Genomic DNA, 544,564 nt, shown 5'->3' on the forward strand with positions numbered 1-544,564 from the left:
AATTCACTTTGCTGAATTCAGTAGCAGCTTCCTGCTGTGCTGTGTGAAGGTGCAATGGTGATGTACCTGGAGAAGGGAGAGGGACTGGAAAAAATGTCCCATTTTTCCATGGGTGATTTCTATCCTAGGAGTATTCTCCATGTTAAATGCAGGATCTTTTTCTGAATTTACTCCCTGTTGATTACAATCTCTCACCCAGTATTTTTTTTTTTTTGGTGGCTTAATATTGAATATAATTCAAATGTAGTTATTTAGAGAGTGACATTGGAACACAGAAGAGAATTCAGTATTGAGAATAATTCTAGACTTCTGAGGCAATGGGAGGAAGATAAACTTGTGTTCTTTTTGACTAACGCATGTCAGAGCAGTAATGACATTGACTGGAAGATGTTTCACTTTTCAGTGACATATGCCATATGTCATTACATGAAGCACAAAGAGCAGCAAAATGCAATAAATGAAAATAAATGCTCTGTACTTATGGCCAGTTGTAAAATTAAGCCCTTAAAATGTGCAAGATAGGGAATATGTCCTACAGAGCTAAACTTGACCATGTGAGGAGACATGAGGAAAGCATGTATACCAACTGATTTCCCTTTAAAATGGGTAGACTGTTTATCAATTTTCATTAAAAGGCTCGAATCCCTCTGACACCATGCTAGCTGAAAATTGTGCCTGTAAACTTTGTTTAATGTGAAGAGTTCAATTCAGGAATGTAGGAACTTTCTGGATTTTTTTGTCCTACTCAGTATCTCACTTCAATGTGTGTTCCAGCTCCTTTCACTTGAATAGACCTTGCTTAAACCTAATAATATGCAATACTGAATATCTCAGTAAATATGGGCAAAAAGGCTTGACTAATATTAAAATCAAGTCTGTAAACAACATCCATTAGGACAACATGAAGAAGACTCATACAGGATGAGAGAGTCAAATATAAATTTTCTCTGTATGTTGCAGTCTTGGTATCAAAAGGGAGTAGGGCTATTTTAAACACAGGTCTGATTTAAGAGATCAGAGAGATGTGAATCTCACAGCCAGATGCCCACGCACAGAGCCTCTGAAGTCAACGCAGCTGGACAGTATTATTTGTGTGCCCTTATCAAGCTCTGACAGACATTTTTACCTCAAAAGGTTCATTACTGAGAGATCAGAATCACAGTTCCTTATGCAATAACGAAGTTGCACTAGAAGAGAGGGCACAGCACTGGCAATGTGCAAGCCAGAAAAAAGTGCGAGAGGCCAGACTGTGTAAAGCATCTAAACTGCAAAAAAAAGTCCAATTCCTAGCAGGTGGCTGTGAAGTTGTCTGAAAGTGCAGTCTCTTGATTCTCTGCTGCTCTTTGCCTGGCCACTCTCCAAGAGATGATTTGGAGAGGTGCAAAAGCTGCTTGAAATTAGCTGAGAGCACTGGGCTCAGAGCAGCCAGCTGGAGGCTGCCATGCCCTGGCACCCTGCAGCCACCCACGCCTCTGCCCACCCCTGCTCATCCTCCCCTGGTGCTCCACAGCCAGGAAGGGGACTGGGGACACGCAGACCTGAGCCTCTTACAGGAACATAGAGCCTGAAGAGCTGTGAAACACTGAGAACTGACACTGTGCCCATGGCAGCTTTGTCTGATTTGGTAAAAAGCCTGCATCACTCCCAACAGAAAATTGTACATTGATTTTACTCACAAATGTATGACAGCAGTTACTTTCCAATGCTGGCATTAACAAATGTGGGCACAACAAAACATTCAAAGGAAGTCATAGCAAAACAATAAACAATCAGAAAGCAGTGGCTAAATACAATTCATAACTGTTAGGCACGGCTACAGCAATGCTCTTAGACTGGTACCTTATTTTACACTGAGATTACACAGACAAGTTCAGAAGTATTTTGAATTTAGACCCTTGTAATTACATCATAATTACAGTGTCCTGGGTAACAAACTAATACTTTGTAAAGCAGGTATCTTATTCATCTGAAAAGGAATGCCTCCTTTATCTGACACAGCCAGTTGGTTTTATCTTTGCTGGTATAGATGGTTTGTTTGATGGAAAACATTTGTTTGTAAAAATGTAAACGTAACTGATCCTGAAAGGGAAAAATATCATAAACCACCAGTAAAAATAAACTGCACTGCCCTTTAAAATGGCACCATTTTTTATGTTCATTGTGAACGTATTTCATGCTGGTTTGACCAGTCTCTTCTTGCAGTGTAGAAGTGTTTTTGCATGAAATGTATTAATTGATGTACAGCCCTCTCCCCTCGTTCTGCAGCAAGTTGTGTCTATCAAAACACTGGCTGAGTCCAATGAAATGAGTTGATTCTACCTCACCCCACGATTTGAACTTGTTGTGTTTTGTTACAGAAACTTTTAAAGGGTTTTCTTGTTTAGCTCAAGAGATGAATACAAATATTCGCCAACCAATTCCCAAATCCCAACCCTTGATTTTTCAGAGGTTTCTGTTTAGCAAAATTATGCCATTTAGCAACAACAAATAGCTCCCTGGGTGAATTATTGCATACTTGCCTCCTGTGGGGTTTCTGCAGCTCCCTCTGCTGCAGCTGAACATCGGGCCAGCAAGATCACCACTAAAATCTTTTCCAGAACAGACCTCAGAGACACACCTGGCTCTGGCTGATCAGGTTCCCTCTCTGCAGGTGAGAAAAATCTGAAAACTCCAAACTGCACAGCTGACATCTGGCAGGACTGGAGCCCAGCCCTGAAACCTCATGCACAGGAATCCTGATGGACACTTTCAGTGCCTGAATGATGACTGAGCCCTGTCAGTGAGAGAACACTAAATCAGCAGTCAGGCTGACAACATCAGACAGGGATGGCTCCAGTGAACCAGAGTGCTTGGTGGGGCAGGTGGGGAGTGTGAGCATCCGGGGTACATTTCTGTTTGTGCACTGAGAGCTCCTCTCTGACTCAGCCATCAGTGCAGGATTCTCTAAGAGTGCCAGGCATTAGAGAGTCCTTCCACTGCACAAAAGATGGGACCTGCACACCTCTGCAGGTAAAACAGCACTTGTCCAAAGGGCACCAAAAATGAATACAAGAAGCAGCATTTTTAATTATGGTTCCATAGACTGATGCAGCTCACAAACCCTGGAAAACACAGGACAGCCATTTAAATACTTGTGGGAAAACTGATTTTCACTAACTGGACTGGGAAGTACTCCTTAGGGATATTTATATCCTTACCATTGTGAAAAATCAGAGTTAAAATATAAAATACTTGATGTTAATGTATCTTCTCAATTTTATTTCCTGGTTTCAATATTACAACTGAATTATCTGTTAGAAAATTTAGCTGCTGCCACTTTAGAGATGCTGCCTTTGCAGCTGGGTACATCCACAGTTCTGATCATACCTTTATGTCGTAAATATGATCTAGGAACCAAAACTGGGAATGAAACTCAAGCCCCACCTTTGCAAACATAATTAGACATGTTCACTGATACTGTCTGGAAGTGTGCAAGCGTAATGAGCCTTTGTTCTCTTATTGTCTGCTTGTTCTGCACTACTGTCACCTCCTGTGTGGTGGTACCCAGCAGTAATCCTGGCCCATGGCACCTTCTTTGAGTCAGGCTTCCATAACCAAAGTTGCCAATAAATTGCCTGAAGCTGGTTAGTGAGACATGGGGCTCTTCTTTTGAGTAATCTCAGTGACTGGGTAACACCAAGTATCAAAGAGATGTTTTACAAAAACCAAAGGCAAGTGTTTTACATTAAATCTTACAAAACTGTACATAAGAATAGTCTACAACATGAAAATGGCCATTAAATGGTTGTAATAGTTATGAAATGTAGTAAATATAACAATTCTAATGTTTCATATATTTATCATATTAATCACTGTATTCATACAGTTGTGTTTGTATACATATATTCAATGGCACTGTAAACAGTTGTTGGAAAACACACATTAACTCTTAACCCATTAGAAGTTATATAGTACTTTTTCATCCAAAAAGTTAAAATGCATCAATGTAACATTGACTTAAAAAAAATAGCCTTGTAATATAATGCACATTTGACATTTTCTAGGGTAGGAATCAAGACGAGCATAACAGAGAAGTCCTAAATTTCAGAATGTTTTACATTTACACCTAACGTGATACAAAATTTTAAACATTAAATGTAATTAAATAATACAGTTTATGAAACAGTTGATTTCAGAGATCCATAATACACAAAATCTAGTTAGTGTCTAATGGGAGTTTCCAATAATTTATATCTCTGGGACCTTTATGGAAAACTTAAGTTGGTTTCTATGTAATAGGCAAAGTAAGTTTGAACTGAATTATCTTTTTTTTATTTTTTTTATTTTTCTTTTTCTGTACAGAGCTGCATTTAGGTGGATAAAACATTATTATGTTTATTTATGTTTCCCTTTGCTGGACATTCATCCAATAAGCCTTGAGCATATGCTTAAGCATCTGGTAATGACATTTTGTGGGGCAGGGAAACTTACTATCTATGTCTCTCAGTAAACAAAGTGGTTCTATTTTTTTCCACAGTTAAGGCAACTATACTGATATATTAGACACACCATATGTTTTTATGTTGCTTCCTACAATCTAAACAATAAGAGTGAAAAGAAGTTTCAAACATGCTTTGATCTTCTTGACCACTCAGGAATTTCATCAAGCTGGTAGAGAGCACTTCACACTACAGGGCAGCAACCTGGTACCTGGGCTGGTGGGAGGTGTCCCTGCCATGGCAGGGGGCTGGGACTCCATAATCTTTAAGGTCCATCCCAACCCCATAACATCCTACCATTCTGTGAACTGTAGCACAGCTTGTTAGCTGCTCACTTAAAAAAACAAAGTATGGATTGCCTTGAATTTGAAGACTGACCATTCATATAACTTACCAGAAAAATGAAACAAATAATAAACAGCCAGTCAGATTCTAGCAAATGAATTGATAAAAACAGTAACACACACATACAGAATTTCTGGGTTTTCAGTTATTTCTACCCCATAACTTAAGCTATGCAGACCCTTGTGATCATCCTCGCTGTACCTTGGGTGAGCTTTGCCAAAAGCTATCTTCAGACACTGAAAGTGATGACACTTGGTATCTGCCAACTCCAGCATTTCACTTTGTATTTATCCTAACAAATCACATCAACTAGAGAGCCATTTCCACTTGTTTCCAGTCGGGTAAGGCTGCAGGTATCAATGACAGTGAAGAGGAGCACAGCAGCTGCAGGGCAGTGCAGCTACAGGGGACAGAGCCACAGAGCTGCAAGTGCTGCCAGAACAGCAAGGCAGGGACTCAGGGCTGGGCTGCTCCCACTGCCAGTTGCACTGTGCTTGGAGGATGACTTGACAGTGCTTGTGGTGGTTGTGGTGTCAATCCTTTTCACGGTTGGTTTTGGTTCATTTCTGCTTTCTGGATGGGTTTTCTTGTCCTTGAGAATATCTGGAAACATGAAAGTGAACATGAGATTAATCACATATCTTTTAAATAGTGCTTGAACATATTTAAATATTGCTGGAACATGGTGTACACTCGTTCTGAATAACTGAAACATGGATGAAGACTGATGGGGCACTTGCCCTCATGTTTTAGTTGGGCTCAGTGGGGCTGCTCTCCTCAGCACCCACAGTTTTGCTTGTTGAGCAAAAGGCAGTCTCCTGTGCCTGCCTGGGGGTTACTCACAGACACAGCCTGAGCAGAATAACAGGCATTCTGCATTGCAGTGGCTGGGCTCAGAACCTCTTCCCTCACAGAAAGCACCTTCAGTTTCACCTGGGCTGGGAACTAGCCCATGCTTTAAAACGTGGTTAGGGTTGAGTGGATTTGTAGCAGGGTGCAGTGAAACACCCTCCAGGCTGGTGGGGTGCTGCAGGAGACTGGATATTGACTCAACACAATCCCAGAATGGTTTGGGTTGGAAGAGACCTTAAAGATCACCTCGTTCCACCCCCTGCCATGGGCAGGGACACCTTGCACTATCCCAGGTTGCTCCAAGCCCATCCAACCTGGCCTGGGACACTTCCAGGGATCCAGGGGCATCCACAGCCTCTCTGGGCACCCTGTGCCAGGGCCTCAGCACCCCCTGAGTACTGAACTTCTTCCCAGAATCTAACCAAAATCTCTCCTCTTTTCATTACAAATCACTACCCCTCGTCCTTTTCTGCCTGTGCCAAGGGTCACTCTCCCCCCTTTCTGTGAGTCTCCTTTAAGCACTGGAAGGCTTCTCCCTCCAGATGCATTTTGAGGCAATGCCATGTATTTTTATATAAAGAATTGGATTCAGAAGAAAGTGGAAGTGGCCCTTTATTGCAAAAACATGGATTTGTTTTTTTATAGGGAGAAAATAATAAATCTTTGGTTATGAAGACATTTCCAAGCTATTTGCAAATATTACTGAGACCATATTGCCCTTAAAACCCTCTCATTGACATTGTGGAGAAAAAAACAAACAAACAAACAAAAAGACTATTTCATCTGCTGAAGGGATGATGATTTTATAGTCAATCTGTAAAAGCATACCTGAGTGCTCAGAAAGAACAAAAGCTTACCTGGAAGAATTTATAATTAACAATAAATGTTCAGGTCCAAGTTTAAAGGATTTGTGTTACTAATGAATGCAGTGCACATACAAAAGAAAGCAAAAGGCATGGATTTGTAATGCAGATGAAACAGCAGTCCAATCTTAAAATGAAAACTCTGAATCACAGAAGCAAGTTCCTGGCAGAAACTGAAAAGATGGAAAGTATTCCAGAAATGTAAATGCAATCTGAGATCATTGTCTGCATGTCAGTAGCTCTGAACAACCATCAATAAATTCACTTGATACTAAAAATGAGCTATTGTATTGGGAAAGCACACATTGTTCTTTTGCCAGAATAAACTGTAAAAGAAATGCAATGAATTCCTCCATTTTACCATAATATCAACATTAATCCCAGAGGAATGTGTGATTCCTACACCTGACTCAAGAGGGACTGCAGTGAAGGGACAGCAGCTGGCAAGGCATACTTTGGGAAAAGGGTATTCTGACATTGTGCTTGAGATTCCTTATGGCAAAGTGCAGGCAGAGCTCTCTGTGATTGCAACTTGCAGTGGAGCTCACAGAAAGGAGGGGGAGAAAAGGCACGCTCGAAATGTTTAGAAAATATCAGTATTCTGAGGACATTTAAAGAAAAATGGACAACCTTCAGACTGTCATTAAAGTAAATTAAGAATAAATCATGGAAATAGGTGTGCTCTGACACTGCCTCGAGTCCTTTCCATCACTGTCACTCTCCTTTGCAACTGCAGTAAAGGCACTATTTCTCTGCTGCCTCTTATATCATCCCAGCCTGCTGACTTCAGCTCTCTGGGGCCAGCTGATTAAATTAAGACCTCACTCAGGTAAATCCATTCCCCTCTTTCAGCTGGCCATGTCCAGCATTGTAACTTGATTGGCGTCTATAAATTGGGCAGACTGAAATGTATTAATTCGTTTATTTTCTTACTATTGACTTTAACAAAAATCTAGGGTAAGATTTAATGCTATCAGAGAGACTGTTGGTTTTTAAAAGCTTTCCTCTCAGTCACTGCTTAATGCACTACATAACAAGCGTTAAATAATACATTAGAAAATTCAGCCTTTATCCTTTCCAGGGGAAGGACTCCATTCTGAATTCTCTCTCTGTCTTCATGGCAGAGGATCTTCCGATGCTATTCATGGCCAATTCTAATTTGGGATCTAATTGTGCAAAATTGGCATTTTATTTATAATGCTCTGTTTTCTGCTTTCTTAAAAATAAATAAAAATAGCTTAACTTTCAATTCAGTTCAAAATCTATTTCAATCCTCTATTTGGTTTTTAAGGCACAAATTTCAGCAGCATAAAGATTTCCCATTTTATTCCAGTTTCCTCAGAGTTCCTGTTGCTTACTCACTCCATGATTTTGGCTGAGACTCTGAGTTAAATGAGTTTTTCCTCTTAAATCTTTTCCTCTGAGTCAGAGATGGTTATGTTCAGTCTACTACTGACATTCAAAAGGCAAAAAAGTACTGATCATGCTAGGAAAGAAAAAAGTGCTAGTGTGAAGACTAGCACAGAAATGAAACTTCAGTCTCAACAGAGCAAACCCCAGATGTTCAGCACCCATGAATTCAGCCCCCGGAGTATGACTTCATAAAACCAAACCCACAGCTTTGGTTGGTTCTCCTGTTTACCTTCTGAATTTTAAAGGCCTTATGGTTGCCCATTAGAAGCTTTCTCTATTGCTACAAACTTCCTTCCACCATCAGTCCCTCTCTGTGTTGCAGGAATGGAGTGGTTGAACTCTCTGAAGGGTCCAGCTGCCCTCAGCCTGACCAGGGGATGTCCTTTGGACATGAACATTGTTCTGTGCTGTTTATTGCCACTGCACCGTGGTGGTGACACAGCCACTGCAGTGGCGGCTGCGCGTTCCCTCATCCAGCTCTCAGTGAGGATATTCAAATCCTGCCAAAAAGGGTGCTTAGTGACGGCAGCTGGCTGCCAAAGCAGCCTTTCTGAGCAGCCTTTCGGGACTCCTGCCCAGGACAGGGGCTGCTGGGGTCACTGAGGATGGCTCAGAGCTCCTCCAGGCCCCGTGATTACAGCTCAGCTACTCCAGGGGATTGAGTCCACTTCCTCAGCTGAACTCTCATCTCTGTTACCTGCTGCTGAACTCACATCTCGACAGTATAAACAAAGCACAGAATGAAAATGACTTGACCTTGCTGTTGAGTGCTCAGGATTATCTTCACCTCCGAGCTGTAACCACAGATTGCTGCCCAGGAATGCATGTGCTGCTCCGGCGGCACCGAGCTACTCACAAATACCTCATGGATCAATACTATTCCTCAGAGAGACCAGCTTAGCATGACAGGAGAACCAAAACTGCCACTGACATCTAATTTAGGAACAGGAAACCTCCGCTATAGTGAGGGCTGATTATACTTTTCAAATGCATTCAGTGAGTACACCTGAAGCAGAGGCAGTAAAGATTCTAGGGCAAAACAATGCCATTATAATTTTTTTAGGTTATTACCAGGTCATCAGACAGAAGTTCAAGTCATATTCACAGCCAAGCTGTCTGCTCCCCCTTCCTAGGCCAAATGATTTTCAGTTTGCTACTGCTAGGGATTACCAAAGATGTAACTATTTACTGGTGTTCTTGCATGCTATTGCTCTCCAGTGAGCGGTATCAGCAGGGCCTGCTTTAATCTGTTCATTTTTCCTACTGTCCTGCCAAGGGATGAACAAGTTCAGCTACTTAACAGAAACCTCCTTCCATTTTTGTCCTTCTCTTGATCTGATTTGAGCTCAGTCCTTTCTCTGTGATGGCAAATGACGACCTCTGCTCGTCAGGCACTGCCAACAGCCTGCGTGCCTCTGAGGCTGCAGATTCTCTCACCAGACAGGGGTACTGAGAGAGGAGGCAGAATAAAAACAAACCAGAGAGATTTGCCAGAGCAGTCCTGTAAATGTTAATTACAGCAGCCTGGTTTCTAATGGAGCGGGGCACTGACAGCAGAGAATCCATGCTCATCAATCCACTGTGGGGATTCTGGACATATTTCCATCAGTTTTAACCTGGAGCTGCTAGAGAGAACTTTCAACCCAGCTATTTGGGGAGACAAAAGAAGCAGAGATTGTTTATTTCTGCTTTCCCCATCTTAATTACATCAAGTCAGACCATATATATACTCTTATTTTCTTGTCCATGTCTTTCTAGACTTTCATGCAAACACTGTGCTTTGAAAAGACAGACTGTCAGCATCTACAATAGCAAATTAATGCCTTGGTCTTGAATGCCTCATCAGGGGTGTAATGACACTCATAATACAGGTCTGAAGTGAACTGGTCAGCAGCTGCAGTTACTCTCCACGTTGGAGCTCAGTTGCTTGATAAATTTCCCTTCGATCACAGGCTTGGGTTTGGCTGACAGCTTCATAAGAAATTAAAGCTAGGTGCAACTTGGTGGAACAGGCTCTTAAATTACAGTAGATGCTGCAGTGTTATTATTAGCTTTTTATCACCTCGGGTAGCAAAAGCTGAAATTACTTTTACATATTCAAAGGAAGAAGCTCTGAAATTGCAAAACAATGTTGTCGCCATAAAATGTACCAACAATTTCCAAATAATCCATTATCTTGACATTAAGACCAGCAGTAATTATTTCCAGTTACAGCTGCAGCAGACAAATGGAAACAGGAATGCTGTGGAAATGGGAATGTGAGAACTCCTAAAGTGTGATAACTCGTGATGCAATTCCCCAAATTCTGGAGTCTGTTATTTTGGTGTGTGTAATACCAGTCAGTAAAAGGTGGGTGTAATGTGTGCTTGGTGGAGCCAGAAGAAGGGAGCAATGAACAGCTCTGTATGTACTGTTCTACCATTTTCTATTTCAGCCTGAGAACGTGCTGTCCAGAGAAGCCTTTTCCCCACATACCTTTTAATGGAAACCTGGTGTTAGGAGGAAAAAAACCATCTTTAATCAAAAAAAGGAAGAAGTCCAGGAGTTTTAAGTGCCTAGACCACTCTCCCCACTGAATTCCTGAGTGGCATTTTTTCAGCTCAGCCTTTCCAGAAGACCTGTGGGACAAGATTATGGGGGTAAGCTGATGTGTCCTAGTTCAATTCTGAGATCTTTCCATTTCTCTCTTTAGGAACTTTCTCTTTTCTAAAAGAATGAGTGAGGGGATAATCATAAATTGGGACCAGGATTATCTATTTCCAGGTTTTAGTTCTATATTAAGCTTTATGTGATCTTTGGCAGATTGCCATTCCCTGTGGACCAGTGAGAGAACTACTTTATTTCCTGCACATTTTGCACATTCTGGATGCAAATTCTTCCGTCTGAGAGCCATACCCACCCTCAGAAAGCAATAACTTTGGCTGGAACTGTCAGGAACTAATTCAAATGCAATAAAGAAAAGGCAGGAGCAGCCATGAGACAGTTTGAGATGTCAGGTGCCTGGAAGCCACACTTACATGAAATGGCAGCTCCTTCCCCTTTTCCCAAGCAACTTTTTAGTCCATACACATCTGAGTGTAATGTACATGTGTACAGAGAGAGCAGGACATTATCTCAGCTGTCCTGCTCTAAGGACAGCTGTCACTGTATGTGTCTGGCTTCTGATATACAGTGGCCATAGCAAACCCTGCAGGATTTTGAGGAGCCACAATACAACTATATTAGTTCTGGGTTTAAAAGTAAACCTGCATGTAGAACTGCTCCTGCCATGGTAAATGTCAAGCAGGAACAATCCATCTTTTCCTTAGGAAGAAATAATCCAACCTAACAAACCTCATGTGATTCAGCAGTACTTCCATTAATCAATCAGTCATTTGCAAGAAAAGGTTTTGTCATTTTGTTTCTATTAATATGGGACTTACTCAAATGCAGACAAGCTGAATATAAGCTTAAAACATGCCAAACATATTTTACATTTCCTGGAAACATGTGTTTTTAGTCTAGTCCTAGGCACATGTTTGTGGTTGCATGTTTATGCTTGTTTAGTTTGCCAGATACCTCGTATGTAGTGCACAGCTGACATGATATCCTGAAACACAGCATGGAAGTATCTGTAAAACATGATGTTCCCAGTAAATCTGTGGAACATTTGTTGTAACTTTCTTGTAATAAAAGAAACAATCCAAAAGCCGTGTGACAGCCTTCTGCCTTCACTGTATGGTGCAATTAATTAGCTAAGTTTGGAAATTGTGTACATGCCTCATTGGTGCTATCAGGAAGACTGAGAGCGATCCCGATCCTGCATGCCTCGCATGCTCCAAACTCCTGTTAAACTTAATGGCAGTTTGGGGGGATGCAGGAATGCAGGGCTGACCTCTATGGTTAAAGACGAATGTGAGCTCCAGACTTCAAAGATTAGGTGCCCCTGCCAGTCTGGAGTGTGCAAGTGATCAGCACGCCAAGTGCTGAAGGCATCTGCTAAATATCACGCCACAGCTCAAAGCTGTAATTAAGAAAAATATAAACTGGCTCGAGGAAGAAAAATATTAGTAATAATTGAAAATGCTTTGGCTCTTGCTTTTGTCCTGATGATCTCATTAGTTTTGGTTACAGAAACAGTTCTCACACTGCCTGACGTGGGGCATGCTTTGTTTGTGCTCTCCTTCTACCCACATCTTTCCCAGTTAACTTTTATTGCTCAATACAAAGGTCAAATCTAAGGCTTAATTAAATTGTATGTGGGGAAACTATAAACTTACTTTGGAAGGGAGTACAAAAATATTTAAAGCCATCCCAACTCCTCTCCTCCAGACACTCCTTAATTTCTTGTGAAGAAAAGGAGCATGTGTTTTTGGCACTCTTTCCCTTAAGGAGAAACTGCACCTTTTCTGGCTTCAAATTTTACATTTTACGGATATCAAACCCTTTTCATAACCTGCTAATTGTATTTGTAATTGACATTTGTAATGAGGATTTTAATTTAGCTCTGCTGCTCCAAACACAGAGAGCTCTATTTTGTGACAGGCCTGGATATGATCTTATACTTCAGCAGTGTAAGTTCAACTTACAACCAGGATTGGAAGTTCCCTTAAACTTTGCTTAACTTTAAACAGAACCAAGATAAATACTATTACCCACCTGCTTAAGCTAGGCATGCCTCTCAGGTCTAAAACTGAAAAGTAGTTCTGAAAACACTGGCAGGTCTACCTAAGCAGCATTTACAGTTTCTTCATGCCATGAGAAGACAAGCACATAGCTTGAGAGCAAGGTCAGGTGTGAGCAGGCTACAGCCTGTGTACAGCAAGGCAAATCCCAAGGGATTTCAGGCTGCCTTGTGCCAGGCTGCTGCCCAGGCTGTGTTCACGCACCAGTGAGGTTCTCAACACCCAGTCAGCTGTTGCCCAGCCCTAGGGGCAGAAGGATTCTCTGGATCCTTCTCCATCTCCAACAGCCCTCCATGGTTTGTGTTTGTGCACGTGGGCGCACACGAGCCCTGGGAGCTGTGCTGGGGGTGGAGGATGCCCTGCAGGTCTGCTCTCCTCAGCCAGACCTGGCCAGGACAGGCCTGTGGGATCACACCGAGTGCAGGGCAGCAGAGAGGAATCTGCCAGCAGAGAGGAATCTGCCAGCTGGGGCAGCAGTGACAGATGGTACCAGGGCTCAGACCCCGCCTGTGAGTGATTTACAAGGGGTGCTTGCAGCCAGGTCTCTTGTGCACTGTCCAGTCACAAGAGTTGTGCAGGGAAGGACATCTCAGCCTGAAGCAGGCTCTGCTTGGGCTGCCTGGGTCTACCCTGGAAGCAAACTGGAAAGAGCTAATCAATTAACTAAGACGGTGTCAGCCAAAAGAGAAGTGACAATAGGAACTACTCTGTGTCCTTACATATGTTCACATCTCCCCACGGGGATGGCAGCAAGGGAAGGAGCATGGACTGCTCTCTGCTCAGGAGGCCATCCTCTCACATTTTAGCAGAAGCAGATCCCCTATCTGCAAGGAGTGAGCAGGAGAAAATCAGCCACTGCAGAACTCCCTTCTCACCAAAGTGCTGGGACTCAGGGCAGAGCCCTTTTAGCCCAGCAGCCTTTAAAGAGAGGCAGGAGAATTCAACACAGGCACTGCAGGCAGCTCGGCAAAACCGCGAGTGAATGGCCACAACTCACAGCAACTCCAGGAAAACAATCACAAGCATCTCTAGAAGATATCTGAAAGGGTCTTTTCACCCTGCAAGCAGGCTGCTCTCATCATTCCTCATTCATGAAAAGCCAGTCAAATTCCTCCAGTTATTCCCATTGTTCCCTAGAAACTTGGGCAGATACAATTCCTGCTTTAAGATTCTGAAGTCACCAGATTTCAGTGGCAACAGAGAGGGTTTAAGATGCTTCCTGCACTTCTGTTATTTTTGAGCAGCCACAGAACCTTATACTAAAGATCTCTTAAAGAGGTTCAAATAGGATATAATAATAATAATAATTGATGTTTAATTACAGAATAAACATTGAAATCACCTCAATTTACATAGCATCTGATTGCTTTTAATCTAGATGATAAAAATGATTAGTTGTAATGCCAAAAAATACTTCTAGTCCTTATATCAATCAGTAGGAATTTTATTTTTATTGAATCTTTCCAGTATTTCATTTCACTCAGAACTGAAATCAAAAGGAACTGTGGCAAGATATTATCCTGGATTAATCATTTGAGCCTGAACATCAGGAGTAGTACAGAAAAACATCGTGGCATTAGGCTTGCTACAGCTCTGGTATGGGAAGCTTTAATTAGTCTTTTCTCCTGCAACTGGCAACTCCTCAGCACTGCACATCCTGTATCTCACACTGCTGGTTTATCCGGCCGGCCAGAGCCCAGCTCCATCACAGCTGACAGTTATTGACAGGGAGGATGATTAGAGCCATCACTCTGCCGAGGAGCTGCAGCAGCAAGAACATGTTTCATGTGAAAATACCAAAGGGCTTAAAGCATTATCTTATTAGTAGCATGCAGTGAAACTGATGAACCCTTATCACAGTCAGCAGGATGATGAATATCCAAATCAACACAAACGGAAAGGAAATATACAACCAGCGTAAAAAATAAACTTTTCTAATAGAAACTCTTACAAAAAGAAGCCCCATCCATTAGCGTATGCATAAGGCTATGTTCTGGCAGTGTTCAGGCTGTGGGGCAAATTAAAGGAAGGAAATTCTTGTCTGGCAATGGTCCCTTTCCCTGCTCTGTTTTTGTAAGGATCTGAACTGCTCCCTCCAATTTTCATGGAGTCACCTACAGAAAAAGCACCAGACTGAGTTGAACAAGTCTGCCAACATTGGTACATAACAGACTGAGAGCTGCAAATCATCCCCTTTTTTGGGTAACAACACTGCTCAACTTTACCTTGGCCAGGGTTCTCTCACTTGGCCAAGAAGAAAAACATTACTGCCATTAGTCCTCATGGGCTAAACCCCCCTCAAGGCAGTATCTCCATCATGAGCATGCTTAAACACACCATTTTGAGAGTGGTAAACCCTGCACTGGAACCCAAAGGTCTGGCTTCTCTGCACTGATGTGCTCAAGCTTGACTGCCCGGGTGACACCAGTGACAAAGCCCAAGGTCCTTCTGCAGGAACCTGTGCATGGATCCAGGAGATCACACCAAGGGGCTTAGGGTGGGTGGTGGTGACAAAAACTGTTTGTTTTTAAGGACAAGGAAGCTGCAGAGCATGCAAGTGTCAGGGTGTGCCTGGAAACGTGGGCAGAGCAGTGAGGACCCCAGAGGAGGGAATTCAGTGGGCTCTGATGAACATGAAGGACCATCTTTGCTGCTTCCATGCACAGGACTGGCAGGAACATACACAGAGCAGGTGGTTCGACCTCTGTGTGTTTCCTGCAGGCCAAGGAAGCTTTGACAGGCCCTCAGTCTGCTCTGGGATCTATCAGTTATATATAGTTTCTTTACTGCCACTTCCTGCCACAGGAGCTCCAATAAAGGGAACACCCCACTGGAAGTTCATGAGAGCTGACACCGTGTGCTGCGAGGGATCTGTTGGCACTGCTGTGGTCTGTTATGCAAATACACATCAGTGGACTTTGTACAACATAAATTATGTACATATCCATGCAGAGACTCTTCAAAATGCAGATTACTTGCCTGATGTTTGGAGACAATAATTAAGATCTCTGATGTGAACCTGTACTTGGGATTGCTGTACAACTTGGGCCAGCCTGTGTCTAGGCCTAGCAAACCTCATTTCACATGCAGATTCCATCTTGGTAAGAAGAAATTTGCAGTCAAAGTTGACTGTGTCGTAATCTACTTAAGCCACATATCACTGACACCACAGGTTATAAGAGATCGTTGAATTTACAGCTGCAGATGGGCTCCATAAGATCCTACCTGGAATTTAGGTATACATTTGTTCATTCAGGATTATGAAGGGTTTTCCTTTTTAATTAAGAATTTGAATTTTACTTTGACACATGTCAGATATCCACACACCTGCATGAGGGCAGGGGGCTCATCCTTCTGTGGGGGCAAGGGCGGGCTGGAGTTCTCCAGGGGGTTCTCCCCCCTGCAGTCTGCTCCTGGCCTTGGCTGAGACCTGAGGCACAACCAGCACAGACAAACTGGACCTGGGCTGGACCATGAGCTCAGGGCACCAGTTTGACACAGCAGGCAGGGCCCTGCTCCTCAGGGCTCCCACTCAGGAACCAGCTCAAGCAGCGTGGTGGTTTAACCCCAGCTGGCAGCTGAGTGCCACACAGCTGCTGCCTCAGTCGCCTGTCACTATCTCTGAGGGCAGGAGAATTAAAAAAAAGTACAAAAGTAAACATACCAATAACTGTAATGAAAAGGAGAGAGGAACAAAACCCAAGAGAAGTCAGTGGTGCTCACAACCTGCTGGCCACACCCAGCCTGTCCCCAAGCAGTGACCAGTGCCTCCTGGCCAGCTCCTCCCAGTTTGTATATTGGGAATGGGGATTGGAATGTCCCTTTGGCCAGCTCAGGTCAGGTGTCCTGGTCATGCTCCCCCCAGCTCCCTCTGCACTTCCTCAAGGCAGGGCATGGGAAACAGAAGGCCTTGACTCAGGGTAAGCTCTGCTTAACAACAATCAAAACATCAGGGTCTTATCAACATTATTCTCATCCTGAATTCAAAACACAGCACTGTACTAAGATAAAAATTAACCCTATCCTATCTGAAAACTGGATAAACAGTTAGATTTTTTTTTTTTTTTACAGAGAACACTAAACATCTCAGGTTGGGCTCAGTAGGCCCATTCCTGCCATCTGACATCTTACAAAAATCTAGGCCAAGAAATATATCCTTTCTGGAAAAGAAAAACATCACAGACTGTCTACTTGGGTAAAGAATTTGGAGAAACTAGGTTTTCAGGAATAGTAAACTGAGCATCTGTTGGACTTCATTAAATTCTTATTTAACTTGAGTTGAGATCAGTGAAATTAACCTTTATACCTCAACTGTGCTCTTCCTGCTTGAAGCAGCTGAATCAAAGCAGCTTACGAAGGGCATCCTTCTGCTTTGTAACTTCAAAGAACATTTATTCAGAGGTAGCATGTGAAGATCACAGAACTGGAGCCAGATGATAGAGAAATCACTGCAAACTGAGGCAGGCAGGAAAAATACCTAATTTAAAGATAGACTAGAGATCTGAAACAAAGGTTCATAAAGACTGGTGTGTTACAAAGCAGAGGTAACAATTTGCCAGACAGGCAGACACAGTGCAAGGGGAATGGAAGAGTCTTTCTAACCACTGCTGCTTAGTGTTCCCTGAACCACAAACTATAAAAAGAAAAGGAGCTCAGAAGATTATTTGCAACCATGCAGTTTTCTCTACTGGCCTGTGCAGGCTCTTCAGGACATGGACAGTAATTTCTGTGCACCTACAGCAGCCAAGGTTGTGATCTTGACTGGGGCATTCATGCCCTACTGTCAAATCAAAAATGGGAAGAGATAAACAGTGGTAATTAAAGGGCAACAAAGAACAACATTCAATTAAACTCCAACATTTACTGGTATCCAGAACAGTTACCAGGTTCCAGCCATCCATAAGGTTGCAATCAAACCCTAAACTAGAAACCCCAGAGATCTACAGCCCTCTAGTTACAAACTTATATTAGAACCATTAAAATAATTAGAAGGGATAGAACTGATAATTTCACTGGATTTTGTCCAACTGACCACGAGTGTATCCAAGTCTGGGATATGCACTGAGACCTCCCTCTATCACTAACCTGGTACACTCAAGCACTACAGGCTCCTGACATCTCTCAGCTTTGGAGATGTCAAGGAAACAGAAATACTCCTGTGATGTGTCACCCAGCCATAAGAGCCCCTCAGTTCTACCATGGACATTCCAAAGAGCAGAAGGTATTGTGAGATGAGGCCTTGCAACACTCAGAGCATTTATTTCTAGCTCCAGAGTGGGAGAAGGCAGGAGAAGATAGGATCTTGTATCTCTTTCTCTGCAGCAAATTGTTGCACCTCACTGAATATCAAAAGGCAGTTTAGTTCTGCCATTGACAGTAAATGAAAAAAATTGCTGTGGAGTGACAGTGGTCATGCAGCTCTGTGCAACTTTAATGGAACTAATAACTTAGTTCCCTTGTAAAATACCAAGCCTTGTTTGTGCAAGGATTACTGTAGTAACATCCCTTAGGAGCAAAACAATTCCTTGTACATGGGCTGGTGCACAATCTCTTTCCCACAGCACACTTCCACCAGCTTCCAATAAAAAATCAGAAGCAAATAGCTTGACTTGTGAGTTACAAGCCTTACATCAATGTGCCTTTCAAAGTGGACTGGGAGAAATGCCTGAAGCTTGCTCTGGACTTTACTCTCACTACCCAGTTACACAGGGATGCTTTTTGGTAATAGGTTTTGCTTAAAACTGACACCTCTCAGAGAGAAATCATTTTACTAAACTGTCTCCAATTAGTGTGGCAGAGCATGGGCAGGCAGAGAAGTGGTGGCCCCACAGAGCTCCATCTGGTGTCCCCCTGTTCAACCAGACAGGAAAAGGAAGAGGATGGTGGCATGGGGCACATGGTGACAAACAGGAGAGCAAAACCTCCAATTGCACTGGCAGTGGCATGGGTGTGAAGAGCCACAGGAAAGGCCCATCACCAGTGAAAGGGAGACCAGGAGAAATGTGATAAACAGTTCAGGGTGACAGAGGACACTCAAAAATGGAGGTATTAAATGCCTTCTCTGCCCTGGCTTTGTCAACAAGGTGATTGCTCAGGTTCCCATGGCTCAGTCTGGGCATTGAAGATCCCAGGGCAGAGGAATATCGAATTATGTGTTGGCAGTGGGATGAGGAGCAGCACTAGGGCTGTGCAGGAGCTGCCTATGGGGTGCTGTGAAAGCCCTCTTGGTGAAGGTTTTAAAACCCAGATGAGGCACAAAGGGATGGGTTTGTCAGAGCTGACTCTGGCCTGGGACACTAATCCATCCTAGAGAAGCTTCTCCATCACTATTTTCAATCTTCCAATGATCCGCTCATTTTGATGAATCTACTCCATGTGAAAAGCAAATGAAAACAAAGTATTCAATCAGTTTGTGACTAAATTTGTAACTATCTATAAAAACCAAGGGTGAACACCTTGTAAAAAGAATATACACTGGCAGCTATTGCTGATGAAGTGCTATCGATAGGCATTAAAGCTGCAAATGGCAAGGTGTTGGCAAAGTGAGAGGAATTGCTGCAGAAAGTAAAAAGCCAATCTGTATGATGAACAGAGTGTACATAAAGTACAGCAAATTACCAGACACACTGCCATGGGAGTACAGAGGCATGGGAGCTGATTAAGGAGTCCTTGTGAAGAAATCTTGAAGGCTGGCCAGTTCCCCCTAATTCTCTGGCAGGCGCGGCAGCCGCACAGCCAGTGAAAAGAGCACTGTCTGTGATGTGAGCACACGCAGCCCTGCATTACAGGAGATGATGGATGTGCCATACCACAGCAAATGGCTGCTTGGAACTGCCACCCCCCTGCAGAACAATCCTGCTTTTCAAAGCCTCAGTGCTCTTGGCTAAGGGCCAGAGAGGGAGACTTGCAAGGCGCAGCTCCCGGTTCCTCCGTCAGGAATACGCCGGGCGCGTGGCGGGACCGGCCGGGCGTCACCGGCACCTCGCCAGGGTGACACTGGGGGCTCTGCTTGCTGAACACCTCACCCTGCACATTTCTAACCTGAGAGGGACATGATGGCCATAAGTCCTCAGGAGCCCAACAGCTGCTGATCTTCTCTAAACCCAGGAGCCTGATTTTTATTTATTTTTTCACTTCCTGGGTTTTCTCAAGACATTCCTTCTTCCTATTTCCTTCTAATTAAATACAATGGAGCCTTGCTCTTTAACCTGCTAACTAGAGAAAAAAATTAATGACTTTCTGGTCATTTTAAGAGCCATCAAATTGTTTAGACTGGAGAAAACCTTTAACATCATGAAGTCCAACCTCTAACCCAGTACTGCCAAATCCAACACTAAACCCTGTCCCAAGGCACTGGGCAGGAGCTTGGACTAGATGACCTTTAACAAAGGTCCCTTCCAACCCAAGCTATTCTATGATTTTATGAAAATATGAATTATTTGAGTACTGTTAATAATGACTTGTGCCAAGGAAAAATTAACTGGACTGAATTTGATGTAACTGAAAGATGAGTTTGGCTTAGAGTCACAAAAGGACTGATTAAACTCAGGTTTTGTACTGAAAGACTATTCTCTGCTTTACCAGCTCTCCAGGAAAACTTCAAGGCAGCAAAATCACAAACACGACTAAATTTAGTCTGATTTACCTGTCCATTTGAAAATTACCAGTGCTTTAATTCTTCCTGTTCCTGAGACATTCTGCTTTAAATAAAAGCTGAGTAGGCAGAGGTAGCCTGGTAAAAAATTCATTACTGTCTTTTTGCTTACCTATTGAAAAGGAAAGACTCCCCCAAATTACAAACATAACTGCTTTAATTGGGGATTCTGGGTGCAGCAGCAATGGAAATAATAAAGCATGCATGAGATTATGATTGTTGAACTTTCATCAGCTTACTTCATCGCTCTACAGCCAAAAATAATCGGAAATAGGCAACTGCAAACATCAGCCAAATGCTATTCCAAGGGCGTGTCTAAGCAATTTGTCTTGTTTTCAGACAAACCAAGTATCTGTAACTCCCATTAGAAACTCCCAATTAGAACGAAGACCTTGAAATGTATCTCCAGGAAAATCCCCCTGCGGTGCTGTGGCAGGGCCAGGGAGCACAGCCGAGCAGCTTTCACTGCTGTGCACCCCCAAAGCAAAGCAGCAGCTGCTCCGTGCCCAGAAACACTGCCAGGAGTGTTCCTCTGCCCCTCTAACGGGGCACACACAGCAGCACGTGAGCACCACTTGTTTCAGGCAGCTCAGCACCTGGGACAGCTTTCCCTGGGGAGCTGCCCCCATCCCACCCCATCCCATCCCATCCCATCCCATCCCATCCCATCCCATCCCATCCCATCCCATCCCATCCCATCCCATCCCATCCCATCCCATCCCACCCACAGGATGCAGCACAGATCAACATCAGGGCAGGTGGAAATGGCAATGGTTCTGCTCCTCCTGTGTGGAGTGGAGGAGGAGGGGGATTGTGGAAGAGTGTGGGGTGGCACTGGGATGGGAGGCAAGGTACAGCTGTTTCCTGCACCTTCCAATGTGCTTTGGCTAAGCCAGCAGGGCATGCTGAGTTGTGTTTTTCTTTTCAAAACTGCATCTTGCACATGAGCTGGGGGACTCTTCCACTTCTTTACATCCTCCTGCATCACGCCTGCCAGGCTGCGAAGCACTGCTCAGCACTGTGTGTACCAGGAGAGCTGGGCTTGTTCTGGCACAGCTCTGAGTCACAAAGGTCAAAACATTTACAGGTATAAAATACTTTTGACTCAGGTGTTATCGTGCCCTTATGTAGCCTTTAAAACCACTAAATTAAACCCCTGTTTTTTCCAATAGCTCTGAAGCTGTGCTGCAAGTATATGATGTGACTTCTGAAGGAACTGCCTGTAAAATGTGACAGAAAATGAATGCAACTAAACCCAAACAAACCCCTGCCTCACTCCCAGAAACACCACATCTTTTACATCCTGGAATTCTTCAGTAGTTAAAGTCATACTTCAGCTGAATTTCCACTGTTTAGGTAAAATTTATGATGCAACAGCCAAGTAATTTATATTCTTGTTTGTTATGAGATTTCTAAATTCTGCTTTACTACAGATGTCAGCCACTATACTATATTCTATCATTTGCCAGTGAAAGCTTTTCTTTGGAGTTAAGACATTCAGATGAATCACGTTTTCTTTGCATCTTTTTTAAATGAAAGGTTTCCTTGTCTCTGTAATTCCCACTCCCCATCCTCCAGCTTCTGTTGCTCTCACTCTACAGAGACAGACTGAGATATTTATTCCCTTACTTAACAATGAATAGTACAACATATCAGTGACAGCCTTTCTGAAATCAATGAGACTTTTTATGGAGTGTGCTGCTGCTCATTGTGAGCAGGAGTGTTTCAGTTTGGCCCGAAGAAAGACCCAGGATGACATAAGCTGGAATGAATAGAGTTAGTCAGCACTACAATACACGTGTCAAAGAGACCTGAGCAGATGGAAAACCATTTCAGCAGCTGCCAAGTGTTCTGACCCCCTAAAGCAGGTAACAAGAGACCCTGGCAGTTCTTAAATCAAAGCATGACCGTCTTGACAGTAATTTCAGAATAATCAATGGAAGAAGTAACTTTTTACATTCCTAAAAAGTCTTTAGTTCAAGTCTTAACAGACATTACAAACAGCAAGTATGGCAGCACTTCTGGGAAGTATCATTCCCATTTTTCAGATGAAATAACAGACATGAAGTGGCTAAAATGATCCAGGTGGTGTCACAGCAGAAACCTGCAATGGCCTTCAGAGTCAGCACTTCCATCTTCAGTCCAGAAACCAATGCAGCCAAATGTCATTTCATTCCAAATGTATTAATTTACTAAAAGCTAATTTACTGTACATCCCAATCAAGATCAAACTGTAGGTGGTGATACACTGGCTTTCCAGACTGTAGCTCACATGTAGCTCTCATGGTTCTTAGCCCACAATATCTGATGAGGGATTGGATTGTCTTTGTTCTGTTCGTACAGTCTGATCTAACACCAGGGCTCCAGGAATATCTGGATAATTCATTTATTGTAATTAGCTAGGGTGTACCATAACTGAATGCCTGTCCTCGCTAAAAACAGGACAAAAAAAAAGTGGAATGAAAAATAAACAGTAATAATCAGATGTGATGACAGAAGTACACAACAGCTGCTGCTCTTGTCTTCACTTCTGCTGTGAAGTCCAAGCTGGAAGTATCAAAGCAGAGTTACAGTGGAGAAAGCTGTCAGCAAACAGACATGAAACAGTGCAAGATGAAATAGCCTTCCCCAAATTATGCAGGCTGGGACAAGTTTCACATGTGATGTGACACAGGTTATCACATGTGATACAGTGAAGGTCCAGTAAGTTCAGTATTTCTGTGTGGGTGTGTGATTTGGAGTTTTTAATACTTCCTCCAGTGGAAATGAACGGTACCATGTCCTGAAGCACAATTTGATAGACTTGCTACAAACATCCATTTAATTCAGACATTCTCAGCACCTGTGAGAACTTATAAAGCCATTCAACCTACCTCTAAAAAAATAAAGGTATCCAATGAAAACATATGCCTCAGCATCTGGAGATCACCATGAGCACACCCATCAAACCTTGCTTGCACAGGCCGAGACAGGCAGGAGTTTTCTTTTTATCTCACCGGCTACACTGTTAGATTGTTACCCCTGAAATACACCGAATGATTATGCAAAGAGAACTTCATGCCTGACCAAGTACACAATACAATTAACATTTTAAAGCCACTCTGCCATGTCTAATTTTCCTGCTGTCCTCATCTTCATCCCTGTTCCTGTGGTGACCAATACTCATTTACCTGTGTCTCAGTTTGAGACACTTGCCCAAAGTTTCTGGAAGGAAATGAAGATTCTTTCCTCAGGTATCTCTAAGCAATTTGCTTTTTCCTCTGACATTTCTGGCTTTCTGCACATCCTGGTTGCTTCCCCTAGTCAAAGTACTATTGCTCCTGTTTGCTTCAAGTGTTTTTGGGGTCCCTGTGTGCTGAAGGGAGCAGCACAAGTTCTCTGACAGGGAGGGCACAGCCTGACACTGTCAACAGTATTACCTGTGTAGAAACAGAGCTCAGCCTTTTTCTGGGACTCTGTGTATCTGTATCTGTGTAGGGAGCTCTGCTGGAGGGCACTGTCCTGGCACAAAGGGACCCTCATGGACTGCTGCCATGGAAAACCCTCACACCTGCCTTGCATCACAACAGGACAGAACACTGATTAATACACAAAATACTGAGTATCATCTGTTCTAAAAGACCAAAGATGTTAAGCTTTAGAGGGAGTGAACCCAAAGCTCCCATTCACATCCCCTGTCTGGAAGTGGATGGAATGAACTGCCCATACCCACACACTGCAGGAGGGACTGCCACCCTGCACAGGCACAGGCTCTTCCAGGCAGCAACCAGCCACTGGAAGTGAAGGAATTCATTTGTACACGTAGAAATGCAGCATTAGGAATGTGCAGCGGCACGCAGAGCAGTCATTTCAATTTTACTTGTTTATGTACCTCTTGTAAAAATAATCATTTATGGTCATTATAAACCTGCTCTAATGTAAATCAAATGAACAAACCAGTGCATTACTGCTGTCTGCTTTGCTCAGGTTTATTTGGCAGCTGGGTCTGTCAGCACTGTCAGAACCCAGGTAATCAGTCACCCACAAATGAGGTGGGGGTGAAGAAGAGGTGGGTGCCAGGCTGAGGATGGAGAGTGAGGGGCTGCTCGTCCCTCTCTGTGCAGGAGGCACAGTGGGGCTGCTCCTATGATACCTTAGGAGTTCAGGATTTCTATACTTTTCATAGATTTGTAATCCTGCAGTTTTTTAGTGTGCAACTCTAAAGCTCCATAACCTGCCAGCTACTGTTCTCCCATTTTATTCAGACAACACAATTCTCTCCAGGCCTGGCAATCAAGAACACCTCACTGCCTCGGGCCCCAAAAAGTACAAACAAAAGTGAATTGGGGGGAGCAAACTGGGGGTAAATGACTTAATTACCTGAAGCTGTGATTGGAAGATTAATCCTCAATATGCAAATGGCCCAAACTTATAAAAGTGTGAAAACCTGTGAGCCATGGTCCATTTTTGGGTGTAGCCCCTGGGGAGCTTTGTCTGCCCCTCTGAAATGTACCTGAAGGCCCTTCCATAAATAGAAATGCTTTTTATTCCCTTAATTTTGTCTGGCCTCTGTTTCTAGGTAAACCTAAAATAGGCTTACACCAGTTTTGTGCTTCTTTGCACTCTGAAAGCAAAGGAATTACAGAACTTCATGTGCTACCAGCCCCATCCCTTGATAATCTTCTCATTATTCCCTCCTAGGTGACTTCATTCAGTGACAAAGTGGCAAACCAAAGAGAGAGAGCAATGCCTAAATCAAAAGAAAGGCTGCATGGAAAAATCTTTCCCTTGAGACTTCTGGCATCTCAAAATATGAATTACTTATTTTTACTGGAGAGCTGCCTGGAATAATCTGGGGAGAAATAAGGGCCTGTGACTTGCTCCAAGTTAAAAATATTGTTGAGAGGAAAGCTGAGGGCACTTTTTGCTTGTACCCAGCAACTTTTCTATGCAATCTGATAGGTCTCACATTGTGTTATGCATGAGCACAAAAGAGAGCACAGAGGAGCCCACTCCTTTAACAGAACCTCAAAAATAAAAGAGATTTGAAAGGAGATTTTTTCCCTCTCTTGAAGAAGTCACTTATCAGCCCAAAAGAGTCCCTGTGGGGAAATAAACCTTCAGAATCCTCCAGTAAAAAGCTCTGATGCATTTAATCCTTCTTGAAATATAACCTAGGGTGCCAAGCAGGAAAAGAACAGGGATAATGGGGAGGAGAAGTGCATATACCAAAATATCCCTTACAACATCCTGGGCTGTGCCCCAGAGTGAGGAGCTGACAAACCTTGGTGGGCTTCAGTTTCCTATGGGAATGTGCCAGCAGGCAGAAAATCCTCAAATCAACCATATTCAGAACCTCTATTGCTCATTTATCTGTATCAGAAAAATAATTTGCATCTTGGTCTGGCTCAGAAATGAACACATTTGTAAAACAGACAGAGCACCTCTGAGTTCTACAGCCTTTAAGGAAAGATGTTATGAAATTCTGTGGTTCTCTGTATTCCCTGGGCAACATCCTGCACAGTGTTACCTGCTCAGCATGCAGCTCAAAATGAGTACAGACAGGTATTTGCTCTCATAATTACCATTTGATAGCAGGGATTATGTTCTGTCCTGAAACTGCCATCTGCCCTAGAGCAAACCTGCCTGGGTGACGAGCATTCCTCAGAAACGAACTGATCAGGAGCTGGACATCGATGGTTCCCTCCCTGTACTCACATGTCCCTTTCCATGTGTGGGATCCAGTAACTCACACTGGCACAGTGTCCCCAGGGCTCAGGGGTTAATGGGAGGAGATCTGTGAGTGCAGAACACAGCACACACAGCTCAGAGCTGGCACTGTCACCCTGCACAGTTCCACACACCACGGCAGCACTGCCAGCCCCAGTGAGCCATGCCAGGGGGCTGCAGCTGCAGCTGAGAGGCCCCACTGCTCCCTTCCCTGCTTGCTGCCATCCCTGCTGGGATTTATCTGTAATTCCCCATGAAGGGCAGCACTCTGGTTGTTCCCTCGAAGTCTTTGCGTGAAGAGGTGATGAGAAAAGAATAAATTCATGTAAACTGGAATAGCATCATCTCTGAGTGATGTCCTCTTCTGAAAAGCCAGGCTGTGAAGGATCTAAAGGGTGCTGTGTGATAGACCTGCTTCCAAAGATGACACCTCTGGTGGAAGGAAGCTGTCACCCAGCATGGACACGTCACCAACAAGGCCACAGAACACATGCAAAAGGACTGGAACTTGTTCTCCCTAGAAACATTTCCTGTACCCCTAACACTGCCCTAGAAAATCAGGCTTCAAGTGAAAGCAATTCCCCAAACATCCCCAAGTGGCACCTACTAAGAAAATCAGCCTTGCAAATCACAGAATTCACAGAATCACTGGGTTGGGAGAGATCTTCAAGATCATTGAGTCCAACCCAGCCCCAACCCCTCAGCTAAACCCTGGCACCCAGTGCCACATCCAGGCTTTGTTAAACACACCCAGGGATGGTGACTCCACCACCTCCCTGGGCAGCCATTCCAGAACTTTATCACTCTTTCAGTAAAAAACTTTTCCCTAATATCCAACCTGTATTTCCCTTGGCACAGCTGCAGGCTGTGTGCTCTGGCTGTGTCAGTGCTGCTGCAGACAGAGCCCAGTCCCAGCTGAGCACAGGCACCTTTCAGGAGCTGTGCAGAGTGATGAGGGCACCCCTGGGTCTCCTTTTCTCCAGGAGAGCACCCCCAGCTCCCTCAGGGCTCCCAGCCCCTCCCCAGCCTCGCTACCCCCTCTGGATGTGCTCAGTGTCCCAAGGTCCTTCCCAAACTGAGGCCCAGAGCTCTGGAGCTGAGGCCTTTACAGTGACAAATCTGGCAAATCTGATCCCTTCTGGATCCCACCTCCAGCACTGTGGAAGGGATTTATCTTCTTCACAAGGTTGGCGAGGGAATAAAATTACTGTGTAAGTGTAGATGCTACAGTGACAAGTCAACCCAGTTCTTTAAGTATGTCCTACATCCTTCTGCATAGGAAACAGATTAATCCTGAGGGACTGACACTGAAAGGTTTCTATGCTTCTTCCTCTAAAAAATAGAACAAAAAAAGCACAACTGAGATTCTTGGTGTTTGATGATAACTGATGAAGTTCTTACTGAATCTCCCTCCAGATTTTTCATGTTAGCATTTGATCAAAAGGTTACTTTTCTATACTAAAAGGGGATAAATTCTGTATTTTTTTTAAAGGCAACTCCTTGTGTAGGGAGGTGGGATTCTTCAATGCTTGTATCAATCATGTAAGAGGAAAATCACATTTTCTAGCAATTTCATAATCCTCATGGAAATTTTGAAAGTTTGATACCTTAAAACTCCTGTGGTTTTTTAAAAAATACTTAGCCTTGACAGGAAAATGCTGCAGCATATTTACTATATGCAAATAGACCTGCCAGCTGAGAAATCTTAATTACCTTTCAACTGGAAGTAAACATTCATCAATACACCAAAAAATCTCATGGATTTGATTCTTTGTTGTAAAAGACATCAAAGTGATGATAAACATGAATGAATGAATGAATGCAATAGAAAACTCATCCATTTTTTTCCAGAGATTTGCTAATGTAGTGGAAACAAGAAAATAAATTAATGAAGTTCCACTTCATGTTTACAAACATTGTGGAAAACATTTCTTTAGTGAAGTTGTCCAAGAGTTTGATTTTACCTAAGCCACATTACTGAAGAAAGCGTATTTTAATTAAAATTCTTACTGCACTGAACACCTCAAGTCAATATTTACATCCTATTAACATTAACACTTCAGAGCCCTGCTGAATGGGGACACTCTGGTCATTTTGGGACATTTCTACCCAAATTAGCTTCTGTCAGCTCCAGAGGAATCTCCTGACAGCTTGTCCCAGTGCTGGAGAGCCATTCAGAGACACCAGCAGAGACATCAGCTCCTATGTCTGAAGTTTCAGGAAGATACTCTTAATGAAACAGAAGAATTAAAGAAAAAAAAAAGGAGGTGCACAAAGAAAGTCTGAATTCCACAGAAAGTGCAAAACAACTGATAAAATATTGCAGTTGCAAATATTTGCATGGACAAGATGAACTTCTGCATATTAATAAAAACCATTTGCACTCCCTGCAAATGTTAGTGCCTGTGTTGTATGAGGAAAGGAAAAGAAGAATTGGACAGTTCTAGGCTGAATCACCTCTTATTTAAGCCAGCTTTACTGGCTTCAGTGAAGACTCTTACCACTTAGCTTTGAATCAAAGATGTTAGGATTCTCTTGGGTGTGAATATACAATTCCTAGGACTTCTGCATGCTTTCTTTTCAGGCAGCCAACTTTTCCCTCCCTTGTCACTGAGGAGTTGGCTGATCTCTGCCACTCTGAGCTTGTCACCAGTGTGTGTGCCCACGATGGGCTGGGCATCACTGTGAGAGCAGCAGACCCTCAGAGCAGCAGAGCACATCTCCAAGGGGCTGAACAGCACCCCTGTGTGTGCCTGAGGCTTCCACACATGTTCCTGAGTGGGAACTCAACACATCGCTCTGGATGTCCAGAGTCGCCGAGAGAACCCTTGGGGGGCTCGGAGATCTTGGAATGTTGCCAAAAGTGTCTGGTGGCTTGACTTTGATCCATCTAGAGATGAAACATCTGTGTATGAGGAAATAGGAAGTTTTAGGGTGTGAATAGTGTGTTTGCAAGGTGAAGTATAAATTTTAGAATTTAGGTACAGGGGGGTCATGAAGACAAGATGGAGGATTCAGGGCGTGGTCCTGGGTTCTTCTTTCTTCTTCATGTCTTCCATTTTCTGTGGTGATGTTGGCACTTTTGGAATGGTTCATGGTGAAGGTACACTTGTCAATAAGGGTGAAAAGTACTGGGAATTAAAAGTAAAGATGTAATTTTCACTATAAAAGACACAACCGTCCCATGGGTGGGAGAGAGTGCACTTGGCTGTCCTGCTGAGCAGACCTCGGCTGGGCAGAGAGAAAGTACTGTAGATAAGGATTAATAAACAAGATTGAAGACCGAAAACTTGAGAGTCCAGACTCGTCCTTCAAGGTGCAGCCACCCAGAACCACCTATTCCTGTATCGGGGCAGAGACAAATGACAGTGAACCCTGATAGCCAGGGCCTGCAGGCTGGAAGCAGACAGACTGTCCTTAGAGGCATCGGCTCCAGCAGGGCCTCAGCACCTGCCAGGATTGTGCCCATCCATTTCTGAAGCCTGGCCTGCCAACAGAGTGTCTGTAACACCCCGCTCCTGCCTCACTGCTGCTCTCCATGCCCTAGAAAGCAGTGGTTCAGAGTTCAGACACAAATCTGGCACAGAAGCAGCAGCTGACTCAACAAGCTGCCTGGGGAAATAGTGCCCTTTTGCAAGCCCATGCTGGCAGTTTCTGAGGTGTCTGGCTCCAGCAAGGCAACTGCTGTTTGCTTTTACCATCACAAATACAGAGAAATGCAACTTTGCTTGAAGAATCTGCAGAAAACATTCAGCACAATTTTCATAGTGTCCACTTGAGCTCTACGTGTGCCCTTTTCCTTTCAGCAGCACTGCAATGGGAAGCAATGGTCTGTGACTGCAGAAGCTCTCAGGTAAGCTGGAGCTCTCTCAAGTTCACAGACATCCTCAAAAGGTCGATTTTGTGTATGTCTTGCTCCAACAAAACATTTGGAAGAACAGTTTTAGAGATTAATCAATTTTTTCATGAGGTGGAATTTTTCACTGTGTGGATTCTCCTGTCATTTAGTCCTACAGAGAAGACACTGCTCTGATAAACAGACTGACTTGGTGTACTTCATCAGGAATTTCAACAAACACTCTGAAACTTCTAATTCCTTTCTCTTAAACCCTGTACTGTGGAAATCCAAGACCAGATTTTGCTTCACCAAGCTCTAATAAAGTGTCTCTGTACAACATTTATATACAAATCCTAAACCAGACCCAAGTATGTGCTTTTAATGGTCTGAGGTCATATTACTGTAGGTGCACAGCTCACAGTTTACATGACCTGCAGGCTGCCTTGTTTATCAAAACGGGTGATGGTGGCTAATTCTGTTTTATATGTCTGGGCTGGGCTGGGCTGAAGGTCAGCTGGAGGAGACAGCCTGGGGCCGGTGGCGGTCACTGAGGGAGGGACAGACAGACAGACAGCAGCCTGCAGACACACAGCCGTGGGAAAAGGGCAGAGGAGAAGCTGGACAGAGCATAAATGTGGCACATGGGTGAAGGCACAGGAAGCCTAAAGCCCAGACAAGGAGAGATGTGCTTTCCAAACCCACCTCCTGCAGCAGGAACCACGGCAGAGAGAATTCCAGCAAAGAAACCAGTGGCAGAGGCAGAAGCAAGAACTGAGCAAGAAAACCCTGGGAAAGCACGTGGGGCAGCACAGGGGTGAGAGGAGAAAACCCAGAAGGCAAATGGAGGGGACAAAAATGGAGGGAGGCAAAAAGAAAAGGGCGACGAGAGTGTGGCCAACAATGGCACAGCTGTTGCCAAAGAGGGGTGGGTGGCTGTGACAGAAACATTTCAGCCTTTTGATGCAGTCAGCAGCATTCAGAGTGGCCTTGTGCAGCCAGAGCTGGGCACGGGGCCAGGGCAGACACACAGGGCTTGAACTGGAACCTGCTCCACGCCTGTGCTGGGAACGGCGGCTCTGGAAGCGGGATGGATCCCACAGCCTGCCAGGCTCGCTGCTGTCACCACAGGGGTGTCATTGGCACTGACTCCATGATGCAAGGGACTGAACCATTGCTTTATCCTGCTATATTATATTATTACTGTATTCTTAAGAAACCCCTAACCCCTTCCAGCCTGTCCGATACAGCTTTGACCTCACTGGTCAACCAACCAAAACACCACCACCCTTTGGTAAACAAATCTTCATAACACATTCCACATTTGCCTAGCAACAGGTGCAGCAAGTGGAGATAAGAATTGTTATAATTCTTTCTCTGGGCTTTCTTACACCTTCTTTCAGCCTTCTCCAGGGAAAATGCCTGTTCCTGCTCTCTGTGGCAAGGGAGCTGCTGCCACAGCTGCCAATGCGGGACCCCAGCACTCGGAAAGAACCAGGGCTGAAATGACCCATGGGTGGATCTTCCTTGGTGATTTTATCATTGCTGCAAAAAGCCTGCTGTGGATTTGCTTGGGTACTCCTGAAAACCCGGTGTGGAGTTAGAAAGTTCCTTTGAAAATTTGCCCCAAACTCAGATTTGTATGGCTGCATTCTGGTATCGAGGTTTGGAAGCACTGACAGAGCTGCCCAGGATAGGGCTGGGAGAGCAGCTTAGCTTCAGTCTGTCGAGTAATGCTGGCTTAATTCTGCTAAGAACCTTTAGAGCCAGGATTTAAAAAAAAAAAAAACAACTACCTCTAGCTCCCTGTATGACATATGTTGAGCTACTTTATACCAAAAACTTTTTCAGGGTAATTCGGGAAGGATAACCCAGTTCAAAGATACACCACATGTTGGTGCTGTCATTTCCCAGATTACCCTGTTCCACTTCAGCTCAAAATAAGAGAAAAAGTTAATAAATTAGAGAAAAACTACATCCTTATGCATTTGTCTGCTGAGAACCAAAGAATGGAGTTTTGTTAGTTTCCTATAAAAGAATTTGAGTAAGATCCATTAAAGCCAATCTTTTAAACCCCACAGAATGCACTGCACAGGATTACATACCCAATACTATAAATGTCTTGTACAAGCCCAAGTACACGAGCACAGGTACACATGCACAAAGAAAAAAATGTTTATCTTCATCAGCTGCAAGTTAACACATCCCTAAAAGGGAGAAGACTTGTACTCAGCAAGTGGATACTCTGGGTTTTCCATTTAATATCTGTAAAGATTTCCTGCAGAATCCCTTTTTTCTTTCCAAAAATCTTCATGCAAAGCACATTCGAGCCGCCCATTTAAAGAGAAACTGTCTACTTGAGATAAGCTGCTCCCTACACATTTCTGCATTTATAAAATATGACTTAACTGAGAAAACAAAATGAAAATCTATTAGCTGCAATTCTGAGCTGTGACTGCAGTGTAATGGCTTCATTATGAGCGGGATGATAAACATTCCCAACTGCAGGCTGTTTCAGCAGCAGCCACCCAACGGGAGCTACACTTGAGCTCAGTGACACAGCACACAGTGCCCAGCCCTGCTGCAGGGCAGGGACCTCAGCCTGCACTTCCCACGAGGTGCATTCCATCCCCTGCCCTCCAAGATGTCCCTGCAGCCTTTGGAAAATGAACCGTTTGCTGTGTCTCCTCATTCCCAGCCTGCACATGGCAGAACAACTGCAGAGGAGCCCAGTTTTATTACAGCAACTGGCCACAAAAACATCTTCACAGTGTGTCACACTCATATTTTCCAGAAAAATCCCTTCACCAGGATTTCTCTCCTGGGAAGCCGAGAAGCCTCAGAGAACAAGGAAAACAATATTATCTCATTTGCTTCTGTGTTTTGCTGCTTTGCAATGTGGTTTAGACATTGTTTACCAACAGGTGATTGTTTCATTGGTTTCATGTGAATTGCTTTTATTGGCCAATCAAAGGCCAAGCTGTGTTAGACTCTGGAGGAGAAAGTAATAGGGTTTGAGTAGTATTCTTTCTAGCTATATATTTTCTCTATTCTTTAGTATAGTTTAGTATTATTTAATATAATATAGATAATAAAACAATAAATTAGCCTTCTAAGAACATGGAGTCAGATTCATCATTTCCTCCCTTTGACGAGGGTCTCAGAAAATCCACAAGAGTGTAAAGGATTTATGCCATACTATAACAGCAACCTTGGTTTTCTAAGAATTTTCATTGAGCCCCCCATAAGGGCCTGAGGAGATATTGCCATGTTTGGGGAAGTGGGGCTTTTTGCTGGGGAGTCTTGAGAAATGGGAGTGCTGGGCTTTGTTAGACCCTGCCGTGGCCCTGTGCAGAGAGGATCTAAAGCCAACCCCCTCTCCCTGTGGCACACTGTTCACACCCCCAAACACACAGCTCGGGGCCAGAGCCTGCTTTGTGTGAGTGATCAGCTCCCCCATCCCACAGCAGCAGCTGCAGGCATTGCCCCTTTGGAGAATCTGTTCAGTGAGAGGTGCAAAAGCACACGTAGAGTTCAGCTGCCTCCGTGCCCTCCCTTTGTGCTCAGCTTGAATTAATTGCTTAAAAATCCAAATATGAATCACTCACATATTTGCCTATAAATTAGAAGCTTTCACAGCAAACATGGGCAAGTTATTTACTACCCACACAGAGCTCAAAGCAACCTTTAATAGTAGTAGCCACAAGGCCAAGTCCTGATCTAAAAAAGCATCAAGCTTATGAGCTTTACAAACACAGAGTTAAAAAACCTGCTCCTAATCTGAAGAACAAATAGGGGATTTATTCAGAGAATGCCAGAGGGACTGTGGTAATGCCAGCAGACTGCAGCAGCCAGACTCGTGGAAGGTGAGCAAAGTTCAGACTTGGTACACTAAAGCTTTTAGAATAAGTCAGGACAAGAAAAGGACACGAAAAAAGACAGAAACTGCAGAAGGAACTTGAAGCAGCATGGTTAGAGCTGATCAGGGAACAGATCAGGCTGCTTTAGGTAAGCACAGCACAGAAGGAAGCCAAGTTCAGATGCAGTCTCCCAAAAACAGAATGACAAATCCAGAAAAACCCCATTCCCTCTTTGTAAAGCTGTGGGTTTATGGTGTTTGTTAGGTGATACCCTGGTTTGCCCCAGGGCTGTGTTCCCCTGGCACTGAACTCAGGCTCACACTCCAGCTCCCACCTACAGATGTAGAGGCACCCTTCCTTCCTTCCTTCCAGCAGAACTCCTGACACATGGGGCAAGGTGTGGTGCTCATGGGATGGCCTCTCCCTGACCTTTCTCAACAGCTCAGAAATTATGAGAGTTTTTAGACAAAGATTTTTATCCTCCTTAGACTAAAAAAAAACAAAACAAAACCAAAACAACACAACCAAAACTCACACAAATTTTTATTTATTTTGTGTTTACAAAGTATGTAATATTTTAATTAATTTGCTTCTACACTTCCCATGACTGGTATTTGTGGAATATCCCATTTTTTTCTGGAATTGATTCCTCCAAGTGGGTTACCTTTCCCTAAGCTTCCTGTCCCCAGTGCTTGGTGAAGAGGAACAGGGCGAGTCTCACTCACTAGGGAAAGCTGATGTTTCACCCTTGTAATTATCTTTATACAATAATGCAACTGAAGTTTGAGAAATGGAGCATTCAGGGATCAGAAAATGCAGACAGAAGGTGGAAAATTCACTGTGCTCAATTTTAGGCTTTTGCCATACAGTCTGATTTCTGTCCAAGAGGGAGAAAAATTTAAAATAAAGTTTCTCACAACACAGAAGCAGTCCTAGGAAGTCCCTAGGATACAGACTGATGGAATACACCAAGGGAATTGTCACTTTTACATTTGCAAGGGTTTTTTTGTCACAGACAGATCTCTGGCAAAATTAAACTACCCTTTCACCCATATATTCTGATTCTAAATTTTAAAGTAAATTCCCATGTTTACCTTAAAAATAGATAACAAAAAAATCTCTTACAAAAATTTATTTTATGAAATTGAACAATTTAGCCAGCTCTCCCTGAGTTAAGCCCACCAAACTGCAGCTGCACAATTGACAGAGGACTCCTGAATGCTCTGGACAACACAGACACCTTCAGGTAGTGTAAGATGAACTCTCAGAATTTCAGTTCTATTAAACACCTCTTAATTACTTGGCACTATCAGAATTTATTTCCAGTAAACTTAATTGATGTTAATTAAGTATTGCTTAACACCATTCTGTATCATTAGGCAAAATCAGTTTTCTGAGAAAGTCATAATCTGGAGGCAACTTCATTTCAGAGTGTTCCAACTCTGAGCAGCGTGCTGTAATAAAGTTCATTTCTGGAGCACCTCAGCAGCACCATTTCACCAATATTCTGCATGCAGCCAGAGCACCAGGGAATGGAGCAGCCCTTTCTGAAGGGCCAGGGGACACCAGCACCACAGAGCCTGGCTGTGGCATCCACAATCTCTGAAAAAATCCCTTTGCCCAGGATTTTTCTCCTGGGAAGCTGAGGAGCCTCAGAGAAAAGGAAAACAATTCTTATCTCATTTGCTTCTCCTGTGTTGTGCTCATGTGGAATGTGTTGGAGATTGTTTACCCACAGGTGATTGTTCCATTGGATTCTGCTGGGAGTTGTTTTCACTCTTTGGCCAGTCAGGGCCAGGCTATGTCAGGACTCCGGAGAGAGTCACAAGTTTTCATTATTATCTTTTTAGCATTCTAGCATATTCATTTTAGCATTCTATAAATATCCTTTCTGTATTCTTTAGTATAGTTTAGTATTTATTATAACATAGTACCATAAAGTAATAAAGTAGCCTTCTGAGAAGATGGAGTCAGATTCATCATTCCTCCCTGCCATGGGGATCCCTGCAAATGCAATACCTGGCTGTGCCACAGAAAGCACAAACAGCACTTTGGTTACCTGGGCACAGCTTCCCCTGAGGGGTAGCTGAGGACAGCAAGTGACAAAGGACAAGGAGAGCAGAGTGTCCCAGGTGTGCCTGCAGATGTGGCAGGAGGCTGCTCTGGAGCTGCCACTGGGGGTGAAAGGCAAGAGAATTGGGAAATTGGGGAGGAGAGGAGAGGAGAGGAGAGGAGAGGAGAGGAGAGGAGAGGAGAGGAGAGGAGAGGAGAGGAGAGGAGAGGAGAGGAGAGGAGAGGAGAGGAGAGGAGAGGAGAGGAGAGGAGAGGAGAGGAGAGGAGAGGAGAGGAGAGGAGAGGAGAGGAGAGGAGAGGAGAGGAGAGGAGAGGAGAGGAGAGGAGAGGAGAGGAGAGGAGAGGAGAGGAGAGGAGAGGAGAGGAGAGGAGAGGAGAGGAGAGGAGGCCTTAGACTGAGATTTGTTAAACTGGGATCAGTGAGGAGAATGAGATTCCCAGTCTGATACTGGTCTGAACTGGGGAGGAAGGTTTGTGGGCTACCATCCCATAGCAGCACTTGTGTTTGCCCACGTGGGTGGGATTCCTGCTGCTTTTGTGGGAGCTCAGCTCCACCCGAGTGCCTGGGAAATCCTGCCCATGCTGCTTCAGACCACCAGCACAGGACACTGCAGTCATTACTTCTCATTAAAACTCAGTGTCCTGTGGAACAGCTGTGATGCTCTTTAGAGTAAATTTCTGCCTTTCCATGAGTGACTTAGAAGGCCTTTAAGAGTTTTTTGTATATACACTTACTAATTGGTTCCTGTAACTTTAAAATGCAAGTGTCCCAGCAGCTGCCTTGTCCCAGCCTCTGTAAGCATGTGGTCATCCTGGTGATCCAGAGAATGCAGCAATACAATATTCCAACTCATTGTCCAGTCAATAAAGTGAAAAATGCCATTCCTGTTTTAGCAGATGGCAGCAGAAACGCAATACAAGGAGCAAGAACACTAATATAGAAATCAATATCTATTACAGTTTAAATCACATTGCAGTCCTGAAATGATAATAGCAATCCTTTAAAAGCTAATGCTGATCCTGTTTGTATTAGAAATCGGTTCAATGTATTTCAGGTTTTAATTCTGTTACAAAAATAATTACCTTTTAACCTAGACCCTCCAGCCCCAGCCCCCTCCTCCTTCCCCAGCCCCTGATCCCACATAAGAAAAACAAACCAACCAGCAAAAAAAGCCCCCAAACAAACAAACTTAATCACTTCCTTCCTTCCAGTCTATGACTAGGGAAGGGATTTTTATGATGGGAATTCCCACAGCAGCATGGCACGGTCAGTGCAGAGGGATTGTTCAGGCAGCCCAGTCCACTGATGTGCACAGCCCTTCTGGACAGCTACAGAGCAGCATGAAGAAGGAAGAAAAGAAGCCTTTGCAAACTGCTGACAGAGCAAACACTTCCTTCTTTGAGTTAAACTAGTGTTTTGTTGCTAGAACAGCATCTTTTGATCTAATCAGAAGAGCTACTTGCACAGCAATGCTGGCAAACCCCATCTCTGCTGGTTAATGGTCTGCCATGATCAGCAGGTGAGAACTGTCTGAGGCACCATTTCCACGACAAATTGCCAAGAACAGACACTGGGAAACACCCTCCAGGCCCTGGGTGTGCAGGGTCACCTGAGGAGCCTGGCTGCAGCACCCCTCAGCCCCTGACCCGAGCAGCTTTATGGCTACAGGGACCACAGTGGCTCAGGCACAGAGCAGGGGAAAACCAAATCAATTCTGTTACCACTGCAGCCAGCAAAATCCCACATTCAGCACTGGTGTTCACACATCAGGGGAGAGCGTGATAAATTCCCAATGGCTCTAAGTCCTGAGACTGATTAAGGATGGGAAAACACATCTTACAGTGACAGTCTCAAGGAGTTCAATTTATTTAGCTTATCAAAGATTAGGTTAAGGCATGTCTGATCACCAAGTAAATACTTACTTGGGGAAAGGGAAACTGATAAGAAGAGGCTTTTCATCCTAGCAGAGATGCAGCAGTCCCAGAGGCAGAACATGAAACCAGACAAATTTAGGCAGGCAGAAGCCACGTACTTTTAATAATAGAGGAATAAACCACTGGACAAATTCCTGATAATTTTAGAATTATAAATGGGTATTTCTTTAAAAGATACACAATACCACAGAGTAACATTTTGGCTAGCTCCCAAAATTGAAGAAAGCCTAGAACAAAAGGTAATTTTATTAGCTTTTTGATTTTTCATTTCCTCTCTCTGTAGCATTCAACAAATGTTGTTTGATTCAATAAAAAAGCCTCAATGTCATAGATGTTGTTTCTAGCTCATTTTACCACCCCAAAACCTACTCCTTTCTACTTTTGAGTACAAAACTACTCAAAAGCTTCATTTGCTTCCTTCTTCGAGTAAAACAGAAGTCTTTTTATGCCAGACACAATCTTTTTCACTTCATTTAGAAGAATTTCTATCTGTGTCCTTAACGGTACATATGTGTATGCACACACACTTTACCTGACAGGGCACAGGGACTGCAAGTCAGCTCCTTTACAGCACGTGCCTTTCAATGCCTTGCTGTCCTTCATCCACATGCCCAGTTTCCCAAGAAGTTGTCTCTCATTCCTGATGATTTCCAGTGAGCAGAGGTGCAGGGTTGCCCCTGGTTCCCTCTTGCTGGGCTGGGGCAGAGGAACCCTGCACTTCCCTTCAGCTTCACTGCAGTCTTTCTGGAGTGCACTGAGCCCAGCAGTGGCTGCAGGGGTCCTGCCTTCTCCTGGGGGATTTTGGGAAGATCTAACACCCTGACTCAGCCAATTTTCCCCTTCCACTTGCCAAAAACCAGTGCCTCTTTTGCATTCAGACTGGCAGAGCTGGCACTTCCCTCTGACCCAGGGCTTCTCCTGCTGCTTTCCTCCTCCGTTCCCACCGCTCCATCCCACACACAGGGCAGCACTCTGTCTCACTGCTCCTGCTGGTCAAGAATGAACCTCCAGCACCTGCCACACAAAGAGGGACCTACAAAGAGCAAACCTTTGAGATCAGCCTCCCAAACACACAGGCAGGCAGGTCCCAAATCCCCATTCCTTGGAAAAGCCACTCTGCCTGTGCCAAGCCACTCTCTGCAGCAGCCAGGAGCAGTGAGCACAGGACACAAGGGCTTGATAAGCACTTCTGAGCAAAGGGGGATTTGAAGGAAAAAAGGCCAGGCTGGAGGGACTGCCACCATGTCCTGCCTTGGCCCACATCTCTGGGACTCCCCCAACAGCTGTTTGCTCATGTGAGATGCAGCACACTTATTCAGTCTACCCTGGTTGCTGCTGAGTGGATGGCCAGTGCCTGTTTGCCCAGGGAACAAAGCCAGGGAGGATCCCCTGCCCAGGGCACAGCTGAGTCCAGCAGCGTGGGTCAGACTGCTGCCAAGAGCTGCTGCCATGGACACGTCCTCACCCTCTGCCTCTCCTGCTCCAGCCACGTTTGCTGGATTTTACTTGAGTAAAAACTTTTGGTTTTTGCAGGGAGGGATCAGGGTTTGTCCAGCACTGTGATCCTTGACAACGGCTCCTGCATTTTGCAGTGACAGGAATGACACCAGAGCCACTTGCCCAAATGGTTTTGTCCACAGCACTCCTGACACCAGAGATCTGAGCAACAAAATTGGAGCTTTTATATTCACTGATTTGAGAAAAACTAACCAAGCCTCATTGTTAAGAAAATCCAAACTTATTTTCTGTAGTCTTAGCACAGCTGAAGTCTCTGGAAATTCTGGGTTTAACTTAATTTTTAAAAATTTTTCTTTATCATCAGTCTCATTTCTGAGCAGCCAAGATCAGTCAGCTTACACAGCAATGTACACACCAACCTTTGGATCAGGACCACAAACGAAGATTTTGAAGAAATCTTGACAAATACTGAACAGTTAAACACAATAGCTAATAGGTTACATACATCACTTAGTATAATAAACCTCTGCTGATTTATTATGTTTTTAATTCTTGCAATATGCAAAACACTTAAATTAATCATTTCTGTAGAGGCATAATAATATTGGGCTCCAATGTCATATCTCTGCAGTGCAGTTTGCCTGGAGGACTAATAAAAACTGATCATTAAAATGACCGGATTTGGCTTTGATTAGAATCACCAAAGAATAAAGGAAATAAAAGGAATTACAAAGAAAAATGAGAAAAGTAAATGAAACAGACAGATACTAGTGAATACTGTACATTAATATTTACTAAGGAATTAGGATAAAAACTTTTAATATGGCCAGCAATTATGTGTGAAATACACCATATTAACAGGTTACTGACTGCTGCACCAGAATATAAACCAACAGTGTAAGGTGCAATCAGAGGTCATTTCCATCCTTCTGCACTAAATTACCCTCTACCCCATTTGGAAACACAAACAAAGCTTTGAAACAGAACCACAAACCCCCCTGCATATACACGTATGAAAAGTAAATTACTTTGTTAATCATGTTAGACTGGAGATCAGATTTCACCCTGCTCCCACCACGACTGCTCCTGTCACCATCTCTGTACATTTCGCAGGCAAATGTGTTTTTCCTCTGCAAAGTGGCAACTTTCTACTTGAAAAACTACCAACTGTTTCTTTAGCACAAGTGGCAAAATATTTAATAGAAGATCAAACACTGATTGCTCTTTTTAAAATTTCACTTAAGTTAGCAGTTCCCACATCTCCCTTTCAAATTAGTCCCACTAATATCTAGAGGTAGAGCATATTGAAATTTACACTTAATAGGTTTTTGGCAAGGACATGTTTCTGGTTTGCACATTCCATCCTGTCTTCATTTATTATGAGGAAGAGAGGGTGCAAAACCAGCTGCCTTGCTGAGATACCCGTGCTGCTCCTGCCTGCCCTGAACTGGCCTTGCAGTTCCTCAGCCCAATGTGGACCCGGTCACATTCATATTTTCTGAAAAATCCCTTCACCCAGGATTTTTCTCCTGGGAAGCTGAGAAGCCTCAGAGAAAAAGGAAAACAATTCTTATCTCATTTGCTTCTCCTGTGTTGTGCTCATGTGGAATGTGGTTGGAGATTGTTTACCCACAGGTGATTGTTCCATTGGATTCTGCTGGGAGTTGTTTTCACTCTTTGGCCAATCAGGGCCAGGCTGTGTCAGGACTCTGGAGAGAGCCACAAGTCTTCATTATTATCTTTATTATTCATTATTATTATTTTTAGCATTCAGTAAGTATCCTTTCTGTATTGTTTAGTATAGTATAGTATTCTTTAATATACTATAGTACCATAAAGTAATAAATTAGCCTTCTGAGAGCATGGAGTCAGGTGCATCATTCCTCCCTGCCACGGGGATCCCTGCAAATACAATAGGGCCCCATTCTGCAGTCTGCAGAAGTCACCACTCACAGGCAGCAGTTTTGATGATTTCAGTGTAACGAAACCTCAGAGGAGGGGACACCTTGCATCATGGAATATTTACAGCACTGGGGGACAGGTTCTCTCTGTCAGTTTAAAAATGGGCAGTGAGAACAAGTCTTTAATGTGTCAATATGGAACATAAGGGATTACACGTTTGACTATATGCTGGTAACTCTCTGGACAATGCTTTTAGGTGAAAATCTCAGTGCCTGAACGCTCTCCATATGAAAAAGCATTTGGATCAGGCTCTGAAGACAGTGGTACTTCTTTTTTGACTTCCTGAGCCTTGAACCTGTACATTAAGTTTCTGAAACACAAATGTAACTTAGCTTCACCCTGGATCTAGGACAGAAAAAAAGGACAAATGCCTTTTCCCTAAGGCAGATGATTTTCATCAGGCACTGGCTGAAAGCCTCAGGTATGGTGCTGGTAGCAGGGATGGGGCTGAAGTGTGAACAATATTGGCAGTATCACCTTCCCATCAACATCACTACCAGTGCCCCAGCACGAATAAATGAAGTCATGCCTTGTTTTCCACACTCTTCTCGTGGAAAGATACCTTTAACAGCTCATCAAGGGGGATCAAAACTAGCAGTGGTAAATTTTCCAGGAGAAAACCCATGCAGAATCAATGTAATAAGCATAACTCCTATTGTCAGTGCTACCACAGCCCCATCGATCAGCCCCAGCCTCTGCAGCCACCTGGGGACAGGGCTGAGCTGCACAGTGTCACCCAGGCTGAGGGACCTGTGACCACTCCAGGTGAGCACTAGAAATAACTGCAAGACAAAGAGGTAACTATTGCTTAGCTAAACAAAGGAAAATGCACTCGAGAACCTGATTTCTTTCAGAAGGTTCCCTTAGGAAATACTGGAACTAGAATCCACATCCCTATTTTATACTGTTCCTCAAGATACAGCCTTGAAACCCATTCCCAAACCTGCCACAACAAAAGGCCTCAGCACAGCTGAAGTGGTGGCTTCCCAAAGGTGTCTCTTGGACAGAAGTGGCAGATTTGAAAGCTCCTGGGGGCAAAGACAGACTGAGTGTCCCCTGTGCCCTAGGGTTGTGCCCCATGGACAATCCCTGTCCATCACAGTGCACCTGCCTGTGGGCCATTGTGATATGTGGGATGGGAGAATGATCAAGTTTTCAGCCCAGATCAGTTCTTCAGACTTCATCATGTGTGCACAGGCAGAGTTATCTGCAAATAATGGAAAGGGAGGAGTGGGACAGGAGTAAACAGGGAGGCAGTAATGCAAACTGCCTTTTCAAAACCCTCTCACTCTTCATGCCTTGCTCCTGTTAGGGAAACCAATACAGAAATGTGCCTGGGTCACTACAGGCTTTGTTGGAGTGTGGATTCCCAAAACTCAGTTACATCTCCAGGGTGGCAGAACTGAGACAAAGGAAGGAGGACTGTTGTGGTTTTTGGTTTTTTTTTTTTTTTTTTTTTTTTTTGGGTTTTTTTTGAGGACTTTCAACAAAGGCAGGGTCCCAAGAACGGCAGAACAGTGCAACACATGCAGCCCAGGCAAAGCCAGCACAGGGAGCCCAAAAGATGCAGACGAGCAGCTGCCCCTGAGCCATGGACAGGAGTGAAACCATCTGGAAAATGTATTTGACAACATTTAATTGCTCAAGGTACGAGTCACAGATTGGTTTTTACTGCTCTTGTATTTTGTTTCCCATTCAGGAAAGAAGACAACACAGAGCAGGAGATGCACACAGCAACCAGAGCAGAAATTAGAGATTGTGAGAGAAAACACAGAGAATAGGGAGTGTCACTGAGGGACCTCTTGCTTCCTGTGATACCCACAGATAACATGAAACATTTGTATTTTCCACAGCAAATGAAGACTTGCTTTGACATGAATAATCTACACAGCACATCCTTCTAGTGGCACAGCACTGCCTCAGCTCTCAGACCATGGGGACAAGTGTTCCTTTTACACTGCAAGCAACCTGCAAGACTGAGGTAATGCACAGGATGAAGCTGTGGAGTAGATAAGCACAATTAAAGTCAGCTAATATTTTTATGCAGAATAGGTGTTGTCAATAACAAATCAAAAAGAAAGAAAATTCCCTGGTTACACTCCACAAGAGCATGTTTGATTAATAATGATCATTTCATCATTGTGATAAGGTTTTTATGTGGGGTTTGATTTAGTGCAGCATAATATTCTGGTTAAAAACAAATTATAACAAGTCAGCTGAAAAAATTAAAGTGCTAGCTTGCCAAAGGATCATCATTAAAAGAGCTTTCTAATGGGGCTTCCTAATGAATTGTTACTGGTCTCCCTGTATTTCCCAACACTTCCACCCAAGCTCCAGATGGGAATAAATGACACCTACTACCAAAAACCTGGGGGTAACATAGGTAAAGAAAAAAATAAGGGTGTCTGTACAAAGGAATACTGATCACCCATCTCAATTACAGAAATTAAAATTGAACAGAATCAAATGTGACGTGGTAAACACGTCTGAACATGTTAATCCTGCTGCTGTGCATTTTACACTGCCTGCAGTTCACTTCTTCCTCTGGCCTTCAAACAACTTCAGACATGACAGCTACTGGGAGGAGAGGCCCAGTAAAGCCAAGTTTATGTCTGCCTTTTGAAGTTTACAGTTTACTATTCCAACGTCATGCACACTGAGCCACTGAGATACGTAATCCCCAATACCCAAGGCACTGTTGGGGAAAGCAATCTGAGCAATGAAAAACATTATTGCACATTTTGTACAGTGCACTGCTGTGCTCCCAGTGTAAATGGCTGCAGCAATGCCTGACAAAGGAAATTCTCCTGCCTCTCACCATTTGTTTCTGCTTTCTCACGTGCCTTCTGCTCTTTCCTGCTGCTGCCAGCAGCGAGCCTTTGTCACCTGCTGCCCCACGGGAGTGTCTTTGTGAGCCCCTCTCCAGTTCAATGTGCAACTTGGAGATCTCTTTCCCACTCCTTTAATTGTTCTAACCCTCTAACTACATGAGTCGTCACTGTTAGAGTTCATCACTTGTTCTCTGCTGCCTGAAAGCTGTATAATTAGGAGCAGCATGTGGCCTGACTTGTTTGGGGATATGACTGCTATGGAAATTGTTAAACACAATCAGATTTTGATTGTGTTGCCTTCTTTTCCTCCATTAACCCGTGTCTCAAATCTCTCCCAATCCATCTTCCTTATCCCTTATCCTGCACTCCCCCATGCTGTACCCTCAGGACAGCCTGAGTTATCTGCTGTACATTTTAGCTCTAAAGCAGGCCATGCACACAGAAGCCTGTGAACAAAGAACCACACACACTCACGTGAGCTGGGGGTAGCCCAGGTCCCCAGGGGGAATTCACACACACACACATTTCCCTGATTCCACCATCTCATTTGCTCTGCTGGAAAACGTTAAGCATGAGGAATTATGCAGAGCACAGAATGCTGTGTGAATGGAGGTCTGAGCAGGGAAAGCTTGGGTGTTCCTAATGAGCACCTGCTGCAAGAGATGCTGCCAATATCCTGTGCAGATGACACCGGCGAGAGCAGGGCAGGTATTGATTGGTGCCTCCAGGGTGCAGGAGGAATTGTTAAGGGTCTCCTGAAAGCACAAGGCACAGCAGCTCCTCGGAGATGTGTGAGTTGCTGGTAATAACATTATCCCTGCCATCCCAGCTCCCGGATCAGCAACGCGCCGCGGAGCAGAACCAGCAAGAGGCTTTCTAGAAATAGAGATGCAAACGAGCAGCCCATTTACCAACCCTGTCACTTTAAAGGAACTATAGATTAAATAAAGTCCAACTTGCTGTTTCTGAGTAGGCAGATTGTTGTGGGTAAGACACTTCCTACTGTGTTGACTTCTTAAATCTAGCAGAGCCTGCTCGAAGAGGGCTGAAACCGATTAGACCCAATGTGCTAAATGTCACTTAGTCATGATATGTGAGGTTTCTTCCCGCCTCCTGTGGACTGGGAGAAAACAGGCTGAGCTATAATTTTGTACCAGTGAGAGAAAGTTCGGTCAGCAAAGGGCCAAGGAAACGTTGCCAAGCTGGTGAGGGTGGCAGGAGGTGGAAAGAATGGGGAAAGAAGAAATAATAAATACGTGAACTGTCGTGAAAGCTTTAAGGAGCTACAATTGAAAAACTGGGGAGATATTTTAGGGAGATGAAACACTTGCTAATGTGATGCTTATATTAAAATTGTAACCAGATTGGATAGTGGTATAAAACATGTCACTGGAACCAGCATTTCCATATTGTATGTTATGAATTTTGCCTTCAGGGCAGAAAAAGCAGCAAATGAAACAGGAGATTTCCACCCCACCACCCCAGCTGAGTTTCACGTAGTTATTTCAGCAGGCTTACTTAGCAGGAGGCATACTGCAAAGAAGTATTTTTAACAGAAACGATCAGGATCAGACAATTCAGCCCTTTTTTTGACTCTTCAGTGATAAGATCTTAACCTGAGGAAGGTGGTTTTAATTTCATTTGAGTACTTTTTTATCTTGGTAAAATGGGGCACTTCAAGTAGCTCACTTCCAAAATGACAGCAGTATTTTTTTATTTGTTGCAATGGGTCTCTGGGAGAAGCAGCTATGAGGGACAGAGAATGGCAAGGAAAGAAAGGCCAGAGGATTTCTTTGGGATGAACCCAAGTCATTCCCACCCAGTGGAGACAGGATGCTACGCTGGCATTCCTGCTATTGCCAGGCACGTGTAGAGACCCTCCTGAAGGGAAGGAAATCCCCTTTTGGGGACTTCTCAGTCCAAATGGGAGAGTACCTCCCAGCACGGTGGGGGCTCACTGCTGAAGCAGTTTCCTTTGTCTAAAGGTTTGTGACTGGAAGGAAATGATGAATCACCCAGACAAAACGATGCTGTCAGCACAAATCGAAGGCTGGGCAGAAGAGAGCTCGGGGAACCTTCACTGTAAGAGATGCTGCCAGTGCCTCGTGCAGCCCAACAGCAACAACAGCAAGGCTGAAGCACCTTTCACCTCTGGCTGTATCCACCCAGATACAAATATCCCCAAAGGGGGCACATTCTGGAAAATACTGGACTTCTATTATACCTCAGCATGGAGGAAAAAAAAAAAAAAAGGCAGCCAAAAGACTATAAACAAACTTCTCTGGATTAAGTTGACAGAATTTGAAAACAGCTAGTAATAAAATGCATAGATACTCCAGCCTGTTTTCCATGCCATTTATTGCACTTGGAGAGAAGGAACAAACACTGGGCTGATTCTTCATGGGTGGGGAAGGAGGGTATTTAGGATGACAGGAATTACAGTAAAATTGTACTGAAGACTAATGGATAAGGCAGCCCCCCTCCATGTGGAAAGTCCCAAAGCTGGGCAGTGACTAGTAAAATAGCTTATTTAAGCTTCAGACCCTCTGTAAATTTATAGAAATGTGGATAGCAATGATAAGGCAGTCAGTATGGAACTGAGAAGAAGTTCTGGCAGCCCTTGATTCCTCTCTGAAATCTGAATTTTGGCTGCTTCTTAAGTGATTCAGTGTCTGCTAAATGTTTGACTCCCCCTCCAACTTACAAAATATGTTTGGCAGAACATTGCTTATTTCTATGCTAGCCTTGGGTTAAATACCCCTGCACCTCCCAAAAACCATGCCCAGCCCCAACACCCAACCCACACTCTCACAGTTGGACTCCTGTGCTGCACACAGTCTATCTGGTGGCTGAAGTTGCCCTGAAGTTCACCCCAGCACTGCAGGGCCCAGCAGGCAGAGGTGGCCCAGAGGAAGGATGGGTCATCCCTCTGGGAAACACTTCTGCTCACTGCAGTCAGATCTCTGCATGCCTTCACTGCAGCAGAGGCTGGGCTTTCCTCTTCACCCAGCTCAGAAGATAGCCAGGGTTCTGAATTGGACAGGAAAACCTTGGCCACACTGGAGGGAGTCTCCCCATTTACTCAGGCATCATCTTTAAAATCTCTCACCTTTCAGTGATCAAAACCCACTCGAAGCGTTTTTTTCCAACACAGAACTGAAATCCCTGTGGGTTTTTGGTTTGAGATGCGAGTTCCCAAGGCAGTGCTTCCCACAGGCCTTGCTGTGGGATGGTGTGTTCTGGCCTCCAGCAGCCCGAGACCCTTTGCTCACTGCTCACTCCTTAGAGCCCCTGATCCAGGCACTACTGACACCCTTGGCATGGCCCCAGGCATCTTCCAACAAGCTTCAAGAGGGATTCTGTGGATGCAGGTTCATAAATATCAGCAGCCCACCTGAAGCAAGGCCACCTGGGTAATTATCACTGAATTATTAACCTGGAAGCAAAGTGTGACCCCTCTGGCACAAGCGTGGGGGCAGTTTGGCACAGCAGTTCCCTTGGACCTAGGTGTCCCCTGCTGCCTTCCTTCCCCAGAGCTCTGACAGCCTTTCCTTGGGGTGACAACACCACCAGATCCTTGGGAGCCCTTGGAATCCCACCAAAACACACCAAGACTTGGCATTTCACTCATGTCAGAAGAAACACTGCTCCTGAACAAATGTGCTCAATATCAGAATTTCCCTTATAGCCCAGGTCCACTCCTAAGAATTCATTAAGAGAAGCACACACTTATCTCTAGTAACCATTTGCCTTGCTCTATCCTAAATTCAGATCCTTTTCACTTTCCTTCAAAAGATATTTATCACGGTAAATTTCTCCATTTTACATCTCATCCCTTTAAAGGTCAGGGTACAATGCTGTATTTATAGAAAAATCATAGTTATCAACAGCTAACATATGGGCTGCACTGAATAGCAGAAGTCATGGTATTTATATCATATTTACTGAAAATGTGTTTGCAGCCTCATCCCTCCTATACTGCTGGGTGATGCACTAACTTACAAATTAAACATTAACAGTGATGGCAGCTGATTTACTAAATAGAAATAATAATGATTCACTAAATCACAGCAGCACCCGCTGTTACATATTGGCATTTATGAGCATTGATGAATTTGAACACTACAAAGTGTTAGAGATATCAACTAATACACTCTCCACTCAGATCAATAGGGCTCATGGAAATTGGTACCAATTACTCTGTTCCCACTGGTTCCAAGGTTTGCCTTCATGTTCAAGGTTGTACAATCTGCTAAATTCCAACCACAAGAGGCAACAGAACAATCTGTTATTGTGGTATTTTTTGAAAAATCTTTTTCCCAGGATTTTCTCCTAGGAAGCTGAGAAGCCTCAGCTTCTCTTGTATTTTATTGCTTTAGAATGTGGTTTGGAGATTGTTTATCTAACATGTGAATTGTTTTAACTTCATGGCCAATCACGGCCAGCTGTATTGGACTCTGAGGAGTCAGTCACAAATTATCATTTTTGTTAAGCCTTCTGTCTTCCTTTCTCTATTCTCTAGTATAGTTTTAATATAGCATTCTTTAATATAATATAATATCATAATACAATAAATTAACCTTCTAAAAACATAAAATCCAATTAATTCCATTTCTCCTTTATCCTAGCAACCCCAACAAATACCACAACAATCCAAATGAATTCTGCTGTGAGAGCAAAGCTCAGCAGTGAAACCATGTTCTCCCCTGACTTACACCTCCTGTGACATCTCCAGCTCACCCTCACCTTCCTCTGGGTGGACAGGACAGCAACTGCAAACCCCAAGCCACTCTGATGCTTGATTTATGGCAGTGGAGCTGCCTCTGCTGCAACCTGTCGTGTCTTGGTGGGAAATGAAGGTCTTTTAGAGCTGAGCTGCTCTTTAGAGAGTGATTTATGTCCTGAGATGTGCAAGCACAGCTCCTGTGCCACCTGTGCTGCCAGCAGTGACCTCCTGGAGCTCCCCACTGCTGCCCAGGTGAGCCAGCTGCTGCCAGAATGTGCCTGCTGCAGGGACACGAGGACAGGAAACATGTGAGACTCCAAAACAAACTCACTTTGGGGCTTTAGTGTTTGTTTGGCTTTTTCAAAGCTTGGCTTCCCCCAAGGAAACACTTATTATGGGTTCGGTGTTGCATTGTAAGGACAGGTTTCTCCCTTTCAGCCTGTCTCCTGTGCCCTGTGCCCCATCTCTGGAAAACCAGGGAACACCTGAATGAGTGCCAACAGCAGAGTGGCAGCAGGGCACATTCTGCCTCTAATCTGACCACAGCCACTGGCCTGGGTTATCAACTATTGATATACTGGGTTATCAAATGTTTATATATTGGGTTATCAAGTATTTAATGTGTTCTTCTGGCTGGTGGTTCTGCAGGGCCTCCAGCAAATGGACTGGGGCTCTGAACCCAAACACTTGTGTCAGCCTGAAGGACAGCAACTGCTTTTTCCTCCTCCTGCATGCAAGCTCACCTAGCTCAGAGGAGAGGTTTGATGGTTTGCAGAGTGAGGACTCAGTGCTGCTGAGGGCAGAACAAATGCCTCACCTCTCTGATTTAATAGAAATTCTTTTGGTCAGCTTGTGTTACTGTGTCAGCCTCCACAGATGCTGGGAATCAGACCTGAATGTTCTCAGTAGTTACAGGACTGCTTCTTAATTGTTATGCACTGGCCTCTTAATCTATTAGAAAGGAGAGATAAACCTGGTTGTTTTGCAGCCCTTGAAAATAAACATTTGATCCCACTTAGAGTATATATGCATATATATATATATATATACACACACATATATACATATATACTTATATACATATATATATATAAAATAAATGGGTATATAATGTGAAGAAGCTGCTTAACATGTCCACAGAGACAGTATTATGAGAAGCAAAGGATGCAGTTCTCCCTGCAAAGCTGACAGTCATCACATGGAAATTTCACTGCAAATCCTCTGTGCTGCCACCCTCCAAGCGTGGCAGCCAGTGCTGCTGGGAAGAGCTCAGGATGGCAGGCCCACCTCATAACAATCACCTGATTAAACTATCATCTGTCATCATAATTTCATTACCTGGTGCCTAGGCCATTCCTGCTCAGGATTGTTTTTCAACACCTGTGGTAGTAGATCATTTACACAGATGACATTTTATTTCATTTTTACAGTTTTAATCTAATCTGTGAGCTAACAGAATTGTTTTAGCTGTTGTGAACTCAGAAGCACACAAAGAGCTTCATTATACATCAACCTCTTTATTTTGCTGATGCTTTAAGAAAAATTTACCAAAACTAAGCTTTCCTCTCATTTCAGTATAAACTCTCCAATTCTCTTCAATTCTCTTCAGGTTAGACTGAAGAGTACAGCACTCCATTATCACAGTACATTTAAAATATGCATTAAACACAAAACTACACCTAATCTTGTTTAATGCCAACATAAAACCAAATCTGTATCAACTTGAAATGCTAGATGAACTCTCAAATTACTTAGTGTTTGAATTAAAGAAAGCTGTTGTTTTCCTATGAAGTACCTGATCATGCAAACAACACATGCCAAGCCCTCCTCACACAGGTTGGGGAATGATGGAGACCTCACTTTTCCCCCTCAAACACCTGATTTCTGCCTGCTGTGCCCTGCACAGGGAATCCAGGAATTCCCCAAGCCTTTACAAATCAGACTTCAGTCCCTGGGGAGCTGCAGAGCCTGTCAGAATCTGTGGGGAACTGGCACAGCCTTTTTGGAAGAACACTTCTTTTATTAACCAGGCAGATTACAGTGAGTTGAAGCCTTTGGGCAGCAAGGGAAGGAGATGTACCCAGGGATGTGGGGATGCTGGCAGCCAGGACAAAATCAAAACTCTGACCCGAAGTGCCTGGCACCCTGTGCGGTACCCCTTGGGAGATGGCATTGAATTCCCTGGGTGAAATTTTCAGACAATTGAGTGACTGTGCTCTTTCCAAGCCCTGGCCATGCTTCTCTCAGCTGAAGGTTATAATACAATGGCCTCTCCCTGCTCCACACAGGAGCTGCTGTGCCAGGCTCCCAGCCAGACAAACACCCCTCCAAACTCCACACAGCCTCCTCTCTGACAAAGTCAGGGCCACACATCATCTGCCCTCCAGGGCTCCTCTGGTATCAGCACTTTCCTACACGCAGTGCAATGCACACCTCTGATCTTCCAGAACAGAAACTGGTGCCTTGGGAGTTTAGCTTGTATATTTTTCATGTGTTTGTATTTTTTAAGGAGTGCAGCTTCTATCTCTTCCCACTGCAATTCTTCAGTGTATAACTCTAAACCCCATACACAGTGTGAGCTGCTGCTTTCCCATTTGGGGCAGACACAACAATTCCTCTCCAGGCCTGGCAGTCAAGGACACCTCACTGCCTCAGGCCCCAGAGATGGAAACAAAAGTGAGTTGGGGGAGCAAACTGAGGGTACATGACTTCATTACCTGAAGCTGTAATTGGAAGATTAACCCCCAATATGCAAATGGCCCAAACTTATAAAAGTGTGAAAACCTGTGAGCCATGGTCCATTTTTGAGTGTAGCCCCTGGGGGGCTTTGTCTGCCCTAAATGTACCTGAAGGCCCTTCCATAAATAGAACTGCTTTTTATTCTCTTAATTTTGTCTAACCTCTGTTCTTAGGTAGCCTTGGAAAAGGTATCAAAAGACTTCAGCAGAACCACAAAACCAGGACTTGTGCTCCTCTCCCAGGGCTTTCCCAGCTGCAAGGGCTCAGGAGACCACGGATATATCCCCATGGATGTGCTGCGGAGTTGGAGCAGATGCTAAACTTCTTAAACTGAAAAAAATCTACTTTATGGATCTGCCATATCAAATAAAAAATATGGTTTGTTAATCTTAAGTAACAAGAATCCACATTAAGGTAAAAAAACCCCAACAACAACAACAACAAAAAAGAAAAAAAACCTCCCCCAACAAAAACAACAACCAAAAAAAAAAAAAAAAGCCAAACTGTCTAGGACAGCACAGGTACACTTGTTTAGAAAAGTCACAAAAACATGCCCTGAGACACGGAGTGGACCCTTCCATCCTATCCAAGGCCTTTCCTCTGCCCCAGGAGGCATCTGCCCTCCTGTTGAATCATTGTTAAATTCCAGTTTCCCCCTTGTTACCTGTTGGTGGGGGGCTCCTGGCAAAGCCATTTGGGCAGGGTTAAGTAATTTGTGATCCCTCCCCAGGGCTGCTTCCTGCAGCCAGCATTAATCACTGCTGCCAGCCCAGTTCCCACAGGCCTGCAAGGCAGCTTTATGAATTAATTGTTCCAGCAGGGATCTCACTTCCAGGGAATGATTAAACGTACTTTTACTTACTTTTTTATTTATTTTTAAGGAGTGCAGGATCCAGCTTCTATCTCAGGTGATAAAACTCTGGCACACATTTACCTCTCTGGCTGATTTGTCCTTACTACTCTCTTTTTTTTAGGCAAAGTTCAAAGATTTTTCCTAAGATATGGTTATTCACAGCTTTTCTGTCATCTCAGTATAGCAGTTTGATACTCCACAGGAGCTCTCTAATCACCTCTGGGTTACAGAGAAGGGATGAAGGATACAGACTTTTATTTTAGAAAAGAAAAGAACCCACAAAAAACCCCACCAAACCTCAACACAAAAACACAAAGAAAAATCTCAAGTTCACAAAAACCTCGTTGATCTTTCAGGATCTGAAACCTCCTGAACTTTCAGGATCCCTGAGTTACTGTTCTCCCAGAAGAGACTTCATATTTGAAATTATGAAGGGTTTGTGCCACTCTTGAATTTCCTTTTCAAGCAATGATCTCTTTTACTTTCCTTTAATGATATTTTTCAGAGCTCAGGGAACCCAGAGGTACTTTTGTCTGCAGTGCATTTGAAGCTGCACAGACTCACGGGTTCTATCCCAATTCTGAGGGGTTTTGTTTTGAAATATTTTCCCACTGGTTTCAGATAATCTTCATCTTCTTTTGATGAGATGTATTTTCTTCTCTGAAACCCAAAGGCATTGAGCTGGGAAGTGAAGATTCCTGTCCTGGCAGGTGCAGCACTGCCAGCACAGACACTGGATTGTGCCTGTCTTCCCAGGGAACCTGTCCCAACCTCCTCTTCCTCCTCTTCCTCCTCTGTACATTAGTGTAGCAAATGGGATGGAGCCAGAAGGGAACAAGGACTACAAATAAACTTCACAGCTGGGAAAAGATGAGTCTTAGCACTTTTTCATTCCCTCCCTACCACCCCCAAACCATTCATGAAATATTTTTTCTTATTTGTTACTTGTGCACATCGGAGTCAGTGAACAGCAAATACACTTGGGATGGCATCTTCCAAAAAGGAAACTGCAAATGGACCTGCTGAGGCACATGGAAAGATCTGGCATCCAGATCACAAATGAATTCCCCTGCAACCACCAACCAGGACAACTGTGTACCTTTTCCCACAAAACCTTGGTTTTTGCTTCTTCTTCAGAAAGAAAGCAAGAGCTTTACTTGCCAGCTGAAGTTTGGGGACCCCAGATTTTTCTTTCTGAAAACCTACTCTCTAGCTGCATCACATTAAAATGAGAAGGCACTTAAGAGAAGCCCATTTTGCTCTAAAGCAAGAACCAAGCACTGCAGTGATTTATATCACCTGCTCCCTTCCAGCATCAATATCACTTACATGTGACTGAGAAAAATATTCCATCATTTTGGTGGATCAGGGAAGATAATTAGCAGATGCATAGGCTAGTCTGTATCTGTGCATAATAATCTCTAACTGTTATGTGTCCAAAAGTAAGAGATTGCCCGTGGTTTCTTGAAAACTCCCTTTTGTCTTGCAGAACTGGACCTGCTCCAGGTGATAGATGACAAGAGCCACAGGAGAGCTCAGCACAAACATCAGCCTGATGGCTACAAGATCTTCAGAGAGCTGTGCCAGAAAATCTCCCCCCAAAAGCTGCTCTATTGGCAAACACAGTTATTCAGGAGAAATTCCCTTCTGTGCATGAATAGGGTATCAGCACAGCTCAGGATCCAGTTCATTTCTGTGCACAGAGAAGCTTAAAGTTATCCTGAGGACACTTGGGTCTCTCCTTCTGGAAGCATTCAGAAAACTTCAGCTTCATCTGTCAGCAGACTAGAACAGACTGAAAATAATCCATATTGTAAAATACCAAACTTCACTGATTGATTACATCCTCATTTTCTCTAGCCATCATCAATGTGCATGTGAAGAGAAGAAATCCTTTTGCCTATAAGAACCAAGGTGACTTCTTGACATCCCATGAGGGAACACAGAAGGAACTCAGCAGCAGGAAAAGGACAAGCACATCTGATTTGTGACTTTCCCACGTGTCTGATTCCCACACTCAATGGCAGCTCCTGCAGCCTGGCAGCCACTGCCCTCCCCTGCCCTGGGCCATTCCAGCTTCCCTCACACCCATGAAACCTGTCACAAGCTTGACTTGATGCACCTGCCTTTCAAAATATCCTCTGACTGCAGATAAATATGGTATGACAGATAACTTACACAAATGTTTGCAGACAAGTTATTTGTAAAAACAATAAATAAATGTAGGCACAGGAAAGGGACCGTCCCTTAAGCCAGGAGGGAGGAGATGCCCCTGTCAGGGAACCCTTCTGAGCAGAGCAGCCTGCACACTGGCACATCTTTGATGCCTCAGGATTTTAGCTTTTCTATTTTTCATGTATTTGTAATCCTGTAATTTCTTTAGTGCATAACTCTAAACTCCATACACAGTGTGAGCTGCTGCTTTCTCATTTTGGGCAGACACAACAATTCCTCTCCAGGCCTGGCAATCAAGGACACCTCACTGCCTCAGGCCCCAGAGATGGAAACAAAAGTGAGTTGGGGGGAGAAAACTTGGGGTACATGACTTCATTACCTGAAGCTGTAATTGGAAGATTAACCCCCAACATGCAAATGGCACAAACTTATAAAAGTGTGAAAACCCTTGATCCATCATCCATTTCTAGGTATAGCCCCTGGGGGGGCTTCATCTGCCCTGAATGTACCTGAAGGCCCTTCATTAAATACATCCACTTTTTATTCCCTTAATTTTGTCTGGCCTCTGTTTTTAGGTCCCCTCAAAAGGCACCACCTTGCTCCTGCTGGATTTCTGGCCAGCTGTTATTCTCACACAGAGAGCTCCTGCCCCACCACTCATCCCCAGCCTGATCAGCTGATCTGTTCTTGCCTCTGTAACCAGCCAGTGATTCACCCAGAGGGAAAAGCTCTGTTTAATTACACACACCAGGGTGGGCTGCAGTCACACAGAATCCACCTGGCACAGCACTGACAGCCTGGGAAGATCTGAGGTGAGCCCTGGCAGGAGCAGCCAGTGCCCCCAGCACAGCACCAGGAGCCTCAGGGAGTGGTGCTGGGCAATGTGTGCAACAGGATGAACTGTGTTCATTATTTTCAAAGTTAGCATCAGAAAACAAAAGTCTTGAGTTTCAATCCTGATTTATTTCCTCATTTAAATATCACCTACTTTTCCTGAATGAAGCCTGCAATATTTTGATTTAAATTACAGTCATCAGTTAAATCACTCATTTCAGGTATGACAGTAAAAGTGATGTGTTGTAAAATTCATTCCTCAGCTAACTTGATTTTCATGTGTGTGACTAAAACAGCTGCTGCTTTCTGTACATTTGCTTTTGAAAACACCTCCAGAAATAGTGAGGCTGGAGAAATGCTGTGGTAAATAAAAATTGCTTTCTCTGGACTGGTTTCTGGCAGCCTTGGATGTGTAAAGAGAAAGACATTGGCTTTAGGAACTATCCATGTTTATGAGAAGGCTAAATATATTCATGAAAAGGCACACTGTTCATGGACAAGGAAAGCAAGCTGTTTTCAGGAACAATTTGCATGAGATCTTACCCACTAACCTAGAAAAATAAATGGTGCATTCTAACACACTGGAGGAAAAGAGCACAAAACCAAAACCAACAATTCCTCCAAAACAGCAACATACCCTTGTCAGAGAGAGAAACCAAACGTAGAACATAAACTGGCACCCTCTCCTGCCTTGACATCTCTTCATCATTTTCACACTTATCAAAACATTCAGGAAAGTCCTGACTCACCAGTGGGCAGCACGCATAGGGGTAGAAAGTCCAACATTCCCACCTTGCTTCCAGAGTGCTGTAAGGAGGGAGGAAATACCCAGGTTTGACAGGAGCCACCAGCCAACTGAGGTGGGGATGTGCAAGCCCAGATGGATTAATGCTCAATAAATCCTTCCCTGACAATCACAGAAACATTCAGAAGCCAGTAAAAAAGGCAACAGCACAGAATGAAGTCTGTGGAGGTGACTGATTTGGTGAGTGAGCACAAAGAGGATACACAACAGCTGCAGGAACTGCAGGAAAAATGCAGCTTCCCATGAGAGGTAATGAGGTTGTGGAAACCCAGGGCACTGGGAATATTTCTCTGTCTGCTCTGGGCTGCCCTGACCCCCGGGGGAGCTCTGACTTTGACCCTCATTCATGGAGAAAGTTTCCTAGGCTTCAAGATAGACTGGAATCCACAAAAGTGTGAAACAGATTACAGAGAGTAGTGTAGGTATATCAGCTGGTGAGAAATTTAGGGTTTGGGATTTTTAGTATGTTGTGATGGAAGCAAGATGGAGGGCACAGGGTGTTGTCCTGGGTTTCTTCTTCATGCTTCTTCTTCCTTCTTCTTCATGGGTTTGGGTGGCATTTTGTAATTGGGCAGAAAAGTCTGCATTGTGGGCTCTTTGGGATCAGTTATTAGGTTTAAAGGGAAAATAACCTAGGTGTCAGTTCTTAATTGGATAGTTTAGTCTTAAAAGACCTTGTAACAAGAGATTGTTAGCCAGTCTGTGCCTGCTAATGAAAAGCTGCCAAACTCATGGTTGTGAGGCTGTTTTACTGATAAGAAATAATAAACACCTGAGTCCCAACATGAACTAGAGTCTCCAGTGCCTTCAATCCAGACCCAGAGAAAGCGATATGAGGAATTTAGAGAAATCAAACGAAGCGCTTGTTCTCTGAACAGGCTCAGCATGAAGGAGGGAGCAGCTCCCACACAAGCTTCCTTCCACAGCCCCAGCTCCCCTGGGGACTCCAGGCAGGCAGCACGGCCTCAGGGTCACGGGCACAGATCTGGCTGGGCTGCCAGGACTGTGTCCCCATCACCAGCACCCTGAAAATGAGCCCTCAGGCACGGGACACGGCCACTGCACTGATGGACAGCCATGACACTGAGATGTCATGTGAGGACAGCTTGTGCAGGGCACAAACAGCACGGGACAGGGCCTGGCCCACCTGAGAGAAAAGCTGGGCCAGGCCTTGTTATCTGCTCCCAAACCAGAAATAAAAGAGAAAGTTCCTACTTTTATTTCATTTTTAACATGTGTTTTCCACAGAAACATGTATAGTTTTCCAGTAGCTGAAATTTCACATCGCTTCTGTAAACACCTCCCACAGAAAACCAGGACACACAGCCACACCTGTAAGCTGGGAAGTGTTTCCACAGCCTTCAGCACATCCCTGTGTGACAGATGAGTAATGCCACGGCTGACTCTCACAATTAAAAGGCAAATATCATGTATATATGTTAAGAGAAGTTTTATAGACTTACAGTTATGTTTTACCCCCTTGTGTTGCTTTCAGGGGGTGGTCTGGGTTTGGGACATTTGGGAGGGTGGGATTGTTACTGAGGCAGCACCTGACCTCCAGTCAAGATGTCAGGAAGTGATCTCCACCACTGGACAGTGAAGAAGGAGATGGACAGAACACTGGGGGAGCTAAAGGGTTAAAAGGCCAAACCTCCATTGTGTGGGTGAGCACACGGTGGGACAGATCCTCTGCTCCCGGTGCTGTAATATTTTCTCTATTAAGTCCTCCATTGTATTTTTGATAAGGTTTTAATAAACCTTTTACATTTTTGGAAGTGAGTATCATTTCTCACACCTATTTCCCTAAACACAGTCCAGTCCTGCCACAGACACAGCAGCTCTGACTCCATGTCCCCACCCTGATGTGATGGGAGAGGCTGGCACAGTGTCTGAGCAGAGCTCCTCTGTGCACAGGCCTCAGAGCTGTCCCAGGCACTGTCACCAATGTGAGAAACGACCATTCACTTTCAAAAAATTTTATTAATCTTTAACAAAAACCACAACAAAAGACTAAATAAGGAAAAATTACAGCACTGAGAGCCCCCCCTGTGGCTGCCTGCTACGTGGCTCATCTACAAAATGGATGTTCTGCTTTTATGTCCTTCACCTCTCTGAAAGTTTTGTCAGCCAACTCTTTCTCTGCTGTCCATTGGTGGAGGTTACTTTTTACACCTTGACTGGAGGGCAGGTATTGTTTTGCCACATTTCCTGCTACCAAGCCAGCCTCCTCTAAATGTCCTGACTACTAAGGCTATTACAAGGGGGGGAGGGAAAGAGGACTATGGAATGACATCTTACAATAACATTACTATACATCTATATCATACCTATCTCTTAATTGTGAGAGCCAGCTGTTACATTGCTTATCTATAGCACTGAGAACAAGGCACAGCCCTGAGGTGCTCAGTGCCAACTGCCTGGGGACTGTGAACACCTTTTCTCCTCTGGACCTGCATGCTTAAAAACAGATATTGTGCTTGTAACTGTGTGATGTGCCTACACTGAACATCAACCCCTTATTGTATTTGCAGGGATCCCCGTGGCAGGGAGGATGATGAATCTGACTCCATGTTCTCAGAAGGCTAATTTATTACTTTATGGTACTATATTATATTAAAGAATTCTATACTATACCAAAGAATACAGAAAGGATACTTACTGAATGCTAAAAAGATAATAATGAAAACTTGTGACTCTTTCCAGAGTCCTGACACAGCCTGGCCCTGATTGGCCAAAGAGTGAAAACAGCTCCCAGCAGAATCCAGTGGAACAATCACCTGTGGGTAAACAATCTCCAAACACATTCCACATGAGCACAGCACAGGAGAAGCAAATGAGATAAGAATTGTTTTCCTTTTCTCTGAGGCTTCTCAGCTTCCCAGGAGAAAATTCTGGGCAAAGGAACTTTTCCAGAGAATGTGAATGCCACATCCCCTCCCCTCATGCCTTACGGGTGATGTTGCAGATGTCCCCACCCTGCTGCAGACAGTTCATTGGCAACTCATGGTGAGTGGAGATTCTTGGAATGGTGGCTCAGAAGCTGCAGCAAGTTTTTCACTGAGTGCAGAGACCACCACAGACCCCAAAGCAGCAACACCTGATGCTTCCCCACAGCCACACACACAGAGCCCACCTTGCCCCTGCCCTGACGTGACACACGAGGTGGCAGAGCCCTTGGCACAGAAACCACAGCCCCTTTTGCCATGCTGATCCTATCCAGGTTCTAACAATACCCGTATTCTTTAGCCACCTTTTCCTCTGCTCTCCACTTTGCCATCCTCCCTCCCTCCCTCCATGCTCCTGCCCACCCCACCCCGCTGAGCCCCAGGACAGAGAGGAAGGTGGCAGCAGCAGGACCTGCATCCACAAGGACCAGAGCTGGGCAGCAGCAGCTGTGCAGGAAAGGGTTATGCTGCCCTGCCGTGTCACACAGACACAATCTCAGTTCCAAAGAGCAGGTGAAATGCACCTTGGATTTTTTTTCCATGGTGAAATGCACCTTGGAAAGCTCCAGTAGTTCCAAGTTCATCTTCCCACGCACCCAGTCACTCATTTGAAAATTTAAAGGCACTTTACACAGCTTGTCCTCACTTAGAGCCTCTCCTGCCATGTATATATTTCCTTCCCCCCACCTTGCTTTCATTGTTACACTGCCACCACCACTGTCAAAAGTAATTTTATTTCAATTTCATGGCTTGATTGGGCTGAATGTAATGGAACCAGATGCTGTGAATGAATGAAAGTCCCTTCTGTGAAGACCCATCATATTTTTGAGCTAAGTGGGCCATGTTCAGCTGCATATAGGTGCTTCATGTGCTTTCAGAGCATTAATCTGTCTGTATCAGGTATGAAGCCAGTCCAGTGAGCTGAAACTAAAGTAAAAGCACTAAACTAGCCTTTGTTGTTCCATAAAGAAAAATATTATACAGCTTTAATTGCTAGGTAATCAACATACTCCAAAATAAATTAATCATACTATTTTCCTTGGTGCTTACATGGTTTAAAATAGCTAGAAAATTACACTCTCGTTTTCCCCCAAGGGGAAACAGTTGCAAACTGTTTCAAAGATGAGACAATTTACCCAGAACATTTTATTTCAATAAAATCATGAGGCTACTGCTGAATAAGGCTGCATAAAACTCAGAATTGGAGAGTGCTAGTGGCTGGTGTGCTGAGTATTTCCTTCAGAAACATGATTTTCCTGAAATCCTCTTTTATGCTCCCATCCAGTGGAATGACAGGGTTGAACTGTGCCAGTGAGAGAAGCCAGCCTGCATGGGCAATACTTTGGAGACTACTAAAACAATGCTTGAAGTTATTTGAAGGGTTCCAAAGCAGCATTTCTTCTGACTTTTCCTAGTGGCTGTCCAGTGGCAGAGTTCAGGGAACTTGGTCCAAAGATATTCACAGGATTCCCTTTCAGGTAACTTCAGCAGCAATAAAACATGGAATCCAACAAATGAATGAAACATAATGGAACAAACCCACTGCTTTATAGAGCTATTTAGTATAATATTTCCAAAATCCATCAATGAACAGGAGTATTAATCTTGAACATATCAATTTTTTAAAAAGTCTCAGGTAGTGAAATTCCAGCCTGTTGGAGGCAGATCTTGCCCAAGCTTCAAAATTTTATTGGTGGGGGAAAATGAGTCTCCTTGGTTGTGTGAGTGGTAGCCTGAGCACAAGCAGGGCTGAGGTGTCAGAGGGCCATCAGGACTGAGCCCTTCCTTTCCTAATGGCTACTACAGGACTATTCATCAATATCCACTGGCAGACCTAAATGCCTATAAAGCATCTTAATGTGCACTAAAAAGCTCTTCTGAAGTCTGCTAGCCTTATTACAGTCCTTGTGCCTTCTGGGTATGCACTTTAGGTGCTCTGCAGGGCAGGAAAAGCTTCCTGCTCTGTGCCCAGTGTCCAGCACATGGAGGTAACAGGGACTCCTGGGCTCTCCAAGGCCTCCAGGCTCGTGCCCTCTATACAGTTTGGCTGCTAAATCCTTGCAGGAAGTTCTGTAGATTACCAGAATAAGCACCCAAATTTAGGTGTAGTTTCACAGAAATGGGAATCTTGATGTGAGGAAGCCCTGGATGTGCAGCAGTGTTACTGACAGCAGCTCTGGAACATGCTTTAAACAGAAACTGGTATGGGGCATCTAAGGGCATTTTCTACTGCTGATCCTTTCTTTGTCCAGAGTGGCAAAGAGCACAGAGCATCAGCAATAAAGTTGTTTTTTCCTGAGGGCCTCCTTTCCTCAGGTTCCCCACAAGGGCATCTGGGCATGACCCTGCTCCCAGGTGCACAGGTGGGATTTTGGGCGTTTCTTAGCCTGTGTGGGTCACAGCACACACTGTAAGGAACAGGTGACCCTGTGGATGAGGGGCTGAGCCCTGTGGATGGGGACCATCACCACCTTAGGATTTCAGCTTTTACATTTTCCAAATCCTGAACTGCTTTGGGGTACAGCTCTAAAGGTCCATAACCTCTCAGCTACTGTTCTCCTGGTTTATTCAGACACAACAATTCCTCTCCAGGCCTGAAACCCAAGGACACCTCACTGCCCCAGGCCCCAAAAATAAACAGAAGTGAATTGGAGGGGAGCAAACTGGGGGTAAATGACTTCATTACCTGAAGCTGTAATTGGTGGATAGTATGTAAATGGACCAAACTTATAATTGTGTGAAAAACTCATGACCATTGTCCATCTTGGGTGCAGCCTCTGTGAGGCTTCATCTGCCCTTAATGTACCTGAAGGGCCTTCATTAAATATATCTGCTTTTATCCATGTAATTTTGTCTGGCCTCTGTTTCTAGGTAAGCCCAAAAAAGGCATCACCTGGACAGTGATGCCTCAGCTGGACACTGCATCCACAAACACACAGGGGCTGCTATCAGCACAGGCTATCAATGAACCCAACCAATAAACACTAAAATGGGATTTTAATTCAAATAACACTTATTATGGGAGGGTGGGGGGTGGTAAGTATTTGAGCTGCTAATGTAAGCTTGAAATTCAGAGAGCTGCCTATATTAACTCATCCACTCTTAATTTCCACATTTAATTGCAATACCAGCTCATTTTCTAAATTTTAAAAAAATCTTTCTGAGGTTAAGTTCCCTATTTCAACAGCATCCCAACTGTGTTTCAAAAAAATTTTTAGATGGCCAACAGACAATTTTCCCCTCAATATTTTTGGTAGATGGCTCATTATGGAAAATCAATTATGTTGTTTCTCATTAAATGGTCCAACAGTATCATGAATGTTAAACATAATAAATTTCACACTGCAAGACAATTTCCATAGTTGAAATCATGAGGTTAGTGACATTATTAGCCTTTTCCCTAGATAAAGCTCTAATATTACTTCTGATTTTCTTCCTCCTAGGAAGATATAATTTATGAGGGCAACCTAGTCTAAGCTGGGTTACTACTTGAATTCTTGCTATTGAGAAGCAGTCTTATCTACTAAAATAACAGAATAAAACTACTTAAATATTTCTAGAATATAGATGAATTTTCCTGTTGAAAAGTGATGAATTTCATACTACAGGAATAGGCACAAATTTGACTTAATTAATACACCAGGCAAAGAGAGGAAAAACTGCTTCTCATGCAAAGGAATTGACATTAATGGTTCTTGTGTTGGGCATGGAAACCTCAGCCAGGAACTAAAATTATGAACAGAATGTTCTCAACACTGAACACAACCTTTCCTTCCTCCCCTGTGAGCACATCCACCACAGCCTGAATCCATAAACAACCCCCATGGTGAGCATTAATGGATTTCACTGCCCCAAAGTGCAGAAACCCCTGACCATGGGGGGGGTCCCTTGTACAGAGGCTCTGCCTGTGGTCTCAAGCTGCCACTCCTCTGACAGAAGGTGCTTGGTGGGGTCACAGGCTCCCTGTCCAACAAGCAAAGGTTCCATGGGAAGCCACACCACCAGTGCCATTTATGTTTTCTAAAACAAACAACATAACCAATATAAAGTTATTTTACTCGATATGGAAAGCATGACATGGTCTGTGAAGGATCCAGAACAGCTTCTGGAGTGTGTCATCTCTGAGCAGGCAGAACCAGCAAACACACAGAGCTGGGAGGATGCTCTGGAAACCACTTCCCACAGCCAGCACCAAATCCTGCACTCCCAGCACAGCCTGGCAGCCAGGGCAGCTGAGGAACCCCTCTCCAGAAAGCACACACATCACAGACACACCAAAGGAATGAGCAATCCTGGAGCACAAATATCCCTGGGCAGGGCTGGCACTGCTGGACTTTGCCAGAGGGCTGGCAGCCCCCAGAGGAGCTGAGTAAGTCTCAGCTGGAGCATTGTTTTCCTGCTACCTTAGGGCAGCTTCTGCAAGAAGGATTTGTGTGACACTTCAGCAAGTCACACTCGATGTTTCTGGCACTTCAAACCTGTGACGTTAAAATGTGGAGTTAAAATTGGCCAGCCTGGGATTAGGATTGAAGGTGAGTTCTGATCCCAGCAGCACTGCCCAACGCATTCCTGCAGCTGCTGCTCAGAAAATATCCTTCTGCCCTCTGCAGAACCTTGTTTGGCTGCGGGAAGGAAACACTGAGTTTGCTTGAGCCCTCAACGACTTAACACGAACACTGGGATTTTCCCCCTCCTCTTTTTTTCTTCCTTAGGTGTTTTTCAGCTATGGATGAGTGGATGAAAACATGCTGTGGCTGAAACCATGCTTCAGGCTGAGGAAGGTGTCTGTGGCTTGCAAAAACACAAAGGCATAAACCTCAACCTTTCTATTAATAACTGAAGGAAAGACATTTCTTTGCACATCATATCCTTGTAATAGCTTCTGTGATTCTATTTTTATAGCACCATGGATTGCCTACGATCTCTGTCATCTAATAAACTTCCAAAACGCCTCACACAGGTGAACAAGCATTTTCTAATGTATTCCTGACTGTAAATATAGTACTACAGAACACAAAATTAACTAAAATTGCAAGCAAGACCAGGTATGGAAAGCAAACCAGCTTTGACACTTCCTCCAGAAGAGAGAACAAAGTCTGCTGTTCTTCAGTCACAGTCAGCCTACATCACCTACATGAGAGAAGAGCAGTGCTTCACTTCCAGGTTAAATCCTGCTTCTCCAGGGTGTTACAACCCGAACTGTCACTTCCACAGACTGAAATTCTGGGGCTAGAACATGCTTCAGCCTGTAGCTAACCCAGGTGCCTAACACAGGATTTCAGCACAAGCATCTGGCTGCCTGTGTCCTTAGGTTTACCCTCTGAACTGCAACACCACACACACACAACACACACTCAAAGAATGATTTATCAGAATAAGGAATTCAAACTGCATGTTTTATCATCCACATAAAGTGAGAGAAAGTTTACAAAAAGGCAATGAACAAACCCATGTGACATTTGCTCAGGCAGTTTGCAGCACCTGAAAGTCCCCAGGCAAGAACCTGGCACACACATCAATCCCAGCAGGGGAGCTGCCATCCTCTCCAGGGAGAAGAAGGCTTCAGGGAAAGTCAAGTGGGAACCTGAAAGCAGCAGGAGCCCTGAAAGGTGTGGGGACAAGGAGCAGCATTCCAGGCAGAGGGATACACAGGAATCCTTCTGGCTCAAGAGCTGGGGCACTGAATGCTGCTGGAGCCTCTGATGTCTGGCTGGTGTGGCTAGGCTGAGAAGAATAAGTACTGAAGCCCTCATCAGCTGTACCAAAAACATGGAGTTTACATGGGTGGTCAGACTCAGCTGTGACTCAGCCATGGTGGTTCCACACATTCCTCACAGGACAGGCTGAGGCAGCTTGGCTTTGGGGGGCTCACTTACAGACCAGGTCCTGAAGAGGGAGGAAGGGTTTTAAAATAGTGGTTAGTGCAAGGGAGGAAGAGGCAGTGAAAGTAACAGGCTCAGGGAAGGATCCTGAGCAATGTTGTTTCAGAAGATTGTGAAAATTACCGAAGGAAACTGAATTTCTCAGATAGCACAATCTGGTGCCACTTCCACCAAGCAGGAATCTGGCCCAGCTTGTTGTCTCTGCACTGCCTCTCTGCTCAGGAACAGCCACACTAAGATCTGGGAATGTAGGGCAGAACCCCAATCTGTTCTGCTCAGCTCAGCACAGGTAGCATATAAATAAAACATTCACCATGTGGGCTCTGCCCCTCATGACTTGTTTCACCCTCCCTCACTCGAGGCATGGATCTGATCTCTCCATTCACCCATCACCCACAGCTGCACAGCACTGGGAGGACCTGGCTCACCCACCTGAGAAACTCTGTGCTGCTCCAACCCCCTGGCCAAATGTTAAGGAGTGTGGGGAAAAGTCTGAATTGCAGGGGGATTATATTGGATTCCCTGGAAGTTTTCAGGGAACCCCAGCTTCTTTACAGGAAACATTATACAAATTCACCATCAAAGGCTCCCTCCCCAACAAGCAGCAAAAGCTCGTGGAAAACAGTGTCAAATGCAATATGCCCTGAGACTCAATAAACCTGAAAAAATCTCTTTCCTGGTTGTGTGAACTGTCCGTGACCCAAGTGGTGGGTCAGGAACATCAGGGAAGAGAGCAGAGCAGGCAGCAGAAAAGGTCACGAGATGGAGACCATTGCACTGCAGCCTCAAAGAGCTGCTTCTTACCCAGCTTAACACCTCCCTGGCACAGCATCCTCTGAGAGTTATGCATGGTGGAAGAAAATTCTAGGGGTTTAACTGTGCAGTCATTAAGAAAATACGACATTGAGAGTGAGGATAAAAAATGTGGAGTTGTTAGAAAATACAGGGTTTGAATAAATGACTGGTAATCTGAAGATACTGCAAGATACTTATTTGGAAGAATCTTCCCTTTTTAGGGCTGCAGAGACAGGACTGCTCATGGTGGGTAAAGTGCAAGATCCAGACAATCTGCTGCAGCAGGTAATCAGCTGGATAATTTAATATGACTTAAGGAAGAACAATTAGACATCTAATGGCTAACAGGAAAGCAAAATACATCATGGTTAAGGTTTTGCTGGAGGAAATGGGAAAGGCTAGAATACTCTAGGAATTCCACTGTAGAGAAGAATGATTAGAATGATTAGCACTTCAGCTCGGTACAGATGACTTCTTGCACAGGGAGATACAACAGAAAAAAGCTTGCTGCTGCTCTAACCCTCCTTCCTAACAGAGAATAGTGTACCTGCAGGCTCACCTGTGGTGAGTGTATGTGCACTGCTAATTTCAGTTTTAAGATACTCTTTCATATTAATAAAAGTACAAAAAACTTCAAGCCACAACACCAAATCAGGGACCTATAAAAATATTTTCAGTAATTACAAACAACACTATTGTATTTGTGGGGTTCCCAGACAAAGGCAGGAATGATGAATCTGACTCCATGTTCTCAGAAGGCTAATTTATTACTTTATGATACTATATTATATTAAAGAACACTATACTATACCAAAGAATCCAGAAAGAATACTTACAGAAGCTAAAAAAGTTAATAATAAAAACTTGTGACTCTTTCCAGAGTCTGACACAGCTTGGCCCTGATTGGCCATTGAGTAAAACAATTCACATGAAACCAATGGAACAATCACCTGTGGGTAAACAATCTCCAACCACATTCCAAAGCAGCAAAACACAGGAGAAGCAATGAGATAATTATTGTTTTCATTTTCTCTGAGGCTCCTCAGCTTCCCAGGGGAAGAATCCTGGGCAAAGGGATTTTTCCAGGAAATATGAATGTGACACGACACACTTGGATGAACAAGGCAAATAGATGATACTTCTTGAAAGCTCATCACTGTACATTCAGGAAGCCATCCACATCTTCCATAAAAATAATCATTTTGCATAAGATGCTGCTTTTACTCAAAGCCTTTTTTGATTAGTTTTTTTTAAAACTCTCTACAGAAAAGAATTGGCATCCTGGATGTGGGAGAATCCAGACCAGGTGCCACTTGACAGAGGTAAGTGCATATGATATCACTCCTGAGGCATCATGGAACATCTGCTATAGAAAGTTTTTGATTTTGACTTCCAGGGTTTTGCTTATTCATTTGCTTATTTGCTGATTTTATGGGGGTCAGTTAAAGCCTGAAAGCAATGCATCTGCCAGCCTGTCAGAGGTATGAAACAAACTCTGCATCTAAAAAGAAGAATATGAAGTTTAAAGGAGGTACCTGCAGGAAAGACCAGCAAATGTCTTTAATTATATTAAATACATATTAAAAGAGTAATTATTTTGGGCACTTGCCCAAAGCTGAGGCTGCAAGTTTTTGTGAGTAACTGCACTCTGCAGCAGGCACTCATGCTGGAGTCAGAAAGGCCAGAGCCTCTTGCCACAGCCCCTGTGCCCTGAGGGGGCAACCAAAACCTGCAGGAGAGGCAGGAGAAGCCCAGTAATGAGGGATGCAGATGGAGGACCTGGGATCTCTGCACAATTAGATTTGTGAGAACTGAAAGCCACTGTGCCTCACTCCCCTCATCTACAGAAGGGAGATTATCACCCTTATCTCTGCTGAAGTAGTTTGGCAATTATGGATATAGTGGAAGTTGAGCAGTCAATCTTTCCTTTTTTGAGCAATTAAAAAAAATAAATATGTGCTGCTATTTTAGCACCTCTTCTGTTTTTCCACATGCAGAGAACATCCTGGAGCTTTCTACTCCTCCAGTCCACTGTTTCCCTGACTTTAGTTTCTTAAATACACCAAAACAAGAAGGCAGAAAGCAAAAATAACAGTCATTTCACAAAAAGTAGAAATCTAACTCTGGGTGTTAAAATAGCCCACAAAATTGGTATATTTTCAGTAAATGGCTGTACATGAACAGTTTAATTTTCTTAACCATAAGATTTATATAACAGCATTTTTTACACATTCAACGCCTCTCAATGTTTACTGGTTCATTGCAGGATATTTAAAACCAGGATCTGCAAAAGAAAAATATCCCGTAGAAAACAGAACAGGACTTTTAGTGCTGTACTTGTGTCCAAATAACAAGGCAGATTCATTTTTGAACACTCTACCACATACACTCCTTCTCCCTTTCATTTAAAAGCATTAGGGCTGTTAAACCTGTAAATGGCAGCTCCAGAGCCAGGCAATAAAAATGCACTTAGAGCTATTTTAGCCCCACATGTAAGTAATTCAACCCTTCAGGTTATTAGAAAAGACACCAATTGTGACAAAACTGAGAGGCTTTTCCCACCATTCATACACCAGGCAGAGAAAGACAGATGCTATTTCTCCAATCTGCTCCATCCCCACCTTTGTGCTGCAGACCCTCTGCTGGCCAGGGTGTCAATCTGTAATAAATCACCCAGTGTGAGGGCACAGCTCTGCCCTGGCCTGACAGACACACCTGGAATGCACAGACACACCTGGAATGCACAGACACAAGTGCTCATGGAGAGGTGTCTGTGCCTGGCTAGCAGGGCAGCCTCCAGGATGGGCTCACCCTGCTGGGATTTTGTCCCTGTGTGCCCACAGCCTGGGCCAGACACCACTGCAGGATCCTGCACTTGTTGCCAAGGTCATATCCTGGAAAAAAGCCTGGAGAAAAGGAGGCTCAGGGGTGATCTTATCACTCTGCACAGCTCCCTGAAAGGAGGCTGTAGTTTTGGGGGTGGTCTCTTCTCCCAGGCAACCAGTGACAGAATGAGAGGACACAGCCTTAAGCTGCACCAAGGGAAATTAGACAAGGGTTAGACATTAGAAATTAGAGCAAGGGTTAGACACTAGGAAAAAAATTCTTCACTGAAAGAGTGACTGGACACTGGAATTGTCTGCCCAGGGAGGGGGTGGAGTCACCATCCCTGGATATGTTAAAAAAACCCTGGATGTGGCACTCAGTGCCATGGTTTGGTTTGGTTGACAAGGAGGTGTTAGGGCAGGGTTGGACTAAATGGCCTCAAAAGGTCTTTTCCAACCTCATTAATTCTGTGATCCTTAACTGTGAGAGTCACAGCCAGCCCCCAGCCCTGCCCCTGGAGCTGGGTCACATTCACAGGGGGCTCTCCCTGGCACGGCTGGCAGAATAAAACCCACCCTGAGGAAAGCCTGACTCCACACACAGCACTACAGCAACCGTGCTTTCCCACCAGTTAACAGCACTCATCAGGTATCCTTGCTGGAACAGCCCTGATGTTGAATTTGCCTGGTAACATCTGCTGGATACTTGAGTGTATTTAAAGAGTTGAATTGCAGGAAGCAATTTAATGCCTTGCAAATAACCTGGACTAAGACACATCATAATGCACAATTTCAGCTAGTAGAGCTAAGCTGGTGAAACCAAATGCTTTCTCAGGCAGTAATTGAATTTCTTAGGTACAAAAGGCTAAACAAGGGCAGTATTACTGTCACTGTGAAGGTATAACCCGTTTCTGTCAAACCCCTTTCCCTCACTCAGAACTCCAGCTCTGCTGGAATGAGACGTGGGTTTGCCACTGGTCAATGCACTGGAATAATCTCCTTCCAACAGTAACCTGTGCTGGCCTCAGAATCATCCCTACACAACAGAACTTTTCCTCCCTCCTCTGGGCACATCTTGGAAAAATAAAAGTACTGTTTGTTCATCTGGCTTTGTTCGGAGCCCAGCCAAGTTAAGGATGGGTTTCACTCTTCTCCTGTTGTGGTTGTGAGGTCCCAGGATGAGGGAAGAGATGAATCTGACTCCAAGTTCTCAAAAGGCTGATTTATTATATTATTGATATTATATTATCTTAAAATAAATTATATACTAAAACTACACTAAACTATAGAGAAAGGAAGGATAGAAAAGAATGAATGATAAAGCAACCTCCACACCACATTCCAAAGCAGCAAACACAGGAGAAGAGAATCAGATAATTATTATTTACATTTTTCTCTGAGGCTTCTCAACTTCCTAGGAGAAGAAATCCTGGCGAAAGGATTTTTCAGAAAATATCATGGTGACATTCTCCCAACAACCAGCAAATGAAGTCAAGAGGGTCCCTGTTTCTCCTTGGAGGGAGGCATTCCAGGGTAAGCTCTGCACTGCTCCATAGCCAAAGGGCAGGGGACATCTCCTCAGGTAATTTCTCCTATGGAGTGAGGAATAAATTACACACATTGGCCCTCAAGGGGAGCACAGATGGTCAGCTGCAAGAAGAAGCAGTCCCAGCTCCCATTCAGGGAGCTCAACCAGCACCTCCTGCTCCCCCGGCCACCCCAAGCCCAGGCACAGCTCAGGCCAGGGCTGCCACACCACTTCTGCCAGCACTGCACACAGGGACACCAATCCCACTCAAAATGCCTCTGCTTGTTTCATTTCAACTGGCATAAGGATGCCATCAGAAACATTCACTGTCCCTAATTAAAAGAACATGCATCATAAAAAACAAGTGCAACTCTTTATTCTTCATTCCTAGGACTGAAAAGGGTTCTGGCACTGAAAGGCTACTCAGCAGTGCTCTCTGAGCCAACACCCTTTAGTTTTTTAACCATTACAAAGTGGTTTTCTTTGCTTTGGTGTTATTTTTTTTGTTTGTTTGATGCTTTTTTGTTTGTTTTGCTTTTTTTGTTTGGGTACCGGAGAAGTTTAGTCCAAAACGGTGGCATCCATTTAACAGAGAACCTGGCTGGAGATCCAGAATCCTTTTATTTCCAGGTTCCTAGACCTCCTCCTCCACAGTGGAAAGCACAAGCCTGCTCACACCTGCAGGGTCTCAGACACCAGGGAAGCTCCCTACTCCCCTCACACTTCTGAGAGGGCAAATCTAGCACTTAAACTGCAGCCAGCTCTCCCTGGGCTGGTGGCAAGGGGTCTGAGGGCCAGGCACCACATTTTGGACACTCTGGCTTAGAGTACACAGGATTTCACTGGGGCTTCTCATCTATGCTGTTACTGTGGTATCATTACACCCCAGGGGCAATGAAAAACATCACAGCTTCTAACCAGGCTGTGATGGTTAGAACCACCCCATCCTAAAGGTGTCCTGAAGGCTCTGCATTTAGGAATTCAGAAGAGCAAGAGCAGTATTGTTGGCTTCCACTCCTGATTTGTGCTTTAAGTTCAGCCTTTTTTCCTTTGGGCTTTGACTTCCAGTGTGCTCCCTCTGAAGCAGCAGAGCTGCCTGTGTGGTTTGGCCAGAAAGGAGCCTGGGACACATCAGCAACCCCTTCCTGCTCCCAGCACCTGGGACTGCCTGCAGGGAGGGCAAGGGCAGCCTGCTTTGCTGCCAGGGCCAGAGATAAGGAAACAGGCCCTGAATAGCTGTGCTCAGGCCTTGGCCACAGCTTCCATCACAGAATCACATCCCCTCCTGAGCTGAGAGAGTACCCAGGAAAAACCCTGCACTGTAAACCAAGCAAGAGGATAAATGTTCTCAGAAGGAAGCTAAAGAACTCCTAACACATTCACAGATGCTTAAAAAACCTGATGAAGTCCCAAAATAGTAACCAGTAAAAACAGCTTTCAAAGCTACTAGCTTTGTGGATACAAATATCAACAATCTTCACCATCAACACTCTTCCCAAATATCAAGTATCTTCCCAATACAGTAATGTTTACTCATTTCTGAGGAAATCATTATTTCTTAAACTGAATCTCCACAGAGAGCTTTTACTGATAGCTGAAATGGGTGGATGCTCAGGAATTGAGCTGGTCTGAGTGCAAGAAGATCTGCAACAACAACAAAAGACAGGCTTATACAACACTCACATTATCTCTGCATCTCTCTGATATCAATTCATTATCATAATAAGAAAGTAAGAACCTTCCTTCAGATGCCAGAACTTATCCAAAGCTAGAAGAAATAATACTTATTAGAGTTTAGCCCTGTTGCTTTAGAGCAGCTGGGTCCTGGAAGCAATGCTGTGAAGCAGCCCCCATGCCAAGAGATGTATTGCACAGGCTGTTTTCATAAACCATCCTCAAACCAAAGACCACATTTCTTCACGCTGGCAATCGGTAAACCTAATTAAGGAAGAGAAACATTGCAAATGAATGCACTTAATTTTGAAGAAAATGTGCAACGTATGCAAACTTGTAGCACACTGAAAAAATGGCTGGGCATCCTTTTTCCTCTCCTCGGGCCTCAGGAGCTCTCCAAGAAAAACAGCTGCTGAGTCAAAGCAGGGGAAATGCACCAATTCTTGCCACCCAGGTGTCACAAATCACCCCGGCTTCCTCTGCACACTCCCTTCCAAAGTCATGGAATCACAGACTAGTTTGGCTTGGAAGGAACCTTTAGAGGTTCCAACCCCCCAGAGTAAATCATTCATCTCCAGAGGCCTGCACACAAAAATTCTGCTCTGGATAAAGAACCCTCAACAAGCAAGCCCCAGTGCCAGGGGCTGATTGAGTGTGGCCAGAGAGGATGGGAGGAAGGAGCAGGGTACCATCCACAGACAGGCACAGGAATCATGAGTTCTCTGAAGATTACTCCTCTGGTACTCACAGACTCAGAATTTCCTCCCAAGAGCAGCAGTGAGGGAACAGCATGGCCCTGGGCCTGAGCAGGGCAGGGCTCAGCTCCAAACTCACTGAGTACATGCAGTGTCACACGTGGAGCTCGTGTCACTGCCAAAACTTTTGACCACAACCTGTTTAAACGTGTTGTATTTTTAAAAGCTTCCTCCTAAAGAACAACAACAAACAGTGACTGGTAATAATAGAGGTTGTATATAAAGGAAATGGGGAATTGTTTAGGCTAATCTTTAGAAGGATCCTTAAATAAGGTAACGTTGCTTACAACACACGGGGCCAAAGATTAACATTATTTTAGGCTGATTTTGTACTGTGGTTTTTGTTTTTTAAACCACTGCAGCAAAGGAACAAACTCCTGTTTATTAATGTTAGCTTGACTTAGACAAAAAAACCCCAAGTAATTTGGCAGTACAAAACTCAGAGGGGAAGGGATGGGCCTAAAACCTGAAATCATGTGGATTTCAGCATTTGCAATCACCTACAGGACAGGTAAGGATTCAAATGCATCCTTAAGCATGGACTACCATAGTCTGTGGAATCTACATTTCTGTTGAGATGGTTTCTAGTCCTTTCAGGCACGTTGCAGGATGTCTGTTAATCAGCCTCTAGTTCTAATAAAATGAGGGTTATGTTATTTGCTCACTGAATTATGGCCTGCAAAACCTTAGATGGTCTATTTTACATACCTGATTTCAGCAGCACAATGATCTCTTTAACATGACAGGGCTCTGCAGCACTCCATGGCACAGCTGTCAGCCACAGAAAGGTCTCAAATGATGATGAAGAGTAAGGACTGCTCACCCCTGCACCCACCAGAGAGGCATGGCTGGTCTGCTAACTGGCAACAATCAAATTACACTTTCTAATACTACAAACAGTGGAAAAGGCTGCTCCAGATGAACACACTGCAGCAGATGACTTCTTCACTCATCCAAGTTCTGTTACCTAAAGCAGCAGCAAGGGAGAAACATTGCAAGGAGTGAAGTGCTTGATGTAGTGTCAGAGAGCCCCAGGATTGCTGGGACATGCTTCATGCCTTGGAACCCCAAAAGTGACAGCCACACCATGGAACATATCTGGAAGGGACACTGCTGGTTTTGTCCCATTTGTTTTGCCTGGCAAAACAGATTTCCTGTCAGCTCCAGACAGGTTATTTAAAATATGATGGAGCCTCTGAAGGGCATCAATATTTGCAGCAGCCCCATATATCAGACGTTCCAGACATTTTTTCTATGCCCAGATCCGAACCAAAAGCAGATAGATTGTGACAGATTCTCTGTCTTGAAGCTCAGAGAAAAAGGCCTATGGAGAAGGAAAAAAAAATCCCAAAAAATCTACAGAAGTAAAGTCTCTGCTTGTTTTTCCCTTCCCTTTTCCAGGGGGAAACAATCCTTCACTCAGAACAAATGAGGCTACAACTCTTGACTTGCAGCTGGCACACAGAACATTGAAGTAGATTATGTAAGCCACAGAATGCAACACAAAGCAGTTGTTTCCCCAGAAGCCTCAGAAGCATGGAGTCATACATCTGATACATTCCCTGAACTCCAAGGCCTGGCCCAGATTTGTATCTGGCTGTGTGAGTGCTGCCAATGAGCATCACTCAAAACTTGGCCCGAGTTGTGTATTTCCGTGGAAGTTGATTGTGTGGAACTGAAACCAATGCACATGGACTCACAGAGCACTGCAAACACTGCACAGCCCTGCTGCTTCTCTGCATTTGTGAAGCCTGTAACTCCAGGAATGCCATGCACAGGTGGGCAAAGCCGCTGGCTCACACCCACAGAGGCTCCTCTCCACCCGGAGCTCCCCAGGACCAAACACACATTTAAATCCCTGGGTCCCCTTCCCAGTTTGTTTCAGTCCTCATCCCCTGTCGGGCTCTGAAGTGGGTGCAGCTGGTCATTTGTCACCTGTCAGGCTCTGAAGTGGGTGCAGGTGGTCATTCTGCTCCCTTTACCACCTTCCCTCCTGTGCCCTCCCCTTCAGTGAGCAGCAGCACGGTGGGGTGGCAGCCAGGGATCAGGAGACCCTGCCTCTGTTGCCAGTCCTGGTGCTGGGAGATGGCAGCACAAATCTCAGCCCTGCTCTGTCCCCATTCCTGCTCCCCATCCCCTCAGCCTGGCACACCAGGGGCACAGCCAGCTCCCCCAGGTGAAACTGCACTTCCTCATGCCACAATACCCTGGCATGGATGCATCTTCTAGACAGAAAAGCAATGCAGCTTTTAAAAAGCTGGAAAGATTTCAGAGAGTCAACATCTGGCAGCAGTTGCCAAAACAAACACAGCATAGAAATATTTGTAAAATAGCTGAGGAGCACTATGGATAATGTGGCATTATACTAGAAACAGAGCAGCATATTAATCGGGGAACAATAAAGCTTTTAATTATATTTTAAAGAGTCTCACTTAAAACCAATGCAAAACATAACTCATGTGGAATGACTGGCCTATTTCCCATTGGCTCCCTATGCCAGTTCTCCAGCTGTAAAATTAAGAAAACAAGTCTTGGGGGCATAATGAGGAAAAAAAGATGAAAGCCCAAGGAGCTCCAATAGAGCTGTAATTGATACCATATAAGTAGGTGGGCTAGAGATCACTATCCAAGTACTACAAAATTGTGTTTGTTTGGAAGGAAATACCACAAATATTAGAAGAGGACTTGTGGCCATCGAGTACACAAGTGCAGATTCACTGGGGAAGTTGAACACCCTTCAGCTGTGACACACAGAGCTCACAGCAAACCTTCTGTGGAACACTGACACTGCCTGCCCACAGCCACGGGGCCATGTCACCCACCCACTGCATCCTGTGAGAGCTGCCCTGCCAAAATGCTCCTGCTTCTTGAACTCTGAGCAGGCAGAACGAGATAAGGCTGTGACATGCTCCTAAGCTGCACCAGACAGGGTATTTTACACCAAATATCTGGAGCAGACATGAATCAAAAGAACTTTCAGACATAAAGGAGAAAAGATTGACAATATCTGCTGGTTTGAGGTGCTGAGAGAGAGGCTGTCATCGTTTACTGTCAGCTACACAAGGTCTCTATGGCCCTCTGCAGCACTCACCTCATCCTCAGCTTCCACCAGGAGAAGTGTCAGATTGATGGGAAGCCCTGCATGAGCAAGGTGCATCTCCATGGAAATCCACTGTGATGAAAGAATCTGCCACAGGAGATGGAGAACAGAACAGCTGGGGCTCAGTGACACTGAGTGACACAGCTGATGAAATGGCAGCACTGGCCACAAGCACTTGGTGAGGTTTTTGTGCCTTAAAACCCACTCAAACCCACTCTGTTCAAAATGACCTTTCATCTTAAAATTTCTGGAGAACTATAGTTAGAAAACATCAGTGCAGTAAAAGCTGTAACAACTCATTTAGATGAGCTGTACCAAAAAGAGTGCTCTGTGTGAACTCTTCCCCAGGCCCCCACTCCCAGGGTTTTTCCTATTCCTATTAAAGGGACCTAAGCATTCTCTCCTCCACACAGCTCTGAATGTTGTATTTCCTCATCACTGCACACATCCAAAGAAGCAGGAGTGTACTTTGCAGTGTGGGTTTAACACACAGAACTCACGGGAAGTGTTCATGGCACTGCACAAACTCACAGTCTGGTGTCACTTGAGGGCCTCTGGCAGCACTAATGAAAAACATCACCCCAGCTGAACACCCAGAAAAAGTGGGATATTGCAAAGAATGGAAAAAGGGATGATTGAGTAGATTCTAGTGACTAAGCAGTGTAAGGGCAGAGTGTAAGATACCAAAAGTCAGCCTGAGACTCAGTGACAGATGTGAAAGCCCATGGCACAGATGTTCTGCAGCTGGATTTGTTAAAAGAGAACAGTAAAGCAGAAGAGGAGCTGCCTCACTGTTCACCATGTGGCTACACAGTCCCTCAGCTTTGGGATTATTTGTGATTATGCCAGTGAATGTGCACAACTGGAAACAGAGACTGGAATGTCTTAGCAAGAAATGGATTGGAAAGGGCCTGATGTGCCATGTTCTGCCTGGGAGAGGCATTAGAAAACAGAGATTCACCAAATACAGCCATCCATGGTGATGTCTCTGATGGAAAACCACAACAGTCACAACTCCAGGCCTAACTGTGATCACATCAAAGTCTGTAACAAACCCTGGCTGAGGGCAGAAAGTGTCTGTAGGGGAATAAGGATGGAAACCCACAGGACTGATTTGTGCTCTGTCCTTCCAAACCTTTGAGAGCAGGAGACAGACTGTATTGCTGAAGGCTTCTCTGGTACCAACCATGCCAGCAAGGGCCTGAAGTTATTTTCTGCAAACATGGGAAAAGTGAATCAAATTTCCAGCACTGGACAATGAACATTTCAGCTCAAAGTAAGCAGCAGAGATTCTCCTCTTTCCAACCTGGCCTTAACTGCATGAATCCCTCAAAGAGAAGGCTAAGTGGTAATTTATATTTAAAAAGATACAGACACCATCTCATGAGTAAGAAGGTATTTTAATTACAGGTTAGCAGCACTGTAAACAAGCCAGGTCAGGCCCAGGAGCTCTCCTGAGGATGGAGTCCAAGCTTTGAGCAGTGCTCCAGGACACTCAACCAGGCAAAGGTTACCCTGCTTTGGGCACGTTTATTTTTAACTCTTCAACTTAACCCAGCAGCCACCTGTTGCAAAAACACTTAGGATGATACAGGCTGACTCCAGGATCATGCTCTGTAAATCACCCATGCTGGACTTGAACAGAATGAAGGCAGAAAATAGCTGTTGCCCAGGTAAAAGGCAGGAGAAGAACACTCTAATGCTGGGACAGCAGATAAGCTCGATGGAGAGAACCTGAATAAATTTTACTGTATTGCACAGGAGACTACCCAAGGGATGCTATTATACAAGAGAATTATTCCTTATCTAATTTCTGCACGCCCAGAGGAATGTGTCCAGTGCCTGCAGACAATACATCCAGGTAGAATATTAGCACACTATCCAAGAAGCAGGCTGAGAGGCAGTACATTTTCACTAGGGCCATAATTCCACAAGAGAGTATATTTTTATGGAAAAATCCATTTTTCACTTCCACAGTGATGTTTAAGTATTGCAATACATTTTACAATAATTTCCTCAACATTAAAAATACAGCTTCAAATAATACAGAGCTATAAATGTGACACTTATGAATATGATGGCAAATGAAGCAGGGATGAGTTCTGGGTTCAGATCTTTAAGGTGGATTGATATATTGGGCTGACATACCTGTAAATGCCACTTTTCTTTGGCTTTTTTTGTTTTCTAGGCTTTATATTGCCAATTTCTTCTTGATTATTTTAGGTGCTGGTTATTTTAGAGAGGAGAGAAGAAAATAAATGAGGTGCAGGATGATTCCAGTTGTTGCATCTGGCACTCCGGTGACAGTTTGAAAATTACTTTTAATTAAACAAGTGTTGATTTTTAAAGTCAAGAGTAATCTGAGCCTGCAACATGCAGCTGGGAAAGCAAACAGACATGAGTTCAGCTGATAAGCTGAAGAGAAGGCAAAGGAGGATATTGCCTGGGATCCCACATGGTCAGACCCTCAGAGTGGTGGGGCTGAGCTTGCACACGTGTGTGAGCACATGTGCACCAGCAAGGCCTGGCCCAGCCAGGCTGAGCCCAGAGCTTCAGCTCAGTCAGAGGCTCTCCTCAGAATGGCACCTGCTCAGAAAAGCAGGTGGTTTGCAAGGATAATCTGACTTGTGATGTGACATCACCAGACACCACAGCAGACTGAGTGTAAACCTGCCTGAGAGTTACCAGTCAACAAAAACAGCCCCCCAGTCCCTGTCCACCACCTCTCTCACTTCAGATCACAGGAAGGGGCAGCAGAAGCAGACCCTGGCACACAACAGCTCTGCAGAGCAGGGAGCTGCAGGGCAGGCAGTGGGGAAATTCCCTCGTGATCCCACTGCAACAGAGGGAAACACTATGGAAACCTGGCGTGCTGCAAGAGAAAGCTCAGAAGGAACAAAGCTTGTTCTTGTCTGCTCTAGAGCCAACAATCAGCTGAAATCAGGCACATGAATGGCCCTGGCTGTAAAGGAGAGAGATGGAAGCATCTGCAGTAGCTTTTCTGTGGGTTAGAGCCTCTGGAAGGCAAAGAGCCAGCCCTGCCCCTGCTACCCCCACTCCCGGGCACTGCACAATGGTAACATCAGCACCGTGTGCTCCCTCCACTCCACTGAGATCTCCTGTCTCCTCTCATCCAAAATCACAATCAAACCAAGACAATGCCCCTGAGGATGCTCCTGTTGGCAAGGCAGAGTCCTCAGGAGTTCAGGGCTCCTGCCCTGATCAGCTGCTGCTGCCCATGCTCCACATTTGGCCAGTCTGGCTGCAGCTGGAGCCAGCAGGGAGCTGGGAGAGGGATTTCCCACGGGGATTCCAGGCTGCAGAAACTGGAATCTCTCAAGCTGAGAGGAAGGGAAAAAAGAGATGATTAAGTAGATTCTAGTGACCAAGGAGTGTAAGAGCAGAATGTGAGATACCAAAAGTCAACCTGAGACTGAGCCAGAGGAGCTGGGAGAGGGATTTCCTTTGTGGATTCCAGGCTGCAGAACCTGGAATTCCCCAAGCTGAGAGAAAGGACGGTGTCTGGAGGATGTTGGAAAGATATTTCTGATAGGCACTGAAAGCTTGCAAAGAATTAGCAGAGAATTAGGCTGAAATGGAGTTAGGGTGCTCAGATGGGTGTGATCAGGCTGCAGTACTTCCAGGAAGGAATGTTTAGGGGAGCCAAGCCATGGAGCTCAGCCTGGGCACAGCTGCAGAAAAGGCAACACATGACAGCAGAGCCCAGGAAACCAGGAGCTTGGAGAGGGACACCAAGGGGGCTGGGAAAATGAGGAGCAGGGACAGCTGGCTCTGTGAACCTCCAGAGCTGTGTGGGCAGCAAAGGCACTCTGCTGATACACTGAATGTGTTCTTTTCTGCCCATAAAAATGCCAATACCTGAATCCAAAGGCAAAGACAGCTTCTGAGATAGCACCAGAAAATTAGAATTTAACTTTTTACCCATCAGCAACACCAAGGGAATGTTAATAAAGAATAGAAAGAGAACTATGGGTTCACAGCTCACAGGCACAAGAAGAGCCTGGCCCTTTGAAATGTCCAGCTGCTCCCCATGCCCCAGCACTCTGCAACAAAGGCTGTCCTGGCTCCTTCCCTCGGCTCAGCCAGGAGGGCTGTCCTCCCAGGGAACCTGTCCAGCACCCAGGCATTCCCCTCGTGTCCCTCAAAGAAAGTCACATTTGACACTGCTGAGATCTTCAGACATATTCATCTGACAAAAGCGCCCAGGAATTTCAGATAAAAATATGAGATTTTGAATACTGCATGAATTCTTGCTATCTGTTGGGAAAATTGATCGTTGTACTAAGTTTTCTGTGAGAAAGAACCTAAAAAGAAATAATAATAATAGTAATGAAAAAAGCCCCAAATCCTCAGGCTGAGATACTGACCTCTAGAGAGGTCAGAAGAGATGAGATCTGAGAAAATGAAAACTATGCTGCTATTTATTCACATGGCACAATTAAGGTAGTTTGAGAAAATGCACTGAAATTTCAACACTTCTTGTAAGCTGTTACACTTTAAAATCAAGGCTGTTCACAGATTGTCTTCTTTTAAAACCAAGCCTTTTTTTTTTTTAAATTTCAGTAAGTCAGAATGTTTCATTTCTCAGTCATAATTGCTAATCAGGAAGATGTGATACAATCTGCTAAATCTCAAGAGTGCTAAGATATGAAGGGCCTTTAGCAGTGGTACAGGTAATTAAGTTTGTTATGATTTTCTATATATTCTGCAGCAGAAAATCTGATTGTTCTTTTGGCAGGGGGCCATGCCTGTTCATCTTCAAAGATGACCTGCTTTAAGTTTTAAAATAAATATTATTTAAAGTTGAAGGTAATTTTGTTTTAATAGAGCACACAACACCAATGTTGGTTTTCCATTACATACAGCAATTATTATTTTTTGCTAATAAACCATTGCACTGAAAATTTGTCTGATTTTTTTAATACATATTCAAAAGATGGAAACACTAAAGGCAGGTGATGTTAACTAAGATGACAGATCCTGTGGAGTTGTATTAACATACTGCATACTAAGAGTCTGGAGTTTTATGTCTGGCTGTAGTAAAGGGGAAGATTCGAAGAAGAGGCTTTGAAAAAGAGGAGAACTTAGCACAACTTCTTCCTAATTATTGGTATTTCTCAGCAATTTCCATGAGACATTATGAGAAACAACGTCTGTGGGAGATCTCCAGGGCTTTTGCTAGTTGACAGCAGAAGGAGAATGTTTTTTTGGAAGGATCATGGGGTTAAAGGCTCCCATTTCTCTGGACTGGAGGGAATACAAACCCTTTGTGCCACTGCTTGGGAGTTCCACATGGAATCAGAACTACCCCGACACCTGAAAAATGCCATGGGTGTTTAATACCTGCAGCAGAGCTACTCTAAACTCTCATTAGAGTCATCTCAAAGGTGATTTATTTCATTGAACAGAAATTTGCATACATCCTGATCTTAACCCTTGATGTTTCAGCCAGTGTTCCAAGTTCTCAGTGCCATTAATGCACACATGCTTCCACATCTGCTTCCAGCCAGCACATCCAATTCATTTTCTTCCTCAAGAAACTGCCTCAAGTGAAGCCCCCAAGAAAGCCCTAACCACATGAATCTCACCACTTCCTGAGATTTACTCCCAAAACTATTTGACAAGCTATTAGACTGAACTGGGAAAAAAAAAAAAAAAAAGAGATGAGTGCAAGCATGTAGCTGCTTTCCTGTACAGACAACTGCTTTAGCAGCTAAATAAAACTAATAGTACCTGACCAGTTCTCATGTAGAGGCTTTGCTAATTTACAGGCACAATTTGGATTTCTGGAAAATGCTTCCTGTTGTCCATTTTGAAATTATACTTTTGCTTTGGTAAATTATATTACTGAAGTCTCCAACTCTAACAAATATGTTAAAAATAAGCCAAACTTGGTGCACAGTATTATTAATCAGCAGTCATTTAACTTCATCAGGGTCGTGTATTTTTCCTAAAAAGTATTCACTTAAGGCAATAATCTAAATAAATTTATCTACACCCTGTAACAACCAGATTTCCTTAGCACAGACTAACACAATTGCACTACCTTAGCCAAATGAAGAATTAAAAAGAAGCATTAATGCAGCATTTTCAAGAAAAAGGTGTGAGCTTGCCAGGGGTGCATCAATTATTACATTACCACCTACTGCCTGTGAGTTTAGCCATGGTGCTTTTGATGATGGGCATTTTAAGGTATTAATGCTGGGCAATTTTCTCAAAATTCCTTTCAGGACAAATCTCCTTAAGCTCATAACATCTTAATGCTCTCCAAGAACAAAAGCCTTCAGTTCCACGAGAGCAGCGCTAATGCAGGATGCAGTTGTGAGGAGGGACTGGCACCAGACCCCTGAGAAAACAGATTACACAGCTGCTGCTTCTGTGGGGGCAGCTGGGGAGGCCAGGCAGGCAGAGAGTGCCTCATCTGCCACGGCCACACAGCCCTGCCATGGTCACACAGGTGTGGCCCTGCCATGGTCACACAGCCCTGCCATGGTCACACAGCTCTGCCATGGCCACACAGCCCTGCCTAGTCACACAGCTCTGCCAGCTGTGGCTCTGCCATGGCCACACAGCCCTGCCATGGCCACACAGCCCTGCCATGGCCACACAGCTCTGCCAGGTGTGGCTCTGCCATGGTCACACAGCTCTGCCATGGCCACACAGCCCTGCCATGGTCACACAGCTCTGCCAGGTGTGGCTCTGCCATGGTCACACAGCTCTGCCATGGCCACACAGCTCTGCCAGGATCACACAGCTCTGCCAGGTGTGGCTCTGCCATGGTCACACAGCTCTGCCATGGCCACACAGCTCTGCCAGCTGTGGCTCTGCCATGGTCACACAGCTCTGCCAGCTGTGGCTCTGCCATGGTCACACAGCCCTGCCATGGTCACACAGCTCTGCCATGGCCACACAGCTCTGCCAGCTGTGGCTCTGCCATGCTCACACAGCCCTGCCATGCTCACACAGCCCTGCCATGCTCACACAGCCCTGCCATGGTCACACAGCTCTGCCAGGTGTGACTCTGCCATGGTCACACAGCCCTGCCATGGTCACACAGCTCTGCCATGGTCACACAGCCCTGCCATAGTGACACAGCTCTGCCAGGTGTTGTTCTGCCATGGTCACACAGCCCTGCCATGGTCACACAGCTCTGCCAGCTGTGGCTCTGCCATGGTCACACAGCTCTGCCAGCTGTGCTGTGCCAGCTGTGGCTCTGCCATGGCCACCCAGCTCCACAGGCACTGCCAGGACTCTGTGTGGCCCTGCAGAGAGTCCCAAAGAGGAGATTGGCCCGGGAATGGGAAACCCTTCTGTCTCGGAAGGGGATTTATGAGCACGTCCCAAATCCAGGTACCACTGACATGTGTGACATGGGTGAAGGGAAAAGAGCAGAGGACCTGAACGCTGGCCAGGGGAGGATTTTTGACTATTTACTTTCTAAACTTGCTGCCATTTACCCAGCAGCTGTGAGCAGTGGGGCGAAGGACCATTGCAAAAACTTAAGGCTCTTTCAGGGGAACAGAGCAACCACAAAAAAGTCACCTGCACCAAAAACCAAGGCACCTATCTGCAAAATGGGGGAAAGAGCCCTTAAGTAAAGACACACCTGTGCCAGTGTTCTTCTTTGTAACAGGAGGGAACAAATAAAGAAGGATCTCTGTTTTATAATAGGCTTCTGCTTCTAAAAAATTACATTATTAAGGTGTATAATCCAAGCTAAAAAGAATGCACGAGAAAGGGATGGTGTTTGATTATGTAAGTGGTGGTGGATTACATTGCACTCCAGTGTCAGCAGAACATAAAGGAGTTGAAAACAATGATTTGATTTTTAACCAGATGCAGAGAGTTTGTCCATGGTTAGTCAGAAGCATTGTACTTTACATAAATGCCTCACAAATGGTGACACAGTAATTACAGCACCAGGAAATGGCCACTATCTGTCTGCTCTGCACTTTGCAGACTAAATAGAGATTTCATGCATAATGAATACACTTGTGTTAGCCCAATTCACTTTTTCAATATTATTTTATAAGGTGAGAATAATATAAATTTTAAATCGTTATTCAAGTGTTACATCTATTTTATCACGAGTTACATTTTTAATAAAATGCAACTTTATTTGAAGCACACATAATGTTTGCATAATCTGTGGAAGAAAATTGGCACTCTAGGAATTTATAATTTGCTTATTTCTTATAAAGCCTTTTGATGTATCCTGCAGATTGATAGGGTTTCAGTGTATTTATACAGATAGAAAAATATTTTCTGTGGTTGGGTATTTGCTCCTTTGAATAGACTTCTTTACAGTTTGCAATGCATTTTCATATAGTTTGCAAAAATAAGTTTATGATTTATCTGTAGTTTAAAAAATTCATTTCAAATCTTCTTTGATACAACACACTTCCAATTTTTGTTGTGACACAGATTATGCAAATATGCTTGACAAAGAGGATGCAAAGTGATTTTAAAGCAGCAACTCAGCTGACAGTGCCCAGGCTGCTGTGAGAGCTCAAAAGGATTGGGGGTTTACAGCCCCATGGATGGACATTGATTACTTGGGGCTTTTCTTGCATTAATGGGGAGGCTCCCACTGGGCATTTCCCAGTGATGCATTTGGGGGTGATACTGAACCACTGCTGTGTCCCCATTAGTGTCACACATCTTTTTCATTTCCTGACAAGCTGTCAGGGACCTGCTAACATGTCAGGACTCTGGAACGTGATTAAAGTGTTTTTTTCTTTTTTGGTTTTTTTTGATAAAGCTCTTTTCAGTTCATGATATCCATGTGGAGTTTATGTTGAGGCTTAAAGCAGCTTGGAGACAGCCAGTGAGTGCCTTCCTAGTCAAGTGTGGAGGACTGCACATGCAGCAGTCCTGGAGCAGGGCAGAACCTCATGGGGATGCTGCATGCAGAGGAATCTCACATGCTGCTCACCAGGGCAGGAATCCCCTCTCAGCACCCAGGGACCTGAGCAGGGAACACTGCAGATGAAAATCTGCATTCCCAACCCCACAGGATCAGGAGGCCACAGGGAACAACACACACCAATGGAGAGAGAGAGGAGGGAGTTCTTTCTTGTGCAGCCACTGAAACTGTGGAGGCAATGACTGGACTGCCTCAGGATTTCAGCTTTTCTAATTTTTCAGATCCTGCACTGCATTAGTGCACAACTCCAAACTCCATACACAGTGTTAGTTACTGCCTTCACATTTTGCTCACACAAAACAATTCCTCTGGGCCTGGGAACCCAAGGACACCCTACAGCCTCAGGACCCAAAAGTACAAACAAAAGTGAATTGGGGAGAGTAAACTGGAGGTAAATGACTTCATTAGCTGAAGCTGTAATTGGAGGATTAACCCCTGATATGTAAATGGACCAAACTTATAATTCTCTGAAAAGCTGGTGCCCATTGTCCAGCTTGGGTGCAGCCTCTGGGAGGCTGTGACTGCCCAAGGTGTGGCTGTGGAAGGCCTTGAATAAAGACCCACTTTATGCTCTGAACCTTGTCTAGCCTGTGTTCCAGGGAGCCACCCCAAGGCATCAGAGGAGGCGAGGCTGCTGAGAAGCTGTCTGGCTCTCTTACAGGCCATATTCCACCCTGTCTGAAGGGGAAACATATAAACGTGTGACAGTGCCAAGCACAGAACTGCTCTGCACTACAAGAAAAGCCTCCAAATGTGGGGCTTTGAGTACAACACAGCCTCATGACCCAGTGCCTCTGCTGATGCTCAGGGCTTTTCTTCTGCTTTGGAAAAGCAAAACCCAGGCAGCACCTGGCTGGGTCCATGCTCCAGTGCAGCCCTTGGAGGGAATGAAATCTGCAAGGACAGTGGTTGGAGAGACCCTGGCAGGCAGGGATAAGGCAAAGAACTACCAAGAAAAATCCCCTGAGGTCCATGGAATGAACACAAGTGCAGCAGGTGGTGGTCAGACTGCTGGAACACAGAGATGTTTCTCACACCAAGGACTCAACAAAATGAATGATGTTCCCATGGCTTTAATAAAAAAATTTAGAGCTCCATGAAGGGAGAAAAACTTACTTCCAGTGAACATGAGTAGTTGGTCATTTTCAAAAATAGTTATTTTTTAATGTGTGAATATAACATGAATATTTCAATTCCCAGGACTGTTCTGCAAGTACGTTTTATGATAAGTGATGAAATGTTCCTGCCTGGATGCAATTGTACTAAACTACTGTAATAGATTCTCTGCTTGAACTTGATGTATCCCAGCTTTGGGGCTGCATCCCAGTTTTGAGAGGATACTTTATTATCAATAGCTGAGTTTCAAAAGGGGCCAAGACCTGTGCAAATTAGATAAATCAGGATATCAAAAAAAGACAGTGTCACAGTTGTTTAACCTGAACCAAAGGAATTTCTGTGCTTTGGCACAGCCCAAGCTCACTGCTGCAGGGCACCATGGGCAGCACCTTTGCAGCAGCCTTAGGGTTACCACTCTGCACAGGAGGGAGAAGGGCAGCAGAATCCAATCCTTTTTTCCTTGGCTCAAACTGTTGTCTCATTAAGTCAAAAGCAAAATCCCCAGTGATAATTATTGGGTCAGGCCAAACTCTCCCATCTTGTTTTTTTTCTGGCCTTTATATTCTTTCTTGTGAATTTTAGAATGTAATACCTTTAAATCAAGAACTTTCTGGCTAAAAATATCAAGCTTACTATACATAATCATTATTATTATTATTATAAAAGCTATGTATTATTTGCAGGGGGTAAAATATTCCAGCTTGAATCAATATTTTCTCTTTTGTGTTCAAAACCTACAAAAAATATCCTCTGAAATTAACATTCTTCCAATTGCATATGTACAACAAATGTTTCCATTTTTCAAAATGAAACCTTTTCGATAGAGAAACAAATTTGTGGGTTTTTGAACAGGAAGAAAACTGCTTTCCCCCCCATCAGTTCTACTGTTTTTCTATTGTGTAAGAGATTTATCCTGATGGAGTTTAGCCCAGGGCACTGTGCTTGCCCCTCCACGTTCAGGTTACTGCAAATGTTCTTTGTGCTGTTGGAGCAGTGTCCTGCGTGTGCTGCAGCTCCATACATATTTAACCAGGCTGTTGCTTTACAAGCACATGTTCAAAAGATTTTATCTAATCAAATTTTAAATAGGAAATTACTTGTCTGACTTCACATCAGAAAGCCATTCCTTTCCCTGCTGCTGCAGATTGGGTTATTAGGACTTCACTACCAAATGGTCAGCAGTGTGTCTGAGTCACCACTCTTAATTCTGGGTATAAATATCAGATGATGATTTATTCCCAGGATGTTGCAATGCTGCAGGAGCAAATTCTCTTTAATCTCTTTAATATGGAGAGGAATGGCAAATAGTTTGAAAAGCTGAGAATTTCTAAGGTTTGCAGTTCTATCAGCTGATTTCAATGTCTCTCTCCACTTTCTGGTGATTCCAAGAGGTTTTCATGCCCACACTGACCCAGCCCTGCTCCTCTCTGTGAATTAACTGCTAACTGTGGGCAGCAATTCCATGGTAAGTGGGCTAAAGCTGTGATGGTGAGAACGTTCAATGACTTTCACAAGTAAATGGAATAAACTTTGAAGGAGTAGTTGTTCCCTCGTGTGCTTCCTGCCTCACCACTGTTCAACATTCCTACCCCATCTGGACCTCAGGTGAGAGTTCATGGTCTGCACAGTGACAGAAATGGTACTGCCTGCATATTCAAAGGTTGGAGTTTGCTCCCTAGAATACCCCCTTACAGCTTTCAGCTCTTCCAAAATGTTCATTCTGTTTCTCCTAACCAATGTGTCTCAGCCTTTTTGGGCAATGGAGCTGCCCAGACAGGTTGTTGATGCAAGGGAGGCTTGCTTGTGCAAATCACACCTGGATCAAAAATGTGCATCATTTCAGAAAGCACTAAAGCAGGAAATGGACTTAAATCTCACTGAAATGAAGACTAACCTGCAAACTTAGCAGGATTGCTTATTTAGAAGATGGACAAACTAATGTGACACAAGATACCTCAAGAGATTGAAAAAAAACCCAAACCAAAACAATTTTCTTAATTTCAAAATACCTTTTTGTCATATTCAAAGTTTGTTTGGTTCTTTATAGTTTTTTTTAATTTCAGAAATAATTCAAATTTGGCTTGACAAACTATTAGGCATTCAGAGAAGAACAAGTACAATAGGGAGATTAAAGAAGACAACCTAAAGAATGTCAGACAATCTGTCTAAATTCTAAAAGACAGGAAGACAAGGAAAAAAAAACATTTTCTGATTGTGATATTTAGGAGCCTGAAGTAGGAATAGAATGCAATTTAGAAAAATAAAGGCTTCTGATACAAGTAAACATGAGGGACAATTATTGGAGCCAATAGAGGAAACCAGACTAACAGCAGTAGGATCTTGTACCCAGCTGACTTTTCCATCACTGAGAACTATGACAATGACCCTCAGTCATCCATAATTTAGGGACTTCACCCTGTTTGTACAGCTTGAGGCTCCACTCTTCAGCACCTCATATAAACCCAGAAAGATTTCTAAATTCCCTCTTTTGCAAGTTAAATCTGGTTCCTGAGTTTAGGGCTACTGGATGATGTTACAGCCCAACACACCCTAAAAGGCCTCTGAAAGGTGTCAGCTGTTCTGTCCAAACTGGAGATTTCAGGGAAATCTTACTTGGCTGCTTTCAGGATCAAAGAACAGAAATAAACACTCCTAAAAACCAGCAGACAGGAGACACTGTGGGATAAACCAGATGCAAAATCACCTGCTGAGGAATAATGTGCTTAATCTTTGAACACTTTTCAAAAAGGTATTTAAGTACATGCAAGATCATCAGCTGGTTTAAGTTATTTTAAAGTACCTTGATCTCAAGGCAGCCAGATCCAGCCCTATAAATTCTTGATCCTGTTGATATGTCACATACTTTAGCCTGAAGTTCTGTTCTTTTTGTAGTAAATCGAGTCTAGAGCACAGAGCAGTTGTGCTGTGCTCTCTGTTACTGTAAAACTAAACTGTGCTTTCTTTCAGGGTATTGTTTTGATCCTAAATTTCTCAGCTGAGACATTCTGATGGCATATCTGCTGGCTTCAGGCACAACAGAACTCTTTTAAGGAGTCTTATTTTACCTTAAAATGGACAATCAAGGAATAGAAATCCTCTAAATGTGCACCTGGTGTACTCAAGGCAGCTTCTCCCTGAAAGCAAAGACAAAGCACCCCCACAAAACATCAGTTCAAGAGAGGGAGGGAAAACAAACCAGAGCAGTTCTTTTCCTCCTCCAGAAGAACAACAACTGCTTACGCTTTCCTTCTGAACCATAAAACAAGGGAAGCTGTCAGCAGGGAAAAACAGAAAGTGTATTTTCATTTGTCAGTAACTTTCAGCTCTATTTCCACTGCCAAGCAGCTGCACCACCTGCCTTCCACTTGTTGTGTGCAATGAGAGATGACAGAGGGCTTCTTAAAGCCTTTAAGGTTGCAGTAATTCATAACCTTACCTTAATTAACCTGGCAGAATTTACCTTTGGAAGAAAAAGGCCCAGGGATGATTTTAGTCTCTTCCTTCCCTGGAGAAAGGTGAGGAGGGAAGGTGGCAGAGGTGCAGCACAAGGACAGGAAACAATGTCCCTGTCACCTGGCTCTGGCCAGGTAAGTGCTCCTCCCTTGTGTGGCACCAAAACCAATAGGCAGGTGAACATTTGCCTTGGGCTTGCAGGATTGTTTTGATAACTTATAATTCAATGGCTTTAATATTTTAAAGGGAGTTCCATTAAATGATATGAGTTATCTCTTTTGGAGCAATTTGAAGGATCTTTCATTGTTAACTCCTCTTAATTAATTGTGGCTTTATGGCATTCTGGGGGCAGATTGCTCAGCCTTCACATTTACCCTATCACTGTGTGGCATGACTGGAGCTCTCAGGTGAATTCCTTGTCAGAAGGATGCAAACCACACATCTCACAAGGGCTCCATGTGAAGGGCTGGTTTTACTCTCTGCCTGTGAGCTCTGGGTGCCAGCCTGCTCCTGCAAAAGACATTTTCAGAAAAAAGCACCATGACTGTGGGGTCAGAGTATCTACCTGCAGAGAGCTCCCACAGCCTGAATCAAGATATCCTGCTTAATGAGTTTAACAGTGCAATTTTTCTTAGAAACCTGTCTTTCTCATATTTAACCATCAAACACCAAGGTGCTAACTTTTTGTTCCAGCTCTCTGTGGTTCAACTATGGTCCTTTTAGGACATTCAGCTTTGTGACACTTCTGTTTAAAAGAAGTCCTTTTTATTAATACCTGTGAGAAATGCTGCTGAGTGGGAACTCACTGGAAAATGAGATCAATGAGTTTTCAGTTTAGGGCTGTTTTTAAAACCCATCTCAGAAATAGATGTACACATGGAATTACTCCTGTGGAAAGTAACCAGATAAAATACTGCTGACAAGGGCAGTGAAAAATTGTTCTGCTGTAAAAAGTGTGTTCAAGGGACAGAGATTACTGGTAATATTTTTAGTATGAAGCTGGTAAAAGCTCATTACCCTTCAGTGATCTCCAGTGCAGTCCCTGATGGCTGCTTATACAGAACTCCTGCAAACACTTGAGCCCCAAATGTCTTTATTTTGATCTCTCCAATGTTTAATTTCCTCCTACAGAACATGCATTGGAAGGCTTAGGGTACCTTAAGCAACTAAAATGCTTTACCTTTTAATTTTCTCTAAATGCTGCTAAGATGAACAGAAATGTGCAGTAATTTACATTTCTCTGGTGAAATGGTAAAACTGCATTTCCCCAGTTACATTTTGCCTCTTTGAAGGCACCAGAGATAGCACCAAAGCTGTTGAGAGAGTCACAGAGCTGGCACACAGTCTGTTGTTCCTCCAGCTACTGCTCTGCTCAGCATTAGGAGAAATTCCTGCAGGGGATGAGTTTATCTGGTCGTGCAGAAAGTAATTTCTACAGCTTGGCAAAAACTCCTGTCTTGAGTGGATCTAAGCAGGAGCCCTGGTGCTGCTGGGAACTCTCACCTCAGGTCTGGGAGTGAGAATCTGAAGGAACTGAAATCCCATTCCTTTACACCTCCAATTGTCACATCAGTGCTGAGGCTGAGGAAGGTTGAGGAATGATTCTAAGCTTCTTCTTCTGTTCATTCCAAGTTAAAATTATACTAAATGACAAAAAATAACTTAACCCTGTACTGGCAGATTATAAAATAGATTTATCCAGGGACAGAGATGAGGAAACATCCTTCTATTTCTCTCTCTTTTTTTCTTCTCTTCTTCTTTCCCTTTTCAACACTACCTTCCCTTCTCTCTCAGCTGCCCTCTGATCCCAACAGCACAGAGCAGAGCCTGCAGGAAATGCCACAGCCACCCAGACAATCCCTCAGCCAGGTGAACCCAGGAGGGAATGGTGGGACACCACTGTGATATCAAAGTCACTCACCTCAGGACCAGACCTTCCAAGTTCAAATAAATAATCAAAAATCTGTATTTTTAATTGGAATTTTTCGGTTTCTCCGGTTTTCTCTGCTCCCATGTCTCCTCCCAAACTGTATCCTAAAACAGAAGCCGCAGCCTGAAATTTGCCAGCTGTGGAGCTACCACTCACTCCCCCCACACATGCTGAAGACCCTGGCAGGGTTTGCTTCTGCTCCTCTTGACAGAGGCTCATGTCTCTCTACCACCCCAAATGGCAAGCATAAGGCGGAGTTTGCCTGAAAAATCAAACTTCTGTAAGGGTTTAACCTGCTACTGTGCTGTTCTGAGGACAGAATGAGGCATTTATGCTGAGGGCAATCTAGGAATTTATAGGCTTTCTAAAAACAGAGTTGGAGATAAAATGTCTTGAGCAACAAAGGATGTGGAAAAATGGCTATGCAAGGCAGCAGGATGGGGAGGAGGTGTGATGGAGAGGTTTCTCTAGGCAGGAAGATAGAAGAGACTGAAAATGCAGCATTTCTGTGAGCCAGGATCATCTGTGAGGATGTGTGGCAATGAGAAGCTGATGAGCATGGCTGACTGCCAGCAGATATTATGATCTCAGAATATTGATGTTTTGTACTAATAATTACAAAATCAGCAGCTGTACAACTGCGTATTTGGATAAATACAAGTGTGAGAGCAGCCTGTGACACGGCGAATGGAAATGAAGTATGATTAAAATGACAGGTCACACAGTAATACTGATGCCAAGAAAAGACTGACAGGCTGGGAGAATGATAACATAATAAAGCATTAAAGAATCTTGCTATTCAAAAGGAAAAAACTGATAATGGAAACATTCATAAGCAGTCAGAGAAACGCATTAACTTTCCATTGCTTTTGAGAGCAGATACAGATCAGACAGAAGGCAGTAAGAAAAAAGAAAATTTACTTGTCTGCACTTGTAAAGGCATATTGGGGCAAAAATGCATCCTTCTCATAAACCCTAAATAATAAATCTACAAGCAGGACAATCTCTTCAGATAGTCTGAAAGATAAGCAGAAAGCTGGGGATTGTCTACACAGCCAAGAAGAAAGTCAAGAGTTGGAATCATGTCATCTGAATTCTCCAAGTAGATTTGTTATAGATTCCCACCCAGGCAATGATCTGTGACAATAATGCAGGATATTCAACTGGGATGTCCAAAATTTGAATGTTCTTGTTCAAGGGAGGGAGCTTCATGAAGGAATTAGGAAGGAATTAGGAAGAAGTACAAAATAAAACTGTTACTGGGATTAGGTAAGCACTTGGCAAAAATCACAGTAATAAAACACATTTAGGTCACAGTCATGGTCAGAGTCTGGCTGGGATGTCCCAAGATGTGTTTTTATTGAATGCCTGCACTGACAGACACAATTGAAAGTATTATAAAGTGCCTGAGGGCCAGGCACTTGTTATTCCATGGACATCCCCTGCTTTTGGGATGGGGACACAGCAGAAGCCCTTCTCTGTGGGGAACAAGGCAGTGAGCCAGGCCAAAGGAAAGCTCCGTATTTCCATTTCCCAATGATCTCAAGTTTCAAGGCATGTCAGAAGGAGTGAACACCTGTCCCACCTGAGGGCTGAGCTTGTTGAGCCACACACAGATTCTAACCTCAGAGAGGTGAATCTGGTGCAAAGAGTCAAGTTCAAGTACACACACACTTGGGGCTGTCCATTGTGTTCAGTGGAGGAGGGCCCAAGGATGGACTACACTGTATTTTCCTTCACCAGAGGACAGCTCCACTCCCTGGGACTTGGCACAATGCTGCATCAGGCTGCTCAAGACAGAAGCTGGGAAGAATTTCTGCCTTGCACAGGCTGTGTGGAACACCCAGCCTCAGACACAGGGCTCCAGGAGCACCTGGGTGTCCCCTGCAGGTGCTCGTGGACTCGTGCCCACAGTGGTGTCAGCACAGCCTTGTCACCACAGTGCTCCACAACTTCCACACAGCTGCCTTGGCCTTGCACTAAACACAGGTTTAAGCCTTCCTAAACATTTCCTCACCTTTGTTTCAGAGTGAATCACCTGATGATTTCCCTGAGCTGACCCCTAATGTTGGTTGTCATTGCTTGGGTGGGACCTCATCACAACACAGAGCTGGGAATTGGCATTCCTGGCACAGGCTTCCTTCCCACTTCTCACCAAACATTTTTCTCCTCTGAAAAGAAGGCAGCAGAGGCAGGACCCAATGTGAACCTGTTACTGCTGTCTTTTCATGAGCAGCAGGACACTCATTCCTCTCCCTCAATCCTGCAGGGCACTGAGCAATCCTTGCTCTCTCCACCACCTCCATGTAAGGGCTAAAGAACAAGGACTGACACCCTTGTGTGGACTCACATTGTGATCGGATCCACGTAAGACAATGGCTCTGTGAGCAGGCTGGGCTCAGCAAGGCTCAGCCTAAGATGCTGCTTTGCCCTTCTGCCTAGAAACCTGCAGGACTGCAGCAGGGCAAACCACAGAGCAACTTCCCCATCCACGCTCCAGATTTATACGGCTGGCTTTCCTCTTCTTCAATCTCTCCCAACAAAGCTTTGTTCCAAGATGATTCACAGATGTTGTCATTAAGAAGTTGGGACTTGCCAACAAATAACACATGGGCCTGCTTGAGAAACTGCTGTTCCCACAGCTTTCCCCAGGAAGAGATACTCAGGGTAATTGGTAAGGCCTGTGAGAGCAGCAATTATAAAGCATCTTCCACCATCCATAATTTCTGAAGAGAATCCTGGTTTCCTGAGAATTTATCTTGTTCATTTAAAAATCACGTGGATAAACACACATGATATAGAATAGTCAAGCCCATTATCATGAAAGAAGTGTTGATCTTTTCAGGTAATAGTGAATGGGTCAAGCAAAGACTTATTTGCAACAAACAAAATCCCAGCATTAGCTAATAGACAGCCATGTATCTTAATTAGAGACATAAAATAAAATGATTAATTGATATGCAGGCATGAGTCTCAAAGGCCAGGAGGTGACAAACAAAAGGACAGGACTGTACTGTGCATTGCAGGATAAGCTGAACTGCAGAGAGCAAACCCCAACCAAAAGGGAATAAAAACCAACAGAGAGACAAGGGTGTTCCAGTGACCTGGCTGGAATCATTTCTGTGCTCACCCACTCAGGACATGCTGAAATCCAAAACCCAGGAGCCCAGCCCTCTGTTAGCAGCTTGGAAAAGCAACATGGGCAGTCAGCAGGGGACCCTGTCTGGGGAGATCGCTATCAATGGCCAAGAACAGAAATGTTTCATGATGATAACCCATATATTGATTAAATTCTTGGTCGTTTAGCAGTAAGGAAAGGGCTTTTTTTTTTTTTTCAGGGAGGTGAAAAGAAATAAGCATTCGGTAGGTTTTCAAAAACTAAAAGCAATCTCAGTCTTTTGCAATGCTCTCAACACATAGAGCAGTAAATATAATTTTCATATAGTTTTGAATAAATGACAGATGTAGTACATATTTACTACACTCTCAATTCTGCAATTTAGAGGCTGACATTAACATATTTTCCTCTGTTTTTCATGGGCCTGTTGTTAAAAGCACGACTGCTTTGCCAGAAAGCTGGTGTTTGGAAAGGCTTTTATTCCTTTTTCACTCCTTTTGTCCTGCTGTGTGACTCCATGCTCTGACATGCCCCAAAGAGCTCAGTGGCATTTCACAGCTCTCCTTGTGTCTCACTGACACCTGTGAGGACATTCCCACTGACTTCACCACCCTTCAAACCAGAGATTTGGGATTTGGCTTTAGAGCCAATTCACCACCCAATTTCCAGGCAAGCAGGGAACAGGCAATGCTGTCATGTTCCACTTCCACAAAACCATGGGTAGATAGACTGGATGAGTTTAAAGCTTAGGAAATACAAGTTCACAGGCTGTGCAACTGCCAACATCATCTCACAGACATGCAGCAAGGGGAAATTCAACTAATCTGATGTTTGTTTTTCTTTAACATTCTATTAAAGCAAAGCAGCTCCATAATGAGATTACTGCATTTTATCTCTTAATTGTATCCAGATATGGAAAAGAGATTTACTGCTAGTGGCTTGTATACAGTACAATATTTTAAAGCTAATTATGATAGAGCATTACTATTGTCACACAATGAAATACTTATTCTTCTGTTATGAATCAATACCATTTTCTAAAATTTATTGTCACTACCTTTTTAATTGGATATACACCCTGCTAAATTCTGAAACAGACAGTTATATAAATATAATTCTTTTAAATCCAGGATGATATCAGCATAAAATATTTTAATTAAATAGACTGCAAAAGAGGAGAAAAAGTAATATTAAGTAGCTTTCCATTATTAAAGCCAGATGAAAGTCAAGTCTTGAAAGCATTCAAGTTTTTATTTTTTAACTCCACTACTGTCCATGGAAGCATGGATACATATCCTCCCCAAAGGGTGTACTAACAGTTTGATTGTTCATTGAAGACTACCAAGCACCTGGCTTTTGTTTCTATTACTCCACACAGAGAGGAAATCATATTACAGTATTTATCTTCCTAAATCCCTGGGGTCTAAAACCTCTACAAGTATTTTCTTTACTTATGGATGAAATACAGTAAACAATTAAAAAGTTAAGCAAAGAGTTTTAAAATAGCATTGTATCCAAGTTCCTTTGTTCAAAAATATTGGTGAGTAGATGGTGAAAACCTCTGCTTGATCTGTCAGTTGTAATTACTTAACAATTTTTAAAACCAGTGTCCCTATATGATTATACCCTCATCACACAGGTCATCAATGCAGACTAAAATTCAGGTATTTATAAGCTGGTACTGCAATTACCTATAACACATTGCACACAGTCCAAAGTACATCTTTAAGGTTGATTTTCTTGAACAAATATTCACAACAGGGACAGCTGAAGTCTTGACCACAAGCTGATCACAGCATGTTTGCAAATCTTATCTGAGTATGAGACACCTCCTCCCCCTCTCCACTCAGTGGCAGAGGGACAAGGAAAAGGCATTTGTTGATCTCAGCAGAACCAAACAGCAGTTTTAAACCTACCTGAGCTCCAGCCATCCCAATGACCATTGTTTTCAGCACTCTCATACCTGTATTTCCTGTATTTACACATCCAACCCACATTATATTTACAGTATGGTAAATTAAACCACTTACATTTTGATGAGGTAAAATGAATCAGAACTTAGAGATGAGGTAAATCAATAATATCAAGTATTTAGAAACATCTAACTTTTTATTAAGTTACTGAAAGAATTTAACTACATATTATATTGCCAGCATGTTGGTGGAAGTTGGTAAGATATTGAAGCTGATTCTACACTTGATGACATATTATCCAAGTAATTTAATGAATAAATATTGCAGAATGCAATGTCTGAGACTATCAAGAAATTTCATTTAACCAGCAGCTCACCACTAAGGAAAAACCCCACAGTATTCCTTATGTTTTTTTTTTTAAGAATATATACATTGAGCCAACTCTGGGTTATCCTTCAGTATGGTTTTGCAATAAATAAATGTTTATGTTAACACTTAGCATACTCTATAAGGTTACCAATTTTCTATTTATCTGAAGGGCCCACATTATATAGGAAGACTCTTCAGCATTCCTGTGATCCAGATTTCACTGCAGACATTATTCACTCTATATAAAGTCTTTTATCTGTATGCCAAGTGTTAAATTATATTGGGTTACTCTCTGTATCATTCTAACTGCAGCTCTTCACAGATTAAGATTCAAATCCTTTGAATTTAGTAGGATTTTGACAGCAATTCAAGCAGTGTCTTAGCTCTGTCCACCTAATTGTGACACAGGAATTTCAAAGCTCTCCAAGTGCCTAGAGAAGCTGTGTTTACCTGCCGTGTGCATCCTGTCCCCGGATCCTTGGCAGCCATCCTCATCATCACAGTCTCCACTTGACTCCATGTCCTCACTCCTTCCAGCCCCACTGCCAGCATCCCGGGGACCCCATCTCTCCAGCTTCAACTTTGCCTTCTCAGCATCCAGCTGAAATGGAAGAGTGACAAAGCAACCATGGTCAGAGTGTTCACACAGCTCCCACCCCTGGCATCCATCTGGTTTATACAGCAACAAACACTCTCTCATGCACTTTCAAGAGCAGCTCCTCAAGTTGGGGGCTGTTTCTGGCAATGGCATTCAAATATTCTGCAATAACAGAGTATGCAACCAAATGTTCTGCAGTGTAGATGTCCAGGGGCACTTATCAAACTTTTAATTGAAAACATCACATCTACCAGCACCACCACAGGGAGTGCTGTTCCTACAGCTGGGGAGTCTTTGCTTCTTTTCTGCCAGAGTCAGGATTAAATGTGTGAGATGGAATTTATTGTTTGGACTCAGATGTTTATTAGTTCTTATCCATGTTACAGTTTCACAAACCCTGAGTTCTGCAGCACTTCACTCTAGTAAACTAAAAATGGAGCCCCATCTCTCTCTCTAGAAGTCCTTTTAAGGATAAACTGTCCAATTAAGAAATGACACCTACATTATTTTTACTTTTCACCCAATAACCAACCAGCCTTGACTCACAATGGGGACTTTTTTATCCAGTTACACACAACCACCCAAACTCATGGAGAAGAAGTGAAGAAGAAGGACCAGACTCTGCCCTAAAACCTCCATCTTGCTTTATAGATATTACTATATTCTAAAACCTTAAACTCTAAATTTTCCACCCTGTGATATCACACACTTCTATTCAAACCATACACCCACAATCCCAGTGCTGTCATTCAATTTTGGAAGCCTTCTCCATGGCCTCAGGTCAATGCAGTGTTCTCTTGGGGGTCACTGCCTGTCAGCACAGAAAGTCTGAAATTCTCAGCAACCAGGGTTCCCACATACAGCTTTTCCTTTGCCAAGCACAGTTTGGGGAACACTTGTTAACAATCTGCTAGCTGTCCAAGTACTCGTTTTGAGGGATTTATAGTTGAAGACCATGACAAACTTCACAGCTGAGGGCATTTGCTACTTTTCATGATGGGCTCGGTCACCTTAAAACCTTGCCCCTGGATGTAACTTTTAAGATGCTGCCATTTAAGATGTCTGTTCAACTGCAAGTTGTTCATCAGATTTCACTTGAAATATTTCCAGGACTGAGCATAGAATAAGAAAACCTTTTCTAAAATAAATCTGAATCTATCACACCAGGTCATGCTTGTTCTAACAACATATTTAACCCCCAACACTCAGCTTTTTGATGTTTAGATAACTCTTTCTCCTGCTGTCATAATGAACAGCTGCCTACTAGTAGCACTGTGGAAATAAATGACTTTTCAGCTCACTGGTTGTTCCAAAAAAATAAAAAATCCCATTTCCTTGTGAGTGAATCTAAACCCAGCCCATGCAGATCACACCAAGAGCAGCACTACCTGGGGGAAAGAAAAAAACCAAACCCAAATGGCTTAGACTAATCAATTATGTTATGAGGCAAATATTCATCAAGCAAGGATGGTCCAGCAGAAGCCTGAACCTCTCCCCCACACCTGAGGAGCTCTGACCAAATGGAAAGACTGTACTGCTCTCAAAGCCTCTGCAGTGGATCTATCCAACACCCTTCAGAACAAGTATCTCCCTCCCGAAGTACTCCTAAAGTACTCCAGACCCATTTCAGGCTTTGTGATCTGCTTCATCCCAGAGGACTGATTGTTCTTGGTACTGAGCAAAATGCACCTGGAAATGTAAAACTCTGGAGATTCAAACACTACAAAGGAGCTGTTCTGGGAGCTGTGGGTGAACTGGAGCACAGGGCTAACACAACTGTATTAACTGGGCTGAAAGGATGGTGGTGGGTGCAGCAGTTTCTGTGTAGTGGGAAGCTTTGTGTCACAATCTCCTTCTTCAGGTGCTGGAGCTGCCATCCTCCACTCCGGGGCAGACGAACGCTTGGAGCAGAGATCTGGTTCTGTGGAACAACAGATGCCATCTTGTACAAGGCAGAACTCAGGAAATTCTGCACCCTTTCACTGAAGAGCTCAGTTTGCTCCTTCTGAAGACACAAATAACTGCAGAGTGCAGTGGGAAGATCAGTAAGTGGGAGGAGAGGGTATGGACTTGAGTGGGGAGGCACGTTGAACACTCTCTAATTGTTACTGCATGTCTGGTTTTTATAAACAAGTTGCTTAATGTTGAGCCTTGGTATTCACAGCCATAAAGACTGATGTCACAGCAACACAAAACAGCATTTTTGTTAAACAATTGGAAAATTTTGCCTATGAGGGAGAAAGATAACTCAGTTCTTTTACAAATTTATTGTGTCCTGGTCATATTAGAAAAGACTCATCCATTCTTAGTTATAATTCTTCAGAATGAAAAGAAATGGCTAAGTGGCAAACAGAACAGACGCAGAATTTAATAAAGGCTTTTAATGACTGTTTGCAAGTCAGAGCAGAAATGTTTACTGCCTGTTAAGGCACTCTTCCTTTGCAAAGATCTGATTTCATTCATTGCCCGTGGCTCAAATCCTGACCTCTGCTCAAGACAAGCAATACTTGAACTAAATGGGCCTCAGCTCCAAGGAGGAAGCTGAGCTTTCCAGCATGGTGCACTGCAGCATTTCTGGGTTCTGGTGCCTTCACTGCAGCAAGAGAGGAGCTGGAGTATTGTAAATGCAAGGCCACTGAAGAAGGAAGAAATTATGAGGAGGACTCCATCTTATCAGAAGGTTAATTTATTACTTTATTATACTATATTATATTAAAGAATACTATACTATACTTAAGAATACAGAAAGGATACTTACTGAATGCTAAAAAGATAATAATAAAGACTTGTGACTCTCTCCAGAGTCCTGACACAGCCTGGCCCTGACTGGCCAAAGAGTGAAAACAACTCCCAGCAGAATCCAATGGAACAATCACCTGTGGGTAAACAATCTCCAACCACATTCCACATGAGCACAACACAGGAGAAGCAAATGAGGTAAGAATGGTTTTCCTCTTCTCTGAGGCCTCTCACTGCCTTTCAGCTTCCCAGGAGAAAAACCCTGGGCGAAGGAATCATGTTCAGAGAATGTGAATGGCACACTGGAGCTGAGTCTCCTCTGTATCTCTGAAGGTGCATCCAGCCCTTCCTTGGCTTGCTAGCAGAGAGGGGCCACCAAATTACCCTGAGAACTGATATCTATGTTCACCATTATCACTTTACATCAGCTCAGGTGTGACCTACCAACCCTTTTCACCTTGGATACCCTTTCCCAGCCTCTTCACAACAGGGCTTTTATGTCCTGTGGCTCACCCAGAGCAATGGACCAGAGCCTGACTGTACATCAGTAATGCTTTATCTATGAACAACTCATTCCAGGAGATGAGGTAATGTAGCCATTTTAGCTCCAGACACACCAAGCATCCCTGCAGAAAGGCAATGTCACCTTTTCTCAGTGACTTGTGACCCAGAATCCTTAACTTTTCCACATTCTGAAGGCACAGCTCTCCTTTGGCTACTGCCACAGGACTCCAGTGAGATCAGTGTTTCAGGGCAATAGCAAAGCTTATGGCAGCATGTTCCAGCCTCCTTTTTCACAGTGTAACAGAAACCTGTCTCAAAGGCCTGAGACTGCACCCTGGAGGTGTTTAAAAAAGCCTGGACATGGCACTCAGTGCTATGGTTTAGTTGGTGAGGCGGTCTTAGGGCATAGGTTGGACTAGATGACCTTAAAGGTCTTTTCCAACCTAGATCATTCTGTGATTCTGTGAAAATAGCACTGACTGCATCAGGATGGACTGGGATGGTGGAGCTTTAGAAGACCATAATGGAAAACATTAGCCACCACTTTTTCCTCTCTGGTCCCAGGGGTTGGCTGTGGGCAGGGAATGCCTGCTGCTCTGTGGCTGTGGAACTGCAAGGTCTCCAGCAGAGAAGCTGGAGGTCACCTGAAGGTTCAAGGTCATCTTCAGAGACAGCCTGGCAGACACAGATCGGTTAGAAACCTTGAACAATTCTCCAGGCTGCTGCCACCAAGCACAAATCCTCCTGCTTCCCTGGATGGCTGTGGGGAGAACCAGAGTGCCTTGTCCCTATTTAACACTGGGGAGTACAGATTGGACTCAGATGGGGCATTTCTATCACTGCTTAAGAGCCACTCTTAAAAGGCCTTATTTTGGTGGCTCTTTCCCTGCCAGCTGACAAATGGTGCCATCCAGCCACTCTGGCAACTCTGCACAACAGCTCCTGCCTGGCAGTGCCCTGTTCTGAGAATTGATGCCTCAGTTAAATAATTGCAATGAATTTCAGGCTGGGCCCTGGAGCTTGTGCCTTTACCTTCAAAAAGCACAAGATACCTGCTGCCTAAGATTCCAGGGAATACTGCAATCTTAACGGCTTAAAAATTAAGTCTTCAAGTTTTCGCTATATGTGAAAGAATTTTTTTCCCTCTTGAAAAGGTTATATAAATAGATCAATAAGATTTGTACAGTCCAACTGGAAACTAACTCAAATCAGGAATTTTCCCATCTGCAATAAGCTTTGGATCAGGTACATAAACCTCTGAAGGGCTTCTGAGAAACTATATACTGCTTCTGTGGGGAAGTTTTAGTGTCTGTATCTGACTCAGCTGAAAGCAAAAATCACATATTACCATTCAGCTGTGAGTCAGACACAGATGACTCTGCTGCATGGATTTTATTTATTCCAGCAAAGGTCCCAACCTTAAATGACATTAAAAAAACCCCATGTTCCGCTGACATAAGGTTTTCTGGAGAAGAAAGAATTCATAGGAGAGTGGCTCCTGTCTTTCTCCCCTATTAATACTTCATGATGTAGCACACACATTCCCAGTCACATGAAAGAGTCCTTCAGACTTCAGAGGCTTCAAAGAGCCCCTGACACACAACCCCTGAGCTCTCCACAAGTCTAACCCTAATTCTCCCACTCAACACAGGTGTGGCAGAGTACAAATTCATTATCAAGGTTTTTCATGAAGCCATGCTCCACTTGAATACTTCCACACCTTAATGAAATAGTAACTGCTTCACTCCATGAAAGCCATTGTAGAAAAAGGTGCCAATTTCTATCTGTTTCATTGATCAGTCTATTTGCATCATATATGTATGTGTATGACTTCAAGCTGTAGGATAATAACCCCATTTTATCAGAAAATAGGTTTTAAAAGTTTATTTTACACCACAGTTTCAGACTTCTCAGGTCAGTGAACACACAACAATGAAAATATTCTCTTTGAATAAAGCCACTTAGAAGTTGTGTGCTTGGAATATTCAGAGAGAAATTCCATAGAATAATTGTTCCAGAGGGATTTGGTAATTAGTTTTCTACATGACAGATTGCACTGTGAATGCTTTTTCCTTCTGAGGAGCCAGCTCTGAGGTGAAATGTGACTTGTGTCCACTCGCCATGTGAGCACACCTATCATTCTCTGGTGTTTCCAGTGGGAGGAAAAAACAGCTGATTGTACACTGCATTTAAAAACTGTAAGCTTAGCATATTTTTTTCTCAAGGTACTTATAAGTAGCTGCCTTTTTAAAAGTGCTTTAGTGACATAAATATGATTTGCAGAGACAAAGGTTTTGCCAGCTTATGCACAAATAATACACAAAGCCTCATCTTGAAAAGAGCCATAAATGACTCAATCCTCCCATTCATTTCTTTAAAAATAAAAATAAAAAATCCTTTCTAAACCATTATTAGGTCAGAAATGACTACAACTGGAAGAGACAATGTGCCTTTGTTTTTGGCCTGTTATATACATTTTTTGTTAGGAACTGACATACTGCTTTAGGCATAAAGCTGCATTTTACTGGTGCCTTGTGACTGAACAGATGTTCTGTCATTTCACAAAACAATAGCAACATAACAAATTTTAGACATAACTGCCATATATATGCTTATTCCAAGAGGGACCTCTCTGAGATAACATTTATGGCTCATTTTCCTCCACATATGCCCTTATCTCCTTTATAAAAGCATTTGGCAGTTGCTTTCTTTTCTTCTTTTCATATTATCTAGCACTCATCTATTACAACTTAAGTAAGGAAAATAAACTTATTTAGCTTCAATTTTGTCAGACATTTTCCTTGGTTCATTCTTCCTTTGTCTCTATTTCACAGAAACCCAAAGAGGCCTGATGAATTATCCCCTTCTAGTTTCTTCAGGAAGTAGTACAGCTCAAGGAGGTTTCTCCTGCTGTCACCATGAACAGCTGCCTACTAGCAGCACTGTGGAAATAAACGATTTTTCAGCTCACTGGTAGTTCCAAAAAAGCTCCAAAATCCCCTTTTTAACAGAAGGGAACAGACATCCAACCTTCTGCAGCAACCAACACCCCCAGCCCTCCTTCTGCTGTTTATTCAGATCCTTCCAATAACCTTTCATTACATCCTGTTTCACTAGTCACCTGGACACATTACAATAATTAAAATGAACAGCTATACATAATTTGTGGGGCACACTTACGGGCTGACAATGGCTTTGGAATTTTATCCACTTCCCTCCAGAGCAGACCTTTTCAGCTCAGGAACTGGACCAACACTGGTAAATTCCTTTGTTCTGTGGTTTTCTCCCCAGCCTAAGCACCTCACATTTACATACACTGATATTTGTAGTTATTGTCTGTGCCTATGCTCCTAGAATAGTACACATTTTATATGCACTGAAGGGAAGGCTCTCTTGAGGCACATGGAAACATGCTAAGTGCAAGTCTCAGAAAGTGGGGCCCTGGTGTATTTGTGGGGTGCCCTCGTGGCAGGGAGGAATGATGAATTGACCCCATGCTCTCAGAAGGCTAATTTATTACTCTATGGTACTATATTATATTAAAGAATACTATACTAAAGAATGCAGAAAGGATACTTACAGAAGGCTAAAAAGTTAATAATGAAAACTCGTGACTCTCTCCAGAGTCCTGACACAGCCTGGCCCTGATTGGCCAAAGAGTGAAAACAACTCCCAGCAGAATCCAATGGAACAATCACCTGTGGGTAAACAATCTCCAAACACATTCCACATGAGCACAACACAGGAGAAGCAAATGAGATAAGAATTGTTTTCCTTTTTCTCTGAGGCTTTTCACGTCCCAGGAGTGAAATCCTGGGCAAAGGGATTTTTCAGAAAATGTGAATGCCAGAGGGGCCAACACCTTCTTTTGCCCTCTGCCTTAGTGTATCTCCACAGAAATTTCGAAGTTCTTTTTCCATTTTTAGCAATTTTTTCCCCCAGGTTTTTCTTATTTGTTCTCCCATCAAGTTTCTCAGAATAATCCTACCCTCTCTGTATTGGTTTGGGACATTGCAGCTCCCCATAGAGCCACCTTTTGGATAAACTGCACCAGTTTCTGGTTGAGCAGGACAGGCTTACAGGTCCTGCAGCAGGAGGGACACAGGGACAGAAAGTTTCTTTGGGACCACTGCATGTGGTAGGGCAAATGACACAGCTGCTTCTAATATCTTTTCCATGTTGTTTTTCATCTTCTGCTTCATTCTAGGATTATTTTGTTCCAAGTATTTTGATTATTTGACCAACCTTCCCACAGTTTCTGAGCATCTCCAGTAGGAGCTGTACATTTTCTGGGAAGGTCAGGACTTGTTTTCTGATTTTATCCATCTTTTTAAGCCAAAAAGATGTTGGAATTGGTGTTTTGATTTGTTTTGACTTGCTTTTATTCACATCAAATCACTAAATTACTGCTTTCAGAAACAGCATCTGTATTCCTACAATGGCTTTAGATTCTTATGGTTTCACTGGAAGTTTCTTGCAAACATTCCTTTATTTTCTCTATGTTTCCCTCCTAATTTTATAGCCCTAGCTTCTCCACACATACTTTCCATCCTCTGTCATTGAGGCTTTGTATTTGCCCACATCTGTCTCTACCTGTGATTCCTTTTTACTCTCCTGGTTTATGCAGATTGACTCATTAACCTCTTCCTGATGTTTTTATTGCCAGGTGACACACTGGATACCTACAAATCCACACTTTCACTTATCTTTGACTACTTTTCATTTCTTCTGAGTCCTTCCTCCAGCCTGGCTGAGTCTCTCTGATTTCCTGGACATTCAACTGCAGATCCATACTCCAGAGCAGAGGAGCAAAAAGCATTTCTTTCTTCCTGGTTGGATTACAAATGTTTCAGCAGGAATCTAAAGATGGTTTTTAGAGATTCACTTTGTTACGCTGCCCTATTAATGCTTCTACTTTTGCAGTTTAAGGTTTCTGTTTTCCAGCTGCTTATCCAAGGTGAGCCAGGAGACTGCTAGCACCAGAAGCAGCTCAATATTCACTGAATTAAATTACACCAGCTACAAATGTTCTCATATTTACTGATTTCACTGTGAAGGAGCAACAAGAATGTGCACTCACAGAATTTTACACTATTAGCAAGAGCTTCATAGTAGCAGTTTGGGTAAAATGTCACCCAAAAAGCACTAATTGTGACTGATTGCAAAATGAGCACAAGTTAAAAAAAATACTTATTCCGGTTAATAATGTGCTTAAACAGATGTCTAAAGAAAAGAAAGAAAATCTGATTTAAATTCAGCAAGTCAATTGGAGCAAGGAAGCAGCAGACACCTCTCCTTGATGTCTGGTCTTGGTGTTGGGCTGTAACTTTTTGGTATTTTGTGATGCATCAAAGAAGATCCTTCTGATCTGGTACCTAACATGCCTAACTCAGATGTAGATATTGGGTTAGTCCCTGCCACAGGTGTGAATTTCACCTTCAGACAGAAAATGTAGCCCAGTGTTGCCCAAAAACGTAACTGGCTTTTTAAGCTGCAGTACATGTTGTTTGAAAATAGAGCATATGGCAAAAAAATCTGTCATGTTACACTGAAGACTGTCTGCATCTTGTTAAGGTAAAAAAAGAGGTAAACAATTGCAATAAAATTGTAATATTTGCTAATAAAAATGTAACATAAACATAATTACTGGTGAGGAATAGGCAGTAGTTGCTTACAAAAGACTTTGGATTCTTCAAAGTAGTTCACTTCGGGGAAAAAAACCTCTTTAGATGGCATAGTGTGCTTTTTTCCAAAAATACAACCTGCTTACAAAAGACCTTTTACCCTTCAAAATAGTTCATTACTTGGGAGAGGGTCTGTTTGATGCAACAGTTTCAGAGGCAGAGGGCTGCTGCGAGTGCCCACAAGGTAGCGAGAATTATATAAAAACCCCAGAAGTTAGGTTTAAAGATTAAGAAATTGTAGGTATGTCTGGCTTTTTTCAGTGGGCTCTTGCTTCCCTCTCAGATCTCTGTGCACGATATTCACTACAGCACGGCCCAAATTCCAAGTGTTGTATAGATAAAATATACTAAGATATACTACTTATATAAAATATACTATATATTATATAAAATGTTTTAATATAAAATATTATACAAAAATATACTATATTAACTATATATACACTATATTATACTATTTTAAATATATAAAATATTATATATATATAAACTATCCTATATTTTAGTTAGTAAAATACACAAAGAGCCTGAGAAGACCATGCAGAAAGATGACTGGGAGAATCTGGTTATTGCTGGTAAAAGGTATTATGCCTTTCCCTTAAACGCAGACATCTCTGAGAATAAAAGAAGTACAGAAAAAAACAGGTGGAAACAAGCATTTTAACTACCAGAGTGATGAGTTCTGGGAGCAGCCTCCCATGAGGAAGGTGGGGACAAAAATTCTCAAGCATTTGCAAGCCCTGGCTGCACCAGGGGAGTTGCCTGTGATGCCAGTGAGCTGCATGTGGTATTTTAGGAGGTCTCTTCCACACTTTTATCCTGTAGCTCTACACTCCACTGGTTTCTAATATTAGAAAATTGATTTGTAAAATCCCAAACCAGAACTACCCCCATTAGCAATTAGGAGTGGGGTTTTTTCCTTGCTTCTCTGATTTCTACGTGGGAAAATGGTGTCTACCTAGCAAATTATGTCCATTCTTTCTTCTAGGCTAAGAATGAAGCCTCTTAATTGTGCCTGAAGTCAAAATGTGGTTCAAAAAATGTATTAATTATTACTGGGGCTTAACGTGGTTTACAAATGAGCTCTGACTCATCAGGGTTTAGATGTCTAATAATAGCCAAGGACCTTGTGTCTGATCAGACTTGGGAAGTGTGAAACGAGAAGCGCCTGCAATCAGCAGGCTGGTCACACTCCATCAGCCCTGGAATGGCACCCTTCTGCTAGGCTGCATGTTTTTATGGGCTAAGTGAGTAAACAGTGGCCAATCTCAATTGTCTGAGGAACAGAGGCAACCTTTCTCCTTGCTTTGTACTCTGACAGCAATTACCTTTGTTATTTGCTGAGGGAAATGTTCATGACATGCTCCAGTGCATGTTAATTCTGTTTCATGTTCTTGGATAATTATCTGTTTTCAAGCTCTATGTTGGAGAACATCATTTTTATACTATGAAAAGTTTGACATTTCATTGGAAAGACTTGTGAACAATCAAAGTCTCTCATTTCTTGGTAGTGCTCAACAGACCCAGGCTTCAAATTTGACATTTCGTGTTAAAACATGACAGAAGCAAGGATCTGCTTAGGCTCCTCCACACTAAATCACAGCAACGAAGCACTAAAATACAACATGGAATGAAGTATGGAAAATATGGAAAGAAGATGGGTAATGATGTTTGTTATCCATTTAGCATGCATCAATGCTGGGAGCTAAATCACCAATTATTCATTACACAAGCTAACCAGCTTTAATGACATTGCAACCCAAAGCCACATATAAAAATAATCCCACTGTCTCAGGGCCACCACGCTTCTCTGAAATCCTAAATAGCATAAATATATTGTATTATTTAGAAAGTGCCACATGTACAGGAAAAGAAAGAGAAAATAAAGGATTGGAGCCTGTGCTGCTATGAATCAGCAAACTGAATTCTGTGGAGCTGCTCCAGTTTATTCCACATGAAGGGCCAGCTCAGATTTTTTCTGTTTGGGAAAGCATAGTGTTGTAACAGAACAGACAAATGCATTTCATGTTGCATAAGCCTGACAGAAGAAAAGACTCTCTTTCCAGATGTTGTACTCCCATGGTTTCATGGTAACATCTGAGGACATGATTGAATGCTTTTGCTAAATCATTTTTATTTAAAAAGGGAAGAGGGAAGAAAATATACTTCTGCAAGATGCAGCTGTCACTGAAGCACTTTTCTTACAGTTTTTCCTATGGCTTTTCATTGATAGCTTCCATGGAGGTTCTCTGCCCTCACAAAGACTGAGTTCACAATCCTGTGTTTTTTACCAGCAAGTCTCTCTCCCCACAGAAGTCAGGATCTGTTAAATTTGATTAAAATTGGCTAAAGAGTGGGAAAGGTCCAGCAGCAGTGGCAAGGCTGAGAGGCAGGGACACAGCAGAGCACATTACATAACTGTGTTTGTTTATGAAACCAGGTTCAAACACAACGAGAGGGCAAACCACCAACTGCCCTCGGCAGCCCAGCAGTGAAATTTCTGGAGTGCAGGAAGAGCTCTTTGTCTGATGCAGCTTTGCTTTTTCCCTCCCAGGTTTAAATTCTGTTCAGGCTCAGAACATGCAGAGTAAGTGGAAAAAGGTCAATGCATTGGTCTTCACGGAATATCATCTGCTCCTGCTGCCTTTTGAGAGCCACTAACAAGATAATCTGATCACAAAGATCAAAAGCTCTCTCGTGGTGCACTGGGGAAACTGATAACTGCATTCTCCTGTGCTGGATATCCTATAATTCAGAGCTGGGAACTGGCCCACATTTACCAGAGATGTAAAGTGGCTTTGAAAGTCTGTCTTTATCTCTCATTCACACTATATAAAGGAACTGATATTTCCTGGGAGAGAACAGGAATGTTCAGAACAGGGCTGCACACTTGTGCTACCAGCACTTTACTGCAGGACTCATTTAAACCATTTCAGCACATCCAAGCAACCATCACTTGCCCTGATGTTTTACACTTCTATTTTATACTTATTAATTCAGAATGTTTTCTTGACAAGTGACTAAGCACCCACTTAATCAAATAGAATAATTTTCACTGATGTATCTTCTGAGATTTCTGAATTTCTCCACTCCATTTTTTATTTCACCAAAAATGTAATTCTTTATTTAATTAAAACAATCATCCTATTTTCTCCATTGATGGGTCTAAATTAGATTCTGCTCTTTTACAGCTCCGTAGATCTTACCTAATTTCCAGCAGTGTTCAAAAGGAGCAAAGAAAATATGTCAGCTCTGCTAAAGACCAGAGAGAATTCTGGACTGCAGCTGGCTTCTATTATTGTTAAGACCTAGTTTGGAATAGGTGAAAACCCAGGAAAATGACCTGAGAATTACCAGTGCAAGACTGTCAGTGGAAAACAAAACATTCTACTGATCTTGTTTTCCCCCTTCCCAGCAAGATGCCCTCCATTTCATTTGTATTTCATCTTTCTTGCCAGTTCCTCTTCACTGCTTACTCATGACCCACCCCTCTTCTTTTTGCCTTCTCATGGAACATCATCCTCTTTCCTGCCTAAATGCAGTCATCATCCAGCTGAGCACAAGGGCTCTTGGTCCCTTCTGCCTGAATGCTTCACTAGGTTTTACATGTGGAAGCTCTTCTCCTGGAGAGCAGTCCCTGGTGGGCTGCAGCAGCTCTGCCCAGCAGACACTGAAGGCTGTGAGGACCCTTCAATCCTCCTGCCTGTGTCTCTTCCCTGCCTCAGATCTCTGCAGAGCAAGGCTGGCCTTTCTTTTCATTTTGCTCTCTCACAGCTACTGTACTGTTGGAACCCTGGCTGCTGAGAATTTCAGACTTTCTGTGCTGACCCCCAAGAGAGCACTGCATTGACCTGAGGCCATGGAGAAAACTTCCAAAATTGAATGACAGAACTGAGATTATGGGTGTGTGGTTTGAATAGAAGTGTGTAATACTACATGGTGGAAAACTTAAAGAGTGTAAGGTTTTAGAATATAGTAATATATATAAAGCAAAATAGAAGTTTTGGGGTGAAGGGTAGTCCTTCTTTACTTCTTCATCTTCTTCTTCCAAGGTTTAGGTAGTATTGTGTAATTAGATAAAGAAATCTGCAATGCGAGGCACGAGTAGTTCTTTATTGAGTTAAAAGTAGAAATAATTTAGGTGTAATTTCTTAATTAGACATCCTTAAAAAGACCTTGTAGAGAAAGAGATACAACTCTATTACGTAGTTTGTTAGCAAAGTGCTACAAAACTGACAGCTTGTAAGACTATAATATAAATAAGAACTAATAAACATCTGAGTCCAAACAAGAAATACCATCTCACGATTTAATCCTGACCTCAACAGAAAAAAGAAACAAAAAAATTCACACTGAACCACTCAGAATCTTCCTTTCTGCAGGAATTCTCAGTGGAAACAAGAAGGACTCAACCCCAGGGATCTCACCACTGACCACTGGCAAGTTTCCCCACAGTCTGGGAACTCCCAGACGAGTTTGTTATAGATGGATAATGAGGTGATTGGCTCTCGCAATTAAGGGATGACTACTGTGTGAATATTAAGAGAAGCTTTAGTGATGTATGGTTATGTTATTGTAGTTTAGATGTCCTCTGTTCTCCCCATGGTCCCATTCCCCCCTGCACTGCTGCCATCAGACAGCCTGGGCTGTCCAGGACAGGTACAAGGTGTGCACGTGTGCCCCTTGCATGGGGAGCTGGGAATGGAAAAGCTTGGTGCTTAGGGGTGAGGCATGGCAACCCCTGACCTCCAATCAAGATACAAGAAAGCAATCCCCACCGATAAATGGCAAAGAAGAGCTGACTGACAGACTCTGGGAGGGGCCAGGGCTGGCTGATGCAACCCCCAGGGGTATAAAGGACTGAGCTTCCATCTTGAAGATGAACTGGCCATGTGGTACTCCTGTTGTGAATTTTTCCTTATGTAGTCCTTTGTTGTATTTTTGTCAAGGTTTAATAAACCTTTTTAAATTTTCAAAGTGAGCAGTGGTTTCTCACAAGCTTGTCAGCAATGCAGTGCTGTAGGGGAGAAGTGTGGGCTGGGCAAGCTCATACATTTCCATGGACATGGTCCCATGAAAGACCAGATTCACGCCTAATTTGGATCAGATGACCAAATACACAGCGGGCTTCTTGCTAGACTTCATGCTACGTTTCAGCAGGCATGAAATGACCAGACCCATGGTCTGGGTCTTTGAAATATTTCTGAGGTAATACAGCTATATTTAGCTGCTGAAACTAACATGAAGTATAGCAAGAAGCCTGCTGTGTATTTGGTAACATAAACATTTTCATGTTCTTCAAGGTAAGATGATTTTAATCAAAGTGCCCTAATGAAGGCAGGAATGATGCATCTGACCCTATCTTATCAGAAGGCTAATTTATTACTTTATTATACTATATTATATTAAAGAATACTATAGTATACTGAATACAGAAAAGATACTTTACTGAATGCTAAAAAGATAATAATGAAAACTTGTGACTCTTTCCAGAGTTCTGACACAGCCTGGCCCTGATTGGCCAAAGAGTGAAAACAACAGAATCCAATGGAGCAATCACCTGTGGGTGAACAATCTCCAACACATTCCACATGAGCACAACACAGGAGAAGCAAATGAGATAAGAATTGTTTTCATTTTCTCTGAGGCCTCTCTCGCTGCCTTTCAGCTTCCCAGGAGAAAAACCCTGGGCGAAGGGATTTTTCAGAGAATGTGAGTGCCACATCAGATGGCTCTAGGACAGCTGACACTGTGCTGGCTGAACACCCCATGTGGGGTTCGTGCCCTGCTGCCTGCCCTGAGGCAGAGCTGAGGGGTGAGTGCACCCAGGCCTGGTTCTGCCCCAAAGTCCTGCTCTGCTCCCCCTGAGCCGCGCCTGAGAGGCAGCAACAGGAAAAAACACAGCCTGGGATAAGCTGTGGCTTCCAAACAAAGAGCTGAGGGTGAGAGGCCCCAGATTTCAGAGCTGGCAGCAAACACTGAGCCTGTCAGTCTTCCTTCCCAGCAAGGCCCCGGCACTGCAGTGAAGGACGAGCTGTGGCACTGTCGCCTCACAGCGCACGGCAGCCTGCTCCCGGCACCTCTGACCCAGGGCGGGTGTGCACACAGCTCTGGGAGGAACCATTGCTTGGGATGGCAAAAAGGATGATCTGAGCAAACAGTGACACACTTTTAGCCCTTGTCTTCTCACCTGATGCCTGAGCAATCATATTACGGAGCCCTGATTCTGCCGTGGGCGTTTTCCTAACCATGAATCACAAAAGGCAGAGATGGCATGAAGAGACCATGAAGAAGTTACCCTTCTGGCGCTGTGGCTTCCCCTCCTTCCCTGGCGCTCAGACACGGCTGTGCTGAGCCCTGCCTGCTCTGGCAGCAGCCACACGAACCAGTGCTGGCTCTGACCCAACTGGAAGGGAGCAGCAGTCCCCAAAGAACCCCAGCACCGCTGCTCTATCTGGGGGAGTTGTTTGGTCTGGGTCTTTGAAGTATTTCTGAGGTAATACAGCTATATTTAGCTGCTGAAACATAACGTGAAGTCTAGCAAGAAGCGCGCTGTGTATTTGGTCATCTGATCCAAATTAGGCATGAAAAAGAAGGGATCTATCTTCAGTTAACTTCAAAGGCGAGGCCAGGGCTGCTGCTGTCAGGCAGGTAGTGATAGCTGTGATTACAACCACGGGCCGACACCCGCAGGGCAGCCGCGGGCAGCTGGAAAGGCTCAGCATCACCAATGCTCCCTCTGCCTCTATTCCCTGTGTAAGTTATGGGGCAGGCCGGGGCTATTCATTCCCATTACTCTGATGTCCTCAATGACTGACTACCAAATCACTGATTTTACTCAAGGTGATCCCTCAAAAAATTTCCCCTCCCCAGTGCCCAGCCCTCCCCGTGCTGTCGCGGGGCTCAACACAGAGACACAGCCTCTAGCACTCACAGGGACACAAAGAGAATGGTGCTACAAGCCTTTTCATAGAGCAAAGTGGGCAAAAAGCCACGGTGGGAATTGTGTTAAGATCCACCTCCACCATAAAGCTCTCTGTTGTGCTCTCTGTCACCCTCCCCAGAGCTTTACCTGGCCTCCTGTATTTGCAAGCTCTGCAGGGACTGCCTAGTCTTTTGGATTTATTACCAGCTTAGAGGGCTGTTCTTAGCTGGTCCCTTATTCCGTCTGTAATAAACATGATTAATCATAATAATTAAACAGATATCCCCCCTGCTTTTTGTTCTTTTATTGCTATACAGATGGTAGGTGGTTTTTTCCTGTTTTCTATGCTGTGTTTTTCCTTTCAAATCTGATCTCTTCACCTCTCCACTGCAATGTATGTATACATCACACAAGTAAGTGCAATTTTAATAAGGGGAATGGTGCTTAATTGTGCCAATTTTTATAAATCATGTTTCCTCTTACCCCTCTTCATTTGACACATTACACTCCAGGTAATGTGGGCTTACACCAGTTATGCCATGACAACACACATTGCAAGTTTTGTTGTGATTATTTAAATACATGGTGTCCTGATTCTTATTCATTTCATCTGGATTTTGTTAAAAGAGATGGCAATATGGAACCATAATGAAGGACCTTCTTGTCAAATTTAATCTTCAAGGAGGATGGATTAATGTGAAGCACACAGCTGAGGTATCTGTGTTTTGAAGGGCCTGAGAGACTGTTTAATTGCTGCAATCTGCTGTGCCTCTCAGATCTATTTGTGAAGGTGTTCAGCACGGTGTGTGCTTTGCTGATCAGCTATTCTTTGTCTCCTAATGAAGAAATGTTTTGTCTTCTGTCAGATTTAGAGCCACTGATATTTAAATGTTTAAGAATGGGAAATGGAAGAATGAATATTAACAAAAGAATGAAAACAGTTATGATGACGGTTGATAAAACATTGTAAGGTGGTGTTTTACTATTTTATTATGTTTTATCTTTCTTCTGTTCCTTAGCCAGAAGCCCAGGAGTTTTCTTTCAACAGATCCTCTACTCTAATGCTTTCTAGAAAAAGGCAGTTTATTACCTCCAAATAAACTGTTACTATGGGCTACATACATATGTTTTCAGTATCCTTTCTTTGGGTCTACAGTGGATGTTTTACATTAGTGGTCTCTCTCAGAAGTTCCCATTTTTAAGATGTGTCTAAATTGTCTTGATACAGGGAAATACACAGCAATAGTTGATTATACCCCTAATTCTCCTTAGTATTCTATCAAAAATGGGAATTTATGTCACAACATGGGTGGGACTACCATTGGAGCAGAAGACTTTCATAAATGTCGATTTAATACTAGTAATAAATCATGCCTATATTATCTCCATAGTCATTTAATACTTAAAATAAACAGCCAATATAGAGCAGACCAAGTCACTGCTCACTTGCAAGGAAAGGGAAACTGACTGAAGCAACCACATTTTGCTATAATTTTCATGAAGTCTCCCTTCTCCCTGTTGTATTTCTCCCACACCCTTCTCATGAGTAATACAAATCCCAGATAAACACCCTAGGGCTTCTCCTCATCTATCCCATCCCTGCTGTGCTCCCACAAGCAAATGTCTCCATTCCCCTCTCCCACCACCCTGGGGTTATTTCTTCCCCCTTTACCTGAGCCCACATACTTTATTCTGCCTCCTCTCGCTGCCTGCACAGCCTCCATCACTGCAGTTTGCTTCTCACATCTACTCCAAGTCCCTTTATTCAGTTAGGAAAGAGTGGAAGTACTCGGGGTGCTGATCTGGAGTTGCTGCCTTTGTTAACTTTTTTTTGTACTACAATTCCCTCTGTACAGTGTCTTCTAAATTGTGGTGTACCTGATACTGGGGGCATGATTTAATCTTGTTTAACTCTTTGGAAGTTAGTGCAGCCTGCAAGATCAGAACTAACCACTCTCAGGCTACTCATTTTCACAGATCATATTAGTCAAGAGTTTTTTCATTTCTCGTTCAAGTGACAGAACTGCCAATGGAAGGTGAGGAAAAATGATGTACCTCTAGAACAGAGCTTAATATTTAATGGTCCATGATCACTATTTAATTTGGACCAATCCCATACTGTATGCCATAGAGGTCTCTCTATTGTTCCACATCTGTTAAATATTTTAGATATTTTAGCTTTATATTTATGTAGTTGAGTTGCAGTATAATAAAGTCTGTTAAAATCAAGAGTGTATGAGGTTATATTGGGTATTCTGAGAAAGACAGATTTAGCAAGCTTAATGGAAACCATTCACTCCTCTGTGGAGACGTCACATTTGTTTCTCACAGTTTAGCACACTATGTTTAACTCAGTTTTTTCCATCAAAGGCAACTGATGTCTTCTAGCAACACATTCAGACATGGTTTCCTTGTTAGCTCCAGCTTCTCCAGAATAAATTAATACGACAGACAGTGGCATGCATGTGAAGAAGATCATTCCGTATGCAAAATGACGTCTCCATAAAAACATGGAGGAGCACAACTTACTGTCTACATCTATGGAATCCTTCCTTCTAAGTTTCTACTGGGCTTCTTGTTAACATTTGGGCAGCACATTCCCATTATAGCTAAGAACTCTTGCTCTGATTTTCCTAAGCTTTAATCAGCCAGGAATGTCAGGCTAACACCACAGCAATTCCACCTCATTTCCAGCAAACTGTTCCACAGAGCTTGAGTGTCATTAGGTGGATGGAGCATTACAGATGTGTCTCTGCCATCAGGCTCCTGTCCACAACCCTCTGCTGTCAGTATTTTTGCTAAAGTCAAAGCTTTTATCCTCAGGAAAGACTCCTACCCTGAAGCAGGACATCTATCTTGACCAAAGGCCAAATTCCCTATTGATATTACGGCAGGTTTAGATGAGTGAAGACAGAAGTACCCTCAGATCATGTCCTCACTGTTAAAATTGTGGACACCACAGTTTTGGAAGCAACTGAAATGCAGACGTGACCAAAAAAATGTGGGAACAACTCCCACTCTCACTCCTCACTAAAGTGCTTTAAAGTGATCTCACTGGGCAGGGGTACTGGGCAAGGCCTAATGATTAAAATGGATGACATAAACTTGGAATTTGAGCCGTACCAGAACAAATATCATGACAACTGAGGGGGAAACAAGAACCCACTAAAAAGAAAGAGACTGGCAGACATATCTACTGTTTCCTATCGTTTACATCCTTAATCTTTAAACCAAACTTCTACTTTATTTATTTGTGCAATTAAGCAGATTATTTCATCACTGGCTGTGCACAGAGCTTGGAGGATTTAGTTAAGCTCTTAAGCAATTCTAAAACGTACTGTGAATACTTGTCCAAAAACGTGCCCATACCGTATAGCATGGACAGGTAAGAGAGTTAATCAGAGAAGAAAAAAAATGATGTTAAGGAGGAAATGCTCTCAGGGGACACTGACACAAAGCAAAAGACACATTATGGCTTGTGTGAATTACTTACAGAGCATTTGCTCTCTTATTGCAGCATTAATCTTTGCAGTGGTGGGGTTTATCCTCACCCCTGTCGTGCGGCAGGCAGGGAGCTGCAGTCACCACTGCCTCCTGCCCCCTTCAGCACTGACAGCACTGACCTCCTGCAGTTTGTGTAGGTCACAGTGCCTGTGGCAGAGGGAAGAGGATTTTTTCCATCTCTCTTACAAGTACCAATCAGACAATGCAGAAAGTTTCATGGGCTTCTCCCCCATGCCCCAAAGTTTCCTCTCCTCTCCCCTTCCTTCCATAAGCAGAGACCACACTTGGCCACCCTGAGTGCCACAGCCCAGACCCTTGCACTCTCCTCCCATTCACATCAAGGTCCACGAGGACCTCTCTGCCCTCTGTACTCCTGCAGAAGGAAGGGCTGGATCAAGAAAATGTGGAACTACACAGGCACAGCCACAAAATCTGCCCCCTGACAATCCCCCATATCGCTGTCTAGAAGTGCAAGGCCACCTTTGCAGGGCTAGGTTTTTGTCCCAAGTAGAAAATTAAAAAAACCCTTCTGAATCATGGAGGTGTCAAGCACAAAAAGGAGATAAACAACATCTGCTCTTCATAAAATAATAAACACACCAAACTTTTCAAGATAGAGGCTTCCTGAACGCAAAGCACAGCCCCACGTAACGTGACCTTCCAAAAGAGAATTATCACCTCCTGATTTATATTTGCAATATCACATCTTTTCTGCATGAATTTCAAAGTGTATGATAATGTACTACAAGTCCTCAGAGCCAGAGTGAATTGCTGAATAGCTGGCTCAGGATCAAAATGATCAGTATGCCATAAAAATGGCCCTCCAGGTTGAGAGGAGTTCATCCAGCCCAGTATCCTGCTCCTGATGGTGGCACAAACCTGATACTGCTCTGTGCCCCTTGAGGCAAAGCGTGTTCATCATCCTGGTGACAACAGGCAAAGGAATTAGCTGACTCCCTCCTGGAGGAGATGAACTGCAGCTGGTGGTGAGCACTGTGGTGTAGCCATGATATTTTATGAAAAATCCTTTCCTAGGATTTTTCCCGTCCTGAGGAGCTGAGAGCCTCAGGAAGGAAATGTAAACAATAACTGTGTGCTGCTGTGGAATGCAACAGGTGCATCTTCCATTGGTCCATGTGGATTGTTTTCAATTGGTGACCAATCACAGCCACCTGTGCCAAGGCTGTGAGCAGTCACAGGATTTTGTTATGCATTCTATTCTATTCTATTCTATTCTATTCTATTCTATTCTATTCTATTCTATTCTATTCTATTCTATTCTAGTTCTTTGTGGCCTTCTGATCCTTCTTCTCTCTCTGTTCTTTTAGTATAGTATTAATGTAGTATTTTAATATAATATATAAAAGAATAAATCAGCCTTCTGAGAAAAATGGAGTTAAGCCTCGTGTCCCCACACTTGGAGCATCCACCGCAACACTGTGGGACATGGGCCAGAGCAGGAGCTGTGACAGCCTCAGGGGCTCTCGAGGGACAGGTGACAGCAAGGCTTCAGGAGCCTGAGCCAGACTGCCTCTTCCTCCTCATGAACCTGCTGCTCTCCCAGCATTTAGGTCTGCCTGAGGGATTCCTCCCCACTTGGGGACTCTGAAGACCAGGATGGGCTGGACTTGCTGGGTAGAGCTGAGAGCCATGAGGGAACTGCAGCTTGGAGCCCAACACCTCCAATGAAGTTTATAACAATGCAGCTCTTGGAACACTGAACATGTGTACCTGTGCCTGTCACATTCCTGAGTCTTCCCGTGGGCACTGCTCCCAGTGGGCACATTTAGCATGGCAGGGAACTGATGCCTTGGGATTTTAGCTTTTATATTTTTCATGTATCTGTAATCCTGCAATTCTTTAGTGAAAACTCTAAAGTCCATACACAGTGTGAGCTGCTGCTTTCCCATTTTGGGCAGACACAACAATTCCTCTCCAGGCCTGGCAATCAAGGACACCTCACTGCCTCAGCCCTCGAGAGATGGAAACAAAAGTGAGTTGGGGAGGGCAAACTTGGGGTACATGGCTTCATTACCTGAAGCTGTACTTGGAAGATTAACCCCAATATGCAAATGGACCAAGTTTATAAACGTGTGAAAACCTGTGAGCCATGGTCCATTTTTGGGTGTAGCCCCCAGAGGGCTTTGTCTGCCCAGAATATACCTGAAGGCCCTTCAATAAATATACCTGCTTTTTATTCCCTTAATTTTGTCTGGCTTCTGTTTTTAGGTAACCCCAAAAGCCATCAGCAGAGCTCCATGAGGGCTGTGCTGCAGGCTCCTGCAGAGCTCCTGAGAGGCTTTAAACACCACAGCTGCAGATCTGGTCCTGCTGACCCTGCAAAGAGCCCCCACCCAAGGGCACACACCAAGACAGGAGAGAGCCTGGATGTGCCGGAGTCCTGCTCCAGCACACGCCTGGGAGCTGGGAGGAAATGCAACGTAAAGTGTCCATTTGTAATCCCTGATAGCTCCCATGAAATAAAACCAGGGGCGTAGAGGAAATGCCTGACTGATAGTGTAAGCACTCATGTAAATGTGTGCAGGCTGGCAGGCTGATTTTCATCACTCAGGCTGCTCTATTCTTTGAAGATATGTCACTTGCCTGGATCCTGCAGCTGTGTGTTTGAAGCTCACACTAGCTGGACAACATGATTTGTTCATGATCTTCATGTTTAGCCCTTTCACGGAAAAAAATTCCAGCACTTCAAGCTTTTGTGAGTCTGAAAGGCTCATTGAGTTTTTACGGAATCTGCCTTAGCTTTTCTATTTCAATTATTTATTTGAAGGCTGAGCAGGCAATTTGATGAATGAAAGAGAGAGAGAGGGTGGACAAGAAAGCACACAAATATCATACTGTACATAATTTTGCCAATTATCACGCAACAGTCCTCAACCAGTTGAGAAGATTTAGTATTTTTGGTATGCTACAACACGGGGCTTCTTTCATTTTCCTGTTGCTTTCCTCTTTCCTTATTATTAATTAATCTATTAAATCAAGAGAGAATTTAATTTTAGAAAGCGATCCTGATGTTTCTGCCTACACAGAGCAGTAGTTATGCTCTGTTATCTCCAGGAAACCAATGTCCTGATCCAAGAAAATCAAAGCACTGGATTCCAGAGCTGGAGGGATATTCACTTCATTCAAGGCTCTTATGCAAAGATGCTGAATTTCTCACGCCTGCTTCTACTGTGCATATTTTTATAATTTTAACCCTCTGCATACACACATGGCTGATTTCCTCCCTTGAATCTCAACCAATACACAGAAATTTTAATGGAAGATGCTGTTATTTCAGGAGTGTCACTAGTGCCAGCCCCATCCTGGGAAAGGTGAGTGTGGTGTCTCTCAGTGAGGCAGGTAAAGCACAAAACATCCCCTCCATGTAGTTGATTCTTCATTTGACTCACTGTGGGGCTTCATTCTTTCTGAAGTGACAGATTAATCTGGAAGTGAGACCCAGTGCAACTCCTCCTTTCTTGATGTGAGTCTGGCTATATTGCTTCCCTGAAAGGATCTGCCCCTACACATCTACAAACCTGTTGGCTTCCCCATATGAAAAAAAGGCATTTTTAGAGTACTCCTTGCACAAAAAAAAAAAACCAAAAAAAACCCCAAAAAAACAAAACAAAAAAAAAAAAAAAAAAAAAACAAAAAAAAGACCAAAAAAAAAAAAAAAAAACAAAAAACCCCAAAAAACCAAAACAAACCCAAAACAACCCTGAGGGAATCATTTAATAAAGAATGGTAAATTAATGGCAACCTATTTCCCAGCAAAGATATTCATTCAACATTTTGCTGAATTTCTTGTTTTGCTCATCAGGACAATCTCTACACACAGTGCCATGCTATTTCTTTTAATTCTATATTTTCCAGAGGACTACTCTACTGGGGAGTGTGAAATTTAGGCCTGAAAGCATTGACTATTTTTTGAAGCTAACCCTAAGCCTCTGAACTACTAAATTATTTCTTAAGCAGAACCAGCACACTCTTCCTTTAAGATCATTCAGCATCCTCTTGATTACAGTCTGTCGTTACTTAAACTGCTGGAAAACTTTAGCTAGTCAGTAAGTTTTACACTGATCGTATTTTGCCAGTAAAATTTTAACTATGACATAGTTAAAGAGACATCTTTCATAGCTGCTGACTGAATATTAATCTGATTTTTTATTTCCACCAGACTCCATTAGAATGTAACTAAATATTAAAAATGAGCACTGGATTTGGTGACTCTTATTCCCCCATTGCCCATCATTATGTGACTTCTGAGTCCTGTTTCTCTTCATCCCATTTGAGGTCCCATCCATCTGATTTATGGAGCAGGCTGTGGCAGGAAGTGGAAAGGAATTCTAAATCAGCACTCACTTGTCAGACTTCAATACTAAGTGCAAAATATGGTATTAAAGCAAGACTGAAAGCTTTCTTAGGAGAAAATACCTCCTTGCTCAGGGCTGCATGGAACAGCAGAGGTAATGGGATAAGTGGTCAGGAATTTTCCAGGACTCAGCTGCTCTGCACCTGTGTGCACCAGCCAGGGGAGAGCTGGAGGCAGGCTCAAACATGCAGAGCACATTCCAGTTTATGACTTAATTGTGCTGAGAACCAGCACTGTTAGGTTGGATCAATGGTGCTGAGAGGAGCATTTCCACATCTGGGAGCTTCCCACACTGATCTGCAATTACCCTGCAAACTGTCCACTTACTGCACTTGTCCTGCTGGATGATGCCTTCTCCAAGAGACATTAAGAGGTTTCATTTCTGCTGCTCAGCTTTCTTTTCCATCTTAAACTTCCAAAGGATTCATGCTATCTGACATATGGTGCTTATACTATCTGCACTGCTGAATTACTGCTTCAAAAATGATACAAGCCTATTTTAATTAGATTTATGGGAAATCTTCCTAAGGCAAATTCTTCCCAGCTGCAATTACAGAGCACACCTGAGATAAAGGGACGGCAGCGGAAGGAATTATCTTTCTTTCAACATGAAATATAGTTTATTTGGCTATTTTCATTATCAAAAGAGGTAATAATATTTTCAAAAGAAGCCAAGTGGCTCATCTTTATGAATCATTAACCGTCTATCCATAAATATGCACAAAGCTGCAAGAAAGAAAGGAAATGAGGTTTCCTGCCCTAGAGAGTGTACAAAATGATGCTACAGACAAACTTGCTGTGGCAGCAAAGCACTGGGGAACACCTATCACTTGAACTGTGTGTGCAGAATGAGCAAAGACTCAAAATTACCACAGCAAAATTTCCCTAAGATCTTTCAAGCCAAGCAGATGCCTCCAGACTTTGGGTGCCGAGCCCTGGGAGTGCAGAACTGCCTCCCTTTGGGATGAATGCAACGTGATGCCTCAGGTTTAGCTTTTATATTTTTCAGATTCTGTGCTGCTTTAGTGTGTGGGTCTGGGATTCACATCAGGGGATGGTGAGCTCTGTGCACAGAGCAGGGAGACAAAACAATTCCTGCTCCAGCTGGGGACCAAGGACAAATGATCCAAATCTCAGGCCCAAGAGCACAAACAACGTGGGCTGAAGAGAGAAAAACAAGAGGGATGGGACTGCATGGGCTGAAGCTGGAATTGGACAATTAACTCCAATATGCAAATGAAACAGAACTGATCAAAGTGAGAGACCCCGGGAGCACTCATGCATTTTGTGACCATTTTGGTTCATCTTGGGTGCAGCCCTGGCTGGGCTCTTGTGCTGCCCAAGGTGGATCCACTGAGGCCTTTTAATAAATCCCTGCTTTATTCTTTAGCTCTGCCTGGTATCTGTTCTAGGTCAGCCTTCACAAGTCACCAGTGCACCCTCCCAAGCCCTGAGCAGGGCCAGGAGCAGCAGTCCTCTGTGAGCCTGTCTCTTCCCGTGCAGCTGACACTGTCCAGCACAGCCCCACCTCAGCTGTGCAGAAGGCAGCTCTCACACACACGAGAACAGGGCAGTACAGACAGTGGGAGAAGATAGGGTCAGGAAATAGGAGAAAACATGTGAACCATTGCCTTTTGCTCTCTTGATTACCCAGAACTGAGCAGCGCCCATCACCATAAAAAGTTTGCCCAAAATAAGGCAGACATTGAAAGGAACCTCCCCAGTGGTGACTTCAGGACACCCTGCACTGACTTTGCAAGGCTTACAAGAAACAGCACTTGCTTTTATCACTATATGCAGAAATGAAAATTGTATTTCATGCAAAAAGCTGCTCTGCTTAAATAGAACAGCTGATGAGAAGTAACCCCCTCAAATTGTGTTAACACCTGGTCCATTTAGCTTCTGCTTTGAATGAGATTTTCCAGTTGAATTCTGAGTTGCTCAGGGAGCGAGGCTGGGAGGGAAGTGCTGACATCCCCTTCCCACGGCTGTGCTGGGAAAGGTACAGCAGTGGCACATTTGGGATGCGAGCTAAATGGGAAGTCAGATGTTGTCACTAATATAAACCACAATTTTCAGCACAAAAATTATGTCACATTTTTGGAAATGCAGTAGCAGTAATGTTAAATTTAACAAAATGCAGGCAATGTAACCTTCATGCAGACTAAGCACAGTGAGGACTATATATGCAGATCCATGGCCTAAATTGCATTTTGTTAGGTAAAACCCCATGATATCTACATCATTACTCCATAAATGCAGCTTTTTTCTAAACATAATACATGTTAATTGTGGCAGATTTGATGTCACCAGGGCAATGACCTGAACAGAACATTGCAACAAACTGCAGAACAAAAATCTACAGCAGACAAAAAAACCCAAAACCCAAATCAAGACTGAGATGACCTTTAAGGTCCCTTTCAACCCAAAACACTCTGTGATAATATCTCTATTATACATCACCAGGATATTAGACATATCTGACAGAACAAGAACCCTTGAATTCAGCATCTGAGACAGGCAGAGCTACATAACATGATGCAGGATCTAATGAAGTCCTTGTGCTTTCCCTGCAAGGAAATATTTTAAAGTATTCATGTAAGAGCTGCACACGAGCTTCTTATGTGGAACTCTGGACCAGCTCTCTCTCATTAGCAATACTAAATCCCTGGAAAAACCAAATTAAAAATATTCCTGTCTTTTCAAACAGTGTTTTAAAATGTTTTTCAGGAACATGCAATTATCCTAGCTGGGAATGGAATGAAAACTAAATAGAAACACGTGTAATCATTTCCTTAATAATGTTCTAATTTACTAGATGGATAAGCCCAACATCCATTCCATGCAGGAGAGATGATTTTAGCTCCTTGCAGCTATGGAAGTTCTGGCACCATCTTCTACACCCAGCACACAGCAGTGCTTGATGAGCATTCATGACATCCTGGCTTCCTCCACATTGTCACACCCCGTGGGGCAGCAGGGGTGTCCCAAAGGATGGATCTGAGATCTCCAAATCTGAGCATTGCTCCATCCCACACAAAAATGAAAAGATTTTCCATCTTGGGAGAGATGGCTAAAAGGGTCTCTTTTTGTGCTCACTATTATCACATTGACAACTTTTTTGCACACCAGTGACTGCTGTACTTCTGTTCCTCCTAGCTCCTGACTTTCTCTTCTTGAAAAGCTCTTATTTTTTACATATTACATACATGTATATATATATTTTATATATATATATAATATACACACATATATATAACACATATATACATATAGATATAAAATACACACACATATAATATATATAAAATATATTATAAATACACACATATGTACACACATATATTTTATAATATTAAAAAATATAAAAATAGAGAGAGATGTATAGATATAGATATATAGATATATTAAAAATATATAAAATTCTGCCCTGAGTGTGTTCTTTGGATGCTTAAATGAAGATACCCAAAATGGAAGCAGCAACACACGTACCAAATGTAAGAGTGGTCAAATGGTGACTTGTACAAGCATTAGCTTGCTTTTGCAACATTCAGTATTTAACTCTTGGCTCAATAATCCTGATGCACTCCTCAATGCCAGTCAATATCCATTTAATATTTCATGCTCAAGCTAACCAGTGAGCACCAAATCAATCTGCCTCCCTGAGCTCTGGGAAGCACACAGGAGCTGCATGCAGCCCAGGGAGCCAGGGATGCTCCCCCCTGCTCTTGGGAATGTCCCCCACTGCTGCCACCCCTCCCTCTGCAGGTCCCCCTGGCCTGTCCTCCGTGGGAAGCAGATGACAAATCTTCACTGCTTGGCTCTGTGCTCCCTCTGCTCCGAGAGCTCCGAGCACTCAGCCTTGGCTGAGCAGAACAGGGGAGCCTCAGGAAGCTCAGGGCTGTGACCCTGATGGCAGAGCTGCTGCTGGGAGCTGTCAGCTGAGGATGGATCACTTCTCTTCAGTGCATCTTCTCCTGCTAATGGCTGTGCCTTCCAGCTCCGTGGGGCTCAGGGCTTTGCTTGGGTTGTTTAAGGAGCACAAGAAAGCAAAGGTTTTCATTCCTTGTCACTCTGCTTTGCCTGGCTGTCCTGCAGAGAATGGGTAATGTCCTCAGAGCTGCTGGCCAGGAAGGCACTGGAGCAGCAGGAGGAAGCGTTTGGGCTTTGCCTGTCCCCCACATCCTCCATTATTCCTAAGAGGAATAACTGGGTTTATGCAGGGGAACAACTTTGCTCTCAGTGGGGGAGATGTAACCTCCCCAAAGCAGAGGGAATTGTGTTTTACTGTTGGTGTAGTTTAGGTGCTGAGAACACAACTAGCATTACAGCCTCTCTGAGGTGATGGCACAGCTCCACCACTGCTGTGGAATCACCTCTTCATCACTCCTGTAAGGTTTGTCCTCATAATGCCCCTATGAGATAAGAGATGCTACGTTTCATCTGAAAGCCTGAGAGCAGGTGACTTGTCCAAGCACAACAATGGTGGCAAGACTGAGCCTAATTTTGGGAAAATACAAAATTCTGTCCTTCTCACTCACAGTGCTTCCAACCAAAACTGAGCAGATGATTTGATTTTCAGGACATGTAGAGGGAACTCCACTCATTAGCCAGCTGAGTGAGCACAAGCTAAACAAGAATGCTGACATCCAGGACCACACTTCAGCTGCTCACATTCTTTTTAAATTTTCAATTTAGCAATGACATGCCAAAAGTTTGTATGTCACAAAACAAACAAACAAGAAAGAAAAAGGTGAGATAAAATCAAAATATGAAGAGAAAGGACAAAACCAACCCAGCAACAAGCATCACTTGCAGGACTAAAGGCAGCAGCAGCAGCAGCAGCAGCACGTGTCTCGAGGGCTCTGGAGCAAGTGGCAGGAGGTGGGAGCAGCAGGGACACACTGGGACAGACACTGGGCCCCTCCAGACCCAGCCTGCAGCTCCTGCTTCTAATTACTGTGCTTGCTGTGCAGTACTGTTCCTCAGGAAACTTCTCATTTCCAGAGCTGAACTCTGGAGATCAGATCCTTCCTAGTTACGGATTGATCCTTTTGAACCCAGATGCCTCCAGGGATGTTTAAATTGCACATTTTGTAGTAGTGACAGAGACCTGTGCTCCTCTTACAGCGTGTGATTGTGCCTGTAAAGTTGTGGGATAGACAGAAACTTCACAATTTATTTTGGGGTGAAAGTCTGAACTTGTAAGCTTTTAGGAAAAGCAGAATTGTTTCAAATTTAATTTCTCTTTTATGTTACTGCTTCAAGTTTTGGCATTCAGAAACCTCATATGCAGGCGAACAAAATAAAAAGGGAACTCAATTAAATTAGTGGCTCCCAAAGTTGTGTCTATAGCACTGGCTTGCCTCCTGATCTCCAGCTGAAATAAAACAGATGTGAGGGGAAATTAAGGGAGCAGCCAAAGTAAACGGTGTGACTTGGTCAAAAGAAACTCCCTCTCCCCCGCCAGATTTCAGGACTCCCCCTGCACCAGAGCCAGCTGAAGGGATAGAAATACTTTGCCATTTACACCTGGTTGAAGCTTTCTGGATTTCATTTCCCCTCTCCTATTTTCCCTTTTCCTTTCATCTCCCGCTTATTCCAGCCATCCTCTGCACAGGTATACATGCACCTAGGGAAACACACCAAGACAGAAATGCTCAACACATTTTGGGCTGAATTAAAAAACCCCATGATTTGCAGGTTAATGCATTCTGAAATGTGAAATGCTATCTAAATACTGTGTAGAAAATTGCAAAGTGAGTCATTAAGACAATTTTTGGAGACACAGTTCGGTGTTGGAGCTCCAGCATTAGATGTTAGTTAGCATTTGGTGCAGTGTGGCTTTAAGTTAACACTAATTAGCATCAGCCCTGCCACAAAAACAACTATTTCCTCTCACATTGCTTGCACTTTACTAGTGGCACTTTCTTTCAAACATAAATTGTGCAAAGCATGTAAACAGCTACAGTGTTTTCATTAAGCACTATTGATATCTCAGTTCATTGTTTCATCTTGTTCTGCCTGTAAACTGCTCTGAAGTTCGGGAGAGCAGAACAGATGCTCAGCACCACCTGGGCTGGGCCTGCCAGGGTGAGGAAAACCATTCTGCCAACTCAGTGGAAAACACCCCTGACGTGCACAGTGGAGGCTCATCTGACAGCAGAGCTGATTTATGGAAGAAAAAATTCTTTAATGGGAAATCTGAGAGAGGGACAGAGCCAGGATGGAGGTGAAGAGCAAAATGCAGGGCAAACTTTGTCATGTCCAGCTGTCAGGGCTCACCCAGCTGCTGGCTGTGAGAGAAAGGGGTGATGCTCCTGTTTGATGAAAAAACCACCAACTGCACAATGAGCTGATCTAATCCCAAAGTGAGAAAAATGTGTAGGCACCTGTTATTGAGTCTAAATCTACTCGTTTGTTGTGCAAAGATAATTCAGCAGTGTTTGAGGGGTTTGGGGTCCATTTGGAGGCTCCAGGCTCCCATCCTGCTCTCCCAGTTTCTCTGGATGGTGGTAGCAGAGAGAAGGAGAGCCCTGGGGAGCAATCCATGCTCTGTCTGCTCCTCGCATGCCTCGTGTACTCTGGGTTCACTAAAAAGCCTGTCACCGCCCTCCTGCTCAATTAAACCCGGGAAAAATCCACACCAACCATTTGTTGAAGTGTCGTGAATACCCCCACAAAATAAACTTAAAGCCAACATGAATTGGCAGGGCTTCATTTTCCCTCATGAATATGCATAACTAATATAGAAAATGCTAATCTTGCCCTCCTCCACTTCCTTTCTGCCTTCTCCGTCTGCCCCTTTTGGAATTAAGCACTTATCTCCTATGGAGTGAATAGGGCTCCATTATGTGGAGGGCTGCAGAATTTTAATGAATTGCAAAATATAGTTAATTATGGAAAAAAGACATCTTCTGCACTTTTTCATGTAAATTAGACAAATTAATTGGTGTTCGGTATTTTTTTAAACACATGCAGCCCTGGGAGGGAAGGGAAAAAAGCCACTTGACAATTCAGGATTGGAATGGTGACAGAGAAAGGAAAACTGAGGGGGCATTTCTGATCATGCACTAATCCAGCCCCCAAAGTGACGACCATAATTCCAGGCAGAATCGTGAGAAAGCCAGGGAAGGCTGTTTCCACAAACTGAGTTATTAATTTTTGGAGTTTTCACCTCTTTGAGCTCCCAGATCTCAGGAACACATATCAATAGCTGGGTCTGAGCACAGCTCAGGGTGGGAATTGTGTGGGATTTCCCCAGCACTGCTGGTGCCACCTCCATGCCCATTTCCCACCAAGTGACACTGGTGGCACCTGGATGGCAACATGTGTGCTGCTGGGGCTGCAGTGACTCTGCTGGTTTTGGTTACACTCCACCAGCATTTTCAAAATGGTAACAAGCTGTTCTGCTTGAAACCCTGTCCACGAAGAAAGCACTGCAAATTGCACAGGCTGTAGCAGTGAACGGTAAAAAATATTAAATATACTCCAGGAGAGTCTGAGTCCTTCAAAACACGACGTAAATCTGCACTGCTGACCTAAACAAAGCACCTACATCCTGCCTTGGCTGCCCAAATCAATACTCATGTGTGGAAGGAGACACTATTTGTTGCAGGTGGGTTAAAGGAGTTCTGTTTAACTGGAGCTCAGAACAGAGCACTCTGTCAGCTGCAATAAAAGGAATGGGTTTATTTCTCAGAATGTAAAATTGACTCTGGATAGTTTCAGAGAAGGTTACTGTCACAAAACAACACAGCAGCAGCAATAACAGCATCTATTAAAATGACTATATAAAAGATGCCATGGTGTATTAGGACTGTTCTTTATAAATAATATTGCACTCTTACATTGCAACTGGCATCTGTAACAGAAGCATTCAGGCTGATTTATTTCAGTGCAGCAAGGCAGCATTACCACACTGTATTATTTTTTTAATCTGGCTGGAGAAGTGCCCCATTTGGAACAACTGAACCCAGAATGGGCTGACATGGAGCACAATTTCATGTCCTGAGAACCTCTACAGCAGCACACTGTAGGGATATGGGGTATGAGCATCTGGGAGTGCTGTTTGCCCCCACACACCCTGTGGTCCAGCACATTGCTCCTCTATTTCATACATGAAGTCTGTGTGTCTTTATTGGCATGTGGAGAAAAAAAACTCCCCCTTTGTCAATATATCACAACTGGTATGGCTTCTACCTGTTTAGGATGCTTTAATACCTAATGATAGTAAAAGCTTCAGTGAAGATTTGAGTCTTTGGGTGCTCCACAAGCCCAAGAGACAGGAGATGCTCATGAAGATGAAGGTGCTGATGCAGCCAAGGGAGAGAGGAGCTCCTCCCTCACAGGGAGATGCTAAAGCAGGAACCTAACTCAAAGGGGTCTGAATCTCTTCTAGTATTTCTTTTCCTCTACCCTAAACAGAGAAGGTTCTTGTGGACACTAAAAAGGACTAACATTAGCCTTTAACAGCATTCCTGTATCTCCTCATCAAAGAGATTAGATTAAGACATCTAAAGCAATTCCAAGTTCAAGATTTATTACCAATATTAACAAAACGAACTTTATAACTTTATTAATATGAGGTAAACACAAGAAAATTTTCTTTCTTGTACTACACATGGAGTAATTTACATTATTTAGATTGATCTTAACATTTAAATAATATTTAAAAAATCCCAATTAAAAAGTAACTTGACTCTGATGGAAGAATGATAAATGCTGAATGCAATTTTATCCAAGTGAGAGTTCAAAGCCCCACAAAGCGCGGCTGATCCTCGCTGACATGAAGAGAGCATGCCTCAGAGATATCAGGGCTTGTTTCAGGAACTGATTTATTTGAAACATGAAACACTTCTTAGAAAAAAGCTGCTGATTAGACCTTTTTAAGAGGCAGCCAGTAAGTCACTCAGTGAGCTGGGCAGGGGATGAACTTTGTTGTGGGTCATCTGCAGACAAGTTGAGACGTGGAAGTGCTGAAAGCGTTAGGAAGCATTAGCAACAAACTCCAACCTGATTAAATTCTTGCAGGAAAACCTGCCTGCTCCCAGGAAACATTCGTGCCTTGTTAGGAACTTTAGAAGATTAGAAAGGGTTTACCATCACAATTTTAAACACTGGAAGGAAATTCCACTAACCTTTCTATGTTTCCTTTTACTAACCATGATTTTAACTTTAAAAACCCCTCCACACAGTGTTCTTTTGCATCCCCAATCTCTTTGAACCCAGCTACAACAGCTGGCTTACATTTTGTTGTCAGATAACACACCTAGGATCAGACATCCCTGGAAATCCATGTAGGTTTTTAGGGCTACCTGGATCAGGCCCTGAATTAGCATTGAAGCACTTCAGCATCTCCCTAACTGTTAAGCCAATGCTACAACCATCTCTAGCCACTGATGAAAATTAAGATTATTTTAAGTCCTTTTGATGCCTCAGGTTTAGCTTTTATATTTTTCAGATTCTGTGCTGCTTTAGTGTGTGGGTCTGAGCTTCACATCAGGGGATGATGAGCTCTGTGCACAGAGCAGGGAGACAAAACAATTCCTGCTCTAGCTGGGGACCAAGGACAAATGATCCAAATCTCAGGCCCAAGAGCACAAACAACATGGGCTGAAGAGAGAAGAAGAAGAAGGATGGGACTGCATGGGCTGAAGCTGGAACTGGACAATGAACTGCAATCTGCAAATGGAGCAGAACTGATCAAAGTGAGAGACCCCGTGAGTGCTCGTGCATTTTGTGACCATTTTGGTTCATCTTGGGTGCAGCCCTGGCTGGGCTCTTGTGCTGCCCAAGGTGGATCCACTGAGGCCTTTTAATAAATCCCTGCTTTATTCTTTAACTCCATCTAATCTCTGTTCTAGGTCAGCCCTCTCAAGGCATCACTTTGCTGGAAAGAATGCAGTGAAGCACCTTCCTCCCAAGCAGGCCTAGAAAACAACAGAACCAATGAGCAGAGCCCTTTGTACAGAGACTTGAAATGGGAAATGCAATTACCTTAGACAGATGTATCTGACAGAACATTAGAAATCACCTAAGCAAGATCACATAGATCAGCTCTGCTCTGCATTTCCTTCCAGCCAGACTTGTCTGGGCTCCTGTTTTCTTAGGGTACTTCATGGAACACAATCACAACTGAAGCCTGTGAGGATGCAACATGTGTGAACACAGTTTCTGAGCTTAAGCTTCTACACTAGTGATACCACTAGTGGTAATTTAAATCTTAAGTGACTCAGGTTGTGCTGTGAACAGGGAGAGTGACAACCCTGAGCAGCACAAGCTGATAAAACCCCTTCAGCAGGTCCTCCACAGCTGGAACACCCCACGAATTAACAGGCTCTGCTGCTGAAGGGTAAATCAGCCTATTTCAAGTACCACCAGTTTGCTCTACACTGCAATTTCATCTGTCAGCTAAAACATCCTGAATGTTGCATTACCAGTTGCAGTGTGTTGATTTGAAAAGGGTATGAAATTCCAGGCTCTGTGTTTCCTGCACTGCAATCAGGAGCAGCTTCAGCAGCTCTCCTGTGAGGAGCAGGATGTGCCTGCCTGGGCACAGCTGTGCAAAGCTGAGCCTCCTCACACAGGAGCCATTAGCATGGAAGCAGCCTTGATTAAAGGGAGCAGAGAGAGCACCAATTTCCCTGCCACGCTGAAGTCTCTGCAGAAGCAAAGGACTTCCAGCTGGAATTAACCTCTGACCCTGAGACAGCTGTCAGTGCAAGGTCCCCATCCAAAGAGGCATTAAAGGGCTGCAGCAGAGCTCTGAGCACTGCAGGGCAGCCCCAGAGGGCTCCAGAGAGCTCCTGCTCCTCCCTGCAGGCTGAGCTCACCACCTGGGCAGCTGCTGGACTGCTCACAAAAATTCTGTAAATCTTATTACCATTCCTGAAGCTCCTTAAGAAAACTGAGCTGAGAAAAGTAAATCAAAAGTACATTTTAAAGAACAGATTCTGTGTAATAATGAATTCAGTTCCCATTATCAAGCTTCATTTATATTTGTCTAGATAATGAATGAGATCTATCTTCCTGATGCTAACAAAATTTATTTGCAAACAGATACTCCCATTGTCAAAGCAATAGGAGGAGATGCTTCTACCTGATAAACAGACATTGTACAAAATAAATAGCTTTGAATGGCATTTCAAAGATATGCTTCATTTATTTCTACTTTATCTGCCTGGAACAAAAAAGGAGATCATGATGTTTTTGCTTGAATTCCTCATCTTAGCCTGTTTCTTGCAACAAGAATTAATTATGACCATCTATCCATTATATTATCCTGACAGATGCCCTTCAGTTTTTTCAGGTATAGACAGCAGAGAAGAATCTCAGTGTGTCCTTTTAAATAAATATTCTAGTGCTAAATATATGATGTGTACACAGAATAGCCATTGTACAGCATTGTTCTCCATGTACCATTAAAAAAATCTGTTCTACCTTTAATTGTTGCTGAACTGATCATTGTTATGAGGAAAGTAAGATGAAATGTTTTGAACTGGTGGAAAGTTTGCTTAATTTTCAGGGGACAGTTTTCTCTAAATAAATCTGTATTTTGAAATAAATGTTCTTAAAAATAAACATTTTTAAACAATGGCATTACAAAATGCTGCAAGACAGGCTAATTAGTACAAACAGTCCCCTCCCTCAAAGGGTCCAGAAGGAATCACAGTGCCCTGTAAATGAGGAAGTTGAAGTTACTCCTCCAATTCCCAGTTTTCCAGGAAGGAAATGTTGGCAAAGAAAAGGTGATTTCTATAAAACGTTCTCCCATCCTTCCAGTCCTGTGTTCCTCCTCCACCACAATGCCCACTATTGCCTTCTAAGCCACAAATAAAGGCACTGGTTTTCCAAGGACCACGTTATCCCTCACTTCAACAGCATTTCCAACAAACAATCTAATGATCCTCCAGTGAAAAATGATGATTCTTAATTCTCTATTTAATCTCCATTTTTTTCTTTCTGATCATAGCTTTTTGTCCAACTTAGTTTTTTTCAAAAGCCTTCATTAAGACTGAATTGATGTGTATTTGATGAGCCTCTAGATAAATTTTAGAAAAACCCCATTTTGCCTGAGCAGAGCTACTCAAACTGCCATGAAATCTGGTTTTCCTTTCAGTATGGCTCAGGCTTGAGCCTTACAAATCCCTATTGCCTTGTTAGAATATTCTGCCCATGAACACTGAAAGGAAAGGGAAAGGAATGGAATGGAAAGGGAGAAAGGGAAAGGGAGGGAAGGGAATGGAATGGGAAGAGGAAAGGAAAAAGGGAAGGGGGGGAAAGGAAAAGGGGGACAGAAAAGGGGGAAGGAAAAGGGGGGAAGGGAAGGGAAGGGAAGGGAAGGGAAGGGAAGGGAAGGGAAGGGAAGGGAAGGGAAGGGAAGGGAAGGGAAGGGAAGGGAAGGGAAGGGAAGGGAAGGGAAGGGAAGGGAAGGTTCAATTTCTACCCACTCCCAGCAAGGCTGTGCCATGCCCAGCCCAATGCCAGTGTGGTGGGAGGTGCTGAGGTGGCAGGAAGGAGCCCTGTGCCCAGTCCCCAGCCCTGCTCACTGTCTGATCTCACAGCTGGTGCTCTGAGCAGCCCCACCAGCAGCACAGCCTGAGCATCTCCAGCTCTTCTTCCATGCAACAGCTGGTCTTGCACGATCACTGACCCTCAGAACACCACAGGAGGAAGGGACTGTATCCACTCTTAAAAGTTCTCCATCTCTGACAGATAATCCTCCTTGGCTTCCATTTAACTTCCCCAGCTCCTGCAAGGCTGCCTCCCTCCAGCTGAATGCTGAGGGAGATGCTCATGATGAAATAAAAGCCTTTTATAAAAAAAAAAACAGTCAGGATATTGAGTTCCCAGCCTTATTTGATCACCTTGCTAGTAAATGGGCTGTTAGCAGTTCAGCCTCAGCGTGGCAATTTTTGCAATAATTATTATTTTGCAACAATAATCATGAGTTGTGGTGATGAGAACTCTCACTACTAACCTATTCAGCCTTTCTCAGGGACTGGGGAAGATCAACTATTTCTGTCTGGATGAGCAAAATTAAAATTAGAGAGCCTGCTTTGTTTACATTTAGCAGCATTTACCATTGACAGCACAATCTTGGAAGTGTGAAACTGCTTCAACTGAGGCTTTGCATTTCCTCCTCCTCCCTTTCCACACCAGTTTACACCTCCCATACAATACATTTAAAAACACCTTGTAGAAGTTCATGTAAGACGTGTCTCTCCTGAGGCAAGGCCAGTAGGGAGTTCCTGCCCCTCACCCCTCTCCCACAGAACACAGAGCTGGAAGAAAACACCATTTCAGTGCCATGGCTTTTCTCCTCTCTGTGGGACAGGGACAGACACTTCAGGCTCCTTCCACTCCCACGTGGGAATGGGAGCTGGCACCCAATGCTCTGGCAAAGGCTGGGCACTGAATGATGAATGAAACAATAGCTACCTGAAAATTAGGAAGGAACCCCCTTTGTAACAGAATACATATTTCTCTGAAGCACTTCCTTTTCCTAGCACAAACAATGAATACAATCTTTGATACAGGTTTAAGGCTTCAATAGCACTGCACCCTGGAAAGAACCCCTGTTCCACTGGCAAGTGCCAAATGATTCCCAAAAATGTAAAGGAAACTGAAAATCTTGGGAGGACCAAGCACAGAGGTGCAGATAAAACATGTTCCCATTGCTTCCTTGGCCTTTCCCCTGCTGGAAAACTGCCAGAGACAGAGGTATTGGCACACCAGGAGGGAAATTGTTTTCACAAGATTCCTACCAGAGGGCTGTGGATGCAAACACAGAGAGCTGTTCCTATGACATTCCCAACCCAGGCATGCTCAGCAATGGGAACTCCTGGAACTTTGGCAGTTCATTCATCAAAACTCAGAGCTTTTCCCCTCCTTGGAAAGGTTTTTTTTTTTTTTTTTTTTTTTTTTTTTTTTTTTTTTTAAATTTTTTTTTATTTTCTTGATTTTTTATGGGTAACCTTTTGCCTCCTTTTGTGACGCAGTTTTCTATTCCTTTTTCATCTCCTCTTCTCTGACTCTTTACCTTTGCCATTAATCTGCAATAGGCAAACTTGTCAAATGTCAGCAACACCCAAAATGTCCTTACAGGCTTGAAATTTCTTTTTCTTTCTTTCTTTCTTTCTTTCTTTCTTTCTTTCTTTCTTTCTTTCTTTCTTTCTTTCTTTCTTTCTTTCTTTCTTTCTTTCTTTCTTTCTTTCTTTCTTTCTTTCTTTCTTTCTTTCTTTCCTTTCTTTTCTTTCTTTTTCCTCTCTCTCTTTTTCTTTCTCTCTTTTTCTCTCTTTTCTCGCCTTCTTTCTCTCCGTCTTTCTCTTTCTATCCTAATTTTCCTTTCCTTTCCTTTCCTTTCCTTTCCTTTCCTTTCCTTTCCTTTCCTTTCCTTTCCTTTCCTTTCCTTTCCTTTCCTTTCCTTTCCTTTCCTTTCCTTTCCTTTCCTTTCCTTTCCTTTCCTTTCCTTTTCCTTTTCCTTTTCCTTTTCCTTTCTTTCCATCAAATACATGGCTCTAACTATCAGCATGACTCAAAACAACTCTTTTCTAAAGAAATGCTATTTTAAACCCAAGGGAGTTCAAACTACCAGTATTTGGTTTGGAGTTCCAGCATCCACATGTCCCAAGTCTCTATTTAAGTATGCAGAGGCATGTTCAAATAAATGGTAAAAGTGCAAATTTTGTGAATTCTGAATTTTTCAATATAACTTGTTATGAAGCAACATGTCATGTACATACAGCTTCCAGTAAAATTGTAATTACAATGGGTATCTTGATATCTCCTATTAATTGTGTAGCAAGGACGCACTTTTTGAGCTGTTTCCTGGAACCAAAATTTTTCTGATGTCCTGATCTTATTCCTAATCTAGCCCTGAGCTACTTCTAGCCCTGCTTCATGGAAATCTGGCTGCTGCCACAGATTCCTGTGTTAGGGAGACATGAGAGAGCAAGTGATGATTTCCTCCAAACAGAGACAGAGTTTCCCAGAGCCCATCCCAGCCTGGGCTGTGGATACCCCACACCACTGAATCCCCAGCAGAGAGCAAACTGCCCCACTGCCCTGGGGCCAGCCTGCAAGGAGGGAGGACTGGAGGCTCAGCAATTGTGTTCCCCACCCCAGGCTTGCTCTGGCTCTATAGTGACAAACTCCCTCAGCAAAGCCTTCAGAAAGAAGCCAATAAATCAGATTTTAGGTGGATGGCTATCTACACACCAGGCACATGAACTTACAGAAACAACCACATCGTGACTGGCAAACACAGAAATGTTTGCTTGGACTTTGAAGGCTGCTTCAGACACATTCCCCTTCTCCCCATATTTGGCTTCTTCAAAAATGTGTGATTTTGCACATTTTTTGCACAAATCTGCCCCAAAAGTTACAGGCTGCAGTAACTGGTTTCTTGAGCAGAAGCTGAGAGCTGCAGCATCACAAGCTGTAAGTCAGGGGGATTTCTGCTGGGTTCCTTTGGTGGTTTTCCTGCCTGCCTGAACACCTCAGCTTTCCTTTGAGTTGGGAACTGCACTTACACGGGCTTGGTTTTCTGAAGATCATTTTCAGTGTGTAATCATCTGTCACTGCTAATTACTGCCACGTTGTTGGTCTATGTGAAAAACAACAACTAGATTTTTGAGAGTTTTCTAACAAAGCTCTTTTGCATTTGTAGCATTAAAGAGGCTCTGTGGCATCTGAAACATTAATAATTCAGAGTTGTTCAATACAAAAAGCACAATATGTGACTGACAGCTGTCAAATGTATGACATCACCCCTCAGTTATACAATGTAATAATTTATGGTCTAATGTCTTCAATAAAATGAACAATGCACAGAAACTTAAAGGTGACGTTCAGGGGAGAGTTCCTTTCTGAGCTGCTAATTTAGATTTTCTGGAAACAGTGGGAATGAGCAGTTCTTAGCACAGCAAGGCCTTTCTGAAACGAAATCAACTTTCAGCATGGAACCATTACCTCACAATGGTCCAAGATCACACATTACGCTGCTGTACACTACGTGAGAAACTCAAATTCTGCTCTGAAAAATACACAGAGAACGTTTTCCTTTCAATGAAGTGAAGCTTTTAACAATTCTTACTCATTACTGTGTTAATTATGCAAATACAAACCCAACACACAAATCTTCAATATTTTGGGTTGCAGATCAATTTACACTTCCCCAGAAGAGACAGCAGAAAGCAAAGGGTAAGAAGAGGCACATGGAGTCACTTATTTGGCAGTGAGGAGTTTAACTGTTCTCACTCTCCAGCCCAGGAAACAGCCACGTTCAAGCACATTTTTGTTCACCAGACTGCTGAGTGTAACAGGGAAAGCACAACTGAACACAGGCACAAACTAATGAGATGTTCTGTGGGAAGCAGAACACAGCCTGAGCACCTTTGGCTTTCTGTTCATGGCTGGATGATCTCACCTGTACTAAAAGCAGGAGACCTGACTGAGGCTCTTCTCACAGCTGAGCCACGTGGAGACTTCTCATTCCTTCCCCTAAATGTGGATTCTTTGGGATATAGAACACAGCCCAGCCTTTCTGTCAGTGGGGCATGAGCAGGATCTCTCTCTCCAAACACCTCTTCTCCCTCAACCTCTACAGTCTCATTTTATTTTATTTTTTGAGGCTGAAACAGTGGCTGAAATGACCGACAGGTTCAGGAGTTTCTGGCAGGATGAGGAGTGCACCAAGCTGTTCCCCCCTGATGCTGAGCAGGGCGTGCTGCCCGTCCCTGCCCCTGAGTGCCAGTCCCACAGACTGCAGCCCCTGCCCTGGTCAGGCTTCACCCACTGCTCACAAGGCATGCCAAGGACTGCAGGGAAGCTCCCCAACACTCTGCTCCACTCTGGGCATCTGCTGCAACACTTCCAGGCCTATGCCCTGGTTTCCAGAAGAAGCACTCGAGCTTCTGACACGTGGAAATGCCATGGGAGCAGCATTTGCACCAGTGAACTTTCCCTGTTATTTCTGCTGCAACCATTTCCCCTCTTCCCAGCTTTTTCAATTGTTATTAAAAGAACACAAAGAACTTGCAGCTATAGGAAAAGATGATCTGCTTTCTAAGAGCAACAACAATTTGACATTTTCTGCAATGGTGAGAGGATAAAACCCAACAAAACAACCCAATCACCCAACCCTTTGAAAGGCCTGCAGTTATACCCTTCCAATTGGAGGAGAGATGCAAGGGAACCTTTATCTTCAAAGAAAATAATGAGTTGCAAGATGCCTGTATTTAAAGATACCACACAAAATTAGCCACATAATTCTCATTTTTGGAGAGGAACCAGCTCCAGGGATGCTGCAGAGATCCAAATTTAAATAGTACAATCTTACTGCACAATGAATATCGGATAGGGCAGGCCAACAGAGAATTAATGGGCAGCCCTCTACACGTTTTTAATTAAAAGAATCCAGAACAATAAGTGTGTCTAAAAACCTCCCAAAAGACCTGAGAAAGACAGATCTCAAGGACAGAAAATCCTTTTCAGATCTGCACCCTTGTAAAGGTCATACTTTGCAAGGGTAAAGTGCAAAAAAAATTACAGAAGTGTGTAGAAACTTGGCACCCCAAAACACTCAACAACATCAATTCTTGCTTGTAGATTGAAAATTTCCACTGAATTGTATTAGAAGGCCATAGTTTTGGTTATACTGGGTCATTCTACTGGGATGTGCAGGGCACTTGGTGTATCAATTCCAAAGTATTCACAAGAAACACCCAGATCTCAGCGGCTGCTTCAGAGGAGCTGGAGGGATTTGCCCTCTCCTAATCCATGTACAAAGGACAGCTTGGATCCAGAACCTGCCACAGTCATTGCAGTCCTGTGTCCCCTGCAGATGTAGTTCTACATAACCATGGCACATTTAGATTTGGGAAGTCACATTTTAATCTAAAAACACGAATAGGCATTTCTGACCTCTGCCTTAGTCAGGAGCTCCAATACCCTGACAAGAAATGGACCTGAGCAACACCTTCAGATGCTGCTGAGACTTTTGTCTCATGTTAGAGCAGTGCTAAAAGAAGGGTCACCTGGCCTAAACACTCAGTGAGCTTAGAAGCCCTCAAGAGAGGATGTTGTCTTGGCTAGAATTTGAAATAATAGTTATTGAATGATGCCTTAGGAATGATGCCACAACTCCCAACTCCATACAGATTGTTAGTTACTGCCTTCACATTTTGGTCAGACAAAACAATTCCTCTGGGCCTGGAACCCAAGGACACCCTACAGCCTCAGGCTGTGAAAAGTATTTTAACAAAGTGAATTGGGGGGAGCAAACTGGGGGTAAATGATTTCATTACCTGAAGCTGTAATTGGAGGATTAACACCTGATATGTAAATTGACCAAACTCTGAAAAACTGGTGCCCGTTGTCCAGCTTGGGTGCAGCCTCTGGGAGCTGTGACTGCCCAAGGTGTGGCTGTTGAAGGGCTTTAATAAATACCCACTTTATTCTCTGAATCTTGTGTAGCCTCTGCTCTAGGCAGCCCCTCCAAGGCACCAATAAACTACACGTGCAGGTGAGCAGAGGGCAGGGTGGAAAGGATGAGAGGCTTTTTAAGGATCGAGCAACAACCATGGAACTGCAGTGGGCCTGGAGGATTCATAGTGGGAGATGGGAGATGCTGCTCTCCAGAGAGACCCCTCTGTGTGGGAAATGAGCACAGCAGATGGCAGAAAAAGGTATTTTGTGGACAACCAGCCACTTCTCTTCTTTCAGAGACAGAGGGAGAAAAATCTCCTGTCAGTGTGACAGCCACAGGTAACCACCTACTGACAAAGCTTGCAGTGGCATGTGAGCATCCAGCTGAGCAAGCAGCTTTTGATTCTGCTGTTTTCAGTCTGTGATGCTCAAAACTATTTCCACACACATACACATTTCCACAGATGCCAACCCAGCAGATTACAGCTGACAGCTCTCTGAAAGCCACCAAAGTCCAGATATGATGGAAGCCTGCTCAAGCTGTTGGAGATATTTCAGCTCATTTCTGTCTCATCCAAAACTCTGTATAAAGCCACAGTGAGGAACAGCATCCTTAAACCACAGACTGAGCTGCCACCAAGCACTGTGGACTTGCAGGTGCTAATGAGCACTTTAGGGTGAGGGAGGGGCTCAGAAGGAAAAAGACAAAATTCTTCCTCAGTCCCTCATGTTGTCAGGACTCATGTTGCAATTTTCTGTTCAGTCCTAGGCTGGAAAATTAAAATACAGCACGTTTGAATTTTCAGGATTTTGTGTTAAGAAATCAATGTCATTTTTTTCTGCAGGAGCCAGACTAACCCTGCCTTCTCCCACTTCTCTTATGGGGCTTCCAAAATGGTGGGAGAAACTTGGCTGATTTAACTGCAGCAATGGAACTGTTCTGTGCTTGTAGCTGTGCTTGTCAAGGCTTTAACCCACATCCAAGGCAGAAGCCAGGGACTAACTGTGAATTTGCTAAATCTTCTTCTTACTGCTCTTCCCTCTGACAGACACCGAGGTTCTAGCTTTGCTAAATTCATATTATTGAGCACTTTGAATGGCTGATGCAACCAGAACAGAGGGATGCTGAGACTGACCTGAATTCTGGGGTTTGCAGTGAATTGCCACATCCCCAAACTGCATCTCCACCCACCTGACTCTTCCTGGGAGAAGCATGGCCAAGGCTCCCCCACAGCCCCACAGGCAGATGGGCTGCTTCACACACGTGGGGCCTCTGCTCCACCCTGCTCCTGTCACCCACTAACACAGGCAAAATTAAACATTTCATTTACAGCAGGGATGAGAGCAAGGGAGAGCGAAAAAATGAGAGTAGGAGAGAACCAGTGCCTTCCCTTATCCTCTAGAGTCTGTCCACAGCCATTTTCACTCCACCCTGGGAACATCCTCTGACACCCAGACCCACAATATTAATAGAGACCAGACCAGACTTGCTCTTTTTAGATACTTTCTAATCCCCCATAAAAAAAAAAAAATGTTGTTGAAATCTGCCCTGGGATGCAACCAATCTCCTCAGGTTTTCTCCACAGACCAAAATTTCCTTAGATTTGAGGTTCTAGCAAATGATCTTGTTGTTTCTCTGTGTACCAGCCAGAAGAACAAATGTATTGATCATATGAACTCTCTGAAACTGCCAGAGCCTGACAGCAGGCAGCACAGCAACTGCACACACTTCAGCTCCTTTTCACCAGTTTAACTCCAGCTTGACAGTTCATATGGAACTATTTTAGCTCACCCCAGATTACAGTCATTCAAATTTTGCCCTGCCTGAACTGATAAAAAAAAGCATCCACACTCAAACCTGCTCTCAGTTAATCAGAACAGCACCAGGCCAGAGCTGATGGTGTGCACAGGCAGTTCCCAGGCTGAACACAAAGCCCTGCATCCCCTGCCCTCCTCACATGCTCAGAGTGCATCATTCCTTCCATGAATCTTTCCCAGGAGTCAAGCTGCCATATGTGCTAACCTGTCAGTGTAGCCCAAAACCCCCTGAAACAGGAGGAATGGGCAAGGAGAGAAAGCTCCTGCACAGCTGAACAGGCTGAGGAAAAGTGCTTGGGCTCCATCACCTCCTCAGGTGCTGGAGGAGCAGCCAGCCAGGACAGCCTGGGCTGCCTCAAAGAACACAGCCCAGAAATGTCAGAGCCTTTACTGGAACTGAAATGTTGCTCAGAGCTACTTTTGCCTCCTTATTAAATAAGGCACTTTCTTATTTTCCTGGGCCCTACCTGTCACAGGTTTTACTTTGCACCATTTAGCTCTTCTAATTGACTTTTACATGTCATAATTTCTCCTTCATTCACTTCAGTATTTTTCTTTTCTTACTTCTGCTACCTTTGAAATTGCAAAGTGTTTTTTCTGACCTGAGATGGTTTATGACCAGCTAATCCCATTTCCTGAGTGTGCACTCATGACTTTTTTGCTTTTATCATTACACTTCGAAGTTAAAGAGAAACTTCTTATTTCCAAAAGAAATTATTCACATTTTCAGAGTAATGGAATATATTTAGTTCTGCTTGACCATCTCAGAATTAAGTAGCAATTTATTATATTTTGTTTGGATTATTAGTTAATATATCATATTACCAACACAGAAAGTATTCTGTATGGCTGGTTACTGGTGTGCAATTTGTAGTCTACCAAGTGCTTGGAAGTGATCAGCAAAGCTAGACAAAAAAACCCCTCAAAAATATTTTAACCAATAACTAAAATAATCTTTATAATCAGGAAGTATAATATTGCTTCATATGGTTCATAAACACTCTAACTGAAGTCCAAAATTGAACTTTAATACTCAAAGTGATTAATTTTATACACCTCAGTTGGAACTTCTGTATGGTGCTGCATGACTCAGAATTACCCTTGAGACCAGAACTTCATGCAACACAGCTCCTTAACATTAAACTTTTATTGGAGGGACTGGCACAAATGGTCAGCTTCATCAGGGGGCTCAAAGTGCCTGCAGCTCACCACAGCCCCTGGCCCCTTTATGACTTCATCCAGCCCCAATTATAAGGCCTAAGACAAACCTCAAGCTTTCCATTTACCCTTCTGAAAGCCATTTGATATTGTTAGATTCTCTTATTTCAAATGCCACATCAAACATGGCTCAGCTTCATTTTCCTGCAGTGAAGCACGAGTCATATTTCATTATGTTCCCCAATAATGACATTGTTTGTCTCCAGTTCCCTCCCATGAACATGTCACTTTGAAAAACTGCTGGGAGAGGCTCCTCTTATAGGTCCTGAAAGCAAACAAGACATAGCCCTGGAACGATGTTGAGCACTTTCTCATTCTGTTTGCCAGGCTGATCACTTGTATCTGGACATATGGCAGCATTCAAAACACTCCCTGCTTCCTTATCAGCAGGCTACATTCTGCTTATTTGCTTCTGGCTATTAAAAGCCCTGCTCAAATTTGACTATCACTTGAATCCACTTCAATTAGTTATTAGACATACTTTTATAACTGTGAAAAAGTCCTCATCACATAGAAAAATAATCTTCCATATCAGAATTATTAATAAATTAGAGCTGGAAACCTTTCCTAAATGTTGGAAACAACAGATTGCGTGCATCAAGGTATTTTTCTTTTAGTTACACACGTTAAAATCATGTAGAGGGCAACCTAAATTCATCTTCAGATGTGCCTGAACTGTGTAAGACTGAGGACACATTGTGGCTGCTTCTAAACAATTCAAGGCTGTTACCTGTCCCTCTGGGGGTGTCTGTGTGTGCTGGGTTTGCACAGCCTGGCACACACAGACACCTGGGCAGGAGCACATGGGGGAAAACTGGGGGGCTAAAGGAGAGTGGGCTGGCAGAGGTGACTGAGCCTCACCACAGGACCCTTCCTGATTCCCTTTTTTGTCAATGCAGAAGGGTAATGGAGTAAAAGCCTCAAGATTTTGATTTATCCTCTCAAAGAAGGCAACAAATACACCAAGAGCTCAGCTTCAGAAGGCTCACAGGCCCTGCGTGCACACAGCTGTAATTCCACACAGTGTGAACAGCCAGAGGAATTACTTACATCTTTCATGTCAGGGACACAGGTACAGATGGATTCTGGGCTTGAGCACGTTACTCATGCTGGCTCTTGTTCGCTTTACTGGACCAATGTTCCCTTTTGCAAGCACTCCCCAAGGCTGCTGTATTAACCTCCCGAGAGCTCTGAGCTGCTGTGGGAGGCAGAGCGCTGCACTGCTGCCCTGCACCACTGCAGGCATCTCTGCACTGTCTGGGAGGCTCCTGAGCACCAACCCCAAACCTCTGGGCTGGGGGAAGCCCCTGGCTGAGCCTGGGGAGAACAGACTGCCCAAAGGATGGCTCTCCTCCAGAGCAATGCCTGGGCTCTGCACAGCCTGGGGGAGCTGTGATGGGAGTGTGCAATTCCCACACACGAATCACTGCCTCTCATCCCTCACTTTGCTGTCGGTGTTGAGGCAACACCAAGGCTCCCCACTCCTGAAGGGACTCAGAGTGGTCTCCTGGGCCACTGTTCTGCATAGTGACAAGTTCATCCATGACATCTGGGACTGGGAATACTCTGCTCCAAGAAGAGCCACTCCCACATAACTGTGCTGAGGCACAGGCTCATTTCAGATGCAGCAAAAAGGCAAGTGAAATAAATGTATTATCTCATTTAAAATGCATACAGTCCCAGGAAGCAGGATAGATTGGAGGTGTCACTGAACAGTGCATAGTAAATAAATCATATTTGCAATGCAAGACACTCCAGCCAGCCAAAGCCTGCGGTGGTTAGGGGCATAGAAACTGAGGGCCTGGACGTTTTCAGGTCTACAGAGCTCCAATCTTTAAGCAGCATTTTCCACCATGAAATCACAATTAAAGGTAGAAATCCCATCTGTGCTCAGGAGGCAGAGCTGTCTGCAAACCCACCAGAGCTGTGGCACACAGGCTCTTACACACTGTGCCTCATTGCTATTCAAAATAATGAGCAAATGGCTCCTCGCTGTAACACCCCAGGCTTTCCAGCACCATGTGCACAGTAAATTCTCCTCCAGCCCGCCGGAGTATGCAAATCCTGTGCTCTGAAAATGAGGTGCCTGCTGCTTAATCAGTACTCTCCATTTATTTATGTCCACCTGTCTGCTGGGAATCCAGGTCCCAACAGGAATCAGCTTCACACAAGATATGGAGACACTCTGTCTGCCCTGGCTGTCATTTCCTTTGCATGTTTTCCTATAGGAAGCAGGAACTTCCAGGTGTCTCACTACTGAGCCACATAAATGCTCCTGCTCTATACACTACACCATACTTCAGTGTATAAAGGTATAAAGTGCCTATTCTGTGCCCAGGACTTACTGTCCTTGAACTCAAGCTGGACCCTAAGAACACAATAAACAGGAAGAAGTGAGGCATTTAAGAGTAGTATACTTATTTTCATAGAGATAAGCAAGCAAGCTAACACAAAGCAGAGGGGCACCAGGGAAGAGATGGAATCTCTCCCTCTGGAATGATGCAGGACCTGGTTTTACAGGGCCCTGGATAACCTAATCTAAAGCCCTGCTTTCAACGGAAGGCTGGATTGTCTCCAGACTGTCCCTTCCAATCTCAAATTATCCACTACTCTGTAGTAACTTTACAGTCTAGTAAATGCTGGTACAAGATGCTAGAAGACTCAAAATTAAAATATATGCCTCTAAAAATACTTTTATTGCTAATGCACTCTGAAAAAAAAAAAAAAAGCCTTTAATCTCAGCTGACTATGAGATGACAGCCATTCCCTTCAGTGCCCTGTGGGGTTCTCTCCGCATTTGTCATTTAAGCACCATGTAAGTCAGCACACACAATGCTGGACCTAGACTTGCACAGAAGGATTTTACCATTCCTAACTATCTAGATACAGATAGCACAATGTGTTGGAACCCTGGCTGCTGAGAATTTTAAACTTTCTGTGCTGCCAGGCACTGACCCCCAGCAGAACACTGCATTGACCTGAGGCTGTGGAGAAGCTTCCAAAATGGAATGACAGAACTGAGATTGTGGGTGTGTGGTTTGAAGAGAAGTGTGTGATATCACAGGGTGGAAAACTTAAAGAGTTTAAGGGTTTAGAATGTAGTAATATACATAAAGCAAGATGGAGGTTCAAGGGTGGAGGCTGCTCCTTCTTCTTCACTTCTTTTCCATGGGTTTGGGTGGTTTGATGTAATTGGACAGAAAAGTCCACATTGCAGGACACAAGGGATTAGTTATTGGGTTAAAAGTGAAAATAATGTAGGTGTCATTTCTTAATTGGATAGTTTAGCCTTAAAAGACCTCAGAGAAAAAGATAGTTAGCCATTTTGTAGCTTGTCAGTAGAATGCTGTAGAACTCAGGACTTGTGAGACTGTAACATAGATAAGAACTAATAAACATCTGAGTCTGAAGATGAAATATCGTCTAGAGTGCCTTCAATCCCGACCTTGGCAGAAACAGAGAAAATAAGCAAAAAACCCAGAAAACAAAAAACCAACCAAAGAAGAAAAAAAACAGCAAAAAACCCCAAAACAAACAAACAAAACCCCAAAAACAAACAAACAAACCAAAACAACCAAAAAAAAAAAAAAACCAACACCAAAAAAACCCAAAAACCAACCCAAAACCAAAAAAAACCCAAAAAACCCCACCACAATAACCCCGAAAAACCAGCAACAATGTTTATGGAAAACTGTGCCAAAGTCTCCTAGGACCAAAGCCATTCCTTGGAGGTTTTCCTCCTCAGCCCACGTGCTGCCCTTGTACCTGCACAGGGCTGAATTGAGTTAGGAGCAAACTGCACAGACTGTCTGGAGTGGAATGAAATCAGCTGATGCACTCAGTTTGTCGTGCCTTTAAATAATACAACTAACTCAATTGTTGTAAAATTGACTCAAATGGGGCTCATTTTCAGAAACAAAACATTTCAATGTGGGTAAGAAAAGCCAGTAAAAAAAGAAGGGTAAAGATTAATCTATATGCTTTTAAAAGTCACAGATGGTAAAAATGAGAGTGTGGTAGGGTTTGTAAAATTCCCACTAAACCTTTTCACATCAGCTGAACTCACGTTCTTTGCAAATCTCCAAGTCTTGACACAAAAGCAAGGAGACAAAAATTAAGAAGCAAACAATTATAAACAGAAGTGATACTCCCTATGAGACGGTTATCTCACACCTCACATGTTGGAGTTCTGGTTACTGAGAATTTTAGACTTTCTGTGCTGACAGACTCTGACCCCCAGGAGAGCACTGCATTGACCTGAAGCTGTAGAAAAGACTTCCAAAATTGATTGATAACACTGAGATTATGGGTGTGTCGTTTAATTGCAATTGTGTAATATCACATAGTAGAAAACTTAGGAGTTTGGAGTTTTAGAGTACAGCAATATATATAAGGCAAGATAGAGGTTTTAGAATGGTAGCTAGTTGTTCTTCTTTACCTTTTTCCTTCTTCTTCATAGGTTTAGGTAATTCTTTATAATTAGACAGAAAAGTTGCCATTGCAGACTTCAAGTGATTAGTTATTAGGTTAAAAGTGAAAATAATCTAAGTGTCATTTCTTAATTAGACATTTTAACTTTAAAAACCTTATAACAAGAAATAGTTAAGCATTTTGTACCTTATTAATAAAAGACTAGAAGACTCACTGCTGTGCTCACTACAGGCTCACTCGTGTCAGCCAGCAGGCAGTAAGGCTGGCAGGTAATTCTCAGCCTCTGGTGTCTGATGGGAAGCTCTTTGTGGGAATTCTGATCAGTGATATCAACGTGCAGCACTGAGCTCTACAAGGAGAAAACAGGCTGGCAGCCACACAGAATTAATGCTGCTGGGGGAGAAGTGTTTCCCTGGAGAAGCAGGAAAAGCTGCACTTGAGGAGAGGTGGGTCAGGGTCAGGATGGCAGAAAGAAGGCTCCTGTGGAAACCCAGAGCACTGGGAATATTTCTCTGTCTGCTCTGGGGTACTCTGACCCCCAGGGGAGCACAGACTTCGACCCTCATCCATGGAGAAACTTTCCTAGAAAGTTTCCTTCAGGATAGACTGGAATCCACAAAAGTGTGAAATAGATTACAGAGAGTAGTGTAGGTGTATCACCTGGAGAGAAATTTAGGTTTTGGGATTTTTAGTATGTTGTGATGGAAGCAAGATGGAGGGCACAGGGTATTGTCCTGGGTTTCTTCTTCATGCTTCTTCTTGGGTTTGGGTGATGCTCTGTAACTGGGCAGAAAAGTCCACACTGAGGGCTCTTTGGGATCAGTTATTGGGTTAAAACGCAAAATAACCTAGGTGCCAGTTCTTAATTGGAGAGTTTAGTCTTAAAAGACCTTGTAACAAGAGATTGTTAGCCATTCTGTGCCTGCTAATGAAAGGCTGCCAAACTCAGACAGTTTTGGCAGACTGTTTTACTGGTAAGAAATAATAAACACCTGAGTCCCAACAGGAGCTGCCATCTCAAGTGCCTTCGATCCAGACCCAGAGAAACACACAAGTGGTACCCTGGCAGGCTCCCAGCTCTGTGGTGGGGCAGAGGGCAGGAGGGCACCTCCCTGCACCTGGGGAGCCCAGCCCAGCCACGCTCAGCTCCCACAGCTCTGAGATCCCCCTGCTTTGGGGAACAGGCTGCAGTGAAGCTCCAGGAGGTCCCTGGGCATTTCAGAGCTGCATCCTGCCTTGGATGAAAGAGCAGGAGCAACAGTGACCCTGTCTGACTGGCGCTTTTTGATTTGAATAATTAGGTTGAGCCTACACACATCTTGCTTTTTTGATTCCAACTCGGTAGAGGATCTTGGGAAGAGGTGAGGAGAACCAGCCTGATACCCTGATAATCAGTTCTGCGTTTGGGGAACTCTCAGCCTGGCTCAGGGCTGTGTGAGATGTAAGATACCCAAACCTTTACAAATACTATGCACAACACCAAAACAGTGCCAGAGTGTCAGAAGTAAAACAGGCCTATTTTAAGACTGAACTTCTTTAAAGTGACCAAAAATGCTGTTTCACAGCAGTGGTTCTGCCTGAAACAGGAGGATTGTTTCCTTCAGTCCTCCTATTTACTAATTACTGGTAAATGTTTCCCTAAATAGAAGAGAAAGCCCCTCCTGGAATGGCCTCTCTCCAGCACTCAGCCTTGCTCTCTAAATTCCAAAGTGTAAGGCAACAGACACTGACAGAAGAGCAGGGTAGAGCAAGAATTCCTCTGCCTTACTCATGGCCCTGTTCTCTCCTTCAGAGACCACACTGGGAAGTTTGGACAATCTCACCTCACACCCACCATCAGCTCTTCTGCTCTCCCAGAAGGACATGACTGCTCACATGAGCACACATGGCACAAACATTCACAGGCTTTAACTCCCCACACCCTGCAGTTCCACTGAGAACACAGATTCAAAGGGTGCTTGCCTGGGCAGACAGGTCAGAACCATCTCACATGAAGCTGTCACAGCTAAATAATCCAAATCTGTGGCTGCAGGTGCTGTCCAGGACCTCCTCCCCAGCTGCTGCCTTGTGCAGGGAGCTCCTGGGGCTGGCACTGGGCAGCCAAACTGGGCATCCAGGGAAGGGAAGCCTCTCACAGGGACACCTGAGCTGGCCTCCAGCCCAGGTCTGATTCCTCAAGCTGTGCTGCAGCACAACCCAAATTACTGCTGGAGCCATGAGGTTTGCTGCAGCTGGGAAGCTGCTGCAATGGATTTGTACAGGTTAGGCCATGATGTGCACCAGCCAGCCTGCTTCTGAGTTTGGTATCAAAGCCTCAGGAACTCCTCAAGGCTACTGACATATAAATTGTGCTAAATTAAGAAAGAAGAGGCTGAGAAACTGAATACCAAGACTGCAGGAACTGGAGAGGACTGTGGAAGACCTGGACTGTAACCAGTCACACACTGTGAGAAATGCAGGCAGCAAACAAGTGAACAAGACAAAGGCACCAATCAAGAAGTGTGTGCTTAGGAGTTTGTAGAATCTATAAATATGTGTGTAATGTAACAATAAAGGGCTTCTGCTTGAAGACATTGGTCAGTTGTTCAGGAGCCCTGGATTTCCCACAGGAAGTGGCTGAACCCCTCAGCACATGAATCCACTCATCACCAGCAGTGCAGCTCCACTCAGGCTCTGCAGAGCAAGGCTGGGATTTACATGGCCCCAGTCCTACCCCCCTCCCCTGCTTTTTCTGCCTGGCTGTTCAGAACAGAAAGAGAGGAAAATGACCCTGCTCTTGCTTCTGGACAATGATCAATTAATTGTTTAAAGACCTTTACTCTACCTAAAGAAAACAATGATTAGCCCATAAAGCTCTGGTTTCTTTTCCTATTATGCTAAACTTACCACCTCCAAAAATAAGCATGTTATTGTACCTCAGGAATTAGATCAAAAGTGAATACCATGATCTCACTTCTAATGGTAATTACTTAAACAATGCATGCAATTCAGAATTACTGGAGTGATCAGAAAAATATAGGTAAAAGAAGAAAATAAGTATTTACATAAAAGAGAATTTGTAATTTGACTTAATTCAGTGATGACTGCTGATTTTCTGACTATAAAAAAACAATTACCATCAAAACAAATAGGCCAGAGTGCCCCTCCCATGTGAGACCCCCAGAAAGGGGAGTGCAGCCTTGGGTGCTCACTGCAGCCCTGGAGTTCCCACCCTGCCCTGCTCAGCTCACAGCAGATCCCTCCCCATCCTCAGCAATTCCACCAGAGCACCCAAAACACTCCCAGGGCTCAGCTTTCACTGAGCAGCTGCAGGAACTGGGCACCCACCCCAAGGGACAGACCCATATTTGTTTTTTCTTTGGGTAAGACTCCCAGCTATGTTTTCCTGTGTGTGAAATGCTCTGGCTCAGTTCTAGATTGGAACAGTAGCTCTGCCCTCCTCTCCCCCACTTGGCTCAAGTCACTTCTGAGATTCAAGATGTGATTTTGATTTATTAAGACTAATTTCCCACAATGAGCAAAACAAAACACATACAATGGTCCATCTGGGCAAATAATTTCTGAGAAGGCTTGCAAGACAAATAGCACAGCACACTCTGAGACACAACACATGAATAATAAAAGGCCATTTTAGCATTATATATTTGCTAGCATATAATAAGATATGGTGGATTTACACTGAGGTTTAGATTTGTCTTGTTTTAAAATGCTAAATTCTACTTCAGTGGAGCCAGTATTTCACATTACTGGTTTCTACTGAAATCCTGATGCTGGTTCTAGTACTAAAAGGTAATTTCTCAATTCTAATTAAAAATATTTAATTCTATCTCAAGTCACTATGTTTAACAAAACCAAACAAATAACCTGCAGCCCTCAGACCAGCAGAAGTTCACTGATTTCAGCCAGGGATGATGTATATCTCCATTAGCACCAAATTACAATTTTAACATAAGCTGCCCATAAAACAATGTTCCAGTGGTGTTTTTTCAGTGCACTGGACTAGAAAGAATTCTGTTCTGATTCATGGACAAACCTCTGGCTTTGACAGGAGTTTTAGTGCCACAACAGAACCAAGGTCAGAGCTTCCAAACTACCTTTCTTTTTAAAATCTAAGAGAGAAGAAAACCCCTGCCCACAGCCTGGAGCTGCCCAGCCCTGGACGAGGAGATCCCACATCTCCAGATGACCAGCCCAGTGACTAAATCACTGTCAGCTGCTCTGCTTTTACAAATATATATATATATATATATATATATATATATATATATATATATATATATATATATGTATTTCCCAGGAAATAGAAGAGACCACAAAGAGGAAGATCATTCTTAGTCTTTGAGTAAATTGGATTGTTTCAAGCATTGGGATGAATTGTTTCATTGCATATGGATTGTGAAAAAGATCATAACTTATCTCAGAGCTGAACATTCAGTGTCTAGATCTGGAAGCAGAGACATGTTTGACTTAGCAGGGGAGAAGAAAAACTGCTCATGAATCCAACAGGGGCAAACATATTGAAAAAAAAAACCAGGATGAGAAACAAACTTTGTGTAACTGATGAAGTAATCTGAGATTATAGTTTATTTGACTGTAAGGGTGAACAATTTCTATACAGCAGGGCAGGAAATAAAAACCAAAACAATACAGTTCATTTGGTCTTTCCTGGTCTTCACAAGATCCTAAACATAATTGTTTCAGGTTTCATTAATTCTGTCTCTGTTGTCCTCTAGTATGTGCACGTCTTGGTGCTATCCATTAATCAGCCAATGAATGTGGTATTAATTCAATTATCTCTGCTGTTTGCTTTGGGAGACAAAGGTGCTGAGGGCTGTTAATGCCTTCCCAGAGAGGTGAATCAAAAAGGACCAGCACAGCTGCAGAGGTGCTTCCTCCAATGAGAAAGTGCCTTTTACCTGACTGCAGCCAAGCTGAGGCAAGATCCACCTCTGGTCTGCCCCAGAGCCTGGCACAGCTGCCCTGGAGAGCTGACACCTCTGCTGTGCCCTGGGAGGGGAAGTGCCATTTCTGTGACAGTGACAGCTCTGGGCAGGGATGTGGGGGACAAGCAGTGGTACCTGCTCAAAGCCTGTGGGGGCTTTCAAATACCAGGGGACAGAAGCAGGAAAGCAACAACCTTTCTCAGGTGATGCCTTTCCTCCCTGCTTTCACTGGATGAAAGAAGAACAGAAAATTCTGAATCCTTGTCCAAGTCAGCTACAACTTTGGCTAAAAATCAAACCAACTTGTCTCCACTCATATCTCATATAAAAACTCTACAACGTAATAAATTTTATAGATGTCTCAAAAAATACACACTTTTAAATTAAGTACTACTTAAATTATTTATTGTATTATTCCCTATTGTATAACTCAACTAAATTCACTTTCAAGATTAAATTATGGCTGGCTCATATTATTGGAATGAAACATCTCAGTGCTGCTACTTTGAACTCTGCTCTAACAGAATCCTGTGTATAGAAGTCTGAAAGGAATTAAGTTACATGCATTTCTTAGTTCAGCTGGCAGATCCAGGAGACTTTGGCAGAGAGGAAAAAAATAAAATACATGAGTCCACATTCAGAAAGATTTGCTTTGACATTACTCTCATTTTCTGCACTAGGTTATTGCACTGCCTTGAACTCCAGCCATGCCCCGAGAATTCATCTCTGACAAGAGCAAAACACAGATTCACAAAACCTGTCAAGAGTAGATTTAGGCTGACAAAAACCAAATAAGTCAAAGTCACCTGTATAATACTTATTATATTATAATCCCTTGAGCATGCTGATACCTCCCTGCTAGTAAAGCTAAAGTCACAGCTTTTTCACTTTTCCCAGCATTCTCATTTCTTCTCAGGGCAATTGATCCTTGAGGATTTTTAACCTTGGCCTGAGAACCAGTTTAGTCTGAACTATGAAAAGCATTAGGCTGAAGAAACACATTGAAACATTTAAGTGTGATTTTGTGGCAAGAAGCAGCACTCAAAAAAGGTGCAATGGGGGATTATTGTGTTTAACATCAGTTGTGGTTCACACCTGCTCTATTCACAAAAAAGAGAGAGGAAAAGATGTTATTCCTGCTGCTTTTTTCCCAATCGACCTGGGACTTCACTTGATCTGTTTTTGCCTTACTAGAAGTTACTGTAAATTGTAGCTCAGTAATTCTATTGATATGTGAATCAGCCACTAACAATAAACCCTTCAACCACCTTATCTGTCAGGGATGCAAATAACAGTAATTGTTGAATAATATTCTCTAAATTTCACTTTACTTCCAGCTTTGCCAAGTGGATATAAAATAGCCTGCTATTTGCATAATCATTTTGGGAAAAAAACAACAACGATGTGCTGTGGATTTAAGTCCCAGATGAAAAAAAAAAAAAAAAACCCAGAAAGAGGAGCTTCTATAATCTCCAACAAAGTGGCATTTCAGCCTAAATGACAGCAGAAATGGAAGATGCCTTGCATACAGATTATTTGTAACATGCTGGGGCTGGGATGCAGCAACTAGAACAGCAGCAGGACAAGAGTTTTGTTCACATCCACAGGATTTAGGGTCAGTGAAGTTATTGGTTCTTTTACCTTTGTGGCCATAACATAGAAAGGGCAAATCCAGTCAGGGTGGGATTGGAATGAGGCAATTTTTGGCTGCTCCTGCCTGGCCAGTGGCCAAGCCCTGCTGGCCTGGCAGGGGCTGCTCAGGGAGGAGGAGGAGTGGAAGAAGAAGGTGGAAGAGAAACCATCACAGGCAGCAGGGATTGATTTACTCCAGAAATCATTAGGACCTGCTGAGCTAAGGCAGAACTTTTATGAAAATTAATCCTGTTGATTTGAACATAGCTCTCCCCAGCCTCAGCAAAGTGATCCAGCAGCAGGTTATTCTGATTTCAAACACCTCTGAAAACCAGAGAGAAAGTGAAATCCAACAGGTCCCGGCTCCCTGAGGGACAGACCCAGCACGGCTGGCGCTCGTTTCCTTGAGACAGAAATGTTATTCCTTTACAAATCTCATCACACCTTTCTCTTACCCAAGGATATGCTTTCCTCTGGGTAGTTTAGGAACATCATTGAAGTGGTAGGAGGTTGCTGGGGCCCAGGCACACCAAATTCCAGGCACATTGTGGGCATGGCTTTGCTCTCTGCTCCCCAGGTTCCTGCCCTCTGGGAGTGCTTCTGTGTGCAACCACTGCTCCAAACAGTGCTGCAAATGTGAAGTGCTTCAGAAGATACACAGACAACACCTCATTTGAGCAGTGTTTACATTTCACCCTACACATCACTTCAAAAAAAATTAAAAATGTATTCTTATGAAAAAGTTCAATTTGTCCATAAAATTAGGACTAGAATTCTGTATAACTCTACAGTCTACACACACTATTGATGACACTTTAGACTCCTGATTTAATTGGCTTTTCAGTGTCAGTTTTTATTTGTACAATGATATCACAACTGAAACAAAAATCCAAGAAGTAGAAAACAGCTACATGTGTTTGATGTTGTATGTGAGAGCCTCAGATATTTAGCAACTTCTTTGATGCTTTGATCTCCAAAGAAATCTTACTAAAATTATGATCAAAGGATTTTATATTATTCTAAGTACTTAAGAACAAACCATCTTAGGGCAATAATCAGTATTCTGTTTAATCCTTCACCCTTGGAATCCATTATTGGCTAAGCACCTCAATCTGATGGGAGTTACATTTACTCAACCAAGATATTCTCCTGAAACTGTTACAAGTACCAAAAAGCAACACTTCCAACTCACAGACAAAGCCAAGAGCTGCATTTTATTCTGCTGGCTAAAAAGTGCTGAGACTGTTTTTAAAATGTATGTAACTTAAGAAAATTGGTATGCAGCTCAGACCAGGCAGATTTTTATTTTTCTACAGCAGACAAAGAAACAGAATTTCCAATACACAACTACTTTTGATTTAATCTATTTCTAACTATTTCCTATATTCAGTGTTTATAGAGCACTATTACACAGATGGATATATCTAATATTTATAAAGTAAATTAACACTCTACTTTATAACATGCAAAGACAGATAAATTATGAATTATCCTTTTCATCAATCTGACCACATAATGCCTATTTCAGTGCAATATTAAGTACTGCACCAGACTGGTTGTTGTAATCCCCCATGGTGAGTTCAGTCAAACAGAGTGATACAAAGCATCCCTAAACTGCAGCCTTCAGAACAGGAGAATATTAGAGACCAGCAAGATTTAACAAAAACCCTAATTACAACTTGGATTGTGGATTTATAGATTTGGTTGATGAGAAGTAAGGAGCATTTTTTTAGGAGCAAGCAGAGGAATTCCTGACTCCCAGTCCAAGCCTTAAGAACCTCCCAGCTCCTGCCTGAGGACTCCCCCTCATTTTTACCTGTGCAGATTATTCTTCCTCCTGCACACCCCCCCACCAGGCTGGGTTTCTCACCATTTCTATCCCTCTGCTCTTTAATGGTGGAAGGTGATGAGCAGACTGATGTGCACACACCTCTGCTGGGAGCATCCCTGCAGGCTGGCAGCAGAGCATCCTGCTCTAAATGAAAATCAATCCTGTTAGAGCTGCTGGCTGCAGCTCAGGAGGAGCACAGGGAGCCACACTCAGCCTGGGATGGCAGCAGCACCAGCAGGGCCATGGGTGTGCTTACTGACAATTGCCCAAAGAGAGGCAGATAAACTTTCCCAGGCATTGCTCTGTGAAGCTTTGGGGAAGTCCAGAGAAGGAATTAAAGCAGTTCTCAATCTTTGCAGCTGGTGTTATTTTCTCCTAAGGAGGTTTACAAGAGAGTGGCGTGTCTAATGAGCCACTGGTGTGAGGGATATTGACAGAGCACCAGTCAGCTCCACCTGTATCACAACTGTCTATAAAGTGTGGTTTTTAATAAACTCAGCTTTTCCACCATGAAGAAAAAGGAGTCCCATGTGATTTATTCCAGTGCCATCTGCATCTGTGGGACCCACACAGAAAGCAGAGGCAGGCACAGCTTAATCACATCTCTGACAAACCTGAAGGGTACCTGGCCTTTTGGGCAGAAGAAGGAAATGGTTTTTTAGGGGAAAGGTGAATTCATCTTGGAGCACCTTCTGTCCTAACTTCAGCATTTACAGTATGGCTGTCACACCCTCACAGGCTCATTTTGGGTTTGATCTGTTGCTATCTACACCCCTGAGTGTGGGAAATGGATTTGTATAGAATTTTTAAAGCTTTGTATGTGTATGCAAACCTTGAAGTAAGAAATGCTGACTTAGAAATGCCATGGACTAGGACACTGTTGAGAGACAAAGGGAACTAGAAATAATTTTCAAAGGATGGCCTTGCAAATAAGACTAGACTTTAGAGAACTAGAACTATGAAAAATGTATTGTAGTAGGATCCACAAAGAGTAATTTTAGATGACTGGCTTTAAGACATTTACAGCATGGTGTAGCTAAAGCTGATAGGCCAAGAAATGTTTATAATTTATTGTAATTAGGAAATAGTTGGCTTCTGATAATGATGATGTGAATTATAACACCTGAATTGTCTCACCGTTCTTATGAGACTGAAAATGGAATCAAAGTTTGTAAAACACCTCTCAGCTGCCCCATCTCTGGGTCAGTAAAAGGGCTCAATCCCACCCTGAGGAGCAGGAAGCTGCACAAACAGAGGACAGTGCCCAGCCCAGGAGTATCCCACAGGAGCAGCTGCAGGGAATTCTGTCTCACTGGAGCTCACAAACCAGCTGGGACAATCTTCAGGTGCCTCAGCACAACCCCACACCACAGCTAGCTCAGTCCTGTACGGTGGAATGTGATGATGGAATATGAATCTCCACCTGGAGATCTTACCTTCAGCTCCACGATAAAATGGTTTTGTCTTGGAAATTACTTACTTGGTTAAAGTGCTGAAGTTTATCAATTAAATTTTTGATGAGTGGGTCCAATCCTCTGACTTTCAGTTCTGGATTATTGATTTGTGCCTTCAGTCCATTGGAAACAACTCTGCTGGTGTAACTGAAAACCAGAAGAAATGACACATCAGTGAGTGGAACCACATCCATCAGAATCATGAATTGTATTACAGGTGACTTACAAAAAGAAAATGTTTTGCAAATGGGAATGATATTTATTATAAATATTTATGTTTTAAAATACACCAACCAGAACAAAAATCACAGTTTCTTGCAGTATCATTTACCACTTTAAACTATTCAAGTCATGAACCAACAGCAATTTCATAAACCATGGAGAGGTTTGTTTCATTCATAATTTAATATTTGAACCTCTGTAACTAACATTCTCAAGTTCTTCCATGCAGCAGTCAAAGCTGATTGCTTCCAAAAATTTACTCTATTGTTACTGCAGAAACTCGGGGCATTTAAGACAGAAATTCTTTTTTATGAGATTGAAGGAAATTCCAACAAAAGTGGGGTGTGATTTGAAAAAGATTCATAATCAAAGTGTGAACTGGAGAACTCTTGCCAGAGCAGCTGGGGACACTGGGGACAAACTCTCTGGGGACACTGCATAGCAGCAGCTGCTGCTCTCCAGAGCTCCCAGGAACCTCACCTGTGTTAGACCTCCCCTGGACAGGACACACACAGCAATCCCTCTGAGGAACAGCAGGTTCTCTCTCTGCCTGGTGGCTGAGCAGCTCCTGCCAGCCCTTTCTGGAACACCCCACAAAGGTATTCTCCAGTCCTGCTCGGGCTGGGGCTGCACCAGGGCACCCTCATGGGGAAAATCTGGGGTTGTGCCCATTTGGTCTCTGTTTCTCTGTCTGTAGCACAGGTCAGGAGCTGAATCCATCAGTGTTTGCTGAGCCCACTGCTGCTTGGACACATCCAGACTCCTTCAGATTTGCTCCAGCATCTATCTGGGTACAATTTAAGCTCCACAGAGCTACAGAGCAGCCTTTTTTGGAGAGTTATGGCTTTAGGGTTGTATGAACCCCTGAGTTCAGCACTCACTGGTAACAAAGGACATCAGGGATGTTCTGCATGACCAGCTTTGAACTGGACAAGCGTTCACAAACCAAACTCTCCCAGACTCTCACACACCAGGGAGGATCTCATTGAAGACTCAAATTGGCATCTCTGTGAGTGAGGGAGCACTGGCTCTGCTCCTCTGGACTGAAATGTGGAGAGGAACATCCTGCTTTCCCTTTGATCATCCCCACACACCTGGCTATGCCAGATGTTCTCCTATCAGTGAGTTCTTCACTGTGAACCAATTTGTGCTGAAGCTGAGGACAGCACTTCTGAGTAGCAAACAAGGCCCAAATCCTATTGTAGAAAGGCAACAGAATGAACTGGGGGGAGACCTAGCTCTCCAGATATATTTGTCCTATCTTAGTCTCATTTAGCATGAACAACAAATTTATGCAAACTGCTGGCAGAACACACTGCAGGACACTGCTGCTAAAGGTGTGCCTTAGAAAAAGAAATGACTGAGAGTGGCCTGCTTTTTCAGTAAACTCAATAAATGTCACTTCTCAGGAAAAAAAAAATAAAATTGTTTAAAACAGAGAATTGAGAAAAATCATGTTTTGCCTTAATAGCCAGATAGTATTTAGAGGACAAATGGTAAGGAAAACCTTTTGCACTGAGATGGTATTTTTTTTGTTCACTGAGCCTTTTAAAGACAATGTTCTATTTTTTCTTGATAAGTAACTCATAGATGTGTAAATAATGTGTAAACAATGCAATGGCACATCCAAAATGATGGTAGGGCTCAGATCTTAGAAGTAGACACAGCTGGACTTGTGTCCCCAGGAAAAACCCAGCTAAAGTATTACTCTGAAGCCAAGGGTGGTAGGGATTGTAAAAATCTACATCAATGCATCTGGACAATATGACAACATTGCTGCATCTCACCTGCCTTTACCTTTATCCACTAATCATATTATTTGCTGAATGCTCAAATGATCATCCTATGAAAATAAACACATGGTGACCCACCGGAGAAGTACAGGGACATGTGATACAGCTTCCTGAGATCATCTAGTTGCAAAACAGGAGAAATCTAATTTAATGGGTCAGCTGCTGGCCTCCACCAGTCTGTTTGGGGATTCCCTGTGTGTGCTGCTCTGTCTGATCAGAAACTCATCCACAGCAGCAAAATGCAAGGGGTTTCCTTTTCACTGCTCTGCATTCACCCCCTGGTTAGAGCTGTTGGAATGTCTCTGGAGGCTTAAATCACTATAACCCAGGATAAAGAAACCTGTGGGTTGGCTGGGGTGTTTTTTAGCAAATGACATTGTATTTTTTCCCCATGAATCACCTGCCTCCATTAACGGCCCCTAAGTGCAAATACAAACCCACAGCAGTGCATGGAGTTTGCACAAACAGGGCCAGCTCAGAGGCAGCAGCAGCACCAATGGCAGAGCCCCCAGAGGGACCCAGAATGGGCAAAGCCAGGCTCAGCACTCATACCTGCTGCTGCTGCTAAATCCTCCCTTCCACACATCACCACCAGGAGAACAGGGCCACTGGAGTGAGTGAGTGAGTGAGTGAGTGAGTGAGTGAGTGAGTGAGTGAGTGAGTGAGTGAGTGAGTGAGTGAGTGAGTTCCCAGCCCAGGCAGACAGAGGGGACTCCTGCACCCTTCAAGTTCAACCTGTGATTCAGGACTCCCTCTTTGAAGCTCTGCAGATATGCACAGATATTTCTGTTGTCCAGATTGTTCACAACTAGATTTATCACACAGCTTAACTAAATTCCACGTGTCAGGGAGTGCATGGAGTTTGTGTGAATCCTGCTTCAGCTCCTTCCCCTCCCTGGTGCCACCAGCAGCACATCACAAGTGGCCCAGCTCTGGTCTGCACTGTGACCTGCCCAAGTGGAAAAGGCCAGAAAAGCAACTGGAGTGGGGAAACAGATGGGATCTGCCCTGTGAATGGGGTAAAAAGCTGCTGGAAAAGGAGGCAGAAGACTTGCAGAGCACAAAGGCAGCTCTTGGGTTTTCCCATAATAATGTGTTGATCATAGTGGAGTGGTTCAACCACTAGTACCAACAGAAACAACGAAAAAAATGCATGGCAGATGACAAAATATTTCTGCTTAGATGCTGCTGTCTCGATGATGTATAACATGTAATTCATGTTATAAAAATAAGAATACAAGCTGTGCTGTCCTGTGTGCTCTCCCGGGGAGATCCCTGCTAGAACAACCCCGAGCCTGGGGAGGCTCAGAGCAATCAGGAGATGGGGATTTCAGAGAAATCAACCCTTGAGGAGGAGGAGACAGGGCACAGAACTGCAGGAGACCTGCACACCCAGCAGGAAGGGAGCCATTCCCCAGCCCAGCCCGGAGCCACAGCCTGCCCTAGAACAGACCTTTGTCCATCTGACCCAAAGCACCACCCTGCAGACTGCAGAGCCTTCTCCTACCTCTGCACCACCTTCAAATCCTTTGGAATAAACACTGTACATTTCCTGAAAGATAATCTGATTACTTTACTTCTTTGCACTATCTAAACCATTTTTTTCGGTTGACATCAGATCCTGAATTACTGGAAATGTACATTAAGTAACATCAGGAATTGGCTTGCTTTATTTAATAACCTGCAATTTAACTGAAATATTGTAGTACAGAATTGTTAACTCTGGTTACAGCTCCAGTACTTTATTCCAACTAAACCCAAAAATGTCAGCAGGAATATCCAGGAAAGCTGTATTAAAATACTGTCATTGGAGCAATCCTGAAAGTAACTGTTACCCTGGAGCCCAGTGAACAGCTTGTGCAGACAGAATTTTAACCAGACCTCAAGCCTCAGGCCAATGTTATTCCATTGATTGATCAGGCTAAGCTATGATACTTTAAAAAAACAAAAAACAAAAGCAAATTATAAAAAACAAAAACAAAACAGCCTCCCAAACCCAGCTTTTCATTATTTCAGAAGAACAGTATCAATTTTTTGGATCTTAGGCAAGGCTCATCTCAAATTTAAAAAAAGATAAAAAGTGAAATGCTGTTTACATATGGGATTGCATTTCAACTGAAGGCAGATGTTTTTATTTCATCAATAAATAAAGATAAATTAAGATATCTGAGTAAAAAAGCCTATTTCAAGAAGCCAGATGTTGTTCTGAATGTGTCTTTTTTAATTTCTAATACGAAAAGAAAGCAAGGCACAGAGTTTTCTTAAAGTCAAATATGCCTTTAAAATAAAAAAAGCAAGCATATAAAATAGAAATAACTTTGTATAATAAAATTATTTTCTAATAAAACATAAGTAACTTTGAATTCCAGGGAAATTACTGCAGGAGCTGTATTAGGGACAGCTATATTATATATATATATGTGTGTATGTATATATATATATCTGTATATATATTATAAATATGTGTACATATATCTGTATATAATATATATTATATATAAGATACATATAACATTAATAGATACTAAAGTATAATAAAATGTAAATATAATATAATATAATATAATATAATATAATATAATATAATATAATATAATATAATATAATATAATATAATATAATATAATATAATATAATATAATATAATATAATATAATATAATATAATATAATATAATATAATATAATATAATATAATCAGCAGTGATATTTAGCCACAAAAGCCCAAGGGACAGGGTGCTGTCCTTGCTGTTTTCACAGCCCTTCCCTGCACAGAGCCCAGCAGCCAGGATGCTGTGGGCAGCTTTTCCAAGTATTACCCAGGGATTATGGAGCAGGACCCCAGCACATCCCACCCAGCTGGGAACAGGCACTGAGCATTTCAGGATGGTCTGTGTTGGAAATTCAGGGTACCTGGAACATGAACTTCATCTCAAGGCACTTCTCTTCATTTTAATTTTCTGATCTCTGCTTGAGTATTTGACCCAACACTGCTGAGCTAGATGCATCAAAATTTTTATTTAATTTTTATTGTATTATGGCATGAATGAGATAGGAAACATCACATGGCAAAGCTGAAAATCTGAGCCTTAGTTCATAGGAATCCAGGAAGTGCAGCAAGCATCTCTATGGGACAAAATCTGCTTTTGATGAAATCATTTGTCATACAACCTTAAGAGCTGCCATATATGTAGAGGAAGGATAAAATTCACTGTTCAGAAAATTTTATATATATTTGCTGAGATGTTTCTAATTTTGTGATCACATAAAAAAAAGAATTACACACTATACATCAAGACAGCAGTATCTAAGCAGAAATATTTTGTCATCTGCCATGCGTTTTTTCATCATTTTTGTTGGTACTGGTTGAATAATTCCACTGTGATCAGCAAGGGCCAAAGCAGCAACACCTTTCTGAGACACACGGGGAAGTACAAACTCTTCCTGAGACTCGAAAAATCACATCTCACCATTTATTTCTTTGGTGTTATAAAAATGTGACTGTCCTATTTTCTGTACAAATGTAAAAAAAAACATTCAGTAAGAGAAGAACACACTGGAAATCTGCAGACTGGAACACCTAAAAGAAAATACATGCTTTCTCAGCCTTCTCAAACTCAACCTGCTAAAGCCAGAGAGTTCTAGAGTAATTTTCTATTTTTTTCCCAGTAATTTTCTAGTAAAATCACAAAGTGTTGAGACAAAGGGAGACTTTACAGCAATCATTTCATACCATCTCTGCTTCCTTCATCTGGGCACAACTTACTAAGCAGGAAACCATCCCAGGGATCTGTGTTGCCTGCAAAGCCCCAGGAGCAGAGGGCACTGTGCAGCCAGCACCAGAGGGAACTGAAATGCTGAATTTGAACCCCGTGTTTGCTCCAGCCAAAGCCTCAGCCCAGTGCCAGAGCAGCCACCACCCACCCCGAGTGACTCAGAGGTTAAAGGGTGATGGGGACAGGCAAGGGAAGAGCTCTCAATGTGCCATTCAGAAAGGAGCAATGAGAAATGTGGAGAAGCCACTTAACCAGCCTTGAAAAAACAAATCCAGTTACATCAGGCATGGTTCACCAGATAGTGTGTTTTGTCTTATATTTATTCATCATTTGACCCTTGGGCTGGAATGGTTTGCCTGAAATTCAATTGTGTGAATCCACTGATAATCTACAGCAGTCTGTGGTGTCCCCAAATTAATAATTTTTGGACATTTCCCTTGCAGTTTTCAGATGCAGCCCCTGGAGCATGTGACCTTCTGACCTACAAGGCTCTGTAATCCTTGTTTTTTTCCCAATTCAGGGAACACAGAAACGTGCACCAGCTAGTAAAAGCAGTGGCACAAACTGCAGAGCTGCAGAATGTGACATAATTCATCAGGACTATCAGCTTTGATCTGACTGACCCCTCTACCCACTCCTCCACACAGGGGCAGGAACAAGCAGAGCACATGGCAAACAAATTCCTCCCTGGTTTCACAGCTGCTTGCCACTCATGGAGAACTCCAAGGAAGGAAAGAAAACGCTGTTTCCCTGGGCTGTTTGAGTTTGGACACAACTCTCCATGAGGAAAACCCAGGCAGGGCAGGACTCCCCTCAAACCCAGCTTCCCCTGAGCTGCTGCACACAAGGAACTGCAGAGGGGTGAGCCCCCAGCTCTCCTGAGCCTCGGCACTAAAAGTGACCAGCACACAGGCTGGGCTTCATCTGAGCAGCTCCCACAATGGCACTGCTCACAAAAACGTCTCCAATCACACATTCTGTCACTTCTGAACCAGCTTAAATCTGGTTACACTCACTGAGCATCACGTGGCTGAGAGATCTCCAAAAAGGGATGATCAGCCCATGACCAGCACTGTTCTCTGAGGAACTAAGCTGCCAAAATAAACACTTCACTTAAAAAAAGGAAAAAAAATAATCTTGATAAGTTTACTGGCACATAATCAGCAACCATGGCTTGTTTTGGAATAAAGAACCATGGCATTTATGCCAGGGTACAAATCTGCTGGAGGAGCTGGAGTCACCAGGGTAAAATCTGGATGCACAAAGGAAAATGATTTCATGTACTCTAAACAATCAGCTGAGCACAACTGCTGCAACATTCTCTGAGATAAAGGTTTCTCTTTTGAAAAATACCTATTCAAAGAGTTCATTTTGAAATATTAAGTAAGTGCCAACAGACTACAAGAAAGTTCAAGTCTGGCACATAATGAGTTTAGCTGCCCTGAAGATTTTGTGAAGCAGAACTGACACGATGAGAACTCCATCTCTGCCAGAAGTATTCTAATGGGCTCCAGTGGAAGTTTCACAAATAATCTTATTTATTAGCAATTATGGAAAACGATGAGACAAATGCAGTGTGCTAATGAGATAATTAGAAAAGGAAAATCACAAAGCCAAATAGCATTTATAATGGTCTTTCTCCACTTCTACAGGGCTGAAAAAGAGCTCCTGTAGTCTAGATTATAAAGACAGTTTTAAGACTGCAGCTAAAAAACCAAGTTACCAGATGGCTTCGAGTGACTGGATGATGCCAGCCCATGAACACCCTGAAAATCAGTGAAAATCAACGAGAGAGTCTATATGCAAGAGATGTCAGCCTCCAAAATGATGTGTTCGTCAGTTTGTCCAAAATCATGCTGCAATTGTACTGACTGGAGCTTCACAGAATATTGTAAATGCTTGACGAGTGTTGCAAAAAAATATTCCAGATTGTTGGTGGAACAACCTTCATTCTTTTCCTAGCTGTATTAAAAGTTACCTCAAGGCACACCACAGAAATCTGTAGAAGTTAATTGGAGAATCTTTATTATGTCAAGGGAAAGAATGTACTTGCCTGGAATACCATCAGGTAGGAAAGCTCTTTAGCTGCAAGTGAAATAAACTCTTCAGGACACACAAATAGTACCTCTATACCCATCACACAGAATAGAATGAGCAATAAAAATGATACAAACCCAAAAGCTGATAACCTAACTGGGAACTGGAGGCATAAAGAGCATTCCCCATTATAATGACTGGAGAAACAGAACAGAAAATAGAATAGTAAACAAAAAATATATACTTATCAAACTAACATCTGTGGCCATTCCTAAAGGAAAAGTAAAGCTCATCTGAAACACCTTTTCCTCAGCAATTCCCAGGCCAGGAGGGAGCCTTCCCTGAGTACAAACAGAACAGAGGCAGCTTAAATCCTGAGGGAGAAAGGGATGCTGCCCCTCTTGGAGGCTGGCAGCCTTCACTCTGTTCTGCTGGGCACAGCAAATGCAAACAGGGGATGCCCAACTTCTGAACCTGCCAGAGGGAAAGCAGTGCTGGAAAACAGCACTGACTCAGCAGAAAGTACACTCTCAGGAGAGGAGAGGACTTGAACTCTTACAAGAAAAAAATAAAAGCAGAAAGCAAATAAAAACAAAAACTAAACTTAGCAGAGAGAGAATGAGCACGGAGCAAGGGTTCACATTATTTGCTTGACAGGATTTTAGACAGGCCAAGGCAGCAAGAATCCAATTGCCTTTCTGAAAACCCTGGTTGCAGACACTTAACAATTAGCCTTGACAGATGACCGTAGCTGTACGAAAGGATATTCTGTGATCCCAGCATAGGAATTTTTATGAAGCAAAATGGAAAATGTCCTAATTTGCACACTCTCCACATATGTCACAGGGAAAAGACCTTGCCTGTGGCTCATTAAAAGCAAAACAAAACAAAACAGAAATAGATTAATACTGAGGTCAAAATTCCAGCTTTCCTCAGAAGCCAGTTTCTCCAAATGCACGTAGATACACGTGGGAGATTAGAGAACAGCTGTCAGTAATGAGTACATGAAGTGAGCTCTGTGTGAACTCAGCTCAGGGGCTGAACTCTGCCCTCCAAGCCCTTGCTGATCCCCTGGCTCTGGCCAGATTTCATTCCTTTATACAGCTTTTCCAATATATTTGTGCAATACATTCACTGCAATTCTTATCTGCTACAGTGTTTCTGCTTCTGCCCACACCTTAACACCTCAGAGCAGGGGTTTGGTCCTTGAGTCCCAGATGGAAAAGTTATTTGCCTTTCTGGGCTGCACTAGTGCAAGGTACACAGCTCCAGTTTATTCCTATTTCCAGGTTAAAAACTTCATCACAAAGATGGTGGTGCTCAATTCTACAGAAGTATAAAGTAAACAGGAGATCTTAGTGTTGTACAGAAAGAGCTCAGACATTAAGACTTCCAAGTCTCCTTACTCAGGGTTCTCAAACTCCTTCCCTTTTGCTTCATCTTTCTCACCAGCCAGACAGGTGGCTGAAATCATCATTCCAAAGCACCCAAGTTTTAATCTTGATAGAGGAATCTGTATTTTACTGCAGAAGATACCTGTTCATCTCCAGCAGACCTACACAAATTTAATTCAATTTGTTCCATTTGCAACTGCCTGACATGGAGCAGGACAACACTTATTGTCCCCCTAAGAGTAAAAGAAGAGCCCAGCTGCACTCAGCAAATCCTGAGCCACTGGTGGTGGCTGAATGTGGGGAATGGATTTCCCACAGCTACATGCATGGACTGGGCTCAGCCTGGAGCCATCCTCACTGCTACAACTCCTACAGGCACCCCAAAGCCTCTAACACCCTGCACCACAGGGCATTGCTCACCAGACCTCTCCAGGGCCAGCTTCATGGCTTAGAAGCACTGCTAAAGCAGCACTTTGAATTTGTTCTAGCTTCTACCCAACTCAATATTTGGTGCAGTATTTCAGTATGTAGCAAAAATCACTGTACTCCTCACTCCTGAAAACACTGCAGAAAATGTCAGTAGTAGTAAAGGGCAAGTAGGGTCCACTTATGGAGACCAGAATGTCTTTGCACTTGTCCAAGACAAATGTTTACCCAGGTCAAGGTTGAAGAGCTTTAGAGAAATGTGGGAAACTGAGCAGCCTCTATTCATGTTTTTGTCATTAAACACAAAGCATTGTTTTCCCTGCTCCAGTGCTTGGTACTTCTCACAAAATAAATGCACTAGAAGAGAGGTCAAATGTAGAAAGATTTTCCTGTCATCACAAATCTGGAACAGAAAATATTTATACAAAAATCTATTTATTTGACCTATACTGTTCAATTTTTCTGCTAATACTGCTGGAGATTTATGTCTGGTTAAAACTGTTCCCTTCTGCAATTTAGCACCTCTCCCGCTTGATTTTGCAGGAAGGTCACAATCCCGAGTTCATAATTTTATAGATTGCTGCCACAGAGACAAACAGCAACACAAATTCACACAAGTTCACTGCAGGATTAACAACAGCAAAACCACATTGTTGAGGGAAACACATTTAATGCACACAAATGCACGCACCACAAAATATTGTGCAGAAGAAGAGCTAAGAAGAATAACAGGGGCAGGGAATCCCTTTCCCCATGCTACACATTCCTCTTCTTGAAAACCCAAGCTGCCAGTTCAGTCATGGGATGCACAATCTTATTTTTGACAGCTACTTTTCAGGCAGACCATAGAAAATCAGAAAAGGAACCACTTCTGACATAGTTGCAAGTTAGTGGCTTGTTTCCTCTAAAGTTTTCATTTCTGCTGCAAATATTCCCTTCCCTCAAACCCCTGCAAGAGCTGCAGCCCTCTGTGTGGGATGCAGACAAAATCAGAACCCTCAGTATAAAACCCCCAAGCAAGCAAACACAGGGCAGACCAGGAGGCTCACCAAGGCCAGCTAAACTCAATCAATCTGCCCATCACACGTGTCCTGCAGCACACTCACCAACATGCATGTTTTACTTGGTAGCTAAAAGGTGTAGACAGCTGAAAAGAGAAAAAGAAATAGAATGAATGACATGTTATAGAAAAACCCAAACCTGGCAGGACACTGTGCTGCACACAAGAGAAAAGGTCATGTTGCAGTGATGGCCCTACAGCCCTCCCCTAGACAAAGCCCTTTTCTTGGCATGTAAGCATGATCACAAAAATCTGTTTAGCAATAACATTCTGCTCTTCCCAGCTTATATTCAGGGGATGAAGTTACGGTGCCTTAAGCAGAGATCCTAAAAGGACCCTGTTCCATCCCATTCCCACTGATCATCTGGGCCTAAAAATGTAAGTTCATACTTGGAAGACTCCGATGAGCAAGGAACCAAACTTTCTCCCACGTGCCAGGGAGAGGCACAGAGGTCAGGAGCCATCCAGCAGCTCCTGATCTTCTCTGAGGACCTCAGGTGCAACAGGAAGCACTTGAGAGCCTGAGTGGGACCACCCCTGGCTCAAAAAGGGGCTGAGAGCTTCAAGTGGTTGCCACTGGCTGGGCAGACAGAGAGCTCATTCCTCAAGCTGAGCAGTGCCCTGACCTGTGTGTTTCTCAAGTGTCTGCTGAGATGCTGAGGGTTTTTGCCCACCACACACAGTGGAGCTGACACCCCTCAGCATGGGAAGTACAAACTCAGCCACAAGGAAAGGCCTGCAGACACCAGGGAGACAAAAAAAGCACAACAAGAGAACTGGCTTTGCTCTTCTGCCAAAAAATCAGGGGAAAAAAGGAGGAAAAAAATAGACAGGAAGTCTCTTTTTTCCTTTTTCTTTTTTAAGATATGTACAGTATTAGAGAACACAGAGAACCAAAGTAATTTTGAACACAAGACAAAAGGAATGAGAGAATAGCAGGCAGTTTGTTGTGGCACAGCTATGGGCTACAAAGCACCACTTGTTATCTGTGTGCTAAAAATACTGCCATGATTAACAGCAAGGACCAAGGAGAAAACAAATAATAGAAGAATAAATGATGTAACGATGGTAAAAAAAAAAGGAAAGCATGTGACATTTCAACATTTACAATAGAATCTGAACAGACTTCTGTTGTCTGCAGATCATCCATGCTGGAGGTATCTGAAGGACTTACAGAGGGTGGGATGGGCTGGTACTACTGAAGGCAGTAACTGGAATTAGTCACTGTGAACAGCACACAAATGTTACAGCTGCTTTTCAGGGTGGGAAAAACCCTGCAAGTCTGCACAGCTAATGCTGATGGATACTGAATTCCTCTTCTGGATGTGATGGCCAGCATAGCACAGGGACACTGGTGATGGACAATGATGTCTGAAGCTGTTCTGCAGAGATTTACAGGGAAAAATCACTGCATGCACAAACCCACTGGCTTTGGAATGATGCTGGACAAAGGCAAGAGGAGCAAGAGAAGGAGGAAGCATTGACTGTCATGTCCTACCAGTGCACAGAAAATCTTTCAACAGAACAACCAGGTTAACAAGCTAGGAACCAAGTTGGTTTAAAGTCATTAAAACAAGACAAGTGTTCCCTGTAGGGGATGGCACAGTATTTTCTGCAGATGTTTGTTAGACTTGTCAATCCTCTACTTTGAGATGGCATTTAAAGAACAATTCATGATAAAAGGTTTTTTAATTAGATTAAAATTCAAAAGAGGTCCAGGGTGTGAGTAAGTAGCTTACTGCTCGCATTTTAGATGAATCATCTCTTTTTACCATGGCAAAAAATTAATCCAAAAATAAGGATCAATTTGGCAAAAAGTAAATTATTTCACCTGATTTTCTCTCTTAGTGTCTAAACTAAGAGTTCATTAATCCCTGAGGTGTACAGGATATTCCAATGTGCCTGTCTAGTTTTACATACACTTACAAGTTTCTGTTTGGATCTTGCCTTGGCATGAGACTAAATACTACCAAAAATGACTTGCCTCCATGTAGACAGTAATGCTCAGCAATAATGGTCTCTCATTTATTTTGGAAAAGCATCTGAAACTCTAATGACAGCTCTCCCCCGGCAAGTGGTGCAAATACAGCAAATTGCGTGAGGAAAAAACCATTTAATCAGTGTTTTACTGGTTTTCATCTTGAATAGAGCAATATATGATCCACATAAAAAGATAAGGTAAAATTATTACAAATTATTGGATGATTAGCCCAGCACGGGCCAAATTTGTTAGGCAATCAAAGCCTGTGGCTTAATGCCACTGCTCTACAAGGGACAAGCCTGGAACTTGTAGAAGCAGAACTAAGAGCCACTTGTGATGATGCCTCAGGTTCAGCTTTTCTATTTTTCAGATTCTGTGCTGCTTTAGTGTGTGGGTCTGAGCTTCACATGAGGGGATGGTGAGCTCTGTGCACAGAGCAGGGAGACAAAACAATTCCTGCTCTAGCTGGGGACAAAGGACAAATGATCCCAATCTCAGGCCCAAGAGCACAAACAACGTGGGCTGGAGAGAGAAGAACAAGCAGGATGGGACTGCATGGGGTAGAGATGGAATTAGACAATGAACTCCAATATGCAAATGGAGAAGAAGTGATAAAAGTGAGAGACCCCGGGAGTGCTCGTGCATTTTGTGACCATTTTGGTTCATCTTGGGTGCAGCCCTGGCTGGGTCTTGTGCTGCCCAAGGTGCATCCATGGAGGCCTATTAATAAATCCCTACTTTATTCTTGAATTCTGTCCAGTCTCTGCTCTAGGCCAGCCTTCTCAAGGCATCAGTGAGAGCACACCTGAGGGTCACACCAGCCTCCAGCCCCAATGGATCCAGAGGAGCTGCAGCTCTGAGCAGAGCTGTGACCAGCATTCCTTTGCCCTTGTGCCACCTCAGTGCCAGGGAATGGTCTCCCAGCTGACACCTTCCCCTTCACCAAGCTCTCTGCTCCTGCACAGCTGGGTTCCCACACTCAGTTCTGGCCTTGTGTGTGCACAGATCCACGGGGAACACGCCTGGATGTAAGCTGGACAGTGTTTGCAGCATGCAGACAGACACACCAGATCCATGTGTACAACCAGCTCCTGATGCAGAGCCCACCCAGAGAGGCTGGAGGAGGATGTTGTGATGCTCACAGCTCCCCAAGCAGGTTAGTGAGGAACAGAGGCGCCTGTTCTGTGTTTCTGAGAGGCATCACTCACCTTTAACACCCCACTCAGGAGCAGCCCAGGCTCTGCTGGATGCTGGAAGCTCTGCCCAAAGCCCTGGCAGGTGTGCCAGCCCAGCCCTCCAGCAGCCAGCTCAGCCTGGCACCAGGGCACAGCGGGGAGCAATGGCAGCACTGCCTTGCTGAGGAGGCACAGCAAATTTCTGTACGTTTTCCATCCTGGTTTTTCACTTTACTCAGCACATAGAGGCCTTAGAAGGGAAGGAGAATCCCATGTCTTATTCCTCTCTTAAACTTCTAAGATCTCTGTGAATCAAAGGAGAAAAAAAGACTAAAAAGAAAGTAACTAGTGTAAGGAAACAGCTGAAAGCCAACAGGTAAGTCCTGCTTACTTCACCTACCCCACAGAAAGCTGCTTAATTCCTGTACCATTACAATCTGAAGGTCAGCTTGGGCAGAGCAGCACGGCTGGAGCCTGTGACAAGCCTGCAGTGACACTGCCACAGCCAGAGAGCCCCTCCAGCCCAGGGCAGTGCCAGCACTTTGCTGTGTTTCAGGGACTCCCAGGTTTATGGAGCTGGTGGGAAACTGCTTGTCACTGCTGAAAACAAACCTTTGCAAGAGATGGAAATTTAAAAAGCAGCTCTTAGCAGCAGCAGTTGTCCCTGCAGGGAAAGAGCAGCATCTGTCACACACATGGATGGCACAGCAGGGACAGTGTCTCAGAGTTTTGGTGGCTCCAGGACACAACAAAGGCTGAGAATGCCTTGCAGGGTCTCTGTGACTCAGAGCAGCTCCTGGAGACCACAGCATCTCTGTCTCTGTACCTGCTCCATGCAGGCTTTTTTTTAGGGTTTTTTGGTTGGTTTTTTTTTAATGAGGGGAAGTATTTTAACCATAAAACCCGTTTCCACTTGCCTCACTGAAAACCTGCCCTGTGTTTCCTTTGGATTAGCCAGAGCAGCAATCAGAGGCTGCCAGCACAGCACTGCCATGGAAATACAGCTCCAAGCTGTGCCAGGGCAGGGGAGCTCAGGGTCCCACTGGGACCATGGCCCAGCCCAGCCCAGCCCAGCCCATGTCCCTGAAAGGCTCTGGGAACCCCAGAAGTGCCCTGGGCTCTCAAGCAGGAGCTCAGGAGCACCAGGGCTGCACCTCCAGTGAGAAGCAGTGATTAATCACACAGCTGTATGCTGTGGGAGTGGAAATGAAAAGCCTTTTATTGGCAACCTCATTATTTAGTGATAATTAGAGCCCAGTGTGCCATAAACTGCCCCCAGATTTTATTTTTACAAAGAAAAGGTAAATTCACTGCTCCTTCCACGGATCTCTTCAGTTAGCCCCCAAGTACAGAGGAAATTGGAAATGCAATGGCAGAGTTAAATCCAATACAGAATTAAACAAACCTTTCCCCACTCTCTGCTTTTCAGGGAGATGGGAAAGGCAGAACTGCTGCTTAAATTATTCCTGCAGCTTTACTTACTTAGTCTCCAGCAGCTCTAATCTGTCTCATTTGTAATTTCTCCCAACTGCAGGAGGCACATTGGAATTGCCAGAGAAGATCAGCTCACCAGCACATTTAGCCCTGAATTCCTGCCTCTGGCAACTGCCTGGCCTTTAACTTGCACTGTAAAGCTAACAAAAGGTATTTTTCTGAGCCAGGATGCCAGCTTGTAGCCCTAAGCTTTCAATTCACACCTTGCCCCCACCTTCCCTCCCTAAGATATATATTGTCCTTTACACTCTGGTTATGCTGGTGAACCTTTCACTGGCTTTCCCAAAAACAAGACACAGAAGGAATTTCTTCCCCAACAAGAAATGTCATGAGGCAGATCCCAGTGTTCAGAAGGCTGGGATGTGTTCTAGGAGTTACAGAAGAGAGACCCAAAGCACCTGGTCACTGAAATTACACCTACAGCTGTAATTCTCTAGCAAACTCCTGGCCTTGGCTATGGTTTTGTATCAAAGGAGTGTATTACCACATTTCCTTACAAAGCAAACAAGCAGCAATTTCTGATTTAAACAAAAAGAACAAAACTTTAAGCTTGGCAATATCCAAAAAAGGCCACTTCTAGCTTTTGTGGCAGGGCATCAGTCCCACTCCCAAGGTGCCCAAGGCACCTGAGAAGGACAGGGGTGGTGTGTCCCATGGATGCCTGTGACATTGCTACAGCCAGCACAAACACACTGCAGTGAGGGAAACACTCACACTGAGAATCAGACAGCACTGAGCACAGATTTGGGGCAGGAAAGAAGCTCAAGACTTCTCAGTTCTAATTTGAAAGGCAGTGCAGTAATTTTCTGTCACTTCCTCGTGCTCATTTGACATGCCAATCACAACAGGTGAGGAAGCACACTTCCATTTTCATGTAATTTCCAGTAACAACAGCACATTATTGCTGCAGTGATTAGTACCAGCACTTCCATCACAAGCTGTGGCACAGGTTTACTGCTGAAGTTCAGCTCTCTGCTGAAGCTCGTGGAGTGATCATTCCTGCAGAATCTCTGAAGTTCTTACCCTGCATTCAGTGGGGAGTGACTGTACATCACTGCTAGAGCTGAGCGGGTTTATAAAAAAGCAGCTCTTTGTGAATTACTGTATTAACTCAGCAGAGAGGAAAAAGGCAGTTTGCATGATTCTAATGGAAAAAAATCAAGTAGTTTCAGTTCCATTAAACTATTACATTCTTGAAATTGTAATTTTATAGTTAAGTCTAATACACTGAGCAATTTAAAACAGAACCTGGCTGGGGATGTTCTGTACAATCTATGAATATTCAGCAGCAATTTGAACCTTGAGCTCCCCCTTGTGCCACGCAGCCAAATTACCAACAGAATAATTGGGGTTTCCTTTCCAGCCTCGGCTGGTGGGGATTTTGGGAGAGTGGATCCAAGAATGCTGGAGCAGCCCCTGGCGAGCCCAACCCCACACGAGGGGTTAACATCCCACACAGCCCTGACTGGGAAAAAACACCGAGGGAAGGTGAGAACAAGGGGTTTGTACCTGTGCTCAGCTCACAAAAGGATGAATATTTCATAATGCCACTGACACATCAAAATGCAGCTGCAGCCCAATGCATGTGATCCATGTTGGATGCAAAATGCAGGATCCAGATTCACTCTTTCATGGATTTCTTCCTCCTGACCAAAACACTGTTTGTGACACGTTGTTCAATGCATATTTCCTCCCTGAATCCACATCATCCGAGGCATGTAATGCTACAAGAAATAGCCTCTGCAAACCAAGTGCCACCTCCAGCCTGAGCCAATCTGGTATTTCAAAGACAGAGAACACCACAGACAGTAACAGTGTAAACAAGAAATCAGACTGCTTCAAGGAGAGTCTTTCTAACCCCTCATTTTCCACATCTATTCTTTTACTCTGGAGTAATAGCTCATCTATGAATTGATAAGGAAAATACTGGTTGGTTACATTAGCTGCACTGTGGGTAACCAATGCTGACACCTGAGAGCTCCAAGAATTACAATCACAATTTCACCAACAGGAAAATGATTCTTCAAGCAAAGTTCCCTGCTTTGAAGTATTTCTGTTTTTCTCATAAGGAAAATGAGTGCCTGTAACTGAGTTTAGCTTATAAACCACACACAAATAAAAACCACTTAAAGGTGACAGTGCTTAAAAACCAAACTAATGCACATATAAGATACATCTTAAGAATGTGTATCCAGAATTTCCCTTGCACCAGAGATTATATCAAGATGAAATGCTGCTCACCTTACAACCAAAGAGGAATTAGGCTTTAGCAACTGCATTTATATTGAAATATGTGTTTATTAGAAGTCTGTGGTCTGATGTTTTTCTGGGCTTTCAAGCACAGCTCTGCTGTAAATCTATTTTTCCTGAGATTGATTCCATTCTCCTGCCCTGCTTTCTGAATCAGGGGTTCCCAGCATAATGACAAGGAGCTGACATGAGTAGCATTCAAATATTCTCCTAGGTTTTGAGGTTTTGGTTGTTTTGTTTTGTTTTAAGAATTCCCCTAATTTTCCCATCATTTTCTATGACAATGATTTTAGCTTTTTTTCCCCAGTTACAGGTACTGATTTGCACTGGGCTGAATACAGATCCCCAAGGAATGAGCACAAATTAAACAGCTTCATTAGATGAGTATTCCTCATTTCCAGTTTGGAGGTTTTTGGTGATCTTTCAGGCAGTCTTAATCCAGTGGATATGGGCAATATGGATTTAATAACCACACATGGTTTTACTCACAGTGTTGCCTGGCACCATGTCAAATGCCTTACAGAAATCTAAATGTACTAACTGAGTTAACTTTATCAAACTTCTGTGAGTGCCAACAAAAACCCAGCACCAAGACTGCCTGATAAAATCCTGTTTATAAACCAGTGCTGCCTGGAATTCTGTTTCTACCTCGAGGCCCCATATGGCTTTTCCTAACTGCAATTATCATCTGCATGAGCACACCACTCACTGACTCTGGAACAGGGACACCCCCTGAGCTTTTCCTCCCAGGTTCCCCACAAAGTTTGATAATTTCTGTGACTCAGGGTGGAATTTGTCCCCACACAGCAGTCCCTGGAGAGACACAGCCCCCCCCAGGGTCACACCCTGCTCCACCCCTCAGCAATTCCAGGTGTATTTGTACTTAAGCTGTGCATGTGGCAGCACATTTTGTGTACAGAAACAATGAAAAAGAGTAAAAGCAACCCCCTGTCATGGCACTCAAGGCTGCCTTCTATTTGCAGAATTGGGTTCCCTCCCACCCATCTTCCACAGCCTCAGCAACCACAGCAGCTTCTGTCAGGACCAGATCTACTGCACATGAAACTGCTGTTTCCCTTTGTCTTTTAAACCAAATTTGTTGTGTTTCTTCAAGGTAATTTAATTCCAGCCTAATTCTGCTGCTGTAAAAACCCAGGCAGTCAGGTTTGCATTGTTCAGGAGGGCACCTGGCTAAACCTGATTGATTGTACCTTTTTCTCCACTCTTCCCTTACTGGGTTTCTGTGTTGAGATGACCCCAAGGTGTTAGAAAGTCTTTTTTTTCCCAGCCCCATGACCGAAGAAGCCAAGATTCATCGGTTCTGCTCTTCAGGGTCGTTTATTTTGACTTATCTCTTACATTCTTTCCCTGACCAGCTGAGGTCTGTCCTGCAGGTTGGTTCATGGCACACTCCCCACCCTTGGGGCAGTGTTAACATTTTATACCTGTACTTTATTTACAATAATTTTCCAATACCTATCACCTATGTTGGACAGTCTGTCTCTAAGCCAATCAAAAAGTGTCACCATCCCAGCAGAAGATGGAGGACAAGAAGAAGGAGAAGGAAGGATGGGACATGCTCAGATTCCTCCATCTTGCCTCTTGAACCCCCATCCTAAAACCCCAGAACTCTACTTTTCCACCCTGTGACAAATTAACTTGCATTCTACTCAAACTCTTGTGGCGTGTAAATCCTCACACAAAGTTGGTCATTTTCCCCTTGGGTTAAAATCAAAGGCAGAGGTATTTTTGACTCTGAGCCAAGGTCTCTGAACCCCCTGACAGGATCTCGAGCCACACAGGGCAGCCAGAGGAATGTCCTGGATCCTGACATTCCCTGGGATGTGTGACCTGAGCCTCTGGTCCTCAGTGGGAAACACCTGGAATGTGAATGTCTCTGTGCTCCCACATGCTGCCCCAGGAAGGATCAGGAGCAGGCAGCCCCAGGTCCTAAGCACAACCATTCTTTGGGGGATTTGGTCAGCAGACACTGCAAAAATAGCCTGATGCATCCTCACTGCTACAAGCTTCAAAAAATCTGGTGAGTGTGCAGATTTGAGTATTTAAATATTTAAATATAACCAGCAACATAAGGAAGAATGTCTTAGCTGCCAGTGCCACCACTCTCTCTTCCCACAGCTCATTCTGCCCTCACAACTGGAGTGTATTTTTTACACTCATTTTATACATTTTTTACACATTTTACTGTTTACAGCATGAAAAGATCAGGAGGATGTATTTTGAAAATTTATGAGTTTTTAGATTAAAAAAAGAATTCTTCTTCCTTATTTTCCACAGCAAAGTAGAGAAGGAGAAGAAAACAGAAGTGCTGCAAACCTAAAGAAAAATAAAGTTACATAAAGTAATTGTTTAAAATTTTCTGTCTTCCCTCTTGTTCAATGCTAAATGAACAAAAAAACCTCATCATGAAGAACCCCAAAACTGGGATTTTTTAAATTTTGCTAGTGCTGTTTTTGATTGAGCTTGAACATCTGTGAATTAAAAAAAAAATACCACTTGGGGAGCAGGTTTCTCTCTTCTGCTGAAGATGTGTGCCAGTTTTCAAACATTTGTTTTTTGATAAAAAATTAAGAAACGTGATCAAGTGCCTGTGCTTTCTAAGAAGAGCACAGCAAAAGGCTGACCATTAGATGGCCTGGACACACAAACTGAAATTAAACTTGTGAAACTTCAGCTCCAGAGCGTGTGTTTCTGGGAGATAAACATGTAATACATTCTAACAAATCAAAGTTAATCTATTGTTATCTCTCTTTTATTTCATCAGCTCTTTGGATTAGACTACACAGCTCCACTACTGTGCACCAGGAACTGAGCAGATGGAAAAATCTTTTTTATTCTTCTTACTTTAAAGAATACATGTTTCAAAGCCTGATTATAAATCCTTGGCTGGCAGGAATTACTACCATAAGTATTGTGTAAGAAATATATTCTCAGCACAATGCAAAAGCCTTTCATGGTGGATTTGAAGAAAGTAATGAAAATTAACATTAAACCTGAAACTGGGCAGCCACTGCACCTTTCCACACCAAGTCTAATAGCTTACCTTCAGATTTGCATACTGGCCCTTATTTGATATTTTTAGCTACAGAGCAGGTGCTTTTAGACATTTTTAACTCGTCTGCACTTTTCTGCCTGTCACTGCACTGCAGTGCCTTAAGTCTGAAAAGGAAAATGGCACCAACCCCACATGGAAGAGTTTTTACAGGGACTTCTGTGAGCCAGACAGAAGTTTGATAAGAGGATCCATGTTCACCCCTGAAAGAATTTTCCACCAAGGCAGAGAATCCTCTACTGAGGTCATTGACACAGAAACCAAGAAAGAAAGAAGGATAAATAAGAGAAACCTGCAATGCCTATTCCAATGAGCACTTTGTCTTTCCTGACCAATGAGTGAAGCGTAAACTTATGAGTTTTATAGGAATGTATAAAAAGCATGCATGCTAGACTAAAACCAGTTTGAAGCCTTCTGAAAATGGAGTGTGTTGCTTTGTACTGTCTCCATCTCAACTATGACAAGCCTACACCAAATCACTGCCTGTGGAACGTACCAGCAGTGACTGTTTCCCCTTCCTGTACCAGAAAACAGGTTTAAGCAGCACGTGTGGTTCCCTTGTGCCCAGAAAGGTGCCCCACACCTTGTGGGTGAGGGGGGCTGCCCTCCGCTCACCCCGTCGCTCAGGGCTCTGCCATGACCAGCAAAGATCAAACACACCGTGTGGGGCTGTGGGGCTGACAACACCTCTGGCAGAACCCCAGCAAGGCAGATTGCCCATCCCATGCTTCAGGGCAGTGGGGAACAGGGAGAACCCCAAACCCAGCCCTGTGTGCTGGGACAGGCACCAGGGATGCCTCAGTGGTGTCACTCTGTGCTTCGTGTCCTGCTGCTCTACACTGGCAGTGGCAGAGCCACAAACTGACAAAGAGTTACAGAAACAGGGAATAAAAAGCACCAGGATCACCAGGAAACTGCCACCAAATGGAATTTTTTGCTCTCATTGAATAATTTTCTTCAGCCATCTCTCCTGTTATTCTTGGCCCTTTTATGAGCTCCTCTGTTACTTTTTTTGCTTTCTGCTGATAATTGCATGCAGTGATGAAGTGGAGAACTGCTAGCAACTGGTCTGCTGGCTCAATAATGCAATCTCACATATGGACAAACCCTAAAAAGCAATCTATCAAAAGAAGAATAAGCCTCCCCTTTGTCCCAGGGGCAGAGACAAGGTTTTATTAAAAAAGAAGGAGGGGGTTTATGGGTGAATGTCTTTGTTGAGAATTTTTACTATTATATTTCAGTTTTCCTCTCAACACTGAACTGTCACTTGCTCCCACATCTCCTGGGTGTTTTGCCTGTGTAGAACAACAAAATGCAAATGGGCCAGTTTTAATTTAAAAGCAGACCAAATAAAGAACGACCCTTAGGCTGTAACCTATGCAATCATTAAGCAATTTCAGGCTATTCTAAAAGGAGCTTTTCCACTGAAAAATTTTCCAATGAACTCTCAAGCCCATCCTCCAGTCTTGCTGAACTCTTCAAGTTTAGCAGGAAACCACCACACTAAATGCCCCACAGTAACAACATTAAATTCTCTGGATGTTGGGTATTTTTTCTGCATGTAGTGTATTACATCCAGTGCATCAAATGCTATCTTAGCAAGTAAACAACCTCTCTTCACCAAAATGAGCTCACTCAGATTCTTAATAACAGACAAAACCCCAGATGCCCATGGGAGAATATAATTCACTAAAAATCTGACCTCTCACCCCTTATGAGGGATCTTCAAGAACAGATCTAAAACACAAGCTTCAGAACTAAAATTCATAACTCTGCTGGATATTAAAACATCCCAATACATGAGACTCAGTTTACGCAGAGAGGTTCCAAAGAATGTTCTATTTCCCCATCTTTGTGAACTGCAGAGTATGAAGGACCTGCCTCCTCTTTTTTTTCTCTCTCTCTGCCTGTGGAAGCCCCCTCCACCTGCCCCCATCTCAGAGCTCCATCCTCCCTGCCAGCAGTTCAGCTGATTTCCATACCAGAGTGATTGTGGGTGACATTGTGGCCTTTGCTCTGTTTCAGGCACCCACCCAGGAGCAGCAGTCAGTGCCCATCAAATTACTGCATGGAATGATGCCTTTATCTCAGCACAGCTCACACTGCATCCCTTTGTTTCTCTCAGCCCTTCCTGATGAGCTCTGGCTCCCAGCAGGTAAAACACAGCCTCGTGTCCTCTGTGTCCCCTGGCCAGATACACACAGCAGGTGAGAGGGACCACGAGGGAGCTCAGCTTCAGACACATTCTGCTCAAGCCATCAAGCTGCATCTGGGGCCATGCTCAGCTCTGCTGCTGGCTAAACAGATCTGTGAATGGGCACTCTGTGGTGCTGCTCCCAAAGTGCTCAAATAATGAGAATAGACGCATAGTCCCAGAGATCTCAGCAGCACAAAGCCTCTGTATTTGGCCCCATATAACCTTACATTTCCACCTGCTCTCTGTGACCCTGAGCAGTTTTTCCCACTCTCAGGGTTAGCTGACCTCTCTCATTCTGCCTTATTTTCCTGAGAAACAATTTCTCCCTGTCCTGTCTTGCCCATGCTGCTGACTGGCAGAGCAGGACAGCTCAGCACCAGAGACATGAGCAGCAGCTGCCTTTTCACACCTGCACCAGCAACCACAGGCAAAAGGCAGCTACTGTGCAAAAGGACTTCCTCTGATTGCTGGTAATGACCCCATTAATTGCATAATTAATTAATTAATCCCAACTGAGTAAGGCAGGAGACTGATACAGCCAGGTGATGGCAGGGGATGACAGCCTGCTTTGATTTCTGCTGCCCTTCTCACACGAAATTCCATGAAATCACCAGCTGAGATGATTTCCTTCTCCAGGTGTGTTCTTACAACACTTCTCCAGGTGTGTTCTTACAAATAGTCAGACTCTGTGGGACATCAATAACATTTCTTCCTGAAATTTGCAGTCATAGGCTAAAACTGAAATAATCTTGTGAATGTGAGCCCCAGTTCTGTGTAAAGGAAGCACTGAAAGCATTGAGGACACAAATCCAATCAAGGGGTCTCTAAAGGAGTGATGGGTTTTCAACTCCATTACATCCTCCCCTGGAAAACTAAAAAAAAAAAAAAAAGCAGGACTTGTGAAGTGGGGAAATGCTATATTCCACTCCTCCTCTCCTTCTGGACTGCCAAAGTTGAGAGAAAAATGGTCTAAGGTATAGAGAGCTTAAAGGAGTAATTATTTTCCTGGTCCATTCAAAACTCAGGAAAGAAAAGCCAGAAGGCTGCCAAGTGCTCAGGATAGCAAACAGCCTCTTTGCACCCAGGGGACCAGGTTTGTTCAAGGAGCCCCAGTGCTGGGCTGCCTTCTGTGCCAGCTCTCAGCTCCCTCCCCTGGGACTCCCAAATTCACACCACTGGAATCCAAATGGGATTCAGTCCCTCTCTCAGTAAACCTGTCTTCTGTTTGTTTCCTTTGCTGGGCCTATCAGGTCAAGACAGAATTTACTGCCATGAACCATTGTTTAGCATCTGTTCAGCTATAAATTAATCACTGCCAGATAGAAATAAAGATAATTAGTTTCCTGGAGTGCATCTTTTTCTTTAGTTGTTAATTACCTACACAGGGACCTGCACCTTTCATGGAGTCAGCACAATCACACCATTGAAATGCCATTACTCAAACTCCTGAGAAAATATTCACCATCTTTATACCTCAGCAGCATGGAAATATCTACATTTTTTGTCAGATGAAGACATTATTATATTCACCATTTAAGCAAAATGAAATAAATAAGCTATCAAAATGTTTAAAGTTAAATTTCTTTGCTACTGGATTGTAATACAATAAAAATGTGCCACTGCAGGCACACCACAGTCAGGACACCTGGATTCTCCTTACAGTGGCCATTTTATATGGCTGCCCCTGTATTTCAAACACCTCCTTCCAAATTCAGGTGACACCCAATGCTGCAGCCTTTTGTCCAGAACCTGCATCTGCTATGTAAGAAGGACAGGGTTTTGAATTGCCTTCTTTCTTAGCATAAAAAAATTCTAAAGTAGTGTAGAAATTGACTATTTACAGAGATGTCTGATCAAAAAATGAACATGTATTTCTGTAAGGCTGTCCAGAGCAGAAAGCATAAAAACCAACAATATATAAATTTAACTTCTTGTATTGTTATACAAGAAAAGTTTTTCAGGGGGGAAAAAAAAACCCAAAAACACAGAAGAAACCCTCAGTTCCAAACAAATATACAACACATACCAATTTCTCCCCATGAAACAAGAACTGCCAGCTGTGAATTTTTATGTGAATCCAGTAAATAAACTTCTCTCTGGCCACAGGATCAAAACCTGAGACACAGCAATCCTCCCCTTTCCTGAAGCTTGATTATCCAATACTTTTGTATTTCAGACTGAAATAAATGACCAAAGGGGAAGAATTTCTCCCACTGTCTCACAGAGCAGAGAGGTGCAGCTCTGCCAGGACAATCCAGCAGAGGATTCCAGCTGTTCCCCAGGCCCCTGTGGAGGAAGAGAGCCTCGTGTCTGTCCCAAAGCCCCTGCAGGAAGAGCAGCATTGTTATATTTGCAGAGAAATGCCCTGACGAGGGCAGGAATGATGAATCTGACTCCATGCTCTCAGAAGGTTAATTTATTACTTTATTATACTATATTATATTAAAGAATACTATACCATACTGAAGAATACAGAAAGGATACTTACTGAATGCTAAAAAGATAATAATGAAAACTCATGACTCTCTCCAGAGTCCCGACACAGCCTGGCCCTGATTGGCCAAAGAGTGAAAACAACTCACAGCAGAATCCAATGGAACAATCACCTGTGGGTAAACAATCTCCAACCACATTCTACATGAGCACAACACAGGAGAAGCAAATGAGATAAGAATTGTTTTGTTTTTTTTTTCCTCTGAGGCTTCTCAACTTCCCAGGAGAAAATCCTGGGCAAAGGAATTTTTTCAGAGAATGTGAATGCCATACAGCACCTTTTGGGAATCTACTGGATGCACGTGCACAAGGAGAACATCTCCCATTTCCTTCTGCACTGCAAACAAATGCAATCCCAACAAATGGCTGAGTCTCTGAGCTGTCAGACACACACTGAGGATCCACTCAAGGGAGCTACACCACAGTTTAAACTACCAAAAACGAAACTGCTAGCCTCAAAGGTGCATAAAAAAAGTTAGATTAATTCCTGTTAATGCTTTGTTCAGCTTATATTTTAAAAAAAATTATATGCCAACACTGGAGGGGGCAATGGAAAAATGGGTGTATGGAAGGAACAGCTCTTCCCAATGACAGCAGTGAAACAAATGTCTGAGCTGGAAGGTTAGGGAGAACAAGCACATTACATTTTCCCTGACTGAACACACTGGAAATCCAGATCAATAAGCCTTTTAGAGCAGAACTCCTGAAGAAAATTACCTCAGGAGAGGTTTAGGCTGGATATCGGGAAAAGATTCTTCACCCAGAGGGTGGTTGGGTACTGGAACAGGCTCCCCAGGGCAATGGGCACAGCACCAAACCTGTCTGAGTGCAAGAAGTGTTTGGACAACGCTCTCAGACACGTGGTGTGACCTGGGGTGACCTGTGCAGGGCCAGGAGTTGGACTCGGTGATCCTTGTGGGTCCCTTCCGACTCAAAATATTCTATGATTCAGCGATGGAATGTAAAATTCAAAGTTAACACCGGAATCAAAATTCAAAATAAAATTCAAAGTTAACACCAGTACATCTCCTTGTAACACAGGACATTGTAATGTTTTCCACTAAGAAATGGTCTGAATATCCTCTCCTCCAGCTGCCAGAAGGTGGTAGTATTTCAAAATATTAATATTATTTATGAGGAAACACACTCCCTGGTTCCTGAAGGCTGGCTGCCTGCCAGGGCTGTATTTATTGCATCCACAAGAGTCACAGGCCAAGCTCTGCAAGGGCCTTGATCCGGAGCCCTGGTGTCAGAGGGACCAGAAAACAAAACTGCAGAGCCCTGGCGTTCCACACTGGCTGCTGCAGGGGGAAATGCAGTAATACCTGCTTGTCAGTGGGGCGGGCTGACACAGTATCAAACATCAATGGTAACTCCTGGAAACTGCAAAGGAACTGAGTGGAACAGTCCCGGGCTGAGATCAGAGTCTCACAAGGATCACTCAAGGCCAAGTCTCACCCTGGAAATGAACACCTCTTTACAATGTCATTAAATCCTCCAGAGCTTCTTCTGCTACCTCCAGAAATGACTTCTCCAGTGAGGACAAAGCAAGTTTCAGGATGGATCTGTAATTAAATAAGGCTGCCAAAGAACAAGTCTGACTCATGTTAAAAGCCAGTTCTTGGCATACGGTGTCTGAGTGTCTATCAAGGTAACCTCAGCAAAAGCCATTCCACAGGAGTGCTAGAAAAGAATTCTGAGCATTTGTTCTTAAATGAACAAAATTCTGCAACCTTAGAACTAGGGTGAAATTGCTGCAGCCACATAAATATAGTGCATGTTGCTTAGACCAGATGTGGTTAGTCACAGGAACTGGTTACAGGAGACAAAAAGCAGATGTCCTAACCAAATAAAGTAAATGCAGTGTATTTTTGCAGGATACCATGGGCAGAAAGGGCACTGCTGGCAGATCCCCATTAGTGATGAGCTGAGGGCAGGTGGCACAGGGAAATGCTCTTTTTTGGAAACACAAGAAAAGATCCCAGTAATTCTGCCAAACTGGACCCAGAGAGCTGTGCCAGCTCACTTTACCTCAGAACTACTGCCAAGCATCTCCTCAGCCTGGAATATTACACCAAACCTTGTGACATTCCTCCTGCTGGTGGAGACTGAGGGGATGCAGGAGACAAACGAGGACAATGGCTGTGCCCTCCCAGTCCTGTCCATGGACAGCTCCTTCCACCCCCTGGATTTCCTCAACAGCTCCAGCAAGGGCTGCAGGAGGTGACACAGCCCCAGGCCACCATCTGTCCCTCCCCTGGAGAGGGGGGAACAGCATGCACAGAGCCTGGAGGGTTTTTCCAGGGAATATCTCCACCAAAACCCTCATTCCTGGCCAGGTTTGTGAAGCTCCTGCATCACAAATCTGGGAAAAGCTGAGTGGCACTGCCAGGTCTGACCCACCCAACCAAGCCACACCCAGAGGCTCTCACTGAACCTATTCTTTACCACATGCTAGGTGAGGTATTCCTTACAGGTGAAACATTCCTCACAAAGGTGATCCTTCCTGAAGATCTAATTAGCACTCATTTAGAAATAACTCCCTGTACCTACCTGCTGGTAAAAGAAGTGGAAAACCTCCCCCCCATGAGCTACACATGTTTACAGTCAATAAAATACTCCTGATTCTTGCATTTTGATTTAATCCCTACATCTTTAAGAAATAAGTTTGGCAGAAGGCGCCTTTAATATTCAGGAGAAAAAAAAAAAAAAAAGAAGTTTTTACAATGGCACCCCAGGAACCAGAACAATAGTGCTGCCTTCATTCTGGTGTCATCTGTGCAGCTTGAAAAGTCATCTAGAAAACCCAAGTGCTATTAAAAGGGAAAGATCTTTTCTTGGGGAAAAATAATTCCTTAGGGCATGATACACAGAAAAATCAAACCACAAATTCCATGGATCTTGATTACACTGAGAGAATTGTGTGCTTCAAAACTGTTAGCTCAGCTCTGGTCAAAATCCAGTCAGAAGGAATGAGGCTGAAAAATAAAAGGCTATGTGGGAGATCAAAACCAGTCTCCTTCAGAAGAGAGGAAACAAGAGAGGCTCTTGGCTCTCACCACAGTGATGTGATGGGGGTACTTCAGGAACAGTGTAATGGCTCAGGGAAAGGCTGGTTGTAGAAGTTTGGCCTTTGAGGCATTGAAGGGAACCCCCTGAAATGTCTAGGAATTAAAAGCAAAAAGACAAAACAATGCAAAAATAGCAGGAGGCAGAACAGCTTAGACTGATCTGTTCAATCCAGCTTTATCACCCATAAGAGAAAAATATTAAACACAAGGGAACCCTAGGTAGCAATTTATTTCTTGAGTGTGCAAATACCACCTTTCTGTTGACCTTTTTACTGAGAAACAGAATTTCTAATGCTGAGCTAAGAACTGCCCTGCCTTTTGGACACAAGTAAAACAACCACAGCTCTGTGGTGCTGGAGACAGCAAGATTTCAGCCTCTTTTTTTGCACCATGAAGGATGTTACACCCAAAGTAGAAATGAGTAAAAAGGAACCAGAAATCTCCCAGTTTTGCTACTGGCTGGAGTCAGCCCAAATGCCACATTTCCTACATCCCTCAAAGGGAATGAGAAGTGATGACGTGTTCTGGACTGGACTTGGAACTGTCAGGCCACTGCAAATGTTGATTTCCCTGGATTCTGCCAGACTGAGGAAAACTGAGAGTCCCTTAGTAACAGGAGTTTACATTTTCCATAGAAATGTCCTATAAAAAGATATTTATTAGATCATGAATTGCAAAGGGCTGTCAATTGAAAGTGATCTCTCATGCACGCAAGTGTTCACATTAGGCAAGATCTTCTTTTGGTCATTTAACCAAAATCAAGGATTTGAGTTTCTACATGAATTCTTCATATGAATCCCTTTTCTATTGTTTCCTCTCTTTAAATAATTTAGGGCAGAATTTCCAAACCCATCAGTAACACTCAGTGCTCACCTCTGTAACAATTCACTGTCTGAACATCCCAGTGCACAGCAGGAACCTCTGCAATCCAGACTGACTGTCCCAGCCTTGCCACCTGCTGCCTCACACTCCAGTTATGAATATTGTGACTAAATATTTCAGTGTTCTTGCTACACACACAGGTAGTTCTGTGAGCAACAGATTTAATGAAGCCTTTCCTTTAAGGATTTTTTCATGTTTAATAAAGCTGCACTCACCTTACAGCTTTTCAATGAATGGAAATATTAATGTGGTTTCTCTGTGCTTCCTATTCTTGCAGGAATATTGTTGAGACCTCTTCCCTTCCATCAAATGGGCTTAGATTAGTTCAAATTTCACTAAAGTTCTCCAAGAACTGAGGAGTTCAGAGCAGAGGAGAACAGTGTGACTGCAGACACCTTGTTTCTATTGGAAACAATGCCAATAAAAAGAAGAAGAAAAGGCTTTTTTTATAATAATATTTAACTGCAGGGGGAAAAAAACAATTCAGCTGGGATCATTGTAAATGCCTGGCAAGTTCTGCTCAGGCTTTAAACACACATTTGTTCCAAACATTTAATAATTGTGAGACTGTTTCAGGATTTCTCCTTCTGAAATGTCTGATTAAAGATTTTAGAGTCTTGAGGCCAGGTCAAGGAATAGTTGTGAAACCCAACCTTTGAGGTCAAAGCTGCATCAGCACAGGAACATTTTTAGCCCTTTTTAGGCTTGACAAATGATTTGAAATGAGAGAATGTGCTTGTCTGATCAATGAACAGGGATTTTATACAAGAAAACCAATAAGAAGAAGGAAATACCAACATGGAGGAATGAGGATGTGCTTATTCCAGGAACATTTTGGACAAAAAAATTGATTAATTTATTTTATTTTTAGTGAAGCACCACCTCACATACATACAAATGACAGAACAACCAAGCCCTCAATCAGTGCACATACTATTCAATGAAATTACTTTTATGAAAAGAGGTGGCTTAGTCCTTGTAGACCTGTCCTAAAAGTGTTCTCACCTACCTGCTGTCAGCCTAAAGGTTTGAATCATTTATTTGTGAGCTACAAAACTCTTCTCAGTGCTGTGGGGAGGAGGAAAAGGGGCACCTGGATGAGCCAGCAGAGAGGGGGTGTGATAGAAGGTATTCAGGTGCTGCTCATGAGCCTGTCACATCCAACACTGGTTGTTTCTTTACTTCTGAACAAGGCACAGCAGAACTGAAAGGGGTATTTACAGAAAAAAAAGGGTGCAGTTTCTCTCCAGATTGCTGCTCTCCTGGAAGATTGAAAATTCTCTTTTTTCTGGAAGTCTGCTTTCCTTCATTAAGGCCTTTCACACAAATGGAGCCTTTTTCTGACTCAGAGAAGGCACCTGAGCTCCTCCTCCCACACATTCTGTAGCTGTGCTGTGGGTGTACACTGCCTATTTCTTGAAAGTAACAGGCAGAGGAAAAAGCTGAAATCAAGTTCTGCCAATTTTTTTCCCTGTCCACTAAAGAATGAGAAAGTTAGGATTGGCCTTGGGTGAGAAAAGTATATATTAAAGAAAATCAGGATGGTGCTGAGAAAGTATTTATGGGAGGAATTAATTATGGGAGCAGGTCTTGGGAGGGAAAATGGTGGCTGAGCTGCTGAACTGGGATAAATAGTACCATTGACTCTAAGAGTTTGTCAACTTTCCACCTACTCCCACCATTTGTGGGAAAGAAAAGGGAACTGGGATTGCTTGAAAGAGCCACAGCTTTCAGGGAGTGATCCGGGCCAAGGGGACTCACTGTGCCCTCACCATGATGTTTAAACACCCCATCTTCCCCAGCCACCCAAGTTATAAACTCCTGAACTGGCACAAATAAATTCTGAGAAACTTTCTATAGGATATGAAGTAATGTAGCTGAGTTTTATCTCAGTTAGCCATCACCTTGTACCATGTGTAATCATTTATGCTTCTCCAAAGTAGGCAAATGTGTAATTAAAAACCTGTGGCTGCACCTTGTGCAGATTTTCTGCTGGTGTAGGTGACTGGGAGTTGACCTCTTTCTTCCTTTCCCCCAAGAAATAACAGTATGGTTTGAAAGCTGCACTGAAGTGGTGTAAGGAAAGTTATTGTTAGACTTTAGGAACAGACCAGAAGTGAGAATTTTAACATTCTTTTTCTCCTTGAGATGAGAAAATACCCTACAGCACAGAGATGGACACCACCAGTGATGTGAAAGCAGAGTGTCCACAGGCTCTTGCTGCAGCAGAACTGAGTGGCTGGGCAGGGGATGGGATGGGCAGGGGATGGGATGGGCAGGGGATGTCAGACACCTCGGGGTCCCTGGGTGGATCCAGCACACCCTCCTGAGTGCATTCCCTGCAGCCCCTGCCCAAAGCCAAGGTGTTGCAGTGAGGGTTTGGAACACAGCCTGATTGTACTGGCAGAGCTCAAACCAGACAACACAAACAATCCAAAGCTGCCAATGCCCTGGAGGAAAACTAACTCATGGCAAGGAGAAAGGGGACAAAATGAGCACCTCCAGACAGGGCCAGAGCTGCTAATTCAATGTTGCTGTCCTATTGCAAAGGTTTCATACCGTCTCGGAGATTTCTCGGGGCAGCTCCTCACAGCACTAACTCCTTCTTCTCAGCACAGCCAACAAACTCCATCACTCACCTCACCAGCCAACCTGCTCTTTTACAATACCCCTCTTAATTGGATCCAGCTGTGGCCTATTAAGGGCAGGCTTGTTCTTCATTCTTGATAATTGGCACAGCTGTAACTCCTTAGGGGCCAGATTACCTTCACCACTGTCTCTATTCTCCTACCTTTTATCTAACCACAATTCAACCTTTAGGAAGAAGCCATCTCTTTGTCCTGAAAAAAGTCCCCTGAAGATGGGTAAAAATTTCAGCATTCCTGAGAACCAGCAATTCACAAAATTCACAGAATGATCAGGTTGGAAGAGACCTTCAAGATCATCGAGTCCAACCCAGCCCCAACACCTCAACTAAACCCTGGCACCCAGTGCCACATCCAGGCTTTGTTAAACACACCCAGGGATGGTGACTGCACCACCTCCCTGGGCAGCCATTCCAGAACTTTATCACTCTTTGCATGAAAAACTTTTTCCTAATATCCAACCTGTATTTCCCTTGGCACAGCTTGAGGCTGTGTGCTCTGGTTGTGTCAGTGCTGCTGCAGACAGAGCCCAGCCCCAGCTGAGCACAGGCACCTTTCAGGAGCTGTGCACAGTGATGAGGGCACCCCTGAGTCTCCTTTTCTCCAGGAGAGCACCCCCAGCTCCCTCAGGGTTTCCTCTCAGGGTTTGTGCTCCCAGCCCCTCTCCAGCCTCACTGCCCCTCTGGATGTGCTCAGTGTCCCAAGGTCCTTCCCAAACCGAGGGGGCTGGAATTACTGGAGCACATTCCTGGTCTTGTGTGCTGGCATGGAGAAGTACACACCTCAAAGAGTTAGAAGACAATTCTCTGTTACCCAGTCCTGGCAACAGCAGAGCTGTTCAACTCTGGAGAAACTGGAAGCACCTCAACAAAACAAGCCAGCAAGGGTACAGGCAAGAGCATGCTGCTCCAGTGATGTCCTGACCTGCATCCCTCCTGCCACAAGTGCCTCCTCACCAGGAGAAGAAGGGGTTCTGGGTGCCACCACCTGAAATCTTTTTCAACCTCATTTTGCCTGAAATGGTTTAGATGGAAATAGAAATCCAAACTAGGAGAAAAGCAGGGCTGTTACCCTTGTTCCAATGACAAGAAATTGGGACAAAGGGAGACTAAGTCATGGTTGTGAGCAGGAACTGTAGCTTAACTCCTGTATCTCCTCAGATCCACACTTTAAACATCAGACTAGCCACACCCTTCTTCTTCTCCTTCTTCTCCTCCTTCTCCTTCTTCTTCTCATTCTCCTTCTTCTTCTCATAAGAAGGAGGAAACACAAGCCTTGATGGTTTTTGTGAGCCTCTGACTCAGGGGAGTTACCACCCTGCACCAGCACCTCCCCACCCTCTCCTCTGCCTTTTCTCTAACAAGCCAAGCTCCACACACCCTCAAGCTCCATCCCCCAGCCTTCCCAGCTCTGTGCTCACACACCCTGCTGGGTGTCGGCATCAGGCCCTGGCTCTCATCCTCCTAAAAGGATCTAAAACCAGATGAGCAGTTTGAGAAATTTTATCCAATAGGACCAGAATTCCAAAATGTATTTAAAAACAACTCAGGCATAAATATGTATACAAGGGGAGAGAAAGAAGCAGAGCTGAAGAATATGTTATCAGTATGGCTTCTGCACTGCTCTGCAGTCATTCAATGATGACAACAGTGAGAGTGATGGACAGCCCAGCACCACTTCACAACACACTGTGCTTTGAGCAAAAGGTCATATCCATGAATTATAGATGACTAACTCCATCATGGCTTACACTAATGCAATGCTAGGGCTTATATTGTTTCTCCTACCTTGATGCTCCTGGTGGAATATTAGATAGAAAAGGCATGTGCCTCATAAACTACCAAAGCAGCCAAAAAAACTCTCAAACTCCAATAGAAGCTTGTAGAAGCTGGAGGTAAAGATGAGAAAAGTCCTTGGCACTAAATGCATTAAATTTACTGAAAATACTATACTGAGTAGCATTTGGGGTTTTTTAGGTCCTCTGCCAACCTATTTTCTTCAATACTACCAATGGCAAGCAAGTTTCACAGGGATTATCAGCCTCTTTTCCAACTTAAATCACAACCAGAGAATATGTTATCCTCACACTACACCAGCCTCAACTCCCCCTCAGGCTCTCACTTTGCCATGGCCACAGGCAGCAACACCACTGAGAGCGAGGGAACATCTGGGACAGAGCCCACACACACTCACTGCTCCCCCAGGAATTCCTCCATGGAATCACAACCCAGAGCCTTCCCTGGACTGACTGCTGAGTCCAAGCTTACACATGTGGAATAGGATGATCCATTCTGAAACTACAGCACCTGACTCAGTTTCCATCTCAAGAGACTCAGTTTTTCTGCCAGCACGTCAGCGGGCACAGAGCACCAGGAGTGTGTGCCTGCCAGTGGAGATATTAATTGACAGCAGTTGAAAACGTGTCTGCTGAACCTCAGTGCAGCTATTGCTAATCATGACTGGTGCAACTGGGACAAGAATTGAGCTCTCTGAGAACCAAAACTCACAGTGATCCAAGAATGCCTGGCATTCCTCCCTCACCATTGTTGTGTCTGGCACAGACAAAGCATGCATGTAATAGGAATCTTTCTCATTAATGTCCCTCAGGAATCAGGGCTACTGAAGACTAAGGATCATGGTAACAATCAAACAGCAGACCCACAAGTTAGGGAGGAAAAGCATTTTCTCTCCAGTGTGGCAGGGCCCCACACACGACAGCACAGCTACTTGGGCTTGGGGGGAAAAGGGGAAAGACAGCCCCAAGAGAGCAGAGGGTGAAGAATTCTCTCTCAAAAACCTGTTTTCTATGTACAGTAAAAGCTTCAAAGCTCTAGGGAGCCGGGAGCTAGTTATATTGTTCAGGCTGTGGTTGGGTTGCTGGGATTTGGTAAATAAAAAACATTTTACAGCTCATTAAGTGGCGCTTTGGGAAATGTTCTCATATCCGTCTTCAAGGGGCTATGGAGAGCTTGCCTTGCCTGGTGGGGCAGGGAAGCAGTCATTTCAAAGTAAGGGTTCCAGGGAAGGTGTGTGCAAATATAAATATACATTTTATATAGCAATACTGGTCTGAGGGACCTTTTTTTACTGATATTGGTAGTTGCTAACATGTTATTGCTTTCACTTGCTAGATTTGACTGAGGGGCATTCTCTGCTGCTGTATAATGAAAAAGAATCATCAAACAGCCTGAAAGAATAGGACAATATCAGTGTGGTGCCTTAAAAAGATTCTGCAAAACCATGGAATTGCTGTCATACCCTCTCCACATCATATGAAAACTATTTTCTGTGTGTGTAGGTGAAATTCCCAGGTGGGCTGCACAGGAGAGCCCCTGGCCTCACAGGGCTTAAGGGACAGCAATCTTTCCATTACTTCTTGATATAAACTTCCTAAAAACCCACACAGGTTGTCTTTCTGAAAAACACAGAGCACTTACTTCAGGCTGTAACTCCAGAGCAAGCTGTGCCAGGGCTCAGAGCACTTCCAGCCATGGAACCTTGATTGCACTCAAGGAGAGATGTAGCAGCACCTTTCCATTTCCCCCTCATCTTTGGGGTACAAAATATTCTATGGGGGTATTTTTGTTTGTTGGTTGGTTTTTTTAGGGTTTTTCTAGATGCTGTCTCATCTTAGAAAGACTCCCAGTCACAGGCAGCTCTGTGGAAGAAACTCAACATGTTCACCTTTCCTCTCCTTTACCGTGGGTACATTTCCAGGGAGGAAGCACACAGACATCTCCACTGCTTATTTTTAGTTTGCAATCATTGGTGCAAAGAATACCCACCCCTGCTCTCTGTACCTCTGAGCTATCTGATGTTCTGCCTTCAGAACTATGAAGGAAGTCAAAAAGCCCTACAAGCACCTTTCTGCAGGCAAAACTAACCCAAGTCTTTCTAAGCATGGAATTACAGAAACCCACATTTTGAGCCATATCTAAAATTGAGAATTACATAGGGAAGGAAACAGATGGTCAGCAAAAGTCAGAAGTAACTTCTCTCACATCAACACTTTAAGGACTTTTTGGGTTCCTTTTAGATTAAAAAAACCCCCAAAACAACAAAAACACCCAACCCACCCCCAAAAAAAAACCCCACAAAAAAAAACACCAAGAAAAATCTTATACATTGAAGTGTAAATTTTTTTCTCATGAAAAAATAAGTTAATTATTAATTATAAGTTAATTATAAATTAATTATAAGTTAATTCCCTGCAGGAGTGCCAAAACAGTCAGGAGTTTGCAGGTATATGGGAAAAGCCTTGTAAGGGCTGCCATCCCAGCCAGCACTGCAGTGGGCTTGAGAAGCAGCAAAGATATGCCTGGGATGTTTTTCACTCCAAGTCTGATCTTAGCAGTGAGCCTGAAAGAGAAGAGCCAAGCCAACAGGGTGTGCCTGGAATTAATTTATTGGAAGGAAATTTGCTGATTGGCAGCAATCAGGATGGAGCTGACAGCCAAGCATTTTCTGGGGCTGACTGAAAGAAACGATCCAGGACTTGGTTAAGAGTGTCCCCAAGGACTGAGTCTGTCACTGCTAATTAGTTTATCAAAATGATCCTGTCCCATTGGGTAGAACCAATTGGATTCATCTTCACATTTGCTAAAAGTCTCTCAGTACGTTTTTTTTCCAGCCAGCACACATGTACTTTTAGAGAGCCTTCCTCTAAGATGAATTTTAATTCTTCAGTGTTGTTCTTAAATCTTAATTGGCACAACTCCTTGTAGCCCAGTGCCATGTCAACAGGCAAAGTGACACAGCCTCATTTGTCACCTCCATCAACATCATCACCACTTTGTGCCCCTGTGGGCTGCCTGCTGGAGCTCCTAAGGCTGTGAAGCTCTGAAACACAGTTCACACTGCCAAGGCAGAGGAAAATGTTACCTAACAGACATGAAGGAAACAGGAATCTGAAATTTATGCCCAGAAGTTTTAGAGCATTTCACCTCCCAGCGCACAGCCTCACTGCTCTTTCTCCTTCCCATGCATGTGAAAGTGGAAGAAGAAAGTTCTGGCAATTAAAAGGATGCTTGTCTTAAAAAGAAAAAAAAAAAAAAAAAAAAAACAAGCAAAACCATCAATTAAACAAACAAAAAAGAAACTACTTTAAACAATTTTAAAGGTAACTTGTGTGCAAAACTGCAGCAGCACAGCTTGTAGCTGCTTCAGCAACAGTTCCACACAGCTGTCCAGACTTAGAGGAAAAAAAAGGTAGGAAGCCCCAGAGCAAAAACAGCAGAGAGGTTTGTGTTTGTCTTGGGGTTTTTTAATACTTTTGTCATCCCTTTCTTCACTGCAAAGTAATAAATCTTCTGCAGGAAAAAGTACCTGCTAGTATCATTAAGAGACTTAAACACGGCAAGATAAAACTCCCTGAAGCCAAAGCAGCTATTTGTGTCAGAGCAAACAATACAGTAATTTATACTTCCACTCCCAAATCTTATGTTACTGCAGAAAATGTGCTCCTTTAACAATTAATCATAAATCAGAGCACTGACAAGATATTAGTCTCCCATTCCTCTGGGAGACAAGTGGAATGTGCATGAAGAAGCAACAGTAGGAGCTGGCCTGCCAGCGTGTCAGATGGAAGCTGTGTAAGGGGATCACTGCTCTTCCCAGCACAGCAACAGGGAATTCCTGATTCAGCAGCGCCCCAGCCAAGTGGGTGAGCAAACCTCAAAGCCCACAGGCTCCAGCTGAAGGCAGCTGCTCTCTCAGAACCCTTAAATGTGACTCAGGGAGTGCTGGCCAGGGAGCTGTACACTCTGATTTTACACTTTTTATGATAACTCCAAGGGAACAGGGAAAAAGCAGCACTGACTTTTCCATGTGGAAGAGGGGCAACTTGTGTTAGGGCATAGGTTGGACTTGATGATCTTAGAGGTCTCTTCCAACCTCATTATTCTGTGATTCTGTGATTCTGTGTTTGTTTAATTAGTGATCATTATTAAATAGCCAGAGCTGTTAAATGCTGGTAACTTCAGACAGAAATTCTGAAACAATTCACACCAAGAACAAGGCAAATGAGAACAAACTTGAGAAATAATCTTGCAGATTATAATTTCTTGCAGAAATAATTTCTGCAAGAACCTTATTGAGAAGGTTGCTATCATCTCATACTGCATATTTACCCAGCTGACTGCTTGCCCAAAAAAAAAAGTGCATGACAACAGCCCTTTATATTCATATTAAACAGCATCCTAGGTAAGGGGGAAATGTGGTTCCCTATGTAGACAATTCTTTAAAGAAGCATCTCAGGTGAAGAATTAAAGGTATTTGGGATAAAAAAAGAAGGATTTCTGGAAGGTACTTAGCAGTGTCTTCTCCCTCCCTCTCAGCCAGCCTGGAGGGTGACTGGGAGCACATAGAGCACTCCCCAGATGCCACAGGAGCTGCCTTGCCACATCCATCCTCAGTGGAAGGCACAGGGGGAAGGCATGGCACAAAAATTCAGGTCAGCACTTGCCCCCTCTGCAAAAACCTCAGGAATTTACAGATTGCTCTTATTCATCAAGGAAGCTGCTTTTAGGTTTAGGGGTTTGGGTTTTTTCAGTAGTGGCATTTTCAGTCCCATGAAAAAAACAACAAAAAACAACAACAACAAAAACCCTACAAAATTGTGCACATCCTGCAGAAAAAAAACACCCAATCCAAACCCATCTGAACAATATTAAAGTGCAATGTGTGGTGGGAATAAAGCAGGGAAAAGCAATCTAAACTTTGTAACCACCCTCCCAAACATCTCCCACCAGCCAACAGTTTCTTGTTTTAGGGCAGCACATTCACACCACTCAGGTTTGAATACTTAACACCAAACACACATCTCCCATCAGTGTGAAATATTGCTGCCTGCCTGATCTCCACATCCTTCTCAGCCCTGCTGTCTCTGCTGGGATTGCTGAGCTGACAAGTACAGGACTAACCTGTCATCTTTTCTTTTCCAGGGAGATTTTTTCAGACAATTATTCTTACAGCTTCTCACAAAACAAGCTATAATTTCACTATTTCTGTGACCAAGGAATAAGAAATCCTTATTACCATTTCCATAGGGAATGCAATTAACAAATCTTGTGCTTACTTTTAAATAACTGCTTAATGGATTTTGTTATTCCTACAGGATTTCTCACCTGACCAGGAGATCCTGTTTGAGTGCCCTACATTAAGAATTTCAGTGGCATTCAGTTATATCTACAAAAATTCATCCCTTAAAAGAAAAAAGGAGAGAAAACCAGTGTGGCCTTGAGCAATTAAAAGGCCATTCCCCCACAGCCATGAAATGTCTCCTCAAAAACCTTTACACAGTTCAAATGGAACTATTCAGCAAATCTTGAATTTGCATCTTTGCTTTCCTCAGTAACAGAATATACTGGTATATGTAACTGATGATATCAACAACTATTCTGTGTGCAGTAAATTCTGCTCATGGTCCTCATTTTCTTGGAATTCTTTGTGGAGGCTGGGATACTTTTTAATGAACAGAATCAGAATGGAAAAATCTTATATAACAGCAAGACAACATTTTACAATATAAAATGCCTTGAGGTGGTGTAGTTTTGCTTTTTTTCCAATTTCTTCTCCTGAATTGTCTGAAGAATTAGGTCACTTAGAACAGAAAAAGAAGTTACAACAGGTATTAATGAACTCAAAAGAAGAAAGCAGCTCTAGTCTCTGCGTGTCACTGTCACAAAATGTCAACATCCTCCAGTAAGACTGAATTGAACACGACTGGAGTCTCTGAAAACTTCTGTTCAGCTTGGTAATTCGATTAAAGCAAGACTTCTATTTGAAATACTATTTCATGGTTTTCAGTAGAAAAGCTTCAAATCACTAATCTTGCTAAAAAATGAACACTAAGAACATTTAACATGTGTTAAGGATTCCTCAGCATCTCTCAAGAGTTATGTGAGCAGCTGAGACATGTACCAGCAACAGCCAAGGACAATCTCTGCTTCCAGGTGTGCTCTGATGAACAGCATTCAGAACAGTTCTCCAAAAGCTGATTTTGTCAGCTGCCTGTGCTAAAATCACCCCTCACTGTGGCTTTACACAGTGATGAGGAGCCTTCTAATTATGACTGAAAACCATCTTGTTACCTTATTGCTATTATCAACAAAAGGGCACGGAGAGAAAGGTTAAAGGGATTCTGGTAACCTTTCCTTATCCAGTTTTAGCTGGTCACTCCCAGTCAAGCATTATAATATTTAGTGACATTTCCTCCTGACTCTGAGATCTTCCCTTTTTAACCAAATCCCTGCACACAAGAAGCTCAGCTGATCTCTGCACTGCTTTTTCCATCTCAAGCCAGAGGATGGAGGGAACCACAGTTTACTTTTATTGCCTAGGAAAGTAAGAAAAGCACTGAAAGCAGTGGCAATTACACACACTGTGTTTGCAGAAAGGCTGCTCTCTTTTGAAGTGCAGTTTAAGCTCAGAAACACTCTGCAGCATTACAGCTATTTTACAAGCCTGTTTTGGACATTTAAAATAGAACATCTTTTACACAACTATCTCTAAAGAGGCATCTTGAAAATGTTTCCAAGTTTATTACCCAGCTTTATTTGGTTAAAGGAAGTTCCTCCAGTTAATGGGCTCGGTTGTCTAAACTGTGGGCTATCTACAAAGTTTCTTAAGGCCTGAGGACTGGCCTCATCATCACTTGGCTCTGTGCAGAAGGGCCAGGCAGGTTTTGGCAGGAGGACAAGCCCCACGCCCTGTTTATAACAGCATTGGACTGGAAATGAGCTTCTTCACCATCCACAAACAGCCTGCAGACCTCATTGCCACAGAGTACAAGAGCTTGGGAAGGCTCAGAGCAGCATCACACATTTATGCAGCAGTGGGAATCTGCACTCACTGGGATTTGCCTGGAAACCCTCAGGATCACATCCTGCAGACAGCTCTGACCCACCCACAGGTGTTTGTGCACATGCCACAACCTTCACACTGAACTCACTGCAAAACCTAGATTTACACTGCAAAATCTAGGTTTACAAAAGCTAGATTTTTGAGCAGACTTCTGTGCACTGAAACGCACCAAAAATATAAAGCTGAGAGTTGTACAAGGGAGTTCAGTGTCTCTGAGCTGCTCAAATATAGAGTCATTACTTGTAAATAGCGAGTGTGCTTTTTATGGTTTCTAACCTGAAAACATACTTATCTTTTCAGCACAGGATGGACATAATCCTTCCCCTACTTTCCTTCAAAATAAATGTAAATCAAGCACTTTCTGAAAAGTCACAGAAATGTCAAACTGTGCAACTGCTCTGGATGGACTCACTGTCATGTTCAGTTTATTCAGGAGAAGATTAAATTGCAACAAAAAGCAGAAAACATTTAAGAATTTTGCACCATTTGGCCTGCATGCAAGCGAAGGAAAAGGCATGCCACACATCTGCTTCTTGTCATGATTCGAGCCAAAACTCATGTGACAATTGCTTTGCTTTTTATTACCACGCATTCCATAAAATTCCAAGCCTCTCCCTCCTATTATGGACATAGCGGTTTCCAATCTGTTCCTGGATGTGAAGTGTGGGGTAAAATTCCTGGTTAACCAACAATTCCTTATGAACTGTTAGGTAACAGGGAGGGTAGGATTCCTCCAGGGAGCCTCGTGGAAGGGTCACAGCCAGGCTCAGAGCCTGTGAAAGGGCTTGCACAGGGGTGGGAAGCGTGAGTAACAGCACAAAGAGCATCTCCAACTCACACCATTCCCATCCCCAGGGTGTGTTTTGGGAGCTCTGATGGAGAAGGGGTTCAGTCCTTTGTGGACTTTAGAGTGGGGTGGGCAAAGGCTCTGGTGGTGCAGTTTTCTTTTGTACTGCTCAGCTCCCTTACTGAAATTCCCCATTTTCACATTTCCTGAGCTCACAAGGAACTGGAAATGGAAAGTGAGGAAATGGAAACAAGGAAATGGAAAGGGTGAGATCAGTGCACTGTGCCTGATGCCTGCCCTGGCTCCACTGATGTCCCCCCAGCAACTCATAATCCAGAGCTGGGCATCAGATATTCCACCTAAAAAACCCAGAGAATCAGGGAAACACTTAGGAGGAAAAGGTCCTGAAGATCATCAAGTCAAACCATTACTCTAAAACAAGTCCCCCAACTGAAGCACATCCACACTTTTTACAGGAGTTTTTATCCATCAGGGAGGATCCACAGAAAAAATAACCTGAGACAGCACAGCACCAGGGACTATTTGCCAAGAAATCCCCATGGAAAGGGTGGAAGGGGAAAAGGTGGGGCTGACTCTCAGTGCAGAGACAGTGAGGAGGCAATGGGTGCCCTCCTGCTGCCCCTGGGCTTCTTCCCTCAGCAGAGCTGAACCCTGGGAAGCCACAGCCAGTGCACTGGATGATGATAAACAGAATAAACTAGAGAAGCACCAGGTCCTCACCAATTTACCTCACAACAATTCATTCTTACACAGAACCACAGAATGGGGTCAAAAGGAACCTTAAAGAACATACAGCTCCAACCCCTCTGCCATTACAAGTCCCTAACTGCTGAATGTTAAGAAAAGTAGATAAACAGTGAACTTTAGGTCATCCTTGACTATGGCCCAAAAGTAGACAAGCATTTATACAGCCTCCTTGACAAATTTTCTGTGAGAAAAAAACCAAAACCAAACTCCGCAACCTTTCACCCTAAAGTGAATGGTATAAAGAATACAAGCCTGATATGACTGGAGAGATTTTTCTGGCTTCCCAAACATGTCCCAGCACACTCTGCCTGCCCCAGAAAAGTCCATACAATCAGGCTTTAAAGTTCTGATGTTCCTGAAGAAAAGCCACTTAAAGTTCCTACTGAAAAATACAGCTCTTGATTCCAATCTTTGTGGCACCTGACCTCTGCTCGGCTGGGCTAATGAGGTCACCTTCCCAAGCAAATAAATCAACATCTCTGCTCTGAAGTGAGCAGGGCAGCATTGATTTACAGCTCTTGTTTTGGGCCACGGAAAATAATCTTTAGGCTGTGAGAGCTAAGCAATTCTTACTGGTGAGATCTAGAAAGCAGTTCTAACATTATGTTACAAAGATTTATTCAACATTTCAGTTGCAGAGTGAGTCCTCTCTGCTTTCCAGTTCACAAATAATAGAATTTTTCCAAACTCTGCTGAAATGTACGTAAACTAGGTGACAGTACACCAAGTGACTGTATTTTACCAGCAGATGGATGGACAAAGCAATGCTTTGACATCTTTCAGAAAATGAGTGAATGCTAAATAACCTAAAACAGAAATTGTTTTACTGTTTCTTGTTCTTAAAGTTTTTGCTTTTCTCCTTCACATTCACAAATGAAACACATTTCCAGCATAAAAATCAGCAAAATGGAATTATTTAGGTCATAACATGAAGACTTCTTAAAACACACCCAATAAAGCCTGAATCCCTCATTCTTTGGAACATTTTCTCCTGAAAGTTGTGGTTGGATACTGTAAAGCATCATCTATTTCTGCTTTCCTCTCTCATAACAGCTGAACCAAACACTGGAAACAAAACACCAAAACTTTAAAACTCAACAGAAGGCAATGCTGTCACTCAGCCTTGCTGAATTTGTGCCCAGCTTGTGAGACTGAGAAGGCTCTGCAGCTTCCTGGCAGCCCAGCTGGGCTCCACCGCGGCTGGGTCTGTTGGGGTGCAGGGCTCAGAACCTCAGCTCCTCCCTCTCACACCAACCTCACAGCAAGAGAAATTCCCCAATACCCCTCGAGTGTAAAACACTTCTTCTGTTTTGTCTCTGGAACCTGCAACATTATCAACAGAGAATGCCAAGGACTTTAATTAGAGTGCCTGGAAACAGTTTTTGGTTTGGAATTGAGTACTAGAATGTGGTTTGCAACCCAAGACTGCAGAACTCTGTGCATGTGAGACTTCAGATAAAATGGGTTGTAATAAAAAACTGTTCTCATTAAACTCCATCAACTCATTTCTGGTAACGTAAGTTAGGAAATATCTGTGAAAGTATCACCCTCCTCTCAATATTACTGACTCTTTGGAAGCACTACTCCATGAGATTTGCAAAACATCACAGATTAAACATAATGGTAATTAAACATAAATGGTAATTTGGAGTAGGTTTTTCTCTTCAGGTCCTGCAGGTCCCTCTTGAGTGGGCCTGCTAATGTAAGGCCATTTCCCTGAATGGAAATAGACTCAAAAATTGGGGTTTGTAAACAGCCCAGACTTTAGGGGGAGAAAATCAAACGATGTAAAAGGAAAAATAATGAAGTAATTGCAGAGGCCAAACATTTCTAGCAGTATTTTTCTAACTTCTCCTCCTTATTTTGCATTTTCTAGCAGAAGCAAGCTGGAAAATGTAAACTGATGCCAAAGTTTACTGAAAGGGTACTTGATTCTGGTGCAAGTGGCCCTAAGATGTTGCTGACAACAATAACAATATTACCCAATATTGACAGTACATGTTGAAAGCATGTGTTCTCCACCAGATGACACAACTTTCACACAGACTGGAAGCAAAGAGCACATTGGACCCTGATGAAAGAAAGGGAATTAGAAAAAGAGGAAAGAGATAAAGGAAACAAAGAAAATACAGAAGTGGTGTGGATAAATGTTTTATCAAATAAGAAACCTTAAAAAAAAGTGGGTTTTTTTTAAACACACAACAGATTTGTAAATTATATTAAGGAATAGTCTGACTGTATGGCACATGACAAAGGTGCCTGGAAGTGTCAGGATAAAGTGCCACATTCAGAAAGGTTCCACGTTCTGAAAATCCTGCTGTAACTGCTGAGGAATATCCATTTCTGTGTTTGCTTACAAAGGTAACAATATAAAATGTGCCTTGCTCACCTGGCAGTCAGGGAACCAGTATATGGAAGGCAAACAATAATCCAGCTTTTAAAGAAAAATATCCAGTGCAGATGGGAAAATGAGGAATTTGTTTTGCATTTTGTTGAGGGGTTTTTATGATTATTTGGGGGGCTTTGGAGGGAGGTTTTCTTGTTTCATTTACTTTTAACTATTTCTTGTCTCTAACAGAACCAAAAGCAGGTACAAGCAGAAAAGGAATGGAGGGTTTTTTCTCTTTTCTTAATGTCTTATAGTCCTCATGGTACCTTGTATTTAAATACCCCCTTTCACACACAGCTAAAAAAGGCAAAAGTAAAGACAGACATCTCAGAGGAAGGCGATGCTTCAGTTACTGGTTAGCCAGAACAGGGACTCCTCTTCCCCTGCAGGAGCAGGCATATGGCAGGGTGGGATGGAGCCAGGAGAAAACTGAGCCTCATTCAGGGGAGGAGGCATTTCTGGCAGCCAGCAGAGCCCAACTGCAGAGCTGAATCACCCCCTCCAAGTGTCTGATGCTCTCTGCTGACAGCAAACAGAGACCACGGCCAGCAGGCTCCTAAATCACTCGCCTCAGATAAGCTGCTAAAATTAGGAAAGGGGAATTGAGGCAACATCCAGGACAGCAGAACGATGCTACAGTGTTTGAGACAGGAAACCTGGCCTTGCATGGCACAAAATGATGGCAGACATGCCTTCCTGGCTGCTGAAGTATTCCAGGCCAATGGGATCCTAAATCCCTTCACAAGAAGGGAGCAGCATGAGCTCCTGGACTAACGCATTTGGTAGTTCCATCCCTTACCTGGGTGGCTATTGGAAAAAACCTGTGTTGGAGGAACCAAGGGGATGGGCTCACAAATCAAGCATTAGAATCTCCAGTGTGCCAAATTCTGCTCTGATGGTTGTGCAAAGGAAAGAGCAACGCCACCAACACCCACCCACAGGGCAGGAGGGACCTGCCAAGGGGATCATGCTCTGGCCATGAGCAATGGGACAGGGAGCAGCAGCCCTAAATGCAAACCAATGAGGATGAACACAGACTGAGCTGTTCTGGAAGCACTGCAGCTCTTCCAGTGTGAGGCTCAGCAGGGGAAGGTGATGCCTTGGAGTGGTTACCTAGAACAGAGGCTAGATAAAGTTAAGAGAATAAAAGCAGGTATTTAATAAAGGGCTTCAATAGATGCACCCTGGGCAGTCACAGCCTCCCAGAGGCCACACCCAAGGTGGACAATGGGCACCAGTTTTTCAGACAATTATAAGTTTGGCCCATTTACATATCAGGGGTTAATCCTCCAATTACAGCTTCAGCTAATGAAGTCATTTACCCCCAGTTTGCTCCCCCCAACTCACTTTTGTTTGTACTTTTTGGGGCCTGAGGCTGTAGGGTGTCCTTGGGTTCCAGGCCCAGAGGAATTGTTTTGTCTGACCAAAATGTGAAGGCAGTAACTAACACTGTGTATGGAGTTTGGAGTTATGCACTAATACATCAGTATTACAGGATCTGAAAAATACAGGATCTGAAAAATAGAAAAGCTGAAATCCTGAGGCATCCAAGGTGTGACTGGGATGGCTGGGAGAGGCTCTGAGGACAGACAGCACAGCCAGAGGAGGGGGCCATGGTGCTGCTCCTCCCCACAGCAAGGAGCTGGGCTGGGGAGGCTGCACATCCTGGGATTCCAGCTCCTCTGACTCCCAGGGAGCCTGGGCAGCCCCACTCTGCAGGGGTCAGTGGGTGGCAGCTCCTACACACCCCACATTCCCTCTGCAGTTTCCCTTTGGTTGGCACATTGCACAGAAATTCTCACGAGGAGCAAAGAAATGTGTCAGCCTTTGCCATCAGCTCTCACTTCCCTCCTCAAGTACAAGAACAGTTATTTCCCTTTTGGATCTGGCATATCATTAGTGTCTAATATAATGCATAAAAGATTTTTGATAAAATATGATTTAGCCTGAAGCATACTTTTATTAAAAAGCTTAACTCTACAATATGCACAAGCATTAATAAAACACCAGATTATAATTAAAAAGAAAATATCCAAGTTATTTCAATGTCCTTAAAACTCCCACACACTTTTGTTGTTTTCTTTGGTTTGATTTGTTGGGGGTTTTGTTTGTTGGGTTAGTTATTTTTAAATAAATAAAGTTGGTCAAAACCAAGATATTTCCCAGCACTGCCTTCTCATAAGTGACAGTTAACATTTTCCATTAGCATATATACATATCTTGCCTGAGCTGAAGTTATTAGCTGGAAAAATGAACAAAGTTTCTATTTGTCAGCTCCTGAGTTAAAGAAATGCCAAATACAGCTTTGTCTGAGGATAGTTTGGAACACCTCTGCTCTGGGAAATCTTGGCTTCTGGTCTGGTGGGAAGATGGGAACTGGAGTTCATTTGATCCCTTTCCAGCCAGGGTGTCCAATAAATGCTATCAGCCCAAATCTGATGGAAACAATCTCACAAAAAGATCTGTAGCTCATCTTGACAATCCATATCAGGAATTTTTTAATGCCACAGAAATTAACATTTCTTTTGATTTTTTCCCCCCCAAAGCAGATTTTTCATCTTATTAAAAATCTAATGTTGGCTGTTCAATGACAGCAGCCTTCTTTCAGTGCAGTCTCAATCCAAGAAAAGTGCTAGTATGGATTAAAAGCATATGGTGGAGCAGGAATTTCTGCATGTCCTACTTAGGCCAGCCACTTCCCTGCTCTGAGTAACACGCTGCACTTCATTAGAACTGAACCAAGACTATTTGGTTGTACTTCAAAGTGCATCTCTAAGGTAAACAGAACAACCTCCCATTTTCCTGAGAAACTGATATTCCCACAAGTGAAGTGACTTGCCCAAGGCTACAAGCCCTGACTGCCAAACCCAGGGTTAGCATCAGCCCTGCCTGCCAGAGAAAATGCTCAGCCTCGGATTGCTTTGCAAGCTCCAGGTTCATTCTTCATAAAAAAGGGATGAAATAGAATTACTTATCTCTGAGGGCTCCTGTGGTCTATAAATAACACTTGTGCACTGCTAAGTCAGAGCATGCCTTGTCAGGGGTGGCAGAGGGAAAGTAGCAGTGGAAAAGTAGCTCCTTTTTTTTGCTGTGTTAGTTGGACACACTTTTATGTGTAAAGCATGTTTTTAGTCTAAAAGAGTAGGCAAAATGCTGCAATGCCAGCTGTGGACAACACCAGCTTTGTGGGCAGGGATGGTGCCAGCTGCCTGCCTTCAGAAGCATGTAATAGTAGAAGGATATTTTATGGAAGAAAAAGTTCAGATTATTTTACAAATCTGTTTCATTTTCCCTAACTTTTCACAGCTGCAGAAGTGTACAGACATTTTTCAATGTTTGCTTTCAGATGAATGCCATTTCACCTCACACACCAACTCCTGGCCAACTCTGTCAGATTGCCCATTCTGGGACAATGGATGCCATTTGCTGCATTTTGCCTACTCTTTTAGACTAAAAACATGCTTTACCCATGAATGTGTGTCCAACTAACACAGGAAAAAAAAAAAAAAAAGAGGAACTACTTTTCCCTTGCTGAAGGGTTCCCAAATGGACAGACTCATTTGGGTTGGTGTGAGGCCCTCCACTCTTATTTCCCTCTGCCTTCTTGGTAGCCACAAACCCAACTTAATCAAGCTTGCAGAAAATTGCAGAGGCAATAATTTTTGCTCTCTCGTACTGAAATTACATAAAAAACCCTTTGATTTCTTTTCTGTCAGCTGCACCACAGAAAAAAAAACAATACACCAGCAGAGACAACAAGGAAAACCATGAAAGGAGAATGTGTGCACTTCTAAATAGTGTTGCTTCTTCTGAGGAAGTTTTTTCTCCTAACAAATGTAATAAAATACAGCTTCAAATATTTCCTCTTCTATATTTCTTCTATTTTCAGAACTGAGTTTTAATCTGTATGTTTACAAGTGTAGTGCACACCACAGGTGCTAACAGAAAATTAGAAGTAACAGAAGCCCTTTTTGTGTTCATCTGTTCTCTGACACAGCTGAAGCAGGAGACAGCAGCACCCACCTCTCTGTGCTGTTCTTGTCTTACAGCATGCCCAGGATCCCAAGCCTTTCCTAAAGCTCTCCCAGAAATTTTTCTAATTACTCCATGCTGGCTCCCTCCCAAGTAGCATTTGGAGAGCAGCAAAGGAGCAGCAGGGTGAAAATCACTTAACTGAAGGCCAGCTGGAAACCTGAACACCCCATCTTTTGCTAAGCCTGTTCTGCTGGGCAGCAATTCCACCAATAAAATGACCTCTTTTCTTGTGCCTTGACACAAAAGGTGTTTTCAGACATAGTGTGAAGTGTTACAAAGAGGAATAAACTTCTTCAGAACAATCATAGGCTAGAACATTGATAGTGAGGATGTTTTATTAAATATCACTTAAGCTCAGATGCAGTCCCTGATCCTACAGGGTGTGTGAGGAAATCCAAGTTCTGACACTACTTCTTAAAACTACTATTCCATTTACTCAAATTCCATACCCTTAACAGAAACCTAAATAGTTTTATACAAATAAAATTTGTGAATTTCACAAGGATGCAATAATATAACAGCAAAGGCACCTGAAAAGATTTATACTAAAGCCATATGAATCAACTTTGAAACTAGAAACAGCAAGCAGAGCAAACAACAGTGTTCTGAGCAGCTGAATGAGTGCTCCAGTGTGGGTATGGGGATTTTTAGGTAATGCTCCCTTGTAAGTGTTATTGTCAGATCTAACAGCAGCAATGCATCACTTCTGCAATGAGCAGATACTGTCAAGAGATCACAACTGGCCTGATAAAGCACAGGACAAACATGTACTGGGGAAAAAATATATATCCTGCAGGTCAAGCTCTGAAGATGAGACAGGGATGAGAATTGAGTTATCTGACTAAGGTGGTAGCTAGGTCATGGCAACATCAGGAACACAAAAGAAATCTTTTCATTCCCAAATGGCCCAGCAGTGACAGGACAGAAGCATAAAGGCCACAATCAGTAGAAAACATTCTATGAATCCCACCAGACTGGAATTCATTGACTCTGACTCCCTCATGGCTTCAAGTGCCCTAAACTTGGAACCACGGACAGCAGAACCAGCCACCCCATCATCTTCTTGTTGCTGTTTGCTCCTTTTCTGTGCAGAAGCTGCATTAGCTTCTCATCTTGCAGCAATGCCAATACTTCAGTGCCATTCTCTGGGCTCTGGGGATGGTTTGGGTCAGGACCTGCCTGGTACAAGCCAGGATGCTCCATGCCTTGGTGGCTGATGAGTACTGGGAGCTCCTCTGTAACAGCATTGAACTTCTGCACCAAGGATCTCCCACTGCTGCTGCACTCTGCAAGGTGCAAAAGCTTATGGACTGTGACCCATCCAGCCCCTGCACAAAGGCCCTAAACACAGTCCTCTCTGCTTTTTTCTCCCACAGTTCATCCTTCCACTGACATGTGGCTTTTCTTTTAGGAAGCTGACTGCTATTTTTACCAGGATCTGTGTTAGCAGAGGAGAACAAACATCACTCTTTGGAACAACGCCAAATAACCATGGTGCAGACACTGCTTGGTGTTCACTCCATCCAGCAGAGCTGCTTGCAGTATTATCAACAAGTCCTACAAGCAAGAAGGTGGCACAAAACATCACATGGTCCGTGCCCAACGGCGAGGTATTTCTGGTAAGTGCCTCCAATTCATCACCCACCTGTTCAACAGTCCTGAGAAGAGATTTATGTCCAAATAGCCACAAGCTCCAGGAGTGGGATGGAGAAAGGCTGTCCCCCTTTGCTGGGAAACCTGATCTTCACCAGAACTGATTGCAGGAACGAATGCAGATCAGATAAATTCAGTGGTCTATGATTTCTCCATTCTTTGTGTTCCTACATGGTTTGTGTTGGGATTTTTCTATTTGATACAAGCAGCACGGGATAAATGGAACTGGCAGAATGTGTCATCCCATGTTTTCCTTTCCATTCAGCTGACGTGCTAATTTTGTGTAACACAAGAAATGAACAGCACTTTCCAGATGTATGAAATTGGGTTTTAACAACCAAGTAAGGCAGGAATTTTTTTCTTTTTTATGGGATCACAGTTTCCTCAATTAAATTTTAAGAGAATTCAGCTTTGGAAACACTGAATGCTGTATTTTACAGTTCTCTGAGGGGAAAAAAAAAGTGAGGTGGGAGGATGTATGCCTATTTTCAAAGTATAGACTTAACAAAGCATTACTTTAAAGTCAGTGATTTTCAAGTTGGTTGTTCATGTCTGCTTAAATGCCTGTGGGTAAGTGTGCTGAGGTCTGTAATACATTCCAAATGGTCAGTGCTGTTATGATACTCTCACAATGACTGCACTACAAGACAGATTAAATCAACCTTTAAGAGGTGTAGAAAGGAAATATTTTTCCCTTTTCTGGCTAAGTCGAACAATTTTTCATGTCACAACCCCATCTAACAGCTCAGAAGGATGGTGGCAGACTGTAGTGAAGGTGCTCTGCCACACAGAGCCCAAAAGCTCTGCCAGGGGTGTGAGCCCAGCAAGCCTGAGCTGGCTGGAACTGCACAGGGTTGAGCTGGGCTCACTTGGGCTTTATACCAGTTGTAGGAAGAACCAGCATTTTAAATTTGCTCATTTTGCCAAAGACAAAACAACTGCTGACCAAGGGAGGTGCACATGTGTTTATGTGCCTGTCCACAAAGAGAGAGGAAATCTGAATCCATACACAGGCAAGTAAACTACAAAGAGGAAGTCAACCAAGCTGTCAGCACAGAATTCCTTGCAGAATGGAAGGCAACAGAGCTCCTCAAAGAACTGAAAGCATTAAAAGAAACTTGTTTGCTGCTCTTCTGGCTTTTTGTTAAGTCATCTGTGAAAACCATGCACATAGGTGTTTGAGTAAGGGATAATGCATTGAGTTACCTGTCCCCACTGAGGAGAGGCATCAGTTCAGACTGGGGACACTGGCACTGACACCCCTCTGTAACCACAGAAAACAGCAAAACTCCCTGAAGTGACAGCATCTTGAAATTCATCAATTTCCCAGTTAATTATTCTTGCAAAAGAACACGGCAGAAATATGACACTGAGACAGGCTCTGACCTCCTCTTCAGAACCAGCTCAAGAACCTGGTCAGATTTAAGCTCCACTGAAGTAACAGAATCTACAACAATACAAATTTATTCAGCGAGTGGAAAGTAACAGCAGTTCTAGAAGGGGGATTTCATGACATTGAGTGACTGGGCAAAAGAACTGAGGGGTTAAGTTGGGCATCACCAGATGGAGCCAGAGAAAAGCTGCCCTAAATCCAGCACACTGAGGGCACACAATCAGCCATCACTGCTCAGGACAGAGCACAGGATTGTTATGGTCAGTCTGGGAACATCAGCTCACTGTTCAGCCACTCTCAGAAAGGACAAAGATTATTTATTCTTAATTTTTCTTTCTCAGATTTCTTTCCCCCCTTTTTTTTTCTACCTATATATATATATTTTTACCACTTCAAAGCCACAGTAAGCCTGTGTCTTGGACACTCCATGGAATTCTGGATATCCAAACTCAAAGAGGACACTGCTACAGTACGGAGAGGTATAAAAATGGAAATAAATATTTTAAAGATGTAGGGCAGCTGGAATCCTAGGACAGGCTAAACATATTAAGGCTCTTCAATGTGGGAACTAGATAGCTGTGAGTGGTATGATTAAAGTCAATAAAATCCATGAATGGCCAGTAAAAGGAGGAAATTTGGTTTTTACACAGTCTCAGGGTGATTTGGAGGAACAGGACATTAAATTAAGCTATCAGATAGCAGGGTTAAAACAGGAATATACTTGGTTATATCACATATACTGCACCATGCAGAAACCAAGAGAGTCATTCCTAACACACACACAGGTACTGCTCAGGCTGACAGTCAGCTTTCCTCACAGAGCTGCAGGCTCTGAAGGGGAAAAGATGCTTCTCTGACCAGCAGCACTTAAACTTGCTCACAGAAACATGTTCCACCCATACCTGCACTGGGTTTGTCTTTTTTACAGCACTCTGAACCTCCAACAGCAATCCCAGTGGCTGCAGCAAAGGCACAAATAGGTTTTTTCAGTGGTATTCCTACTTTTCTACTGGAAGTCTGACTTCAGGCTGCAAAGTTTCTTCCTAAGGACAGAGCCCCAGGACAGAGAGGGTTAGTGCAAGCCAAACACCCCAGGAGCTGTTCTCCCCCAGATCAGGGTCACTGCAAATGGCACAAAGCTCCAGCCTCTCTGTGCAGTGTCATCAAATACTCACCATCCTCCACACACAGCCAGGCACTGAAACACACAGTACTGGTGTTTGTGTCTGCTAATAGCAGGGCTGATTTCTACCACCTACAACCACAACCATTATTATTATCATTACTATTAACAATAATATAATTAGTAGTAATACACTATTGATTTATTAATAATTTATAAATTCAATAATTATACAATATTATAATATTATATGCTATAATCAGTAAATTATAAATTTATTTATTAATTAATAATACCAAACACTATTTAACAGATCTGTACTCAGATACTGTGTATGTACTTGTTTCATTTACCAACATAACTTCGTGTGCTTTATATCTCCTTAGAAAGACTAGAGAAAAAAAAGGACAAGCAGAGTGTTACAATTTCTATTGTGCTTTAGGCAACTCTTGAATTTGAAATAGTAGATAGTACATTAAGATGATGTACCATGAAACCCAAGAGGATAAATCTATAAATAGATTACATGGCTGACTTTCAAAAGGATTTTAAGTATCCTCTCATAATTGGTCCACCCAGTGTTACTGAAACATTCAACCAATTTTTCAGACCCTTTTATATCTAAAATATATACCACACAGTGCCCATAGCAAGTTTTCCATTCAAAACTATTTTTCTTTTTTAAAATTACACCTTTAAACCTTAATGATTATCAAAACCTAATCTACCTGAAACCAGCCTGAAGATTTGTACCTCTCTTTGCAGCCTGACTCAGCAGTGCAATTCACCTTTTGACAACAGCAGATCAATTAGGAGGCATCAAATTTATCAGCTGAAGGCCCTGGCTGCCCAGCCCTGGGATCTGCAGTGCCAGGAATGTCTCATGGGGAAAAGGAAACATGGAAACACCCACAGAGACCCACAACAGCAAACCCAGCCCAACACACCCAGGGTGCAGCTTGTTCTCAAACCATGCCCTGCAATTACAGCACAGCCAAGTGGTGTTTCCTGCCCACACTGATCACTCTGCTTGGCTGGTTTTGCTCCTTTCATGTAAAAATAATCACTTTTTCTGCGTGAGACAGAGCAGCTATTTCCTTCTAGGAAAAACATCCAGTGCAGACAAACACAATGCAGTCCTTCCAAGTGAGTAATTTGCCTGGACACGGATTTCCCCTCTTCTGTCCCAGCCCTGGCAGGAGCCACCTCAAGCACTGAGATGCACCTGAGAGCTGGCAGGGGGAAAGCCCTGTCACTGCAAACACACCTGGGCTGCTCCACGAATGCACTCAAGTGCAGAGCTTGTTTCTGCAAACTATCATGTTTCCTCCTTCCCTTTTGTCAGTATTTTGTTGAAATTCCTTTTAAATTGAAATTTCTTTTTCTTTTTGGATTTCAATTTATACAACAATACCTCATTCACTATGGAAAAAACAAGACAAGTTGGTTTTGGGGGTTTTTCCAGGGGAACTAATGTTGAGCAATGTGAAACCATGGTAACTGTCAACTTCCACAAGGTTATGCTATAAAAGAAAATGAATTGGTGCAACCATCTCTTAAACACTTCTGTGGGTTATCACCACAGTAAATCTGACAAACCCACACTTCATCCTATAACCAGATTTTCATTTCAATAAGGGAAACCATTGATCATTTTAACAAGCTATTTGTGATCTACAGTCAGCAGCTCCCACAGGAAGTAAATCTGTGCTAAGGAAAAGAGGAGAAGAGTATTTCTTTCAATGGTTTCTCTTCCATCAGCACAGGGCAGCAAGGGATGAGATTTAGGGGCCCTGGCTGGGACAGGAAACTCTTGGTAGGAGCAGCTAGAGGTATCTTGCAGCACAAGAATCTACAGAAATGTTAAACTTTATTGTCCTTTGAGCCAGGGAAAAATAAAAGACCATGAGGGCCAATTAACCACACAGAGCTGCTGAAGCAGGAATGAACAGAGAATAAACCTGAGCACAGCAGAGCTGGGGAGAAAAGGCTTCCAGGGAAAATTTCCTGGTTATCAGATTTCCTACAAGACTCTACAAGCAATGGCCAGTGACATCCTGGGGGTTCTGGCTCACATTCCTCCTTCCTTCCCAGGATCTGCAGTGAGACAAGGAGTGTGGATGAAATCAGGACTTCTGTCCCACCAGAATAACTCAGGAATCCCTGCTCTCCTACACCCAGCCGTACAATGGAGGCTCTCTCAGATGGCAGCACTCCTTCCAGCACACATGGAAACTGAGTTCCTGAGCCCCAAGGTCCAGGCTTCAGTCATGCTTAAAATGGCTCCCATTAAAACAACATGGCTCAGTTGACCCTCCCTACTCCTCTCTTCATAAACTGTTCCAGCAGTTTGGCTCTCCAGTGCACTGACATCTGATTCCCAGACTACATTTCCCACTCTACAGCCTACACCCTCTTACAGGCTTTGCCAACAACCTTTTACACTTAAATAACTTATCCTCTATGGTGAGGCCTTTGAGAGAGCAACCAGAGCCCCCCAGTGCCCTCACTCTGTCCAGCCGCCCAAGCCAGGCTGTCCCTGTGTCCTCAGCCTGAATTCAGCCAGAGCTGACCCCTGGCTGTCTCAGTCACTGCCTTTTGCCCTGGGCCCATCAATGCCTCTCTGCACTATTTTCTCTTGCACAGAGCAGCATCACCAACTTTATCCACACATGCCCAAGCTTCCTTACAATTGTATTTTCTGGGAATGTCCTGACGAAGGCAGGAATGATGAATCTGACTCCATGTTCTCAGAAGGCTAATTTATTATTCAATGTTAGTATATTATATTAAAGAATACTATACTCTACTAAAGAATACAGAAAGGATACTTACTGAATGCTAAAAAGATAACAATGAAAATTCGTGACTCTTTCCAGAGTCCTGACACAGCCTGGCCCTGATTGGCCAAAGAGTGAAAACAACTCCCAGCAGAATCCAATGGAACAATCACCTGTGGGTAAACAATCTCCAACACATTCCACATGAGCACAACACAGGAGAACCAAATGAGATAAGAATGGTTTTCCTTTTCTCTGAGGCTCCTCAGCTTCCATCCTGGGCAAAGGGATTTTTCAGAGAATGTGAATGCCATACCTTACAGCAGACTGCAGCTCTGATGTGCAGTGGCCTCCTCCCAGCTCTGCAATCCCCACTGCCCTGAGCCCTGCCTGCTGCTGTCACCTTTCTGCTCTGTTCTCTTCACCTCCATGGAACACATGGAGCCCTCAGGGCCCTCCCTGCCTTGTTCCCAAGTCCATGGTCCCCGTTTTATGTTGCTTGCCACTGAGCAGCCCCATGTCCCTAGCTCGGTTCAGCACTGTCCCCCCATTAATGACAGCACTTCTGTAATTGCTGCCCTCAGCAGCCTCAGGACCAGGCTGTGTATTCACACATGCTCGTGCATATGTGTTGATAACAGCTAATAAATTAGACTCAGGCAATTTTTAACTACAGATGACCATGAATGGTGTCTGAATTCTGTTACTAAGATAGGTTTTCACCTCATGTGCCAGCCCTGACACTTCCAGTTTGTCCCATCAGACAAAACAGAATGATTTTTAAAAAGAGGAAACCAGCAGTAGTGACACATTATTGATCCATTTAGAGAGCTTAGGGGCTTTTTGTTTGTTTTCTTTTGGTTTTATGCACTGAGTTATCTCTGGAGAGAGAGATCACACAGCATTTTCATCATATTTCACAAAAGAAATGCAGCAGGAAGAAAGCACAGAGTAAAACCCAATGCTGGTTAAAAAAACAACAGTAAACATTGTTGAGGATACAGCCTTTGAAGATCAGAGCCTCAGAAAGGAGCCCAGTAAACACTGGTCCTGTCAGACCTGTCCTTTCACCCAATGATTATCATTCTAGCCCCAGAGAGAACACAACCTTTGGCTTTACCTGTTGTTTAAAACCCAAATGCTCCAGCTGCAGGAAGGAATTTCATCTGGAGCTCTCCTACCAACCTGCACAATCCTGGACCCAGAGTGGGAAAATCTTCTGAGATGCAACCCCATTACCATAAACGTCAGGAAACACAAAGGTGATGCTGTTTAGAATAAATTTAACCTTCCCCAAAGCTCACAAGTGGAGTAAGCAGAGCTGCAGACAAGAACTGTCAGACAACAGGCACTCACAAGCACACTGTGAATTGTTCAGTTAATTACAGCAGACTCAAAACCTTCCCAGCAATGTTGTTGTGTCCTGAGTGCAGGCTAGGAGGGCTGAGAAAGTGAAAACTCATTATTCTTTTAAGCTATCATTCCACAGGTATAATTTGATCTAAAAAGCACCATACTGCTTTTTTCTGAGTTTCTCTGTTTATGAACAGAGGCAGGAAATTCAGAAACTGCCATTGTGAGATGACACAGAGTCAAACCACAATTCTGCAAAGATTCAGAACTCTGACTCCAAGGTTTATGAAGAATGAGTTGCAAAGGAAAATCTCTGATTATTCCATTTTTTTCAGTCAGATACCAGCAGATAAGCTAAAATAAAAATGTAGAGTCTCAGTTTTATTTCTGAACCTCTTCATGCCTAGTTAATAAAATGAAGCAGCTGATGGCATTAGTTTGTAGTGAAGTACAAATTTTTGAATAGTTGGTAGACAGGAAACTAAAACAACATCTGTCAAAATAAACAGCTACTACACAACAGCAATCATGTACTGAAAGAATCCCATTTTCTGCTGGTATGAGATGGTGCAGCTCCACTGACACAGAAGCTGCAGCAGCTGAAGGGACAGAGACTACAATGGACAGTGCTCCCAAAAAACTCTATTTAAGAAACATTGGAACAGCCTTCCCCAGAATCTGTGCGAGTTACACCAGATCAAGCTTGGGTTGAAATCTCAGTGCTACTTAACAGATCTTATTGCAAAAATGGTGATGGAAGTAAATTCTAATTTTTTTTAAACAAGGAAAATATTTATGATAAGGTGTCCAATAACCAATCTTGTTTTTTCATGGCATTATTGATAAATTAAGGTATGTTTAGTGTGTGATCACTTAAAAAAACAGTTTAATAATCGAAAAGGTACACCTAAATTATTTAAATAAAGTCTTTTCTCACTCTTCTTACAACCAGAGACCTGAACTACTTGACATGTTTTATGAATGGACAGCTAATACCATCCAGCACTATTGACACACACACTGCTACTTTGGGAACAACTCCTACTTAATAGCTATTAATCCTGCCACACAGAAAAGCTGAGAAAAGCATTATTAATACAATGTGAGCATCTTGATTAATTAAAAAGCTCTGGTTTACACATTGAATTTTCTGAAAATACTTAGAAACCACAGACACACAAGTTGTCATACAAACTGAACGCAGTTTTATTTTTAAGCTGGATCAACTTCTATTACCTAACACAGACCCTTATATAGAGAACTTCTATTAACTCTGTAAATAATTCTCATCAGCCTGTGAAGATGCAACTCAAAAACCCCCTTCCTATTAAAAAGGAACTTCATTATGTTCCAAGTCTGCTTGCAATCAGCAGTTCTTTGCAGGCAATAAGGTGGTTTAGGTTCTTTGCCAAATCTCAGTGTGTGGCCATTCCATAAAATTGACTAAATCAATGCATTTGGAATTCTCCAGACAGTTAATTTTCCAAAGAACTTGCCTGATTCAGATGTATTTAATATATATGTAGAAAAATGTGCATTACATCAGTTTCTATTTTTTTTTTACTTTTTACATCTATTCAACTTAATTCAGTTCCCATTTCACTTTTAGGTATGTCAGCATCAGCTGTGCTCACTGCTAATTCCAGCACAACTTATGAAAGGCTGTAAAACATTAAACTCACTGCTTCCATGGCTGTAACACCCAGCAACAGCTGCACTCCAAAGGTGTGAGGAGAGCTTTAATGCTCACCCACCATCACTCACCAATATCTTTGCCCTGGGCTGCAAGATGTGGCTGGGGTGTGTGTTCTATCCCCATCTGCAGAGCTGGGCAGTTCTCTGCTGTCCATGGGGAAGTTTTCTTCATCTCTCCCACAGCCAATCCTCCCTCCAGGAGATCTCTGCTCTCCATGGCCACTGAGTGTCCCTGCAGGGCTGATCAAATTCCAGCATCCCATGGGGAGATGCTGTGCCCAGGGCAGGAACCAAGCATTCCTACCTGGATACAATCTGAGCCTGGAACAGCACAGCAGCCTTTGCCCCCTGCATTCCCAGAGGAGCAGCTTTCTCCTGCCCTGCATTCCCAGAGGAAGAGCAGGCCCATCTCCAGCAGCCCTGGAGCTCCAGAGGAAAACTCCCCCCTTGTGCAGGATCCCTGCTCCAGCAGAAGCACAGCTGGCACTGCAGGAGGGCTGAGGCCCCATGGGATGGGACTGTGCCACCACCCTGAAACACAGGGGACAGGACATGTTCTGACTCTGGCAGTGTTGGGTTTGGGTTTTTGATTTTTTTTGTTTGTTTTGTTTTTGTGTGTGTGTTTTTTGTGTGGTTTTTTATTGGGTTTGTTTTGTTTTGTTGTTGTTTTTGGGGGTTTTTTTGTACTATTGCATTTGTATTTTTAATTTTCCTAGTAAAGAACTGTTATTCCTATTTCCATACCTTTGCCTGAGAGCCTTTTAATTTCAAAATTATAGTAATTCAGAGGGAGGGGGTTTGCATTTTCCATTTCAGGGGAGGCTCCTGCCTTCCCTAGCAGACATTTGTCTTTTCAAACCAAGGCAATTTTACAGCTGCAGAATGCTCTTCACAGTGCAATGGCACTGGAGAACCCCAAATGTCTGCACACACCCTTGCCTGTTCCTGCACTCCATTTCTTGTCTCCCAGGCTGCCCCATGTGCAGCTCCAGCAGCAATTCCCAGAGTTTTTCCGCATTCCATCAGCTGCGGTTTTCCTCCCATCAGTCCTGCCTGGGCTGACCCATGGAAGTGACACCACACCCAACACCTGCCCCAGCAGAACAAACGGGATGCCGACAGGGAATGCTGCAAGGGAGGCCACTTAGGAGGGGCTGGCAAAGTTTTCCAAGTGTTCTGTCTATCAGCAAAGCACCAGGAATTAAAATTTCATAACCCAAGCCCTCTGGTGGCAGCAGAAGAGGATCTGATCTAGCAGCCCTCCACTTGGAGAGGAACGGCCTCAGGAAGAAAATTCAGGTACAAACATATCCATCCTCACTTTGTTTTATACCTTTTTCCAACAATGCTACTACCTTCATGGTTTTATGGTTTCGGTTTAAGTTTCCTTTTGTTTTAAATTTCCTTTTGTGACCTGTGCAGTTGATCCCGTGACAGCTGACACATTCTGGGCCCACGAGCAGGGAGCTGCTGGACATCACTTGTGATGTGGCTTCCACACCAAGCAACACGAGCCACTGGGGCTGACAGAAGCTCAGCAGCCTTTTCTCTGAACTTTGGGTCAGAGCCATGGAAAAATCCCACAGCAGTTCTCCATCCAGTCTGTTTCCAGCCCAGTCCACCTCACCATGCATTCTGATGAAAACTCTGATGGGCAGTTACCCAAATATGCTTCAAAATTAAAAGTACTGAATGTTAGATGATACTCAGCCTTTTGCTGCATTACCCAGTGAATAACACAGAGCTAAGCCAAGGCAACAGACAAGGAATCAGCAGAGGGTTTTGTACAAGACATTTAGTCTGTGGCACCTCACCTGGAATTTTAGAGCATGCTATTGTATTTTGAAATCTAATGAAAAGGCTTTCCAGACAGAACTCATTGCTAATAAAGGAATAACAAAGAAACTCAAGAGAATACATTATTAGATGGATTTCCAAGAATTAAAATGGAAGGGATTAAAGAACAGCTAACAGGCCAATACAGTTTGTAATTAAACCTGAATTCTCAACTGTAAGAGTCTAGTTATCAAATATAAAAAAAAATTAAAATAAAAATTAAATCACTTGAGTAGTTCTTTATCTTCAGGATGAAAAATATGAGCCAGGCCAGCCCTACAGAATCAGCCAGAAAGCACTTTTCCTGTGGTTTTGATCAGCAAAAATTACATTAGTTCCACATAGCTGAAATTAGTACAGCAGGAAGTTTTAAACATATACTTCCATCAGAGAACTCTGCTTTTTTGTATCCCCAACTCCTGTGGTGGTGCTGAGGAGGCAGCATCAGCCAGTGGGTGCCAGGCAGGGCCACCTGGGGCAGCCCCAGCACATTGTGAACTCAGCAGGCACAGACATTGCTCCAGGGACCCTTCCTGCCAGGAGAGCTCTGCTGGAAGGGCTGCACGAGGAGCTGGGACCAACAGGAACACACTGGGTTCTCTCAGGAATGCAGAGTTCTCACTTGCAATGCACCCTGGCGTGCTCCTGACAGATGTTTAGGGTGGGATGGGAGATAATTCCCTTTCCCAAAGCAATCAGAGATTGTCAGGAGTCACACAAAACTGAAACAGAACTTACAAATCAGGCTTAGAAAGATCAGTCTGTGCAAAGACTTTCAGTGACAGAAGAACTCATTCCTCCAGGTAAGAGAGCTCTTGGCTGTTCCTGTAGCCACTCAACCTTTCAGGAGGGCTGTGCTTCTAGAATTACCATACTGGGAAGCAAACATCCCTGAGCATCAGGGCATTCTGTCCCCTCAAAAAGGTTCCAACTCTGCCTGCCTGACCCCAAGGACAGCAGTTACACCTTTGCAGAGTTCCAGCAGAGCTCATGTACTTTGCAGTAAGAATAGAATTCAACTTCTTAACCCCAAAACATCAGTGACAGGACATCACTGCCACTTCACAGCAACATTCAAGTTATCAAACCCTGCCTGCAGGCTCCCCAGCTCCCGGCTGCCAGCTCTGAGCTCAGGGCTGTCAGAGCAGCATGGCCTGTGCTTTCTGCAGATGTGGGGCCACTCCAGCTCTGTTTTGCACGTTTGAGCCACGTTCCCAAGAACACTGCAGAGGTGCAAGGCAGCCTAACAAACTCTTGGAGGAATTGCTGGAGCTGGGTCCTCACACCCAAACCTTGGAGATGTTCAGACAGGCTGCTAGGCAGAGTCACATTTCAGCACAGCACAGGATTTGCTGTTTGCCATGACCTTCACTCTTAATTTGCCATAGAAACCTCTGAATTACAACCTTCCTTTTATTGTCTTTTCCCTGTAGTTAAGTTCTCCTTAAAGAGCAAGGTTTGCACCACCCACTCAAACATCTTGGGTGAGCTGTCTGACACCATAGAGCAGAGACCTCCATCCTCTCTCCTTCCAGTCCAGCTGCAAATAAACTCAGCCAGCCTCTACCTTCAATAAAAGCAGACAAGGTGTCAGAGTACCCCCACGGGGAGCCAGCCATGCCAGGGAAACAGATGTGCTTGAATACAGCTGAACTTCTGTAAAACTATCCCTGCCAGGGCAACCCTACACAGAAGTCTCCATTCTGCTCAGTTTAATTCTATCTCACCTTACATTCTGATGAAAATTCTCACAGGCAGCTACCCAAATATGCTTTAAAAGTACTGAATGTTAGATGATACTCAATTTTCTGCTGCATTACCTAGGGAATAACACAGAGCTAAGCCAAGGCAACAGACAAGGAATCAGCAGAGAGTTTTGAGGAAGACATTTAGTCTGTAGCACCTCACCTGGAATTTTAGAGCATGCTGCTGTATTTTGAAATCTATTGAAAAGCTTTTTCTAGGTTCCCAGGGAGTGCAGCCACCCAAGCCTTCCCACAGAGCAGTTTGTCCCCAAGGGAAGTGGCCATGAGAAGCAATCAATTATCATGGATCAATCTGTCTCTGGTTTAAAATGGCACAGTTCTATTCAAATTAAAACAGCTTTAAGGATGCCAGTTCTGTATTCCAGCTACTGCAAATACACCTAAAGAGAAGCTGGCATTGGAGCACCACTACATTCCAGTTGTTCCTTTTTTTTTACTTTTCAATCTGTTAAGGTTTTGGTGGCATTTCTTCCCCTGAACACACTGGTAGGAGGCTGAGGAGATATGAAAAATCCTGCAGTAACCATGGCAGTGTGCTCGCCTGTCCTGCCTCTGCAAAAACAGAAAATAAAACTGCTCTTGGTTTTGCTTTGGCCCCAGGTGCTTTTGCACCAGTTTATCCCTTTTTGTCTTGCTTTAGCCAAAGCATTTTCCAATTAGCTGACGAAGACTCCCCACCACGAATCCACAACAGATATTTAAGATACTGGAAGGTCTCCTGTTCTCCTTAGTGAAACTCAACCTCCTGACGTGTACTCAAAATCCCAACGTGTACACTGAATTTCCTCAGTACTTCAGGGATAACATTTTAAATGCATTTCCTTGGAATAAGCCTGCTGATCCTGAGTCTCAAAACTCAAGTCTATTTCTATGTTCCTGAAGAAAACCAGGTGAAATTCTGATTTTAGACAAAGAGCCTGCCAAGGTTAGAGGTTAACACTGAACATTGTATTTTTCAAGTTAACTTACAGTGTTTGTCCCAAGCAGTTTAGTACAGGGAATTTGAAAGGACTCCCACAGCTGGGCAAGGAATACATAACTTGTTTTAAATTTCTGTATGTGGAAATAGTGCATTTATTAAAAACAGAAGTGATGATTTGCCTTTTTTACATTAAGTTTCCACAAATATATTGTTCAAATCATGCCCCAAATTCTTGAGTGGAAATAAACTGCCAAGTGCTGGGTATGAACAGAAATAATAACTTAATATTTATAGATAAATATTATATGTAAATAAATGTGTTTATAAATAACTTAATTATTATCTGGAAAATGACCCTGGGAAAATTATGAGGTCACAATCCAGACCAGTGCCACATTATATTATTCACTGTAAAACTAATTTGTCCAAGGGTGAATCCATGAGTTAAAAGGCAAAGTTAACTCCTCTGTTCAGTCAAGAGTTTTAACAATTCACTCTCAACTCTTCATTTTTTATTTAAAATATGCTTTGACATTGCATTATTACAGTAAGTAAAACATGACAGGTGAGTCAGAGATGGGCCTTTATCACAACTCTGTCTCTTCAGGTCCTGAAGTTCATCAGAGCCTCCTAAACTATCTAAAATATTGGACCAATTTTCATTTTTTAAAAAAATCTGATTTTTCACATTTATCAAATGTTTAATGTTTAATTGTATTTATTCAAATTGAAGGATAATATTCATGTCAGAAGAGTTTACAAAGCAATAAACTCTTCTACAGATGATTACTTGACAACATTCTGCTCAAAGAATGAAGAAAATTTACCAACACTCTTGAGAATTCTTTCATATTCAGGAAAATTCATGTGGTGCCTTTTGGCCGAAAAAATAAAATAGTTGGGGGTTTTTGTTGGTTTTCAAAACCAGCTTTGAAAAGTTTTCATCCTGCACAAATTTGCTTTTCCAGCACCAGCTTTCAAGAGCATTTCAGATGTTTCTACAATAAGTGCTGCCAATAAAGACACCGAGATGTTTGCACACCCCAGTTCCCCCCTCTCATCAAATCAAAGCTCAGGTGAGCAGAGCTGCCAGGAACACCTCTACAAACAGAATTATTCCTACACCAAGTAAAGCAAAGACACAAAGAAACACAAATCCAGGTCAGGAAGGAAATAAGTGCAGCAGAGAACTCAGAAAGAAATAACATTCCCTACTTAACCATTGTAGAAAATTAATTTCAATCTAGTACATGGGAAAAAATGGTGCTGGTAATTTCAGATATTTGTATTTTTTATTCTGAATAGCACAGATGAGCCAGACACTTCCTAAATTGTGAAATACTTCCAGCAATCACTTTGACAAGTTGGGTGCCATTTCTGATTGTTGACTGATCAATGTAAAGAGCTACTGGGTTATTAACAGATCTTATTGGGCCAAGAGCTCTGGTTGCACTGGGGGTGAGAAAATACTTTGAAAATACGATCACAGCACTCCACTGAGCTGGCAAGAGGCTGTCTGGACAGAGCAGGGGTGTTGGATTAAGCCCTTTTCTGACCCAGAGATAAGGAATTTTAAATTGTTTAAAATGCTGAGAAGCATTTTAAACACTTTTATTCCATTTTCAGTCTCTTGGGAAGGGTGAGACAGATGTTATAATTCACACTATCACAAACAAAACCCAACTATCTCCTAATTACAATACATTATAAATACTTCTTGGCCTATCAACTTTTGCCACACCACACTATAAATACCTTAAAACCAATCATCTAAAATTACCCTTGTATTTGTATGTGAATGTAAATGTATGTATGTAAACTTCTGTTTATGTATTTGTATGTAATCTTTCTATCAAACTTTAAGAATTCTTTACAAATTCATTCCTCACACAGGGGAGGTGCAGGTTCAACTCATCAGCTGAGCAAGGCAAACTTCCATCAGAGTTCCTAATTTTCTTTATTCCCATCAATCCACTGGGCTGCTTCTGGGGCTGTGTGTAAATCACCAACTGCCAGCACAGAAAAGCTCATTTTAAAAAGCATTACTGGGGAGGTCAGTGGAAGTACACACCAGGCAGGGACAGAGGCAGCCAGAGGGGTTTGTAGCAATAATATGGAGAGGCTGTGGGATAAACAATGTATAAATTAAACTACTTTTAAATGATCCTTAAGGTTTGTCAAGCTGTCTCTGTGTCTGCTCATCTGATGGAAGCAAATCTGCCTCTAAGCACAAGGCACGGCTCTGAACCCCACTGGAGCCAGCAAGCACTGAGATGACCCCGTGCCACTGGGAGGTCACTTTGGGGCTGCACTGTGGGGTTTGTTCTGCCAAAAGTATCAGCATTTCAGAGCTTTACCTGGTCTGTGCTGGAAAACACAAAAGCTTTTGCACAGGAGAACAAGGCCAGCCCAGCCCACACCGTCCCTCAGTAAAGGTGAGATTTACAGCCCAGCCAGCCCCAAGTGCAGAGCTGCACTCTGTGCACCCTTCAGTGGGTGGTGATAATATGGTTTATCCCTCATTTTATCCATCACAGCCAGAGCAGCTCCAGCAGCACAGAGTGACAATCTCCCCACAGCACAACAGCTTTCCTGGCAATCTGGGACACCCTTCAGCCTTCCAAGCCAGAATCCAGATGATTTTTTTCTTCCATTTCGATGAATCAACATTTTTCCAGTGAAAACCAGCTAAAAAAAAAATGCCTCTCCCTAATTCCAGCTTCAGCTCTGGAGGCTACCCCACCTTGCCACAGAAATTTCTCTGAGAAGCTGTCTGCAGCTGGATGTGTTAAATCACACACACATCACACCAGACCAAAGATATTTTGCGAGCAAGGAATACAAACCAGCAAAAAGGAGATTATTTTCTCTCTTTTGGCACTTAAGGCTTGGAGAGCAGCAGAAACAGATTGCTCCACCACCCTTTAGATACAAAGTACCTGTAACACAAATAAAACCAACCCCAAGGCCTAATTTAACTTCATGACAGTTTATAGCAAGATCATCCTGCTAGTACAGTAAAACCTGTATCAAACTGCCAGGTGTGTTTGTGTGTATATATATATATAAATAAATATATATATTTCCCAGTTCACTGGGAAACCAATACTCTCATCCAGTTCCCATCTCCACTCATTTCTACTTCTCTGTCTCAAAAAAATCTGTCAGGAAAGCAAGAACTATTACAGAGAACCTTGCACCACTATATATATATATATATATATGTACGTGTGTGTGTGTGTGTATATATATGTATGTGTGTGTGTATATATATATATGCATATATGTGTATGTAGATATAGATACCTATTTCAAAATATATCTAAATTATTTCAAACAGAGAGAGATGCCACTGAACAAGGCACCAAGGTGGGAGGAAGGCTGCAGAACTATGCAGATTATTTTTTTACATTTACACTAAAAGATTTGCATTTAAGGAACCACAGGTTTTATCTGAGCAACACCTTCCTCACGTATTCCCCTTCTGTTTGAAAAATGTAACATTTATTATTTGATTGGCTGTGTTACAACACTGATGGATTCTTGCTTCAAAGTCCACAGAATTTAATGGATTTTTTTTCCACTGACCTGCTCATTCCACAGAGTCTACAAATGCTGTTTTCATCACTGCTGGACACAGGACAAGAAAGGAAAATGAGAAAATTCACTTCCAACTTTACTTTTTTAAATACACTGCTACTTTTAAGCCTGAATTCAACTTGAAATAATATCAAAAATTCAATGTCCTGAAAAACAGCAAAATCCAAACATCATATGGGAATCCTTTTCATCCAACAGATCAAGGTACCACACTTTCAACCCTACCCTATAGTTTTAGGAGAAAGGATTAGGTGTGTCAGGATTAAAAACACACTCACTGGTATCTCATTTACCTGAGGTTCTAAAGAATACATTTCCAGCCCAATACCCCCAGGTCTTGACAGGATTTATCCCTCTTGTTTGTATTGCTGTATTGCATGCTCATTGCAAATGAAAGAAAATGAATTTTACTTCCCTCCAGGAAGAATCATTGGCTAAGGCAGACTGAAGGATCAGATAAGACTTTCACTTTCTATCTTTCCAATTGGACTTCGAGTGTGACCTTTCCTAAGAGGAATAAGTACAAAGTCACTCTGTTGGACTCTGCACAAGAAAATAAACTTTATCTTGGAGATATTCCATAGACTTTAACCATGTCTGGATTGTTCATGTTAGAAGAGCTTCAATATTGGAGCACTACTAGTTTAATACTGTAGAACTTTAATTGGAACGTTTCAGTTTTGTAACTGAATAAGGGATGTCCTTTCCTTCTGAATAAAATAAAACAGCATACAAAAGAAGGAGTACCTGCCCATTATTTTATGCAATAAAAAATACTCCAAACTTTCCTTTCTTACTACGATAGTATCAAATTATCATTGTTACATTGCATCTGCAAAATACTGTCCCACTGGAGCAAGGTGGTGGTTGGCTGACAAGATTTATTCTTTTACTAATTCTGCTCAGAGGAGTAAAGTAGACTACTACTAAATTGAGTAGGTACCAAATCTGAAGAAACTCTGAAATCAAGAATTAATTATTTGTGTTCAAGTCTCTCCACCTGAAAGAAAATGTTGAGTGCTGCAGTGTCAGAAAAGTGCCTTTGCAAGTCAAATGTCCATCTGCATTTACAGAAATGCTTTTCAACTACTGACCAAACCCATCCATTCCAATTGCCTGGATATATCACAGTAACAGCACTAACTAAAAAGAAGAAAGTCAATGACTGCAAGGAAGATGAGTGTGATTTCACAGCAGGAGGACTGTTCCCAGCAATCAGGTCATTCCTTACCAGCAGTGGGGTCTTCATGAGTCAGTCCCAAGAATTGCATTCACTATATCAGAGTGATTTGTAACTACAGCACACACAGAACACAACCCAAAATGCAATCTCCAAACAAAAAGTGGGAAAAAACCCATCTTTATAAAGAAGCACCAAAGTATAGGAAGTTAGTTCTGTGTTCCCCCCTGAGGCTGAACTGCAGAAGGTTTGGAAGGTTTGGTGAAGCTGCCAGCAGAGTTCCTCAGTGACCCCAAAGCCTGAGCTCCAGGAGCTCCTGCTGCCCACCAGCATCTGCCATCCCAGCTCTTCAGCACTCCAGGCCAGGAGGACACAAATAAATCCATCAAACCTCCCCAACAGGCCTTGGCTGAGCTCCTCATGCCTTCCATCAGGTTCCTGGGCTCTTTTCTCTGATACTCACAGTTGCTCCTGGCTCTCTGTACCTTCATACAAAAGTTGCCTCCTGACTCACATTCATTTCTCATCTGGACCTGGGGCTGGAGAATTCAACACATTGCCCCTTCCTGGGGTTAAACTTTCTCCCAATAGCTGGCACATAATTACATTTAATTAAATGCCTACACTGAGATCAATCTGTTGACAGTATGCAGGACTAAAATCCTTAAAATTGTCTTTCCTTGATAATTGCATTTTAAAAAAAACACTAAACAAACAAAGCCGACATCACCACCAACAAAAACAAAATTCTTAAGCATACAGATTTATCAGTTTATTTTACAAAGATGAAATCCAGGCAAATGGTCTGACACAAGTGTCTGTGGGTTAGATACCATGCACAAACATCACTGACTCCTGTCACTTTTCTTCACACCTTTTTTCCAACATGGGTCATAGTGAGGACCTGCCTTGAGCTTTTTGAAATTTGTGGTGAGGAAGAAAGGAACAAAAACCAACAAAACATCACAAGTCCTGGAAAATACCCTAAAACCTGGAAAATACTGCAAAATGAGAGATAGCATTTTACAGTTTACAGTCACAATTGATCTCCAAAAATTGTTTACACTGATGGCATGAGAACAACAGAAGTTAAACATGCTTTAAGTAAGCTGAGGCTAAATGACTGTCTCTGTTTTCCATATCCAGATGGCTGCTTGCTAGAGCCTAAGGAAATGAGAAAGGGGACAATGAAAGTGCTAAACTCATAAAAACTGGGAGTCTCTAAAGGAACACATTTTGAGAAAGAGTCACTGTGATTTGTCACTTCCTTCCTCAGCCAGCTCTCACAGGCCCTGAGCCTGACAACGCATGACAGGATCTGTTCAAGATCATGGACAGGTGTCCCCTAATACCCCCACTCAGTGCAAAATTCAAAAAAAAAAAACAAGTTAAGGGACAAAGGAGAGAAGGAAGGAAAAGAAATGTGGGTCCCCACTAGCTGTTACAGACCATCCTTCTTTTCTGTTCCAGGTAACCTGGTTTAAAAACCATTTACATGTCCAAGTTCCCTGAAAAAGGGAATCCAAGTGGAAAAACAGTTGCTGTAAAGTATCTCCTCCCCTGTGCCCCACCAAATCAGGGTACTACACATCAAACCTGTACTCTGCAGTGACAGGAGTGTGCATTTATAACCTTGAACTCCTCAAGCAGTACAAAACCACAGCAGATATGGAGAAAGGAGAATGAAGACTTCCCCATCTGTCAAATATTTCTGCAATACCAGCCTGAAGTCTGCCACATTCAGAGCAACTCATTGTAGCTAAAATCCACCCATTCACACCTGAGGAGACACTGTGCAATGGGAAGCTGTGTCTGACCAGCAGAATATTTCTACTTCCACCATCAACAATGATATTTCAGATCAAGCTAACTGGCATTAAGAAAATTACCATTTCATCTGGAAACTCAGAAAATTTCCTCTAGAAATGGAGAGGCAACAAACACAGAACTGCCTAGAGTGATTTTCAGAATGGTTTTTCTTTCTTCACACCAAATAAATCAAAGTTTGATCTTCTGATCCAACAATTCTGTGTAGGATCCAAGTTAGAAATGGCTACAGCCCAACAATCATTAAGCTGAGACATTTCATTAGTGCATGGATGATTTCTTACATGAAGTCTTGCTTCAGGAACAAGATGCTCAAAAGAGCAATTAAGAGAAAGAAAGTACTCCCAGTGCAAGTATTTCTAATTTTGTCCTGAACTGACACTGGAGGATTCCTAGCAAAGCCATCTTTTCCTGTTCTCTGAAAAGCAGGCCAGAGGCAGAGTCCCAAACCAGTGTGAATCTCTTTTTATGGGGTATTTAACTGGCAGCTCAAACTTCTTTTTCCTGCAAACACAATGATTTAAACACGACAAAACCCAGCCCAAAGAACTAAACTAAAATTAAAAGGTACAACTCCAATCCTGTTGATCAGACCTCAAGTGCCCTCTCTACCAATTGCATGAATTATGACTCACTTCTGAGTAATAATTTCATATTGTTTCAGGGTGCTGTTTTTAAAGCTGGAGTTGGTTTTTCCTGAAGAGCTGGCACAGAGAATAAATAATAAATAAATAAATAAGGCTCAGCCCAACAGCAGCAGTATGAAATGCAAGAACAGGAACTGCAGCAGTGCCAGCTCCACAGCCCCAGTAACCCTAAACTCGAGCTCAGCAGAGCCAGGGGCTGATCCATTTGCTGACCCACAGTCAATAAAAAGGCTCTGTTTGGAGTTCAGAGCTGTTCACTGCTGCTGATATTTAATGCCCTGGGAGGGGAGGAAGAGCAGAGAGGAATTCATCTTCAGGCATCAGCAGGACAGGTTCGTGTGCCACGTGGGGAGGGCTGTGCCAAGCCCAGTGTGCCAAGCCCAGCTATAAAGCAGGTGATGAAAGGAGCAGAATGAGCCAGCAGGCACGAGATGTCTGTGGCACTGCAGGCTGGCCAGAAAGTCCCCTCCTCTTAAGGCAATCAATACTGGGAGAGAATATATTTATATATTATTATATTTTATATTATTTAGCTAGCTTTCTATAGCTGTCTGATTAAACACATGAATTTAACCTTTTTGTGTTCCATTTTGCCCATTGAATATGTTAACTACAGACACATATCTGGGTTTGGTGGGGGGGTTGGGGTTTTTGCTGCTGTCATCTTTGGGGATAGGCTGTTTAGATTTCCTTTTGCCTTTATTTTTTCCTTTGTAATTCAAGATATGAGGGATCTTGTTAGTCCTTTCTCTGCTACTTTTACCAGCTTCCCATCCCTTTCAAACTTGAAACTTTTCCATGTGTCTCCTGTTCTGGGAAAGTTACAGACTGGCAAAGTAACAACAGCTTTTCCCTTCATGCCTTTCTAAAACATGTATCAGCAATTTGAGTGGTTTGGACTTTTTTAAAACAAACTAAGATAAAAATTAAAAGTAACTTCTTTTTTTTTCTCCCCCAGGAAACTGATACAGAAAATATTTGGTTTTGTTTGTTTGGCTTTTCTTGTTTTTCTTTTGGCCAGAAAGCTGTTTGTTCTAAAAGTTAACTGGCAACACGCCACAAGCAAAAGAGATTCTGATAAGGAAATATTGATCAGAAATACTGATATTCTTCCTGTTTCCTCTCCATTACTTTTGCATTAAAAACTTCAACCTGTATTGCAATCACTACACATCAATATTTGGAATATTGTTTTGTTGCCAAAATATTAAAACATATGCCCTACAATGAATTTTAATATATTGAAATATTAAAGCTATTTTTGGATGTGTTAGACATGCATTTATCTCCAAAGAGCTCGGATGTAATTAGGCTGAAGTTATTTACACATGAGAAAACTCAGCAGAGCTGTGTGGGAGTCAGAACCCCCATGAGTGGGACAGACAGGAAGTGTCACATCTTTGCTCCATGTTGGAATTGTTCAGTAAGTTCCTACAAACCAACTTGCAACCATGAAAATTGCTTTAAAGCAAGAAAACAGAACACTAGAACTTTATCTTTTGTAATTGTTACAGACCACAAAATCCACTTCAAAAAGAAACATCAATGAAAGCCAACACAATCCCATGGAACTTCTCTGTTTTGACAAAAAGACATTTTTGGAGAACATTCACTGGCACACTTCCAAGCAGCTCTCACTGCAAAAACTAATGTATACTTTGACAGTGATAGTAAAGATAGATTTTTGTTCTAAACATCTCTTTTCTCCTCAGGGTGATGTAGCCTCATGTTACAGAGAGCAAAAGAAATGATAGTAACAAGTTTAGCTCATGGAAATGCAAGTGTATATTCCAGTTTAGAGTCTGAAGGGGGATGGGAAAGACATTTATAAAATACAGAGGAGGAAAAAATTAGCTGGGAAACTGGAAAGTCTTTTCACCCTGCAGAGCACCTACAACAGTGTCTTAGAATGCTGCTGATCCATCAGAAGGATGTGGAGTCCTCTTTTCACCATTTGTCCTGCTTTTGCATGGGAGGAATTTAGGGAAGTTGTGGGGGGGAAGAGAAGTATTCTGAAGGGTTTGTTTTGATTCTTACTACTGTTATTTTTCCTTTTAGTTACTGTTAATAAAATTTCCTTTATGCCCTTTTAAAGTTCTGAGCCTGCTTTGCCTTTCTCCTCATCCTGTCTCCCAGCAGGAAGTGACTGGCCAGCACTGAACCCACCACACTCATTGGTGCATTGGTGGGAAATCTAAAAACTGGTGAAATCTCTAACTGGTGAACCAAAACCACTACACCATGCCAGCAATTTTTTATTAGAACTTTACCTTTCCACAACATCCTCTCCATTCCAGCAGGTTGAGCTGTCTCTCATCACCAGGTCTCCATCACAAAGCCTTTCTGCTATGGAGGCATAAAAGGTTCGGGAGCGCTTCATGTAACTGATGAACTCTCTGCAAGGCAGGAAGAGCACATTTAACAACACAACAGCAAACTCAGCACTCAGCTAAACCCCCTGCAGCCCAGCCCTCCATCACATCAAGGCTTTGGCAAATAAGTAATCTGAATTAATTTCTACTTCTAGTCTATTTTTACTCCTTATAGATCATCTAGTTTTACTTAGTCCAGTGTCAATACACATAATTACACACCTAAAGGGTGCTTTTAACACATGGTGGTAACGTGTCTCTCACCAAATCTGAAAAAGGCTACACCTACTCTTTATAAACAGATTAAAAAACACTGAGAAAACATCATCATAAAAGGCATGGCCAGTACAGACAGTGTATTTCTGATGACTGTGTATGGAAAAATGCCTTGAGGGAAAATTGCTGCCTCTTTTATAATCTCATTATATCTATAATATATACCTGGCTGAGGTAGCCATAAAAAAACCCCAAAAATTATATAAAAATATTAAATTTTAAAAAAACCCACCTAAAATATCAAGTGTTAATTCAGCACCCAACTGAGAGGATTTCAGAATGAGGAATTACCCTGCTGCACTGCTTTAGAAGCCCCTTTTTGGTATGTTACAGATCTGGAGAACAAGACTCAGGACCCAGCCTGAGCTGGAGCTGTCACTGAGCTCTGTGCCTGTCCCAGAGCTCTCCTGGGGAGCCCACAGGACTCGTTCTGGTTGCAGTGTTTCAGCCTGGCAGGCACTGAGGGGTGCCTGGGGTACAGCAGGATGGAGCTCAGCACAAACCAGTCAGGATTTATCACTCCTTAGCAGCAGGTGCTTCAAACAACAGCCAGGCCCACTGGGAAATATCCATCCCTGCCATCTCTCCCCTTATATCCTCTTTATACTTTCTCAAAAGTGTTTAACCATCCCATTTACCTTCTGTGATGAAATCCTGCTCTAGATAAATCATCACCACATGCTCCTAAGAAACTAACTCAGCCTAATATAGCAGGCAAGCTGGGATTTAAAGCAAAGAAAAAAGCAGGAATTTGGGGGCTTACAAAGAGCATTTCTACCTCTTGAGTAGCAGCTTACAAACATGAGCTCTGAGTATTTCTAGAGTAAAGCCAAGCCCAGCCAGAACAACCTAAGAGGATGAGTTCCAAAAGGAAGCGCAGATGCCAAAGATTTTACAGGTTCTAAATCAGTCTTCTTTGAAAGAGGAAACCAGCACCCTTTTAAGAGCCTAAAGCTTGCCTGACTCAGCTCAGCCCTAGAGGTTTGAATTCCTCTGCCTTCTCAGCAGAGTGGGGCTCTGACATTTCAAAGCAGTATCTGAGCAAGTGCAGAATTCTCTGTCCCAACTCATCTTACTGAGTGAAAATATTTACTTTTCATCACTATAAAACTAAACACACTAGGGGAGAAAATGCAGTTTCCCAGTGTCCCACAATGTAAAAGCAGCAATCAAAAGTGTTCCAGCTCCTGGATTACAGCTGGAGGTGAGCTAGGTGTAGAGACAACAAAGGATGTCACCTTGTTTTCATTCTTACCGAGAGATTTTTTTCAAACTTCTTGATTTGTCATTCTTTGAAGCTTTCAGAGGCAGAGAACTGGAATAGGCCAGGGAGAATAAGCATCAATCAGGAGAGGTTGGGGAGTAGGGGAGAAGCAGGAATTCAGGCAAATGAGGAAAAGAAAAGAAAAACAAAAGAGAAAAGCAAAAATTATTTGAAAGAAAGGTCATCAAGCACATGCATAGGACAATATAAGAAAATAAATAAGGAGGAAAATTATCATGAGATTTTTGCCAAGTATACATGCAATCAAAAATATCAATTCAATACTGGAAAAAAGTACAACTGAGACTATTTGTCTCAATCATTGTCAAGTAAGAGCAGAATTACAAATGCGGTGCACGCAGCAGAAAGCTGAAAATAAATTCAGTGGTACTTAAATTAAGCATAACTGATACCAAATGGAAGGACTGTAAATACATGAGGCTGTACAAGAAAACAATGGCAAACAGTTTAGGATGAGAACCACGGGAAGGGGCATTCAAACCAGTAGCATTCATGTTCTGGTACAATGAGCAATTTACTGCCTGTTAATAAATAATATAAATACAGGTATTTTTTGCTGTTCTGGGATTGAAAAAACACCCAACTCTGCAAAACTGGAGATACAGACTTTCAGGCTACCTTTGAGGAAGAACTGTGGAAACAACCCTGGTGATGGTTCAGTGTTTTTACTGCAGAGAGCAGCCTGAGGACACGCTGCAGAGGATGCAGCTCTGCCACCACAGCTCGGGCAGCTGATGGCAGGAGTGGCCACAGGACAGCAGGGACCTGCCCTGGCCAGCAGGGAGTGGCACCTGCCTGCAGGAACTCCAGCACAGCCACCCAAAAAACCAAATGAAAATTTGGTAACAGGGAAAATCTGGATCAGCTGAAACTTCAGCCCTGGCCAGTGGTTCATCTGACATTAATAATCTGGTTTGTACTAGCACTTTGTTACTCAAATGTTAATAAAATCATGTGATGTCTGACCCAACAGATAGTTTATTTTAAATGAAATAGATATCACTGACTTCAAACATTCCCAAGGGAATTCCTAAATGGTTGATTTTAAGACATATAAAAGATCTGTAAATTCACAGCATAAAGAAATCCCAACAAAATGTAATTTCAAAGCCTTCTTTCTCCAGGCAGGGACCTAGTATGTTGTAGTTCTTTGTTAAACATGTTTTATATACAGCTCTGTAAGCAGTCGGTGTTTAGTGGTTTGAAATGTTCCATGGAGCAGAGATGCTAAATGCAGGTATTCAACTTTGCTGGGAGACCAGACCCTGACCAGAACAGCTCTTTGTGCTGAACTCAGCAATAACATTCCAATTTACTGAGATTCTGTACATGCCATTTCCACTCCCTGGACCATCATCTGGTTTCAATTTTCTTGTCATCTCTATTACATGTTATAGTAACCTCCACATTAAAAAAAATGACTACAGCAGCAACGCTGCCAGTTTCAGTTAATCCCTGACCACGATTGTGTAATGGTAAAAAAAAATAATAATCAATTTTATGCTTTCCAGTTTAATCATAGGAAATGGTTTCTTGCAAAATCATGCAACATTTATTCAAGTTTCAGCTTCTTTCATTATTGTCCCTGACACTTAAGTGATGCATAACAAAAAATATGCAGGAATGGAATGCAGAGTAAAATCAAGAGAGATGGGAAATCTCCCAGGAACTCATGAGAGTAGGAGGAGAAGAAAAGGGTTCAACTACTGCAAAAGAGGATCCAGTTGCTCTGTGCAGACCTTGCAGATCTGGCTCTGCAGAACAGTGAAGGGTGAGGAGGGCTGGCTGTAGCCAGACCCCAAATTCCTTGCCCTGAAGAACCAGGTCAGGCCAAGGGACAGCTCTGAACAACCTCACTTGTCCTGCACCAGCAGCCCTGGCTCTGCTCCACAGCTGAAACCAGAGGGTCTGCAGCTCCTTGCAAAAGGAGCCTGATTTTTCACATGGCCCAGCAGAGACTCAGCACCTCTGAGCAGGTTGTACACCAGACAGCAGAGGCCACTTGGTCGTGCTTTCTCCTCCAGATGTGCCAAGAGCCACAGAGGTTCTTCTCTCTGAGCTCAGGAATGCTCCGACACATAAAGGAACCAGCCACAGCTTTTCTGTTTACTTGGGCAGTGTTGGCTCATTCCTTCTCTTTTTCCTCCTCACCCTAAAAGGCTGGAGTCATGTTCCATCCTCCCCAGGATTGTTTGGAAGGATGTCCATCACCCAGACCTAGAGAGAGACTCAGCAGGGCCAGGGTGACCTTGCACCTGAACTGACAGCAGCTGACATTGCTCTCCCTCTCTCAAAATCACCACAAGGAGGGGCTTCACAAAAGATTCATGTAATTACTCTCATCATCTGGTTCCCCTGTAGCAATTTTCTGTCACTCTGAGTGCATTTTACACAACCCACTGCAGAAATTATTTAACCCATGTATTACAGATATTTATTACCTTAAATTGGTATTTTATTGATATCATATGTGATTAAATGATGGAGCATGAACAACACAGTGATGCAGTCAACCACTGTGTCTTTCAGTCTCTAGTTTCACAATTGTTTCCAAGAAGCAGAAGTACAAGCTTCAGGCAATGTGCTTTATAGGAAGTTGTGGAGAATAGCTTCAGATTTTCCACTAATTACTATTTATGGCATATTTCCATCATTCATTTTTGGTGCACAGGCTCTCCACAATACCTATCAACACTGTAATTCAGTAATTTTTCATGCTAATTATATAAGCAGGGACTTAGTTCAGATTTTTTGGATAAATTAATTTTCAGTGTGCAGACCAATTCTAGCAAACTGTCTAATTTAGAGCATATTAGTTTATTTTCTTTTCCATCTACAAGCCTTACATTTTAAAAAGGTCAATATCCAAATAATTCTAGATGGTTGGGAAGGGGAGCAAGCGTATCATCAGGTGAGAAAGAGCAGCTTTTATGGTATTGAAGACACAAATGTGCAACTTTTTAAGAGATCACCTGTTGACAGGTTGGCAATTCTGGCTTTTGGGCTGCCAGTGTTAAGCCCCAGCCAAATCAGTGAGTTACACAGAAGATGGCCCAGGGCTCTGTGCTGTTAAAAGACTTGTTCAATAATTGTACTACAACTGTTCTTTGGTTTTTTGTTGCTGAAGTTATTAATTTAATTTCTGTAATGCTCCTTTTTTCTGATTTGCATGGTAAAAATTGATTAACTCCAAGCACTAGCACAAACTGTTATGGTTTGCCTTTAAATTACAAAAGAATAAAAAATTATCACTATCACTCAAAACACTTTGCTTGCTGTTATTACTTTTATCTTTTAAAACAGTCTTTGTTCCATTCATGCAAGCTGAGAATTAAACCAGAAATGGATCAAAATCTCATGTTCACAACTGAAATGCCAGAACCCAGGCTGGGGAAATTTCAACAATTAACAATTTTTACATTGCTCCAGTCATCCACTTGTCCAACAGAAATATACAGACTGTCTGGGCAGTTTAATGCTGCTTTTGGACAGAGGTAAGCCCAGCACAACTCCACTGATGGGGCTTGTTCCAGATTAACTCTGCTCTTACACAGGACAAGATGCCAGCCAGAAACAGGCACTGGGGGGTTATGGCAGTTTGCTCTGACATCTACTCATGTATTGTGAGTGGGATTGCAAAAAAAAATCCTCTCCTAGAAAGTACAGAAAGCCAATTCAGGAGCTACACAAGACAAAGTGACAGAGGAACCCAGGAGATGTGGGAGCAGGGACACTCCTGCCCAGGCCAGCAGCAGTACTCAGCTGTAGGTGTCTCAGATGGGGCACAGCTGAAGAACAGGAGCCAAGAGGCACAACAGAAGCCTAAAAGCTCCTTCAGCTCGTTGTTATGTAACCAATCAAGGAGATTCCAAAGGATCTTACCACTCCTGCCCAGTCCAGGGCAATCAGGGACTGAACTGGTGTCAGGGCAATGCATTTTTCCTTTTCACCCCTTCCTCCTTCCCCCTTCTGCCCCTGGGTAAGCTCATGTCCTTACAGGCCTGGGCAGTTACATTTTCAGTACTTAGACTCAGCTGTGGAAATCAGCTTCCTCAGACTTTGTCAAGGAAAAGCTTTCACCATTTTCACAGAGAGATTCTGGAAATAATGAACACCTTGGTGTTAAGCCTGGCCTTTTTTAGAGAGACACACAATGTGATAGAACAGAGTCACCTGTGTGACTGCCAGTGGTGGCAGTGGCTGGAGAGCACACAGAGGAGTGAGCACACACAAGGCTTTGCCTTGAACATTGCCAAGAACCAACAGCACAAATTATGAGGCTGGGGGTTTGTTCCAAAGCAACTGCAGCCTAGGGTTACCTTCTTCTATTGTTCAGGCTGGTGTGAGCCATCACAAATGTCTGGGTTCCAGTCACCTCCTTCACTGGCACAATACTGGCTGATGACAGGTTCCCTTCTTGCTGCTTGGGCTGTCCACACACTTTATCGACCTGTAAGAAAGGGAGGGAAAGTAAAACAGGATGAGTGAAAAAAAAAAGGATTTCCAACCCCACAGAAGTCTGCCTATTCCTGCAGTCAGTGCTCACTGCATGAGACATTGTGAAAGGATTCTTCCTCCAAGCAGCTGGAAACACTTGCCCTGCAAAAGAAGGACCAAATTCCATGGCAGGGCAAGGAACACCAGAAAGGCAGCAGTCATGGATTTCCCAGTGGCTACCTGGATTACAGCACACCTGGAAAGGCTGAAGGTAGTGACTGATGAAGTACTGGCAAACTAAGCTTTGATTTAGAAACATACCTGGATATTGTATTTGCTGGGTGCCCCGATGAAGGAAGGAATGATGAATCTGACTCCATGTTCTCAGAAGGCTAATTTATTATTTTATTATCTGTATTATATTAAAGAATACTAAACTATACTATACTGAAGAATACAGAAAGGATACTTACTGAATACTAAAAAGATAATAATGAAAACTCATGACTCTCTCCAGAGTCCTGGCACAGCCTGGCCCTGATTGGCCAAAGAGTGAAAACAACTCCCAGCAGAATCCAATGGAACAATCACCTGTGGGTAAACAATCTCCAACCACATTCCACAGGAGCACAACAAAGGAGAAGCAAATGAGATAAGAATTGTTTTCCTTTTCTCTGAGGCTTCTCAGCTTTCTAGGAGAAAAATCCTGGGTGAAGGGATTTTTTCAGAGAATGTGCATGCTACACCTGGAGCTTAAAGGTACATGGATTTTGGTGGAACATCTGCCCCATGCCTAAAAAGCAGAGTCTATCCAGAGTTGAAGGGCTTGTAATCAGCAGGTAACCAATTCTTCCAGCCTTTAACCAGGCCGTGTAACATCACTCAGTCCTCACTGCCCCTCCTGAAGACTCTTCCAGGGATTTAGTATCAGTCCAGGAGAAAGCAGGCTTGTGTTTATCCTTTCTGCAGTGTGGATCTGACACTGCTTGTGTATCCTGACACATTTATTTGCCGTAACAGCTTTAAGTGACAAGAGGAAGACAAGTCCCTTCTCTTTCTAATCCACAATTGTAGATTTACCCTGTGATGTTTCACCCACACTTAAATCCCCAAGCAAACATGAAGAGACCACAAAGGGAATCCTGCTCTGGTCATGGTACCTGCAATGACTTGAATCACACAGAACCCATCATCCCACACAGCCCTGGGTTTGGTACCCCTTCCTGAAGCTCCCACAGTAACCATCCATGGTGAGATGGATTCTTACTGCTCTGTGCCCTTTCCTGCAGCCCTAGAACCCTCCTGAGTCTGCTGAGTGTTTCACCCACAGGTGACTTCAGGTAACTTTTCTGTCCCCTTGCACCCCTATCATGCAGATGTCAGCACCAGCACAGGACAATTTTCTCTGCCTCAGCCCATTTCCTCCTTCACCACAACTATGTGAAGCTAAGACATTCTCCTCTGAAAAAACAACGTGGAAAACTGGAAGCTCTGTAGGCATGACAGCTACTGTCAGCTTTAGCTGTTTGAGTTCCAGCCCAGACCAGTACAATATGCTGTGAAGAACCTAAAACTGCAGCAGTTGAATGGGAACATGCTGGATTAATCCTGACCCATGTCCAGCAGCAGGGTGGGAGCCTGCCTCACTCAACACCAGGCACTGTGTACATTGCTCTGGTCTCACCAGGGACTAGCACAGTACTGTTTTAAAATACAGCTTTGGGAAATCAAATAGTCCATTTCAGTCCCTTCTAAACTTATGAAAAGGGAAAAAAAACACTCTATGCAAATGAAAATATGAAACAAAAAAGCCTTTTGAACCCTTTAGAGCTGGACAGAGGGTATAACACAGCTGGAGCACATTCCTGCACAGGATGCTTTCTCCCCTGCACCCCAGGCTGCCCAGGCCCCCTACAGCACACAGACCCCAATTCCCAGCAAAGGTCTCTGCAAAATCCATCTCAGTTTTCACCATGTCACTGAAGTTCATGTCTTCAAATTACATACACCTCACATCTTGTCACTATGCATTTGAGACAGTTTTTACCAGAGTGGTTTGCAAAAGCAATGTGGTTCTCATATACATGACCGATGGAGAACTCCCAAGTTTCTTGTTTTTCCTGAAAGAAGATTCAGAGATATTGAAGGCATCATTTCTGTTGTGAATCAACAGTTTAAGCATCCAACTGAAAACACCAACTTTGTTTTGATTTGAATTTTTGGTCTATAGAAATGACTCTTTAGATTGCCCAGGTTTCAGTATTTCCTATGCCAAACCTATGCTTCAGGGCTTTCTTTTTAAGCAGTAGTAACAGTTTCCTGCATATCAAACAAAACCACACATATTTGAAGGAAAAAAATTTCTCAGGGGAAAATTTTAACCAGTTCTACTACACTAAGAATAAAGCTGTTAAACAAAAGGGCAAACCACACTTCTTTTGTGACAGAGGCCTTCCAGAGCCTTTCCTCTCAGCCCAGCTCCCCCAGGCCCAGCAGCCCCTCCTGGGGGTTATCCCTGTTTGCCATATTTGTTTCCGATTCTGAATTACTTAAACAGAAATCTGACTTTTAATTTTTCTTTTTTAATGTGGACCAATTTTCACATCTCTCCAACACATGTATCTTTTTGCAAAATAAAACAACAGAAAAGCCTGAATTTTATCAGCTAATCTGAGCAGTCACAAAGCTGATGGCACAAATGAGAACAGTAATGTATAAAAAACCATCTCACCTTCCAGATGGGCCATTTATAAAAAATAAGATAGTGTTGTGTAAATTGAAAAGCATGAGGCAAGCAATAAAAAAAACCCAGAAAGGTGTTTTCTGGAACTGCACCATCTGCAATCTAGTGCTGCAAGTTCCCTGTGTGTTAACAGTGAGGACCACAGAGTTTCCCTCCCATCCTAAGGGCACCACACAACTGCACTGCCAGTTAAACCCAGAGCTCCTGGATCAACCACCACCCACAGGAAAATCAGTGCACCTAGAAATGGGGACTGGAATGTCAAATTAATTAATTCAAAAATTAATTAATTTAAAACTAATTAATTTAAATATTAAATTTATTTAAATTTAATTTTAAATTAGTTCATTTTCTTATCCTAATTTCAAGGTGTAGGACTAGGAATAATCAGGAATCAACATAAAGAATGACTGAGCCCATTTCTTGGATTTGTAAACTTAAAATAAATCTGCCAATCTTAAATTACAAGCTGACAGAAAATCATCCCTCATTAATGGCAGCACCCTGATGTCATTCCTCTTCTCTCTGCCATGATATTTAAGGTCTGTCTTCTAACAGTGAACATCTACAGCTGAAAATGGGTATTCCCCCTGCCTCGTTACCTTCTGAATTACCAATCATGTTTCACAATTCCAACATTTTTATTAATATTAAAACTTTTTTCTTACAGAGCCATGATTCCTCTTAAATATCTGTTTTTCTAGCCACAGCTACATTTTTTCTGCTGAATTTTTCTTGGTAATGAAAAGCAGAATCATATATATACACATTTTTTGACCTCTTACTATTTGTTATTTAAAAGAATGACTATTTACAATTATTACAGAGGCTTAACAAAATAAATGGAAAAATTCTCATCCAGAATCTTCTTGAACTCTTACAGCTTGAGTAACCTTAAACACTGAGGTCATATTTAATATATTTGATATAATCAAACATGGGAAAAAATGTCATGCCCTTCTGGATACCAAGAGAATCTTATCTCTCTAAAGCAGGAGACCTTTTCACTAGTCCAGAACAGCAATTTTCTTTGATTTTGTAATGGGAAGATTAGTGTTTTATAGTACAAGGTTTTCCCAGTGATGGGCTTTGTGCTGTTATTATTAAAACACTGACACATTTGCCAGCAGGTTTTTGTCCCTGGATTTGTCCCCAGCCCAGCTCTGCAGAAGCCCTCTGCCAAATGACATCCCCAGCCCCAATTCCAACCCTGCTGTGCCCCACAAGTGCCACAAACACCCTTCAAAGCTGGACTGGAGTTTGCTCCACTCCAGGTTCCAGCTGCCAAGTTTGAAGTGAAGTGAGGGAAGGGACAAACGCTGAATTATGAGGAAATCAGGTTGGTGTTTTCAGACCTGCATGTGCACCAGGAGCTCCCACTTGCTCAGGGTCAGAGCTGTCCTTCCATCACTCCATCACCCACAGAAAAACAAACCAACCAGTATCATCTGTGATTTTACACTGTCCAAGCATCAACCAGAGCTTGCTCTGGAAACACAGAATCCCCTCCTTGGGGTATAAAACATCAATTTCCAGTGCTCCAAACTGAGTGGCAGCCCATATGATAAAATGCAAGTCAGGGATCATGGCTCATTGCCACTGCCTCTATCTTATTGAACAGAATCAGACAAGAGAGCAAATAACCTCTGGTTTTGCCTTCTTTTAAATATTCTCTCCCTTTAGGAATATGTTTCCTATTAGGAGCATTTTGCTGGTAGCAGAGTTCAGCTATACATAAGCAAGCTAAGGGATTATTAGTTAATTTTCCTACAGGAATATCTTGGCTTTCACTCACGAGGGAAGCATTCTCTTCTCTCTCATCTTGAATCTACTGAATAGTTCAATTTAAATTATTTTCCTACCAATCTTCTGAAATCTGGCAGTTAGAAAAGTTGACCCTTTGACAGTAGAGAGTCCTCCAAGGAGAACAGAGTTATGAATTCCTCAGGGGCAGAAAAACCTTCTGTCAGACTTCACACTTGGACACCAAAGTATTCAGCCACAGAACTTAAATCCATAAAAAATAAGGTTCTGTGCGTTCTGTCTGTGGCAGAAGAGATCCTTTTAGGTACCAACACTGGGCACAGGGAGTGGACAAATTCTGTAGCAGTTTTTCAAATGAATGAAACTCTACCCCAGATAAAAGCACAAATGATGAGGAAGTGGAGTGCTGTTCTATAACAGCATTAACAAAGAGTGGTGAGATAACCTGTCCTGGGCATGCCACAAAGCTGCATCTGAATGCACCCACACAGCCTTTGTTCACAGGGAGAACAGGCAAGAATTCCTGCAAAAATGTAAATACTTTACATGACCACCAGGAATTTCAAGAATTCTACCCAGTTTGTATCTAACAAACTTTTGCCATAAATTACAGTGCTGTTATCTTCTGCTCTCACTGGCTTTTAAAATTGCACTATTTTGCTCAGTGTATCAAACTATCCAGAGTGCATATCTCAAGACCTAGAATCTTTTAAGCACACACAAGTCAGTAACTTGGTCTTTTTTGTTAGGATTATTTCAAAACATTTTTGGTCTAACTGTATATATAGTGGTTATTATTTATAAAGCCAAAACAAAATACCAGCAGCACCTGAGAGGTCAAATGATATCTCCCCTTCTCCTCCACAATCCCCCCTAGACTCAGAACTAATCTTCCCTGGCCTTTGTTACTTGTGACATTTGTCTTTAGATATTGACAACCTACAAAGGTTAAGCTCAATTTTATAATTAATTAGAATAATCTAGCATGAAAAGAAAATTCCACTGGGAGCCAAGTGAGCCACTTTAAGAGCTCTCAGAAAAATTAGGTGACTTTAAAGATAACGTAACAAAATCAATTAAAAGATTTTATTCAAATTTCCTTTTAATAACTTTTCAAATTGATTACAGTATATCAAAATGATATTGCTTGTTATTGTGTTTACTATTTATACCCATTCTTAGGGGAAAGCAATTATCCAAATATTCCTGGAATTTCTTTTATCACTGCAAGCTTAAAATGTAACAAAGAAAAACCCTTCCCACTTTCAAAGGTTCCATTAAGTTCAATAACCAAGTAGAAGAAGTAGCAGAGAGAAATTGTACAAACACATAGAACCTAAGGACATCCTTTCAGGGTGCACCCAAAGCTGGGCAGCAATCCCTGCTGGTGCCCCCTGGCACAGACTGGCTCCCAGTGGCACCAGCAGCAGGGCTGGACCAGCTCCTCCCCAGGGATATTCCCTGGCCCTGTGAGCCACAGCAGCCCAAGGCAGGGTGAGGGGCCAGCTGTGTGCCTCAGGCTGAAAGGTGTGGCTGGCTGTGTGCTCTGTCCCCATCTGCTAGAGGTGGGGCAGCTCTCTGTGGTGTTTGTGAGCGCTTCCAGCATCAGGGAAGAGATTAATCTGACTCCATGTTCTCAGAAGGCTGATATGTTTGGTATGTTATGTTATGAGACTGCTATACTAAAACTGTACTAAACTATTTAAAAAAATGATCTATCAGAAGGCTTAACAAAAATAATAGAATAATAATAGAATAAAAAATATAATAGAATAATAAAAATTTGTGACTCCTCAGAGCCTTGACACAGCTGGACCATGACTAGTCATTAAATTAAAACAATTCACATGCTAGGTAAACAATCTCCAAATTACATTCCAAACAGCAAAACAAGGAGAAGCTGAAGCTTCTCAGCTTCCCAGGAAAAGAAATCCTAGCGAAGGGATGTTTTAAAAAATATCACAGTGACAGTTCTCTGCTGTTCATGGGGCAGTTTTCTTTATCTCTCCCACAGCCAATCCTCCCTCCAGGAGATCCCTGCTCTCCATGGCCACTGAGTGTCCCTGCAGGGCTGATCCAATTCCAGCATCCCATGGGGAGATGCTGTGCCCAGGGCAGGAGCCAAGCATTCCTACCTGGATACAATCTGAGCCTGGAACAGCACAGCAGCCTTTGCCCTCTGCATTCCCAGAGGAGCAGCTTTCTCCTGCCCTGCATTCCCAGAGGAAGAGCAGGCCCATCTCCAGCAGCCCTGGAGCTGCAGAGGAAAACTGCAGCCTTGTGCAGGATCCCTGCTCCAGCAGAAGCACAGCTGGCACTGCAGGAGGGCTGAGCCCCCATGGGATGGGGCTGTGCCACCACCCTGACCCACAGCGGGCCAGGGCATGTTCTGGCTCTGGCAGTAGTTGGGGTTTTTTTGTACTACTGCATTTGTATTTTTAATTTTCCTAGTAAAGAACTGTTATTCCTATTCCCATATCTTTGCCTGAGAGCCTCTTAATTTGAAAATTATAATAATTCAGAGGGAGGGGATTTGCATTTTCTGTTTCAGGGGAGGCTCCTGCCTTCCTCAGCATACACCTATCTTTTCAAACCAGGACTCTGGACTACTCAGGCTCAGTTTGAGCTGGCCCAGTCAGTGAGAGCTGCAGAGCAGGGCTGACAGGCAGGAGGGATCATACCCACGGTTCAGGCAATTCCAAAAATTCCCATCTTTCCTTCGGCTCAGGTACCTCCCTAACATCTTTAGTCAAAAATGAGTATATCACCCTTCTAGTCCCTATAGATTAGCCATGGTTTTCTCTAATTTCAGCCATGTTCAGACATACCTGACCTGTTGATGACGCCCAAGAGCTCCCCAAGACAAGATCCCTTTCCAGCCTCCTTTTCACTAAATCCAGCTAGTTTAATCCCCATCCCCTTTGCTCAGCAGAATTCACAGGATGGCCCAGTGACATCAGGGGTCAGCATGCAGGGGAGGTTATTGAAAGAGGGAGTGTTTCTCCCTCTTTTGGCACCTTCTTTTGCCATTGCCAAAGACACGTGGGTAGAACAGACCCTTAGTCTGAGCCACCTGGAGTCTCATGTTCCTCTAGACGTACTCATTGCAGTTGTAATTAATTACACCAGAATTGCAGCAATGACCATTTTAAATAACTGGCTGAGTTGACTGACACTCATTTTTCATCTACGAACAAATAATAATTTGCAGTGAATTACGAGGGGCCTGAGCCAGATTTGATCCGTGGATAACTCGGTCACACAGTTCTCTGAACCTGCAATTCAGCTTCATTTTCCAGTTAACACACTTTTGTAGGTGGCCATCACCCCTCAGGTATTCAGGCACAAGCCCAGACATACAAAATAAACGTCCTAACAGGCTTTTTGGAACAACAGAGAGCTTTCAGGGAAGTGGTTTCTCTCCAGGCTTCATAAAACCCAAGCAACATTGCTTCTCAGCAGTTTTCATTAATGGCTGGCATTATACAGGTTATCCAAAAGAGGGCAAGAAACAGCAGCACAGAGCAAGAACAGATGCCAGGCTCACAAGTCTGACAGCTCCTGGTCAAAATCTCCCTTTTCTCTGCAGGTGGAGATGTCCTAAGAACCAAGTTTCAGGCAAATAAATGGGGGAAACATTCTCTAAGTGAAAGAATTTACTCTAAATCCCTTGTGATAAACTGCTTCTGCTACTCTAAAACTGACATCTGAGTATGTTCAGGGGATAATTAAATATGTTATACATATAACAAATATTGGTTATTACATATATACATATGCATGAAAGAGGGACAATAGCATTCCTCTTAGGAATGGCTGATGGTGCAAATGTAAGCCAGCATTTAAGATACATGAAGTCATGCCTCTGCCATGTATTTATAAGAGCACTTAAATCAACCCTGAAAACATTTGCCAAAATAGCAATCAAGAGCAGAAAAAACCATCAATTTCCAGCAGAAAGTTTAGATCCTTCTATGATTATTATTTTCTGTTCATCATTACTGTAAGCATTTCATGGGACAGCAAAATGCCTGAGCTTTCTCCAAAAAACATTACAAAAGCTGCCTAGCAAAAATATGTAGGAAGTCAGAAGGTCATTACATACTTTCACACTGTCCTATTAGACAAAATAATACTGTAAGTTTATGCAATCACTAAACTAACATGTCCATAATAATGTCAACACCTACAGAGAAAGAATAACCTTCCATTTTGCATTTAACTAATACAATAATTAGAAAAGACTGATAAACACATTCCATTCTTTTTTCATGAGATACATAATTTCAATTACAATTTACACCCCAATTTGCTGACAGTGTCTGTCAGAATAAACATATCCTCTCATGCCTTTTTTCCTGAACAAAATAAGTGACTTTAGATGACTCTGAAGAATTCTGTAACAATCCAAGACCTGTAGCAATAGTAGGCAGCACAATTATCAGGGCAGCAGCAGCCACCCTTTTATAAAAATATTTAGAAGACATTTTTCACGTTGAGACAAGAACATCACATTTATCAGCAAATTCTCAGACTTCTCTCCTGTCTCCCAAGGAAACCACTCCTCATGCAGTAGAGGTGTTTTGCTTACAGTGGGTACCAAATCAGTCACTTCTGTGCTCCTTGTCCTCAGGACCTCAGGAAGGTTTACCAGCAAAGAGGGCTGGGAGCCTGCACAAGGGAAAACCTGCAGCCTCCCCTGGGCCTGAACTGTCACACCTGGGCCTCAGCTGCACCCCCAGGCTCTGATTTCTAAATGTGTGGCAGGCAGATTGCCCTCGTACCCGTGGGGAAAGGATGGACGCTTTAAGCGTTCCCTACAGTGATTAATTAAAATGTGGGTCTGTTGGGACTATTAAACCAGCCATGTCACTTCGCTGGCTGAGCATTTCTGCAGCTGAAACCTCTGAAGACACCAGAGTATCAAGTTTAAGTCCAAAGCTCAATCAGGCCTTTAGGACTCTACCTTTGAATATCAGAACAGAGATCTTTCCAGCAAGACAACAAATTTTTACTAGTAAGGGCATCTTGTTTTGAACTTATAAACCACTTGTTCAATAAAGGAAACATAGCCCCAAGAAAACACTGAGACTGCCTGCTCTGCAAGGTTCATCCTGGCTGTGCTCAGGTGCAGGAATGGTCCCACTGTGCCAGGTCTGTGCTGCAGCACAGGACCGGCCTGAAAACAAGCAATAAAAGTGCTAAGAACACCATCCAAGACCACAACTCCTCATTGATAGTTGTCAGGCCTTTTTAATTCTAAACTTTATTTGTGATCCATGCTTTCTTAAAACAAAATCAACAGAAGGATTTACTTTAAACCATTTAATGTATTTTCATAGATAGCCAAGGAGTTTTGTCACTATTCAGAAGCCTAGGAATGATTTCCTCGCTGATGTCACATTGAAATTTGTGAGATGCATTCATGTACCTCTTTGACCCATTTCTGATGAAGTTCTGCAATGAGAGAAAACAAAAAATAGCCTTTCTTTCAACTTGAGATTCCTCAGACTTTCTGTACAATCCCAAAGAACATGAAGGAAGTTGGATAGGGTGTTTTTGAGCTGGAAGGTAGTGAAAACTTCACATTATTATTTTTAAAAACACATCATAATCCAAAACAAGTCTCCTTTTACAATGTTATGTCTTTCTTAAAGAGAGACAAAGAAGGAACATAGAGTGGAGTCAACAGTGAGTTACAGTCACTCCAATAACTGTAACTGCATTTATTTAATAAAAACCTTTTGCCAGTGACTGACTGAAAAAGAGTTACCAGCTCTGACTACAGGCAGAGTTAATGCCAGCAACACTGTCAAGAATCAATCATGCTTTATCAACCATGCAGTAAAGCTGCACATTAGGCCTTAGATCACCTCAAAAGCAGCATGGTGAACATGTGTGGAACAATCAGCCTCCTGAACGCAGAAAACTGACAGAAAATCTGGATTCTCAGCACAGAAGCTGAATTTGCATGGAAAAGATGTCACAAAAGTGCACTGGATCGGGGATGAGAAAACTTTGACTGAGCCAACCATACAGGTGAAAGCTAATGGTAGCACAGAGTATTTTACAAATGATGATCTTCCCTTCTCTCCAGCACTGGCAGGGCCACCCCAGAACACTGTGCCTAGTCCTGAGCACAGCCTGAACCTGCCTGAGCACAGGGGTTGAGCTAGATGACATTCCAAAAGACAATTAAGAGCAGGGAATTTAAAATCTGGATGCCAGACATGTGGATCCTTAATTGCAGCACAAGAAATCTCAGAAAGGGACCCAAACCAAGCAAGCACCCCAAAGCAGAAGACAACAAACCCAAAACCTTTACATTTTCTCCCATGTTTAAGTAATTTACTAAATTATCCTCACCCCTGCTGCAATCAACAATGGAAGATTAAGATTCAGTGCTTTTGTTTCCTGCCTCTGGAAGGCACACAGGGCTACCCTTCCTTAGAGCACACTGCGTGTTGAAGCCACTGCATCAGGAAAAAACACCAGGTAAGAACTGGATGCAAGAGAACTGCCCAGACCGATAGGAATTCAGTGCAGTCAAATTGCTGTTGTTCAACACCAGTTCTAAGCACTTCCAAAGAGAAGAAAAAGCAATCTGAACTGCAAAGGGGAAAATAACTTTAATTCAGACAGCTCATGATCAATAATTTAAAAAAAAATTAAACAAAACACTATTTAAAAGCACAGTGAAAGTTCTCTGCCAAGACTTGTCTGCCTAGCAAACACCACAGTGCAGCATTCCCAGCACAATGACATGCTCCATGAGACCACTACACTTCTGGGAAGTGCTCTGCTCACTTCCAGTCTTTAATGGCTTTAATTTATCAACACTACACCCTTCCCACCTTACAGCCCTCAGCTCAAGGCAGGCAGTAACTTTGTATTTTTATCCTCATTTCTCAGACAAGGATGCTAAAGCAGTGAGATTAACCAAAAAAATCTGAGAAGAAACCACGCAGGCAGGCCTGGAACTGACCAACTCCTGACAACGAATTTCCTTCTTTGACAATGAAATCACATTCTGAGTCGCACCGCTTTGGCAAGCTGCCTGCATGTTTAGATACTTGCCTGTCTCTAACTTGGGGATTTGGGCTGTGTATCTCAAGAGCTGGTCTCAAACACATCCCACAGTCCGAGGCTGCCCTGCAGACCTGAATGTGCACACACACAATCCAAGCATGATGCTTCCAGCTCATGTCCAAGACCACCCAGCAGCCCAGCATAGCAACAGCAGTTGGCAGTCACCACTGCAACCCAACTCATTGTTCGAGGCTGTAATTAAACTGCCCTGAATATGCAAACTTGTTTCATTCACTGTTTCACTTGCCCAAAACAGGAACTGGAAGAAGTTGATTTCAGCTATGTGGTCTGTGCTCATCTGCTTTTCAAAACATGCATTGGATTTTTCATTAATAACCTCTATTTCTTTACTTCCTTCAGTGCAGCAGAAAAGAGTTTAATTTCCCTTTTTCTCTAGCCTCTTGAGCACTACTGGCTCAAACTGAACCTAAATTAAGCCACTGGTCCTTTTAATAGATGTGCCAAGAGACACTGCCCTCAGAAAGCTGTCCCACAACAGTGCAAAACAAAAGAAGAGGAAAAAGTAATTTAGTGTTTAGGTGGCTTAGTTTGAAGGCCATCCCTCTGCAAGCAGTGAGCGGCACTGAGGGTGGGGACACAGCAGGGACAGAGCTGCAGGGCACACAGCCCTGCCCTGCCCCTAGACAGCACAGCACGCTGCTCCCACGGCTCTAACAGCAATTCCAACTTCTAAATAACTTCTCTGAGAACTGAGTTTTGGAGAGCCCCATCACTGCCCTTCTTTACAGCACCCTCAGTGGCATCTCCAGCTAAATCTCATTTGCAGATGATTACTGCAAACCAGCAGAGTATCCTCACGTCTTCCTTATTCCATCCTCACAGCCTGGTGCCCACAGCTCACTCAGCTTTCATCCTCTCGTCTCCTCATTTAAGTAGGACGGCTACAAAAATCCCTTAAAAGTATCCATCAAGGTTTTGATCTTGCAGGTCCTGGGGTATAGTCTCTCAAATGTAGCAAATAAATCAGTCAAATGCTAAATTTTCAGCATCTACGGGAATAGAAGCGAAGGTCTTGTTTAGGAGTAAGTTCTTGAAGCAATAGCATGGTAGAGTAGTGAGAATAAAAGTCATCAGCTGGTTGCAGAAAAAAATTAAAGCAGAGCAATAGAGACATACCTGGGGTCAGTTAATTACCACATAATCTACCATAGTTACTGTTTCATTTTCAATTTTGGACTTTTGCAAGGCAACATGATAAGATATAGGCAAGACACTTACTTGTACAATCTTGTACACTTGGGGCCCCGTTTGGTCTGGTTTTGTGCTAATTGGAACTGGTTATTAAAATCTGCTGAAACCATCTTGAGAGTCCCATAAACACGACCACTTTCACTATTCAATATGCATCCAGGATAAATGGAATAATAACTGGAATACAGCAAACAGCTGATTCAAACCCTTCAGCCACAGCTTATCAAACACCAGCAAATAGCAGGCTGATAGTTGTTTTCCTAAACAAAAACTGTAAAAAATTGCTAGTCCCACTTTTTTTCTGATTGATAAGACCAGACAAGACAAAACCTGTCACCCTAATGAGACAGAGAGAGAAAACTGAACAATGAAGGAGAAAAAACTCTCTCCTGAATTCCAGATGTTTCAGTGTCTCTTGGAGCCCAAATCTCAGATGTCTTGGGTTGAGACTACTTAATATAAGAAATGTAATTTGGGATGGGAGGGCAGTGCTTGTAGCAGACATTTTTTGCTACCTTTATATAAAGTTGTCTGTCTGTAATAGCATGAATGGGAATCAAGAGAGAACTCATTTTCTTTTCATAACCATTAAAAAAATAAAAAATTAAAATCTCAGCAACCTAATAAAACACATGGGAGGTTAAAAAGTAAAACTGGCTTGTTACAGGTCTTAATATAGGATGCCTGTAATAATGAAAATGGTAAATGAAAAGCATGCTGATTCCTGTTATTCTTTGAGCTAGACCATGCCCTTGGGTAGTACATGAAACCCCAGAAATGCAAAATATGAAAGTAATAAACATACAATTGCTCCAAACTTGATAATGATCTCTGTGAAACAAAATCTGAGGATTTTTGGTAGGCTTTGATGATTCTGAACATGGAATTAAGCTGAATGTATTTTAAATTAAACCTAAAATAAAAACAGCTGCTGGAAAACATGCATGACCAAATTCCTCATCTGAACACGTGCTGCTTTTGGCTATTTTCTTTTAGATTTTCAAACTTCACTGGCATTCTATATATTCAACTCAAGTATGAAGCACAGTGCAGTAGCTACTGCTGGCATCCAGCTAAGCCAATCTAATTTTATAGATGTTTGCCTGACAACTCAGAACCACTGCTATTTCCATTGGTGAAGGATTACACCACCAAATAAATTTATTCACTCTGGTACCTGCAATTCTATGTGCAACAGGGTCTAAGAGAAATACAGGCATTAAGGTTCACAAAGTTCCCCCTATTACTCTGATGGCAACCCTCAAAGTCAAATAATCACATGGAAAAAAGACAGCAGCTAATTAATTTTCCTAAGAGTTAATGTGAAGAGCAAAACAAGATTCCTAAGTGGAATTTTTCTGTATGAAAAAGATTTGTTCCATTTAAAAAATGCCTTTTTTTTTTCTCCATGAGAAAGTGGGGAACAATACAGGAGAAAGAGACACAGGAAAAGAAATCACTTCTATAAATACACATATAAAAAATGACTTATTCCAGCACAGCAAGCCAGAGGGCAAAATTAACAAGATGTATAGAATTCACTTCCACTTGTGACTGAATTACCCAACAAAAGATATCCATGTCACAGTGGAAATGCCCTAATCAAATAAACTTTGAAATACCATTTATTTGGAAATCTGACCCCTCTATTCCCAAATCTACAAGATTCCGTGGAAATTCAGGAGAAATACAAACCAGAGTGTTCTGCAGCACTGTGAATTGAATAACCTTCAGAACTGCCGTGGTTTTGTTGATAAAACTATAAACCATGTGTATGCATTGTTTCCACTGCACTTGGTAGGATGACAGCAAAAATTTGAAAAATTATTTTCACAGTAGTCAAAAAGCAGTTTTCTATCCCATATTCATTTACCTTTAAAACTCGGATATCTTAAAAACAACCCACATCCTAAAAAAAGCCGTTCCTATAAAAACCCTTCTCACTTTGTTTTAATCTCCTTGTAGCATGTGCATGTCTCAGAAAACACTTTAGAGTGAAAAGCCAGATGTTTTCTTTAGCCTAAAATGAGCCCATAACCACTGCCAAAATAAGGCAATATTAACCATACCTAATGACCAGAAGATAATTTTTAGAATCTGCCCATAAATCTGAAATGCCATCAAATGGAGACAATAAGAAAAGACTTCCATGCACTCTGGGGTAAAAAAATCAAATCAAAACCCAGTACAGTCCACATGCTCCACTCCTGAAAATGCCTCCCAGCACAAAGATGAGCTTTCATTGCTTTCTGCAGGAGTAATTCTCAAGGGTTTTGGGTAACCAAGTTACACATAAAGTTGTCCATGACAGCCATGGCACACAGAGGACAAGAGGAGAAATGGAACTTTATTTGTGTATAATCCTCAGGAGTGAATCCTGCAGCTCCCACAGCTGCCTACCCCCTCACAATCCCAAACTGTGTTTGATCTGGCTGCAGGAGTTGGAACTGATGAAACTCCAGAATTTCAGATTACTCTTTTCTGACCCATAAAGCTTGAATTTCACTCCTCAGCCTTCCCTGACACCCTGACTTGCTGGAGGACCTGCTGGCCTCTGACTGCCACAAGGCCCAGCTCTGCAGGGCTCACAAAACCATGAATGCTTTGGGTTGGAAGGGACCTGAAAGCTCATCTTGTTCCACCCCTGCCATGGTCAGGGACACCTTGCACTATCCCAGGTTGCTCCAGCCCTGTTCAGCCTGGCCTGGGACACTGCCAGGGATCCAGGGGCATCCACAGCTTCTCTGGCACCCTGTGCCAGGGTCTCATCAGAAGAATTTCTTCTAATATCCAATCTGAACTTACTCTCTGCCAGTCTGAAGCCATTCCTCCTTGTCCTGTCCCTCCAGGCTCCTGTAAGAAGTCCCTCTCCCCCTTTCCTGCAGGCTCCTTCAGGCACTGGAAGGCCACAGTGAGGTCACCCTGATCCCTTCTCTCCTCCAGGCTCAGCACTCCCAGTTCTCTCAGCCTTTCCTCAACTCCATCTCTCTAATCAAACCCCAAACCAAAATGTCCTGTGTTCCTGCTCCACTGGCCTTCCACAAGGAAACAACAACGTGGCAACTGGAAGGCTGGGGTGATGTTTTTAGAAGGAACAGGGGCTTGCTAAGGAATATTTAGCAGCACCCAGACTTTTATATGGTGCTCAAAGTATGCCTCCCTGCAACTCACAAGAAGATGAAGTTTTTCAGGAGTGCAGGACAGCACTGCTTTCTCCACATCCAGCAAAATCTTCAGGCAGCAAAGCACCAGAGCTCAGTCCCAGTGATGGCAGCAACACCTGACAGACACGAGCTCCCCCTCCAACCCAGCAAGCACACAGAGACCATGCAGCTCAGGTGAAATGTCACAGAAAATCCCACCTTCTCTGCCATTTTTCCATGTTTGCCCCTTGTTTTTTATGGACTTTATTTATTTACTATATTTACTTTATGGACCTTATGTATTTTACTCACACGTCAGTATACCAATCTATTTACCAAATAAATCCTGAATCTATTTACTAAATCTATTCTATTTTATTCTATCAGAATCTATTTACTAAATAAACCTATGAACTAAATAAACTAAATAATGTCAAGGCTGTCAAGAAACTGACCTCAGAATCAAAAGATTGCAAATTTTATTAAAGCAGCAAGCAAGAAAATTTCCAGTAAAAAAATGTGCAAGAGCACAATACCAACTACGTCAGCATGTTTTATTAGAAACATTTATGTTTGTCTGGACAAAAAAGATGAAAAATTGCAGAAAATAAAAATTATCCATTCTGATTTTAAAATATAAAAGGGGATCGTTTTCTCTTAAAATATCTTCACGTTCAAAAAAGTTCAGTTGCTTCAAGTAAATGGACATAACATCTGTTTTGCAAAAGTGAATGTAGGAAAGTCACAAACATCAAACTGATCAATTACCACAAAAATATGTATGTTTGATGTCACATCACCAAAATATCCCAGAAAACACATTCACCATGGCTCCTACCACTGGAGTTCACCATGCTTCACTTTTGATTCATTACCTGGAGCAGAACTGGGACCTTACTGAAGTTTAATAGTTGTAAATAACATTACATCAATTTCCAAACTTGCACTTAAATTCAACACACACACATTGGACATATCATCATCACTGTCACACCCATACTGCTTTCTTTAGACGATGTGTTTGAAACAGATGAAAATACTTTCATTTAACCGAATTTTTTACATATCCACTTCTAGTAAACTCTATGAATATGAACTTGCCTCTGTTCAGTACATTTAGAGAGCTTCTGTATTTACGCTGGAGTAATGAAGAAGTTACTGTGACAGCCTGTATTTGGATATTCCCAGTCCATAATTCTGAGTGTGGATGGCACTGTAACTCAATGCTTTGTGTCAAAAGAATGCAAAGTGCACCCTCATAACAAGCAAATGAGCTGAAATATAAAAATGCGCTGTGGCTTGGAAGCTGAAGAAAGTTTCAGGCACTAAAAATGCACAGCAATAAAAAGGGAATATTTTGCTATGCAAATTTCAGTATTTTTTTCCTCCAAAGAGTATTGGGTCCTTAAGTAATTCACAATTAATAGGCCTGTTCTTGACAGAAAATGTGTATCTTATTAAAGGAAGAAAAGTTTGTTACTTTTACTCAAAAAGATTTGAGAGTTTCCAAAAGCTGTAAGGGGCATAAGCACTTCTTCAGAGAGGTACTTCTCCTCAGAGGTATAATCTTTCCCTTTTCAACAGGGGCCTGTTAAAAGAATTTATTTGTGAAAGGATAATCTTGTGCAGTTTGAGCTTTCTCACCAAGCTGCCTGCTCATTGCTATGCGGGGTGGGAGGTGAGGCTGCTTGCAATGCCAGCCATGTCTATCGAATCAGAACTAACCTTTTGTTCCACTCATTTTCTCTGCAACTTTCTGCCATCAGCAGCCACCTCAAAAAAAAAATACACTTTTGAAGTAATTCACCTCCAGGCTGGTTCAAAATAAAGAAGTTTGATGGTTTTGTGGAAAGCCAATCAGGACTTTTTGCAGAACACAGGAATGTGTGGCCTTAACTTTGTCACCTCCAGTTTGTCAATGCTCATCAATGCAAAAATAAAGGGAATGTCATCTCATACTGTAACACCAACTTACACCAGGGTCCAAAAATTAAAGACTAGAAGACTGATTTCCATTAGTTATCAATGCCATCAGAAGAGCAAGGTTCAGACAGCTAATCAGTTTCAGAAAGAAGAAAGATCCTAATAACAGTCAGCACTGGTGATACACAGAAACACACTAAGGAGAGCAAAGAAAGATTGATGACTACAGTACTCACTTCACTTTACAGAAAAGCAATATTCTTAAGAAATAAGTACCTGTAACTTACACCACACACACAAAAAAAATATTAGTGCTTGCTCACTAAACATCATAAATGCCTATAAAACCATAAAACACATGCACAAGTACCCTGCAATCCAAAAAACCAACCCACAGTCTCTGAAGGAAAAGCACACAAAGACAGCATATAAAATTAGAAAACCTTATTAAGCAGACACTGGGGATGTATCAGGAATGCAGCTTTATCACAATCTTAAACCAAAGAAAAAGCACATGATAAAATTATAAGTGTTTATGGTTTCTCTTTTTATTCAATGCTGTGTATTACATTTTCAAAGTATTAAAAAATCATCTTGGTAAAGTCAAATACTGTAGGGGTAGCACTGGGGAATCTGGTAAAAAAGAAAAATTCCTCTGTTAGCCAAGTCACAAAGCATCTGCAGAGGCTAATTCATCATGAAAATGCCAGGATGGCTGACAGCTGAGGGACACAGCAGCCCTGGGCTGGCTCCCTTCCCTCGCAGAGGAGCCCCTTTGATTCCCTGTCTGCTCCTCCTGGGCAAGGGCTGCAAGCAGCAGCCTGGCTCAGGAAAAGGGGACAGCCTGGGCACAAAGCCCTCACAGGGAATTCACTGTGTGCTGGGAACTCCTTGTCAGGTGTAAGGGAGCGTTTCCACCCCTTTTCCTTCCTCTCTCCCATGGGAGATCAGGGAGCTCTGCAGGTCTGCCCAGCCCGTGCCAGCACTAGGCTCTGGCAGCACCACCTGACACCTGCCCAGAAACCCCAGTGCTGTCACCTGGAGCTGCCATCCCATCTCTGGGAGCTGCCATCCCACCTGGGAGTTCAGCCATCCCACCTGGAGCTGCCACCCCAGCAGGAGCTGGCATCCCACCTGCAGTTGATATCCCATCTGCAGCTCATATCCCACCTGGAGCTGCCATCCCCCCTAGAGCTGCCATTCTACCTATCCCATCTAGGAGCTGCCATCCCCCACCCTAGAGCTGCCATCCTACCTATCTCACCTGGACCTGCCATTCCATCTGGGAGCTGTCATCCTACCTATCCCACCTGGACCTGCCATCCCATCTGGGAGCTGCCATCCTACCTATCCCACCTGGACCTGCCATCCCATCTGGTCATGGAGGAGCAGCCCTGGCTGGGGCACAGCTGAGCCAGGAACCCGGGTCCTGCTGTCCATGCAGGGTCAGGGACTGGCAGTTCAGCCTTTCCAGCTGCCACTCAATCTCCTGCTCACTTGAAAATGAAGCCTGGGCTTAAGTGCTTTATGGGACTGGGGCCAGAGCGCTCAGTTTCTTGCAGAACTGAGCCCTGTGTTTTTATATCCATAATGTTAGCTCAATCCTTCTGCCAAGTAAACCTCTTTTCCCAGAGTTTTGTTTATTTTTCAGGATTGAGCTCAGAGAGGGCTGGGGGTTAACCTCAAGTACAGTGGCCTGATTGCCATATATGTTGAAGACACTTTCTACTGAAAAGGCAGCTCTATGAAGTATGCTCAATTTATTAGTCCCCAACTCTGCAAGGGACTAACCAAGCAGCACAGGGATAAGTGAAAATGGGGCTCTCCCATTCAATCTGTGAAAGAACAGACAGTATGCAGATGAAAAAGTAAATTAAATAATGCCAAGTCCAAATAACACAGCATTGGATTGTTTATGCTTTCAGTACCTAATTTTTCTCTGTATATTTTAAAAATCTACAACTCTAAGATGAAAGAGAAAGGGAAACAAGGGAGTACTTGGAAAAAGACTTCAGAAGCAAACACTTGAGCAAAACCACTCAAATCACTCAAAAAGAGAGATTATTTTCCTAATCATGACCAATGTGTTGGTGAGAAATGACCCTAAAATAACCCTAAATTTTCATACCCAAAGATAATCAGCTTCCAAAACCAAAGCAAGAGATAGTTTGGCTTCAGGAACTTTGTGGGAAACTCATTTCTGTAACACCTTCCCCAGGAGGTAGCAATGGCTGGGTGGACAAGGCTGAAGAGGGTCAGGTGGGGAACAGAACAGGACTGAGCTCAGTCCCACAAACCCTGCAAGGCCACACAGCTTTGAAGGCTATGAAATCCAAGCAGATGTTAAAATCTTTGTTTCCCTTCTGCTGTTTGTGTAAGTGCACTTCCTTGGAGAAATTTCCCTCAGAAATTTAAGAAATATAGGGGGAAAAATAGAGCAAAAATTGAAAAGAATTTAGGGTCTTGTGTCTTGGCTCAAGAAAATTTAGATGCTCCAAAGCAAAAGTGGTCATGAGGTCTTTGGCAGCAAACCAGTAAGGCACAGACTTGTTCTGTCCCTAACCTTTCCTAAAGTATTTTACAAACTGACAGTGTACACAAGAAAAACTGGAACCACTCAGACCTTGAAATGATAAGCTAATATTTTAAATCTCACTCACCCATTAGTGCAAAAGTAACGATGGGACAAAGACAACTTCTTTGGAATCTGCTGTCAAAAAATGGTATTTGTAATACAGAATACTGTAAAGAAGTGATGAAACATTTTCATGGGGTCACATGCACTGGGGAGGAACATGAAAAGACTTTTTTAAGTGTATCATATCTTGTGAATTGGAAATCCTGGGTCACTACATGTAGTTTCAAAATAGAACCATGGAGACTGATTATACTTTTTCATAGTTAACTATAATGAACAAGCCATTCTTTTTTACTGTCAGATCATGATAAATGTCACTTCAACTAATCATCATGAAGAATTAAGCTCATATCAAAAGTCAGAGTCTGCCAGTGGAGCAGCTCAAATCCTGCAAGACGCTGACTTCATCATTCCATCAAGGATGAAGCCCCACAGCTGAGGGTGTATCCTGGGCAAGCTTAGACAAGGAGAAGTACAGATTATAGATGCTTAATGATTAAAGTTTGCAGGGTAATGCATCACATTCCTCACAAAAACCCAACAAAACACAAAGTGCCTTTTTTTGTAAAACCCAGAGGACCAATTAAAGGGAGAGGAGCAAGAGAAACTGAACAAAAGCCCTGAAGATGTGCTGCTGTGAGGGTGTGAAAGGGGGTGTGTGTCATTCACACACTCCTGTCCCTCACCAGGTTTCGGCAGCAGGAAAGCAAACACCTGAGAAGGTCAGGCTGAGTGCTCTGGAGAACTCACACACAGATTAGTCCAGCCAAGCCCCCTCCAGCAGAGGCAAAATATGGCTAAAAGCAGCTTGAAATGGTAGAAATAGCCAAGCAGGACAGTCTAAGGGGAAGATAGACAATATTGATATGACAGGTCCTCACCAGCATTCCAGACTTCAAATACTGGGGGGGTGGGGGTGTCCATAATTGTTTTTCTAGCTCTTTTCCATGTCTTTTGTCTCAATATCTTACAGTCCTTTCCCACTGCTTTGCCTCCATATTCTTCTACATCTGTTTCTCCTGAGTTAGTCCTTTTTCCTTTGCACACAAACAAGATTCTCTCAAAACCACTGCCTGTCTCATTCTAACTACAAATAGTGTAATTTTTCTCTGTTACCTCAGACCACTGTTTCAGTTCTTCGTGTGTGCCTCCCTTCCCTCCTGCCAAAGTCCAGCAGTTCAGAAACATAAATGACAAATTCCTGTCACAAATAAAGGTATGATGTACAATTCCTGAGAATTTGCCTTTTTTGACTCCTTCCTGCAATGTTCTGTTCCCTAAAAGATGTGTTCCTTGAGTCTGAGCTCTTTCTCCCCAAATTCCCATCTGTGCCACACTCACTCACTGGAAAAAAAAGTGGGAAAACATGTAATTACAATATATAGAGCATATTAGGAATGAGAAGGAAGGGTAAACTCCACACACCAAGTATACCAGTGAGTCAAAACAAACTGTCTTACTAAGTGAAGTTTTTAACAGAAAGTATTGACAAAGAAAGAAAACAGGGGACAAAGCATGGACATCTCCCTAAAAAGAGCCAATAGACCTTTCAAACAAATGTGTGCACATCTCTTCCATTCTGATCCCATGGGAACAAACAAGGATCCTCCTGTAAGGGCACAGTGATGGGCAGGAACACCCCGATCCTCTTCCCTCTGCCCCCAATCCTCTTCCTGTACATCCAATTTCCTGCTGCTCCTGCCAGCCCAGCACACCAGGACCCTGCGCTCATCTTTCAAACTGCACTCCTGATCCACTCCAGCTCCAGAGAACAGAGCACAGACCTGAATGCTTGAAACACACAGCCTAGAAATTACTGTGTTTTTCTTCTCTTTCCCCTCTCCTCCATTCCTTATTAATATTTCCAGTAGTAAATGCCTTCTAGGGAGCTCTGCAACAGCGAGGCCCACCTCTGGGAAAATGAGGATTCACGTGTTACCATGGCTCACAACCTCATGAGCTATGGGTCTGTAATAACAGCAACACCATTTCATTAGAGAGGATTAAAACTGTTTGATCTCCCAGAAAACAACTACAGGGGATTGTGCAGTGCAGAGCAGGTTTACACAGAAACAGAGATTAGAGGCACCAGTAGACACTTCAGGTAAGGAGAAGGAGACAGAGGCTCTCAGCACTGTAAAAAATCAGCTTTGGAAGTTGTGTCAGTGACTGCCAGTAACTCAGATGTAACACAGCTGTCAGAATGCTCAGGCTCTGTCCTGACTTGAAAAATCAGGTATTTCATACTATCTCCAGTTAGTGACATACAAGCCAACACATGCTTGATGTCACAGACAATAAAATTGGTGTATTTTTCTATATAAATGGCAAATGTTGCTCTGAGCAGAGTCCCCTGAAGCTGGTGAGGGCAGACACTTGTTCCACTTGGCCCAATGGCTACAGAAAACATCTGTCTGCTGCAGAAAGCATTTGTGCAGCCTTAGAAAGGCCACATCTCTCTCTAGGCTTCAAGTGGTGTTTAAACAGAAATGCAGGTCTTCTCTAAATGCAGGTACAAGAAGTCAAATAACTACCATTTATAATTTCAATTTTCCCTTCTATAAACTGTGCCCATTTCTCTGGTTTACGTAGACATAGGCGGACTGGAGAAAAACTCAGTGAAGGTTTTATATAGATGGACTAGAAGAACAAAAATTAAGTAGAGCTGCTCTACAATTAATAAAAGCCTAGAGAAGCACAATAAAATCACCAGGGCCTTTCACCTCATCTGCCTCAGAAGGGCACACACCCCATGAGCCACCAGGCTCCTGTTTGCAAGCTGTGCCCCAGGTTTATTCAGAACCTGACCATTTCAGCACCACGTGCTGATGCTGCTGCCAGTGCCTCCCTAGCACAGCTAGGAAGCATTACAGCATTTCTCCTGTAACACCAAATACTGGTAATGGTGATTTTTTCCTCTATTTTTCCAGTTAATGTTAACCTAACTGAAGGATTTATTGGGAAATTAAAGGAAAAGGAAAGTTTGTACTCAGCTGGATGAAATATGTCATTTTTCCCAGTGTACAGACAGAGGTCTTCACAAGAGGCAGCCTCTTTTGGGGCAGTCTTGTATTTGCAGGGTTCCCAAATGAAGGAAGGAATGATTAATCTGACTCCATGTTCTCAGAAGGCTAATTTATTATTTTATGATACTATATTATATCAAAGAATATTATACTAAACTATACTAAAGAATACAGAAGGGATAGTTACAGAAGGCTAAAAAGATAATAATAAAAACTCCAGAGTCCCAACACAGCTTGGCCCCAATTGGCCAATGAGTGAAAACAACTCACAGCAGAATCCAATGGAACAATCACCTGTTGGATAAATAATCTCCAACCACATTCCAAAGTAACAAAACACAGGAGAAGCAAGTGAGATAATTATTGTTTTCCTTTTTCTCTGAGGCTTCTCAGCTTTCCAGGAGAAAAATCCTGGGTGAAGGGATTTTTCCAGAAAATATGACGGTGACAGGGCAGAAGGTGACAACAGAGCCAAGTGGCTTTTCACTCCAATCTCATGGCCCATCTACTGTCAGCCGGTTGAAGCCCTGAACTCAAGACAAATAGAAAAACTGAACATTATCCCCAGGTTTGTGCCTTCAGGGAAGCTGTAAGAGCTGAGGAGCTCCTCACTCTCCACCTTCCCTCGGTACAACCCAAAGGCGCTGTCCCCATGTCCCCAGACATGACTCCAGCTCATGACTGGACTGTGGCACACTGGGGGCAACCAGCACTGGCAATACCAAATATTGACAGGTAAGAACACACTTTTATGTTCTTTCACACACTAATGTCCACAGCTTTACTTATTTTTTTTATTCTTCTAGTCCATCTCTACAAAACTTACACTGAGTTTTCCTCCAGTCCACCTATGTCTGCATCAACCAGAGAAGCGGGCACAGTTTATAGAAGGGAAAATGGAACTATAAATGGTAGTTACTGGACTTCTTGTACCTGCATTTAGAGAAGATTTTAAATCCTTGAAGCCTAGAGAGAAATGGGGCCTTTCTAAGGCTGTGCCAAAAGCTACTTATGAGCAAAAAAAAATTTTTTTAAAAATGAAAGGAATTCAAAGTAAAGACAGAAGAATTACCACACAATTTCAACTGGAGATTGAACAGACAATGCCCCAAGCCGTTTGAAAAAGAACCTGCAGCACTAAGACTGCTTGGCACTGCAGCCCCTAGAAGGTGAGCAGGGACACGAAACATAAAGACCTACAAGTTAACAGATTAGCACCCCTTGTTGATTAAAAGAAGTTATTGATAGAAAAAAAGAGTGCTAAAAGTTACTTTATAGTTCAGTTTTTATATTCAACAAAATGTAACACTGTTCAAGGTACAATTCAGATGGTTGGTATTTGTTTGGGGTTTTTGGTCATTTTTACCCCAAAATCTAAACTATGCTAAGTGCAAAATCAATTAAAAGCTTCCTGAACTATCTTAAAAATGAAACTAATCTGGGAACATTTATTGTTTGAATTGGCAAATCCTCTACTGGCAACCAAATGGTTAAAGAAAAAATAAGGGGAAAAAAGCCTTAAAAGACTCAGGAGAATTAGCTGTTGCTAAAACAATTTTATGGTCCTTTCCACTCCAGTGGAGGTAGTTTGTATGGCTGACTGGAATCTATTCAATGCTGTCAAACATCTAACACTCCCATAGCCAGACGCCTCACAATGAATAACAAGCAGCCTCGCTGCCAATATGCTCGAGCTGCATTTTTTACCAGGGACTGGACCCCAACCCAGCAACAGTCCAGCTCCATTGTTCCATGCCTTGTTAATTTATAAGACCAAAAATTAACCACAACAAACAGAAGTGCCAAAATTCTAAAGCAATGCAGCTACAAAATCCATCATATTTAACAAACCACAATACAGAAAGTCAGGTTCATAAAAAGAACCTGCACATCTAATTTCTCTTTTGTAGTTTAAATTGATTTCATAACAGAAAATAACACTCAATTTCAGCAGACGACTTCCATAATCTGGGGAGGCTCACAGTAAGTGCATAGAATAAAAAAGAAAGAAGTAGAAACAATGAATAAAGTGTACACAACTCTTGTTGAAACACTAAGCACATCATCTGTCATCCTGAGTATCATCATTTCCATAAATATTATCCCACCCATTGATTGCCCTGCTCAGTGCTGTGCTTCAAGCAGAATCCTGGACTCTTACCATATTTACATCCTTCATCTTTCAGCTGTAATAATGGTGAAGTGCTGACACCAGACTCTCATTGCAGGGAAGATAGAGAGTGCTCAGTGACAGCCCTGGCTCTGGGAAATTACAACTCTGCTCTCCTGGCAGCTTTATGATTATGGCTCTGACAGGCCTTGTGTTCTGGAGCTCATATCCTGCCTTGGGCACATCCTCCTCTCCTGCAGCACCGAGCTAAAGTCAAACAGGACACACACATTTCCATGGAGGTATCCTTGAGCATTTCAGCTTTGAGGGGAAAACGAGCACCATTCTCACCATGTTTGAAACAGCTGATGACTCTGGGGTTTACTTTTAATTATACTTGCTGCTAGAGTTCCCAGGATCTAATTCTCTAGGAACCATAAGGTGGTGCTGAAAAATTCCAGAGCCTGGGTTTGTAAAACAAAGTGAAGCAAAGCAGCTGTTTTGAGAAAAAGTGGCTATATCCTGCAAACAGTCCTGAGAAAAATTAAACTCAAGTCCACAGTAGAACTCATGAGCTCATTCTTATTGATAAAAATTACTGCTGCACTTCCAGAGCTCAGCTAATCACCCACATTAAAAAAGATACAGCTTTGAAGGAGTGAAGAAAAGCAGAGGGCTGTGAGCGTCAGTGTGTGCACAAGTGCTTGTGGGTGCTTGTGTTGGTCTTGACAGCACTGAACACCACAGAGGGACAGGCTGGGCAGCCCTGCAATGGTCAGGGACATTGCTCCACCAGCCATGCACTTTTAAGGACGTATTTAGAAGTAGCATCATGAGGTATCATTGTTTTTAAGCCCAAAGAAAACAACAATGAAGTAATAAAATGTAAAGTTCAGGGATTTATTGCCACTGAATTATTCTACCTACTTTATGGTAGTATCCATAAAGCAAAGTGAATTTTTTCAAATGCATTTTTTACAGCACTGTTTAGGCCTCTTGCTCTTACAGCAGGGTACTGTTTCTTTCTACTTATCATTAACCTGCTGTCCTTACTCTCTTCATCTGGTCCTACAGCATTCAATAGCACATGCACTGGAGAAGAAACACCCAAATTATACAAAATTTCATCTGGTTTGAAGCACCAGATGAAAGCATGCACATCTCCAGAAAACACTCACCTAACAGCATTTCTGGGACCCACAAATACCTGACACGTTTTCAACAAACACTTTGGCAAAAGTGTCAAACAAGTGTATCTTGACTGCAAACAGGAGAAATAGTCACAAAAACACAAATATTTCCAACACCTTAACCACAAATGATTAATCACAGATAAAGCTGGTCTCAGACCAAAAGCAGATAAAAAGCTACATCCATCAATTCCACTGATATCAATGTTTAACATGAGCCTTTTAGGTTACATACTTACACAAAATCCAAAATTTAGGGAATGAAAAGTAGAACTTGAGTACTGCTCCAGTGGGCAGAGAAGAGCTTTTTATCTTACTACAGCCTAATGAGTCATTAATAGTGTGGTTAAGCACTATCAGCAAACCAGCAGCCAGTGGGGAGGCAAGCTGGGCCTTGTGAAGGAAGAGACACATCCATGCAAATGCATCATCACTCCTGCAAAAGCAACTGCAGGCTGCACAATTTATGTCAAATCCTATTCTTAGCTACATGTTTAGTCAAACAAGGTGACAGCTGGATAATACCCAGCAAATATTCTCAGAACTAACACAGTTGTAATTACGTGGTGTTTCTTTATTCCTGCTCCACTTGATAACAGACTTTTGGAAATATGTATTTCAATTTAACCTACTCCATTTTGACATAAATACTTAATTTCAAGCAGTTCCATTCTTACAGATGAGATGATCCTTACCACCAGGAAATCAGGCTACTCTGTGGTATCAAACACCTGCATGGAAGAGAACTGTCATTACCCAACAGGGGCCAGAAAGCTCCTTCTATCCCCCCAGGGAGCTGTTCAAGGCTACATGAGCTCCAATTCTCCAGAGGACTTCTGTAACAGATGGAAATAAGGCAAATGCATTAAACAATTTAGATTATTATTTCCAGAAATACTTCTACAGTACTCAAGTGTCAAAATGCTTTTAAATCAAGCAAATTGCACGTGGCAAGACTTACAAAGCTGACTACAAGAATTAGATGCTTACACTCCATGAAATTCAGTTGATTCCAGAGATATAGCTCCACTGCTGCTTTTTAAAAATTCATCCATGACTGACCATAACACGAGAGCAGTATCTTAATGAGTATAAAGCCCAAGAGAAATAAATGAAAAATTTAACGCAGACTTATTTTTGCATGTTTACACCACGGTGAAAGCCATCCTCTTCCCTCTCCCACAGAAAAAGGTCATTGCAAGGTGTGCCCTCGGGGCAATTCCCCTGGTTTTATAAGGTCTCCTCCTGCCCCGGGATTCACAAAGGATTGGAACATGATGTACATTCACATAACCTGGGTTCATGAGAACCAAATATGAAAGGACTGCAAGAAGAGCTGCTAAATCAGCCAGGGCTGCTTGGAGATCTTTAACAGAAACCTCATCACAGCTGAGGGCTCCTCCAGTTTCTGTTTGCAGAGGAGGTTTCCTGCTAAGTGCTTAGAAAAAGCAAAACGTCATTTAAAATAACATAACTTTCCCAGTCCTTTTTATGGTTGTTTTCTGCAATCTAACCACAAGGAATTAAATATACTGCTTTAACCTCTGCTAAGTACAGTTTTTATACTTATTGACAGCTGGTGTTGATCATTTGAATTGGAAAACTTGCAGGAAGGAAGCACCTGAGCTCAGCCCTGAGTGTTCTCCAAAGTCTTCAGGAGTGTTTTATGATACCATTCAATGTCATTAATCAAGTAGTTCATTACTGGCTGGCAGAAACTCTTTGTTGCTGTGAACTCACTCAGCACAAAGTTATTTTGTTCATAGAACTGCCACTTCCTTTTCAAATTTGTAAGGTTACTGTGCATCAACCTCCTGCTGCTGCAAATTTGGCACCCTTTTCTCTAAGCTTTTCTTTCTCTAAAGGTGACCATTTAACAGATCTTGGGTCTTTTACTGTTTATTTCTGCATTCCTCAATTTAAGACACCTGAGTTATTTTCTGTAAGCCTTCCAGACACTGCTGATTTTTTACCAGAGTATTTATGGTAAGATTTTATATCTGTTTTCCCCAAAGGCCCCTCCCCTGTAAATTCTGGCTCAAGGCCACTGCAGTAACACAGGCATTCCAGGATACTCCAAGTATGTTTTTCCACAGGCAGATGCCCTCTTCTGTCCTTAAACTGAATCTAGAAGATATCTACAGTTTGCTTGCTCAGTGCAGAGGTCCCATATGCTGCTTCCCAGCAGGGATCATCTGTTTTGGTTAAATGCAACATTTAAACCCACTGATGGGAGGAGATTGATCAACCAGCCATCAAGAACAACCATCTATCTAGATGTATTTTCTGTTTGGTCTTTTTTTTTCACTCCCTTAAGCTCTAATTTGCTGTTAATTACGTGTAATTTGCCTCCCAGGTCCCAGTGACATCCCCATCTGCAAAGGGCCACAGCAGAAGTGGCTGGACAGGCATGGAAAGCCCAACTCCTTTGTCTGCATTTTCTTTGTCAGCAAGGACAACAGACCCTGCTACAAGCTTTCACCTTCTCATGCCTTTCTTGCATTTCTTCTGAGCCACATGAACTTTTAAGAAACAATACTCAAATGATCTCCTAAAAATAGGCATCAAAGAGTCTCTTTCATTACAACCTGAAACCAGACCCTTTAAAATACAAATGGTATTTAATGGATCTTTTCTCAATATTATTCATCTTTCTCCTTGATGTCTTCACAACTTGTAGAAAGGTTCTCATTGATTTTGATCCAATTTTGATCACAATCACTATTTCTGTGCTTCCTGACACTCCTGCAATTCCATGCATCTTGCATCTTAAACATCCCTCCCTTTCTGTATTTTTCCTGCCTCTATCTGCTCCTCTTCCCAAAGTTTATTCTTCTATCACTTTTTTATATCACTATTATCACATTAATTGGTGAGCTTGTCTCCAAGAAATTAACTGCCTCGAGGCACATCTTTCTGCTTTCTCCTAGTGCTTAATCTCTGATCATATCTCGGTTTTATAATCCCTATCAAGCCTTTTATTAGCTTTTGCTTTTATTACTCCTAAAATCACAAAACACAATATGCTGGACTTTGCTCTTGCCTAACGGTTATCCATTCCAAAAATATCAGGTCTGTGGCTTTTTACATTGTCCTCATTTAATGCTTTCTCAGCCATTGTAACATTAGCAACAAGATAAATACTTTATGCTTATGAACTCCTTGCAGCAAGAACAGAGAAGTACCAGATGTGCCTTCCCACATTCCAAATATTCTGCTAGCACACATCCCTTTGCATTTCCCACTGTGTGGGCAGGCAGGCAGGCAAAGGGATTCTGATCCAGAGACAGGAGAGGGCAACCTCTGGAGCCATGAACTGGCAAAGGAAATCTGTAGGAAAGGAAAGGAAATCAAAGGAAAGCTAAAGGAAATCTGTGCCTGGGCAGGGCAGCAACTCCTGAGTGCCCACTGGTGCAGCAGGAAGCCCACCCCACAGATGATGGGTGCCTGGCAGAAGCAGCAGTGCCACCAGGGGACAGGATGGCCAAGCCTCACTGAAGGCCCAAAGTGAAGCACTCAGACCTGGAGCTGGTGGGACTGCTCAGATTCCAGCCATTTCTGATCCAAGAGAAATTCTGTTTCCACGACCCACCCCCAGACACAGCCTGCTGGAGCAGGACTGCACGTCCCTACACGGGCCATGGAACACCTCAGTGGGATGTGGCTCCAGAGTGTGGGCAGTGTTTGTTACCCCACCTCTGAAACACCTGCCTGAAGTGCCTGCACCACAGGCACGTCAGACCTGCCTCTCCTCGTGCTCCTCTCTGTATTTCAGTTGAGAGCAGTTTACTTTCACTCTGAACAAAAAATAAAATTAACATCAGGAATAATGTGTAAGTACAGAGCTTGTAGAGCAATAGAGAAACTGAACACATGAAAAAGGAGACCAGCTTTAAAACACAACGGCAGAAAAAGAAATAAACAAAGAGGAAGATGCTAAGGAAGGGTAAACTAAGCTGGTGTGTGTAGCTGGCACCACGAGGCAGCCAGGGCTCCTAGCAGGAGGAAGGACAATTAGATTGAGCAGATGAAAGCAATGATGATGATTGCTGGTGCTGCAGACCCGGGCTGGCCTGCATTAGGCTAAGTGAGCTGGATGCAAGCCAGCATCATTGAACAAATGGCATGGCACATCCCCAGAACCTGAGGAGAGATTACCAATATCTTAAAGGTGACCTCTCACACTTGCTATCCCAGCAAATCAGGCAATTCTCTTGGCTGTAATGGACAAGATCAGCAGAGGCCACTCTCCTGAAGTTATGCACGCCTCATACAAATAGGATTTTTAGTTTCAGATTTAATATCAATTGACTGCACCTCATTTGAGCAAAGTATCCTAAGTGCTTTATTGGTTTATTTCAGCCCTTCCCCATTTTAAAGAAAACATAATCTAACTTTCCATTATTCATTACCATCCAGGCAGGCAACAAGAGAAAAAAAGAACCCTAATTTTTAGCCATATTGTCTATTAAAAATGTAAAATGTTTCCTAAAAGGGCAGGCGCATTAATTAAGGCTGCCTCGGGATAAATGAAGATTACTAGGAGTGCTCTGCTTTCCTGGATGAGTTTTCCATTATAATCAAATGAAACCAATTACTGCATTTGTAATGGAAACTACCTAAGCTGAACATTTCCACTTTTGTAGAAGCTGGAGAGTACAGTGCACAAGCAAAAAAAGGTCTCCAAACACTCAGGAAAGGAACAGAGAACGTAACTTTTCTGGGGAAAACAAAGAATCCCGTAAGTAAAACCAACAGTAAAACACTGGGTACAAATCAAACGGCCTCATGTAATTGAGAATCACAGCCTGGATTCCCAGAAGCCATCTCCAGCAGGAAATCCTGAACCTCAACACTGAACTCCTTTCCGCTTCTTCAGAGGAGAAAATAAAGCCTAATTAGGCTCAATTTTCCAAATAATGGTTATCCTCTGTAACTAATCAGGAAAATTTTAAACCAGTATCAAATGAATGCTTGTTCAAGTAGTGAAACATGCTCTGTCTCCTAAATATCATCTTACTCTGCAGGCAATGAACGGATTGAGGGTAACACACACTGAGGCACAGCTTTTATTTTCAAACATCCTTTGCCATCCTACTGAGCAGCCCCTAGAACAACACACAATAACACCTTCTGCACATGGAGGTTCTGCCAGTGACAGAAAGCAAAGATCACTTCAGGGAAAAAAGAATTACTGGAATTTCAAGCACAACAGCATTTTCTGAACTTATTTCTGAACTTATTCCAAATGGAAGAAGACAAATGTTTAAAGGTATTGCTAGGGAACTAAGAAGGCCCCAAATGAAATTATTTGAATAATCTTTAAAGAGAGTCTGGAGCCTGAAAGACACTTTGGAGAGAATTCTACTTCCAAATCACCTAAAAGCAATACATTCATTGAGTTAATCCATGATTATCCACTATTCACCTGGATCATGAATTTTACCCCTCAGTAAGCTAAGCAAGAGCATGTTAATTATGAGGCTGATAAAGGCAATGCAGTTTTATGTTTTAGCATTCTGTCCATGAAATCAGCTCTACAATGATTTTAGAGGGATCCATCTATAGTCAGATAAAACCAATATACAGTAACAGGGTACTTTGATTTCTGGCTCCCTTTTAGACTAATTGAAAAAGAACTTCTGAGTGAAAATAGGGGCAGAGGCAGGAACATTGTACAGGACATGTTCTAAGTTCAACACTCCTCCATGGGGTACATTGTGACACCACGAACAGACTTTAGCACAGTGCAGACCTGCAGCACCTGCAGGCTCCAGTGCCCACCACCCTACTCAAGAACCTGGAAAAATTTCATAAAGGTTTTTCATGTTCATCTCTGGATGTCAGATACACTAGCAAGTTTGCTGTTCATGAAAAAGAAAGGAAAACTGAGGCAATATGAACTGAGTTTTAACTAAAATACCAAGTGAAATTCTGTCAGAATGCAACAAGTGGTTGGGTTTTTTTATAATTTATGTATTTTACTGACTCTAGGTATGGCTCTGTCAGGTGTTCTACAGTGAAGGGACCTTCAATATTAAGGATTTTGGAAGGTTGCAAACATAGAAGCATTTTTCTCCTATTAAAAAACCTTCCTTTGTTTAGAATAGATTCTGCCACAGCTACTTTCTGTGGAATCTCTAGACTATCTTCTCTCTTCCACGATGTGGTGACCAAAGTTCTATACAGAAATTACATATTTAAATTTGTGCATTTCCATCTCTGTTCTCTCCAAGACTTCCTTTACTTTAAAGACAGGCAGATGTACCTGCATTTTTCAGATTAGTCTTTATACCCTACTTAAAGCCACACTGCTACATTTTTTACCACTGACAGTTGTGTTAACTTCAAACAGACGTAGTCGGCTGCATCATCAGTCATTTCAGTAATTCCTATCCTAATCTCCAACACCTTGAGAGAACACCTGCCAGTCATATGCTGCTATTATTTATGTGACAGTTCTACCATCCTAGCTCTTTCCCCTTAATCTACACCACTCACAAAGCTGTTTCCAATTCAAGTGCAATTTTATCCTTTACTTATGTAAATGCTGCTAAATAAGTTTGAATTTTTTCCTGCTCTTTTCCCAACTTCTGTGAAGTGTACTTATTGCAGTATAGGTGTACTTATTGCAGACCTGTAGTACCTTCCTAATGCCTCCGTCAACACAAAAGTAAAGGGACTGTAAAATTCTGCAAGTCCATTCTTTTGCCTTTATTTACAAGCTCACTTTTCTAGGCCCTTATATCAAATCCTGAGGGATGTCCCCACATGCTGCAATTACGTGCCAAGATAACACCTGACTGATATCCAGTATCAAATTTTTGTTTAGAAAACTGTGCAGGCAAGGCAGAGATCTCTGCTTTACTGGGTTCTTTCTAAAGAAACAAATCCACCCAACCCCTTCATTTCAAAGGAGACTCTATTGAACCCCACCACAATTCTCTGTAAAGTCTGCATGGATTATTAGACACAGATCTAGTTAAAGGCTAAAAACTGCTGCAAGGACAACACCAACTTGATTAAATGTTTATCCACGGAACAAGGAAATTGATGAACGGGAGCAGCACATAATGAGGGAGCACTTACTGTGGCAGAGAGCTGCGGTCCATTGAGCTGTGCGTGCAGGATGGCCTCGTTGATGGAGCTCCAGATCCCCGCCAGCGCCGTTTCCAGCTCGTGCGAGGCAGCCATTTCGTTAGTCAGATATTCCAGCGTGGAGATGAACTCCCTCCACGGAGCATCCAGCTCTGCCACGCTGGCCAGGCAGCCCCTCATGACGTTGAGGCAGTAGCCCACGCAGGGCCTGATGAGCGTCAGGCCCTGGCAGTGCGGGCAGTACTGCATCTTCACCAGGGCCCTGCTGCACTCCTTGCTCAGAGCCGCGTGCTCCGTGCTGTTTATCACCTCAATGCCCAGGCTCAGGGCCTGGCTCAGCATCCTGCTGGCCCAAAGAGATTTTGACAGCTCTGTAACCATGTTTTTGGAATAGTGTCCAAAAGGATTTATGTCTTGCCTCGTAAGCCGCAGACACTCTGTGTAGTCCTCTGACAGATCTGTAATTCCTGGGTTTATTAGCCGGCTGTACACCAGAGGAAAGAGACTGTCAAAGAATCGCAGAACTGCGCTTTCCACTGTGGTCTCTGCTCCCAGAATGTAGAGAGAGATGTCTGTAAAAAGCTCCTTAACGGGCTCTGCTGCTTCTTTTGCCATAGGTCTGTAAGCTGTCTCAAACAGGGAACTTGTGCGGTTTTCAGCAAAGCGAAGCAAAGACTCAAAGGCCTCTAAAAAGGGGCAGGGGAGAGAAAGAACTAGAGGTTAATGGCAGGCACCTGAAATCTCAGTCACAGGACTAACACTGTCCTGAACAGGAACATCAGTAGTTACATGAAATCTGCAATATCAATGCAATAATAGGTAATACAGCTTACAGCAGTAATCTGATTAAAGGGACCCCGAAGTATTGCCTGTGCATAACGAAGGCAACACTTACCAAAAAACTGTTTTTCTTTAAAAAAAAGATGATTCTGATCTCTCTAGCCATACCCTGATCCATCAAGGACTCTCACAGATTCCAAGCCAGGGCTGGACCTCAGTCCAGGGCTGTGTAAGGTGGTTTTTAGAACTCACACTGCATTTGGCCAGTTCGGATGGGTACACTTCCAAAGCATCCCTTTGTTCAAATGTGAGGCAACTGAATACACACAGAAGCCGAAGGTTTTGTTTCACAGTGCTTGAGTAGGTGGCTGAGAGGCACTTCTTGCAAAGCACAAATCCAAGATGAAGGAAAAGAATATTGCTGTGTGAATAAATTCTCTCCCCATTAACATTTGCCATGTCTGGACACCAGCCAGTGGTTGGGGAGGACTTGATATCATGTCCACTATGACCCAAAACCAAAGTGAAATAAACAAATCAGGAAAACATTATCTCCTTTAATTAAGCCATTTCTGAGTGGCCTAAGGAAAAATAATATTTAAGGAGTTCCACAGTTAACACATTTCAAATGGCACATGGCAAGTATTATACATCCAAACCGCTGACTGGGATGTTAGAATTCATGGACAGGGCAAGGAAGGGATCAGTTTTCCAGATTATTTTTAATAACACAGAAGACAGCAATCCACACCATTCCCACTGCTTTCTTTGGAAGCTCTCCAACAAAAAGCCTCTGACATAAATCATCCTTGCACTCCTCTGGGTGGCAAGCAGCTCCAGTCGAGGCAGGAGATCTGTCACTCCACACCTCCCGTGGCCGGGCCAGATAATGGGGTTTGGTCTAATCCTCCTCTCCATTCATGGGAGCATGGCTGTGTGATTCCCTGCTCCGCAGCACAGCCCCAAATCACCCAGAGATCAGCCCCACAAAGAGCAGCCACAATACACAGCCCCAGATTAGCAGACCCTGGCAAGGTCCTGCAGCAAAGCCTGCTCCGTGCCGTCCCTGGGACAGCTCCCTGGGCAGCTGACTCGCTGTTATGACAAGCATTACAATCCCTTTTAGCACAAAGTGTGCTTTAACTGCACAGACAATACAGCACATCTCACTGGACAGTCAGCAGCAGCATTTTGCACACACATACTGCAAAAAATCACTTCAGCACTCACACTGGGATTGCAGCAGCTAATGCTTTGGAAGGGCTTATAAAATCCTAGAAATTAAGAAAGCAGATACACTTGAATTGAAAAAGATGACAGTACATTCTTGGCAGAGGAACACCTTACCAAGTTTCAAACTGAAGCAGAGCTGACAACAATTCTGAAAATTGGATCCAGGATGGAAATCTTACCACAACCTAAACCGTGGTTTGTTATGTGCTACTGCATATTGTATTTGCTGGGTGCAACAATGAAGAAAGGAATGATGAATCTGACTCCATGTTCTCAGAAGGCTAATTTTATGATACTATATTATATTAAAGAATACTATACTAAACTACACTAAAGAACACAGAAAATCATGAAAACTGGTGACTCTCTCCAGAGTCCTGACACAGCCTGGCCCTGACTGGCCAAAGAGTGAAAACAACTCCCAGCAGAATCCAATGGAACAATCACCTGTGGGTAAACAATCTCCAACACATTCCACATGAGCACAACACAGGAGAAGCAAATGAGATAAGAATTATTTTCCTTTTCTCTGAGGCTTCTCAGCTTCCCAGGAGAAAAATCCTGGGCAAAGAGATTTTTCCGAAAATATGAATGTGACAACTGCACACTCTTAAAAGGGGTTTTTGTTTGCCACATCACCTCTATGTGTTTATTTCTAAAGGAAACCAAAACATCATTTCTATCATACTAAAAACTCAATAGAAATACTACAAAACATAAAAACAGGTGTTTAAGTTTCCTCCCTAAGCATGGTCCCTTACAGATATTCAGCTTATCATTAAATTATGGGACCAGGGACTGTTGCCTACAATGCCACCAATCTCACACTCTTCCTTTATCTTCCATATCCATAAAGGCAGAACTGCAGGCATCCCTCTCCTTACCTGAAAACTGAATGAAATTCATTTATCAATGTGCTAGTGTCATTATTTTCCCAAGAAAATGAAAGTCCCAGTGCAACATACAAGCAAAACATCCATTGGTAGCATACATCCCAAAAAAGAGATTTCAGCAGATTCCTGGGATACTAAGTTGCAGACTAGAAACCATGTAGCATTTTATTTTCAAACCTCTTAACTGTGAAATTCTCTTAAATAAAATTCTGCATTATTCTGAGACAAGTATGAAATCATGATATGTAAAAATTACATTTATTTTTCACGGCGTAAGGGAAAAATTGTGATGGCAAATAGCTTCATTCCTCCTGCAAGAAGAGCCCTCACACCAAAAACATGGCACAAAAATACTGCTGGTTTTTATAGATATGCTGCAAACGCCTGTAAGGCATCGTGTGCTTCCTTTAATAAACACTGGTCAGACACAAAATGTGACTCGTGCCTGAGGGCAATTACATTTCAGAAGGAAATATGCAGGTCCTTTTCCATTTTTAAGGCATTAAGGGATGCTTGAGACAATCAAATTACTGTTCTTAGACCTTTAAATCAGAAATTTATTAAAGGTGCTTCATGCAGTCAAATGATGTGCCAACAATGGACAGCTTGAGTTGCAGCTGTACAGGGCAGGAGCTGCTGAGGAAATTAATTATGTGCTTTTTAGTGCACTTTGTGTGGTACTTTGTATTACGTTTCTAAACTCCAAGGAAGGTATACCACTATCTGCAAGACCAGCTTCTCATCTATGCTGTCAAATACAGCAAACTTGAGACAGATATGAACTCACAAAAAGCTGAATTCTAAGCCTAAAGATACACTGGGAGAATTATTTGATCATCTTTCACTGCCTTTGGCTTCAACACAACCCTACCAGCAGCATGGTATATATTGCAAATATATCAATTCTGAACAGACATAAACCTTAACTGAAATAATCCAACACTTGATGAAAATATCAAATTTAGAAGTTTTTTTTCTTCCACTTGTATTAAAACAAATAGGAAGGTGGAGAGCAAGGCTTGTTCCCATGCTGCTGAGAAATCCCTTTTTAATTTAAAAACTACAGGAAAAGTGAAATGACAATTAGTTTTGGATTTTGAACGCCCACACTGGCGAGTACTTAATGAAAGTCAGGCAGCATCACCTTCCACGGGGAGAATTTTGTTCTGACCGTGTGCTCACCAAACACTTGACTCCAGCACTGATGAGCCTGGACACTCCAGGGCAGCTGATCAAACACAGCTCACCTCTGGAATCTTTATCATACTAAAAACTCAAAAGGAATATTACAAAACATGAAAACGGGTGTTTACGTTTCCTCCCTAAGCGTGGTCCCTTACAGATATTCAGCTTATCATTAAATTATGGGACCAGGGACTGTTGCCTACAATGCCACCAATCTCACACTCTCCTTTTATCTTCCACATCCATAAAGGCAGAACTGCAGGCATCACTCTCCTTACCGGAAAATCTGCAATTTTCTTATCTGAAAATCTGAAATGAAAATGGAATCTGTCCTGCTGGGGTTATGGGACAGGCTGTGGGGACAAGCACAGCTCAAGATCCATGCTGGGTTTGCTGCTCCGGTGGCAGCACCGACCCTGCCAGGCCACTAAAGCAGCCCACGTGCTGGGCTCCAGGCTGCTGCCAGCCCTCCCAGGCACTCCAGCTGGATTATGCTCAGTCTGACACACAGACATGAGGGATGGTACAGAACCCCCCAGCTAGTTAAAGTCAGAAAGGGGTACATTTATTGACAGCACTGGGCACAAGTGTCGGAACCCAGGACATCTCTGGATGCCCTGGATTTATCAAAGCCCTGGCAGGGGCTCGGAGACCCTGGCAGGAAACCAAAGACACCTGGAAATTCCATCTTAATTCATGGAGCAAATTGCCAACCTGATATAAAGAATTACAGGCCACAAAACTTTAAGTAGCATAGTAGTAGCAACCACATGGTGAAGGGAAAAACTTTGGAGCACTGTACAGGGGGGTTTTGTATGTTGCACAAGGGGGTTTGGAATCCTGTACATGGGGGTCAGGAGTCCCAAATGGAGGGATTTGGGCGTGCCCTGTCCTTCTTCTTTCTTCTCCTTGGCATCCATGTTCAGGATGACGTTGGCATGTGTGGATTGGTTCATGGTGAAGGTGCACTTGCCAACAAGGGTGAAAAGTATTGGAAATAGAAGGTAAATATCTAATACGTAGTTTTCACTATAAAAGAGACAACCGCCCCGTGGGCGGGAGAGAGTGCCTTTGGCTGTCCTGCTGGTCAGACCTCGGCTGGACAGACAGAAAAACTTTGTAGATAAGGAACAATAAACTCAACTGAAGACCAAAAAAGCAAGAGTCCAGACTCCTTCTCCAAAGCGCGGCCTGCCCAGAGCCACCTTTTCCTGTGCTGGGGCAGAGACAAGTGACAGCCGACCCCGACACACAAGGGGAATCACTTCCCAAAGGCAGGTGCAAAACATCACAGGCTCCAGCTCTCTACTGATCTAAAAAGTCTTACATATCCATATAATCACCCAAAATGCCTAATACATATTCATTACCTAGCCCCACCTATCCCTGCTTTGTATTAAAATGTATTTAAATAAGCCCAAAGATCCTTTTATGCCTGCACAGCCTCCTGATTGAATTGGGGTGGTGGGTTCTGAAATGGGTGGATGGGTTCTGAAATGGAACAGTGGGCTCTGAAATGAGTCAGTGGGCTCTGGAATGGTGGTCTGCTGAGGTCAAAGTGACCTCTTACTTTTGCCTTGTTGGCAGGCTTTGGACCCCTTGGCTACAGCTCAAGTTTTGGGGCCCAGGTGCAGGCCACGGTCCTCTTCTTTTTGACAATTAAATCTTCATCCCATCCTGCTTCTTTAAACATAGTAAAGACAGGCAGGTGATATACAACCCTAGCCTTAACTACTTTATCTGCTAATAATTAACTATCCCTTATTATTTCTACTCTTCTTGCTATACTCTTAATTGTTTCTATCCCCTCTACTAAATCTAGCTAAACTTTTTAACTCTTTCAGTTTTTTAAACCCTCTATTCACACACAGATGGACAAACATTGCTTTGCAGGTACAGCATTAGTGCTTGTTCATCCTGAGCATGGCACAGCTTGGTTTGGAGCAAGAGCTCCCTTCTGACAGAAACACACCCACCCTGACACAGAGGGCACTTCCCTTCTCCTCAGCCAGCAGCTACACCTCAAATTCCTCATGCAACGAGAATCACAAAGCTTCCTGACTTATCTCACACCAGTTTTTGCACTTCTTCAGTGGGATTTAATCCTGCTTTAAATCCACTGCACGTCACAAAATGCTGAAGAATGGAAGTGTTTCTGCTAGAGAACAGTGCTACAGGGAGAAACAAATGCAGGAAGAATGTGTCAATCTGCTCAGGGCAGGTGTACCAGCATTTTCCAAATATCTCCTCTATTTTCCCACCACCTGGGGGTCTATTTGGGGAAAACCAGGTAGATATTAAGTTTCTCATGTCACATAAACACCACATTCACCAACTTGCATGACTTCCTTTCAGAAGGAACAGCTGCTTGACATTTTTAACTGCTGTCACCTCTGTTTTAGCCCAATCAAGTGCAACAGCTCTCCAAGTTCATGTCCACCTCTCCTCCTGCACCCTTATCCTCCAGACAAGAACCAAAGATGCAGAAGTGCCACACATCTATTTGCCACTCTTTCTGCCACAAAAACCTTCCTGGGCGTGTTTATTTTTGTCAGGCTCTGAGACAAGCAGCAACAAAGCTCAAGGAAGGACGTGAGCAGAGGATTCAGTGAAGTGCTCAGAGCTGGTGGCAGAGCCTGCATTCAGGGCTGCCCCCATCTCATGAACCCTGGATTGCTTACTTGGAAGGCAGCAGATGTGGTCTCAGGGAACACACACAGATTGGAGCTTTCCAAGAAAATCTGGACTGACATATGATAGCCATGCTTCGAGCAGGTTCATTTGCTTTCCTCACTCCTGCAAGACCTTCACAAACTCTTGAGATCCTTATTCTGTAAGCAGCCGTGGGGTTCAGATGGAGAGCAATAGGCAAGGTTAAGCAACCTCCAACTTGCTGGATTATGATTTAGCCCAAACCTACATTCTTTTCTTTCCAGAGATCCAACACAGAAAAATATTAGCATGGAAACAATTTCACCAAAACAAAGGCAACCTAAACACCAGATACCTCTGCTCACAGAGGATTATTTCTGCCCCAGAGTAGCTGAGGCTTAGATATTAATGCCTGAACCCAGAGCCATAACACTCACTGCAAACCACAACATGCCTGTGTGAAAGGGAAGTCACTGCCACTGCCACCAGACTCCTGTGTGCCACTCCAGGCTGCAGAACTGACCAGGTAAGACCACCCTGCTAAAGCAGCAGCTCTCCAAGGACTCAGTGATCCCTGCACTCTGCAATAACTCACTGCCTGCTGGACTTCCATCTAAAAAATCCACAAACTCCTTAAAAAAAGAAAAAAAAAGAAAAAAAAGAAACAGTTATATTATAAAAATCATGAAAAGATTTAACAATGCTCAAAACCCAAAACTATCTATACAGACTTTATAAAGAAACAACATCTGTGTACATTTTAGATTTTGACTGTAATGACGAAAGAAAAATGACAAATTTAAGTAGCTCCATTATTTGTTTGGTCTCTCAGGACCACACTAATATTTGGCTCCCTTCCTTTCAACATCTTGCATTTATTACAAAGTTCCAGAATGAATGAAAGCTACGCTTGGTTGAACAATGGCTTCCTTTTCATGCTTTCACGTCCATTAAGATTTCTGCATCTTTACAGCTTGCCAAAATAAAGAACAACATATTAATATTTTGCAGCAGTAGAATTTAAGTACAAACTGTTTGCAATGTGCTATGGAGAGAACAATGTACAAAGCAGAAAAATCACACCCAGACATCTACATGGCACACAAATAATAAAATTCATCGCTCTGCTTTTTGGGTGTACGATGATTTCTAAACATGTTTAAAAGAATAAAAACAAAGAGTGTTTAAAAACCAACAAGATGAACAAGTGGTTGGGTTTGGGTTTTTCTCAGATTACTTTAAAAAAGGATATAAGTGCAAAGAAAATTGTATCATGTTTGCAAAGACAACTCAAAATCCATTTATTCATTAAATTGCTTTTATAAACAACTTCATGTAACTTTCAGCTTCATTTCAATTCTGTGACATCTTCCTGGGAACAAAATTTCCAAGCACTCAAAGTTTCCTACTTATCTTCCTTATTTATCCTTCTGCAGAACACAGGACCAAAGCTCTTTATTAAAACCCTACTTTCCCATGTGCCTTGCTGGTTTTAGAATGGCAGTCTCCCTGTACATACTGTACATACACACGGTCGCTCTTGCTGAAACTGATGAGAAATTACATGTTAATAAACATGTCTAAGGAGAGAACGTCTACCACATCCTGGCTGACACATCACCAGCACTTGCAGGAAACCCTGGAAGTGCTCAGAACCTGGGCTGAGCAGAAACATCTCTTGCTTCCTACTCCCCTCCTGAAGCTGCTTTTAACACGGCAGGGCCAAAACAGTCTCAGAAGTAAGCAAGCAAAGTCAGTTTTGGCAGGAGGGGGTAAAAGAAGTTTGAATTTACTCACCTTGACAGTCTTTAGAGTTCATCAGTCCTTCACAATATAGACCAGATGGGAAAAAAGCAGCTTTCCATTACTGCATAGGGGTGAGGTCTTTATTTAACAGCCTCCCCTTGTCTACATTGACAACATCACATGAATACCCTCCTGTGTAGCTGCTGATAGAAACTTCTGCCCAAACTGGAAAGAAGTCTGTGCCTCTATCTCTGTTCATACCCAACAGCTATGGACACTGCTCATTAACCAGAAATCAATGAGCAGAATTATTTGCAGGCTACTATTACTTCCTTTAAGCTACTGCTTGATTCCAAGTGTAATACAATACTGTTTTTAACTTTAAAAAACTTATGAAAAGTTGTAAAGGCTTTAGAAGTTTTAGAAGTGAGACTCTGGGAGCAAAAGAACATTTTCCTTCCTGGCCTTTCCTCCAGTGCTGGGAGCTGGGACAGGGGTTGGCCACAGGAAAGCCTCATGCAATGTGAGTGTCAGAGCAGCTGACCCCCTCCTGGGATTTGGGAATGTGGGCAAAGCCAGGACACTTGGAAAAGCCATTTCCAAATCTTCTACTGGAAGACTGACTTCCAAGAGCAGCAACAGGAAACACACCATTGAAGAACCATCTGAAAACTTCTGTCTTGGGATGAAGATTAGTCTTGCTTCTTTTATATGCACAAATCTATTCTGGCAGCCTTGGCACAGCTTTGCAATTATATAACAAATAACCACCCCCCTCAGACTGCTGCCCCAGACAGCAAACCCACACCCTTTGCTCCATAACACACTACAGCCCACTTCCTTCTTTTACTATTTCTTCTTCTATTTTTAAGTTTAATCAGTTTATGATACCTTCTTATACAGGGAGAAGGGGGGTGAACATGCAGCTCATTTTGGTGATACTGCTGTACACCAACTTGGGTTATTTTGGTATTTGATTCTATCAGTAATAGAAATAACACCAGGTTTAAAACAGGCTGACTGCTTCAGAGGCTGGTGAGGCAAAGGGAAAACAGGCAGTGGTTGCACAAGCCCAGGAGAAGCCTTAATAACAACAGAATGGGCCAGCAATAAACACAATCAGTTGTTCTGCTCTGGTCAGTTTGCCATGAAATCACAAATAATGGTTCCTGTAGACTGTGCTGGGGAATGTATCCAAACTGCTGCAAGTGGAAACCAGAGTGCACATATTCTTCAGACTTAATGGCCTTGGCTTCATAATTTCTTCATAATTTCCAAACCAGCAATGTTTAACAAGTTATAACTACCTGCAAAACTACTGGCCAAAAACAGACTAGAGACAGTTTTACACTCTGCTGCCCCAAAGCAAAACTGCCCTTTTTAAAGAAAACACTACATGGAGGAGTGTCTAGAAAATAATTAAGTTGTTACACTTCACAGAATCAGCTACAGTTTGCTGGCTTGACTTCGACTGTTCACTTCATATTTCACCTTCCAACTTTTTTGTGAACACAATGAATGAGCTGGTAATTAAATTTAGCTGTTTATTATTTCTGTATACTCGATTTCAGTACAGTCGTACATTATTTTATAGACTGTAATTATAGGGTAAAATGACTTTTTTTCAAGTGAGCAGTCTCAAGTAAAACTGAGTCAGGTTGGCTGGCAGAAAGCTGGAGAGCAGATGTGGACTTAACCTTTTATGACACCACTGGGCTTCTGCTGACAGATAAATAAAGCAAGGAGTTCTCTGGGAGCGTTTGTGCAGTGGCAGGCTGATGGACACCTAGAGCAGCATGGTGAGATGACCCAGAAGAGCAGGGAAAGCCCTGAGGAGAATGGCTGGATGTGGCACAAAGCCGTGGCTATCACTCTTATTCCCCTCTCATCAAAACAGAACTCATAAGGATGATTCATAAAATTCTTATCTGCCAAGTTCAAACCTGTCAGCTGTTACTTCATAATATCAATTCACTGTTTTAACAGGATTTGCACCACGATAACTGAAGAAAGAACCACGGCTGTGCTTCAACAACATCATCTGTGCCCTTCACTGGCTTTCCAAGGACAAGTGATTTATAAAAAACGCTTCTCACATTCCATGTGGGGAAATCCACAAGCAGTTGTGCATATGTAGGTAGCCAGTTGGTCACACAACTGTAACCATCTGAAGTTATTTGGAGGTTCAACAGCCAGAGTTATCTGATTTACCTGATCAGTCACTTACAGGGACTGTGACAACTGGGAGCCACAGCTACAGCAAGCAGCACAGAATTCCCAGGATGGATTCCAGCACAAAGCACTTGCAAAACAGCTCTGAATGACAACTCTGGAACCATCACTGTTTCATTCAAGGCAGACCCACAAGACCAGTGTACATTGCTTAAATTAGGACTGATCTAATTAGTCTAATGAACAAAGTTTCTGCCACACAAAAGAAGCATCCAGTTTTATTTTTCCAAGCTAAATGCCTGTGTACTGTTGCTAAGATGCACCCTCAGCTGAGAAGACAACATTTTTCCTTAAAAAATAAAAGTTTCCTGGTAAAAAGAAACAGCTTGGACAATATTTTCTTAGCAATGAACCATGGCTCATCTCTTCAGGGGATGAGGTAAACCCCTGGTGGTTTTGTAAGTAAGCATCTTGCTGTGGGCTGGGGTTGGATTTTTTATAGATTTTAGCATTGTTATAAAAACAGAGCCCTAAAAAGTATGTTGGCCTAACAATCCAAGACTTGCATGGCCCTAGACAGGACGAATACTGGCTCTAAAAAATGGACTGCCCTCAGTTTGGACTCTTTGGAGTAGACACCTGTGGTTCCAAAGTCCTGTGCATTCTTTGTTCCTATTTCCAATACACAGTGGTTCATTCAGCTATAACTGCACATTTCTCAAAGCTGACAGGGTTGTTACCCAAGCACCAGTGAAGGGTGGAGCTCCAGGTACCACCAGGGCATGTCTGATTCTGGGGTGAGCTGAGGGGTGACACTGCACCTGGGGATGACACTGGCATCCACAAATGCCACTGTCGCTGGGAGATGGTGCAAAACCCTTACCTTGCTCCCCTTGGGGTTCCATAGACTTTATTTTTCCACGTGTTAAGCAGTTTTTCAGAGCTGAGAATCACTGCACTACACATGACAGCACAGGGGCAGTTGATAAATGAAAGTAATGCCCATATTGCAATCTCTAGGATTACAATTTTCAGGTAATCTCTTCCCACAGACTGCTGGATAGAACAAAAGGGAATCACTTCTCCTTGGACTTCCCAAACTACTCTTATCATAAGTACCTTTGGAATGAACCATTTAGTGTCAACAATGTAGTTTCCAGAACTAAACCAGACTTGTGGGAGAATCTCTGCACATTCATGACTGCTGCGTGGGCTGGCTGGAGTGCCTGAGGCAGCACATCCTTTATCGTGGCACTCCAAATGCTCTGGGCCTTCATGGAGCAAAAAATCCTCTTAACTGGAACCTGTGCCTAGGTAAGGGTGAGCACAACATTTAAATGACCACATGTGTGAGCATACACACACAAATATCCAGGAGCAAGCAAGAGGACTGTGGCCAGAAAATCCAAAATGCAACTGTGACACAGGTCATGTACATGTAAAATGTGGCTGTGTAGAGATACTGCTGGTTGATATTACTGGTTTACATTGCCTGAGGAGATGGACTGTTCAAATAAATACTAGACCGAAAAAAAAAGGCAAAAAATTGCTTCTGCAGCCTTCCTGCAACTGAAAACCATGCAGAAAGGAAAAGCTGTGCCAACTGTGCCCTGTGCCAGGTACTAATACCAGGGAGAGCAGATGCCATGGCTGGGGAAAGAGGGCATTTAACGCTGGTGGTCTCTGGGAGCTCAGACACTGCACAGGGACACAATGGGGCTTGGCCAGGGGCCAGCCAGGCCTGCAAAGCCCTGCACACAGACTGCTCTCTGTCGGGATGCCTTAGCATTTTAGCTTTTCTATTTCTCATATATTTGTAATCCTGCAGTTTTTAGTGCATAACTCTAAACCCCATACACAGTGTGAGCTGCTGCTTTCCCATTTTGGGCAGACACAACAATTCCTCTCCAGGCCTGGCAATCAAGGACACCTCACTGCCTCAGGCCCCAGAGATGGAAACAAAAGTGAGTTGGGGGGAGCAAACTTGGGGTACATGGCTTCATTACCTGAAGCTGTAATGGGAAGATTAACCCCCAATATGCAAATGACCCAAACTTATAAAAGTGTGAAAACCCATGACCCATGGTCCATTTCTGGGTGTAGCCCCTGGGGGGCTTCGTCTGCCCTTCGTCTACCTGAAGGCCCTTCCATAAATAGAACTGCTTTTTATTCCCTTAATTCTGTCTGGCCTCTGTTCTCAGTAGTACCAAAAGGTATCAGCTGCACAGTGGCACCAATGATCCCTGAGGCACCAAGCACTGGGACTTACCTGTAGAAAAGTATCAAATACAAAACCGATCTTTAGAATCCAGAAGTGACCAGGGTACCCAGGACACTCTAAAAGTTGTCTCTGGAACATTGCTGCACTGCAGGTTCTGTTTCCTGCAGAAACACACTTCAGAGTCACCTGTAACTTTGGCATACCAAGAAATGGAGGTATTTATTTGTATATATCTGATATATTAAATACTATTGAGAAATGAAACTACAAAATGGTGTAAGACTTACAGTAGTTAAGAAGGAAGAACCAAAAATTCATCTTATGAGTTAATCAGGAAAAAGCAGGAAGATGCAGAAGACTTTTCATTCTGCCGGGAATCTTTTCATTAACAGAAAAACAGCAAGACAGGGGTCTCTAGAGAGAATTTTCTCGACCCTCTGATTAAGGAGTTCAACTGGCAATAGGAAAACTAATATGTTTGTTTCATAAGGTCATGAACTATTTCATGATTTCCAGCTGAATTAGTTAGGTGGTCCATTAAGATCAATTTCTAAAAATCTAAGCAAAAAATAGCTACAAGAGACAGGATTAGTTCAACAAAGATGAAATATGGGGGGACATGGCTTATTTTCCATGTTTTTGTTTAGGCACAAAATACAAGAAATACAAGAAAAAATGTCCAGGTTCTGTTAAGACTAAAAAAGTTTCAAATATCTAGATTAAATCTGTATTTATCAATAACTTTAAAGCTGTCTGTGAGAAGGGCAGCAGTGAGGCAGCCCTGTGGGAGCAGCAGTGGAGCTCTCCAGCCCAGCCGTGCCAGCTGGCCCGAGCACGGCGTCCCTGTGCCCACGCTGAGTGTGTGTGGGCACATCCTTCAGCTGCCCAGGAACAGCAGCAGGGCTCTCACAGAACCACCAGGCTGGGGGAGACCTTTAGTAATGAGTCCAACCCAGCCCCAACACCTCAACTAAACCCTGGCACCCAGTGCCACATCCAGTCTGTTTTAAACACATCCAGGGATGGTGACTCCAGCAACTCCATGGCCAAACCATCCAGAACTTTGTAACTCTTTCTGTAAAAAACTGTTGGAATCCTGGATGCTGAGAATTTAAAACTTTCTGTGCTGGAGGGCACAGATCCACAAGAGAATACAGTATTTGATCTGAGACCATCAAAGGCTTCCAAAACTGACTGACAGCATTGGGATTGTGGGTGTGGAGTTTCATTAGGAAGTAATATCACATGGTAGAGAACTTAGGGCTTAAGGTTTTAGAATATAGCAATATGTGGGGCAAGATGGAGGTTTTTAGAGCAGTGGCTGGTTGCTCTTCTTCACCTGCTTCACAGGTTTAGGTGGTAATTTGTAATTGGAAAAATTACAAAAATTACAGAAATTACAAAAAATTAGAAAAATCCGCATTGCAGACTTCAAGTGATTGGTTATTGGGTTAAAAGCGGAGATAATTTAGGCATCATTTCTTAGTTGGATGGTATAGCCTTAAAAGACCTTGTAAAGATAGACAGTTAGCCATTTTGTGCCTTGTTAGTGAAAGGCTGTAACACAGATGGGGGAAAAAAAACCCATCTAAGCTTAAAAACAAGCTATCGTCTCAAGTGCCTTCAGTCCCAACCTTGACAGAGGCAGAAAAAGAAGCCAAGAACCAGCAAAAAACTTTTTCCTAACAGCCAACCCATATTTTCCTAAATTTCTGTCAGTTGTTGCCTGGAGAAAGAGCCCAGCCCAGCTGAGCACAGGCACCTTTCAGGAGCTGTGCAGGGTGATGAGGGCACCCCTGAGTCTCCTTTTCTCCAGGTGAGCACCCCCAGCTCCCTCACCCCCAGCTCCCTCAGTCCTGCACAGCCACAGTGCACTTCCCCTGTGTCCAAGGACAGGACCCACAGAACCTTGCTGCTGTTTCTTCTCATTCTGGATTGACCAACACTGACTTCATTTTCACTTCACACAGCCTTCTCCTCCAGCTTCTAGTGGAGCCATGGCAAAGGAAACTAAGGAAAACATGGAAGGACCATAGCTAAGACTGCTGCCGAAGCTCTTCTGTACAAGTCATCTTCTGCAAACATTTCAATTAAGTGGCTTTTGTGTTTTTCAGGCCCTTGAACAACTCCTACCCACAAAAAAACAGCGACAGACCAGCACGAAGTACCCTCACCCAAATCTGAACTGGGAACATCCCTTTGCCACACTGGCACAGGCCAGCTGGGTGAGGGCTACTGGGCTCCTCAGCAGCACCCCCAAAATCATTTAACTCATCTAAGGTTAAAGGCAGAGGTATTGCCCTTGGAGAAAAGACACAAGCATGCAATGCTTGAAAAACAGAAACCACTCCTGCAGCATCTATTTTTGGCTGTGTCCTCTTGTAGATTACTCTGAAGACGTATTTGATACCATAACACTGTAAGGTAATTGAAAGGACATGTTAGCTTGGAGAATCTGACCTTGTTCATGGACTTTTGTTCCACTCTGAACAAAGAATTTCACTAGACTATTGAAAAAAAACAGTGGACAAGACTTCCATTACTGATTTCAATGGAGACTGAATCCAAATCGCTGTGAATTTAGGGAAATATTAAGGGTGTTCCTTTTTAAAATTTCACATGCTTGCAAAACCTCACTCGATGGAAAAGGTGGATCAATAGCTAAAATAATCCTATAAAAACAGAACACATATTTCTTTATGGTGAATAGTTTCCCCTCAATTTATCTGCCAAATTCCTTCAAGTAAAGTGACTGGCATGTGTTCAACACATGGGTTGGAGCTGGCAGAAGTACACATGCTGGTGATTTGATATCTGACCAGATGTGTGTGGAGAACTAGCTCCGGCTATTCCTGAGGGAAGGCACATGAGACCCCTTAGCACTAATCAATCAGAACACCTATTTTCCTCCCGAAATTCCTTCCTTAGAAAACACACAAAGGTAAGTTTTTTCTAATCACACCAGCTACGAGACATTTTACAGGGCAAGTCCCCACCACAGCAAAGGCATGAAATGAAATTTATGTGCAGAAAACTGCACAATCCTTGATCAAAATAAAACCACTGTGACACTGTATTTCAACATTGCCACACAAACCCAGACACCTTTTCAGATAAGCAGGGTTCAAAGATCACAGAATTTGCTTATATTCATTCACTGCATGTTGCAACCTCGTGCTTGCTTATTCATGCCCTAAATTTGAAGTGATATCACTGGCCTGCACCTCCCCAGGTCTTCCTTGCCTTCCTTCCTGGAAAAGGGTTTCTCCTTTTCCAGTCAGTGGGAACTTTGCCAGACTGCCAAAATTTCTCTGATATGATGGATAGTGGCTTAGCCACTACGTGTGCCAGTTCTCTCAGGATTGGCATCCCAGAAGAGTTCAAGGGCAGATTTTTGTGGGAATGCATTCGTTCCCTTCTCCTACTTTCTCACATTGTGTTATCAAATAATCATTGCATTGCTTCCTCTGTTGCTTAGGGTTATTCTGTGAATTACTGAGGGTTTTTGGTTAAACACGGGTCATTAGTGATGGGAACTCAAGTGCAGAAATATTATACTTGGAATTGAGGGCCAGAGCATCCATCACATCTGTCACGCTGAAGTTTTAATATGCAATTGTAAAAACCTCTCAAATACCTGCAGCTTTTATAGTTCTGTTTAAACTTTTGCAGTCTTTGACTCAACAACTTAATGAAAAATAAAGGCTGCAGATAAATCAATCTGGTAATGAAAGCAAATTAGGCATTCTGCTCCAGCAGAATTCCAGCATGAATGAGTATGCTGAGATTGACTGCAGCAATAAAATGAAACGCTCCCCTGAATTCCAATTCAGAGCTTCCCTTTCCAGGAGCTTCAGAGGAAGTTCAGCAAACAAGTTTTCAGAACTAAAGCACCAAAACCATGATTTACATAAGTGGTGCCATAAGCTTTGACAAGCCCCAGCCAAGCCAGGAGTCTCTCTTCATTCTCATGACAGTCCTGGCTTTTCAACACCACAGGTTTTTAACACAGCAAAGCCAATCCACGACTTTTATTTTCTCATTAAGACAAAAAAGTTAATTCTAGACAGAGAGTTTCACAGTATGGTCACTCTTGCTCTTCTATCATATAAACTCAGTTGATTTTAATCACTGAGCGCTGTCCTAAATTTGCATAATTTACACTGTATCAAGAATACTTAATACAGGGAGCAAACAGATGCTTAACTAGAAGGAAAAGCTTAAAAAGTATTTATCTTCTTAAAATGCTTATCTTCATTTCAAGGTGACATGGAATCAATGAAAATAAATAATTTTTTGTACCTTGCTCATTTAGGTATCACATTTCTAACCTAATCAGCCTTAAAATGTAAACATGAAGTTTTAAAAAGCTGGTGGTGGTGGGAGAGTAACTGTGAAATATTCTGACAGAAATTTTGTTGGTTTTGTTTCAGGAGAAAAGTCAAGATTCAGCTATTTTCATGAACAAGTAAATTCTCTGCTTTTTTTCTGTCTCTTTAAATTTAATAGACACTTTCCACTGTTTAGGTTCTACTCTGTGAAGCCCTAGAACTGATTGCTTATTTTAAAAGAGATCCTTTGGCATGAAACTTTATCTGTGTAACCCTGGAAATGGGATCAAGCCCTTCAGAAGCACTGAAAGAAACCAAGAGAGGAACAACCACGCAACCAAAAAGGAAATTACTGGCAGGCTGAAAACGAGAGGGTAACAGATAACTCCTAAGAAATTCTGGGCCCTGAAGAAAAGCACATTTCTGCATTTCAGACCCTGTTCAAAAAAGCATTTTTACATAGGCAAGGTTTATCTTAGTTGTGCAGTACTGCTCCTGATCCACAAAATCCCCACAGAACTTCAGTGCTCACTGCAGTTTGCTGCCAGGAAAGCAGATTTGTAAGAAGGGGCCTTAAACTTTGCAGAATCATTTGAATTCTCTAAGGCCATTTCTGCTCCTCTGACACATCTCCTGCCTTCTTGTCCCACAAAGGTCAGCTCGTGGAAGAGTTTTCCTTTGTCTTTCAGATCAATCTTGTACAATGACACTCTTCACAAGACTATGAAAAAAGATGTTGACTTGATTAATTTATTCTGGGAAATGTTAGGAACCATCTTCCTGTAATAGAATAAAATATTTCAGTGAGAAGGGATCTACAATGACTACATCTAGTCCAGCTGCCTGACTAATTTAGGGCTGATCAGGTTCTATCATCTTGATAAGGGCACTGTCCAAACACCTCTTAAATCACTGACAGGCTTGGGGCACTGAGCACCCTCCAGAAGCTCATTCCAGGCTCTGGCCACCCTCTTAGCTAAAGAAATGCAAAACGCCCACACTAGACCTCACCTGGCAGAGCTCTGATCCAATTTTTTGACCCAAAATTCTCCCGTCTTGTGGAAATGCCATCCCTAACACATTTTTACTCCATCCTGATGGAGGGAAGCTCTGTAAGAACCAAGAGCTTCCCAGTTCAAGAGATTGTCAAAATTCTCTTAAATGAAAACTCACTGATGCTAAAAAGCCTGCACTGTAATTCAGTGAGGCACAGCTAGAGACAGCACACCAAACAGTAATTTAACAAACACACACTGAGCAAGAGACACAAACCATTACAGTAAAAGTGGCATCAGGTGAAGGGGTTTCCAAATTTAGAGGATATGACCTTGAGGACTGTTTTTTTTTTAGACAAGGTGTTGCAGATTTGTCTTTTAGGGAGTTTCAACATAATGAAAGGAGCAGAGCACTCAGCAAAGGAGAACTTCATTGGAGCCCTTGATCTGACTCTGGATAGGACAGAACAAACCACTATTTACAAGCCTTATGAAAGTTGAAATTGTTTAATATACTTTAGGCAATGTCGGGTCTTCAGTCAGGTTCAGGAACACTGGAAGTTTCTCTACAATACCTGAGCATTTGTTTCCCAATCCTGGCCACACAGAGAGAGAACAAAAGCCAAGCAGTCTGTCCCACTGGCCAAGATAAACATCCATCTCCATCTCCTTATGCCTGGTATTACAGCAGGCCCTTGAGAGATGCAAAAATGTACACCCACTGCTCCTCAAAATCTGACATTTGATTTCACTGAAAGCTACTTAAATATCACAGAGATATCCAGGGAGTATTCAGAAATTACTTCTGGATCTGGTGGTTAGCTGGGACGGGATGGCATGGACCTCTGGGACACCAGGCAGAGAGGGATGCAGTCCCAGCTCTGAAGGCTGCCCCACACAAAGCTGATGAAGCCCTGCAGCTGACAGCTCCAGGGTATAGGGCAGTGTGCCCAGGGGACCTGCCCAATTTCTCACAGTCCTTCCTGTCTTTAACATACCACAAGAATTTCTTGTTGTTTGTTTTTATGTCTTTGACTCTTTGCTCTTCAAATTCCCTTTCAGGCTCTTCAGTTTCCTTCTCACAGTGCCCACTTTGGTCTGTGCCCCTGTCTTTAGGATTCACTAGTGTTGGATTTCCAGTTTCTGACAGCCATTTCTTTTGCTCAAATAACCTCCTGAACCCTGTGTTTAAGCATATGGATTCATTTGCCTTTCTGCTCCTTTTCTCAAAGGGTGCTGTTCCTATTTGCACTGACAGGCTGTGGGGTGCTTAAGTAGCTACTATGCCTAAACTCACATTTTAATTTCTATACTTAATCACAGCCATATATTGAAACAATGTTCACATTGTTCTAATAATCAAGAGGGGACCCAAGAATGTCAGTCATTATATTTTCCTGCCTCTGTATAACCTACGTTGGACTTCACCCGTAAAACTCTACTGTTAGTGTGAGATTTTCTGCAGGTTTAAATGCAAGTCTCCATAAACCAGACCTACTCTTCAGCTGATCAAAGCAATAAAGGTAGTAGGCAATATTGGTACCTCAATCAAATACAGCAGTGGCATCTCCAAAATCTGTCAATATTACATGGATAAGCAGTGGGTTGTTTAGCTACATGCATTTGTGCAAGAGTTCAAATAGCAAAACTCTCCAAGTGCCCTAGGCTCTGAAAAGCACAGCATCTCTGGAAATAGTGCCAATTAAAACTTCTGGGCAAGGTCTGCCATTGAGATCTCAGAAGTTTGCATGTAAGTAACAAATACAACTTGAAAAAACTTCATTTCCTGAGATGCTGGCAGACATCTCAGCCCAGAGTTCTCAGGCATCTGGGACTTGCTTTCCATTTCAACTACCCTGACAGCACAAAGTTAAAAATTAATTAGAGGCTGATTTCCCTGCCACAGAAACCATCCCATTCCTTTCAGCAGGGCAGCTCTGAGAGGAAAGTCCTCCTCCAACAAAGAGTATTGAAATTTGTCCCCCACCACTGCATGCTTGGTTTCAGGGGTCTCCCTCAATCAATCACTTCATCCACAAATTAATGACAAAACTAAATTGCAATATATCATCCCTCTCACATCTTCAGTATCCTCTATGGGTTTGCCTCCTTCAGCCTCTATGAATTAATCCCCTCCACTTTTGCAGACCATCCATCAGGCTCTTTCCCACTCTGACTCCCTATATCCTTATACCACAGACTTCTTTCATCTCGGTTGCAAACTTTGGAACAGTTTTCTCAACTCTGCTAATCCCTCTCTCCAGTCGATTCTTCCTACAGCCAGATGACCTCCACAAGTCTTTTCCTAACAGAATTTTGTCATTTCACATTCCTTTGTGTTCAGCTACTGAACAACACAGAAGTTACACATACAATAAAAAGCAGTGTTCATACTGCTTACCCAACTGAGCTGTAAACAGGCTGCAAACAGGCTGAAATGCACTTCTTGGGGATTAAAGCTTTTATATGAAACTTGTAAATAAATATAAATGTAATTTACCATGCTATCTTTAAGCATGCATTTGCTTTAGAAAGCACTTTGGAATACATTGATCAGCACATAAAATAACTTTTATATCATGCAAAAAGATTTAAATAAAGATCTTCAAGACACAAGCAAATAGTAAATTTTCATTTATATCAACATTATATTTTTTACCATCAATGAACAATATTTAATAGATCTGCAATTTTACTGAACAAAGACAAAAGTACTGGCTTTTTCTAAACATCTTAAAGATGTATTGCCTATTTCAGTCCCACTTATGTAGTAAAATGTAGAAGAGAAGTGCAGCACAGTTACAGTGAAGACAAAGACATAAAGGCATGAAATCCTGTCCATTTTACAGCTACCTCTGAAAAAAAAAATTCTACAACTTAGCATTGCACATAAAAAACAAATACAGCTGCCTGCTAAACACAAGCATGACAAAGCTCTACAGTGAGTAATAAAGACTTCCCACGTTGTACCAGGGAGAGGAAGGAGCTTCTATTGAAGGACTGTCACACCTATCAGCAAACACAAAATGTCTGTGCAGCCTGCACCAGTGGAACAGTGCCAGGCAGCCCTTGGTGGGCCAGCAGAAAAGCTGAAATGGCTTTCCCAGGGAAAAGCTGCAATTGCTGCTGCTCAGGGACACTTCTGCAAGCAGGGAGCAGCAGAAGCACCTGCACTGCCCCAACACCTGAGCAGCTCACAGCTGCACTGCTGCCTGACACCTCCAGCACAGCAGAGAAACTGCTCAGAAATTCTGGATGGACATGTTAACAAAGGTCACTGAAAACTGCACTTGCTTAGGTGGTTAGAGAAAACAACTGCAGGTAATTCTGCAGTTTTTAATTAATTATTAGAATATTAATACTACATGAGAAAAATTACTACTCTGGCTTTATCCAACCATCAGCCTGCCTATTTTACACACTGCACAGTAATTTTACAATCTGAACTATTGACCAGTTATAACTGTTTTCAGGAAGATCAAGGACACTGAACTGTGGGTGTACCAGTGGCAGGGGAAGAAGGGTGTCCCTCACAGCCTTTCTTTCTGTGTATTTCAGCTGCTTCCCGCCATGACATTGTCTCCTTTCTGTCAGGAGCCACATGGCAGAGAGGCATTCCTGGAGTATCAGCCTGAACCTTTCCTGTCAGCTCAGTGGGTAACTTTCTCTCCTTTTTCTCAGGACAGACCAGCTACTGAATACCATTTCCTATATTAAAAAATAAAAAAAATAAAAAAAGAACACAGACCACCACCAACAGAAAACCCACCACACCAGCAAAAAGAACCAAGCTTCAACTTTTTTGAAGCATCCAGTTTAGAGATCACTGGAATCAGAGGCTGGAGTATCATTCCTCCAGTCATTTCCTCCTCCTCTTTTAAGTTTGAATTTAAGAGTTACAGATTTGCCCAGATTTTTCCCCCATGTCCCTCTGCTCGAGCTGCTGAGAAGCACTGATGAATTGCAGCTCCGAGCTGCACACACGTGCCTCGAGCTGTGTCCCTGTGCTGTGTGTAATAACCCAGGGAACACTGCATTAGTGCTGCTCTGCTGAGCACAAGGCCTAAATCTACCAAAAAGCATCAGGCATTTCTAAAGTCATGCTGTGCAACCGGCCTAGACATTTGTAATAAATGACATTTCCCAAAATGTTTAGGATTCCAGCAAGAGGACACTTGTTTGCAAACACAGGAATAGAGTAGTGTTAAGTTGGCGCCCCAGAGTTCAAATATTGTAATTCTCAGGAACTGATAAGAAAGCATAACTGCCTTTGGGGGAAAAAATGGTAATGCCATTAAATTTTTGGGTTTTTTTTATTTTTGAGGCATTCCTTAAAATCTTCATTCAAAACCCACAAAACTAAACTCATTTTCTGATGATAAATAAAGTGATACACCAAATAAATAAAATAATACTGCTTTGCTGAAAAAAGGGGTTTTTTAAGAATACAGAAATTGTAGGAAAATACGAACCGTATTCTAAAAAGAAAAGAGGAGCAAGCATCAGCATGGAATAAGCTATCACCTAAAATCAACAGATTAGAACTGTTTGTGTCTTCAAAGAGCAGAATCTGATACAGGAATAAGGTCACAGATCCTTCCACGTTATCCAGCCCTACCAAAGCAGCAGATCCCTCTCAGGGAGCATTCCCAGACTCCCAGCAGTATGGCCACATCTGCACTTGATTGACTGGAAATCTGACTCCAATACCACATGAGGAAAGATGTTTTCTGAGGGCAAGTGTGAAATTCTGCTCTGGCCACAGTGAATAGGAGTGAGTGTTTTATGAGGTGTCTGTTATCTGCGCTGGCAGAAAGCAAAGCCTGCAGAGCTCTTCCCCCATCTCTGATTTACCTCCACATTTCCATTATCTCTCTGCATTTCCTTTGATACACAAGTCATACCTAGAGGTCAACGGGGTTTGCATTTCTTTAGAACTGGGGTAAAACACATCTTTTTCATCTCTCAGCTCAGGTCTCTCTCTGCTATGGAGCAAAATTCCTCACAGTCAATGCTGATTGTTTGTCTGATGCGCAAAGTTAATAAACAACTTTTGAGTTCACAGTGTTTGCCTGCTATAACACCTACATTATACAGTCCCAAACTGCACCATAAAAAAGCAATATTAATCAAGCAATTACAAAATTAAGCCATTAAGAATTGCTTAAGAAATTAAGCCATCTTAATTTATTTATAGTTAGCCCTATTGAGCCCAGAGGAGCACCCACATGCACACAGCTGAATGTGCTTGTGAGAACCACCATGGTTTGGACTCAACAGCACTTAAGATATAAAACCTGAGGTCAATTTCTCTTTAAATGCTTCCAAAAATTCTGTAATGTAACTGGAATCTGCTACTGTATAGATTTGAAATGGTACTCTGAGCTTTCCTTTATTTTTTCTGCAGCCTTATTCCCCTACCACCAGCTTCCTGACAGGTGAGATATTTTTCTACTGACAGGCTCACAATTAACCTGCTGCCACAAAAGAATAACAGAGTAAAACAAAATGTGAAAAATGAAAGATTCATCATAGGTATCAGAGAGAAATCTAGAAACAGCATCGCTTCAATTAAGGTTCTTTTCCCTATGGTCATATAGTTTCTCCTGTACAAATCCACTGTTGTTCAGTTATTACTTCAATCTCAGGATTTAATTTCCTCCTCAGCACTTGAGATGCAAGTCGGAAGGAAAGCAGAGAATGAAAAGCTGAAACCAAAGCCACTACACAGGTCTTGTACTTCAGTTGATAAACCAGGAGCAGCAAAAGGTTCAGCTCCTTTCTCCCCAGTCCCAAGTGGCAGTGAAGCAGTTTTAAAATCCCAGTTACTTTTTTACTCCTCAGAAAACTGAGTGGCTGCTGTTGCCTTTTGTTTGGTTATTTCAATTTCTCACTAACATTTCTGCCTCCTCAATGACAAAGCTCAAAACACCCAGAAGTTATCTTGGCTTTACAAACACTTATTTTCATTAACATCTTCAGCACAAAAAACCATTTTCACATGTTGATTCAAATGCCACTGTTAATTGAAAAATATTTTGACAAAAAACCTTAAGGCAATTTATCACTTCTCTTACACATTCCTATTTCTGGAAGTGACTTCCTTCTACAGAAGCCTGCCATGCAAGCAGCACAAATGCCATGGTAGCAGCAAGGAGAAGCTGCTGGATGCTCTGGGTGCCTCCACTCCTGGATCCAGCCCTGTGTGCCCGGGCTGCCTGAGCTGGCAACCTCCACAGCAGCTGCTCCAAGCCTCTCTCAAGCATTTATCCCAAGGGCCAGCTCCAGGCAGGACAGAGCACACTGGCTGTGGGATGTTTGTTTTCACCTCACCCACCTTTAACCATTACACTTCACAAATTGTACCTGCAAATAAGAATCACCTAAGACATTCTCAGTAAGCATCTCTCTGCACAAATTAACAAAAAAAAGAAAAGAAAAACACAACCAACAGTTAAAAACTGCTAAATGATGGGCTAAAACTCACTAAAAGCCAGTCTGATGCCAGAAAAATACATATGTAAATATACATATGCAAGTTGAAATTCCTTTGTGGAAATAGCTGGCTTCCATTGTGCCACCTGAGAGGTTGAAAGCACTGACCACCCAAATGACAAATTAGAGAATCTGAAGTGTAACTCTAAGCTATCTCTCCTGGCTTCTTTAGCCTAAACACAATCAGTTTATTGCAGACAGAACAGTCCCCAACACAGGAACTACCCCCATGCAGAAAAGGTAAAGCACACACAAACTCCACGCAACACAGGAGACCCACAGCACAGCCCCAGAATGATAAATCCTGACCAGAAACAGTCCAAGATCTCTGAATGCCCCTGATGATGCGGCTGACAGATATACCACAACAGGCACTGTATTAAAATGTTGCTCCCATGCTGTGCCCTGCTCTCGTGTGGAAAATCTGACACAGGAGGCAGGTAAAGCTCTCTCCTGCACAAAAAACCTGCTCCAGGAATGTGATGAGACTTCTACCCCTTAAACAGCATATCTGTCTACAGGAGGAGTTTCTAGAGATCCACAGAACACTTGAAAGAGGGCAAGAGAGGAGAATTGAAGAACCCATTTCAGGAGTCCGAAAGTTTAAATAATAAAAAGTCTTATTACCAGATGCCTTCATGTTCACTGTTCAAAAACCTACACCTGCACTAGAGAATTCTCAAGAGTGCGAAAAGCTTAAAAATTACCAAGTTAATGAGACACAACTGCCATTTACAAGCTTCTGCTAATCCCAGAGGCTTCATCCCAGCAGTGCTCAGCCAGTTTTTACTTAATGCACAGCCAGTCATTCATTCCCAACTGAAATTAGTCAAGCTCATGTGAATGACGACTGAGCAAAAGCAGAGTTATGACTTAAAGAATTGGTCCCAGGATGTCAATTCACTGTCATGAAAATGAGAGCTGTGCCCTGTATGCACACAATGCTTACTGGTACTACTGGGAGTTACTGCTGAACAGGCACAGAAATGAAAGAATTTTTTAAATTTTATTTTTAGGCTATGATGAAAATCCCATTAGGGAAATTACCTTTCCAAAACTACAAGCAGACACTACCTCAAAGCAAGCTACTAAATGCTTCCACATTTAGGGTGACAAAACTTTGCAAAGAAACAAGGACACTTCAAAACATTGCTCCTTTCACTTCCCCACCTCCTGACACAACATGATGGACATTTCCAGGAATTTCACCCACTGAGCTCAGAACCTTGGAGGCCAAGGTCTGCAGCAGTGATGAAACCAGGAACAACAGCAAGGGCCTGAACACCTCAGGAAAGACAAAAAGACGTCAGGGAAACTCAGGGCAACCCCAAGCCAAGAATCTGGCAGAGGAAGCCCACATGATCCAGGGAGAGAAGCAGAGGGCACTCAAGCACAGCCCCTGAGGAAGGGGTTGACCAGTCCAAAACCAGTCTTACTACCGAAAAGACTACAGAAGATGCTCTAAAGTATTGAGATTTACAAGCATTCACAACTGAAATTGCATTAACTGGTGTGTTTTTCACACTAGAGAACTAGACTAAATTAGGGAGCCAGCATAACTTCTAACCTCCCTCAATAGAAAAAGAATCATCTCAGAAAAAGAATCATCATTCTGGGAGAATCATTTCCCAAAAGAACTTCAATTTTCATGGAAGTACATCAAGATTCCACTAATACTTTTCAAAAGCACATCTTCTGTAATTTTCATGGTTTCTTGTTAGAGGAAGCTCAGCTGATACTTTGAAATGGTAACTAAAAGGTTATCTTCTAATTAAGGAGAATACTGTCCATCTGTTATGGATGTAGGAAGGACCAATTAGAAGAACAATGTCTAATTTGATCAACCTCAAGTGGCCAGGTTAATCCACGAATGGGTCCAAACAATTATATAATCTTTTCTAATCACTACTGGATTAGCTGGATGAATTTATTTGGATGTATATAATGTTTACCATATTTGTTTCAAGTATCCCACTCTTTTCCTCCCTCTGTACAAGCTATATTAATTTAAGGCTTTGCAAGGTTTTGGAATTCTATTATGAAACCAGAAAAACAACCTGGTGAGTAAATTTTTTCACTTTTTTTTTTTTTTTTCTTTTTTTTTTTTTCCCCCTCCATGAAAAATGGTAAACCATCATTTTGGAAAACAGAAATCATTCTGGTGTAAGGGACCTGGCAATGTTTGCTGGCTTTAATTCTGCATCAAACATATCTGAGAAACAGGAGGCAACTGCAATTAATCATCTCTCCCAGCTATAGATTTTTAGAAATGCTCAGGGGGCATCCTCACATTACCTCCTGATACTTGTTGGGAAACTCCTCAGACCAGATGGTTCTTCCAATTCCAGGGGGTCTTTAACCCCAAAAAATCCATGAAGAAGAAAAGGACCTCCCTCCCATCTGTGGTTGACCTGTTTACAAGTAGCGGAAGGAAGAACCCAACAATAAAACAAATCCACGTCCACAGAAAGGGACTCCTGGGGGGAATTCTCTCAAGCAGCCCCACACTGGATTGTCTCTTCCTCATAACAGTGCCGGAGTCACAAAACTACCTGTGACGAGTTTGCTGAGAGGAAAATGGAACTGATCTCCTCAGGAAATGAGGCTGGAGGTGTAAGTGGCAACAGCTGAGCCAGGGGAGGCTGACTGAGCTGGAAAAGGGAATCCCTTGCTCCCTCTCTGCTCTGTGGTGCCCCTGAGGCACCAGAACCAGGCCAAGGATCACAGGTAGCATCAGGGACTGACACCCCTGCTCTGACACAGATTGTGCAATAACTGGCATGGCTTCTGCAAGTGTGAACAAAACTTACGTGGCAACACTGGATGGGGGATACAGCAACTTCTAACGCATTTGATAAATTTTCACTTTAACTGCACCACTTGCACCTTGTTTTCTTTCCTGCACTTAATGAAGCATAGAAAATCCAGCCCTTCTCTAACTTCACTGATTTAAGTCTAGGAATTACATTTTTTCCTTCATTCATCTTGCATTGTCAGTGTGGCAATGAGAGTCATGACCCATTTCATCCTGACCCTATCATTCCACTCTCCCTGTTTGGAGGAGGCTGCCACCATTTATTCATTCCCAGGCACACTTTTCTCTAGTTTTCAGTTTTACAAATCCATACAATAGAAAAGGTGTTTTATTTCCTGCTATCAAACTGGATGTTTTGATTAGGAGAAACTCAAAGACCTTGTTTGTAAAGCAAGTGTCAAGCAAAAGGAGCTGCAAACCCTTTGAAGAGATGCTAGTCTGCAAGTGAATCCATAGTTCTTGAGAGAATTTAGGAAAAGAGAATTAGCTAGGCTTTTCTGCTGGGATTATTTAGAAGTTGACTAATGAAATGAGCACTTAACTCCCTTAGGCCCATTTTAAAAAACTTCACATTTAATAATTAATCCCAGAGTCTGATTATGCCAGAGAAGAATATTTAAATAGCACTGAGGTCAGGGCTGTGCAGCTCCACCCAGCTCCAGGTAAGCAACAGGAATGCTGAATATCTGAAGCAGAGCACCATATATTCCTGCTCACATCATAAAGCTGGTAAAACACATTTCAGATGCTGTGAAATACTGCCAAATTAATGTTCTGGGAACCCATTACTCTTTGTATTTCTTGTGTTTACTGGGTTTTATCTGGGCAACCTCAGTATTGTGTAAATACAGTCTGTCTGTCTCTTCTATAGATAATGTAGAATAATACAGTTAATATACTTTTTCTCCTTAACAGGGAGAAAAACTGAAGCATTCATTATGTAAAAAAAAAAAAAATCACCTTGGTCAGAGTGCTTCCCTTCAAATAGATCTTAGACCTCCACATGACCCATTTCTAACAGATCCACATAACAGATCCACATAACAATAAACTTTTAATTTCCTCCTCCAGAACTTCTCAGCATCATATCACTCCTTCCCATCACCAACAACAAGCACAGCAAATCTTTAACAAATGACCTAGAGGGTTCTACAACAGTTCTTATAAGTTACTTAATAAAACTGTTTTATTCACAAGTGTCTGGAGAGTTGCATGTTGATAGCTTGAAAAAGGGTTAAAAACGCAACTTGGATTTCCTACAGGCTCACAGTGGAAGATCAACATTAGTAGTAATAAGGACCCCAATTTAACACACACTTATGGCAGGTTGTAAATAAAAGGTTTGAAGACAGAAAAATAGTAATTCTTAGTGGAAAAAGGGGAGATTTTGAAAGCTGAGAAAGTTAAATAAAATGTACTGGAATCATGCCAAATTTAAAAACATTTTTCATCTGTACTGTTTCTGAAGTATAACATAAACAAATCCAATCATCTAATTAAGCTAATTACATCTATAATAAACAATTAATTCCGCTGCAGCCTTGGCAAAGATGACAAGATAACGATTCATAGAAAGGGGTTTTTTCTGCCTAATTACAGGACAAAATGTGAATGCAGCTTGAGAGCCTGGGTGCAGATCTCAGTGGCAGCACTGATTCCTGGGGTGCAAGGCTGATCTACACCAGGTGAGGGGCTGGCTCTTGGCCACCCACACCAGTGGCTGCTGTGAAACAAGGAGGTGTTTGTGGGGACACCTGGAGACACCCAGTGCAGCAGTCCCTTCCTTCAAACTCAGCCACCTCTGGCCACAGCCCACACTGCTCAGCTGCACGCCTCAGTGCTGTCGTGCCTTGTGAAGGCTGGCCTAGAACAGAGACCAGGCTGAGCTAAAGAATAAAGCAGGGATTTATTAAAAGGATCTCCTCAATGGATCCACCTTGGGCAGCACAAGAGCCCAGCCAGGGCTGCATCAAGATGAACCAAAATGGTCACAAAATGCACGATGGCTCACAGGGTCTCTCACTTTGATCAGTTCTGCTCCATTTGCAGATTGGAGTTCATTGCCCAATTCCAGCTTTAGCCCAAGCAGTCCCATCCTGCTTGTTTTTCTCTCTTCAGTCCACGGTGTTTGTGCTCTTGGGCCTGAGATTTGGATCATTTGTCCTTGGTCCCCAGCTAGAGAAGGAATTGTTTTGTCTCCCTGCTCTGTGCAGAGAGCTCACCATCCCCTCATATGAAACCCAGACCCACACACTAAAGCAGCACAGAATCTGAAAAATAGAAAAGCTAAAACCTGAGGCATCAGCTGAACGCAGAAACTCACAGCTCCTGAGCTCTGCATTGCTTCCCTCTCTGTGCACTGGGACTTGGATGTCATGTTGGGGTTTTGGTTGGTTCAGGGCACTGTGAGAGTGCAGAGTTTAGGAAATACAGCAGATGGTCTGTGTGAAAGAATGTCTTTGTGGCCACAAACCCGTGCCACGCAGTGAGCTCATGCCATGAGCAGCTACGTGATCGTTCCCATTGTGACACCCTGCTCATCTGGGGCTTCTCACTGAACGCTGTCACATTATCCTGTGCACAACGTGACACCAGGCACAGGACCCTGCAGTACCATTTAGTGGCACTGCTGATATCCAGCATTTACTTGAAAACCAATATAATGAAGTGCTGTTCGTTCCTGGAATGTCACCAGGACATGGCTCTGCTGGCAGGTGTTTGAAAGGAGGATGAAAGCCTGGACCAAGTTCACAGGATATGGCAAAGTCTGCACCAAATCACATCTTAAACAGGAATAATGGGACATGCATCAACTAAAGACATTAACTCCACAATTATTTCAGCTGATTTGGAACATTCATCAAAATCCTTGTTTGCTGAACCCTAAGTTACAGAAGAATTGTTGTGAATATACAGGTTTTATGCCACCACCCTTATTTTCCAGTATCTAACCATTTCTACATCATTCCTAGCCTCCATGGCAATAAAGGAACCTTGCCAGCACTGAAGAGCACACAATTACCACCTCTACACACAGCCTGACACAAAGGCTTGAAGACATGGACTTTCTGCTCCTCTCCAAGGTCTGCAGTGGTAAAGCTGGAGCCCACGACAGTGTCTGGGTACCAACACCATGAACAGAACCAGCTGTCCTTAACACAGGACTGGGGGCTGAGCTGGAGCTATTAGAGGACAGAAATAATAGGAAAAACAGTGCAGGACATTCACAGAGATATGGAAGCAGAAAGGGAGAGAACAGGATAGAAACACAGGACAGTAATAACTGCCAAACCAGAGCAGATTGTCTTATAAAAAACAGACAAGAAAAATAGAGTAAAATAGAGTAAATAGAGAAGACAGCACTAGATTTAATCCATGCATGCAGAACTTAACTTTGGCAAGCCTCTACTGCAAAAAGCAAAGGCTTAAAAGAAACTAAACTCTTGTCAGCACAGTCATAAAGTTGAAAGAATTCAGGTATTTCTCCCAAAACAGTATCTAAAACTCACAACTTTAAAACCTTCTTGATGAAAGAAGCAGGAATGGCCCTGCACAGCAGCCAGTGCTGCTGACTCCAGCTGGGAGAACATGCTGGAAGCTACAGCTCCACACCTTCTCCACCAAGGGAATGCACGTTCCCATTCCACGCTGCCCTGTGCAGCACCCCAGCTCTGCAGACTGCCTGGAAAGGAGAATTTAACCCATTCCCTGGGAATCAGGGAACTCTGCAAACCAAATGCTGCAGCTCAAGTGCCTTCAAGCCCTAGCTGGAACAGATAGTTAACACAAATTACTTAAAATGCTGATTTCAATCAACTGATTCTTGCAGAACTTTCAATTATTTTGAAGTTTTGCAAAAGACTAATTAGGAAACTGATGGGCTGGCAAATCACTTGTTCTACTGCTGCAAAGAACTAACTTCTATTTCATCCTGCAGCTGATGATGAGCTACCTCCATAAAGCTTTTAGGCTTCTATAAAAGAAAAAAATTGGTCTTCAATCATCTTTTTGTGGCTTCTCAAGGTTGCAGCTTCCTGATGCCAGAAGTAGAATGACACCCAAGCTCACCCAGCACGAGACAGTTCGTGTCTGGAAGCAATACAGCTGCATTTATTTTGTCGCAGTGCTGCCAGGCTGACTTGATCAGGTCAGGACAAGCTGAGAGGTCTCTGAACTGCAGGCAAGTGTCACTGACCTCTCCTCTCCCCATCACATCCTCTCTGGAAGTTCTCACAACCTCAGCTACATGTGTTTTGAATAATGTGTCCTATCTGGGTTATAAACTTACCCTTTTACCACCTGGAATAATCTAAAGCTGACAATATTCAGAATTGAGGCCCTTATCCTACAAGTGTTAAAAAGCAGTATTTCGCTCACCTCCACGCACAAAAGTATGTTTCCTAATAAAGCAGTAACTGGGGTACAATTACAGGCATTGAAATGGCACTAAATCTTCTGCTTTTAAAAATTACTACTTCAGTTTTACATCTAAAAAAATGTGTATTTTCTAAACACAAGGGAAAATGTCATTGGACATATTTTTAGATTAAACTGTCACAATTTAAATGCAAATGCATTTTTAAGACAAGTTTCGACATCTAAAATAAATTTTCATACCTACTATATTGATTTAGGAAATTCCTCAAGACCACAGAGTGCAGATCCTAGCAGCCTCCTTGGCGTATCCTGCCTTTCATGATCATATTGAGCATTTCAGAAAAGAATGCTGGCTCCAGAGTAAGCAGGGGCTGTTGGATGTGAGCTTTGCCTGAGAATCTGCCTTGTGGTCATGGCAATAATATTAATGAGGCTCCTGGCTCGTCTTTTATTAGAGACATGAAGATTTTATGAGTCCAAACCCTCTTAGGAAAACTCATGTAGGTCAAATGTGAAACTCAACTAGATGCTAGAAAAGTAATTGACTTGATTCAATCAAGACTTGACAAAAGTCTTTCTGAAAGGCTGAATTTTCATCAAAAATCCTGGATATCAGAACACATTCACGCATGGATTTGTAGCAGATTAAATGGTTTAAGAGAAGATTTTGCAAAAGGACCTTGCTGTTTGCACAGTATCACTGGTGAAAAATAACACTTTGAGTCCTTTTGTTAAACATCTGCTGTGCTGGAACACAACAGAGTGCTGGAAAACAACGCTGTGATGAGAATATTTGGAGGAGGAAGCAGTGTTTGTTTTTCTGGGAATCCCTTGAATGTTTGAACTCCAGTCCCACTATGGTCTCAGTCTCACGGATAAGAATTATGAAGAACAGATACTGTGCAATGAATGTTTGTTAATTCATGCCCATTTATCAAACCCATATGTACACAACCATCTCCTATTGAGCTACTGTAAGTACTTAAGTCTCCCTCAAGTAAGCTGCATGTACAGCTTGCAGTGAATCATTTAAGGGAAAAAGAGCCCTGAGTTCACTGTACCAGGACAGACTGATTTATCTTCATTTTTGCTTTAGCTTGTGTCAAATTATATGTAAGTTTGTATTTAATTTTATTCTATAAATAAAAGCTTGCATTTAATTTTGAGAATGCATGCGATCTCTTGGGACCTGATGGAAATACTCTAAATTAAGCACAATTCTTGTCTTTCAGAACCCTGGGAATATTCTGTCTCTGCTTTTAGCCCTTGCCATCTCTACATACATGACAGATGGTTTTTTTAATACCAAATTTCTGTGCGCAATTCAAAATAAGTAAAAACTTACACCACACTGGATTGTTTAAAATACTTTACCTGAGTGCTTACTCTACATAAATCACAGGTCTTCCAATAATGACTAGAGATTAAATCCAAGGCTTCTTACAGACAAGCTTCCTCTGAAATTACCTCTGTATTACAAAAGCTGGAATTAATTTCAATAGTACCTACTTTTATAATAATTTATACCTGTCAGTAAGCCCTCCAGTATTTAGCAAAGATGATTTTGACTAAGATGACTTTCTTTTTCTTACATATTTTTCTTTAAAAAAGCACCCACCATAGCTTCCTGCCAGAAGCAATTCTTTAGTCTCAAGGACAGTGTCTTTGTGCTCTCCTAGTTCCTCAACTACTTTCCATGAAAATATTCCTTTAAAATTTTAAATCAGTATTTTAAGGAGGGAGCAGGGCTGGGGTCTTGCTGCCCTCGCCTGAGATGACAGGAGACTGTGTGACAATGACCAGCAGGGCTGAGGGACCAAGGACAAGCTGCTGGTGAATCACTGCATGGCTGCAGGCAGCCTGCAGCTGAAGATTCCCATGGCTCACTCCGTCTCTTAACACTGATGCTAAAGTACAGCTGGTCCCCCCCCTTTTTTTTTTATCTCCTTCCTCAGTTGCTGAGTCTGTGTCTGTACAGGAAAACCAAACCAAACAAACAAAACCAAAAGAACAAAAACCCAAAAATATCTCAGCCTAACATTTTCAAAGGTCCCAGTGGCAGGTCTGGCACTGCTCAGGCCATGGAATTCCTGCCTGCTCAGCTGACAAGCACATCCTCTGTACATGGATCCTTCTGTGTCACATGGCTAAACAGCCAGAAGGAGAAATATGCAAAGCCATCTCAAAAAGGTACCAACAGCAGCACCTTACCACTAATGAATCAAGCACTCCATCATCTCCACAAGGAGACAGAAGGAATTTGGTTATCTGGGATGTAGGTCTGCACTTGTATCACCTCAACAACATAAACACAGGTATGAATTTATTTGAAATTAATTTCAGTCTCATTTTTAATAAATAACTGTGGCATTCACATTCTCTGAAAAATCCCTTCGCCCAGGGTTTTTTTCCTGGGAAGCTGAAAGGCAACGAGAGAGGCCTCAGAGAAAATAAAACCAATTCTTATCACATTTGCTTCTCCTGTGTTGTGCTCATGTGGAATGTGTTGGAGATTGTTTACCCACAGGTGATTGTTCCATTGGATTCTGCTGGGAGTTGTTTTCACTCTTTGGCCAGTCAGGGCCAGGCTGTGCTGGGACTCTGGAGAGAGTCATGAGTTTTCATTGTTATCTTTTTAGCATTCAGTAAGTATCCTTTCTGTATTCTTCAGTATGGTATAGTATTCTTTAATATAATATAGTATAAGAAAGTAATAAATTAACCTTCTGAGAGCATGGAGTCAGATGCATCATTCCTCCCTGCCACGGGGGCAACATGCAAATACAATAAATACCAGGACCAAATTACTCACCCTCAAGCTTATCTTAACCTGAACTGGCCAGGGGGCTTTGCAATCCTTTCTGCTAAACAACACAGATCCAGGGATCTTACATTTACAATACATTTCTATTACAAAGCTGAACTGCACATGAATATGTGGAAGATCATGAAATCTGACGCTGTATGAATGATTCCTCTGATAACTGAACAGTTCTAAAAGACACTAAAACTTCCTAGAAGTAAAAAGGGGTTCAGCCATCAACCCTCTGCAGATTATTTCAAAGAACTCACTCAGCATGACTCAGATCATGAAAGGACTGGCTGCTGGCCATTACATGCATATCTCACTCTAATTTCTTTAACTCTAATACCATTTCATTCTTTGCATTACCTTTGCAAACACAGCCCTGACTCTGAAAAAATTTGTTGCCATTCTTTACAAAGAGCTCAGCGGAGGTCAACAGATCTACAAAAAGTGCCTGCACAATAATCCCATGCAGGGTCTAAAATACTGCAGAAGGAGAAAATACATACAACAGTTTGTATCTTCCTGCATATGAGAGCTTAAATAAACTCTGAAAAATAACCTGTTCACTAATTACACATATCCATCAAGCACAAAATCACCCTGGGGATTGTTTCCATTACAGTACACAGAGATACTTACTGTACCTCCTCCATGCCAGTGCTTCCCACTCCAGGTGGTGCTCAGGGCTCCTGAAAGGGCAAAGCCAGGTACCCACCTCCTGTTCTCTTTTATCAGTATGTCAACTTCACTCCAAATTCTCAGAGGCCTGTACTATCCAGCAGATTAAAGCTACTTTACCGAAATTGGAAAGACATAATAAACATTTAAGATTTGGCTTTCATACATTTGTTTCTGCTTACATACAACATTAAAGAAATTCCTTTGCTTTGACAAATTTAACAAAACCTGTGCTTATTTCATATTATCATTCACCTGTGGAACAGACTCCAACTCAGAAACACAAAAGTACCTTTCACCCAAATATATTCAAACAAAAAAACTTGTGCTCTTCAGTCATGAGCATCAGCAACATTAAATGGCCATTTTAATAGCAAATGTTAAGGATGGGGATATATTATATTAGATATTCCAATATAAACCTTCTGAAGAGCCAAGCTTCCCTAGTGATGTGAAAGATTCTGGTGGCTATCAAAAGGCCCAAATGATGCAAACACTCAAAAAGTAAGTACATGCCACTAAATTAAGTGAGATTAGTAATACAAAATTTGTTTGCATTTGTTTGAACACCAGAGCATAGTTCACATCTCACTTATTCCAGAAGACCACGTTTAAGAAATAAACGTAATTTAATGACCCATCCTCTTCATGACTACAAAAATACTCATTCCCCACATTTCTATGTGGAGGGTCTCCTCATTTTCACAAAGAAAGAGATTAACTTTTTCCACTGTACAGTTTCTGGGATTTCAGGGAACACTTACACATCTTCTTATGACTGGGCTGTAGCTGCTGTCAGAGCAAGACTAAATTGTGAACAAAAACGCTCTTCACAATTCCACAAATACAAAACTGGGGTTTGGAAGGCTTACCAGTGGGGGCAAATAACAAATGAAGCCTACAATGCTTCTTGTTCCAGGACTTAAACCACTTTATGAAGGTTTGCCTTTAATTCAACCATGGCAGTATTATTACAACTTCTGCAGGAAGAACTGAAATTTACAGCCATAGAGGTCAGAATGCACAAAGGAACAGACTTCTGGTCACTAGGACATATCTCTAGCAGTCAAAATAATCTCTTCCAAAAAGTAGATTATTTTACTTCCATTACCCACTGGAATATGAATTTGGAATAACTGAACACAAAACACTAAGTACTTAAAAAGTCAATTTACATTTAGCAAAATGCTGAAAGAAAACACTAATTATTCCTGTAACTCCTAACTCCCTTAGACTGTTCTGAAAATAAAGCACTATCTGACATTCAGTGTACTCAGAACTGCTCTCATACAATACAATACACACGTCCTTGTCTGAACTGTAGAACACTGGCAGTTCTCTCAACTACGATATGTCTTATGGGGGACAACTTACTTCAAACTCAACCCTCTGGACAAGTGAAAATGTGAACTTTCATCCCTTTTCCCAGCATTGCTGCAAGCCCTGATGCCTGCAGTGTAACATGAATGCTCTCTCAGATTCCAGCTCTGTGGAGCAATAAAGAGTTCCAACTGCATAATTACTGAGCCAATCTCCCACCTTAGGCTTTATACCCTGGGTTGGAAATTTCTGATTGATATGAAAGGCCATTCTCCAAGGCAGGAAGGGCAGGTTCTGCAGGAGTGAACCAGGCAGAAAATACACGAACTCCATGGGATCAGCTTCAACCTAAGTGTATCAATCTAGAGCCGTTTTCATCTTTTCCTATATATTTAAAAAAAAAAATATTTATCCTTTAAAGGCTACAGAAATTACCACACAGCATCTTCTTTGTAAAATCTCTGCACTTGATCAGCACTGTATGGGACTTGGGTCACACACCATGATTCTCAACAACTCCCAAATGCACCCAGTTCAACAGTCAGCAATCTCTAGTGACAAATGCTTCTGCCCTGACCCTGCCTTCATGTGAAGAGGCAAGAACCAGGAGTTATTTCCATCAGAGCCTTCATTAATTTCTTTAAATACATTTGCTAACCTGTAATTACGTAAGGCTGAAAGTCCAGCTTGCTCTTCCAAAAGGTTCAAAATTAATCAACAAGAGGCTGCTGAGGGAGCTCTCTCCTGTCCTTCAGCAAGCCAGCCACACTTTCTGCTGGGAAGAAAGGCAATGCACTGATTTAGCATCTGCACCTCTACCTGGGGCTTGGAACACCCTAAAATCATGCAATTGTTTAGGTTGGAAATGACCTTTAAGACCATTGACTCCAAGCACTAACCCAGCACTGCCAGCTCCACCTGCAAACCATGTCCACAAGTGCCACATCCATGGCTTCTAAATCCCTCCAAAGGTTACGGGTTTAAATCCCACCACTGCCCTGGGCAGCCTGTTCCAATGCTCGACAATTAATTAAATGTTTCCTAACATCCAACCCAAGGCTCCTCTGGCACAACTTGAGGCCATTTCTTCTTGTCCCCTTTTTACCTGGGAGAAGAGACTGGCCCCATCCCACTCCACGATCACCAGCCTCCTCCCAGGGAGCTGTGGAGAACAAGAAGGTCTCCCCAAGCCTCTTTTTTCCAGGCTGAGCCCCCCAGCTCCCTCAGCTGCTCCTGGTGCTCCAGCCCCTTCCCCAGCTCCCTTCCCTTCTCTGGACACTCCATTTAAGATAATTGTTCTGATCAGAAAAGCATTCGACTTCCTATCACAAGAAACTAACAGCACAGTATTCAAGTCTTAATTTCAGTAAAAATCACGTGAATGGCTCATTACTTTTCAGTTTTGCTGCTTTGAGTGATTCACTGCATAAAGTAAATGATGTGTAAAGCAGAGAACAGTTCAATTTCTATAGGCTATTAAAACAGAAATATGGGAGGTTGGGAGCAGGGAAAATGGTCATGCTGCAGGGGAATGCTGGTCTATTTAGAACCACTGCACGCATCTGAGTTTTACAGAAACAAGAAAAATTATACTGAAAAATGAACTCTCTTTTTTAAAAAAGTACTGCCCATTATAAATCACACTCTGCAAGATACACAGAATTCAGAATAATCCTTGAATCATCACAGGCATTTGGCCATACTGACAGTTTCAGCATTAACTGCCACAATATAACTTCTACTACACAAAAGAATTTTGAAAATCCTCTTTTGCCAATATGGATGGCCCCCAGTTTTAGTCATGAGACCATACCAATAGGAGCACTTGATTTCCTTTTTCTATATAGAATCTGCTGAGCCCTCTTAAAAGGAAGGCGAAAAGGCAAGATCCACAAAAACCAACACTGCAATTCACATTTTATGATATTATCAGTATCAAAATCAAAGTCAAACAAAAATTTTATCACGACAAAGATTCATAAAAAAATCCTAGTTTGGTTTGGGGCACCTTGGCCTTGACAGATTAGATTAGCTTGACAGCCCTCTGGGCTGCACTGCACTGCTTGTCCCGAACAAGCTCCTGACAATATTCTCAGAAATACCTTTTGAGGATGAAATTAAATTATGTTACTTGAAATCAAGGTGGAGTACTCACTAGGCTACTAGTTAAGCTGCTCCTATTAAAAGAGAAGAGCCTAAATCCTTTAGACTACTATGAAAATCCCAAGCTTCAGAAGTCAGCACCTTTCCTCCAAAATCTCCTTGCCAGGAAGCTCTGATTCTTGAATAAGAAGTTTCTGAATGAGGAGAATGGGATTACTGCTGGTTTCCTTTTCAGGGACATCATTAACACATACACTGAATCTTTCCAGCCTTTTTCTTCTCCACAATCCTCTACATCTGCAATAGAAAAACCCTTCCCTCTCCTACAAGCTGCAATGCCCTCAATCCCCAGAGAGCCCAAGCCCCTCTTTGCTCAGCAACTTTTTCCTTTTCTAGAAGACCTCACCTACCACTGACTGTTCACCTTCAGAAACATAATTTCACCTATTTCCTCTAAACTTCACTAGGGAGATCTGAGATTTCCTCTTCTTTCCCTGCATACTCAAAGTGTCATGCAATCCTTCCTCTGTCCCAAAAGCCACTATCCCATAATGCTGCTGTGAGCAGCCACTTGCAGGTGAAATAAATCTGGATTCCATGCCATTCTAGCTGCACTCCCAACATTCTATCCTCTGCACACACAATTGAAAACATACAGCCAAAATCTCCTCTACTGCTAGAAAGCTCAATTTTTCATTACCATGGAATTTGACCTGGAAGACCTACACTAAACATGAACATCACTGACATGGCACAAGGAAAACCTGGGAGAGGTAAAGCTCTTAAACATTCCCCCGAGCATTTCTGAGCAGATTTCTGTCTGAGCATTCCTTAGATGATTCCTTCCCATCCTTATTTCAATACACCCCACAGAAAAAAAAAGTGTGAAACCCAACTCTGTCCACTGCCATCCAATAACTTCATCCAGTTCAGAGGAGAACACGCTTAATCTGAAAATTGGGACTGGAGTAGACACCAATAGGAACAGACATGGCACTAAATCCTGTTCCTAAGGTCTCACCTGTGTGCTTCTAATTCTGCCTTCAAGAGTCACTGTGTGTGCAGAATCACAGCCTAGAAGGTCTCTGCTGACAGATTTAAATCATGGCCATGACATATCTGTCATACCTGTATTTAAAGCTCTGGAACTTAGTGGTAATAATATAATATAGTAATATATTATAGTATAATATACTATATCATCTATAGTGTAATATATATTATATAATATAATAGTAGTAATAATTATTGCTTATTTTTTCTTTTTCACTGGAACCTAAACAGTTAAAATAGTTTTATTTGAAAATACACTTCAAAATTTATAAAAACAATGAAAAGACATCACTTTCTTTTATTAGAAGATGTACTGATTGAAGAGAGTATGTCAGAGAGTACTAAAAAATCCAAAGAAATCATCAACAGGCAACATGAGTTACGTACTGCCAAAAAACACTAAAACCAGCCTAGTGCAACAGTCACAGATTTATTGGTCTGGAAAGAATAAAGAGCCTCTCGAGCCAAAAGATGTTAGTGCATTAAAAATTGCACTGGATCAAAACACTAGATATAATTTCACTAAGGGGAATCATTGAGGAGCATGGAATTTACATAGGGTTTCTTTACCCAGAATACATGAAGTCAGCATCTGGCTTCTTTTTATTAAAAGTAGCATTTTTTTTTTCCTTTTTCTTTAATTTTTTTTTTTTAATAGCTCATTGTTATGCCGTACAGCCAAAACCATTTTATCCTGCTGGCAAACATGTTCAATGTGGATTTAATAAATAATATGACTGGGAAAGTAGTTAATAAATATTATTTTTCACCAGGAGATTCTGCTGCCTACATTGAGAAGCTATCCAAGGTTAGTTTGAGACACTGACATGTGCATGTATGTTGATGTTTTGGGCTGGGTTTTGTTACTAACAAGGCACCAGGCACATGACTTTTGATGTTCCAACTGCAGCATTTTGATTTGAAAATGCAATGAGTGCCAGGTGCTGCTAATGCTGATCTAGGTGGGATTTTTAGCTCTATTTTTCTGGAATTCTAACATTATCAACAGAAATCTTTTGACTGCAGGTGTAACTGAAAGTACACGGGTTCTGTTCCAAGGAAGAAAAGATCTGTTTAGTCAGAGATGCTGAAGAACATTCACAGAGTTAAGATTCAGTCTGGCTCTGATTTGAATCAAGTTGATGAATTGTAAATAGAAACACTCTAATCCCACACAGGGACAGCAGGGAACTCCCAGAGCCTCTCTGATGTGCTGAATGGGTTCTTTTAGAAAGGAATGCCACACTTCAAGAATGCTGATTGAAAAAAAATTCATTTTCCATAAAAAATGGGAGGAGGGCAATTTCTTTTCTTTTAATTCTTCCTGGCACCAGCCAAAGATACGAACGCAGAGTTCTGATGAATTCTGTTCCTCAATTTATAAGCAATAGTGTCCACATTACACTATGTTCATGTGCCTTATCTCAGTGTGCCTTTCCAGCTATTTAACAGATCACACAGGGTCATGGCCCAGACCTCAAAAGTAAAGATGTTGCATGTGGAAACGTCCTGGTGTAAAGGAGAGGAACTCAAAAGGCACAGTCTTTTCAGTCAGCAGATTATATGGGTTTAAATTTACTGGTGTCAGAATTATTACTTATATTTTCAAAACAGATTTTAAGCAGAATGTAAGTGATTCTCCCACTTTTTTTTTTCCATTATTATTCTTTTGGGAATGATTTGGTGTGACCCTCCCATACATTTCAACCTGATCTGTAATTTTATGTTCACTGACCACTGTCCTAACTCAGAATAATTCTGAAATAAATTCCAGGACTTGTTCTGAGTTACAAGTTTTTTAAAAACAAAACAAAACAAAACTAAACGACCATACAGCTGAAGTTTTCAAATGGTTTTCCACTGTAAAGGATACTCATGTTACTTCTCTATAATTGCCACTTCTAAAACATGACATACAGATTCATGCTTCAATTAACACAATTTAACCCGTCAACACTAAATGGTTCTCAATACAAAGTGAGATGAAAAATATTTGGAATTTTGTTTTATACAACATGCATATCTAAAAGATTAATTACTTTTTTTTTTAATTGAAGAGTACAACTCTTTAATAACTAAAATGCCAAGGTCCTCTTTCTTCATATAACGAGCACAACCAGAGATAAAACCATAGGCAGAATCTAAATAGAGTTCAAATTTGAGAATAAAAGAATGAACACATCCACAGTTCTCTATGCTTGTAAGCTACACTGGAAACAAAAACAACCAACCACAAATAGCATCCAAATACTAACAAGAAAAAGCCTTTTCTCACTTACAGCTCAACACAAATATTAAAACCATTTCAGATAAAAGTTTCATTTCCCACATCATGGATCAATAACTGCATCAGTTTTAAATAGCAAGCCAAGATGAGAATGTGTCCAAATTACTCTAAAGGTCATCATAAAAGCTTAATTCCATTTTTATATACACTTTTTTATTTAAACAAATTGTCATGCATGTGAATGTGAGAAATCCAAAGGTTAGCGTGTAAATAGACTTGAGTTACTTCACTCAAGAGCCCTCAGGCTGTTGAAACTCATATCCTGGCAGACCAATAAAACTTGTATGAAATCAAAATGTTTGATCTCCAGAATGCTGAGTTCTTTGGTCCCAAGCCAATAAAGAACCTAACCATGTGTCTGTCGGTCTTTAAAGCACATGAGTCCAGGGCTGACCCTGGCTTGTGCAGCCAGTGAGCCACAGCAAATGGCTGGGGAAGGAAGACGAGAATGAGGAGTTGTCCTGAGGCATCCAGAAACTTATTTGACAGAACAGCAATATACTGAGTGTTCAGATTCTGTTTCAGAAAACTGGACTGTGCAACACAGCCCTCCTAGGCTGGAAGACCCCAAGCATCTTGAGCTGACGTGCTGCAGACACTGAGTGCCTGTCTTAGGTTGGAAGATGTGGCTGGGCTGTGTGTTCTGTCCCCATCTGTCAGAGTTGGGCAGTTCTCTGCTGTTCATGGGGCAGTTTTCTTTATCTCTCCCACAGCCAATCCTCCCTCCAGGAGATCTCTGCTGTCCATGGCCACTGAGTGTCCCTGCAGGGCTGATCCAATTCCAGCATCCCATGGGGAGATGCTCTGCCCAGGGCAGGAGCCAAGCATTCCTACCTGGATACAATCTGAGCCTGGAACAGCACAGCAGCCTTTGCCCCCTGCATTCCCAGAGGAGCAGCTTTCTCCTGCCCTGCATTCCCAGAGGGAGAGCAGGCCCATCTCCAGCAGCCCTGGAGCTGCAGAGGAAAACTCCCCCCTTGTGCAGGATCCCTGCTGCAGCAGAAGCACAGCTGGCACTGCAGGAGGGCTGAGCCCCCATGGGATGGGGCTGTGCCACCACCCTGAGCCACAGGGAACAGGGCATGTTCTGGCTCTGGCAGTGTTATTTTGTGTTTGTAACTTGTCAGTGTTATTTTTTTGTTATTTTATTTTTATTTTCTTCCCTAATAAAGAACTGTTATTCCTGCTCCCATATCTATGCCCCTTAATTTCAAAATTATAATAATTCGTAGGGAGGGAGTTTACATTTTCCATTTCAGGGAAGGCTCCTGCCTTCCTCAGCAGACACAACCAAGACAGTGCCACGTTCTGCCCCGGCTGAGCCTGAGCCCAGCCCAGAACAACCCCAGCTATGATGACACTCCTGAAGGGTCACAAAAAAACCTGGATAACTGCATGGAAATGCTCTCAGGAGACTGAAAGCTAAACGTGGCTGTGAGGGAGCCACCACAGGGAGGGGGTGGCTGACCAAGCCCACTCCCCACTCCTGCCTCGTGCCTGGACAGCACTGCACAAAGCATGAAAACAAAACATGAAGACCACTGTGACAAAGGAAAGCCAGCCTTAAAGTGGCTGCTCTGCTGCATAAAATAAAACCACAGATACTCACTAGAGAAAAGGGACCTGTACAATTAGGAGTCAACAGGCAGGAGTTGTTTGCAATCATGCAGCTGGCTCTGAGGAAGGAATGTGTTGGGGTTAAGATTTTTCCTTTCCTTTCTTTTTCTTATGGAATTTTCTCCCATTTCTTGCTGGGACAATAGTGACTGGTACATAAGAGAACAAAAGATATGGCTGGGAGGAGGATGAAGAGCACAGCTGGCTACTCTTTTACCTGGGGGGTTTTCTCTTGGGAAGGACAGAAATATGGGTGAGGGCTGAGCTCAGCTCCTCTCCCTCTTGGTGCACTGCTTTGAAAGGAAATCAATGCGAGTTTCCAAGTCAGAACTACAGTTTAATAGGATAATTAAAGTAAAGGCAGAAAACACTGGCTTTAAGTGACAGAGTCAGGATACAACCTGGCACCCTGTTGGTCAGGGTGCTGGTAGCAGTCCCATTAAATGGTGGCTGCAGTCCTGTTGGAGGGATAGATGAGGTTCTCTTGATCCTGTATAAGGATCTAGTGTTCCTCTGAAGGTCCAGTGTGGTTATGTAGCTCTTGGTCCCTGGGAATGCAGTAGGTGAGGGCTGGCTGTGGTGTTCCGAACCTCAGCTTATATCCAGGTAGGAATGCTTGGGTCCTTCCCCTGGGTGGAGTGGCTCACAATGGGATGATGGAATTTCATCAGTCATACAGTGAGACTTGATGGCCCCCCAGCAGAAGAGAGCCCCCAGAGGGAGTTATCAGGGATGAGTCATTGAAGAGATAAAGAACCCTAGCCACCTGGTTTTAACAGCTTAGGGAGACATTGATAGAATACAGACTTTTGGTTACACCTTACACTGTAACACTCAGCACTGCAGGAGGATGGTTGATCTGCTCCTTACTGCAGGCAGAATCCACTGCCAGGGCTGGAGCCCAGCCCCACACTGCTCCTCCTGCCCTGCCTGAGCCTGGACTCGTGAAGAGCAGCCATGGCTCTGGGACCCTACCAACACCCAGTCTGGCTGGGAAGGAGCCCCACCATCCATCCAGGTGAAAACCTGAACCCAGGCCCCCAAAGCCTCCCTCTTCCCATCTCCCTGGCTGCAGACATCTCTGCCAGGAGAAGGGGATGTCTTCAGAAACTCATCTTGGGTTTACAGCACGGTGACCTTTGGTCAGGACAAGCAGGCAGTGATGCTGATGCTCATCAGCATGTCCATTCCCTTCTCTCAGGCATGGACATGGAAAAACAATGCATTCTGTCAGCAGCTCTTGGTGGGCCTGGGTGCAGACAGACGTGGGGCTGGTCTCCAGCACTTCCCACAGGAAAGGGCTTGGATACCACACACAGGGAACTGCCTCCCTTACCCTCTCCTCACCTAGCAGCCTTACCCACCGCGAGTGCACCCTGAGTCCTCAGAACTCTGAGGTTCTGGATAACATGGCTGGTTGTGTTATTTTAAGCAATGCAGATTGGTATAGTCACATTTGACTGTGAATATACATCCTGTCAGGGTGTAATCTTACCACACAAATTTTTAAGCAACATGCAGCGTCAGAACAGCTCCATTCTGATTCCTGCTTACAGAGGGTCTTGTGCTACACCACCAAACCCAGCACATGGCCTGGTGGCACTTGATATGACAGCAGTCCAAAAGCTGTGTCGCAGTGTGTGAGGGAAAGAGTGGGTGGGCTGGAAGCCTGCACTTTGCTTTTAGTACTTCAGTTTTATTGATCTTGAAATAAAAACTCACTAAAACTTGTTATAAAGCCCATCAGTCATAAAATAAGATCAAAAGCAGACCTATAGAAAAGATGTCTGCTTGAGGAAAAGACCTTGATGATGGTTTCAGAAATACAAGAAAGCACATCCTTAAATAATGTTTATAGCCTCAAAACTGCTCTGTTCAGACAGATTATAAAATTAGATAAAACTATCTATTGCCTTGAGTGATGACAGGAAAATGAACGTTTCATCCTCTACAGAACCAGGAATGTTCAGATAAGATTTGTCTCTGCCATCACAAGATAAATCACCGTGGGTCTCATGCTGCTGTGATTTACACCAGTTACACCTGGTGAAACTCAAAAGCCTTCACTCAAGTTACTCCACCTGCAAGGAGCAATGAGGAGAATCTGTTTTCTCATACAGAGAGATAACTTAAAGATCTCTGAAACCTTCATTAGTTCTTTGCATTTTCCTTGAAGCTGTGCCATCCCCAGCCTTATTTTATCTTTGTTATTCATCAGCACGTTACTTCCAAGCCCACAGTGGGTAGGACCGTATTTCTTTTTATACAGCTTTTTCTACATATCTTATTTGTCCTTGAATTCTTGGGTATTCCTTTCTGCAAAAGTAAAATTGTTGAGGGTAGTCTTGCTGCTCAGACCTAATGAACACACTTAGGAAAAAGAAAGGGAGGGAGGAAGTTTGGTGAATACATTAAAAAAAAAAAGAGATGACTAACCTCATAAGCCCATTACAAAATGTCTAGATTAAAATGCTAAAAATTACAACAAATTCTGATTCAGACCACTGAAATGACACTTTCTGCTCTGCAATTAAAGCATACCTGACTCATTAAAAAGCTTCCCTCCACTCTGAAGTTAATTGTGCACTCAGAAGAAGTGACAGCGCATGCTATCAAGTGCCACACGCACATGCTTAAGGCGTGCAGGAAAGAGAATGACTGACCCACGGGATCCACACACAGACAGGAGCTCCCTACCAGCAGGGCAGACTGAAATGAGGAGACTTCTCTTCCACTTTAACCAGCCCCCAGCTCCAGACCCAGATCTGCTGCAGAAGCAAACTGCTCAGCAGGATGAGAGGGATGTCAGGTGTGGGACTGCACAACAGCCACAGACACCCCAAAGCAGATTCGGTTTGGAACAGCAACAGCTTTGCTGGAAGGAAGGCAGGCTGAGGATATTGGAAAATTGTGGTCATTTTTGGGGTCCCCGTCGAAGGAAGGAAATTGATGAATTTGATTCTATATTCTTAGAAGGCTAATTTATTATTTTATGATTTCATATTATATTAAAGAATGCTATACTAAAACTATACTAAAGACCAGAGAAATGATACAAACAGAAGGTTACAAAGAATGATAATGAAAACTTGTGACTCCTTCCAGAGTCCCGACACAGCCTGACCAAGATTGGTCATTAAGTCAAAACAAAATTCACATGAAACCAATCAAACATGCACCTGTTGGTAAACAATGTCCAAACTACATTCCAAAACAGCAAAACACAAGAGAAGCAAATCAGATAATTACTGTTTTCATTTTTCTCTGAGGCTTCTCAGCTTGCCAGGAAAAAAAATCCTGGCGAAGGGATTTTTCTAGAAAATATAATAATAACAGAAAATGAAAGGTTAACAGGGAAGCATGGCACCTGTTATGACATGATTTGATACTTTGGACACAGAAATTCTTCAGCCACAGAACTCTGAAGGTCTCAGACAGAAAACAAGCCCATTTTCCTTCCCCACTGTATTGGCATAGCTAGTGAAACAAAATATCTGTTTTGTTTGAACCCTAACCTCCTCTCATACCCTTTGCAGAAGTTACTCTGCACATTTGAATATCAAAGCATTGGTCCTCTTCCTCCATCTTTTCCAAATTTTGCCACCACATACAGAAGCAGCAAGAGTGAGGTAGGTGTGATAAACAGCCTCAAAATCTGGAGGGAGGTAGTGGTGAAAGACTATTTTTGCTGATACATTTGGCATGTAAGCTAAAACATTAGGAGGTCATCAGAATAATTTTGTTTTCAACAAAAACTAACTAGAGTGGGTTTTGGTTCTTCATACATTTACTTCCTCTGCAGGACTAAGTCTCCATAAAATGCATTATTAAATCCAAATAACAAAGAGCATGTGCCTGTCTCTCTTTGCATATGTATATATCAGTACTTTACATTTTTTGTATCTCCTATGTTCTTTTGGCACTTCCTGACTTTCTGTCCCCCAGCAGGACCCAATGAATGATGCTTCTCCCAGGAATCCATTTTTGCAGGTTGCCAGGAGGAGGTTTTTCAGTAATGAGTTCAGGCTGGCTCATACCCATTGCAGTTAACTCATTTGCCACTTAACAGTATATTCCATGGCACATCCCAATAAAATCATCTTCACCAGGGAAACAGAACCCTTCCCTTTTCTTTGGCATCATAACTGAAAAGCTTTAGTTTCATTCTATCCTTGGAGCCAGGGCCCAAGCTCAATTAAATCAGTGCAAAGGTTATCAGGGTTTTTAACTCCTTTTGGGCCACAGCCAAGGCAAATGCTATGTTCTGTTTTGTAAAGACAAAATACATTTAAATCGGAAAAGACTCCTGTCACCATGATATTTTATGAAAATCCCTTTGACAGGAATTTTTCTCTTGAGGAGCTGAGAAGCCTCAGAGGAAAAGAAAAACAATAATTACCTGCTACTGTGGAATGCAACAGGTGCATCTTTGATTGGTCCATGTGAGTTGTTTCTACTTAATGACCAATCATGGTCCAGCTGTGTCAGACTCTCTGAGAGTCACAGGCTTTTACTATTCATTCAATTCCTTTCTAATTTTCTGATAAATCCTTTCTCTCTATTCTTTTTAGTATAGTTTTAGTAGAGCATTTTAATATATTGTAATATCATAATGTAATAAATCAACCTTCTAAAACATGAAGTCAAGATTCTCATCTCTTCCCTCATCCTGGAAACCCTGAAACACAGCCACAGACTCTCTCATTCCTGTGTTTGCAGGTAAAAAACAATATTCATCTTGGTAAGAGCTACTTCATCACTCACTGGTACTATATCCTCCTAATATCTGCCAGCACTGTTCAGTAGCTTCATGCTCAGGGACAGAACCTGCATGCCTGAAAGCTCTCACCTTCATTAGAGTTGTAAATATCAGTCACTGCCACATAAATCCTCACAGCGACTCCAGGACAGCAGTGGCTTCAGCAGGAACTTCTCAAGGAAACACTTCTAAATCACTAAAATTCCCTTTACTCCCAGTGCACAGATGCACCCTTCCATTATTCCCAAGTACTGAAATTAGGTACATACATGAAGACTGATATATTCATAACTAATCCAAAACAATCAACAGAAGAGCAGTCTGGGTTAAAAGGATTCACCCTCCTGCACATGGTTGCTATTTCTTTAATTTCACATTTGTTTGCTAGTGCCCCCAAAACATTAAGTTTTTTGGCAATAAATTTGCTGGGTTTCACATTTTCTGACCATTTTTTTTCCAGCTGACTATAGTTGAAGAAGTTAGCATTTCTGGAGTGTGAAGTTTAAAGCTTTTAAAAAATTAAAACCATTCCTTGAATTTGGTTTTTGTATTTGTAACTTTAGACCTACTCCCCATTCTGTGTGCCATTATTTTGTCTGCAGTGTTCCAGCATTTTATGCCTCATGTTTACAACTACCACATGCTCCTTTTCTGCCAGGTTTAGTGAAGAAGGAAGGATTCAATGTGCTACAGCAGGTGAGTCCTGCCAAACCTCAACAGCCTCTTTTGACCCCATTTGCTCAGCAAAAAGAAATGCCTCAGATTTAGCAGTCTGTAAGAGCATTTCAGAGACCCACACATCTCTGTGCTTTTAAAATATAAAAATTTCTCATTTTTAAGGTTAACTGCACACCAATATGACTGGTATCTGGATTATTTCCTCATAAGTCAGATGCAGAAATAGCCCTGATTTTTGACTTCTAGTCCACAGGAAAAAATAAAAATCAGCTCTTTGCCACATGTCAAAACTTTTCCTTAGAGCAATCTGCCCAGGGAGAAACAGAAGGAAGGTATTCCAGAGAGATTAGGCCATATTTTCTCTTAGGACTTTCACACAACCACCTGGCCCAAAACTACTGAGAGAGAAAAGGAGGATGTAACACATGAGGAAGTGATTAAATGTATGTAGAAAAGAGGTTCTAGCTTAGGTAACTGCTTTCTGTCTGCCTGTCAGCTGTTGTTTCTCAGAACACTATTTATCCACCCAAAATTACTGCCTCCCCAGCTGTATGAGCACTGTTCCAGGGTGGAACAGGACTCTGCAGCTGGGCTGGGGCAAGCTAAGCCTGGTCATGGAGAGAAGGAAAGAGGGGAGGCTCCCAGAGCAGCGAGTTCTACACAAGGTGCCAGTGGGACACAGGGCTTCAAACATTCCAGCAATCCCTGGTCATGCATGGAAAATGCAGATACTACAAAGAAGACTTCTCAGAACACAGCTAAAAGGGGCAAAAAGAGATGTAGAAGTTCCATGTTTCTCATGTGCATCTCTAAAATCCTGGTAGCAGAGACATACAGTGTATTGTTATGAAAAGCCTCAATTCCAGTCCACAGCCTTCTGTTTACAATAAATGCTATGAAACCAAACAAAAGCAATAACAGAAAGGGTAAAGGAATTATTATATCCCCTACAGACACACCTCTTTCCCACAGCAATCTAAAACAGACTAGAGGAAGCTCTCACAAGCATTTGACAGCACAAATCAGAAAAAAAAAGTTACACAACTGCAAAACAGTCGTGGCAAAAAGGGAAAGAACTGTTAAAGCTCTTCTTTCTCTAAAGAATCCATGAAGGCTTGCATCAATACTTACCTTCCAAATGTAAACATCTAATTTTAGCATGGTACAAAGACAGAAGTCTCAATACAGGAAAATGAAGAGAGCCAATCTCAAGCCATTCTCTTTCCAATGAAAAGATTCAGAGCAGATGAAGTTATTTTCAGCAGGACAAAATTGTTGGATCCTCTCACATCTGAGAAAAAACACCCTTTAATTGCTATGAATAGGACTGTAGGACTGAGGGAAGGATCTGGGAGTATGCAGGAAAGACATGACCCATAAATTTCTTACTTCCAAGTCCTATACTTACATTGCTTTCACTCACATTCACTCCAAAGCCAAGATCTCCTCTACACCAAGTCTGAAGAACAGGGGGAGGGTGTAGTGGTTTTAGTTTGCTAATTTTAGGGTTTTTTTAATTTTGAGATTTTTTAATTAATGTGTTGATGAGTGTGGTGGGCTTTAGTGTTGGCTAATTATTAATGTATTTAATTTTTGTTGTGAGATAGGATTAGGAGAAAGTTAAAGTAGGTTTAAAATTTTTTAATGGTATAAAGAAAAATTTATTAATAGTAATTAAAATAAAAAAAGTACTAAGAATTAAATTAAATATTTTATAATCGTTTCTTCTCCTTTTTTAACTGATAATGTAAAGAAATAAAACTTAAAATTTTAAGTTTCAATTTCAATGGGAAGCTGCTAGGAAGCAGCATCAATCCTTTCCCCACTGAAATGGACAGGAAATAATGCAGCACACTTTATTTATAACACAAATCTTCCTAATCCCCAAATCTAAGATATCTGAGTGCAGAGAAAATGTCTTGAGCTTTTTGTCAGGCTGGTGACAACTAAGAGATTCAGTGCTTCATTTAAGGAAACCCCAACTCTCAGGAAAATAGCAAACAAAAGGCACAATCCAATAGCTGCTTCCAGAATATTTACACTCCATCTGCACAGCCCAAAGTGGAGGAATACAATCCAAACAGATGTCCATGAAAAAGGCCCAGGACCAGGAATCCTGATTAACTTCAGATCTGATATGCTCCACATGTCATTCCACTGATACTTCTGAGGACAGATGGAAAGCCATGCCCATTAAAAATCATATGGAAAAGTCAGTTTTAGTGAGAATTGTGTCACATACCATGGATTTGAGCAGACACCTCTTGGATATACTGGCATTTCCTTAAAAATGCCACTCTCCTCACACTGGTGTACACAGGGCTGACCCAAATGCTGCTCCAAAGCACCTCTGACACCCTTGCCATGGGACAACCACCAAAAAAAAAATCACAAAAATAAAGAACACAATCACAAAAAAGCCCACGCCATCAGGGTTAGCTGCCCTACCTCCGAAGTCTGCAACAATTCTAGAAACTTTTGAACATGTTTGGTCTGAAGTAAGCATATGAATAAGCTCATTTAAAATCAAGTACATCTCTTTCTAAACAAAAGTCTCCTCCAAGCCTGCCAACCCCAAAGCTCTCAGCTTTGGGTGACCAGGGAAGCCATGACACTCCAGAGTATCAAGGAAACTGTGAACTAAGATCAAACATGAATCCTGATCTAAAAATCCCAACGTGACTCAGAACACTCTCTCTTACACTGAAAAACATAACCCTGCTGGTTTTGCACACCCTCCACCTGTCTGTGCTCCTGTCTCTACAGGAACTGTGATCTTCCCAGCACTGCCACAGTGACTTAGGGCTTCATCTGCAGCCCCAGCCCACCCATAAAATACCCCACAGCAGCAACGAGTCACCTTCTGTCAATAACGGTGCGAAAAGAAAACTTCATTCTCTGTTTTTCACAACTAGACACACCTAACAGTTTAGATCAGTAATGCATTATGTTACACAGCATTACTAAAAGCTGTGTAACATAAATTTAAATTACTCTAAATTTAAATTACTCTAAAAGTACATTTAAATTACTCTAACAGGAGAAACAGATTACGTCTGCATAACAGATTCATTAATTTGGCTAAAATCCCCAAAATAATCTAAGTCATTCTACCTTTGCCCTCTAAACCAAGGCAAAAAACCACTCCATGGCAGTGTATATGTAAACCTAAAAAAAAATTAATTCTCTGAGTACAATATTCTTCCATGGAGTCTACAGTTGGCACACTGCAAAGTGAAATGCCAGCATCACTGGGGCACAGAGCTGAGACTGGAATCTATTTCTATTTCCTGTTCTCCCCTGATCATACTTGCTCTGACATTGTGCTCTCTTAACCTTGCAGTCCCAGTAATTTTCTTTTTAAATCTGAAAATGCAATGGTGAAAATGAAAAATTTACAGTAAATTAGTCCTTTCTGTAAGGGTTTTGCTCATATTTTTATTGAACTGCCCAACATTTAGAATATTGCAGTACCAATACTCTTGCTCAAAAAACATCTACAAATTTGGATCCAGAAATGGCTTAAGAAAGTGCCTCTCCTGTTTTCAAATTCACAAGAAAAGGGCTAATAAAACAACAAAAGGAATTTTTAACAACTGATCATCTTTGAGAGAGAAGGATGTGTAATAAAAATCTGAATTATCATTAAAATACCCCCAAACTGACAGTCAGCCATCTTTTCATTCCAAAAACCACTTTGGAATAAAAGTAAAAACAAAAAATAAATCCTTTGTGCAGGATCTTCATACACTTACACTCCTATTCAGAAATTTGTCAGAACACATTTTTTTCTCAAGACTTCATCCACTTCTTTCTCAAAATGTCAGCCTGACTTTGGCAAGCAAAAATTCGATTGCAGGGAGAACAATTGGATTTCAGAAGATTTCCTGAAGCACTCCCACAGCCAGCAGCAGTCACTGCGCTGAGGGACTGGAGGAAATCAGACTGGGCAGTCATGATGGGAATTTTTTGATGGAAACACCATGTGAGAACAAAAGGGAAATAAAGAGAGAAAACCATCCACCTTCTAGAGCACAGGAAGGAGACAACAGAAATCTCACAAGGTTGTGAATTAAGTGTGCAACTCCAGAAGAAAGGACACTAAGGGAGACACCAGGTGGCCAAACCCTCAGATTCACTTGCTCACTTTACTTTTGCAGGCTTTTTGGTCTTTTTTTTTTTTTTAATGAATAAACACTTTTCTCCAGGCATCTTTGTGTTTTCTATCTCAACTAACACCTCATTAGTTTGTTGGGCCACAGTTCCACCTTGTTTTTCTACTCTGAAAATACAGTCAACAGCCTGACAAGGTACTGGGGAGGATGAAGAGGAAGAAAAAGACAAATACAAACACCAACAGGTGAAATATGGACAGGGATGGAAGATAACTAAATACATGATCACATTATATATGTATATATATGTGTGTGTGTGTGTGTTCATTAGATTTCTACCCACATTGCCTGAAAAGCAGTTATAAACAGATGATGAAAAGACTGTCCCTGCCCCAAACTGCTGACATTCCCAGCATCAAATGGCAGCCACAGGCAGACAAGCTCAGAAAGAAAGTTTACATGATGATTATCAAAGCTAAACGGATGATATCTTATCTGGATGATTTGCTGTTTCCTTTTAAATGTATTTAATGTTTATTTCTCTCACCACTTCACACGGAATCATCCTGTCCTTTCAAAGCCTCAGGCCAAACACTTCCATAAAATCTGTATTTAATAAATTGAATGTTACAAAGATATCTAAACAATACAGCACTTTTGCTTAGCAGGCAAAGCACTGCAATGCCAGTAACCAGCCAAAAACTTCAGTACTGATAAGTAAATAATGATTTCCAGTGTAAGCTTCTGGCAATATTCTCCAGCTACCAAAAAAGCAGAGCTCTGCACGTGCACTCTGCAGGAAGACCTGCACCATCTCACACAGCAAACCTGCACTGAGGAACTCCTGTAGCACTGAGCTGCTCACAGGGCTGGGCACTGCCGGGGTGACTGCCACGGGATAAAAGGTCATTTCAGTGCAACAGGTAAGAATTTATGGAGGGTTTTCCTAGGAGAAATCCACTATTAACAATACAGTCACCAGCTGTAGTTACCCTATAAAGACTTAATGTGGACGTGATCATTACTGAATTTGGTTTGCAGGACAGTGACTTCCATTCTACAGCTAGAATTAAGCATCCTTCCTAGGTTTTCATTTATTTTTCTACTTGATTTGAAAGCATAAAGTCATCAGAACATTATATTTCCTCCATTATTCCTCTGATTTTTCCTGTGTTCTTTTAAAGACTTGTGATTTCTTCTTCCTAACAAGCTGCCCAAATGACAAGCAGCTGCCAAGGAATGCATTAAAGCAATCAGAAACAAACAGAAATTACCAAGACCAACAGGTATTTACATTCCAGAGAAGTTAGAGATGCTGATAAAACACCATCATCACAGGTGGATAAATCCTGGCTGTGAAGGCACAGAATCTTTACAGTTCACACATCCCTAACATGAAAGGGAGCACAGGAAAAGCCAAAACTGTTCTCATCTGAATTTTTAAACTGGGAGAAAAAGCTGGAATTACTGGCCTATAATTACTACTGTACCTGACATTTAGATCACAGGTGACCAGCAGCATTGGTTACAGTGGAAAGTACAGGATGAAAGGTGCACTTCAGATGCAGGAGGGGGGCACTATCAAGGAAACATAGAATGGGATTGCTAGTTTAATTAGGGAAATTATCTTTTCAGTACGATTTAAATAACCTTGCAAAAAAGAGTGAAAACCATAAAAACCCATCAGATACCTGCTTTCTGTAATGGACCCTCTGGGAAATGAAACAATATGGGAAGAATCTGGAGGCACACAGTCTTAGAGGACATGAGAGGCTGGAATTAACTTCTGCACAAGCTCATTTTATGTTTAATAGGCACTACAGGAAAAGGTAAGGTTTATTTAAACCTTAGGTTTTTATTTGGGGTTTTTCCCTATTTAATTTTCAACTTGCACATAGAAATAAATTTCTTAAACTATTCATGGATAGTAGATCACACTGATTTCAATTATTATGAAAAATGGAACAATACAAGACACCAAGTAAGAATCACATTAATTCTTTCAGTAATGTACAGCATTAAAGTATCAATCTGAATCTAGAATCCTGACCAAAATGTACACACAACTTCTGAAAAGGTATTATTCCAAAGCATCACAGGTAGTATTTCAGCCAAAAAAAAATACCACTTCACACCATTCAGAAAGTGTACAGACAGAACATATAAGCTTCACAGAGAGTTCAATAATCTCCATTTACAATGTAATGTTAATATTTACCTACAGTCCCTGGCCCCCACCAAGATTTTCTTTTAATTTTGCACATTCAGAAGAGAAAAGGTGAGAGCATTAGGGACAGCACATTGCAAACTTTTTCTTTTGCTGAGAGAAGGACAGAATTTAACACCCCTCTTCCCCCACCCCACATGCAAAGACTGAAATCTTAGCAGAGCCCTGGGCTCTAAAACACAGGCACATAGAAGATAAAATCTTATAGGCAATAATATATTTGTAATGGTAAAATGTCAGGATCAATGGGCACCATGGAACAAGTAGGCATTGTGTTTAAAGCAGGAGACCTGAAGCACAATTAAACAGTATCAGCACATAGCCAACTCTGCTGTGGCAACCAAAAGATAACCTGGGAGAAGGGAATTAAGGGACAATGAGCCCAACAATGGATAATCACAGCACTGGATAATTGGTACATCTTGGCCTAGACGTGGCAAGCTCAAAAATTCTCAGTCTCCAGGGTAAGAGGGAAGCATGTTCATACTTCTGATAGATTTCCCTGTTCATTTACTGCCCATGCTCTCATTTAGGGCAAAGCAGCCCAACCGTGCCAAGATCAAGGACAAGAGGAGCATCTCTCCCTCCTGCAGCAAACACCTTAGGAGACTACAGTAAGACAAAATTCCTTCCCCTCTGAGGTCTCTGGAAATCTAGAAAATACTTTTTTAGAGGGATCCTATGATATATGATCTTCCACTTCAGGAAACACATCTTCTCTTCCCTGTTCCTCCCTTTATCTGTCTGCAGCACCAATACACCCACAGTGAGGTACCTCCCACAAGTGCCTGAAGTCTGTAAAGAACACCCAGTGCAGTGCTGTGTTTGCATTTCACAGCAGCAGCTGAGCTGAGGCTGGTTTGGTCACTGGGATGAACTCAGGCTTCTGCAGCTGCCGCCCCAAAGGCAGCCAGCAGTGCTCCACCAGCAGGCAGCTCACAGCTGGGAAGGGATACTGCAGCCCTGGATGCATGCACAGCCCCAGCTCTCCCTGCTGCTGAGAACACAGATCCACTGGGGCCTGCAACAGGACAGGGACAGGAACACTCCAGCGGAGCCTCTCCCTCTGGTGGAAATCATTTTTGCCGAGAGCCAAAACCAAACTCTGCATCCTGGCCTGTTGGAGTTCTGGATGCTGAGGATTTCAGACTTTCTGTGCTGACAGTCTCTGAATCCCAGAGAACACTGCATTGACCTGAGGCCGTGGAGAAGGCTTCCAAAATTGAATGACAGAACTGGGATGATAGCAGTGTAGTTTGAATAGCAGTGTGTAGTATGACAGGGTGGAAAACTTAAAGAGTTTGGAGTTTTAGAATATAGTAATATATATGGTACAAGATGGAGGTTTTAGGGCAGAGACTGGTCCTTCTTTACCTTCTTCTTCATGGGTTTGGGTGGTATTGTTATTGGACATTTTGTGCCTTGTTAATGAAAGACTGCAGAACTCACTGGTGTGAGACTGTGACTTCCAGCTCAAAGGTCAGCAGAGCACAACACAAGTGGGAAGGGGTGGGGAACAACTCGTCTGAGTAAATGACCAAGCAGTACAGGACTAGAAAAACCTATTTGGAAAAAAAACACTTCTGCATTTCTATAATCCAGCAGTAAATAACAGGAACCAGAAGCACTGGTGGTGAGTTTGGCAGGTTTCTGCTGGTGATGGTTGGCTTTTTTTTAAATAGCTCATCGATTTTGGACTGCATCCATCTCCAGCATTGTGGCTACGCTTCATGTAGTAATTTACTTCAAACCAGAGTGCACTTCTACAGCCAAGTCTTTGTTTTGTAAATGTCATTGCACTTCAACACCATCAACCAGACACCCCTATTTCAAGTTGATATTCCTAAATTCAGTAAAAATAAATATCAGGAACACTGCAACAGAGCCAAATGAAAACAGAAAATGTTTTTGACTCCACAGAACCCTGAGTGCAGTGTAGTGTAGTATTCCTTTCTGGGAGAGTTTGGATCAGTTGATTAATGGGCCCACTGGTATTATCCATCCAAGATCCCCTGAAACCATCCATTCATCCCCATTCCCCACGGGGGCTTCAGAGGAAAATCTTTGTGCTTAAGGACTTTATGGATAAACTAGGCATTAACTTTCAGGCATTTTACTGACAACCAGAAGTCCTGAACTGCAACAACAAGCTTCCCTTTCTGTCATTCATGTCCTTCCCAAGTTTCCTCCTTGGCTCAGATGGCAACAGGGCAAACCCATGTGCATGCACTGCAATGTCAGGGTACCTGCAGTTATTAGAAACTGCAGCAGGGTGCTTTCCCAACCAGCATCTTCCCATTCTGTAGAAAGCAGAAGGTGAGTGCAGCTTTGCCAAACCCTGTGGGCTAGGAGTGAGAAGAACAGAGCTCCAAACCTCATCCTCCCTTCTACAGTTGAGAGAACACTGGAACTGGTCCCAGCACCTGACCTTCAAGGTCAAATGAATGTCATTTCAGAAAAGCAAGACAAATTAGAGCTTTATGACAACAAGGTTCATTCATGGAAGCTTTCTCTTCAGAGGCTAGTGAACAATCCTACTGCCTACTGTAAAAACAAGTGCAGGGAACAGTAATTCTTTTAAACTGTTGAGTTTGAAGTTTTTCACCACATCTCTGGCAGCTGGTGATTTGGTGACTGAAAAGTGATGTAGGTTTAAAAGTATCTAGTTCTGCCTCTGTGCAGAGACCATCAGCAGAACAAATAAATTATCAGTGTCTGGATTCTCATTACCTCAAATTAGCCTCAGCATACGATGACAGGAGCAGAGCCAAGCTGTCTATGGATCCTATGTGGCACCTGTTAGCACTCCATAAAGGACACAGAAAAGGGAGGCCAGGTTCTCTCTGCTGTCTGACCACAACAAAGCTTTCCTGTCAGACTATCCAGACCTCTTCTGACAGCACCTTTCAGCCTGCACACCCACACTGCCCCTAATCCACAGACAATGAAGCAGTTGCCACACTTGGAAGTGTCCCCAAGGGGTGCAGGGACTGCATGAGGAAATTGGGGCAGGGATGGATGACTCTGCCAAACAACAGGTACCATCACCACAAAGACAACCATCTAAAACAATGCATTTGTTTACATGCAAGCCTAAAATAACCACTGTGACAAAGGAAACAGTGAAGAGAATCTTCTGGTTATCACAGGGGAAAGTGAGATACAAAATGGAAGTGTCCTGTTTCATCACTCATTTAAATAGTTCTGCTGGGCATTTCAGGCTGCAGCCACAGGAGCAAAGACAGGCAGGCACATCTTTGGGTGGGACAAAGTGACCTGCTCCAAAATGCATCCACAACAAAGCCAGCTGTGGAGATCAGAGGCTGACAGGGAGGATCATCACAACAGGCACATTCTCCTCTGTTACACTGCTCCTATTCCAGCCTGGATCACTCACTCATCTCATGCTCTTGCTCCTCCTTGCCTGTGATTCCATTTGGAGCAGACACACAGATGTGGAGGGACTAAAACCATGGTTATGACCTCAAGGCTACACCATGGACCAGAATATGAAGAGAAAGCAAAGGCAACAGCTTTCCATGAAACCCTCCCACGGGGCCCTGCTTGCATTCAACCTGTCAGAGCCCCAGATTCTGTGTCAATGTATGGCTTGCAGGAGCTGATTGTGATGCTGTGCCTCCCAAGCAGCCAGCTGGCCCTTCCATTCCTCTGTCCTGCTTCTCATGGGGAGGGCATTTCTCACTGCAGTTGGTGCCAGTGGGGCTCCTCCTCCTCAGATCAGTGCTATGACCACCTGAGACAGCATTCAAGCAAAACACATCCATGCAGGATTAGTACAATCCATTACTTGATTTAGTAAAGTGTTTGAGCAAAAAACACTTGCAAACATTGGAAACTTTAAAGGGGAAAATATTGGGACAACCTTAGTGCTGAAGTTGTCCATATAAATGGATTGGGCATTAGCCCAAATGCAACAAGCCTGCCCACAGCTGTGATGTATTTAATCAGGTCTTACAGACTAATTATTTTGCACAGCTAAATCCACCTGTGAAAATTGTGTTATTTCAACGTGGGAAAAGCTACTTAAATAACATTTTTACTTTCAAGAAGAAGACCCCTAACAGTATCTCTTCAAGTCCAAAATACCCACAGCCAACTGCAGTGCCAAGGCAGTGTAGAGGGAATATTTAACCAAATTCATATCAAAACTCCTACTCACGTGAGAAAGCTTCTTATTATTAATACTTGTGGCACTTAAATGCCCCCAGAACTGTCTTCTGACTTCTTGAAAGAATATCATCTCCTTATAGTTGAAGGAATATAAGGAGATGATAACTTAAAAAAAAAAAACAAACCAACATTCTCTTTAGGCATCTCCCCTTCCAAAAAAACTGTCTCTTTTCCCGAATGAAATTTAACTGCCACCACTATGTTCTCAGTGATGGACCACTGAAAATCCATTTCTTACACCACAGTAATCTTGAAAATTATTTCATCAGCACTGGTGTAATATTAACAGTATTGTCTGCTTGAAGTGCACAAAAAGCAGCTTAGATTTCCTCAGTAGCAGGCAGCAAGGCTAACTACTGCTTTGCTTTGACTAAACTAACAATATAAAAATGTGTATATATAAAAGTAAATTGTGCATGCAAATTGTACAAGTAAACACCACTCCATACAAATGAATAAGTGCTACTTTTCAGTGAGTCTGAGTCAGTTCTCCATGCTGCAAAAAAAAACATGAAATCTAAAAAGCATCTGAAAGCTTCTAAAAATCAGGGTTTCCTTTACTCAGGCTGTAAAATGTGCTGTTGGCACACTCACTTTATCATTCAAAATAGCAACAAGTGAAAACAGAGCAAAAGGACAGAGTTAATTCAATGCAAAGATCTTCTCTCTCAGTAAATGTCTCGCACAGCACCACTCTTAGCAACAGAATGTTTATCCAGCACAAGATAAAGAGAGAGGCTTTTCCCTGACACCTGGGACAAAACCAAAGAACAAAAGCAGCTCCCAGAGCAAGCCAGCAAAGTTACATTTTTCAAGTGTTCCCACCTAATGCAGACAGAAGGCCAGCCACAGCAAGTCACAACAAACAACCTATTTACCCACTTCCAGAAAATGCTTGTAAATTTAAACTGTGTGAAATGTCTAACTACTGCTTTCATTCCATCAAAAGGCTTCATCTGCAATGGACAATAAAGCCTCTGGCTTGACCCAAAGGGGCTGCTAGGTTAATCTATTCTGACCTTACCTTTATTCAATCATAATACTGAAAGATTGCTTGAATGAATAACCAGCATTTAACAATGCCAACAGGCACTCTTTCACTGCAGTGCTCCTCTGAAGTGCCCTCCAAGCCAATTTTTTAATGAAAGGGGATATCAAACATTTTCAAAAATTAATTGTAAAATAAACCAAAAGTGCCAATTCTCACTTCTGGGTAAAAAAGGAATGATATAAAAAAAAAAAACAAAAGAAGAAGAAAATTTTTCTCTTGCCCCTTCATGTCTATTTCAGAATTCCACCATCACTTATTGTCAATTTTTGATAATATGCTGTCTCTTATTAACTGTCAGTCATATCTTTTATTTATAGTATTTTCACTCAAATGGGAGAAACCAGACAAAAAAAGATACTACTGATAAAACCTGCCTTCTAACAATAGATCTTAATCACCCAAGCCTCAACACTTGGTATTTTAATAACTACTGGCTTCGTTTCTGAACCCATTCCATGAGGGTGCTCAGCACTGAACACGGCAAAGCAGAGTTAAAATTAAGCACATAATTAGGCCCACAGAGGTCAGTAAGCTGGATTCACCACTCACTGACTGATTTAATCACTCAGCCACCATAAGTTTAAAGTTCACAGCTTATGTTTAAATGCCCTTCTAGAGAAAAGCCTCCAGCACTCAACACTACAGCACACAGTTCTCCCCAAGCATTTTCCTCCCTGTAACAGCACAACCACCTGCATGAAGGAACTAAATAGTCTGATATGTGTCTGTTAGAGCAAGGTACCCTTTCCTTTTGTCATGAAGGAAGAGCTGTATTCTCATTTGACATATCAGTTAAAACACTTATTTTTCAGCATCCACAAACAAATGCATCTTCATTTAATGTTCTACACTTGTAAATGGTTTGGCAACACAAGAGAATATCAAAAAGCACGACCAGCAGGCATTGAAAAGACACTTAAAAATGCCTTAAAAATTCCTCACTAACCCCAGAAACCCCTTAAATCTATTCCTAATTAGATTTAGGAAGATGCTTGACATACCAGTCAAGATTAAGTGCCATCACCTCTATCCAAAATCACAACCATCAAAGAACTGGGAAGCAAACCATAAGGCAGTGACAAGAGCATGTGATGCAAGAGGAATGAAAAACAAAAATAAGAGCTTTCCTTTGGATTACAGAGGATACTGTTATAAACTATTCAAAAATTTCCTACCTTGAAAAGCTGTGATGTGACCAACAATCATGTACTTCAGCTCAAAGTTCAGGGCCTGGATGCTCTGAGTCCTCTCCCTCCGAACAGCTGCCGAATAGCTTTCTTCCATCTTTTTGGTGCAACACGTTGGTGCCCTGTGCTGACAGATCTGCAAATCTGATTCTTAAAGCAAACAAGAAAAACACAAAAATCAGAAAACCCCTGAACTCACACCATAAAAGCAATGCATCTTAACATCAGAACCACCACATTTTAGATTTTGAAACAAGACAAAACCCACAAGGAATGACAATGTGAAACTCAGCTGTGCTCAGAAGGACAAAGTTGTGATGATTTCATTCGAGTAACATGACATTATCAGCTGGTAAGTTCTTTTACACTGTTAAGAACACGGGCACAAAAGTTACCTGAACACAGTCAGGGGCACAACAGAATCTGGGTCATGAAGATGCACCATCAAAGGGGGAATATTTCCACCATACACCTTGCACTAAAGGTATCAAAACTTGAACGTGTGAGTGATAACCTTGCCTCAATTGAGGATCCAATACTCAGCCCTGGTGTGCCTCAAGGGATCACCTATTCACCTCTTACACTAGGGGAACCTTCTTAAAAAAATCTCTGAGCTCCTAGGCAGCTCACCAAAATAAAAAAAATAAAGACAATGCAATCACTCTCACCTTGCAACTACAGAGAAAGTTGAAGGCTAATTAAAAACTTCATTCTTGAAGAAAGTGTTTGGTTTTGTTGTTTGTTTTTTTTTTTTTAATCCTTCCATCTTTGTATGTGTTTCAGTAAGTTGAGTATCCTTGGTAAGGGAACCTACATCAGAATTGTGATGGACACTCGGGGTCTGTTTGTTCTACACCATGGGCACAGGTGAGTATTTTCTGAAGCTCCACAAACACACGTTTTTAGAAGGGGAGGAAAAAAGCAAGAGACTGTTAAGCAAGCAAACCCAACAGCAGGGCACACATAAACACCAGAGCCCAAAGACTCACACAGTATTAAGTGTGACAGTGTGTCAGGGGCTTCCTTCCCTCCACCTCAAGGCAGAAACAGAGGCCTGAGGGAAAGGGGCCACAGTGTCCGCTTCCATCCCATCCCTCAGGCTCTGGGAAGGAGACAGCCTTTGCCAGGAACACCAGTGGCACACTGGTGGCCAAGCTCCCCACTGCCACCCCACTGCTGGCCGTATGGACCATTTCACTGGAGCTGGTGTGTCCCCACACTGCCACCTCTGTGCCCAAGGGGGTCTCTGTTCCCAGCCACTGCAAACACCACTGGCACCCCCTCCCCACACAGCCCCAACAGGGCTGGCGGGCACACATGGATGAAAACTGCCCTGATTCTCCACAGAGCCACAATTCCTCCTGAGGGTTTCTCACCCAGGCCACTGCAGAGAGCCCAGACCAGGCCTTGGGACGGAAATATTAATGAACCTGGCCCTGCAGGCTAATGCCCAGCAATGCATAACTGACAGGGATCAAAAACATGAGGATGCACTGTGAAATCAGCAGGCACCGCCAAAGGACCAGGCTCTGCTCACAGCCAGCTCCAGGCCAGCAGCTCGAAGACCAACCAATTCAATAAATCTCCCTCACCAGGGAAAAAATAAAAACAAGTTAGCTAAAACATCTCATTTGACTCGAAAATGGTGCTTCCAGTTTACAGCCACTCTTATTTGAAAGTGCAGCTAATTTATGTCAAGAAGGTCAAAACCAAAGTATTTCAATTCACTACATTTTTATACAAGTTTGCAAACATAGATGTAAGTTGTCACAGAGCTGAGTCAGGTACCATTTTGGAGGTGGATTTGTTTCATGCTTCAATCTAATCTCAAAAATGGGAAACAAGAACAGTGTGAAGCCCCAAACCCCACTGAAGGCCCTGCCAGAAGCAGTAGAGGGAGGGCTGTGCCCGTCACCGGCTGGGCACGCTGGTCCCAGGGTGGAATTAGCTCCTTGGACAGGCTAATTTTAATTTGGAGGGGCTCCCTGATCCAGTTTGTCCTGTCCCAAGGAACTGGGGGTCAGGGAAGCACCACTGCTCTGAGCCAGCACAGCAAAGCACCAGTGAAATTGTAATGCAGACTGCAAACAGCTCAGTCACAAAGAGGAGTCCGAGCAGAGGGGCTGGAAATGCTGCCCAGCATCTGCAGGGCTGAGGTGCTGACACCCAGAGCACTTCTGCTTACAGCTCTGTTATAGACAAGCAATGTAACAGCTGGCTCTCACAGTTAAGAGATAAATATTATGTAGATGTACAGTAATGTTATTTTAAGATGTCATTCCACAGTCCTGTTTCCCCCCTTAGCCTTAGTAGTCAAGACATTTACAGGAGGCTGGCTTGGTACCAGGAGAGGCAGCACAACAACACCTGACCTCCAATCAAGAATCTCCACCAATGGATGTCACAGAAACAGCTGACTGACAAAACTTTAGGAGGGACTAAAAATATAAAAGGCAGAACATCCATTTCGTAGATGAGCCACGTGGCTAGTAGTCACAGGGAGCTCTCAGTGCTGTATTTTTTCCTTATTTAGTCCTCTATTGTAGTTTTTGTTGAAGTTCAATAAAATTTTTTAAAGTGAGCAGTCATTTCCCCCAGCAGCCCTCTGTAGTTTTGTTTGACAGAGCTTTGCAAAGCTCAGACCTGTATCAAGAAAGGTTTGAAATAGCAGGAACTCTGTGCTGGCTCTGGCTAGGAGGCAACCCGTGGCCACCAGAGCTGTCCCTGGCACTGCCCTCTGAACCGAGGCACACAGGAACCTGCTTCCCCTCCAGAAAGCTGGAAGGATACTGATATGTCAGCTGGAACTGCACTCCTGGGCTTCCCCACCCAGCTATCTCCCCCATGAATGCTCCAGGAGCCTGAGGACTGGGATTTGCTGGTCCAGAGCCAAAATGACACAGAAGGCACTCCTAAACAGAAACAGCACTAAGCCCCTGACAGTTCAGGAGCCTGATGTAAAACACAGAGCACTGAAGGCCCAGCAAAGAGCAAGCCCCACTCTCCTCACAGGACTGTCAGGTCAGTGCTGTCATGCACACAGCCTGGCAATTTCATTTGCTCCAGTATTAGCCTCAGGGTATCACTTTTAACACAATTATAGAAACCTAATAAAAGGTTTCACTGCCATACATGCCTGGGTGCCGAGATTAAATTAGAACTCATTAGTAATGTCTTCATGTCTCTAATAACTCAGATACTAATTTTAGTTTATCTCATCTCTTTCATCTTGATGAAGAATACCCTCTCCAGTGGGAAGAGGGGAGGAGCAGTGACAGAGGGGCTGAGCCCCCAGAGACAGAGCACCCCACTAGCCCTGCTCAGAGTGAGCTGCCACCCAGCCCTAAGGGCAAACTCCTCCCTTCTTCAAGGAACAAAGCCATCCAATACACCAGAGAGAAAGCACTGCTCCTGGAAGTTACCAACAGCATCATTTCAGGATTTCACCCTGCTAATTTCCCTCCAGGACTTGCTTATCAGCTTTCCCCAAACTGCCCCCCATTTCCTACTAGCAATTTGGGAGGAGCCTCCACCTCAGCCTCCCCCTTAAAGCAGATCTAACTCAGAAGAGCTTCATCCACTCAAGTTTCAAGCACCTACAAGCATGAACAGTACCACAACCACTCAGAACCCATTTCAGTATTTGACTACACTCATGGTAAAACAATAAATTTAAAAATTTCTCTCTGAAGATAATTTCCCATGTTCCAACTCACATCTGGGTTTTTTCCAGCATACAACCATGTACCTACAAGAACCTGACTCCATTTTCCCTATTTTCCTCCAAAAGGTAGCACACAGCAGTATGGCCTCCCTTAACTTTAATCCTCCTACAGCTGAACAAACCCAGCTCTCTGTTCCCACGTGTTCCAGCCCCTGACCACGATGGGAGCCCCCTGCTAGACTAACTTTATGCCACAGATGCAAAGCATCTGCATCCAAGGCACCTCTCTCTTTCATTTTCTTATGCATTAACTTACTGACAGAGCAGAACACTTTCAACTCTACATGCCTGGGCTTCAATTCCAAAAGGTTTATTATAGCTTTCCTAAAACAAATTAATTTTCTGCTTCAGATCATATGTAAGGATTACTCTGCTGATTATATACATTATTTTTCCATTCAAGTCTTTTTCCCTTGAGTACTGGATAAAACTACAGACTGGCTTATTTTTTAAAGTGAGAAAAACTACAGACTTTAAACCCTTACTGTTATTATAAAAAACAGGATAAAGTATCTTGCTCCACTTTGAAAAACAGTCACATTCAGAAGTGTAGGAAAAAAAGTACCCGAGTGTAAAGCGTGTGTGTTTTGGAATGCATCAATGATCCCTGTTGAAAACTAGTGTGCAACCCCAAAGCAATTAATACATGCCAAAGGCATCACCTTCAGACACTTCCCTGTCACAATTATAAATTACCGTAGGTGCTAAATGCCCAGAAAACTGTGTATCCTTACCTGACATCCACCTGGCCAGTTCTATTGAAATCAGCTGTGCAGTATTTTGTTGTCTGTTGCTTGGAGAACTTTTTTGTTTTGAATGAAAAAGTTTGGGACTTCATTTTGAGCTTTGGTACAAATAAAATCTAAGACTCTGGCCATTAAAACTAGTTGAATCAGTACCATTTCCCAAAAGCAGAGAGTCCTGTTTAGCTAACAAAATTTACTTCTTCCAAAAGCTGAATATATATTCATTTTGTTAGCTGACCATGTAGTTTAACAGTTCTGTCTTTAAAATGCTGCACACACTGTAAATGCCATACTCTGAAACCAGAAAGCCAAATTTAACACACAATAACTGATCTAGCTGCACCAACTTTTTCAAAGACAGGCTGATTTATTTTTTTCAAACAAGCTGAAACTCTAATTTCCACTGCAGAGAAGAGTCCTGAGTAAGCACGATCAGAGGGTGAGCTCAGTGCAATCTTTCTTCTGACAGCTTTTGCCTTTGTATTTTGCCAAACATTTCAACAGTATTTCCAAACAAAGCTTTAGTCCAAAGCCCAAAATTTTAATGTTGTACAAATATCTTCAAAGGCTCCAAGACTGATTATGCCTTAGTAACACAGAGAAAGGTGCCAAAAGTGCGTTGCATTGTGTCTGGCCCAGCTGAACAGGAGCCAACACTTCATCCTTCTTGAGACTCATCTGTCTGCTATAGCTGCTGCCTCAGCTTGAGGAAAACTCAGCAATTAAACACAAACTAATTTGGGGAGGAGGCCAAGTCAAGTGAAAAAGGAGCTATTTCCAACAAGGGCTCTCCCTGCAATGACTTGGGGCATGAGCAGAGCCCAACCAGCACAGCCACATCAAGGAAAGGGAATCCAGCCTCTGTAGGCTGCCCCAAGTTTGTGAGGTTCCCGTGCCCAGCAGTGCTAAAACCATCTCCACCTTCATCTGCAAGACTGCTGTCAAGAAACTCATCCAGTGGCCATCCTCACCTAGCAGGGAGCTCAGCTCCCTGTGCACAGCCTTACACCACAGCTCAGGCCCACTGCAAGCAAGAAAATGTTTGCAACTAGAAAGACAAGCAAAGGATCTTCAACTCATCAACTCAACATGTGCAGAGTCGAACAGCTGCTATTTTATCTGTCAGTGTGTAAGATATGGTAGTTACTATGCTTGAAGTAGTGCCAGGAATTAGCACAAAAATCAACAAGCCAATGAATCAGTGCTCTGGGACATAAAATAGCAGCTAACTCAATAAACCTGCTCTCTGGGCTAGCAGTAAAAGCCTGGTCAGCTCCAGGGATCAGAGTCTAAGTCAAACTGAGGTGTCTTTTCTTCCTGCCTCAGGTACCCTAGAGCCAGGGCCTCCTACACATATTTTATGACTAGGCAGAAAGAACTTTCCAATCTGTTTCTAAGTCTTTCCTCTGATTTGTTAAAATAATCCTACTATCAGCTTTAATATAAAGATCACACAGACAAACAGCACAAAGGTCCCTTGAAAGCAAAAAGCTCCTGAAATACCAAAGCAGAGCCCAAATTTGTCCCATCCACCTACATGCAACTTGGCAACATGCATACATCCAGCAGGAAACCTTACAAGTGCAGTTTGGAAAACACCAGTTATGAAAATTTTCTTTCCCCGTCCCTTCTTTCATGAGGTACATTAACAGAGATACTATTTAATTTGATCAGTAGACTTTGCATTCTCACTGCTCTTTTGAAATACACTGAAACATGACTAAGGCTATGACCAGATGTGCTATTCCAGCTGAAACACTCAAGGCTAAAAGGTAAACATCTCGAGTTTTATCAAACACAGCTTAGATAACCCACTAACATAACTACTAGCACGTGCAGCTACTTCCAACTTTGTCAGGTCAAATAGCTTCCATTTGCTCAGGAGCTCTTGAGTAGAGCCCTTGACTGCACTGGAATTAAACCTGCACATCTAAGAGGGTGGGAGCCCGGAGTGGGACAAAGGGGGACAGCAAGAAGCATGGATGTCGTGACTCCAGAGAGCTGGCAGCATCAGCAGGTGCCACAGCCTGCAGGACAGCTGGAGACCATCAGGCACCAGCCCTGATCAGCTTCCAGAGCAGGAACTCTTCCAAATACACAGCTCTTAAGGGTGCCATCTGCACCATGAAATGTTGTTAGGCCTGGTGCTAGGTGCATTTTGTTTGAGTTTTTTCCTTTTCCCTCTGCTGTCTGCCTAGTTCTCATTGCTCTTATACTCTGCTTTTTGGTGCAGTTTCCAAAGCACCTTCTGCCCTACCCCACAGGTCACTGGTAGGATTTTCACCCTGGCTTGTGCCCCACAGAACCTGTCTTGTGCCTGGACCCAAATGAGCAAAAAAAGCATCTGAATTCCCTAAACTGAATGTCCTTGCATTCATTGGAACCTACACAGGCACAAACCAGGCATTCCCTTCACTCCTCACAGTCCCTCTCCTCAGACAAGATTTCCATCTATTGATCCTCCCCTGGCCCCTCAGCTCTCCTTCTCCCTGCCTTCCTCCAATCCTTTGCACTCCTGTGGGACATCCTGGAGCAGCTGGACACATTTCCAGGCCACAGCTTCCCTGCAAGGAGGAGCAGCTCTGCAGGGAGAGACCTCCTCATGTCACTCATCCTCCGTTTTCCAGGCTGTTCCTTAGAAAGTCTGGCTGTACCCAGGAGGCTGAAGGCAAAGAGCTAAGAAGGCAGCTGTGGTCACTGTTCTTTGCTCTGTGCCTGTTACCAGGCCTCTGGCAGGAGGAATAGGGGATGGAACTCACACACAGGAATAAAAAGTCCTGTAACACATCTACAAAGCAGCTACAACTGGAGATTTTTGTTTTTCCCAGAACAGCCTGGTTGTCAGTAGGGTGTTGGAAGATGCATCTGTGGCATCAATGCCCAGCAGCCATAAAGCTGGTAAACAGACTCCTGAAGGAATAATTAACTTCCACAGTTTACTGCCCTCTCCCTCTGGTCTTCCCCACACCAGCCCTAACCTCAGAACCAGACAAATTTCAGTAGGAAGGTACAAAACTCACTTTACAGAACTTCACTCCAAGCGCCAAACTGAGCAGCTGAGCAGAGACTCAGCTTGGTACGTGCAGGAGCAGCAGTCAAGCACTGCCTGCCATGCCCAGGGACTGCACTTGGCCACTCCTCCATGCCTGGCACTTCTTCAGGAGGGAGATAAATTCTTTAATGCTGACTACATTTAATAACTTCCCATGAGCCCAGTGCTAAGTGAGATATTCTCTGAATGTGGATCTATCTGGGAGGCAGGCAGCAGGACACTGACTGCTAAAGAGCTTGCTAACTACACACTATATGCAAATTCAAAAGATTTACACTCTCAAGGATCCATCCTTTTTTATCCTAGAGTTGACACATAAGCATGAAGACTGATATACATAAAGTACATTATAAAACAACTCGGGTTGGTAGAGACCAGTGGATTTCAGCACGGGGGTTTCTACATTTACTGCAATGCCAACTCCTTCCTCCATTTTCCTGGGACAACACATCTAACTGAATGCAGAGGTGACAGAAAAATTACAAGAACTTTCATTAATTTAGGCTCTATTACAACTCATCTTTCATTATGTCTCATCACATTTCAAGCAGTAAATCCCAAACATTTTCTCCACCACAAAAAAAAAAAAAAAAAATCATAAACACATACAAAATATTTTCCAGAGGAGTCTAGTAAATCTTCCTACTCCGAATAATCCAAGGACAGCAATGAACCAACAGCTGCATTTCTGCTCTCCAGAGGGGACAGCATTTCACTGCCACAGAACCCTGCCTTACCTGAAGAATGAGACACCAAAACCACAAGAGGTGGGAAGCCTCAAGCAGAACACAGCTTACAACAAAACTGAATTGTGTTTGAATGAAAAAAGGAGGTTTCTAGCCCTGTACAGTTAGGGGAAAAACACCTTCTGAATGCAAATCACACAGGCTGCCTATCTAGTCCTACAGGGAGGGCATAAAATTCTTTATGAGAGGTGTGAATCACCTCATTCATCTCAACTTCAAACCCTAACTATAATTCAAATGTTAGCAAATGTTTTACCAACTTTTTAATAGGAACTACTTCCTAATATGCTTTACCTGCTGTGGTAAGATCCATATAAGGTGGCAAAGCATAGAAAATGTCAAAGATATAGACAGGGTCATGATAAAATGTATTTCCTATTCTTCTTCATTTTACCTATCAACATAAAAATCTGTAAGAAGGTTCGACTGCAAGAAGAAACAAAAGCAAAGATAAATCTAAAGGAGCCAAGGGACTACTGGACATTTGGGCCATGGCCTCAGAAAGGGAAATTGCAAGAACAGTATTTAAAAGGAGAGGAATAGCAACTCCTCAATACTCCCTTTTCCTCTCAAAATTTGAGTACTTCTGTTTTTGCCATCTCACTTGAAACCCATACATGAAGCCAAGTGCTCAGACAACTATTTTCTCTTCCTTAAAAATATGTACTAGTCTTGCCTAAGTATTAATTTTACAACCTAAATCCTAATGCTCTCAATGAGCTTTTCCTGTAAGCCTTTAACTTCATATTTGTGTACGACTTAAGAATGAGAAATGGCTGATTTAGATTAGTTTCTACCAGCATTTGAATGTATTTCTTTAGGATGCATTCTCACTCTCATTATTTGTTTTTAGGGAGAAGAAAGAGGAAAACTATAAAACCCAGGTGAAAGACCCAAGAATTTTAAGGAAAGCAGCCTGCACTCTTGACACTATTTACACAAAAGGAAGAATTGAAGCAAAACTAAGCAACTGCTTACTAGACAAGACACCCCTCACCAGGGCCAATTCTTCAACTTCATCACCCATGACACAGTAATTAATTAAAACAGGCTGCAGCAAGACTCCAGCATCACAAGGTCTCTGCACCTCATTCCCTTTCTGTGGCTCCTTATGCAGACAATGCCACTGCTGTCACTGCTGGAATTTGTCACAAACTGGAATGTGACACCACGAACTGGACCCACAAGCATGGGGAGGCATCCCCCAGGAGGAGAGACGGGAAAGAGCCCAGCACATGTGACAGTGACTGCACAGGAGCACTCATTGAGCAAGGCCATGCAGAGGAACCAGCTGACAGCCACACAGGTCACATACAAGACAGCAGGAGCCAGTTTCTGATGGTCTAGGCTGAGCCTAGATTTATGCTCAGATCATTTCTCCCACTCCAGACCACGTGCGCAGGAAAAGAGGAAAGGCAAAAAAATCAGAGAGCTTGGTTTAGCACCTCCTGATGTCAATAGAGACACCCAGTGGCATCAAGTCATACAAAATAAAACAAAGCACAGGCAGAGACAGCACTGTGCTGGGTTTCATGGGGGGATTTAGCAGCTTGAGACTAACACAGCTCTGTACTCAGAGAGCTTTGGGTCAAACTCTTGAGTAGATCTTGAAAAAGGGATCACAGCCAGGAAACCCAAGAAAACCTGCCCTTAGTAAGAAAAATCAAAATTAAGAGAAAAATGAACCTACAAAGAATTTGATTTAGAAATGCTTGGAGTAACCTTAGAGTAACTTGCATTTCATTTAAGACAAGTGCTTGTGATTTTTTAGATGCATGCATTCAATGACAACCAACGGAAGGTCAAGCAGCCAAAACTCCAAAACCATCATGGAGCTGGTGACAGTCTAAAGCAGCAAGGGCCCTCTAGCTAACCTAACCCCCATGAAATTAAGGCCACACCAGTATTTCCCCTTAAGCACACGGCAGTGCTTAGGATGGGACTGGCCTTCTGCCCTTTCTTATCTATTTTGGCTTTGCTTTGTTCTGTCTGCCTGGACCATGGAAGATGTTCTGATTGTGGTAGGAGCACATAAGGAACAAAGAATTGGAGAATTACAGACAGTCCACAGTGAAATCTCACCTGAAGGGGCCCTGATTTCTGGGTACCAGTCACACCCCTGAGCTGGAAAGCATCCAAGCTTACTGCACAGGACACATTCCACCAGCCTCCCCAGGACCCCAGCAGCACGTTCATCAGGAAAACCTGGATCTTTCTGGGACTTCTTGAACCAGGGTAACAGATTCTGAAACAGATACTGCTTCCCAAAGGCTGAGGGGAGGCAGGAAGATATTCTAAAAGCCTTTAAGCTGAGGCCACAGACAAACAACTTTCAAAACCCAGTGTGGAAACCCCTGATGGGCTCCTACATGTGGCAATACTAAAATGCATATTTGACCTTAGGCTCCACACTTTGTTTCAGACATGGAAAAGAGGAAGATCTCTTCCCTTAGTTTGCTTAGACCAGTAAGCAATTCTTAGTGGAGAGTGCCCTCTGCTATGTGTATGTATGTTCAGTGCTTTCCTAAGACCTGCTTTTGATTTGGACCCTGTAAACCTGTGATATAAATTAAGAAATCATGTTTCTCCCTGACATCACTCCAACAAGGCACCTCCACAGCACACTGAACTGATTATCCTTCCCTTCTGTCTTGTGCTGTTCCACCCAGATCTGCCAGCACTCCTGGAGCTCTGGGTGGCCAGCACAGCCCCGTGTCACAGAGCTGCCTGGAGCCAGCTGGACACGGGGCAGGCACTGCTGGCTCTGCTCAGTCTGCCTTTGGGAAAGCCAGGGGCAGGCAGGGGATGGCAGCCACAGAGACACAGCAGCCAGGCTGGCACAGGCTGGCCCCAGGCAGCCCTTGCTGCCCAGCTCATGTTTTGGCACCTGTGATAGTGACTTAGAACAAACTTTCCAAATGGAAGCCAAGAGCCCTGCCAACAAATGACACTGACACTTTTCATCCCAGCTGGGGTTTGTTTCTATCAGAGAAGGCACAGCAGGTCTGTTACCAGCAAGGGGGAAGCTCCCAGTCAGCTCTGGATCCCAAGCAGGTACAGCCAAACCACAGCTGCTTTTTGGGGAATGCAAATGTTTAGATTTCCTGACATATCTAAGGCAAACCAGATTAGAAAGAGTAAATTTGATTATTGCAGCTTGAAACTGAAAATGCAATGCTTTAGCCAAATACAACTTTGGGCTGCTCCAAATGGTAACAGATATCTTTTTTCCCAAACTTCAAAACTAAGATTAGGAGACTAAAGCCAAGTCTTCTCTGAGCAGAAGTTTGAAAGCCTTTCTCTTGAGAGCTGTGCTTCCAATTCCTTTTTTTAAAGCCCTAGTCTGTTTTGGGAAGCCAGTGGTTTTTCTACATATGCTTTGTTCACTTGCCTTCACACTCATTACACCATCCCTTTTAACTACCATGTAAAAAGAGAAGCAACATTGCACTTTTCAAAGCTGGATCTTGTTGTGAGTTTCAGGGAGGGAATATTTTCACCACTATCACGGTGGTGGTGACAACCATGAAAACCCCTGGGTGCTGCTCCCCAAATATCACTTAACAAGCCCCTGTTTCCAAAAACATCACCCCAGCCCTCCAGTTCCCACTTTTTTGTGTTTCCTTATGGAAGGACAATGGAGCAGGAGCACAGGGCATTATGGTCTGAGATTGGATTAGAGGGATGGAGCACCTCTCCTACAATGACAGCCTGAGTGAACTGGAATTGTTTAGCCTGCAGAAGGAAAGGGTTCAGGGTGATCTAATTACAGCCTTCCAGTACCTGAGAGGAACCTACCCAAAAACTGAATTATTGCCAAGAGCATGGAGTGACAGGACAAGGGGGAGCAGATTCAAACTCAATAGATTTAGATTTGATATTAGGAAGAAATTCTCTGCTGTGAGGGTGGTGAGAGCCTGGCACAGATTACCCAGAGAAGTGATGGATGTTTCATCCTTGGAATAGTTCAAAGCCAGGCTGGACAAGGCTTAGAGCAATCTGGTCTAGAGGAAAATGTCCCTGGGTTGGAACAAGATGATCTTCAGGGTCCTTTCCAACCCAAACCATTCTGTGATTTCACCCTCTGAGAGACTCCCAGGACAAGTCATGTAAAGCCCAGCCATGCAGCATTCTGCAGACAGACAGACAGACAGACATGCTTTGGGGAGGACAGACACAGGCTCTGAGCTGGAGCAGTAGAGAATGATCTGAATTTAGGTACAGCACCATGCCAGGGATGGCTACACTGCTGGCAGCACAGGACTGGATTAGAGGGATGTGGAGCAAGACCAAACCCACCTGGGGATGTAAACTTTACCCTCATCTTTGAGCTTTTTTCAGCCATGAAGAATAACTTCCCCACATCAGTAACAACTAAACATTGCTCAGGAATTAACAGTCCAAAAGAGGGAAACACTGATAAACAGAGGGTTAAGGACCAGAGCTCCCCTCAACCTGAAAAATTAAGAGATACTCAGACTTGCTGTGGAAATCTCATGTCTATTTGCAAGACTTAAAATTGTGATCAATGTCGTCTGATTTCAATTGCCACCTCACCCCCACACCTGCAGTACAGTAAACCACCTTCCACCAGCAAAATGTAGGGTGAATGTTTTATTTGAGTTAGGAGCAAATGCTCTCCTTGTCTTCAGGTGTCCCCATGCTGCCTTTCCACAACAGGGCAGTTTCCCACTAGCAGTCCAGCAACTTGACTGCTGCTCAAAGTTTGATCACTTGAAAACTGCTTTTTCTCCGTGCTCACATCTACCACTACATGGCAAATCTGTGAATTTGTTATTTTACCTTCCTGATCATGGATTTTTATATCCCCACACTATGTTTGCTCCTTCTTCACAATACTCAAACCTGTAAAGGAGGAACAAACCTATTCTTAGGGCTCAAATACCAAGTGATAATCCTTAATGAGTCACCACATCTGGAATTCACTTCATTCATTCCAGGTGCATGGGACCCAAACTTAGTATAGATTCATTTACACCAACAAGCTTATTGCTCTGGGACCAGTGCAAAAGCACAGAGCATCATTTCAGAGCAGAACAAACCAGAGCAGTTGTCATCTGAGTGTTACTGCAAAGAGGAAGGCCTTAAGAATAGGATAATGCTGTATTTTAGTAAGGAAGGGCTAGGTTTTGCATTAGGAAAAAACCTGTGCAGTAGGGTAATTAAGCACTGGAACAAACAGACAAAAAAGGCTGTGATCTTCTCTCACTGATTTAAACAGTTTATTCTGGCCACAAGCAGAGGGAATGGACCAGATGATCACTTCAGCTCTCTTTCAGTACTATTTTCTGTTATTATAATCTTTCAGCAGCTCTCAGCAGTGTATTTTTCTAATTACATCCAGTTTTCAACAGATTAGTCTGCCTTTATTCACATTTCCCAGCACAAACACCCAGAGCAAGCTGTTCCTGGACACCAGCTCCTTTGGCACTATGTTGCTGTACCTTTTGTGAGGATTTGGCCCTTAAGATCTCTCAAGAGTAGAGCTTTAATTTCACAGCACGGATCTTGCTCATTTTACTCCATATTTACCGAGAACAAAGGGAAGACTATGCAAATGCCCTGCTACTTAGACCTGAACAAAGTGGAAGCAAACATGTAGATGTGAATGGGAGACATAATGGTAGGAAAAAAAGCAGCCCTTTTCAAAAGTGAAATGACTTTGTCAGGGTCCCTTTGCACTACGTGCATGGATGATTTGTGACAAAACAAAAAAGTGCTAGCCTAGCACGTCACCCATGTCAGAGATTAGAGCACTTCAAAACCTTTAGTAGTTCAAGCACTTGCTGGAACTTGAAAGGCTTTCTTAGGCAGTGCTGAGCTTCTTTATGGCTTTTACACGACTTTGATGTGCACCTAAGAGTGAGGAATCTTAATCTGAAAGTTTTCTATGGAAACACCCATTTTGTATAATAAATCAGAAAATCTCATCACCCTGATTAACATCAAGTCAAAAGTTTGCAAACGTTTTTTTTGCCAGTAGTTAAAGATTCAGAGTCATTGTTTTGATACCCAAATAAGAACCTGAATTTCCAAGCACTTTGGTACTCTCAAAAGCTTCTATGATAATGGCACTGGAGTAATATTTCTGATCATTGACAAAGTATGGTGTGCAAGGAAGTAGGTGCTTATGCAAGTGTCACTTTCTCCCCTTCTCACTCCCTCTTCAAAGCAAAGATTTCAAGTTTTCCTTGAAGTTAAGGGATCTGTGGAAACACAATCAGTTTCTCCTGTGTTACAAAACCTCTTCTCTGAGTGCAAACATGGATGTGTAAACATCAGCTTCATTTCCCCCCTCACTACACACCCTTAACCCCTAGGAGCATTAATGGGAATTATGCATGCATAACGAGCACAGAATAGTCCCCTTATGAATAGGGGCCTTGTTGGAACAATGAATACATTTAACCATTAACATCTAGGATGTGCCCAACTATCCAATTTAACTAGCTGCCAAACAAAGCAACCATGACCTAGCTGATATTGTCAGGTTTGCCACTGCAGCTCTCTGAAATTTGTCTCTCATTTGTTTCTGAAGGAGGTGACAGTGGTCGGCGCGGGGGCTCTTTGTCACAGGGAGCTCCTGGCAGGAGGATGGGCTCCAGACCCCTGGCACATCCACCACAGCATGGAAGAACTCTGCAGAGCCAGAGACCATGACCCAGGAAGCAAGCAGAGGCATCAGAAGACAAAAAAAAAAAATCTATATATATAATTTAAGTATATATATATATATGCTGGCCATCAGTATTAACAGACAGTAAGAGCAGACAAAGGCAGAATGTGGCACAGACTCACATAAAGTAGGCTGAGAACTACATTTCAAAAGAAAAAAAAGTGGAAAGACAACTTCTAGGGAAATAATTTTGTCCTCTGCAGGTCTGAAATTCCTATGCAATTGCCTGGCGACGCTTGTTCTTTATTTCAGCTATCAAAATGCAAGCCAGAACCTGAGGAGATGTATCAATGATACCCTCCTGAGACTTCTGAGTCCACAAAATAAATGTAATGGTATCATCTGTGATACTCAAAATTCCTCCATTGTCTTAATTTCTTTCTGTATTCTTCCAGCTTGTGCTGTGAAATTTCACAAGTTAAAACTTTACTCATTATTCATGCATGTATGAATACACCAAGAAGGTAATTAATAACCCTCCTTTAAAACTGATGTACTGAAAAGACTAAAATAGATAGATTTATTCTCCTGGAAGTGCATGCACAGTGTGCACCCATAAGAAAAGGCAAGGTTGTGATTGCTCCATCATAAATCATTTGTGTAGCACTGCTGAGCTGCCTGGTGCTGTACAATGGCACAGAGCCCCAAGAGGGCCCAGGACAGGCAAGCAATCCATAAAACTCATCTGCCAGACTGCCAGGGTCAGCCTTTGGGCAGCACCTTGGACAGAAGTGAGCTCTGCTGACCCAGAGGGCTCCTCTGGCTGCCACCCCACTAAGCATGGAGCTTCACCTGCCATCAGACACCACAGAACACTGGACACAGCATGGAATTAGCAAAGCCACCTGAGTTTCATTTCATCCTGAAAGGGGAGGCAAACGTGGTCTTTAGGTTCTTCTACAGGGTGATCTGACAGACCAGAGCTGCTACAGCAGCTCAGACACAAAGGGCTCATCGTGTCACCATCAGCACTGCCATAAAGAATATTTATCCGCTGGAAGGGACAAAATGCAGCCACAAAAAGTGTCAGAGCAGGATGGCACAGCCCTGCTATGCCCACTCCACACACAGCACAGGCAGCTCCTTGTCCAGACCCGGCTCAGGCCCCAGCACCCCTGGATCTACAGATCACTGGGTCAGGAAGGACACAAAACAGGGAAAAAACCTTGGGGAAAAACCACAAAACCTTGTCCTCCTCAGTCTGTGCTATGGAACCCTGTGCAGCCAGCTCTCAGCTTGAAGCTCTGGTTACTTTTGTGCATCTAAACAGAAGATACTGTGCAGAAATATTTTGTGTTTGGCCATCAAATAATATACTGCCTCAAAACACTAAATCCTAACTGCTTGGAGGAAGATTTAAGCAGGCTTGTCTCCCTATCTTATTCTATCCTTAGGATAAATCATTAAATATTAGCTAGATGCTTTCTTTCATCCATTTGTGCTGCTCAGAAGTTCCTTGTATGTGAACAAAGCAAATACCTTTAAATGTATCTTCATGGATATGAGGATGAACCTATCATCTTAAATGCTGATACCTAATCAACAGATTGATACACTCCACATAAATTTTGTCACAGGCCTGGCTGCTGTCTGGGAATTGACTCTGATCCATCAAAATTTCTATTTTCCCCTAGAAGCAAAAGCTGTGATCTGAACTGGTGTGTGATGAGCATGCATTTGAACTATTATTAAACATATGCCTCTTTATCATGTCATTTTATTCTTTCATGGGACAAAGATTCAATTACAAAGACTTTACAGTATTTGGAACTGGTTTTATACCATTTAAAAGCAAAACCATTTCACTACTCAGGGTGCATTTTACACATATCCTTGCTCTTTACAGATCCTCAGGCTATGACATTTTTCATTATTAATCCTTATGAAAGCTGTTATTTATTTTGATGTATTTATTTTATTGATTTAGATAGCAATTATTGTGCCAACTTTGTTTCCACTTACCACATTAGTGCCTTTTCATTAGCACTGCCCTTTGGTTAAGAGCTCTCTGCTCAGACCTGCCACACTAGCATGGGGGTGTGGGAACATTATTTTTCTATTTTTTTCTCATAATCTGGTAGCAAAACTTCAGTGGCACATGAGATATTCCAGAAGTAGCTTTGGGGAGCCACCAGTATTTTAGGATGAGTCATTTCCTACTAAGCTCGTTTTCCATCCCAAGGTCCACTTCAACTCCAGAATCACCAGATCTTGAGCAGACCATTAAAAATGAAAATCGTTACACATTCTTTTCAGCAGAGATCTCCGAGAATGAACAGACCATGTGAATTGTAGCAATATTTGACTCAGTCTGACAAGAAGATTGTGTGCTGGGGGAGTGTAGGTTCTCTGCTGACCCCTGGATACCTTCCCAAGACATTTACAGGAAAGGCTGATCTGAGTAACTAAGTCATTTTTCTTCTCACCTGGACCAAATGCTCATGCAAGTCACCAAGGACAATGATCTTGGGGCCCATGGATATGAAAACTACAGGTTTCCATCTGGCAGTGGAACAGCAATTCCATCTTTATGAGGCATTAAGTAAGTTTAAACACATTTTTTCTGCCTATAGATTACTCCCAAGAGGGCATTACAGAGTGGGCAGCTGGTCCTGCGTCAAACAGAAATTTAAGACATGGGAAAAGAAGGGGAAAAAAGATGTTACTGCTGGCAAGACCTTGCCTGTACCCACAGTCATGACCAGCTTCAGGTTAACGCTTCTGGTGACAGTCTGAGCCTGAAGAGTGCTATAAAATCCTGGAAAGATTAATGAAGGAAGGATCCTTACTCCAGAGGAGCTGCAGGCTGCAAAAGCAAAGCCTTCCTTCTACTCAGAACAGCTATTTCAGCAGGCACAGACCACAGCCCCTGACTGGATGAGAGAAGTGAAGGATGGACAACCTTCAGGTTCAGCTTCCCCTTCAGAAACCAAAGTAACTTCTGGCCTTTTCCCTCACCTAAGGAAAGAATTAAGTGAAAGTCAGCCTGAAGAAGTGAAGGTGCAGCTCAGTGATAATTTTTCTAGCTTCAGCCTGCCACCCTTTCATGGTGGGTTTTCAGCAAAAAGTGGCTCACAGTAATCATAGCCTGTAGACAGGGAAACTGAGGCACAACTGTTCTACTCAGAGAAGAACAAAGATGGGAACAGAATCCATCTCACATTGGACCAGCCCAGCCCCTTCAAAAGGTATCTCACCCCCTTTGTGATATAAATCACCAAGAAGCCTGTGTGCTCATAAACAACTAAATATGAAGTGCAACAGGAAAAACACCTTCCACTTAACAAGCTGCAGGGTAATGCCAAGGACACTTCAAACTTGGGGAACAATCAGGTCTGCCGAAAAGAAACAGGAACCTCATGGAAACAGGACTATTTTTTGTGCCTTTTTTTAACAATCACAACCACCCTACACAGTTCATCTGCACAAACAGACCTGTGCTCATCCAGCAATGTGTCCTCCCAGATGTGCCCTTCATCCACCCTGTTGAAGGCAGTCCCACACAACCACACATGCAGGTGGGCAGAACACCCCACTGCAGCTCACACCAGAGGATTTTAGTCTCTCATTCTGATGGGGTAAAAACTTCCCAGACCAACACAGCGAGTCCATGTCTCCCCTGACACACAGCAGACACTGACAGAATGTTACTGTGAGCAAAATGCCTTCCTGCACTACACACTCACCAGGAGAACCTCGCTGCTCTCATAAGGGAGGCAGAAAAGCTGAGCAGTAGTAAAAGAAAAACAGCAGAATAAAGTGTGGCATGACCCACTTCATAAAAAAATGGGCAATTTAATAGATATTCTTGGACACATACAAAACAGGGACCTAGATCATGCTCCTTTCTCAACACACATGGGAGCTGTGCCATAGACTGAGGTGGGAAAAGATCCAGTCTAATGCATGCACCACATGCAGCAAGGGGCTTCTGGTGGGAATCCAGGACTTGTCTGTCATGATTCAGAAAGTAAAACAGTTTTAATGTATAAATTGCTAATGCACGTCCAGCTCCACAATGGGATATTCAATATAGACACAGTAATGAACACTCCTGCTGATTTAAGGTGCAGGATGACACAGGAGAATAAAGCAGCTTTTACTAGAACAAAACCTGCCCTTCAAAAGCATGTTCCTGAGCACAGCCTGGGCATCTTCTGCACTCTTTGTAAAGCAGTAGTACAACAAGATAAAGCTAATCATCCCTTTGGTAGTTTTCTACAAGATGATTATTTATAAGGTATGGAGTTCCTAAAATTCTTTCACAAATGACGTATTTTCCATGCTTCCCAGAAACCAGCCCACTTCTTCTCTCTTCCTTACCATATGTTTACAGACTGGGGTGTTTGCATGCTCAGACACTAGTCAACCAGGCAGAGGGAGAACTGAGCATATGTGAATGAGCAGGATGTTCTCGTGGTTACACGATTGCCCAAGGAATCACAAGAGGACTTTTATTCTGGTCCTGCTGCCATTCACTGCCTGAATGTGATCACCTCACGTCACAGACTCCACTTGGGCTCATCCAGCTGTCCTCCTGAGAACCTGGAGAGCAGTGACAGGCAGGCACCACCACCACGCTCCATGTCCCAGAAAAACCTGGGAGTGTCTGGAACTCCTCCCAGAGCCCGTGCCAGGGCGCATGGAGCTGTAACACAACCCAGGGCTGGCAGGGCACGGCCAGCGCAGCCCCCGCCTGGCAGCCATTCCACACGGGGCAGCACGCGGCCCGCTGGAGCTGTCCAGACTCCCTGGAACCACAGGCTTAGTCCCCTGGCAGGATTAGCACAGCCCTTCACCCTTGGAGACTGCTTAGAATCCTCTCTCATCAAAATGTCAACCAAGGAGCTCCAGCTCAACAAAAACACCCCAGCTCAGTCTGCGATAATCAAAGTACACGACTGGGGACACATTACCTCATTTCTCAGTCTGGGGAAGGCACAAAAAGCCCTTCCTGTGGATCACAGCCAAGGCAGGAGTACCTTTACCTGACCAATCTTTGCTATTTGCAGCAAATTACCCTTGAAACATTCCATTTGTTCCAAAAAATTAGGGGACCAGAGAGAAGCACAGATTCCACCAGCAGAGAAGGCAGTCTTACAGACAGACCAAGCAGATCTGCAGTTTGGATGTCTTACCCATCCCACATCCAAACATGTCTTTAGCCCTGCACTCATCCATGGACTAGAACTTCACAGTAGAAAAATATCTCATGTCTTTTGGGGGGAAGCTGCGGAAGAGAAATTTAAAAGAAAACTCCTGCTCATCTCTAAGAGCTCATTCAAGTGACAATTTTAAGGCAGGTTGCTGCCAGATTCACATCACACCTTAAGAGCAAAAGCCCTTTTTTTTCCTTTAGGAGTCTCCTCCTTCCCTTAGCACCACATTTCATCCAGGAGGCTGGCAGGTCCTGCCCAAACTCTCCACCTCCCCTCAGGCCATGCTGGCAGCCCTCTCCCAGCACTCAGCCATCCCAGGAGCCTGGCTGCAGACCAGGTGAGCACAGGGAAGCAGCTCCCAGCCCACCAGTCCCTACCAGGTCACATCCAGGATCCACCAGCTGAGGGCTTCAGCACTGCAACCACAGCTAATGCCACAGGAGGGGGTCGGCTACTAATTCTCCCAAGCATTTCATCTGATTCCAGGTGAAATGGGCACCACCCATAAGAGGAGACAGAAAATTTACACCTGTCTGTCTGTCCGTCCCTCCCCAGGCACTGGGTTGGGCTTCTCTCCTGGACTGAGCTGCTGGTTTTCCTGAAGGGTCTAAGAATCCAATAATCATTAAGACTTTAACCTCTGCCAGATTTGTTGCATTAGCTCACAAATACTGGTTTGAGCAAGGGCTTTCAACACTTTGGTGACTGAAAATATCTAGTACACAGGCTACAGGACTTGAAACAGAAGTCTAATTTTTTTTAGAGAAAAGCCCAAACCAACATGCAGGCACCCCAGGGTAGGGCAGGTGTGGCCCACATGAGCAGAAGTGAGCAGTAATAAAAGCTCCTGGCACTTCACCCAGGGCTCAGTTCAGCCCTTTGCTCCCCAGTGCCACCCCAGCTGCCCACCACTCTTCCACTTTAGCTGACAGCCAAGATCTCCAGGGGATGTGCTTCAACATTTGTGTGGCATTAAAATGCAAAATAAAATGAGCCCCAATGTCATGAAAAACTTGGGTATATTAAGATATATTCACTGATAACAGCTGCCCAGGAAAATGCTGGAAAACACTTCAGTTTTTAATTAAAAGAGGGCACAAGACAGGAGGCATTAGTGCTCAGCAAGGGATCATCAAAGCACACCAGCTTTGGAGGAGCAGAGTGATACTCAAGGAACACGGAAGATCAATATGCACCACTTGTTCTCAGCTCTGCTCCAACCCTCTTCAAAGGAAACCTTTATGAGCTAAAATTTAAAAGCATTATTACCCTCTCTCACCTTCTCTGTGGCCATTTCTTTTCTGGGAGCTTGTTATTGAACAGGGAAATTGGAAGGACACAAGAAGATAACAAACCTGTCCACAGCAGCAGGGCTGGAACTAAGCTTCAAGATCCTTCCCAACCCAAACCATTCCATGATTCTGTAATCCTCTTCAGCACCACAGGACCTACACCTTCCTTCTGAAAACATACAACTTTTTGAGAAAGTTTCCTCTACAGCACTAGAGTTCAATAGATAATGTAAATTCCTCAATTTAAAGTTGGAGGAACTCCTTCCATGAAGAGCTCAGCAGAGAAGGTTAAGTAAGCATCCATCACAATGGATGAAAAGCCTTGTTTTGCCTCTCCAAAACAACCACCATCTGATGCCTCTATCAGCACAGAACAGTAAAACCAAGCTTCAAAATGCCTTTCCTGCAAATCTCTTCCTGCCAGAAAATGACAAATGATTCCTCCTCCACAGGTAACTCTACACCCCTGTGTCATCTCAACTACCTCATGCAAAGTGAAGATCACCAGCACTCTGCAATCGATTACAGCCGCAAGAGATCAGCTCAATGGCCTATCAAATTTAATCCCCAAGACAGAAACCCGTGCCAGAAAACATATCCAAAACTCATCTAACACAAGGAGTCTTTCCATCAAACTCCACAGGCTTTGAATTGAACTACTCTCAAAAAAAAAAGAAAGTAAAAATAATAAAACAACAACCCAAATTGAAACTTGTACCACTACACACCTATCTAAAGGCAATTGCAGTGGCATGAGGTAGCTAGAAATTGTGTTAGGAGATTGATATTCTCTTTTTTATTTCAATGCCGCAAACATTGTCTTTAAACAGATTCACTGAACTATTTAGATCGGAAAACATGTAAAAGTGAGGAATGTGACTTCATTATCTAGATATATGATACATTCACAAGAGTTTAATTACAAAGTGCTTCATCCCCTTACCAGGTTAGTTGTAGAATATGCAATAAAAAAAAGTCTATTCTTATTATCTATGCATTACTTTCCCCTTTCACTGCTGCCAGGCATTGTTCCCGAACTCTGAAAAGGCAAAACGGAACAACACTCTGCTCATCAACTTTCTCAAGTGCTGCAGACTTAGTGCTTAACTAAGCAAAAGCCAAGTTCTGTCCGCTGTATCCCTCCAAGGTGTCACCTCTGCCTTTCCCTATGACAGCGCTCCCGAATTCATCTGCAAGACAACTCTTCCCGAGTCAGAACTCACAGCGAATTCACCGCCGTGTGCCGACCCCACACCTGGCCAGCAAAACGAGCCTGCCAAAACCCACCCGGCTGCGGACTCGCCCGCTCCCAGGGGCCCTCCCGCGGGGAGCGCTGCCCGGCACCCAGCGCGGGGACGGCACCGCTGCCACACGCGGGATGGAGACGCCGCTGCTGCCGGGGGACACCGCCGAGCACCACCTGCACAGTGCAGCAGCAGTCATGCCGCTCTCCCTTCCCGGGAAACGCCGAGTTCTTCCAGCCCGCGGCGTGCCCGGTGCGCTCGCTGCCGCTCCCCGAGCCCTCAGGGCAGCGGCACCGCGGCACCCCGGCTGAGGCGAGCCCGGCCCCCGCCCCGAGCCCCGCCACGCTCCCGTGGCGGAGCGGCCACCCGCGGGTGGCTCGGTACTGACCGGCCGTGGGCACGTCGGGGACCAGCTTGAGGGGCCCGATCTGCCGCAGCTGGAACGCCGTCCGCACTTCGTGGCAGCTGGGGGACCTGCCCGCCGCCACCGCGCCGCACAGCCCCGCCGCCAGCAGCCACAGCCCCAGGACGGCGCGGCTCTCGCCGGCGGCCATCTCGCACCCCGGCCACGGCCGCGGGCGGCCCGAGCGCTGCGGGGCGCGGGCCCTCAGCCGGTCCCGGCGGCGGCAGCGCTGCCCCCGCCCGCCGCCCGCGCTCCTCCTCGGCGGGAGCGGCCGCCGCCCCTCCCCGCCCCTCCCAGCGGGGCCCGAGGGGCGCCGCCGCCCCCCGAGCGCGGCGGGGGCAGGGCCGGCGGCGGGCCGGGAGCCCCGGCGGGGCGGGGGCCGCGGCAGCCCCGGCAGCCCGGGCAGCCCCGGCAGGGCACAGCGCCGCGCCGCTGCCCGCCCGCCCCGCGGCACCGCCGCGCTGAAGTTTGCGGCGAGCATCGCCGCGGTCCCCGCAGAGCCGGCCGGGTCGGGGCGGGCTCCCGGCGCTGCCCGGAGAAGGGAGGTGCGCGCTCGGCGTTGAGAACAGGTACAGGGAGCAAACGGAGCAGGAGGAATGAAGCCCCGAGCGCTGCAGGTTGCACACTCGTTCACGGTTTGCTCCGACCCTGAAATTCCTAGCAGATGACACGGAACGGTCTTCGTGAGACAAGTGTTAACTCCAGCCAACAGTCCCTGCAGAGAACAGAAACTTTACCCCAGGAAACACATCTTTATACACCAAATGCAGGTATAAATTGTTCATTTGTACCACAGCCAGCAGCAGTTCCGTCCTGTGTGGTTCGGGGGGCATAGCCCCCTCCTGGGGATCACACCACCTTCAGAGAGGTGGTCTGCGATCTTTTCACTGCCCTCAGCAAGCTTTGGTGTCAACTGCTTTACCACACGTTTGAGAACTGTGTTCAACACCTATGAATATTTTCCATTTCACAAAAACGTTCAATTTCCAGAGCAGCCAGACCCAAGCAGCCTCCCACAAAGAGTCCCATTTGCGCAGTACCTCTCAGGCATATGGAGCACGTTACCAGCTACAAGAATGACTATTGTTTGGGGCCCTTATGTCTGATTTCTTGAAGGTTACTTGCAACCCTCAAGATGCTTCTAATGTGCTTCTGGAGCAGCAGGGGAGCCCACCTGCAGCTAATTTAACCATTATACATTCCCATAGGTCGTAATGAGGCTGAACTCAAGCACTGAAGTTGCCTAAGTTGTATTTTAATAGCTAGAAGCACAAATCCTTTAAGCAATTTACTTGTATTAACTTTGTTCCTATCAAGACAACAAGAGATTAATTTCTCCCCTTTTTTTTTGAGAATAAAAACCCCAAACAATTTGATGTAGACCATTTAACTCATAAACTAAAAGAAAAAAACAAACTGGAAGAACAGACCAGCTGTATAATCAGGCTTCTTAATTCAAAAGTAGAGAACAAGCCACCTTGAAAGCCCTCTGCTCACGCACTTTAGAGCTGCAGTCCCTGGCTCATCCTGCAGCTTTCCAAGGTCACAGAGGAGCCCAGCACACCAAAAGGGCTGAGCCCCAGCAAGTCCAGAGCCCTTGGACACCGAGCCCATACAGCCAGCAAGGCTGAGGTTACACACACACGTGAACAAATCAAGGTGGCAACAGGTGGATTAAAGAGAGATGAGGGAATAATTGGCATCAGTGACAGAACAAATCAGCATCATAAGGCACAGTGCCCCAGCTGCCAAACTATTGTCCATCATGTGGGTTTGTGAACCCAAGGAAGATGTTATAACAAGTTGCCCCCAGTTGCATTTTGTTTAACCTCGGGCCCAATTCTAAAAGACTTTATTCAGACAATACCCCCATTTGACTTCAGTGGGAGTTCTGCCAGAAAAGAAACAGCAGGATGATGGATTTGACAAATAATTTACTTGACAAATAACAGCATTATTTGGCATATACGTTATTCTATGAATAGCATTGAATCAGTCCTGTGCAAGGGCTTGAGGCATTTAATTCAGTGGGGGTTTTGCTATTGTTTTCAGTGGGTGGCAAATTCAAATCCCTAGTTCTTTTCTAACATGATTTTAGTGCCTCATCTTTGTATGATGGGTGTTCTTTTCATCACCTGTCTTTTTAAGTTATGTCACTTATTTGTAATTGGTCCTCATATTGTTAGCAGAGGGCAGCCCATTACATCATCTCCAGCTCCCCTCCTCGCCTCAAAATCCTGCTAAGGGACCAGAATTATTCCTGTGCCCAGCTGAAAACTCAGTGAAGTGGAATGTCCATACATGTAATACTGGTTACTTCATTACATAAGGAATCATTTATGTTTCTCGTGATTTTGTGATATCTGTACTGAGAAGCATTAAATAAAGATGGATCGTTTCAGGATAGAATTTAATTTTTTTCCCCCTCTTCCATAAGAATAAAAGTAGACCTTTCCACACACTGCTGAGGTGTATGTTTTTGCCACTGAATATATCCATAACAGTGAGATAGTTGTTATCACCTGAGCAGCCCCAGGTGATGTGCCTGCACACAGTCCACAGGTAAAATACAGCCCTTGCATCCCGGGGGTGACACTTACCTGTCACACCTCCTGACACTGCTTAGGTGACAAATGAGAACCTTCTGGCACCACTGAGCATCCAAGCTTGCTGCTTAAACCCAGCCAGTGAAAAGTGGCAGGGTCTGTCCCTACAAAGTGATCCTCAAACCCGGCGTTGTGTTTGGCTTCCCAGAGGACTGGGAGCACACACCACCGGCAGGACACAGTGGGGTCCATGGAATTCAGCCCCCATTTCTCCAAAACACACGCTCCCCATGCAGCAGGGCAGGCAGGCTGGCTGCAGGGAAGGTGGGCAGGTGCTTCATGGCAAACACACATGCCCGAGTGCTTTGCTGGAGCAGGCTGCAGATAACACGAGAGCTGTTTTGCCAGTTATTGTACATGACATTCTACCACACTTGAGCAATTTGCTTGGAACAATCACAGTTTACCTTGTCAACAGGTGTCTTGTATTTTAACAAATGAATATTTATCAACTGTACATCACTGAGAACTGTATCAGTACTTCTTACAATGAATGGCCACATAAATCTGCCCAAACAATCTGCTCGGCCTAATCCTGCTAAAGTGACCACAGTCCTCAGCATGAGCTTTGGATGTGTAAGAAAGGCTGGGATCAGGCTTAGAAACAGGGTTTTGTGTGCCTGCTGCCTCAGCCCTTCTCTGGTTGAATATGGCTGGAGCTGTGCCAGTGATTTAAATGGAAGCTGGACTAATTCCCTTATGTTTAAAATAAGCTCAATCTCCAACTGGACTTTCCACCAATGGGACTTAATGGGCACGAGGTCTGCTCTTGCCAGTTTGGCTCCCCAAGGAAAGCCTTGCTGTTTGTGCCTCAGCCATGCCAGGAAAGCCAGCAATCCAGTCTGCACAGCCTTAGTTTATCTTTGGAGGTCCAATTCTTCAAGGTACATGTTTCACTGAAGAACCTGAAGAACTCAGTGGACAGAAGGAAAATTAAGAAACCTATTTATATCACTAGGATAAACCCAAATGACATGCTGATTTTCATTTAAAAAACAACTTAATCCTCCTCAAAAGAAGTGAAAAATCCTCCATCTGTAATTAAGACTAGTTTCCTTTTTCAGGGTTTTAGAATTTTCCGGTGTTTCTCCTTTTAAGAAAGTTAAATTTATTTTCTGAAGACTATTTCAAGTCAGAGCAAACTTTAAAGCTGAGTATGAAATTTTAAATATAGATCTTAATAGTAAAAAAGTAATGCATGAAATATTCATAAATATGCCAAGACTAAAAAGCACTGCTAAAAAATTATTTCTGGTGATTTTACTCAAAATTTTCTCATCCTGTTAAATGATGAACATATGAACCTATTACAAAAATTACCAGTCTATGTCTGCCGTTGGTTTTTTGGTGGTTTTTTTTGTTTTTTTTTTTTGCTGAGAGATCCCATTTCCTTCTCTTCTCCTTCCCTGCCAGTACTGAGCACAAAGAGAATGATCATGCTGCCACACCATGAATTGTTTCCCATGCTGCATGGACTCCACACAGAAAAAATGTGTGCAGCCCTTTTTTTATGGTCAGAATTCAGTATTCCTGTGCTGCCTCATTATTTCAGGGATATTTTTCACTTTACCAGACCTATTGAAATGCACACTTTAGAAGTGCCTGTGGTATGTTTTTTCCCTTAAAAACACCCTATCATACCTGAAAAGCACAGCCATTAACTGTACCATAACACTAATTTTGAAAAAAAAATAATATTAGACCACCAACTAATCAAAGATCTATGGAAGAAATACAATTGATGTGACAACGCAGCAAGTCAGGACAGCCACTAGTTAAGAGAAAACATCCTCCAGACAATTCTGAAGAGACTTCCACTTTTTCATCTTTTTCCAGTGTTTCAACAGTGTGAGAACAATTATTTTGTATCAGACCAAAAATCCTTCAGCCCCTTGACTTATCTCCTGTGGCAGAGATCAGACCTGCTGTGCTTATTTAGAGATTGCACTGTGTACAGCATATCAGAGTTCTCCCTCTCTAGATCTGTTCCAAGTCCCATCGTGGCCCCCAGAGACTGCTGTGAGCTGAGGACATCAGCCTAAACCCCCAGAACAGCAGCTTTTTGGTCGTAAAAAAACTGTCCTGAGAAACAGTTATCTCAAAATCTCACTGGAAATGTAAGGGAGGAAAAGGCACAGATTTTAATGACTCAGAAATGCAGCACCTCCCAGGGCTGATAAGTGATACAATCCAAGAGGAACACCATGGGAAGGTGACAGCGTGGTATCAGCCTTCCCATCTCAGTAATACCAGCTCTTTCTGTCTGAATTCTTGCTCAAGCATCCTGGTCACCGAGCAGCTGAGAAAATGAATATACTCTTTGCCCTCACCTGCGTGGCTCAGCATACAAATTAATTTAACTGGGACAAGCAAGAATATTCTGAACTTTCTCATGTGAGAAGCTGCCTCACAGCCCAAGGGAAATCAAGAAGATTACTCAAGGAGTAAAGGCTGCATAACACCAGCAGAAGTATCTAGCTCTGGTTTGGCTTACTTCAAAATACTGATAAGGGAAATAAATTTCATACTTAAGAAGTCAGACTGGATACACAGGGAAGAGGGATGTGTGGACAGGCTGTGACAGGGCATTCATGCTTCTCTGAGCACTTGTAAGGCACATCAGCCACCCCCTCACCTCCTACAAAATCTGTACTTGGGGCTTCCATAGTGAGACACACATCACATTTAAAGTGCTGAATTTAACTTTAAAATATGCATCAAAAGCTGCCTATAATTTCTGATAACCTTACAAGAACTCCTGGCTCTTTCCTCCCTGACAGGTAAAGATCACAACATGTTGGCTGCCTATAATTTCTGATAGCCTTACAAGAGCTCCTGGCTGATTCCTCCTGACAGGTAAAGACCATGACATGTTGGACTTCATTAACAGACATTGTCATTGAATTCAAAACTGCTTCTAAAACTTCAATTTATTCTTCTTAGAAAATAGTGTCCTTATTCAAAAGCTTATGGCATGGAACAAGATCATCTTCCAAAAGTACTATTTCATAAAAAATTCAAAAGATCACATAAAATTTATAATAGAAGTGTGAATAGCATCATTATAATATTTGTAATAGCTTTTTCAAGCAGAACAAAATGCCCCAACTTCCACCTTTCTAGCTGGGCACTCAGAAGAGCTGATTTTTAACTATGTGTCAGAATTTGAAGTTAATTAAAACTAATTGCCCACTGTACTGTAAGCGATGCCACTGCATTTTCAAATAGCTCTGTTTCCCTGGGATGATTTACTTAAAACTGATGTCTCTCATTGACTGAATTCTGGGTTTGCCTTAATTGTATTGTTCAAGTTGTTTATCTTTGCTTTCTGCCTTGCAACTTTACATGAAAGGTCATCAATAGCAAAGTTCCTCGCTAAGATTGACACTTTATCAACACGAGAAAAAGCATCCTAGAATATCAACTAGTTTATCAAAATAAACAAACTCCTTTGACATCTCACATTACCATTCCCACCAGCCACCACTTTCTGTCCTCAGAAAATTTGTTTATGTGCTCAGCTTTGTAGCAAAACTCCATGGCTCAGAACCACTGTACTGTACAGCAGCATTTGTTATCTCTCTCACATGGGGGTAAATTAAACTTCTTTAATGAGAACTTGTGCACACCAAGAGCCTTTCTGCTGCTCCCTCTGCCACTGGCATGCACACAGACCTGTTCAGCCTCGTGTGTCCAGAGTGAAGGTCTCTGTGTGCTGGATGACACAGCGTCCCCTTCTTCATGGGAGGCTGTGAAGGGTGAAAACCCAGGGTTAAATAGGGCAAACGTGGCCATGCACAAGTTTCTGCAGCTGCCCTCCAGCACAAGGGGCTGCAGGACTGCAGCAGCACAGGGGGATTATGTCTGTCAGGTCTTGTATATGTGGGGTTCCCAGACAAATGAAGGAAATGGTGAATCTGACTCCATGTCCTTAGAAGGCTAATTTATTACTTTATGATCTATATTGTATTAAAGAATGCTATACTGAAACTATACTAAACTATACTAAAGAATACTATAGAATACAGAAAGGATACAGACAGAAGGCTAGAAGGATTCTAATGAATCTCATGACTCTCTCCAGAGTCTGACACAGCTTGGCTGTAATTGGCCATTAAGTCAAAATCATTCACAGAAGAAACCAATGAAACAACTACCTGTTGGTAAACAATTTCCAAACACATTCCAAAGCAGCAAAACACAGGAGAAGCAAATCAGATAATCATTGTTTTCATTTTTCTCTGAGGCTTCTCAGCTTCCCAGGAGAGAAATCCTGGGCAAAGAGATTTTTCAGAAAACATGACAGTGACACTCAGGAGTACAGACAAGAGGGGAGGAGGAGAGTGCTCTGGATTTCTCATGGCACAGGTAGAGCCTAGTGAAAAAGCACAGCCCTTCATGCAATGTGACAAAAGCAGGCAGGTTGCCACCACGCTGATGCATGGCATGGCAAGTTCACGTCACCTGCTCCTTCAGCTGATGGCAGCACGTGCCTTCAGCTCATCCGCTTCCCCCACCTGACATCTGCACAGGGTGCCAGGACTGGTGTCCAGGTAGAGTCAGCCTCTGGCATTCCCACCTGCTGCTGTGGGAATGCAGGCTCCATGGGAAGCCCTGACACAACAATCACTCCTGTCCCTGTGGTTTGGTTGTGGGAACTACCCCAGGAGATCCAATAACAACCCTGGTGAGGTTTAGCACACAGCCAGCATGCAGCACCTGCCCTTAACCAAAGCATGCTCCAGTCAGCACACAGCATCACTGGCACCAGCAACCAGTGGGGAGCTGAAGTAGGTCCTGAAGATAACTTTTGTTGCTATAGAAAATGTACTCTAGAGAACCAGATGCTGTATAATTATATTTTCCAGCCTAAACACATGCCTTCAGAATTAAATTTAACAACCACAAACTCGCTTCATTCCCTGAAGTCAAATCCTGCCCAAACCCATCCCAAGTGCCAAGACTCCTACTCAAGCCCATCTCCAGAGGTCAGGTGGTGCTCAGAGGAGACAGACAATGGGCTCTGCAGACAGCCTTCAGCTTGCCTGGCACTCCTGGACAGCAGCCTCTGCAAAGTCACTCAGCACAAGTCATCCACGATCTGCACAGAGACCCACTGGGTGTATGAGGGGCTGGAGGGCAGGACTGTGCTAAAAACTGCTGGCATGGAGACAGACCATCATTTACCAGTAGAATCTGCAGTGGAGAGATCTACAAAGTGAGAGACATGAAAAAAGCACCACATTTCACCAAGTCATACTGCCAGATGTTAAATTCATACAATATACCTAGTCCACATCATTTTGAAGGGCAACAGCAGCTTGATAGCCTAGAGACTGGATCAGCAAGAGCAGAACAGGCACAAGTCACTGTTGAAATATGCCTGGGAAGTTTGCCTGTGCTGTCTGAAGCACATTTGGTTAAAATATGCTATTCATAAAAAATACACGTTGTGAAGAGCTTTTTCTAATTGGCATTCACTGTTGTCAGTTTTAGACAAACACTCTTGCTAAAGATCTCACTGTAGAAGACTTTGTGATAAACATTTCCAACAGGAGGATTCTGGAGTGGAAGTCCACACTTCAAGAAAACTGTGAAAAGCTTCCTGGTTTCTCAGTGCTGGCAGCAAGTCCCACAGTTTCTTTTTGGTCCAGCAACTGCCCAGTGCTTTCACTGCAAATGGGACTTGTAGAGGCATCCCTCAGAGCAGGAGCTGGAAATGATGGATTTGGGGAGGTCTCTGGCATAACTTCTCCTGTAGGATCATTGTTAGTGCAAACACTCAGCACCTTTGCAAACTGAGCAAGTGTGATACAGAATCAGAAAAATAAAGAGTAAGAACACTGGGTTACATTTTAATGTATGATTTATGCCACAAGTACCACTGTGTTTTTTAAGAACTGTATTTAACAACTGGCTTCTTTTGTTTAAATATTGAAAATCACCTTTTGCTGTTTTCCCACCACACCATAAAGTGACTTATGGATATAATGCAACAAGTAATCCTGGAGCTGAAAGGTGCCTTTCAAAGGGGAGAACCTGAATGCAAATGCTCGGTTAAACCCTGTGTGTGAGTGCAAACTTTTTCTAGCTCATGAGTAGCACAGCAATTGCTGCAAATCTTGACATCAAAAAAACAGGGACATTCAACCCCTTTAGCTCCAGCCCTGCTGTGGGAACAGCCCTTAATGTCCACCAATTTCAGTTCAAGTTTTTTCCCTGTACTCATGGCTCTTGCCAGCAGATCAGAAATTTCTTTTGCAACTCCCCTGGGGACACATCACTGCAGCTTCTTAATGCCATGAGTTTCGTGGTGCTTTCAGTAAGAGAGGTGGAATGAAGAGTGACATAGCTCCTCTGCTTGGGGCAGGCTGCTGGCACCCCTCCCTCAGCACACACAGCTCTCCGGCATGCTGAGCAGCTCCTGGCCTCGTCTGCTGGACACCGAATTTTTCATGCACATGGCTGTAATCTCTCTTCTCCAAGAGACTGCAGGAAAAGGCAGATGAGCCCTGAGCAAGGATAAATTAATGCTGACATTTGCTGGAATAATGTACTCTCTGGAGCCTCTGCATCTATGACGCAAATAGAGGCTGCTGGCGACACGAGTTTATATGCAACTTTCTGCTAAATCAGAGCATCATCTGCACAAATCAAGCACTTGGGAGACATCCTGAGATTTGTGATGGTCCCTAGAGCCATGGCTGGGTTCTGAGCCATCTATTCTCACTGACTGCTGAGATTCCTTACAGGCAATTTTTAGTGACAGGAGTAAGGATAAATCCCACCCGTATTTCACAAAGTAACAGGCAAGCTTTGTTTGACTTTGAAGTACAGATTACTCAGAGCTGATAGCACTACCTATCCCACACTGCTCATTTTCTTTCTTCAAAACCAAATCCAAGGCTGGCTATAAGTGAGTTTCTGCCCTGCACAGTCAATCTGGGACAAATGTGGACCCCAAGGCACATTATCCCAAGTTCTTCACACACTTGGAGAGTTGAATGAATCAAGATTTTCTACCTGTGACAAACTCTGTGAGATCCAAGACTCCTCAAAACCAGTGCAAAGCTCCTGTGGCCGCAGTGAGCTTTGGGCAGGTCTGCTGTGCCTGGTGCTGCTGTACAAGCTCATCTCTGAGCACGCAGAGACGAGGGCTGTGACTCCTAAGGACAACACCCACGTTCTGCAGAATCTTTGCCCTCCAAGTCAGCACTTCCAGCTCACTGGGAGGACTTCAGCCTAAAGCTGAGGGTGCCAATGTTTTCTTAATGGGGTTTCTAAACCTTCCATCAAACAATGTATTAACCACAGCTCTTCTCAATGGCTGATGTCAGCGTGCAAGAATTTAGCCCTTTAAGCTATGACTTATGGGCATAGATCTGTCCAAAATAAAGCCTTAAAAGTCATCAATAAACTGAACACCAGGATCAGGTATATACTCACAACCAGAATTTGCACTTAAAGATGTTGATATGTGGCAAGCTTCTTTGTGAAGGAAAACACAGGGTATGAGCAGGGGTTTTTTTTAGCTCTGATATACCACTTAAGCTGTGGCATGCTTCATTTGCTGAAATGGAATATAATATGTCTTTGTATTGAATTATCCTTGGGTTGGTTATTAAATGAAAACTATTATTCCATTATAGCCATAAGGAATGGGAGTGCTGCATATGGCTGTGTGCAATCCATTAACTGGCTTATGGAGCCCCAGACCCTTCAGAGACCATTACAAATCCATTCCATGGCCCTCTCTGCCAGATTCTACACTCTGATATCTGCACTCCAGGCAAGAGGCATAAGGCTCTGTAGAACCACTATTAATCAGCCTTTATACACTGTTTGTGCCAGCACAGACAAAGAATATTCCAAGCTTAAACCAATTTCTCATGTATTAAAGCTATTCCTCATGTATTGTTGTGTAGGTAAGTGTGTGATGCATGGATACAGCTCCCTGTTCCAGGCTGCTGTGCTGACCAAAGTGCATCAGGCTGGACAGTTCATTCACAAGCAGCTCATCTGCACCAATGCCCATCTGAACCTGCCTCTTGCAAGGCAATAATTAACAATACAATAATTAAAAAAGCAAGGTAATCATCTTGCACTGTGGGGATATTTTCCAAGGGCACAAAGTGAGAATAAAAAGGAGAGTTGCCTTAATTGACTAATAGACAATCTTCCTTAATATCCCTTCTGGTGGCTGGGGGTTTTTTATGCAGAACTCTACTTTCTGTGTACAGAATCTTTAATATTAGAGTTATTTACCATGATTCAGCAAGATCATTTGTTTTTGCAACGTTCTTTGCAACAATATGATCATCCAACTATGAGTCTGCATGGTTTGTCTTTAAAAAAGGTCAAGCTTACAGTGTAAAATCGATCTTTTGTAATTTCCTTTGTATCATCTAATGTGAGAGGGCAGCTTGGATTTAAAAGACACCAAGTTAATGACTCCAACAAAGATGCTAGTTGAAAGCAAAAGTTTGACCCAAGGAATGTTTTGCTTTTTGTTTACCAAAATGAATTTTGGTAAATTTGAATTTTGGTAAAATTTTGGTTTGATTTGGCTAGATGAATTTCCCAAGCTGCCTGATACAATCAGTTCTCTCTCCATTATCCATCCCACGCTCACCATCAACATGTGACTCAACATCAGCACTCAAACTTTCACCTGGAAATGGTGATGACAGAAGGAGGTATTGGCTCCCTGTGAGTCTGGACAGGACTGCTGGATGTGATGATACAGAAGTCACACAGAAAATGGTTTGTCACCAAAGCCAAAGGGGGAAATGCTCCTATGAGTTGCAAGTACCCAGAAACCTCATACACAGCAGCAGAGAGCACGGGAGGGAGCCCTTGGAAAAGGTGGTGACAGGGAGACAACAAACCCAAGCTGCTGGAAATGGACACCTGGCTCTTTTTGACCCCATTCAAGGCAGAACTGAACATCTCTTTGCTGATATTCCCAGGATGTTTCTTACTAACATGTAAGAGAGAGGACAATGCAGGAAAATGCACAAGGAGGAGCCAAGCAGGAATGGTGAGGTGCTTGGAGAGCAATGGCATGGACAGCCTGGTGTGTTAGCACTCCCACTGCCAGAGCTTTGAAATGTGCCTTAAGACACACACAATCCTATGTATTTAGTACATTTTCTGGCAGTAGAGTGAAAGCTGATGTGCTAAAAATGCATGACTCATGCAGGCTGTTAGATTTCATTTCCTCCTGAGGAAAGACAACTGCTCTTGTCTTTGTCTTAGGGCCAGCATTTGGGGTAATCCACCTTTGACACTTACAGCCCTAAGCCAGCTGGGATTTCTCTCTGGGCCAATTCCCAGTCCCTCTTCCAAACAGAACAAATGCAAAAAGCTGATGCAATTCCTCAAAAGCGTGCGGTGGCTGTGCAATGGGTGTTGGCTCAGCAAGGCAGTAATTAATTGTCTAATTAGCTGTTCTGAATCACTACCACTGTGCACACAGGGATCCACAGGTGAGCTGTGACAGCAAAACATCTTTTTGGCAAGCCTGTTATGATCTGTCATGGCTCAGCACAGGAGTTGAGACAACCCCACCTCTGAGATATCCAATCCACTTTACAGGAACAAGCTCTGAACTACAAGAGACAGGAACCCAAGGGGTTTTTTTCATATTTTTGTTGACCTATTGTTGCCAGGGTCAGCGTTATTTCAAGTTACATTGCACTCCACCACCAGGAATTTTCCTATGGACTTTTCTTCATTCAGTAAATTCATTCAGAGGAGCTCAGAGCAGATGCTTACACAGAGGTGATAGAAGAGGGAAACCTGCCCAACTTGGCAGCATCTAGGAGCATCTGGTTGCAATAACACATCAGAGGTTGTATTTGACTTAGAGAGACTCTGTTCCCAATGCAACAGAAAACCCTTCCCACAACTGGCAGCAAGAACTTGACAAATTCCTTTTTGTTCTATTTTTCCCACTATTTTCAATACCATGCCAAGCTTGTGGCCAGAAGGGATCCTCCTTTCTGTACCTCATCAGTAGGGCACTTGCCTTTTATTTTTTTCTTTTTTCCTCCTTAGCACCAGTGCTTTTAAAGAAAGGAGAACAGCCAAAAATATCCTGAAAATGTTCTCAAGGGAAACATCTTGCTGGAAAGAGGAATGGGAGATAATCCACCCTGCTAACTGATGTTCATGGCAAACATGCTCCTTCTAGGCATTTAAAGTCCTCCTGATATCTGATCAGTCCAGGCTTTCAAGCCCCTTCCTAGAAACTCTTGAAAAATCTAAATGTATTTTTTAATCCCCAGGCTGAAAATTCAGGGAGCTACAATCATGTCCACTCCAAATTCTTCTGATTGAAGAATTTCTTTTATTAGGAAGAATTTATTTTATTTTATTCTCTATTGATACCTCAGTTCACCCATGAGGCATGAAGCACTTTTTAGGTGCTACATTTCTTCATAGGAAAAGTACAAAAGCATTCTTTATGTCAAGCTGCCTGCACTGAATAACTTTTCCTCATTTTATTTCCTTTCTGGAAAGACACATTTTCCCCATTCCTTGCTTCATACCAAAGGGAAGATGAACATCTACAGACATTGGCAGTCAGGACTTCCACAGCTGTTCACTGGAAGAGGGAAATCATAGAAACAACTCCCTCCTGTGCCCCTTGTTACATCGGGATAAATCTGCATTCCCCTGCTGCAGGGACAGGGCAGCTCACTGAAGCTGAGCCAACAGAACAAGCTCTCATCCTCTCTGTCTGACTGCAAGGAAAAAAAAACCTGCTTTGGCAGAGCACAGGGGCTTGGAGGTGGCAGCAATGGCCAGGAAATTGCAATTAGCTGGCAGAAATGGGCACACAAGGGCTGCCCCTGGTGCTCAGGGAGCTGCCCTCTTCAGAGGGAGCCTCTCCCTGTCAGGAGGCAGCCTGCAGAAAAAGGCACTGTCACTGATTTAGAAATCCACCTGAAAAGGGGTAGGAATTTCACAGAAAATGTGAATTTCATAAGTTGTAAGGTTTCAGCAAGTTGGGGCAAATCTCTGGAGGAGGTAAAACTTCAAATAGAAACATAAAACTTACCATTAAAGGTAAAGCCAGCTCCAAGTATTTCATATGGAGAAAAAAAAAAAAAAAACAACCTGTAAAACCTTGTATCTTCTGAGGAGCACAGTCCTTTATCACCTGGAGGATGCATTTACCCCTCAACACTTTTGACTAAGGAACCATTTGGATCAGATCGTTTTTGGGAGGGTAATTTCTCTGTGCAGGAACCTCAGCCATCAATCCCCTGCACTGCCAGCTGAATGCCAGGGTCTGGACCAACAAAAGCAGAGCTGGACTAGAGCCAAAGCTCTTGGTACTACAAACTTCACATTTTAAACATGGTATTTTACTGCTATTTAGTATTTTTACAAGAAAGCCGATTTTTCCCAGTTAAAAAAATAAGCATCAGTATCTCTGGCTGGATGCATGAATTCTTGAGCATTTCCCATTTTTAGAGAATGTCACTGGTTTCTATTTGCTTCTTTTCACTTTTTTGGTAGTTAAAGCAATTTTTTTTCCTTTCTAAAGCCAAACCCCCTCTCCAGATGACAAAACACTATAGCTAATGAAATGAAACTGATCTATAAGAAAAGAAACCTCCATTCATAAGTTATTCCAGTTGGTTGATGAAAGGCATTCTGATATAGTAAACACATGTTAGAAAAAGAACAGAATTTCTGCTTATAAAAAGACAGTTCTCAAGTGTTAACCATTAATTTCAAATTAAATCAGCCTAACAATGTTCTAAGGTAGCAATATAGCTGTGTAACTTCCCCATTAGATTTAGTAAGTCCTTTTGTGGGCACCAAGATGATTTAAAGTACATGATATACAAATAAATCAGAAAAAAAAAACCTACTTGTTTTTTTTTTTTAATAATTTCTCCGAGGACACTGAAATTTCTCATTAAAAGAGGGCCTGGCTGCAAAGAACAAATCCATATAACAAATTAATATACTGGTGATGAAACATGTGGAATATATACAGCGGGATTATAAATATGGATTTTATGCATCACTCTACAGAATATGCAGCGAAATCTCCTCTTCCCACAAATGTAATAAAGGAATAAACATGTTGCAGGAATAGATTTATTGCACAAAGTTCCACATTTAAGAGGTCTCCTGAGCTGTGTTATGTGCTAGGTATGCTGTGATTGATAGCAGCTTCCAGTGCAGGCCCCTTTATCCCCTAACATATCTCCATGTCAAAGCTACAAACTTTTTTTTTTTCTCTTTGTCTTTTTCTTCCATTCACTGACAGTTAAAACACTCCTAAACAATGACAAAGTTTCTGTAAACCCTTTCTCATATGAAAAAGGCTACACCCTGCTAAATTTCTAAGCCATCCTTGCCCATGAAGTGTTCTTTGGCTCCATCCACCAGTAAAGGAATCCCACACGACGGGAGAGACCCGACCAGTCCTTTGAGAACTGCCTTGTGTGCAAGGAATCCCAGAGCAGCCTCTGACCCTTCCCACTAAAAGCCATGGGAATTTCCTTTCCAAGGCACACAATCCACTGCAGATCACCCTGTTTTCCCCAGGGGAAAAGAGGCACTGCCATTTAACAGGGAGCTGCACAGTGTGCATCTCATCCTAAGGAAGAAGGAGCATCCCTCTGCAGCTTGGCTGAAGCTCACCTGACACATCCATCAGGAAAAACGGCAAGGAAGACATGATCAGCCCTGGGCCACTGTTTCTAAAGAAAAATTCCCTTTTGAAACTGATGAAAAATAAGCCAGTGCTATCTGAACAGGGCTGTGCTCTGGGTTTTGTATTGTTTTTACGTGTGATTGTCAAATCAATCTGCAATGCACCTTTGTTGATAAGATGAGCTTGTTTACTAACATAAAAATCACAGTCTGACAGCTGCATGTGTGCTCATTGAGGAGCCTGTTACTGGCTGTGGAACCATTTCTGCTGCTTGCAAGGCTGAGCATAAATCCCCAGGCCTGCAGAGTGGACAAATGCACTCACAGCAGCTTTCAGACACACTGGACCAATTTATTCACCAGCCCTAAACCAAAATCTGTTCTAACTTCATTGGATCAGCCTCACTCCCTTTGAAGACACCACTCTTATGCCAAACCCTGGTAACTGAACATCATTTGTTTGCTGTTTGTATTGAAATGAAGTGCTAACTAGTACATCTCCTGTTAAAGAAAGAGTGGCATTGAGTCATTCTAATCAGTTCCTTTATGAGAAAGTCTGTTTCCCTTCTGCCCACGTTTGCTGTCTGCATACTAATTCACCCCTGCTTAAACATGCACTCTTGTCACCACTTACCCGAGTAAATCTAGATTTTTTTTTTATTATTATTATTAAACGACGTTAAGACAGGTGCAGTAAATGATTTATGCATCTGGATTGGATTGTTCCTGAGACAGAGACATCCACAAACACCATCATAAGTCAGTGTAAAATATGCACTGGCTGTAGCTACACTGTTCAATTACTGATTCCCTGCAGTTCTAATAGTTTTTATACATTCTGTCTCCTCTGTCCTGGGCAATGTGCTGCCATTTACAAAATTCACTAGAGGAAACCTATGGCCTACTGCCCTACATTAAAGCCCTGCTAATTAATGACAGATATTCTTCCAGGACTGTGTTCTGGATCAATGAGAGAAAAAAAACGTGTCCCATACTTTCCCTTTGTTTTTCCATTTCCACACCACATCTAATGGCTCTTGTATTGAAACCCTATGCTGAATGTAATGAGATGCAAGACTCTTCTGCATCCATGGTTACTATTTACTAACAAAACTGATGATGTCAGGAATTTAATTAGGTTGTTTCTAGCACAGAGATTTTAAACCATGAAATCATTAAAGTGTCTAATCTTTTCTTTGTTTGCATTTGATAAAAAAGTAAACCCCAAACTAAACACCATTCCTGTCACAGAGAGCTAAGCTTCTCAGGCTTTGCCAGGCATAACACACTAACAGGTTTAAGAGTAATTAACACAAGCTAGTCCACACACTATTATTTTTTCAAACTACACCACAGCAGCATTGCTGGGCTTCAAGATAGTACCAGTGTTTTTATTACAAACCCTTACTTTCAAGATTTATAACTTGGCTGTAAAAATGAGCTTCAGGCTAAAATTTGGCAAATGTGCTCCAGGAATTTGTTCTTAACACCAGAATTGTTATAATCCTGCATAGAGTTGGGACAAGCTGGGATGGCACTACAGAGAGAAGTGGGTGCAGGGGCTGTGGAAATATCTATCCCATGTCTCCATCTAATCCCTGGGCACCCCCTACCCTGCCTGCCCCACTGCCAGGGGCTGGGCAGCCTTTACCAGAGCCTGGCATCAGAGAGGCTCCAGCCCAGAGGGCAGAGGTGGAAGGACACAGATCTCACACTGCTGCCCTGGCAGAGCCTGGCCAAGTCCAGCAGTTCCTTAGGGAGCCAGCAATGAGGCCACCAAGCACAGGGCAGCCCATCCAGGAATGCCCCTGTGACCTGAGCAAGGTTTGCTTTCAGGGTGGGATAAAGTGAGCTGCAGTCACCCACCCATGGGCTTATTTATGCTTTTTGAGTTTTTTTGGTCAAACCCCCACAGCCCTCAGAGATCCTTCAGCAGGAAGATCCCCTGCCATGGTGCTGCTGCCACAACAGCTCCATGGTAAAGGCACAAGGATGGGAGCACACAAAGCAGCTCCCACCCTGCCAGCTCAGCTCACCCTTGGACCACAACCCTCCCAGGTGGGATGCTCAGAGGGGGCTGTGCAGCAGAGATGCAGCCTGTGTTCAACCAGGGACAGAGACCACAGGGCTGCCAACAAGCAGGACAGGACAGGCAGCTGATAGCTGCTCCCTTCTCTGTTCTAATCTAAAGGGGAGCAGCACTGAGCATGGTCCTTGTCCTGCTTTTGTACACTGACACATCTGCAACCCAACAGAATCAGGAAAAATTCCTCCTTGAGCAACACCTAAGTGAGAAAAATTGACACCAATATTTTTCCAGGATATCAAGGTAGTTTGCACTGGCTGCTCTGAGGTGGGCTGGAAATGCTGCTCTTCCCCACCAGCAGCACACTCCTATCAAGCTCTGGGCCACCTGTGATGTGTCCTGCCTGTGCTGCTCGCCAGCTGGGTGGCTGTGCATTCATCTCCTCTGCAGGAAACCCAAGCTGCACAATGCAGGCAAAAATTAATATTTATTGCATGATATCAAGGTAGTTTTCACTGATGCCTCAAGAAGTTACCTGTAACAGAGGCTAGACAGTTTTAAAGGAATAAAGTAGGGATTTATTAAAAGGCCTTCAAAGGATACACCTTGGGCAGTGCAAGAGCCTGGCCAAGGCTACACCCAGATGAACTCTGAGTCACGAGTTGTCACATTTTTATAGGTTTTGGTCCATTTCCATATTGGGGTAAATTGTCCAATTCCAGCTCCAGGTTATGCAGTCCCATCCTCCCAGTTTGCTCTCCTCAATTCCCTGTTGTTTGCACTTTTGGGCCCAAAGCTGTGACAGTGTCCTTGGTTCTGGGGCTGGAAAAGGATTGTTTTGTCTGACTGAGCTGTGAGGAGACCTGCAAACACTTTATAAGAAGTTCAGAGTCACACACCAATGCAGTCAGAATCTGGAAAACATGAAAGTTAAGCTTAAGGCATCAGCACCAGCTGCTCTGAAGGTGGGCTGGAAATGCTGCTCGTGCTCCTGTCAAACTCTGTGCTGTGTCCTGCACAGCTGAGGGGCTGTGCCCTCATCTCCCTGCAGAACCCACGCTGCACAATGCAGCCAAATCTAACAAACACCAATATTTTTGTGTCCTGCACAGCTGAGGGGCTGAGCACTCATCTCCCTGCAGAACCCACGCTGCACAATGCAGCCAGGGTCCCCCAGGGAGGCCACTGCAGCACAGACAAGTGACAAACGTGAGGATTGCTGTAATGCCCTTGCGAGAATTAGAGCATGCCACGAAATCTCAGCCCCATTCATCTCTACAAAAGGGATAAAAGTGTTCTTTATCACTGTTAGCACCAAAGCTTCTTAATGTGCAAAGCCAGAGGTATCCTGTCAAAAAGCAGTAGAGTACCAGAAAAACTTAAGAACTCCATTAAACCCAAATTTCCCAGAGTCATGTTTCTGCAGTTTTGACAGCTTCCTCTTTGTCATCAGGAGTAAAAACCTCATGAAAGTGTCTGAAGTTCTAAGTGACATGAATGTGATCACACTTAAGAGTTAAAAAAAAATAAAATTAAAGAATCAAAGGTGTAACTTCAAAAGAAAAATAGACTAGAAGTCAAACTCAAAATAAATCAACACATGGAATTGCTAAAGGCCCCAAATAAGCATTTTCCTGAGCATATCCTTTTGAACAGAAAGCTGTTGAAAGGTAGATTAGAAGAAGATCATTGCATTGGACTATAAGATAGTGGTTTAGTTTTGTCATGTAAGATAAAAGCAACTCAGATTTACTGCTGCTTCACATAGCAAAATTCTCATGAAATTCAAGATAAACACTGAAGAGGATTGCAGTGGGTAAGAGGGTTTTTACTTTTGAATGTTTAAATTTCTTCTAACAAATATTGTGGTTGTTTGGTGAAAGCCTTTTGCTAATCCTAGCAAATTATTTTGCTTGCAGAAGAAACCAGAACCTGAGGTTTCTTCAATTCAAACCCACTTGTTTTCTGTATTATATCCTAAACATTCCTTTGAAGATCGGAGTATTTAACAGCAGTTCTCTTCAAGTTGTTTTTTGGGTTTGTTTTAATTTCCACCTTTGAAAATGAGACTTCATTGAAGTCTTCAGTTGAAGTTCATTGATTTTTGAATCATGATAAGTATTGATGGAAAAAATTAAACCAAAGATGTGATCATCCCACATCCCAGAAAGACTGCATGGGTGTCCCTGAATAACCTGGATTAGCATGTTGGGAGGGCTTGCACACCTGAGTTTGGAGCAGCCTGTGTCCTCAAGCCCCTCTGTGTAAACCAGTTCTGTTACTCAGAGCTCTGCAGACATCACCCATCTCTGCACAGCTCAGTCTCTAAGCTTATTCAAAGGCCAGTCCCTGACAAACCCCAAATCCTTTCATTCCTTTTCCTGCCAGGCTCGTGCCAGTCCCCCAGGAACAAGAACAATCTGTTCCTGTGTGAGCAGAAATCACAACTGAGGAGAGTTGTGGACAGGGTGGGGCTGTGCAGTGTCCCTGGCACATCCAGTTCCCCCAGAGGGGCAGCGCAGGCTGTGCCCAAACACCCCACACTGCTGGGGAAGGCACTGCTGGCAATGCAGCAGGGGGGCACACAGGGTGGCACACAGAGTGGCACACACAGGATGGCACATACAGGGTGGCACACACACAGGATGGCACATACACACACAGGGTGGCACACACAGAGGATGGCACATACAGGTGGCATACAGGGTGGCACACACCACACACAGGGTGACACACACACACACACAGGGGTTGGCACACACACACAGGGTGGCACATAGACACAGGGTGGTGCACACACACAGAGGGTGGCACACACACACACAGAGGGTGACACACACACAGGGAGACACACACACACAGGGTGGCACACACACAGGGGTTGGCACACACACAGGGTGGCACACAGACACACAGAGGGTGACACACACACACACAGAGGGTGACACATACACACAGGGTGACACACACACACACAGAGGTTGGCACACACACACAGAGTGACACACACACACACAGGGTGGCACACACACACAGACAGAGGATGGCACACACACAGGGTGGCACACACACAGGGTGGCACACAACCACACCACGCCCCTGAAGCAGCCCTGCACACCCTGCAGAGCATTTTGCCACTGAGATGTTGCCCCACCATTTTCCCAAGGCCAGGCTCCCGAACTGAACCACGGCACTCCTGTGTGTCACATTTGTGCCTGGGCCCACAGCAGGGCTTTGAGCCCAGAGCTTTCTCACCCCTGGAGTGGAGCCACCGAGGTGCTCTAAGGACAGCTGGAAGAACCTGCAGGCAAAAGACTTGGCAACAAGCACTTCTCCAGAAATGCTTTAAATAAAGAGATGCCTCATTGCTCATAAGTCACCTTAGAGCAGCAGGCAGAGAGGACACTGAAGATGCATCTGAGTGAGTGGCTATTACTTAAGTGAATGACAAAGGCTGTTCTAACTGAGCATTTAATTACTTTGACCTTGTAATAAAAAACATCCCCTTTATATTTGTTCCAGGTTTGCATAATCAGTTTCTTTCCTCTTTGATCATTTAACCACATGCATTTCTCCTGCACAGAGCTTTGCTATTGTTCCCATCAGACTCCAAAATGCCACTGTGCACTGTTATTGCACAAAAAGCAGAAACAGCCAGCTCGGGCATTCTGCCATTGCTATTTCACTTATTTTCATCTTAAGTGCAAAATGTTCTTTGTTTGGCAAAGAATAAGATGTGTGTGTCACAGTGGGGAGGGCAAAAATATGAGCTGAAAGTCAAGCAGGGTACATTGTGCTCACCATGCTGTGTTTTTGTGGGCTGAAAGTCACCCATGATCAGAAGATCCAAAACTCAAAAAAAACCCAAAAAACAACACAAAATCTCCCACCATCACCTCAATACATACAGATAGTGAAGAATTACCAAGATACCCTCTCTTAATTTACTGTTGGAGACTGATCTTTTAAGAACTTGTTTTGTCAAAGAACAGAGGAGCAGGCAGAGCAAAGGGGAGTTATCAGAAAGAAAAGTATACCTGTGTTCCTTTCTGCTTTCCACCAGAAAAATTAGGATGAAGACAGGTAAAAGTATAGGAAGAAGCAGAAGGGCTAGCAAAGAGAAATGGCTTGAATGTGTGATAGCTGGAAGGTCCTTCAAATGGCTGCTTAGCTGGTGTGCTCCAAACCAAAGTGCAGGGCAAGGGCCTGAGCCAGAAGGGAAGAGCAGAGCTCGTCCCAGCAGGAATTGGAGACTCCAAGTTCCCCTCGTGCTGAGCCACAGGAAGAGCTGGTAAGTGTAAAAATGCTGCACATGCAAAACAAACCAAGTCTGAGTGGTTTGAATATTTCTTCCACTAGAATGATGGCACAAGGGAAGGCAGATCATAGTTTCAGAAAGGAGGCAAAGCAGCTGCAATTCATTTCAGCAGCAAAGAATCAGTAGCAAGAGTGAAACAAAGAACTACATTTGTTTAAGTGAGGAGTCCCTGGGGAGGCAGCGTTAACATGGCCCAACTGTGGCTCAGAAGAGATAAGACTGATCTGGAAATTCATCCTAGAAAGATCCTAAATGAACTGAACTTACACAATATGCCCTAAACAGGAGCCTTAGAATAATCTGGGGACAAAAAAATCCCTTTTAATTGTTACTTGGTAGGACATTCTCTAATTCATCAGTAGAAGTTAATCACCATCAGCAGTCACTGCCAGCTATTTCAGCTGAAGATTATCAGTCCCATCTGCCAAGACACAAAACTGAAGTACCAAAAGTAACATCCAAGCCTGGAATATATGAGATCTGCTCTCAGTTTGTGGAACAGCAGCAGACCTGAGGGCCCATTTCAAAGAGAGAATCAAGGAACAGATGATAAGGGCAGAAGAGTATCTTCTGCTGTGACATACACTCAAGTGTTGTTTTAGTTTAACCCTTTTAAATCCAACTGTACAGAGCTCAGTGAGAATTTTAGCAGTTATAGAAAGCCAGGAAGCATCACTGCCTTCAGTTCTGTGGGACTTTTTGCCTGTTTGTGAACTGAGATTGACAGATAACAGTTCTTGTCATCCTGCTTCTTTCTCACACACTTTGCAGCACGAGCTCTGCTCCAGGCCTTCAGAGTTCAGTGCTTGGCACAACAGGGCTCTGAACTCGTCTCAGATAATCAATAACACCCACATGATAAGCATCAGTAAGATAACCCACAAAACCAGCTTCTAGGAAGCCTGTAGCTCTACAAGAGAGCCTAAAAACAACCCCTCTTCTGCCAAAATGCACAGAACTGTTTAGTTTCTAATGGGACTGCTGGTCCTAATGATTAATTTAAACAAAAATATTGTTTTATGATCCAAAATTGGTTCATACATGAAGTGAGCTGGACACCACACACTGGGAATTGGTGTTCTCCTTTCCTGTTGCAAGGAAAGGATGCTCTGTCAGCAGCCTGGCTGCAAACTGTCCTCTGGGGCTGAGCTGCTGCCACCTTCTTGGATTGGCGTGGAGAAAGGCACAGGCAGAGCTCACAGGGTCTCACACAGGCAGCATCTGCTGCTGGGGAGCACTGCATTGCACCTGAGGCTATGGAAAAGGCTTCCAAAATGGAATGACAGCACTGGGATTGTGGGTGTGGAGTTTGAATAGAAGTGTGTGATATCACAGGGTGGAAAACTCAGAGTTTAAGGGTTTAGAATATAGTAATATCTATAAAGCAACATGGAGTTTTTAGGGCAGTGGCTGCTCCTTCTTCTTCACCTTCTTCTCCATGGGTTTGGGTGGTTTTGTGTAATTGGACAGAAAAGTCCACATTGCAGACTTTGAGGGATTGCTTATTGGGTTAAAAGTGAAACTAATTTAGGTGTCGTTTCTTAATTGCATAGTTTAGCCTGAAAAGGGCTTGTAACGAGAGATAGTTGGCCATTCTGTGCCTTGTTAGTGAAGAACTGCAGAACTCACTCTGTGAGGCTGTAACATTGCTAACACCTGAGTCTGGATGCAAAATATCATCTTGAGTGCCTTCAATCCTGACCTCAACAGAGGCAGAAAAAAGAAGCCAAAAACTGGCAGACTGCCCCTTACACCTAAACATTTCCTAAGGACAGCTAATGTTAAGCGTAAAGTACTTGAAACTTTAATGAGCAGGAACAGGTTGAAGTTCATCTTGTTTTTTAGTTCTGCTACAGATCAGCACACTGAAGGTCTCTCTGGGCCTCTGTGGTCACTTAAAAATAGGAATAAAATGCCTCCAGCAACACATTTTTTAGGCCATAAAACCTCTGTGTTACACATCTGAGTTCCTGTGTTACTGTCCAGTGTGAGAAAGATGCTCAGCCTGCAGATGGAAGGGTGAAATAACATACTTCCTGAGACATCCACTCCTTTCAAAGTTTGTCTAAAGAGAGTTTCCAGAAATATTGAGCCATTTCACAGAGTCACAGAATCATTAGGGTTGGAAGGGACCTCTGGAGATTATTCAGTCCAGCCCTGTCAAGGCAGGGTCACCTAGAGCACAGGAACACATCCAGGTGAGCTTTGAATGTCTTTTCAAATTAATCCTTTATATTAGAATGCATCAAAGCATATGAAAGTGAAGAAGAGAGTCAATTTTTCTAGCAAGAAGGCATTGACTTTCTGTGAGGTTCTCTGAAGAACTGAGACAAATATTAATTGTTTCTCCATGTAATGCAACACTTATTCCTTGCCCCCTTGATCAAGAGAGTGGATTTTCCACAGGTCCTACTTTCACTTACAAGAACAGTTCCACATGATATCTTGCACAGGCTACTTTCAGGTAAAAACAGAGTGCAAAATAAGTAGATACAAGATTTTTATTTTTGACGTGAAGCAAAGATTGTTTAAAATTTGTCATTTTTTCTTAAATGCCACTCTGATCATGGCAGTCATTGTGAGACCCTCTGTGCTATGATGTTTATTGTCTAAGTGCTCCCTTGGTAGCAGATAATTTACTTCACAACTGGCATATTAGGTTGTTCAAGTTAAGCCATTGCTCAGTGTTGCACCATTTTTGTTCACAGACATCTGTAGAAGAAATGTTTAATCTCCTGAAATTAGCAGCAAAACTCTCACTGAAATACCTTCAAACGAGGTGCGGACTTTCCAAACCTGTTTGTGCTTTGGAACTGGAAAATCAAAGCAGCACCCCACTGAACACAGGGAAATGGGATGCTCTGGGCTCCAGGGCTGGCCACAGCACCCCTGCCTGCTGCTGAGCAAGGACTCACAGAACGCCAGAGGCAGCTGGGGTTTCTCCAGCTTGGCTGGGTGATGTGGACATTCAGCAGGAGCCCTTGGCCCAAAGCCTCCGGGGCAGCTCCTGCATGGTGAGAGGCTGCTCTGAACAAGCTGGGTCTGCCCTGAGCTGGGAGCACACCCCTGGCACGTGCCCACAGAGGGCTCTAGCAGTGGCTCTGAGGATTTCCCACCCCAAACAGCAGCACGGACACGAACCACTAAACAAGAGTTTCCTGGAGTATGACTGAGCTAGACTGAGAGCACTTTGTGCTGACCTGAGCACAGTGAGAAGAGCCTGAACTTCAAAAGCTGCTCACAAATTCCATGGCCACGTGAATAGGCAAGGACTATTACTGACTGCACAACACACTCACTTTGCTACCTGCTGAAATTAAAATGCATTGCAATGGACCCTCTCCCTGGCAGCCCCAATACTACCCATTTCTTTACCAGAGAGAAAGCAGCTTTGTAAAGCCATCTGTAAAGTCTTCCAATACTTCAGCTACAGGGTTACAGGGTCTGCAACCCAGATGGGTTGCTGCTATTCTCAGTGAAATATACTATTAATTAGCTGCTGACAGCACAAACCAGCTTTAAACTGTACAATTGGAGGAGGGTGGGGGAGACATCAAATGGATCTGATCTTCAGGGGACAAGATAGAAAGGTAACAGATGTTGGTGTGCCCTGACCTTGGTCTCATCACTGTTCCTGTAGGACTAAGGTAAATAAAATTTAACAACCAAAGAGAAAAGTGAAAGGGATTCATCTGTAACAGCTCCCAGCTACTCTCTAGCACTCTGGCAGATGATAAAAGCAAGGGTGAGGTCCTCAGCAGGAGCAAGTGCAGCTGTACTGAGTGCCAGGTGAGGATCTCCAAGCTCACACATGGACGTGACCCAGCAGCAGAGCTCTGGCAGGATCACTGTGAGGAAAGGACCTGTCACTCCATCCTTCCCTGCTGATGGATGCCACACTCTCAGGAGAAATGAGAAGACAGAGTCCCCTAAAGTCACTGAACAGCCCTGAACCCCGGGTGGCACAGGGTGCTGACACATGCACAGCCTCAAGCCTGGCTCCCTCAGGGACAAGGAAATGTCCTGTGCCTCTGACAAGTCAGCCTGGATGGCCAGATACAAATGCCACCTCCTCCTTATTTCTGAAGTCCATGAAACAAAATCTAGAATTAAAAACGGACATGCAGCACAGCTCAGACTGCAACTACAGCAGTGAATATCCAATACACAAACCAAACTCTAAGGATCCATTACATAAATCCATAAAGTGTCTAACAGGAAAAGCCACTTGGGACTACCATAACCACAAGAAAAGCTGAGAAAAGTGACTGAAGAATGAGAGAAGAGGCTAAGAAGCAGCAATAGAGGTCTGAGATCAGGGAAGAAGGAGATGGGAAGCACTAAAACGCCATTGAGTTGGCAAGAATTGTTCTGCTTGTCTGCCAATCCTGGCTTATTTATGACTTCCAAGAATGAGACTTGTCTCTGGATGCCCAGCACACCACCAAGCTGAGACCTTCAGGTGGGCTTTTGAAAGTAGCCATGATCAGACCTGTACGGCTGAGAATAAACAGAAGAACAGTGTACTCCCATTGCCCTTTGTGCTGCCCTCACAAATTCCCTTTCATGTGGTTAATCAGACAGAACAAGCCCTCCTGGAGCAGGATGTTGCAGCTGATGAGGCAGGCACACTATCAAGCACAAACTGTGCCAGCTGAGATCAGGATGAGCTGATGGCTTCTGAACGAGCTTGGTGTTACATCTGCCTTTTGTGACATGGCTTGTTCTGGGAGAGGAAGGAGCTGAAGGGTTCTCCACACTGCAGAACCCTCAGCAAGAGGAAAACAAATTCCTTTCTGATGCCAAATCTGTTCTTCTACTCTTCAGCCTTCTTGCTGACATGCAAACATCCAAAGTTACGTGCAGGATGAGAGCATGTCAGTGATCTCAATCTGAATGCTACCACATGGGTTAATTGTTGTGCTGTCATCCACACTGAGAGTGGTTTAAATTTCCCACAAGTTCAGCAGTCCAATTTAAGAAAACAACTATCCTAAACTTTAGACATTAATCTTGGGTGCAATTCCAGTACAATCAGTGAGCCACAAGGTGGAAAAAAATGGCAAATTCTTTTATCTCAAACAAGACTAAGGTCACGTGGGCTACAGAGAGAAAAACTGCCTATTTCTTAGAAGTCAAAAATACAACTCCACGTTTGACAAAGAACAAAAACACATAATCCAGTGCAAATGCCACCACTTAAAATGTATGTGTCAACATCTCTCACATAGATCAAGGAAACAGTAATGTTTACATGCTATCAATAAAACTTCCAGAATCTCTTTCTTGCCTCAAGTCATGGTCAAACTCAGCTTGTCACAGATATAAATCAAAGGTATTTGAATTTAGACACTGAGGGTTTTATATGTAAAAACTGAGGTCTGCAATCTGCATGTATGGACACAAGAAGGATAAGTAGGTTACAGCCATGAACTCTGTGTATGCGTAGAAATTCCTAAGGTTTGGACGCAAAATAGATATATACATACACACACACATATAATATATATAATATATATAATATATATTACATATATTATATATAATATATATTATATATATAATATATATTTTATATAATATATTAGGTATATTCTTTTATTTTCATAAATATATATATTCTGTATATATAGGTTGTCCACAAAGACTGGACAGATTCCCTCCTGACCAGGAAGTAAAACACGTCTCTGGGAACTAGAAAGATGAAGCCCAGATTTGCAAGGGTATTTAAAGGACTTAAATATACAGGCAAATGCTGAATGGATTTTACAAAAGCTACCTGAACGTGCTAATATTTGCCTCAGTGAAAAACAGCCTCCTTTGTTAAGCTGTGCAAATCCCTGGTAGGGATTTAGCCATATTTAGCTGCTCCAATGGCTTTATGAATCTGTTCCCTTACCTTCCCCCCATTACCTGGGTTGGCTCGAAGCCATCAGCTAACTAATGGAACAAATCTGAGTAAAACACCACTCAAAATATAAATAGGGAGAACAACTTGCTAATGGATAAAGAAGGAGATTTGAAGAAAACCCAAATGATTAGTGCAGACTGAATAAGCACATAATGAACAAATGGTTAGAAACACCATCAGCACAAGGACAAGGGAGCAGGTAACCATTTTATTACAGAAAAAGGCAAGATCTCAAATTGGCAAAGCTAACTTTGTGTCACGTGGCCTCTTCACACATCCATACCATGGAATGACAAAGCACCTACTTACGTTCTGCCTGCTCCATCCTCTTCATAACACTGATACTAAACTTAGCACTGTTTCCCACCCATTTTCTGCAACAACCTTCCCCCTGCCAGAACCTGCTTTAATGAAATTTCCCTCTAACATCATGACATGGCAGAGCTGACTCACGCTTCCAGGCTGCTGATCTGCTCTAAAAACAGCTTCAAGTTTTCATCATCCACTCACTTTTCAGGCTGAGGTATCAGCAATATGACAGCCTTGACTGATCTCATGGGATTCCCATCTGCAGGCACTCAGTTCCTCTGTTAGGAATCCAGATTCATCCTAAGGCAAGCAGGCAAGAAATCAGCAATACCTTACTGTCACCATGATATTTTCTGAAAAATCCCTTTGCCAGGATTTCTTCTCCTGGGAAGCTGAGAAGCCTCAGAGAAAAATGAAACAATTATCTGATTTTCTTCTCCTATATTTTGCTGCTTTGGAATGTGTTTGGACATTGTTTACCAGCAGGTGATTGTTTCATTGGTTTCATGTGAATTGTTTTTACTTATTGGCCAATGACAGCCTGTGTCAGACTCTGGAGAAGGAGTCACGAGTTTTGCTTTAGTATCGTTTAGCCTTCTGTCTGTGTCCTTTCTGCATTCTTTTAGTGTAGTGTTCTTTAATATAATATAGATGATAAAATAATAAATTAGCCTAAGAACATGGAGTCAGATTCATCATTCCTTCCTTCATCTGGGAACCCTGCAAATACAAGGCCTTAGGTTTTCAGTTTTTCTGTTCTGTTTTGGAGTGCAGCTTTTAGCTTTATATTAAGTGTCACTGGGATCCTTGCACAGGGGGGTGAAGACAAAACAATCCTGTTCCAGCTGGAGACTCAAGGACAATCTCCTCAAACTTCAGGCCCAAAGCATGAACGTGAAAGGAGGAGGGTGGGCAAGCAAGCAAGGAGGATGGAACTTCATCATTTGAAGCTGTTAATTGGACAGTTAACTCCTATATGCCAATGGACTAAAACCTATAAAAATGTGAGATCTCATGACCAAGCCCTCCTTTGCTTGGAGCCCCTGGGCAGAGCCAGGACTGGGGCTCTGCTGCTGCCAGGGTGTGGCCTCTGAAGGCACTTCAATAAATCTGCACTTTATTGCTCTGCACTCCATCCAGCCTCTGCTCCAGCTCCTTGAGGCATCACCAGAATACAGCCCAATCTTAAAAACTGCAATTTCAGATCTGTGTCAGTGACCAAACAAGACATAAGCCTATCAAGGAAAGGTTAGAGGTAACTAGAATTCTAAATCATGCTTAGGGCTTCTGAGGATTTGTATTATTTTGGCTTCTGTAGTTTGCATGTGCTTCCTTACTAAAAAAAGAGGCATTAAAAAAAGGGAAAACCCCAAATAATTACCTTTGCAGATGAAGCAACAACTATAAGTCCTACAAATCACTGCAATACAGCAACAGCAACTCAGCTTTGTGCTCATGATAGGCATGTCATCAGGTAAAAATGAAATATGTGACTATAGGTGGGCAATCAGGCACTCAGATCCCTGGATCTTTGCTGAAACCCCTCTGTCCACTGCCAACAAGTTGAAAGACAAATATTTAGTTCTAGAATCTGACCTAACATGTAAGCAAATCCATTTGAACAGCCAAAGACCTTTTGATTTAGCTGATTAATGAAAAAATATAAAAGGTCAAAGTGGCGTGGTGGGGAATATTCAGTGAGTGAAACTGCAATATGCCTACTGCCTGCAACAATTTGGCTACTCATTATTAAAAGGAACAGTGTGAGGAGCTGTTCTATAAAGTGACAGGAAGCAACTCCCATCTAGGGAGAATAAGGATGATGAACATGTTGGAAAATGTTATTCATCCATTCTCATTTGTGCTGTTTCCTCTGCTCTAGAGGAAGCTGACGCTAAAAATAAAAAACCTCCTCAGAGTTTAACTAGGATTTTATCATCTGGTACCTTCCATGTTTAAAGGAAATGCATCTGCTAAACTTGGAAATTAAATAGAAGGAAAAAATTATGGAGAACCCAATTTTGCTTATAACTTTTGCTCAATAAACACGACTCCCCAACTGGCTGCATCAAATATGATGACACAGGGTTTATTTGGCAGCTTCTCCTGTGATGTTGCACAGGGAACTGTGCTCTGTCAGCAGAATTTGTTGGTTTCTGGAGCACACAGAGAAAGCCCAGTAATAACCCCAAAACCAGACCAGATGCATGAAGCACTACCTCAGCTTGCAGCAGAATGTTGTCTCAGATTCTCCCTCACACCATTTATTCACTCACAGCAATTGCAGCAAGAGATTACTGTGTACCTTAGGCAGCTTGCTCCAAACACTTAAATACCAATGCTGAAGAAAAACCCAGAGTCCTAAAGGTCTATACCTAGTTCTTATAGAGCAGGAGCCATACAACTAAATTACAAAATCCCTCATCTCTTTAAAAACAAAGCTTATTTTTAGCCACAACTCCCCTTTCAAATTTCACCAGAGCAGCTTCTGGGAATGCATTTTCCTAAGCATGATCAACATTTGGATTGCCCAGAGGAACAGCAGGGCTTGTTCCAAAGGGCATGGCCAGAGCCAGGTGAGCATGGGAAAAAGGAGACACCTGGCAGAGGGGCACGGGACGTGGCACAGAAACAATCCGAGTGCTGAGATCAGAACCTGAGCTCACTGCTAGAGCTGGGACCAAGGGCTGGCCTTTGTTATGGTCTCACTTCTCAGCATGTGCAAAAACCACCTCATTTCTCCCTCTGTCACTGTCAGATATTTTCTGAAAAATCCCTTTGCCCAGGATTTTTCTCCTGGGAAGCTGAGAAGCATCAAAGAAAAAGGAAAACAATATTATCTCATTTGCTTCTCCTGTGTTTTGCTGCTTTAGAATGTGGTTTGGAGATGGTTTCATTTGTTTCATGTGAATTGTTTTGACTTAACGTCCAATCCCAATGTGTCGGAACTCTGGAAGGAGTCACGAGTTTTCATTATCATTCTTTGTAGCCTTCTGTCTGTATCCTTTCTCTATTCTTTAGTATAGCTTAGTATAGCATTCTTTAATATTATATAGTAACATAAAATAATAAATTAGCCTTCTAAGAACATGGAGTCAGATTCACTCCCTTCCTTCAATGGGAACCCCAGAAACTACCCCATCCCCCCAGCTCCACAAGGGCTCAGGCCCAGGTGTTGAGGTGAACACACCTACAAGTTCTGCTTCCTGGTATCACCTGGTGGGTTTAAATCAAAGGTATCCTACTGGGAGCAAATGATGTTCTCTTTAGGACATTCAAAATCTTTCATGTTTCCCACAAGAAACATGCCACAGTAATTTTCAATTCATTCTGAAGCATAATTGAACTTACACAAAGTTTATGAAGAACAGAGTTCCACCTCACACCCTCCTGCCCTTCTAAGTGTTTTAATGGTGATAATTTACTCAAAAATTAAGACCTAAACTTGGTCTTGTAACAGGTCTAAGACCCTTTCCATACATTCAAATAGATACTGTCATTGTTAGATAAATGCTTAACACTACTACTGACAGATAACATCACTTTTAAGGGTGTATCAAGAGCAAATCAGTCACTAACTTTTGCACACATACTTTTTTTCCCCCACAAACCAAAGGGAGAACCCTTCAGTGTTTTCCTCCCAGGAGATTGGCCAGTGAAAGCCACACTAACAAAAAACCCAAAGGAGCATGTTTGAGTCACATCTTGGAAGCCCTCTCAGATCCTGAGAGCTGGATGCTGTATGAAAGGAATCAGAAGAGCTGAAACAGACAGCACCTGACTCAGTGGGATCCTGATTTAGGATGCTGTAATCCTGGGGGAGAGCCAAGCCTGTGAGTCAGATCTTTCAGCCAAGAAACTACAACACACCTATCTATCATTTCAGGACGGAAAATATTTTTCTCTGACATATCAAAGCCCTTGGATTCTCCTGGTGGCATATCAGGCCTTTAACAAATATCAGCAGTGGCAGGGGAATGGATGGTAAGGAAAGGGTGGGAGAAACGCATCAAACTAAGGGAGCACCTCCACCAGAACAAAGATAAAAACAGGAGTGGAGGGCTCAGAGTCAGAAGTGGAGACACTTGCAGTGCCTTCAGCCTTCCTTGATAAACTTGTTATCTATAAAGCTCTCAGCTTGCAGAGCAGTTTGGGCTTTACCTGCTGTGTCCACAACTTAGGAGCATCATCTCCCATAGAGCCCCATGACTATTCCAGGCTGCTTCTGTTTGTTAAAGACTCCCGTGTAATGCAGGAGCTGATGTGGAATTCATCAAATCACACAAAACCAAGTGTACTCACTTTAAATCTCCTTTCTTCAGTGGACGTGTGCCCTGCTGCATGGTTGTGGATGCCTCTGCAGAGAGCTGCCCTGGCTTCTGAGGATTTAGAGCCAAAGGGAGCCCAGGGCTCACAGCACAGCCCTGCTTTCAGCTCCAGGCTCAGGTGCATTTGCTCACCACCAGGCTCTCAGCAGCAGGCTCTCAGGTGCTGGTGCAGAGCAGACACCTGCATGCAGGCTTGCAACTGGAAGCAGCTCTCTGAACTGGGACATTCACGATAATTTAATAGTTGGTTGTACTGCAAGCTCTTTTGGTGCTCTGGCTACACTGATAACACAACAAAAATGGAAGTGTTTCCAAAATTATATTTTATTATTCCTCTGGGGATGCCAATCTACCTGAAAATGGTAAACTTATCTTAGGGAATACCTTCCTGATAGCTTAAAACTCTCACAGAGCCAAGGAAATTATTAACATCCTAAAGGTTAATGTCATTTGGTTGCTTTCACATGAAGTAGACAATAATTTGATATAAAGACAAATTCCTCACCTGGTGTAAAACACAATACCTTCTGCATTTATATTTATTGAGCTTTCACTTCATTTCAGATTCTTTGGAAGTCGTAAGCTATTATTTGTCTGGTAATTTGTAAGTTACTCCCTTCTCACTTTAGCACTCATTTTCAGAAACAGGTTTTATAGTTCTTGGTTTTATGCTTGCAGTGTCCCCTTTACTTCAATTTGCCTTGAGACAAATGTAACCATGCTGTAACCATGTGTTAGCTTGCTGGAGCCACAGAAAATCTTTTTTTAAGGATTGAAAATATCCTTGGCAATGTTGTCCTGCCTTCCTGAGAAAAAGTGTCCTGATGGGTTCTAAAGCAAGTGCAGCTGGACTAACTCTGGGTGGGAATTATCCTTAGGGGAGCCTGGCTTCAGTTTTTAAAACTTGTGCTGGATACCTCAGAAAATCCCTCCAGTTTCTAGGAGCAGGAAGAAAAAAATGCAAAGAGGCAAGAATGCAAACCTACAGAGTGGACAGAGAAGATTAGGACAGGAGCTCCTAAGAACATTTTGTCCTTACTTCATAAATAATTGGCAATAAAAAATTCAGAAAACTTAGCCTGCACACACCGCTAATTGGAAGATATTTTGATAACACTTGAGTGCAAAAATGTTTACTTTAGTCATCTTATTATTTCTGGAACCATCACACAGCCAATGTCTGACATCCTCCCTTTCTCATTCCATTGCCTGATAGCAGGCACACAATAAAACAGAAGAATGAAACATTTATAGGTAACAGATGCAAGACTGAAACTTCCTTATTTGTTAAGATTATTTCTCGTGATTAACTGTTGTTACTAATTCCTTACATGTGGCATTACAAACAGCAGTTGGAGTATCCTCAGGGCTCACCCAGTGCTGTATTTTGTATTACACACATGGAGCCTAGGACAACCAAAGCTCAACAGACCGAGGCACTTCAGTCTCACTGACCAGCACTAACACACACTTTGGGATTAGGAAAAAACCAAGGAAATGCTCAGATCTAGTAAATCTCACAGGTATCAGCCTGACATGGCTGTTCAAACCCCTCAGGTGATTCCCAGGTCGCCTAAACAGGCAGAGGAACACATGCTACATGCCCTCACCACTCGGCAGGAAGCTTCATAAAGGGACTTCAGCCTGGACAAATTGTCAGTGATTTTTAATTTTAAACAATTCCCGGCCTGTAACCTGTCCTGGGTACACTGGGGTAATAGGCTTTAGCACCAGGGTGGGTTTATTGCCCTTGAAGGTGTATTTTGGAAGTTACATATGAGATTTATTGCCATTGCTACAGAAGTGGTGGTCCAGTTTCTAAATCGTTTCCTACAGTTTATCAGGAAAGAGCTTACAGGAGCAAAATCCAAGTTACTAAGTGCAGGTAAAAAAAAACAAACACCCCCCCCCAAAAAAAAAAAAAACAAAACAAAAAAAAAAAACCAACAAAACCAACCAACCAAAAAAAAACAAACAAAAAACCCAAAACAACAAAAAATAGGTCAGCTCCATATCATTCACTAAATTTATTCTTATTTCTGGCTAAAGTCACAGAGAGAACTTCCCTCAAGGGGTTGATGTGAAAACACCCCTAAGACATGAGCACTGGAAACGTGGCTGCTGCCTCAGTGAGGAGGGAACGTGGCTCTGGTCCTTGTTATGCTTGGGAGTCCTTGCTCAATTTCAGAGCTTATTTGCAAAACAAGGTTATTTTGCTTCTTTCCTCCCACCTTTTGTGTGAGCTACCTAAATTACCTTATTTATTGAGCAGCCCTTCTGTTCCAGTCCCAATTACAGCACAGCAGACCCATCTCAGGGCAGCCTGGATCTGTAAACTACCATGCAGAGAACTGCCACTATGAAAACCAGAATATTCTCATTTCTTGACCCAAGTACTCAGGAACTGTCATTTACCTGTCACATTCACAAGATCTTTTTTTGCATGTAATTCACTTCATAACTATAGATTTCTGTACAATCAGAATCCTAAAGGACTGAAATAACTTCTCACCCTACAGTCTAAATATAACACTATAAGGAAATGCAATTTTAAATCTTTTACACACTACAAGAACAAGTAGGAGAATTTTTCTCTGTGAACAGAAGCAGTACTTTGTGCCAGGTTGAGTTAGGTGTCCATGAATAATTCCAATGCTTACCACAGCAAAAGGCAGCAACTGGTAACACAGTTCATGTTTGACAACCATTTTTGGAGCACATGAACATGAATTGTCTTCATCCTTGTTTTAAAGGGTAATGCAACACAATATTTAACTTTCTCAGGTTTACATGATTCTGAGAGCAGAGTGGATCTACATCAGCATCCCAAAATTAGGAGGTCTCTACCACTCTTCATGGCATACTAAAAGACAGGTTTGGTTAAGCTCAGATTAGCTGTCCTGTGATTTTACCAGTGCCAGGCCATCAGCACTGTACCCTACTACAAAGAGGCAATCTGTAAAGCACCTCTTTTTCATTTCACATTCATTGCACCAAATCCCCTGCCCAGGCAGTTTTTGCTCATGGGAGACAGGCTTTGTGCTGTTCAGGCTCTGGACTCTCCAGTGACTGAAGCCAAACCCCACAAAAAATACTCTACTCTTCTCTAGAGAGGGAAAAGCAATAAAATTTGAAAACTAATCACTTACTAACCCACCCTGAATACAGCTTCTAGGAATAACCTGCCCTTGGATGCAGTGCCTTTGTTCCTGTTCCCCCCTCAGCTCAGAGATGAGATCCCCTCCTGCAGTGGAGGTCCTTCAGCTCTGTAAGGACAGAGTCACACTGAAAGATGAACTGTGCATTGCTTCGCTGAAAAGCCACCTTCAGAAAACCCATCAACCAGGCAGCTGTTACACATCTGATCCCTAGCATGCATCCAACAAGAGCAGCCCAGATTTCCAGCACAAATGTGTCAGTTTTACTTTCATTTAGGAGTTATCATAGCAGCTGTGGATAAATGTGCTTGTACTTGGCAAAGAATTATTAAAATAGGCTTCTTAGGAATATTTCTACTACAGATAGAAATTTTACCCCAACAGTGCAATTAAGTCAGAGGGGAACTCCGGAAAACATCTAGTGCTTCAAGTTATAAAAACACAACATTTCATTTATTAATATTTTAAGAGGAAAAGCAGATTAGTGCAATGAAAATGCTGCACTTCTGGGTTATTGGGGTAACCCTGCCCACTATCACAAACACGCTCAGTGATTCATTTCAGGAAGCTGCTGGGTGCTACAGGACAAAAGCAGAAGGGCTCTGTGTACTGGCACACAACTGACAGCACATCCATATTTTTGCCACATCCCATGGTGCACTACAAAGAACCACAGGATGGATTCTTCCTTCATTTCCATTGGCATGGCTGGAGTGGCACAACAGGAATCTGCTCTTCCCTGTGGTTTCTCCAGAAGTGCAGTGCTCCAGCTTCTTGTAAGAGCAGCCAACTGCAAAACCTCACAGACCCTGGGTTCATCTGGAGCCATCAGGACATATTTGTGAAGAAACCCTGAAGAACGTTCAGGTTTCTCAGCCCTAATGCATTGAGCAATGTAACAACTGCAAAGAACACATTTTTAAGTGAGCATTGTATAAACATTATTTTCTGCAGCCGTCTGCATCTTTTTTCTGCTGTAACCACACAAACTTCAGCATGACTCATGCCCATGACAGAAGCCTGGAATTCCCAAGTCCTGAGCTATAAGCCGAGGCAGCAAGTTATCCAGTTTCCAGAGTCTCCTCCTGTTTCCAATCCAGCACTTCCTCTCACCCAAACCTCCCTTCTATACAGCCTTTTGCATTCCAAGAGTTTTAGAGACAGCCTCGTCCTCCTCTTCTGATTTTTATACACAGAGGACAAGTTGTGGCTGCCCAACTCATATGGATTAATGACCATTAATGACCATGACTTCAAGACAACCCAAAACTACAAGGTCACCCCAACTTATTTTGGAGGCACTATAGTTTGGAGGAGTTTTTTTTTTACACACACATATAAACTGCCCAGCAGCACTGCTAATACTGTTCCTGCAGTAAACTCTCTGTTAGCTCGAGCAAGAAGAGAACATGATCAATCAAGTGTAAGCAATTTAAGAGTATCCTCTAAAAACCTCTGCAGGTGCCTTACGGATCTCACACTTGTTTGTCTCAATGAGCTGATATTTAGTAACAAACAGCACTGACCCATTCTGAACTTTAACTGGGAATGCAATTAGCATAATTAGCTGTTAATCTACATACAACAGGGACCTGGGACATTCTCAGTGTGCAACTCCTCTGCCCACAGAGGATTCATGTTAGGGCTAAATCCAACCTGCAGCGCCTGGTGCTTGTTACAGCACTCACTGTGCCTCTCCCCTCACAGAGAGAAAGGAATCAGGAGATGAATTACAGATGCAGACAAAATCTTCCAAGACACATTCAATTTGGTTTCTTTATCATCACTTAGTCCAGATACCATGAGATGTTCAGCTGCACAAAGGCACAGACTCAGATGTTGTATTAATGTTATCTATTATTCTGTGCCTCTGGGAAGGGGGAGGGGAGCTTTCCCTCTCACAAGCTGCATATTTTTAACATCTGCTATTTTAATGCAATATAAAAAAAATTATTTCTGAGCTCTGGAGCAAAGAGATTATTGGATGGCAGAGTCCCACAGAGCCTAAATTAGGTGTTTCAGGTCACAGGAATCTCTTATTTCAGCCTTTTTTTAGAGGTGCGCAATACCTGGGGAGAAAGTTCAGCTTGTTTGCATCTAAGAACACACGGTGTAGAAGAATGAGGATTTATTTAAAGCTGCATTTTCTACATTTCAAAGAGAAGATATGACAGTTTAAAGATGCTGAACACCAGCTGAATGTGCTTTTAACCTTTTCCTGGCTGTGTGGACAGAAATCTGCCATACGAACAAGACTTCTCCTAGGAAAACTCCCCTGCCCTACACACTGCAATCTGTGTCCTGAGGCTCGCCGTGCAGAGGGGCAGTGGCAGAGAAGCAAAACCCGTGTCTGGGGTTTACACAGGCTGTTCTGGGTGTCTGCCCGGGGGACAGGCTCGGTCAGAGCCGTGCCTGCTCTCAGCAGGGCCGGGACACGGGCACGGCCAGCCCAGCGCACCCTCCGGGCACGGCCAGCCCAGCGCATCCTCCGGGCACGGCCAGCCCAGCGCATCCTCCGGGCACGGCGCTGCCCCATCCCGGGACGCGGAACCGGGGCCGACGCGGCTAAAAGAGCCCCATCTCGTGCCTCCTGTCAGTACTACATAGCTATTCCCCAATAAAGCTTTGTTTCTGCATCAGCTCTGTGGAACTAAGCAATTTCTTTTACTGGGAGAGGTTTCCCTTCCCATTACCTTTTCCCCAGGAGAGCTGGGACCAGGAGACACAACAAAAGGGATTCCTACAAAAGCTCAGCTCTCTTTTCCATACCCCTTTACAACACAGGGCTCTCCAAAATTCTCAGCCCTGTTCGCTTTTTGTCCCAGAAACATGGACTTAATCATGAAATCTGACACGCCTAAAGTCAGTGGTTTTGATCCCATGGATTGTTTGTACACTTAATACAGAAAAGCTGTATCTGATTTTGTTGGTTCCCACTAACAATCAGTGCAAAATGATGAGGTATCCATGCCATCTGAATTCTTTCCTCATTACATCAAGCTTCAGGAAACATGCTGTGGCAATTTGCACCTGTGACATAATGAGTGTCAATTGCTACAAAGGAAGCACAGAATCTGAGAACTAAGGGGTGTGAGGATTCAAGCGACTCTCACAGACACTTTTATCTTAACTAGCAGTAGTCTTGCTGTTAAAGCAAGCACCACTCAGAAAACCTCAGTTAGCAGCAGTGCCCGATTTCCCACATTTTCCAGTGCAAGGAGGTGCCCAGAGGGTCTGGCTCCCCTCAGGAAAGCCCCAGGGCTGTTGTGTCCCCTGTCAAACCTTGACAGTGACCCCACACACACAGCATCGAGGAAGGCTCAAGCCAGCTTTTCCAGCTCACCAACTCACAACAGCGCTTTTCAACGTCCCCCTCAGCTTTGGCAGGACCAGATTTTCTCTCTGATTGTCTCTGCCTTCTTGGCTACCTCAGAAGCAGCTCTGTAGCCCAAGGCTGCTGCAGCAGAACCCCGTGGGCCGCGTGGCCCTTTGGGCCAGGAGCAGGGACAATGTGCTCTGTCTCTGGCTCTGTGTGCTGCAGCTCTCGGGCTCACCCCACAAACCCCACATTCCCCCCCAGGAGCCCAGAGCCATCTGCCCGTCCCCACCTGCTTGGTGGTGGCCTCCAAAGGAGCTCACGTAAAGCTGGCTCGGTAAGCAGAAATTGTTCAGTCTCTGGCAGTGCAGACGTGCCTAATCCACACCAGCATGAGATTATAGATCAAACACTTGTTCTTGTTTTGCTGTGGGAAGGAGGCTGTTTTTAAGAGGAGGAGGTTGGAAACCCATGCCATTTCCATACATACTGTAGTTACTGATCTCATCAAAATAAGAATATTTCCTTGATTTTTTTCCCTATCAATTTTTGTTTTGTTGCCTGTTTTATTCTCATTTTGACTTGGAGATCATTGCTTTCAATATATTTATACAGCACCAAGTACAAAAACATTAAACATGTGGGTCTTTAGCATTATCAAAACATAAATGCATAATCATATTCTGCATCTCTATCCTACAGGAAACAGAGCTAGTATAGCATGCAAGAGTCCTGGGGAAGGACTCCTTCCACTCTGCTGCACTTCCAGGCAGTGCAGGAAGCCACAGCCTAAAATTGAGAATTTTAGGTACATAATTCCCAAACCTGAAATCGCACATCTGACATTCTGAGGCATGGGCCAGCCTGGCTCCAGCTTAATGAAGTGCTGTAGCTGCAGGATGCTGAACAGTTACCAGAGCATGTACTGGTCAAGACCAGATGCAGGCATTAATGTGGTTATTCCCACACTTTTTTTGGCCCCTGTCTCAGCTGGATGCAATCGCTGTGACACAGGAGCAGCTCCAAAGAACTCCTCTGTGATAAACCAGTGGGACTTAGCTCAAGCAGGAGCCCCCAGCTGCAAAGGTGAAGCAGATACAGTTGATGCCAAACTGATAAGAGCTAAAAAAGGAGATTATGTGAGTGCCTTTGCTGTTGCCTTCATTCCTCCTGCCCCCCAAAATGGGCTGAAGCTTTGCCCTGTCAAAGTCTGTTGCAGAAACAAGGTTTCTTCCACTGTTAAATTTGTCTTGCTGCTTATCCTGCAGTACAGTGGCTTTCCCAGCAAAAACCAAAGCCCCCAGATCCCTCACCCTCTGTGTCTAGAGGAGGCATTATTAGCCTGCTCTTATAGGTGGGGAACAGACAGATTAAACACTTTGCCTCCAGATTACTCAAAAGTCTGAGCCCAGGGCTGAGCTCAAGAACTGTCTCCGAGCCAGTCCTTCAGACAGGCTTTTCTTGTCTCCAACAGGATCTGTAGTCATTCCACTGGAAAACCATAGAAATTATCTGTTACCATTTCTGCACAAAAATGTGCACATGAGGTTGACAGAAGGAAGAAAAATAAGGCAGTGGGGAGTAAAGTCAGAGAAGGTAGCATGTGATAGCTGTCAAAACTGCTCAGGGCTGACATTCCCAGGTTTTTACACCCAAGGAACTGAGTCAGCTTCCTCCCAATATTTATTGGGATTACTGGCCACTTCCAAGGTCAGCATGTGCCAGACACTAATATTACTTAAAACAGCACAAACAGCTTTTAGCAATCATGAAATTCGTCATTCTCCAGGTGCTGATAAGCCTGTTCCTAGTCCTACTCCAAATTTGTTATTTTTAATAACTTACTCTGGAAGGATTTGGAATGTGAATTCCCTTTTCCATTCATTCCCTTCTGTTATTATAGTCAGGGATTCCAGCAGTTGGTTTCAAGTGATATTTACTACTAAAAGCCTGTCACATGTGCTGACTGGTAAATATTTATTACCCTGAAAAAAAGAAATCCCTCTTTCTGTTGATGCACTGAATTTCTGCTCTCCAGGTGGTCAGCTGAACACCACACAGACAATTTCGAAACTAGGAAAAAATTTGTTTTGAATTCCAGAACTTCAAATATTAGTAGCAGCAAAGCAAAAGAGCACCAAAAAATGGTGTTTTCAGTGACCTACATAATTTCCCTCAAGCAGCCAGCAATGCTCTGAGCCAGCAAACGCTGAAGCCTGTAAGCTCCAGCTCTCATCTGTTGTATCACACATTCCTGCTAGGCTTCAGAAACTCACCCTCTCCCTGCTCCACATCAGCCTTGCTGGGGAGATCCTGCACTGGCACCTGAGGAGGGGACAGAGCTCTCAGGGGGTTGTGCTGGTTTGTCACCTGTGCACCCTTCCTGCCCTGCCTGCCACCAAACTCCAGGGGTGGCCCAGGGGACCCTGCTGGCCACAGCAGCCCCAGCTGGGCACTGCAGGAGGAAGGATTTGATAGGTGCTCTGGCAGCAGCCCTACTCCCCTGGAAACCCAGGACTCCAAGGGGAACCCCAGACTATGGATGTGCAGAGCCTCAGCTGGGAGAAACCTCTGAGCCAAATGCAAAGGAAGCCCTTTGCAGCATTTTCACCCCGGAAAAACAAACCAAAGGAATAAGGGCTCCCCAGTCCTTCTCTGTCGGAACCCAGGACATCTCTCTGATGCCCTGGATGTCTCAAAGCCCTGGCAGGGGCTCGGAGACCCTGGCAGGAAGCCAAAGACACCTGGAAATTCGACCTTAATTCATGGAGCAAATTGCCAACCTTATATAAAGAATTACAGGCCACAAAACTTTAAGTAGCATAGTAGTAGGAATCACAGGGTGAAGGGAAAAATTCTAGAGCACTGTATAGGGGGGTTGTATGTTGTACAGGGGGGTTTGAAATTCTGTACGTGGGGGTCAGGAGTTCTAAGATGGAGGGATTTGGGCGTGCCCTGTCCTTCTTCTTTCTTCTCCTTGGCATCCATGTTCAGGATGATGTTGGCATGTGTGGATTGGTTCATGGTGAAGGTGCACTTGCCAACAAGGGCGAAAAGTATTGGAAATATAAGGTAAATATCTTATACGTGGTTTTCACTATAAAAGAGACAACCGCCCCGTGGGCAGGAGAGAGTGCCCTTGGCTGTCCTGCTGATCAGACCTCGGCTGGACAGACAGAAAAACTTTGTAGATAAGGAACAATAAACTCAACTGAAGACCAAAAGCAAGAGTCCAGACTCCTTCTTCGAGAGCGCGGCCTGCCCAGAGCCACCTTTTCCCGTGCTGGGGCAGAGACAAGTGACAGCCGACCCCGGCACTTCTCCATGCCCAGCTTTCACAGCTGGTGGACAGAAGAGGACAAGCCAGCTTTGTGAGATGTTCGGGGCTTATCTGTGCACACAGCACTCAAGTTTGGAGGTCAGACCACATGAAGGTCTGAAAGGCTTTCAAATGTGCCAGGCTGGCACAAAAATCTAACTGGTGGCAGTAGAAGATGAAGAACTGAGTCTAGATTACAAAAACTCAGTTTTCAGTAGTTCAGATGCAGCTCATGCTGTGCAGAACTATTACAAAAACATTCCTCCAAAAGCTCTTCCCAACATCTGCACTTTTTCAAGTCACAATTAAGGGCCACTGAATGTTCTGTTCCTGCTGTTTTTCCTAAAAATCACGTCTTGGCAGAAAACCCAATGTGACATCTTTCCTGCTGCAATGTCCTTCCTATGCCAGCTACAATGCCAAGCATTATTTATAGCCACATAAAGCCAGGATGAGCTTATACAAGAGTGTTTTAGCAAACCCAAATTAAGAAGGAATTGCAAACAGATCAACTTCTTTGTGTAGTAAATCTGTTATCACAAATCTAGGACCCAGAGAACTGCAAGCCTGCACAACAACAGAGAAGTTCATTGGCTGAGTCCTGTTGTCCTCCCTCAGGCAGAATCACAGAATTATTTAAGTTGTAAAAGATCTTTAAGGTCATCAAGCCCAACAGTCAACTAAGCAGTGCCAAGCCCAAGCCACAGACTAAACCCAGTACACCTCTTGCAGATATAAAAGCACTGTGAGACTGTACAAGCACCACCAGGCCTCTCCACTTGTCATAATTTTGCATTCCAGACAAAATTCTCCCTGACCTACACCAGTGTAACCTCATCTACAATTACACAATTATTTCAAGGTAACACAGCAGCAGTTTGGAGAACACAGCAAACTGGGAACAACCCAGAGGGATGTCACTGGGCACCAAGGAGCAGGTGATGTGACTCATCCCATTCCTGGGTGTTTTAAGGTGCTAATTCTGGCTCAAGAACAGCTGTGAGATGCCAAGGTATGGGAGGAGTGGGGCCTCTGGAAATGGTGGGCGCATCATGGGAATGAGACCTGCATCAGACTGCAACACAGAATTTCAAAGGGAACAAGTGAAAACAATTAAAACAATGAGCTCCCTACAATTAAAATATTATCATCTCACATTGTTTGTTTGAAAAACTACAAGCTTTCCCCTGTAATGATGAGGAGGATCACACTACACATATGAAGGCACCAGACATTTTTAAAGCCTACTTTCAATATACTTTAAAAAATAAAAGTGGAAACTTCATCTTGCAACAATCTTCTCTCAAGCTTTAGGGTTATCACCACCCCAGACCACAGTGAATGTTCAAGGAAGGACCAAATAAATCCAACATTTCCTTCCCTAAGGACTGGTCCTAGAGATGCAGTCACCAACTGCTGGGCTTTTCTTCCCCAAGAAGGGACCCATTGCTGTGAATTGTGCATCAGACCTTCCTGCTCTGCTCTCAGCCCACCCCTTCCTTCTGCTCCATCTCAGAAAATTCCTGTAGTACCCATGATTTGTACACAGGCAGAGTGCTCAGCAACAAAACATCCATAAATCCCCTTCTAAAGCACAGCCATGCTGGGGCACCCCTCATTCCACAGCTTTATTCACATATCTGACCACAAGATATTAAATGAAAGAAGTTTCCAGCAAACTTTGGTATGAGTGTGGGCTTACAACAGGTTCTTAAATGAGTGCAGTGTGGGTTATTGCAATTAACTGCCCTAATCATTCTAATGCCAAAACATCCCACCATGGTATTTGCAAAAAGGAGAAAAGTATTTTTCAGAAGCACTGAAATCCCCATCAATGAGTACTTAAAACCCTTCTGGAAATTGCTTCTTCACTCTATTTTAATCTTTTTATAGAAGTAACACATTTAACTGGTGCTGGGATGCCGAACAAGTAATGAAAAGGTCAATCCTAGCAACTAGAGCTATTTCAGTCTGAGGTATTATACCACACCTATCTATATTAAAAACACTTCAGCAAGGTTGCAAATCCAGTTGTTCAATAGTTCAGAGATCTGCTGAGCTTTTGTGTTGCTTCCTGAAAAGCCTGTATGATGATACAGTCTAATTACATGATCACATCTTATTTTTCTCCAGAAGTTTCCCATCTTATTCAAGACACAGAAAAAATGACAATATTACATTTCATCTCCTGTGACCAGTACTTACCCTTCTGCTCCTCTTTACTGCACACTGCTCAAAGCATGCACTAAAGAAAAAATATTTCTTTATGGCTTCTTCCAGTGCTCAGCTCTTGCATCCAAGCACTTCAAACAAATTATTCTCACAATAAAACAGGGAGATGAGGTGCTTTTACTGGGTAAACAAAACAGACTCTGCACCTAAGATAATGCACTCCAGACCTTCATCTCAGCCAGCTAGCAGCAACTTTCAGAACTCTTGACACGATATTTGGTTCTTGGCACAGAACAATTTGTAGTCAAAACTGGCTTAAGGCAAGTCCAGGACTCTGGGCACTGAGCAGAACTGACTGAAAATAATGGACATTCAAATAACAGATGGGGCTGACTCATGTCCACAGCAACCCAGGGTGGGCACAGGTAGGAGGCAAGGCTCAAACTCCCCTTCCATACACCTCACCCCTTCTCCCTGCACTCCCCTCAGCTCACACACCCTCAGGCTCGGGGTGTCCTTGTGACAGAAGGTGCAGCAGTCCCCAGGCACAGCCAGGGCAGGGTGAGCACTCAGGAAAGGGCATCCCCTAATCCTGCACTCCAGGGGCAACAGAAGCTCACCAAGTAATGTTTTATCCCCCCACAGCACACCCCCTTCTCCTCTGAGACCTCCCCATTCCACCTGCTTTTCTGTGGTTTCACAGGCCTGCCTAAGGTTAGCTACTCTTCCATGTCCAGCTCTTGAGACTTTTCACTCCTAGTGTTCTTTTCCCACCTCTCCATTTTAGCCTTTCTACAGACCAGCCACAGTCATCCTCTAGTTCCAGGGTGTCACACAGCCACAGAAAAGGGTGTGGAAAATCACATTTCTGGGGAAATGGCTATGCACCCTAGGAGCCAAGCCCAGGCACTGTCAGGATGAAGTGGGAAGCAGCTACCAAACCAAATCATTTCAGTCTGCAAGACTAGAGAGCATCTTAAGAGCTCTCACTTGGTTATGTTTGGATGGCTCTTCCTCACAGAAGCCATCCCACTAAACCAAAACATTCTGCACTGGAAAGCTTAGTCCACAGCCCAGCAGTCTTAAACCCTTCTAAAGAAAAGTTTACCAAATAAACAGTATACAAATAAAGGTGCCATTATTGCTGAAGCTTCCCAAAACCATCTGGCTGCAAATATGCAAACTGGAAAGTTTTAGTCCACAGTCCTTACAGCCTGATGAGTTCTACAAGAAGGAGCAGTGGAGCACTTCACCTGAAGGGGCAGCTCCATGAATGATTGTGCAAATAATCTCCTTTAGAGCCCTGCAGCACAAACAAGTGGAAGCAGAGCTTCCCAGCAGGCCCAGGCTGCCTGACAGGCACCCAGGGCCCAGACTGTCACCTGGCTGCAGCTGGGCTGTCCCCACACACACACAGATGTTCCAGATGTTCCAGTTGCTGTGGGAACAGAGGTGGTGGCAGCACTAAGATGCAAGTGGGGCTGAAGGGGAGACAGGTGAACTCAAATTAACATCTGCACATGGATTGTGAGCAACTAAAAGACAGCAATATGTCAGGTTGCATTTATCCGCCGTGTAAAAAATACACTTGCACACTTTGAAGTTTGAACTCAATTCTGCTGATGTTTCCAGCAGTCCTTCAGGATCCTCTGCTGAAGTTTGGATGTTGCCATGCCATATCAGAAGAGGCCCCAAAGTGCCTCTGCTGCCACTGCCTCCTCCCCCACCACGGGCACATCAGTCAGCACAGCAAGCTCTGCAGCTCTCCAAGGAACTAAAAGTAGCAACACTGGAGCAAAAGGATTGAGTGTCACTGGTGATGATGAGAAAATTTTGTCACGAAAGAACAGAACCATCTGACACACGGAACAGCAGCAGTAATTTGGAAATTAGAGACCCAGGCATATGCTTTCTAAAATTATCCATGAAACTAAAACCAAGGGCAACATGCTTCAAATACTCTCACAGCAAGGCTGCAGACAGCCTGCATGCACGCTGCAAGCCTGCCTGCCGGGCTGGACTGGCAGAGCTGCCTGCCCTGGGCAGGACCTGGAATGTGCCCTTGGATGAGCACAGAGCCCAGCATCAGCCTGGCCATCCCCACCTCGAGTGCCAGAGCCTGCAGAGCTCCGTGTGACAGGGCTGGGGAGACACACTCAGACCTGGGGCAGCTCTTGTTTCATGCCAGGTTGGTCGGAGTAGTCCACATTTATTTTAGTGCTGCCTAATTGACTTCCCTCCCCACAGGACAGCAATAAGCACAGCCAGAACATTTATTTGTTTGATGCAATGTGATTTTCAACTAACTGCAGAAAAACTGGTTTCTCAGTTGGGCTCTCAAGGACAAAAGTGACAGTGCAAACAATATTTAGCTGAAAATAGCCCCAGTTTCCCCTCAGCACAGCCTGCCTTCAGCAGCTGTCCCTGGGTGGTGGCTGCCCAGTATCTCACCTGCACTAACACAGGGGGGGAGCCCTCCAGGCACAGAGCAGCACTGGGGCAGTCACAGGCAGACAAGGCAAACTGGGCCCTGGCTCACCAGCACAGTGTTCAGGGATGCTGATTTAGCTCAGTCACAGCTTCCCCTGGGGAGCTTGCAGTACAGATAACATTCTCAAGTGCCCAGGAAGCATCATGAGATAATTCAACCACCAGCTCTACAACTTTCTCTTTTTACCAGCCATTCCCCACCTCTTCCTCACTCTCTCAAAACCTCCCATTTCAAACAAGCTTCTGGTGTCAAACCAGGAGATTTTGATACCAAACCATGCAGCAGAATGGTTTGCAGTTGCTTTGCACCAGCTGCACCCCACTGACACAATCCACTGGAGTCGGTGACCCTCTGTCCTGCCAGGGCTGGGTGTTCCAGGGAGCACAGCAGCAGTGCCACAGCAGTTCTGGAGCTTCTCAATGACACTGTCATGCTGTGACCCACGTGCCATCCCCCTGTGCATAAAGTGGGAGCATGGATTCAGCAGTACTGGAAAAAAAACAAGTGTTTGAGAAAGGATTTTGATGGTGAAAGGAAGGACTTAATGGAGCGTTTCACATGGAAAAAAAAAAGTGAGAATAGGGAACAGTGACACTTGCAGAGAAAAAAAAAAAGATTAATATGGGCATTAAAGTGGCATTACTAGCCCAGCAGAAGGAAGAGTAATAAGCAAGCAGGCTGGAAGAAAACATGTGGGAGTTACATAGGTAGTCTGGATAATCAGACAACATATGGCCATTTTACAGTGAGGCTTCCATGAAGTCAATGAGGAATGAATGCTGCCACAAAGCCTGAAAGCACAGAAAGTTCATTTAAAAGGATAGACAAACCCCAGTGAGTTACACATATCCTTCAAAAGCCAACATGCAGGAGGCACAGAGTGACCTCATGCTAAGGCTGCAGCCAGCTGCACTGGGACTGGAGCAGGAGCCCTTGCAGGTCAGGTCACAGCTGGGTTGATTTGCTGCCTCTGTGCTTTGCTGTTCACCTGCCAGAAACTGCCCAGCTCTCTGCTTATCACACCAGGCTCTGCTGGTGCAGGAAGGCTGAGGGGTGGGTAAAGAACTCCTCCTAAACCTGTGCCCTCCAAAGCTGAGGTGATTCTAGATGATCTGGAAACACAAACAGGGGAAAAACCTCCAATTTACCTTCCTCCCAACTACTCAGCATAATCCCATCCTCACCCTGAGGTGGCAGCTGCCATAAAGCAATCACTTAGAGCAGTCCAGGTTAAAACCTGCCCAAAAATCAAGACAAAACTTACTGAGCACGGCAGACCCAGCTAAAGCTATGCCCCAGTCCTTCAGCAGCTCAGGGGCTGGGCAGCAAAATCAAGGAGAGTCCTCACACTTCTGAGAGAGGCTGAATCCCTCAGGACATCTCAGGTGTCACCCAGGGGTGACTGTCCCCTCTGCAGCAGCAGGACCAGTTGTCACCCTCACCCTGAGTGGACAGAAAGGGCTCTTGCCTAATATCTGCAGTAAGGAGAACAGCCAGGTAAACTAAAGATTTTTAATTTTGTCACTCTGAGCAGAGAGTGCAAAGCCTTTGCTGAGCACAGACATGCTTTTCAGTCTTGGATCTATCAAGATTAAATGCCACAGTTCCTCCCTGACCACTGGTTTTACACTCAGTCAAGCCCCAGAGCCTGCAGTACCACACATCTGCACCTCCTGCACGGCTTTAGCCCTGCAGATGAAGACTGGAACCAGAGGCAGGATTAGCATTTGGTGCCTTCAAATGCTAATAATGCTTCACATTAGACCTTGTGGCTAATAAAAATCAGGAAAATACTATGAAAGAAACCAGGAGCTGTTTCAGAAAATTGAGACGGGTGACAGAGAACAAAAATCCTTCTCAAACTCTTTGGCTGAGGTTTGGGTTTGACAAGACGATCTCAGGTCTCCTGGAGACTTTCAAAACTTGGGCCAAGGTCAGGCACAATACAAAAGAAAACAAGTAAATATTCATGCCTGGCTTTATGCCTCTTTATAAAAATTCAGTCCAGCTTCAGTCCTAATTTTCTTATCATTTCTTAGCATTGTTGTCACCCTGTATGAACTGTGTGCTATTGATGTATGTGCCCAGTGTAAAGATTAATTGAAGAACCACAATTCAGGAGGGGTAACTTAATTCCCTCCTGCAGGTGCTCTGCAGTATTTCACACAACTTGTGGCCAGGAATACTTTATTAGCTCCATGCAAGAAGACTCATAGCAAGTGCTGTTGCTCAGCCTTTGCTAGCTGAAGCTGCTGCACAAATTCCAGACCACAGAAGAGCTGGGGAGGGGACAGGACAGGGAAGCTGTCTGGGAGCACCTGTTAGTTTAAGAACAGAAAACAGAGACAGCTTTAATACATCAGGATAGAAGGGTAAGTGCACAACCCTCTGTTTTAGACTGAAAAGGATGCTCACAGCAAGGGCTGGGGCAATGGTACCATTGCTTTTGGCTCCCAAGCTAGCAAAATCGAGTTTGTTTGAGCTGAAGTTTTCCTTTCAGCCTCTTGGTGCTTCCAAGAATAACAATTAAGCCTGATACACACTCTTAGTTTTGGGAATAATTATCTAACAGCTTGAAACTCCTTCACCTAATTTGGACAAAAGCAAAGACCATCAAATAATCCTGCTGGTACAAAAACCTTTAGAGAAACACATTAATAGATGTTGTGCCACTACTTGAAGCAGTAAAAACACCCAACAAAAGACAGGAGGACTCTGAGGACAGGAGAGTGAAGCTCTGCAGGCACAGAAAGCTCCTGCCTGGCTGGTCCCAGCTCAGCCTCAGGTGCTCAGATAAGGGCTTCTCCCAGCACTCACATTTCCAGACCTGCTCAAGAACAGAGAGAGCAAGAGAATGCCCCAGACTTGGTTTAACATGGTGGAAGTTTTATTCAGGCAGTTGATGACCTTGTCCATCCCCAAGGGAATGACTGACCAGTTGCTGCAGGTGTCAGAACCCAGGACACCCCTCTGGGTGCCCTGGATGGCTTGAGCCCCTGGCAGGGGCTGACGAGCCCTGGCAGAAGGGAAAAAACACTTGGGGATTTGATTTTAGCCCCTGGGAGAAATTACAAACCTTGTATGAAGAGTCACAAAAGTCTAAGTAGCATAGTAGTAGTAAGCACAGGGTGAGGGAAAATTTTGGAACCTTGTACAGGGGGGTTTGGGATTCTGTACATGGGGGTCAGGGGCTCCAAGATGGAGGGATTTGGGTGTGCCCTGTCCTTCTTCTTTCTTCTCCCTGGTATCCATGTTCAGGATGATGTTGGCGCTCACAGATTGGTTTAGAGTAGAAAGTCACTGTCTAACATAGGGGATAGGTATTGGAAAGTAACTGTAAACATAGTATACGTAGTTTTTAGTATAAAAGATGGCACCAGCCTGGGAGGCGTGTGGTGTGCCTTGGACTGACCTGCCAGACAGGCCTGTGGCAGGCCAGAGAGAAAACATCTTAGATAGGCACCAATAAACGACCTTGAGAACCACAAACAAAGAACTCTTGACTCTTTCATTGACCATCAGGCTGGCTTGGGGCCATCCCGACCATGGGGAACCCGAGATGCAAGCTACTGGAATGCTCAGACCCCTCAGTGACACCTGTCTGAAAGGTGCCTATTCCAGCAAGCAAAGCAAGCAGCTCAGACACAGGTCACACCCAAAGTCATGAGGAAGGTAATATATTGGTTAAAACAGAATTTCAAACTAGAGATTTAGAAAAAGAAAAGCATGTCCAATAGGAAATTTTGGTAGCTGGCAATCAGTTTCATAATTTGAAAGCTCTGAATAAGAGTGTCTACATAGAAGTGTTTTACATCAGCACCTAAAGCTAGATCTCAGCCCTGCAGCAGAATCAGAGCTCTGCTCATGGTGCAGGAACTTGGTCTGACCAAGACAGCCTTTTTTGTAATTTAATAGAAATGCCAATTTCAGCATGCAAATTAACTGTGAGGCCAACTCTTTGAAGAGCTGCCTATCCTCAATTCCCAGTGAAGTCAAGAGAGTCAAAGAATCCATAACGGCACAGGATCAGAGTAAATTAGAAAAGGGATGATAACCATGTTATGAAATCCTGATACATTCAGTTAGTTAAAGCTTCTGAAGAGTGGAAGTGTAGCCAATAATAGGAGCTAATAGTTCATTCTAAAGAATTAGAGAAGACTAGGGGCAGTCAAATTCCATATTTCAGCCTAAATATTATTAATGTCACACCTATATAGGTGTGGAAAAAAGTCAGCTGTAAGTATTCTCTAGGTACAATAATTAAGGTTCCACTGTGGCATGTCTCTGTAGACATTTATTTTCCATTAACAGAGGATCAGAATTACAGTTTAATTATTCATAGGGTTCTAAAGAGATACTCTATTTCATTCAAAAAGTCATTGACTGGATTACAGGAAAAGTCCACCAAGCTCCCATCCACTTTAATAAGGCAAAGCAACAGACAAAGGGCAGGGAGAGGAAGATGGGAGAGCAGGGGCAGGGATGTCAGCCAGGCCAGACCCTGGGGACACATCCTGGATCACCCTTGCCTGGCCCCGGGGCACTCCTGCACTTCCTGCCCAGGGAGGAGGGGTCACCTGCAGGGCACCTCTCATGGCACAGCCGTGCCCAGCCTGGCACTTCCATGGGCCCAAACAGGACACAGGGCCCCGTGGCAGCCAGAGCTCAGCTCCTGACTGCCTCACCTTCCTCTGAAGGCTCAGACTTGAATTATTCCTTCATGCACAAACCCCATTCCCAGAATCCACACAAACCCCATTCCCCAAACCCCCCACAAACAAACCCCCATTCCCAAAACCCCACAAACAAACCCCATGCCCAAAACCCACAGAGACAAACCCCATTCCCAAACCCCACACAAACCCCATTCCCCAAACCCCATGCCCAAAATCTCCACAAACAAACCCCATTCCCCAAGCCCCGCACAAACAAACCCCATTCCCAAAACCCAGACAGACAAACCCCATTCCCAAAACCCCACACAGACAAACCCCCATGCCCAAAACCCCCACAAATCCCATTCCCAAAACCCACAGAGACAAACCCCCATTCCCAAAACCCCACACAGACAAACCCCCATGCCCAAAACCCCCACAAATCCCATTCCCAAAACCCACACAGACAAACCCCCATTCCCCAAACCCCACATAGACAAACCCCCATGCCCAAAAGCCCAGGTGTGGCAGCTTTAACAGAATGCACAAGCACAGGACACAGGCAGGGTCACTGCTCCAAGAGCTGCCATCCCCGGAGTGTCACCCCTGCCCTGCCATCCCGGCAGTGTCACCCCTGCCCTGCCATCCCGGCAGTGTCACCCCTCCCCTGCCATCCCCGGAGTGTCACCCCTGCCCTGCCATCCCCGGGAGTGTCACCCCTGCCCTGCCATCCCGGCAGTGTCACCCCTCCCCTGCCATCCCCGGAGTGTCACCCCTGCCCTGCCATCCCCGGCAGTGTCACCCCTGCCCTGCCATCCCGGCAGTGTCACCCCTCCCCTGCCATCCCCGGAGTGTCACCCCTGCCCTGCCATCCCCGGCAGTGTCACCCCTGCCCTGCCATCCCGGCAGTGTCACCCCTGCCCTGCCATCCCCGGAGTGTCACCCCTGCCCTGCCATCCCGGCAGTGCCACCCCTGCCCTGCCATCCCGGCAGTGTCACCCCTCCCCTGCCATCCCCGGCAGTGTCACCCCTGTCCTGCCATCCCCGGCAGTGTCACCCTTGCCCTGCCATCCCGGGAGTGTCACCCCTGCCCTGCCATCCCCGGCAGTGTCACCCCTGCCCTGCCATCCCCGGGAGTGTCACCCCTGCCCTGCCATCCCGGCAGTGCCACCCCTGCCCTGCCATCCCGGCAGTGTCACCCCTGCCCTGCCATCCCGGCAGTGTCACCCCTGTCCTGCCATCCCGGCAGTGCCACCCCTGCCCTGCCATCCCGGCAGTGTCACCCCTGCCCTGCCATCCCGGCAGTGTCACCCCTGTCCTGCCATCCCGGCAGTGCCACCCCTGCCCTGCCATCCCGGCAGTGTCACCCCTGTCCTGCCATCCCGGCAGTGCCACCCCTGCCCTGCCATCCCCGGCAGTGCCACCCCTGCCCTGCCATCCCCGGAGTGTCACCCCTGCCCTGCCATCCCCGGCAGTGTCACCCCTGCCCTGCCATCCCGGCAGTGTCACCCCTGTCCTGCCATCCCGGCAGTGCCACCCCTGCCCTGCCATCCCGGCAGTGTCACCCCTGTCCTGCCATCCCCGGAGTGTCACCCCTGCCCTGCCATCCCGGCAGTGCCACCCCTGCCCTGCCCAGGTGCCAGCAGGGGTGGCCGCCTCTGCAGGGACACAGCCGGACACAGGCGCTGTCACTGATGTCTGGTGCCCTCTCCTGGCACCAGCAGCCACACCACCCGGTAAATCCCGGCTACATGGAGACGGGGTGGCTCAGAATGTGTTTTCAGGGCTGTGTGGAAAGGAGTTAAACCGTACACTTGAGAATGTGTAATTTTATAGCAGATGAGCACACGGTACTGACAGAGTAACTACAGATTTCCTTAGATAAACATGTTTGGGGAAACAAGCTTCCTGCTTCCCAGAGGAACAGACAGTTTAATCTGGATTACAAATTTCCTTATAGAAAGGAAATTGAAACACTTTTGTGTAATACTTCTGATTAGTAAAAAGCTCTTCAATTATTTTAGAACTTTTCCTCAACAAATAACACAAATATCTAGAATTTTTTTCTCTGAATTTATCTTAAAGAAAGCTGTGTAATTTATCCTGTAACTAGGAGTTAGCCCCCTGAAGTAGCTAACTATTTCTAGAATATGTAGCTGCAAGTGATAGATTTAAAACCAGATATAATATACATGTTGCCCCAGAAATAATCATTCTCTGGTGAAAAGATTCTGTAAAGAGCATTACAGTTTCACTGAATATTTGTCAGGATTGGTAAAATCCTGGTCAAGACAGCACAGGAGCAGCTCACAGACACACAACTTTAGCATTTAAACCAAAGTGCATTGCCTCCTGTCTATAAATAGAAGTAAATTTAACACACAAACATCTATCTCTAATTCTTTACTTTTAAATGAGATGAATTTCAGAGCTGGCCTACTTACTAGTCCCTTCAGTATTAATTATATGAACATTAATTACACATTAGCTCCCAAACTGCACATTTTCTGCCTTGTATCCACAACTAACACAAGCAATCATATGCAAAACTTCAAGTCAGAATTTAAGAGAGCTCTCATGTAGTTGTTGAAAAAAGGACTCTTATTCCAGATCACTAGCACAAAATAGTCTTCATGAATAAAAAGTCATGAGGACACACACAGAATTCAAGGTTATGAAGGAACCCATAACTAACTAACTAACTGAGCTTGCTGTCACAATCAAAGGTGCTCACAATAATATGATAACAATAATAATAGTCACAGAAGGCCACTGCAGCCCCAGGGTACACAGAGCTATTTGGAAGCTGCAAAGCAAGTTTTGAAAGAGAAATTCTTGTTCCATAGCTTAGCAGCTTCCAGTCCAGCTTAGGGAAAAATACTCCAACATGTGTTTATGGCCAGGGTTCATCAGTACCTCCTCCACAACCCCGTGTGAGCACACAGGACACAGGCCAGCATCCTCTGGCATGTTTTCCCTGCTGGACTGGGGTTCCAGGCATCGCCACCACCTCCAGGGCTCAGCCTGGAGGATTCCCTTCCTCTGGGAAGGGCTGTGCAAACAGGAGGTGCTAGGCAGCCTAAAACATTGCAGCCACCTCATCAGGAGCTCACTCAACAGCTTCAGCAGCATTTCTCTTTCCAAACCCACCTTACTCTCAGGCCTGGCCATTACAACCTTGCCCTGCCCGTGTGCTGCAGGGAAAACAGCCCTGTTCCCAAGGAGCCTGTGCCAGAGATGAGAGAAGGAATAATACACTGGGGAGCTGTACACAGAGCAAGCTTTTGGGGAGTTTTCCATTTCTAACTTGTGTTTTCTATTCCAGGCTCAGTCCTTGGTGCTTTTTGCATTAACTAGCCCCTTGCAAGGTCCTTCTTTCTTTCTTGACACCAGTGTGCTTTATCAGCTCTCCAGCTGAACAAGCTGGAGTAGAACAGGGCAAACACAGTCAGTCCTCAGCTCTCGGTCCTTCAGTTGTGCCCATCACTCCTGCACCTTCCCCTGAGCCAGAACAGCTGGCATTCCTCATGTCCCAGTTTCCCTGAGAAATGCCAGCTTGGGACCACCTGCAGAGCAGCAGCACGGCTGGGCTCCTCCGCCTGCTCAGCTGAGCCACACAGGGCTCTGTGGGAGCAGGAGCCTCACTCCCCTTGGGAAAGCTTGGCAGGCTTTCCCACACTGGAAACACAGGGTCTAAAAAAGCACCTTCAAAGTCCCAGCCCCTAGGTCAGAATGTCAGTAATAACACCAAAAAATCAACAACTCTGTGCATTCCCGCACAGAGTCCAGCCTGGGGAGTTCTCTCCAAGGCCAAGGAAGATCCAAGGGAACTGAGGGGAATGTGGCAGCCCCCAGGTTCCTGCCAGCACAGCCTGATGCTCCTCAAGGAGGAGTTACTGTCAAGAGAGAACTTGAGAAAACGTCAACAATAGAACTGTCTTCAAGTGACATCCAGCTGAATTCAGCTGGCCTTCCCTCCCTGCAGCACACCATACCACTCTTGAAGAGAAAACAAGAGGAAAATGAAAAAAATAGGAAATCCACAGCTTGTGATGAAAGGGGAAGCAGAACACCCTTGCTGAGGGTGGGGAGCCGTGCAGGGGCTGCCATCTCAGGGACCCAGCAGAGGAGATTTGCTCCTGCTCAGAGACCAGCCCTCACTGTGAGCTTCAGGAGCACCCACCTTGATGAGCACAGCCAGAGATACTTATTACAGAAAAACCATTAACCAGGGCAAAGCTGCAGGGGCCACACCTCAGGGAAGGGTTAAAATACTGGAAGGAGAGTGCCTGCCAAATTCTAGGAACACAAAATGCCAGACCTCCCATATTTTTATTACAGGCTTCTGCAATAGGAGTCACTCCATTAGTCCCCACCAAGAAATGTTTGTTTCCATGCTTATGTCCCTGAGCTTAACAACTTCTAAGGGAGCCCTTTCACACCCGGGAAATCAAGCCAGGCTGGAATGCAAGTAGGTGGTACATAAGGTTTGCATTAACTCTCATATGTCTAAACAAAAAGGTGTCAAGCGTTGAAAGTCATCAACTGCAAAAAGGCTCACAATTTAATTGCAAGCACAGCCCTTGTGTTTCGTTGGAGATTATTAAACCAATAGTGCCTTTGCCCAGACCCAGACGGGTCCTTCAGAGAGGGCCCAGAGTTGCTGACCCTCCCAAAAGCAGCCCTGAGTGTTCACATGCTGCAGCCCTGTGGTGATTTCACACCGATGTAGATATCTCCCTTTACATTCCAGTGCCCACTGGGCCAGCAGAACCAAGTTCTGTAAGGAGCAGAAACATGCACGTACCTGCTACCCTTAGACCTACAAAATACACTGAAATTATTTTAGGACACAGTTCCTAGTGAACTGTAACTTCTCCCCAAAAGTGTTTTTCTCCAGAAATGTCTAGTGCCCAGTTAAAGTCTCTGCATTCTCATCTTCCCTTCTCCATCTGCAAATTTTCCTTTATACTTCTATTTTGCCTCTAATTGAAGGCAAATGACCTTAAAATGACTACTTTGTCTGTCTCTTAGAGGAAATAAATCTCCACAATCAAAAGCTTAACTTCATTAATTTAACAACAGAGTTTTAAATTGAAAGAGTCAGTCAGCTCCCTCTGGGGAACAACCTGCAAGGAGCACCTGGCTAAAACCCCATGCTTCCCCAGGGCTGCAGGCTCACATGCACATCTGTGCTAAGTGCCCACTCCAGCCTCTCCTCCTAACCTCCCTGCCTCCAGCTCCTCTCAGGCAGCTTTCTCCAGCAGGAACTGAAGCCAGCTGCCCTGAGAGTATTGAAGGGAACTGCCTCTTTAGATTAATCATACAGTGATTAATGAATTGTCTCACTAGTCTCTCAGTATATCCCCCCTGTAAAGTGCAGACAGAAGTTACCACAAATAGCAATGACATTCATTTATCTTCTTTATTGTTTGGTTGATTTTTAAAACAAAGATTCAACAGAAAATTCTGAAACACCCAGAAACATTCCTTCCTTAAAGCACCCCCAGATAACAAACAGATTCCTCCTTTCATTCTGCTCACTCCACTAAAATCAGCATGTGGAAAAATACCTGTTTATATCCAGATAGACACAGATCAAAGCTGTAAGACAGGAAGAGTTTAAGCTCTGGACCTGGAAGGATCAAAGGCTTTCCCTTTGAGGAAACCCCTCCCCAGCAGACACCCAGCAGAGTGAAGGCCCCAGGAGCAGAGAGCAGCAGAGATGAACCCTGTGCTCCTGCCGCTGGTTTGAAGGGCTTGGTGCTCCCAGCAGCCGTGGGGAGGCATCAGAAGGAACAGAGACACCTTGGGCAGCTGCACCTGCAGCCACACCTGCTCTTAGTGTCTTAATGAGGATTAAAAACACTGGAAAAAACAAAGATACTAACAGTCCCAAAGCAAGGACCAGGGAGGTGGAGGCTCACAATTCTGAGCAGACCCCATATGGCTCAGCCTAATTCAGGGGTGCCAGCCTCAGTCCTCAGCCCGCTCTGGGGGAAGCAGGCAAGGCAGGATCACCAAAATAAACTCAATTGTCACTTGTAGGGTGCTGTGGAGGAGCAGGGCGTGTCAGTGTCCTGGCACCCTGGTGCAGTGGAGCTGGACAGACCCCACAGCTCCCACATGAGAAAAATGCATATTTTATGATTGGCTTTTCGCAAATATTAATATTGTACTTGTTATGTTAGAAAGTTATGCTGAATTAATCTTCTTAAGTAATGTGTTAAATATAGTTTTAGGTTATAACATCATGTTAAAATAGAAACTATGCTATGTAAGGTATTTTTTTTAAGAAATGACTCGCACTGAGATAGCAGCCACAGGACACCTAAATCTTCCAGACAAAGAGAATTTATTGCTCCATTATAAGAAACTAACTTCTTCCTGCCTTGCTCAGCCATGAAGATGCCATTAGGATTATGGGAAAAAGGTGACACTAACCAGACAGAATCCTTTGTTTGAACAGAATTTATGCATCATGTATGAGATGTATGAATATGCAACAGGCTGTTGTTTTTAAGGGTTAATCCTCTGTTCATGTGTGTCCTTTTTCGGGCTTATTTTGCCCAGAAAAATGTACCCGGACATCCGCAACTCTGTTTGTATTGTTCTCACACTGTCCTAATCCAAATTGTTCAAATATTTATTACGCTAATTATATTACTATTTTTAAAACCACTTTATTAGTATTAAACTTTTAAAATCGTAAATCTTAATATTTTTTAATCTTAAAAACAAGTGACTGCCATTTTTCACAGACAGCTCCGTGCTGCCCACTCCCTCTGGCACTGCCTGTGGCTCTCCTGCGGTCAGGGAGCAGTGAGTGCTGGCCAGCACAGCCCCCTGAGTGACCAGGGACACACCAGAGACGCTGCCCTGAGCCTCTGCCAGGCTCCTCAGGTGGCAGCGGGGTGGGTGATGCTGCAGCAGTCACCACGAGGGTCCCGAGGCAAAGGATTGAAGGAGAGAACACTCATTTGCACTCCAAAGAAGACTCACTGCAGGCATGGGTCAAGGGCAAAGAAAAGGGGTCTAGCTAGGGTTCTAAAAGGAGCCACTCCAAGGGGTGGGAATGTTACATAACCAATGGGTGTTATGAATAAAAAGTTATCTATTTTTTTTTAAGGTTGCAGAGTTAAAACAAATTTGACCAGTGCTGTTAAGTTAGCTTCATTGTTAAGAGTTCTTCTTCAATTACCTGTTAATGGTTGGTGATTAACCATTGTCCCCCTGATGCTTGCCAGGGAGGGACACAGAGATCCTCCAGGTACCAGGAGAATGGGAGTGGCAGATGAGAAATGCATTGTGCCCTGAATTTTGCAGTTTCCCAGGGAAACCCCTAAGAATTACGAGCCAACATAGAACTAAGTGACCTAAGTGATGTCTAAGGATGGGAGCGTAGTCCAGTGCCTGCTCGGATCCTTTTTGCTTCTCACCCTAACCTCAAAGATGTTGATTAAAGAGACAACCGCGACCCGTCGATTTCGTCCCACCTGAGCTGATTCTTTTTAATAAAGGCATTGAAAAGGAGAAAGATCTCCTGCCCATTTATTTCAATGGGGAAACACCTGGAGAGCAGTATGGAAGCTGACACAACCGATGGAGTTAACACACGGAAAGGGAGAAGCCCTAAGGACAAATCAACTGTTCCAACCAGGGTGATTGACATCGAACGTTCTGGAATAAAATGGGTGGATCTGGGTTGACGGGGAGGGGGGTAGCACAATTAGGATTGACAGGGCCACACAAGGAAAGGAGGAACAGGGAGAGGGGGGAAACTTGGAAGTAAACAACCTGGGAGAAACCATCATGAGGGGATAAAATGGGGGTACGTGGACTGGACCATTCTACCTAACTAACTCTGAATAACTAACTTTTACAATAAAACAACTGCAAAACTTACAAAAGCACACTGCCACAGCTGCCCACTCCCTGTAGTGCTGCCAAGACACCTCCGGTGGCACAGGCAGACCTGCAGGGATGGGCCAGGGGTGTTGTGCTCAGGGCAGCACAGAGCTGATAAAGCTCTGGAATGGCTGCCCAGGGAGGTGGTGCAGTCACCATCCCTGGTGTGTTTAACAAAGCCTGGATTGCCAGGGTTTAGTGGAGGTGTTGGGGCTGGGTTGGACTCCATGATCCTGAAGGTCCCTTCCAGCCTGGTGGTTCTGTGATTCTGTGGGTTCTGAGCTGCCATTGGGGTTCTCCAGCCCCAGCTGGGGCCAGGAAGCAGGAGGCTTCCCAGAGAGCAGCTCCGGGGTCATGAGGAGAGCTGGTACATAACCAGGCTGAATTCTTTCTCCTGTTCAAAATCAGCATCCCTCAGCAGGGCTGTTCTGGCGACAGAGGGCTGTTTATTTTCATCCTCACCCTCTCATGGTTGCTTGTCCTCCTTGCTCTTTAGTCCAAGCCACAATTATCTCTGCCCTGTTCTAACTAGCAGCTTGTGAAATCCATGACTGAGATATTTCCAGGTCAGCCAAATTCAAATTCTCATACATCAGCTTTATCCTGTGAGGGATTTGCATTATTATTCAGATACCAGTTGGTTGTGATTAACATAGCAGGGGGACACAAATGCTGAGCCACATTCTTGCAAAAACATGTATTCCTGAGATACCTGTACAGAAAAATGTGCCACTTTGAGATTATGCAAAATTAACAGCTTTCAAACAATCTGTTGGGCATCTCCATTTTCTTGCTGTGTCAGTGGAGCCAAAATCATAGCTTAATTATTTAATTGCATTTATCCTGCCTCAGAATTTGATTAGGGAGAATTATTACAAGCAAGGCCTGGACCCTGTTGTGTCAATTAGAGCCAGAAAGACTTTCAAACACAGCTCCTGATTCAAAGGCTGTTTTCTCTGCACCCCCAGAAACAGAGTGCTTGCTATTCCCCATTTCCCAGGTGGTGAACTGGGTCACAGCCAGCCTTTTGCCTGAAAGTGGAACGGGAAAATATTTCACCAGCACCTTGAGTTCAGCAGGAGCAAATTTTGGGCATGCTGAGCCCAGTGAGGATGTTCTGGACACCCACCCCATTCTGGAAAGGCATGTGAAGAGAAGGGCCTGGCTTTGACCTTTTCAAAGTGTCCTCAGAGCAGAGGGTACCTGGCAGCCACAGGGTGAAATCTTGCAGAGGGTGAAAATGGAGCTCTTTCCTGGAGCTGGTGGTCACAGACAGCAGCTCACAAGGCGCTTCACTGTGCAGGACTCCTTCTTTGCCATCGTGGAGCAGCAAGTATAATCCCATTTGTCCCCATGTCTGCCTCTCTGAAGGGGAATGGACCCCTCCAAGTGTCTGCTTTGGTTCTCAGCCCTGCACCTGCCTTGGTCACCATGTTCCACTGTGGGAAACAGGAATTGTCAGAGGCTGTCTGACATCCCTCCAGGAGAAAGGGGACTGTATGCATCTGGTGAATGTAATTGTTCTTTGATCCCACCGCTGCTGATCTAAACCGGTGTTTAGTTGCAGAATTTGCACTGAAAATGATGAAGCATTGAGCCTATGTATGTGAGAGGAACCTCAAGCTTCGTGCCTCCAGCTTGCATTTAAACCATGCTGCCTCCATGCTCTGCTGTGTATGACACAGTTAAGGTAACACAGTGCACAGTGCTGGAGCCAGATGAAACACCATCTGCCCTACCTGCCCTCACTGTGCTGTTGGACACTCCTTTGTACCCAGTGTGCAGACAGAAAACAGACACACTGAAAAACAAAAGCATGTGCTCCTGTGTGGGCTCAGTTTACCCCTGCATATTGTCATCTACAAAATATTCCTGAGCAGTGACCAGGGGACGAGGTGACACTTTCTCAGCATGGTCTGGTCCCAGCTGTTCAGCATTTTGCTGCTGCAGAGCAGCCCCTTTTCTCCCCAGCTCATCCCATGCAAGCACAGTAGATCCAGAGGCTGGAGAGGACAACAGCTAAAATTTACATGGTAGCTGGCATCCCCCCAGTGGTCTCAATCCTGCAAAGACTTGTTAATCATTAATGGTTCTATGCATCAGTTTTCAAAGTATGTAAATTTTCCCCTTTCCTTTCCTTTCCTTTCCTTTCCTTTCCTTTCCTTTCCTTTCCTTTCCTTTCCTTTCCTTTCCTTTCCTTTCCTTTCCTTTCCTTTCCTTTCCTTTCCTTTCCTTTCCTTTCCTTTCCTTTCCTTTCCTTTCCTTTCCTTTCCTTTCCTTTCCTTTCCTTTCCTTTCCTTTCCTTTCCTTTCCTTTTTCCTCTGTTCTCTCTCTCTCTTTCTCTCTTTCTTTCCTCTGTTCTCTCTCTCTTTCTCTTTCCTCTGTTCTCTCTCTCTTTCTCTCTTTCTTTCTTCTGTTCTCTCTCTCTTTCTCTCTTTCTTTCTTCTGTTCTCTCTTCCTTTATTTTTACCTCTCTTTCTTTCCCTTCCTTCCCTGTCAAGATCAGAACATACCTGACAATAGGAAATTCTTTGAAGGATAAGACTTCAAGTGTCCACATAGGCACGGCACAACCAGGACCATCAGTGGAAAGCAAGGAAATGCAGCCCAGTTTGGCAGCTTTCAAGATGCCTTTCAGTACTGGATCAGGGACTGTGGAACGTGTGACCTGCTATGGTGACAGAAGAGGCTAAAGAAGTGCCTTTCTCAAGAAGGTGACACACAGAGGATGTCACTGCTCCAGCCCAGCCAAGTGTCCTTTCCTGGAGGCTCTTACCATAGACCCATGCACCAGATTGGGTGAGGTCTGGAGCAAATTGCCAGTTGCTGATGAAATGTACAACTCTCTGTTGCTCTCAATTTTTTTTAAGGAGAACCAAAGCTACAAAATATTTGATTTTTATTCAGCTATATACACTTTTTACACCCCAAAGCAGCTCAATAATGAAGTGAAGCATAAAGTTTTAAAGAAAGAGGAGCAGAAAACAGCAATTTAGGTGAAACCAGAGAAATTAGTCTAAGTTCTGCATAAATACACTGACAGGAATAAGCCCTATCCTAGATCCAGGGAGATGACTAAATATAGAAATGCCTATTCTATATTTTAATATTACACTTATTACTATTTAAATCAAAGCAGAATTTTGGTCCACAATTCCCCATGGTTACAGAGGTTCATTTTTATCCCGAACTGTGCTTTGAGAAGAGGCTTGTCTCTCCTACTCAGTGACGGGACAATGGTGTATATTAAAAAATAGACTTTTGAAGCCAAGTTGTCAAGGTTTCAAATTTCTCACTATGTAACCAATTCTCACAAGATGCCAGATCCTGGAAATAGGGGTCAGGGACTTTGAGCTTTTCCCACCCTTAATATTTACATTCACAAATGGTTTGCAGCATAAGATTCTGAGAAGTGGTCAGAGTGATTTTCCCATGTTTGTTTATCCACAGTGACACTGTGGCCAGCTAGCTCATGAAATAATAATGAGCCTGTTCAGTGTAATACACAAAGAACTGCACTTTCCACAGAGTTCCAAGTCAGATGGGGCTATCTGTCATTTTTGTAGCTGAACTGAATCAAGTTGCTGCAACCTTCAACCTGTATTCTTTCTCTCCCTGCACTGCATTATGGAGTAAATTTAAATTACTTCAGCAAACAAGTGTGGCACTGCTGGTGCTCCTGTTAATAAAAGTGTGCCTTGGAGCACTGGCCAGGTCACACACACATGGAATTAAGCACTGGAGCCATACAGTGGGCAAAATCCTGGCCTTGGCAAAGTTAATGGTAAACGTTTTGGCTTCAGTATAAACAGGCCTTCTGTCTGTCCTTCCTTGCAGGGAATGAGATAGGAGGGAGTAACAAAAATTAGAAAGTGATAAATTCTGAGTGCAGTCACCAAATGTAACTGGTTACACAGTGGCAGCAGACTAGAGACCTCTTCACAGCCACTTGTTTGGCATTAGAGATTATCCTTTCTCTGCAGGTCTGAAGAGGAGTTTCTAAGAGAACAGCAGAGCAATGTGTTGAATGTTGAGAATCAATCATATAAATTATTTCTGATAGTACCCTGCCCTTCACCAATTTCACGCACACATGTGATGACAACATTCTTCTTTTGGTTTGTAGCCTGCACCCACAAGTCATAGATTTCAGAAAATGCCCTGTGATTTACCTCACTAACACAGTGAGCTGTGAGTGCTCTGTGTCCACAGATGTGGGCTGCCTGCGTGGCACAGCAAACCATCTGCACCATTCCTCAAGGGGATGAAGATTGAAGGGATGACAACACACACTCTGCTCTGCACCCCTTCTCTGCCTTGAGCTCCTGCTTGTACTTTGCATTTTCAGTGTGCAACTTTCTAGGAAGAAAAGCTACAGCCCCCAAGCCTGCCCAGGAGCTCTGACTGTTCTCTCTGCCTTTGGCACTGACACACATTCAGACTGATTTTGCACATTTCCCAAATTTGGTCACATCATCACCAGGAGGACACAGGCAGTCACTGGGGTGTTCAATCTTCCTCAATGACTGAGCCAGATAATAAAAGACATCTGTATTCCTGTTGGGAAGGGCTTCCCAGACTTCCCTAAGTAATTGATGTCAGCATCAATACAGCACTTTTTGCTGCCATGGCTCAGTAGCATTTATGGTAGGTTTCTTTTTTAACTATGCTTTCATTTTTTTTCTATTTCCTGCTCTTAGAATCTTGCCCAGTAAATTCCTTGTTTGGGTTTTGTGGACTTTTTGATCATATTTCTTAGAAGATAATTCTTTTGGGATGTCACAAGCACAGAAGAACTTGAAAGAATTACCATTGTTGACAAAATGTTTGGTCATGGACAAGTGTTCCTCATTAAGAACAGGTTTTGTTTTCTACTTATAAAAACAAACTTCCTGCACGCTCCAGTTACAAGGAAATGGCTTTATTTTTATAAGGATGTGTTTATGTTTGAAGCCAGCAAGGGGCTTAGTCCTTGTCTGGCCTTTTATCACGTTCATGGTTGCTTTCCCTTGCCCTCGCAGAGCTTGAGAGAAACTCCTCTCAGTACACCATCAACCCTTGACCCAAAGCAAAACAAAAGTCCCTTAAAAATAATCTTGTGTGCTTGCTGCAGGCTAGCACAGAGCTCCACGTCAAAATGAGTTCTAGAGTAATCCCACCCATTCTGAGTTCCTGCTGGCTCTGCCCTTGCCTTGCATTATTAATAACAATTTCTGAGTCTTCTGCCAAGTTCCTCATCTTGCAGCACATCCACTGATGCCAATTGAGTGCCAGGAGCAACAGCATGAACAGCCTGTGGTTACCCAGGAAAGCTGTGATAGAACTCAAAATAGAGCCTGGCTCTCTTGGGTCTCATTTGAATTTTGGTTTTTTCCTTCCTAGTGCCATCTTCACCAGCCTCCCTAGCTGCAGCTTGGCACAGCTCACTGCAAGGGGTTGGCAGACAGGAGCATTCCAACTGAAAGGAATGGAGTTGTTGGAAGGCTTAAAACCAATCATCTGGATAAGTTACCTGATGTCACACAGGGTGAAGACATTGGAGATCTGAATTTCTGGCTTAATTCCTGGCAGAAGCCATGATTTAATAGACATTAAAGCGTGTACTTAATTAAAACCTCCCACTGTCCCATCCCTGGGCAGTCAGGCATGTGAATGTGTTTAGGGCTTGTCGGGGTTAGCTGTTGCCTGCCTTGCTACTCCACACCTTTTCTGCCTGGCTTTGCACCACTGTGGAGCTGTTTGCAGAATTAATGAAGATTTATGGCCACACTGCAATGGGGAGAGTCCTGGCTCCCCACTGTGCTGCTTCTGGCAGCTGTGCCCTCCTCACTGCTGTGTCTGTAGTGGCATTTCCACCTTGCTGCCATCACACACTCGTGTACCCTCAGAAAGGTCTCGCCTGCTCTCAGCAAGGCTGCCTTTTAGTCCTCTTTATTCTCCATAAATCATCTGAGTTCCTTGTGATGTAAACACAGGGCCTGAAAGGGATGATATGTTGACAAAATCTTGGCTTACTTTTACAGCTTCAGAGCAGATAAGGACAGTCAAGGGTTTTACATTAAACCTGTTATTTCCATTGTAACAACTCCTCTTATTTCTTTTTAATCTTTTGTTAAGGATGACAAGAAGGCTGCAGGTAATGGGAAGGAGGGGGAGCATATTTAAATAATTTCTATTTTAAAGCCCGCACTCACGCATTCACATTATCCTTTGCCAAAAACATTTCAAACAACAGAATCTCCCACAGAAGGGAATTTCCCTGTTTCAGGCAGCTCACAGCAATAAGCCTGAGTTAATTTTGGCTCCATGCTCACACACTCTGGGCTCTGGCCCCAGTCCAGCAGAGCACTTTGAGCTGTGTTAATGCCCTCCAGTTTCAGCAAGTCCCTCTGCCTTTCTTCAAAGATAAGCACGTGCTGAGGGTTGTGCTGGAGCAAGGTCAGAGGCAGCCCACGGACACTGAGCCCCCTGTATCTCTACAGCATCTCAAAGGCTTCAGAAGAAAGGCACTGCTGTGCCAATGAAGCCAAAGTTTACATATGGAGCTCTCTGTAAACTTTAACATGTAACCCTGCAGAATGTGATGTACCCGGACTTGCCTTTTTTTTTTTAAGAAATATGTAAAATATTATCTGCCTCAGAGTTGATACAAAAGTAACAGCTGTGTCTCTTCCAGATTAAGAAAAAAACCCATGCAAAAAAGCTCACACACATACACACACAGAGTGAAAAATACTTAATGTTGAAGGATTTATAATCTATTGCTGCGTCCTCCTGTGTCACACAGATGAAAATGGGCATCTAATCATCAGCATGATGCTAACAGCATTAAAAAGCATGTGAGAGCAAGAAAAAGGAAGTGAGGTGGGCCTCACTCAAGGCAAAAGGCCGTGATGTAAGGGTGGGTTCACATTTCTGAGCTGCTGGCAGAGGGACAGGGGAGGGAGCAGTTTTGACTGTGACTGAGGGCTGGGGAGGGAGGTGTGTGATGGGATAGTTAATCATGTCTGCAGGGTTTTGGCAAGGTCAGGAGTGGATTACATGTGTCAGGCTCTGGCTTCCTTTGCAGTTTGAGAGAGATTAGGAATTGTGCTGGCTCAGGCAGGGAGAAGGTGATGAGACTTTGCTATCTCCTGTACATGAATTTTCGATAATGAGGGGAGGAAGGACACTGGGGACTGAAGAAGAAAATGAAAAGTCTCTGCCCTTAGGCTAAGAAAAAGGAAAGCTGCATAATGAGAAGGGACATTTTATACAAAGGGTAAGGGGTATTCTGGCACCTTGTTCAGCAGGAATCAGAAAGTAACATAGCAGGTTGGTTTTGCTAAAAAAGAGAAGTTTGCGGTGTAGGCTAATTTCTTCCACACCTGCTAACAGACAGGATGGAAGTGGTGAAAGGAGCAGAGACACCAGCAGGGATGTACAAACACTGGGAAGCACACAGTTTAGAGAGAAGCCCAGGCCCTGGGCTAGCAATCAGGAAACAATGCATATGTGACTCTTGTATTATCTGGGTGCCCCGACAGAAGGAAATGATGAATCTGACTCCATGTTCTTGGAATGCTAATTTATTATTTTATGATCTATATTATATTATAGAATGCTATATTAAACTATGATAAACTATACTGAAGAATACAGAAATTATACAGACAGAAGGCTAAAAGATACTACTGAAAAACTCGTGACTCTTTCCAGAGCCTCAACTCAGATTGACAGTGATTGGTCATTAAATTAAAATATTAAATTCACATGAAACCAATGAAACAATCACCTACCACATTCCAAAGCAGCAAAACACAGGAGAAGCAAATGAGATAATATTGTTTTCTTTTTTCCCTGAGGCCTCTCAGCTTCTCAGGAGAGAAATCCTGGCAAAGGGATTTTTCTAGAAAACATGACAGTGACAGGTAACAGATGTCTCTATTTATTAAGTATGGTTGGAGATGGGTTGCCAATATTCCTTGTTTGTTTTCCCTACAGACCCTCATTCTGCTGGATCTTGAGTGTGGACAGCCTCCAAAAGCAGTAGCCACCACTTGTTAGCAGTGCCCATTTCGGGGTGCTGCTGAGGGGAGCACAGGAGTCTCAGTGCTTGCCTGCTCCCCTGTGAGAGGCCAAGGCTGGGCACAGGGGGCTGTGGATGGGGACCTCAGCCCAGGCCAGCCCCTGGGGAGCTGCTGGCAGGGCACAGGGCCATGTGGGGGCAGGTGACACCAGCCCTGCTCAGAGGGGAGCTGTGTGAGCCCTGTGGGTCACTGCCTTTCCACACACTCTGTCCTAAGCTGTGAAATGTCCCGGCTGTCAGTGCCCCAGGCGCTGGAGTGCTGCAGCAGCCCACCTCCCCCTTGGGCTGCACCACCATCTAGAGATGCTTGTTAGGCTTGGCCTTGACAAACAGCGCTTGGGCTCAGCTCTTCTGAGCTTATCTGAAACACTGACCACTCCCAGGAACTTGTGATGTCTAACGAGCTCCTGGAACAGCCTTGAAAACTTACTTTTCTTGCTGAATAGCAACCCAAGTGGAGCAGTATTTTTGTTCTCAAACTTTCAAAGAAACACACTGGCCTAAATTGCAGCCAGGACGGGAAAGTGCTGTGGTTAAAGTCCACTGTCTCATGGCCACATAAACAGTGGTGCAAAGTGAGAGCCTTTGGGCTCCCCTGGACTGCAGCAGGGTGAGACAGACACGTCCCATTCAGACCTCTTTCTGAAGGGACGTGTCAGCAAAAGAACTCTCAACGTTGCTGTTCCTGCAGGACCATCACCAAACCACAGCTACAGAGCCTGGGCTGACAGCCCCACTCCTGGGGGCTCAGCCCTGAGGAGATGCAAAGATATCCCACGTGAGGCCTTCGCTGAATTCCAGGGAATTTTCCCAGGTATTTACCTTGTACATGGTCTGTGTGAGGGTCAGGGTGCTGGAGCCACTGTACAGGGAAAGTTGCTCTGCTGGATTCTTGAGTGCTTTACAGTCATAAGTAAGTTAGGCCTATAAGTGAGTTCTTGATCTGCTATTGTGAATCCTATAAGAACCTTTTGTTAAATTGTTTAAATTAAACTCTCAATTAAGTGCTGTTAAGTCTAAATGCTATTAAAACCTTTAGGCCTAAATGGTTGGTGCAGGCCAGGGCTAAATTTGGCAAGGGGGTTCACTCTGAACATTGTGACTCAACAGGAGGGTCTCCCTCATTCTTTCTTATCCTCACCCTTTCCCATCCTTACCCTTTCCCCCAGATAGATAATTTTTTGTTGATTTTAATTTCAGATTTATTGATTTCAGGTTTTAGACCAGTTTTTCTCTGAGTGCTTTAACCATCTATTAAGCAGTAGGGTGAACCTTGCCAACAAGTTTGTCACATTTTCACCTTAATATTAAGCCAGCTTTTGCTGGTAACTTTGCCAGCAATTCTTTGAGCAACCTAAAACACTCATTTGTGACAAATTATTGTAGCCAGCAGGATAGGAAGTGAAATCACTGATTACTTACAAAAACATGGAAGAAGTCCAAGTCCTGAGTTCTCAGATGAATGGGCTCAGAATAATTGGCATGATTGGGAAGTTGTGGAGGAATGTCAAGGAGCAGCTAGGGGCCATATAAAGGCTGGAAAAAACAAAGGAATTATTTGTAAAATGTTAGGCACCTGCCTAGAAGCTGCCTGCTAGTATAGGAAAGATCAAATTAAAGAGGAGCAAGAGCTAAAAAATGAGATGGAAGGCAGGAAAACAACTGAACTATTACTGTCCTTGGAAATAGAACAGCTGCAGAGTCAGTTACAAAAAGAAAAGAAAGGAAAACAAAAGTTGAAGGAAAAAGTTGAGCTGATGCTTATGCAGGCTCCAAATCCTCCTGACATTGTGCAGATTAGACAACTAATTTCATCCCCTGAAGATTGGGATGGAAATTCATAGGGTGGTCCCTGTAGTAACAGACCAAGGGAAAATGATCTTTCATCACTTTCAAATTCCCCAGAGCATGAAGTCAGACCCATTATAAAAACAGAGGTAAGTACTGGACCTCAGGGTGGACAGAGAAATCACAACCAAACCCCAGCTCTGATCAGATTCAGACGGCAAATTTGCAAGAACACTACAGCCAGGTGAAACTGAAACTGAATATTTATGGTTTGTTATCTGGAGGAAATAGTCTTACTATGTGGTGAAGAAGCTAAGACAGGTTTTGGGGTCCTGCTGTCTTTTTAACAGACAATTATTCCCATTCAATCATATTGCTGGAATGGGCTGGTGGCATAGGTGTGAGGGAGAGAGGAGAGCCTCTGATCATGCCCTGTAAATCTTTGAGCAAGCTCTTCACTGCTGTTACCAGACCTGCCTCTGTCCAAGCCATGCATGAGCCTGGCCCTATTAACACTCCCATTACAGCACCTGCAAACTATGAAATGTGAAAGCCACTAATTAAAGCAGCCCATGCCATACTCAAACCCTACCTGGCTTCAAAATGAGATGAAATTAAAAGAGACATGGCCTTTAATGCAGAATTGGCTGGGAGTGTTGCTGCCATTTTAGAACACAGAGAAATCCCCACCTGGGCAACACTAATGAGTGATGTCATAAATTACAGTCAAGAGATAGGATGGAGTGATTTATCCAGTAATACTAAAAATAAAAGTAATAATTTCAGACAAATTGACTATTCCAAGGAACCAGGACCTGCAGGTCATCCATCCAGAAAACAGAGGTGCAGGAAAGAGCTCTATCATCACACATATTATCATTAGGCATTCCAAAGGTGCAATTCAGAGACAGCCTGTTGGTGTTATCCAGAGCCTAACAATGCATTCCTGGGATGAGATGGATGTGTATTGTATGGCAGGCCATATCAAATTCCACGTATTCTGGGAGAAATCCACATGAGAGGGAAAATTGACTTACAAAAGTATCTAATGGCTCTAAGTTCCACTTTGCTGAAGCTCCAGAGGTTCATTGTGTTGTCCATACCCATAGGATTGGACAATCCTGCTCATTCATCCCAGCTTGGAGACTGGCTCTGTGTTAAATGCTGGGACAGTGATCCCTGCAGGCTGAGTGGAGAGGACCATTCCACGTCCTGCTGACCACCTTCATCACAGTCAAAGCTGCTGGCAAAGCACCCTGGATTCACTGCTCCAGAGTTCAGAGGGCCTCTGCTCTTGGAGCAAATGGGAAAAGAGAGACTGATACAAAGGATGTGGTTTGAATTGTTTTCTCTGTTTTTACTATCTGCAAAGTTGGTAATCAGGATTCAGCTTTGGAACCCAGTTTGCATCCTGCTCTAGTCCAAGATGCATCCAATGCTCCTCATAAAAAGAGTTGTTGAGTTTGTACTCAAATGCCAAGAATTAATCAGGGTAACAACTTGTCACCGTCATATTTTCTGAAAAATCTCCTTGCCCAGGATTTCTCTCCTGGGAAGCTGAGAAGCCTCAGAGAAAAATGAAAACAATAATTATCTCATTTGCTTCTCCTGTGTTTTGCTGCTGTGGAATGTGTTTGGACATTGTTTACCAACAGGTGATTGTTTCATTGGTTGCACGTGAATTGTTTTCACTTATTGGCCAATTACAGGCCAGTTGTGTCGAGACTCTGGAGGAGAGAGTCACGAGTTTTTCATTATTATCTTTTAGCTTTCTGCCTATCCTTTCTCTATTCTTTTAGTATAGTTTAGTATAGCATTATATCATATCATATCATATCATATCATATCAGTCTTCTAAGAACATGAAGTCAGATTCCTTCATTTCCTCCCTTCACTGGGGGACTCTGAAAATACCACAACTGGCCATTAATTGGTGTTTTAATGAATGAGACAAACCTTAATGACAATTGGGAACAGGTCACTAAGGACTACCTACCTGTAACTCTAAGCACTTTAGTTCCTGACCAAAAAAATGATAAGGTTCAGTGTGTGGTGTTTAATGTCACAGGAAAGGCCATTGTCCCTCCATACTGTCATAACACTGAATCTAAAACAAGGCTAGTCCCAAAAGCCATAGCAGGACTGGCACAGACACCCTGGAGAATGGTTCGCCCAAGGTTCAGGATGGTATTGGATATGTAAAAATGAAGCATGAAAAGTTTTGCCCTTTGACAAAGGCCTGTGCCCTTGGGGCTGTAATTCCAACCATAGCCATGTTTGACCACCTCAAAGAACAAAGTGAGGGGATGAGGACTTATGTAAGGAGGATGAAAACATCCAATAATCCCCTTGTTGAGCTTTCCATGATTTTCCATAGTGCAATTATGGCTCCTTGTTGTGGTGCAGGGTTCATTTGGTTTCTTCCGTTTCCCCCTAAAGTTATAATGGTTCGGTCCTAGGGTTCCCCCCCCCCCCCACCTCCCCTGGCAACCCCTCCTTTTGAGAGTATCAGTTTTTTGTCTCCACCCCTGTTCCCCTGGTTACCCTCTGTCAATCCCTCCCTGAGTTCCTGTCCATCAGCCACTGTCCCCTTCCCTATTTCCAGAAAGTTCTCCCCTCCTCGGTGGGTGACTGGATCGGGAACAAGGGTCCCTCCCTGTCGCATTCCCTATTGGCGAGCCGGCATGTTTGTCACGAGTTTGTTCCGTCCCAAGTTCTCTCTCATTGGTTGAAATGTTCTATGTTCCGTCCCTTTATAATCGGCTGTACCCCTGCCTCGTGGTCCCGACTCGGCTGGCGTTCCCTGGAGACATTAAAGCACTCTGGACTTTGCCCTGATTCGGGTCCCTCTTTTCTACTTCGCCTTCCTGCTGATCACTGCTGCCTCCTGCTGAGGCGCTCCCCGGACGCCCCCGGCGCATCTGGGCAGTGCCCCCCCGGCTGTCAGTTGCTGTGCCACAGCTCGGCCGGTGCAGCCTCCTCCCCCGCCCGGGGGAGTAGAGAAAAAACCTCGGACAGCAACTCGGCAGCTCCTGTTCCTTCTTGAGAAGTAATGGAATTGGAGAAAGCAATTGTCAACATTTGGGCCTTTACTGAACATACTGAAAATCAAATTTCAGATGTACTCGAGGCCTCACAAGGACAAGCCCAGGGTTTGGCTTATGTGATTCTTTAAGACAGACTGGTTCTCAATTTTTACTGGTCTCATAAGTGAGCATGTGTAGAGTCATTCACTCCAGTTGTTTTTATATAGATGAGACAGGAAGAATTTTAAAAGATTTGGCTGAAATTTGGAAACAAACTCAAATTTTGGGTCAGGTAACTCTTAAAGAAGACTCATTGGGCTTTGAAAATAATAACCATACGCTTACTTCACTGTTACCAAACTGGACTTGGATAATGCAACTGTTCATACTGGTTGTATTCGTAATTAGTGTCTGCACAATTGCTTGGGGCATGTTTTGATGCTGTAGTTTCTGGCCATCTTTATGGGTTACTGCTAAACATAAGTGATAGAGACTAGGCAAGACAATTTTATTGTCAAGTCTCTAAAAAGGAGAAATTATACCTAAAGATTTTTAGCTTTTGAAGTATTTGTAGCTTTGCAGATTTTTAATATATAGCTGTGTAGTTTCTAGGACCTTCTCACACTCTAGAACCACAGTTACGCTTTCACACATTTTATGCCACGTTCTTTAAATTCTCTTTGGTCTTATTTTCAAGGAAAAGAATTTCTAACAAGAATTTCCTCTTTTGTTCCAGCATCTGGGCCAGAATAATAAGATACTTCAAAGACATAACAAGATATAGGGCTAAAAACCCTCTGAGGGGCTCCAAGGGGGCAGATGCAAGGATGGGTTACCAGACCAACCATTCTCCTATTGGACTTACTTGTTAGAGATGTTAATTAGTTAAACTTATAAAAATTGTGCAAACTTGATGCTGTGAAGCATATATAATGTGTGCACCTGAAAGCTTTCCCTAAAAGACTGCTCTTTATGTTATCAATTTTTATATTGTTTGGAAAGTTTTTCTTCTGCCTTTAGGAAACAACTTAACTAAAATTAGAGAGATAAAACCAGGAGTGGTATTGATTGGGAGAATGGTTACATGAGAAATTAGATCGCACTGGTAAGGAAGCTTTTTATTTTGTTGCACAGAGCAAAGGGGGGACCCTAAACAGGAAAACTTGTGAAATTATTCTTACAGAATGTCCTCAGTGTAGATTAAAATTGCAATTAGATCACCCTGCTCAAGCACCACCCCCACACATCAGTAAAGGAAAAACTTCTTGGGCCACATGGCAAATGGATTATGCTGGGCCACTGAAACCCTCTGAGGAACACTGACACATCCTTACAGGTGAAGAAGGAATCTCTGGCCTACTCATGGCAATTAAATGCCAAAAGACCAATGGTCAAAAACTCAGCATGGGGACTGTCAAATTGGTTATGGAGCCTTCCTACTCCCAATACCATCCTGAACAATAGTGGCTCACATTTCTCATGTGAGGAGGTACAAGAATGGGTCAAACAGGGAGGAATTCAGTGGGTATTCCACACCCTGTATTTACCCCAATCAAATGGAATCACAGAAAGGGATAATGGCCTATTGTAAAAGAGCCTTAAGCCACACCTGACCACTCCTCAAGGTTCATCCCTTTGCCCACTGAGAGGATGCAAAGATATCCAGCTAGAGGGGAATATTCACAGGTATTTTTCTTGTACATGGTCTGTGTGAGGGTCAGGGTGATGGAGCCACTGTACAGTGAAAGTTGCTCTGCTGGATTCTTGAGTGCTTTACAGTCATAAGTAAGTTAGGCCTATAAGTGAGTTATTGTTCTGCTGTTGTGAATCCTGTAAGAATCCTTTGTTAAATTGTTTAAATTAAACTCTCAATTAAGTGCTGTTAAGTCTAAATGCTATTAAAACCTTTAGGCCTAAATGGTTGGTGCAGGCCAGGGCTAAATTTGGCAAGGGGGTTCACTCTGAACATTGTGACTCAACAGGAGGGTCTTCTTTATTCTTTCCTATCCCCATCCTCCAAGTAGATAATTTTTTGTTGATTTTAGTTTCAAATACATTGATTTTAGGTTTAGTCCAGATTTTCTCTGAGTGCTTTAACCATCTATTAAGCAGTAGGGTGAACCTTGCCAATAAGTTTGTCACATTTTCACCTCAATATTAAGCCAGCTTTTGCTGGTACCTTTGCCAGCAATTCTTTGAGAAACCTAAAACACTCTTTCATGGCAGCTGTTCTTTGCATGTGCTTGTGCAGGAGTCACACCTTTCCCAAAGGAAAAGAGGAGCAGAGCACTCTGGCACCAGCTGCCTTGCACAAAAACACAGTGCTCATGGGAAGGGAGGTTTGGGATGCACCACCATGCCCATGTTGCCCAGACCAAGAAAATCAAAGCACTGGTAAGAATGAAGCATTAGAGGAAAAACTCCTGCCCTTCTCTCCCAAGAACAGCTGGCAGTGCCTGCCCAGTTGGGTGAGACAAGGCACCACATGCCTGGGCAGCTGCAGCACTTTGTACACTTTCCCTTCTATATAATTCACAGGCATTTGCCTTGGGAAGGTGACAGGAGGGATCAGAGGCATAGAAGCTTGGACAACAAAGAGAAATCACCTTGATTCAGTCCCTAGGCAGCCCATTTAGTTATTATTCCTGTCTTAAGCTCCCACCAACACTATAAGCCACAAGTCAAGGCGAGTTCAAAATTCAGCACATTTTAGAGGGTTTAGAAATAGATATGAACATTACTGTAGATTAAATGTTTTGACAAACATGTAAGCACCCTCATCATTTTCCAGGGTCACATGGAAAGACATGAACAATACCAGGTGCTGAATTTGTTTGCCAAGGAATGCTTTAGAGCTTTGCCAGCAACATTGTCCCCACCATTCATCTCCTAACTCATCTGTAATCTTCTTTACAAAAATGCCAGCAGTTTTCCCTTTAACTGACAAACATGTTGCCTCTGGGGGGCTGAGGGCACTAATGTACCCTAAAGGCCTCCAGCAGCTTCCCCTGTAGCCTCCTCCCACGGCCCTGCCTATGGTCCCAGGAAACATTTAAGCTCAGCCCAGGGCCACAAATCCTCGACTCTTTTGTGGGGGTGTTAGTCTGGCTGTGCTGGAGTTATGAGTGGTTCTGTTTTATGGCTCCTGGTTGTATGTTTAAGGCCCTAATCTATAGCGGGCTGGTGTGAGTACTGCTTTCCTGCAAGGGCTGATGGAGCCAACTGGGGGGAGCAGGGGGTTGGGGAATGTGGCAGTGGTTATTTCCCTCCCCCTTGATGCTGTCCTTGATGGATAATGAGATGATTGGCTCTCTCAATTAAGGGATGACTACTGTGTGAATATTAAGAGAAGCTTTAGTGATGTATGGTTATGTTTTTGTAGTTTAGATGGCCTCTGTTCTCCCCATGGTCCCTTTCCCCCTGCACTGCTGCCATCAGACAGCCTGGGCTGTCCAGGACAGGTACAAGGTGTGCACGTGTGCCCCTTGCATGGGGAGATGGGAATGGAAAAGCTTGGTGCTTAGGGGTGAGGCATGGCAACCCCTGACCTCCAATCAAGTTACAAGAAAGCAATCTCCACAGATAAATGGCAAAGAAGAGCTGACTGACAGACTCTGGGAGGGGCCAGGGCTGGCTGATGCAACCCCCAGGGGTATAAAGGACTGAGCTTCCATCTTGAAGATGAACTGGACATGTGGTACCAATGAGGGCAGCTTGCAGTCCTGTGAATTTTTCCTTATGTAGTCCTTTGTTGTATTTTTGTCAAGGTTTAATAAATCTTTTTAAATTTTCAAATTTAGCACTTGTTTCTCACAAAGCTATAAAGTGAGTGGTGTCTGCATAGAGGATGTAAAGTGCTCCTAGTTCCTTGTTGTAGAGGAAGATACATCCTTCAGTCACAAAAGCAGTCTGCTGAAATGGGGCTTTCACCTTTGTGCCTTTGGTCCTTCTTTTTGTCTGTCTCCTGCTGCAGCTGAAGTTTTACCCCGACTTTACTGGGATTGCAAGCGTGCTAAACCCAAGCAGGCTCTGCTGTCGTGCCCTGCCAGCATCCCGGTGTGTGAGGGGCATCCCGGGGCAGCATCCCGGTGTGTGAGCGGCATCCCGGGGCAGCACCTCGGTGTGTGAGGGCATCCCGGGGCAGCATCTCGGTGTGTGAGCGGCATCCCGGGGCAGCATCTCGGTGTGTGAGCGGCATCCCGGGGCAGCATCCCGGTGTGTGAGCGGCATCCCGGGGCAGCAGAGGGAGCCGGAGCCCCGCGCTGCAGCCCCGGCCGGGATCCTCCCCGGAGCCTCCGGCTGTCCCCGCTTCCTGCGGGCTGTGTGGCCCCACGTCAGTGAAGCGAGTGTGTGCCAGGAGCCTGTGCCAAGGCTGCCCTGCCCAGGCACACGGCTGAGCTTCACTAAGGGTGGCAAAAATGGCATTAAACTGAATGGTGAGGCAGGTGACAGTCTGAGCTGCCAGGCAAGGTCAGCTGCAAACAGACTGCAGAATTGTGTGTCAAACATGGGCAGTGATCATCAAATTACAAACTACACAGCAATAAATGCAGGCAAGAACGGCTTTCCCTCTGTTTAACTGTATGCACCAAGGAATTTGAGTGTCAACAATGCTGTTTTAAAGATTAATTTATTTGGTCCTGATATTACAGGTTCAGTCTTGTCCTTGTTGCACTGGAGTTTAGTACATCAGTCTAAACTAGAACCTCAAACATAATCTCTGCAAAATTGCTTGGTAAGGCCACTAATTTATAAGGCTAATCTCTGCCTTCAGTATATAAGGCAATAATCTGAGTAACCACAATTTACAAGCTCCTAGAGATGTGCAGGGCTTGCTCTCCAGCTGCAGTGTTAGAACTGATCACTGTTACCCAGAAAACCTAGGTGCTGTTTTATTTTGGGATGGTTACTGATAGTCTTCACCCTGTCAGTCTTTAAAACAGCAAAACTTTGTAAGGTGGATAAACAGAATTATTCTTTCCAGACCCACATGTGATGTTCCTTGGGTTTGCTAACCTGCTCTGCTTGTAGCAAAGTCTGTGTGGCTTTTGGTCTGGCAATAGCTGCAACGATACAGCCACTAACAGGTCTCATTGATTGCTGGTATCAAATATACTGGCAACTTGCTCATGTTTGTGATGGATTTTTTGTAATCAAACTCATCTCTTCATCAATCTGGTTAATCAATTTTATGGTCCCTAGGGCAGAGCTGCTTGTGGACAGGTATAACTGGTGATATTGAAGTAGCCTTGACATATGAATCAAAGGGAAGAAAAGACCCTGGGTATGAAGAAGCTTCTATTTATCCTACTGGAATCTTAACTTTGTAATGAAATATTTAATGCACTTTTATTTAAAGAAACATCTCTCTGAAATGAAAACAATAAACATCTGCTGTTGGCTTAATAGCTTAAGTGTGGCTGGAACATTCAATCAATCTGAAAAAATTGTAAGTATATTTCAGAATGGTGGAGGTTATTGCTATGATACATCTAACCTTAATGGCAATGGGAAATATATATCCTCTCTTGAGAGTTCTTGAATAAACCTGTCAGTTTGTGACCAGTTTATCACATTCTCTCCTGAGTTCAGTCATCTGTGGCTGTGCTGAATAGCTGAGTAAGGCTAAAGCACACAACTGACCAATTTATCCAAAAAGGTGCCGTGGATGAGCTTAGGCCAGATATGGGTGCAGGCAGGGTGTCCTGGATGCCCTGCTGCTAGAATGCAGTTGCTGCTGCTCCCTCTCATTCTCCCTGCAGCAGAATTGCTTGGAAGGCAGTGCTCCTCACTGCCACATACCTTCTGTGGTGCTGACAGGCACTGCCAGCTGTGTCTCCTGAGCAAACGACATGCAAGAAACCAAGTGGCCTTGTTGGCTCGAATACTCCATTTTGCCTATAGCAAAAATAGTTTGAAATGTTACCAAATCCTAACCCACTCTGGTGGCAGGCTGGGTGTGATGTTCCTGTCATTCACGTGAACATTTGCAGATGGATGGTAGAAAAAGACTGTTGGTGTCAGTGGTGATAGGAGGGGAGAAATCAGCCTGCAGCTGTTCTTTGCTGGCTCAGGAACTTCTGCTTGACTGGTGAGCAGGAGCACCAGACTGCTGTGCTGTCCAGCAATGCAGCATGCACCCTGGAGAAAGCCAAACCTGGTGCTTGGAGCTGGCAGTGCTGCCCTGGGAGGGCAAAGGAGCAATGGGGGAGAGCTGAGGATGCTCCTGGGGAGTGGCACTGGCACACCTGGCAGGATCAGCTCCTTGGGAGCCAAGCTGCACTGGTCCTGATGCAGCAGGATTGCTCCCCTCCTTTGTTTTCAGTACCTGCTGCTGCATGCAGCACTGCCTGCTGCCTGGGCACCCCTGGCAGCTCATTTTGTGTACAAATATAACCTTTCTTCAGATAGAGGTTAAAATGGTAAGTTAAATAAATGTCTGATGCACTTACTTGTTGGCTCTTAAGTGTGATTGATTTAAGTGTAGAGCTCCTCCTTAACTTGGGTTTGTAACTCTGACCTTCCCAATTAGCTCTAGTACCTCTGCAAGTGGTTCATTTTCACTGGGCTATCTCTAATTGCACTGCAGTTATTCTGTTAATGGTTTTGTAACTGTCCAAATCCATCTGCTGTGTCTCCCTTCAGTTGTTTCCAGGGGCTATGAGTATCAGGATGATCAAACCACTTGCTGGCAGGAAAGCAGTCTGTTCACAAGAACTGGAAATCTGTCATATTTCAGTAACTGACTGTGAGATCAAGCACAGGCTCAGCCTGGGAGCTCACCTGGCCCAGCAGCAGAGGGTATCAGAGGAGTGAGACACAGAGCAAAAGTGCAGAGCAGCTCTGCTCCCAGGCCAGGCTCAGGCACTGCAGCCAGGACACTGTGTGGTTGATAATACATTGTCACAAGACATTCCACAACTTAACTGTATCAAACCCCACTACTTTTGTTTTGAATAAGCTGTTGCCAGACTAATTTGGTATCTCTTGGTAGAAACCAAGGTCTTGTTATCCTTTTGCTGGCCTGAAGGGTCTCAGTCTGCTTTAGCTGGTCCTTGTCTGCTAATTCCCCTCACACTCTTCTTTGTATCCTGTCTTGTTCAATCATGACCTTGAGTTATGTGAGACCAAAAATGCAGGCAATATTGAAAATGGCACAATGACAAAGTGATGTCTTATGGGTTTTGTTTCCTGTCTTCTTATTTGTCTTTTTGTCTATGACTGAGCATTAAAGAACATTATATCACACCTCTCTTTGGTAGACCCAAATCCAGTTTGAGTGGGAACGGTCAGAAACCACATGCCTTGAAAGTGGGAGAAATTTACACAGGTACCTCATTTTACATTTACTGGTCACTTTGTTACTTGGCTTCTTGGTATTGTGAGGTCCTTACACCTGTCTGAGCAAAGCATATTCTAGTCACAGGAATCTCCTCTTGACCTGTATTATTTGGACAAGTTGCTGGAGGAAATAATCAAACATTTGTTGTTTGTTGTTTTAGGGGTGGTCAATATATCACTGTCATTAGTTGTTTCTGATGTTCAGAAATGCTGTAGCCCTTTGGAGAACATTTTGTCTGCTCGGCTCAAGGGCAGAGCATTTCAGATGCATCTATTAGTCCTATTTAGTTTTTAAATAAGTTCCTATGGAGCTCTGCATGCACTTGCTTTTGTCTATTGATTAAATAAGAAAGATTCTGGCTTTTTAAACAGGGTTTTTTCAGTGCCTGGAGCATTATAGATTTTTGTGTGTGTGATAGCAGTCTAACATAGCTATTGAAAAAACAAAGACATCCATAAACTTGCTTTTATGTATTGCTTTATCTTTGTTTCAAGTAAATCGACAAGGAGAGCTGAATTGCTCCACAGGGGCTGGCTCTGGGTGAAACAGCCCTGTGAGTAAGAAGCCCATCTGAAGGCAGGCTGGCAGCTCCAGGACTGCTCCCCACTGAGTCACGCAAACACCTGCGCTGCCCAAATTGCATTCCCCTATTCCCAAGGGAATGTCCTCTGTGCTCCGATTGATTTCTGTCTCTGACACGGCTCTGTGTGGGATTTTCTGGCTTTGAGAGCCATCTACAGAAAGTACATATTGATTGGATCCTCCTGGGATGGGGGGGTAGGAAAAAACAACAGCCCTTTCTATCGGGTAGCAAAGCTTTTCTGAGTAAATGGCCTTAGCTAAAAATGTTTATGCAAACTTTAGAGTACAGAACCTGAAGAACTTCTTGTCAGCAGGAATAACAGCTTTTTGAGCTAATGGGCTGTTTTGAAAAAGGAGAACAGTAAATTTCTTTCCAAAATAAGTAGAAATTAAGACACTGATCTCATTAAGCAGCTGCCCTGTTAAGTGCTGTAGTGTCTGCTGAAATGTGGCTGCTGCTGAGCAAGGTTTGCATTTGTGGGCACCATGGCATCTCCAATTACTGCTCAGCAGTGAAGAAGCCTGCAGGGCAGCAACTATTAGCAGAGGGCTCTGCTAACTGATCCATGCCAGCACTTGTGCTGGACACTCAGTGCTGTTACTTTAATTGCCCTCTGTGTTGAGTCTGAAAAAAGGAAAGTGCTCCTAGAGAAAGAAAAGGAAAAAAAGAAAGAGGGGAGGGATGAAATGAATGTGTTTGCAGGCTGTTACAAACCCTGCAAGTTGGAGCACCGTGTGTTCTGGGAGCAGCCAGAGAGCACACTGTGAACTGTTTGGCACACTGAACCCAGCAGACACAGTCCTTCCAGCAGCTGATGAGAACTCATCAGTTTTTCTCTAGTCCAGTGCTGTGTTTAAAACAGATCCAGTTGGGACAAGCAGTCATGTACAGCAACAGAAGTGTTGATAGAAGAGGCTGTAGCCCGTGATGAAAGTTGTTTTCAATGCTAAGTCTTACCCTCTTTTTATAATTTCCTAGGTCTGCTTTAGCATGGAAACCTTGAGAATTTATTCACATCTCCAATACTTGCACTAGCAAGGGGGAAATTTTGATTTGAATTAAGTTGCAAGTGTGTAATTGTTAGAAGACTGTCACACAATGTCAGATCAGTAATCCTCCTGGCTCTGGAAGTAACCCCAAGCTTCAAAAGACAGAATATGAAGGTGTAGAGGAGGTAGGTGTGAAGGTGTGTGTCAGCCCAATAGCTATGGGAATCTTCCCAAGATCATCAAGTGTTCCAGCAGATCATGTTGTGATCAGATAGACCCTGAATCTTATAATCTCTGGGACTTTGTCATCCTCCTACAATGCTGTTAATATCTCAAGAGGAGAGCAGCAGGATGTGGCTCCATTATTCTCCTTTGTCATCATCCAAAACATGTTATCTCACCTCTCACTTGGAACTACACCTGGTTTATCACCAGCCAAAACAAAGAGCTACGGATGGATGTGCACAAAAGCAGCTTTATGGCAATTATTCCATTACAGCTGATGACTGTTTTGTGTGTGTATCAGCACACCTCAGCGCTTCTGGGTTTTATTGGAACAGGATATGCAGAGTAGGCAGTGAAAGGGAAATCTTGGTTCTGCAGGCAGTGCTGCTGGGTGCACCCAGGTACATGGATGCAGCACAGGACTCCAATCCCACCCACAGCTTCTGCAACCCAGGTGAGTTGCATGAGGTGCTGCAAGAACATGACTTATGTAGGGAGCCCTCCTGCAGGCCTAGGAAATACATATTAAGCAGGAGGACTAAACCCTTTCAAAGATGGAATTGGTTCTGCTTTCATAATATTTTTCTTTTCACCCTCCACAAGACTTGGCACAGCCTGATGTGCTACAAAGCACCCTTTTTTCTCCTTACTCAGAACATCTTGAATTAATTCTTGGCAAAGCTGTCTAACTCTGTGTGTAGATAGGAACAAACTCCAGCCAAGCTGGGTCCTCCTGCAAGGCCACTCACCTGGTTCTCTGCTCCAGGACTTTGTGAGTGCACAGATTTCCCCTGTGTCCTGTGGCAGATGGGTGGATGTGGTACAGCAAAGGCACCGATGTCAGGAGCCACACACGCAGCTGGGAAATGCAGGTGTTTAGAAATGACACAGAGAAATGCTTTTGTAGACCATAAAGGCAACTGAAAATGCCCAGCAAGAGAGTGCTCAGATCAGCATGTGCACAGTCAGATTTCACAGCATGAAGGTGCACAGTGAGCTCTGCACTGCCATCTCAGTAGCTCCTCTCAAGAGAGGCAATATCTGGAAATAGCCGGAGGTTTGGGAAGGTGACCTGAACTTCCACATCTTCCAGAAGCATGGAGATTCCCTAGCTGCCTGTGAGTCACAGAACACTTTCTGCTGCACCTTAGTCCCTGACCACCCCTGCTGCCATCAGGGGTTGTGTGCTAGATGAATATCAATCAAGATGTATGTGCCAATTTAATATTCTCCAAACTGTGTCTCCCCTTCAGGCTTCTCAAAGTGCTGGATCCATGCAGCAACCTGCACAGGCTGGAGCCCGAAGCACCTGCTTGGAGTGGGAGAGGAATCCTTCCAGGAAATGGGTGTAATGTGAAAATGCATTTCCATGCACCCTATCGACCCTCTGAAGGCACCAGCACCATCAGCATGGCTGTGGTGCTCGGGGCCCTCCTTCTTTACTTACTGTAACCCAATTGATTTTAGTGGGCACTCGCTGCCTGGTACATTTTAAAGTCTAGATTTTAAGGATCATAAGTAAGAACATAAAGCACTGTCAAATATTTCTGGGGTTTATGACTGAGCTGGAGAGGAAACTTAATATCCTTTTAGCAATTTAGCTCAGCTAACATTTTAAAAAATCTATTTGTCTGAAGGGGTAGAAAGAAAATCAGGAGGGCAGAAAATGTAATAATCACTGAATTTGCTTCTGGATTTTTTCCCTCTATTATCCAAAACCGAGTGTTATTGCCAAAGTTTCTGACTTCCTCTCAGAAACTGTACACTGTCTCTTCCATGGCCAGTGCTGAAATATAATGCAAATGTGAGCAGTTAACATACCTGAAGAAAACAAAATCAGATTGCTGTAGTAACTCAGTGACGTTTCCCCCCCACCCTACGTTACAAAGCACTGCTATTTTACAGCAACAGAAATCCTTTTGGAGTTTTGTAGCTGACTCAGAGCTGCAAGAAGAAGAGAAAAGAAGAGAAACAGAGAGGTAATTTCCAAAGTGAAATTAAATTAACCACAAAATCAAACATTTCCAAATGATTGGAATTTTATTTCATGTTGGTTCAGAGGCACCTTTTGGATTTATGCCATCTAAAACAAAAATATCAATACACATTTCAGGACTGATGATCTTTTAATGCTCTGTGTTGCACTTCAGAAGCCATAAGAAATATGATTGGATTTTGTAATGCCTAAATTAATAACTAGGATCTATTTTGGAATCTATTCTTCTATTAAAACAAGAAATAATAGAGTTTGCATAATTATTAATCTCTTGTAATAATCCTCAATTGTACAAATTATTTTTCAGAAACACGAGCAGTTTCTTGCAGACAAGATGACATTTACTGGCTTCTTTTTCTTCTGTATGCTGCTGAACATGCTAACAGGTAAGATTACTACCGAATTTATTCTTGTTTATTTTTTCAAGTCCCCAGAAATATTTTGTTACAAATACAGTATCTTCTATTTAGTATTGCTGACATTTTAATCCCAGCTGTTCAGGCTGTGAGTTCTGACTAACAGCCAGACTAAGCTGGTTTATAGCAGTGACTGATTGCAAACAGGGAATTCCTTGCTCTGCTCTTCAAGAAACAAAAATCTTCTGGCTACACAGAGGATCCTATGTGGGCATTAGAGAACTTGTGAGCTTCTAGTTCTACCAGTTCTACATGGAATATATTTGGTTAACAGAAAGTCTTTCTGTGCAGGAGCTGGTACTGATGTGTTTCCTCTTTACTTACAGATGCCCGATCCATCCAGGATGGAGATGGTAATTCCTGATGTGTTTTTATTTCCTTTGTGTCACTGATAATTAGGAGAGTAATTTGTAACTGCCAGATTTGATGCCCAGCAATGACTTTGGCAGGAATGCTTATTAACCTCAGTGGGCTATGGAAAAGTTTTCAATTAGTTCTGGTGAAAAAAGAATAGTGAACTTTAAAAATTCCTTTAAAATTTATTAAAAGGTGGTGACATATTAATGTATAATAACAGAGCTAATATCCAGTATTAAAATGAAAAGGGATTACAGTCAAGTCACTAATTATGTTGTACAAAATCCTAACTGGAATGCACCAGACTTAGAAATGTATAGGACATCTGAGAATTTTGTCTGTCCTGAACCATAATGCTGTATGTGCATCTGCTTTTTGGCAAGAGATACCAGTTTTCATGACAAAAAGCTCAAAATTTCAAATTGCCACAAATCCAATTAGAGAAATGTTGGAATAAATCCCTTAGCACAGCCACCCTGTGGTTCATGTCACTTTGTGTGATTAGTCCATTGGATTAGTGTTTGCCTTTGATTAAAAAAGCCCTCAACACCCTAATGATGTTGACACTGGCTTACTGATGATTCTATCATTTAACCTCTTTTTGGCTTTTCAGACAGAATTCTGTCTAAAAACCAAGTTGCAGAGCAGTATCTGCAATAACCAAGTACTGCCATTGCTGTACATCTCAGTTAACCAGAGGACAGCCAGCAGCATCTCCAGTGCACAAATATGCAGACAACAGATATGAACAGAACAAATGCACAATAATGATTACTTATAATTCAAACCTTTTTTTCCCTATGCTCCATTCTATTTCTTTAGAAATAAATCTTTTTAAATATATCATCTCTAAAATATTTTTAATATATCATCTGTGTTTGTGTAGAGCAAATATTTTTGTGGCAACTTTTGCAACAGCCAGGAGAGCCTGCATCAGTCCAGAATTAGAACCCTGTTCAGGCAGTGTCCTGTTGCTCTCATTACCAGCAATTATTGTTCTCTTTCACACTGGGCCAAGCAGCAGCCTGCAAAGTGAATCTGAGGTCAGCTGGTATAAACAGTGAGTTCTTCTCTGCAGACAGCATTTGTTGGTTCATTTGGTTTGTTATGTGCCATCTGTGCCTACACGCTGCAAACTTTACTCCATAAAATTAAAGTCTGACAACAGGATTGTTGAAGGCTCTTAATTCCTACTAAAGACTCTGGCCCCAAGCTGAGTGAAAAGACTTTCATTCATCTAAATGGGCTTCAAATCAAAATAAAATACTGTGTTTAGCTTCACTGCACAGAAAGACATTTGTGACTGTGCTCTCAGCTGCTGTTTACATTTTATATCTGCTTCTCTGCTTGCCCATATTTGGGCCCAAGGGTGGTCAGTTCTTGCATTTTCAGAACCGATTTTGTTTTGCTGCTGGATTGTTAATCTTGTTTCAATGACTCTGTCACATTCTGGTCCTGCTAGAGCAGGCCCTAGTGCAGCAGCTGTCCCCCAAAGGCTTTTCTCTCCATCCCCAGAGCTCGTTTCCCTCTCCCTGAGGAGAGGCACAGCTCTGCAGCTCCAGGCAGCATCAGGGCAGTATGGCCCCAGTCCCAGGGAGTTCTGGGGGCAGTGTACCCAGCTGCAGGGCCATGCCACAGTGCCTTATTCCTTGTATCTTTCTATGGGGCAAAGCAAATTATGTGGAATGAGGACAAATGGCTTTCGATTGCAATCACTCCTTGCTTTGAAATAACCTGCAGCTTTCTAGAAATGAAACCACCCTGATGAATCCTTGAACTGGTGTAAATGTGGACGTGTCCCTTCTTTCCTGCCCCCCATCTTGTCCCACTCTGTCACTCCTGGTGCACCTGGAGCAGGGAATACCGGCTCCATTTTCTGCTGAGTGGGTCAGGAGAAGGGTCAATGGCTCTCCTTGCCTCTCTCCTGCCAGAGGAGCACACCAGCCTCCAAAAGGAACTCACAACCCCAAACCATGGTGGCTCCAAGCCCACCCTCTCAACAAAAGCGCTTCGTATTATGGTAATCTGCAATATTTTATTTTGGTTGGGTTTTTTTAGATCTCTACCAGGATGCTGCAGCCTTGCCCTACTGGCCCTTCTCATCCAATGATTTCTGGTCCTATGTGGAATATTTCCGGACCTTGGGAGCCTACAACAGGATCAATGACATGGCCAGAGCCTTCTTTGCCCAGTTCCCTTTTGGGAGCCACCTTGGCTACCACGTGCGTGACCACGAGCACTGAGAGCCTTGCTCAGCTGTGCCAGAGCTGCTGCCCAGGTGTTTGGGGGAGCACCTGCCTGCCACTGAACACACCTGGGCCCTCACCTGCTCTGTGACACCACGGTCATGTGCAGCGTTTTATGGCTTCAGTGAGTCTCTTTTTTACCATTTCTTGTAAAGGTGTTTGAGTGACCTGACTGCCAGCAAACCCACCTGCGCTGTGCCTCAGCCACTAAGTGACACTGCAGCCACATGCAGCATTTCAGGCTTTAAATTAATCCCTTTTTTACAATTTATGCTTCTATGTGACACAATAAACTTGTTAATTGCTGCATGGCTTTGGGAGCTTTTTTTTCACAGGTGATGCTCTCAGGTTAGTCTCGGGAGACTGCTGTCTGTGCAGAGGAGTTTTGTGTGTACAGGAGTTATTCAACCGGTGCACCCAGTCTGGGAGCTGGAGGGGCCACCAGTATCAGTCACACCCACTTTGTTTGCAAGCTGATGCCTCACTGAGGCCTGGAGGGGCGCAGGGCCTGCCATTGCCACGGCGATGGGGCGGGGGGGGAGCAAGATGGCGGCCTCCATTGCTGGTCTCCATGGCGACGGGGGCGGGGTGAACAAGATGGCGGCCTCCATTGCTGGTCTCCATGGCGACGGGGGCGGGGTGAACAAGATGGCGGCCTCCATTGCTGGTCTCCATGGCGACGGCGCGGCCCCCGCGCGGGGGCGGCCATTGGGCAGGGCGGCGCGGCGGAAGTGACGGCGGCGCGGAGGGGCCGCCATGAAGCCGGCGGTGGACGAGATGTTCCCTGAGGGCGCGGGGCCGTACGTGGACCTGGACGAGGTGAGGCGGGCGCTCCGCTGCCGCGGCCGCGCTGCCGCGGTGCGGGGGCGCTCAGCGGCTGCTTTCGCAGGCAGGGGGGAGCACGGGGCTGCTGATGGACCTGGCCGCCAACGAGAAAGCGGTGCACGCCGACTTCTTCAACGGTAAGGCCCGCCGCGCCCCGGGCAGAGCCTCGCGGGCCTCGCCCCGCTTCTCTCCCCGCGGCCGCTGGGCTGGCGGCTCTGGGTGGAGCCGTGCGAGCGGTAGAACGCGGGGTTTTCCTCTCCGGGCTGTCTTAGCGCGTTAATCGCTACAAGGAAAAGTACCTGCTCGTGTGAGAGGTGGCTTGTGTGAAACAGAGCAAATGCGTGTGAAAGTGTGGCCTTCTCTGCACCATCTCACGGCCCCGCGCAGGGAGGCGTTTTGTCCACATCCCCAAGCCAGTTTGAAGCCGTTCCCCTCGTGCTGCCCCTCCAGGACCCTGGGAACAGTCTGTCAGCCTTCCCGGTAGGTGCTAAAGGCACCCTGAAGCGTGTCCTTGCCAGGCTGAACAGTGCCCGTTCTCTCAGCCTGGGTGTGAGTATTTACAGCTGCCTTGAGAGAGAGCAGCCACGGAGGGACGGAATACACAACACTGTGCTGCACCTGGTGGCTAAAGGGGTTTTTGTGCTTCTCAAGAAATGCATTTAGACATTGCAGCAGTGAGTTTTATATGTTATTGAACCTGGCAGTGGTGGTGTTAGTGCCACAAACTGGTGTTAATTCCAAAACAAAGTACATTTCTCGTTTTACCCAAGACTTAGAGCACAGGAGTGAGTGGAAGGCAGTTCTGCTCTCAGCTCTCTGTTGGAGCCAGCGTGTTCAGGAGCAGCTATTTCCATCTGTCTGCACCCTCACACTGTGGCATTGTGTTCCACTGGTAGTTCAGGGCTCTTCTAAATGAAGATTCATCCTCAGTTCATTGCAGGTTCTTGTAAATTGCCTTCTGTAAGACTGTGTTCACTTAGGTGCTTAGCTTATGTTCAGCATGCAAAGAAGAGGCAAGGCTGAGTAGTTAGGAGTAATTCCAAGTGAGATTGGAGCCATTTCACTACTGGGAGATGTGGTCTGAGACAGAAATGTTATTGGCACCTTTAAAGCAATTAAGTGGTTTTGAGGAAGGGCTTTTTAACACAAAACAATTAAATGTTTTTGAGGACGGGGTTTTTAACACAACTCCCAATTCGTTAATCTGCAAGATCATCACCCTGATGCTGCATTTCTCATAACTGATGGTGCAGTAACTCATTCTCTGAATTCACCTTTATTTCTGTCCTTGATCCAAGGAGCAAAGTACTGTCTTGCATGTGCATTTGTAACACTGAAACTTCTGAGGTTAATTTTTGTCTTGTTTTCCTGACTAGATTTTGAAGATCTCTTTGATGACGATGACATCCAGTGAGCTGATGTGTCCAGCAGAGCTGAGATGTGGAGTTTTCTCTAGGATCACCTGTGCAGTCCATTATTTATTAAAATAAAATGGGAAAATCACAGAGTGGGGAAGAAAACCTGGATAAGCTGCTTGGGGAATATGAAAACCAGACAATTAAAGATAACTAAGGAGGGAAGTGTGCACTGTTATTTCTAGGAAGCTGTGTGTAGATTTCCCTGGAAATGTCATTTGCTGATGTGCTTACTGAATAAAATACTGAAGAAACACACATCTCTCTGGCTTATAAAAGTAGAAGTTGCTGTCCTCTGAGCTCCCTGAGAGTGATTATTTTGGTATTAAATAATTCACTTTGGATATTACATAAGAGATACGCAGCAGGGCTCATGCTGCCCAGGAGAGTTTTGTTCATGCCACAGTAAAGGATGGTTTTGGGATCAGATTGTTCTGAATAGTCCAACTCCCCTGTTGGTCACACTGAGAAGAGTGTGGGTTGTCTTTTGTTTCAAGACAGAGAGCTTCACTTTTAATTTAAGGAACACAGAAACAAAAAGTAACTTCACCTTGATGTGTTAAGCAAAGAGGTGTTCTGACCCCAGATTAGGGGAATGCTTGGATTTAAAAATATAATTTCATTCTTGAAATTGTACTTGATAGAAAAAGAAACTTTTTCCTTTCCTACAGAAGCTAATGCACTTACTTGTGCTTAGAGGTGCAGTGTATATAAACCAGGTTGTTGAAATACTAGTTCACATTTTGACATAAGCTTTTCAGGACATAAAAATGTTTCATTCTTACCCTTCAGTGACCAAACTGAATCTCAGAATGAAAGGAACAAGTGAGTTTTTAGTATATTTTTTTCAGTCAAGAGTGTAATCCTCTCTAATCACAAATGCAATCTATATTCCATAAATTGATCACAGACTGAATACTGATCTTTCTTTAAACAGTTAACACTACTTAAATTTTACTTGCAGGGAAACATAATCTGTCACATTTTTATTTCTTTAGTTTGCTTTCAAAAAGGAAATCTTAAATCTAACAGTAGCTCTTCCAACCACTGAGTTTAAAAAAGTAAGCACAATAAAGCCAGTAGGATTTAGGTGTGTTTTGGCTGTGCTGCTGTGGATTTCTGCAGAGCCTGTGTCTGATCCTGCAGGGTGCTGTAAATCAGCACTGACGTGTTCTCTGCCTGCTGCCTGGCCTTGTGCTGTGTCCCTGGGGGAGCAGCCCTGCTCAGGCAGGGCCTTTCCCTTTGGTGCTGGCTCTGCTGAGAGCCTGGGCTCATTGGGACCGAGGTAAAGCAATCTGAGTGGTGGCAAATGGGCTTGGACTGTCTGTGCTTACTCCAAACTATCTTCTGAGAAATGAGTTGCTGCCACGAAATGGAGGCAGCATTTTGGGCAGGTGCAAAAGATGAAATAAAACTCAAGAAGCAACTCTCCTCTGCTCTTTTATTATTTCTGCTGATTCCTCAGTATGGTTGGTTTTGGAATACATCCTCGTCAACGTTCTGTAGATAGTTCTTTGTTTTTTATTTTCTTCCTTAAGTTGTAAGAAACTTGAGCTTTAAGTTTGATCACAGCAGCAGGAGCATATTCTGTGACACAAACCCACCTTGGACAGCTGCTCTTCAGTATGGATGGTGTTCTCTAAAGATGTCTGAAACCTCAGTGAACGTTGGTTTGAAGGTGCTAATGGTGAGTGGTTCTGGTTGTGTAACATCTCACCTGATCAAAACATGGAATTCCCTCTGTGGAACTGGGTCCAGCAGTTTTCATCCTGGGAGGATGTAACTATCCAGTCAAGGTAGGTCGAGCTAACACCTTTTTGTGAACATTTCCAGAAACTCAGAGTTTTATGTGGAAAAGTAGCATCAATAGTACTGCTGGCACCTGGGAGGTGTGTGTGTGTGGAGAGGGAACTTCGTCTGTGCTGTGTTTAACAGTGTGTGAGTTAACCAAAGCTGTGGAAAACTGGAATCCCAGGAGCTGCCTGGGTGTGCAGGTAATGCTGCTCTGGCTGTAGCTACTGGGGGTTCAGGGGTATTGCCAGTCCTTCAGTCTGATACCTGTGTGGGTCTCCTGGGCTGGGATGAAATGAAAGGAACATTCAGAGTTGGGATATTGCCAAACATGCATCTCGGAGCTGTCTGCACTATGCAGCTCCCTCCTGCACAGTGAGACTGAGGGTGTGCATCCCATCATCTCTCCAGTGTGCTAAACTTCCACCAGGAGCTGTGGTTTGTTGGGGTCCCTGCTGGAACAGTGGTAGATGAAGAACAAAATGCCCTTCAGCTTCACATTGCTGCTGTGTTGCCATTTGTCAAGGCTTTCAGTATAATTAGTCTGGGGCAATAGCCTTTTGTCAGGAAATAATCACAAGATGTCAAAATCTCTAATAAAAATGGATGTAAGCAGCATTTGACTGCCTTGGTCAATTCATTTCTTGAGCTTTGATTCCTGTCCCTTTTGTGGAGATTGACACCTCTCATAGGAAGTGTTTCTTAGGGCACAAGGCTGTTTGAACAGCAATATGCACAATTTAGACTGATGTGTATTCATTTACAAGCTGCTGGGTACTGCTGAGTATTTCAACATCCAAGTAAAGTCTGAATAGTTTTGTGAATTGTCCCAGTGATTGCAACGGGACAGCTGGCAATCCATAAAGCTGAGACTTGGCAGGATGAGGTCCTAAATGCTAAAATGCCTTAGAAGGGTGTAGCCAGTGGTGCAGCACAGATGAAAAGCAATTCCTTCAAAACACTTAAATGTCAGCTTGTTCCCTTCCATACTCTCAACAGGCCACAGCTCTGTCTGCAGGGAGCTGCAAACTGTCCCAGTACATTCTTTGGAAATAAAATGTACAATCTATTTTGAGCTAAAAAGAATCCACTCATTGTGAGGGAGAGAAAGTTGCCATGCTAAAGAAAGCTGGCTGTCATCTGTGCATAATATTTCTGCAGTGCTGCTTCTGAGCTGGTTTGCAGCTTATCCAGTATCCAGGGTTCCACTGCTCTTCATGTGAGCAGGAGCAGGCAAGCTCAAACCTAATGTGGCAATAGTGGATTTCCTCAGTGGCTTTTTGCTGAGTTAACTTCCAGGGAATAAAAGGTTTTCTTTTTAATATTTTATTTCAGTAATTGAAGTGGAAGGTATTTTTCTTGATAAAGAAGGAATTCATTTAGATGAATAAATGGACTTCTTCCTGCTTCCCAGGGGTGTTGAGAAGCTGGCAGGCATCTTCCTGCTCTCAATGTGCAGTTGTTGAGCACACGAGAACATGCTGGGCAGATGATAGTGCTGCCCTGTTCCCTGAAGTCCCTGTTGGTGATGGGGCTGGAAAGCTGGGGCTGAAAGTCACATCAGGATATTTTGGAAAAGCACAATGCAAGTCAGTCCTCAGCAGCAGGGGTGGCTTTAAGCACGAAGATTTGCTTCTTTGTTTTCTGCTTTCAAGTTTATTTATTTTTTGAGTTTGCTTTTTATATTTGTTCCAGTTGGCCTTTGCCAAGCAGCAGGGCTAGAATCCTGACCCATGCTACAAACCTTTTATTCAAGCTTCTATGAGGAGTTCAGAGCAGAGGGAGACAGGAGCAGTGTCTTTCAAAGCTTTTAAAATTCACAAATGCGACTATTTTGTGAATTCTGCTTGCTTATTTATGAATAAAAGGTTTAGGTGATCTTGTACAAACTCATTTAAACTTAAAGCCTCCTGGAAGAAAGGACTCTGGAATATTGTGAATAAACAGATGCACAGCTGAGAATGTTGTGTATGAGGTGGGTGACAGGGCAAGGGGATGTGACAAAGCATCCCTGGTGCTGACAGGAGCTGCCCCACCAGGCGAGTCCCAGCTGGGGATGCTTTGGTGAGGACACTTCAGAGGGGACTCCTGTCACAGGACAGTGGCTCTGTCCTGCCAGAGAGCAGAGCTTCCTGTCGCTCACCTCCCAGTGCAGGGTCCTGCTGTGACCTTCTGCTCTCCTGCTGTGACCTTCTGCTCTCCTGCTGCTCTGGAGCTGCCTCTGCATGGCTGGAGTACAGGGCTGTGCTGTGGGAATCACCTTCCCTGTGCTGTGCCTCATCCAGGATGGCAGATCCACCTTGGCCTTCAACACTTGCCAAGACATGGAGCAGAACTAGAATGGCTTCTCTGGAAATCCCTGTCAAGGAGAGAGAGGCTGTGCTGTCCTGCCTCTTTAGCAGAGCTCCCCTTTCACAGGTGCCCAGAGGGAGCTGGCTGTGTTGGTTCATACCCCCTGTCCTTCCCTGCCTGACTCCAGAAGGGAATTAAAGATTGTCTTCAAGTCTCATCCCTCTGCCTCCCTCCCTGATGCCTCTCCATAAATCTGTCCTGCTTTTATGGGAGGGATTCCAAAGATTCTCTTGAGGGTGGGAATCTCTGCAGGAAGAAATGGATACTGACATTTAATGCTTCCATTTCATTGGGAATAAACCTTTCCTTTCCCCTGGGTTGGCTGGAGGGTTGAACTGCACCTCCATGTAAGGAAGTTTCCCAGTGTTCTCAAAGAGCAGTGGGCTGGGCTGATCATCCCAGGATGAGCTAAGGGTGGGTTTGCTGGCTTACAGTCCCATGGAGACTGAGGCTTTTCATCAGGTACCTACACCCAGAAGACAGTCAGAGATACACGTGGCAGCCTGGGCACACCCTGGTTTCCTGCACAGTATTTCAGACACTTTAAATCTGATGGCGTTTCATGTATGGAAGAAGAGTGGCTGATTAGCCAAATGTCAGACTTGATCCTAATCCCTCTGCCTGTTTCCATGATGAAAACCCTCTAGTGAGTTTATACTTCAGGAATGCAAGTCTTGCAAGCAATTTATCTTTTTCTTGTAGCTCTTCATGGTTTAGTGCATCTGCTATTTGTATCCCAATTAATTACTGGCACAAGTGATTACATGGGGTTGAAGTACAATTAGGACCAGCCTATAACTGTGTTTGAAAGGGCTTTGGATGCTTTTACAGATGGTTTCCCTGCTGGATGAGACTGGTCAGTCTCTCCAGATGTCTCCAGCTGTCTTCAGCTTTTCGTGTTATTTCTCCCTAATTGTTAGTGCAGTGACTTCAATCTTTCATTGGGGAGTGTTCTTGCTTTCTGCCTTTTAGAGTACATTAGCTTCTAAAGGGAAAAGCATCCTTTTAAACCTGCCAGAGAGGCAGTAAATAGTGAGACATAACTTTGTACAAGGCATCTGCTGTCAGGATTGATTAAAAACCACAAACTAAAACACTTAAATTTGTTGGAGAGCAGGTGATTCAGTGCCCTCTCAGCATGCCAGTGTCATTCTTGCTCTTTTCTTACAAGATAATTGTGTGTTCCATGCAGTGTGATCCTCAGGAGCCAGCCCTGGCCTTGGAGATGTGGCTGTGTTGGCCAGGTTTTGCCCTCCCATGGGTTTATGAAGCATGGAGGGATAGTAAAACCACAACACCATAATGGAAAAAGGCTGGATTCCTTAGGAACATCCCTGAGCACATCCCCCAGGACCTCGTTATCCCCCCAGACCCTGTTTGCAGCTCTTCCTTGAAAGCAGCCCAAGGCCAGCATGGTGCCCTGCAGGTCCCTGTCCATGGTCAGCCTGGCCACGTGCCCCTGGTGTGGCAGAGCTGGCGAGGTGCAGGTCTGATACCCATCCCACATGCAGGAATGTGGAGCTGCTGGCCCCAGGTGCAGGTCTGATACCCATCCCACATGCAGGAATGTGGAGCTCCTGGCCCATAAGGACTCCCCAGGGTGATGGTGGCCATGCTCAGCTGCTGCTCCCAAAGCTTGCCAGCATGTTTTGGCTGGCTGAGACCCCCATGCAGACCCCTGCAGGGGCTGGGCAGCCTCAGGAGGCAGGGACAGAGGGGAAAGGGCTGCAGTGGGGCAGAGGTGGGGGTGCCTGCCCTGTGTCTGTGCTTGATTCCTTGATGGACTGAGTCTCTGTTGGGAGCAGTTGCCTTCTAGGAGAGATGGGAGGTGGTTTAAACTGGAGTCTGGTGTCTGCTGGGAAAGTGCTTGTCTGAGCTGAGCAAGAATCCTACAGAGATTTGAGCTGAAAGGTTTCATAAAACAGTCGCAGTCCCTGCAGGAAGGGTTTTGAGCCCTGTTTCCATGGTGGGTGTTTGCCGTGGGCTACTGTTGGCTGGGCTTTGAGGTGCCTGGCTGGGACATGCATGGGCAATGAAGGCCCATGGAGTGTCATGCTGAAGGTGCAGTTCAGAGTCTGAGAGAAGGGGGAAGAGTCAGTACTTGGAACAGCAGTGCCTTAATGACTTTCTTTAACATTTTTCCCAAGGTCTGAGCCTGAGTGCTGGTGTACTGGATAAAGCTGTAAGCATGTTTGCTCCTGCTGCACGGCAGCAAAGAAAGCAATAATTTGTTTTGACTCCCTCTTGGGAACTGGTCTTTAAACTTGTATAGCCTCCTAATGTTTATCCCAAATGCCTCTTAATACTCTGGCTGTTTCAATTTCCCCTGCCTTCTGAAGATCCATCTGAAAAAAATTGAGAAAAACAGTGAAAAAGCCCTGACTTGCACTTTTCAATTTAAGCCTCTTACACCATTTGATCCAGCAAGTGCTGCATTTTTAAATCTCCTTTTTTTAATGGATTTCTGGGGTTTTTTTACCTTTGCCCTGTTTCCTTCCCATTAATTCCCACAATAAGAGCAGGACTTTTCCCAGCTCACTGAATTTAGCATGACGAGATTGAGCATCAGTTTCACCCTTGCTAAATCCAAGGGTGCTTGAAGGCGTCGGGGCCAGCAGAGGCCCTCACTCTGGACAGCCATTTAGGCTGGATTCAGGGTATTTGGTTGGGAAATAGTGAAAATAATTGGGGAAACCAGAGCTCACCTTACCCAAAAAGGATGCAATACATTGTAAGGTGGTGAGATGCTGAAGCCTTGACGAAATTTAGAGTATGGAGTGTTTCTTGAAAAAGGAAAAGGGGGATACCCCTGTGTTTGCCAGCCTATAGTGCCCCCACCTTGCTAGAAAAAAAAAATTTAAAGGATTTCCTGGGCTGCCTGGTGAGGCTAGGAGTATATCCCTTTCTTCAAGCCCTTCCCAACAATACACACAAAAAAATATGGACACATTCTCATTGAGAGAGCTTTTTATTTGTTTTTTATTTGCAGTGTGGTAATTCACTGGAGTGTGGAAAATGATGTTGCAAGTAATTTCAGTTGAAGCTCTTAATGCTGTTTTGTGCTTGTAATACTGCATTAGCTCTGATCTGTGTTAGCTTGCTTGGAAGCTTAGTAGCAGGAGTCTTCTTTGAATATATCTGAGAAACCATCAAATCCTCTTTTAGCTAAAAGTCAGGAAAGCTCCTTGGAGAGCAGTTTGATGGGATTGACACTAATTGCAGCCTTAACACTCTTCTGCATGCAGGTAATTGCCCAAAGCTGGGGCAGGGATGGGGGTGTTCATCCCCGGAGCCCACTCCACACGGGAGGCTTCAACACCACCCAAAGCTCTGCCCAGCTGGTGGGCAAACCATGGCTTATGGCACACTTAGGGCCTGGAAAAGGACAATAGATCTCAACCTCTGGCTGCACCTGGAAGCCGTTTACAGGGGAGATGGGACAGGATCTTCGTGGTCATCTTGGGACCCCCAAAACCACAGAGTCAACGGGCTGCTTTTGTTTTGTGGCCTCACCAGTGCTCACAAGGTTTCTCAGATAAATCCCAAGAGAAGATCCCTGCCCTAAACTTGCATTAGAGATAACAAAAGGGGATAAACATAAAAAGAAAACCAAAGGATTAAAATCAGTGGACGTTAATAACCTGAATATATTCAAAGATCTGGGCTAAAAAAAGGGAGACAACAAACCAGGAGTGGAAGTCAAAGGTCTTAATAAGTGGGAGTTACAAAAAATTGAGCCACCTGCTCCAGCTGAAAACAAGAGCACTCTACTTTTGTATTTTCCTTCTTCTACTCAAACTTTAAAATGCTGTGTAAAATTTCTACAATTGGTTTAAATGGATTTAAGTGGCTAAAAAGGGAAATTTAGAATGTCATATTTAAATACAACCAATTTTTCTCTTCTCACTTTTAAATTTAAAGGAACATTAAGCCATATCGAGAGTTTTTCACAACATGGCAAGAGTGGTATCTGACTTTGGGCTGAAGTTTCCACAGGAAAGCAAGAGCAGAGGTAGGAGTGAACTCTTGGTTCCATGGAAGTACTGGTGTGACCTCAGTGATTTCACAGGAGAAAGGGTTCCCCCTTGGCAGTCACTGCCCTTGCAAAAGGCGATTTTCTGGTAAATACATTACAGCTATAGTGCCAGTGCCCCAGGACATGTCCAGGGTTAAGCTACCTCCTCCTTTTCCACACAGCATGCCCTACTTTAGTAGTTATCTGGGTCAGGGTACAGGAGGAAGCCCATGAAGGTGGAATCATTGAGGTTGTCAGCATAGACCCCATTTTTGTCCCCGTTCCCATACACCTGAAGCCAGACCTCGTCCCCGGAGCTGAGGTGCAGCAGGACGGAGCCGCTGGCTTGGTCCACGTTGTTGTTCTGGAACTGGTCGTAGGTGAAGATCACGGCCTTGTCCTTCCTGTAGAGGCTGACCTTGACATCTGACAGGTACACCGTGAGGTGATAGCTGAAGAAGTAGGTGCCGGGCACATTGCAGAGGAACTTGCCCGTGCTGGGGTCGTAGTGGCCCTGCTCGTTGTAGAAGATCTTGCTGAAGCGGATGGGGACGTTGGGGGCAGGGCTTCGCTCCGTCAGCCCCACGCTGAAGGCAGAGCGGTGCACAAAAGCATCTTTGCCCTTCTGCCCTGGGATTCCAGGACTTCCAGGAGATCCGGGGGGGCCGGGAAAGCCTCGGCTTCCTACTGGGCCCGGTTCACCTTTGGGACCTGCCGGACCTGCGGGACAGAGTGGGGACTGGGAGTTGTGCTTGCAGTGTGTTGGAAGCTGCTGCTGAAATGCAGAGCCCTGCCCTATTGCATTTGCAGGGATCCCTGTAGCAGGGAAGAATGATGTATCTGACTCCATGTTCTCAGAAGGCTAATTTATTACTTTATGGTACTAATTATATTAAAGAATACCATACTATACCATACTATACCATACTATACTATACTATACTATACTATACTATACTATACTATACTATACTATACTATAAAGAGTACAGAAAAGATACTTACAGAATGCTAAAAAGATAACAATGAAAACTTGTGACTCTTTCCAGAGTCCTGACACAGCCTGGCCCTGATTGGCCAAAGAGTGAAAACAACTCCCAGCAGAATCCAATGGAACAATCACCTGTGGGTAAACAATCTCCAAACACATTCCACATGAGCACAACACAGGAGAGCAAATGTGATAAGAATTGTTTTCCTTTTCTTTGAGGCTTCTCACCTTCCCAGGAGAAAAATCCTGGGTGAAGGGATTTTTTCAGAGAATGTGAATGCCACACACTGCTCAGCAGCGCAGAGCCAAGGAAGGGCTCAGGATCTCAAAAGCCCCCAGGGCTGGGGCAGTGAGTGGAAACCCTGCTCACCCCCCAACCCTGGCTGTGTGCAGAGCTGCTGAGAGCAGCATGTCAGCAAAAACATCTTTAACTGGGAAAAAAATCCTGCACCAAACTCTTTGACTTGGGTTATGGAATCTCCACCCCAGGAGATAATCAAAACCCATCTGGATACAGATCAGGCATGGACCCACCAGACATGAAACCCACTGGGATTGGGACTGGAGCAATGACATACCACCTGCTCCTCACCAACCTTCATCTCCTTTATCTCCCTTGAGCCCATCTCTTCCGTCTTTCCCATCCCGGCCAGGGACACCGTTGTGGCCAGGGTAGCCAGGTGCTCCTCCCATCCAGTTGGCACATGGCATTTTGGGGTCAGGCTGCGTGTCCTGGGCAGCCACCCCTTTGGAGTGGGGGGCCAGCAGCAGCAACGAGCACAGAAGGAATCCTGACAGGCCCCTCATCGCTGGTTCCTGATGTGGACAATTGCCTTGTTAACTTTAAAAGTTAATGGAGAAAAAAAAGTGAACTTCTTCTTCCACTCTTCCCCCCCCCCCCCCCCCCCCCGCAAATAACAGAGAGGCACAGAAGACTCAATTTGAGCAGTACATCTGAAGGAAAGCAGTTTGTGCTGCTCGTGTGAGCTCCATGAGCCAAGCTGGGCCCCTGGGGCACAGCCAGAGCAGAGAGGAGCAAAGACCAGCTACTCCCCCAGCCCTCCCAGGCTCCGTGCACAGGCACAGATGTTTCAGGAGCCAGCACAGCAGATGCCAGGGTATCTGTGGCTGATCTCCTTGCAAAGCTCGGCTCAATTAGCCACAAAAAGCCCTGACTCAAGCCTGGGTGAGTGAGCAGCTGATGGGAGGTACAGGTCTGCAGAGTTCTTTCACACAGAAGCAGGCAGGGGTGGGTTCTGACTGCACGTACAGCCTGCTCACCTGGGTCTGCCTAACACGAACAGAAACCACAGCCAGGCTTCCCAGCTTCCCTGAGCCACAATTTGAAAGTATGATACTGGAGTTTATTTTCCATCTGAATTGTTTTTTTATTATGGGAAAGCAAAATGTGCAGTGTTTAGGCACTGTAGGATTGCATTTCTTTTTAATCTGCCTGCTTTGTTGGTCACAGCAATTAATGCAGCTGCCCAAAACCACCCTGCTGCCAGCCTGGCTTTGTCCTATGCTCCCAGCCCCTGGTGGGCTTTGAGTCAGGCTTTTAGAACACAAGATATTTTAAAATTACCATTGTTGTGTGATACTGCTCCCTGGGCAGGGTTTATACTCTGGAACAGTAAAGGTATCCTGTTAGGAGCATTGTAAGTGGCATAATAGGCAATAAAAAGTGAGCAACAGCATGGTAATTAGAGTCCCTTAGCTCTGTAATTTTCAAGAAAAATAATATTTTGGAGCAATTTCTTTGCAGGGTTGATTTTCCTGGACAAGCTATTCAAATGTCATATTTTAACTAATGTCTTATTAGCTCTGGTGTAATTGCTTCAAAGGAAGCTAAAGAAATGTGCTGGTTTTAGGTGGGGCAGAGTTAATTTTCTTTGTCCATGTGTTGTGTTTTGGATTTGTGCTGAACACAGGGTTGATACCACAGGGGTGGTTTTATTACTGCTGAGCAGTACTTGCACAACATCAAGGCTTTTTCTGCTCCTCACCCCACCAGTGAGGAGCCTGGGGGTGCCCAAGGAGTTGGAGGGGACACAGCCAGGACAAGTGACCTGAGGGATATTCCAAACCATGGCATCATGCTCAGCTCTAAACCAGGGGTGAGGCTGGCCCCAGGCTGCTGCTCAGGGGCTGGCCAGGCATGGGTCAGTTGGTGCTGAGCTTCTGTCTTCATCTGCATCACTTCTCCTTCACTCTTTGTTATTTTCTTTTCCATTACAAATTTCTCATTGTTATTATTACTATTTTATTTCAATTACTACATTGTTCTTATCTCTTCCCACGAGTGTTCTCACTTTTACCAGTGCAATTCTCTCTCTCCCTTTCTGCTCTAGCAGGGGTGAGCGAGTGGCTCTGTTGCAAGCTGGGGTTAAACCACAACAGTAACAAAGAGGTTGTCAGGATTTCAGTTTTTGCTGCAAAAAAATATTGATTTTGAGGATATAGAAGGGACTTTGAAAAAACAAAATTAAAAGCTCTCTTCAATGGCTTTGGTGGGCAGTGCCTAACACCTAAAATCCAGAAACTCCCAAATCCATGCCTGCCCAGCCAGGCTCCAGCAATCCAGCAGCCACCCAGCACTCTGAGATGGGACCAGTGCCCTGCCTTGGGGCTGAGGGTCTGTGAGGTCCAGTGGGCACAGCCTGAGCCTTAGGCAGTGTTCCTGTGTCCCTGCACTTTGGGAAGAGAAACGTCCCTTTGCAGCAAGGGCTGTAGTGATTGTCCAGGGACCAGCATGGAGCAGTAAAACTGATGTCTGTAAATCCTGAAAGTGGCTTGGTTTGCTAAGCAAGGTGTGCACAGTGATCACACCTTGCCCTGCCCCAGTGAAACCCTTGTCCCCCCTGCCTGGGTCCCCTCCAGCTCATGCACATACCCCTCCAAAACCAGCACAGGCTGTCTGGGGACACCTAACTGTGTTAAAACATGGTGGTGATCTATAAAAATCTGGCTCAGAATCGTGTTTCTTGAGCTGTGTTTTGGTGATTTTGTTTGGGTTAGTTCTGCTTTCTGGTGTGCTGCCTAAAACTCAAATATCATCTAAATTTTAGTGGTGTGCCCCATAGCCAGGTCTTCTACTGGTGCAAAATAACCCCTCCTGTAAGGTCACAAGAGGTCACAAGCAGTGCAGCTGTGAGGAGCCAAAGCAGGGCTGCAGGGAAGCTTTTCTGGGGGCTGCCTGCCCACTCTGCTCCAGAGGGCTCAGAGCCATGCCCTCCCCAGCATCAGTGCCCACACATCACACACTCAGTGCTCTCTTTCTCAGGTGAAGAGTGCTGTGATGTGCAAGGAAGGAACATCTTCTATCCCCACAGTTTAACTCAAGCCCAGGTGGTTTCTGTGCTTGAGAAGCCAAGCAGCTCTCTGGCATAAGTATGTCTTACAAAGGGGAAGTTGTAAGCTGTGTCTACCAGATCGCAGCTTAAACTCTGGTTTAGAAGTGACATCCCTTTACTTGGTCTTTTCCATTTCCTTTTGGTTTTCCATCTGATGCCTAACACCAGTTTAACATGAAATAATCTGCTATATTTTAATGTCAGTTGTACCTTTTGGACAAGAAATAGATGAACAAGAAATAGATGAGCTCTGTGCTGCTGGTGGCTTTCAGTGATTGCCCTGGCAGCTGCTGTATTAAAGGCACATCTCTGTTATATGAAGCTTATTCATTTATCAGCAGAAACCACAGTAGCATCTGTGAGAACAATGTCATTCCTAAGGGTTATATATTGATTCAGAATTTAAATTTCAGATTGCACTATATAAAAATTACACACTCTAAGTCCCCACATCTTTCTGCACAAAACAGATTGAAAAATCCATCTGTCTTCCCACTGGAGAATTCCCCTCAAAGGGTATTAATCAGGGCTTTGGCTTATGTCAAAGGTTTTTCTTTTTGTAATTCTCGTAGTGTGGTTTTTGCTGATGTTCCAGAGGGCTCACACCTTAAATATGGGTGGTGCAGGTTTCTGATGAGGAACTGATGCCACTCAGGGAGATTTGGGCAAATCCAATCTTCCCTGGAGTCTTGGAGGAAAGAGGTGAATCAACAGGTGCCAGTGCAATATTCACTGTTACAGCCATGCAGTTTCTCACTGTTCTTCCTGACTACTTTTTGATTTAGGAGTTCTGTTCTCTAAATAGTATTTCCAAAAAGGGAAGTATGAATCTAATGGAGATCAGCTATTCTTGGTTTAAAATACTCTCTGGCTATTATAAGAATAACCTGAGAAAGACAACTTCTTGCAAACAGAAAAGTCTGTCCAATTCAGCCCAAAAGAAGAGAAACTCCTGAACTTAGTAAGGAGGGGGGGAAAAAAATAATGCTTACCAGCTGCTTTGAGTCCTGGTTGGCTTGCTGCAGTCTGTTTAGAGAGTGAAGTCTGGCTATTGCATCGCTATCCTGAGGGCACGGGGAGCTGTCAGCTCAGACACTGCAGTTCCCATTTGCTATTGCGCATGCTGACCTAAAACTTGGGTTTTCCCATTAATTTTTTCCTGGACATAAGTTTTGGAACAGATATATAATCCTCTGGGATAGCTTGTGAAGATGGCCTTACAGGGAAAAGATGGCTTTGGGAATTGGACAGGAACTGGAAGAGCAGTGGTTTGCTGGAGAGCCTGCTCAGCCAGGGCTGTGCTTGTCCAGCCCAGGCTGCTGCTCTCTGCAAATTGGGAAAGGCTTTAGTGGCTGGTGGAGAAAGTGTGTGCAGCTCTCAGCAATGCACACACATGGGGCTTTCAGTGTTTTAGTAAATGAATTATCGTGGAATAAGTTTGGGCTTCTCCTTTTAACTGCAAGAACCATTCCTGGAGGCTGGAGGCTGCTGCCACACCAAAGAAGGGCAAAGCTGCTCAGGGGGAGGGCAGCACTGGGGGAAAGCTCCTTTTTAAGGCACCTAAGCATGTGCCAGCACTATTGTAAATGACTGGAGTAATTCCAGCCTGAGGATGGCTTTCCACCTATCAAGCTTTTCGGCTTTAGGTCAAAACCAAGTTTATTTCTCCCTGCATCTTTCTCCTTCCCAAAGCAGAGGTGGACCTCAGCTAGCAGAGGTGTTCCTCTGCAGCTGCTCTGGGGCAGTTCAAAGTTAGCTAGGTGGAACCTTGGCAAACCCGAGTTCCCAAAATCATACCAGGAAAAAATTGTGTGATGTTGCAACTGGGCATGGAAAGCTGGTGTGCTTGTGAGAGGGGAAACTCATCTGAGTGAATGCCAGTATTGGCATGGCAGCATTCTGAATTGCTGAGTTGTTTTCAAGACCTGGCTATTGGGAGGGACTAAAAAAATGAGCACATAAATAACTTTTTATATGTAGAGCTGGGAGTCAGCAAGAGTGAATTTTTAAGCCTGAGGAGAAGGTGCAGAAGGGAGGAGCCCCAGGACAACTGCATACTGCCTGCCTTGTTCTGGTCAAGCCCTTAGTCCCTTAGTCCAGCATTTAAGAATATTTGTAAGTTTTTTTGGATGATGGGTTTTCCATGCAATGTTGAGACTTAAAACAACCTCTCATGCAACCCTAGTAAAATACCACAGTAGTCTAGTTGGATCTGTTTTGTTATAAATGTGATTATCTAGGACCATGTGCATTTGTGTGCATGCAATGCCAGTGTTTCTGTCGAAGTTTCCTGAGACATGAATGGAGGGGAATGACCTTGGAACTGAAATTGGACCTGCTTTTGCTATGGAGTGAGAGGTTTTCAGCTGCCCCTGCCCCAGGTGTGAGCAAGACAAGGCTGCTTCCCCATCAGCTTTTGACTTGAACCCCAAAAATGTATGACTGGGATATTTGTTAGGCTGCCAGGAGTTGAGGATTGGACCTGAGATGTTTAACAGGTACTGCTGCAATTACCTCATGGTCTTTCAATTCAGTTGTCAGGGAATACCACAGTGATACATTTTTCAGTGGTCCATCAAACATCTTCCCAAACATTATCCCTCCGTGCCACGAGAGAAGTGGAAGTTTATCTCTGGGGGTACAACCAGCTGATACAACCCCTGGCACACTTGCTCGCAGTTATGTTGTGCTGCACACTTGGTTTGCAGGTTGGTGCTGGCTCCTGTTCCTGCTGCAGAGGGAGATCTTGTCCAATCCAGAAAGCCGCTTCTGGCTTTGTGATAGGAGCACAAATCAAATGCCTTTGGCTCTGCCTGGTGACAAGCAAAACCTGCCACCAAGTGTGGGCTGTCCTGGCAGTGCCCACAGCTGCAGTGCTCAGGGACAGCAGTCTGGATGGACTGGGGGGTGTTCTGGCACAGAGAAAGCTGCTGCTCACAAGTCCTGCAATGCTTTCTCTGCTTTGCTCTGTGGTCACCAGCCCTCCTGTGTGGGACCCACTGCCAGTACCTAACCTGGCTACAGGCCTTGTGCTGAGCCTGGATGTTCCCTCTCTTGGACCTGATGCAAGCCAGCCAATATGAAAAACCCAAAACTGTCTCGATGGATTGTGGTTTGCAGTTTTCAGTAAGAATTAAATATAAGCACAAAGTTATATTTAGCCATCTATAAACAGGAATAAAATAGAGCAGAGGCTCATTATCAGCTGTGCTCTGTCAGATCCCTGTAGCTGCCCTGGTTGCAGGGAGGCTGGGACAGCAGCCTCAGCAGGAGGCTGGTGACAATCCAGGCCTGTTGGCAGGGTCTGTGCCATGGGGCTGGCCAGGAGCCCTCAGCTGCCCAGCACTGTCCTCTCCCAGCAGGATCACACCAGCAGCACCGTGGAGCCCAGGCCATGGGAACCCTCGTCCCCTGGCTGTCCCTCCCTGAGGCTGCTCTTCCTGTCCAGAGCCGGGGCTCCTCCGCTGGGACCTGCTGAGCCCCGTGCTCCCATTCACTGTCCCCCCGGGATGCCAGGTCATCCCCTTGGCTTCCCTCTAGCCCTGGATACAGCATGTCCCAGAAACAACACACATTCCCCACTTTGCTAAAAATGGCCCAAACTGTTGATGCTGTCTGGCAGGCGGCCTGGCAGGCTGCTCCCTGCTATTTCGGTGCTGTCTGGAGAGACCACGGCCTCTGTGCCAGGGTCTCCGTGCCAGGGGCACCGCGGGCAGCTTGCACCGAGCCCAACAGACCCTGTGCCCCTTCCTGCCACGGCCTCATGGGCACCTGCACTGGGGCAAGACAGCAGCAAGCGCTGAGGGGCCAGCTCCGCAGAGAGAGCAGTAAAAGGGCTGTGCTGCCATCCCCACAGCGCGATTCCCCGCGATCCAGGCATCCTCCCGCTCCCACACCCGTCCCTGCACAGCCTTGCACTTCCCTCTAGTGGCTAAGCGGTAATGGCGCTCTCCGAGCCCGGCCGAGGCTGGCAGCCGGCTCCTGCCTGCCCTGGGGCCTGCTCAGCCCTTCCCGGTGAAGCTGGCTCCTGCTGGGTGCACCGTGTGCCCTTCATGTCCCCAGCAGTGCCAGCAGGGAGGCACAAGGGCCATCGGCATGGCGTGTGGCACCGCCTTTCCTGTTACACCTCACGGGTTTGTTCCCATGAATTACGGGCCCTGATGTTCCCCCTGGGTTTTCCTCCATGAGCTGCAGGGACAGGCAGGTCTGGCAGCAGTGCCCAAGGCCGGGTGTGCAGCAGGGGACAGTGGCTTTGTGTGGCCGTGGGGCAGCCCTGCTGGGCTGTGCAGGGTGGCTGCTCCCCCGAGGCCGTGGCAGTGCGATGAAGGTGGGGGGACGGGAGGCCTCCGGGGCACAGTGGGGATGCCGAGGCAGCATGGCTGCGGGGACAGGGGGACACACCCCACTGGTGGGCTGGGGGACCCTGGCCCTGGCTGAGGACATGGCCCTCTCTCCCATGCTGTGCCTTTGCTCCAGGCCAGCTCCTGCCAGCGCTGGGTCTCCCGCCTTGCCGGCCCATTTCACACGGACAAACGGGCTCCTTCCTTGCCTCTGACGGGCAGCTCGGACACAGCTCCTTGCCAGGCTTGAGCAACAGCGTGTTTCTCTGCTTGGCGATTGCAAATAAACTTCCCTGGCCCCAGGGGAGCCCCGCTTGGCTCCTAGCGAGGCCAGGGATCTTGGCACAGCAGGAGTTCTCATGCCGAAGGGACATTGAGACGTTTTGTCCAGGAAGCAGAGCCCCGTAAATACCGCTCGGAGCTGCTTTTATTGATGTCACAGCTGTTCCCAGGGCGCTCCTTTCTGCACTGAGAGTTCAGGGCGCTGCTTTGGCCTCCCCGGGCTGGAAAACCGGGGAGCCGGGGGGTTCTGCACGATGGCATCCAGCCCCGCTGAGGCAGGCACTGCTGCTCTCAGCACAGCCTGGGCTCGCCCGGGGCTGCCCCTGGGCCGGGAGGAGGCTGGGCAGGGACCGGGATGAGCTCAGGGCTGTGGCGTGCGGGTCACCCCTGCGAGCACCCCCCAGCTTCCACTCCCTGCAGGGATGGCATCTTTCACCAGGCACCTGAGAGCGCACCTCTGCCAGGCTGAGCTGTTAATGAGGCGCTTAATGAGGCTGTCCCTGGCCCGTTCGGATGAGCAGCTGAGCGCCGGCAGGGACAGCTGCTCCCCACGCGGCCCCGCAGCCTCAGCGGCACCGCAGCTTCACAGGGCCCAGGAATTATTTATTATGAGAGCGTCTCTGAGTCACTGAGGCGAGGAAAGGCGCATTTCCTCCGCACAGAGCTACCCGAGCCAGCCCCTCCGCTGCTTGGACAATAGATGGAGCTCACCGCCCTGGCTCCGCATGCCCGGCCCGGGCTGCTCTCCCCAGAGAGCTCGGGGACAGCCCCAGGACCCTCCGGGGACAGCCAGGCCCTTCTCTCTGCCGGGGGGTGGGCAGTAGGGGGTGAGGGAGCCGTGACCCCAGCCAGCTGGAAACAGAATGGAAGAGGAGAATTGGGATTTGTCTGGGGCTTTGCAACGTTTGTGCTGTTTGGTGGAGGTAACCCCAGCATAATTTCCATGGTCTTCCCAGTCTACATCACACGTCTGTCCTTTTTTAAGAGGTGTCTGCCCCCAGTCCCCTATTTTTCTTCGCTTTTGGCTGCTGAGGGACAGAAATGGCATCATCTCTCCTTGTCACCCCTTCCCATCACCCCATCACTGGACATGTCTCTTCTTTCAGACTGCATACCTGCTGCACTCAGTCTGGGGTGTCTCAGTGTTGCTGGGGTGTCCGGGGGGACTGCACAAGCCAGAAGAGTGTATTTGCTCTGGGTCTGATGGCAGAGGGAGCATGTGGATCCCCAAAACCCCAAGTGGTTTGGCAGAATCTGAGTGGGGATTGGTGGCTCCATGCTGGGGCCCAGTGCAGGCAGCAAGGAGCCATGGCATGCTGGAGCTCCTGATATGGGGTTTCAGGGTGTCCCCAGCACTCCCCACAGCAGCCAGCTGGGATTAGGACTCCTCACAGGGGGATTTTCCTTTCCTCTCTTTGTTCCTTTCCCCCAGACATGGCACAGGGAGCAGGCAAGGGGACAGAGCACAGCCGGGGAGCAGGCAGGGACAGGGCACAGCCAGGGAGCAGGCAGGGGACAGACAGGGTACAGCCAGGGCACAGGGCACAGCCAGGGGGCACGCAGGGGACAGACAGGGCACAGCCAGGGAGCAGGCAGGGGACAGGGCACAGCCAGGGAGCAGGCAGGGGACAGACAGGGCACAGACAGGGAGCAGGCAGGGACAGGGCACAGCCAGGGAGCAGGCAGGGGACAGACAGGGCACAGACAGGGAGCAGGCAGGGACAGGGCACAGCCAGGGAGCAGGATGGGCACAGACAGAGCACAGACAGGGAGCAGGCCAGGCTCCCCATGGCTCCTTCTGCACAGCTCTCATCTGCTGTGTTTGGAAGCCCTGCCTGGTGCCAGCCCCGTGTCCTCCATGCCTTTGGTCACCCCAGCAGAGGGGTGGAAGTCAGAAGCCCACGGGGGACATGACTCCTTCCCGTCACACTTTGCTGTGCATTGTGCAAGGTCAGCAGAGCAGGTTTTGGCCATGAGGGTTTTTCCATTCACTGAGGTATTGATCCCCAGCCTGGTGACCTCTGCTGTGCATGAGCTGTCTCCCTGCCTTTTGCAGATGAGGGATGTGCCATGGGTGGCTTTGGCACTGGCCTGCTGGAGCCTGGGACTGGCATCCAGCTGCCAATGAGTCCTTGTGTTCTCACAGCAGTCCCTGCCTGCCTTCCAGGGGGTCTGCTCAAATTCAACAACCTTTGAAAACACCAGTGAGGTGCTAAGGGATAACAGTTTGCTTGTTTCATCTAGAAAATCTATTAACTTAGTAATGAGGATGTGATTAATTAAAGGCATTAGGATTCTTACATTGTCTATAAAGTGGAATATCATTGTTCAATCTCACCGATGTATGTTTTTATAGAAAAAAACTATAAATCTATTAAAAAATTATTTCCCTGTGTTTTTACTTTGGGCATAAATCATCCCAAAGTGGTCTTTGGGAAGTCACACATCTGTGGCACTTTTAATAGGGCATTTCCTTGTGCTTTCCAGGAGGCATTTGTGTTTACTGTAGGACTAATAAAGGCTTACAGTATCTTCAATTATTCATTTTTATAAGCACTTGCTCTCCTGACTTGAGCAGTCAAAGCCACACTGTCACTGGTTTTAGCAGTAAATTGTGGGGCTTTTTCTGCAGTCAAATGACTTTGCCTCCACTTTGCCTCTCTTCCATATGAAAAACAATGGTGGTTCACTCAGCCATCCCATTTTGTGTTTCTGGCTTTGGAAGGCACCTTTCTTTGGAAAGGCAGCCTGGCAGCTCGGGTGGCAGCTGGCTGACCCAGCAGCCTTGTGGCTGCAGCACCTTGCCTTGTGGCTGCCAGGGGTGTACGTGTGAACTGGACGAGCAGATCTGGCAGCTGGGAGCAGACTGGGGGCCTCAACACCCTGTCCCAGCAGAAATGAGGAACTGCAGGAACTCTGGAGGGCTGATAGGACACACTCAGGCTGTGGTGCTGCCTGTGGTAGGCTGTGGTCAGCAGCCTAGTGAGAGCTTGCTCCTTCATGCTTGCAGCTTGGCCTGGGCAGAGCTATGACCTGATGTTTGAAAATCCTTTACAAACACACACAAAACTCATGCTGGTTTGTGCCAGTGCCCCTGAGCTGGAGCTCAGTCGTGGCTGAGCCAGGGATCCTTTGTTCTGGGCACAGAGCAGCTGTGAGACCCTTTGTGCTGTTCACCTGGGCTGGAGGCAGCTTCCATGCTCACATGGCAGTCCTGGGGGACCTGGACACCAAATCCACAGGCAAACCTGAGCCCTCCTGCCATTGCACCCAGCCTCCTGCTCCTGCTGTGCCCTGGCTGTGCTCCCTGGCAGGATGGGTACCCTGCCTGTGAGCCTCGGGGTGCCCCAGTGTGCTGGGCTCAGATCCTGCCACCTTGGCATCACGGGAGTCTCCTCCTGCAAAAGCTATAGAGCTAGACAGGCAGGTAGGAGTGAAAGTACTCCTATATAAACACATTTTCTGGTACTCCTTTAGGGGTTGTTAATGTGATTCATATGTCCCTGCCTGGCCCATCACCCACAGCCAGGCACTCCCCTTCCTCCTGCTCCTCACTGCAGTGTTTTCTGTGGATTGGGTTCAACTAGATAATTTCATCTCCTTTGTATTTATAATCCCTATGAGGGTGGTGTCTTTAACAAAGGCTATTCCTTCTCATTGCTTTGGCAAAGCAAGCAGCAGCTCCCTGCTGTGTCTCTGCTCAGATGACACAGAGGTTCTCTGAATAGCAAAGAGAGAAAACAAAAAGAAACAGCTTAAATGCTTTCTTTTTCCAGGCAGCTGCACATACCCACCTCATGATACCCATATCCACCTCATGGAAAATTCCCCCCAGTACTTTAGATTTTTCCTTTTCATGTGCCTGCATCTGCAAGGCTCTGCCTGTGAAGCACACTGCTGGCTCGTAGATGGAGGTGGGGACATCAGAGAGAGTGTCTGGCAAGAGGAGAGGAGTGAGAAAGGGCCTTTTTTTCCCCACAGCCAAAGAGGAAAGAGTAAGGAAATTCAGAGAATCCAAATGAGGTATGATATAGGTATTCTTCATGAGAAGCACCCCAGGACCTGCAGTCTGGGACTGCACTGGGCAAGTGGTTCAGCTAAAAAGTAATTTAATTCCTATAATGACACAAGCCATTCTTGTGCTTGATCAAGGGTGCAGACTGGAGGCAGAAATGGCATTGCATCATTTTCCCCCAGCAGGGCAGGGCACCGGTGCCCTCTGACCCCAGGCCCTTTTCATCCCACTGGCTCTCTCAGCAACGAAACCCTTGGGCACACTTCTCACCAGTGTCTCTGGAGGGGGCTGCTGGTGGCATGTGGACACTGAGACCTCACCTGCCCCATGTGGCTGAGCAGCTCTGATCTGCCTTCCCAAAATGCAGGTGTCACTTGCCCCCAGACTGTGCCAGTGCCATCCCTGTCCCTGCTGGGCTTCTGGGGACATGTGCAGCAGAATCCAGCCCCTGAACCCCACTGCTTGTTTGTTTGTTGTGTCTTGGCTTTCTCTCTGCAAATATTTGTATGCAGCTGAACCAGAAGTAATTGCTCCCAGCTCTGCCATGGGGGTTTGTGATGAGCCTGCGAGTGCTGGAGTGTGTGTGCCAGAGATAATCTGCGTGCTTTTGTGCTCAGTGGCTCTGGCATCTCCCACTGCATCGCTTTTGTTTCTGGGTTCTGTTTGTCTCCCACTCTCCTCTCAGTGCATGGTGCCTTTCCTGATACCTCTGAAAATAACTGACTTCATGCCTTGGTCATTCTTCTGTATTTGTTTCTGGAAAGCAGGAAAGCAGCATCTCTGCGTGTGTCCACCGGTGACTGCTGCTCACACAGCGTGTGTCTTTATGGTTCAATTAAAAATGTTATTACATTTCCCCAGCAGACCCTGCCACCATCCTGGCAAAGCATTTGCTACCTTGATAGCATTTTCCAGTTTGTGAGTGCGAGGTATTATACCAGCCTTCCCTCTGGGACAGCACGCTGTGGCTGCAATGAATGTCTCCAAAATGCAGTGTTTCTGATGCTCTGAAATAGAGACAAAATGTAGCCCCAAGTACACTGCCAAAGCATTTCTCCAAGAATGAGACTACCTGATTTTTGAAGAGGAGTAAGTATAATTAAATTAACCACAAAGTTCCCTTCTTCTTCCAACAGACTTCCACTGCCTCACCTGGGACACAGCGTTCTCCTTGGCCATATATGTCCAAAGTTTTGGCTCTCCTGCTTCCCAGAGCAGCTTTGTCACCTGCAGGAAGGTTTCATACATGCTTAGCAAAAAGAAGCATTGGCCGTGTTGCATTGCCCAAAATAAATATTCTTCTGTCTCTGTCCTGATAACTTTACCCAGCTTCTCTCCATCACTTCGTTACTCTTGTTTCTGACCCTGTTTGGCCAGTGGTTGCTTTTTCCTCACCTTCTGCACATTCAGTTTGTTATTTGCAGCCAGTCCTGGGCATGCCACGAACATGGCAGCACAGGAATAATATTTTCCACTGCTAGTGTCAGAAGGCAGCATAAACCAACCTGCATGGCCAATGACAGGGCTATGGTGGAGACCTTCTGCATGGTGACATTTACTAGAGGTGGGTAAGGAAGCACTGGTGACAAGGGGTAGGAGAGGAGTGTGGGTGGCAGCCTGGCTCAGCTGCAGCTGCACTCCACCTCTCAGCATGGCTGAGGCTGCAGGGTAGCAGCTCAGGTACAGAAAGGCTCCGTGCTGCTGCTCCTCCCTGGAGCTCAGCCCGGTGAGTCAGCAGCAGCACGGAAACCTCTGCTGCGCTCTGCTCTCAGCACGGCTCAGCTCCCTTCTCCCTCTTGGGGCTGTCAGTTCCTCTGCAGCCTCTCTTGCTGCTGGGGTGGGAACCTGCTTCCCCACAGCCTCCCCTCTCCTATTCGGGGATGCCAGAGAGCGAGCAGCTGCAGCAGAGACTGGGATGTTGCATTTCATGGCAAAACCTTCTCTTCCCAGTGAGTCTGGCTTTGAAGGTGGAGGCCTCTGGCTGAATCTTGCCACGGATGGGACTTTACCCACAGTCATCACTCAGTTACTCTGTTGTCTAAGAGGGTTGTCAAGATGCTGCTGTTGGCTTTTAAACCAGAAGCAGTCTTTCAGAAGCCTTGTGAAGTTTTGGTTGTGTTTTTCTATTGCTTATCAGCACATCAGTATATTGCTTATATTACCCTAAGGTTTATGGTGTCCCTCCTGCCTGTGGAAGGGCTGAGGCACAGGGTGCAGCCCAAATGTCTGTTTCCTAAAGCAGTGCCTTCCTAAGAGCACAGAGAGATCTTAGGGTGAGATGAGGTTGGTTGTTTTTACCCCTGGAGGAAATCAGCTGAAGCCTTCAATGTGGAAAAGCATCTGCTGCCTGCCTCACCACCAAATACAACCTCTCACACTAAGCATAGGGAAATGTCTGCTCTGCACACTTGTTGAGCTCTCAACACGGGCAAGCATTGTCATCCTTTGATTTTTCATAGAAAAGGAGCCAACTCTGTTGTCTCTCTCACTTTTCTTTGAGATGATTATTTTAACGATTCCCTCAGGTTATATCTGCATCTTGCACACGTGGCAGCTCTGCTCAGAGGTGGGCCCTGCTCTGGCCTCTTTTTATTCCCACCATCTCCATGCCCCTTCTGACTGTCTCCTGCCTTTTTGCTTGGTGTGGAATTTGCAGGAAGCATTTCCCCAGAGCTCCTGTTTCTGCCCCCTTTGGCACGTTCCTGTGGTTTCCATGCTGGTGTGCTGGGATACTGCTCTGCTTTCCCAGGCAGCCACACAGCCCCACTCCTTCTTGTGCTGTGCACACTGCCCTTTTCCAGCTGTGGGTTTCTATATTTGAGGAGGAATATTCTGGCAATCTCTTCTTTTAAATTTCTGAGCCCATTGTACCCTGAGTGAAGAATTCCCCTCACTTCCAGAAGAGAACATATAATTTGGTTGCTTTTGTGCTGTATATAAAAGCTTACAAGTTTCCTGATCCTGGTGTTTCTCTTTAATCCAACATTTTTCAAAGCTTGATCTATTAATGCAGTATCTTTAAAATCTATGTGGCACACTACAGTAACCTGCTTACTCTTCTCCATTTAACTTTTGAGCAGACCTCCTACCTCTGATTTAGACATATTAAATAAAAAAAATGTGGCTTTTATTCATTTTCCCTTTCAGGCTCCCTTTGCCTCCTTGAAAAGCTGAAGTTTTTGCTTGAATCTTTTTCAACTGTCACAAGTATTTTGGGGAGGCTGAGGTAGATTAGATTTTATAGCTACTCTCTTCCACATTCCATACCTGCTTTTCTCACCTGTTGCCATGTTTTGTGATTAAAACCTCACCTTTTGCCCCCTGCAGCATTGTGGTCTCTAGGAAGGACTTTTCAGTGTGATTTAGACAAGTCACTAATATAATGTAGGCAAAGATTTCTCTCAGTTTGAAAGGGAAAGTTGTAGGGAAAGGTTTCTTTCCATTTGCAGCTGCTGAAGTAACAGCTGCTCTAAACCCAAACCCCCTTTCAGCTGGAGCCTCTGCCATTTGCAATGCCAGCCCTTTTCAGATGGGGCTGCAAAGCTCAGCCTCCTCCTGCAGCTCTGTGCCCAGGGATGTGCTGAGCCTGGCCCTGGCTCCTGGGGGTGAATATTCACATGTGACAGAATGGGGCCAGGGCTTCAGGTGGCCCTCTGCCAGCACACTCAAAGCAGCCGGGGAGAAGGAAGCTTCACTGCTCCTCTGAGGAAGATGCTGCTCCCTCCTCCCAGCCAGACACATGAAGGGGGCTCTGGTGCTCATCCTTCTGCTGAATGGCAAAGGCTGGTGGCCACGTATCTTCCCCTTGGGGACATTTGGCTTCACCAGTCCTGCAGTAAATCAGGGCCAAATCTGCTGCCAGAAGTCAGTGGGGGGTGCACCCTGCCACCGTGGAAACAGGAAATGGTAAGAGGCAAAAGATTTTTTTAGAGCTCAGCTGGCTGTTGAGAAAGTGAAGAGTTATTTGTTGTTCTTATCTAACAGTGAGATTTTGCTTCCTGTGTTATTGTAGGTAATGCAGGAGTCATCTTCCTTTGTGAACCTCATTTATGTAAGATCTTTTCTCAGTTCTCAGCTTCCCCTTCGCTCTCCATTGTGTAAAAGGTTCTCCAGTCACATCTGACTCTGAAGTTGTATTTGAAAAGAAGAGATGCCAGAGATGTGGGCTGGGTGGGGCAAGGATAAACCCCATTTAGAGCTGTGGGGTTTGGGGATTTGCAGTCGGTGCCTTGTCTGTGCACAAACAGATGGAAGGATGAAGCTCCAGAAGAAGCAGAGAGCACAGTCCCTATGAAGAGTCTCATGGGCATTGATGGGCACGTGGAGGGGCAGAGCCCGGGCTGGGGCAGCACATCTCAGGGTGCTGGCATCCAGGGAGTGGGTGGTGTGCGCCCTGAAGGACAGGTACTGCACTGCAATGGGTCTGCTGCCTTTTCAGGTGAAAGGACACCCTGAAGGATATCCTTGGAGCCTGGAGTAACCAGGCTTGGTCTGAGCTTGTATGTCATTCAGTGTGAAGAAACATCTATTTGATAATCTTCTCTGGCATGGGGAAATTCTAAGCAAATAGATTTGGTGACACTTAGAATTCTTAGAAGAAGTGATAAAGGGTGCAGGAGAGGGGAGGGCTGTGTCCCCTGTGTACTGAGCTGGGCAGGCTGCAAGGGCAGATGCTCTGCACCCTTCTTTAATTAGACAGTTAATCACAGCACTACCTTTGGAGGGCAAGCCTTGTCCCTGGGGGCCCTGTGCTCCTGCAGACATCCTGGGAGGATTGGAAGGGAGCCTTCGTTCACTGAGCACTGCAAGTGTTCTGACATTTCCTGCAGCACATGGATCCACACCATTGCTTGCCTCCCTCCACCTTGTGAACTCAGCAGCCACCTGCCTGGCAGGAGATAAATCATCCTTGGAATGGCAGCCCCCAGATCAGGGTGGATTGCTGAGCAGATCTTGAAGGCCCCACAGCCATGGGGGTGAGGGCTGACATGAAATCCGTGCCATCCTTCCCCTGCCTTGGGGCTGTCTCCACGCAAGTCCTTGGGGAAGGCTGTGCTGCCTTTGCCCGCACGAGCAGGAGGAGTGGACTTGGCCTGAAGCTTGTGTGCCTCCTCGTGTGCTGTATACTGTGGAAACAAAGAGAGCAGGAGCTCGGAGGATGCTGAGCTCCTGAGCTGGCCATGAGGGCTGGCCATGAGGGCTCACAGCACTGCCTGGGCCTGGGGAGTCACTGCTTCCCACAGAGAGGGCCTGGCTGTGCCATTGGCAGAACTGTGACAGGGATTCTGCCCATGCCTGCCAAAGATGGAAATGGGACTTCCTGAGGCTGAGAGAGGCTAAGGGGAAGCAGGGAAGCCAGTCTGGCAGGGAAAGCATGGGCAAGAGGCTGCATGGGGCAGGGGAGGCATTGCTGAGGAGCCTGCAGCTCCAGAAAGCCATGATCACAGCCAGGCAGGCATAAAAATAACATGTGGAAGGGTTATGTGGCATGGAGACAGATCAAGTCACAAGAGTTCAGAATCTAATGGGAGCAAAACCACTCAGGTTTTGGAGATATGAGAAAGGCACCTTGCAAGACTGTGTGGGCATGGGGGCTGAAGTGTTTCTCATTAGAAGTGGGAAAAATGGGAAAAGAAAGAGGAGAAGGCTGCTGTAATACCTGTAGGAACAAGGTGCTAAATGCATAAAAGACAAAATCATCGTGGCATTAAAAATAAAATATATCAGGAAAGCATGGGCCAAGCAGGCAGCACTTAAAACTTGTGAAAGAAAATAGTTATAACAATTGTGAAAAAATATGATCCTACACACCCAAATGATGGTAGAGAAGTAGGGTTATTGTTGGCACTATAAAAAAATCAAAGTAGCTGGGGTCAGTCTTGCAAAAAGCAGTGAGACAGAGACTGTCTTAAGAACAGGCTGAAGTTCTTCTGATACACCATTTGTACTTCAGCAGCTGGAAAGGGAAACAGGATAGGAACTGAGTAGGGAATGGAAAATGTTTGCCATTTTCCTCAACTTTAGGAAGTTCCCTCTTAATTTTGTGAGGAGGGAAAGCAGTGAAATTACAGTGAAAGCAGCAGCAATCACCCAGAGGTGTGCAGGATGGGAGATTTCTGTATTCCTCATCAGGCTGGGAAGGAGGTGACAGTTTTAAGTCAGTGCCAAGAGAAGACTGGGATGTTTTTTTATTTTCCACACTGCATTTAAACCTCCTGCATCAGTCCATCTCTGCTCTGTCTGAGGAGGTGCATCCATTCTGTGTGACAGCTGCTGGGGGGCACACAGGGCACATCCTCACCCTGCCACGGGTCTGGCAGAGCTGAGCTGGCAGAGTGAGGGGACAGGAGCAGAGGGGTGGTGCTTCCAGGCCAGGAGTGCTTTGCAGGCAGCTGTGCTGTGCAGCTGGGGCACCCAGGGTGTGCTCTGAGCACAACCCCCGTGCCCAGGGACAGTCAGGGCTGTGGGCTGGAGACCTCTCTGTATCAGGCCCTTTGAACAGGTGCCCACTAAGGCAGGAAGGTTGTAGCTGAGCTCCTTGAGTATTCTGAGAGGTGTTCAGGTGGTTCTGTGTGGATGCTTGGGAGGTACCCCCACATCCTCACTTAAACACTGCTAAAGCAAACCGGAGCAAATGGCACAGGGTGGCCTTAGAAGGAAGGAGTGCTGCCTCTCAAAGGCTTTGCTTGTGACTGTAATCTTGCAGTTAAATATAGCAGTCAGTGTAAATCACTGTCTGAAATTCCTGTACATGCCTTATCAACCGGTGACATCTTTGTTTGCCCTGACTCCTTATTTATCTGAAATCTCAAGGTCAGAGGAGAATCCTGCACGTTTTCCTTCAGCAGTATAAAATCACTCCTCTCCTGCCTCAGCTGCATGCTTCCCAGTGAGCTGTAGGTCCCCAGGGTAATTCTGGTGCTTTCTGGGGTACCATACTGTACCCTAAGTGCTCTGGTGCTAGTGGGCACCCTGCAGGGCATGGTTTGCCATCAGCAGCGTTCCCCCTGCAGCCAGAGCTCTCCTCTGAGCCTTGAATCCTGTACCAGCACAGGGAGCAGTCCTTCCTGATGCCCTGAAGCACAAAGGATGTGGCAGCACCGGGGCACAGCCTGGCCAACAGAGCCTGCACTTTGCAGGACAGTGGGAAGAGGGGAGGGTTTTTTGGATCCTGGCCCACAGGTGTAACAACCTAGAGTTCAAATATTTTATTTTGGTTACTTTGATGCCTAGAGAGGCTGCCTGTAACAAAGACTAGACAGTGTTAAAGGAATCAAGGAGGGATTTATTAAAAGGCCTTCAAAGGATACCCCGTGGGCAGTACAAGAGCCTGGCTGTGGCTACACCCAGATGGAGCCCGGGTCACAAGTTTTCACACTTTTATGTTTTGGATCATTTCCATATTGGGGTAAATTGTCCAATTCCAGCTCCAGGTTATGCAGTCCCATCCTCCCAGTTTGCTCTCCTCAATTCCCTGTTGTTTGCACTTTTGGGCCCAAAGCTGTGACAGTGTCCTTGGTTCTGGGGCTGGAAAAGGATTGTTTTGTCTGACTGAGCAGTAAGGAGAACTTGCCTATACTTTAGATGAAGTTCAGAATTATATAGTAATGCAGTACAGAGTCTGGAAAACATGAAAGCTCAAACTTAAGGCATCAACTTTGACAAGTTGCACTGCTGAAGTTTCACAAGGAAGTGCTGGCTCTGTCCTGCACCATGTGCACGGCATGAGTGGAGCCACGCTTCCTACAGCAGGGCTAAAAATCTATCTGGATATGCTGCTTTTTGTTTTTGCACATTGTGAAAAACAGAGTTCACTCCTTAGAATTTTTAGAAGTTTAATAAGAGGATAAAAAAGGACAATATTTCCAGTACTGGGGTGCTTTTGACAAAGGGCCAAAGAGCACAGCAAAAAACTTTAAATTGTGTTCTCTATATACAGTTACATTGCTGGAGTGACATGCATATTCATTAGCTTATACATTATTTAAGCATTCCTGAGAGCTTTTGATGTTGCTACGACTCCTTATGTTTAGGTTTCCCATCCTGACTCATCTGTATGACATCCTGAGATCAAGTCAATATATTTTATTCCTTCCTGTGATTTCATCCCCATTGTTTCACACTTTTCTGATAAGAAGAGGTAACGAGCTCTTCTCTGACTCTTCTCTGGTGCTCTGTCTTGTGTCACTGTTATGGCCTGGAGAGGTCAGTCCATGGCTGGCTTTACACTGTTCTCTTGGTTACACAAAAGCCTTTTCACACCTTATGTTTTTCTCAGGTCTATAGTACAATTCATTCATCACAACACTATTTCTATAAGTGATACATAGATATCATATTCATTACACTACTATTTCTATGAGCAACACAGGGCTTACTTAAGATTATGGATTATATTATATTAACAAGCAGCTAAAAAAAGTTATCATTTGTATCATATCTAAATATATTGTATTTGTGGGGTTACCAGACAAAGGAAGGAATGATGAATCTGACTCCATGTTCTTAGAAGGCTAATTTATTATTTTATGATCTATATTATATTAAAGAATACTCCACCAAACTATACTAAAGAACCAGAAAGGATACTTATAGAAGGCTGAAAGATACTGATGAATCTTGTGACTCTCTCCAGAGTCTGACACAGCTTGGCCCCAATGGGCCATTAAGTCAAAACAACTCACATTAAATCACCTGTTGGATAAACAATTTCCAAACACATTCCAAAGCAGCAAAACACAGGAGAAGCAAATGAGATAATATAGTTTTCATTTTCTCTGAGGCTTCTCAGCTTCCCAGGAGAAAAAATCCTGGGCAGAGGGATTTTTCCAGAAAATATGACTACTACATAAATACTTATGATCAATAGCAACATGCAAAAGCTAATACATAAATTCAAAAGCCAATATTATCTGGTCATTTTTAACAACCTTCTCTCTCCCATTTATTGTTTTTAATGAGAAACCAGAAGTCACCTATACTAGTGCTGCTGGGTGAGTCCACCAGAAGCATGGTGAAGGACAGCAATTTCTCTGAAACAAAAATGCACGCTGTGAGTTTTAAAGACAGAAAACTTTAATTAACCTTGTCATACAAGTGACAGTGGCCATGGAGAGGTCTGACACACAGGAGTCATGTGGTGGCCAGGCACTGGAGCAGTGACAGACTTTTCCCCTGAGAGTAGTTTGGAAATCATCCCCCAAAAATAGGATGACCCCAGAGAGTGAGAGACCAGAGCCTGTGGAAGCCCTTCACTTAAGTGCAAAGTCAGGCAGATTTGGGTTGACTTTGCAGAGAAGCAATAATACCTTGATATTAAATTATAGTAATCGACTAGCTTTCCTGACAACCAACCTCCATGGTGTGCTTCTAGTAGAAGAAATTCTAGATATTTTATTAAATCATGAAGCTGTGGGGCTCATGGTGAGCATGGTCCCAGTCCCCAGTTTGTCACATCAGGGCTCATATGGAGTAAATTTTGCTGTGATGCTACCAATGCAGCCAAGCTTCACACGCATTGTCATTCCTGGAAAGTGCTTTTTCAGGCACTGCTGAAGTAGGTGCTGTGTGAGCTCTTTTTAGCCCTATTTTGGACACAATTTAAAAAGTCAGCACACCAGATAGCTGCATCCTGTTGGATACCTTGCCTCCCCTATTGTCTTTTCTCAAACAAGGATTCAAAGCATGGGCACAGGACATGCTGTAATCAGCATTTACGGCACCCTTACAATAACTTCCTCTTGAGGAAACCAACATCAAGACTGAACATGAAATAATTTTATTTGTTGATCTTAAAATTCCCTGAATAGCAGGTTCCAGAATTTTGAGGAAGTACACTTGAATTTCCAATGAACTGTCACAAAATGAGAAACCAAATACCTCTCACTACTCCAGACAATTCTCTGAAAATCTTAAAAGTGCAGAATCTGCACATTGCTTTGTTAGGCAACATCTTGCTGGGACTGTGGGGTGGAGCTTCTTGCCCACAGGAGTGTGGATCAACAGGGTAAGGGCTTTAAAATCTGTCCCTGAACTTCCACATTTGTGACTTGAAAGCACAGTTATTTATTTCGCATACCTCAGGATGATGAATTCAGCATCTGAAGGTGTAGAGTGTATTAAGGATGCAGGTACATATATGATAATAAAACTATACCCAGGAAAACCAAGAGGAAATTGCAAACTTTTAATGTGAGTGACACATGGCAAAAATATCCTGCTGCTCCTTGGTGCGGGTGGTGGAAAGCCTTACCCTTGCCAGCACAGGGCTGCTCAACATCAGGTAGCTGATTACTGCAGGAAGAAATGTTACACTTCCATCAGTTCAAAGCACAGTTCTGATTTACAGGAAAGAAAGGGTAATGCAGAATTCGTAGAAGCAGGCAGGAATGATGTGTATTTGGACATGAGCTGGCTTATCACGAGTTCACTAAAAGGGAAGGTAAACAATCATTTCTCAAATTTTGCCTAACATGTGCTTTAGTTCCAGCCCTGCTGTAGTGAGTCAGGCAGCTCCCTCAGCCAGATGAGAGCACCCTGCAGAACTGTGCATGCAGCCTGTGCAAGGTCCCCATCCCTGTCCCTTTGCCAGGGCCAGGCAGGAGCTGGGAGAAGTGACACCCTCTGGTGAGCACAGCCCAAAATCTCTGGCCCAACCCAAAGCACTCCCTGCACATGCTGGGATTACAGGGTGGGTACAAAAACATGGCCTGAGGACACTGCAAATGGGGGCTTCTGCTGAGGCTGCCTTTCTCTGTTCAGTGTGTGCTGAGTTTTGATGCATCTTTAAAGGTTCCTTTGACTTACTGGGCTGAGTTCAGCTCAGATAAACTCCTAATTCTGCAGCTCCACACAAACATACAATAGATAGGGTCTGAAACAGGGAGTCTGGACACGCTGTTTCTTAATTCTAGCCTGGGCTGGAACATCTCTGAAGGAGAGGTTGCATCTGTCCAGGATTCTGAGGAGTTGGAGGTCCTGATGAGAACTACTTTAAAATGTTTTCTTGAATTTATTTTTCCAGTCAACTAACCTTTTGCTGGATGTTTTGGATGTTTTGGGTGGAGGTTTTTTTTCCCTAACAAATGTAAGAAAAATATTTTTTATTAAATTCCCTCAATAAAAGCACTTTGAATTGAGTGGTTTTCATGTTGGAGCTTCTGGTTTTCATTAAAATGTTCTGTTACCACTAATGACAGGTGCAGACCAGAGTGGCTGAATTTTTTTTCAGGGTCTGACTCTGGACTGCCTTGTAATGAAATGTTTTTTTGTGCATAGTCTAATTACTATAGACTGACAATCAAACAGGGTGACTCAGCCAGCCCCAGACCAAGCTCATTGGATTTTTGAGCCATGTGGACTGTTTGCATTTCACAGGGGACAAAATTATAATATTCCTGTAAAAGCAACTTCTGGCTCAGAATATTCCTCTGGACAACAAAAGAAAGACCCTGCCCAACTTCAGGGCACTGTGACCTGTGATGGTTTACAGTAGAGAGAGGAGAGGGAGGAGAGAACAGGGGTTTGGTGTGTTACTATTTCAGGACTGTGCAGTTCACATTCATGAGGAGGGCAGTTGCCTCCCCAGTGACTCCTTTCCCCACCCCTACACCCCCCAAAAAATTAAAATAAAAGTGCCAAAACACAAACCCAAACACTTCTGAGACCCCAGAGAGTGAGAGACCAGAGCCTGTGGAAGCTCTTCACTTAAGTGCAAAGTCAGGCAGATTTGGGCTGACTTTGCAGAGAAGCAAGCTGTCACTCTCAGAGCTGGGCAAGGGAGATAATCCAGAGCTATCTAAAGTCTGGATTACCACAAAGTAAGCAAAATTTTGGGACTCTCTTCAACCAAAGTCTGAGTGGGGACAGCTGATGGTCGTGTCTTGGCTGTGACAGCTGCACTCTGCATCTGCAGAGGAAGGGCAGCTCTTCTGCAGGCAGGAAATCTTTCAAGGATGGGCACCGGCCTCTGCTGACCCCCAGGAATGAACACTGACCGTGGACTGGCTGCAGTCAACTGCACTCTTCCTGCCAGCCTGAAAAAACAAACATCCAGGAGAAAGAAAGGAGACTCTGCACAAGGGCTCCTCTTGCCCAAGAGCCTGGGCTGGGGAACTCTGTTCTTGTGCAAGGAAATTTCTCTTGCTCATCTCTTGACCTCCCAGACTGTTGGCTGAGCTCCAAGGAAGACATCCTCCTCTTCTTCCAGAGCACTGCTGGGGCTGCAGCAGCCTGACTTCCAGGAAACGAGCTACTGAAAAATTCCCAGTGCTCCCCGTCCCCTTCTGCCTGTAACAGCTTCACCTGGGAAATCCCAGCTGCCTGCTGCTGCTGCCTCAGGAGGTCATGGCTCGCAGGGTAGGTGACACTGGACTTTCTTCCACAATGAGGACATCGCCTTAGATGTTCAGGCAGGAATTTAAAGTTACACGCTGAACTTAACCAGTCTACAGATTGGTCTTTGGAGGATGGCAGGTTCTGTGGCAATATGTGGTGGGTTCAGTGCTGGCCAATCACCAGTGCACCGATCACTAGGATGTACTCACCCGTTTCTTGCTTTGAGATAGGACCTGGAGACAGGCAAAGCAGGCTCAAAACTTTAAAAGGGTATAAAGATAAGTTTATTAACACTAACTAAAAGAAAGAGTAATAAGAATCAGAACAAAACCTTCAGGACACTTCTCCTCCTCTTACAACCTTTTCTTTCCCAATGACAATGTAAAGAAACAAAACCTAAAATTTCAGTCAGTTTACCATCTCTAGAAGAGTCTTCAGTTCACTTAAGGAGAGGAGTCCCTCTTGTTAATGTTATGGAGACTTCTCCACAAGAAACAGTTCTCTTGTGGCTCTCTTCACAAATAGCAGCTTCCTGGGGAAATCTGCAATTGTGAAATCCCTCCCATTCTCCACAAGCTTTTCCCACAGCTGGGTTTATGGGCCATGTCAACTTATGGGGTAGTGTTTTAAAGATGAACTGTTCAAAGACAAAGGTTCTCATTATCTATCTCTAAAATCATCTTCATCTCTGGGAACAGAGGTCTTCTCCTTCTCTCCCTGGGGGCACAGGGTCTTTGTCACTCTTCTTTCTCTCTGCTCAAACTTCCCATAGATCACAGCTACTTTATCACCTGCTTACTTTGGCATGGAGACATTTGCTTGATACCAATTTGAACCCATCATCTCTCCAGGTGTTACAGGGAAACAGAGTTTGATGTATCAATTACATCTTTCTCCATAGCTTTACAAGAGGATTTCAGCCCCAAGATCAAGGCATCTCCTCATCCCTTCCATCTGGGACTTGACTTTCTTCACTAACTTCAATGTCTTCATGTTGCTCCTCTACATTTTTTGCATTCTTGTTCCTTCTCTCACCCGAGGGAGGATGGAAGCATTGAAGGAGTTAACATCTCACCTGGGGCCTGCAGATGGTCACCTGTTACCGCCTGGGCTCGGGGCTTGTGGCCGGAGCTGCTCCGGGGCCGATGGCATCTCCTCTGCCCTGCCCAGTGGTTGTGGGTGAACCCCAATGGTGGTGGAATCTTGGCCGAGCCAGCCCAGCCCGCACCCGTTCTTGGGGCCCGGCAGACCCGGCTGGGCCCTGGGCTGGCGGCAGGGCAAGGTTGAACAGCAGTAACATGTCAGAGATGGCAGCCATGACCCAGCCCTGCGGCTCTCCCCTCTGAACAGCAATGGGATGTCAGAGATGGCAGCCATGGCCTGGCCCCACAGCTCACCCCTCTGAGCAGCAATGGGATGTCAGAGATGGCAGCCATGGCCCGGCCCCACGGCTCTCCCCTCTGAGCAGCAATGGGATGTCAGAGATGGCAGCCATGGCCCATGGTTCTCCCCTCTGAGCAGCAATGGGATGTCAGAGATGGCAGCCATGGCCCATGGCTCTCCCCTCTGAGCAGCAATGGGATGTCAGAGATGGCAGCCATGGCCCATGGCTCTCCCCTCTGAGCAGCAATGGGATGTCAGAGTTGGCAGCCATGGCCCGCGGCTCTCCCCTCTGAGTAGCAATGGGATGTCAGAGATGGCAGCCATGGCCCGGCCCCACGGCTCTCCCCTCTGAGTAGCAATGGGATGTCAGAGTTGGCAGCCATGGCCCATGGCTCTCCCCTCTGAGTAGCAATGGGATGTCAGAGATGGCAGCCATGGCCCGGCCCCACGGCTCTCCCCTCTGAGCAGCAATGGGATGTCAGAGTTGGCAGCCATGGCCCGCGGCTCTCCCCTCTGAGTAGCAATGGGATGTCAGAGATGGCAGCCATGGCCCATGGCTCTCCCCTCTGAGTAGCAATGGGATGTCAGAGATGGCAGCCATGGCCCGGCCCCACGGCTCACCCCTCTGAGCAGCAATGGGATGTCAGAGATGGCAGCCATGGCCCGGCCTGCGGCTCTCCCCTCTGAGCAGCAATGGGATGTCAGAGATGGCAGCCATGGCCCATGGCTCTCCCCTCTGAGCAGCAATGGGATGTCAGAGATGGCAGCCATGGCCCATGGCTCTCCCCTCTGAGCAGCAATGGGATGTCAGAGATGGCAGCCATGGCCCATGGCTCTCCCCTCTGAGCAGCAATGGGATGTCAGAGATGGCAGCCGTGGCCCGGCCTGCGGCTCTCCCCTCTCCCTGCCCAGCCTGAGGCCGGTCCATGGCCCAGCCAAGACAGGGCTGGGCCAGCTGTGCTACCTGGTTGCCAGCCCAAAGGGAAAGAAGAAGTTCTTGTGTTTCTTATGTCTTTAACACGTGTTTTCCACAGAGGCGTGTACAGCTTTCCAGTGGCTGGAATCATTGTATCACTTCTGTAAATGATTCCCATGCAAAACCACCACACAACAGCAAGAGCCTCAAGCTCACCCGCTGATGTTGTGTAACCTCCATGATCTGCAGAAAAGGATTTCCTTATTTTCTTTGTAGGAAGGCTAACATGCTGCCCCCCTTTTCTTCTTTATTAACCGTGATCAAGATAATGTGCCTGCGTGAGGGGAAAAACCTCACTCGTAATCTGATTCTGCTAAGCTTAAAAGTATATGAGTTCCTTTCTTGCCTAAGTAACTCTGTGCCATTTTCTTCCCCACTTCATATTCTCAAAGAGCTGAAGACATCAGCGATGTACATAATCATGGATGTTGGTTGCAGGAATCATTCTAGGTCTTCATTGTTGAGACTTCAATCTTCTCTACCATGTGAAGAAAACAAAGAAAATTCTACCTGCAGTTTATTTTTAGCTTGGCTGGAACATAACAGCGAAGGGAGTGGTGTGATTTTTCTCATTGGCATGTTGCTGTGCATCATGATCTGGCTTCCGAGCAACCTCCTCCAGTGCCAGCGTGGGAGGAGGTGGGAGGTGAGTGGGGCTGGGTTACCTGTGTCTGTGCGTTTGGTGTTCTGCCCCACTGCTGTAAAATAATAATCACAGCCCTGGGAGGTTATAAAACAGCGTACATGGGGTGGTGCTGTGCCCAGAGGCACAGCACAGTGGAGCAATGTGGTCAGTCCCCGTGACCAAAAACCACATCTGAGAAAGCCCCAGCTGCTGTGACCTGCCACACTGGGTTTCACTCATTCTCAAATATTCCAACACCCTGCCAGGTGCAAAGAATCCAGCCCCCTGCCAGGGCCTGGTAAATGCAGTGCCTGGGCAGAGTAAAGAGTGACTGCTGTGATTAATGTGTGCTGTGTACTTAACCTCACACCTTTCCCCCCTGCCCTGACCCTGCTGCTGTGCACAGAGGCAAACCTGGGTTGTGCTGACAGGGAGCTGAGCACAAGGGCATCCCTGGTGACCCACATCCCAGCTCGGGGTCTGGCCCCCTCTCCCTCCTCTGACAGATGAAGGCATGATGAGCTGCTGTGCCGTGCAAAACTCTGTGCTTGTGCTGGTAGAATTGGAGAGGAAACTGTGGCCCACAGGCTGCTGGGATTTGTGGTGACCCGTTCATTTGCAGGCAGAATTCTAGCTCAGAGTGAGATATTGCTTTCTTCCATGGGAGGCAACTCAGTGACACAGAATTTTCCAGCCAAAAAGATGGGATCTGCCTGTTTTAGCTTGGGCTGTGTGTAGACTTGCATCTGTAACGTCTGCAACTGAGATCTGAGACAATTGAACCTTCCTAATTGTTGCTCTGTGTGTGTATACACTGTGTGTGTGCCAGCATGGATTATACATCCTCCCTTCCCTTGCTCCTGCTGCCTGGGGTGCGCTGTTTCTGCCACAGTTAAATGTGTCATAATTTTATTGAATAGCAACGTCCCAACTGAAGAGAGAAATACAACACAGGCATAATGAATCATGGGCTCTGTGGACTTGCTCAGCCCCAGGAGGCTGGAGCAGGCCAAGGGATGAAACACCGTGGGCTAGCTCTTGTTTTCTTCACTTTTGCCTGCAAAGTGCACCCATGGGAATTCAGAAAACAATACTCATCCTGCCTGAGCAAGAATCCAAGGATCCTAAATGAGCCAGGAGGAAAAGCATGTGCAGGAGGCAAGAGGGCCAAGTGGCATAGTGCTCCTGTCTGCACAACATCCCTCTCTGAGGAGGGGTCTGGCTGCTGCTGCAGCCTGGGGAGCCTGGCCAGGGGCTGGAGGGCACTGATCTTACCAGAAGATCTTTGGTCAGGCTGAACATGAGCCTCTAATGACACTCCCACTATGAGAAGAATAAATGAAATGAAGAATACAAACAGAAAGGAACTTGTGCACACCATGCAAGCCTTTTCCTCTGCTCAGACCAGGGCAGGCTCCAGGACAGATGTCAAAAGATAAAGCCTGACTAGGGAAGGACCAGAGATGGGCAGCAAGGAAGAGTGGAGGACTTGGAAACAAGACCTGTGAGGGCAGGAGGAATGAAGTGGCATTGGTTAATCCAGAGGAAGGAGGACTGGGGAGAGGAGTTAAGCCTTTAAGTGTATGAAAGACTACCACAGAGTAAGGCAGCAAATGGTCTCCCACTGGGGATAGGGGAAAATTACAATAATATTTTGGAAAAGACGTTGAGAGAAACTTTCCAACTGTAGGATAAATAAGGACTGGAAAATATACAGGTTGGCATATCTCCACCAGCAGATGTTTTTAAGACCAGGTTAGACAAACCTCTGTCAAGAATGCATGTTTTGACAGCAAGGAAGGACAATGTGGGGTGTTAAGATTAATTTCAGTATTTTTTTTCTTAGCTGATTTCACTGTGCAGAAGCCAGAAGCTTCTGGAGAAAATTTCTGCCATTGCACAGGGTGAAGGTATTCATGCACATCCCAAACATGGTGGGACTTCTCTGCAACTGCTGTGCCCAGCATGTGTGGTTTCCCTGCAGTTCAAGGACAGTCAGGTCAGGCAATCAGGGAGGTGGCAACTTCTTATCATAAAGCTATTAGAGCTTTAAGCAAAGAGCTAAGAAATTGAAGATGCAGCAAAATATTTTTTTGTGTAAAAGCCACACAAACCCACCTTTACGGGCCTCTCAGTAAAGGAAGGAGTCTTTGAGGAAGATTCCATTTAAAAGCCCCATAAAAGCATTATCTATTGTTCTTGACCTTCTAATATTAGCAGGCCCAGAGCATAAATATTAATCACTTCATTGAGCAGCGGAGTGCTGCTCTGTGATATTTCTAGCACAGGTAAGTGTGCCCCTTCTCTACTGATTCAGTCATGACTGGAAGTCACACACATAGCCCAGAAAATCAGTAGTGCTGGGACACAGCAGGAGCAGCTGCCAGTGCTGGGGGTGGTACAGGAACCCCTGAGCTGGCCTGGGATGTGGCTGGGATGGGACAAGAGCATGCTTGGACAAGAGCCACCTTTATATGCTGTCCTTCTTCTGACTCTGCCCGTCTCTTTAGAGTGACAAATCAAGAGGGGTGACTATGACTCCCAGCACTTTTCCCTGAACTGCTCATTCTGCAGCGTAGGAAAAAATGACTTGGATGAAGATGCTGATGCCAGCTTTGTTCTCCAGAAAGAAGCTCTGCTGGAAGGTAGGAGTCATGAGCCTGACAAAGCCAGCACAGCTCAGCACAGCCCTCTGGAATTTGGATGCTCTCCCTCACTCCCTCTGTGGTCTCCAGCTGCTGCTTGCCTGGGGGCATGGCAAGGTGAGTGGGTGAGGTTCTCCCCCAGAGGCTCCTGGGCTCCAGTACACTGCCTCAGGTTATCTGTCGATTTTGTAAGAGTTTCCAAAGGTAGGGGAAGGGTTGTCTCCACCATGGGTGGTCCCTCTGCAGGTACCTTCATGGTCTGAAACCTCATTACAGCAAGAAGGGAGGCCGTGAGCAGAGTGTGTGTGTGTGTGTGTGTGTGTGTGTGTGTGTGTGTGTGTGTGTGTGTCTGCGTCTGTGTGTCTGTGTGTTGGGGAAGTGTTACAGTGGTTTGGGGATTTCTGCACTATCCAGGCAGGTGAAATTGTTAAATTGTGCTTCTTTCTGCAAGCAGCACAGCACCAGGGGAATCTGAGATGGAGTCAAGGAACAGTGAGAAGGGGACTTCTGCGAGAGGGGAGTGGGTAGACGGAAGAGGCAGAAAGCAAGCCATGTGTGTTCCTGACCTGAAGGGGGGAGCAGGGGGCTTTTGTGCAGCTCTTTGCACTGACAGCAGGTACCTACCTCCACACGGTTTAAGTACAAAAGAACTGAGAAGATGCTGTGTGAAGGATCTCACGAGGCTAAGACCTTTCTGAGCAAACATCCACATAAACATACCCCAATTAGTGGTAAGTGTGGGCTGGCCAGCTGCCCATCTCACTTATGTCCCTACTCAAGAGAGCCACAGGAACTCATCTGCCTTCGGGTTCAGCACATATGTAAGGCTTAACTAGCTTTTAAAGGCCAGGAAGAGCCCTAAACCACTTTGCCTGTCCAGGAAAGCGTCTGCCTGCTGTGAACCCCCAGCTTCAGAGCTCATGCTGCCAGAGCAGCACTCTCAGCCAAGGGCTCTGAAGGGCACAGCGTGTGTAAACCCACCCAAGACCCGAGTCCTGCACCTTGTCCAGGCAAGCAGGCTCTGCCTCCCTGATTCTCCCGGGCAGTGCATCAAACTGCTTGCAGGGAACATCCCATCCAGCCCCTCTGCAGCCAGGGAGAGGCACCAGGAGACATGAAAGGCACAATTCTCCCCTGTCAGCTCTCCCTCCAGCACCTGGCTCAGACTGGTACTAGCCGTAATGGGAGTACCCGGGGGGTGCACGGAGTTGCAATGTGAACCTGAATGCTGCAACAGTTCTGGGGGCTATTTGTTTTCTGTGGGTTTATTTTGTAACACTTTATGTATCCTTGCAGGTGTTTCATGCTCTCAGATGTTGGAAAGCCTTTGGGAAGACCTTGCTCTGTCCAGTCAGAGCAGAGAGGTACATGGTGCAAGGGAACATCATCTGCAGCTAAGGTGGGAGTAATGCACAGTGAAATGCTGATTTTGGACACAAACTTGTAGGATATAACCCCACACCAGATGCTGACTTCTTTCAAGTTAGAAAAACATGGATGAACCCTAGAAATAGTTTGCTTGCCCTTTCCAGTTAGCATTGGAAGCACAGCAGCCAGGATAGGCACAGTGGTACTGTGTCCTGCAGCCCCAATGGGGACTGGCACTGATTTAAGCAGGGCCTTTGTTCTGGCTTGCATGGCTCAGAGTCTGAGCTTTTATGATCACAATAATCAGGTTGCCTTGCCTGGACCCTGATTAGTACATAGCTTGGCAAAATGTATTGCACACACTAATCCCTGCTTGTGCTTGTGCTTGACAGAGAAGAGGCCAAAAGTAGTTTAAGGCACAGCCAGCTGCAGGCAGGCAGCAGCCATGTGCCCCACTTTCCACGCTGTGGGCATCCCTGGGGGGGCAGGGGGTGCCCTGAAGGAGGCAGGGCCCGGAGGGCTCTCCCTGGGCAGCGCTGAAATAGGTGCTGGGGGAAGCTGCCTGCGGCTCGCTAGTGAGCTATTGATGTATCTGCAGTGCAAATTCGAAAGGAGCCCACAGCGATGGAGTTAGATGGCACCTCGGCCGTGTCGGTAACGGGGCACGATCGCTCTTTGTGCCCTTGCACACGGAGCTCCCCGAGGCAGGCGGGCAGGGCCGGCTCTGGGGCTCCCACCGAGGCTGCTGCCGGGTGTGCGGCACCGAGCACCCCCTCGGCCGGGGCTGGGGCTGCTGCTCTCCCCGGGCCGGGCTCGGGGCTGTCGCTGCCGGGCAGCCGCTCCTCCTCCCCGCAGCAGTGCCGCGAGGGGCGGAGGATGAGGAGGGCGAGGAGGATGCCCCGTGCCCGCCGAGCAGCCGGGCTGGCGGCCCCGCCTCCCCTCGCCTCAGCGCCTTAAACGCCTCGGCCGCGGCGGCAACAAAGGCGGGCGGCGGCCGCGAGTGAGGGGCCGGCGGTGAGTGCGGGGCAGCGGGGCCGGGCTGGCGGCGAAGGAGCCATCGAGGGGCGGCGGGGGGCGAGGGCTGAGGGGCCGCGGGGTCGCAGGTGCCGCAGGAGGGCGGGAAGGGCCGTGCCGTGCCGTGCCGTGCCGCGCTCGGGGGTCTCGGCTGCGGCGTGAGGCGGCCCCCGGCTGTGAGTGCGCTCGGGCGGGCAGCGTGAGGCGGATGAGCGCCAGCTCCGCTGCGGCGTAACTTTTGTTATGTCTTACTATTTATGTTTATAGCCCCATCAGTATAAAGTTGTGAGAGCGGCAGATGTGTGTGGCGGCGGCTGCCGGGCTGCCTGTCCCCCTGCTCCGGCCGCTCTCCCCGCTGCACAGAAGTGCCGGTGGCTGCGGAGCCCGCCCGGTGGCGGCTCCGGGGAGATGAGGCAGACCCCGGCCCCCGCCTGCCTCCGCCCTGTGCGCGCCCTTGCCGGAATTTGACAGATCCCTGCTGGCCCGGGTCAGCCCCGGGGACCCGCCACTCCCAGTACCCGCCAGTAGCAAGGGATTTAATCTGTGAGTAATTTTAGAAGTGGCTGCATTCGTCTCTACTAGCGCACAGCAGTTCAGGCTGCAGAGAGAATAAATAATGTGTAGCGTGTTTTTTGTGCTGCCATGTACTGGTCTTTCAGGGCAAATCTCTGTTCCTGCGTTTATGAGCCCCGGTTAATCAGGGCAGTGAATGGGGACCAGGGGCTGAAGGAATGGGAGCTGCTGCTGCTTTATGCTGTTTCCATATCTGCTTGCTGCAACTGGATCTAATCACTGACAGTGTCAAAACAAATATCTGCAAGGGGAAAGGTGCCATGGCAGAGCAGCTGGATGTAGCAGGAGATTTTCTTGGCTGTGAGTGAGTGAGAAACCAGAGCTGCCTATTAATGTGTGAGGAATGAGTCTAACTCTCTGTGTGACTCCTCCTTTAGTGGCACACTCTCAGGACTGCACTTGCCTGAAGACTGGTAGCTAACCTGGAGTACTTTTTCTGAGCTGGGATAACTTTAAATAGATGGGAATGATATGATGCAAGGCTGCATCATCCTCCTGCTCTCAGAGGGGAGTCAGTGGAAGGAGACCCCAGCAGAAGGGGGTAAGTGTGCATAAAGTGTGTTTCTGAGGGGGAGAAGGAGAGCTTTGTGTCCTCAGCTGAGTATTATACTGACCTTGGTAGAGCATCTTGGAAAGTCCTCCTCATCTCCTGGTATCCAGGACAAAATACAAACTCTCATCCCTTGTGTTTCATCACAGTGCCCTGGATCACTGTGTCAGGGATGGTTTAGGTGGAGCTCCAAATGTCTGAGGAGCTCATATAGATATGAGTGATGCTAAATCTTCCCCAGGAGGAAGAATATTAGCAGGAAAAATCTTCCCCAAAAGGCCCCTGGGACAGAGGCCAAGAGTGTCTAATGAGGCAGACTTTTCCTGTTAGCTGCAGTTCCTGTGGGAGAGTGAGGGCCTGGGGGGCTGGAGTGAACCCATGTGGGGATCTCAGAGGGCAAGCAGCCTATCCCCAGGTCTGCTTTGGGCAGCTGATCATCTCACCTGGGCATGAACCACTGCTCTGGAGGTGATGCAGCTGCTGAGTTGAGACAAATAATTTGTTTTCTTCTGGTTCAGCAAATAACTTGGTTTGGTGATGGTGCTGTAGGGATGAACAGCTCTGTAGTGCCAAGCTGTGTGCTCTGTCAATGTTGGGGACAGGACAGCTGTGCAAGGCTGCAGCTTGGCTCCAGATAAATCTATCCTCTGCTTTTCTTCTCTCATTCAATGGTTGCTTTTCTTAGGTAAGCTAAATAAGTGGAAGGAGCTGTGTTTTGTGGGTGTAGTGGGAACACTGTGGGGTCCTCTGGCAAAAATGGTGTATGGCCTGAAAATGGAGATGCTCACATTAGTGAGCTGCCCCATTATCACTGGAACAGCAGTGCTCAGCTGGGTGCATATGTGTCTCCTGCTGGCAGCAAATGTGAGGTTAGGTTTCAGAAAAGAGAGATATCTGACCATATCTACTTAATTCCTGGACACAAAAATATTTGCTGATGTGGCTTTGAGCAGACTGCCACTCTGGTGGCTGCTGTTTGTGTGCTCTGTGACTTGGTTAAAACCAAAGAGTGGAAATGCAGGTGTATCATTGCTCATGGAGACCTAGTTTTCTAGGGACAAAATAGGTGAGTACTTAAATCTTGTTTTGCAGTGACTGCTGGCAGAGCCATCTCCTGCAGGACCTGGAAATGCATGAGAGGAGTTAGAGGTGCCAGTGTGAGGTGGGCAGGGGTGGTCTAACAAAGGGCAGAGCAGATGCAGCCAGTAGTGTTCTGTTCCTAACTGTCCTTGAGACAGGGCTGCAGAGGAGCTGCCTGCTGTGCATTCAGAGGTTCGTGTCCCTGTGGCTCTGTCAGAGGACAGGTGGGTGCTGAAGGGACCCCTGCACCCAGGGGTGAGTCCCCAGCACCTGCACAGACACCTCAACCTCAGCACAGTCCCACCCAGCTCCTGTCCTGCTCTGGGCTGGGGGAACCAGCCAGGGGTGGTAGTGGGCCAGGTTGTGCTGCCCTTTGCTCTCAGGCGGACTGGTATGGAGGGCATGATTGAACTCAAGTTCTTTGACTGCCAGGGCTGCTCCTCACACCCTTAACCTGTTGCACTGGCAGCTTTTGGAAGGGCAGAAGTGCTGCTGCAGTCATGATCCTCATCCCTTTCCACAGGAGAGGTTCAGTGGTGTGCACAGCCGCCGGTGAAAATGTCGTTTTCCTGTGCTCTACTCAACATTGGTAAAGATCACTGTAATAGGTCTGACAGAATTATTTTGATGATATTTTTCAAAGTATCCAGACCTTTTCTGTAGCCCTCAGATTTTGGAAGCGGGATGTAAATCACAATTCTGCACAGGATTAGCAATCAGAGAGCATTATGAATCAATCTGATACTTTGTCTTAGTCACAGCCCTTCTTAGAACGCTGACCTACATATTACAGCTTTCACTGTAACTGCTTCACCAAGGACAGCTTGGTGAAGCAGTTACAGTTTGCTTCCCAGTGTGAGGTGGCCCAGTGGCTGGACATGTTCACGTTTGAAGAACTTTCCTGGTGGCTTCAGATGTGCTTGAAGTCTGTGTTGTTTCACTGGTTAACTTGTCAATGAAGTATGAGATACAAGTGGTTCCTTTGAATGTTCTTTTAATTATAATTGTGCTGATAAAAAAACTAGAAGATGAAATGAGATGCTTTCTGTATAAAGTGCTCTTAGATGTCAAGCCAGCGGGGATCATTGTTATCAGATCCTCTAATCACTTGTGTGATTAAAAACCTTGGAAAAACATGCATGTTTGAGCCACTTGGTTGTAAGTAAAAATGAAGGTTTATTGCCTTTCTGAATGTGTGCTGTAGCTCAGCCTTTGGTGAGCTGTGAATCCAAAGCTTCTATAACATCTCTCCCCGTGGGTCACTGATGGCACTGAATATGAATGCACATCTGCTGGTTCCACTTGCAGATGAGTTTTCCTGCTGATTCCCAGAGCGACAAGGTGAACAATGACGATAAGGAGGGTCCAGAACAGTGTCTGCAAAGCTGTGACTTGGCTGATTTAGGGCAGCACTTAAGCCCGTTGCTACCTGTCGTTATGATTCCAGCTCTGCAGGATAGATTCTTTGGTTGGAAGGATGCTGGGGAGCAACGAGAAGTGCATGTACTGGTGTGTGTGTGTGTGCTTCCCAGCACGTACCAGTAGCCTGGGCCATGGTGCAGGTCCTGCTGGGTGGAGTGTGTGTGTACAGCAGCATGTTCACCTGCAGATCTTCTGTATGGAGCTCTATGGGTGTCCAGGAGCTCTTCTGTGAAACCAGAACAGAGGAGGTCTGCCTTGTGGTTTTTTGTCTCAGCAGGTTCCAGGGAGTGCCTTTGTCTAGCTGGGTTTGCTGGTCCCTCTGAGCATTTGGAAGGTCATGCATTTGCCTGGGATGTTTGGCTTAGAGTGTCTCTGAAATTAAGAGCTCTACCACCAAGTCATCCAGGGGACTTCAATGTTTGTGGTGTGCTGCTCACAAGTTCCCACAACCTCCGCTCTCAAACAGAGGTTGGTTTGGAAAGCTGCAGCACAGCATCTTGCAGTTTCTTTTTCTATAAATAGCTAAAATAAAAAGGTCTGTTTGTGAGATTGGAAACTCTGCACATAATAGCTCACCTTCTAACAGCACTATGCTGAAATTCAGGGAGGCCTCTGCTTTTCTACCTTGTCTCCTGTGCCTGGGGATGGTTTGTCTGTACAGGCAGAAGGGAGCTCCGTGCCAGACTGTGCTGTTTCTCTGTGCTCCTGATGTGTGTTAGCTCTGGGAACTGGCAGCTACTGAAAATGAGCTGAGCAAAGCTGCTCCTGGTACCTCAGTGCTGCTGTGGCAGTGGAGAACCCAAATGCCCCCAGCACAGGATGCCTGCCTGTCTGTCTGTCTGTGCATCCCACACTGATCCCTGTGCACTGGCAGGCGTGTTTGTCACAGAGCCCAGCTTGTGCCTGGGACTCCTGGGGCTGTTGGAAGCTGGACACAAGCTAATACTCCCTTCTTTAATATTGCATCCACTCTGCTTACAGTGGCTGCAGTAGTTTGGATTTTCAGCTGTAAAATCTTGCAGAAAAATAAGAGTTGTTGACAGCAGTGATTAATTTTTTAATATGCATTGCAGCATATACTGTACTTTGTGGTACAGTGTTTGCTGATTAGGAAATCAGAGGGGCTCCAATCAACCTGTCTTCACTGGATTTTCTGCCAGATACCCTGTGTGTGCCAGCAGAGTCCCAAATGTGTGGGGAGAGTGTGATGACCCTCACTAGGATGGAATGACAGTAGAAAATACCATGGCAGTTGTGCAGCAATGACAGCTTTCTAAAATGGATCTCCTGGGACTAAAAGACATCTGTGCTCCTGGTTTTCCCCTGGTAATCTCAAGGACCTGCTTTCACCTTGAAATAACATTTAATGTAAAACATCAGAGTAATGAGTTTTTTGTTCTAAATTTGTTTGTAAGGCAGAATCTTTAGGAAAGGCTGCAAGCAGAGCTCTGTCTGACCTGCTCTGTTCTGAAGGCACAGAGCATCCCAGAAGCAATTAGTTTATATCTTAAACTAATAAATTAATAAAAAACTTCTGAGAAGATGTCTTCATGCTGTGAGCTGCATTGCCTTGCAAGACTGAAAATTTGGGTGTGATCCTTTATTAACTAAGTTGGGTTCAAGTTTATTTATTTGGTTGGTTTTTGTTTTTGTCTCCTTCCCTCACAGTTTAGTTCTTCCTAAATTCAGGATTTTACTTTGGTCCAGGGATGGATGATCACTGTATTAATTCTTGATTATTCCTGTGACCTGACTGTGTTCCTGCCATTCTTTGTGCTTGCAAGGGGTCCTAAGGAAATGAAAAATTTAGATGTACAAATCGTAATTGTTGGGATAAAATCTCCCTGTTGGTCTCACAAGACCCCACCTGGAGGGCTGCACCCACCTGGTCTGGGGTCCCCAGCACAGGAAGGACACTGGACTCTTGGAGCAGGTCCAGAAGAGGCCACCAGGATTATTGGAGGGATGGAGCAACTCTCCTGTGAGGAAAGGCTGAGAGAACTGGGAGTGCTGAGCCTGGAGGAGAGAAGGGATCAGGGTGACCTCACTGTGGCCTTCCAGTGCCTGAAGGAGCCTGCAGGAAAGGGGGAGAGGGACTTGTTACAGGAGCCTGGAGGGACAGGACAAGGAGGAATGGCTTCAGACTGGCAGAGAGTAAGTTCAGACTGGATATTAGAAGAAATTCTTCTGATGAGACCCTGGCACAGGGTGCCAGAGAAGCTGTGGCTGCCCCTGGATCCCTGGAAGTGTCCCAGGCCAGGCTGAACAGGGCTGGAGCAACCTGGGATAGTGCAAGGTGTCCCTGACCATGGCAGGGGTGGAACAAGATGAGCTTTCAGGTCTCTTCCAACCCAAAATCTTCTATGATGATTCTGTGCTACTTTTTTTTTTTTTTTTGGGGGTTGCTTACATTTTTATATAGATTTATATTTGTCCTTCTCCAGCAGAGCTTCAGTGTCAATAATTGTCAGGGAGTTGGGCACTTTGCAAGTGAGGTCCATTAGCAGAAATGTAGCCAAGATGGAAAAGTTGTGTTCAGGCTCCTCTGGGCTGGTATTTCACAGGCAGGTCTGATGAATACTTTATATGTTTTATGAGAGTCTGGAAGGTGCTGGATGGGTTTTGCTGTCATCCAGATGATGGTGTCTGTGAATGTGAAGCTTGTTTCTTATTAACAGCCATTCTTGCAGTCTTGAAATCCACTTTTCACAAATGCTTATGTCCATCAGAGTGTTGCTTTCTTGGGAAGATCATCAGAGTGACTGGTTAACAAATTTGTTCCAGAGCTTGCTAACATTTATTGTGTGAAGTCTGTAGCTGCCTAGGGAGCTACCTTGCACTTTTCTGAACAGAGTCCATTATGGAGGGAAACCTCCTCCCCAGGAAGGGATGTGTTATGACTTGCTTCCAACAAATGCTGCAGGGGCAGGCTTCATTTGGCCCGGGGGGATTCCCAAAGGCAAAAATGGAATTGGTAGAAATAAGTGTTGCTTGTGCCTGTGACTTGAAAGGGTATTTTTAGAGATATGGGAGTCCCCCGTCAGACAGGAAGGAAGAGTGGTGGCTGGAATGTCTTGTGTGATGGGTCAGGCAGACTTTCTGCTAACGGGACAAAGTGAGGGATCACTGGCATTTTTAGGCTCTTCAGATTTAATTTCATGCTTGTTTAAAGAACAGCTGTCTGGACTCCTGCGGACTGAGCAGCTGCCTGTGGATTGAAAAGGATTGAAAAGATATGAAAAGGTGGTGGAGCCTTGGAGTGGGCAGTGGCTCCCTGAGCTGTGTGCAGGGAGCACTGCCAGGCTGCCTGCTTTACCAGAGGGTCTGAGCAGAGCGCAGAGGTGCGGGAACCGTGGATGCCGTGTAACTTTCTGTAGATTTAGCTGCTGATTTTCAGAGCAGTTGTTACTTGTATCTTCTGTTTCATTTTTTATAACATAGTGTGGGTGTGGAGTGGCAATTATTTTAGGTTCTGTGGATGTGGCTCAGCAATTTCAAATGTGGTTAGAAGTGCGTGTTAAAAAATTGAAGTGAGCTCCTTAAAGCCTGCACCTGGGGTAACAGTCAAATTAATTTTCAAGCGAGATACCGCTCCCCTCTCCCTTTCCACTCTCAATTTTGGAAACTTCTTACCACCTTGTAAATCACTTTGCAAAAGACCTGTCTCTTTCAGATGAACTACATGTTCCAAGGTTAAGAAGTTTGCCTAGTTATTAGGGGAGTGCACTTGGGTAACTATTTATTAGATATGCATGGATGAATTGTCTAATTAGACAGATAATCATATGCTTGCAATCTAAGGAGAAAAATTCAGAGAGGTTAATTAAGGAATGGTTAGAAAATTTGATGTCAGAAATGGTGCTAAGTTTCAGCCTGGACCCTCTTAATTGAAATTAGTTTAGTTCATGCTGGAAGTGAATGGAAATGAAGGAAATTTAAGCTTACCATGGCTACAGATGTGGGAGTGTGCCAAGGTCAGTAATGCATATTAGCTCATACTTTTAAAATTAATTTCTGGCACTAATTTGGCTTGATTTTTCCCATCTGTCTTCATGCAGACAACACTCTGGAAGCCTTCCTTATCTGAGGTGTTGCAGAAATGCCTTCCCCCCCGCCACTGTTCCTTTGCAACCTCTGAGCTGAAGTTTAACGCTGGGTGAGGACAGCAAGTCAAACCCTGCAGGTGATGCTGCAGATGCTTAATTGTGCACCTAAACTTTTTCTTGCTGCTGCCAGAGCTGAATTCACATCTGTGAGGTGTTCTGAGGCATGAAGGTCGTGTCCTGAGTGTGAACCAAGGACAGAAACACCCTGCCTCAATGGGGTGTCTGCTCCGAGGCTGGGGGGCAGGAAAGGGCCGGCTCTGTCCTCGCTGTGTGTTCCAGCTTGTCCTGGCTCAGTCCTGGCTCAGTCCTGGCTCAGTCCTGCTCAGTCCTGCTCAGCCCGTCCGTGTGCCGGAGCTGTCTCAGCACCTCGGCCGGGAGCAGATGGGGCTGAGCTCATCGAGCCACTTGCTGCTGTCAGAACTTCTCTGGTCTTCCTTCCCGCCTTCTACCCATGTGGATTTCTCCTGGTTGCTGTAACTCCCTAATCTGGAGGAAAACAAACGTGGGGTGTGGTTAAACGCTACGCAGGGCTCGCAGTAAGTGAGGGGGGCAGCTGTGAGTGTGTTGCCAGCCCCCCACATTCCCCTGGTGCCTGTGCTGTTCTTGGCCAGCTGGTGCTGGAGACTGCAGGAAGGTGGTGATGGCTTCTGGAGAGTGTGAACCACCGTGGCTGCCCTGAGCCCACCTGCCAGTGTTTCAGTAACCACAGGCTGTGTTTGTGGCTTACTTTTTCCAGCACTGGCTGTTTTTCTGAAGTGAAGAACTCAGGCTGTGTGAGAAGGTGATCATATTCTGCTTCCCCTCATCTGACATTACCCCACAGGAGCATTTTAATGCTGTGTCTCACAGACTTGAAGTTGTTTTGGAGTATTCTTTTGTCCAAATTCCTGGCTAGCCATATGCTCCTAGAAGTCTTCTCATCCTTCTGGTATTGCTCCTTGTAGCCCCCTTCAGTTCCTGCCAGATTCCTAAGCAGCCATCTCTTAGACAGCTTTCAGTCTCTCTGGTCCTTGAGCATCTTTTAGTCCTCCCACATCCTTGGCTTTTTCTCTTAGGTTTCATGAAAACAAACTCTTGGGGAAAAAAAAAACCCAAAACCAAAAATACCACTGTGAAAACCCCTACCCACTCTCCAAATGTCCAAATATCCAAATACATTCTGCCTCTTTTCTCTGTAGTTGCATGTATTATTTTTCACAAAATTGAATTTAGCTGTTGGTGTTATCAGTAGTTGTAATGATTTTTTTTATAGCCAGTTACCAGGAGACTATTAGCTGTGTGTTTGTGTCAAAAAGTAGGTGTAATGGTTCAGAGCAGATGAGCTGCAATAACTACCCCCTTAAAAAAGGCCTGTGGAGAAGCTAAGTTGGTGTTGCTCACTGGAGAAAGAGATTCTTTGCTTCTGGTTTGGGGAGGAGGCTCAAGAAAGTTCAGTTCATCTTGAGCAAGATGGGTTTGAAATGGAAATATTGGTCTTTGCAGTACCTGGGGAAAGCAGTGACAAAGTTGGTAGGTATGGGAAAAGGATCCTGCTGGGGCATTGCTGGGATGGGGCTGTGGCTGGGTGAGAGGTTGGATCATCCATGACTTGCACTGGTCATCTTTTGCCGTGGCGTGGCTCCTGCTTGAGCTGTGGCTGCAGGGCTTGGCAGTGTCCCTTTGGCTGCACCTTATCCTGGAGGCATGGGGGAGACCACGTCCTGCTTCAGCTTGCCTTGCAACAGGTGAGGTTCTGTTCCTGGGAGCAAAGGCCAGCAGCAAGGGGTTTCCTCTCTAGGGTATCCCGGTGATGTCCTGCTAATTGTGTCTGTCTTTCCCCAGGCCTGTGGCCAGCCTAGCAATCAGTAACTAGTTTTTCAATTCCTCCTCCTGTTCTGGGTAGCAGAGGTTGAGGTCTGGCAGCAGTGATCACATCAGTCTCAGATCCCTGACTAAGGCACTGCCCGAGTGCCTTTGCTGCTCTCTGTGTTCTTGGTTCCCAGGCCTCTCTTCTGAGAAGGGATGGTTTGGGCTTTCTTGCTCTTCTGTGCTGCTGCTGAAGTTACAGTATTTGCACAGAGCCAGTTCCTCTGAGATGATGATCATTCTTCTGTTTAAGCACAAGCTGCCAACTATAGAATTAATTGCCGGTGGTCTGCAGTAGCCCTTGACTTGTCCTAGAACTTGCTTTAATGAAAGAGAATAGGTCTTTAATGAAAGTGAAAGGACTTCTGTATTTTCTCTGGAAATACAGAAGGGGTTGCAAAGCCAGGCTCTCAGAAGGCAAGATAAAAAAGCTGAGTGATGCAGCCCAGATCTGACCTCTGTGCCCTGCAGGTTCTGGTTGTGTGGCTCCACAGTTGCTGCTTGGCTTGATGCTGCCTTGCTCTCTGTGCATCATTGATCTATATTTGTACTTGTTAAGTGGGGTTTTCATTTTCCTTTTTGCAGCTCTGAGGTTGTGCTTGTGTGCTTAAGCCCTGCCCCAAGAACAGAAACACGAGTTGTCCAATGGCTCCTTCGTGGTGCTGCCCATAAATGTCTGAGCAGCTGCAGTTCGTGGTGTGTTTGTGGGAAAGCAGCTCTGTAAGTGGGGAGCTGAGGCACGCACAGGCTACTCGGCCAATTCTGGGTGCTCTTCAGGGAAGCTTCCAGGAATTCTCTCCTCTTAATTTCTCATGAAGTGTGGTTCTGTGGCTGGGAGTTCAGACCATGTGCAGAGCTCATCGTGGGTCTGTCCTTCTGCCAGGGTCTGGCAACAAAAGATAGGAGAAGTTTAAGGTTTGTTTGATTTCATGGCAGCTGTAAAAGACACAAGGCAGGAATCACTTTCATGTCAACTTTGGTTTGCCTCTCCTGAGACTTTATCTGGCTTTTGTACCTTATTTACTACACCTTAAAAAAAAAAAAAAAAAATCTGCTGGAAAAAACCCCACCCAGGTAGAAGGTTATTTCAGCACTGTTGTTCAGGGAGCGCTTCTGCTGTGTGAAAGGAGTATGCTGTGACAAAATGAGGGGCAGGACTAGGTCTTTTTTGTGTGTTTTACAGAGAGAGGAGAGGGCTGGGCTGTCCCCCACACAGGCTCATCCTGCTTGAATCATGGCCAGGCAGTGCTAGTGAAACATTGTCCTCCCTGTGGAGCCTCGGTGGGGAGGCTGGGCTGTGCAGTGTTGTTGGATTTGTTGGCTGGTTGACACCAGCAACCAGGGGACCCGTGGGCTCTGCCAGTGGCCTGAGAGCAGGTATTTCTTTGCTCCAGTCAGTGCTTCTCTTCAGGCTTGTTCCCAGCCTGCCTTCCAGTCCTTGTCTTAGTGGTTTTCATCTGCCAGTCCTGGTCTGAAGCTCTTCAGCATCCCCTTCCACTTCTGGTCTGTGATGTCTGGGTTTCACATCCTGCTCCCCTGTGTCTGGTAGACCTACTCCATTGTGGCTTCTTGGTTCCTCACATTTTCTCATCTGACAAATGTGATCAGAGGGTACTGCTGTCCCTGCCAGTGGTGGCATTGTTTGTGTCTCTGTGCCCTCCCAGCCATGCTGGCCCCCATCTGAGCCTCTGTGCTCTGGGGCCTGGGGGCATTCCTGGCTGGTACTCTGCTCTGCAGAGGCTTTAATGATTTTCCATTTAACTGTGATTAACCTGACTGGCAGGGCTTTGCTTATTGCATTCTGGAAGAGTTGTGGTTGCAAGATTTCTGGCTTTGGGATGAATCAGCATTAACAATTAAGCCATAAACAAATACCATTTCTTTTACAAGATGACAGACAGCAGGATGTTTTTCTCTGCCAAAGCATCCATCAGACTATTGCTTAAACTCTGTAGCTGGTAAGGTGGGAAGGAGAAATAATTCCTCACTCATAGAAAAAAGATAAGTCACAAGTCTGACTTGTGGGAGGGATGCTGAATGACAGAGGAGGCTGTTGCCTCCTCCTCCTGGTCCCACAGTCTGGTGATTACTGGCTGTTAGTGCACAGACCTGTCACAATGGAGCCTGGATGTTACTAGAGTGTATTAAATCCCTTCAGGCAGACAAACTCTGGGCTGGTACTTAATTTACAGCACTCTCCAGGATCTTTCCATATAGATCCTCTGTCTTAGGAGGGAAGAAGAATTAATGATAAATTAATGAAGACTCTTACATTGTTCTGAATTTGGGGGTAATTTTAGGCCCCTAGTTAACCTTGTCATCTTTCAAGCTTTTGCCTCTTTTAGTAATTATCTGCTTGTTTTCCTGATGGTTAAACTTGCCATGTAGAAATGTTGTGTTGATGAATTCCTCAAATTCTTTTGGTTGACCAGAAGGCAAGGAGGTCTGATTACTCTTGTGCTCATGGCTTTCAGAACTAGTGCTGAGAATTCAAGCTGTGCCAAGGGACTGTGCCCACCTTGCAGCTGGTGGCTCTGTGCACATCTGGCAGGTGCTGGGCTCTCAGTGCTCCTGAGCTGGCACTCTTCTGGCCTGCTTTGCTCAGGGGCACATGTCCCCTTGATCCTTTTGCCTCCCAGAGGTGCTGGTGAATATTTTTGAGCATTTTGCCCTGTTAGCAGGAAGGAGTGGGTGGATGGCTGGGAAGCTCCCTTGGCCCCAGCCTGGCTGCTGTGCTTCCTCTTGCAGCCCTGTGGGTGCCCAGGCTCTGCCACAGCAGAAGTTGCATTGCCTCTGGTGGCATCTCTGGGCTCATTTTCCAGTCATGTATTAAAGGCAAGACTTCAGCAGGCAGCAGGTAGCCAGGTGTGGATTGTTGTATGTTTGTAAAACTGCTGCCCCTGAAGAACTGCCTGGCTGGACAACCAGTGTGCTGGCCTTGTTTGGTTGTCTGTGCTTCTCTCCATCCCTTTTATCTCCCCTTTGCATCATTTTCTCACTTAAATGCACCCTTTCTGCAGGCCACAAAGGCTGGTGTGACACAGCCTGCAGCAAGGGGATCCTGCTGAGCTTGCAGGCTGGGGACTTCCTAGGCTGGCATGTGAAAGTGCTGGGGCTCTGGCTCACCATTACTCATCCAGCCTTCTTGGGCTGCCTTACAGCTGTCCCGGGGATCTGCCTGTGCACATTTCCTCACTTCTTGTGATGGCTGACCCCGTGCTCAGTGAAGTGCTTCTCAAAGGTGCAGCTATGCTGGGGTACTGCTGCAGGCTGGCAGACACCAAGAATGTCTAGCAGGTAGCTGTTTCTGGTGTTTTCCCTTTGGACCTAACCCTCAAGTATCCTTCTAGCTTCACTCTCTCTCACCTGGCAGGAAACCTCACCAGCCTGTGAGGTGGGACATTGTGTGCCAATGTCTCTTTGCATGGGCAGCACCCCTCTTTTTAATATATTCCTCCTTTCTTGTTTTTTACCTCTCTTTTTCCCCATCTTCCTTCTTTTCTTCATCACACAAAATGTGTACAGCCTAAGCTTACCTTTTTCCCACTGCTCTGTTTCCCCTGCTGTGGTGTGCTGCTGTGGGTTAGGGTCCCTTGGATGGCTCCAGCTGGCAGTAATTTGGGATGTGGACATATTGGGACCTCTTACTGAGCTGAGTGCTTGGGGTCCCTACTGAGAGCAGAGAGCTGAGCTGCTGGACTCGAGGTGGAGCATATGCCAGGCTGTGCACATACACTGGAAATGTGCCCAGGGCAGGATAATTATGGGAGGCAGTGTTTCCTCAAGTGGACTGTGTGCTCCTGCTTGCTAAACAGTCTTGTGATTAATATCTTGTTTAAGAGGATTTTAGGACATGTGCTCCAGTTACACAGAGTTTCTGTCAGCAGTAGGGGAGAGGTTAGGAACATAAACTCTGTAAAGGCTCTTTTGTGTTTTCAGCAAGGGTCACCAGGTAATTGCAGTGCTTCCCTGTTCTGTTGTGTTAGAGTAAGCAGTAGGTTTTGCTGTGGGTGGTTCATTGGGAGAGGGATCCTTGAAGGGCCTTGAAAATGTTTTTGTACAGGCTGTGTTCTTAAGATCTCCTTAGGGACCTGTAGCTCCAGAACTAAGGGTGAGTTCTTCTGCCCTGATGTCAGCATTACCAGCTCACCCTGGCTCCTGGCATTAGACTCTGGTGAGTTCTGCAGCCAGCAGGTGTTCACCAGAAAATTTTGCCTTCAGAACAAGGCTATGTGTGATGTTTTACTCAAGTAATGTTTCAAGGTGTCAGCAGCTTGATTGTTGGCCTTTGCAGGGCACACAGTGTGGACACAGCACTATCTGCATGCTCTGGGTGTTTCTGTGCCACTGCTGATTTGCTGGGTGGTCTTGGCTGGTGGTTGTAGTCTCCTTTCTGATCAGTCTGATGCGGCTGTCTGACATCTTCACCCTAATTTCTTTCCTAGGCTAGAGGACTCAATTAAAAGGGACATGGGAGCATGAAGAATTGCATGGAGAGCACAGATGTGCTGCCTGTGGTGGCGTTTCCTACAGCTCTTACCTGGCAATCTGCTGCTTCCTGGAAGGGGTTGACAGGAACCTCTGTGGACAGCAAAGGAACCTGGAGATGAAGGTGATGACCATGGCTCTTAATCTTATTTTTTCCCTGCCCCTTTTATCACTTCCATGTGTCTGCAGCAAGGGCAGGACTGTCAGTGTGACAAGGCCACATACATTGAGGCACGGCTCCTTGCATTGGGGCGATCCTGTGTTACCATCTGGAAGGATAGTAAAGAAAACAGGGAGGGTTCCCTGCTACTCCCTTAGCAACTATCCTATATTTGTCTTTTAAAGCAAAATAAGACATTTATTCTGCTTCTTGTGGGAGCCCTTGTAGAAGCTGCCATGTATTGGTTGTGTGCCAGAGATAAGAGTCTGATATCCAGTGTTTATTCTGACTTGCATAAAATGAATGAGATGTGTGTACTGGGGCTCATTTTGGTAAAGCTTTCCCTAGAAGCCCTTTGGGGACATTGCCTTTGGCTCTAGGTTAGAGTAATTAGCTGCCTACTTACAAGCTGACCTCTGCTGATCATGCCTGGAGTGCTTCTGTTGGTGGTGCCAGTACTTTTCCTGTCACCCTTCCCCACTGGCATCCTGCCCCTTATCATAGCACTGCAGTCCTTTGGCTGTTGCCCTTGAGGATGACGAGCATCATGTGAGCCATTGCAGTGAGTGTTGCTGATGCTGGGACCTCCCTTTTTATCTCATGTGTGGAAAAGCTAACTTGCTAGGAAACACTTTTAGAAGCAACTGCAAATGTAAGTATTGGGTTTATGGCTCTTTTCATGTGTGAAGAAGGTTTGGGAGGACCTCATTGTATAGCTGCTTCTCTAAATATTTAACTTGCTGGCATCAAGAATGCCAGCTGTTGCTCCTTAGTTCCTCTTCTGCTGGAAACATGCTAATGTCCTCTCCTCCACTTAAAACCTGATCTTCAATATGGAAAATGCAGCACCCTTTCTTACTTTCTGGCTGAGCAGCACTTCTCTCTCCCAGGGTTGTGTTACCTTTAGCATTACAAACTCTAACACTTGGGCAAGGGTGGTGGAGTTCTAGCAGCCTGCTTGCCTAGGACCTGCTGGACTTCTAACCCCAAAGAGGGCAGAGAGCAGCCAAAATCTGCACTGAGGTCAAGACAGGGCAGTATGGAGCCTGGGGAGCATTGGCAGGAGTGGGAATGCTCTGCTGGAGGTAGGTGAGTAGAAAAGATAAAGCATAGCCCTTTGCCTTGGGTATCTCTGGCAGCTGCTCTTTTCATGGGGAAAGAAGAAAACTAAGCTGGAAACAGCTTGATTTCTGGTTAGGTGGAATTTGGGTGGAGAATAAAGGATTAAAGAAGCAGGTCAGCCAATCCTCCACTGCAAATCTTCTAGTTTTGGTTGTTGTACAGAAACAAAGAGTTCTTTACTTCTGGTTTTCTTCCTTGTTCCTCTGTGGAAGTCTGCTTGCTGGACAAAGACATGCCTGGGGGTGTGATGCCAGGTGAGCTGGTGAGGTGGCTGCATCTCATGTGGACATGGGAGCACAGGGTACATCCACGTGCATGTGCAAGGCACAGATAGGCAGCAGGGACTGGGACTGCTGGCTTTGATTGGGTGCCTGCCTTTGGGACAGCTGAAACCCAAGGCCAAACTGACTTTTCAAGCTCAGATAAACTTTGTGTGGAGATATTCTTTCTCTTAATGAGCATTGGTAGCGCTGAAGACTCACCTTCTGTTTGTTCCAGAACAAAATCTTGAGCCCCTTTTGAAATGCTCAGTTTTCCTTGGCAAACAGTCAAGCCCAGCCCTCTTACTAAGTCTGGTTTCAGACTAGGTTAGGCCTGATTTGCAAGATGGCAGGGCTGCTGGAGGAGATGGATATTTGAAAACCAGTAAAGGGATATATTTGGTCTGTAATATCTGTATCCCTGTCCAGCCTCTTCTCAACAGTTACATTGTATTATATGTTAATATCTGAAGTGGAAAAGGGACTTTCCTCTGAAATAGGGAACTAAAACCAAAAATAGGCACACACCCCCCTTCATGCTCAGTGCTCCCTGTGGCTGTGTGGGAGCCTCTGACCCCCTCCTGCTTTAGAAAGGGGCAGAGCCTGCCTGTTGGAGCAGAGGGTTTGTCTTGGACACGGATGGGCAGAGGAGAGGGTAGGGATGTGCTTTTGTGTGTGGTGTCCAGCTTTAGGAGTGGCTTTCCAAGGTGGGTGTCCAGGCAAGTGGACACCAGCAACAAAGCCTTCAACCATGTACTGAAATAGTTTCCCTTCAGGATAATGGGATGATGCACATGGAATGGTATTGTGTAAGATTAACAGCACAGTTAATTCTACTTGTGCTGAAGTGCAGTGTGAACCCATTTGCTTGGTTTGGCTGCAGTTTCATGTGTGCTTTAGAGAGTCCCAGCAGTGCTATCAGTTTTGGGCAGCTCTGTCAGGAGCTGCGTGTTGGTGTATGTGGCTCTGTGACCTCTCTCCACACTGGTGCTCACTCTCTTTCTGTGTACCCATGGCTTATCCTCTCGCTGAGGTCCATGCTGTGGCAGGTGACACTTATCTCAGACACTGCTTTGCACTTGAAGCATTTTGTGGGACTTGTGCACAAGCTCTGAAATGCCTGGGTGAGCAGAGGCTATGAGCCCAGAACAGGCATTGCATGCAGTGGATCTGGGAGAGAAGAGGGGGGGAAAGCTGACCAAAACTGAAGAAAAGGGAAGGGCTTCCAAGAAGGAAGGTTAGTGGAGGGTGGAAGGATCTCAGCAAGGCAGCTCCGGCTGCACTGTGGGGAAAGGCCACAGAAATTAGGGCATCCCCTTGTGCTGCGTGGATGCTGGAAGGGATGTGAGAGGCCTTAGGGGAAGATTTCCCAGGAGGAAGAGGAGAGTCCTGGAGGTGCAGACAGTTGGAAAGCACCCAGTGGGTAGAACCTCCAGCCTCCCTCCCCTGCTCCACACAGCGCTGTGAGTCCGTGGACCCTGAACTCAGCTCTTCACGAACCACCGTGCGTGGTGATGGGCGCTCAGCGCCCGCGCTGCGGCTCGGCAGAGCCCGGGGCTGGGGCAGAGAGCGGAGCGGAGCCCGGGGCCGGGGCAGAGAGCGGAGCGGAGCCCGGGGCCGGGGCAGGGCAGAGCGGAGCGGAGCCCGGGGCCGGGGCAGAGAGCGGAGCGGAGCCCGGGGCCGGGGCAGAGAGCCGAGCCGAGCGGAGCCCGGGGCCGGGGCAGAGAGCCGAGCGGAGCCCGGGGCCGGGGCAGAGAGCCGAGCGGAGCCCGGGGCCGGGGCCGAGAGCCGAGCGGAGCCCGGGGCCGGGGCCGAGAGCCGAGCGGAGCCCGGGGCCGAGAGCCGAGCGGAGCCCGGGGCCGGGGCAGAGAGCGGAGCGGAGCCCGGGGCCGGGGCGGGGCAGAGAGCGGAGCGGAGCCCGGGGCCGGGGCAGAGAGCGGAGCGGAGCCCGGGGCCGGGGCGGGGCAGAGAGCGGAGCGGAGCCCGGGGCCGGGGCGGGGCAGAGAGCGGAGCGGAGCCCGGGGCCGGGGCAGGGCAGAGCGGAGCGGAGCCCGGGGCCGGGGCAGAGAGCCGAGCGGAGCGGAGCCCGGGGCCGGGGCGGAGCGCGGAGCGGAGCCCGGGGCCGGGGCAGGGCAGAGCGGAGCGGAGCCCGGGGCCGGGGCAGAGAGCGGAGCGGAGCCCGGGGCCGGGCAGAGCAGAGCCCGGGGCTTTCATCCGCCCCGGCAGCAGCAGCAGCAGCGCCCTGGCCGCGTCCGGGGCTCTGGGGGAGCTGGCGCCTCCAGACGAATGTGTGGGGGATTTCTGCTCTGCCACCCCCGCTCGCACGTAAATGATTTTCAGCTCTTTGGGCCATATTCTGCCGGGATTTCTGAAAGAGCTCTGATGTTCAGTTAGCTTTTAAAGACCTTCCGAAAATGGCACTGGAGGTTTGCAAGTTTCTGAAGCACTGGTGCTTCCCCTGTTTGAGATGCCTCCAGATAATGCTGTACAGAGATCCAGACAAGATAAAGAACCTATGAACTAGCGCTGGCATACAATTTTTAGCCTTGTACATTGGGGAAAATACCCTTAAATTGCTGTTCTAGCAGACTTCAGAAAATATTCATCAGGCTGATGCATTTTAACTAGTGATTTCTATATTTGTTACTTTGGAGTGAGGAAGAAAAATTCAGAGCTAATGCCATGTGAAAGTAATTTCCCTTGACAACACACAACTCTGGCCTATATGTGTGTTGGACAGCTTATGAAAAAGCTTTTATTTCTGAAATGTCACTGTATTATGAATGCATTACTTCTGAACTCAAAAATAGAGGAAGCTATGTATGTAAATATGTAAGTACATGTATTTGTTACAAATCCAAGAGAGAGTACATGTTTCAGGGGAACAGAACCACATTAGCTGAATTGGCCTGATTCTTCAAAAATAATTAGAAAAAAGCCCCAAACCAAAAAAACCACAGAAAGACCAATGAAATGCAAATTAAAAATCCTAAAATAGTTTATGACAACTTTGCTAGGCTGCTCTGCTGTTTTTCTTTGCTTTAATATTAAAGTGCTGTGGCTCTTCCTACATGAGGAGTTATTCTAACCAACATACCCAGAGCTTGAGGATTCTCTGCCAGTTTAGCCTCAGGGGATACAGCGTGACAGTATGAGGAGGGGAGAATTGTGTGCCTCTTGTCAGGAGATATCCAGGACTTTTTACCTTCAGATACCTGTGGAAGCTTACAACACAGTATAGTAGCAGCCAAGTTCCCATCCTGTTAACCTGGAGGGGAGATTGTGGAGAGGAGAGTGAGGTACATTGCTGTTAAGGATCCTTTTGGCAGGAAAAGGAAGGAAAGGGAAGATGAAGGGTCACCTGAGATCAGCTCCCGTGTGAGCTTCGCATCTGAAGTACCTAAAAACTCATCTCTTAGCAGTGTTCTGGAGTGAAGGTATGAGATTTGTTTAAATAAAATTAATGAGTAACTTTTAACCTGAAACTTGGTCTGAGCCAGATCAAATTGTTTAATGTTCAGTGAACTTTAAGCACCGTGCTTTTCCAGTTTGAGCTTGGATTGGATGTTCAGCAGCAAGGAGAAATGGCCTTGTGCTAGAGGTGACATCAGATCCTCTCCTGGTCCGTAACACTGTGGGGTGTTGTGGCACTCAGTGAGATCTCTGCTGTTGGAAACACCCAACAGCTCTTGCTCTAAAGCAGTTAGGCATGGTGTCACCCCAGCAGCTGGCAGCCACCAGCAGCACTTGGAAAATCTCTGCTGGATTTCTGCAGCCTCCTTGTCTGCGCTGGGGTGCATCCATTCCAGGCATGACAGATGCCTGACTGCTGCGTGTGGGAGAGTTCCCTTTATGAAGGAGGAAGTCTGGTGTCTCTGTGGCCAGGTGGCCCTGGGTGGCCAGAAGGAGCTGTGTGTGCTTGTGGGCAGGAGTCCAGCCCTTGGCAGTAACATCCCCCTCCCATCCCTCCATCCCCTCACACATCACATCCATCTTCCAGCAAAGGGCTGGCTGGTTGTAGGAGAAGATGAGGACCTTTCATTGCTCTGGGGGGCTCAGAGAGATTTTTTAAGTCTTACAGCCTATTTCTGAGACTGCAGAAACGTGTTGTACTAAAAGGCAGTATGAGAGCCAATACTGAATGGAGGAGATGCAAAAAACGTATGGTGCTTCCTTTACTGCTTTAGGGAGTAACTTCTGGGGTTTTTTTTAATTATCTGTCTAGATCTCTCAAAGTCCCACATACATAAAATGTCTTAAATACCAGAGGGCAGAAAGTTGCCTGCTTCAAGCAGTGGGGGTGTGGTTCCATCCACTTGTCATCTACAAGCTCTGCTGCCAGACTTGGTTCTGAAGTGCTGACTGTAGGAAGTGAGTGATGTGTTTGGGAGCAGGAGCTGGGTAGTGCTTTCCAGGCTTCACACCTGGTTTTCTGGTGGTGAAGAAAGCAGGCTAAAAACACTGGGGGGAGGTGATAAAAGACATTAAAGTGGCCTTTATTGCCTTCTTGGCCTCTCAGAACTCCAGTAAGCTTTACATGTGTTTCAAGCATGGTGTTTTCCTCCCTCCAGCAGCTGTGTTGACTTGTTGTGTTTCAGACCAATTCATGCCATGCCCATAGCAGCACTGATCTATCACTGGGATGCTGGCAGGGTATGTAAGTGGAGAAGAAAAAGGGAATTCTTTGGCTGTGATGTACGTGCACCATGGAGCTGCCAGATGGATGGCATGCTCTTTTTGGGTGCTTACAGCTGGAGATGGTGCTAGGCTTTGCCAGTCCTCCATCCCACCAAAGAGTGGGGACTGCACATCAGAGAGGCACCCATTTGTTCCTGCAGTGTTCTCCATGCTGGATCCGTAAGTGGAGGCCATAATCTTGGGTTTGGGTAGGAGGTACTGCTGAACCTGCTTTTCTTTCCTAAGCATCTGGGAGGATGCTGAGGGAAGAAAATAGCCTGCATTTGAAACCTCCTTGCTTTCTCAGGAAGGTTGCATTAATGTTTCCTGTTCTTCTAAATAGGTCCATGAAACTTCGAGGGTGGAGGAGTGTCTTAAGCTCTTTAAATATCTTTGAATATGTCTAGGCACCTAGTTTTGTGCTATGCATTTGTATTGCCTATGATTTTATAAAATTGAATTGTATTTAGGCGAGGTTGCTTCACTGGCAATATTTTTGTGGGCTTAATGACAGTAGATATATTTGAAATGCTGATGCAGGGGCATAGTGTTCCCAGACAAATGTGTTTGAAAAACAGGACAGCACTTGCTGTTACTACTGAAGTTCAGCCATGCCAAGAGCTCCCTGTGTAAGGAGGTGACTCGATGTGCTTTGGCAGAATATATTTGACATCTGCTACTGCAGGTGCTCTGACTTTTGAGAACCTGGCTGCTGCTTCAACAACAAAAGACAGCCAGGATCCTGGGGTGCATTGGCTCCTGTGTGTCTGCTGCCTTGGCTGCTCTGCTGCAGCCTGACACTGAGCTTGGCCCTGGGCTTTCTCAACAACTTGAGTTATACCTGCCTTTCCTCTAGTTGTTTCAGTTTAACCAGTGGAAATGGTGATGTGAGATAGAAGTGGTGCCAATTAAGTTTTCCAATTACTGTGGTTATGGAGACTAAAACCAAGTGATTTTGATTTGTGGAAAAACAAGTTTTTTGTTTGTTTGTTTTTTTCCTGCCTCCTTTCTTATCAGAGACAAAATAATTAACTCTAATTTTGAAGTTTCCATTTGTTCTCTGTGCCTCAAGTTCCTTGCATGGAAAGGAATTACTTTGACTTTTGCTGGATAAATAATTGAACTGCTCATTACATGATTGTTTTTACAATTTCTCTGGTAGTTATTTCCTTTACTGGGTTCTAGCAGGTGTCCTTTCTAGTGCTCTTTTAAAATTGTTTCTAGTTGCCTCTCAGGTCCTGCCTTTTTTTCACCACCTAATACTTCTTGATAAACAGTCTTCACAGCTGTAGGTGTCTTTGCATTATAAAATACAGATTTCTTAGTGAAAACAATTTATTTTAACTGTAACACAGGAAGTGTTTTGCTTTACATAGAGTAATTTGACTAGGGCTTTCTGAAGTCAGTGGTGAGAACTGACACTTTGCTTGTTTCTTCCAGTGAAGTTAGTGTGGTAGAACACTGCTGTTTGTTGAGTGCCAGCCCTGCCATCCCCGACAGGGATGAGCTCTGGGTATGTAGAGAAAAATAAATCTTGGTAGTACTATTGCACTGAAAACCAGCATTGATAGATCCAGACTTGAGCAAGTTTATTTCACTTAGTGAAAGACTAGGTCTGAAGTTAAATTGAATTAGAGTCTTCTTTGAGCAAGTCATAAAGAGTTACTGCATTGTCCTTCAGTCATAAAGATGTTGTCCCCACCTGCAAAGGCTGGTGTCAGATGTGTTATCCTGAGGGGTAGTGTCTGCAGCTGGCACACAGGGAATTTTATTGTCCTGGGGCCACGGAACACCAGTTACGTGTCTTGGCACGCAGCGATATTTGCAGAGGCGTTAGTGTTGACCTGCCACACACTGTTAATTTCAAATAAAGATGCATCCCCCGTGCATTTTGAAGGATGAACGTCATAGAGGAACACATGTCTGGGGGGGAATGACTTGAAGATGTAATGTTCCATGTAAAGTAAATAGCCACAAATGAGCAATTGCATCCTGGTCTTTAAAGCTGGGCAGGGTAGGGGGATTTGTGCTGTTAGCTTCAGTGTGGGAATGGCTGTGATAAAGCTGACTAATGATGAAATCCTCACTTGTAAAGCCCTGACCCTGGGGCTCTGGGTATGGAAGAAAAGCAGCATTTCATAGTGATAAAGCTGACTAATGATGAAATTCTCACTAGTAAAGCCCTGACACTGGGGCTCTGGGTATGGAAGAAAAAGTAGCATTTTCAGAAGCTGGTGCTGTTCATGCATGTACTTTTCTCCAGCTGAAGGTGAAATTGGCAGCTTTAGAAATGGAAAAGGTTTGTTGCTATGAGACCCCCATGGGCCTGTGCCCATCAGGAGATGGCTTCTGTGTTGAGCTGCCATGGTGGCCACCTGGCAACTGCATCCAAGGGAGAGCTTGCTGCAGGAGAGCAGAGCTGGCCCAGGGCATGGAGACACCCCGTGCAGATGGGGTCTCTTTCCTGTCCATTGCGGTTACAAGGACATTCAGCAGTGTCTGTCTGTCTGTGTGTGGGGTAGGAAGGGGGGTTTGTAAGGGAGAAGTGTTGGTTCCACCTGCTGAGGGCTTGGTCCTGTTATGGAGTTCATAAACATGCTGTCCCTCTGGGTGAGTAACCCAGCAAAGAGGATGCTAAGCATGGTCCACTACATTCACTCTTTATTTGGCTCCGTGTATTTCATCACTGGAATCCATATTATCAGCCACTAAAAGCACCCTCTATAGCAGGACTAAAACATAAATCTTTAGTTAGATGAAGCGCTGATAAATCTGATGTCCTGGATTTATGTGGTATCCTGTGGCTCAGAAAGCAGTTTTAACTTGTAAATATTATTATTGTTCAGAATACTTTCATGGTAAAACTTGAATATATGTATACCATGGTTAAGGTACTAGATCCATATAAAATACGTAGTATACAATTATTATATATAAACAAGCTGCTGCCTTTTAATGAGGGCTGAAGGGGAGGCAAAGTGCTAGGCACAGCCACCCTCCAAAACCAACATGGCATGTAGAAAAGATCAAGAATAAAGGGCTGACACAGTCAGAAATAAAGGCTTCTGACTTACATTAAATCCCAATGTTTGTTGACATATAAAAAACTGAAATGAACCACATGCTTAAACTTAGCCCTGTGCCTCCCCCCAGAATCTGCCTCTCCTGTTCTCTTGGGAAGATTTTTTTTCAGCTGTGACAGCAGCATATTTTCACTGTCACATGCAGAGGTTCTTAATGCAGGCAGGACTAAGTGAATGATTTATTTCATTACAAGTGACCTGTATAGCTCCTCAATGTGTCACCTGAAATTTAACGATGTTTCTCATGTAAAATGCTTTTTTTCTCTTCAAATCTCTGTGTAAAGTTTCCTTCTTCTCCCCATTCTGTTTGGTGGCATTGGAAACGCTTAAATGTGTGGCTCAACAGATGTTTTATTTTCACAGCACAGTGATATTTTGGAAAGAAACCAAGAATTGCTAGAAGCAAGCCTTCCCTGCTTATATATTTACAAAATCATGAATTGTTGAATTAACAGGCTGGGCTAAATAAGATATCTGAAACTTGGCTCCAGAGGGACAGACCTTTAGCTTGGAAAGTGTTTTATCACCTTTCATCTGGTGTATCCAGCATGTGGAAAGTGTAACTTCTTCATTTGCAAAATGGCATGAGCATAGTTTGTTTATTACTATTAAGGGTCTTGATAAACATTTTTTTCCTCAGGACAGGAATAGGGAATTTTGAGGTTACTTTTTAATCCACATTTTTTCTCATGTTAGGTTTCCTTGAGTATGCTACTTTGAACAGAAGAATTCAAGCCATATATTTCCATGTCTTTCTTCTTTTCCACACACATGGGAGCTCATTCACCCTCTGGTACCAGCCACTACCCTTTTCAGAGATGCTTTACAGTGGGTGTTGGGTGGAGGAAAGCATTAACATTGAGAATATATTTTAAAATAAAAAGAATAGGAAGGTGTAGTTAAGTATAAAATCTTCATATAGAGCAGCATGAAAACATTCAAAAATACATCAGCAAAAGTTGGGAACAAAGCTTTCCTACTTTGTGGGCATGCACAGCATAATTGTGGGTGCAGATGGATGTGCATAAATGAAGGAAATCTGGAAAGAAATGTAAATGCTCTGCGTTTAAATATGAAATACTTATCACATTATCTAAAAAAAAAAAAAGAAGAAGAACTTGCCGAAGTAAAAAGCTTTTTCAGAGAGAAGAAAACTGCAGCTGAATTTTGCTGATGTATGAATGGCAGGACCAAGGAGAAGTGTGGTAGACCAGGTGACATGATTCCTGCATATCCTGTAATCCCCAGGGCTTACATCTTCCAAGTCATCATTTAAATTAAATTAAAGGTCTTACTTGGGATGGTTATGTTTGAGGCACTGTGCTAGGATCTGTTGCTTCAGACCAGTAAACATAATAAAAGTGACACCTGTGGAATATGTAAGAACTAATGAAGAAGTCTCATCATGTGTTTGCAGAAGGGTCACATTTCAAATCTGTCTATGTATTTCCTTTTCTGTCATTTTCAGAAGGTTGTAAACATGGAGAGAGGGAAACCTTGAATTTTCAAGGTTTTGGTGAGATTGTTCACCAGGATCCTCAGGAAAAGCCACCCTAAGCTGTCGTGGGATGAGAGGGCTCCTGTCCTGGATTAGTGGCTGCCTAGCAGGCAGGAAAGCAAGAGGTCAGGTTTCACAACATCACAGAAGGCTCTCGGGGATTTTCTGGGATCCCCACTCTTGAAAACTGATCACGATCTGCAGAGGAGGAAGGGCTGAGTTCTGAGCTTGGCTGTCCTTGTCACCAGAGGGGCTGCTGGAGCTGGGGGAAGTGCTGAGCAGCTGCAGAGGGCTCTGGTGGTCCTGGGTGGCTGGGCAGCACAGGGCCAAGGAAGCTTCTGCTAGCCAGGGGTAGGATAATGCTCTTTCAGGTGGGTTTATTCCTGCCCTGCACCAGGGGCAGCTTGCAAAATGCAGATTGTGTAGAGATCAGGGCTCAGAAGTGGTCAGGAGGGGAAATAAAGGAAGGAAGTTCCACAAAGAGTACAAATCAGTCCCATTGTTGTGCCGCTGCTGGACCATGTGGTGAGAGCGTGTTCAGCGGGGCTGGCCGGTGTGCCTGCCTCGAGGGACAGTCACACCCTGCTGTGGGCTGGGAGGCTGACCAAGAGCAGCTGGAGTGTGGAAAAGGTGCTGTGCAAGGAGTGTTGGAGCAAGTGGGACAGAGCCTGGAAAAGCAGAGAGAGGAGGGCTTGTCTGTGCCCTGTGTGCAGCTGCAGAGTTCATTGCCTCAAGCTGTTAGGGAAATGTGGGTGGTTTCAAGAGCCAATTAAACAAATGTGCAGAGGATGGGCATTGGTACAGCTGATGACACAACTTTGGGGAAGCTGTGTGCGTTTCCTGGAAGAAACCCATTCATACTTTTGTCCATGCTCCTGTGGTTTGCCTGTGTACCAGCTGTCGGGCGCAGTAGGAGACAGGTATGGGCTGTTTGAGGTGAGGATACTTGTTAGCATTTTTTGGGTAAATCTGCTGTGGGATGTGGAAATCAGGACTGCTGGATGTGCTCTGCTGTGGCATTGCTGCCTGCAGCTCCCTGGGCAGACACCAGAGGAGTAGGATTTTCACACTCTTGTGTACTTTGCTGGTTTAAGATCTGAGACCACTGAGATAATTGGACAATAAAGGTTAAGCATTAGAATGTGTGGACAGAATGTGACTGCCTTGAAGATATCATGTCCTTCACTTGTTCTCTGCACAGGATTAATTTATCCTCAGAGGACTTGCTGTGTGGGCTTAACATGCCAGCCAGTGCTGTACCCTACAGCTGTGTCAGGGTCTGGGTTTCAAGGAGGCAGCGATTTGTTTGATATGTTTTATTTGTATTTTTCTAGGTTTGGGGGATTTTTTTTTTTTTGTCCTTTCGTTCCTCATACTCATAGCTGTCACCTTGTATTTTGTGTATGTGGCAAGCCTCCAACACCTTTGGAAAAGTACCTTTGTACTGACCACTGTCAGACAGAAGTGCACACAAGCACTTGTGGGCTATCCTACTTTGCCAGGAAGAGCAGATTCTTCTCTTCTCCACAACAGAGATTTGGTGGCAGAATGCTTGAGAGAGACTCCATCTTAGGGATAGAGTCCCTCTCAAATAAAATAAATAAAATAAAATAAATAAAAAGAAATAAAATAAAATCCTATCATGTGAAGTAGTAGTAATAATTAAGCTGAATTGCAAAGTATCCATGGGGAACAGAAGGTGTCTTGAAATGTTGTGGCTCTGCTAAAACATGTTTGCAGAGCCTACTTTGCCAGCTTAAAAATCAAAGCAATCTAACTGTTCACATTGCAGCAGCATGTACAGTCAAAGGTGGGGATAATTTGTGCAGAAGATGAGTTCTCCGGGTGCCCTTGAGTGGCCTGGGAAGGAGAGGAGTTGTTGTGACTTGCTGGGCATCCTGAGCTCTGTGCCACCACAAGGAGTGTCTCAGCAGGAACTTGCAGAGAGCTGTAAAGTTGTTTCACTGTAATGAACCTGCCACCCCTCTCAATGATTCAAGTGTGAGAAGCAAAAGCTGATGTTACTGAGATGTGCCTGCTGTCACCTCCACTTCCACCTGGAAGCCCCTCAGAAGTTTTTGAAGTCGGAGTCCTTCAGGGCCTGAGCAAGGAGCTCTGCTCTGCAGGGTGGAAGGCTGCTGGGCCCCCCCAGCAGTGCTGGGGCTCTGTCCCCCCTGCACACAAGGTCTTAGCTGGGATTTCTGGAAGCCAGAAAGGCATTCAGCATGGACAAAGCCGGGCTGGGGGCTGTGTGCTGCTCAGAGGGAGGTGTCTCAGCTCGGCACCAGGCTGGCACAGCACAGCTCTGCTTTGGTGTTCCTCTGGATTTGGAGAGCTTTGCTGTGTGTGTGGTTTGCCAGCAGAGGCTGACAGCGTGGAGGCTGACTCAGCCCTGCTTTCCCCATCAGCACAGGGCTTTGCAGGCAGCTGCCTTCACGTGGTGCTTTTTGCTCTCCCTGGCACCAGGCAGACCCCGAGTGCGTTGTCCCTGTGGGTCCCAGCTGCAGAGGGGTGGCAGGAGGGAGCCTCACTCCTCACAGAACAGAGCACAGGAGTGCCCTGCATCCCCTCTGGGTGCCCCACCTCTGAGGCCAGACTGCTCTACCTCTCCTGGTTCAAAAAGACTTCAGGCTGCCCTTCTAGTGCATTTGTATTTAAGGAAATGAAAATTTATACAGTCAAGGCAGAGCAAATAACTTCAATAAAAGCTGGAACTACTTGTGTTTCTTGGATCATTTTGTTGCTGTTGTTTAAGAACTGGAGCACAGGAATATTTGCTTTTTCATTGTGGAGTGCTCTGTAAAAAATTTTTTTTTCCCTTAATAAAGTTAAAATATAAGTTTTCAACATTAGAATGCTTTAATAATTTAATCTTTAGTCTTGTAAAGAATAACATTTGTAATTCAGCTCATGTGGCATTGTATTGACTCAGACTTCCTGTAAAAGCAAGCTACTTTCTTGATTTCTCAGCTAACACTGTCAGATCTCCCCTTTCTTTTGCTGCATTTCATTGGCAGAGTGAAACTGTAAAGTCTAAAACACATTTTATTCACTATTTTGTGAAGATTTATGGATTAAGATACATTTCTTAAGCAGCTTTCCATGTATCTCGGTCCAAAAGAGCAGGGAGTCTTCTCTGCAGGAGTGCCTGAATTACTCAATGATAGGCAGTAAGGAAGTTCCCTGGGAAGAGTTAGCTTTTTCTTTCTTTTTTCCTTTTCATTGTGTGAACCACCAGCATCAGGTCATTTCCTTCCCTGTATTTTGGGTGTATGCAGTGCTCAGGGTGGATCTGGTTGCTCTGGTGTGCCCAGAGAACAGGCAGCCTGTAACTCTGTTCTAGCTGGGACCAGATTTCAGACAAAGAAGGAAGATATCCATTTCGAGTGGGCATTTAGACATTTAAAATACTTATGTGGTGTTAATGTGTTTGCTGCTGTCCTTCCAGGCCTTGGTAACAGCTTCTTTGGGACCACAGGGTTTATCTGAGGCAATACTTGCTCATCTCTAGAACTTTGAGGTTTTTCCTTAATATGTTTTCTTTTTTCCTCTTCTTTTTTGCAGGTATTTCTTGAACTCTTCAGCACATCACAGAACTGTTGTTTTGGGATATCCTGCTTAAGCCCTCGGAGGAAAATCTGCCAACAGCCAAAAATGACTTGAGTTGGAGAGCTGCTGCTTTATCCACAGGTAGTGTTTGCAGCTCAGTAAGCTCTGAGCAGTCCAGCATTGCAGGGTTTGCTTTCAGCAGGTTACTCAGGGAGGAAATTGCTGCTTGTGCCTCTCTGGGAATGGCAGTGATGAATCTGCTTGTGGTAGTCTCCTGAGGACACCTGGAGTCTCCATACTGTTCCCATGCTTTTGGAGACATCTGGGGCAGCCGTGTGGGGAAATGAGCAGCTGCCATCCTGTCTTCTGTGGTCCTGTGTGCTGCTTGTGAGAGGTTTATGCATCAGTGTGTATTTTATAAATCAGCCTAGTTTGAGCTGCTTTTTGGGCAGTCATCATATTGGAGTCCCACTTTTATGACTTGGTGGGAGCTGGAGGTATCTGCTAGTGTGAGGCAGTGCATACAAGGGGAGGCAGTGCTGTACAACAGCATCTGGCTTTGCTTTCTCCAGAGGTGACTTACCTGGAGTAATGTTCATCCAATGAGCCCCAACATGCCCCAGACCTTACTGGGCTTAAGGGGCTTGCAGCAGGTGTCCAGTGAGGTTTGATGTTGAGACTGCACTCAGCCCACTGCAGACTTGCAGCAGTTCCCTGAAAATCACCAAAGTACCAGGCTGGCGAAGCTCCTGGTGCCCATGAACTTAGAGCATTTTATTTCTTTCCAGTTCTATGCTTTATAATGTTCTTCATTGGTGTTAAAGCCTGTGGTCGAGTAAAAACTCATTTCTGGAAGTGCATTTTTTGGCATTTGGATGTTGGCTGTCAAGGTTGGAGATGAAGCAAAGCAGTGTGGAGACTTACCCTGCTTGCTGGTATGATACTGGCAGTGTTAAATTTGGCTGTCACTTGTGGAAGGGAGTAGAAAAAACATTTGAGTGGCAGTGGCCTCAGGTCACCATTACATAGCATGTGATGGCTGATAGCCAGCTCAGGTCTTTCTGTTTGGTGTTTGAGGTGGTAGACTTTGAAATGAGATCTTTGAACAGCCTGAAATTTTAGAATTACCCTGATGTTGTCTCTGTCCCCTCCCACTGCACACAGATCTCCATGATTTCACCTGTGCCTGCAGCCTGACTGAGCTGTTTCCTTTTCCCAGGGCAAGCTTCCAGTGTCCCATCTGGGGATGCACCCTGCACTATGGTTCACATCAATGTGTTGAAAAAATTCATGTGTGTTCTTGTGGTGGTACTGGTAGCACTGACAGTTTGCCTGTGGAGAGAAACCAGAAGAAGCTACTATGATCCTTTGAAGACCAGGAATGATGATTTGCAGGGGCACAGGAGCTTGGAGAAATGGAATGCTGTTAAATCACAAGGCCTTTTCCGTGAAGCAGCCAATGAACTGGGGCAGGTATCCAAAATGTGGCTCGGTCCCCAAAACAAAGTAAAAGGTAGCACATCTGAAACAGCTGAAAAGTCCAAGAAAGCAGCCTTTGGGAAAGTATGGGACAAGGACAGCTCATCCAGAAATCTCATACCCAGGCTGCAGAAGGTCAGGAAAAACTACCTGGCCATGAACAAGTACAATGTGACTTACAGCGGGAAGAGGAGTGCTAAGCTCAGCCCAGAGAAGTTGCTGTGCCAGCTGCGGGACAGAGTCAACGTGACCATGATCCAGAGGTCGGATGGTCCTTTTGGCACCTCTGAGTGGCAGCAGTACTTGCCAGGGAAAAGCCTCAGTGAAGCAGTGGGACACCTGGGTCGCTGTGCTGTCGTGTCCTCAGCAGGGTCTCTGAAATCATCTCGCCTGGGACAAGAGATAGGTTGGTATTTTTCAGTTTGCATGAAGTTAAATATCATTGTTTATAACTTGGGCTGAGTAGAAGTCAGTATTGCTGTCATGCAATTACTGGTAAGTCTCTTATGGTCAAAAGGTGTTTAAAACAATTGGAAATATTAAACTTCTAAAGTCAGTAAATATTTCAGCCTAGCTGGAGATGGGAGTAATAGGCAACTATTCTAGCAAGTCCTTTTGATTTTTGTGATCCTGTTGGCATCACTGGAAGGTCACATAAATATTGGATACCAGAGAGCAGTGTTGGTTCCTCAGGTGTTTGTTTCTTGAGAGGGCTTGGGGTGGGTTGTGAAATGCTTATTGCACAGTCAGAAAAAAAATCACACTGGAAGATATTTTCAGAGAAGAAATTAAAGAAAATGGTAAAGGGGAAAAACCCTTCTGGACATAGCCCTGAGCAGTCTGTGTTGAGCTGAGGGCTGGGCACAGACAATCTTCAGAGGTCCCTTCCAGCCTCAGTGCTTCTGCAATTCTTGCTCAAGGCTTTCCAAAAGTGGTGCTACTTCATTCTGAGCCATAAGGCAGCTGGCTGAATTTGAGTGGCCCAGAAGACCATCAAAAGGCTTTACAGGGATTTAACTCTTTGGATGAAGTTTGGTGATGCTTTGCAGTCTCATCTAACCATATTTACCTGAAGTTCATGCATTAATTAATAGCTGCCAAAGCTTTAGTCTTTTACTGTGAATTATAAAGAAGCGTGTTTTGGTGCCAAAGCATTTTGTGTCTTTAAAAAAGCAGCATGCTAGGGAATCCAACTCTTCAGTCTTCAACTCAGGATTTTGTACCAGGCTGAAAATTCTCCAGAGCCTGCAGCTCCCTCAACTTGCTTCATTTTTTGGGTATGGAGCTCAGTTAAGGTTCATGCTCTGCTCTAGCTTCACTGAAGGAGAAGTTTTAAAGTCTGGGAGTTTTCTCTCAAGTGGAAATTGTTTGCAGGCTTTGGTGTATTCATAAGTTGTCTGTTGGATCAGGTCCCTTTGGCCTGCACTAAGCTGTAAGTAGCCTTCATCTCTTGAAACAGATAGATGGATAGATTTTAATATCTCATTCATGGACAACTTTGGCAAAGCCTTCAGAATCATAGTCCCTTGTGGGAGACTGTGTTGAGTTCTGGTACCTACTCAGAAGTTCTCCCCCAGACTCCTCTGTGTCCACGGGCAGGTGAGAGCAGGAGCTAGAGTGAGGTTGATCAGTTGGAAATGTGTTAAAATGCTATGAAATATGCCTTGAAGAACAGCATTGCCTCCTGGTACAAATTGCAGGGGGGAGTTGGTTGGTATAATTGTTTCTGTCTCTTAGGAGTGTTTGAAGTGAGATGGATGAAGACTTGGGAAAGCAATTTTTCCTTTTCAAGTACCTGTCTCAGGTTGTTTGGGTGCTGCTTGGAGTTCAGAGCTCAAGGTTTGCACAGAAGTGACCTTCTGTTGAACAGCCTCCCCAGCTCAGCTGGCTTGTGCCCAGGGCTGTCTGTGCTAGGCTCCAGCATTACTGCCAGTGCTTGTTGCTCTGGAAGGAGACCCTCACAGGAGTGGGAGTGATGTTCTGGAGTGTGGAATGCAGTCCCTGCACCTCTGCACTGGCTATGGGAGCAGCCGAGTGGGATGGGCTGTGCTTTGGCTCCAGCACAGAGGGCAGACAGGCAAAGCCCTTTCATTGTTCCCACAGCCACTCTCTGAGCCCTCCCCACACTGAAGCACTGGTTCGTTCCAGATCACAAGGGATGGATGCTGGGGAGGTCACTGTGTAGTGTGCCCGAGGCAAATGCCATTAACCCCTGCTGGTGTCCCTGCCCTGTGTTTCTTGTGCCTGGGTCACAAGCATTCACCCTTCTGCTCAAGCAGTTAACTCTGCTAGTGCTTCTGCAGAGTTAGAGCACTTGCAGCCTTGAGCTAGGCAGAGGAAGTATTAAGGATTCAGGAGCAATCAGTGTATTTCTGTACAGATTTCCCCACTTTTTCCATGTAGGAAATGTTGTGGTGGTGTTGGAGGAAGTTGTCGCAAAGGTACTAAATCTTAAAAGCTTAAAATTAAATATTTGTGTAAATGAGCACAAAGGATTGCTGAGTTGTTACTCCATGAAATATTTGTTCTGTGTAATCACGTTAAGATATCAAATTAGCAATTAGGTAAAGTAAGGGAGGCTGACAGAGCAGCACAGGGTTGTAAACAACCACCTTTTATTGGGCTCTTGGTATTACTGAAGGTTATAAATTGCTACTGAATGTGAGAGATACTCAGTGTAGCACAGCCACCGGGGGACAGAGTCAGCTGCTCTGCCTGAGCAGCCACTAAACACCCTTTTAATGTGCAAACTTGGGGCCTAGGAATGCTTGGTGTCTGGCTGAAGTTATAGATGGGGAAATCATAACCCTGTACTGTGTTAGTGCAAGGCAGGATGTGGAGCTAAGGGTCTGCAGTGGAAACCACAGAGCCACTTCTAGCAAGGAGACACTTTTCCAGAAACATCACCTTCCTTGGTTTTGGGTGGTGCTTTGGAAGGGCTCTTAAGAAGCCCCACTTGTCCAGGAGAAATAAAATTGAGAAATCAGTCTTTGCTGCCAGGGATTACTGATCCTCCAGCATTGCCTGTTAGAACACTCCCATTTTCAAGAAAATTATTTCAAAAAGACCCAGTTCTGGACCAGGTGGGTCCTTCTGCCCTAGAACTTTGCAGTTCCCACAGACCCTGGCTGCAGATGCTGTGTGTTGCTGTCATGTGGCCTCAGTGTGAATGCAGGAAAGGTTGCCCTGCTTCCTTAGCTCAGCCCCTCTGCTCACAGGGAACATTTCCTACCCAACTGCAGGCACAAGGCAGGGAGGAGCCAGGCTGACAAGCACAACCTCCCTTTGTGTCACAGCAGCAGCAGGACTCTAGGATGTTACAGTGGCCTGGCTGGCTGTGCCAAGGCAGAGGAGGGTGCTGGAGGAGTGCTGTGCTATCTTAAGAGATGATGCCAGCAGAGGAAAATGCAGTGAATCCCAAGGCATGTAAGAAGCTATGTCTGTTGAAGGCACAGCAGTGGGTTTATTTCTGTGGGAGGCATGCTGGCAGGCTGAGGTCAGCTTGGCTTTCTGCTGTGGTTGGTGTACATGTTTCTGGAGCTGGTCAACCTCCAGGCTGGAAGAGAGGATGCTGGCTTGCTTCTGCTTCCTAGCTTCTTGGTTTGAAGCTAGCCATATGGTAAATTAATTACTGGTCTATCTCCTGGTAAAGTGTTTGGAAGGAGGAAGAGGGAGAGCAAATGTTAGGGTTGTGCTGTCAACCTGGCAGTTGGTTGCAGTTTTAGAGAGTAGAGTGTATTGGCATAAAGTTGGAGCCACGCCTTCCCCCAAAGAATCTGACTTGCTACTTCTAATGTTATGTTGAAAGCCAGAGATTAACAAAATGGTGAATAATGTCACTTGTTTGAGGTGTCACTTGTTTGTGGTATCACTCAAGCCCGGCTGCTGGCTCACAGGTTTTCCCTCTGCTTGGCTTTCAGACAGCCACGACGCCGTCCTGCGGTTCAATGGGGCTCCTGTCAGGGGCTTTCAAGATGATGTGGGGCAGAAGACAACAATTCGTCTTGTGAATTCCCAGGTAGGTCTGAGGAGTGTGCACCAAGCAGGCCAAGCATGGCACAGCTGTGTAGCTGCATTGTCTGGGAGCTGGGAAGAACAGGGCTGTCCATCTGATCTCTCCAGTCCCTAGCACATGGCTGTAGGATGGGAATGTCTCCCCTTGGAATGGGGACAGTTGGTAAATCTGAGGTGACTGCAGTGGCACTGGCATGCACTTGCAAGCTTGCAGTAGCCTGCTTGTGATTTACAGCAGGCACAAAGTAATCTGTATTTTGTCTTTGCTCAAAGCTCTGTGTAGGCACAGGAAGGCCAGCTCCGTGCTGATGCTGTGCTTTTGGAGTGAGAGGCAGGAACAGCACCACAGCTCAGCCAGTGCAGGTCAGCGAGGAGGGGCGTGCCAAGGGGTGACTTGTGCCTGCCCCACAGATAGGTATGAGGAATGTTTTAATGGCTTTGAATAAAAGAACCGTGTTTCTTTACTGCCCAGCAAGGCTGCAGACTCTGTAGGTTAACACATTAACCAGGGTTGCTACATGGCTGAAGACACTTGACAAAAGACCCACCTGTAAAGCTGTAGCCTGTGCACAGCCAGGAGAGGGATGGGCTCTGGTGGATCCAGGACCTCATTGTAGAGCATGGCAAAAAGTGCCTTTAATGCAAGGCCTTGCTCACAGAGTTAAATGTTCCCTGCCTCTGAGAGCTCCATGTAAGTACCAAGGTGTCCCTTTGCTGGTTCCCTTTGGCCAGACTCTCCAGGGTTAGACCCATGTGCCACAGGGCATTAGCAGAGTCAGTCTGCCACTTGTCCAGCAACACAGTGAGACTCTTTCTCCTGTAGGCACATCTCAGAGTGTTTGCACCTTTCCTCCATAGACCTGTTACCCTTTATGGTTATCCTTTTGGGGGGAGGAATCTTCAAGGGCAGACATGCAGACAAAAGGGGAAATCTCAGTAGAATGTGCTGGTGAGAGAATGGAGGAGGACTGAACAGGCCAGGAGGCATTTGGTTAACAGACCTGGTGCAGCACTGGGTACAAACATCTCCTCACGCCACAAGAGGAGAAAGAGGTTGTAGGCACACTGAAGAACTCAGTGAGAGAGAGATGAGTGGCTGAAGTGTAGCTTTTGTAAGGCTGAACCAAAAAGGCAGTTTCTTTTCCTTACCCCAAAATTAAGATTTGTAGGCCTGGAGTTTTCTCACCTGCCCCTGTATGAGGAAAGCCTGGATGCTGCTGTGTAACAAGGTTTGAAGTTGCTCAAAACAGCAACAGGGGGTTGACCATCCTCTTCAAAGCCAGGAAGACAGAGCTAATATGTAACCAGTTTCCCAAAGTAATTTTGTGTGTCTTTTAAAGGATATTCTTGCTTCTTGTGAGAATGCTGTTGCTGCCTCTTTGAGCTCTTGGGTCACTCTCCACTCGCTGCCATGCTCTTTGCTGTTCTTGCTGCATCTTGTTCCCCTGCATTAAGCCCCCGTCAGAAGGGTGACAGTTTGTCCTTTCTGAGCCAGTCTGGTTTGAGCAGACAGATCTGACTACTGCCTTCTGTGCCCTGTTTGACATTTTTCTTTTTTTTTATCTTTCCTGTCTCTGTGTATTTTTCTGATGTCAGATAGGTGTTATCACTTAAGCAAACTTTCTCTGGAGGATGTGCTCATGGCCCAACTTACAGTGATATGAAGAGAAAATATGTGCATGACCTATGTGCTATCAATGTTATCTGCTCAGGGAGGAGGGTAACTGTGGTTGTACAGCTGTGATGTGACTCTCCATGTGGATTCTCCTACTTTGGACCATGTGGAGTTACAGCCACGTCATTTGAGTGCTTCTGTTCTCCATGCAGATCAGCCTGCAGTCATGGGTGATGTTCCCTCTGAAAGGAGACCCCAGCTTAGGAAACTTCAGTTACAGGGAGAACAATATTGCTGCTGTTGTTAGAGGCTGAAGTTGACTCAGAAGGCAGCGTTGATCTGGCTGCTGACCAGTGAAAAAGATGTTTTCCATGTGTGTAGTGCAGGAGTCTCTTATCTGGGGTTTCTAAACTGAGCAGCTCTGACTGCAGTTTGTTAACTTCAGAGACCATTGGATTGGACGCCTGGTTTTCTTACATGTTTTTATTTGCAGTTTGAATGGTTCAGTGCTGTTTTCAGTCTTGGTGACATCAATTAAACCTTCTTGTTAGTGGGGTCCTGATCACATCCTCTTTTTAGCTCACTGCAGGATCTGTGCCTTATCTGGCCTTGCCCAGAGCTCTTACAGGCATCAGGTACTGGACAAGCTGTAATTTGTTCTTGTTCTGGGCTGGCTTTTCTTGTGTTATAACCGGGAAAAGGAATGGGTTTGGGGATTGGCTGCTTTTATTTTGGCTCTTACTGCTGATCAACCTCAGTCTGCTGCCAAAGTGTAGGGAATGGGATCTCCTGAATCTGATCTGTCAGAGCTGGTCTGTGTTGAGTAATATCCCTGTGGCACACATGGCCAGTGGCCCTGAGTTTCTTAATAATTATTTTAAGATACTTTTCTGTAATTTTCTGGCCAGTCTCTGGGATATACATGGGGGCAGATGTTTTTAACAGTAGAGTGGAATATCTTGAACTTCTGTGTGCATAGAGAAAGATTAATGGATTGGTACTAACAAGAAGGCAAGAAATTTGGGACCTCCAGATCTGAGGATATGCTTGTAGGCCCACAAGCTTTGTAGTCGTTCTAAAGAAAGAATTTATTTAATGTTGCCTCATTTATTTTCTCAGGCCTTGACTGATTCATCAGTACTGCTGCTTTTTTAATGGCATGTTTTCCTGCAGTTTGACACAAGGCATTGATTAGCCCTGGGAAAGCAGTCACATCTTGTAAAAACAAGGGCAGAACCACAGGTGAGGGTGTGCCAATGTCATGCTGGAGGACAGAGCTCCTTTCTGCACAGCTGACCCAGAGCCAGAGTACCTTGTTCTTCCCAACCCTTGTTTCCAGTTCTCCTGGGCTGGCTTCTTGCTGTCACAGAGAACACTCTCTGCTTTGGCTGCATTTGCTGTTATTGGCACTAGCAGTCTGCAGGGAGGAAGAGAAAGGAGATAGCACATCAGAGGAATGGAGGAATGCTGTGGGGGGAAAGGAGAGCATGTTTAGATTGCAGGACATTGACTGCTGGTAGCAGGAAAGAAGGAAATCGTTGTGATGTGGTCAATAAACGTACTAAGAGGATAGGGACTGTATTAACAAGATACTGTTACACAGTGAACTGGCTAAAGAAGAAATCAGAAAACCAACAGATCACTTAAGTAATTAGGATCAAAAATCTGGGCAAGACAAGTCAGTCATGTAGTAATTTAAATTAATTTTACTTAGAATCAGTCGCTATTAAAAAACAAATGGACACTGAGGGTAAATGGGGAGCCAGATTCTTTCAGCAGACAGGGTAAGTGACTGATAGCTAGCAGGCAGTGCCCAGAGCCTGCTCCAGTGTGTGGGAGGACACACTGGGGCTGTGGAGGTGCTCCCCACCTGGTTTCCTGTCCCTTTGCTTTTGTGTCTGTCTCAGCTCTCTCGGGGTTCGTGTGCTTCTGCCAGCTCAGGTGGCTATGGAAACAACTACATGAAAATAAAGTGCACATGCCCCTCACCATATTCCTGCCTCTTTGCAGTGCTCCATCCCACCTGTGCCCAGCTGAGGGGGTGGCTGGTGCCAGCTGCTGTGCCCCTTTTTGCCCCTGGTGTCCACAGGGTGCAGGCAGATACTCACACCTGCAGCACCGCACACTCCAGCTGTCAGTGACCTAGATATTTTAGCTACTGTAAGGAAATTAAACCAGGCAGTGCATGTGGTCAAGGCCAAGGCCTAATCCCATGCAGTTAAGAACAGATGTGAGGAAACTTTTTTGCTTTTGGAATAATTCCCATCTGGGCTGGCTGCAGCATCCTTGTACTCTGGTTATTGGGGACAGCCATGCAGGCAGCCAGCTGCTGAGGCAGCCAGGATGCTCAAGGACTAATTGCCTAGATCATAATTAGATCTGTGGAGAAAATCAGGACAAATGGAAGCTGATTTTTATGATTTATGATTACAGTGTTTACAAACTGTGTCTGTACAGGTTATGGCTTTGGGTGGGTGGGGAGGACAGGAGATGAATTGTTTGATTAGGTTTGTTTTCACTCTGCTGCAAACCTGGGTTACCCCTGGGTGTTCTAAGCAGTGATGGTTATGTCCAGAATATGGAAAGAACTCTGTAGCTTGCCTTCTCATTGCTGCTCTCAGGAGATTCCAACCTCCCCTGCCTGAGCTGTCCCCTCCCTGCCCTACAGAGGTGGTGGGGGGGCTTGGCACAAGGCAGGATTGGCTGGGGATGCTGTAGTCTCTCCTCTCTTGCACTGGTGGTCTCAGCAGGCTGAGCACTGGCTGCCAGTGTTCCTGTTGCTGAGGACAAACCACCCACCTGCAGGCCTTTTTTTTTTGGGGGGGTTAAATGAAGGTTTTTGATAGATCCAGCAGTGTATTTGCAGTAGACTCTGCCTGCACTGTCCTGGTGACTGCTGGCAGCAGCTGCTGTTCTCCTGCTTCTGGTGTCATAGTGCTGGCATCCTCACACAGGCTGGGTCACTCTGCAGCTCCTGTCCTTAGTGTGTTACTGGGGATGGATGGAAAACCTTGGAGAGCATTGTGGCAGCTTCTGGTGTGACTCTCCACAAAGTCCTGTGCTGCTAGGCAGGACTGGCTTGGGTTGGAAGGGCATTACTGGGGCTGTGTCCTTGCTGCTCACAGTGGGCCATGCTCAGTAACCAGCAGTGGGAGGGTCTGGCCATTTCAGGTGTGTTTTATTGCTTGGCTGCCTGCTAATTCTGATAATATACTGCATATCATTGTATCTGTTGTTGTTTTCCAAGCTTGTAACTGTTGAAGAGCAGCAGTTCCTGAGGGAACCTTTATATAACACTGGAATCTTAATTGTCTGGGATCCAGCACCGTATCATGCAGAAATTCATGAGGTAAGGCTGAGGTTTTTTTTAAAATAAAATCAGATTCACTTTGAAGTGCTTCTGTTAAACCACTTCCTCCTAATGTGGGCAATCACTCATTCCAAGGCTTTACTTGTTTGCCTTTTTGTTTTATGGATATATCTGTGTGTACTTCTGTGAGTATCCCCTGCATGAGGGCTCCTAGGAAAACACTTGCCTGCTTCTGTGAAGGGCCTCAGGCCAAGGACAATGGATCACTACCTGTGCTTTCCCATGGGCTGATGGCACGGGGAGGAGGACACTGCTGGATGCAGCAGCTGTCTCATTATAGGATGATTTCCTCTCTCTGACAGTTCATCTAAGATTTGCTGATGGTTGATGCTTGGATATTTCAAGCAGCAGTCAGCCATGGGATATACTTGATGCATTATGAATGGATTGGGAAACCCTCTGAAGGTCTGTGTCAGCTTTCATCTGTGGGCAATCCCCCTGGCAATTCACTTTTGATTTCGAGTACAAAAAAGTGTTGTTTGATATGTGATGAGCTCTGTAGGCTCACAGTGAAAGCAGGTAGGAGTGAATAGTCCATTCTTTACTTTTATTTTAAATTCTGGCTGTAACTGAGAGGTTTTGCATTCTTTCTTTGGCCTGCATTTCCTATTTTCTCACTGATATTTATTTCTGTGCCTGGTCCCACAGCTCCAGGAGGCATAAGGGGCTATGGACATCATGTTCAAGAGTCAGTAAAACCAGGATGGGCTATTTATAACATAGGGAAAAAAAATCTGAAAATTACTTTAGGAAAACATAAACATTGCTAGCTTTTACTGAAAGGGGAAATTTAAGGATGCAAATTAGCTCAGCCTGGTTCAGGAGGCTGAGCTGGGAACCCTTACCTGCAGAATATGCTGCTTGGAATTACAGTGTGGACAAGGATCTGGGTCTGGAACATTTAAGGCAGAGTTTTCAACATCGTCTGCTGTTGGGGAGTGCAAAATGAAATTACAAAATTGAATTACCCTTCAGTGGTTCTTCATTGAGATTTGGGGTTTTCCTGCTCTGTTTACTGAGTCAGCACACCACAGTGACCCAAGGGGACAGTGAGTGAGGGTGTGTAGCAGGATCTTCTTCCCCAGCAGCAGCAGGTTCACTCATCCTTGTTTCCTGTTGGTTACAGTAGAGTGGGCCAGAAATAAAGAATCTGACCTCCTGTTTCTGTTTTGCAGTGGTACAGAAAACCAGATTACAACTTTTTTGAAAGCTATAAGGCATATCGTAGAACCCATCCAGAGCAGCCCTTCTATATCCTGAATCCCAAAATGCAGTGGCAACTCTGGGACATTCTGCAGGAGAATTCCCTGGAGCATATTCAGCCCAATCCACCATCATCAGGAATGCTTGGTAAGATAATTGCCCTCTAAACTTCTGGTTCAGTTTGCAGGCAGGAACTCTCCAAGACGCCTTCTTTCAAAGGCAGCTACAAATTTATGGTGCTTATCAGAGTTGTTTTTATAGTGTTTGTCCTGTGCCAAAATTTAAGCTTCCTGTCTTCAGAGCAGCAGCTCAGTTGTATTAAAGGAAGTGGTTTGCAGCACCCCTCTGAAACAGCAGCCACAAACATGGCCCAGTTCCAGGTGGAAACAGGAGAGCAGGCTGCAGCTCTGGGATGGTCTCTAGATTTGTAGCTTCTAGTGCCAGAGCACTTCCCACAGGGTGCAGGAGGAAGGATGTGTCTCCTGCAGGCTCAGATCTGGTCAGGCAAATAAATCTGATTACTGTAAATTAATTCTAAGGGTGTGCCTGTTTCTTTTCCCTATATTATTTATATATAAATATATGGTTTTGTATGTATATAAAGACTTACTGGGGGTCTGTGGAAAGTCAGACTGAATAGTTGCCCTGAAAAGGTCAGTGATATGCTCTCCTCAGCAAAGGAACTCCTTTTTACATTCTGCTGTTGCAAAAGTTTTCCTGCTTAGTGGAGAGCAGCTCTCATGACCAGCTGAATAAAAAGGAGTGAACCTCTGGGGAAGCTTCCATGTGTTTGAAATCACAGCACAGAGGTAGAGTCTTGTTTGCCACAGACTGTCCAACTGCTGTGCTTCCACCCTTTGTCTGCTCCCACCTCTGTTCATCACTGCTGGGGCGCAGGCACTTTCTCTCTTTGTGTAAACAGAGTTGCTTCATGCTTTTGCCAGGCTCAGCACCTATTAAATCATTGCATCATTGCTTGGGTATGTGCAGAGCAGCTGTGTAACAGCACAGTCAATGACTTCAGCAGCAGAATTGTTAACTGGAGTTATGGGCTTGAAGACACGTCAAACAGCAGTTCCTCCAGGGCTTAACTTTGGGCCAAGTCTTCTTGCTTTTTGCTTTGTAAAACAAATCACCTTGCCAAATTCAAGGGCATAGATGAGTTCCAGTTTACATCCCTGTGTTCCCTGGAAGTCCTGAGTGTTATAAAAAATTTTGATTTGAAAAAGTGGATGAAGACATGTTTAAAATATACTTTAGGTTCTTTTAATGTTTTACAGTTCTTCATGATCCCTGCTGTCTCAGACACTGCATGAATTTTCTGTGATGTTGCACACTGATTCAGTTTCTCTGGTATATTCTTGCTATTTCTTGCACTTAGAAGAGAAGTAGCTGGTAACTATGGCTTCCATCTGATCTGGCTGTGCCCAGCACTGCCTGTGGTGTCCTTGGGTGAGAAGGCACAGGAGGGCAGCACTGCTCTGCTCCGGGGAGCCTGAAGAGCAGAGGCTGCTCAGTCTCCCCGAGCATCTCCCAGCACAGGCCTTCCCGTGTCCCCTGCACTCACGAGAGGCAGCTGGGACAAATGTGAAGGTCTCATCTCTGCTTATCCAGGCAGGTTTGAGATGGGCTGTTCGGATCAGCTAATGGCAGTGCACGCTTGGCAGACACCCAAGTTTCCATGAAGGTCACAGATAATGGTAGCACTCTTAAAAATTGTCCTTTTGGCACGGCTGTCAGTGTAAACAACCTGCTGAAATCACATTGGTCATGCACTTGGCAAGAGAGGGCTTCAAAAGAGAGCCCTGTCTGGCCAGGCTTGTTCTCTGCCCCTCTGCCCTGAACATCAGTAACAGAAACCTTGCTGGCTGCCTGTCCCTGTGGAATGTTTAGTGCTGTCTCTGTGTGACTGGGGTGTCTGCTCCCTGTCCCCCGCAGGCATCGTGCTGATGATGACGCTGTGTGACCAGGTGGACGTGTACGAATTCCTCCCTTCCAAGCGGCAGACAGACATCTGCCACTATTACCAGAAGTTCCACGACCACGCCTGCACCATGGGAGCTTACCACCCCCTCCTGTTCGAGAAGAACCTGGTGAAGCACATGAACCAGGGCACGGACGAGGACATCTACACTCACGGCAAAGTCACCCTGCCTGGCTTCCGAAGAGTGCATTGCTGACGGATTGGTTTTACTGTGTTTAGTTTTCCTTGACTTTCAAAGCACTTTTTAAATCAGGGTTGTCAGATTTGTTAGGTCTAAGCACTGGTGTGTTTTGACAGCTCTTCCACGTAGCAAGGCTTGCTCTTAGGGCTTTGTTGACCAGCTGTGAGCTGTAAGGCTCACTGTGGTACAGCCACTGACCTGCACGAGTCACTGCAGTAAATGGACTCCCAGTGGAGCCAGGCTCTTGCAGCACGTGGATACCTCTGGCTTCATCTCATCTGATGACGGGTTAGGGGAGGCACAGGAGAGGCTTTCTAAGCAGAGATTGCACAAGTCAGGATCATACAATGAACATAGTTTGGTTTGCTTCAAAGGGGTTGTGACAGACAAAACCCTGGGCCATTGGGAAACATGAAAAATCGTTTAAAATTTGTTCCCATAGTCAGGGGGTTCTGACTAGGGATGATTTATGGCAATGCTGTCAAGCTGTGTAATGATAAGCGACACTTCTAATCCAAAATATTTGATTTTATAAACAGTCTGTGAACTTCCTTCCAAACTGTAAGACTTCTGAAACCACTCAGGTGACATTTTTGGCAAAGGAAGAGGAAAGCAATTCATAATTCAGTGAATCTTGCAAGACTTTTTAATCTTCTTACTTTTTTTTAAATAATTTAAAATAAATTTTAGCAATCATTTACTTTTCCAGTACAGTGCTGGGCTTGGTACAGAAGAACCTTTATTATCAGAAAGGTTTTGGCACAAATGGGAGAACACACTGGAAGTCGGTGCCTTTTTCCATCTCTCTGCTCCTCTACCTTTGCAACTGTTGAATTATTTGCTGTACCCATTAACACAAACACCACAGAGCTGCTGCTAGATGAATTCCAGCCCTCTGCAGCCAACAGAGGGGCTCTCAACTGCTGTGTGCTTTTCTGCATAGGTGGGGAGGAGGTTTGCCACTTCCATGCTTCAGGAGTGGTGGGGAGGGAGAGCGTGCTCTGCAGCCTCAGGGTGTTGGTGAGAACACCTTCCCTGTCTTCTGTACTCCAGTGTTTCATCAGGTCTGTAAAGAAAGCTTTCTCCTGTTTTGAATAAATCCTGTGAAGTCCTTGGCCTGGTTTTGGTGAGTGGTAAATGTCTTGTCCCATGGTCCTGGGGATTTGTGGCAGCCTTGTGCCACTGCAGGCACAGCTGCTCCCTGCTTTATCAGAGAGCCCTCAGCTTGTGAGGGCTCCTTTCTGCACACTCATCTCTTGGGATGGATTGGATGTGTCAGTGTTCACAAATTTCATACAGGTAGGAAGGTCCAGGTCCTTGCACCACTGCTCAGGAGCCTCACATCCCACTAGGACAGGAGTGCAAGGAAGGCAGCTTGGAAAGCATTCCTGTTCCCTGCCAGGGAAGGAGGGAGCTTAAGAGGAAAAGCCATGAGGGGCTGCTTGGGAGAGCCACAGTAATCCTCTCCCCATCTCCACTCTTGGAGATAGCCCTGGCTAAATCCAGTGGCAACCCTCTTTTTTCCCCCCTCTTTTTGTTTGCCTAGATCAAAATCTAGTATAAAGTGCAAGTGATGACAAATAGCCTTGGAGATAGCTTTGGCTTTGATAGCCCTACCTCTCTGTTCCTTGGATGAAGGAGGTATCTGCTACAGCAATTTGCCTTCTTACTATGTGTTTAGTTGAGATTCCATTAGAGATTCTCACAACATTATATTCCAGCTCCCCCACTGTGGAGACCAGCCCAGCCACCCTCCCTGGAATGCATGGAAGCAGTCTGCCTGCTGCTCACCCGGGCTCCCAAACCCACCTGCTCTCCTGCAGGGCTCCTACAAGGAGACAAAATGTCCAACAGATTCCCCAGATCTCTCAGAACCCTTGGTTACTTAGGTGCAGTAGTCTTGCACAAAGCATGGAATTTCAAATGTTATGCTAACAGTTTTAGCTACATCCAACATGTGATTCATTTACAGTCTAAACAGAGTTTAACAGGAATTGTGATAGAGCTTAAAATAAGCCAGTGGTAACCCTCTTTTGTTTCTCCTTTTTTTGTTTGCCTAGATCAAAATCTAGTATAAAGTGCAAGTGATGACAAATCTGGTATTTAGAGGAGCCAGGTGTAAGTTAGTGGCAGTAATAGCTAGATTGTAACAAAAGTCTTGTCCTCCTGCAGTCTTTGCTTCCAGAGTGAACAGCTTTCTCTGTCAGTGTAGAAAGGGGAAAAGGGGCAACACTGCCCTTTCTAGTTAACCACTGAAGAACTGAGGACTGGGAGGGATGCTCTGTACTTACATGGGAAATCTGGAAAATTTCCAGCTGGAACCTGTTTTTACCCCTCTTGGGCTTTGCATTTTTAGAGAGCCATGGACATGGGTGGGAAGAGATTAGCTGGCCAGGCCAGAGGAACTGTGAGCAGTTCATGTCTGGACAAGGAAGTATTTGGGTGATGTAGAAGGAATGACAGTCTGTTACTGGCAGGGGAACGCTGGACTTTGTTGTCATCAAAGATTTTTCATTGTCTGAGCTGACAAAGCTTTCTGTGGGGTTTTGTGGGTTTGCTTTCACTGAAGAAAAGGGGGGAAAAGTCCCAGAAATTCAAACTGCATGCACCTGAATAAACACACCCATCCTAGGTGCCCTAAGAACAGTGGAGTGGGTGAGTGGGAACTCGATCTGACAACACACAGTAAATCAGCAGTGATGGTTAAAGAGATACATGGTGGCACTCCCTGAAAAGAAACAGGAGCTGCCCCAGCCTTTGTTCCTGTGCTTGCAGGCAGCTGAAGGTGTGGGCACAGGCACGATGGCTCATCCTCCTCTGCTCTGTGAAGTCTGACGCTCTTGCCCAGAGCTGTGGGTGTTTGATTTCACTTGTGAATTGTACCAACCTGGCAGGGAAACTGCAGCATTTTCAGCAGGTGATGATACAGGGCACAGAATGGAAGCTTCACTTTGGAGCAGATAATTGGTGTGCATGGCCATCCATACCTCAGTTCCTCTGCCTTTGCATTGACAGGAGAGGTGAAAGTCGGAGTTTGTGGGGTTGCCTGGTCCAGCAGGGCATCCCCTGCAGCTCGTGAGCTCCCTGGGAAATGCTGGGAGCAAGTGAGACCCAGCTGGCTTTGTGCCCCACTCCAGAAGGAGCTACAGACCCTTTGTGAAGACAGAACTTGGAAGGAAGAGGATGTGCTTATTTCTAGCTTGGTTTTGGAAGTGCAGGTGAAGGTGAAATTGTGTCTCCCTCAGCTCTAAGCAAACTGCTGCTTCTCTTTTGGACCTAAACTCAGTGAGCTGCTAAACAGCCTTGTCTTGTGAAAGGTCTGGGAAATGGCCTCAATGCACAGGAACCCTGGAGGGGATCTGGTGTCTGATGCTCAGATCTGTCATGCACAACTTCTGGGCTGTTTTGGCAGTGGTGTGCAAGGCTTCTTTCAGGGGGTTGTTCTAAAGGGCTGCAAAGGCAGCACCCTCCAGTGTCTCCAGTGAGAGGGGAGGGAGCCCTTCAGGGGCCAGCCTTGGCCCCTCTCACCTTCCACCCAAGTCCTGTGAAATACTTCCCTCTGTAGGGAGGCTTCTGCTGCTCCTTATCCTCCAGGCTGTCACCTCTGCAGGGGTTTGTGTCTCCAAGTTTTGCAAGAGTTTCCGTCTGTGTTCGTTTGGTTGCAGTTAGCTTGTAGCTTCATGTGTGATAAAGGGAGCAGCTAATTTAAATTGCATCTTTTGACAGCCAGGTGGACGTGAAGCTTTGTGCTCTACCACTAACTTATGTTCAGTATACAATGGAGACTAATTTAGGGAAAAAAATTAAGCAATGAGTAATTAAAAAAATAAAAAAAACTCCTCAGTTCAAGATGTGTTTTAGGAAGATACATGGATGTTTGCAAAAGCAGAATGGAAGATGAGCAGGGAAAATCAGGCATGAGAGATAGTTTGAAAAAGTGTTTGTTTAGTGCAATTGGTTCCAAATAAGTTTCTTAAAGCCAGAGAAGGGCAGGAGCAGACGGAGTGGACTGAAAGTGGTTTGGAGTGAGTGACTTCTGGCAGAAGTTGGATCTCTTGGAGCAGAAACAGACACTTCCCAAACCCCAGTGAGCTTGGCTTGATGTTTCCATCCAGGTCTGAGTGTGCTGCTGGTTTTGGATGTTGGTGTGCATGGAAAGCTGTGCCTGTGGAAACAAAACCAACTTGGAATGTCTTTATTTCCATTCCTGCAAATACCTTGCAGTGTTTTTCCTGCCTGGCCCTGGCATCCTTTACAAAAACAACAGCGAGGTGCTTCCATGGGCCAGCACTGGTTCTAACCTGTGACAAACAAGAGTCCTTGTAACAAGGGGATTAAATCAGCCAAAGCTTTGCTAATCCTGCTCCAGGACAGCTCTGCTGGGTGTGTTACCTCCTGTTCCAACCCCTAGCAGTTCACACAGAGCCCTCCACGGGTGCTTACCTCATACCACTCTGGTGATGCTGAAATGCCCTGGGTTGTTTCAGGTCTATAAATGTGACTTGTCAAAATGGGGAATAGCTGAGTCTTTCTCTGGGAGTTAAAGACAAATGAAATGCAGGTGGAATGATGGTGGAAGTGGTACCAGCATTTGTAGCACTCATTTCATTTCCCAAAAGAAAGTAAAAATGACTAATAGGTGTGAAAGTAGGCTGTATTTCATTAAAAGCCAGTTTCAGATATATCAGCAGCGTAAAAATAGGAAAACAGAATTGCAGGCTTAGTGTGTAGTTTATATATTACAAAATCACTGTTATTTATGGTGCCTGAAGTATTATATAAACACTAACAAGTATATGGAGGGGGAACTTCCTTAGTTTTCTCCTGCTCAGCTGAGTGTTCACACCCATTCAGAAAAGCCAATAGCTGCATTACCACATAAAATACTTCCAAAAACCAGAAGCTGGTCTTTAACTGGGATAAGGCACTGGAGTGTCCTCCCACCAAGGAGGCTATAACTCATTCTCCTGAATTGAAAAATCTCTTTCCTCTCTCAGCTGCCTGTTTGTTCCTTGGGTGTCTTCGCAGACATTATCCTACTTGATTCTTTCTTAGTTTACCAAAGATACATTAAAGGCACACATTCCTTAAGTATGTATTGCATATGGAATGCAATTTAGGAATTGCATTCCATATGCAATTTAGGAATGCAATTTAGGAATTTAGGAAAAAGGCTGAGCAAAGGCTGGACCTCCAGTGCCTGGGACAAAGTGCAGAGTAGTTTCTTGCTAGGGAAACAGGGTTTTATAGGGAATTTGGAAGATGTTGTCTTGTCTTAGGTGCCAATTTAAGGCTGTTTGTATGGGATGTGTGAACCAGGACTGAAGCCAAAGAATTTAAGAGAAACGACAAAAAAAAATTGTTTTGTTAGAACTGAGATGCTCAAAGCAGTTTTGACAAGAAGCAACTTAATCTTTTTGAACTGTCATAGCAGATAATTTGAGTCTGACCAGGCTAATTGTGACTCATAGGTTAGATAAACTCTTTTCTTATTTTTACTAGGAGTTTTAATTTGCATAAATAAGATATGCAATCTCTTATTTGTTTTTCTTTCCTGCTGCCAGTTCTAGACCTGATTTGTGTAGGGAGATGGACTGGGATAATGAGGTGGAGATTTGGCTTTGGCATGAGGTAATTGTGTGGGTAAGTTGTGTATCCTGGCAGCAGCTGAGCTCCCTGTGTCCAGCTGGGTTCTGGAGGTGCCAGATGTGTGGGGTGCTGTAAATGCCCCACCATGTCAAAACCACTGCAGCCTTGCTCAATTGGCTTTGAAGGTTTGAGAGAGCCTGAGCTCTCTTTGAGCTCACCTCACAGCTGAGCTGGTGCCTCTGAGCTTCTCTGCTGATCTCCAGTGGAGGTGTGAGATGCCCCAGGGTGGGCACAGTGCCTCCTGCTCCTTCTGCATGGAGGGGACACAGCTGTAGCTGGCAGTGGCTGCTTTGCACTCCACCATCTGACTGCCCTGCTGGTGAGGGATGCAAAAGAAGAGCCATAAAATGGGTGTGTTTCCATGAACTGAGCCCCCACAGTCATTGTTGGGTGGGTTTTTCACTGCTGGGACACTGGGGTGGGGTGCTCTGGGCACGCCTGCCCTGCAGCAATGCCAGCCTCTGTGTTTCTCATAGCATGCACTCAGAAACTTCCCCTGGGTGACAGAGCAATGAAACCATCTCCTCCCTGGCTGTGTCCTCCAAGGAAGGAAGGAAGGAAGGAGCTCTCTGCAGGTCTCAGCTCTTGATGTGTAATGCAAACCAAGGCAGAGTAAGTGAGTGTGAGTGGGTCTGGGGCTGGAAGCTGGGCATTGGTGAGGCTGTGCTGCTCCAGGCTTTATGGTAAAAGTTTCATCCAGCTCTGCACGCCTGACCCTGATGCCTTCCTGCCTCTAGACACCCAAACCTGTGCCCTGAAGGAATTCTGATTTACTCCAGTTTAACTTTACACTTTTAGTTAATAAAGAAATATAATGATGGTGCTATAAAGCAGCACTGTCATACATGACAGAGAATGAAAAAAAATAGCAAATGAGTAGCCCTGGTGGTATGTGTGAACAAGGAAGTGATGTGTCAAGAAATCAGCTATTTTTACCACTGCTTGCTATAAAGTGAACAGTGCAGGAAATAGTTTTATGCTCAGTTAATTTTCAGTTCTCTTGAATAACTATTAATATTAAAACAAAGCTTGTGCTGCCCCCCACTTCCCCCTTTCTGTCCAAAACTGTCACCCCAGGCTTGGCACCCAGAATCCGGCTCCACGGAGGAGCTGTGTCCCCCCACTGCACCTTTCCTGCCCCAGGAAGTCTCCAAGGGCTGGAAGGGACAGTGATGGCTGTGGGTTTCTCCTTTGTGAAGTCTCTGGGCTTCTCCTTTCTGCAAGCCGTGTGTGTACCTGATCCCATCCCAGTTCTCTATCCATCCATTCCTGGGAGCAGATGGTTTTGTAGAGCTGTGCTTGATATTTCCATAGCCTCGCATGACATGGGTGCTTTTATTCACTAATCTGCCAGTGTAAGCAGTAAAGCATCTTTGGAAAAGCTGATACACGGACTAAAAGCAGCTGAGCTATCCCATCACCTGAAGTCATGCTTTGTTTTTCTGCAAAGTGAAATTTGTCAGCAGGCTTCAATTCCCTCTGTGCCCAGCTGTCACTGTGTGTGGTGGGGGGATTCTTACAGGGGAGCTGCTTAGAGAAAAAAACAACAAACACAGAAAAGTTCAGCCTTGTGATTTGCTGAGGGTGTAATGCAGCAGGGAGCTCACTGAAGGTGAGGAGAGGGATTCAGCCCTACAGGAATTTGACAGCACTGAGGAGGAGACACCAGTGTGGTACCAAGTGTGTGTGGGAGCTGAGCCCCACGCTGCTCTCAGCACAAGGACACTCGAAGGGCAGAGGTTTTGTATCCCTGGTACAAACCACATGGAGCTGGTTTTGTGCCAAGTGTTTTGTTACAAAATCCCTGGACTGCAAAGTTTAGCTTAATCCCTCCAAACTCCCCAAAGCCCTTGGGAACACCTGGGTATCTTGCATGAGGTTTTCACTTGTGATGAAGTTGCACTTCAAAGCTCCTGCATGGATCAGCAAGTGCCAGAAACACTTCATGTTTTCCTTTCAATCAGGGCTAAGCCTCCAGTGACTGCTCAGTGCAAGCCTGAGAATTGCAGTGCTTATGAAAACACACAGAGTTGGTGACATCTATCTGACCTGGTCAAGTTAAAAATTTGCTCTCTGTTTGTTTGCTAATGTACCTTTTGCTTTGATTCATAAAGATAGTGATCTGGCAGAACTGAGTGCAGTGCTTCCAAGAACACAGCTCTTAAAAACAGCTCTTCCTTTCAAGTCAGAGGGTGATTATTCTACCAAGAGTAGCACTTGACACTTGTTCGTGGTCAAACAACAATAAAAGCTTAGTAATAATCAAGGAAAGGAAATGGCATGTTGGGTGAGAATGGGAAAAGTTATGCAATCAGTGTCAGGAAATTCTATTTAATAAACAAAACAAAAGCCCCAAACTGACCTTACCAGCAACATATGGTAAATATGGCAAAGTACTTGACAGGCACCTCTGCACCTGGCAGTCAGGAGTGGCCTGAGTCAACGTGATTTTGCTGCATTATTAATATTTTAAGCTCCTTTACTGGAGCCAGTGCACAGGCACCCGAAAGAAATCCTGCAATGCCCCAGCAACTTTGCATGTGCAGATGTGAGCAAGTCCTTGCCTGGTGCAGAGCTGGAGCATCTCCCCTGGGCTGGTTGGGTGAGGGGCCTGCAGGGAGGGGCTTTGTGCTGCAGGGCTGGCTCCTTCCCCCTTTGCCAGAGCTCTGCTGCTCTGTGGGATTTGAGCTCTTTGTGCACTCCTGGGGCCCTGCTGGCTTTCCATGAGATGTGTGTGTGCACATCAGGGGAAGAAGCACAAAACTGTGGAGTGAAGCAGGGCTGTTTTCAGCAAGAATGGCAGCGAGGGCATTCCTGGCTTTTCCAGTATTCAGGATTCCTAACAGTTTTGAGGATGGGGCCCAGGTTGGAATTTGGGAGGTGGAGACTCAAAAATGTGAGCAGGTGTAGCCAGCAAGGACCTTCACAATTCAGCTAAAGGCTGTGTGTAAATGAAAATGAGTTTCTTTCACTCAGTTGCTGTTCAATGAATTTTTCCTGCCTTAATTGAGTTCCCAAGGTTGGAGCGTCCAGTCCATTCACGTTGTCATGGGTTGGTCAGTGCCTTCACTGCCACTCTTTGGCTGTTTAGTTTTGTAGTATTTGAGGTTGTTAAAGCCACTAGTGTACTCTAAACCCAGCTTTGTAATGTCTGCTGCCACAGCTATTCCTCAGTTTCTCTCTCAAGACTGGTAATCTGATTGTTTTAGATATCTGGCTGGAAGAAAAGAACCCAAAAAAAAAAAGGCTTGAATATATCAAATGGGATAAAATCACAACCTCCTCCCTCCAGCTGCAGTAGATACTTCCCACAGTAAAGTATGTACTTAAATTAAAGCAGCCTTTGGTACAAGTTATAAAAACTTGCACAATTGCAACTGTCTCATGACAAAGCTAAGGAACTGAGTATTTAAAATGAGGAGTTCTTTGAATTGTTTGAGGAAAAACACAGGAGCCTCGTAGTTTTCTCCCGTGAAGCAATTTATTGTCACCTCAGAACAGCAATTGTCCACGTTTGAGGCGTTTCCTATGCCCAGTTCATGAGTTTCTGTCCCAGCTCTGAAGGGCTCCTGTCCCTGAGTGCACTGAGGTGTGTGGAGCCAGCCCAGGGTGGGACTGCACTGCTGAGGGAGCTGGGCCGTGGATGGTGATGGATCCTTCCATCTTCTCTTGGGGACTTGCAGAGGAGAAGGGAGAGCAGCTGGGAATGTGGGCAGGGCACAGGGCAGCTGCTGGGGCAGCAGGGACAGTGGTTCCAGCTGCCAGCAGCTCTCAGGGCAGGAGAGCTCCATCTTGAGAGATTCCCTACAGGGTCAGGACACTCATGTCTCTGTTTTCAATAAACTGGGGAAAAATTCTACCCTTCTCTCTCAACCATTTAAGTATGTGCATGTGGCTTTTCCCCTCCTGCACCTTTTTTTCTAATCATAATTTTCTGACATACTTCCTGGAAGCCAGAGTTATTAATATTTATTCTCCCAGGACTGAATGCCTCTGCTCAGCTCTGAGTCACTCTTCCAATTACAAATTAATTTAACCACTATTGCTCTTTGCTGGGAGGAGCAGCAGTGAGCAGTGCACCAGTCTTAGACTGAAATTTGCTGAAGGAAAGCAGTGCCATGTCTGAGGTGTGTCTCTGGGGCTCAGCTTCCTGAGGGGTGCATGGAAATAGGCTGAATGTTTGGGAAGGCAGTGGGGGAGTGTGATGGCTGATTTACCCCTAGGAGTTTTACAGTGTGCAGGTAGGAACAGCCCCCAGTGCAGGGGAGCTCCCCAGGGCTTCTCCCCTTCACCTGCCCTCCCTGACTCCTGGGGCACCAGGTTTTAAATCAGCCTTGGTTTCTCCCTGCTGCACTGCTCAGGACAGGATGTGGATTGCTGAAGGCATCTCAGTGCTCCAACTTGCAGAGCAACAGCAACTTGCAAAAGAAGGGTTTGTTGAACTGGGTAGCTTAAGATCACTCTTCCCTGGTTTTGGAAAAAAATGCAGATACTTGGCTGTTGGTCCTTCAAAATAGAAAAAGCTGTTTAAAGGATTCCTAAAACATATAGGTGGTGGAAAATGACTGAAAAGCTTTTAGCTGTTTCAACCACAGTAAAATTGGCAGTGGCTGCAGCCCAAACTTTGGACTGACTGGTGAGAATCCCTGTTGGGATAGAGGGGAGTCACAGCCAGTCATCCTGAGGAAGGCTGCAGGGAAATCCTCTGCCAAAATGTGGGAAATGGCATTTGCTTTGGGATATCTGCCAAGACAGAAAACTGTCCTGGTCAGTAAATCGATATCTGGAGGCATCAGCATGAGAAGCTGCTGTGCATTTGGTGATCACTGAAAAGGCAAAAGCCAAAAATCCCCTTGGGGTCACCTGAACTGCATCAAAGGCATCCCCTTGCACATCACCCAAAGGCAGAACCCTGACCTGGGGAGCTGCTCATCAAAACCAGCTCTTTGGGAGCCTGCAGTCACCTGCCTGGGTCTGACAGGGATTCTGTAAACAAACCTCTGCCCTGACAGATGGGGCAGTTCAGAACCCTGAGCTGGGGGTTTTGGGTTCCTCCCTTGGGTTGCCCCCACTCAAGAGCAGCACAGCCTGGCCAAGCACATCCATTTCTGTAACCCCCTCACTTGCCTGGTCACTTCCAGCAGGTCTAGATGGATTTCCTCTGTCCCCCTTGTTTTAATTATTTTATCTGAAAGCAAATTCGGAGAAGTGCACCTAAAACAAACATGCCCTCTCTTTTCTTGGAAACAGAGATCCCTGTTTGTTAGACATGCCATGTCCTCCCAGGCTGATTGAGCAACTTCCCAATGCAGCGTGGGGTGAACCTCTCCTCTGGTTTGGGGTCAGATGGAAAATTCAGAAGGGGGAGGCATTTCCTGTTGAGGGGGCCTTGGAAATGTGCAGTGATGGGCATGGGACAGCTGTGTGAAACAAGTGTCCCTCTCCAGGAGCAGGGAATTGTTGATGTCACTGAGCTGGATCCTGACAACTCAGATCAGACCAAATCAGGAGCCAGCTCTCCTGGTTCCATCAACAGTTTCAGACTCAGCTGAAAATGTTTTAGCACTGGAAAGCCTGTCTGATTAATCTTATTCTCATTGATTTACCACTGTGGCACTGTCTGGTTTTTAATGCAAAGTGGTGGGTTTTTTTAGGCAAATTATATTAAAAACCTCAACATGTAGAATTAAGACTCAATGAAGCTCTTTTTGTTGCTAATCAATCATCCTTTATTCCATAAATATATTTTTATCCTATCATCATCATTTTGGATTGAAGGGAACATTTTTGTTATTTACCGTATTTATAAGTTGTTGGAACCCTGGTTGCTGAGAATTTCAGACTTTCTGTGCTGCCAGGCACTGACCCCAGGAGAGCACTGCATTTGACCTGAGGTGGTGGAGAAAACTTCCAAAATGGAATGATAGAACTGGGATTGTGGGTGTGGAGTTTGAATAGAAGTGTGTGATATCACAGGGTGGAAAACTTAGAGTTTGGGCTTTCAGAATATAGCAATATATGTAAGGCAGGATGGAGGTTTCAGGGTGGAGGCTGGTCCTTCTTTACTTGGGGAGTCATCTTTTTTCCTTTTGTTTTCCTTCCCTAATTTGTATCTCAGTTGTAAGCTCTGGTTTCATCTTTCAAGGTGAAAACCATGGCTGGTGTTGGGGTTTGGAGGTGGAAAACCCTGCTGTGACTGGAGGGTGCCCACTGGATCCTGGGCCTTGGCACCTGCAGTCCCCAGCTGAGCTGGGCACGGGGTGATGGAGATGGAGGTGCCCAGCAGGGTCTGCTGGGGGAGCTGAGCCCTGCTGGGGGAGCAGAGCTGAGCCCTGCTGGGGGAGCAGAGCTGAGCCCTGCTGGGGGGGCTCAGCCCTGCTGGGGGAAGGGCTCTCCATGGAATACATGTACAGAGTCACCCTCCATGCAAAGAGCTTTTGTTATTCTACCGAGATCCTTGAGATCTCAGTGGTTTTCATGCTAATTTTAAACTTGTAAGATGTTTCTCATGGGCTGTTTATAGATTGGTTGGCTTTTCAAAGGCCCAGAGGGACTTTTTCTGTAGAGCAAGCCTGAGAACTTCACTCAGGGAGACCAGCCAGGATCCCAGGTCTTTAATTTATGATTACTCAGAGGCACAGCTCCCTGGAGAGGGTGAATGCTGCAGACTTAATGCAGCTTCTCAGCTTGGACTGACCACGCTGATGCTGAGGGAACTGCTCAAAAGACCTCAAATAAAGGCTTGCATGGAGGTGTGTGGGGCTGGGGTCAAAGAGACTCCAGCACCCCAAAATCTGCACCTTTTGAAAACCAGGCTGCTGAAGATCTCCAGCTGCTGTGCTCCTAAATAGTTAGGAGACCACAGACATCCTCACTGAGGACAGCTTGTTTTGGAGAAGGCAGTTTCACACCTGACTCAGTATGCAGTAGTTTCCTCCCTGGTTTCTGCTATGAAAAACTTGCAGCCTGACTGAGTTCATTGCTTTGGAGCTTAAGGGGAGAGTTAAATCCCTCTTCTGCTCAGTAGGGCACATGCAGAGGTTTCTGAAAGCAAACCCCTCTGTAGTGAGGGTTAAGCATCAATGTGCAGGAATAAAGGCAAAGAAAAAACAGTCCTCTCTGAGGTCATTGTAGAAGGCACTGTGCAATAATATCTCAAATTATTGTCTGTATTTGCGTTATGTAGATGGACAAGATAGGATCTTTTCCCTGTGTTTCCTCAAATTCCATTTGATAGGAATGAATTGTTAAACTCAGGCAGTTCAACCAAGCAAGGGCAGGTAATTGGTCATCTAATGCTTGCATAAATCTGTTTCCAGTGCTTGTGGTGGAACAGAGTTGTGTGCACTTTGATGTTGTTAGGAAAATTAATCCACAAACACCAGAGGTTTATGTCCAAAAAGGAGACAGAGGAGTCCTTTGACTTTATTCAAATAAAGGGAGAGGCCATGGTGCATTTCCCCTGGGATCTCTCAAATTTTTGGAGGACTCAGCCTCCTTTTTATCCCAATTTCCTGGCTACATTTCCCTTCTCTCTTTCCCCATTGGCTGAGGTATTTGAGAGGTTCAGGCTTTCTGGAATGCCTGATACCAAAGATTTCCCTCTAATGTATAACCCTTTCTTTTAATTTTTGATCCTTATGGAATTTAGGGGTTTTTCTTCCCCATTGTTTCTTTCATCTTTCAATGTCTAATTTCATCTATCAGCAAACCTAAAGTTTATTTGTAAAAGCAAATATCTTTTTCCATTCTTCAATCAGTGGAATCCTTCCCATTGTTTCTTTTCTCTCCCAGCAGACCCACAGCTTGTTTGTAAAGACAAATCTGCTATTCCTCTCAACTTTAATAATCTTCCTTTATTTTTCATCTTTCTTTAAATAGATGCTGAAATTCCTTCTCCATTGTTCATCAGTTTGGGCTGTGTAACTGTGTCAGTTGCTAATTGGGAGCCAGTGGAACAGGAGCCTCTCTGCTCATTCCTCCCAGGTCTCCTTCCAAAGGATGTTTTTCTTCTTGGATCCCAGAAACTTCTGCTGAAGTATTTGTGGCTGGCACTTAGTGCATTTTTGCTACATTTAGATCATAAGGGTGACACCTGCATGAACCCTCACCACTGGAGCTTTTTCCAGCATTTTTGCCTTCAAAAAGCACTCCAGGTTTTTAAATCTCATCCGTGGGAGGTGCTGTGTGAGGGTTCATGGGGTGTGAGCAGCAGGTTTGGAGCTGTTTGAAGCAAACCTGTCTGTGCTGTGTGAGGCTGGCTGCTCTGGGACTGCAAGCCATGAGAATGTGTTCTGTCAGCAGCACAAAGCGTGGCATGGCAAAAGTGCTGCCCCTGGGGTGTAACAGGAGCTTGTCAAGGTCTTTGGCTTCGTTTTCATCTTTGATTTTAGCTGTGGCTCATGGGCAGCTGGATCACTCTGTCCTGTGGACATCAGCAAATTAGTGGTGATGCTGATGCCTTGGAGGGGCTCCCCAGAGCAGAGGCTGGACAAGATTCAGAGAATAAAGTGAGCATTTATTAAAGTCCTTCAAACAGGTTCACTTTGGGCAGTCACAGCCTCCCAGAGGCTGCACCCAAGCTGGACAATGGGCACCAGTTTTTGAGACAATTATAAATTTGATCAATTTACATATCAGATGTTAATCCTCCAATTACAGTTTCAGCTAATGAAGTCATTTACCCCCAGTTTGCTCCCCCAATTCACTTTTGTTTGTACTTTTTGGGTCCTGAGGCTGTAGGGTGTCCTTGGGTTCCAGGCCCAGAGGAATTGTTTTGTCTGACTAAAATGTGAAGGCAGTAACTAACACTGTGTATGGAGTTTGGAGTTATGCACTAATGCAGTGCAGGATCTGAAAATAGAAAAGCTAAAATCCTGAGGCATCAGTGCCTCATAAAACCCCTTGTGGTCTGGGGCATGTCCAGTGCCAGGGCAGCCCTGGGATGGGCTGGGATGCTGTGGGGGCTGTGCCAGGCCAGGGCAGAGCTGGGGGAAGGAGCTCTCTGCTCACACCAATCCTGCCTCCCTGAGTGACCAAACCCAACACTGCAGTGGAGTTCACCTCGTGGGGAGCATGCAAAGGGATGGCAGGAGCTTTTTGTGGCTTTGGACAGCCTTTGATGTGACAGAGCTGTGGTGCATCTTGTAGATTAAAGAGTGCATGGTCAGGGCCAGCTGGTGGCATTGGCAGGGACTGACTCTGCTGACACCCCAGGGTTTGCCCTTTGGAGGACTTTTGGCTGTGTGAGGATGTGAAAAGTTGACCTGAATTAACATTTAAAGTAACCAGACCGTTTGAATTGGTTAAACCCTCCTGTGGGCTTGGATTTCAAATAGTGTTGCTTTTCTATCAGGTACTTCAGGTTAATTGTATCTGAAAGTAGAGTAAGGACCACTAACTCAAAGCAACTTAACACAGCTCAACCAATTAACTTGAAATCCACACCCCTGAGTTAACTCCAGCCAATTTCCCTGTGTCCCTGTGCAGGCAGGTCCAGGGCCCCAGTGCTCTCCAGAGTGGTTCTTCTCTCCCAAGCAGAAGCAGCTTTTAAGTAAGGGAATTTGATGGCCTAAATTTGCCTCATCCTTCCTTTCTCCCTCCTTGGAAACAGCCTCTCTCTGCTGAGAGCAAACACTGTAACATTACAATTAATGCCACTTTGTAATGAAGAACTGCCTGGAAGACACTCTCTGCTCCACTTCTAACTGGAAAATCTCATGGAAGGACCTGGAAAAGCTCTCAGTCTCTGTTACCTCAGTGACAGATTTCCCTGGCAGTCCCAACGCTGCTGCTAAACAGTTTTTTACGTTTAAATCACAACTGATAACTTACACTTCTTGCAAGAGGAGTTCCCACTGAGTGCTGCCTTCCAGCCTTCTGGCAAAGTTAAACCAGCAACACATTCCAAAGTGAAACTACATGCAAGACGTGTGTGATGATCTAGAGCTGGAGAACTGGATGCTGCCTCCTCTCTCCTGCTGAGAAAAGGTGCTCAAAGGCCTTCTGCAAGAAAAACTGGGGGGGAAATGAAAGGTGCTCTGCAGAAGTTGTTCACAGACTGCAGGTTCAACTGGCCCTGCCAGCAGGACTCGCTGGTGCTCAGGGGAAACAAGAAAACCAAGGAATCAGGTACAGGAAAGAGGCTGCCTGGTATAATCTCTCTACTTGGGTTGCCAAAACAACATGAAAGTGTTGCACAATCCTTTGTTATGGGCTGCTGGCAGTACTAGTGTCATTCTGGTGTAATTAGTTCATCTGTTATTGAACTTGCTCATAGTTTGATGGGAAAATCCAATAAATATCAAAACATTTTCTGGGGGCTGGATGTTATTTCAGTTGTCAGCAGTGTGACTGGTGTTGCCCACTTTTTTGGGCAATATTCTCTAAGACTGAGGGGAGAAAAAGCCATCTAGCCTATGAAGAAGACAAATAAATTCAGTCACTGCAGTGACTGCAGTGAGTGCTAATCACCCTAAGTTTAGTTCTGCCCTGGTACTGTGCTATGTAAAAATAACATGTGTGTCAGCTTCCTACCTGTCTGGGGCTTGTCCTGGCTCCAGACCTGACAGAAACTCTGCAGGGTAACTCCAGAATGAGTGCTGGCTGTCCCCACGTGGCCAGGGACCCCAAACTCCTTGGGATTCAGCTCCCTGCAGCTCCAGAGGGTGTTCCTCCTTCTCCTGCAGGACATCTGGGACCTTGGCCTTTTGCAACTGAGCTGTTACTCCTGTTCAGGTCAAGGTGAGGCAGAGGGTCACTGAGAACTGATTTGCTTTAAATTAAGTTTCAGACTGTGGGCCTGAAGCTCTCCTACAGTGGTGAGAAAACTCCCATTGCCTGAAGAGACTTTTCCTCATTTCTTCTGGAACGGGACCATCACAATCCAGATAGAAGACGAAAGAGTGAAAGAGCTCCTGAAAGCTTTTTCTGTGGTCTGTACAAGGGGGTCTGTGCCTCTGGGAGGTGACATCTGATGGCATCTCACATCTGATGTGTCCCAAGGGCCACTGCAAGGCTTCCTCCTCCCTGTGCTTGTGCCCTCATCATCCTCAGTTCCTGCTGCCCGAGGCTGAGAAGGGAGAGCTCGAAAGGAGATGGGGCTCTTTGACCTGTTTGATGTTCATTTCCTTGCTGGTTTCAGTTTTGATTGACTCTAAACCCAGTTCTTGTGTTTGTACCTGAAAACTCAGCAAAGTCTATCTTGGGGTATCCTAGAGGGTCTCTGGGGACTGGGTCTGCATGCAGTGAAATGCATTCATTCAAAGCCAAATAAATAGCTTTTCCTTATCACAAAAAAAAAAAAAAAAAAAAAAAAAAAAAGGCAAAGTAATGCAAGGGGAGAATTTCCTTCATATTTCCTTCATTTAGCTAATTTTTCATAAACTGAAGGTGCTGAAAAACAGGTAAGGGAAGGCTTGACTGCTTGCTGAACACCTTGTGATGCTGCTGGTTACACAGCTACAGTGCTTTGTTTAAAAAAAATCCAGATAAATGGTTATAAAATTATCATCAAACCTGCCTGCTGAAATGAAATTACAAGCTGCTTATCATAAAGCTCAGAAAGTAGAGAGCTGTACACCCACTGAAAAAAATGGGAGCTGTACCTCCTTTTCAAGGAGGAGATTTTTGCTCTCCCGTTGGAAGCGTAAATTGAAATCTGGGGAATTTGGTGTTGTTTTGCTTGTGCTGGTGTGTATGGCCTTTTTCTGTGTGTTTTTCATAAAACTGGTGTCACCTAGATGGTATTATCCAGCAAATTGGCCAGAGGAGCTGTGGGGCAGCACAAATCAGATGCAGCTGCTGTCCCTTTGGTGCCAAACGTGGGAATTGAGTGAGGGCTGTGGTAGTGAGCTGCTCAAGAAATGAGGCTGGGGAGGTACCACAGGAGAATATTTTTATTTACAGCTACAACATCCTGCATGTTTCCAAGCAGGGCAGTCACAAGCTGCTCTCAGGTGGTGTTTGCAGCAGGTTAATGGAACAGAAACCAACAATTTGTGCTGAAAACACACATTTGTCTCACAAACCATGAACTATTTAAAGCCTCCAAGACACCTACCAACACCAGATTTGTATGCTCTAAGAACAAATCCTTGCAAGTACAAAACCCACCAGACACAGAGCTGCAATACTATTATTAATGTGGAAATTCATACTGGAATTGAACAATCCACCTAGGGACAACATCAAGGGAAAAGATGAACTGAAAATTTCCTGGCGTGCTTTCTAATCTGAAAATAACAAACTGCTTTTTAAAAATATGTGCTTG

At 44.3% G+C, this 544,564-nt stretch overlaps 5 protein-coding genes and 4 long non-coding RNA genes across 18 annotated transcripts; 6 read left to right on the plus strand and 3 right to left on the minus strand.

Annotated features, from left to right (window-relative positions):
* Window positions 1–1,650: 1,650 nt before the first annotated feature.
* Window positions 1,651–382,711, minus strand: LOC135309655 (glypican-5-like). 5 transcript variants are annotated; one of them, XM_064435855.1, is made up of 9 exons: window positions 382,608–382,711; window positions 331,351–331,512; window positions 269,384–270,078; window positions 235,339–235,469; window positions 230,990–231,049; window positions 229,357–229,482; window positions 156,529–156,649; window positions 96,865–97,015; window positions 1,651–5,426 (listed from the first exon to the last, which is right to left on the minus strand). In XM_064435855.1, the coding sequence occupies exons 2-9, from the start codon at window positions 331,457–331,459 to the stop codon at window positions 5,224–5,226; spliced, it is 1,596 nt and encodes a 531-aa protein (XP_064291925.1). In that variant the 5' UTR covers window positions 331,460–331,512; window positions 382,608–382,711; the 3' UTR covers window positions 1,651–5,223. The 5 variants fall into 5 exon arrangements, with proteins under 5 accessions (XP_064291925.1, XP_064291924.1, XP_064291922.1 ...); XM_064435854.1 differs by having other exon boundaries at window positions 382,478–382,618; XM_064435852.1 differs by lacking the exon at window positions 382,608–382,711 and adding an exon at window positions 354,411–354,673.
* LOC135309658 (uncharacterized) lies at window positions 16,371–18,215 on the plus strand. The gene is made up of 2 exons (XR_010369845.1): window positions 16,371–16,535; window positions 16,687–18,215. It is a non-coding gene; the product is annotated as an uncharacterized LOC135309658 (long non-coding RNA).
* LOC135278389 (uncharacterized) lies at window positions 50,992–51,785 on the plus strand. Its single transcript, XR_010345903.1, has 2 exons — window positions 50,992–51,334; window positions 51,571–51,785. It is a non-coding gene; the product is annotated as an uncharacterized LOC135278389 (long non-coding RNA).
* On the plus strand, window positions 75,344–77,814 carry LOC135309657 (uncharacterized). Its single transcript, XR_010369844.1, has 4 exons — window positions 75,344–75,746; window positions 76,716–76,844; window positions 76,979–77,077; window positions 77,792–77,814. It is a non-coding gene; the product is annotated as an uncharacterized LOC135309657 (long non-coding RNA).
* LOC135309656 (uncharacterized) lies at window positions 205,581–210,331 on the minus strand. Its single transcript, XR_010369843.1, has 3 exons — window positions 210,209–210,331; window positions 206,957–207,064; window positions 205,581–206,868 (listed from the first exon to the last, which is right to left on the minus strand). It is a non-coding gene; the product is annotated as an uncharacterized LOC135309656 (long non-coding RNA).
* Window positions 382,712–421,916: 39,205 nt separating the features above from the next.
* OTOS (otospiralin) lies at window positions 421,917–441,150 on the plus strand. 4 transcript variants are annotated; one of them, XM_064435859.1, is made up of 6 exons: window positions 421,917–422,505; window positions 435,409–436,992; window positions 437,550–437,623; window positions 437,948–438,026; window positions 438,383–438,409; window positions 440,472–441,150. In XM_064435859.1, exons 4-6 carry the CDS (start codon window positions 437,975–437,977, stop codon window positions 440,654–440,656), a joined length of 264 nt encoding a protein of 87 aa, XP_064291929.1. In that variant the 5' UTR covers window positions 421,917–422,505; window positions 435,409–436,992; window positions 437,550–437,623; window positions 437,948–437,974; the 3' UTR covers window positions 440,657–441,150. The 4 variants fall into 4 exon arrangements, 3 of the variants coding, with proteins under 3 accessions (XP_064291929.1, XP_064291928.1, XP_064291930.1); XM_064435858.1 differs by having other exon boundaries at window positions 435,409–437,623; XM_064435860.1 differs by having other exon boundaries at window positions 435,409–438,026.
* Window positions 441,151–441,357: 207 nt separating this feature from the next.
* COPS9 (COP9 signalosome subunit 9) lies at window positions 441,358–443,157 on the plus strand. Its single transcript, XM_064435861.1, has 3 exons — window positions 441,358–441,478; window positions 441,549–441,621; window positions 442,861–443,157. The coding sequence occupies exons 1-3, from the start codon at window positions 441,416–441,418 to the stop codon at window positions 442,896–442,898; spliced, it is 174 nt and encodes a 57-aa protein (XP_064291931.1). The 5' UTR covers window positions 441,358–441,415; the 3' UTR covers window positions 442,899–443,157.
* Window positions 443,158–449,991: 6,834 nt separating this feature from the next.
* Window positions 449,992–458,633, minus strand: ADIPOQ (adiponectin, C1Q and collagen domain containing). The gene is given in 4 exon segments (XM_064435862.1): window positions 449,992–451,777; window positions 452,645–452,864; window positions 456,394–456,467; window positions 456,470–458,633. Coding segments are annotated over 4 exon segments (861 nt in total). The 5' UTR covers window positions 456,510–458,633; the 3' UTR covers window positions 449,992–451,250.
* A 25,583-nt stretch (window positions 458,634–484,216) lies between these two features.
* On the plus strand, window positions 484,217–527,759 carry ST6GAL1 (ST6 beta-galactoside alpha-2,6-sialyltransferase 1). 3 transcript variants are annotated; one of them, XM_064435866.1, is made up of 9 exons: window positions 484,217–484,385; window positions 497,123–497,258; window positions 498,407–498,573; window positions 512,814–512,939; window positions 514,018–514,683; window positions 518,198–518,295; window positions 523,154–523,255; window positions 524,452–524,626; window positions 526,418–527,759. In XM_064435866.1, the coding sequence occupies exons 5-9, from the start codon at window positions 514,059–514,061 to the stop codon at window positions 526,657–526,659; spliced, it is 1,242 nt and encodes a 413-aa protein (XP_064291936.1). In that variant the 5' UTR covers window positions 484,217–484,385; window positions 497,123–497,258; window positions 498,407–498,573; window positions 512,814–512,939; window positions 514,018–514,058; the 3' UTR covers window positions 526,660–527,759. The 3 variants fall into 3 exon arrangements, with proteins under 3 accessions (XP_064291936.1, XP_064291933.1, XP_064291937.1); XM_064435863.1 differs by lacking the exon at window positions 497,123–497,258; XM_064435867.1 differs by lacking the exons at window positions 497,123–497,258; window positions 498,407–498,573.
* The last annotated feature ends 16,805 nt before the right edge of the window (window positions 527,760–544,564 follow it).

The sequence above is a fragment of the Passer domesticus genome, chromosome 11, assembly GCF_036417665.1.
Source record: "Passer domesticus isolate bPasDom1 chromosome 11, bPasDom1.hap1, whole genome shotgun sequence".
Classification (NCBI taxonomy): Eukaryota; Metazoa; Chordata; class Aves; order Passeriformes; family Passeridae; genus Passer; species Passer domesticus.

What these genes read in the sequence shown, in the direction of transcription:
- LOC135309655 (XM_064435852.1), bottom strand. Translation starts at nt 354,576, where the DNA reads ATGGCCGCCGGCGAGAGCCGCGCCGTCCTGGGGCTGTGGCTGCTGGCG. An exon ending in AGTTTGAAAAAAATCTCTCG is followed by an intron (nt 229,483 to 230,989) that starts GTAAGAATGAAA and finishes CCTGCCTTGCAG; the next exon opens with AGAGTTCATCAGTTACATGA. An exon ending in AACTTCAGCACTTTAACCAA is followed by an intron (nt 97,016 to 156,528) that starts GTAAGTAATTTC and finishes CTTCCATTTCAG; the next exon opens with CTGGATGCTGAGAAGGCAAA.
- OTOS (XM_064435860.1), top strand. Translation starts at nt 437,975, where the DNA reads ATGACATTTACTGGCTTCTTTTTCTTCTGTATGCTGCTGAACATGCTA. An exon ending in GCTGCTGAACATGCTAACAG is followed by an intron (nt 438,027 to 438,382) that starts GTAAGATTACTA and finishes CTTTACTTACAG; the next exon opens with ATGCCCGATCCATCCAGGAT. An exon ending in ATCCATCCAGGATGGAGATG is followed by an intron (nt 438,410 to 440,471) that starts GTAATTCCTGAT and finishes GGGTTTTTTTAG; the next exon opens with ATCTCTACCAGGATGCTGCA.
- ST6GAL1 (XM_064435866.1), top strand. Translation starts at nt 514,059, where the DNA reads ATGGTTCACATCAATGTGTTGAAAAAATTCATGTGTGTTCTTGTGGTG. An exon ending in TTCGTCTTGTGAATTCCCAG is followed by an intron (nt 518,296 to 523,153) that starts GTAGGTCTGAGG and finishes TTGTTTTCCAAG; the next exon opens with CTTGTAACTGTTGAAGAGCA. An exon ending in ATCATGCAGAAATTCATGAG is followed by an intron (nt 523,256 to 524,451) that starts GTAAGGCTGAGG and finishes TCTGTTTTGCAG; the next exon opens with TGGTACAGAAAACCAGATTA.
- COPS9 (XM_064435861.1), top strand. Translation starts at nt 441,416, where the DNA reads ATGAAGCCGGCGGTGGACGAGATGTTCCCTGAGGGCGCGGGGCCGTAC. An exon ending in CGTACGTGGACCTGGACGAG is followed by an intron (nt 441,479 to 441,548) that starts GTGAGGCGGGCG and finishes CTGCTTTCGCAG; the next exon opens with GCAGGGGGGAGCACGGGGCT. An exon ending in GCACGCCGACTTCTTCAACG is followed by an intron (nt 441,622 to 442,860) that starts GTAAGGCCCGCC and finishes TTTCCTGACTAG; the next exon opens with ATTTTGAAGATCTCTTTGAT.